Consider the following 576,716-nt stretch of genomic DNA (forward strand, 5'->3'; position numbering starts at 1 on the left):
CCTAAAGGATATTATAAAGGATACAACAATCAATTCTAGTTCCATGGTCACCATTACTGAGACTAGCTTTCAATTCCAGATTTTATTAATTGAATTTAAGTTCCACCAGCTGCAGTGGTGGGATTTATATCCATGTCCAAAGAGCTTTACCTTGGGCCTCTGGATTACTAGTCCAGTGACATTGCCACTATGTCACTACTTCCCCTTCCAGATGAGAAGAGAATGTCAGATGAGAAGAGAATTAGGCTTGGTAATGATGCCTCATGCACTTGAATGATCTGCCAATAATTGCTGTCAAAACTCAAGATGAATGCTGCCATTTGCGTGAGGTACAGTGAATCACACCAGTATCACCAGAACAGGGACAATATTTTCAGGAGGGTTGGGATGAGATACACACACAAGTATTGCCCATTTGCACTATTCGTGTCTGTCTGGTTGCTTCTCACACGAGTACAGAAATGACAATGTTCAATGACCTCCTCCATGCTTATCTCTAAAACTCTCAATCCTATTCCCAGCATTGCTCTCTTTTGAAGGATATAATAAAACATTTCAGTTCATTTAAGTTAACAAGTAAGTTTCTACTTGAAATATATACATTTAAACTACAGAGAACATGACCACTGAAAGAAAGTTGTCTTTTGAACTCTTCACTCCTACTCCTCTGGTTTTCTTCCAATTACTCTCCTTATCTCCAGGCTTCTAGAAGACCTAGTGATTGGTTCTAGTTGTATCTTATCCTTGTGAGTATACTGTGTGTGTCAGTTTGAATAATAGCAACAACTACTTGTATTTACATACCCCTTTAACAAAAAGTCCTAATGAGCTTCACAGAAGCATAATCAAACTAAAGTGGACGCCGAGCCAAAGAGGAAGATGTTAGGAGGGGTCGCCAAAAAACTGACCAAATAGCTAGGTTTTAAGATGGGTCTTAAGGGAGGTCCAGAGGTTTAGGGAATGAATTTCTATGTTGGGCTTAGATGGCTGAAGGCATGGTGCAAATGGTTATGAGATTGGAGGTCAGATTTGGAGAAAGATAGATTTCTGGATAATCGTAGGGCCGGAGGAGGTTACAGAGATAAAAAAGGAAGAGGCCATGAAAGGGTTTAAACATGAGCAGAAGAGTTTTAAATTGGAGAAGCTATGGGATCCAGAGCCATTGTACATGAGTAAGGACTGGGTGAGTGGGAGTTGATGTGGGATAGGACACAGATAGCAGAGTTTAACATGTGCTGGAGTTAATGAAGGATAGAGGATTGGAGGATGGCTAGGGTAGTGTCCTCGGCCCAACCATCTTCAGCTGCTTCATCAATGACCTTCCTTCCATCATAAGGTCAGAAGTGGGGATGTTTGCTGATGACTACACAATATTCGGCATCATTCACGGCTCCTCAGATACTGTCCATGTCCAAATGCAGCAAGACCTGGACAATATCCAGGCTTGGACTGACAAGTGGCAAGTAACATTCGCACCACACAAGTGCCAGGCAATGATCATCTCCAACAAGAGAGAATCTATCCATTGCCCCTTGATGTTCAATGGTATTACCATCACTGAATCCCCCACTATCAACATCCTGGGGGTTACCATTGACCAGGAACTGAACTGGACTAGTCTATAAATACTGTGGCTACAAGAGCAGGTCAAAGGCTAGGAATTGTGCGATGAGTAACTCACCTCCTGACTCCCCAAAGCCTGTCCACCACCTAGAAGGCAGAAGTCAGGAGTGTGATGGAATACTCTCCACTTGCCTGGATGAGTGCAGCTCCCATAGCACTCAAGAAGCACGACACCATCCAGGACACAGCAGCCCATTTGACTGGCACCACATCCACAAACATTCACTCCCTCCACCACCAATGCACAGTAGCAGCAGTGTGTACCATCTACAAGATGCACTGCAGGAATTCCCCAAGGCTCCTTCGACAGCACCTTCCGAATCCATGACCACTACCACCTAGAAGGACAAGGGAGGGTAGCATATAAATGAGAACACCACCACCTGAATTGAAAATATATCACCGTTACGTCACTGTCGCTGGGCCAAAATAGTGGCACTCCCTTTCTATTTCTCACAGCACTGTGGGTGTACCTACACCACATGGACTGCAGCGGTTCAAGAAGGCAGCTCACCACCACCTTCTCAAGGGCAACTAGGGATGGGCAATAAATGCTGGCCCAGCCAGATAAGACCACATCCCGTGAATGAATGAAAAATAGATCAGGTATGACCTTATTGAATGACGGAGCAGGCTTGAGGGACCGTTTGTTCTATTCCTGCTTCTAATTCTTATGTTCTTATGTTAGAGCATTTGAAGAAAAACAGAAAATACTGAAAATACTCAGCAGGCCAGACAGCATCTAAGAGAGAGCGAGAGACAGTTTAAATATTTCCATAATTGATTCTAGAGGTAACAAAATCATGAATGAGGGGTTCAGCAGCAAATGAATGGGGCAAGAGTGACAAGGGCATGGAGGTGGAACTAGCTGGATATTTTGGAGCTAGTAAAAGGAAACCTTTGTGATGGAGAGTTTGTGGCATTAGACGATCAGCTCACAATCAAATAGGACACTGAGGCTGTGAACAATCTGGCTTAACCTGAGACAGTGGCCGGTAAGGAGAGTTTGTGGTGAGAACAAAAGATGATGGCTTTGGTCTTCCCAATGTTAAATTGGCATGAACTCTAATTCATCCAAGATCGTGTGTCAGCAAATCAGTGTGACAATACAGAGGCAATGGGAGCATTGGGACAGTTATTGGAGAGGTAGAGCTGGATGTCATCAACATTTAAATGGAAGCTGACTTCACGGCCTGGATTTAATGCTGAGGGTGGGCTGCCTACACCCCAGCGTAAATGTCGGGGATGAGCCATCCTCTGGTTGGCCGGCTTTCCCCCCCACCTTCCATTTTTTTGGCTGCGGTGTCTTTAATTGTTATGATCCAAGACATCCTTTCCACTCCAGGAGGACATCCCACCTCACAGAACTGAGGACATTGAGCAAGCATTCAGTGATAGGCCTGGACAAACAGGTAAGTCCGGGATCTCATTGGGGCCAGGGCTGGTAAACCCAGCGATTGGGACGGGGAAGTATGTTGGAAAAGGTGGCGGGGAGGGTGGGGGGGGCAGGCTGGACGTGGTAGGGGAAAACTATGAAGGGGAGGCCTCTGATTAACACCAGAGGCATGGAATAGAGGAAAACCCCCCTTCTCACCCCTTTGATTGACCACCAGCCTGGAGGGTCAAACCTGGTCTACACATTGGGCACAGGCCTGTCTTGTCATCCAGTAAATTGGAGCAGCTGTGGGATGATGCTCTTAAGTGGACATTGATCACCCATTTAAGGACCTCAATTGCCTTAGGGCTGGCAGGCCTCCCAACACCTCCCTGTTGCTCATTAAACTGTGGCAAGGACGGGCAGGCCGCCGATGGCTTGGTGCCCTATTTTACGGGTCCACTTGCTTGCTTTCCCGACCATGGGTGGCCCATAAAATCCCACCCATGTCTTTAATGTCTTTAAGCAATAGCACATTGATAAAGAAGAGGATATAATGGTGTGGAGATGGGAGATACTTTGGCTATAGGTAGGTAAAAGTAGGCAGCTTAGGCAAGAACAGTCCCATCAAGCTGGACAATGGAGAAGAGATATTGAAAGACATTGGTGTGGTTGACCAGGTCAAAGATTGCAGAGATTGATTGTGATTGAGAAGGATGAGGCATAATAGCAAATCTCTGTCACAGTCACAGAAGATGTAATTTGTATGTGTTTATGTGCTATTCAGCCACAGTGTCTATGACAGTTTAGGCCAATCGGAACTTCACTAGTCTTTTACACATTTGCACTTTGCAGCAAGGGTAACAAATCGAAGCAAGAACTCTGACTGATTCCCCACCCCCGCCACCCGCCCTTCCTAAAATAGAGATGCTGAAGCCATATTGTGTGCTTATCATCACCAACTTGACCGAGATCACTGTTGAGAATATTAGCGATGGGCGAGTGAAGGTTGTTAGTGTAATTCTGGCAGGTGTAGTATTTGGCTGTAAGGCCTTATAAAAGTGTGCGACTAAATTTTTAAATAACTTTTCATTCAAGACCATAAAAGCTACCATAAGAAATATCCCAAGGCAACCATTCTTTTAACTGAACACTCTTCAACCAGACAACCATATGACAGAATGCTACAACATAATAATGTCACAATATTAAGCACAGTGTGCCAATAAACAAATATATTATCTACTGTGCAGGTTCTGGTAGCTTCTTTGCTATTGTGTTCTCATATTTTAGTTCAAAATTGAATAAAAAGAGAAAGGCTGAAGAAAAGATGAGACAAATGAAGAAATAATAATTAGGTGATGCTGAGTTTGAGGTTTAAAATTATGTAGATGATAAGACGTGAAAGAAGGACTTCCACATTTTGGAGCTCATGTGGAGGAGATTCAGGGTGCAAATTTTAAGTTCAAAACAGGAAGATAAGATTCATGATAGAATCCATTTTTTTTACAATAATGTGTAGAGAAGAGTTAATGAGTTCTCTTTCCCTAAAAGACTCCCAGTGTGGGATCTGCTAAAGTATGTTCTAAAGGGCACTGTAGTACAATAGGGTCTGACCTCAGACTCTCTGTGAAACTTTAAAAACCATCTGTAAATAACTAAAAATTAAACTTTGTTATGAGCAGGACTCCACTTAAGTTGTGTGTGTGTGTGTGTGCCTGTATGTGTATGTGTGTGGCCCTATCAACCAAAGACTTTAGTCAGATTGATTCAATAGCCATCTTAAGACAACATAGGAATATAAGTTAAATTCATGCCAAAACCTTCAAAGCAACACTGAAGTGAAATATATCTAATGTTTGCCTACATAATAAATACCACATTTCAGAAAGTAATTCAGTGTATGAAGTACTTTGTGATATTTCAATGTGATAAGGTGTTATGTGATTTGAATTATTTGCTTTATTTTCTAACAGCTCTGCCAAAATCTCAATGTTCTTATAACTCACAGCCTTCAAAATCTTCATGATCTACATAACTATGATGCACAGGTTCGTAACACTTTCCAAGAAGTATATATTTTTTTTATTTCCAACAAATCTGAAGATCCCAACAAATGGGATGACCTACCCGTTTCACTATGAGGGAGACTATCAAAAAACCCAAACCAGGCAGGAACAGACCCAAATAAGAGTTTTATACACTAGTGTGTGCAGCATACAAAAAAGAGTGAACCAGAAGCACAATGTAATAGCCATATTATTGTAGCATAGTGGTAATAACACTGGACTAGTAATCAGAGGTTCACCATGGCAGCTGGTGGAATTAAATTCAATTAATTAAATCTGGAATTGAAAGCTAATCTTAGTAATCTTCATCATGAAACTATCAACAATTGTCATAAAAATCCATCTGGCTCACCAATGCTGTTTAAGAAAGAAAGTCTGGTCTATATGTAATTCCAGACGCACAGCAATGTGGTTGACTCCTAACTGCCCTCTGAAATGGCTGAGCCACTTAGTTCAAGGGCAGTTAGGAATGGGCAACAAATGCTCACATCCCATGAAAGAATACAAAAAAGTTACAGAAACCTGGCTGCAAGCTGGAAATGAAAATTAGCTAAATACTCCGGGCTGTAGGACCTTCAGTAAAGATAAGGAGATTGGGATAAGGGAATAGCAATATCGATAAAAAAAAACATGAGGCTGAATAATATGGTTTTGGGGGGAAGGGGTTGTGGATAGCTTGCCCCCACCGGAAACAAAGTCGGTGTGGAGCCAACATACTCCATGCCAACCTGCCCCCTGCCTCCTGTAGCGATAAAGTGCTGCAGGTGGGGAAACGAGGGCAAGTGGGACTTCCCCCCCCTCACTGGAGAGAAAGTCCCACAGTCCTGGCAGTGCCAAGAGAGTGTCAGTGGCCGCTGCGGGACTGCAACAAGTAAGAAGAAGAAGGCCCATGGATCCTGGGACCAAGTCCAGGGTCTTGTGCAGGGAGGGTTTGGGCAGGTAAGGGAGTGGGGAAGGGGTTGATTTAAGGCTGCGGGTGAGTAGGAAGGAAGGGGGTTTCGATCTTAGGAGGGCTGCCCCACCCGCCCGACTGGCAAAGAGCAACCCAAAGATCAAAACTCCCTTCCTTCCCAACCCTTTGGAGAACTTTGTTAAAAAATCCAGCTGCCCACCCCTGCCCGACTGCCCACACCAAACGTTTTATGGCATGGGCAGTGTATTATCAGGATCAATTGACTTGATAACAAGCCTAACTGACCCTTGATTGCTTATTTTAATATGGTGGGCTGGCTGACAATTTTGGTGTCCGCCCACTCCTCATATTAGGCGGCTGAGCTCGGGGGTGGGTGGGAAGTGGTGGGGTGGGCACCTGCCCAATTTTATGTGCCCCTCCCTCTCAAAACACACTTGGTGGGGGCACGTAAAATACAGCCCATGATTATAGCAGTAGAAAGAAAGAATTTCCATAAAGACAGGAGAAGAACTATGGATAAAATTTAAAAACAACAAAGCATGCAGTAGGTGTTGTGTACAGACATCCCGACAATAGTCACCCAAAAGGTAAAGCTGTAATTGTGTAGTCTATTATTAGAGACAAGTGACTGAGCAGTTTAACGAATATAAACCGATCAAAGAGAATCAGTGTGCCTATGTGAAGGGTGGGTCTTGTCCGAATAATCCAGTTGAATTTTTTGAGGAGGTCAGTAATATGGTGGATAGGGGAATGTTTTTGGATGTTGCCTTTAAGGATTTCAGGAATGACATTTGACAAGGTTCTACACATAAGATTATTAGCAAAAGTAGAAGAGCACAGAGCAGCAGATAATCTTGTGGCATGGGTCGGTAATTCATTGGGGGGTAGGAGATAGGGTGTAGTGCTTTTAATATTCTAGATAGAATGTTCTCTGATTGGAAACAAATGGTGCAACCCCAGGGATCTGTACTAAGGACTCAGATTTTCATAATATATTTTTACAATCCCCCTAGTGATCAATAACTTTTAAAAAGAAAGATGAATTTCCCAGCGACCAACGGAAAGAATTATAGGACAAGGATTCACACTTTAAGACTTTTACTGTAACAAGCAAGCTCAAATCAAGCTAAACATTATTTAATAGGCAACTAATACATCAAGCTACAGAAAAGGCACTTCCCCGTTAATTAACACACCCAAAGTTATGACATGTTTTTACTTTACTTCACCCTCCCAGCGATATGTAGCCTTGAAGACTAAAATTCCAAACTTTTCCTGGCTTTTCAGCAGGCTCTCTTCTCCCTGGCATACCAGAGTGAGTCTTCCAGTGTCCTTTGAACATGGTTTCACTTGCAGTCAGCTGATACTCCCTCAGCCAATTTCCAGCAGCAAAGCCCTCTCCTGTGAATCCTTGTTCCTTAAATCTCCACAAGTCTCGACTCTTCGAACAGAAAACCAGTTCTCACCAGCATCCTGCTTGGTGGCTAACACAAAAAAAAAGTATTTTCCTCTGCTTCTCACAGCAACAGCTGTGTCTGTCTCCCTCTCACTCTGTGTCTGCGTGTTCCTGTATCGAGAAAAACAGCTGCTCTCCTTTTGTGAAAAGATGTGAAAATGGTCACACGATTTTCAATAGGTTCTGGTTTGGATTACATGGGCCTGTCTCTGGGCAGAATTATTTTGGTCACACCATCTCCTATTCAGAACATTCTGTTTTACCTTAAGCTAGAAGAGACATGTTAAAACATCACCATCATGTAATTCCAGCATATTAGTGAATTGGATGAAGTAATAGGGGGCTGTTTATCCAAGTTTGAAGATGACATTAAGTTAGGAACCACAATAAGTTATTGGATGATAGTAGGAAACTACAAAGGACCATAGACGGATGAAACGAGTGCTCAAAACTAACAATTCAATGTGGGGAAATGTGAACTCATCCACTTTGCATCTGAGAAAGACAAACTTGAATATGTCCTTATTGGTGCGAGAATAGGAACTGCAAGAGCAAAGAGATTTAGGTGTCCACATGCACAAATTACTAATTGTTGGTACGCAGGTTAAAAAAGTAATTACACACTCAGGGAATATAGGGCGGAATCATCTGGTCTCGTTGCCTCGGGCATCATGCTGGATGGGGGGCAATTCATCGTGAGGGGCAGAGATCGGTTTCACACTGGCGTGAAAGCACAGCAGGATTATCCGATGTGTCTACCATGACAGAATGCGAATCCCACTGGAAGCCGGCATGAACCCAATTTGTGTCCTGGTATTGGGATGCAAAGTAAGGCCCGACTGGAATCATCCTCTCCATGCAAAATTTACCGTTACGCCGGCAGAAAAACACACCAGCCCAGAACACATCTGGACAAGTGTGGCATGCAGAAGTTGGGACTTACCGTTAGGATCTTGCTCAGATCGTGAACATGCGAGGAGAAGATGATGCTAGAGCCTTACAGCTACCAGACCCTGGAGGAACACGCGCATCGCATGCTGAGTAGATTCTCATCGACATGGCTCTGCCACAAAGCAGCTCTCGGAAGGTGGGAGGCCTCCGTTGATGTTTCGGGTCGGCTTCAGAACATCACAGCCTTGGGCATGGGCAGCTACGCATGATCGACGAGGGGGTGGAGAGGAAGGTCCAGTTGTGAGTGGGGGAGGAAGGTGTGCTGGAGAGGCTGGGATGGGAGAGGGAGGTTTATTTTATTCATTTACGGGATGTGCGATTTGCTGTCTGGGCCAGCCTTTATTGCCCATCCCTAGTTGCCCTTGAGATGGTGGTGGTGAGCTGCCTGCTTGAACTGCTACAGTCCATGTGGTGTAGGTACATCCACAGTGCTGTTAGGAAGGGAGTTCCAAAATTTTGACACAGCGACTGTGAAGGATTGGCAAGGTAATTCCAAGTCAGGATGGTGAGTGATTTGAAGGCAAACTTACAGGTGGTGGGGTTCCCATCTATCTGATGCCTTTGTCCTTCTAGATGGTAGTGGTCATGGGTTTGGAAGGTGCTGTCTACAGAGCCTTGGTGAGTTTCTGCAGTTCATCTTGTAGATGGCACGCATTGGTACTGTGCGTCGGTGGTGGAGGGAGTGAATGTTTGTGGATGTGGTACCAATCAAACGGGCTGCCTTGTCCTGGATGTTGTTAAGCTTCTTGAGTGTTGCGGGAGCTGCACTCATCCAGGCAAGTGGGGAGTATTTCATCACACTCCTGACTTGTGCCTTGTAGATGGTGGACAGGCTTGGGGAGTCAGGAGGTGAGTTACTCATCGCACAATTCCTAGCCTCTGACCTGCTCTTGTAGCCACAGTATTTATATGGCTAGTCCAGTTCAGTTTCTGGTCAATGGTAACCCCCAGAATGTTGATAGTGGGGTATTCAGTGATGGTAATACAATTGAATATCAAGGGGCGATGGTTAGATTCTCTCTTGTTGGAGATGGTCATTGCCTGGCATTTATGTGGTGCAAATGTTACTTGCCACTTGTCAGGCCAAGCCTGGATATTGTCCAGGACTTGCTGCATTTGGACATGGACAGCTTCAGTATCTGAGGAGTCGTGAATGGTGCTGAACATTGTGCAATCGTCAGCGAACATCCCTACTTCTGACTTTATGATGGAAGGAAGGTCATTGATGAAGCAGCTGAAGATTGTTGGGCCTAGGACACTACCCTGAGGAACTCCTACAGTGATGTCCTGGAGCTGAGATGACTGACCTCCATCAACCATAACCATCTTCCTTAGTGCTAGGTATGACTCTAACCAGCAGAGAGTTTTCCCCCTGATTCCCATTGACTCCAGTTTTGCTAGGGCTCCTTGATGCCACACATGGTCAAATGTGGGTTGATGTCAAGTGCAGTCACTCTCACCTCACCTCGGGAGTTCAGCTCTTTTGTCCATATTTGAACAAAGGCTGTAATGAGGTCAGGAGCTGAGTGATCCTAGCGGAACCCAAACTGGGCATCAGTGAGCAGGTTATTGCTACACAAGTGCTGCTTGATAGCACTGTTGATGACTTCTTCCATTACTTTACTGATGATCGAGAGTAGACTGATGGGGCGGTAATTGACTGGGTTGGATTTGTCCTGCTTTTTGTGTACAGGACATACCTGGGCAATTTTCCACATAGCCGGTTAGATGCCACTGTTGGAGCTATACTGGGACAGCTTGGCTAGGGGTGTGGCAACTTCTGGAGCACAAGTCTTAAATACTATTGCCCGAATATTGTCAGTGACCATAGCATTTGCACTATGCAGTGCCTTCACCGTTTCTGGATATCATGTGGAATGAATCGAATTGGCTGACGACTGACATCTGTGATGCTGGGGACTTCCAGAGGAGGCCAAGATAGATCATCCACTCGGCACTTCTGGCTGAAGATTGTGGCAAAGGCTTCAGCCTTATCTTTTGCACTGATGTGCTGGGCTCCTCCATCATTGAGGATGGGGATATTTGTGGAGCCTCCTCCTCCAGTGAGTTGTTTAATTGTCCACCACCATTCACTATGGGATGTGGCAGGAATGCAGAGCTTAGATCAGATCCATTGCTTGTTGGATCACTTAACTCTATTACTTGCTGTTTATGATATTTAGCACGCAAGTAATTCTGTGTTATAGCTTCACCAATTTGACACCTCATTTTTAGGTATGCCTAATGCTGATCCTGGCATGCCCCCCTGCACTCTTCATTGAACCAAGGTTGATCTACTGGTTTGATGGTAATGGTAGAGTGGGGGATATGCCAGGCCATGAGTTTACAGATTGTGTTCGAGTACAATTCTGCTGCTGCTGCTAGCCCACAGCACCTCATGGATGCCCAGTCTTGAGGTGCAAGATCTGTTTGAAATCTATCCCATTTAGCATGGTGGTAGTACCACACAACACAATGGAGGATATCCTCAATGTGAATGCGGGACTTTGTCTCCACAACGACTGTGCGGTGGTCACTCCTACTGATACTGTCATGGACAGATACATCTGCGGCAGGCAGGTTGGTGAGGATGAGGTCAAGTATGTTTTTTCCCTCTTGGTGGCTCCCTCACCTCCTTTCCAGCTCAGTCAGTAGTGGTGCTACTGAGCTACTCTTGGTGATGGACATTGAATTTCCCCACCCAGAGTACATTCTGTGCCCTTGCTACCCTCAGTGCTTCCTCCAAGTGGTGTTCAACATGGAGGAGAACTGATTCGTCAGGTGAGGACCTCATGCCATGTGACTTCATGGGGTCCAAAGTCAATGTTGAGGACTCCCAGGGAAATTGCTTCCCTATTGTATACCACTGTGCTGCCACTCTGCTGGGTCTGTCCTGCCGGTGGGACAGGACATACCCAGGGATGGTGATGGTGGTGACTGGGACATTATCTGTAAGGTATGATTCTGTGAGGGTAACTATGTCAGTCTGTGGCTTGACTAGTCTGTGAGACAGCTCTCCCAATTTTGGCACTCGCCTCCAGATGTTAGTAAGGAGGACTTTGCAGGGGCGACAGGGCTGAGTTTGCCATTGTCGTTTCTGGTGCCTAGGTCAATGCCGGGTGGTCCGTCCGGTTTCATTCCTTTTTTGAGACTTTTTAGCCATTTGGTACAACTGAGTGTCTAGCTAGGCCATCTCAGATGGCAGTTAAGAGTCAACCACATTGCTGTGTGTCTGGAGTCACATGTAGGCCAGAGCAGGTAAGGACGACAGATTTCCATCCCTAAAGGACATTAGTGAACCAGATGGGATTTTACAACAATCAACTTGGTCATCGTTAGACTTTTAATTCCGATTTTAATTGAATTCAAATTCCAGCATCTGCCGTGGTAGGATCTGAGCCAGGGCCCCCAGAGCATAATCCTGGGTTTCTGTGTTACTAGTGCAGCAACAATACCACTATGTATATCGGGTGGGAGTGAGTTTGAGAGTGTGGAGGAATGAAGGTGTCACAAGGGGTGAAGTTGGGAGGTGAGAGACAAATGTGTCGGAGGGGGGAAGGAAGGAGTACGGAAGGAGGTGGGTGTAACGAGGAGAATGCGGTAATTGGGGAGAAATGTAATGGGGAGGAAGGTATAAGGGAGGAAGTTCGGAGGGGGGAAGGTGTCTGGGGAAAGGAGGGAGTAAGGATGGAGGAGGGAGTAAGTGGGGGCATGGCCAGGTGAACGTGCAAGGGAGGGGTCTGTGGAATCAATGACTGCTTCCTGGGGAGCAAACTGAAGATGGGCACGGTAGGAGGGAATGGTGAGTGTGATAGGGGGCACAGGTTTCGGATTGGTAGGTGATGGCGGGGAAATGGAAGGTGATGCCAGGGGGGTCAACAGTAATGGGGGAAAGGACATAAGTGACTGGGGAAGGGAAAGGATGGGGGAGCTGATCAGAAACTTAACGACTATCATGGTTGTCGAAAATGAAAGTGGGCGGAGCCTCGTGTTGGACGGGCACAGGTGCTGCATGGGAGTGTGATCAGTGGGTGGGCGGAGATGCAGGTCAGCTCAGATAGACAACTGAAAGAGAACCCCAGCAGGCAGCATTCAAAATGCTCAGGACAGTGAGATGAGTGTGAGGGGTGAAGGCTCTCCACGCGTGGGAGAGTGCTTGGATGAGGCTCCGAAAGGCCCTGCCACACACACACCTCTCCCTCCAGAATCACTTATGATCTGGCTGCATGCAGTCGAACTGCTAATGGGGGGAGTGCAGTGGGAGGGCTCACGAAGCCTGTCAATGAAGCTAAAAGACAACATTACAAATTATTCAGTGAAAGTGAAGATATTTTCAGGTTATAAAGTGACAAAGTGTGTTCACCCATGCAACCAATTGTGATCGGAGTTTCTTAACTTTTCTAGGCCTACCACTTCTTCTAGGTGCTGCCCTGACATCCACAGCAGGGGTGGAAACAGCCTGTGCAATGGTTGGCTCTGTTGCCTCTGATGACTTCGGCATGGGTCCTCTGGATAGCCAAGACCTTAAGGGCCCAGGCTTGCTTTGGCCATCTTCCTGTGGGCCAGCTGCTCCCTCTGTGGTGACAGAGGATGAGGTTGAGGGGGTCACAGGCAATGGGGACTAGGAGGGACTGGGCAGCCTCTGAGATTCCTGAGTGGATGACCCAGGGGTGGCCAGCTGCTGTTCCTCTCCCTTTGGGTGCCCAAGGACCCTGGCCTGACTCATTGAGGGGAAGGAGCACTTGGAGGGAAATCGAAGTGCCCTGTTTTCCTCTTGAATTATTGCCACTGCAAGAACTTACCCATGGCTACTGCGATAGAGTGCAGGTCTATGAGCATCTCCACATTCTGCTGGACTAGGGTCTCCATGGCTTCCGCTATCCTTCCCTTGGAGATCTCCATACATGCATATGTGGGCACCACTTCATCACAGAGCTGGCGGACACACTCCTTCGACTTGCGTGCCACTCTGTTGAGGGCTCTGCTTGATGTTCCCCTGCCTTCTGCTGACTCTCCAGGGTGAGTTGGAAGGTTGAATCCAGAAGCTTGTCATCTGAGTCAGACCTCACAGATGCCTCTTCTCCAGCAGTCCTCTGAGTGCTGGGGTGCTTGGTCAAACCTGCCTCCTACTGCTGCAAACAAGAGTCCATATGGTGACCACCAGATTGTGAACTCGAACCTGCTCTAGATCTTGGTTGCACCGAGACGTGTGTCTCTGTGCTGGTGGAGGGGGTGGGTAAGCGCTGTGATGGGTCTTCCAGGCTGCTTATTTCCAGCTCTTCAATGGAGGAGGAGTCTTTTTGGCTGGAGGTGAGGATGTGGGTGGAGCTGAGGGACTGGCTGGCTGAGGGTGTTGGTCGCTTGACAGGTCTCCCTGTGAACCAATGTAGAGATAATTAGTGCATGTCAGCAGAGTCAAACGCAGGAGAGGCAGCATTCAACACGAAGGACCAAGCAACCTGCTTGATTGGTATCTGATCCATAGACATTCAGTCCTTCCACCACCGACGCACAGTGGCAGCAATGTGTACCATCTACAAGATGTACTACAAAACTCACCAAGGCTTCTTGGACAGCACCTTCCAAACCCATTACCACTACCATCTAGAAGGACAAGAGCAGCAGACATGAGAATACCGCCTGGAAGTTCCTCTCCAAGTCACTCACCATCCTGACTTAGAAATATATCACCGTTCTTCCACTGTCACTGGGTGAAAATCCTGGGACTAATTCCAGAACAGCACTGGGGTGTATCTACACCACATGGACAGCAGCAGTTCAAGAAGGCAGCTCACCACCATATTCTCAAGGGTAATTAGGGATGGGTAATAAATGCTGGCCTAGCCAGTGATGCCCAAATCCCATAAATAAATTTAAAAGTTGCTCCATGGGCTGAATGGCCTACTCTTGTCTTACATCTGTTTTAGATTCCCTTATTGAAAGTGGCAGTGATGAGCAGGATGGTCTTTGAGCTCAACAGAGGCTGGTGTCCACCAATGAAAGGTAAGTCTTATTAAACAAAGTAAAACCTTCCCGTAGAGCCACCCTGACTCTATCATTGTCACAATCAGCCTGATGGAACTTTGTTTTATTACATTATCTGAAGATTTGTACCTGTGACTATGCAACAAGTGCTGGGAGGTACATCTGAGTCTTTGCCTAAACTCACATTCCTTTTCTTGGGTTAATGCTGAGATGGATGCATCCTTACGTTAATAGCATTTTGTTTGGCTGCAGGAGGACATGGATTGGGACCTGAATATTAAAGGGTATAGGACATTTAGGAAGGACAGGCAGCGAGGAAAAGCTGGAGGGGTGGCGCTGTTAATTAATGATGGTATTAGCACAATAGAGAGGGATTACCGAAGTTCAGGAAACCAGGATGTGGAAACAGTTTGGGTAGAAATGAGAAATGGTAAAGACAAGAAGTCACTTGTAGGAGTTGTGTACAGGCCCCTAATAGTAACCACATGGTAGGATGGAGCATAAAGGAAGAAATAATGGGAGCTTGTCAGAAAGGTAAGGCGATAATCATGGGAGATTTTAATTTACATTATAGACTGGAAAAGTCAGATGGGCAAAGGTAGCCTAGATGAGGAGTTCATAGAATTTTTCCAGGATAGTTACTTAGAACAGCATGTCCTGGAGCCAACCAGAGAGCAGGTTATACTAGACCTGGTGTTGTGCAACAAGATGGGATTAATAAATGTGAAGGTGCCCCTAGGTAGCAGCAACCATAATATGATTGAATTTTACATTCAGTTTGAGGGAGAGAGGAGTGGGTCCATTTTTAAACTCAAAAAAGGGCAATTATGAGGGCATGAAAGCAGAACTGGCTAAAGTGAATTGGTAATTTAAGCTAAGGGATAGGTCACTAGAGATCCATCGGCAAACATTTAAGGGGATATTTCAGAATATGCAGAATAGATACATTCCAACAAGTAAGGAAAAGCCTAAGGGACAGACATACCATCCATGGTTAACTAGAAAGGTCAAAGATAGTATCAAACTTAAAGAAAAAGTATATCATTGTGCAAAGATAGGTGGAAGGTCAAAAGATTGGGCAGAATATAAGGAACAGCAAAGGATGACTAAAAGATTAATAAGGAAGGAAAAATTAAAGTACAAGAGAAAGCTAGCCAGAAATATAAAAATAGATAGTTAGAGTTTCTAGAAATATTTAAAAATGAAATGAGTTAACAAAGTGAGCAATTGTCCTATAGAAAGTGAGTCTGGAGAATTGATAATAGAAAACAAAGGAATGGCAGATGAATTGAACAGGTATTTTGCATCAGTCTTCACTATATAGGATACAGTTAATATCCCAGAAGCAGCTATAAATCAGGAAATGGAAGGGAGAGAGGAACTCAGGAAAATTACAATCACCAGAGAAGTGGTACCGAGTAAATTGTTGGAGCTGTGGGCTGACAAGTGCACAAGTCCTAATGGACTTCATCCTAGGGCCTTAAAAGAAGTGACTAGTGAGATAGTTGATTCATTCGTGGAAGGTCCCAATAGTAAGGTAGTAAATGTAACTCCATTATTCAAAAAGGGAGGGAGACAGAAAGCGGGAATCCACAGGCCAGTTAGCTTAACATCTGTCATAGGGAAAATGTTAGAAGCTATTATTGAAGAAGTTATAGCAGGGCACTTGGATAAGTTCAAGGTAAGCGGGCAGAACCAACATGGTTTTATGAAAGGGAAATCACGTTTAACTGACTTCTTGGAGTTGGATGAAGGCAAAATGGTGGATGTACTATACTTAGATTTCCAGAAGGCATTTGATAAAGTGCCACATCAAAGGTTATTGTGGAAAATAAAAGCTCATGTTATAGGGGGTAACATATTGGCATGGGTAGAAGATTGGCTGGCTAATAGGAAGCAGAGAGTAGGCATAAATGGGTCTTTTTCAAGTTGGCAAGATGTAATGAGTGGTGTGCCGCAGGGATCAGTGCTGAGACCTCAATTGTTTACAATTTATATAAATGACTTGGATGAAGGGATGGATGGGATGGTTGCCAAATTTGCTGATAACACAAAGATAGATAGGAAAGTAAGTTGTGAAGAGGACATAAGGAGGCTACAAAAAGGTATAGATAAATTAAGTGACTGGGCAAAGATCTGGCAAATAGAGTATAATGTGGGAAAATGTGAAATTGTCCATTTTAGCTGGAAGAATAAAAGAGAAGCATATTATCTAAATGGTGAGAGATTGCAGAGCTCTGAGATGTGCAGGGATCTGGGTGTCTAAGTGCATGAATCGCAAAAGACTAGTATGCAGCTACAGCAAGTAATTAGGAAAGCTAATAGAATGTTATAATTTATTGTGAGGGGAATAGAATACAAAAGTAGTGGGGTTATGCTTCAGTTATACAGGGCACCAGTGAGACTACATCTGGAGTACTGTGTACAGTATTGATCATCTTCTTTAAGGAAGGGTGTAAATGTGTTGGAAGCAGTTCAGTGAAGGTTTACCAGACTAATACCTGGAATGGGCCGGTTGTCTTATGATGAAAAGTTGTAGAGACTAGGCTTGTATCCACTGGAGTTGAGAAGAGTGTGAGGCGACTTGATTGGAACATATAAGATCCTGAGGGGACTTGACAGGGTGGATGAGAGGATGTTTCCTATTGTGAGGGAATCTAAAACTAGGGGTTATTGTTTAAAAATAAGGGGTCACTCATTTAAAACGGAGATGAAGCAAATTTTTTTCTCTCAGAGGGTTGTGAGTCTTTGGAACTCTTCCTGAAAAGGTGATGGAAGCAGAGTCTTTGAGTATTTTTAAGGCAGAGGTGGATAGATTCTTGGTAAGCAAGGGGGTGATAGGTTATTGGGGGTAGGTAGGATGCTGTTTAGAGGTTACTATCAGATCAGCCATGATTTTATTAAATGGTGGAGCAGTCTCAAGGGGCTGAATGGCCTATCCCTGCTCCTTGTTCATATGTTGGTATGTTTGATACATATCAGTACTTTACTCTGAACTTAAATTTGAACTAAATTGTGGGCCATTAAAGTGTCTTTCACACATCTTCTAAGATCAAAACAACCCCTGTGGTTCTTCACTTCCCTCAGCAGATTAGATAACCTAGAGTGTGTGATAGTGAAGATTGCCTGCAAGAACATATGGACTTGAAGGGCCAAACAGCCTTACTGCTCCTTACTTTCCTGTGTCCTGCTAATTTTTTACTTGCTTAACACGTATAAATTTGAGGGTTTTTGGAAGTATTGACCTAGGATGGTTCAATGGACGAATGCATCATGTTGATCTACGCAGCCAAATATCCCAATCTTGAGCTGCTGTTCTGTACTGAGCGAGCCTGTTTTAGACAACTCAATAACAAATGCCCAAGAATTGGTTTCAGTTTCTCTGGGCCGGGGAGAGGAAATGCCATGCTTCCCACTGGGAACAATGGCTGGGATTTTCCCGCCCCGCCGTGGTGGCACCCAGTGTGGGGTTATGTGGCAGGCTAGCCAAAAGTCCATTGACTTTCGGCAGGACTGGACTATCCCAGTGGTGGGCGGGGCCAGAAAACCCCACCCAGTTTGTGTGGGCATTAGAACCCTGGGGTGGAATTTTATGGTCCTGTCGCAGCAGGGGCGGGGCTGTAAAATGCAGCGAGCCGTTTAAAAGTCCATTGACATCCTCCTGGTGCAAAATTCCACCCCTGGACAGAATCTGCCCCAGGCATGGGGCGCTTGATCAACCCTGTCAGTGTACAAAATAAAAACAGAATTACCTGGAAAAACTCAGCAAGTCTGGCAGCATCGGCGGAGAAGAAATCAGTCAACGTTTCTAGCCCTCATGGCCCTCCAGCAGAACCACTGTGCTGGTGGAAGGTGGCTGGAACCAAACCACAGCCTGAGCATTACGTTCAGGAAATGAACAGGGATAAAAATGAAATCAATAAAAGAGGAAAATTTGCCTGTCATACTGGTATCCTGGAACAAGATTTAAGAAAAACAATCATCAATAAATAAATTACAAATATAAATGCACCTGAATCAATTGCTTCTGTATCTTCTGCTGTTCTGACACTTGTTGTTAGAAATTAACTTTAAATAAGAATTCTCATATACACTAACGCACAACATTGTACCAACCTTCTAATGGAAAAGCCGTCATAATCACATTGTTGCTGAACATGGTACATTTCCAAGACATTAGCAAGACTTCAGCAGTTTACTCAAAGGATTCCATGTAGCTAATACAAAGTAACCGTTGTGGAAGTGCTTCTCATGCGGTTCTGAATGATTTGTGATACATTAGTAAACATTGAACCGTAGCCAAAACAGAGCTGGCTTAAAAGTATTGCGATAATCCACACTTAAGGAGACGGGGACTTACTAACAAAGTGCAGCCTGTCGGTTCATACACTTTGGCCGTTCTCTTCATTGATGCTGTGTCTAAATTTCTGGCTGGATGGTTGACATTAGTTTGGGATTGACTGTGGCTTGGTTGGAGCATTTTCTACAAGAGCTGAAAAAAAACCCTTGGATTTTTGGCAAGCAGGTAGCTTGAATTTGAAGAGATTTGAATTTGCTTAATATGAAAATAGGGATGCAAAGATAGAATCCTATCTGTATGATTAATGTTGAGGTCAATCAACTGAGTAAAAAATTAAAAATATCCATCCTGGAAAAAGTGAGTCAACACACTGACTGTAAAACTGTGACAGACAATGCTAGTTAAATTCATATTAAATGTTGAAGCTCCTAACATTTCCCCTGACTTTTCAGTTATTCCATTTCACTTTGTCCAATAAAAACTAGCAATCTTCTCTGGAGTTATTAAACCAACTCTTGATGGGCCTGCTCTGTGGTTTGCTGTGTGCATGAATGATGAAAGCTACATGACTCCACTGCAAATCTCGGTTGTTGCATTATCAGTTTAAGCTATGAATGCCCAATGTGCCTTAACACATTAGATGGGTGAGATGCTGCTTCGCGGTGACAAGTTATCAGAGAAGCAAAATATATAAGTGAAAGCCACAGGTAGGCGGATATGGACCTGGCAGCCACAGCGGGAAAACAATGGTCTTCCATAATAATGACATAATCAGCTATGAGGATGCAACCCACGTTCAAAAGGGAAATACTGCATATGCTGGAAATCGGAAATAAAAACATAAAGTTCTGGGGATACTCTTCTGGCCAGACAGCAACGTGGAGAGAGATACAATGTTAACATTACAATTTGATGGTTTTTCATTAGTTTATACAGTGCGTGTGCAGCTGCATAGCAATCTGGAATGTACTCAAATGTGTCGCACACAAGTAATGTTCCCATTAAGATATGAGTGTGTGTGTGTGTGTGTGTGCACAGCTGTACTGCAATCTTAAAGGGACCACGCATTGCAACAAACTGGCCGCGCATAACAAAGTAAAATTAGTGGGAACGTTGTCTACGAGAGTGCACCTCTAAATCCCTCAAATATATTCTGGCTTGCCGTTATGTCAGGCTTCCCTACCACCCCACAAAATCCTCCAAGAATTGTAACCCACCCTCCCCCCAATTCCTGGGAATTATTTTGCTGCCAATTGGGCGCTCTCTGACCCACCTGATACTGCAAGCTAACTCGGTGTGCCCATTGGAGACAGGCAGCTTGATGGTTCTATTTAAATGCCTGAAACAGCTGGCACAAGTCAGGATCATGAACCAGTGACACATGTTGGAATCCCATCACCCCTAAAGTTAAAATCTACCCTTGCATTTCCAGCCCAACCCGGTGCAATAGCTCATTTTTCATCTGGTGATATCACATTCCCCTGGATATTCATGCACATCAAGTCAAGAACAACCAGCAAATGAAATAAATGCTACAGAGTTTGTAGTTGTACAGACCTAAAAAACTTTAAGAATACCAGAAACCAAAACAAAAATTGCTGGAAAAACTCAGCAGGTCTGACAGCATCTGTGGAGAGGAAGAAAGAGAGAAGCTTTTTAACATGTCAATTTGTTAAAAAAAAAACTCAGAAATCTGAGGGGGAACTTAAAATTTTAAGGTGTTAATCCCAAGTTAGCTATATAAAATGGCAGCTTGACATAAAAACTTGACATGAAAATGGCTGCTAACTTGAATTATTGTCAGTATGTATGGAATAAATACAATGTCCTTCAGGCTGTGAAAATTGGCAAGCAGCCAGAATAGTCAGCTGTCTGTCTAGAGCCTGAAGCTTTATGAATGAGGCATTAATGAACCAAGGTCACTCCTCAGATAAGGTGGTGTCTCTCACCAAAACAATAAACAATGAAATAAAAGCAAAAAACTGCGGATGCTGGAAATCCAAAACAAAAATAAAAATACCTGGAAAAGCTCAGCAGGTCTGACAGCATCTGTGGAGAGGAACCCAGTTAACGTTTCGAGTCCGTATGACTCTTCAAAAGAACTAAGGAAAAATAGAAAAGAGGTGAAATATAAGCTGGTTTAAGGGGAGGGGGGGGGGGGGGGAGGGAGTTGGGGGGTGGGGGACACACACACAGGTAGAGCTGGATAGAGGGCCAGTGATAGGTGGAGATAGCCAAAAGATGTCATAGACAAAAGGACAAAGGGGTGTTGAAGGTGGTGATATTATCTAAGGGATGTGCTAATAGGTGACATTAAGGGTAGAAAGCAGGACGGCAAGGTTCAGATAGCCCTAGTGGGGGTGGGGTGGGGGAAAAGGATCGAAATAGGCTAAAAGGTAGAGATAAAACAATGGATGGAAATACATTTAAAAATAATGGAAATAGGTGGGAAAAGAAAAATCTATATAAATTATTGGAAAAAAGGGGGGATCAGAAAGGGGGTGGGGATGGGGGGAGAGAGTTCATGATCTAAAATTGTTGAACTCAATATTCAGTACGGAAGGCTGTAAAGTGCCTGGTCAGAAGATGTGGTGCTGTTCCTCCAGATTGCATTGAGCTTCACTGGAACGATGCAGCAGGCCAAGGACGGACATGTGGGCATGAGAGCAGGGTGGAGTGTTGAAATGGCAAGCGACAGGGAGGTCTGGGTCATGCTTGTGGACAGACCGAAGGTGTTCCGCAAAACGGTCACCCAGCCTGCGTTTGGTCTCTCCAATGTAGAGGAAACCGCATTGGGGGCAGCGAATGCAGTAGACTAAATTGAGGGAAGTGCAAGTGAAATGCTGCTTCACTTGAAAGGAGTGTTTGGGCCCTTGGACGGTGAGGAGAGGGGAAGTAAAGGGGCAGGTGTTGCACCTTCTGCGGTTGCATGGGAAGGTGCCGTGGGAGGGGGTTGAGGTGTAGGGGTGATGGAGGAGTGGACCAGGTTGTCCTGGAGGGAAGGAACCCTGCGAAATGCCACCGGAGGGGTGAAGGGAAGATGTGTTTAGTGGTGGCATCATGCTGGAGTTGGTGGAAATGGCGGAGGATGATCCTTTGAATGCAGAGGCTGGTGGGGTGATAAGTGAGGACAAGGAGGACACTATCATGGTTCTGGGAGGGAGAGGATGGTGTGAGGGCGGATGCGCGGGAGATGGGCCGGACACGGTTGAGGGCCCTGTCAACCATCGTGGGTGGAAAACCTCGGTTAAGGAAGAAGGATGACATGTCAGAGGAACTGTTTTTGAAAGTGGCTTCATCAGAACAGATGCAACGGAGATGCGATGGAATTGAGAGAATGGGATGGAGTCCTTACAGGAAGCGGGGTGTGAGGAGCTTTAGTCAAGGTAGCTGTGGGAGTCGGTAGGCTTGTAATGAATACTGGTGGACAGTCTATCACCAGAAATTGAGACAGAGAGGTCAAGGAAGGGAAGGGAAATGTCAGAGATGGACCATGTGAAAATGATGGAGGGGTGGAAATTGGAAGTAAAATTAATAAATTTTTCCAGGTCCAGACGAGAGCGTGAAGCAGCACCGAAGCAATCATCGATGTACCGGAGAAAGGGTTGTGGGAGGGGGCCGGAGTAGGACTGGAACAAGGAATGTTCCACGTACCCCATAAAGAGACAGGCATAAATAAATAAACAATGAAGGATGTTTTGAAATTCTGCTGAAAAGTTTCCTTTAAAAATGCTGACAATTAGTGGGACAAAGTCAGTCAGCCATCTTTGGACATAGGTTGAGACCTAGCTTAGCTTGGACTCCCTATCTTTTTGAGACAAAGATGCTTCAAAATCTAATATAACTTAGACTTGTGAGTATAATTTTCCATCAATATTTGTTTGATGATCCAAGAATTGCTGACCATGGTGGATTTAAAAGTTGCATGTATTTTACAACCTCATCGGCATGTTATAATTAGCTTTATTTACCATCTATTCTATTCTATAATCCTTTTGTGTAAACTTAATCTATAATTGGCTTCAATAAAAGATGTATTATTGAAGCATACAAGGGGTAGTAGTCTCAAGTCTATATTATCTCACGAACCCACATATATGATCACACTATTGTAGAAATCTGAGTTAGAATCCTAAGGGCTGGCATTGGTAAACTTTCTAAGAAGTTTGATAAACTTTCTAAGGAGTTTGGTCCACTAAGACATGTCTCAATGTATGTCTATCCTAAGATAACTTTGTTAACTTGGAGACTCCTGGAAGAGAGGACATCTTATTTGAGGACCCAGTCTAAGACTATGCTCCTTTAGTACTTAGAAATCTCTTTTAGTTGAGATTCTAAGCTAGCAATAATTTTGAGGGAATAGGCTTACCTCGTCAGGGGTAAAGATAGTAGAACTTTTAACAAACTTTAGTGTCATGGTTCTATGACCAGAAATTTGACGTTGGAGTGTGGGGGCAGGCCCGACATGCTAAGTGCGCAAAATGATGCACGATGACGTCAGGTGTGCATCCCAATGTCATTGTATGTCATTCAAATCTTTCGTGCACACTCCAGAGGCGGCTGCATGCCCACCGAACTGTCAAAGGCCTATTAAGACCATTAGGGAACTAACTGAGATAATTAACAGGGCTGTCCGTCCAACCTTAAGGTTGGCAGGCAGGCGAAGAGCCCAAGCGGCCTTCGCGTTTTTCAGGAAACCTCATTCATGGGCGGGATGAGGTTTCCTGGTGGTTTAATAAAATCAATAAATTAATTTTGCTAAATTGACAAATATGTCCCAACTCATGTGACACTGTCACATGAGGGGACATGTCTAAATAATTTTTGTCTTTCTTTATTAAAAAATTTTATTGTATACTTAATCTCCCTGAGGCACACGCGAAAGAGCGCAGGCTCCGACTCCCCCTCTTCCCCCTGGCCGTGCATCACGCTGGGTGGGCCTTAATTGGCCCTCCCACGTAAAATGACGGCACGGAGCCAGTCGCAGGTGGCGAACAGCTCTGCGCCCGCCTGGACCGCACCCGACCGGCCCACCCGACAGGGAGAAGTTTCTCCCCTATGACTATGTGACTAAGTGGAGTTACACAACTGAGTGATCAAACTTCAGAAGTGCATAAATTTCAGATCTTGCACAAGATGTTCCACAGCAAGCTAACTGCAGAGAGAGAGAAGCAAAAAGTCCAATGAAAGTGATCCCTACGGTTAAAAGTAAAGTTCAAGTTCAAGTTATAAGCTGGTCGGGGACAGTGAAAGGTGATAGTCACTATATAATATCTCAACTTCAGGTATCTAGGAAACAAGAAGAGCTAGAGTAAAGAAAGAAGTTTCAAATGTGTCAGCCTTGGAATCAGTGAGGCATATATCGTCGTGCACGGTAGCACTGACACAGAATGTGTTTTACACTCTGCCCAATGTTCATTTCCAACAACTCCAATTAAAACTGAGAACCCCCATCCCCTGTCCTCATCTGCAGCCCGCTTGCTCATAGAAGTTACCAGATAGCAATCAGGAGCAATTTCCCTGGATGAATGTCCAGGGGCGCTGAGGACAATTGTATCAGCCTCTACGAGGTCATTGGCTATGGATAACTAATTCAGCACTGATTGGCCAGCAAATCCTGAGATCTTTATGGTCTGTAGGGCTCAACAGAGCCATCTGGGCATGTTCTGTAAAGTTTCAGTTCACTGAGAACTGATTTTTTTTTTCAAATTGAAATTAATGTTTTAATATTTTGTTTAAAAATGGAGGAGGAAAAGGTATAATTATTTATTGCGGTTAACTTTAAGGTCTTAATTTCACAAACAATGGTGCAAGGATTTAAGCAGTTATCCAGTTATCTCCTCTGCTGCAGCAGGACCTGTGACCACTAGCATGAAATACAACAATAAGATTTATTTTTTGGACCGCTCCGGAATCTTACTAATCCCATGGTAAAAACACAGGCGTTTCTTCCTTAAATGTAAAAGCCATAAAATACAGTGATGGTGGAGATCCATGGGCTGCTGCAGTGAGCAGCTCCTAAAACTAAGAGTCACATGAGCCCGTGATGAGAGATCTGACAAGCATTATTTTTTTAGACCTTATAATCCTCCTGATTTTATACTCTTCACATATTTCCATGACCTCATATGGAAACAATTATGGCCCAATTTCTGTGAAATTAAAATTCAGGCCATTTGGCAGGCACAGTTGAGGCATCATTCCTCCATTTCCGCTTGTTCAATCTTTCTGAGTCCAAAGTAACCAAAGAGTTTTAATTACTACCAATCAACATTCCAACTTTATCACAAGCCACTGAGCAAATAGAACATCTATTTATTTTTTTAAAAATAGCAAGAAAGCATCATGTGGAATATTTTAATTGTGAATATTATTCCAGCATAGTTTGTCTTGGTCTGATCTCCCTCATATCTGGTTTCTTTCCAAATAAAATTGAAACCCACTTCAGATGTAATACAAGAAACTGGGATAGGAGAAACTTGACACTGAGCAGTTGTTTGTGAGACTTAGAACTAAAAGGTTAGATACACAAAGAACGTGTTCCTGTTTACTTGAATCGTAAAGACCTGGCATATCTGAGAAACTCAATCAGGCTGTCCAAAATCCACAGTAAGATCTTTGTTGTTAAACAAACATTGGAGGACACCACTGAGGGATTAAACAACTGCATGTGGCATTCTCGATTAACTGAGCTGATGGAAATAAAGGGGGGTGGGGGGGGGGGTGCGGGCAAGTGCTAGGTCTTAAAATGCTCTGTATTTTATATCTTAATTATTCATTTCGGACTGTTCTGTTGCAGTGCATAAAGTGTTCCTTAGTGTTTTTCTTTAAATATTACCACCCTTCTGGTTAAGCTGATTGTGCATATTTACAAAAAAAAGTACAGTTCATGATGTTAGCAGAAATCTTCAGTCACTTGGGGTTGCCAGGAGTGTTCCTGCACAGATGAAACAGATACTATAGCAGAGTCATTACTTATGGGGAACTGGGCACATAATTATAATTAAGCGTATTATTAAAATTGGTTTTGGTAATAGCATCCCTAGTTATTTACTTCATTTTCAGATTGGGTCAACTTACATATACAGCAAATTTTCTGATTGGCAGAGATGGTTCATGTGAGCAGGCACTGAAGTCACAAAATCTTCCCCTTCCAACTATGCGCTGTGCCATTGCCTGCTGGTGCAAACAGCTCTTATATTAAATGTTCGAGTTTCATGACGAACCCTCATTAACTATCATTGTTCTGTACCACCCTCCCAAATAAGACAAAAATGTTACAAAAGGTTTCTTCTGTTTTCCTTGCCTCAGCCTCTGCTCCTTCTTATCGACTTCTCATTCTTGGTGATTTCTCATCCAGCTTAAATCATGATGTTCTCTCTCCTTTGAGTTCACTGCCCGCTTATCCTCTCTAAACCTCTCCTTCCATATAAATCCCCAACCCATATTCATGGCTACTCATTGACCTTGCCATCTCATGTGGTATTGCTAGACCTATCATATCAATCACATATAAGGCCAGCTCTGATCACTTCCTTGTATTACTCACCATCCCCAACCACCTTGCATATCCCAATCCTACCTCCTTCTGGAAAAAACTATCCCCCAGTTCACTTACAAATGCACTTTCAAAATAGAAACTGCCTAGCCTTCGGTCTTCTGCTCACCAAACAATTCTTACAGCTATTAATTTGCTTAACTCCAGCCTCACCTCCTCCTTTGATACCATAGTCCCCAATAAAATGACTATCTTCTCTTACCCTGGCATTTTCCCCTGGTACGGCCCTCATCTATGTTCCCTTATGCCCAAGAGGCACATATTTGAAAGTATATAGCTGATAACTGGTTTAGCCATTCACCCCAGCTCCACATAAAACACTATTGGATCCTGCTCTGGTCTGCTGAAACTACTCACTATTCCGGGATTGTCCTGGAATTAAAACAACCCATGGCTTCTTTTCTCCACTGCAAACCATCTTTTTAAACCCTTCCCCCTAGTCTGCTCCACTCTAACCTCAAACAATAAGTGGAAGGATCCCATAGACTTCTTTGTCACTAAGATCGAGACCATCCAATCATCTGGCTCTACCACATCCCTCCCTTTCACTAGGCCACAGGGCCAAACTTCCTCTGAAGTTCACCACTGTGCTAACCCTAAATTTGCATATTTTTCTATAGTTTCTCTCCCATCTCACCTCTTTGTTATCAACCATCCATGAGACCCATCTCCTGCTCCCTCAATCCTTTTCCCACTAAACTGCAACCACCCAACTTCCCTTCCTGGTTCATATTGCAGCTTATATTGTTAATAGTTCTCTCTTTTCGAATGTTGCCCCTCTCTCCTTTGAATCCAACATCATCAAACTTTCCCTCTGAAAAAAAACATCCCTTGATCCTACCATTCTTACAGCTCCCTCTCCAGCCTCCTTTTCCTCTCCAAGCTCTTTGAACACGTTGCAGCCTCCTAAATTGGTGCCCATCTTTCCCAGAACTTCTTATTTGATTCCCTCCAATCAGTTTTCTGCCCCTACCACAGTTCCGAAACAGTTCTTATCAAAATCACAAATGACATCCTATGTGACTGTGACAAAGGCATCTCTCCTTATCCTTCTCAGCCTGTCTGCAGCCTTTGACATGGTTGACCACACTATCCTCCTCTATTGGGTAGGACTGTTCTCAACTGGTTCCATTCTTATCTATCTGAACGTAGCCAGAGTATCTCTTGCAATGACTTCTCTTCCCACTCCCAAGACATTACCTCTAGAGAATCCCAAGCACCTATACTAGCCCCGCCTCTATTTCTCATCACATGCTGCCTTTGATAATATCATCCTAAAGCACAGTGTTAGTTTTCACATGTATGCTGATGAAACCCAGCTCGACCTCACCATCACCTCCCTCATCTCCTCCACTAAATTATCAGGCTGCTTATCCAACATCTAGTACTGCATGAGCAGAAATTTCCTCCAATTAAGTATTGGAAAGGTTGAAACAATTTTTTTTTGTTCTCGCTCCAAGCTCCCTCAATGGCTTTTCCCTGACTATCTCTGTTATCTCCTTCACATCAGCCTCACAACCCTCTGAGATGTCTGTGGTAATTCCAGCTTCTTGAGCATCCCTGATTTTAACTCCTCCATCATTGGCAGCTATGTCTTCAGTTGACTAGCCCCTAAGGCTCTGGAATTCCCTCCCTGCCCCTCTCCACCTTTCTACTTTGCTTTCCTCTTGTAATTCACTCCTTACAACTTACCTCTTTCACCAAGCTTTTGATCATCTGAGCTAATGTCTCTGTATGTGACTTGGTTGCATATTTTGTTTTATAATCTTCCTGTGAAACACTTTGGGACATTTTATTCCATTAAAAGTGCATTATAAATACAAATTATTATGCTTGTTTTAATATATGCATGTAGGATCCAAATGCCGGCATCAGCCCTTGAAGAGAATCTGGGCCAGAACAGGCCCAAAAAGGTAAGTTTAAATAAAGATGTTTTATTTTCTTTTTAGGACTGGGCTGAGCATGAGTGACTCCCCAAGACTAATGATGAAAGCTAATGCCACCCTGTGGTGCAATACTCTCCACGTGCCTGGCCGAGTGCTGCCCCAAAGCACTCAAGAAGCTGAATGCCATCCAGGACAAAGCAGCTCACTTGATTTTCACTCCCTTCACCACTGGTACATAGTGACAGCAGTGTGCATTATCTCCAAGTGCTTTGCAGTAACTCGCCAAGACACCTTTAACAGCAGCTTCCAAACATACGACTCCCACCATCCAGAAGGACAAAGGCAGCAGACATATAGGAACACAATCATCTGCAATTCCCCCTCCAAGCCACATACCATCTTGACTTGGAATTATCTCACCACTATCGCTGGGTCAAAAACCTGGAGTTCCCTTCCTAACAGCATTGTAGTTGTTCCTGCCACCTGGAGCGGTTGAAGAAGGTCAATCACCACCATCTTCTGAAAGACAAACAGGGGTGGGAAATGAATTCTGGCTTTGCCCAGCAATGCTCACATCCCATGAACAAATTTAAAACAATGCCCTGCTGAGATCTGGCCTCTCCGGGGGGAATCGTCCCACTTCCCTTGGCAGCGGCGTGCTTGGCAGCACGAGCAGACAATATGGCGGGAAGGCCAAAAATCAGTTTCACGCTGTCGTGAAACACATTTGCAACTGTCCGCTCCGCCCGAGAGTGGCGGGCTGTGAAGCTTGCCGCTGGACGTCAGGAACCTCATTGTAATACATCTGCATTTTATTATAAGCCCAGCTCGCCGGAATCATCCCCACACGCTGGACCATCCGAGCATGTCAACATGGCTGCATGTTGACGTGTTTCACAATATCATTTATAAGGCGTGCAGCTGGTGAGGGGAACTCAGAGGTGAGTGCACAGTAATATTGCGCAGCACTCGCCAGGATCACCTGTTGGACCTTGAGGTCGAGGTCCCCGTGCATTCAAGTGAAGACACAGGCAAGTTGTGTTTTCCTGGCTGGCTGACAATGCGGTGACAGGGCAAGGGCTGCCTTGAGGTTGAGGCGAGTTGGGGATGGAGGGCCAAGGGCTGCCCTGCGGTTGAAGGTAATGCACAAGAACATGCCGAGGGTGCAGGGTGTGAGGGGGCCAGTGGGGAGGGGGGGGGGTGGTGGGTGGGGTGGAGGAAGTGGCCCACATTAGGGAAACCTTCTATAAAGTGACCATTCCTCCATGGCTGAGATAGTCCAGAGGCTTATCATCTGTCTCAGACTCAGCAGATTTCTGGCCTCCAGCAGTCCTCTGAGTCCCTGCCGCTGCCTGCTGTGGAACAGACAGTGCGATGTGCTCACCAGGTGTGACCCTGAGGCCAGTCTAGAACTATGTCCCAATGAGGGGTGTGTCTCTGTGCTGGTGGAGGGTGTGAGTGAATGCTGTGACGGGACTTCAATTGGAGTTTCAGCAGATTCCTCTTCCGAGGTGTCTTTGGGGTTTGAGTCAAGGACCTGGATTGTGGACTACCCCAGCTGTTTCCCAGATGTGCCTGTGAAAGCAAGGAGAGATAATTAGTGCATGGCAGTGGCCTGTGAAACAAGACCCATCACTTACAGGATGGTTGTCTGATGGATGTTGCACTGCTGGATCCTCACTTGGTTGAGCACCACCAACCTCACCGTCAGCACAGGAATGGTCCAGATCTTCACCAGCCAGCTGGATGACGCAATTTTCAAAGTGTGTGAGGTCCTTCAAGTCAGGCACTCCATCAGTCTGCGACCTCTCCTTTTTGTTGTGTGCCACCTTGTCCTGCATGAAGACAGGTGGCAAGAGAGTAAGCAGGACACCTGCCAGGCCAGACGATAAGTATGCCTGGCATAGGTGGGTGGTGAGTAGTGCTATGGTCTGGATGAGGACAATGAAGGTGTGTAAGAGAGAGTGAGTGGTGGTGTCCCTTGAACTGGCAGTGAGTGAGATCCTTGTGGATGTGTGATGGGTTTGTGAGTGTGTAATTTGAGAGTGATGAGAAGCGTGACTTAACTTGATGGAATGAAGGAGATCATTCATCCTCTTTTGGCACTGGATAGCTGTCCTCTTTGCAGGGCGTTGGTACTGACCACTGCTGCAACTGCCTCCCAAGCCAGATTGGTGATGTTGCTGTCCCTCCTGCGTCAGAGCGTGTGTAGAGGACATCAAGGCGGGCCTCCACGGTGTTCAAAAGTCATTCCAGGGAGACATTACTGAAGCAGGGGGGCTGCAGACTTCTTGCCTTTCGGGGCCCTTTCTTCTGTGTAGCAGTGTGCTGGAAGCACTGATAGGTGTGCACGCAGTTGCAGTTTAAATATGGTGCCCAGCATGAGGAAACAGTAATGTGACAACATGGCGGGCGAATGAGAGCCCATCCACCATCGAAATAGTGTGTTTCTCAGGAATGCATGATTAACGAGGTAGAATTGGAACGATACAGCATGAAAAGCTGCTATTACGACCAGCGGGTAAAATGTTCCTTTACCCACCCACTACCACACTTAGTGCAAATCTGGTAATAATTTCTTTCAGTTTGGTAGGTACAAATATATTTTTGAACAGGTAACATAAAACAAATGTGCAAAATTGTAACACTAGTGTTTGGCGGATGTGGTTAGTGATCACTAAGGACATATGTGAAAATCAGAGATTGTAATGTAAAGTGCTCCAGAATTGATTCGAAACCATTCTCAGCTCCTGTCAGTGATAAACTAAACAGGACATTGAGTTTCAGGTTTTATTTCACTCAGGCACCCTGAAGCATTCATAAGTTAATCATACTTCTTAAAATAGCTATTGTAAATCATTGTCACTGCTGAAATATTCAATATGTATTAGAGAGCAAGATGTGAGGAAATTCAATGATGTATTTTTGAATTGAAACTCCAAGGGGGGAATTTACTCATCAGAATTTAGGGTTGGGGGGGGCGGTGTGGGGGGGATGAGTAGTTAAATTAAAGTTATTTCTACATTGTGACTACAGCCTGGCTTCAACGTTCCCACTCCTGGGTTTAGTGGAAGCAATTTAGATCCTGCAAAGTAAATTACTTGCCATAGTTGGGACCTTAATTAATGCAGGTAGACTGATATTTATCACAACAATTAGCATCCTTGAGAAATGTTAATGAGGTTATTTTGCATTGAGTCTTATTTCCCTTTAAATTTAACATCTCCAGCATGGGTTTTCAGGTGCCTGTGAAAACCAGCAGCTAAAGAGAGGCAGGAAGATTCAAATCCAGTAGGTAAATGTTTTTCCAGCACGGCTTGTGGCCCAGGAGGAGCTGGATTGCTTTCGCCTACATTCCCTTAAGCAAGCCTGCATCCACCACTGCTATTGGCGTCCATCTTGCAATCTGATCTCTCCCCCAACTTAACCCCCTGAACTGATCTCTCCCCTGATCCTCCATTCATAATATTACCCAACATTTCATCTATAATTGCCCCCAACTTTCCATCCACAGTCTCTCCAACCTTCCATTCATGATTCTCACCTCCTGACCTTCCACCATGATCCCCGACCTTCTGTCTGCAATCCCCCGACTTCCATCCATAATTCCTTTGACATTCCATTCAAGATCTCCCTGACCTTTCATCCAAGATCTCCTCCCACATTGCAATCTCTACCTCACTCTCTCCTTCTTATCCACTCCCCAGCTGCAGCCTACCAGCACAGGCCTTCCTGCCCGAAAGGGCAGCCGGCCTCTCAACTGGTTGACTCTAGGCTGGGAGACGGCAATAAAAAAATTTAAGTGCAGACCTTAAATTGGACAGGACCTCCGTGTTAACCACATTTCCCGGTTTCTTGCTTGCTCTGAGCTCGTACTTCATTCCTTTCCCACCTTGATAAATATGAGGGCATTACCTTTCCCCAGAGAGTACACAGGGAAGGTTGTGAATAGGTTTTGAAACGGGGTCTACTGGTGCCTCCAGGAACTGAGGCTGTCTGTGTAATTCCATCATGCAATAACTGAGAAACAAAAATACTTTCTAAATGTGTTTTTCCTTCCTTTTGTCCTGATACTTCTAATGGCAAACAATTTCATTTGATCTTGAGGCCCTTCTTTCCCTCACCCAAGCTGTAAGTTGCCATGGGAATTTTAAACAGAAACACAAGTGGGCCAACCATATAAATGTCATATCTACTAACAGCAGGTGTTCTGTGGTGAGTGGCTCAACTCTTGATTCCCCAACGCCTTTCCACTACCTATAAGGTGCAAGTCAGGAGTGTGATGGAATACTTTCCACTTGCCTGGATGGGTGCAACTCCAACAACACTCAAGAACCTCAACACCATCCTGGACAAAGCAATCTGCCTGATTTGCAGCCTGTGCGCCACCTTAAATATTCACTTCCACCACCACTGGTGCACTGTAGCTACAGAGTCTACCATCTACAGCATGTACTGTAAAACCTCTCCAAGGGTCCTTTGGACAGCACCTCTGTAGTAAGCTGATGTGTAATATACCTTTAAGACAAATATTGTAATGTAATGTCACATGATCTTGGTACCCAACAGCAGAGTAGCGTGGGCTACCTCTGTAGTCAGTTGTCTTGAGTTAGAGTCTGAAGAGCAAAGACGGAGTTTGAGTTGTAAGCACACGAGCGTAGCTGCTGAATTCCTTTTGTAAATAAGCAGAATGTAGGAACGGTCTACTTCTAGGGACGGTCTACTGATCTTCTCTTCCTGGTACCAACTCGGTCACCCTGAAACAAGTGTGCAACCTGGATCCTTTAGCCCCAACAAACCAGGGCACTGGATCCAACAAACTGGCGACGAGAGTAAAAAGCAAGAAAAGGCTTAAAAGGATGAGGTAAAAAGCAAGAAAGAACAAAGGAATTCAGAAGAACTGAAATCAGGCTGTACCTCGCACGGTAGTTGTAAGTAAAAAAAAATTCCTTCCTGATTGTCGAAGTAATCCCCTCAGAGCATGCCACAATTTGGAACAATGGAGCCTTTCAATCCAACCTCGGATGACTGGTCTCATTATGTTGAATGCCTCGTGCTCTTCTTCCAGGTGAACGACATCGTGGGGGAGGAGAAGAAGCGCGCAATCCTCTTATCCAGGTATGGGAGTGAGACATATGGATTAATTCAAAATTTGATGGCACCCAGTGCTCCAGGTTCAAAAAGTTTTGATAACTTAGCTAAAGAATCATTACCAGCTCAAGCCGTTGGTGACGATGCAATGGTTCAAATTTAACTCAAGGAATAGAGCCGCTGGGGAGAGAGTTGCTTGTTATGTGGCAAGTCTGAAACAATTAACTGAATATTGCGAGTTTAGTACATCTATTAAAGATATGCTTAGGGATTGTTTGGTTTGCGGTATAAATGAAGATGCAATTCAGAAGAGATTACTGCCTAAAACAAGTTTAGATTTTTGGAAGGCATTGGAAATCATTCTGGCAATGGAAGGTGCAGCTTGAGACTCGAAAGCCATACAGGGAGCGTAAAATGGTGCCATTCTCCATGTTGGGTGGGGAGCCTCAGCCAAAAAGAACATGAAAGTGCAAAGTTTTACTCAGAAGCTGAAAGCAGCCTTGCTAGCAGACAAATTAAAAGAGATAACTTAGCAACAAAAACATGGCATAATGGAAGCAGACAACATTGTAAAGAATCACAATTTAAAAAGATCAAATGTTTTTTTCTGCCATCGATATGGACACCCCATGAGACATTGTAAAGATAGAATCAGGCAGACTTTCAGACAAAAGCAAAGACCCAATGAGATTAACAGTCTTGAAAAGCCTGAAGGAATAGATTCAGATATTTATTCATTATATAATTTAAAGGTAAAAAGAACAGAACCTATCTCTGTAACCATGAGAGTGAATGTGAGGCCTATCAGGATGGAGGTGGATATTGGAGCAGCCACTATGGTGATAGGTGAGCATACTTTTACATACCTGAATCATGGGAAACGTAAACTAAATTTGGAAGAAACTGAGGCCAAATTGAAAACTTACACTGGAGAAGACATACAAGTCGAGGGAAAAACAAAAACAGAATTACCTGGAAAAACTCAGCAGGTCTGGCAGCATCGGTGGAGAAGAAAAGAGTTGACGTTTCGAGTCCTCATGACCCTTCAGCAGAACAGAGTTAACACAACACAAGCAGAACACAAGTCAAGGGCATGTGTAAAGTCATTGTACACTACGGAGGTCAAACAGTGAAATTACCCTTGATGGTGGTAGCATGCAGAGGACCAAGCCTACTAGGATGAAACTAGCTGAGGGAAATCAACCTTGATTTATCACAGAGGTTTCAAAAGAAAAGTGAAAATCTGTCGAACCAGTTTCCCTCCTGTTTCAGTATGTACCTCTGGAGAAGTATGAAAGGAAACAGAAAGAGTTCTACACTTCTCTAAATAAAATGAAGGCTTCATTGGCAGAGAAGACTGAACAATGCTTAATTTTCCAGGAGGCAGTAAACCAATGCAAAAAAGAGATGGAAGAGCTGAAAAATCAGCTACATGAAACCAAAGAGGCTATGGAAGCAAAAGCCACAGGATTTTCTAAGAAGCAGACATATGATGAAATTCTGGAAAACTCAACCACTGAGTTCACCCAAGTCAACCAGAGATTAGTCTGGCCAATATGGAAGTCGAAAAGAAAGCCAAGAATAAAGTCAGTGTCAGAACGAAGAATGCCTATCGAAAGAAGACACAGAAGCACAAATAATACCATTGATCTTGGCAGCGTATGAGTATACTTTCATTCATAGATCTAGAAGTCAAATTACAACCACAGATGCACTCAGTTGTTTGCCCATGCAAGTAAAAGATGAGGATGTTATGGGGGCAGACAACAAAGTGTAATTGTGACCACAACAGATCAGCCATGATCTCATTGAATGGCAAAGCAGGCTCAATAGACTGAATGGCCTATTCCTGCTCCTAATTCCTATGTTCCTATGGATCACACACGATTTCATGTTTTAAACAAAGTCCCCTTCACTCAACCCTTTGAGCATAGTCAAATGAACTTCCAGTAGAATCTGATGATTCCATAGTCTTTAACTCTTCACAATCCTTGTTTCCTCAAAAAGGGGATTTGCCTTCACCAGCACTCTGCTCAGTGATTAACCCAAAAACAGTTATTTTCTTCTGCCTGGAACACCTTTTGTGGGTCTTCTTCCCCAAATCTCTCAGTTTGACTAACCTGAGAGTCTATGAGTCTGTATGTATTCCTCCCTTTGTACCCAGGTGTTAAAAATTGCACCTGAATTTGAATAAGTTTCGATTTGGGTTTCTATCTCCGCGATAGTCAGGCAACATGGGTTTGTTCCTAGACAGACTCAGCATGAGGCCACTTGGGCTTGTCTCCAGGCATCTCAGTCCCAGGACATTGATGCAGGAGTTCCTCAAGGTACAATCCTAGGCCCAACCACATTCAGCTGTTTTATCAAAGATCTTTCTTCCATCATAAGGTCAGAAGTCGGGGTGTTCATTGATGACTGTGCAATGATCAGCACCATTTGTGACTCCTCAGATACTGAAGCAGTCCATGTCCAAATACAGCAAGACCTGGACAATATCCAGGCTTGGGCTGATAAGTGGCAAGTAACATTCGTGCCACACAAGTGCCAGGCAATAACCATCTCCAACAAAAGAAAATCTAACTATCCCCCCTTAACATTCAATGCCATTACCATCGCTGAATCCCCTACTATCAAAATTCTAGGAGTTACAATTGAGCAGAAACTGAACTGGATCTGTCATATAAATACCGTGGCTACAAGATCATGTCAGAGGCTGGGAATACTAAGTTGAGTAACTCACCTCCTGAATCCCCAAAGCCTGTCCACTATCTACAAGGCACAAGTCAGGAGCGTGATGGAATACTCTCCACTTGCCTGGAAGAGTGCAGCTCGAATAACACTCAAGAAGCTTCCAGGACAAAGCAACCCACTGGCACCCCATCCACCAACATAAACATTCACTCCCTCCACCACTGACCACAGTGGAAAGAACGTGTACCATGTCCAAGATGCATTCAGCAACTCACCAGGGCTTCTTCGGCAGCACCTTTCAAACACGTGACTTCTATCACCTAGAAGGACAAGGACAAAGATGCATGAGAACACAACCACCTGCAAGTTCCCCTCCAAGCCACACGCCATCCTGACTTCGAACTATATCGCTGTTCCTTCACTGTCGTGAGATCAAAATCCTAGAACTGCCTTCCCAGCAGCACTGTGGGTGTACCTGCACCAGATGGACTACTGCGGTTCAAGAAGTTGGCTCCCAACCATCTTCTCAAGGACGATTAGGGATGAGCAACAAATACTGGCCTTGCCAATGCCACCTACATCCCATCAAAGAATAAAAAGAAATCCCATGGGAAGTCCCATTCCCCTCTCCAAACTATTCCATTTTACTTTGAATTAGGCGAGACAGTTTAAAAGATAACCACCTCATAAAGTCCAGAATTCATAACACTGACCCACTCTGATGCCCCAACTTGCAGTGCACAGATCCATTGAAACTCTTTGTGAAAGTGCAAGTTTAATGAACAGCAACAGTTTGATATCACAGCAAAAGGTGGCCCATTGAATGAATAGAGATGCAGGCTAAAATGACTCCAGTACAGAAAAACAGGAGTTGTGCAGTGGCACTAGACTGTTATGATATATGGTTTCATAGTCCTCTCCACATGTTTTCATGTATGCAGTCCAACTACACTGGGGTGAAAACACTTGGTGCTCCATTTAATATCTCATTTCATTGTTGTAATTTTGATGGAAGTTCGATGGAAACCTGGCTTATGTGTGTAAACATGATTTTCACTGGACTTCCTGAAGGCACAGCAAAAAGTGGGGGAAATCCCTCAGGAAATTCCCCTCACCCAACAACCTCCTTTTGGAGGTACCTAGAAGAGTGTAGTCAGTTCCTCACAGTAACTGAGAGATAGTCTGGTCCTCTTTGTGCACGTGTCCCTCTGACTGATTTCAAAGTGTTACTGGTGGAGGCCTGGCCAGTATCACTTCAGGGGTAATAAAACCCAAGAATGGCCATACTAAAGGCCTAATAAAAGGATATATGCAAAATAATTACATATCTCAAACTCTTGCAGTCTATACCTCAATTACCAATGGCTACAAAGTGTCACACACAAAATTAACTCTGTTTCATTGGAATGTAATTGTTAAACATAGCTTTTGTTATAGAGAAGCCTTCAGGCATGAGCCTTGGATGTTTACCAGAACACTGCTCAATAAATTGAATCTTATTTAAAATGTTAATGATTAGAATTTCATTCCTTCCATCATGAAACAAATGTGTTCTTAAAAAAGAATCTGGCCAGGAGCAAATTGTGCTCAGAATTGCACAAATTTTAAGAAGTTTTGTTTTACACAAGTTATACTCAACAAAGCATGCCTGACAGCCAATGTCCCAGAAACCATCATCATCATCCTTGGATATGCCCTGTCACACTAGCAGGACAGACCAACCATGGCACCGTGGTACATAGTTGGGAGATAGTGGCCATGAGCACCCTCAACATTGATTCCAGGTCCCAAGAAGCCTCATGGCATCAAGTCAAACACAGGCAAAGAAACCTCTTGCTGATTACCACCCACTGCCTCCCCTCAACTGATGAATCAGTACTGCTCCATGTTGAACAGCACAGAAGCACTGCAGATACCAAGGGCACAGAGCGTACGCTGGGTGGGATTCTTCAATGGACATTACCAAGAGTGGCTCGGTTGCACCAAGCTGGCTGAGTCCTGAAGGATATATCTGCCAGACCAGGCCTGCAGCAGGTGGTGAGGGATCTGGCAAGAGGGAAGGAACTTACTTGACCCCATCTAATCCATCTATTGTGGATGCATCCGTTGATGGCAATATTGGTAGCAGTGACCACCACAGTCCTTCTGAAGATAAAGTCTCACCTTCACACTGAGGATAATATCCATTATGTTGAGAGACACTATCAATATGTTAAATGAGATAGATTCAGAACAGATCTGGCAGTTCAAAACTGGGCATCTATGAGATTCTGTGGGCTGTCAGCAGCAGAATTGTAGTGAACCTGCCATCTGCAATTTCATGGCCCAACATATCCCTCATTCTACCATTATGATCAAGCCAGGGGAGTAACTCTGGTTCAATGAGGAGAATAGGAGAGCATGACTGGAGCAACACCAGGCATACCCAACAATCAGATGCCAAACTGGTGAAGCTACAATACAGGGCTACTTAAAAAGCGGAAGCAGCATGCTATAGCCAGAGCAATCCCACAACCACTGGATCAAATCAAAACTCTGAAGTTCTGTACATCTAGTCGTGAATGGTGGTAGACAATTAAAGAACTCACTGGAGGGGGAGCCTCCAAAAATGTCTCCACTGGAATAATGAGGGACTCCAGCATGTCAGTGCAAAAGACAATGTTGAAGCATTTGCAACCATTATCAGCCAGAAATGCTAAGTGGGTAATCCAGCTCAACCTCCTCCTGAAGACCTCAGAATCACAGGTGCCAGTTTTCAGTCAATTCGGTTTAGTCCATGTGATACAAAGATATGGCTGAAGGCATTGGTTACAGCAAAGGCTGTGGACCCTGACAACATTCCGGCAATAGTACTGAACACTTGTGCTTCAGAACTAGCTGCATCCCTGTTCCAACATGCTGTTCCAACAATCCTAACACCTACCCAATAATGTGGAAATTGCCCAGGTATGTCCTGTACACAAAAAGCAGGACAAATCCAATCTGTCCAATTTACCACCCCATCAGCCTACTCTCCATCATCAGCAAGGTGATGGAATGTGTCATTGACAGTGCTACCAAATGGTACTTACTCAGCATTGATTGATTACCAGAACACTGTGCAGTAAATTGAATATTATTTAAAATGTTAATGATTAGAATTTCATTCCCTCCATCATGAAACAAATGTGTTCTTAAAAAAGAATCTGGCCAGGAGCAAATTATGCTCAGAATTGCACAAATTTGAAGAAGTTTTGTTTTACACAAGTTATACTTGACAAATCATACCTGAAAGCCAATGCTCAGCTTAGGTTCTGCCAGGGCCAGCTGCCTTAAATTCTTGGTCCAAACATGGACAAGAGCTGAATTCCAGAAGTGAGATGAGAGTGTCAGCCTTGACATCAAGGCAGCATTGGACCGAGTGTGGCATTATAGAGCCTGAACAAAAGTGAAGTCAGTGGGAATAAGGTGGAAAGCTCTCCACTGGCTAGAGTCATACCTAGCACAAAGGAAAATGGTCGTGGTTGTTGAGGACCAATTATCTCAGCCCCAGGACATCTCTGCAGCAGTTCCTCAATGTTGTCTCCTTAGCCCAGGCAGCTTCAGCTGCTCAGTGACCTTCCTTCCATCGAAAGGTCAGAAGTGGAGATGTTTGCGGATGATTGCAGTGTTTAGCACTATTCACAACTTGTCAGATACTGAAGCAGTCCGTGCGACAGTTCAAGGAGGCGTTTCATGACCACCTTCTCATGGGCAATCAGGGATGGGCAAGAAATGCTGGCCTTGCCAGAAATGTTTGCATCCCATGAATAAATAAAAAATGGCTGTGAATAATCCCATTTTAAGTAAATTAAAAGTGACTCTAAAAAGCTATAAAGAACTATTTATTAGTTTCCTTGAAGGACAACAGTCAATCTCGTCATAAATTAAAACAAATAGTATTTTAAAGCTTTTATTGCCCTTGTGCTGAAAAAAAAGTTTAATTTCAAAAGCCTGAAAATGGACACAATGAACGTAAACTTGTATGGCGTTGAATTTGGCCTGGGGATGTTGCTAATTTTGTTTTTGGGGCTGTTTCTAACACAATGCATTTTAAACTAGTGCAAAATATCATGGGAATGTAATTTGCATTTAAAGTTCCTCATTGTTTTGCACTGGTTTGGACACATTATGCCGAGAAAACCAACGCGATATAGCGGAAACCCCAGAGGTCTCTGAGTTTATAGTGACCCCTTCAGAGAAAGATGCATTATAACTCAGATAATCAGGTGGTGAAGGATAGAGCTGGAGCCTAGTCTTTGTACAATAACAAATTTTATTTACAGTGACATACGTTACATATAATGCATCACATACGTTACATATAATGTATCTCCAGTCCAACAACCAAAATTTCAGGCTGGTCTTACATGAGCACCGTGATTCCACAATCAATGCCCACCATCTGAATACAATGAAAACCACATACAATATACAATCAGCAAGGTTCGGATGTCAGGTGAAGAGCGATTTAGCCATCTTGACCCCCCACTGTCAAATATTCTGCCAAGTCTCATTATGTAGATTTATGCATGAGTCATTGCTGCCTGACAAGTTATTCGATCCCTGCCTGCACCCCGTGTCATTTACAAGCAAGTTCCTGACCTACAATGTAACTGTCAGTGGTTCCACAGTCTTGTTAGACTCAGTGTAGAAGCCATAATTCTGACAACAGGGTCATTGTATGTATTTGTGGATAAAAGCCAATACCATTCCACCATTCCAGCTCCAAACATTGGTTGTTCAGTAAAAATTATCTGCTAAATAATATGAAAATAGAATTTGATGTAACTTGTGTGGTGAAAGCACATTCACTAAGCATCACCCATACTGAACCAAAGGCACCAGAAACCTACAGGAAAATGCTGTTGGAACGAATATATTTATTTTGTGCCTTAACCTTTAGATAATATTTCCTACATTACAGCAGTAACTACTTTTCATTGGCTGTGACATACTTTGGAACATACTGAGGTCATGAAAGGTGTTATATAAATGCAAAACAGCAACTCGTATTTATATAGTGTCTTTAACATAATAAAAGGCCCAAGATGCTTCATAGGAGAGTTATAAAACAAAATGTGATGCTGAGTCACATAAAGAGATATTATGGCAGATGACCAAAGCTTGATCAAAGAGGTACTTAAGGTACTTAAAAAGGAAAATTGTAAGTAAAGTGAGCATTGGTCCTCTAGAGAGTGACAGTAGGGAGTTAATAGTAGATAATAAGGAAATGGTGGAAGGAATGAACAATCATTTTGCTTCTGTGTTCACTATAGAGGATACAAAAAACATCCCAGTAATAGCTGCAAATCAGGAGGTGAATGGGAGAAAGGAACTGGCGGAATCTAAATCACTAGGGAAATGGTACTGGGCAAATTGATGGAGCTGCAGGCTGGCAAGTCTCCGGGTCCCGATGGACTACATCCTAGGGTCTTAAAGAGGTGGCTAATGAAGTAGTCGATGTGCTGGCGTTAATTTTCCAAAATTTGCTAGATTCTGGAAAGGTCCCGTCAGATTAGAAAGTAGAAAATATAACTCCTCTATTCAAGAAGGGAGGGAGGCAGAAAACAGGAAACTATAGGCCAGTTAGCTTGTCGTCTGTCATGGGGAAGTTATTAGAATCGACCATTAAGGAGGTTATAGCTGGACACTTAGAAGAGCTCAAGGCAATTGGGAAGAGTCAGCATGGTTTTGTGAAAGGAAAATCATGTTTAACCAATTGATTGGAGTTTTTTGAAGGAGTAACATACGCAGTGGATAAAGGGGAGCCTGTAGACGTACTGTACTGGGATTTCTAGAAGGCATTTTATGAGGTGCCACATCAAAGTTTATTATGGAAAATTAAAGTGCATGGTGTAGTGGGTAACATATTAGCATGGGTAGAAGATTGGCTAGCTGGCAGAAAGATGAGAGTATGCATAAATGGGTTGTTTTGTGACTGGCAGGATGTGACGAGTGGTGTCCCACAGGGGTCTGTACTGGGGCCTCAACTTTTTTTGATTTACATCAATGACTTAGATGACGGGAGTGAAGGCATGGTAGCTAAATTTGCAGATGACACAAAGATAGGGTAGGAAAGTCTGTTCTGAAGAGGACATGAGGAGGTTGCAGATGGATATAGATAGGTTGAGTGAGCGGACAAAGATCTGGCAAATGGAGTTTAATGTGGGAAAATGTGAAGTTGTTCACTTTGGCAGTAAGAACAAAAAAGCAGAGTATTACCTAAATGGAGAATGGTTGCATAATTTTGAGGTGCAGACTGATCAAGGTATTCTAGTACATGAGTCACAAAAAGTTAGTATGCAGGTACAGCAATACAGTAATTAAGAAGGCTAATGGAATGCTATCCTTTATTACAAGAGGGATTGAACATAAAAGTAAGGATGTTATGCTTCAGTTATACAGGACACTGGTGAGACCGCACCTCGGATACTGTGTGCAGTTTTGGTCTCCTTATTTAAGGAAGGATGTAAATACATTGGAGGCGGTTCAAAGGAGGTTTACTAGATTGATACCTGGAATGGGTGGATTGTCTTATGAGGAAAGGTTGGACAGACTGGGCTTGTTTCCACTGGAGTTTAGAAGAGCGAAGGGTGATTTGATTGAAGTATATAAGATCTTGAACAGCATTGACAAGGTGGAGTCGAAAGGATGTTTCCTCTTGTAGGTGAGTCCAGAACTAGGGGGCACTGTTTTAAAATTAGGGGTTGCCCTTTTAGGACAGAGATGAGGAGAATTTTTTTCTTTCAGAGTGTTGTGCGACTTTGGAACTCTCTGCCTCAGAAGGTGGTGGAGGTGGGGTCATTGAATATTTTTAAGGCAGAGGTAGATAGATTCTCGTTAAGCAAGGGAATCAAAGGTTATTGGGGTTAGATGGGAATGTGCAAATCGAAACACAAGAAGATCAGCCATGATCCTATTGAATGGCGGAGCAGGCTCGAGGGGCCAAGTGGCCTACTCCTGTTCCTAATTCTTATGTCCTTATGTTCTTAAAAAGAGGTTGGTTTTAAGGTCTGTCTTAAAGGAGGAGTGGGAGTAGAAAGGTGGGGAGGTCTTATTTTTATTTGTATACTCATTCTTGAAACATAAATAGTGAAAAACTCCAGCAAATAAACCATTACATTGAAGAAAAAACCTCCCAGCTTGACCTTATATTCCTGAATGAATCTGGGATAAATTTCAGTACTGATTTACATCTCAAATTAATCCAGAGCAGGTGCAGTGTAAAGGGGTTATCTTATTGGGCAGCCAGAGAATAACTGGATAGTCTACTGAAGTGTGTCATGAACACAGATCATAGCCTCTAATTACTTACGAACATATTGAACTTTTAAGTAAGACGTGTTATTTTAAAAAAGGACATACAAGCAAAAGCTGGCTGAGACTGAAAAGTAACCACTTGATGGAAAATTCCTATGTGGATTATACTTGTCCAACTAGTCCAGAGAAAAGTTGTCAAGGTCTACTTCAGACAGAGATTCTTCAAAGGAAAAGATGCACTGCAAAAACTGAACTGTAATCTCTTGTGGTTGCAGAGATAATGAAGGCTGATTACCATCTCAGTAGAAACCATCTCCTGTGAGTTATATCCCAGGCTGTGGACATGATGTGATTTGAAAGAAAGCAATTTCTGGGCGAAAGACATGTTTGCTTTTTTCCCTTCCAGGAATACACAAGAAAAGGGGTTAAAAGCCAACTGCAACCCTGGTCTCTATTTGCTAGTTTTGGTGTTCCAGGCCTGGTGTGTGAGGGTGTGCTGTGAAAGTCACAGCTGAAGAACACCAACTAGGCGTCCCTACTTTTGCAGGTAAAAAGTCCTCTGTCTCTGATTGCTGGAGGCAGGTCACAAGTTAGCAAAACCACAGTCAAAAAGGAAACAGTACAACTCCTTTTAGCTAAGCTGCAGAACCAAGAATCTCCAAACCTACTGCTCAATTGCCAAAGTCAGCTCTGTCGGAATCACCCAACTAAACGGCCACAACATTTCACCATCTAATCCTCACAGGCAAGGCAAAGACTGACTCGTTTTTTTTAAACTTTTATTTCTGGCCTCAATGCTTATTTCTAATCTATGTATATCTGCGTTGCATTTTTATCATTTTTTTCTCATGTTTTAGTAGCTATTGAACTCATTCTTTCCTTGGCTCAAGAAAGCCTGGTTAAATCGGCTCCTTTTCAAATATAAATATATTTGGACTGAGAAAAGGTATCCACGAGGGAAGGGATCCTTTATAAATTAACCTTGTTGTGACCAACTGAGGGGGTTGAATAAAGAAGGGGAGCCAGTTCATCACTCCTCACCCTGGGAGCATAACAATTTGGATACATCGTCTGGGATCATAACAGATTAGGGGAACCTTGCTCGAGGGCTGGTCATAACAGGTGCTAGTTAGCATTTACACAGATATCCTACCAGATTGGCCATATTTGGCTGCGCCATATCTGAGGTTGGCAGCATTTATAGTGCTTCCAGAATTTAGTCCTGGCATAGTATGTGTTGCAACAGTGAAGTTCGCTACTGATTGATGGGATACAAATTTGTCCTCATGTTCCCCACAAAGCAAGTAGCTCATCTCTGCAGAGGGGGTACCAAAAAGAGGCTACATATTTATATCAAGATAGGAAGAATGAGAGCACACGCCCCCCTGGGCCTCTCACAAGCTCCCTAGTAGCAAGCAAATCCAGCATTGGCTGAGGCCTGAAAGTAGGTCATAAGCACATCAAAGAAAAGGAAGTAGTGCCAGTAATTTAGAAGAGATAAAAATGAAAAAAAAGTCCAAAATGGACAAAAAAAAAATCAGTGCAGGGCTTAGGCCAAGTCCAATTGCACAGGTGCAGAGCCAAAAAAAGGCATTGACGCCAACCCTCAGCCATATGACATTTCCTGTAGCCTGAAGCCATGTAGAGGCAACAGCTGCTCTCAGTGCTAGGCCAAATCTATATTTCACAGCCAGAACTGAGAGGTTTAGGATCAGCATCAACATTGGAGAAGGATGGGAAGCAGCGGAGCTTACATACCTGAAACCATTTAAATCCAAATCCATCAGGTGCTTGCTCCACTTAGAGTGAATGACCAAATCGAATCAATCGGAAACATTTCAAATGGACAATATTTGATACCTAAACAGGGGTTTGATTCCTAACAGTTATTTTCTACATCGGGAAATTGGTCATTGGGAATTTTGTACACATAGGAGCAGACTGAAGCAAATTCTGTTTACTTCAAATACCTGCAGGCATTTGTCCTTATGCTCCCACACTGTCACCTCCCCTAACCCCCACCCAACCCTTTCAATTATGAGGGAAAGGAAAATTGTACATGAATATAAAGACAAAAAAGTGGAAAAATGGCAAAACAAAAGAACAAAAAACATGTAAAAATTGGTGCTTTTGTCCCAGATCTGTGCCAGTTCTACAATTACAGTGAGCCAGAATAATCTACTTGCTGCTTTCTACACCAAAAATGTGGCAAGTCGCTGCACTAAAAACTTTGGAAAATACTTGAGGATATGAGTCAAGGATTATATGCTTCCCAGGACACATGAAAGGCTAAAAAGACATCCTATTTCATTCATATTGATATTTACATTGATACCAAAGATAAGCCAGCACACAATCATTTTAATGGGCTCTGGTGCTCCAACTCCAACTAACCATCTGGTATTTTAATGAGACTTCCAAAGTGTGCTGATTACCATAATTGCAGTACTGAACTCCAGCGATTGCTCCATTAGGTTAATTATAATGATTAACCCTTTTGAACAAAGTATCTGCAGAATATACCACATATTCATGTTTTCTAGATGGGTCATCTAGTGATGTGAAGCCTCACTAAAGAAATCTATTCAGCCTAGCCAGTGTTCAATGCACTGTACTTAGACTTTAAGGTAAAGTCCTCATGATTTTTTGTCCTTTGGAATTAATGGACAGAAGCTTGTGAGCAGTGCCCTTGTCAATTTTCAGCTATGTGCTAGTTGCAAGCTAACCCTCACTGATAGCTTCGGAACTACAAAATAAACCCTATTTTCTCTATTACATGTTGAGCTGATTTTGTTTTGTCAGTGTACCAGGATCACTTTGGACAAATATCGTGGTCACCCAGACAAAAGACAAGCACAGAATGCCTTTATGGATCAATGATATATGCATTCATGTTAAGTGGTGCTGATCTGTATGGAACAGGAAAATCCCAGATTCAATCACTCTGCGTTGTGGTAGCCCATCACAGCCAGGTTGGCAGTAGGGGCTACAACAATTTTGCATTATTGTTACAGAGCTGTAAGGGGACAGGAGCAGCTCCTAATTGCTATGCTTTTGGAAGTGTGTACTTGAGAACAGTGCGGCTGTTGCTGGTAAACACTATCTAGGGCAGAATTGTCTCAGATTTACACTAAGTGCCATAGCGAGTGGGAAAAAGGGTGTTTTACCCGCCAGCCACAATGGCAGGTATTCGCGCCGTATTATCCCATTCCTACCTCATTAATTATGCAGCCACAGGAAACACGCCGTCTCGCTGGCTGGCAGCCTCCAATTTGCACGCCAAGCTGTTACCTCGCCACTTCCTCACGCAGGGCGCCATATTTAAACTCTAGCTGCGTGCACTTCACAATGCCTGCAGCCCAGGAGGGCACTGGTGAAAACATGGCCCCAAAAGCCAAGAAGAATGCAACCTCCCCGATTCAGTGGCGCATCTCTGGAACGCCTTCTGGATGCCATGGAGGCCCAACGCATTGTCCTCTACCCTCACTCCGGCCGCAGGTGGCCCATCAATGTCAACACTCTGTCTTGGGAGGAGGTGGCAGAGGTAGTCAGCGTCAATGCTGCACACAGGAGTTTGTCATCCAGTACAGAAAGCGGATGAATGTTCACATCCGTGCCGATAGTGTAAGGCAACCATCTCACACACACACAAGGCATCTCACTCACTGCCAACTCAAGAGACATCACCACTCACTCTCCCACACAAATCATCATCTGGCCTCATCTCCTCTGGAGACTGCCTCCTCAGCCCTCACCATCTTGAGGCCACTTGCACAGATTAACAGGTGCCTCTCACACACCCTGGGATACCCCCCTTCCCCAGCACAGCCCTCGCCCTGCAGCCTCTTCTCTTGCCTGAGGCCACTTCTCCCCTTTCCCCAAGCAAGCCCTAGGCCTGCAGCTGTTGAAAAGCCTTACGGCTGGCCTGGTAAGTAGAGCGCTGCCCATGAGCCCCCATAAAAGTGATGTGGGGATGCCTGCGAAGCCTGGTGCTGATGATGGCGATGCTACCCAAAGCAAGGCAGGCAAACAAGCATCGAAGTCCATAGCAAAGTGCTGCCCGGCCAGGTGGATGTCGCTTATGAACAGTTGTGAAACATGTCAGCGTGCAATCAGGCCAACGTGCCCAGGTGATCCAGCGTGGCAGGATAATTCCAACGAGCAGGGCTTATAATTCAATGCAAATGTATTAAAATGACATTCCTGACATTTGGTGGTGGGAAACGAGGCCTGCCATTGATGGGCGGAGCGGATGATCACAATCTGCTTTTGTGACAGTGTAAAACTGATTTTTGGCCTTCTTGCCATATTGGCTGCTCACGCCCTGTCAAGGAATTATCATATTTTTCCAAATACCACTGTGGGGTATTTTAAAGCAGGTTTGTGTTTGCGTGCATGCTTGGGGCTGATTTAATTGGGCTGGAGAGGGAGACACTGCAAGGTTTAAATTGTCAAAGAAGTGAGGTGTAAAACAGGCATTTGAAATGAAGATGAGTGCAACTAGGGTGAGGCCAGTAGATCCAGTGTGAATGAAATTTGCATTTTTAGATAAGCGGAGAAGTGTATGATTTTCAAAGGGATGTGGAAATAATTTACAACTGGCAAGATAAATAAGGCAAGGTTATTACATTGATTTTTCTCAAAAGTGCTGGCCCTGATGATAACATGAAAGATTTTTATATTCTGGGAAAAGTAACTTCTAAAGACAAGTGAAAGCAATCGGATTTACAAATCAAAAGGGATAAAATATATTTAAAGAAGGATGGAAGGCTGTGTGAGGTGTGGCCATGTGAGATCTGGAAAGGTGACTGTGTGAAACAGACTTGGGGAAAAAGCCTTTAGCCACCCTGCAGAAGTTTGCTGTCCCAGTAACCAAAGTTGTGTTAAAAGCCTTTGGAAGTCCATTGTCCTGTGGATGCTAGTGGTAATATTACTGGATGACTTTATAAATTTGGAATCTATTTGGGCTGTTGCTTTAAAGGGGGTATATTTGGGAATTTGGTTAAGTAGAAATTTTGGGAACTGTTATAACTGCAACTGTAATCTGGTGTGTATGTTTAAGTTTTTTCTTCTTTTGTTAATAAATGTTTTAATTTAATCTTTAAAATCTCTAAATTGGTAGTGGACTCATTACTTCTGATTTCAGTGCACAAACCTTCTCATAATAAATACAAATTGTAAAATCATTGTGATAGCGTGGCCAAGTTTCCCTCGTGGATTTGGTCAGCCTGGCAAAAACCACCTGGCAAGTACAACTGGCCACGAAGACCGACGCCAATGGAGGTGGAAAATCCTGGACCTAAAATAATACATGATAAACAGTCACTTGGGCAAGATGACAGGCGTTACTTATTGAATTCATATGCATGGGCATCCAACTTCAAAAAAAAGGTTGAGACCTGGACAACAAACATGTATAACTTTTTGTAAAATTAAAGATTCCAGTTGAAATGGATTATGCTTTGAGAGATATGGGCAGACTTTCCAATGAGCTGTGGTAGTTGCACAGGAGCAACAGATTGAAAAATTGGGGAAGAGACACTAGGTAAGTTACTCATCCAATTTCTTCTTTCTGAAAGCTGGTTATATTTTGTGTACATTTCATACCACAGCTTTATTCAGACTCCAGAATTTGTGGGCAATTATTTAAATCAGTATCTGGTGAAATCTTCTAGCTTTTGCATTGTGATTGCATCGCCTATGGGAAGCTCACTGGGGCAGATTTTCTGCAACAGCCACAGAATAGGTCGGAGCAGACCACAGAGAGATTTGTCCCACATGGAATGGAAATACCTAATCCTAGTGGAAAATTGTCCACGTTTATATCTATTTCAATATTTCTAAAGTGCTTCTGATCTATAATAGCTGTGACATTAGGAGCTTTCCAAAGAGAGGGCAAGTAAGAAATTGCACCTCGGCAGCCTTTAAATTATTGCTGGCAAAAACTAAAGTGATGTGACCCTTTAAAGGTAACTCTCAGCCTTTATAAAGACCCGGATAAGAGATATTCTGTAGCTGACTACTCTGCTAGATGACTCTCAAAATAGAGATGCTGCTGCCTGAAGAGAGTGTGAAATAAGTTGCCTTGTTCACCCTACCCCAATGCTGTATATCCAGCAGGTGGTGGTGTCTGAGTTCAATGCTGTGTGAACCAGTCACAAGGTCCAAGAACAGATGTAGAATGAGATGATATGTTTAAATGTACGACTCCCAATAGTAATAGGAAAGAGCTTGCATTGATGTAGCATCCTTCACCACTTCAGAACAGCTCAAAGTACTTCAGCATAAATGAAACATTTTAGTGCGATAAGAAATATTGTTTTGTTGGGAAACAGTAGCATTGATATTTGTATCGCTGATTCATCGCTGACCATGCATACCCGTACTAGGCACATATTCAAGCTGCAACTTGCAATTGCAAGTGTTGGTGCACTTATGCTTTCAAAGGGCTGTCCTGAAAGTATTGTAATATGACCTAGCTGAATAATGCATAGAGTCACTGACATGCAGGAGACGTTGCAGGTTGAAAACATCTGTTACTAGGTACCGACTCTTTCAACTTACAGCATCTGAAGGTTAATTCTGGCAAGATGGCATAGAGTGCAGGGAACAGATCTGAGGTGCTTTGGGGATCAAAAATTACAAGCTTTGCATTCTCTTAGAGAAAGCTACCCTGTTCATCCTAATACATAAGGGCATGGAGCGATTAATGAAAATAGATGACAGACTTCTCCCAAGCTCAAGGCTAGTACCATTTCCATTGTGTTTTCCATCTTTTTCACTTCCACACAGAAGCACAACTACACAAATATCATAATTGTCATTGTGTATAACGTGAGGTCGGGTGGAAGATGTACCTTGGAGCCAACATTTTATCAATGTACTTTCTCTTCTATCAATTGTGAGCCTGTACCAGGAGAATGCTATCACTGCCTGTGGTCCAGGGGAAAAAAAAACAGCACCTCGTAGGACCCTGTGTCTCTTTTGCCAAAGCATCAACATTACTACACACATCACAGAAGGACCAGACAGTGAGTCTGCAGATCGAGGCAACATTGGCTGACAGCACAGAAGCCCAGGAAACCCACGGTAGAGACAGATTGATTAAAAAAGAGGTTGTGCCACGAGAGGTGTGGAGGTTTGAAATAAAAACAGAACATGCTGGAAAAACTCAGCAGTTCCGGCAGCATCTGTGGGGAGAGAAACATAGGGCAGGATTTTCTCGTCGGCGAGCAGGGGGTGGGGCCCACTCGCCGACGCGTAAAATGACGCGCGGTGATGTCGGGCGGAACTCCCGACGTCGCCGTGCCCCAGTTAAATTTTCTGGTAGGCGGGGACGCAGCAAAATCAGCTGTGCACCCGCCAACCTGTCAATGGCCAATTGAGGGCATTGACAGAGCAATTACACTAATTAATGGACCTGCCCATCCAACCATAAGGTTGACGGGCAGGCCAGGAGCCCCAGCGCGAATTAGAAAAAGCATGAAGCCTCATCCATGGGAGCGATGAGGTTTCATGTAGGTTGTAAAAAATTTTAATAAAGTTTTTGTAAAAATTATGGACATGTCCCAACTCATGTGACAGTGTCACATGAGGGGACATGTCAGGGAAATTTTAATTTTCTATTTTTAGCTTTTTGACATTTAGAGCCGATCTCCCTGAGGCAGCACTTAGCCTCAGGGAGATGAGTGCGTTCTTTTGTGCACATGCGCAAAAGAGCACACTCTTGATTTTGGGATTCCCCCCCTCCACCCACACGGGAGCGCATTGCCTGCCCATGTAAAATGGCGCCGCGCACCCAATTGGGGGCACCGATCAGAAGTGCCCCTGTGCGCGCCCACCCTTCAACTTCACCCCTGACAGGGGGGAAAATCCTATCCATAGTTAACATTTTGGGCTGGATTTTGCTGTCAGCGAGCAGGGGGCGGGGCCTGCTCACCGACGGCAAAATGACGCGGGATGATGTCGGGGGGAACCCCCGATGTCATCCCGCCCCATTTAAATTTTCAGGAAGGCGGGGGCACAATGAGATCAGCTGTCCACCTGCCGATCTGTCAATGGCCAACTGAGGCCATTGACAGGATAATTAAAACAATTAAAGGCCCTACCTGTCCAACCTTAAGGTTGGCGGGCAGGCCAGGAGCCCCAGCGGGCAATAGAAAAAACATGAAACCTCATCCACTGGCGGGATGAAGTTTCATGTAGGGTTTAAAAAAGTTTATTAAAGTTTCAGTGAAATTTATTAACATGTCCCATCTCGTGTGACATTGTCACATGAGGGGATCATGTTGAGGATTTTATTATTTTTCTATTTTTAAAGTTTATACAGCTGTCATTGATCTCCCTGAGGCAGCACTTAGCCTCAAGGAGATGTGCATTCTTTTTGTGCGCGAAAGAGCGCACTCTCGAATTTGGGGAATCCCTCTCCGCCCGCGCAGGAAGCGAATAGCGCTTCCCGCTGGGCGTCACACTAGGTGTGCCTTAATTGGCCCGCCCACTTAAAATGGCGGCGGGGCCCGCTTTTCCGGCGGGAATCGGCTCCCCGCCTGCCGGAGATTGGGTCGGGCCCGCCCGCCCGACAGGCAGAAAATTCTGCCCTTTGAGTGCATATGACTCTTCTTCAGAGCGTTTGCTTTTATCTTATATGAGGTGTGGAGGTTGTAGCTTGGAATAGCCACATGGCCACTTTTAATAACCTTGGGAAATATAGCCCACCTCTGTTATTATGCATTGGGAAAGGAGATGAAGGTCCTGGCCATTCTGCTTGATATAAGGATGGCTATAATACTTCAGCTGATCCAAATTTCCAAATGGAAGAAGTGAAAAGTAGAATATTTACCGTTAGGCTGCATGTAAGCAACTATCTTAAAAAAAGCGAGCTGTTAATTTTGATATGTTAATCGCTCAATTAGAATTATGAGTCCATGAGTTTCCTAGGCTCCCTGGAACTTGCCAGTGAAGCACACAATGGTAATTAAGGGGGCTGAAGACATGGGGCAGAATTTTTCTCTCATCAGGCGGGTGAGTGCCCGACCGGAACGAGAGTAAAATAGTGCGCGATGACGTCGGGCGAGCATCCCGACATCATCGCGCACTCTCGCGATATTTCGCTTGGCAGGCACCCACGGGAGGCGGCAGCGTGCCCGCTGACAATTAAGAGGCCTATTAAGGCCCTTAATCAACTAACTAAATCGGATTTTTTTTGCTGCCCGTCCATCCATTCCGTTGGTGGGCGGGCGAAAAGGCAAAGTGGCCTTTGGATTTTTATGAAACTTCATCCACAGGCGGGATGAGGTTTCCAACAGGAATTAAAAATCAAATTAAAATGTTAAAACCTCATTTATAACATGTCCCCGCTCATGTTAGAGTCTCATGAGGGGACATGTTTTTAACATTTTAAAATTCTTTACTTATGTGCGATTCACGCTGGCTGGTAGTTAATTGGCCAGCCAGTGTGAAATCGCGGTCGGGGCCTGATCGCGGACGGCGGCTGGTTTTGCAACCACTCCTGAGCCTGTCTGCCGCACCTGCCCGACGAGGTAAAAATCCTGCCCATGGGAACATTAAATTATATTTATATAATGCCTGCCATGTAATAAAACGTCCCAAGGCACAAGAGCATTATAAAGCTTAATTAAACAATCAGCCACATAAGGAGATATTTGGTCAGATGACCAAAAGCTTGGCCAAAAAGGTAGGTTTTACAGAGTGTCTTGAAGGACAAAAGAGAGATGGGGATGTGGAGAAGCGTAGAGAGAAAATTCCTGAGCTTAGGACCCAGGCAGCTAAAGGCATGACCACCAATGGTGAAGCAATTGAAATCAAGGGTACTCAAGAGGCCAGTATTAGATGAGTGCAGATATCTTGAGGGTTGTGGGATTGGATGAGATTTTAGAGACAATGGGGAGAATTTTCTCCCCATCAGGGGTGTTGGGGGGGAGCGAGCACGGGTGCGCACGCAGCCGATTGCCACCCGCGATCAGCTGCACACTGCCATTTTATGTGGGAGGGCCAGTTAAGGCCCACCCAGTGTGACACGCACCCAGAAGCGCTGAGCGCTCCCTGTGCGGGCGAGGGGAGTAGGCTGAGTCGAATGCATGCGAAAGAGCGTAGAAGTGTCCCTGAGGCTCAGAGCTGCCTCTGAATTAGTTTGATTTTTTGAAAATTTTGAAAATTTTGCAAAAGTTTGAAAATTTTAATGAAGAAAAAAAAATTTTTTAAGACATGTCCCCTCATATGACAGTGTCAATTGAGCTGGGACATATCAATGAATTTTATTGAAAACTTTTATTAAATTTAGAAACCTACATGAAACCTCATCCCGCCTTGAAGTTGGGCGGGCAGCTCAGTTAATTAGTTTACTTGCTGTTTAAATGGCCTTCATAGGCCTTTGACAGTTTGGCAGGCGCGCAGCCGACTCCATTGAGCGTCCGCTGAACTCAAGATCTGAATGACGCGCGGTGACGTCGGGATGCATGCCCAATGTCACCGCGCATCATGTTATGTGTCGGCGAGCAGGCCCCGCCCCATTCGCCTACCCGAAGATCCTGGCCAAGGAGAAGCGAGACCATGAAGGATTTGAAAACAAGGATGAAAATTTTAAAATTGAAGCATTGCTTGACTGTGAGCCAATGTAGGTCAGTGAGGCCAGGGATGAGAAAGAATGGAACTTGGCGACAGTAAGAAAACAGGCAACAGAATTTGGGATGATGTCAAATTTATGGGGGGTAGAATGTGGGACACTGGCCAAGAGTGCTTTGTTTAGAGTCAAGTGTAGAGGTAACAAAGGCATGAAGGAGGGTTTCACCAGCAGATGAGTGGAGGCAGGAGCTAAGTTGAGCGATGTTATGGAGGTGGAAATTGGCATCCTTAATAATGGTGCAGCTTTTGGTTGGAAGCTCATTCCAGTCTCAAATATGATACAAAGGTATTGCCAACAGTTTGGTTCAGCCTCAGATAGTTGCCAGGGAGAGGAATGGAATTGGTAGCTAAGGAACAGAGTTTGTAGCGGGGAACAAAGACAGTGGTTTTTGTCTTCTCAGTGTTTCATTGGGGGAAGTTTCTGCTCATCCAGTACTGGATATCAGATAGGCAGTCTGATAATTTAGCAACAGCAGTGGAGTTGAGAGAGGTAGTCACTCTTTTCATAGATGAAGACATCATTGCAAAGGCCAGCAATCATGCTACTCACACTTAAGACAGTGTCCTTTGATCTCTCTGCAAGCTGCACAATGCGGCTGACAAGATTTCCAGTACACTGCACTTTCTCTGTTGCTGTCCAGAGTTATCCTGTTCATTGAGGGCCAGTGAGGTGCGCCATCTGTGTCGAGCTGAGCTGAGCTTGGTGCCTCCTGCTGCCTCCGACAGAGAGTCTGCTCTGCTGTTCTCATCTCCATCATCTACTCTTATACCCACTTGTGATGTGTGAGTTACCAGGTCAAAGCCCTGGGGGTTCCTCCTGGAGGCAACCAATTAACAAGCCATCTCTTGGTCAGGGACGGCCATCCAGTTAATGACAGCAGATGCATCCTCGGGGCTGCAAGTTCAATCAGAGGACTTGTAGTCTTGGAAGGATGACAGCGCCACTGCCAGAGCTACTCCCTGAAAAGGTATTAAAGTGAATAAAATAAACAGATGTGAGGCCATCCCCACGGAGGGGAAACCCATCTAGAGGATGGCCAGTAGCAGCAGCTATGGCCCACTGACCAAAGCTGCTCCAGTGAAGGAAATGGGAATAACCAATACGTATTTCTCAGAAATTCCTCCCAGTCCTGCCAGCTGAACCTGCCCCTGTGGGACCAGGAAGATCCTGCCCATAAAGTAAATATAAGTGAGTGTTGCATGTCGTGTGGCTTTATGATCATTAATTCTGTCACCATAGCTAGGCTCTCATCTCTGAACTAGGCCCAGATATCCAGTAGCTTCACCTTAGCAGCTGTCAGTTGCAAGAAGGCTGCAGGGGCACCTCCAGTTCTCTGCCCTCCCGCACATTCTGTGCTCTCTTCTCCCGCAAAGAGAGAAAGAAGAGACCTAGAGTGAGAGTAGTAGCATGTGCTGGTCAAATAGATGGAGTGTATTTGTTGAGGGTGATGATGAGGGCAGGATTTCTAGGTTGGTGTGCGGGCGCATGCCCAGCCCAATCAGATGCAAAATCGTGTGAGATGACGTGAGCTAGCGTTCCAACTCACGCGATATTTCGGTCGGTGGGCATGCGCAAGTGTTGGAAGCATGCCCGCCAACAATTAAAGTTCCAATTGTCCCCGATTTTTCATGGTCCATGCAACCTTACAGTTGGTGGGTGGGCGAATCTGCCAGATGGACTTCGCATTTTTGATGAAACCTCATCCAAGGGTGGGATGAGGTTTCCCTTATTAAATAAAATAAAAATAAAAATCTATGGACAGAAGTTTTAATATGAATATGTTCAGGTAATTGATTGTGAGGCTTGGACATTTTTCCTCATAATTTTAAAATCTTTATTTAATTGTTTTGAAGTCTTCAGCTCCCTGAGGCTGCTGACTGTATTCAGGGAGCTTTCATTCAGCGCTCAATCGCACCCGCACTTACGTCAGCGCCAGCGCTCCTCCTGCCCCCATCCCTGCAGCGCTGAGCATTTCAGCGCCCACTTCACGCTGGCTGGCTGTTAATTGGCCAGCCAGCGTGAAATCGCAGTTGGGGCTGATCGCGGGTGGTGGTCAGTTCCCCGGCTGCTCCCTGGCCTGCCGATTGTGCCTGCACACTGACCTAAAAATCCTGCCCCGAGATTCAAAACATTGTAGAATTCTCTGGAGGTTTATTTCAGTGCAATTTTCAGGAGCAGAATATGCTTTGCCAATGGTCTAGTTACTTGTTTATTATGTCTTTTGAATAAATGTCCTTCACTACCTGTTTACGCCTTAAAATCTACCACTTGGTCATCTGCCCTAATACCTGTGGCTCGGTGTTAAATTTATTTTTAAGGCATCTGTGAAGTTCCCTGGAACGTTCAGCTACATTAAAGTCACTATATAAATGCAAGTCACCGTTCTTACATTTCATATAAAGTAACATTTAAAAAAAAACCAAAGGGATTCTTAAATGTTTTTTAAAACACCTATGTTACCCCGCAGCTTTGCTGCTAAATACAATAATGTAAAGTCAGACATTGTGGAATATGTTTGTCCTGGTCTCAGATTTCCAAATGCAATATATAGGGGAGAATTTTTAGCTTGGCGGGCGGGAGCACACCCGACCCGACCGAACGTAAAATGACGCGCGATGACGTCAGGCAAGCATCCCGACATCATAATGCACTCGAAGTTATTTTGTTTGACAGGCATGCGCCGGAGTTGGCAGCATGCCCACCGACAATTAAAAGGCCTACTAAGCCCATAAAAAAGTTAATTGAAAGAAATTTTTTGCAGCCCGTTCAACCTTACGGCCTTTGCATTTACTCGGAAACCTCGTCCATGGGCGGGAATAAAAATTTAAAAGTTTAATTAACTACATCTCCTTGCTTATGTGCCAGAGTCACACGAGGGGATGTGTTTCTTAATATTTTTAAAACCTTTAATTTTTATTTTGAAAAATGTTCATCCCCCTGAGGCAGCTCTGCGCCTCAGGGAGATTTTCAAGTGCGCACCCGCACGAATGCACAAAGTTCGTGCTCCTCCTCCACCCCTTCCGCCCCCCCCCCCCCCCCCCACAACACGGGCAACGCTGGGCGCTGCCGTTCACATTTCACGCTGGGCAGGTCTTATTTGGCCCGCTAATGTGAAATCACGGTGCAGCCCCGATCGCGGGTAGCGGCCGGACCTGCCTGCCCTCCGCTGAGCCTGCCCAACGAGGGAAAAATCCTCCCCAAAAAATTTAAGCTGGTCAAACTCGATTACTTAATTTCATAACTATGATTTAATTTTAAATGGAACAGTCACATTTCTATGGATGCAGAATGTGGCTTTTGTTGGATTTGGGGGTGGGGTACCGGATATGGCTTCAAATTACTGAATGAAACAAAGGAAAGCTTTATGGCTTGTGCTTTTTTTTTTAAAAGGAATTGCCCGCAGTTTTTAAGCACAGTTTAACTCTGGAAAAATAGTGACAGTAGTTAAAAACAGTTGGATAGAATTATATATAAAACTTGTAAACTCTTGCCAGGTTTAAATTGGGCATTTTACTTGTAAACCTTTGCCAGTTTTGGGTGGGCAGTTTTTATCCACTTGAGTGCCTTTGGTTTTTCAAATCTTTGATTGGTCTCCAATAATCTGCCTTAAAGCAACATCTGGATGTATTTTTTTATGGTCTGTGGATTCACCGATCTTGTTGAAGTCCTAAATGGTGGCTTTGAATGAGCTACTGGCAGTGTCATCACTACAGTGGCAATCGGAAAGCCAATTGCACTACCCTGTCATGACCTTGCGTATGGTAATTTGCCTTAGACATTTCCATTTAGGTGTGCCTGTATCTATAGTCACAATCTGCGGGCAGTCCACTTCTGGTGCAAGTGAAGGTATCCCTTCTTTTGCACTGTTTTTCCCTCCTACAAGTAACCTAAAACGGAATACTCACTGGAATTTCCACATACTGTACAGAAATTTAATTGCAGCAATGATAATTCTTCTTACCAAAAAAACCTATAACAAAAACTTAGCTGTCACAAAATCCAAAAGTTATAGTTCACTTAATATATGGCCCAAACAAGCTGGTTCTCCTTTAAACACTATTATCTTGTTTGCCCATAACATGGTTGGTCTGAATTTTCTAAGTATGTTTGCTCACTTAGCACAGTATGATCAGTAAGTTCACAGATGACATGAAACTTGGTGGTGTTGTAAATAGTGAGGAGGAAAGCCTTAGATTACAGGACACTATAGATGGGCTGGTAAGATTGGCAGAGCAGGGGCAAATGGAATTTAATCCAGAGAAGTGTGAGGTGATGCATTTTGGGAGCACTAACACAGCAAGGGAAGACCCAATGAACGGTAGGTCCCTAGGAAGTACAGAGGATCAGAGGGAGATAAGGAGGTTAAGAAGGCATATGGGATATTTGCCTTTATTAGCCAAGGCATAGAATATAAGAGCAGGGAGGTTATGTTGGGGCTGTATAGAACGCTAGTTAGGCCACAGCTGGAGTACTGTGTGCAGTTCTGGTCACCACACTATAGGAAGGATGTGATCGCACTGGAGAGGGTGCAGAGGAGAATCACAAGGATGTTGCCTGGGCTGGAGCGTTTCAGTTATGAAGAGAGACTGGATAGGCTAGGGCTGTTTTCCTTAGAGCAAAGAAGACTGAGGGGGGAACCTGATAGAGGTATACAAAATTTTGAGGGGCATTGATAGGGTAGATAGGAAGAAGCTTTTCCCCTTAGTGGAGGTGTCAATAACCAGGGGGCATAGATTTAAGGTAAGAGATAGGGGGTTTATAGGGGATTTTGAGGAAAAATGTTTTCACCTAGAGGGTGGTTGGAATCTGGAACACACTGCCTGAGGGGGTGGTAGAGGCAGGAACCCGCACAACATTTAAGCAGTATTTAGATGAGCACTTGAAAAGCCATAGCATACAGGGCTATGGGCCAAGTGCTGGAAAATGGGATCAGAATTGATAGGTGCATGATGGCCGGCACGGACACAATGGGCCGAAAGGCCTGTTTCTGTGCTGTATAACTCTATGGGCAGGATTTTTCACTTGGCGGGGGTGCTCGATGAGGGTGGGCGGGGTGGTTGGGAAGCCAACCACTGCCTGCGATCGGCTCCGCATTGCGATTTTTTGCGGGCGGGCCAATTAAGGCCTGCCCAGCATGGAACGCCAGTGGCAGCGCTGAGCGCTGCCTGTGCAGGCCGGCGGCGGGGGGGGGGGGGGGGGAGGCTGAGTAGGCCTAGCGCACAATTCGCGCATGTGCAAGAAAGCGCTTCAATCTGCCTCAGGAAGATGAAGCGCTCTTTAAGAAAAATAAAGGAAATAAAAATGTCAGAAAACATGTTCCCTCATGTGACTCTGCCACATGAGCAGGGACCTATTTTTAATTCAAGTGTTAAATTTTTATTTTATTTGTATTTGATTTTGGAAACCTTATCCTGCCCATGGATGAGGTTTCCTAAAAAATGTAAAGGCTGCTTGGTCTTTTTGCCTGCCCATCAACCATTAGGTTGAATGGGCAGTGAAAAATTCAGTACAATTGTTAACTTAATGGCCCTAATAGGCCTTTTAATTGTTGGCAGGTGTGCTTCCAGCTCCGGTCGATGACCTATCGCGAGAGTGCGCGTTAATGAGGGCACACTTGACCGATGTCAACGCGCTTTATTTCACACTCAGGCATGTTGGGCGTGTGCCTGCACGCAAGTGTAATTTTCTGCCCTATGACTCTAAAACCAGGGAATGGTTTCTGAGCGTATTTTCCTCTCATTGACAGTCATTGCAATGGTTAAACTAAATTCTCAATTTAGATTGGCTAAAGGCCATGTGCAGCGAGGGGAATCTCCAGCGAATTTCCAGCGAATCTCTTGTTCTACTGTGGTGCCACTGAACGTGTGAACTCTTTATGGCGTTACCACATCTTTGTTGTTTTCTTTTCAAGTTTAGACCTAGTGGAAACCTGACATTAATTAGTGTTCTAGCAAAAGTCAACATGACTGGAAGAAGAAATCTGGAAAGATGACTGAATTTGATTCAATCCATTGCAAAGGAGTGTTGTTTCTATTGTCACGATGAGGTGACTTGCACATGAGTGGTATTAATCTTTAATTTCATCAGCTGATCAAACATATATTGAACTGTTTCAAAAGGATTTTTAAAAAGCAAGCAAAGACACTGACTTTAGAAGGCTGCCACGAGTCACCTGAAGTCAAGAATTACTCCAAAAGATTTACTGAAACTGTACTGGACCTCACAATTGCATATCCATAAGGCTACCTCACAAGCAGAGCCAGGAAATCTACTGAGACAATAGCTATATGGAAAGGTGTTCTTCCAATCTCATTAAGATCAGATAATGGATCATTCAGAAACTAATAGTTGGGACATTATAGGCTGTGGGGCAATGGCCACAGTCTGTTCAGATATCAGCTTAGCAAATATCTTCAGAAATCATTATGGGGAGAGAGATCATGCAACTGTAGTCATTTTATTAATGTTTTTTAATACAGCATGTAAGCTGCTAAAACAGTAGTTTGGGAAGAACCTGCCAAGGGGCAGTAATACTCTCCTTCTCCCTTTCTCTCTCAATTTCAAGCCACAATCTCTATTACAGTTTAAAAATCCAAACAGAGATAGTGAATTTCCGTAAAAAGGAACGTCAGGTGCAAAAATCATCGACTTCTGGAAAAGCCAGATTACATTTTGAGAATAAATTGACTCCAGCAACTGCAGTTTTAAATAGGTTTCAACTCCTGGAATCTCAAGAGCACTGTGGAGAAAAATCTGCTGCAACCACAGATACCAGCAAAGGACTCGTAACAGTGAACTCTGGCTTTTTTTGTACCTTTTAGCATTGAATTTTAATTTGGCTGAATGTAACCTCCCACTGTATAACTTGTAATTTGGCATGTTTGTGTGTGTTGTGAATGCGGATGCAGGTTTACCATTTTAAAATATCTTTAGATCTTTACCTGGATGGGGTTTTAACTCAATAAAAACTAACCCCTTTGTGTTTTACACTCAAGAAAGCCTGCCTGACTAGTTTGCAATCAGCATGTAAATGGTTAAGCACAGGCATTGAGTAAATACCTACTTCCTTACAAATTCACAAAAAAAACCCTGTTACTGTCAGACGTGGAGAGTCATTTTTACCCCTCCTCATATGGCCCCAACACTATGCCGAAGAATTGAGGCGTTGATGTTCATCATGAGGGAGTCGATGAACACCAGGGAGGTACTGGGAAGTGATATTCCAATGAATTGTGAAAAACTGTGGTTTAACTAGACTTCGAAAAAAGAATTTGACAAAGTTCAGTATGAAAGGTTACTAGTTAAAGTCAGACTGGTGGTGACTCAGTAAACATTGGGAATGAATAGGGAATTGGCTGAAAATGGGTATCAGCAGGATTAGGAGGCTAGAGGGTAATGATGAATGGTACACACCAAGAGATCTCCCTTAGGGCCACTGCCATTTATAGTTTAAATCAACAACTTAAGTTTCAGAAATTGAACGTAAATTGGTCAAATTTGTAGATGATTCCAATGCAGGAGGAGCAGTTGATTCTGGGGAGGTAGCTTGAGAAAGACAAAATGACTTGGATAAAATATATATGTGGGGAGAATATATTATAAGAAACAAAAGCAAGCGCAGGACCCAGTGGTCAATTAGGCGTGCAGGCTAGAGCATAAAACAAGTGAAGTTTATTTACCCATGTCAGCAAGTGCAGCAATAAACAAAGCAGTAAAAAAGATTACTTTCTAACATATACCTTTCCACTCGCAATTCCCTCTCCAAGCTCCTCCTGAACTGAGCTATTTTCTTTTTTCTTGCAGGCTGGGATTGATTTCTGATTAAAGCTGATTAAGGTCAACAGTTTCTCAAAAGCCTACTGCCTTGCCTTGGTCATTCTGACATTTTATGCAATCTCTTGAAGTTCTACCCCTATGAAGCCAATGAGCAGAATCAACCTAGATTTGCACAAAGTGCGGTAGCGGGCAGGAAAAAAAGTTGTTTTACCTGCCACCCGCAACTGCGGGTTTTTGCAAGGTATTGTCCCATTCTGGCCTCATTAATTATGCAGCCACAGTAAATATGCCGTCTCGCTGGTGGGCGGCCTCCAATTTGCCCACCACGCAGTTATCTCGCTGATTCCTCACGCAGGACACCATATTTAAACTGCAGCCACGTGCACACTTCTCAATGCTTGCAGCCCAGGACTGCTCCGGTGAAGATACGTGTTATGACCACAGTCGATATTAGTTGCTTCACAAACCAAATCCCAGAGGGAAGTTTGGCTTACGGGTCATAATTTTTTTTGTTTTCTGAAAATGAGAAGGGGGCTTGCTGATCTCAGCATTAAGAAGTCCAGTAACACTTTTGAGATATTAAAAATTGAAAGTATAATTTTATTAACAAGAATAAAATAAAACTTAAGCACACAAGATTACAGATACGCTGTTAAACTTAGTCTTACAAAACATTCCCCCAAAAAGACTCTCTACTTGGTCAGACCCACAAGTAAATACCTTCTAGGCAACACTTACTCATAGACATTTAACTTAAAAAATCCAGTAATATTACCCAGGGCAAACTGCTGTAGCTTCAGTAAAGGCATAACACATGACCTATAACTCTCTTCGACTCTGTAGTGAAAATTCAAACTTCAGAATACAACAGCTTTTTGAAGCCCAGGGCTTTCTGGCTTGACTGGATGGGTGATTTAAACTGCATCCCGTCTCAGCCACAGCTCCAGCTGTTACATCTCCCACCTTCAGCTCAACAGCCTAACAGCTCAAACAGCAATAGCCAACCTAAGCTCTCCACAGTAACTCTGAAATATCTTTTTGCCCTTTCATCTCAGGTTCCATTGTTCTCACACCTCTTTGAAACTCAAATCCTTCCAAATATAAGATCAATCATGTTTCCAGGTTGCCTTTGCTTCTGGTTCAATAAAATATAATATTCCTACTTCTATTCGCATATGGAAGATGCAAGCATATTTCTATTTACCTCTGAGTGCCCCTTGATATTCAAATAAACTCTCAACTTACCTTAAAACATAAATGTTAGATCTAACCTATTCACTTGTACCTCAAACGTAACACTTCTATCCTTTTCATGTTTTAAGCACCCCAGACAACCTGACTCCTATTAATTTCTTCCCAGTTTAATTAAATCATACACACAGTCACACACAGCCTTTTCACAGAATAACACAATGTTCCTCAAAATATTAAAAACATCCGTTTCTCACACATGGCCCCAAAAGCCAAGAAGAATGTAGCCCGTGATTCAGTGACGCATCCCTGGGGCGCCTTTTGGAGGCCTGTCATGATGTACTCTACCCCCTGCTCTGGCTGCAAGAGGCCCATCAATCTCACCACTCCCGCATGGGAGGCGGTGACAGAGGTGGTCACTGCCAATGATGCACGCAAGGGATTGGCCATCCAGTGCAGAACGAGTATGAATGATCTCATCTGTGTTGCCAGGGGAAGGCAACCATTTTATCACTCTAAATTCACACACTGATGAGGCCATCACACATTCATTGGCATCTCACTCACTGCCAGCTCAAGGGACATCACCACTCACTCTCTCTCGCACACACCCTCACACCTCCATCTAGCCTCATTTCCTCTGGAGACTGCATCCTCAGCCCTCACCATCTGAGGCTACTTGCACAGATCAACGTGTGCCCTCACCCTGGGATAACCCCCACTTCCCCAGTACCGCCTTTTCCCTTGCCTGAAGCCACTTCTCCCCCTTTCCCAAGAAAGGCTAGCCCTGCAGCCGTTGAAAAGCCACCACTGCATTATGGCGGGTCTAATAGGTAGAGACCGGCCTGTGAGCCCCCATAAAAGTGATGTGGTGTTGCCTGCGAAGCCTGGTGCTAATGACGGCGAATGCTGCCTGAAGCAATGTAAGCAAACAGACCATGAAGTCCGGAGTGAAGTGCAGCTCAGCGGGTACGCGTCGCTTATGTACAGTTGTGAAACACGTCAGCGTGATTGTGCTCGGATGATCCAGTGTGGGGGGATGTTTGTGGTGAGCAGGGGCTTATAATGAGTTGCTAAAGTATTGAACTTAGGTTCCCGAAACTTTGCCCACCATTGACGGGCAGAGTGGATGATCGCAAACTGGTTTCACGATGGCGCGAAACCGATTTTTGGCTTTCTCATTATATTGTCGTCCCCCCCCCCCCCCCCCCCCACCCCCACACCCCCATGATGCCTGACGCCAACAGGGTCAGAAAATTCTGGCCTATGACTCACATCCCTCACTCACTCTGTTACAATTTTACTTATTTACAACTCATTCTGGTGCTCATAATATAATAAGATATGAGACAGATAAGTATGAGAAATGACATTGCATATTGATGTTGACTTCTTTGAGGAATGGCTACTCAGGTGGACTATGGCAAACCTACAATGTAGTATACCTTGACTTCCAAGAGGTTTTTCTCAAAGTTCAAGGAGGAAAGGACATTAATTAAACTCAAAATTGTGGGGCTGCAGGGTAAATCCTGGCATATGGATAAGGAACTGGTTGAAGCATCAGATACATGCTGTGTGCATTAAAAGTGTTATGTCAGAGTGCCGGAAATACCATGTCAGGTACTTCAGGGATCAGTGCTGGGACCATTGCGGTTTCTAATTTATCTAAACCACCTGATTCAGAAACTCAATGCAAAGTGGTCAAATTTGCACATAATACCAAATTATGAGGCATAGTGGAATGAGAAGAAGTAGCTCAGAATTTATAGAATGGGTTGGACAAGATACATTAACAAATAGGACAAATGCTGAAAATTTAATACAGACAAATGTAAAGTGCTACACAGAAGAAAGAAAGTGACTGATGTTGGAAAAGCTAAGGGTGAAACTAAAGGAGAACCCTAAAGGAGCTTTGGATCCCAAGACAATACATGACGAATCAACAAATCTAATAGGATGAAAAAGTACAACTGCCAAAATGGTACAATATAAGTCAGAGAAGATAATGACTGAAATTTATCATGCTCTAACTTGACCACATGAAGTGTGCAGTTCTGGTTGTCAAGAAGTGAGACCTGTTCAAGCACTGGAGGCAGATTAGGGAAGAGGTGATCCCTGGTATCAGTGAGCAGCCGTAGCTGTAAATCAAGTCTAAATGTAAATCAGTAACAGCTTGATTTATCTTTATCTCTCTCTATTTTAATAAATTTTGTTGAATATGGCCCATGCCGAATGCCAGGATAACGAATTGAGCCCACCATATACAATGAGTTTGACACCCCTGAGCTAATACAAGTAGATCCCAACTTGCAAGAACAGATATACCGTCTTTCATATCACCAAAAGACAGGGCCATAATTTACTGTAGGAGTGCATCGAACAGCATTTGACATTAAACGTGCTCTTGCGCGTCTAAATTTTTCCATGACATGTTGCTGAAAGTGTGAAGAGTTCACTTCACAGCGAGATAAACCGGGCATCTGGAACCTGAGTGAAAAGTGTAAGCAACCCTGTGTCTCCTTATGCAATCAGATAGAATCATTGTGAAATTAGCAGTGCAAAGACTGACAAGGAAGTGTAAACTAGAATAGGCAAATTCAATGTCAAATCAGGCACAGAAAGAATTATAAAGAGAGGATAAGTAAAATTAGATTGAGAAAAAAGAAACAGAAAGGAAAAGTAAAAAAATAAATTTGACATTTTTATAATGTTCAATAATAATCAAAACCTGAAGGAATGTGACTTCACACATGAAATATTTCATTTTCAGTGTCAGAGAGGTTGAATCTCATCACTTTGTTAAGAGCGTTTTCAACTGAAATGGAGAAAACTGAACTCTGTGGTGAATTTAGTTCATATCTACTGCTCGGGTACAGCAGCTTACACACTATTCAATGCATCTCAATGATGAGGCAAACAGTGAGATGCCATTTTCACAAAGCTAACAGCGAAATGATGCATCTTAATTATCAGCTTTTGGAGTTCTACATTTAACCTCACACTTGCCCTTTGCCTGAAGTTGCTGCAGCATTTGCACATAAATTATGGCCAAGCACAATTAGCCTCTTCATTACTTTGACAGCAAATTATTGGTTATCACCTCTCAGACGCTTTTTATGCTGAAAAGCCTAAGGTTCTTCAGTCTTTCCTCATAATTCACTCTTGGACCTTGTTGCCCTTCTCTGTACTGTTACCAAAATTTGAATATCTCCCTTATTTCTGAGCGACTGGAATGCAGATATGACTCAAGATTCAGCTCTGTTCAGGAAAGCCCAGTTAATTTTTGAAAAAAAAACAACTGACCTGAAAACATACTGAGATATCACTGAGCTGTATACTGTAACGTAATATATCATTGTGCATAACACAGTAATTTGTAAATATGTAAATATAATTGTCATGATAAAAATGTAATCATCACCAATAATACAATCAAACGTTAAATCATTAAAAGATAAAAGCTATACAGACAGATTGCATTTATATAGCACCTTTCATGACCTCAGAACCATCACAGACCACTTTACACCAATGAAGTATTTTTAAAGCGCAGTCACTGTTGTAATGTCGGAAACATTTAATTGTTTAAGGACATGTGTGTAGTTTTGCATATTAAAGGATAAGAATAGTCCATGGGTATGCTTTGTGTTCAAGGTCAACCTCCATGTGACAGAAGAAAGTAATAGGCTAAGCGGAATATGTTTTGAGGATTTAATAAACGATTAATATTTTTATTTGAGAGCCTCAAGCCACCTCTACCAATGTAGATGGTTTTCCAGTTGTAGATCCACAGGAAACCAGGCTGTAGGCTGAGGATACAAATTTTTTAGCCCCAAGAATGATGTAAAATGTTCATTACCTGCTTTCACTGTGCAGTTACAGTGTAATGTTCAACTTCCTCACTAATGACCTTAGAAAGGCATAAACAAGGGAACATTTCAAATTTTCTAATGATCAGTAATCCAATTTTGGAGGAATGTTTGGTGTACCACTGGACACAGATGAATAGTGCTTTTTACCTTCAGGCTTCATGCTTCTTAAAGATTCATCTTTTCCATTTCACGTATTAATTAATTGAAACGAATAATTCATTTTCAATGATTTGTGATTTACATTGTGACTTTAATTACCAATTTATATCCTTTAATGGAAAAAAGATTATGTTGCTCATTTAAACGGGTCAATTGTCTTATTTTCAGTTGTCAGAATTGTGTTAGTTCATCATCAGTTTTCAGTTATTCAACTTACCTTAGGCAAAATAGGTTTAATGTATTGTCTGAGGTAAGCTGAGTAACTGAACAGAGCTAATGCCTATTTACTTCCGCAACTTCCTTTCCATCCATATGCTTGCACATAGGGCCCATAATCATTAACACTGAGGCGCTCCATCTTCAATGTGCCAATTAATTCAGATCGCTGGTGCTGTCAGGTTTAATACTTCCATCAACATCACTTTTGATGAAGTCAGCAATACATATTGTTTAAATAAAAATATTCAAAAAAATTTAAAATCAATACAACCCTTTGTCACTTTTAAAAGGGACACTGATGATGGTTGAATCTCTTTACATAATTTAAAATGATTGTGCTTATAAATAATTACTATCAGATAACATCTGCTCTTGATAATTATAAGTTATCAATGTTACAGTATGCACCATTGGATCGGACAATTGTCAGGCCTCAAGTGTTTGCAGTTGAATGCCTTGTAAGCTAGTCATCAGTAGATCTATTAGGTGCTTTTTAAAGATCAGAAATGTAATAATTTTATTTTATTACAATCTGTCATCTTCTATTAATCTATTCCTTATTGCTATGGTGAGAAGCAATATCATTTATGAATATCACGAATAATAATGGAATTGTATATTAATTACTTAACATTTTTTTTGAATGAATATACAGCCTGCATTTAAATGATAGCATTAGCAGTATAATAATTCTGGATTTATATTAACCGTGATTCAATCATAGAACAGGTTCAATAGCAGTTCGAGGCGGGTCTGTCACTGTGCTGTCATGACACATATTCGTGCGAGCATGTAACTTTCAGCCTGGTCTAGTGGTAACATTCTCCGCTTTCAATCACAAGGGCCAGGATTTTCTGGTCCTGTCATGGCAGGACCCACCTCAGGAGATTCAGCAGCCCAGCCAAAAGTCTATTAGCTTTCGATGGGATTGGACGATGCCGGTGGCAGGCAGGGCTGGAAAATCCCACCCAAAGTCTTGAGTTCAAGCTCCACTATGGACTAAAGAATGTAGTGTAAACTAACATTTCAGTGCAGTACTGAAAGAAGGCTGCATTGTCAGTAATGCTGTCTTCCAGTTTACATGCTTAACAGAGGCTTTGTTATACTATTCAGGTGGACCATGAAAGATCTTGAGGCGCTTGCTTGAAGAACAGTGCTCTTGGTGCCTTGGTCAACTTTCATCATTCAATCAATTCCAGCTAAACATAATAACTAGCCATTTGCCTCATTGTTGTTTGTGGGGTCTTACTGCATATAAATGGCCCACCATGCTTGCCTGCATAGAAACATAGGATCTGGAGTAGGCCATTCAGCCCTTCAAGCCAATTCTGCCATTCAATGAGATCATGGCTGATCTATGACATAACAACAATGATTGCAGGTTAAAAGTACTTCATCAGTTGTGAGGTGATTTGGGATGGCCTGAGGATATGAAAGGCACTATCTAAATGGCAACGTTTCTCTCAGATAGAATCTTCAGAATCAGCACCTTGCCGCATTGGGAAAAAAGTATGTCATCATGTGAATTGGCAATGCCTGGCTATGCCGCTGATTGTGAACCCTGTTCATTAATCATTAGGAGGACGAAATCTTTTAAATGAACATAATATTTCAACAGACCATTGAGCAATACATGGCAGGAAGGAAGACACTGTAGAAAAAGTCAGCCTTACATTTAAATCATGCCATTAAGTAATTGTTTTTTATTTATTGATTCTGTGATGAGATGATATTTATTTTTTGACGGGCAGGGAATACAGCATTTGTTGCCCAGCCCTAATTGCCCTTGAATTGAGTGGCTTGCTAGGCCATTTCAGAAGGCAGTTAAGAGTCAACCACATCGCTGTGGGTCTGGAGCCACATGTAGGCCAGACCGGATAAGGATGGCAGATTTCCTTCCCTGAAGGACATTAGTGAACCTGATGGGTTTTTGCAGCAATCAACAACTATTTCATTGTCATTACTACTGTGGCTAGCTTTTAATTCCAGATTTAAAAAAGTAATTGAGTTTATTCACGAACTGCTATGGCAAAATTTGAACCCATGTCTCAGAGCTTTATCTTGGGCCAACTAGATTATTAGTCCAGTGGCATTACCACTATACAACCATCTGTTGTTAGTTTCCATGGGGCTGTTGCATTTGCTGTGAAATTTTGAAAGTGACTTCATCATAAACAGGCTCCACTCATCAGAATTACCTTTTCCTAACATTATCAATTATGTGAGTAAATGTTATTTATTTTTCACATTGTAGCTCCCAAGAAGCTGCAGATTCATAAATAGGTGAGCGGAAGACAGATTGTAGGATGGTCAGAATGTAACAAAGATCTGGAGGCTATGTTGATTATCCTCACAGCCTCTCTCTCTGCAGGATCTACAAAAACAAATGTTGTGAAATAAAAAACACTGCTGATTTGTTGCATATTCTGTCAAAATTAATCCTGCTTCGCATTATTCAACAGCACTAAGCATTGCCTTTCCCAGTGCTGACAAGGAAGTACCATTATAATTCAACCACCAACTCACTAACCAACATATATCATGTGAGTTCGTGGCGAAGACGGCTCAATTATTAAGCTATATTGATTTAGTATAATTGAAGGATTGTGTGTTAATCTTTGTTCTCTAAGACAGCCGGTGCAAAAGGACAAAACTGAATGTATAGGTGGGTAAGGCTAAAAGAGAGGAAACAGAATTAATTAACAGAGTTTCCCCCTTTTACTGTTTTAGTACTGATTTACTAAAATCAACTTTAAGTAATTATCCAGACTTATGTTTAGAATATAATTTACTATCTTCTATAAATTTATCTCTCCGTTATCACCTTTCAAGCCTGAAAGTCCAGAGGCTGGATTTTACCGAGCATTTTATCGGCAGTGGGTGGCACGTAAAATATGTCGGGTGCATAGCCCACCGTCTACTTGCACATCCCTGACTTGTTCCACGTAATACGGGGGATGGGTAAGGTGCCCACTAGGTCGTTCACCCTTAGGCCTATTGAGGCCCTTAACTGCCCAACTAAATGACAATCAATCCGCCTCCACTGCCATAAAACTGCTTCTTTGAAAAGGTGGGAGGGAAGGGGGCCTCATTAATCTGAGGGTGTCTGTTCACATCGGGGGCAGCCACCTCGAGACATCAACGCTGCTTTGTTCCTCCCCATCTGCCCTCCAAAACCCAGCCCTTCACGCCCCTCTCCCCCTTCCCCTGGGTCTCTGATCCCTCCCCGCCCTGGATTTACCTCTGTCCAGTCGCCATGATCTTCTTCAAAAATGGTCCTTGCATTCTGGCCCACCTGCCATCCTGGCAGCTGAGGTGGATTCAGGTCCTTAATTGCTTCTTAACTGGGCAGTTAAGAGCCTCAACAGGCCTAGGGATGGTCTGCCTTGTGAGCACCTTATCCATCCCCCGTATTATAGGGAACAGGTCAGGTGTGGGTGGGAAGTCGATGGGCTGTGCACCCGACATATTTTACGTGCCTCAGTGTAGATGTAATATCCTAGGCTATCCAACCATTATGGAGCAAATCTCCAGCGGACCTGACGTCTGACACCACAATGATGTATTTGCATTTTTCTTAGTCAAATATTCATTCACTTCTCCTTTAGAAGTTATGGATTCCAGTCCTGCCACTGCTTCTGGTACAGCATTCCATGTCATTACAATTTGCTGTTTGTAAAATTTCTCTGAATGTTGACTTTTTACAGAGGTTGAACCAACTTTCTGAGTCAAGGTGAAATTCATCAAAAATATACAGGGGACCAAATTTTCACTCTCGAGTTGGGAGCGCAGAGTCAGGAACATTCCTGACTCCGCAAACCTGGCTTGGGAGAAAGTGCTCCAAATCTTCGGATTTTTGTTCCAGGGGGATTTGGGTCCCCAAATGGGATCAGGCCCACAGATCCAGGAAAGAGTTCAGAGGCAGCCAAAAGGGCTGCTGAGAGCAGAGAGAGGCAGCGTGTAAAGCCCTCTTCGGTGCTCTGGGACTTCATCCCAGTTACAATAAAAAACAATAAAACAAAAAGCAGCCCTCTAGTTTACCCCTCACACCTCCTCACCCCCCACTCATTCCCCATGCCCTTTCCAAGCCAACTCATGGCATCTCATACCTCCCACCCACCCCCATGGCTCCTCATACCCTCCATGTCAACCTATGCCCCTCTATCAATCCTTCATGGCCTTTTATAACCCCTATGCAAAGTTAATGCCAACTCATGCTAACCCATGGACCCCACTCATCCCAATGTCCCTTTATAGCCCCCATGCCAACTCATGCCAAACCATGCCCCCATCTACCACCACCCTTTGCCATTTCACCTCCATGCAAACTCATCCAGTATACAGCATGGGTGAAATTAAATGAAATAAAGTTCCAAGTGTCAATTGTGAAACTTAAAAAAAAATGCTCTCATTGATAACATTTAAATCCCTTCAAGTACTTAATTTTGTATAAGAATAAACATTTACTTCAAGTACTTAATCCTTTATGAAAACAAACATCTGTATTCATAGCCTCACATCAAAGACTTTATAACCAATTTGAGCTGCCAACCAAACTGTGAGCCTACAGGCCCCCCACTTTGATCATGATAGGTAGTGCAATCAGTCATGCAGCACTAATCCCATAATGATAACTGTCAGGCTTGTGTCACCAGACAGCTAATGAAAATGCAAGCAGCCAGAGCAGGCTATTTTTTTCAAAAACCTAAAGGACTTGACAGCTTGACAATTCCACTGAGCTTATCCACTTTTTATGCACATCCGTGTCTAATTTTAACAGTCCCAAAGGGCACCTGGCCTCTCCCAAAGGACACTTTACCTCTCCAAATAACTTCAGCAGCTTTATACCTTTTTCTCAAATGTCTAAAGCCCACGAGTCATGCTTTGGACATCCCAGTACAGAAATTGCATCTGTTTGATGCCAGCTGCACTTTTACATGTGCTGCAGTCTCTGTGAACCATGGATATGCAAACTACAACTGTTCCTATTCCCCCCACAGCGAAAATGGTGGGTGGTGGGATTGGGATTGGTGCTCCAACATCATTTTCACTAAGGCACAGTTTTGTGATAATTTTGATCAGAATGTCTTCTCCTAAAATGTAGTGTGGTGTCATTCATGTCAACTTTCAAGGGGAAAATATGTGTTCCCTTTAGGAAGAAATACGAGTCAAAGAATTAAAGGGGGCACTCAGTAGAGTGCATACCTCTGCCACATTGTGTCAACTCAACATTATTACAACAATTCCTTGAGGCTTTCCCCTGTCGGGTTGATGCTCTGTGAATACAAAGCTGAAAAAAGAAATCTTTCTACTAAGAGCTTCCACCTCACTAAAGAGGTTTCAGGACAATCTACATCCAATAACCTGCTTTGAAACCTCTGCTCACGTTTTGACAGTTGTGACAAATTGCAGCTCAACAGCTAAGACAATCCACAATGTGCTAAAACAATCAACATTCTAAATGAAACAACTCACAACATTCTAAAAATAAGTCAATTCGCCCTATCTCCCAATGTTAACAGATCCTTTAAAAAAATCCAGGAATTGGATCTTCATCTTGGCCAAAAACTAATCAGTTCTTCCTTGAGCCATGCCCTATTATTGTACCAAGTTTCACTGAAATCTGCCCATTATGCCCATCCAAGACATTCACTCCCTCCACCACCAACAGACAGTGGCAGCAGTGTGTACCATACACAAGATGCAAGTTCCATTCCAAGTCACACATTATTCTGGCTTGGAACAATATCACCATCCCTTCGCAGTCGCTGGGTCAAAATCCTGAAACTCCCTTCCTACACCTGATGGACTACAGTGGTTCAAGGAGGTGACTCATCACCACTTTCTCAAGGGCAATTAGGGATGGGCAACAAATGCTGGCCTAGCCAACTATGCCCATGTCCCGTGAAAGATTAAATAATTATATTTTGAGATATATTATTTATAGGCTAACAGACTAACAAATGGGGCAAAAACATTAGGTGGTGGAGGTAACTAAATTTCAAACAATATATTGGAATAAGTGACATTACAGTTGATTCTTCCATAGGATAATGACAGATTGACTGTGGAATGAGTCAGGTGTACAATAGATGACTGCATTACATGTTAGATGTGTATATAAAAATATATTTATTGTGCCTATGACCGTAATATTTACTTTAACTTGGTTTGATTCAAACATTTCTTGTCAAGACTGCCAGATCAAAAACAATAAATTGATTACTTATTCAATCTTAATGAATTCCAAAGTAAGGGATGAAAGTCACTCAGTAATGAATATTTTACACGTGCATGTAAATTTGCTTTTCTGCAGACAATTGAAGATGCTAAAAGTCATAATCCTGATGGATTACTATTCATTACCCTGCACACCATGCATTGGTGAGGTATGTTTATTGATGGTTGTTCTGACTCCATTTTATATATTTTGTAATAAATATATGAGTTTGCTTGATTCCTTCATATTCTATAACACGAATGCTATTTTGTGCATAACATGGGCTATTGATATGTAGGAAATTGAACTTTGACCATACAGCTATACAATTAAACAAAACCTTATTTATTTATTATCTATATAACTAAATTTTGTGCCTTGTATGCATGTAGTGTTTCAGTCGGGTGCTGATGATGATTGGCTCAAATTTCTAATCATCACCATGGGGCTCTAATAAAATTCCCATTCATGAAAAAATGGGCAGATACCCATTGCGCAAAGAAAACCCGCTGTGTTTGCCACTGCTGATTTCCATTTTAATCACTTATACTATTTTCTCTACTCCACCATGAGAGGCCTTGGCCTTACACTTTGGTCCCTTCTGACAGGTCCTGTTATTGACTTAGGTCTCCTCTGGTCACTTGTCACACTGCCATCTGAGGAGTCTTGCCCTGTGCAAAGGTGGGGGTGAAGGCAGTGGCATAGTGGTATTGTCACTGACTAGTATTCCAATAAAACCCAGGGTAATGTTCTAGGGAGCTGGGTTCAAATCTCACCATGGCAGATGGTGAAATTTGAGTTTAAAAAAAAATGGAATTAAAGTCTGATGACAACCAATGATTGCTGCCAGATTGTTGCTAAAACCCATCTGGTTCACTAATTGGGAAGGAAATCTGCATCCTTACCTGGCTGGGCTGACATGTGACTCCAGATCCACAGCAATGTGATTGACTCTTAAATGCCCCCTGAACAAGGGCAATTAGGGATGGGCAATAAATGCTGGCCTAGCCAGTGAAGCCCACATCCCATGAATGAATTAAAAAAAAGTTGTTGGATTGTCCACAAAAACAAGTGGTACACTTCAAAAATAATTCACTAGGAGTAAAGTTCTTGGGATGTGCAGAATACAAATCTTCCTTCCTTTTGTGCCATTTTTGCATCACATGCACATACACTAGCATCCTGTGCTGTGAGGAAGCACAACTTTCTGGGAACGTAACAAAATCCACTCTCCACCCATAGTATATTTTGATGTCTTCCTTCCATTCTGTGGTACTTTTTTCTCATTTCAGCTCTGGGTGTGTGGCTGTGGCTCATTTGGTGATGCCCTTAACTCTAAGGCAGTAGGTTCCAGGTTGAAGTCCCAGAACCTGAGCACAAAAATCAAGGCTGACACTCCATTGCAGTACTGAGGGAGTGCTGCACTGTTGTAGGTGCCATCTTTCAGATGATATGTTGAACTGAGGCCCTGTCTGCCTTCTTCAGTGGATATAAAATGTCCCATGGCAAAATTTTAATGAAGAGCAGGGGAGTTATCCCCAGTGTCCTTATCCGACAATCACATTGCTGTTTGTGGGGGCCTGATCTTCACAAATTGGTTGCGTGTTTCCTAAATTACAACAGTGACTATGCATCAAAAGTACTTCAATGCCTGTAAAAGGCTTTGAGACAGCCAGAGGTCACGATATACCCTGTTTTGAACAGTCCCAAATAGAGTTGTTCACTTATTAGGTAGTTAAAAAATTACTACCCATTCATTCATTTTAAGTACTACCTTGTAAAGTAGTTGGATACTAGGCGCAAAAACATTTTTGAACCCGTCTCTATAGATACCAGCTGGATGAATCAATGAAAGAGCTGTTTCCCCACCCACTCTCTAGAAATTTAGGCTTAGGTTTTGGTCGCCATTCCCTACCCGCAATCCCTGCATCCCACTCACCCCAGCCCTGGAACCAGCACCTCCTATTCAAAAACAGAAAATGCTGGGAAAACTCAGCAGGTCTAACAGCATCTGTGGAGAGGAAAAAAAACAGTTACCGTTTCGAATCCGTACGACTCTTCTTCAGACGTCAGACAGACTCGAAATATTAACTGTTTTTTTTCTCGCTCCAAAGATGCTGTTAGACCTGCTGAGTCTTCCCAGCATTTTCTGCTTTTGTCTCAGATTTCCAGCATCCGCAGTGCTTTGCTTTTATTCTCCACCTATTGGTGGCCGTGAACATATTCTTCCGGATCCATGCCGAGGACTCTGCGCATTCCACGACAGCGCGACGGAGGACCGGCCCATGGTCGCTTGCCTTCTCACCCACCCCAGGATGCTGACCAGGGCTCGGCACCTGATTGCCAGCACCGCACACTGGGGTCTCCTAGGGCCCTCTGAATTGCCTCATGGCCACGAGCAGGACTGCAAAGCAGAACGCATTGAGGAAGATGGCACCAACCAGCACCCACCACCATCCAGTGCGTGGTCACTGGCTCTGCAGGAAGAAGAGTGCCGGGGCCGGGAGGATGACCAATAATGGGCACAGTGTCCGCAGCCAGGAGTAAAAATTAGCACAGGCAACCTGGTCATTTTATGGGATGAAACAATTGATGTGAGTAAAGGGGAAATCAATGATGCAAACATATGCCAACTATACCTTGGGGATGTATTTTGTAGCTTTATTTTAGAGCGACTAGGAAAAAGAAAACCTGTTCTTTTTGTTTCTTTACCACATCATTGGAAATTTATAAGATTTATTTACTCTGTGTTTTTGTTTACTTCATGTTTATGTTACGTATTGGGGCCAAAAACCTTGGGTTGGGAACACATCTCCTGGTGTTACATATATTTAAATGGGAAAATTTAGTTTGATATAAATGGTTTCAATTTAAGTTTCCAGGAACATTTCAATTACTTAAAACAGGGTATTCATGTATATAAATGCAAGGTTTTCTTTTAATCTTTCTCTGCTGTGCTTTGATGTTTGTGCCTTAGCCTCCACTTCTGAGTCCAGTCATAGAGTCATAGAGGTCTACAGCACAGGAAAAGGCCTTTCAGCCCATCGAGTCTGCGCCAGTCAAACAAGTACCTAACTGTTCTAATCCCATTTTCCAGCACTAGGCCCATAGGTTGTATGCCATGGCATCGCAAGTGCACATCCAAAAACTTCTTAAACGTTATGAGGGTTTCTGCCTTTCAGGCAGCGAGTTCCAGATTCCCACCACCCTCTGGGTGAAAAAATTCTTCCTCACATCCCCTTTAAACCTCCTGCCCCTTATCTTAAATCTATGCTTAAATCTCTCTTTCTAAAGCCCTGAGAATTCACAAAACCACGCTTTCTCATCCAGCCAAATGTTTCCAGGTGGCCTGTCTCCACCTGATTCCTGTACTCACATTTGACATTCATAGATTTTGGCTGCCATCTTAAATCAAGAATGATCAGTTGGCACAAAGATATACACAGAGGAAAATGCCAGAACTATACATGGGCAGAAAGAATGGTAGACAAACTGAAAGATAGAGGGTAGTGGAGAAACAGGAAGAATTAGAGCTGGAAAATAATAGGGAAACAGTTGCAGCAACAGGAACAACTATTACGCTATGAGCAACACCATGTGAGAATCAACTACATACAATTAATCCACATGTCAGTCATGGCTCAGTAGCTAATACTTTCATCTCTAAGATAGAAGGTTGAAGATTCAAGACCCACTTGAGGGCTGGATTTTATCTCGGGTCTTGGGACCCTGACATTGGAACCAAATAGGGGTCCTGAGCCCACACTCGCTGGAAGCAAGACTGGCTCAGTAATCTTCTCAGAGGCCACCTCCTAATTGGTCACCTGCAGGCGTGCTGCCCTATTAAGAACAATGGGCGGTCCTGATGCTGCCGGTTCAATCAGTGGGCTGGCAGCTCTGAAGCCCCAGCAGCCTCACTGGGAGTGATGTGCGCTTCTGAGGCAGGTCAGTGACTGCAAGGCTGCCTCAAAATGGAGGCGCCCTCGGAGACATAAAAATTTAAATGAGAAATCCAAAGGAGGCAAAGCCATTAGGCCCTTTGAAATGAAGGGGAATCCCTCTGGGTGAGTTATTCAGGCCGTGTCTGTGGCCTTTCCTTCCCATGGCTCCCCCTTTGGGACATGAAGCGTCGGGCTCTGATGACCCAACCCCCCCCTGCCACAGGATGAGCTACCCACTTCAAGGAAGCAGGCAACCAATTAAGATGTTTAAGGTCCCAAATTGAGGCGATTTTGCGAGCTTGCTGTTATCTTGCTGCTGGCAGAGTGACACCCCCACCGTGAGTGGAGGCCGCCAGCTCAATAGAGGTGGCATTCCAATTCCAGCCCATCCTCGGAGAAGTTCCCCAGCGGTGGGGACATGCGGGTAGCTGTCCTGTCCGGCTCCCCACTATTTTCCTAGCCCCTACCACCTCCCAACCTGCCTGCAAGCTTGCCACCATGGTGCTGTAAAATTCAGCCAAATGTCAGACATTATACACTAATCTTATGGGCAAGTTTAGTAATTATTTAGATCATAATTCTTGCTGAAGAACTCCATGTAATTTTATTCACAATAGAACATTGATTGGAAGTATTTTAGCGCTCTCTGGTGGAAGAAATCTGAAACTACCTAAAACCTATTTGCACAAATATACTGAAGTTGAAAGGCATATTGGGGTAAAACATTGAACTTTGGTTATCACCTGATTTTTCAATAGGATTATTTTGATTCAAATATCACACAATTTACTAATCAGCAGTTACATTATACTACTGATCTAGCATATCTTTTGCAATTTGAAGTGCCATGAACCACAAGTTTAAAATTAATGTCCCCCATTAATTTGCAGATGTCATGGTTATTAACAGATCTTGACACTCTGATTTAGGAATTATTCAGTATTCAGGCAAGCATTCAGAACAAGTTAATCCAAATCTTGAGGCATAAAAAATCAAATGAGAGGTTAAAAGCACAAATTGGGCTGGCTGGGCAATGTGGGCCAGATTGCCAGGGCTCAAAACCAAAATTAGACATGGGTTTGGATACCCCTGACATGTTGGAGTAGATTTTTAACTTGTTGTCCAGGCCTAAAACTGGCATTGTAGGTTGGCCACTATTATAGAATCCTCTAGATTTCACCTCCATTGAAATCAATGAAGATGAAAATTTGGATGTTTCCATGTGGCCAATCCATACGCCAGTTTTACCCTTGGCCAGCAAGCGAAAATCTACAGGGTGGGAATGACAGTTGTCAATTATTCCTGATTTTCTTGTTTGGAATTGGTGCATTGATAATGGCAATCAAAACTTTCGATTTATCTGACAGTCTCTTCTGTTCTGTCTTCAGACATGGTTCTTCCTAATGGGAAAGTGTCTTCTCCAATTAGACCCTGGTTAAAGCTGTATCAGATTGTAAAAGGATCCTGATTGGTATAGATTTCTGAGGCTCCCATCTGCTTTGTGCGGGAAACACAAACACCTGTAAAACCCTAAAATTAAAATCTGAAATGGTGGTACTCCACCTCCCCTGTTTCCACCAGACAGTCAGGATTAAAAACTGGCCTAACTGATAGTTTGTATAGTTTAATGATACTTATTTGCTTTACTGTTCTATGGCTTTACTTATAGCCCATGGTATCTCTGTTATTTAACAACTTTATCAACCATGCAAATCTATCTTGCTATTTTTAATGTAACACAATTAATGTAACAGCATTGTGTATCATCTACAAGATTCCAGATTCAAGATGCAGCAGCTCACTGATACTTTCATGTGCACTTACATGGCACATTTCCCTTTGCAGAATGCTGTAAAATGAATTACTTTCGAAGTGCAGTTATTATTATTTTGTAGGCAAACATGGAGGCCAGTTTATGTACAACAAGGGCTCACTAACTGCAGTTTGTTATTTTATATTCACTTGTGGGATGTGGAAGTTGCTGGCAAGGCTGACATTTATTGTCCATCCTTAATTGCCCTTGAGTAGATGATGATGGGCCACCATCTTGAACTGCGAAGTCTATGAGGGGAGGAGGGGGGAGGGTAGGTACACCCACAGTACTGTTAGGGAGTTCTAGGATTTTAACCCAGCAGCAGTGAAGGATTGGCAATATATTTCCAAGTCAGGATGGTATGTGACTTGGAGGGGAACTTAGAGCTGATGGTATTCCAATCTGTGTGCAATCTTTGTCCTTCTGGACGGTAGAGATCCCAGGTTTGGAGGATCTGCTGAAGAAGTATTGGTGAGTTGCTGCATCTTGTATCTGGAATCTTGTAGATGATACACAATGCTGTTACTGTGTGCCAGTGATGGAGGAAATGAATGTTTCAGCTGGTAGATGGGATGCTGATCAAGCAGATTCCTGATTGATGTCGAGCTTATTGAGTGTTGTTGGAGCTGCATTCATCCAGGCAAGTGGAGAGTATTGCATCACATTCCAAAATTGTGCCTTGTAGGTGGTGGACAGGAACTGGGGAGTCAGGAAGTGAGTTACTCACCATAGCATTCCCAGTCTCTGACCAGCTCTTGTAGCCATAGTATTTATTTGGCTGGTCCAGTTTAGTTTCTAATCAATGGTAATCCCCAGGATTTTGATGGTGGGGGAGTAGGGGTCAGCAATTGTAATTGTCATTGAATGTCAAGAGGAGATGGTTAGATTGTCTCTTGTTGGAGATCGTCATTGCTTGGCATTTGTGTTGCACACATGTTACTCGCCTCTTATAGCCCAAGACTGAATGTGTCCAGATCTTGCTGCAAGGGGCATGGACTGCTTCGTTATCTGAGAAGGTGCATATTGAACTGAACACTGTGTTCATCAGCGATGGAGGGAAGGTAATTGATGAAACAGCTGAAGCTGGTTGGCCTGGAACACAATCCTGAGGAACTTCTGCAGCAATGCCCTGGAGTTGAGATGATTGACCTCCAACAAGTCCAACCATCTTCCATTGTACTTGCATTGATTCCTGCCAGCCAATGGAAACTTTTCCCCTAATTCCCATTGACTTTAATTTTACTAGGGGCCTCACTCTGTCTAATGCTGTCTTGTCCCTCTCACCTCAACTCTGGAACTCAGCTCTTTTGCCAATATTTGGTTCAAGGCTGTAATGAGGTGTGGAGCCAAGTACTCCTGGTGGAACCCAAACTGAGCATTGAGCTGATTATTGGTTGGTACTGCTTAATAGCACTGTTGGTAACACCTCTTATCATGTTGCTGATGATTGAGAGTAGATTGATGGGCAGTAATTGAGTAATTGGCCGTATTGGATTTGCCCTGCTTTTTGTGGACAATTTTCCACTTAGTTGGGTGGATGCCAGTGTTATTGTTGAAGTGGAGCACAACATTACAGCTGAGATATTGGCGGAGCCCACAGCCCATGCTGTATCCAGCGTGCTAAGTCATTTTTTGCTATCATGAATAGTGAATCAAACTGACTGAAGACTAGCAAGTAAAACAGAAATGCAGATTCATTCAGTGAGAGGTTTGGTGAGAGATTGGGAAGTGTTGATGTTCAAAGGGACCTGGGTGTCCTTGTTCATAAGTCACTGAAAGCTAACATGCAGGTGCAACAAGCAATTAGGAAGGCAAATAGTATATTGGCCTTTATTGTTGTTTAGTTGTCCACCACCATTCACAAAAGGCAGGATTGCAGAATTTTGATTTAATCCATGGATTATGGAATTGCGTAGCCTGTTGCTTTTGCTGTTTAGCATGCATGTGCTCCTGTGTTGTAGCTTCATCAGGTTGGCACTGCATTTTTTAAGCAAGTCTGGTGCTGTTCCACATGCAGCTTCACACTTGCCATTGAACTAGGCTTGATCCCCTAGCTTCATGGCAATGGTAGAGTGAGGGATATGATGAGCCTTTAAGTTACACATTGTGGTGTTAAACAATTCTGTTACTGCTTTGGACCCACTGTGCCTCAAGGATGCCAAGTTTTGAGCTGCTAGATCTGTTCTGAATCTATTCCATTTAAAACAGTGATGATGCCACAACACAATGGTGCCCTCAGCATGAAGGTTTGTCTTAGTCTCCACAAGGGCTGTGCAGTGGTTGGTCATACCAATACTGTCATGGAAAGATGTCTGTATGACAGGTAGATTGGTGAGGATGAGGTCAAGTAGGACTACCAGGCTTCAAATGCTGGCCATTTTTATATTAACAGTAATAAAACTTTGTAGCCTCAGCCCATTTCCTGGTGCTTCATGTAGAATTTGTGCCAGAACAAAGAAGGGAGTAATTTAGCCTAGATGGGGAATGAAACAGTAAACTTAAAATATAAACTTATAGTTAGGAAGGGAAAGAGAATAAATCAGTCTATCTGTGGCAGTGTTTCACTGCATTAGAAGTCAGTGACTGTTTTTACGTTGAGAAATAGTGCAAGGGCAACTTTGTTGCTTTGGCACTTCAATGAGAATATTAAAGGTTGGAACCACTTTAAATATACTATTTTCACTAAATACTTTTCATTTTCTAGTTTATGTTCTCAATTGGTTTATATCTTGAACTTTGGTTCGAGAGATTAGATCAAATTGAAAAACATCATATTTCTCAGCAATCTGGAATATGGCACCAACCCCTGGGCTGCATTACATTTGTTAGATATTCAGCACACAACGACACAATCTGATTTGTAGAGGATATTTACAGGAGTGGTCAGTAAAACTGAACCCAAGTAGAATATCTAGAGTAAAAACCCAACAATGAAACACAACATTATCATGAATGTATGAAACATAGATTGAGGCAAGGTATTACTGCCTCTGCCTGACTAAAATGCAATTTTCTGCAACTGATGTCTTGCTAGCGCACTGAAGTGGTGCATGTTAGTTGTTGACATGACAATACCCATTGTATAAAAATGTTATACAATGTTGATGCTGAGTTGTTTTTGCTGATCAGAGGACAGAAAATCTAATGTTGTTACAAGTGCAAATTGCTGAAAAAGATTGAGGGTAATAATACCAAGGAGCAGAGAGAAATCAGGGGGAAAGCATAAGAAATCAATTCAGTGAACGTGGTTTTCAAGAGTACTTGTCTATTGGCAATAATGCTTAGAATTCCAAATAGTCACCGAACATTTATTATTTTCTGGTATGTTCACTACATTTAACTCATTTTAAGAGAAGTTTTAGCATGGTATTTGGAAAGGTAGAACAAATTCACAATGCTTTGTTTTTTCTTCCATGTTGTTTACATTTCCTTTCTTTCATTTCATCAACACCTTTTTGGGGGTATGGTTCCATGAGTAGTGACCTGTTCCAGTTCATCACTTAATTGGTCATTATTCAAGTGTGAGCCTTCCTAATGAGTGTCAGCCGATTATTTGATTGCAGGGGTTTATCACAGCCAAAACCATTCTTGTCCTCAATCAAAATCTACGCATTCATTTCCTGCAAGGGTCACTGGATAGAATTCAGTATTATCATTCACCCGTATTATTTTCCCCCAACCTAACCTGGGACCCTGAGGTAGGGCGACACAATTCCACCCCCCACCGCCCCCCCACCCCCCTTCCAATCTAGCCCTCGCTGAGACTGGAATAAAACCTGGGATCTTCCTGGTTCAATTCTCAGCCTAGCAATTTAAAAAATCTGGTTTTACATTGGGCTGCAGTCATGCCACTGCCAGTTAGAGGGCACGTTAAGCTGCTCTGCATTAGTATGTTCAAGGTTCAGGTCAGGGCATGACACCTGCATTATACTGCCATTCTTATGTTAATGCACAACTGAAGCCACTTTGCATCATTGTAATGATGGCAGTATAACTGTAACTGATGATATGAAATTATCTCCTGTTATTTGGTATAAATTTCTGTGCTTGTTGTGCACCAATTTCGGCCACATAAATGGCACCAGTTTTGCGATTAACATCCACTAGGTGGGGTTTCACATCATCAGCCAACTGAATTGTATCCACTATCAGACAAGTCCCAATGTCTCCTATTGGTGGGACAGATAAAAAAACTACTCTGTTGCTGTTCAGCTGGGCCACAACGAAGTACTTGTTGTCGTATGTTAGCCTATAAAGTAAAAAAAAACAAAATTAAAAAACAACTTTTTTGGTATTTCTGCATGCAATATGGAAAATGAAAGTTACTCTATATTACATAAAATGGTTTAAACACTTAGGAAAGTGACATTTGTCTAAGACCAGATAAGGCCCTCAAAGTTCCACTGGCTGCAATCATCGTAGTTGTACCAGAATTGCACCTGCCAGTCCCCTCCAACACTATCAAAATTAACGTGATCAGTGGGAGGCCACCTCATTTGCACAGGGCAGGTGGATCCAAAGTGTCACTTTGGGCACATCTTTGGCATCCATCCATGTCCCGGGAAATTTGGATACCTATCCCACCCTTCTGGAGTGAAGGATGGGGTGGAAATAGGGGAATTACCTAGATCCCTTTCCACTGATCCAACTGGGCTCTGATCTAGGAATTATTCTGGTGAAAACATAATATTCACCTTCAGGGCACTAGCTACTTATCAGGTGGCCATGCCTAATCATGCTTCAAATGCCAGCTTTCACCATTATATTGGGTACCTATTCATGGCCAGGATTGGGAACTCTCTACATAAGAAACCCCAATTCCAAGATGCTATTTGCCTTGGAAGGAATGGACTGAAGTTCCACCACCTTCAAGTCAATGCAGAAATGGCAGAAACCTGACTTAACTTGTCCGCCCCATTTCTGCATGTGGGGAGCGTGGGGCCTGCTGCTGTCCATCTGAGTAGAAACCCTGAAGAATTTTGGGCCCATAATGTTGATTCAGCTTCTGTTCAATGAAGGGTATAGAAACATGGTTGCCATTGTTGGTGCTGTGCAGGTGCAAGGAATGCGTTCACAGCCAAAATTTTGACGTTGTGATTTGTAAATCTCGGCCAAAGAAAGGTAGAGGGTACCAGCCTGATGCTTCCCCACAGGAAAGGAAGAAGAAATAAAAACTACAAATAGGCTAGTTGCGTTGAAACACTTGTGTGTGCATCAAAATCAAAAGCAAGGAATGGTACTGATATAGACAGTACAGAATTGGTAAAACTACTTTTAAAAAAGTGAATTGCCATAGAGTCCTAAGCTTTTACCCTAAGTACTGAGATTCTCTATTATAAACGCGTTAGTGGATTTCTGAACTCACCTAACAGAATAAGGGGCATCATCTGTGAAGCAGCTGGCCCAGGACCCTAGCCATTCTCCTGAAGCTGCATCAAATGCTTGCAAACGCTTGTTGCCCCTGTCAGCTACCCAGATCTACATTTGAAAAATAACTGAATTACAGATAGAACAATTTGCATACTTTTACTTGTATTTTTCTCCCTTTTTGCTTCTACTTTTGTGCCCTCAATGGAACCACTTGCTATGATGCTGTCTCTTTTAGCCAGGAACTGCTGAAAAATCAACTTAATTTAGTTTCTTTTTAAGAGAGAATACAGAAATGTTCAATTCACCTGCTATTTTAATGCGATGGCTGAATTTGAATATTTTATTGTTAAATATTATTGTAGTAATTTAGCTGATACTTTTATCCAAAGCAAATTAGTAAAGATGATGATAAATGCTATTTTGAAGGCGCTGCTGTCATAGGTCAATATTTTTAGAAATTTTGCTGTGGGCTGGATGAAGTTGAGCAACGGCTGAATCCAGCCCATGGGCCGTGAGTTCCCCACCCTTGTCCTAAACCATTATTGATACTGCCTCCTAGTTTACTGACAACATGTCTGCCTGCAATGAGGCCCATCAGCATTTTCGGGTTTTTCCGTAATGCTCATAGAGAGGTAAACACATCAGGTGGAATCGTCCAGTCCCATTGGTGTCGGGTTTCAAGGTGGGCAGTGAGGCGGGGGGATTCAACGTGAGAAATCGGTTTCACGCCGGTGTGAAAGCACAGTGGCATCATCCGATGGTGTCCGCCATGGCAAAACGCCAATCCCACTGGAGGCTGGCATGAACCCAACGGGATGCAAAGTAAGGCCCGACCGGAATCGGCCCCACCCCACGCCAGATTTACTGTTACGCTGGTGGGAAAACACGCCAGCCTAGAACACATCTGGACAAGTGTGACATGCAGAAGTTAGGACATATCATTAGATGATGATGCTGGAGCCCTACAACTACCAGACTCTGGAGGAACATGTGCATTGCAATCTGGGTGGATCCTCATGGTCATGGCTCTGTTGCAAAGCAGCTCAAGGGAGGTGGGAGGTCTCCGTTGATGCTTCGGGTCCGCTTCAGAACATCACGGTCTTGGCCAGGGGCTGCTATGGATGATCGGCGAGGGTTTTGGGGGGAGGAGAGAGGAAGGTCTAGCTGTGAGTGGGAGAGGGAGGTGTACTGGGGGGAGAGAAGGTGTTGGGGGTGAGGGAAGAGGTTGGGAAAGGGAGGATGAAGGTGTTGTGGGGGGGGATGAGGTTGGGGCATGGAAGGAGGGAGTGGGGGATGGAGGGTGTAATGGGGGAGAATATGGTAAGGGTATGGTAAGGGGGTAGGAAGGTATAAGGGAGGGGAGTTTGGCAGGGGGAAGGGGGTGCTAGGCATCTGGCGCGTGGGGCATGGTGTTCGGTTGGGGGAGGGGGCAAGACGTCCGGTGGGGGCAAGGCATCCAGCGGAGGGGAAAGTGTCCGGCGGGGGGTGGGGAAGGAGTCTCGGAGCAGGAGGCAGTAAGGGCGGAGGAGGGTCTTATGGGGGGGGAAAGAATGTCCAGTTGAATGTGCAAGGGAGTGGTCTGTGGAGTCAATGGTTGCCTCCTGGGCAGTGAACTGCAGGTTAGTGCGGTAGAAGAGAATGGTGAGTATGAGAGGGGGCAGAGGGAGCCAGTAGGGTGGGAGGATGAGGGTGCTTTGGTAGCGGTAGAAGGGACGGTGAAGGTGGTTGGTGGGGATTCCGGGGCAGACACGGACTCTGGGGATGGGAAGGAAGAGGTCAGGGAGGGCAATGTGGATGGGGTGGGATTTCCCAGGAAGGTAGGAATGTGCGCGTTCACCTGGACTTCCTGGAAAGATAAGGGTTTGGGTTGGCAGGTGACAGTGGGGAAGTGAAAGGTGATACCAGGGGGGTCGACAGTAATAGGGGAAAGGACATGGGTGGCTGGGGAAGGGTAAAAGACAGAAGAAGCTAATCCAAAGCTTCAATATTACCATGGTTGTCGAAATTAGAAGTGAGCGGAGCCTCGTGTTGGATGGGTAGAGGTGCTGCATTGGAATTTAAAAAGTGGGCGGAGATGTAGATCAGTTCAGATGGACAACTGAAAGAGAACCCCAGCAGGCAGCACTGAAAATGCTCAGGACAGTAAAATGAGTGTGGTGGATGAAGGCTTCACGTGCGTGGGAGAGTGCTTGCATGAGGCTCTGAAAGGCCCTGCCACATATAAACTTCTCCCTCAAAAATCACTAATGGTCAGGCTGTGTGCAGTTGAACTGCTAGTGGGAGGGAATGCAGTGGGACGACTGCAGTGGGCGAAACCTGTCAATGAAGCTGTAAGACAACATTACACATTATTCATTGAAAGTGAAGATTTTTTCAGATTATAAAGTGACAAAATGTGTTCACCTGTGCAACCAATTGTGATCACAATTTCTGAACTTTTCTAGGCCTACTACTTCTTCTAGGTGCTGCCCTGACATCCTCAGCAGGGCCAGAGGCAGCCTGTGCAATGGTTGGCCCTGCTGCTTCGGATAACTTCGGCGTACGTTAACTGGAGAGCCGAGGCCTTGAGGGCCCCAGCTTGCCTTGGCTTCCCTCCCGCGGGCCAGCTGCTCCCTCTGCGTTGACAGAGGATGAGGTTGAGGGGGTCACAGGCAATGGGGACTCGGAGGGAACGGACAACCTCTGAGTTTCCTGAGTGGATGACCCAGGGATGTCTGGCTGCCACTCCTCCTCTCTTTGGGTGCCCGAGGGTCCTGGCCTGACACCTTCAGGGGAAGAAGCACCTGGAGGGACATCGAGGTGTCCCGTTTCCTCTCACGTTGCCCTGTAGGAACTCACCCATGGCTGCTGCAATGGAGTGCAGGTCTGCGTGCATCTCCGTGTTCTGCTGGATCAGGGTCTCCATGGTGTCCACCATCCTTCCCATGGAGACCTCCATGCACACTTGGGCACCACTTCATCAGAGAGCAGGCGGATGCACTCCGACTGGCATGCCACTCTCTGGAGGGCTTCAACAGCTCTGCATGCTGTTCCCCTGCCTTCTGCTTGCTCTCCAGGATGAGTTGGAAGGCCGAATTCAGAGGCTTGTCATCTGACTCGGACCTCACAGATGCCTGATCGCCAGCAGTCCTCCGAGTGCTGGGGAGCTCAGCTGAACCTGCCTCCTACTGCTGCGATACATGTCCATGCGGTGACCACCAGATTGTGAATCCAACCTGCTCTAGATCTAGATCACACACCAAGGTGTGTGTCTCTGCGCTGATGGAGGGTGTGGGTAAGCGCTGTGACAAATCTTTCAGACTGCTCATTTCCAGCTCTTCAATGGAGCAGGAGTCCTCTTGGCTGGAGGTGAGGACCTGGATGGAGCTGATACACTGGCTGGCTGAGGTCGTTGGTTGCTTAGCAAAGCTCCCTGTGAACCAAAGTAGAGATAATTAGTGTATGGCAGCAGAGTCAAGCATTGCATTAAGAGAGGGATGATGTGGTGCAGGATCCTCACATGAGTGTTTGCTACTAACCTCACCACTACCGCAGGCACGGTCCATGTCCTCACCAGTCAGCACGAAGGCATGCTCCTCAAAGTGAGTGAGAGGCCTAATATGGGCCACTCCACCCTTGGTCCAGGACCTCTCACAGCTCTTGTGAGCCAGGTTCTTCTGCATGAAAACAGATAGAGGGAGTGTGAGCAGGACATATTTGTTGGTGAGCAGAGCCATGGGTGGGATGAGGACATGAGCTCCAGAGGATATGAGCCTGATGGAGATGTGAGGGCATGCGTGAGTTAGTGGTGCCTTTCCTTGAGGTGTGAGATCCCTGTGGATGTGTGATGGGTTTGTGAGTATGTGAGTTGAGAATGATGAGGTGGTTGACTTACCCTGGCAGAATGGATGAGAGCATTCATCCTCTTCTTGAACTGGATGGCTGACCCCTGCACTCTGGTGGCGTTGGCCTCCACTGCCACCGCCTCACAGGCTGGATTGGTGACTCTGTTGCTGCATTATCGGTTTCTCGTAATTTTAGTGAAGAAGTTTTACTCACATGTAAAATACATTACAGTTTTGGACCTGCTGCAACCAGAGCGGGGACTGAGAACAATGCGGTGGCCTTCCACTGTGTCCAGCAGGTGTCCCAGAAAGGCATCACTAAATGTGGGGGCATGCCATCTTCTTTGCCTTCTGGGCCATTTGTTGCCTGGAGCAGTGTTGGTCTGTAGACATGAAGTAGACTGCGCTCTGGTGCCCGGAGCAAGGAAGCGCAGAGGTAACTGTGTGATGGATAAATCTCAGCCCTCCCATCAGCGATCTGGAGTGTTTCCTGTGAATGCATTATTAATGAGATGGGACGTGTTGAGAATGGGATGATACGGTGTGAAAAACCACCATTATGGCCGACGGGTAAAACAACCCTTTTCACATCCGCTACTGCACTTAGCGCAAATCTGGGACGAGTCCTCTCATCATAATTTTATCTTGCTTTTATTGTTTTATGAATCCTTTTACTTATTGAGGTGAGTAATTTAAATAATGAAAATTAAATATATTACCAGTTTTTATATCTAGTGTCAACGCCAAGCATTTCCAGCTCAAGGGTAGAATATACCCTGCATCGATAATCTGCATTGATTCAAACTTAAAATGGTATCCTCACTGCATGTGTGATGTTTCTGTCAGCCATTCTTGTTATCCCAATGTGAGACTGCTAACTGTAGAATCAGGAGCAGTTTTTCATGTAGATGAAGTTTAGTCAGATATCAGGTTAAGATTGCCAAACTGACTTCATTTAGGAAGAGGAAGGAACTTTGGGCTGGATTTATTTTCTGAGCTACAGATAAAAATACAGTTGCAGTTTGCTGCATTATCGGTTTCTTGTAATTTCAGTGAAGAAGTTTTACTCTCATGTAAAATACATTACAGTTTTGGATTTAATAAATTGTACATTCTAGGGTTAGATTTGACAAATTCATCAAGAGCTCATATTGAGAACTGAGGTGCAGATAGATCCATTGACTCCTCCACTCCTGTTCCCAATGTGGATCTTCTTCTTCTTCACAAGCACTAAAATTTCAGTTGAATATTTGCAAATATTTTGCAAAAGGATAGTAAAAATGGTGTCTTATGGAGCAGTTAATTTTATCTTTGCCACTGAACCAAATGCACTCAACAGTCATACTGATAAAATAGCCATTTTTAAATTTTAAAACTACATCTACAGGTAATCCATTTATCAATGATAGAGGCTGAGACTTACCCTCCCTACAGTATCCTCAGTTACGCTGTGTGGAATGTAAAATTGAGAAGGTCCAGATCCCTTTTCTCCTTTCATCCAAGGTATCCCAAAACCTATAACAGACAAAATCACCAGCTACAAGACCGTTTGTTTCCTTTAATTATTTACTTCTACTACAGTACAATCCAACTGGGTGGAAAAAAACTGTATGAATGAATACAGCAGTAAACAAGCACCAGATCAAGTTGATGTATATTTTGTATAGATCCTACATATTGGCTAGTTTCAATGCCAAGCAGTCCTACATCAGGAATACATATATTAATAAACATAAAACAGAATTTTTAAAAATTGCCAATGAATCCCAGTACTTTATTTCAAAGCACATTGGTTTCAATAGACCATGCACCACCTGTGTCTTAGAGGGCAGTAGGTTACATGTTTCTATGTCTCTGCCAATTTTTCCCTTCAAGTAGGAGCTAACAGGCAACAGCTGCCTTCTGATGTCTGTCCCTCCGATTTTTCTTTCCTGAAGAGAAGCACCTGATCCCAGCTTGACAACTCTACACAGTATCAAAACTGAATTTTGGGACTCCTTAGAAAGGGGTGAGGGAGTGTTGGAGAGAAAGGGGCAGGGGCAAAAATTTTTGGGTTGCTGCAGGAAAGGAAAAGCCTGTGCTGTAATATTCAAGTATGATACTTCTACACACTTTACTGCAGCAAATTTTAAAATGAAAATTTCTACGTACATTATCAAAGATGTACTTATTGAGATTTTGTTCTAAAGAAGTGTTCTTCACACAATACATTCATTTCAAATTTTATGGCAGCTGTCTCATAAAGTTCAACTAAAGTTAAAGTGGGGAGTTCAGTAATTTTGGGGATCTCGCCTGGGAAAAATTGTCACCAAATTGAAACACTCCTCATTGTCACAGCCTAGAATTCTGATAGTGCTGCACCCATTTTCAAGTTCCAAGTGGTTGCCTAAGCATTTGCTGGAAGGGAAGGAGCGCATGGCATATTTAATGCCATAAGAGGGCAGTCTGCAATATTGGTAAAGGCAGGAAGAGAGGCATCCAGAGCCTGCGCATGAAACGGACATTAGGCTCACTGTTTGCATATTTGCAAACAGTGGGTCTGTTGAGGCCACATTTATTTTGTAGGTAATGTAGGTCTGTTCAGGCCCCCTTTCCAAAATTGGGCTGTCTCGATAGCAACCTGTGTGGCCAAACTACATTCAGGAAAACGTGGTTGACATGTGGCCTAACCAGCGTAGTCTTTAAAGGGACCTTGTAAGCCACCATCAAAAAAGTAACTTTGAAAAAAGTACTGCATTGAGTTTGGAGCCTAGGGCGGTGCAGCATGTATTAGATACAGCTTAAACTCTCCTCATTCTAAACTGTCCCTTCCAGCTCTTCCAAGGAGAAATCTTAAAGCAGCTTGGAGGACAGTTTCTCAGTCTAACTTACTGTTTTAAGATGGGGAGGGGAGAAACTGAAACAAATTCAATCTGTTCCGCAAACCTTCTGGCAATTTCAAATCACAAAAGTAATTGCTTTCAAAAGAAATAGTAACTAAACATTCACTGAAGTTAACAATTAAACAATAACAATTACCTTGTGCTAGTTTGATTAGCCTGTTATTTAAGCCTCCATCACCATCCACAATGTACAGTTCTCCCTTTTTAGAAACAAATACTTCTGCTGGTTGATCAAATTGCAATGGAATTAAACCAGAGCCAGGAGTTCCAGGTGTTCCCAGAGTTTGAAGAAGTTTTCCAAATGGAGTGTACTGTTTGACTGTGTGTCCATATTTTCCTAGAACAACATGAAAGAACTGGAATTTGTAAAGCTCCTTTCACATCCTCAGGATGACTCCTGAAGTATTTCATAGAGAAAGGATTACTCCTGAAGTGTAGTCAGTTATTTTGTAGGCAAATGTGGCAGATTCTCCCCTCAACACCCTATCCTCCCCCATTGGAATATCATTTAAAAATTTGACAAAATTGTGCTGCATTTCTGCATGTCCATTAGAAATGTACAGATCTGAGGGCAAATCCCTCTGCTCATACCTCTCCAGCTTGATTTCACTTCTCTATCTAGTAACTGCTGACAATCCCTTATCTACCTCTTAAGTTTTACCTCAGATACTTGCCGGCTTAAGTTGGTGTCATGTGGAACTTGAGTTAAATGCTTTACAAAAGTGCAGGTAGACAAGATCTTTGGACTTTTCAAAATCTACTTAGAAACCTACTCCCTCAAAAAGGTCAAGGAGTTTGGTCAGGCAGGACTAAGTTGAAACCATGGCAAAAAAATATTTTAATGTGTTTTTAAAGTAGTGAGAGACTTGGTCAGTGGTTCTGGTTCCTCTAGATGTCAAAATAACAACTGCCAAAACTTTCACTGAAATAAAACCATAGACTCTCCATGTCAAGTAATAATCCTTTTTCACCATCCTCCGTTTTGGTTTTGTTAAGGTGAGACAGCTATAGCACTAGAATTTCTTTTTTTATTCATTGTTTGATAGGATGTAGGTATCACTGACAAGACCAGCATTTGTTGCCTATCCCCAATTACTCTTGAACTGAATGGCTTGCTAGGCCATTTCAGAGGCAGTTAAGAGTCATGCTACATTGCTGTCAGTCTGGAGTCATATGTAGGCCAGACTAGGTAAGGATAGCAGATTTCCTTCCCTAAGGGGCATTAGTGAACCAGATAGGTTTTTACGACAATTGATTATAGTTTCATGGTCACCATTACTGAGAATAACTTACTATGAACCTGCTTCCCTCCCTTGAAAAAGATAATAATTCATTTGTTCTGGCATTAGGAGACCACCCATCCTTATTTGGCACAGTAGGGAATAAAAGACTTGAAAGTCTAGTGATTATAACTAGAAGTGGCAATCAGATATCCTGATGTCAAATCCCACCAGGACAAGCTGAGAAATTGAATGGGTTACCACTAGAAAAATAAACTGCACCATATAAATTATACTACATAATGATGTATGCCTACCCCCAGAATGAACAAGTAAAATTATTACAATTAAATAAAATGCAGGCTGAAACATTTATCAAATCAATTTTATATTTACAAAATCAGAAGCTGTAAATTCCACTATACCAATCATACCATTACCAACATCTGTCACCCACACAGTTGATGAAGACAATGTATTAGCTGCAAATATCCCATGTGGCATCTCAATTGTTGTAGTATTCCACCCTTGGAGAAAGTATCCATGCTCTGTAAACACCAAAACTTTTGATACCGATTCTCCTCTCTGGAAGGTTTAAGAAAATAATGATATTTATTTGTAATTATGAGAACCTTTAAGCCATTAGTAAAACATTTTGATGTAATATGCCAAATATTTTGTGCTGCTACATATAGTACCAAAGAAAATTCTTTTGAATGTTCTGTTCTATTGTTTGGCCCTTGATGTAAGGTCCAATAATACCTGTATTAGTGAAGGCTTGGCATAGATTATTGTGAGTGAAGAGTTTTCATAATTATAGAAACAAAGGAGTTTCTACTTTCTGGTAATATGGCATCAACTTCTTCAAAAGAACTCAGCATGGGAAGAGAAAAGGCCATTCTGTCCATCTACATTCATCTCTCCAGCAGACATCCCACCATGGCATCTCATTGTATGGTTAACAAGCCCAATGTTTATCCCTCCATTAGATTGCTCCAAACATTTATTTCTGTTAAGTAAAGAAATTTTCAAAATTTGCTTTTCACTGATTTCCATTAAGGAATATGCTTAAAAACATGACGTACGTGTATTTGCTAAGTTCTTATGGTTTAGTGGTACAATACTTGTATTATGTCACTGGAGGAGCAACACAATAGCTACATGCATCACCACAGGAAGGGGGGACAGTGATCCTGACTGTTTCTGCTATCTCTCGCATTTTAATCGCAAATGGCAGAGGTGTAGGCTTAAGCAACCAATCCACCGTTCCAGTCAGAAAGCAGCAAAGCAGAAAAAATTAAATAAGATGAGAGAAGCGTATTAAATAATTACAACATTGCAGTGTGTTCAAGTGCAAATGTATGTCTCACCTGTGCCACATAAACAATATCTGCCACTGGGTCGACTGCAACACCAAACACCTGACCTGTGAAAAATTTTGGAAACTTAGGCCATTCAGTATCCAGCTTGTAGAGATTTTTCTCAGCTAGTCTAGGCGATTTCACATAATATCCAGCTGTTGCCTGATGGTACAGACATGAAAAACAATTTTAAACATTTCCCTCAAATATTTGGTTCACTATCTACCAAGTTTTGTCAAATAGTTATGGTGTAATACCAAGTAAAGATTAGACAGGAAATGATCCTTCAGTTTTACTTTTTCCATTTAGTGAACTGAAACAACATCTTTTTCCATTTCTTCATTGAATGAAAGAGAGAAAAAGCCTCCTCTTGATGCACTGCTGTTACATGTCTAACCCCCTTGGATAGCTTTCAATGAGTTCACCACTATGATAATGCTTTATGCATTGCAGGTTGAAATGTAATTCTTTGAAAAACACTGGTGAAGAGGAGGTAGATGACAGTCAGTCTCTTCTGTATGGTTGTTAAGGATAGCCCTTAACGCAATTGGGATGTTAAAGGGAAGTGATTAGGACAATATAGTTCTAAATTTGTGCTAATGATCTTGTACTACTTTGCAATTTGAAATTTGGCTTCTTTGACAAAGGGTCTGTCATAACCAGAAATCACTGAAGTTTCTCCCCTAACTCAGTGAGTCAAATGAAAAAAAGAGAGAAGTCAGACAGGATCGCTGCCTAATAGCCCTTGCTTGAAAGTGCAAATGCGTGGCTGCCAGGATTCCTATAATCAAAAAGCCTGTGGACACTTGCTATCTAGGTCTAGAGATGAAGAATGGTCATTTTGATTGGGTATTAGTGTGTTACCAGCAAAACTGTTACCCAGCACAAGTAAGTACTTGCAAGAGATGGGAACGAACTGAAAAGAAAAACACTCTTACTACTGTTCTTAAAGCATACAAGGTCTGAGGCATATTCTAGGATATAGGGCCATCTTAAATTCCAACTTTAAGAACAGCAACAGAAAATGTTGAAATATACAGGTGGTCCATCAAGATCTGAAATGAGAGCAGCAAGTTAAAATTAACACTGAGCTAAAGGAAGAGACACTAGAACAGATGACAGAAAGCTTGGTCAAAGATGCAGGTTGAAAGGAACGCCTTAAAGTTGGAGAGGCACAGAGATTTAATGAGGGAATTCCAAAGCATAGCCTGGATGGCAGAAGGCAGGTCCACCTCAACAGTGGGGCAAAGGAAGTAGGTGATGCACAAAAGTCCAAAGCTGGGGAATCATAGAATTCTCAGAGGATTGTAGGGCTAGAGAAGATAACAGAGAAAGGAATGGTCAAGGTTCTGGATGGATTTAAGTATGAGGATGAGAATTTTAAAATTGAGGTGCAGATGCACCAGAAACGAGTACATAGGGGTGATTGGTGAATGGGACGTGGCATGAATTAGGCAGCAGTTTTGGCGGAGCTTATGTTCATGGATGGTGGATGAAGGGAGATCAACTAGGAGAGCATGCGGATAGTAGTGTCGGGAAGCAAAAGGACATAAGTATTCTCTATCTCAAAGAGCTTCAGTCAGTGAAGTAATTTTGAAGTACAGTTACTGTTGCAACTGGGGTAAATGCAGCAGCCAATCTGCTTACAGCAATGTCCCACAAACAGCAATAAGATAAATGACCAAATAGTCTGCTTTAGATGTTGTAGGTTGAGAGACTAATTTGGCCAGGGAACCAGCAGAAACTCCACAATACATCTTCAAAAAAGTGCCCTGGGACTGCTTGTCTGAGGGGTGGGCAGGGCCTCAAGGTAGTGCCTCCTCTGAAAGATGGCATCTCTGACAATGCAGCGCTCCCTCAGTAGTGTACTTAAGCGTCAGCCTCGATTACAAATTCAAGTTTCTACAGTGAAGCTTAAGCTTACAACCTTCCGTTCAAAATTCTACAAATGTCTGATTATACATTTTCCTTATGATCCTAAACTTTAATTGATAAGCTTCAGGGACAAGCTCACAAGCATTGAATATTGCCCTTTTAACTGCTTCATAGTCTGCAGATTGCTCTTCTGACAGATTAGTTTTATTTTATTCATTCATGGGATGTGGGCGTTGCTAGCTAGCCCAATATTTATTGCCCATCCCTAATTTTCCTTGAGAAGGTAGTGATGAGCTGCCTTTTTGAACCGCTGCAGTCCATGTGCTATAGATACACCCACAGTGCTGTTGGGGATGGAGTTCTGGCAAAATTGGGAACTGGCATAGTTACAAACGGTTTTCTTCTAGTAAATTCCTGAGCGTTCACTTGATACTTTTCACCCAATTTGTACCTCTCCCTGAGACTCTAAAAAACCACACTCTAAACCCACTGTTCCTTCAACGACAGAGCAAACAAATGAGTTCCCTAAACCCAGTCTTCCAGTAGCACTCTGCCAACCTGATCACTTTACTGAGTTGTATAATTGATTATTCAGTCAACTACTGTCCCAATAGTCTTGAAGGGTTTTGGAATCATAGTTATAGAATCATAGAATAATACACATAATACACATAAGGCTACTTAATAATATAAGAGCCCATGGTGTTGGGGGTAGTACATCAGCATGGATAGAGGACTGGCTAAATAATAGAAGACAGAGAGTTGGGATACAGGGGGCATTTTCAGGATGGCAAATTGTACCTAGTGGAGTACCACAGGGATCAGTGCTGGGGACAGTATGTCTGCAAAGGACAAAAGGGACCCTGACTTCTCTATTAAACACCTCAAGATTTCAGACCTGGGAAAATACATCCTTTGTCCAGGAGAAGTGGTGGGAGGTATGTCACATGACCTCCCTCAAGCTGCTAGAAACAGTAATATTGACGTGTGGAACTGAACCCAGGCAGTCTACCATTTTTCAGGTAGCAGCAAAAACAGCTCTGTCCAGGTTTAAAATTGCCTGGCCCTCATCTACACTGTGAATTACTGGAACCTTGGAACTTCTGTATCGGTGCCTTCAAGACTAATTCATCTCTACGGCCTTTTTCCACTGTGGAAGTACTCGCTTCTGGAGAGTTGGATCATCCTGTAACAGTTTCAGGCTGCTAATCTCTGAAGGAATACGCCATGGGAGTTTTGATTCTTGACTCTGCACTCATGTGAAACTATACCTCTCAATTTTTATAGTGGTCTTGCCCTGTACCCCTCTCTTTCCCTAATCCCTCCTTATATTGTATGAGTGCAAAGGGGCGGATATTGTGAAACTCTGTCCCTTGTTTTGTTTCTGTGTGTAAAGTATACTACCCCTCTTATTTTACCTTATCCGAGTTTGCTGTGTGGTAATTAATAGAGGATTGGATAACTTCAAAACTGAAGGGTTGAGGAAAATATTCCACCACTTACAAAGTGGGAAATCAAAAATCAAAAACACCTTTCTCTTTACGCATGGGTAGTTAGTGGAGAAATCAGGGCTGTTTAAATTAATTCCCCTCCTATCCGTAACAATCTTAACAATTATGGATGTTTTCACAAGATTTTCTGAGGGCAAATTACAGCAAAAGTGATAGTGGAAAAGTTAGTTCAATTTTTTTACAAGATATGGATTACCTAAGGAAATACAACCAGATCAAGGTTCAAATTTTATGTCACAAATATTCAAAGAAATAATGAATTGTTTGGGAATAAAAAAATTTAAGTCTTCAGCTTATCATCTGCAGTCACAAGCAGCATTAAAAAGATGGCATCAAGCTTTAAAGACCATGATTAAAGCCTATTGTCAGGGATGTCCTACTGATTGGGATAAAGGCATTCCAATTTTACTGTTTGCCATTAGGGATGCCCCTAATGAGTCAACAGGCTTCAGTCCTTTTGCACTGATATATGGGCATGAGGTCAGATGACCCCTTAAATTAATTTTTAAAAAAATTATAAACCAAAACTCAGAAACTACAGTTTTGACCTCTGTGTCAAATTTCTGGGAAGAGATTAACCAAAGCATGTGAGTTGGCCAAAGAGTATTTTGTTATAACATGGCAGATGATGTGTGCCAGGTGAACCGAATCCACAAGGGAAACTTGGCCACACTATCACAATGGTTTTGCAATTTGTATTTATTACGAGAAGATGTGTGCATTGAATTCAGAAGGAGCAAGTCTGCTAAGATCTTTAGAGAATTTTACAAATTAAATTAAAATATTTATTAACAAAAGAAAAGATTTCAAGCACATACATAAGACTACAGTTACTTAATACTATAACAAATCCTAAAAGTCCTAATTAACCTGACTCTAAATTACACATCCCTTTTAAGGCAACAGGCCAAAATAGACTTTAAATTTAAAAAGCAAGCCAGTGAGTTACCACAGTACCCACTCGACAGTGGAATTCTAGACTCCAACTTTAGTTACTGAACATAGCAGACTTTTGCAAAAATGGCTGGAGGCTTCCCGAAGGCTGTTTCAGACACTCCTGTTAAATTTTACATGGCCCCCTGACATAGCCTTTCATTCTCCTTTACATATGTTTCTCCCTCTTTAATCTGTAAATTCCATTGTTCCATATGTCTTTGAAATGTACTTTTCCCATAATATAAAAACGTTCATGTTGCCAATATTGTCAGTAATATTGGGAAAAATAAACACACTGCTTGGCCTTATCTGGCTGGTTGTAAACATTCTAACATCCCTTTGAAATTCAAACAACTCCACTTATCTAAAAATGCAAATTTCCTTCACACCTTATATGTTAAGACGGCATCTATATTTACTCATCAGCATTTCAAGTACATTTCTACATCTAACTTCTTTTGATAATTGCAAGCTTTCAGTCTCCCTGACTCCAAATGTAATTAAATCACACAGACAGAACCATCTACACTCATACGCATAAGCCTACTTGACAATAAACCAGAATAATATTATGAAAATTATTATACTTTTATAACAATTTGAAAATCGCTCAATGAAAATTAGAGCAGATAAAAATGCCAAAACTCGAAATTTTGTTACTGGGGACACGATGTCTCTGGTGAACCATTAAAAGCAAGGTTCACTGGACCTTGTCAAATCATAAAGAAACACAATGATGTAAATTATATATTGAGTACTCCAGATAGGAGGAAAAGTCAGCAAGTGTGTCACGTTAATATGTTAAAGCAACATTATGACAGGGAAGATAGTCAGAATAGGAGTGTATTTACAGTGGTAAAAGAAAAAGGAAGTGAAATAAAAATATCAGAACACTCTGAGAATGAATCAGAAGTCGAAAATTCTAAAGTCAACTCTCCAGTAATCAGCTTGGATAATATGAAGGTGTTTAAAATTTTAGATGTAATATTAAGCTATCTTCCAGAAAACTGTCGAGGTGACTTACAAAAGCTATTGCAAATTCTTGAATCGATTTGTGTGAATAGGCCAGGGAAAACATCTTTGGCCACACATGATGTTAATGTAGAGAATGCATTACCCATAAAGCAACATCTTTACAGGCTAAATCTAGAGAAGTTAGCCCAAGTGAGGGAAGAGATCAAGTTCATAATGAGAATAACATTAATGAACCGAGTCACAGTAGCTGGAGCTCACCTATTGTAATGGTACCGAAACCGGATCAGTCGCAGCGATTAAATAGATTATCGCAAAGTAAATGCGGTAACAAAGACGGATTCATATCCAATTCCACGGTTACAAGACTGTATTGAGGAGATTGGACAGGCAATGTTTGTTACAAAAATTGATTTATTGAAGGGATATTGGCAAGTTTCATTAACCCATACAGCCAAAGAAATATCGGCTTTTGTCACACCAAATGGACTTTATTAATGCAAAGTCATGCCTTTTGGAATGAAAAATGCACCAACAACTTTGCAAAGATTAACCAATAAGGTCATTGAAGGGCTATGCAACTGTGTAGATTTGGTTGTGTTTAGCCAAACTTTGGAGGAACATTTACAACACTTGTATGAATTGTTTGATCGGTTACAAAGAGCCAATTTAGTCATAAACTTGGCTAAAAGTGAATTTGCTAAAGCGAAAGTAACTTATTTGGGCCACACTGTGGGAAAAGGCCAAGTAGCACCTGGAAAAGCAAAAATAAGGGCTATTTTGGATTTTCCAGTGCCTAAGACAAAACAAGAGATTTTGCGGTATATAGGCATGGGTGGATTCTATTGGAAGTTTGTTCTGAATTTCAGCATTGTAGTGGATCCCCTGACCAGCTTGTTGAAGAAAGGCAAGCAATTTGAGTGTGGACAGAGTGTCAAAGTGCCTTTGACAGCTTGAAAGCTGTACTGACTACCATACCAGTTTTAGCAGCACCGAATTATGCTAAGCTAAACTGGCTGTTGTTCGCCAGAGATGTAGAGGTTGGTGCAGTTTTATTACAAGAGAATGAGATGGGGATCGAACAGCCAGTCAGTTACTTTTCTCAGACAACAAAAATATTCAACTGTAGAAAAGGAGACTTTGAGCTTAGTATTGGCTTTACAACATTTTGAAATATCTAACAACTCTGCAGAGGCTATTGTTTATACAGACCATAAACCTTTAACCTTTATAGCAACGTTTCGTACCAAGAATCTGAGGCTATTTCATTGGAGTCTATGATACAACCATATAATTTGAAAATTATTCATGTAGCAGGAAGAGACAATATCATAGCAGATGCTTTGTCAGGAGTTTCAAGGTGGAGGAACATAGGTGTCGTGATCAGAATGAACTTGTGTGAAATACAATTTTTATTGAAAAGTCATTTTTCCTTGTATATTTGATGTAAATAGATTGTTAGTGCTAGAGTAAGGTCTCCATATGTAAGATAGAGATGGTGATGAGGGGAACAAAAACAGAATTACCTGGAAAAACTCGGCAGGTCTGGCAGCATCGGTGGAGAAGAAATCAGTTAACGTTTCGAGTCTTCATGACCCTTCGGCAGAACTGAGAGGGTGTGATTGTTTAATGGAAAAACGAAAACGCCTCTTAAAAGATGCCTTTTCATTTTTTTTCCTGTGGTTTACAATTTAGAAGTCCTGTTATAGAATCTCTGTCAAAATGAACCATTTGCAGGAGAGTAGGATGAAGTGGGTCGCTCTTTCAAAGGGCAGGGGGTCGAATAGCCTCCTTTCAGTGCTGCACGATTTTAGGGTCTTGGTCATGTCTAGGCTAATTTGAACCAGGGTGAATGAACGATGCCAGCACAACATCTAGTTGCATAGGTATCTTTAAAAAGAAAGCTTCATGTGTCAGTACCGCTCTGCGTTTTCAAGATACTTAAATTGTCCAAACTGTCGGGCGACCAGCCCCCAGACACACTGGCTCCTTCATTATTTGGCTGAATCTTACTTCCTCAAAATGTTTCCTCAGCAGATTTTAGAATAACCGACTTCTAAAACTTACCGGGTTGGCAAACCGTGCGGGTAACAATATCCACAGAGACAGGAATGAAACTATCATGATTAAAACTATCAGGGGTTTGGACTGTTTCACAGACACAAACATCCAGTTTGCCCTCAACATGACCGTTTACTTCCGACAGTTGAGAGCAAGGCGGCTACTTTAGCTGCCGGAGAAATCGTTCACAACAAAATGGTCTTTTGGCCTTGAGTATTGAACGAGCGACAGCTTTTTTCCAAGTGTTAAGCCCCGGTGACAAATACACAGGAAGGCGGGGGGAGGATAAAATAAAGCGAGTGAAGGGTTGGGAAAAGGGGGAACGGTGAAAGTTCAAACATCATCATCCGGCGTCGCTGTGGCGTGTAGGCCCCCTGAGTGAGGGAGAGCGCGACGGGAGGCGGGCCCGGCTCGAGCGGAAGTTTCGAAGCGGTGGTCGTTAGCCGGAGGCTGTGTGTGTGTGTGTGAGTGGGAGGGAGGGAGAGTGATCCTCACCCGTCCTCACTGTAACAGAGCCTTTGGGAAGGGAGTGAGGGAGCTCTCTGATATTGTGAGGGGGGTTTCGTCCCCCACTCCACTCCGATTAACATTATCGGCCATGGAGCAGGTGGGGAAGATCGGGAGGAGGAAGGGGGCAGCCCTCAGAGCCCAGTGTGTCTGATAGCGGCATTCCCTCACTCTCACTCACTCACTCCCATTGTTCCCTCCTCGGTCCCCGGCACTCACTCATTCAGACCGCCCTTTGTGTGACCGCAGACATCCTCAGTCACGGGCGATAGGGAGCGGAAGCTGCTGCCTACTCAACAACCGCCTCCTTTAAAATAAGGGGAAAGAGAAACGAACACACCTCTCCCTCCCGCCCCCAAAATGGACAACAAATCGTTTGCAATTGTCCTGGATGAAATAAGGAAGGTAAAGACTCCATTGTTGCTCAGCTGTCGTTCTTCCTTCCCGAGAATTATTGTGTACTATAATTACATTTAAGAATTTCAGAGAAATATGTGCCCAAGCATTTGAGACGATATGTTCGCTTTTAAGTTATAGTTCCTTTTCTGTGCAGAACTCCATGTATATAATGTGGAACTAGCTACGAATGAAGCTAAAAAGACACCTAGGACACTGAATAGACTTGATGCTAAACTTGTCTAGCCAATGCTGAGCAGCAGTCAACAAAACTAACAGGGAATGCAATGCTGGAAAACATCCAGAAGGTCAGGCGGCATCTATGGAGAGAGAAACAGAGTTGATGTTTCAGCTTGATGACCTTTCATCAATCGGGTGTTGACCCACATAACCAAACCAGTAGAATGTAGGTCAGGAAGTCGTGTTTATACCATACAGTGCTCTAGTCAGACTGCATCGTGTGTACGCTATCCATTTCTAGTTGCTGAAACATTCTGGAACTGGAGGCAGTATAGAGAACTATGAGGTTCATACCTAGTTATAAGGAAAGACTAGAGACACTTGGGCCTTTAAAGCCTGAAAAGGAGGTGCTTGAAAGGTGATCTTCTGATAATAGTTAGGGGAATGGAGAAGATGAATCTGAAATAAAACTTTAAATTGTTGGAACAGGACTAGATGATGTGGGCCTGGTTGCAGAGATCAACAGTTTAGATTAGACTCCAGTTGGAACAGTAGAAGTGCAAATCTTGGAATAATTTAAGAAATAATTATATGGTCAAATGGGTGATTGTTAAATTAAAAGCAAAAAACTGTGGATGCTGGAAATCCAAAACAAAAACAAAAATAAAAACACCTGGAAAAACTCAGCAAGCCTGACAGCATCTGCGGAGAGGAACACAGTTAACGTTTCGAGTCCGTATGAGTCATATTTATGGACTCAAAAGGTTAACTGTGTTCCTCTCCGCAGATGCTGACAGACCTGCTGAGTTTTTCCAGGTATTTTTATGATTGTTAAATTATTCTGAAAGGGGCTGAATTTGTATGTAATTATATTGTGATATATGTAATTGATATGTCTGGTATGTTTTTTAAGTATCTTGCTGTACCTTTATATCCTTAAATATAAATCTTTAACATTGATGAAAAAATTACAAAATTACATTTGACACATAGGAAATCTACTGTCTCGGTGTTGCATTTAAAGGTTATGTTGCAAAGTGTAAAGGTTATAATGCAACTTGTACTAAGTGACTATACAAAGTTCTCAAATTAATTTATCGTCAATAAAAACATGAGAGATGAGGAAGATCATTTAACCTATTTTACCTTGTTAATTAGAAGCAAACAATAGTTCTTCCCATCACTATATCCAAATATTTCTTCAAGGTTTTTGCCTCCACTAACCTCCCAGAAGCCCATAATTTTTTTGTGAAGAATGGCTTTTGATATTGGTTCTATATTTACCATTTTATCGTTTAAACCAGTGGCCCTTGTTCTAATTTTATGACGTGTCTTGAAATAGTGCTCAATATTTGCAATTTAATATGTTGTATATCCATTAGGTCTCTTCAGACATCTTTCAAAATTGAAGAGCCCAAATTTCTCTAGTTTTATCTTTTAATTAGGCTCTCCAACACTTAACTTCTGTCTTCAGGGTTTGAATGGTTTCTTTGTGTCTTGTTGATTAAAACTGGGCTCAGCTTAAAGTGCAGTCTGACCATATGGGCTCTGGGGAAACTGGAAAGAAAGTAAAACTTGCTCACAGTTATTGAGCAAGCACCACATGTGACTGAGAGAAATGAAACCACTGTACTTTTTCATATTATAAAGTTCTTAAAGAAGCAATATCCCGAGACAAAAGCAACATAGGTTGAACAAGATGTTTAATGCAAAGGCCGTGAATCTGACATTGAGTTAGAGATGTAGGCGTTAGAATTTCAACTTGCTGGTGTAAAACTAGTGTTGTGGATCGGTTGCCTCTTATAGAAACTACCCAATCTTTCATTCCATTGGTTTTAGTAGAAGTTAAAATTTGATGGCTTCTGTAATGAACGACCGATTGTTTTGCCATTTTTATTGCCAAGTGGCAAGTTGAAAATCTATTGTGAAGCCATCTTTGAAATTTTTTTCAGAAAGATTTAAGTATCGCTTCATTCAATTTGTAGCACTCAAGCCTCTCATTCAAAAAGTTATGGAGCTTAGCTCTAGAATGTAAATTTAGTAGTACCATATTATCAGAAGCCCAATAACAATAAATACTGGCCTAGCCAATGATGCCTGCACCCTGTGAACAAATTAATAAAAACAAAACTTCAAATGGTTTGTTAAATCAAATCCCTATCACTTATTCCAGTGTCTCAGGTAGACACCAAAGAGCCCATGACAGTTGAAAGAATAGCAAGGGTTCTGTGGTATCTTGATCAATATTTTTTTCTTCAACCAAATTGACTGGACATTTATCTCTTTGTATGTGAGACCTTGCTTCTCTGCTTCAACAATATTCACTACAATTCAAACGAATTTGGTGTTTTGGGATTTGAAATTTAAAAAAAAAACTCAGCTTGACATTGCTATTTCAGCTGTGTGTATGAAATCTTAGGGTGTTATTATCTGACTGGCTGCCAGCCTTATGGACCCAATATAAATGTATAGCAAGTGTCTTAGGTTACCAGCATTGAATATCTTATATTCCAATAAGCTCAAGGCAAAATGCGTATTGATTATTTTTCAAATTTCTTACAGCATTGACATCTGGAATTTTCTCATCTTTTAGACCTTGGCTCCAGTGCATGCTGTTTTAGTTTGAATACATATTGTGACACAGAAATTATTTTATGCACTTTTCATGACAGTAGCCAAGCCAACTTAGTGAGCTACTGATATTAATTTTAAAACTTGCATTGATTCTGAGTTGCCCAGATACTTGATGCTTCCTCCAGTCTTGGGCAGATTTAGAATATCATTGTAATATCATGATCTAAAATATGGGCACATGTCAAAAATTAATACCTTTAAGTTTCTAATGGCTATCTATAATAGCAACCACTATATTTATCTAACTCAACAACCTAATTTCTAATGATATGACTACAGAATATTTGTGAATCCCCTTATAAGTCACAAGGTGCAAATATTTATTTGTAGAGTCAAATAATTGGGCATGTAGGTCTCATCACATGTAGTGTTGTCATGTTAAATGGTTTTAAGAGACATTTATGATGCTAGAGAAGACTGAAGTAATATTAGTTTTGCACCTGTTGCATCCTTTAGTTAAAGGATATTAACAAAATTCAAAACAGATGCTAAAAGATTCAAAACTGCAGTGCAACATTTGCACCAAGCAATGTATTGTAAATATTTTCTGGCAATCATGTTACTTATTATTCAATCTTCACTTAAGTGAAAATTTTCACTTTCTTTATAGGGGGTCCTGACTGATCATAAATTAAAGGCAATTGAATACGTACATGGATATTTTTCAAGTGAACAGGTATCATCAACTACCGATCTTTATGTTCACACTAATGCTGATTCATACTTTTTGTGTGATTGCAATTAACATTTCATTTTATAAGCCCTTTTAGGGTTGATAATTACTGGTATAAATATTTTAATAAGTTGAATACTAGTGGAAAGTATTAATAGATGCTTGCTAAATAGCCATTTTACTGCAGATGTATTTAGTAAAAGCTTTTAAATTCTTAAAGAAAGAAAAGTCAGCAGCCATTTTGTTCTTCAATTACTTTTTTGTTATCTCTCTAAAATGTATCCACATCCTTGCAGGTGGTTGAATTACTGAAGTATTTTTCCTGGGCAGAACCTCAACTAAAAGCTCTTAAAGCTTTACAGCATGTAAGTGCTAAAACTGTCTTGCAACATTGCAGACTGTTAAATGTCTGCTTATCCTAATTTTCATCTTTGTGTAATGTATGATGGTTTGTCTTGCTATATTGTAGAATTGAATTATCAAATTATAGCAACTTGACAAAATTGGCTAAAGCCACTCTGCTTTTCATTGTTTTGTTTTTCAGAAAATGGTAGCCATCCATGTATCTAAAGTAATAAATATCCTTCATTGCCTCACTTTCACTAAAGATAAACTTGTCGCCTTAGAGCTAATAGCTTTGTAAGTATGTTGCTGTATTTGATATAGTATCACACCTACCTTCTGTTACATTTGCTGTAAATCATGTTGTTTCAACTAAAATGTAGCATTTTTAGGGTCTTACAATCTTAAGCATAATGAATAATTGCTGTAAAAAGGTTGCAAAATGTAACAATGTTATAGAAAACCAGTAATCATGTGAATGAGAAGTTCAGGTTATTTTTTATCGCAGATGGGGCCTCCAATACATCTATATAAAAACAAAAAGCTAAAAGCTACTGCGGATGCTGGAAATCCAAAACAAAAACAGAATTACCTGGAAAAACTCAGCAGGTCTGGCAGCATCGGTGGAGAAGAAATCAGTTAACGTTTCGAGTTCATGTTCTGCCGAAGGGTCATGAAGACTCGAAACGTTAACTGATTTCTTCTCCACCGATGCTGCCAGACCTGCTGAGTTTTTCCAGGTAATTCTGTTTTTGCCTCCAATACATCTGATGTATATGTGCATATTATTGTTTTTTAGAGTTAGCGAATATAGTACCGGGAGAATATAGTTGTTCACTAAGCTATTAAAAGAATGAAATGAGGTTGTTGTTAGGTGTCACATTCATAGGTAGGCATTGTAAATGTGATCAATAAATGTTCTTTTCGATAGGAATATCATTGATCCTCATAACTATCGACTTATTGAAGATATTTTTCGGGTACACCTGCCAGAAAAGAAACGCTGCAAAAGAATTCTCGATCAGGTGACGCATCTTAATGAGACCACTTTTCTGACTTCTGGTTTTACAGGTCCGTTGTCAGTGTTGTGTGATGGTGGAGATAATTTAATTTTAAATTTATAGGGGAAAGATTTCAAAGATACTAAGAACAGAAAGTATGCAGGTAAGAAATAAAATCTGAAAGCTTGGATGAATTAATTTGTAGCATAGGAAGGTTGATGCATTTGTTTAAGAAGACACTTGGACAGAGGTATTGTGAGGGAAATGCTGAGGATAGATTCACACTGCAATTGGGTGGTAACTGGGAGAGCAGTTTGACAGGTTATGGTTTTGCCACAATCAGCAGCAAAGGTGAGGACTGCAAGACAAATTTGGCTTGGATGAGCAGGGAAGATGGCAGAGTTGACCCTAAGTGGTGGGCTCTTGTTTCAGAGAAGTAGGTACTGGCTGGATGTGTTAAGTTGAATAGTGTGGTTTAGTGGCAGATCGACCAGGCACTTGTGTGGAAGTTTGCAGCAAAGAGGTGCCCAGCAGCAAAAATATGCCTGGGGTTATAGAAGTGGGATCTTGGGGGAAAAAAGAGAAGGGGGAAAAAGTGGGGGGCAGAAAAAGAATGGGAGGCAGGAACAGAGCCTGGGTCAAAAGTGAGGAGGGATTGAGAAGAATAATGTTTAAAACTTAAAAAAATTACAGTTTGAAGGAAGAAAAGCAAATGCTGAAATTAATGGCTGAAAAGAGAATAGATTAAAACAAAAACTGGAGTGAAGAGGAGAAATTATAAGATGATGAAAGGGCAATTTTCTCTTGTCGTATAAATTGTTGTGATTGTTTGAAATTTGGCATTCTTGCTTTTGTCCTGATGAGTACAAGACAAGAGCTTTGGCAAGATGTCTCTATTTTGAGTAATATTAAACGGCAATTTATTACCATTTAATAAAATAAATCATATAATAACTACAGCACACTGCAGAACAGATCAGCATGCTCCAGAACACTGGCTATGACAAGTCAATAATGTTGAAACTCCCAGAGAGCTATAATGGGTAACTATGGAAATACTGATGTAGCAATTTTTAATGGAACTTGGCAATTGTATCAGTTAATTGTCTTTGAAGCACCATGGTGAGGGTGACAGCAAGAAATGAGAAAGCCATATGAGTGGGAAGAACACTGGTCAGTAGTGATGAGCTGCGAAGATCAGCAGGGGGCTGAGTGATAGTGATAAACAGGCTTGTGTTTATCTTTAGTAGTATAAAATTGGAAGAGGAATGGAGAGTGATTGCAAAGTAGACATGCAAAGAGGGAAGGAGAAAAGCATCAGTGTAGAACAGTACTTCCTAAACTTTTTCCTGATGTGACCCCACTTTATTGCCTCAAACTTTGTGTAACCCCAGAGTGAAAATTTGAGAGGTACAGGAGCTGAGTGGGGTGGAAGGAGGCTTCAGTTCTTCAGTTGTTGAGTGGGGTCAAGGGACTTTAGCTCTTGACTGGGGAGGGTGGAGAAAAGGAGTTGAGCTTGGGGGGATTTGGTGTAAAAGCAGGGTTTCTCCAAAAAAACACGCCGACCTATTCACAAGTTTTTAAATATTTTTCTGCAGCATTTGGTCCTCGGAAAGCAGTCAATTAGGCCACACCCACCACCAAAAATACACTAGTATTTAAAGGGGGCTCGCAGGTGTCAGTACAAGATCCAAGCCATTGTGGCCTTCGAGCTTGCGATCCCAACACCTCGTCTCCTGACCCCACTGGGGGTCATGACCCACAATTTGGGAAGCCCTGGTTCCGAAACAAGACACCGTAAAGTTTAGTAGAGGACTTGGGCTTGGTACTAAAAGCTGCTGGGTGTCCCAGGGCAAATTGATTGGGTTGGACTCTTTATTTTTGGGTAAATAATGCCTCAAGAGTTTGAGGAGGAGGTTGACGATGGCAGTTTTATAAGGGAAAGGTTGAATGCAGCACTTAGTTGGAGGCTGAGTATTTGGGTTAAACATCAAGGATGTGGAAGAAAAACCTAAAGGAAGAAGTAAAAGCACAAAACATAACATTTTAAAGTATAAGTTTAATTTATAACGAACTTGCTTAAGAAAATAAAATCCTACATATTGAACCTGAGCAACACTTGGTGGCCAGATTGTGGAACTGCAGGCAGATTCAAAACATTGAAGAATGTTAGCATCACAGACGGTCACATTAAGTGGAAAGTCATATTATAAAAGTGACAATCTGGTGTTAGCATATTTAACAGGTGAGGACATAATTAACACTGTAAAGTCTATAGGAAGTACTTACAGATGATCAAACATACTGATTTTTATTAACATGTGGATAGTTATAAGATCCATACAATAAATATAGATAGATCCCCAAATCCTATATATAGAATGCATTGTCCACTTTAGTCACTGCACTTTATTGTATCCTCTGACTGACAGTGACCAACGCACAGGTGTTGCAATTGTTTATATTGTTTATAATATTGAGCAATACAGTAAAACTAATCTGTTTTAAATTGGATTTAGGTTTCTAAGCCATAGCTATCATATCAATAAAATTGAGGATGGTGCAATTTGCCGATATTGTAATAATACATTTCTAAGATGAATTTAGAGCTGTTCTTTTTGTTGATGTCCTGATTTTTGTTGTTACATATAAGGCTTCTAAGGCTGGCTGTAAGGCTCCTCTTGCCATGCGATCTTCATGTGGAATGATTCCAGGAAACCCCTATCCTAAAGGAAAACCCAGTGTGTTGAATGGATTGTTAGCAGTAAGTATGGAACCTTTGCTATGGACACATTGATCAAAATTTCTCTTGGTTGTGAAAGGTAACATTACCACTTTCAGTTTAGAATGTTTCCCTCTTTTCAGGGCAGTTGGAAGCTACCGCTTGGGCACAGCGGAAAGGGAAGGCTGGTAAACTTGGGTGTGAGTGACAGATCCAGCAACTTATACATTTATCCATTAACACACAGAGGCTTTTCTTGTATTTCTGTCCCATTTAATGTTAAGACTGTCAAGACAATTAGAGATGGAATGTTTTTGCAGCAGAATAGTAGGACATGAATTTGTGCCCTATAATTATTCACATTTGAAGTTTTCAATCTCATTCATGCCAATCTCCCCTGCAAGGAGGGTGGAGAAAACACTAGGAGGTTTACTGAATAGCTCTTGCTTAATGCTTTAAGGGCCAAGTTAAGAACCGCATTGGCAGGGGCCTGGGACAGGTTTGCAATTTGTCAATATTTAGCAGTTTATTCATAAAAAGAAAATTTTACAAGAACTTCAAAAGTTGCAAAGCAAATTTGTTGATAGATTACATCAAAACAGGTTACGTTAACCATTTATAAGACATTGGTAAGGCCACATCCTGGTTCTGGGGACTTTAGCTATGCAAGGACATCAGCATGTTGGAAGAGGAAAAATTCTGAAACTCAACAGTAAAGACTAGTAAATGACAGATCATGTGCCTTTCAATCTTCTTTTCACTTATGATGGTGTACCCTTGTGAGAGAAAGGAAAGTTGAGAAGTAAAATAATTTGTGACATCTGTGCTGCAGGATTCCATGATTCTAGATTACTGAAAGTGAGTGGATAATGTATTTAAGTAGATTACTTACATTGTCACCATAGGACCAAAACACATGCATCTTTTGGTGAGCCTCAAGCTCTAAAGATTATATAGAATAATACCTATATGAATAACAAGACATGAAAAATAGAATCCCATATTGGCCTAATACAAATTTGATATGTGAAGAATTAATTGTGATTTTCTCTGGCCAGGCTCTATCTGTTAAGAAAGAAAATGAAGATGGCTACAGTGTTGGCCGAGGGATAGCGACCTGTATTCTAGGACCTTCTAAACCAGTAAGTATGAAGGCTAAAATACTGCCATAATATTGATTTATAAGGTCAAGAATTCTACTTCTTAAACAGTGGATAATGTCACTGTTTATATTTGTCTGCTTGCTAATCAATATATTATGATGAAAGGGATCAAAGGATATGAGTCTGTATTGGTAAGCTTCATGCAAGTGTGCATGTCCGATTGTATCGTGTTCTCCATTTCCTATCAGTTTAAATTCCAAACTTTTCTTTTCAAAAAAGTAAAAACAAAGGTAATAATTTTAAATGTGTAAAGAAACTGCAGGGACAGAAACTACTAGAGTCAGATTGCCTGCAACCCCTCAATTCCTCTTTTATACCTTGCACTTAAAGCAAAAAGCTAGTGTTTTGACCTGCAATTTAATTAATTTGCAGCTCATTCGTTGTTTACTTAACGACATTTGACTTTGTGATTTCTGTTGCTATGATGAAGCTGTATGGTATGTTGCGCATTAAGTTGCATAATACTTCTGCCCTTGCAAATCAAAGTATACTCTGAGTTACATTGAGAGAGGAGTGCGATGACCAGTGATTTTCAATGTTAAACAACTGAGTTAACATTGTGCACATCAAAACAATGTGGGGGTTTTATGGAGCCTGCAGCATTGTCAGCTGATGGCACGTTTCACCACTGAATAGATTCCCCTGCTGCGGAATTGCATGTGTCTCCCCTGCACGCCATCGGCACTTTAAATTTAAATTGTAATCACGTGGAAAACATGAAAAAGCAAGAGAGCAGATGTTCTGCTACCGGGAATAGTGCGCTACTGAAAATTCTTCCCATATTCTCTTTGCGATAATTCAATTACACTCTTGTTTTCATCAAAGATGGACACCAATATGTGGGATTTTAAAATATTCTTCAGTACTATTAAGATAATTCATTAGAAGGCCACTGAAACAAACAATCTGATCAGATTGTAGCCAATAACCCTGAAAAAAAAAATATGGATGTGTTGCAAAGGAATGGTAAAAACATGGTATGTTCATTGCAGCTGGTGTCCTAGCATGTAACGACTGTTATCAGGATCGACTAGAAGTGCAAGTGAATTCTTGACTGTTCATATTTATTTCCCTTTTTAAGTAGTGTCTGGAAATGCTAGATGCTGGAAATCCAAAATTAAAACAAAGTGCTGGAAAAACTCAGCAGGTTTGGTAGCATCTGTGGAGAAAGAAACAGTTAACATTTCGAGTAAAATATGACTTGAGGTCTAAAGATGAGTCATATTTGACTCTGTTAATTCTGCTTCTCCCTCCACAGATGCTGCCAGACCTCCTAAGTTTTTCCAATGAAGGCAAGTTTGAACATACAATTCATGGGCAAAATTTTCCCCCCCGTTGGTGGGAAGTGCGGGAGCCGGCGTGGGCAGGCGGCTGTCTGATCGGCGCCCCTGATAGGGGGCACACCGCCATTTTTCGTGGGTGGGCCAATTCAGTCCACACGGAAGGACGAAGGAGCACTCCGATCTCCCTGGGACTAAGTGCTGCCTCAGGGAGATCGATTCCCAAAGTGAAAAGGTTATTCTTTAGAAAATTTCATTTACCATCCATGTCCCCTCATGTGACAATGTCACATGAGTTGGGACATGGACATAACTTTAAGTAAAAGTTAATAATTTTTTAATTCAGTCATGAAGCCTCATCCTGCCCGTGGATGAGGTTTTATGCTTTTTCAGGTGGCCGCCAGCTCTCCCGACCTGCCCGTCAACCTTAAGGTTGGACGGGCAGGTCCATTAATTGATTTTTGAATGGCCTCAATAGGCTGTTGACAAGCCGGTGGGCGCACAGCTGACTCAGCTGCGCCCCCGCCGACCTGAAAATACAAATGAAGCGAGATGACATCGGGAGTTCTGCCTGACGTCATTTTACGAGTCGGCGAGCGGGCCCCACCTCTAGTTGCCGACAGGAAAATTCTTGCCCATGTTACACTTCCAAAGGGCATTCTATCAGCATAGTGGGGTTTAAGAAAAATTGATTATTTATGTGCATGTAAGGTCACTGGTGGGCTTCAAGTTATGAATATTACTATGCGCAAGGTGTGTTACAATGCAATTTTTGTAAACTTACCAATGAAAAAATATCTTTGCTGTTTCTTGTTATGAGGTTATTGAATAATTAAATAAAGCTCTTGCCTGTTTGTTTTTAATGAACTTGAATATTGATCTTTGTCACATTATTGTATACTAATATTGCGAAAGTACTCACATGTAGTAGTTCAAAGAAGTCAGAACAGGCAAGATCAGTTTGCAAATGGGATTCATCATAGGTAGTGTAAAGTCATGAGATGAGATAGAAGAACCTGTAAGTTAAATGGCAATGTGTTTAAGTGAACAGAGCCAGAAAGGGACCTGGGAGCTCTGTGAATTAGATTGGTAAAGCTGTTGATTTAATGTGAGCACATGGTGAAGAAAACAAAGTGTTTTTATATTTGTAAAAGGTTGGGGTGTGTAACTAATTCTAGTGTAGAGAGGTGATTTTTAAATTGTATCTGACTTTTTGTGATTCTATCTGTGTTCAGTTTGGATCTCTAATGGAAACAGCATTGGCCTATATATTCTCTAGACTATCTCCATTTATTAGTATATCAATCAGCTCTTTGGATCAGTTTGGAAGCTGATTATGAAAAAAATGTATACTCTGTACACATAGTAAAGCAAATTGATACTCTAACACACTAGACCTTTTGAATTGTTTCGATTCCTAATGTCTAAGTTATTTATTTTGCTGTTTAGTTCCTATGTACCCCACATTTCTTGGCCAATAGAGTCACTTGTTAGCTGGACACAGCTAAACCTTTTTTTGCAGTTGACTCAGAGGAGATTTGAATAACTGATATGATTCATTCAAATGAAAAAGCTTGAATCTTTATCGTATTCATAGAACATTCCAAATTGCTTTACGGCTAGCGAATTACTTCTGAAGTGCAGTAACTGTTAACATAGGCAAATGTAGCAGTCAGTTTGCACCAAGCAAAATTTCATAACACAGCAAATTAATCACCAAATGATTTTTTTGATGGTATTAAGGGATGGTATTGATCAGGACACTGTGCAAAGTTCCTTAACACAGTTTTCATTCAACTGAAGCAGTAGACCAAACATCATGGTAATATCGCATTTGAAAGATGCTAACTCCACTAAGTGTCCACAGAGATTGGTCATAACACATTGTAGAGCTTAAGCCTACAATTCTATGACTGAAAGACGAGTGCTGCCAACTAATTCAAACTGACCCAATTCCTTATTTTTTTGTTCTGCTTCCCTGTCTCATTCCAAGTCTTCCTCGCCCCTTACATCTTAGGTTTTCCAGTCTAGACCTGTGGGTGAATTTCCACATAGGCTTTCATGTTCGTCCATTGTGAAAGACATGGAAGTGCTAGAAAAACAGCTTGGGCATAGTTGATGCTATTTTTTATTAAAATCAAGGTGGACAAGTGGCAGAGTCTCAATGTTTTTCGATTCCTGCAGAAAACTGTATCAGAACAGGAAGTCGTTGTGTCAAACAGCTGTTTGCAGCCCCTATGTTCCAATTGCATATGCTGACTTGCCAGTAAAACCTTTGTGTTAATATTGTTGTGTATACTTCCTTTTGATTGATTCATTAAAATTATGTATTAATTTTATATTTTGCATTTAATCCGAACAATTTTGTATCCAAATAAATTATACTTGTGAATGGATTTATTGAATTTTTTAAACTTCTATTCAAAGAAATTTGTGAATTCTACATACTTATGCTTGAATTTTCCTTTCATATAGGCTCCAGTAACATACAATCCTCATAAGCCTGTTCCTTACCCTATACCTCCCTGCCAACCACATGCAACAATTGCACCAAGTAAGATTTTATTCATATTTTTCTTGAACTGTTTTCACTGGCAACAATATTTATGCTGTAATGCAGTCATAATGCTACAGAAAATCATACATGTATTGATATTGATATTGCTGTTGAAGCTTGTAAGTATCTTACAGGCAATAATACTGTGATGCATACTTTTCCACCAGAAATTGTGACTTCTGTCCAGTGAATCAAGATATTGATATTAGAAATGTTATAAGCTCGTCAGTATATTATTTTTCTTGGGGGAGGGTCTGGTATAGCAGAGATATTTATGATGTTCCATTTTGTTAATGGACAGCTTGTTTGAACTTTGTATACTGGAAGGTGAAGAACGTTGACTGTAAATTGCAAATTCTACTGCTGATATGTTGCAGCCAAAGTTCAGTGAAATGCTGGAGAATTCAAAGACCTCCTCTTTTCTGCCTCAGTTTGATATTTTTATTTCCCATGATGGTTAAGCTTGTACCCTTTTAAAAGGACAACAAGTTATATTGCTGAATTATGGTCAGTAAACATTTGTCTGCTGAGAAATGAGTTTGGGAATTCTGACTTATCGAAGAGAAATTACTTCATCTGTTTGAGTTGTGTCCAAGGAAAGTCCTGGAGGCACTAAGACATGCAACCCATTGCAGCCTTGTGTGACAGTGTCTCAAAACTTTTTTTGTGCAGTTGACTAATAATAAAGCAGTAAATATACTTGTTTCGCTCTGTAATGGTTGCAAGCTGAATAGTCCTAACTCAGTTAGATTGCATCTAGTCTTCACTATTTACATAACAGTGGAACTTTCTCTTGAGGCGTAATTTGGAAGTTATACCCAAAATTTTGCCATCCGTATGCCCATTTTTTGGGACTCAGTATGTAGAACTCGTCACATAGCCCTTTTGTTAAATATGAAAATTAAGTTTCAAATCAGTTGACTACCATTTGATGCTCAATAGACATGACATGTTAAAGAACGTGCAAGCATGCCAGCTTTTTTATGTGACTCATACTGAAGCTATAAAAATGCATTCAAAGAAACAGAAAAAAAATGCGTCTCAGGATAAATCTTTTTATTAAAAACAATTGCCTAAAGAAAAGGCATTGTTTCCTGCTGGACTGAAAATATTGGGCTTAATTTTACACCGTTTTGCACCAGTGAAATTGCAGAAAATTCTTGCATATGGTTCTTCAGCTTGGGGTGGAGCCATTACAATGAGCATTTGGATGCAAGAATCAATAGACTGCATAAAAGGTTAATTAACTTGGGTAAAAGCAAAAAACTGCGGATGCTGGAAATCCAAAACAAAAATAAAAATACCTGGAAATACTCAGCAGGTCTGGCAGCATCTGCGGAGAGGAACACAGTTAATGTTTCGAGTTCGTATGACTCTTCAACAGAAGCGTTAACTGTGTTCCTCTCTGCAGATGCTGCCAGACCTGCTGAGTTTTTCCAGGTATTTTTATTTTTGTTTTTAATTAACTTGGGTGTAGTGTAATTGCATACATAATACACTTGAGTTCAAGTTTGCTGAAGTTGTTGCAACAGGTATTTGCTTAATGCTCCAATTACACATGTCTCTTGGTGCAAATACACAGCTAAGTGAGCTAACACTCCATCAACCTTGGTTCATGGCAAAAGATTGACTTCTGTCCACTAAATCAAAGTGTGATACTGATATTGGAAGTTTTAAGTTCATCAGTATTTCATGAATGTGCAATCAATGTAAAGAAATTAGATGTTTGGCATATACAATAACTTTGTGCTCATAGGATTTTGAAGATCGAGGTACTGTAAAACAAATGCATTTATAAAAGATGTTATCAACATAATTTTTTGTTAAATTCGCTCTGTAATGGAGCAAGTTAAGGAAACAACATAGTTGCATAATGCTGAAAATGAGATGTTTATGGTGGACCCCAATCTCTATATTTGTTTATTTCTTGTAGGTGCATATAACACAGCTGGCCTCGTCCCAATGGGCAGTTTCATAGCACCTGTTGTAGCACCAGCTGCATTTGCTCCTCAACAAGGTCTGAGCAGAATTAATTTATTTTAAATCTTTAAAGAGCATTCCCATTGCTTATAATTGTGTTAACTAAAGGTTGATTATTTGGACTGCCAGGTACAAAGGTACTTCAGATCACTCTATAGTGTTTACCACAAATATTTATTTCTGAACCAGAAGTGCTGATTATTCTAATCTTGCTATTTCGTATTTCACCAGTCACTGTAAGTTAACCCATCCACTAAGGCCGAGCTGAAATCCTGTGAACTTAATTTTCTAACGAGTAGAATCAAGCAGGTTGGCATACACAATGAATGTGATTAATAACACTAGCGGTAAAATGAAGATAATAACTAGAAGTGAGGCAGAGAAATAGATAAAGCTTAAGAAAATATATTATCTAAAATGTTGTAAACTATCGAATTCATTTAATTTCTAGAGGAAGGATTCTGCAAAGTACTGTGAGTGTGGATTTTTTAATATGGATACTGGGCACATATTTTGATGATTTGTACTTTGGCTATTCTATGCAATTACTGAAAGTGTCCCCATTAATTTCTGCCTTGGTTGGTTGTGTCTTCTCTAGCCTATTCCACGGCATGGTCTATTCCAGCTGTAAGAATGGCACCAGTGGCAACTCAGTATATTGTCCTTGCACTTCTCAATGGAATAAACAGCTGTGGTTGAAATAAATAAATTTGTCACTCTGATATGTATCTAATTTTCTTGGCCTTTCAAATAATGGTGGCATTCGTGGATTGGTGTAAAAAGATGAATCATGGCAAGTACCAGGGTTGAGAGTATTAGTATGCATGTATTGTTACAGACTAGCTTGTGTTCTTGGAGTTGAAGCCCCTTTTCTTCATGAAAGAACAAACTTGCAATTATATGGTGCCTTTAAGATGCCCTGAAGCACTTAACAACTGAGCATTATATTTGAAGTCTGGTTACTGTTATTAGGAGGACAACTCCAGTCAAGTTATACACAGCAATTCCCCAAAAACAATACATTTAAATGAATGATTAGTGTATGTGTGTGTGTGTGTGTATGGTGTTTTGTTGAAGAGATTGGAAAAATAACACTACCATGGTTTTTTTTATGCCAATCTGAACAGGCAGCTAGGGCCTTGATTTAACTTCACATCTGAAATAAAGGGAATGGCATGATGGGGAGGGGCTGCTAAGTTTCAGGTATGCTATCAGTATTATATTGAACCTTGGGGAATCCATGCAGATAATAAAGTGCAAGCTTCTTTTGTGCTGCTGTCTCTTCTGCAGGAGGCACTAGATAAAATTGAGGTGCCTAAATAAGCAAGGCAGCTGTGACAATGAACTGCAGGCTAGGAGATGGGGCATATCTCCTGATGTTGTTTTGAGGTATGCAGAGATGAAAAAGTCAAACAGAAGAGCTTATCACCCCTTTAAGAGAGTTTGTCACAATCAATTTGTAGATTGGGCAGGTCAAATTTTTAAATTTTTTTTATTATCGGGCATTCTTTAGGAGTGTACCAAAATTTAAAATTTGTAAGGGTGAGCTGAGGAGCATGAAACAAGAATATATATTTTTCCGTAATTATTTATTGTATATAATACAGTCCATTTTTAAAAGGAGAAATAATATTTTTTCTTTCAGCTTTTTCCAGACCAGCCAGCCAATTGAGTTACAACACATCTGCCAACTTACATACAGCTGCGTTCTCACCACATGGTTCTTATCCATCAGCTCCTTCAACTCCTGTTGCAGCACCCACACTTGTACAATCGCCTGCAAGTCAACTAGCTTTTGCTTCAGCACCAGGAACTCCAGTCTTTCCAAGGCTTGGCACATCCACCCCAATACCTCCTGTTTTTTCAGGTGTTCCTCCGTCAACTGGCTCTTCTGCCCCACCTCCATATCCCGAGTGTCAGAATACTACATCTGTGATCTCAGCAGCACCACAGATGTCTCAGGCTCATGCTGAAGTAATATCAGGAAATGTTGGCACACCTACTCATAGTTCAGCTGCCGTAGTGTTAACGTCCAGCTATAGCAATACAAACTGCAGCCCTGGTATGATGCCACAAACTGGGTGAGTATATTGTTTATCAGTGCAGCCAGCGCATTGTGAAATGTGTAAAATGAAAGTGCAATTGTGCCAATTTCATTGAAACTGCTAAACCTGACAACGTAGGGTTTATTTCTTTCATATATAATGCAATTAATGAGATTGCTGAAAATGGCATCACTTCAATGAACTTTGTGCATCTTAACTAAATATCATTTTTTAGAAAAATTCACTATAATTTGCAGGGAAAAAAATTATGCCACAAAATTAAATGTGACTTGGCTCGGATATGAATTTCAGCTAATACTGAGACTTAATAGCCCAATCTAGTGTAATACTGAGAGTGCGCTGAATTATTGGTGGTGCTAGCCTATGGATGAGATATTAAATTAATGTTATGTCTGCATGTTCAGGTGAATATTAAACACAAACACCTGAAATTATAAGACAGTAAGCTTGATATTCTGGAAGGAACAGAGTTCCAAAAACTGATCAATCTAATTTTAAAAAAATACTGAAGTTGGAGGCACTATAGATTGGTAGTACTATATATTTGCAATTCATGGTCTTATTCTTCATTCAACTTGTTTACATTTTATTCCATTGTTTATGATGATTAGTTTTCCCTTGGTTATTTCCCCCCCTTTTCAAGCTTATATATAATTCCCTTTTTAAAGTTATTAATGAACTTGCTTCCACCATCCTTTCAGACAGTGCAATCTATACCATAACTCACTGTATTTTTTCCCCTCATCTCCTCTTCCCTGGCCCTTTTGCTAATTAGCTTAAATCCATACCTACTGTTACTGACCCCCTTGCCAGTGGAAACACTTTATCCCTATCTACTCTTATCAAGACTTTTCATAATACACATTACAGTGACAAGAAGCTGCAAAAATATGTTCTTTACTTCAAAAAGAAATCTCAAATTTTTCAGTCTCCAGAACTGTAAGTTTGATCATTTGTTATGGGTTTCAGTTATCCAGGAAGTATAAATTTTGAAATGTCCTTTTGGAGTGGCACTATTTTTGCATTCTTTAGTGTTTGTTTAAATTGTCAAAATATTGTTAGTGCACTGGTGTTTGTTTGTACATATAATGACTTACACTAAATCAGTTAATACTGTTAAGACTTTGATGTCTCAACATTATTGTACTAATTCTTGGTCAATTTAAAAATGTATCATTTGCTTTTGTGATTCTGATTGTTGAAGCTTTTTATCATTTTTCAGTTCGTCCTCAGGGTTTCAGACAAGTGACAATTCCAATACACCTCCAGCTATGAACAACTCCTTTCCAGGGCTTGTATCCTTCCCAGGGATGTCTATGTTTTTTCAGAATCAGACTTTATCTCCTGCATCTCTGTCTGCACTCCAAGCAGGAATAACTGTTGCAAATCTGCCTGGACTTCAGTCAATTGCAGCTGCAGCAACTTTGGCAGGAATGCATTCTTCTGGGGCTGCTACGTCCCTATCTGCGCTCCAGAATGGCGTGATGACAGCTACGATGCCTGGACTTCAGTCTGCTGTCCCTGTTGCTGGACTCCAGTCAAGTGCTGATGTTGCCTCTCTTCATGGACTCCAGATTACAGCATCTCTGGGTGGACTTCAACCTAATGGAAATTCAGCATCTCTTGCTGGACTGCAGCCTACAATATCTCTTGCTGGGCTGCGATCTGCTGCAGCATCTCCAATTGGAATGCGTTCAACTGCAGCATCTCCAGCTGGAATACGATCTACTGCAGCATCTCCAGCTGCACTACAAGCTGCTGCCTCTCTTGCCGGTCTACATGCTGTTGCTGCCTCTCTCGCTGGACTGCAGTCTGCTGCTGCCACTTCACACCCTGGACTCCACTCTGCTCCTACATCAATCTCTGAACTCCAGTCTGTTCCTGCCTCCCCCTCTGGACTCCAACATCCAGTTTCCTCTCTCCCTGGGCTCCAGCCTGCTGCTGTCACTCTCCCCAGATTGCAGTCATCTACAACTTTCTCCGGACTTGATTCTATTGTGGTGGCTGCCTCTTTACCTGGATTGCAACCTACTACAAGTTCTGTATCCCTTCCCAGTCTCCAACCATCTGTGACTGCCTCATCTCTGCCTGGTCTTGAGTCTGCAATGGCTGCTGCTTCTTCTCTGCCTGTTCTCCAGTCTGCTTTAAGTGCTGCTTCTTTACCTGGGCTTCAATCTCTAAGTGCTGGGTCGCTACCAGGAATCCAATCTGTAGTAGGTACTCCTGCACTCTCTGGCATCCAATCCACTATGAGTACTACCTCATTTTCTGACCTCCAGTCCACTGTAGGCACCACTTCTGTCCCCAGTATACAGTCTGGTGTGAGTATGGTATCACCAACGGGCCTACAATCTAATGTGGATACTGCATCTTTACCAGGATTCCAGACAACAATGGGTGCTGCATCCCTTCCTGGATTGCAATCTGCTGCACCGCCAGCTTTACTGCAGGTAAGATGTATGAGCACTCGTTGGGCTTAACAGAAGAATTTTCTTAGCTTTTATATCTGGCCAGAGTTGGTGCGCACAGTATCATAAATACAAGACTAGGGCAATTGATTGTAGAAGATGAGAGAGAGTTAGTTTCAGCTGTTTAACTTATAAGTTGAATATTTTCTATCTTAATTGGACTTAGGAGTAGCAGTAGGCCATTTGGCCCTTTGAGCCTGCTCCACCAATTGATAACTCATGGCTGATCCGATTGTGGTCTCAACTCCACCTTTCTGTATGGCCCCCATAACCCTTGACTCCCTTGTCTATCAAAAATCTGTCTAACTCAGCCTTGAATATATTCAATGACCCAGCCTCCTCTGCTCTCTGGAATAGAGAATTCCAAAGAGTAATGGCCCTAAAGTCTCTCTACTGTTTACTCAATACAAATATGACAAATATCCCACATTTTATTTGACTGTTTTAAATTCTGTAGTTTCTACAGAAGTACAGAAAGTTTGATTAAACTTGTTGGTTGACTATTGATATGAAATATTGCCTGTGATTTGCTGTGTTGCTTAACGATAGCAGTCTTGGGCCTTATTAAATAAAGTAGAAATGACTGGGGATCCTATATAAAAAAAATAGGTTGAGACTAATTAGATTGAGTGATCAGAAGAACTTTTTCATAATGTATAGTGAAAGACCATTTAAATTTTATAGAATGTTAATTAGGATGTCACAGTAGATTAGAAAATGGGAAGAGTTCAGTTAATTCTATTCTTTGAAATTGTGACCCCACCCCACCCCCACCTTGCCTCGCCACTTTTTAGAGGGTTGTGGATGCAGCATCACTGCATATATTTAAGACTGCAAGAGACAGGTTTTTGGTGTCTCAGGGAATCAAGGGGATATGGGGAGCGGGTGAAAAGTGGAGTTGAGGCAGAGATCAGTTATGATCATAGTAAATGGAGGAATAAATTCAAGGGGGCCACAAGGTCTAATGCTCCTATTTCTTATGTCTTTACATTCTAAATCTTATGTTACATATCTCATTCACTTTGATATGTGTAGATCAATTATACATTTGTACAGATTAAAGTCTGTACTAAATGTTAGTACAGCATGGACAAGACACTAGAATTCTGAAAGGTATGACTGAAGAAATAAATTGGTTAACATTTTTGTGGCTCCATGTTATGTAGCTTATAGCTAAGTGCTGTTGATAAGTAGAAAAGCTCCATCCTCTGGGTAAGATGGTTAGAAGTTCTGCAGTTATTAATTCTAGGTGATCTGTTGACTGCTCATAAAGATATAAAGAAGAAAGCTTTCAACAAAGCAGTCACATATCAGCTACCTATGTGGTCAGGAAACCAATATAGAAGAGATGAAAAACATTGTCTTTTAATCACCTCTTCACTGAGGAGGACACAAGGAGAGGAAGATTCCAGAATGAAATCAGCTTATGAGGAAAGGCTAAGAAAAGGTTCTTATTAAAGGAAAGATTTAAAAAGGACAAGGTCATACCATTGTTATCAAGAAAATAGCAATTACAAGCCTGAAAGATGTGAATACAATATTAACAGTCTCTTGATAGTACAGAATTTGGATATTGCTGAAGAGAGAGACATGTTACCGAAACTTTTCATCTTATACTCAGCAGAGTAAATGCAAGAATGCCAAATTTCAAATAATCATGACAATTTATACTGTAGGAGAAAAGGTTGCTGATTGGTTGGCTAGTAGACAGCCCATGCTTGCAAAACCCAAAACAAAATGTCTACTGTTGGATGTGATTCTGCAATTAGGGATCACTTGTTGAATGTTCTGGAGTACACTAATAGCTGCACGAACAACCAATTTAAGGTAATCAGTCAAACTCGTAACGTGGCTCATTTATGATTGCTAGAAGCATCATACATTCATACGCAGGAGCCGTTCTTTGCAAGCAAAAGGAATATGTTCAAGCCTTGCACCTTTTTTGAATTCCTCAGGAGCTTGGTGAGCCTATAGTTAGTTCCTTTTTCCTTTCTCCATGGTAACACCTCGGCCAATCAGAGTTGACTTGCTAACCAACCAGCAATCTTTTCTCCTGTAGTATAAATTGTTGTGATTGAAATTTAGCATCCTTGCATTTCTCCTGATGAGTGTAAGATGAAAAGCTTCAGTAACATGTCTCTCTTAGAAATTTTCAGATACAATATTGGAAAGTCTTGAGCAAAATTATATATTGGAGGAAATTTACTTTCCACAGACTTGCGTGGAATTGGAATAGACTTCCATCAGAAATACTTAAGGAACAATTGATCAAGCCCTTTAAAAAGATTAATGACTAGCTAGTTATGAATGGGATGAAAAATCAAATAAAATACCCATTGAACATATGCCAGCAATGTTTGCCAAGTCCAGCAGATGAAGACTGAATCACAGGTACAAGAGGCTATTTGACCTGTTGTGTCTTTTCTGGCTGACCAAAAGAGCAGTTCACCTAGTGCCACACCCTCACCTTCTCCCTGTAGCCCTGCATAATCTTCCTTTTCAGATAATATTACAGTTCCCTCTTGAATACCTCGATTGAATCTGCCTCCACCACATTCTCAGGCAGTGTATTCCAGATCCTAACCATTTCATGTGAAAAAAAATTTCCTCATATTGCTGTTGCTTCTTTTGCTAATTATCTTTTATTTAATCTGTGTCCTCTTTCTCTATCCTTCCACCAATAGGAACAGTTTTTCCCTATCTATTCTATCCACACCCCTCCATGATTTTGAATATCTCTATCAAATCGCCTCTCAACCTTCTCTCTCTCTCTCCTCCTCTTCAAGGAAAATAGTTCCAACTCCCCCAGTCTGTTAATGAAACTGAAGTTCCTCATCCCTGGAATCATTCTTGTGAATCTTTTCTGTTCTCTCCCTAGTGCCTTCACATCCTTCCTAAAACATGGTGCCCAGAACTGGACATAATACTCCAGTTGAGGCTGAACCAGTGATCTATACAAGTTTAACATAACTTTCTTGCTTTTGTATTTTATGCCCTATTAATAAAGCCTAGGATACTGTATGTTTTATTAACTGTTCTCTCAACCTGTCGTGCCAACTTCAATAATTTATGCACATTATTACAAACAGGGGAGGACAGAAGAGATGAACTGAAACCCCCAGTTCCCTTCCCTTGTTGCCTGTAATCAGTTTGGTTTTGGAAAAGGTGGTGTGTGTGCATCTCTTCATCCCCCTTGAATATGTGATCAGTTTGAAGCTTCGAATCAGTTTGAATCTTGTGAATCTTTGGAATTCTGTACCCTGGAGGGTTGTAGATGCTCCATTGTTGAATACATTTAAGGCTGGGATAGACAAACTTTTGATGCCTCAGAATTAAGGGATATGGGGAGCGAGCAGGAAAATGGAAGCCCAGGATCAGCCATGATCATAGTGAATTTTACCTTTTTCCGATCTCACCCCTTCAGGCATAAACTTAGCTGGGGTGGCCGGTTTTCTTGGGCAGCAGCACAGCCTGGATGTTGGGCAGGACCCCACCCTGGGCTATGGTGACCCCCTCCCAGCAGCTTATTGAGCTCCTCGTCATTGCGGACGGCGAGCGGGGGATGATGCGGGTCGTCTTGTTGTCCTGGGCTGCGTTGCCAGGCAGCTCGAGAATCTCGGCCGTCAGGCGCTCGAGGACAGTGGCCAGGTAGACGGGGGCTCCGGCCCTGACATACTCGGCATAGTGACCCCTGTGCAACAGCCAGTGGATATGGCCGACGGGGAACTGCGACCGGCTCTGGAGGAATGAGTCTTGGCCTTGGCACGCCCTTTGCCTCCAGTTTTACCGTGACCAGACATTCTGTTGTTGCCCCTGCTGATAGTCTTCACCACTGTTGGAGGGCGGAGCAGGCTTAACGAGCCGTATTTTTTTAAAAATTCATTCACGGGATGTGGGCTTCACTGGCTGGGCCAGCATTTATTACCCATCCCTAATTGCCCTTGGGAAGGTGGTGGTGAGCTGCCTTCTTGAACCGCTGCAGTACATATGGTGTAGGTACACCCACAGTACTGTTAGGGAGGGAGTTCTAGGATTTTGACCCAGCGACAGTGAAGGAACAACAATATATTTCCAAGTCAGGATATTGTGTGACTTGGAGGGGAACTTCCAGGTGGTGGTGTTCCCGTCTATCTGCTGCCCTTGTCCTTCTAGATAGTAGTAGTCGTGGGTTTGAAGGTGCTATCTAAGGAGCCTTGGTAAATTCCTGCTCCTGCTCCTATTTCTTGTGTTCTTGTGAAACACAGCAGCAAGGTTTTGTGGGTTTAAATAAAGAGAATTATTTATTCATGCATTCAACACAAAAGTCTAAATGCTACATCACTTACGTCCACAAACACAATAAAGGCACAGTTAAAGAGAATTACAAGTTGTGAACTAAAATAATAAGTCATAGTTCATGTGTCTGGCTCAATTGTAGGAAATCAGTTGTTGTGGACCTGGTAAAGAAAGGAGTCTTTGTAGTTTAGATGGGTTCAGATAGCTGGAGTTGGATATCAGGATTATTTTAGGAACCTCTCAAATAGATGAATGTTCATCAGGTCACTAAGTTAGGCACTTGTGGTTTTTGTATTAGGAGATCCAATTTCTTTATGGGTGGACTTGAGTTTAGGAATCCGGCTGGGAGGCTTTTTAGATTTCACAGCCTTCTGTTCTTAACAAGAAAGATGACATTCCCTTTTCTGCAGTTGCTGTGGTTTGTAGTTTTCTCTACAGTCTGCCCAGGTGTTTCTGGGTCTTTGGATGATAAAACTTGAGTGAAACTGGCTCAAAATAACACGATCAATGGTCATTGTCCACCCAGAATAACAAAAAGTCATTACTATACAATGGTGATAATGGATGAGTTCTTCACACTTACTCAGGATGATTTGGTGTCTGCCCAGCTCTCATTGTTAGGGTTTTGTGTGGGTGTGAATGACGTAGCATTTATATTTTTGGGGTGAATGTGGGAACAAGTCATCTTTATTTAAGCTCCCAAAAGCTTACTGCTGTTATTCAAATTGACAAATACTCAAGGGGGATACACGCACAACTCCCTTTCCAAAACCACACTAATTATGGGCAGTAAGGGAAAGGAATTGGGGTTTCAGTTTAACTCTCTCTCCTCTCTCACACACACACACACACACACACACACCCCCCCCCACCCCCCACTTGTATGTAACAATGTGCATAAATCATTAAATGTGGCAGGACAGGTTCAGAGAGAGCAGTTAATAAAGCATACAGCATCCTAGGCTTTATTAATAGGGGCATAGAGAACAAAAACAAGGAAGTTATGTTAAATAAAAACAGAAAATGTTGGAAAAATGCAGTAGATCTAGCAGCACCTGTGGGGAGAGAAACAGAGTTAACGTTTTGAGTCTGTGTGATTCTTCAGAGCTCAAAACATTAATTCTGTTTCTTTCTCCACAGATGCTGCCTACCTGCTGAGTTTTTCCAGCAATTTCTGTTTTTATTTCAGATTTCCAGCATCCACAGTATTTTGCTTTTATCGTTAGAAGTTATGTTAAACTTGTTTAGAACACTGATTCAGCTTCAGCTGGAGTATTGTATTCAGTTGAGACATGGAGTCTGGACTTGTGTTTTGGGCAAATCCCCAAACAATAGCAAGTGTAAATTCTGCAGAGGGTATTTGTCTTTATATCTCCATTCCATGGAGAGAAGCCCCCCAGGGTGATTCAATTAGGAACCTTCCAGATGCTGTGGATAGTCTTTGTTGAAGTTGCAATGGTCACCTGACCCATGACAGCCACCTTGGCTACTTTGTCTATTTTAAAAAAAAACAAATGACTGTCCCAGAAGCTTCCATATGAACACACCTCACATTTGAAGTTATGGGCATGACACTCATATACCCAGGTCCCTCTGTTCTTGCATCCCCTTTAAAATTGTCCCCTTTATATTGTGTCTCCATGTCCTTACTACCAAAATGAATCACTTCACGCTTCTCTGCATTAAATTTCATCTGCCACATGTCCTCCCATTCTGCTAACCACGTCCTTTTGAAGTTCTACACTATCCTCATCACAGTTCACAATACTTTCAAGTTGAATCATCCGCAGCTTTTGAAATCGTGTCCTGTATACCAAGGTTTAGATATAGATATATATAAATATGGAACTCTACTATAATTCAAATAATTTAAATAAAAAGCAATAGACCACACATCTAAATCATACGGCAGATCAATTAGCACATGGCAAGAATAGACAACTGAGGTTTGAGAACTGAAAAATATACAAAAATGGGGAAGGGGGTGTAAACCCTACTAAGGTAGAGGAACTATCTGTAACATGTTTGCCGAATAATGCAACCCGCCATCTCGGCCAAGTAATAGAAGCATTGAAGAATTAAAATATGTTAAAGAAACAAAATAACTTGAGAAGGTAAGACAGTGAATGAAGGAAATGGTAGAAAATAGGAAATATGGAATGTTTTTTTTAAAAAAAAAATAATTCTGGAGATTAGGTTTGAAAGAAACTGGTTTGTCGTTTAAACAGAAGATGCTGGCAAAATGCAGTGTGTATAGGTCAGGATTCAGAAAGAGGGAAAAACAGGTCACGAGAGATGCAGCCCTTGCTCCTATTCCCTGACCAACATTGCTTTGATGAAGGATCACTTCCCTCTTCCCAATGAATATCAACTCAAATGCCTCACTTTGGACATTGACAGACACCACCCCTCTACACCATTCGCAACTCTTAGTGTAAAGGAAATGGAGAGGTAGCTCTGAAGGTTTGCAGATTGTCTAAGAGAAAGATGAGATGTTGTTCTTGAAGATTGCGTAAAGCTTTAGAACACTAAAAGGCTGAGGACAGAAAGTTAGGACTGACTATGTGATTTGTGAGTTAAGTAGTATACTACAGGGAGCTCTTAAGCTATGCTTGTGGACAGAAGCGAGATTTTTGGCAAAGTGGTCACCAAATCTTTGGCCTCCCCAGTGTCGAGGGGAGAGCACTGAGTAGTAGGTACAATTTTGTTCATTTACCTCCTCCCGCACCATAAGCAACTTGTGATTCAGCAACTTGTGTGTACTTTTAATTCTTTGCTTATGGTGGGAATTCAGAGAAGATGAAGATCTTGTTGAATGTGTATTTGAACCCATAAAGGAAAATTCAGGGGAGACCTGACTAATAGCAATCAATTAACTAGATTAAAATTACTAAGGTTTTAGTGGTGCTAGAGAGATTGGAGGCTAGACATGAGAGAGGGGGTGCTGTAAGACAGTTGAGGTCTTGTTCAAATCTAGGTAAAGGTATAAAATAATGTTATTCCCAAGGCGCAGTCTGATTAGTTGTCCATTGCATGTGATTGGTCACAGCAGAGTGCAACCAATACTAAAATGGAAATTGAGCAGCTAATCAGAAAGCATAGTTGCCAGATAAAATGTATCAGTGAGCACCCTGTGTTACAATTACTATAGCAATTACAATTACTGTACATTGTGCTTTTTTTTTCCAGGCACATTCAGCTGCAACGCTGGAGAATTTTCCAACTCAGGGCAACAATGGTTTTACATGCTACCCATCCACACCAGGAACTCCATATTCTCTGCAACCTGGCTTACCTTCTCAACTAGGGTGGCAGTAAATAGCGGACTTGCTTTTGAGTACCTTCTAAACTTCAGATATAAAACTGATGCTTGTTGAATTTATCCAGCTCTTTGATTAGACATACAGTAGATTTAGCAGTGTATGTAGGTGAAACTTGATGGTAATTTTCCTAATAGAAGATATCTAAGGATATAAAAATTGTAAAGGATGAAATAGAAACAGCATCTTAAGATTGAATTGCTCCTTATTAGTCACAATGTCAGTAAACTAGTGAGACTTGCTAAATGCTATGTTTCATTCAAGTGTTATCTATGGGACATTATATTAATAAGTATTAATTCAAGGGAACAGTAGCATGGGTGTGATGTTACTGAACTAGTAATCCAGAGGACTGGACTAATGAACCAAAGCCATGGGTTGAAATCCCATCCTGGATGCTGGGGAATTTAAATTCAGATAATTAAATAAATCTGGAATAAAAAGCTAATATCAGTAATGATGACCGTGTAACTACTGGATTGTCATTTAAAACCCATCCAATTCACTATTGTCCTTTAGGGAAATAAATCTGGTGTCCTTACCTGGTCTGGACTATGTGACTCCAGACCCACAGAAATGTGGTTGGCTCTTAACTGTCCTCTGAAATGGCTAGAAAACCACTTAGTTGTCATGGTTCACTACTTTCTTGAGGTCAATTAGAGATGGACAAAAAATGCTGGCCTTACCAACACTGCATACTTCCCATGAATGAATCAAAAACATATTTTTGTATAGTCTTTCAAATACATTGCAACAGATCATCTCAGTGGTGTATTGCAGAAGATGAACGGCTAGTTATGGATTTTCTGAAAATAATTTCATTACTGTACTTGTTCTGGCACTGTTCCGTTCATACTGGTTTTTTACTTCTGGAAAGGTTTAAAACTTAGGTTTGACTCATGATAAGTTTATATCATTCCCTTAGAGACAAACCAAATACATGTTGCAATCAGAATTAGCTAATGGGATAGATATTTCATTTCTCTGCTCAATTATTGGGCCAAGTTGCATTTGGAGAGAGGGGTGGGATACTCACTTGGTAACCAAAAGACATTTGGTTCAATAGACCATATATGTCTTTGCTCACTATCCAACCAGATGTTATTAGGCTTGTTGACACTTATAGAATAAGCTCAGATCTCCTCTAATCTCTGACTAACCAAGTGGCATATTATAGTTTGTGGTATTGTTTTGATAAAGATGTTCTATTCTTCTTGTCATCCTTTGAGAAAGGACAAGACTCATCAGACTGAGGGAGTTCCTGCCCCACAATGATAGATTTACAACTCTTCCCCCACACACCCCCCCACTCTAATCTCTCCCATACATCCAACAAATTTGGGGCAATGTTATTGATTCAGATCTTCCACTTCTCTCTCTCGGCTCCAATTTACTCACTTTTTGCTAAAGTTTACTTATTGAAAATGCCCATCGTGGCAAACCTTTAAGCAGCTACTGTAAAGATCAAAAGTTGGGCTTACTGATTTATCTTGTTTGCATACAGTGTTCGGGATTTTGGTTGCTACAAAAATGTAATTTCCAAAAATGTTCATGTACTAACCTCGGGTATGCTACCAGAAGAGCTATATAGATTTCATTTTAAAAAGACCTTTATAAGTTTTAAAAAAACACGGTTTAAAAAATTACAGTACTGGTAAAAGAGTTACAATGTCCTAAGTACACTAAGTAATGCATTTATCAGCTGAATGTCATCTACATGCATTGAATAAAACTCGAAGATGCAATTTGGCTTGCATCATCTAAAAAGTATGGATGGAACTTTCCCAGGCTGTTGGAGATGGCTTCAGAGGTGAGAAAATTGCAGAAAATGACATCAGGTCAGGATCCTGACGTGACCCTGTCCCCTTCCAGCTTTCTCAGGGAAAGTTGGGAGTGTAGAAGGAGGAACCCCTGAGATTGAGGTCGGAAGCCAATTGAATATGTAAGGAGGCAATTAGGAGCAATTGTGCACATAGATTCCCTCTTGTTCAACAGTGCAAGAGTTCCACCCTGTGTCTGCAACACAGCAGATTCAAGAAGGCAAGTTAACAGCGGGAACAACTTCCTTAGTGAAGCTGATGAGTAGTGAAGGCTTTGATCAGTTATACCGAAGATCTCCAGCCATGGCCAGGTGAGAGGTTGATGTTCAAAACGCTCCTATCAGAGATTGCTTGGCAGGCAATTGCTTGGACGGTACTTCACCTGTCTACTGCTTCATCCACATTTCTCTGCTTCCAGCCTCCCTTGGCCATTTTCATCTATGCCTGCTTGCTCGGAGAGGCTGTCCTCTTCCTCGTGTCCTTGGGAGCGCTCAACTCACTGCAGTCCCTCTGCTGGTTCTCCAAGTAAGGGTAAAAGACCCAGAATACAGCATTCCCAGGCCTCCTCTCCATTCTTGTGGGTGCTAGAGCTTGAAAAATCCATACGCTGCTCAACTTTTCTGAAACATGTCAAGAGAAATCCTTCCTCTAAAAATAGCCATGTAATTCTGCTCGCCCTTCCTACTTGGTCAGGGAGCCCGGAGATGTGTTCTTTATTGGTTTACTCTGATAAGGGGTAAAAAGAGGTTGGTACTGTGACTCGAGAATGATCCCACCATTGGGTCAGAGACTAAGGTGGTAAGATTTATGTTTCCCAAAGCAAATGCTATCTTGTGCTAAAACTAATTTACCTCTATTAATGCCTCGTGTTGAGGATGATTCTTCCTTGGATGGCTGTGTGGAATATATTTATTCCATATACCTGTTAATCCTTTTATTATTTGGTTGCACTTGCAGCATTTAAGTGAGAGTTAAATCACATTCATTATCAGCAGTGTAAAGCCAAAATTTGAAATTGTAACAGAAATGATTAAAAACCAAATTGAACTGTCATTTCGCAAAACAAAATATTTAAAAATTTAAACAATGCACAAACCCTTTTCTTCCAGGATCTGGGTTTGAATTTAGCTAGGGTTGCAGGAATAAGATGCTCCTCTTTGAACCATACATAACGACTGGGAGGAAAATAATAATTAAAAAATAAAATCCTGGGGTTTAACTCTTCAATGGGTCAGTCTAATTCATACATTTTGCTTTTTTAAAAAAAGTGTAAGGTCTTGGCACAATCAAAATAATTTAATACAATGCAGCAGAAGCTGAGTACTTTTGGATCCAGGAAATAAGCATGTGACTGTATCTTTTTTATAATGGAAAGTGGCAGTTTTCCGGTGATTAAATAAAAAGTTGATCTTTTATTCTTTTGAGTATTGTGGAGACATTTACCCACTTGGCACAGTGTGGCTTATGGATCCACAAAATGCTTTCAGGGTTTTGATCTAATTCCTGCATTTGTGCTGTGCCTATACTATTCTTTAATATCTAGAATAATTAGACATAGAGAAGATCTTTCTACTTATGGGGGAGTCCAAAACAAAGAGTCATAAGTATAAGGTAGTGACTACTAAATCTAATTTAGGAGAAAGTTCTTTACCCAGGAAATTATTAGAATGTGGAACTTGATAACCCATTGAGTAGTTGAGGTGAATAGCATAAGTGGAAGCTAGATAAGTACATGAGGGCGAAAGAAATAGAAGGATATACTGATAAAGCTAGATGAAGTAGATAGGGAAGAGGCTCCTGTGGAGCATAAATACCATCACAGATCTGTTAGACCAAATGACCTGTTTTTCTCTTGTAAATGCTGTGTAATTCTAAGTGGTTTGAAAACTGGCTTAAGCTGATTTTTTAACCAATGAAAATTCCTTTTCTTTAAAATAAAATTTCTCCTCCATTCATCATCTATTTTTGCATAGAAGGACAGGTGAATGTTTTAAACGTTAAGGAAAAAAATTTCAATAAGCAGAAAAGAATTAAATTTAAAAAGGTCACAATAATTGGAAGGAAGAAAACTGACATGGCCAACACAAATTTGCACCTTTTAAAAAATGTTTGATGTAAACTTGTGTTTTCATTCTTTTTATTAGTAGTTTAGGAGTAATACAGCTATTAAAACTATTCCTCATGTTTAAGTACTTTATTTCTGTCAGAGCTAGAGCCGGAGACAAATTAAAGCAGTTGATCAAGGGAAGCAAGACTACCCCTGATTCTGCTCACCTTTTTAAAGATTCAAATAGTTACACTATAACAGTATAAATATTTTAATTTACTGCACATACTAAAATGCTCAACAAATAAATGCAGTAATAAGTCAGTACTGTTATATTAGTATACACAGTAGTTTTTACTGACCAAGCTGTTTATACTTGGTGTTCATAATTCTGAGGTTCTAGTGCATATATTGAGTGACCAGCTAATAATTTTTGATAATTTGCACTCTGATTAGAGATAAATTTGTAGATGAAAACATGAGCAGTAGTCTACTTTTGCAAATAAACAAAAAGCCAGAATTCATTGCTACTAAAAATTAGTAAACATTTTACTCTTGACTTGAGTTTTAAAGCATTTTTAATGAAATATTTGTACTCCAAAACACATGCTTACAATGGTCTTAATCCTTGAGTATTTGTTTAGAAAAATAGAAAACATTTTTCTTCTCTAAAGGTTATGAACAATGGCCTTTTGGGTTGAATACTGAGGTTAAGGCTATTGGTGGACAGTACTGTCAAGCATAATGTGAATTTGCTGGCATACTAATCAAAGAGTTGGTACAACATACACATCCTGTTATGAGGAAGTTTCATTTACAGTGAACCTTGGTTCAGCTACTGATTCTCTGCATTCCCTATGCGTGTTTAACAGAATTGTATAAATTGAACATTGTTTGTTATTCAGGTGCGCCTGTAAAGAGGCTTCAGCTGTAACACATCTGAAGTTATACATGTTCTCTAGTAGCCATGTTGATACTGTGTAAGCAGTTTAAAATCTATTCTCCTAATCAAGCTGTATTGATTTTAATTTAATATTGGATTTTTGACATTTGTTGGTATGATGGAATATCAACTTTAAAAATATTTTTTAAACTTAAAGCTGTAAAGCTTAAAAAATGTGCATCCTTGACATTCTTTTTAAAATGGTATACAGGATGCTAATACGCAAGAATGGTCAAACTGGCACTTTCAGAAAACTTTAATTCTATATCATGTTAATACATTTTATGGTAAGTGTGTCATCAAGAGAAACTTCATTGTTCCTAATATAGTATATAGGCTTGCAGGATAAAATGAACTTTACTGAGTGCAGTATATATAAGTTACTTGATCTTTGTTTTGAGCTTTTATGTCTTGATACACTATTTTGGTACACTGTCAGAACTTTTTTGTAATTGTACACCTTCCAACCCATGAGTTTGATTGGGAGGAAGCTCACTTGAGACATGGACCAGTTGGGCTGAATTACTTGTTTCTGTATTGTAGATTCTATATCTACACGACTTTCAGTTATTTTTGTATTGTATGCAGTTTATGATACAAAGTAACAGATACTCAAGGAAGCATTTATGTGGTTCCAAGGTTTTTTGTAAATATATGCCAACACGCAACAAGAAGCCTCTTACTCAACATTAATTCACTTTACCATCTATTATGTGTGTACTGTCTATTTTATTCTTGATGTAGGACTGCATTTTTAATGAGATAAGAAAAATGCCTTAAAATAACAAATTATTGGATTCTGTATTGTCACATCATGTTGACATTCTTAATTTCTTAAAATTAGCTACAATCACACAGATTTTTGTGTCCTAAATAGAGAACCATTTTGCAGCTTGTCTGCTTGATCTCGTCCATTGAATAGGGTTTGGTTTGACACATCGGGCAAAAGAAAGGGAAAGAGGAAGTTAAAATAAATAAAGAAAAAGAAATCTTTTCTAAAAAAAATACATGTATTAAATGTGTTATTCAAGCACCTTACTACAAATTTCAGTGTAGAATTAAAGAACTATGAGCACTCTTTCGAAAGAGCAGCAGACGAGAATTTGACAACACGTATTTTTATATGGCATCCAAGAAGTAAAGATTCATACTAGCTTCATTGCTCACTCACAAATGAAGTAAAGTGCAAGAAACAACTCTGGACAGAAACCTCTCTTTCCGTTTACTACTTCATCTTTACCAAGAGGGTTTTCAAAATGGCAGCTATCATGACATTAATATGGCCCATTTGCTTGTAATATTGATAATTATAACAAATTTGATGGTGGAATTTCTGCTTTTTCAAGCAATGAGAATGATCTTGTAACTTGCTTTTTGTAATGTGTGACTTTCTTGATTTACAATCTGTATTTGACTTCTCATTGTTTATGTTGTGTTCATAGCAATGTTACTTTAGTACATAAGAGATTGTATTTAGTTCAATAACCTAAAATTATTGTATGTAAGTAGGCTAGAAGATTGCTTTTATAGTGATATGATCTACTGGATAATTATTACTTCAAAAAAATGCTTATGCAATAAAACATTTTTGCTATGCACAATGTGACCTGTTGCATTGAAAAATCATTACTTAATTGTACTTGGATGCATTTGCAGTGGTGACAAATGTGATTTCTGTCCAAGGATATTCAGATTTTCAAGCCATTTGCAGAGCTTTACACTATGTATTTATTTTTTTGAGAAATCCCCACATCTTGTTTGAGAGTAATGACTCAAAGTTCTTTTGGTGAAAGGGTGAAAATGGGTGCTAAATGTCTGCTGAGCTAATAAGGCCCACCTGTTCAGAAGTAGGACTTTAGCCTACTATTTGGGGCTAATTGACAAGTATGACTTAAACATGCCTGGAGACGCTAAAGCAGACACCTGTAGGCTTAGCACTTGAGCGCTGTTTAGAAGCAATTTTGTAGAATGATCAATGGAAGTGGTTGCATGGATGTTACATTTAAGGTGTGCAGTGCACTAGCTGACGCACAATGGAACTTTTCCGGATGGCTCAAGAGGGGATACAGGTTATCAGGTGTGGCACTGGAGTCCTAGGTGGAGGTGGTCCAGAGGATGAGGGACATCCTTTACCTCAAGGGGTAGGAAGTCACCTCGCCCTCCTATTTCTCTTTCCTGCAACAGATGATGCTGTACTGCCTGGCCTCATCATCTCCCATTTCTCCTTCAGGTCAAAGGGTGCTCCTGGCAAAAGTCTTAGGACCAAGCACTCCATTTCTCCTGGTGACTTCTATAATATTTCCAATTATATTTATTATATTATATTATATTTCCAGTATTAACACTCAGAAAAAATGTTGGTTGAATGTTGTGAATTCTTCAGTGTCCCAAAAACCTCACCATCTGCCTTAAATTTCCTTTTAAAACACAGCCTATCTCCAGCAATAAGTGAACAGTGAAAGTTGAGTGTGGCTTTAAGTAGTGCTAGAAATACTCAACAATGATGACTTTACTCGTATACAGCTGGTCACTGTTGGAGAGGTTGTTAATTGAAGCATCAGCCACCAAAATGGTGTATAGCCTCCTCAATGTAATTGTCAATCAGAGCCTTAACAATCCTCAGGTGGCCATTTCTAGTGCACACTTCAACTCCTTCACCAAAGTGTCTTGCACTAAAGGCTGGCTAAACTAGCATTGTAGCTCAAGGCCCCTTGACCACCTCAGAGGCTCTTTAGTGTCTAAAATATATGATGGCAATCTACTTGTTGGTATTTCCACTAGAACACTAATAAGCAGAACATGAAAAGCAGTGATCTACTTTTATAATGGTATAACTCAATTTATTATCAAACAATTAGGAAATATCTTAGGGTTTATTTTTTCAAACTGATAAATTTACTCTTATTGGATAATTGACATATTTTGCCACACCAGGGCCTCTTGAGTAATTGAGCAAACAGGTCAGTCCCTGCTCAATTGGTCCCAGAGCAATTAAGGATGATTTCCATACCATCGGTAACATTGCTGCAAAACAACCTTCTCACTTTGTAGCAAGGTTAAAATTGGTGTGTACATTGAACTCTTATTTTATGCTGTCTAAATTAATACTTGATGGTTTCAGAACCAGACTCCAGTGTAAACATGGTATTTTGTAGTTTGAATCTCAAGGTTAAGCGATGCAAAGAGAAATTGTTCACGTTTTTAAAAAAAAAATCAACTGATCATCCCTTCTGGGGAAAGTTACAAATAATTTTCAACATTTAAAAGATAACTAAACTCTTGTTATTTGTAAGGTCACCATCAAAAGAATGTTCAAGAGCTCAGGGTGAATTTTGGGAGTGCTAACCACTCCCAAATCTATACGGTGCAGAAAGAAGCAATTCGGCCCATCGGGTCTGCACTGTCTCGCTGAAAGAGCAATGTACGTAATCCCACTTCCCTGCCTTATCCCTGTAACATTGCACATTCTTTCTTTTCAGATAGCAGTCCAATTCCCATTTGAATATCTCAATTGAACCTGCTTCTACCACCCTCTCTGGAAGTTTGTTTCAGACTCCAACCACCCTTTGGGTGAAAATTTTTTTCCCCTCATCACTTCTATTCCTTTTGCCCATTATTTTGAATCTGTGCCTTCTAGTTGTTGATGTACTCTTGAGAGGGAACAGTTTCTCACTATTTACCCTGTCTATACCCCTCAGGATCTTGAATATCTTTGTCAAGATTCCTCTCAGCCTTCTTTTCTCCAAGGAAAATAGACCCAAACCCTCCAATCTATCCTTACAGCTACAGCTGTTTATCCCTGGAATCATTCTTGTGAATCTCCTCTGTACTCTCTCCAATACCTTCACATCCTTCCTCACATATGGTGCCCAGAAGTCGTTGCACTACTCTAGATGAGGCCTAACTATCTTATATAAGTTTAACATGGCCTCCTTACTCTTGAACTCAATGCCCCTCTTAATTAAACCTAGGCTACCATATGCTTTACTAACTCCGCTCATAACATGCCCTGCCACCTTCAATGACTTATGTACATAGACACTGAGGCCCCTTTGTTCCTGCACCTCCTTTAGAGTTTCTCCCTTTATTTTATCTATCTCTCCACATTCCTCCTGCCAAAATGGATCACCTCGCACTTCTCTGCATTCAACTTTATCTGCCACTTGTCTGCCCAATCCACCAAAATGTCTATGTCCTTTTGAAGTTCACGACTATCCTCGTCACAGTTGGCAACGCTTCCAATCTTTGTATCATCTGAAAATTTTGAAATCATTCTCTGCACACCACAGCCTAGGACCTAAGCTCTGAAATTCCTTCCCTACACCTCTCTACTTCTCCACATCTCTTTCCTCCTTCAAGACAATCCTTAAAACCTACCTTTTTGACCAAGCATTTGGTCATTTGACGTAATACCTCCTTATGTGGCTTGGTATCATTTTGTTTTATAATGTTCCTGTGAAGCACTTTGGGACACTTGCTTATGTTAAAGATGCTATATAAATATTTAATTATTGTATTTCCATCCTTCAAGTGCCAGCCTTCTGTTCCCTGCATCAGCATTCATGGCTACTTCTCCTACCCCACTCTCTGCACCAGCATTGCTTGGTGATCTCCACGTTGTCATCTCTCGCCCTGTTTTTAAACTGCACTTTTGCACTCTCCTGATCTCTCTCTTCCCTCTCTCCAATGCTGTTCACCTCTTAGTAAAGTGCTCTTAGACAAATGTTGATGCTACACTGGAAAGGAATAGCCTCTGTATCAATAACCATCTTCAGTTTTACTTCAGAATATATTTTGCTACTTGTCCAAAAGACCCTGATGTCCCCATGGCTACATTCACCCCTGAAATCAGTTTTGCTGCATAATTTATCTATACTTGTTGAGCACAAAAACTTGTTTTCTTAACACGTTGTAAGAATTATGCTGGTAATCTGAAGGAGGATAATTTCAACAGTTTGTTAACTGTAAAGTACAATTAACTTTCCTATCTTGTAATGAGCATTAAGTTAGAAGGCTTTCATTTTAACAAGAATAATGGAAATGAATCACTCTGACTGTATGGTAGTGACCATCACATGTTCAACTTAATTGACCTTGACTTTTCTCACACATTTGGAAACCATCTTGCAGCAAACTTAAGTTTAAACAATGTAAAGTATACACTTTTTAGAAAACTAGAAATTCTGAAATATTACCTCTTCACAATTTATTAATTTTCAAAATAACTGGTGTAAGATTACAGTGAGATTTCAAAATCTTTACTGATTGCTGTAAATTATTCTGTTACTGATGCCTACATCTATCCTACTCTTGAAGATAGTTCCTCATACAAAATGTGAACAGCTTTCTAGAAAGTCATTATCACAGATAGGATGACTGTTACAAAGAAATCATCTAAAGGTTCTCAACCTTTTTGCTTCTGAGTCTCCTGTCTAGTCTTATAAAAATTATACAGACCAACTGTAACAAAAGTATATTTTTGTACAAAAATTAGTCATACAATTAAACATATATTTTTATTATTTTTGTATGACTTAGTTAATGTGAAACTTGAGTGTGTAATGTCCACCATCAGCAGAGGCTCCATCTGAGTTTGTACACCAAAAACCCACAGCAACTCTCCATTTTGCATGAACTGGCTCCGAGGCCTGTTTTTCCCCATCTCTGAGGATGGCCACCTCAGTAAGTAATCTGCAGTCAGGCAGCCCTAGCTGTGCTTCTCCAGTGTTTTGTGGCTAAAAGCTGCCAGTTTTGTGGTTAACCATAACTGAGTAACCAGACGTGTTTCCACATTTACGGTACGGGAAGAGGGACAGTGGTAGCTCGGAGCCACTGGCACCTTTGGCCCTTCCAGGCATTCCTCAGCACAGTGTCCTAGGCCCAACCATCTTCAGTTGCTTCATCAATGACCTTCCATCATAAGGTCAGAAGTGGCGATGTTCGCTGATGCTTGCACAACGTTCAGTACCATTTTTGACTCCTCAGACACTGAAGCAGTCTATGTCCAAATGCAGCAGGACCTGCACAATACCCAGCCTTGGGCTGACAAGTGGCAAGTTATGTTCTTGCCTCAAGTGCCAGGCAATGACCATCTCCAACAAGAAATAATCTAACCATTGCCCCTTGACATTCAATGGCACTACCATCTCTGAATCCCCCATTATCAACATGCTGGGGTTACCATTGATCAGAAACTGAACTGGACTAGCCATATAAATACTGTGGCTACAAGAACAGGTCCTGCAGCGAGTAACTCACCCCTTGGCTCCCTAAAGCCTGTCCGCCATCTACAAGGCACAAGCCAGGAGTGTGATGGAATACTCTCCACTTGCCTAAATGAGTGCAGCTCCAGCAACACTCAAGAAACTTGACACTATCCAGGACAACACAGCCTGCTTGATTGGCACCCCTTCCACAAATGTTCATTCTATCCACCACTGATGAATAGTAGCAGCAGTGTGTACCTTCTATAAGATGCACTGCAGAAACTCACCAAGCCTTCTTAGGCAGCACCTTCCAAACCCATGACCACTACCACCTAGAAGGACAAGGGCAGCAGATACATGGGAACACCACCACCTCTAAGTTTCCCTCCAAGCCACTCACCATCCTGACTTGGAAATATCTTGCCGTTCCTTCACTGTTGGCTTGATCAAAATCCTGGAACTCCCTCCCTAATAGCACTGTGGGTGTACCTACACCACATGGACTGCAGCTGTTCAAGAAGGCAGCTCACAACTACCTTCTCAAGGGCAATTAGGGATGGGCAATAAATGCTGGCCTAGCCAGCGATGCCCACATCTCATAAATGAATAAAACAAAATATGAGCAATAGCTACATGAAATTTAGGGACATATAAGGTGAAGGGAAGATGAATGAAAATTCAGTATTTCCAATATTCTTATTTTTTTATAAAATTAAAGACAATGTTTGAAAGTATTAGGGTTGATTTTTCTGGCCTGCTGCCATTCCTGTTGTTGGTCAGGAATGGTGCAATTGAAGTGTAGTTGTCGTAAGCCTGTATTTCCTGTTCTGAACCAGAACAGACGAATTGCGCAGGGCTCAAATATCTCTTATACTGCATGTAAAGATTTGGAAATGTACCTTTTGCAGTCCTCTTAGGTTTACCATTAACCTTCCTGTTCCAATTACACAAACCCAATTTCAGCTGCCACCCCATGGTGCAGGAACAGGAAAGTAGAGTGGGAAGGCCTGAGATGCCCCTACTCCCCACTCTATCTCATTCACACTGATGTGATAGGCTAATGCCTATTAGCCAGCTGCACCATCTTCCTTACCTGGAGAAATGTCCTGAAATTGTAACCTTTGTGCCTGGGGAATGGGAGTTTTTTAAGGACAAAGGTACTGAGCCAGTTAGTAATTCAAATGGGCACTTTATCCTTCATTTTAGATCACCACTTCCCTCTTGAAGTTTGTGCTTTGCAGCAGCAGTCTACGTATACCCACCATTTTGGTGCAAAAACTGTGCAGGAGTCAGTTCCTCAGACCAGCACAGCACTGGCTGAGTACATGGCAAGATTCTGTCATGATGGGACAGGTTCATTCAAATTGATGACAGGAGGAATATAAGGAAAGACTAACCTAAATCTGTATGGGGGAGAAAAACTAAAAGGACTGGTATCCAGTGTTTTATTGTAACCTTCCTGTATGTGGAGTATAATTAGTGAAAAAGCATGGTTTCTTGTCATGGGTCTGTTCTACTGCATACATAGCACTGTAGATTAAGCAAAGGTTTTGGACTTAATAGGAAACTCTGCATTTGTACCCATGTCACCAATAAATTTAGAATTCCACTTGAACAGGGAAACAAACCACTTCTGTGAATTTTATTTCTTCAGATCCTATGTTCTGTGACTGGAGGGAGTTTGCACAGTCACTTGGAACCTCTGGTAGTAGAATGACAATGTAGAGTCGATTTATGTAAAATACCACTGGTGACATTCTTCCTGATTCTTCTCCTTGGTGATGCCTCATTAAAACCTTGTACCATTACAAAGAGGAATAAAATAAAGATCAACCATGTGATTGAGTTGAGACTTCCAGCCACGCATCAGAGAGAAAATCTTCTAGGACCACTGGCTATGAAAGTTGCATCCGACTGCAGTCATGTTAGTCCCCGTCCACATGATTGTGTGTATAATCTCACCCTGTTCTACATCCTTAGCTTCATGAACAAAGAAGGCTACAGAGATGGCAGCAAAATAATATGTAAATATTCAAACCTTATGGCTCCAAACAATGAAGGCTAGAGAGAAAATCTGAGGTGCAGGAACACTCTATGCAAAGCCTGAATTGCACTAGGGGATGGAGAGCATCGCAAAATAAATTCCGCAAGACTATCAAGCCCCGTTGGAAATGTTGCAAAACATTTCTTTTGTTACTTTTTATTATTTTAATTCAGATAAAGCCTTTTAATTGGCAGGCACTAGTGATCACTCTAGATAAGAGGACTGAACCCAGCCTCCCTCCTGAGTGATTGTGTTAAATATTGTTTCCCCTGTTGTTATTTCATGTTATCAAAATGATTAAGCAGTGGTTCTTGGCTCACTTGGTATTTCTGTCAAGTTAAAGGCAGTTACATACCCCTCTGGCCATTTGAGTTTGCTGATATATGACAAGGTTACAGTCACTATCAAAGAGGAGAGCATTGCCAAGGTTTTATATGGAAAAGTCTGGATATAGTCACTATCCTGGAAATAACCTCCAGGAAAGTGGATAACAGCTGGAAAATGAAAAAGAGGTTCACCTCCAGAAATCCTGAGCAATGCTCCTGTCAGTACTCCAGTGACAAATCCGAGTCTATTCACACATGGAATATACAGAACACAAACAAGCTGTGGAAAAAGGATAACGTACACAAGGTCAGCACTTAATGCATAAAGGCCATAGATAGTGTTGGTAAAGAGAGCAAGGATAGTGGCAAGTACCGTCACTACCAAGACTGTAGTCTTCATCGCATAGAGGATTTCTTTCTCTGATGCCTGAAAATAGAAAAATAAAAGAGTTGACCTATGAGAAGCCAAATTCTGTGTAAATAACTGAGTCATTCCAAAGGCAAATACATTAGGTGTGGAACTTTCAAACCATCTGAGAATATCTTAAGATCACCTACATGATAAATCCTGAATGGTAAACATGGGGGTTAGCGAAACAGATTGGGAGTTTGGGCAAGTGTCCGACCAGAGCCTTTTTGAAAAAAATATCATTTGGAAATTGTCATCAATGCATACCTACATAACAGGTAGTATGGCATCAATAAAATAAGATAAAGCAATGGAAATATACTTACACCAAAATGTGAGAGAAAGGGGTAAAACTGAACACAGTGGAAGACTGTGGCACACAAACAAATAAAATATCAACTCTTCTACAAAGTATTAACGCCTGTGACAACGTTGAGGCCATCTTTGTGCTTGGCTCATTGCAGCCCTCAGAAGAGTTATTAATAAGGCTGTGGTTTCATAATGTGGACAGAACACTTGAACTGTGCTCCAGACAGTGAGTATGTATATGTATTTAAAATGGGCACTGCCTGAATGAAGTAATGGCCAAATGAAAAGCAGAATACTGCAGATGCTGGAAATCTAAAATAAAAGCAGAAAATGATGGAAGCACTCAGCAGGTCAGACTGCATATGTGGAAAGAGAAACAGAGTTCAGAACTTGAGTATTGCTGAAAATCCCCTGACATTGGTATTCTTGCTATTGTCCTGATGAGTGTAAGACAAAAAGCTTCGACAAAATGTCTTTTTTCAGAAACAGAGTTAAATGTTTCTGGTCAGAACTGGGAAAAGTTAGAGGTGTAATAAGATTTGAGTAAGGGCTGGGTAGGACAGGGACAGAGGACGGCCTATGATAGGGTGGAATTGAATGACAGAAGAATTAGTCTTACAAGACCAAAAGGAATGGTGTTGGGGCAAGAAAATAAACAAAGAAGCAAAGGATCTGCCCAGAGCAGGTATGCTGCTGTCTGAAAGCAAAAATAAACTGAAACATGCTAAAAAGAGGAAACAAAATGGGGGGTGTCAAGAAAACAAGAAATTGTAATATTTTTCTTCTAGTAATAACACTGTCAAATTTCTTATATACTGGGAGACAAGCTGTTGGAGGTTGTAAATATGGTAATTGGAATAAAAGCCAGAGTGACTGCAAGAGTCTAACACCAACAGTAAGAAGTGGTTTTGATATGTTAATGAAACAAGGGGAACTTCAATCAGAATTTTACATAAAACAATAACAGGAGTAGTTTTGAATTGAGTTGTTTAGTTCAAAGGGGGATATATGCAGGTTGTAAAAGGTGTAAGTAAGTAAGGTAAAGATAGGGTAAATTTGTTTTTGTTAAGTCTAAGAGCTAGAGCAAAAAATCGAGTTTCATCAATTCTGGAAGAAAGCATTTCTAAGGAGACTGGCTGAGACAATAGAGAGATCAAAGGGAAGGAATGCATTTAGGGAAATACTGAAGCCTATGTGAGGGGATAGCTGTTTAGATCTCCCAGAAGACTGCAGGATAGCTGGTCAGAACTCCCAGAAGACAGTGTGAACAAGGCCAGACCTGGAGAACCAGTTAAGTTTAGATCTTGTGGAGCTGTTTTAAAGTAATGTTAACTGTGTGAATCCATTCTTGTGTTTTAGGGCAGGATTTTTACCTCGTTGGGCGGGAGCGATAGCGAAGCTGACTGCCGCCCACGATCGGGCGCCAACAACAATTTCATGCTGGCAGGCCAATTAATGGGCAGTCAGAGTGAAACATGCGCTGCAACGCTGAGCGCCGCTGGGGTGGGGGCAGGAGGAGGGTGAGCACGGAAGTTTGCGCATGCACACGGGTGCGCGCAATGAAAGCTCCTTGAGGCACAGAGCTGCCAAAGATTTTCAAAATCAAAAATAAGAAACTTACAAATGTTAAAAACATGTCCCCTCATGTGACTCTGTCACACGAGCAGGGACACGTTGTAAATGACATTGCAACATTAAAAAAAAATTTTCATTCCTGCTGGAAACCTCCCGCCCGCAGATGAAGTTTCATGAAAAATCCAAAGGCCGCCTAGCCGATTTGCCTGCCCACCCACCGTAAGGTTGGACGGGTAGCGAAAAATTTAATTCAATTAATACTTTAATGGCCTTAGTAGGCTTGTTAATTATCGGCGGGCACACTGCCAACTCCTGTGCGCGCCTGTTGACCGAAATATCGCTCGAGTCTGCAATGACATTGGGACGCTCACCCGACATCATCGGGCGCCATTTTACTGCAGCAGACAGAAGCTACGAGGGTCATGTTGCTACTCGCTAGTGGAGCAAACCATTTGAATGTTAAAGATGAGTTTCCAGTACCTGGGCCGGTCTGGTGGAGCCCTGCAATACAATCCACAGAGGGTGTCACGCATTGTCGTCACCTGCTGCGCCCTTCACAAACTGGTGCTGCAACAGGGAGAGGAGCTGGCTGTGGAGGAGCTGCATGTCTCCTCCAATGAGGAGGACGTCGATAGGAATGAGGATGATGAGGCCCTCGAAGGTGAGAACGATGGCGATGAGGCCATTGTACTGGCCAGATGAGGCAGGCATGCTTGGGAAACCTCACAGCTGCTAGATTTGTGGAGGATGATGACAACGTGCAGAGGAGACACTATAGATTCTCACATTGCGTCTGTGAACGTTTGACTCCTGTCTGGCTGATGGCAGCACACACACGCTCTGTGGTAAGGCTGCTGTCATGGAGACGCAGCGGATGCCCATAATCCCTATATTCCAGGAGGATGATGATGACATGCAGTGGGGACACTCCACAGATCCTCACATAGCTTATGTGAATGTCTGACTCCTGTCTGACTGATGGCAGATCACTTGCGCTCTGTGAACAGGGTCATATCGTGGAGATGTGGCGGGGAAACTTTAACTTCTCCCGATCCTATGGCATCCTTCGTGAGCTGAACCCGTCAGGACCACACTGTCACCGGACACAAATGCTGATAAGGTGGGGGGCCAGCTGCACGTCAGATGTGCTGTGAGCACACAGAGAGAATGAGGGAACTCTGTGCCGCTGGCCCAGGACATTCTGGCAGCAATGATAAGCCCCATTGAGGTGCAGGTTTGGCTGATGTGTCCAATGACTGTGAAGGCACACCATCAGTGTGCTGAGAAGGTTACACAAAGCACAGGGAAGACGCCCTGGACTGAGACACCTGCCTTTATCTTGTGCAGCAACAAGGTTTCACACCTGAGTGATACAAACACTGCTCATCATAACAAGGAGCCATAGACAAGGAGACATTCTTGGGAGTTTATTTACAATAGTAAACATTATGTACAAGTGATTAACACCCATGTCGAGGCTGTGCAACTAATTCTTCCTAACCTTCCTAACCCTGCCGCTACATCTTGGTGCTCCCCTGACATCCGCAGCAGAGGTGGAGGCAGCCTGCTGACTGCTACACCCTGTCTATGATGACCGTGGCAGGCGTCCTTTGGAGGGCTGAGACCTGGAGGGCCCAGATCTGCTTTTGGGATCCTGTGTGGCAGTGGCACCCTCCTCGGCGGGTGGAGCTGGAGCTTTTGGGGTCACAGCAAGAGGGGATTCAGATGGGCCAGACACTCCTGAAGTCACCTGAATGGATGGTCCTGGGATGTTCACCGGCTGGTCCTCCTCCCTATGGATGCCTAAGGACCCCTGGCTGATTCCTTGAGAAGAAGGGGAAGCTGACGCGAGATCAAGCTGTCCTACACCCCTCTCATGTTGACACTGTTGGAGGCCAACTATGGCATTAGTGATGGAGTTCAGCCCGTGCAGCAGTGCAGACCAATGTCATGGACCAAGGTCTCCATGGCGGCCGCCATCCTGCCAGTGCTGACCTTGGTGAGTTGGCACGCCGGCACTACGAGGAGTGCAGCGGACATCCCTTCCTGATGTTCCCGAGCTTGCCTTTGCAGCTCCAGCAACTGTGACATGACCAATTCCAGAGGCTCCTTATTTGACTTGGACTCAGCAGGTTTCTGGTCTCCAGCTGTTCTCTGAGTGCCGGAAACCTGGGAAGTCCCTGCCCCCGCCTGCTGTGGATCAGACAGTGCGATGTGCTCACCAGATTGTGATCCCGAGGCTACTCTAAAGCTAGGTCCCGCCGAGGTGTGTGCTTCTGCATTGGTGGAGGTTGTGGGTAAGTGCTGTGATGGGTCTTCAATGAGGGTGTCATCAGATTCTTCTTCTGAGGTTTTTTCAGAACTTGAGTCGAGGACCTGGGTCGTGGACCCCCTCAGCTGTTTCCCAGATGTGCCTGAAAAGCAAGGGGAAATAACAAGTGCATGGCAGTGGCCTGTGAAACAGGACACATCATTCACAGCATGGTTGGCCGATGGATGTTGCACTGCTGAATCTTCACTTGGTTGAGCACCACCGACCCCAGCACAGGACCGGTCCAGATCCTCGCCGGGCAGCTGGATGACTCCATTTTCAAAGTCCATGAGGACCTTGATTTAGGGCATTCCTCCAACAATCTGCGACCTCTCCCTTTTGTTGTGTGCCAGCTTGTCCTGAATGAATGCAGATCGAGAGAGTGTAAGCAGGACACCTGCCAGGCCAGATGATAAGGATGCCTGGCATGTGTGCGGGTGGTGAGTGGTGCCATGGAATGGATGAGGACACGATCCCCAGGGCAAATGAAGGTGTGTGTGAGAGAGTGAATGGTGATGTCCCTTGAACTGACAGTGAGTGAGATCCATGTGGATGTGTGATGGGTTTGAGTGTATGTGAGTTGAGAGTGATGAGAAGAGTGACTTACCCTGGCGGAATGGAGGAAATCATTCTTACAGCACTGGGTGGCTGTCCTCTTTTTCAGGACATTGGCGCTGACCACAGCTGCCACCGCCTGCCACCCTGGATTGGTGACCTTGCTTGCTCGTCTTCACCCAGAACGGGGTTAGAGGACATTGCGGCGGGCCTCCACTGCATTTAGTAGGGAATCGAGGGAGGCACCGGTAAATTTGGGGGCAGCATGTTTCCTCCCTATGGCAGCCATCAGCTCGCAGCAGCGTCCTATCCCTTGAAGAGCGCTTAGCTTTTTGCAGGGGTGGCCTTTAAATACGGCACCCGGCTTACTGAAGGCCTGAGGTTACAGTGTGGTGGGCGAATCAGAGGATGCCCTGCCAGCGACCTAGCCTGTTTCCCAGGAATGCATAATTAATGAGGCAGGAATGGGACGATACAGCGCAAAAACCCACCGTTTTGGCCAGCGGGTGGAACGTCCTTTTCCCACCTGCTACTGTACTTAGTGTAAACCTGGGATGATTCCACCCTATTAGTTCCCAAGGGGAATATGGCAGAATTTTTCATTGTCCTGCAGTCAATCCCAGAGACCACGTCCAGGAAAGGGACTGCTTTAACCTGCTGCTTAGCACATTAATACTCCTGAAATTTCTAAACCTCCAGTACACTGTTGCACCATGCTAGGCACAGCTGACTTGAATCCACTGGGCCAACCATCAACATTAAATTATAGAGTCAAGACAGGTGGTTGGAGTTTAAGATACATTTCAGCCAGAATCTCATTGAACAGCTGCTGTGACTCGAGGGGCTGAATGGCCTACTCTTGTTCTTATGTTCCTTTCCCATGGAAAACTGGCTGCAACATAAAAGATGCAGCACTTTTAGTTTTCGTTCTTATGCCACCCGGTTGGATTCTCTCAAGTATAGGGCATTTTGATGGCTAGCATGTGTCCTAGAATGCACCTACCTCCAATGCTACTCCCTTCAGCAACACAAGATTACACTCCATGAATGTGTCACTGGTGCAATGTGTGTGGCATCTACTTCCTACCCATATGTTTTTCTAAAGGTGGAATTTAATGCCCCCGCAGAGGTGTGTTCTGAGGCATGGTGGGGGTGGGAGGTGGGGAGGGCGGGTGTCATTTAATCAGACAGGAGGGTATAGGATAGGGTCCCTGCTTAAATCCAGGCCAGGAAGGCTTTTGGACAGCATTCCTGCTGGATGCCAAGTGAGGCCCTTAAGTGGGCAATTAGTGCCATGTGGGGTGACCGACGAGCAAACCATGTTGGGGTACTCTGTGTTTGATCAAGGGACCAGGCATCGGGAAGTGGGCCCCCACCCCTCACTGGCAATGCCCTCCCCATGAACCCCAACCTGCCATGACATCTTTCTCTAGGGATCTAACGATGATCCCTGGCAAAGGCTTAGATGTAGTACCAGCAGCATCCACCACTCCTGGCGGCGCTGCTGGTAATGGAGAGGCCCGCAGCTCTTGGGGGCGGGCTTTCTACCTACTGGGCGTGGTGCGGTAGTTAATTGCCTGCCATGGAGCCGGGAGCCCCAGCTGCAGGGTTCCTGCTGCCAAATAGGGACTTAATTCCCTCAGGGCTCCTGGATGTTGGGTCAGTGGGGGCACCATCGGTTTTGATGGCAGATATCAGGCACCCCCACAGCCCTCATTAAATTCAGCCCTAAGTGTTTCCCCAGAGGAAAGAGAAAGGGAGGTGGGTGACTGTCAGTGCTGCATCTGGGAAAGGAAATGATCAGGTGTCACCCTGTGCTAGGTCAATAAATGGCTTTGTGACTCCAGGCACCACAGGTATTGGTGCTGTGCTTGTCTGTGCTCACAAGCACTTATCTGCAGTCAACTGAATAGGGCAACGGTGTGTGGGGCTGTCCTGAGAGACATCTTCATTATCTGTATGAGTTCCTGTCATTCCTGCGCTCCCTCAGTACTCCCTCAGTATGTCCAGAGATTTGTATGGGAGAGCGCAGCAGCAGTAAGGGTGCAGCAGTCTGCATTACCTGACTTTAATATCAACACGGGAGAGCTGGGAGTTTACAGAAAATACCCATAAACCAGTAGCACAAGGTGCAGCGACAGTGACAAAGGCAAATTGCTATTAGCAAGCAGTATGGCCAGAAACCTCCTGTCTGTGCTGTTACAGAAACCCTGGTTTATGTGGCAAATGCAGCATAACAGCACAAAATCACATATGACAGATATTTACTTCTACCACCTGAATATGAATTATCGCCCAGCAGAATGGAAGATTAAGTGGGGCTGATTTCCACTGAAAGCAGATCTTGTGCCATTTGCCCTTCATTTAAATTATTAGAAGATTCGGGCGAACTCTGTGCGGTCTGCCTGAGCCCAGTTTTCCTCTTTGCACTTCACCCAGGTGATACAGGTGAAAATCTAACCTATGTGTCTAGTATAAAGGATTCACAGTGGTGTCTGTGCTGAAGAGGGTTTAGTGGACTGATTCTTTCCTATGTCTTTGGGTGTTTTAAAACTAGGGATATCTCTTTGTTATTCAACTTTGATAGCGGTCATGACTGCGGCACTTGCGTGTTATAAACACATTCCTCCAAGTTACCTTTGGTCTGACGATCTTTCGGTAGATATTATGGGTGAACATGGAGCTTGATGAAAGAAGAGAGGAGTCAGTTGAGGACATGACAGCAGCTGCAATGGCGCCAATTCCAAATATAGAGACAGCAGGAGGACACAAATATCGAAGAACTAATGGTAGGATCATGGCAGCTTCATTTTTCTCATAAGGTGACTGGGAGCCATAAGAAGTCTGATTCCAGTCTGAAAATAAAATGAGACCTCTATCAGATTTTAACACTCAAAAATTGACAGCTATTTTATACTGGCAAATAGACATTTGATTATGTTGGAGACAATTTCCAATGTTCCAAACATGGTTTGGACACTGCTGCTAGCGGCAAATTCTTTTGCCTCACAGGTAGCACCAAGCCGGGAAGTCTTTAATATTTTCACCAGCAGGAAGGATCCCTGTTATTGTGAGGAGGTGTCCACTCCTGCATCACCTCAAGTCTCTATCACGCAGATCTAACACTATTTCCTTAAAATGTGCTGTGAGGTGGATGAGATTTTCATTTTAAAAATGGGGGTGATCGGAAATGGAGCAATCAGGAAATGGGCGATTGGGAGGCGGAGGTAACCATCAGGAGTGGGGGAACAACTGAAAGGGTGAGTCCAGCATCCATGGAGATGGCTGCCAAGCTCAGAAGGGGAGCAGTTGGGATTGGAGAGAGTGATAGCAGTGATCTGGGGATGAGGGTGTTGAGGTCAGGGTCAGTGTCGGTCGGTATGGGGATTGATGGTTGGTAGCCAGCTGTATGGTTTGGGTGTGGAGCCAGGTAGGACAATGCTGTTCTCATGGCTCCACATTCAGGCAAATTTATTTTAACCCCTTACCCTTTTGGTTGCAGTTTGCAGTGGTCCCTTTAAGGATTGCCTGTTAGTCGGCATGCCAACCTGGGACACCTTGCAAACAGGGCCTCTCACAGCCATTAGTATCCTTGTTTGAAACTAAAGAGCCTAATGACTGTTTCCGGAGTGTGCCCTGGGCACCTATATTTTCATCCACATTACCTCAGCTCTTTAGCACATACTTCTTACCTCATTTTAGAGGCTTGGGTGTGTGTTTAGTGCCTGGGGTCTTTGGAGCAACTAGGCAAAGAAAATAAACATAAATTATTTTGTTCCAGTGTGCAAGCTGAGCAGGTAATGTTGGATTCTTGTAGAATGCTAAATTGGCTAACAAGTTAAAACATGATTTGTTTTTTGCAATATTATTCATCAGCTACTACAATAACAAACACAATGAACGATAGAGATTTTACCCACCCCCCCTCCTCTGCAAATACACAGATGCACACAAACACAAACAGGCACAGATACACACACACATATTTGCAGACACAGGCACACACACGCAGAAAAGGATGCACAGACACTCATAGACGTAGTCATGTACACGCAGACACAGACACGCCTGAAGACACACAAGTAAATGCAGACATACACGCAGATACACACAGACACAGAGACAGTGGGCTGGATTCTCATGCAGGAGGCGGGAAGGTCAAATTGGAAAACTTCCTGACTCGGCAGACCCGTCTCATTTGAAAGGCACTGACATTTTGGTGCTGGGGAGTTGGGAAGGGGAGAGGATGGGGTTGGGCCTGCCACCTCCAGAGGCAGCAACGGAGTTAGGCAGAGGTAAGGCCAATGGGCTAGAACACCACCTCCATTTACTAGGACCATCTTAAAGGATGAATGTTAGGCTCTGAAACCCTCACCCCTCACCCCCATACCACTCCATTCCTCCTGCTCCTATGCCGCCTCCATTCCTTCTCATGTCCCCCATGCCCCCACCATACCCTCCCAATGTATCCTCCATAGCCACTCACCCAGTATGGGCAGACTTCAGGGTGTCTTTGAAATGGCCAATAAAAAAATTAACTTCTAACGATATAATCTCATTCAAACATAGAGTACTAAAAAACTTTCCTTTAGAAAAGCCATTCCAAAAAACCCCTCAAGTGGTAAATCTGTTGTAAAAACAACTAAACATCGATTTCACTAACCACATCAAAAACAGTGAATCTGTTAATAACCTCTCAAAATGGTCAATCAAAATGTCCATATGGACCGTGCTGAGGTAAGTGGTTCTGGACCTTTTGAACCTCAGCCAAGTGTTCATAATGGGCTCAGCTGTCATAACAAATCATAGACAATGGAGCCTACTGCAAAAACAGATGGCTAAGTTTTTTCTATGGTGCACCAGAAGCCCTGTCAATCAATGCACTTGAGCAGCAGGTTTCTGTTTCTTCCCCCTAACTGTCAGCTGCTGAAGTTTTATCTTTCAGTGGGCTTTGGACATTTAAATCACTTCAGGTCATTACACTAGAGTTCCCAAGTAGTGTTTTCTCCAGTTTTGAATGCATATGCACACCTTTCCCGGTTGGAAAAGAACGTTAATGTATCTCAACATGTGCACCATGCTAGTGAATGTAATGGTCAACTTACCTTTGTAGGACAGAACGCTATATTTAATCACTACAATGAAAGTACATCTACCTTACAATACACCATCTAACTATTGAAACTGAAAGAATAAACGTATTTTTCTATTTCAAAGCCAGTCAATGAAAGAATTCCAGGAGCAGGTGACTGTCTTTTTGTTTTGATTTCCCACTTGGGGCTGAGGTTTCCCCCATTGTTTATGGTAGAGAGGCTGTGAACCATGTCTACTCCACTAATATTGCTTGGGGGGCTGTGGGGGGGGCGGAGGCGGGTTGAACTGACCAACCCCGTAATGGAGCTGGCGAAGGTGGGAGTGGGCTAACTGCCCGCACCCTCATCCTGTACCAGTAAAAATTGCCAGAAGCAGGAATGGTGGCAGGAATCCCAGACTCGGGTCCTGCCTGCCATTTTGAAAGGGCTCCCAAGTTGTCCTGACTTGCTGAAAACCCAAGCCAGACAGACACACACGCGGACATACACACAGATAGGCAGACATACACAAATTGCCTATGGTAGATGGGTGATTAGTCAGTCCACCAGAGATTGTACATGTTTATGTTTACTCTACCTGTAGAAGCTGCAACAGAGCCAATCAGGACTGAAGGGATGCCCATTATACAACCACCAAATGCTCCTGCTATTGATATTGTTTGAGCATTTTGAATAGAGGAAGATGCCAGCACTCTTTGAAAATACGCCTGCCACGGTATTCCTCCCAATACCTGAAAATGAAAATTAAATTCCAGTCTGGTTGTGAAACCATATTTATGTGACGTATTGTAGTATCAAGATTAAACATTCAGTATCATTCAATGCGGCATTGCCAAATATTTCAGATCCTAATGTACTACAGAAGGAGAGACACATTTGTAGAAAAGCCTCTGTTCAGAAATATTGCCTTATAAATTGTACATAATGAGAAAATGCAGTATTAATTTGATACTGGGTCAATAACCTTCTTTGTAAAATAATGGAGTGTTGGGGCATTGAAAGGAGAGAGGAAAAAGGGACAATATTAAAAAGTACCATGCTATTAAACAATCCTGAAACTGTCCTTCCTCTGCACGATGTTCATTTTCTTACAGAGATATCAAAGGAGACTCTCTCAAAGGCACGCTCCTTAAATTAAAAGGGTGATTATACAGTGATAATTGACTTGTTTCTTACATTTCAATTCCTGTAGAATTAATTAATTGTGAATAAATATTCAGAATAACAAATACTAGCTTCAGACATCAATGATAACAATAGGCAGTGAAGATTCACCATCTAAAATAAGAATGAATATGGACAACAACTGGAACTGCGTTACCCGATTAGTAAAAACAAACATTCTGGCTGGCACATGGCCAGTTTGACTGTTTGAAAACTAAGACCAAAGTTTAAATAAAAGTAACAAACTCTCCTACCACTTCCATTTTTCCCTTTAGAATACTGAACATATTCCTTTATCATCTTACACATAGATAATCACTTAACAACACATTTAACTATTTTTAAACTATTTCCTAATTTGTCCTTCAGCAATTCACCACCAGTAGGAATGCACAATGCAGTGCAAGTAGCACATTTGGAATTCCATTTACAATAAAAATCCCCATTCTCCATCAGATTATACTTTTTCATAATAGTTTATTCCTTGAGGAAAATATACCTCCTATTGTAATATAACTCCTGGTGCATCTTTAATCTGCTTCTAAACGGCAAAAAGATAAGTATATAACATTAAATGATGATGATGATGGTGAGAAACCACACTCCCTTCTTGAAATATTCAAAAGCTCCATTTAAGTATGTGCCTGACTGGCTAATCATTTTATAATTAATCAGCAAATCATTATTTTATATCAGGTAAAACAATGTATTTCATCATTAAGGAAGGAGTTTCTATATCTTACCATTAGCAAAAGATCGTCAATCCATTTTCCAATAAGACTCTCATCAATTTTTCCAAGCCAGGGTTTTTGATGGACCTCCTTAACTGCTGTGATCTTGATGCTTGTAACAGCATGATTTAGAATTGTGAAAGGCACACACAGCCACTAAAAGATGAAGTATTGTAATTAACCACTCATAGTTTACACAATGAATACATTAAACAGCCTACTGAGGCTTAGAGATTTGTTAAGTTTTCAGGTAAGCAATTAGCTACAAAAGCAATACATTGGGTATGCTGGATATCTGAAATCACAACAGAAAATTCTGGAAATAGTCAGCAGGCCTGGCAGCATTTGCGGGGAGGAAATGAAGTTAACAGTTCAGGTCTGCTGCCTTGATACATTATAAATAATTAGTTATGTCACTTGATTCATTCATAAGTCATCATGCAGTTCTGATGGAAAACGTCAACTCAAAATGTTAGCCTGCTTTTTGGATGCTGTGTGCTTCTGCCATAATTTTAATTTCAGATTTTCAGAATTTATTGTTTTCCTTTTCATTTCAATAATTTCATTTATTACAGTGTTAATTTACAATGGTATCATTTCTAACAAAAAAATCAATCACCAATCAATTGTCAGGTGTCTGACCACTGCTCCTTTATGAAGTGGAACAAAGGAGAAAATTAACCAGTTTGGAGGCACTGGATGAAGGAGAAATTCTAGTCAGGAAATAAAGAGAACTCACTGTTCTTCAGTTAATGCAACAGGAACTCGTATTTTCACCATGACAGGCATCTCATTTGAGCTAACTCTGATAATGTAGCACTCCCTCAGCACTGCACTGAAGTGTCAGTCCAGACTATGGCCAGAATTTTTACCTCATTGCACGGGCGCGCACCTGGCCCAAATGAGCATAAAATGACTCACGCTGAGCGTCCCGACGTCATCGCACACTCGCGCGATACTTCAGTCAGCGGGCACACGTGGGAGTCAGCAGAGCGCCCACCGACAATTAAAGGCCTATTAAGTTGATTAAAGTCATAATTTTTCGCTGCCCATTCAACCTTACGGTTGGCGGGCAGGTGAAAAGGCCAAGTGGCCTTTGGATTTTTTTAGGAAACCTCATCCATGGGCAGGATGAGGTTTCCCTCAGCTATTAAAAATTAAATAAAAATTGAAACATTTCATTAATAACGTGTCCCTGCTCATGTGACAGAGTCCACATGAGGGGGCACGTTTTTTTAACAATTCAAAAGTCTTCATTTTTATTTCTTAAAATCTTCATCTCCCTGAGGCAGCTCAGAGAGCTTTTCCTGAACGCACCTGTGCACATGCACGGAAGTTCGTATTCGCCCTCCTCCCCCCACCCCTCCACTCAGGCAACGCTGAATACTGCGGCGCGCATTACACACCGGTCGGGCCTTTATTGGCTTGCCAGCATGAAATCGCGGTCCGGCCCCGTTCGCGGGTGGTGGTCGGCTTCCCAACCACTCACACCCGCCCCCGCCAAGCCCGCCCAATGAGGGCAAAATTCTGGCCTATATTCCGGCTTGACCTCTGAAACCTAGGCCAGGATTTTCCTGTTGGCAATTTGGGGGCGGGGCCTGCTCGCCGACAGGAAAATGATGCAGGATGACATCGGGAGGAACCCCTGATGTGATCCTGGTCCCTTTAAATTTTTAGGAAGGCGGGTGGACAGCGGAATCAGCTGTCCGCCCGCCGACCTGTCAATGGCCAATTAAGGCCATTCACAGGCTAATTAAGATTTTTAAAGACCTGCCCGTCCAACCTTAAAGCTGGCGGGCAGGCCAGGAGCCCCAGTTGAAAACTTTAATAAAGTTTATGTCATTTTTAATAACATGTCCCATCTTGTGTGACATTGTCACATGAGGGCGACATGTTAATAATATTTTTATTTTTCTATTTTTTAAGTTTATCAGACTCTCACTGATCTCCCTGAGACAGCACTTAGTCTCAGGGAGCAGTGCGCTCTTTCGCACGCATGTGCGAAAAAGCGCGCTTTGACAGCTGGGGATTCCCTCCCTCCCCTGCACAGGAAGTGCATAGCGCTTCCTGTCGGGAAGGCCGCTGGGCGGGCCTTAATTGGCCCGCACATTCAAAATGGCGGCGGGCCCCATTTCAGCGGCGGGGGTTGGCTGTCCGCCCGTCACTGAGCCAGTGGGGCCTGCACGCCCACTGAGGGCAAAATTCTGCCCCTGTCATTTGACTGAGCCGAGCTGACACTTATATTGATCATTTGAGCATGTGACCAAATAGATCTCTATAACTGGATTCCAATGAGGCCTATTATTTGGAAGTTTTGTGGTATAGGAAATAACCTGAAAGAAATGATATAAAACTAATTTAAAAGTGTCGTAGAAAAAGAAAATGTTACTGAGACAGCGATCCGACCTTACAACACACAACACAAAATCAGGGGTTGAACTGCCCACAAACACGGCCTTAAAGTCCACCATTATTGTGTAAAAGCAGTGGCCCAAAATAGTCAAATGTATCTTTAAACAAATACTGTGACTACATATTAACAGAGTCTACAACTCACCAAACCAAAGAATATACATCCTAATTGAACGACATCAGTATATGCCACTGAATACAGTCCTCCAAGTAATGTATAAATCATTGCCACACAGGCTGAAATGACCACTGACAGATTCTTATCTAGGTCCAGAATAACACTAGAAGTTGTACCTGAGTAAAAAAAAGGTGAAATTGATATTTAGTCTTTTACCATTAACAAAACAATATTTGGTGGAAAAAGCAGATTTACATTAGACTAAAAATAGAAGCTCCAAAAGACCACAGACTGTGCAGTCCCGTGATACACCCATAGCTCCATGGACATGCCAGCAAAAGGTTAATTCAGGAACCTCCCCATGACTATTGAGGCTCCAGTGTCAGTGTTATGGAAGCCCCACGGATTAGACTGGGACTGGACCCTGGCCTATGTTTTGTACATGCCTTTGAGGAGTTGTTGACACTAAATGTGGTAAGGAATAGTTTAAAGCTGCATGTTTCCTTTTACTGGGAACTGCTCAAGGATTCATCCCTCTAGAAACAAATCAGTGGAAGATTGTTCTTAGGTGATGAAAGCTGTACCTAACTCGGAAGGGGCCCATGGTCAGACAAGGCCTAGTGAAAGAGCAACTAGGCAGGCACTTAAAACAACCATATTACAAATAAAACCAGAAAGTGCTGTTATAAAACTCAGGTAGAATAAAAAGGAACATCAGGTTAGAGGGCGAGAGAGATTAAATGACAAAGATGACATGGAGCAAAAGGAAAAGGGAGTGGCAGTGGTAGCAAAAAAGAAACAAAGCATTGGTCTGGAGTTAGTGTTAATGGCAGAATAAAGGAGAACTCTGCCTGAAAGTAAAGTTTTTCGAGCACTTTCTGATTTTATTGCAGATTTCCAACATCCCTCAGTATTTATAACCATTTGACAAAACTGTGTTGGTTTTTCATTCAACCTTGCTTAATTGGGACTCTGCTGGAATATGAGTTCGTTAGTGTATGGAAGTAGAATAGAAGCTACAGTAGTGAACAACACTTATGGTTCAACAGCCTGATAAAGAATTAGAACAGATCGACTGGTTAGGCATCATGAACAGCTCAATAATAGGTCCATAGGAACAATGAAGTGTCTGTGGATGATATTTGAGGGAATTATGGAGCTGGCCCTGGGGAACAGCCTAAGATGAAGTAGGAAAAGGATGAGGTAAAAGCTTTAATGATCAGTGACAGAAGGTATGTATGAATTCTCAAGAAGCTAATGGCAGCTGGTGACATTAAAGGTGGGCTTTTCAACCCAAGGTTTAGGCAACAAATTAATGTTTTACTTTGTAATAAGGTAAATCTTTATAGGGCAAAAAAGCCTCGTCAATAATTGATCCAGGTCCATCCTGAAAAAACGGTAATGAAGTAAGAGACTTTGGGACACCTCAGTGTAGTTAGGCAGTGGAGAAGAACTCTCAAGGGGGACTCCGGTCCAACATGCCTGAGTAATTTGAGAAGCCATGAAGATTTGAGGTACTTAGAAGAGAAGAGGGTAAAGAAGAAGAGAAAGAGATGTTTGTGCAAGCCAGCCATCCTGCCTGATCTGGACCAGTACACACGACTTGTGTATTTGTATTTGTATACTTGTGTATTGTGTATTTTTGCTGTATAACAAGTGTGTTATATTCCATCTTGAACTCTGAGTAAACTCAACATCCCAGCATAATGTTTGCAATCGACCCTAATCGATTAAATAGGATAACATCTACTATTTTTTGAAGATTAAAATAGCCACAAGGGGGAGAAAAGGACTTGCAAGCTGAGTGTTATTTTTATTCATTCTTGGGATGTGAGCATCTCTGGCTGGGCCAGCATTTGTTGTCCATCCCTAACTGCCCTTGAGAAGGTGGTGGTGAGCTGCTTTTTAAAACCGCTGCAGCCCATGTGGTGTAGGTACACACACATTGTTGTTAGGGAGGGAGTTTCAGGAGTTTGACCCAGTAAAGGAATGGTGATATATTTCCAAGTTAGGATGGTGAGTCCATGGAGGGGAACTTGTGGTGTTCCCATGAATCTGCTGCCCTTGTCCTTTGAATTGGTAGTGGTTGTGGATTTGGAAGGTGCTGTCTAAGGAACCTCGGTGAGTTTCTGCAGTGCATCATGTAGATGGTACACACTGCTGGTACTGTGCGTCGGTGATGGAAGGAGTGAATGTTTGTGGATGTGGTGCCAATCAAGCGGGCTGCTTTGTCCTGGATGGTGTCAAGTTTCTTGAGTATTGTTGGAGCTGCACTCATCCAGGCAAGTGGTGACTATTCCATCACACTCCTGACTTATGCCTTGTAGATGGTGGACAGGCTTTGGGGAGTCAGGAGGTGAGTTACTCAGCGCAGGATTCCTAGCCTCTGACCTGCCCTTGTAGCCACAGTATTTACATGGCTAGTTCAGTTCAGACCGTCAGCCTGGGATCTGCCAGCCCACTGGCATGTTGGATGAAAATATGCAGGCATGGTTCAACTGTTAGTACACACAGGAAAGGGAATTCAGGAGAGATAGACTACAAGGGTCTTCAGAAACTGATCCAATACCAAGAGTACAATGTTCTTGCTACCTGTGAGAATAAGGATGATGACTGTTGGAAGGACAGCCAGAATACTGACCATGGCACTTTGGAGCAGAACGTTGTCCAAAGGGACTAGGCAGGGAAGTGTAATGTGAGGGGTGGATAGCACCCTTTGTTAACTGGATCAGGAGTCTCACATGGTAGGTTGCCTATACCTCATGCCAGGGTGAAGGGCATCTCAAACTTGTTTCAAAGGATAATGGAGAAGGAAGTGAGGAGGATCCGATTGCTGTGATCCATCGACATGGGAAAGAGTAGGCAGGAAGTCCTGTTCAGAGAGCACTAAGAGCTAGGAGGCTTGGGAGGAAGCACAAAATGGGGAATACCATTTTGGGAGGGGGGGTTGCCCCCCCCATGCGCACGAGGCACCCCTTGAAGGAGATACCTTGTTCCTTCCTGCTTGTTCACTGCAGAGGTGAAAAAACAGGCTTCCCAATCTCATCCACCTTCTTTGCCCAGAGTATTTTGGCAATGGAGGCGGAGTTAGGCCCTTAATGGCCACTTCATTGGGAAATTAAAGCCTCAATTGGCCTAAGTGCGGGCAGCCTAGTGAGTACCTTACCACATATCAAATTATGGGGAATGGGTCAGGGGTGGGTGGGAAGGCGGTGGGCTAGCCACCTATCATATTTTACATGCCCCCTGCTGAAAACACATGCAATTGAAGGACATAAAATCCACCCCAATAGATGTGTAAGAAAGCAATGTTCGAACAGAAGAACAGGTTAGGGTGTGTGGCTCAAACTAATATTCTTTAAACAAACACAGAGTGTATCAGCAACAAATTAAATGAATTGCAGATGTGTAAGATTTTGATAATACTGCCAATTTTTAGGGTTTTATGTTAGTCTGAAGTAACACTTATGGATTTTTTCTTGACCACCTTTTAAACAGTTCAGTTTGAATTTCTGCTAGTGAGGTAATTAACAGTTAAGGCAGCTGTTAACAAGGAACTGGAGTTGATGATTTAATGACTTCAAAGGTAATGAAAAGTCTAGGTTCAAGGGGTTGTATTTGTTTTAGTGTGCAGGTGAGGGCTCCTTTGTCAGCTTTGAAGAAATAACCAAAAGGTTTCAGCTCAGCAGCTTGAACTTAGGATGATACCTTATCTTTAAACAAAAGCACGTATTATTTGGTTTAATTGATAAATTATATCTGTAGGGCAGAACATCTGTACTCGACGAAAATATTCCTTTTTCTGACATTATGGTAGGAAATGTTATTAACATTTGTTCTTACTGGCTTTAGTATCCGTGGGACTTGGGTTAAAATATGTTGATGTGAATGTTTACGATAGGTTGTCCTACAATAAGAGGATGTAACACTGTTGGTATCTACAAGATATTCCATTTGTTCATAATGGAATATATCTCCAAGGACCCAGAGAATAAGGGATGGACATTTCTGTTCAGTCCACACGACTTTAGTTACAAAGGTGGGGTGACACCAGATGGCCATTACCCTAAGCCAATGAGAGAGATTAGTTTGGACTATTTCCTAATAACAAATGAGGAACAGTCAGAAGTAGGGATAAAAGTTGGAAAGCAAAGTCTTTGATGGCACAGCTTTACCACAGCTTCTGTGGGATGATTCTTCTGAGACACTGTTCAATGTAACAGCGCTTCAGAGGCAGAAGAAGAAAGGCATCACCTGTGCTGGCAGCACTTGAGGAATCCTAGGGCCTCGAGGGATAAGAATCTTCCATTTTGTCTTCACTGTTTTTGTTAAGTATATGTAGCGTCTCGCTTAATAAATTCTACTTAATTCATAAATGCTAATTAATCATACCTTGTTAGGTCAGGCACAACTGAGGACCACATTGCTATAAATTAAGAATTTGGAACATAGATATTTAAAGTAAAAGGGTTTTATACTTCAAAACCCTTAAACTTACAGGTGCAAATTCTTCTTGGAGGTCTGACATGGACTGGAAAATTAAGGATGTCACTCCGCTATTTAAGAAAAGTGAGAGAAGGCATTATAGACCACTTAGCCTAATATCTCTTGTCGGGAAAATACAAGAATTATAATTAAAGAAAGGGCAACTGAACATCTTGAAAAGTTTCAGCTGTTCAGAGAGAGCCAGCATGGATTTCTAATAGGGTGGGCCATACAGGGTACCTTAGGACAATGCCTTGGACAAGTGACTTGATAGCAATACCTATTCATTCTTAAAAGGGATACCATCCCCAATGGCTCTGCATGTTTATCCAACGAGTAGCTGGAAGATCTCAGTTTCGATCCCTAGTCTGTGCTGAAGTAGGTGATCTTAGCTGGGCCATCAGTAAGGATGCTTGATTGAACTTTTTGAAGAGGTTACTAAAGTAGTGGGCAGTGGAATGTCTAAGGACGTTATTTACATGGACTTGCAGAAGGTATTTGAACAAATCCTTCATAAGAGATCTTTAGTTAAATCTGAAGCTAACGGCATTGAGGGCAAATTATTGACCTGCTTATAAGTTTGGCTGCATGGCAGGAGAAAAGGGATAATGGGCAGTTGCTCTAATTGACATGATGACTAATGGTGTCCTTAAAGGATCTGTGTTAGGGCTTTGAGCATTCATCTACTCATTGTATTGAACACCGACTTAGGTGTTGGAGCAGAAAGCCACATACACAAGTTTGCCAATGATGCAAAGGTAGCTGCCATTGTAAGTGTAAATGGGAACATCAAATTACAAAGGGATATTAATAGATTAAGCAAAAAATGTGGCATATAGATTTCAATATAGATACGTGTGAGGTAATCCATGTGGATTTAAAAAGAATAGAATGGGGCACTTTCTAAATCCTGAAAAATTAGAAACACTGGATGCCCAAAGAGACTTAGGGATCCATGTACACAGATCATTAAAATGTTATGAGCAGGTAAAGAAAATAACCAAAAAGGCTAATGGATTATTGGCCTTTATATTTTAGAGGATTAGAATACAAGGAGATAGAAGTCATGCTTCAGCTTGACAAAGATCTTGTTAGACCATACCTGGAATACCATGGAGCAGTTCTCAGTGCCTCACCTTAAGAAGGATATATTGGCCTTAGAGGGGGTGCAGGTTTACTAGAATGATACCTTGACTCCAAGGGTTAAACTACCCATAGCGGTTATACAAACTAGGGCTGCATTCCTTGCAAATTAGAAGATTAAGGGGTGATTTGATTAAAGTGTTTAGGATATTATGGGGAACAGATTGGTTAGATACAGAGAAACCATTTCCACTGAATGGAGAATATACCCTAAAAATTAGAGCCAGGCTTTTTAGGAATGATGCTCGGAAACATTTCTGTATGCAATGGGTGGTACTAATGTGGAACTTTTTTCCACAAATTCTGATATTGATAGATTCCCGTTAACCAAGAGTATTAAGGGATCTGGGGCAAAGACTCGTACATGGAATTAGGTCACAGATCAGCCATGATCTCATTGAGTGAGGAACAGGCTTGAGGGATTAAATGGCCTACTCCTGTTCCTATGTTCAAAATTGGTGCACGTGTGGCTCACCAGTGGATCCAGATCTGTGTTTTGGCCTTGACTTCCAAAGGACATCACCAGTTTTCAGTCTCCTTCTTGCAACATACCATACCCACTCCATGCCGCTCCGTCTCTGCCCACAACCCAACCCCCACCTCCAACCACTGCACTCTGATGGGTGCCTGAAGCATGTCCCTGCAAAATGTTAGAGTATCTCCCCAATCCCAAATTCTCACTTTTCTCAGAATCGAAGAGCTAGAGATGCTTAAACCCAATGTCCTTTTTTTTTGCTTATTGTATCGCATCTGTCACAAGTTCAGCATCTACCATCTGCCCTGGTGAAAAAATTGTGCATTTTTGTACTGACTTTTATTTGATGACTACACTATTAAAACACTGTCTGTTTAACAGTCAGCTAAAACTAGAGCCTTTCAGCGTGTCTCTCCTGATACTGTGTTGTGAACTGATCATGTCTCCCTGGTAACAGGCTCAAGAGGGAGGTCAACACAATTTTCATTTGTGAACAGATCTTGGGGATAATTTTGACTTTGGGTGATTGTATAAAACAGGTGATGTCGATTCGGTTGACCATTATACATGTGTCCCTGAAAAGTGTGGAGCTGTATAATGGGCACTGAACCAATATCAGCTAAAATCAAAATGACCCACCTTAAGATTGATTGAGTTTATATTTGATTAACTCCTTGACTTTGTATGACTGATTTTCATGTAACTGACTTGGAGGACATAATAAAGAGCTGCTCCAATTGGGAAGGTGGGGATTCGCAATTGGAAAATGCAATGAGAGATCTCAGAGAAGCAAAGGTGTTGTTTAAAAATCTCAGAAGAGACAGGTTGATGTTCTGGAAGGGCAAGAGAAACATTGCACAGTAATAATTGCATTCTGGGGTTGGAGGTATGGGTGGCATTCTAGTGGTGCTCAGATTTCTGACTTTGGGGCAGAACATTGATCTGCCACATTTGAAACTAAGCAGGAAACCGATTCCAGGAGGGGGATTTGCCTGGTAGCTCCCACATCCCAGCAATAGATGGGGTTGTGCCTGGTTGTTTCTGGGTGTATTCTTTTCAGATGTGCTTATGACGGGGCCAGTTGGACCTACAGTTGCCAAGATCGGGCATGGTTTCACAGTTTAGCACCTGGCTCCATTATTTAAATGAACTCATCCAGGATTGAGGAGAGAGTGACTGGCAGGTTTTGTCCAATGGGCAAAATTTTGAAAGTGATTTTGTTAAGTCTGAAACCAGGGTATTAAATCTAAACAAAATAAACTACTTAAGTATGAGGGGCAAGTTGGTGAAGACGCAGTGGGAGACTATATCATTGCTGAGAAAAGAGACAAGCTGACGATGTTTTTCATCTTGTCCTCATCAGGACATACACAAGAATGCCAAATTTCTTAAAGAGCAACAATTTATATTGCATGAGAAAAGGGTTCTGATTTGTTAGAAAGTTGACTCTGATTGGTTGAGGCATTCCAATGCAGAATGCACCAAGGAACTACTGTCCCCCATGCTTTTGTTTAACTCAAAAAAGGCACAATGCCTGGACAGGTTCCTTTTGCCTGCAGAGGACAGATGCCTGCATATGAATGTATATAGCTTTTAGCAAGCAAAGGTGAGCCATATTGTGAGTTTGACTAATAATCTTAAATTGGTTGTTAGTGTAATCCTTAGCACACTTGGAATTGTTCATCAAGTGCTGTCTAATAACGGAATTACATCTAACATTAGACATTATGTTCTGAGTTTTACAAGCACGAGCTGTGAGTATGGTCTGTAATTTGCCTATTGCGTACAGCCAAAGGGACATATCAAACAGCACAGTGTTGGAAGTGAAATTCTCACCTCTCAAAGGGAAAATTGCCAGATCTTTCAGCGAGGCTTACTTCATGGTCAGTGGCAAGTGCCCTTGCTTTCCATTGACCACTAAAATGAGCCAGATCTTCCGGTAAGTGGCAATGCTCAGCACGTTGCCAGTGCCCATGAAGATTTCCCCGACCCAACGCTACTGCCCATTTCTTCCAGGATCTTCCAATTCTGGCTGACAGAGAAATGAATAGCGCAGCATCTCCTGTCTAAGTCCAGCAAGTAGAGCAGAGTCATGGGAAGAAGACATGCCCCTTTTATGGCACAGTCCTTTAATGAATAAATGTGGGTTAGTGAATTGTTGAGTGATAGGTGAGTGAGTGAATAGATAACTAGGCGAATGGGTGAGTTAGTGAATGGGTAGGTGGCTGCAGTGTGTGAGTAGGTAGATGGGTGAGGGAGTAGGTAGATAGGTGTGTGAGTAGGTAGCTGGGTGACGTGGGTAGGTGGGTGGGCGGATGTGGTGGGTAGGTAGGTAGCTGGGTGAGAGGATAGGTGGGTGAGGTGGATAGATGGGTGGGTGGGTGAGTGGGTAGTTGGGTGGTCGGCCGGGTAGTGTAGTTGGGTGGTTGGGGGTGTAGTTAGGTTAGGTCTGTGGGGCAGTCAGGAAGGTCAGGGGGTAGTCGGGTGATCAGGGGTAGTCAGGTTGGGTCGGGTCGAAGAGTTAGTTAGGTAGTTGGGCGGATAGTCAGGTCATCAGGGTGGTGATCAGGTGGTCGGTGGAGGGTTGTTGGGATGATTGGGAGGTGGTAGGGTCGGTCATGGAGTTACACAGCTGTTAGACGAGGTATTAAACTGTCTAACATTTCCAGGATCAATACACAGGTAAGTACTGTGTACTTAATTCTCCATCCTGAGCTCAGTGTCAGAAACATTCGTGGAGGGTCCTGGACAGCAGGGAATCAGCCCTTTGGGAGTTTAAACTTCCTGGGCAATTCCCACATATATCTGTGCCTCAACACTTCTGTAGGGTTCTGATGCACATCTCCTGAGACTGGATGATTTAGGACTATGGGCAGAATCATCCCAGATTTGGACTAAGTGCGGTAGCAGGCAGGTAAAACGTTGTTTTACCTGTCGGCCGCAATGGCTGCTTTCTATGCCTTATTGTCCCAAACCCGCCACATTAATTATGCATTCCTGGGAAACACACCATTTCCATTGCGGGCGGGCTCTCATTGCCGCGCTATCACCTCACCACTTCATCACGCCAGGCGCCATATTTAAAGTCTAGATGCACACAAACCTCTCAGTGCTTCCAGCCCATGACTGTTGTAAAGAAGACATGGCTCTAAAAGGGAAAAACACTGCAGCCCCCAGTCAATGACCCGTCCCTTGAGTGCCTTTAGAATGCCGTATAGGCTCACCGTGATGTCGTCTACCCCAGCTCTGGCCTCAGGATAGGCAGCAACCTCACTAATCCAGCTTGGGAGGCAGTGGCAGCAGTGGTCAGCGCCAATGCCCTGCAAAAGAGGACAAGCCACCCAGTGCCGCAACAGGATGAATGGTCTCATCCATTACGCCAGGGCAACTCACTCTTCTCATCACTCTCAACTTACACACTCACAAACCCAACATGCATCCACAGGGATCTCATACCTTAAGGGACAACACCACTAACTCTCACACACACCCTCAAATCTCCACCTCACATCCTCTGGAGCTCACATCCTCATCCTGTCCATGGCTCTGCTCACCACACAGACATTCCATGCAGTGCCATGTGTCCTCTCACACTCTCTCCATCTGTTTTCATGCAGGAGAAGCTGGCTCACAGCAGTAGGGAGGGGCCCCAGATTGGGGGTGGAGTGGCCCACATTAGGCCCCTCACTCACTTTGAGGAGCGTGCCACAAAACTGACTGCTGAGGACATGGATCGTGCCTGTGGTGACGGTGAGGTCAGCGGCGAACACCCTTGTAAAGGATCCTGCACCACCTCATCCCTCTTTCAATGCAAATGTGAGTGTTGTCTCTCCTGCTTTTGACTCTGCTGCCATGCGCTACTTAACTCTACTTCAGGATCTCTGCCCAACAACAGGCACCCTCAGCCAGCCTGTCCCTCAGCTCCAATCACATCCTCACCTCCAGCCAAGAGGACACCTCCTTCATTGAAGAGCTGGCAATAAGCAGCCTGGAAGACCTGTTACAGCACTTACCCATTTCCTGTACAAGCACAGAGACACGCACCTCAGTGGGACCTAGATCTAGAGCAGGCTTGGGTTCACACTCTGGTGGTCACTGCACGGACACATGTCCGAGCAGCAGGAGGCAGGTTTGTGCGAGCTCCCAGCACTCGGAGGACTGCTGGGGATCAGGCATCTGTGAGGTCCGAGTCAGATGACGAGCCTCTAGATTTGGCCTTTCAACTCACCCTGGAGAGTCTGCAGAAGGCATGGGAACATCACGCAGAGCTATTGGAAGCCCTCAGCAGAGTGGCATGTGAATTGGAGGAGTGCATCCGCCTGTTCTCTGATGAAGTGGTACCCACATGTGCGTGCATGGCGGTCTCCATGGGGACGATGGCAGATGCCATGGAGACCCTGGTCCAGCAGAACGTGGGGATGTGTGCAGACCTGGACTCCATCACAGGAGCCATGGGTGAGTTCCTGCAGTGGCAACACGAGAGGGAAATGGGGCACCTTGATGTCCTTCCAGTGCTCGTTGCCCTCAAGGAGTCAGACTGGGGCCCCCGGGCACCTGAATGGAGGAGGAGTGGCAGCTGGACACCTCTGGGTCATCCACTCAGGAACCTCAGATGCTGTCCGCTCCCTCTGAGTCCCCTTTGCCTGTGACTACCCTCAACCTCATCCTCTGACACTGCTGAGGGAGCAGCTGGCCAAAGGGAGGGAGAAGTGTATGAGCGTGGCAGGGCCTTTCGGAGCCTCGTGTAAGCACTCTTCCACACACGTGGATCCTTCATGTATCACACTCACCTCAATGTCCTGAGCATTTTCAATGCTGCCTGCTGGCAGTTGCTTTCAGTTGTCCATTTGAGCTGACCTGCATCTCCGCCCACCCAATGATCACACTCCCATGCAGCACCTGATCTTGCCCATCATGACCACGACTATGACTGTCTTTTCAATTTTGATTTGGGCAGCATGGTCTGGATTCACTTTTTCATGCGCTCCCCAATCTTTTTCCATCCCCCACTTCCTTTCCTTTCCCTATCATAGTTGATCCCGACATCATCTTCCACCTTCCTTCCATGACCTACCAGCCACAACCCTTTTCCTTTGGGAATGTCCAGGTGAACGTGTACGTTCCCTTCCTTCCGAAAATCCTACTCCACTCCACATTCATCTCCCCGACCTCCTCCTTCCCACCCCCAGGGTCCACATCTACCTCTGAGTTCCCAACAACTATCCTCGCCATCCCTTCCACCGCTACCATCAAAATCTCACCCTCCCACCCTACCACCTGGGGGGCTGGGGGGCTGGCCTTATAATGATAGCTGGTGTATTACAATGAGGTTCCCGACATCCAATAGCAGAAAACACAGCCCGCCATCGACAGGCTGAGCAGATGACTGCAAACTGGTTTCATGACGTTGTGAAACCGATTTATGGCCTTCTCGCCATATTGTCCGCTCACACCACCATACATGCCCGACGCCAGCAGGCACGGAAAATCCCGGCCTATGTGTTTAGCTGCAGAATATTGATGACAGGGAAATCTAGATGGGCTGAATAGACTGAAGATCTTCTATATCCTTACCTAAAGCTGCCAGAATCGCAGCAGACCAGAATATTTCTCCGATTATGGCTGGAACAAACACCAAGCTTGCTATTTGCTTCCCATAGCGCAGTTGAAATGGGTCCAACATTGTTACATACCGCTCAGCTCGCAGTTTCTTTGCGAAAAACAAACCACCTGGGTGAAAGCAGAAGAAAGGCTGTTAGACACCACACACATAATTCAAAAGATTGAATTCTCTTTGCTATATATTCTTTTATGCTTAGCATTTTTCTTAATAGACTAAGGCCTCATTAGACCATGATTAAATCTCCGCTGTATTTAGTTTTCATGACTGGGGTCTATCCATGTGCTGCATGATTTTGGTTCAGTTTTGCTATGAATTGGTTCAACAGTCCAGTGCAGTGAAAATTGTATTTTATTTTGAAATGTTAAGATCTAATAAATATCATGCACGAATGCAAATGAGTTAGAAAAAGTCATTGCAAAATGTTTAAGCTGCAAAACAATTCCGCCACTTTCACATGAGGGATAGGTCTTACGCAACTGTGGAAGCTTAACTATTTCAATTGTGAGCACTTTGGTGCCATAAAATGTGTTCACGTTTGCAGGAAGTACGGTGCAGATTTCAATGAGAAGGAATACATGTTAAAGGTTATTGAGAATGCATCTGACTTAATTGCATTGTGAGTGACTTTCCAATGATGTGGGTGCATTTTGTCTGGCACACTACATATGGCGATGTAATAAGCTCTGTGACTCTGCAGAGGGTTTAGATAAGGGGAGTGCTAACTTGCCCAATTTCATCAAAATTCTTTTGTAGGTTTGCCAATTTTTGAAATCTCTTTTATTTCCATCAGGAGTACAATTTATTTCAAGGTTCTTCACAATAGAACCAGGGGACATGGTCTCAGAATAAGGGGAAGGACATTTAGGACCGAGAAGATGAGAAATTCCTTCATTTAGAGGATGGTGAATCTTTGGAGTTCTCTATCCCAGATGGCTGTGGAGGCTATCATTAAGTATATTCAAGACAGATCGATAGATTGCTAATTATTGAAGATATCAAGGTATATGGAAATAGTGCAGGAAAATTGAGTTGAGATAGATCGGTCATTATCCAGTTAAATGAGGGAACAGGCTTGAGGCAGTGAATGGCCTATTTCTGCTCTTGTTTCCTACATTCCTATAAAGAACTGCTCTTAGAATGCCTGAGGTTAACATGGATTAAGCTGCTGGCACAACTTGTGGCAGTAAGAAGTATTTGGATGTGCACTTGCGATGCCATGGCATACAAGGCTATGGACCTAGTGCTGGAAAATGGGAGTAGAATAGTTAGGTACTCGTTTGACTGGTACAGACTCGATGGGCTGAAGGGCCTTTTTCTGTGCTGTAGACATCTATGACCCTATAACAGTGTCAAATAGTACATACACCTAAAGCACACCCTCTATGTAACAGGTTCTGAGAAAATTGAAAGGCTGTTGTTTTTGAACGTGTTTACTTAGACTTCAGGCAGCAAACTACTTGAATCAAACTAATGCCTGATACAGGGGTAATAGCCTGGACTGTCCTCTTTATTCATAGACCCAGGCACAAACTGGTGAAAGTGGTAGCAGAAGAAATTAGTGTGTAAGTGAAATATAAAAGAATGGGAACAAATGAAGGAGAGTGTCACAATGGAGGTGGTGGGAAGAGCTCGCAAATACTGAAAGCCTCTGGAAAGGTTTGAAAGGCCTCTCAATCCACCGGAAATCTTTGGTAAAGCTAAGTGTGGAAGGAAGTGACAGACAAAATGAAGGGAAAGGAAGTCCCACATGTAGGTTTGAGGCTGCAGCTATAGCCAATGACCTCAATTGGTGTGCCAAGCCAATAGTGCCTGTTAGCAGCAAGTGTCCATACAACAGCAGTCACAGCTGTGCACCTGTTTCTCTGCTCCCCCATGCCCTATGATAATGTGGCATGTCTGAGAATATGGCTTGTGACATTTTGGCCAATCCAGCCTGAATTGAACTTTGCTGGCTGATGTGCCTCCTTTTAATATTGTTTCATATAAGGACTGACACTCTGGGTTAGCATGCTTCTGAAGAACCATCCAGCATACCAATCGGTCTGAACCTGCACACCCTTCTGTATCATTATGCCTACTGTTACAAGTTGTGAGCTGGAGCCTCTGCCTGTGCTAACTGTCTGTATATGTGAGGCCTGGTTACTGCTGTGTGGTTGTCAACTGCAGCCTACGTCCTGACAAAAAACGAACACTGGTAAATGAGCGACCTGACACTGGCATTTATTTTTACTCACCAATTAATAAACAAAGTAGAGACGTCCAAGGGGCTACAGTCCATACTAGTCCAGCATCTGGTCGGTAGACCATTTCAGCTGTGCCATTTATATATGCACCACCAACCCAGGTTGCTGCAAATGGATGCAAAAGCAAAAACACTGGAAATTCATCTCCTTATTTAAATCCACGAGGAGAAAATAAACTGTGAAGACTTTGGCATAGTTGAATTTATATGCTAATAACAGCATAATTGGATATTGTAACATTGCAAGAGATGGTTAACTTCCATTCTTTGAATGAGCATTAGGGAATGCTTTACCAAATGCTAGACATTTAGAGTAAAGCTGTTTCAATTAGCCATACAAAAAATGTCATACTATGGCAAGGTACATCTTATATTATACATTTATGTTAGGATCTCTCTTTATAATCCAGGTTTGAATGCAGACACAGTGATATTAATACAAAAGCAAAATACTGCAGATGCTGGAAATCTGAAATAAGAACAAAAAAAGTCAGAAAAACTCAACAGGGAAAGTCTGAAATGTTGAAACTGTATTTCTATTCACAGATGCTGCCTGCCCTGCTGAGTATTTCCAGCATATTTTGTTCCCATAACACAATGATGTTGTTTGCTGCATTCACCCAATGCAGAAATTATTTAATTGTCTATAAAATCTACAGAAGATTGCATGTTTAACATTGCATGTATGTGAATGTGCAGATTTCAATTTGTATAATAATAAAAAATTATATTAGCACCTTTTCATCTCTATCACTTTTTAGGTATTTGAATAGCCAATATTAACCAAGTGACCTCTAACTCATTACCAATCAAGTGTTTACCATTTCATTCCTGTGTTTTAGCTGTTTCCCTTGTCTTTGCTTTTGCCTCAGGGTGAATCCAAATTTTTCAATTGTTTCTGGCCTCTGTTGTAGGCCAGCTATACTTCAGTGTAGAGGTTCCTGTATCACTTCTCCCAGTCCCTGGTCTTTTTCCATCTGGCCTTTGGTCTCTCCCCATCTAACCTCCAGCATCTCTTTGAACAGCCCCAAGCCATATCCTTTCTCCAGTCAACTTTGAAGCCAGCCACACCAACCCTAAGACTCCCTTCCATGCATGTTGCTTCCTATGTGTAGCCACCTGTAACTAGACAGTCCAAATGGACCAAACCTCAGTATATTTTTCTGTCAGTCTTTCACCACCCTGCTCCCTTAGGATCAAACCAGTAAAACTAGCTCCACTTTAAAAGGTTTTTAGAAAAGTGGCCTCTCATTAAAATTCATTTTTATTTATGTCCAAAGAACATTGTTGGAGATTGGGCAGGATCATCAATTTGCCTGAATTTCTAAATACCAAAGAAACCAGTTCGTTTTCATCTTGACAAAATATATTAAAATGATAAGTTGAAATATCCTGACTTTGTGTTGTTACAAATACTGGATTTATAAGGTTGTTATGTTTTGCAACTGTCTCTTTAATTTAAGTTAAAATGGGGGAATGAAGGGGGTCATATGACCTGTTCTGAATTCTGCCTGACAACAATCTTGGGTGGCTTGGTTGTTAAAGGTTAAAGTGGGGCCCAGGTTGTTTTATTGGGAAGAGGGTGTTGATGTCGATAATGGCTAGAGTACCTGTGATGATGGTAGGTAGACTGTTAGTCTCCAAGTATCACAGGGAGGTGATGGAGAGCTTTTATAAATGGTTATACTTTAAACTGTCTACCTAATTTCAGATGGAGTGAAATAGGAGGTCTAAAGGATAGCTAATTAGCATTTCCATTGGCTCCATGCCCCACATGATTCACAAAGCCATGGAAAAGGGCGATGTCATTAGGAAGCCATTTTAGGATTGGTTTGCAGATTTTCCTAAGACATCCCTAAACCTCACAGACACAGTCAGCTTTCAAGAATCTGAGAGATGGAGAGAGAGAGAGAGCAGAGAGATAGAGGCAGCCAATCTCTATTTTTCACCACGCAGACACCAAGTTCATGAAGATTTAAACAAGGCTGGAGGATTCACCTAGCTTTGGCCAGAGGGAGGAATCGCCAGGGTAACTGTCACCGTGAAAGTCAGTTTGGGGAGTAGAAGCTACGCGGATGGAAATGGAAAAAGAAAGCAAGCCATTGGATGCTGAGTATAGCTTTGGACTGGTTCCTGGAGAATGAAATGTCTACTTAAGGGACAGAATAAAATATAATCGTGGAGGGGGATTTTTAGTCATTTTAAAAGTTAAATGGGGAAGCTTTCCTGTAGTTTAAAGTATAAGTTGACTACTGAAATAGTGTCTATTCAATGTTGTTTATAGTTTGTGTGTTATAGTAAAAGTCTTAAAACTTGAAACCTTGTCTCTATAGGGTCGTAACAATGTGCTATGAAAAGTCTATAATTGAGACATGTAGGGCAGAGTTCTGTGTGAGTCCTCTTTCACCCTGTTGCTCCTAGCCTCCTTGTTTCTTCCACCCTTGCAGTGCCCAAGACCCATTCCTCCACAATCCCCTCACTCCCTAGGGTGATTCTTTGCCATGGCCTTCACATTGACCCTTGATAAAAGCTCTTGACTCCTGCAACTCCATTCCATTTTTTTTTTGCATCAGTTGGCCCAAGGTGCAAGAACATTGCCAGACTTCGTCCTTGCAATGGACACCTAGATCTGTGTGGAAGCCCAATCTGCCCATTCCCTTCAAGTTCCAGCAGGACACTTCACAGTCAATGAGTCACTGTTGTTGCGCAGACATTGTTGTTAAATAAATGAATGCAGCAGTTAACTTGCCCAAAGCAAGATCCCACAAACAGCAAATAAGAATAGTGACCAGTTAACCCATTTTTTTTTGAGTTGAGGGGTAAATGTTAAAAAAACAGACATGCACTTATATAACATGTTTCATGACCTGAGGACATCCTAAAGCACCTTGCAATGAAGTAATTTTTTGAAGTGTAGTTGCTGTTGTGGTAAATAAGGCAGCCACTTTTCACACAGTAAGCCCACACAAACAGCAATGTGATAATGACCAGTTAATCTTTTTCTTGAATGATTGAGGGATAAATATTGGCCAAAACACCGAGGATAATTCCTGTTCTTTCTCAAAAGTCTACCATGTGACCTTTGTCCAGCCACCTGAGAAGACAGATGAGACCTTGGTTTCTTGTCTCATCTAAAAGGTGACATCTCTGATGGTGCAGCACTGTAGGAATTGAAACCAGAAGTGCTCCCTGCTAATCTTCAAATATTGTCATGGGATCTTTTACATCCATCTGAGAGCAGGTCAGAGGCTGGGAATCCTGCATTGAGTAACTCACCTCCTGGCTCCCCAAAGCCAGTCCATCCGCAAGGCACAAGTCAGGAGTGTGATTGAAAACTCTCCATTTGCCTGGGTGAATGCAACTCCTACAACACTAAAGAAGTTCGACACCAGCCAGGACAAAACAGCTCACTTGATTGGCACCCCATCCACCACCTTAAACATTCACTGCCTCCACCACCAACACATAGTGGCAGCATTGTGTACCATCGACGAGATGCACTGCAGGAATTCACCAAGGTTCCTTTGGCAACACCTCCCAAACCTCTAACAGGACAAGGGCAGAAGATGCATTGGAACACCACCATCAGCAAGTTCCTCTCTGAGTCACTCACCTTCCTGACTTGGAACTACATCGCTGTTCTTACACTGCAGCTAGGTCAAAATCCTGGAACTTCCTCCCTATGGATGCACCTACACCACATGGAGCAACGGTTCAAGAAGGCAGCTCACCACCATCTTCTCAAGGGCAATTAGGGATGGGCAATAAATGCTGGCCTATCCAGCGAAGCCCACATCCCGTGAAAGAATTAAAAAAAATAAATCTGAGCAGGAGCAGGCCCTTGGTTTAATGTCTTATCTAATACTACCCACACCTAAAACAATGCAACACTCCTGCACTGAAGAATCAGCCTAGGTTATATATTCAGGCTTGAAATTGGTCTTGAATCCACAGGATTCTGATTCAGAAGAAACAGTGTTAACACGGAGTCAAGTTAGCACGGAAGGAGCAATTTTTCCATTCTGCACTTTTGGCTGGAGCTCTTCCCAGTCGCCTGTGTCAGAAATTAATGGCTGGAAAATTATGGGCAGTGAGGGCCCAATTTGCCAATATGTGTTTTTGTCTGGCCAGACTCCTCACTGTTGTTCAAAGCTGGAAAATGATCCATTGCAAATCTAATAAACACTACAACTGTCTGGATAGTTTAAAAGAAAGATCACTCTACCTGTGGTTGTTAGAATGCCAAGGGTGATTCCGATTTTTCGTCCTGCTATCATTACCATTTCAGGACCATCACCTTCGTATGTTCTTTCAACTTTTTTGGCTCTCTTTGCTGCCCAGATGCCGACAGTAAGAATAAGAAGATAAAAACTGGCCATTGACACAGCCCCAGCAATATTTATAGTCATGGTGCTTTCTCCTATAATGCGAAATAAATAAACACAAACAGCCATTACAAATGCAATGCAATTTTCAGCAACTATTGTAACAGCTATTACTCTAGACAGCATTCTTAACATTATTATATAAGTTGTCAGAGACTAACCTTTGGTAGAAGCCTATAGAATGGCCAATATCTCCACAATATCCAATATATGTAGGGTGGAATTTTCTGAGCCCGCTGGTGATGGGTGTGATAGGTGGCATGTGGGGAAAATATGGCGGGACCCACTTCACAACAGTGTGAAGGCAGGTCATGATCTTCTGCTCAGCCCGCCGACCACAGGCCACATTTCCCGCTATTGGTCGGCAGGAAGCTAATTGTAATACATTAGCATATAATTAAAAGGCCATCCCGCCAGGCTCTTGGGACCCCGCCGTATCGTCCATCCATGTCAGCAGGAAAGCACACCGACGTGTTTCACAACAGCACGCAGGCGTCGTGCACTTGGCAGCCTTCACTTTGGGGGAACTGAGGTGAGTGGGCAGCAGCGTTCTCCATGGCTCGCCCATTATTTACAGGCCTCAGGGGCGCCGGGGTGGGGGCCGGGGTGGGGGGTGCATGGAAAACTGATGCCTGGCTCCGCAGGCAACTGCTGGGGCGGGGGGCAGGTGCTGGCCAGCCTCGGTGACGATTGCTGAGGGGTGGGGGGCCAAGTGCTGCCCTGGCACTGCATCCCATGCACAGATGGGGGACAGAGTAGGCGAGGGAAGTGGCCACACATTAGGGACACCTATATAAACTGACCATCCCTCTGCAACTGAGACAGATCAGACGCAGCCACAGTGATATGTTTGGGGTCAGGCTCCTAACCTGCGCCCATGCAAGCATCGCGGAGGCACCAAAAGGCCACCAAGCGCTCCACACCTTACCCCCCACTCCGCCCCCCCACTCCGCGCCCCCCCACCCAGCCCCGGCACAGACTTCAAGTCTGCCACCTCTTTATTGGTCTGTGGAGCAGTTAGACTGCACACTTTGTACAATCTCCTCGCCAGCACTGGCCATGTAGCAGTCGCTGCCCTGCAATCTCAGCATCCTGGTTTGAACCAGTGTCTCCCATGTCACAAAGATAAAAACAAAAAGCTAAAAGCTGCTGCGGATGCTGGAAATCCAAAACAAAAACAGAATTACCTGGAAAAACTCAGCAGGTCTGGCAGCATCGGCGGAGAAGAAATCAATTAACGTTTCGAGCCTTCATGGCCCTTCGGCGGATCTGAAGCATAGTTAGAAGAAGGGAGAAATATAAGTTGGTTTAAGGTGGGTGGGGGGGGGAGGGGGTTGGTGTGGTGGGGGGAGAGAGAGACATTGAGGGTGTGGTGATTGTGGAGATGAGCAGTTAATCAAAAGATGTCACAGACAAAAGGGTCAAAGAGGTGTTTTGTCTGAGAAAAGTGCTAATTAAGAATGGAAGACAGGATATTCAAAGTACAGCTCTAGTGGGGGTGGGGTGGAAAGGCTAACAAGGTTTTAGTTTTAGATTTAAAAATAATGGAAATAGGTGGGGAAAGAAGAATCTATATATATTATTGAAAAAAAAGCGGGGGGTGGGGGGAAGAAACGGGGTGGGGATGGGGGGAGGGGGAGTTTAAGATCGTTTAAGAGTTTAAGAGTTTATGATCTTAAACTCCCCCTCCCCCCATCCCCACCCCGTTTCTTCCCCCCACCCCTCCCCCGCTTTTTTTTCAATAATTTATATAGATTCTTCTTTCCCCACCTATTTCCATTATTTTTAAATCTAAAACTAAAACCTTGTTAGCCTTTCCACCCCACCCCCACTAGAGCTGTACTTTGAATATCCTGTCTTCCATTCTTAATTAGCACTTTTCTCAGACAAAACACCTCTTTGACCCTTTTGTCTGTGACACCTTTTGATTATCTGCTCATCTCCACAATCACCACACCCTCAATGTCTCTCTCTCCCCCCACCACACCACCCCCCCACCCCACCCACCTTAAACCAATTTATATTTCTCCCTTCTTCTAACTATGCTTCAGTTCTGCCGAAGGGCCATGAAGGCTCGAAACGTTAACTGATTTCTTCTCCGCCGATGCTGCCAGACCTGCTGAGTTTTTCCAGGTAATTCTGTTTTTGTCTCCCATGTCACAGGTTGACAGGGCAGCCATGCAGCGCACTCATCTCTGGCCATCTGAGGAGTGTCCAGCACTCTCTGGGAAGCATTAAGGGGTGGTTACACAGGGCCAGGAAAGGTACTAAGTACAGCCATGATAACCACGCCTCTCTCTCTTTCATGCTGCAGGAGGACCACGTCAGGATCATGGATCCTGCTGACCTAGCTGCATGCCTGATGACTTACAGAGACCATAGAAGACAGAGGAGAGAGCAACTGAGGCACCTGGATGTGCAAAGGCAGAAACAGCAACTTCATGAAGAAGGGGCAGCAGGGGCTCCCGCAGACGCTGCCCAGGAGCGACGACGAGCCCTGGCTGGTTGGCAGCTAGCAACACCCAGGGTCTATAGACGCCATCTGCCATTTCTGCTGATGACTGAGAACCAGTGTTGCCGATGACTGCGCATGTCTAGGGACCTGGTGGCTCACACCTGCCACTTTCTGCAGGACTTGGCGCCAAGGGGACATAGAGGGCATCCACTGCCAGTGGCCGTGAAAGTGACCACGGTGCTCAATTTCTATGCCAGTGGCTCCTTTCAGATGACCTCTGTAGGATTTCACAAATGTGTCCATGAGGTCACAGATGCCATATTCTCCATGGCACATAACTTTGTGCATTTTGCCAGGGACCGTGATGGCCAGGATGCAAGAGCCATTAGATTCGCCCTGATCTCAGGATTCCCACAGGTGCAGGGTGCAATTGACTGCACTCATGCTCAGGTCTCCATTGCTACACTCAGTGGACTTCATCAGCTGCAAGGGCTTCCACTCACTGAACATGCAGCTGGTATGCGACCACCAGAAACGCATCCTGAAGGTATGCACACAGTTTCCAGAGAGTGTGCACAACACCTACATCCTGAGATCCCTGCAGTCTTCTAGGGTCCACAGAGGCTGCAGGGTTGGCTACTTGGGGACAAGGGCTACCCGCAGAGGCTGTGGCTGATGACACTCGTGCAGTGGCCTCAGACTGCAGCAGAGCGATGCTATAATGAGGCTCATGCAGCAGCTCGCAACTTGGTGGAGCAGACCATCAGGATGCTGAAGATGCGGTTCCAGTGCATGGACAGGTCTGTTGGAGCCCTGCAATACAGTCCGCAGAGAGTGTCACGCATCGTCGCCGTCTGCTGCGCCCTTTACAACCTGGCGCTGCAATGGGGAGACGAGCTGGCTGAGGAGGAGATGGAGGAACTGGAGCTCTCCTTTGATGAGGAGATATCGACGCAGATGAGGGTGAGGGGGTCCTTAGTGGTGACGATGATGAGGATGAGGCTCCCACACTGGCTAGATGAGGCAGGCGCACTCGGGGGGCCCTCATAGCTGCCAGATTTGTGGAGGATGATGACAACATGCAGTGAGGTGTCCCCGTAGGTCCTCACATTGCAGTTGTGAACGTTTGACTCCAGTCTGGCTTATCGTAGAGCCAATTCCCTCTGTGAGAATGCTCCTGTCATGGAGATGCAGTGGAAGCCCTAATAGTCACTTGATCGCAGGGGGATGATGACAACATGCAGTGAGGACACGCCATATATCTTCATATAGCATCTGATCCCCTATCTCTGCCTGCTGTGGATCAGAAAGTGCCATGTGCTCACCAGATTCTGATCCTGAGGCTACTCTAAAGCTAAAGGTCCCACCGAGGTGTGTGTCTCTGCCAGCTCCACACATTTAGCCAAAACTCCTGCAAAATCAACTTTGATGGATTGGACATTGTCCCCAGATAGCTGAAAAGCATCTCCCTTGTCACGTCCTGTTCTCTCAACTCTCACATGTCCGCCATTCCAGGGGAGGACAAAGGAAAACTTCAAAAACACTCTGAAGCTCTCCCTTAAGTGCAGCAGCATTGACGTTAATAACTGGGAGGAGCCTCCTGGACAGACACAGGTTCTTGGCATCACCAGAGCCTGAGGGAAGCCAAGTGATTAAAATTTCCTCTTTTAGTTTTAGTATTATTAATTTTTATTTATAAATTTTTCTGCGCTGGTAGGTGAGCGCTGTAACAGGACTTCAAGGAGGGTGCCTTCAGATTCCTCTTCATCTGTTTTATAATAATGGGATTAAAATGGTAATATGTATTCTGGATAAATAACAAGTCATTATAATCTAATTGAATACAAGAATGATGATTGCAGATTAAATACGCCTCTCATTTTCAAACTGAGGCTTAGGTAATCCATAAAAGCATCAGATTTCTGTATTTGTTAACTAACTGGCACATTAGATTCATGAGAATGGACCCAGGAATGAGGAGCTTCAGTTGTGCAGATAGATTGGAGAAGTTGGGACTGTTTTCCTTGGAGAAGAGAAGGTTGAGAGGAGATTTAATAGAGGTATTCAAAATCAGGAGGGGTCTGGTCATAGTAGATAGGTAAAAAATATTCCTATTAGGATCAAGAACCAGATGGCACAGATTTATGGTAATTGGCAAAGGAAGCAATGGAGACATTAGGAGAAACTTTCTCAAACTGTAAGTGCGTGGCGGGAGAGAATGGGTTACAAAAGAACACTGGAGAGCGAGAGTTCACTTGGTGAACGACGGGAAACTAGAAACTAAGGCATTTATGTGTGCCAACCAGTCATTCTTTCATATGTTTCAGTTGAAGGGATGGGCATAGTGGTGGGAGGTGAAGGATGAACCTCTACCTGACACACCTTCCTCACTCAGCCCATGACTTTGGCCATATATTTTTGGCCACTTTTTGGGGAGAGGCAGCTCAGATACACTCCTATAGGCAACCGGCACAATGGCAATTTCACAAAACTCCCCCTCACCTTGTCAAGCACACCATTCTTTAGATGTTTGAGGTTAATGCATGGTGTATGATTACTGTTAGTGTGTATTGTGATGGTGCTCCTCCTTTGCGCTGGTATGGGATATGTACCACCTAAACTAATACATTTAAATGATTGCATTGTGCAAGGAATAAGAGTGCTAGTTGATTGAGTTATGCTGATGTTACTACTGGACAAGCCAGATCCCAGGGTGGAACCCGGCTTGATAGATCCTAACTTTTGTTTTTTGTTTCGAATCGTGGAGGGCAGCTGCTGAACAGATTCACAGGAGTCTGCTGATGAACCTTTAATAAAAGAATAAAACATTCATTAAACAAGAAAAGATGAACTGTATTACAATACACTTTCACCCACAATTATATCTTAACAGATATATACAGATTCGTAACAGAAGTCACAAAAGCTATCTTATACTCTCATGTTCACGATAAGTGCACAGTCCATGTAAGCCAATAGGCGACCTGTGGTCAGGCACACCATACTCCGGGTGGAATTTTCCGTGCCCCCTGGTCGGGCGTGTTTGGCGGTGTGAGCAATGTGGCAAGAAGGCCAAAAATCATCCAGTTTGCAATCGTCCCCTCTACCTGTCAATTTCGGGCCGCACTTCCCGCTGTCAGACATCGGGAACCTCATTGTAATACATCTGCATATTATAAGCCCAGCTTGCTGGAATCATCTCCTGATGCTGGATAATCCAAGCACAGCTAACATGTTTTGCAGCTGTACGTAAGTGATGTGCACCTGGCGAGCTGCACTTTGCTCGGGACTTCGAGGTTTGTTTGCCTAACTTGCTTGGTCACCAGTGCCAGGCTTTGCAGGCAGCACCACATCACTTTCAGGGGGGGCTCTGGGGCCGGTCTCTACCTACCAGACTAGCCATAAGATGGGGGTGGCTTCTCAATGGCTGCAGGGCTAGGGCTTGCTTGGGGAAGGGGGAGAAGAAGCCTCAGGCAAGGGAAGTTGCTGCAGGGCAAGGGCTGTACTGGGGAATGGGGTATCCCAGGGTGCGTGGGGGCTCAAGTTGATCTGTACAAGTGGGCCCAAGATGGTGAGGGCTGAGGAGGCAGCCTTCAGAGGAGATAAGGCCAGGTTGAGATGCGAGGGTGTGTGAGAGAGAGTGAATGGTGAATGGTCCCTTGATCGGGTAATGAGTGAGATGCCAGTGAATGCGTGATGGGCTTGTGAGGGTGTGAGTTTAGAGTGATGAGATGGTTGCCTTACCCTGGCTGCACGGATGAGACCATTCATCCTCTACCTACATTGGATGGCCAACCTCTTCTGTGCAGCATTGGCATTGATCACCACTGCCATCGCCTACCAAGCTGGAGCGGGGATAGAGGACATCATGGCGGGCCTCCATGGCGTCCAAAAGGCGCTCGAGGGACGTGTCACTAAACTGGGGTTGGGGGGGTGGTGCAGACTTCTTGCCTTTTGGGGCCATGTCTTCTGTGCAGCAGTCCTGGGCTAGAAGCACTGAGAGGTGTGCGTGCGGCTGTAAATCTGGGACAATTCTGCCCTCTGAAACCAAGACAGATGCCAACCCAAACAGATACTATGAATCCCTCATTAACTCCCCCCAGGCACTTGTCACAACGTGAGCCAAGTGGCCTCACTCAACTTCGTCTTTCACACAAGGGTTTCCAATCTCCACTCTTGAAGAACCCACTTTGGAATCTTCTCCCAAACGATGCATCTCTTGGACGCTTTCCACTAGGGTCCACCTCCGGAGTTTCGAACTCTCCATCTGTTGTTCCTCTCCACTGGATCACCACATGCATTTAAGCTTTGCCTTCCACGGGCTCTCTCTCAAATACTTGGTCATGCCAACAGAACACTACTGCTTCACATGCCCATAGTAAGGAGTCACCAACCTTTGGCAGTCACTTTGGAGTGCTTTAAGCCTGCACTCTGCAGCTTTCTCCCTTTAAGCTTGGAGCCTTTCTCTCTGCTCCTTACTACTTATACTTAACAGGAGCTTTTCCAGATTCCTGTCTTTCCTTTGACTAGAGGGTCTTCTTGGGACTTTTTTTGTCCCACTCCCTGGTTTCTGGGACCTTCTTCTGCTCTTATGGGAAACCTACTTTCTGCAGTTCCATTGGGCCAAATGGCCTCCTTCTGTGCTGTAACAATTCTGTGATTATTTGTGTGGTGAAGGCTAATAGAAGAGTTTTCTACAATAATAGTATCTGTTTCCTCTGGGCAACAGACTCTATCTTTCAGAAATTAGCATTGTATTCTCCAGGAGTGTGTCAACACTTGCAGAGTGATTCCAACAAGAGAAGTTTGAAAATCACAGCCTAAGAGTCACAGTGAAGTTTACAAGTTTCAGTACCCGTTCCATAGATAACAATCTTAATAATTACTTTATCATAATTCTTCTCTTCGGAACAAGCCTTTTCTACACTTATAAAACAAGCAAATGTTTTAAAGATATTTCTTTAGAAACCTAATATTGATTCCAAATAATTATTTCAACCCTTTAGTATCACACATCGCAGAGCCTGATTTTAACCGGAAGTAGTCTCCCATTATTTGTAATGTTTTTCCTGTCTTTTTAAGTATGTTCATGTTGTATACTCTTTCCTGTCAGAGAGTAGACAGACAACTGGAATACAGACCTAGAACAGCGGAAGGAGTGGTAAGACTACAGACTGGCCACCAGTGTCATTTAAAATTGCTTGAACATATTGTTCATTTTCAAATGACAAAGCACTTTGAAGCTCATAATATCCTGGTAAATAGTCATCATAGTGTTTGGTCAAAAAGATCTATTGAAACACAGCTTTTACAGACTGTCAATGACCTAGCTTCAAGTCTCGAAATGGATGAAATTACTCACGTGTCAATACTAGATTTCTCCAAAGCTCTTGACAAAGTTCCTCATGGAAAGCTTTTGTCCAAACCTCACTACTATGGAAACAGGGGGACATTATTTAACTGGATCTTGCACTTCCTTACCAACGGAAGAAAAAGAGAGATGTGTGATGGGAATCATCCTCTCCGAGAGATGTCCTCTCTGGGGCGCCCCAGGGAACAGTGATGGGACCTTTACTCTTCTTGATACAAATAAACAACTTTCCCAACAAGTTAAAAAACAGAATGTGACTTTTCCAGATGACTGCGCAGTTTACACATCAGGGAAAACTCAAGATCTATTCAATTCACTGCAAGATGATCTTCTGGAATTCCAAAAATGGAAGGACAAGGAGATGGCAAAAATGCTATGTCACGGGCATCACCAATAGATAGCTTTAAGTTCTGTAATCAAACCCGCCAACAGGTAGATACACAACCATACCTGGGGGCTCATCTTAAAAACAATCTTCAAGGGGGATTCCACGTTCAGCAGATAACATCCAAAGCAAACAGGGTTCTTGAATTTCTGAGGAGGGATCTTTGGTATTGCAACAAAACTATCAGAGTTATAGATTACCAAATATTTGTTCATCCAATCCTGGAGCTTGCAAGGTGTGCAGGGGATTCTTATATGATAAGAGATATAAATAAAATTGAAGTGATCCAAAGACACAAATCAGTATGGGAAACACCCTAGTTTCAGATCCTTGATCAAAGATTAGGAATGGAAATCACTACAGCAAAGGAGGGAGAAAAATAGGCTGACCACGTTCAATAAACTATGGAATGGGCTGGTGGGGATTGACAGAAGCAAATACCTGGTGCCCTCCGGCAATGACAAAACACGAGGTAACCATCCACACAAAGTGTAAAGACCATTTGTTTCCAAGACAGTCTTTCTCCCCGAGGACAATCCCATAATGGAACAAACTGCAAAAAGAAATAGTCACAGCCTCATCACTTGAAATCTTCAAGACTCATCTTTAAATTATTTCTATTTATAAGTTTTTCATTATCAGGACTACCATTTCAGCAGGTCATGCCTGGTTTAGCTAGCGCTACCCATATAAATGTTGATGGAATACGAATGTTAGTCTGTGATGCCGGCCCAACTAAAGCAGCAGAGACAGAAGGGAAGAAAGGGCATTATTGCAAGGTAACATGTTTCAGAACTTTGAGAGAAGGGGTAGATTTGAGAGAGAACGGTTGTTGGATGGAGAAGAAGGGTTTCAATTTTTTTTTTGAGGAGGGGAATGATAATGTGTTTTGTAGGAAATGGGGATGGAGACAACTTTGAAAGGAAGAGTCAGGTTGATGATGATAACAAACAGATTGGAGAAGAAATTAAACTCCATGATCAAGAGTTGGAAAGGCAATAGAGTGTGCATGTGATGGGCTTCAAGGATGGAATATATGAGGTAACGACTGAGAGGAAGACAATACAACTGGTTAAGTGGAAGGAAGATGTAAGTTTTTTTTATTCGTTCATGGAATGTGGGTGTCACTGGCTGGGCCAGCATTTATTGCCCATCCTTAATTGCCCTTGAGAACTGAATGGCTTGCTAAGCCATTTTAGCGAGCATTTAAGAGTCAACCACATGTATGCCAGACCAGGTAAGTACAGCATATTTCCTTTCCTAAAGGGCATTAGTCCAACATTATTAGGCTTTTAATTCCAGATTTTTAATTGAATTCAAATTTCCCCATCTGCCGCGATGAATCCTGGTCCCCAGATCATTACCCTGGGTACCTGGAGTACTAGTCCAGTGACAATATCGCCATGTCACCGCCTCCCCCAGGGAGAATGGAGGGGTCAGAGGGAACCAGACAAGACAGCAGCTGCAATGTACCTGGCCTTGATTTTGCACACAAAAAAATCCATGTCCTCACTTTTTGAAGTCCAAGGGCATGAATAATTGGGGGAGCTCTGAGGAACAGAGGGTAAAAGGAGTCAGGAATGGTTTCCTAGTCTGCAGTTGGTTTTGGTTAAAGTGAGGGATCAGTGGTGCAAATTGAGATCGTCCAAGCAGTAGCCAGTCAAGTCAGATTAATGTCAAGTGCATTTTAGCTAATGGCTACTGATTTAACATTGTGGAGATGGAAGACTGCATCGGAAGAGACAGGTAGTGGTGAGAAAGCTATGGAAAAGATTGCTGGAGGCATCAGTAGTAAATAGGTGGCAGGTCCTGGTTTGAGAAAGTCGGAATTAGACAGGAAGTAATGAAAACAGAAAGTGCTGGAAAAACTCAGAAGGTCTGGCAGCATCTGTGGAGAAAGAAGGAAGGGTCGGAATTTTCCAGTCCCTCATGCTGGTGGGGTTTTCCTGTCCCGATAACGTGAAGGGAGATTTCAATGGCTCACTGGCCCTGTTGCAGAGAACTGGCTGTGGCGGTGGGGTGGGGGCTGGAAAATTCCGGCACAAGTTAACGTTTCAAGTCCAATATGACTTTTTAGGAACTGCTGAAAATGAGTCATATTGAACTCAAAACGCCAACTCTCTCTCTCTCTCCAAAGGTGCTGCCAGACCCGCCGAGCTTTTCCAGAACTTTCTGTTTTCATTTCTGATTTCCAGCATCCGCATTATTTTGTTTTTATCTTAGACAGAGAGGAACATGTTTCTCCAGGGAAAGTAATAACAGAACTCCTAGGGATGGAGGTGGGGGGGGTGGGAAACGTGTCAGAAAGTAGAGATAAGGGACCTACTATTAGAGTTTTGTCATAACCATGTGACGGCAAAATCAAGGATGCAGTCATGTGTTTGAGAAGAGGAATTGATGTGAGATTGACAATCGAGAAGGGTCAGGAAGTTAATGAAAGAAAAGGAGATCAAATTGATGTGAAAATTGAAATTACTGATGATGAGAAGCTAAGGCAGCTGGTAGATAATCAATCTGGAAAAGATGGAATCATGTGAATGACATGAAGTTGGTGAAGGTCAGATTTATTAAAAAGCCATTCAAAATCTCAGTCGTGCACCAAAATGTCATTGTAATGCAACAACATGATCGGGAACAAACCCTTCAAGAGCTCGATCTTCAATAAAGTTAGTGTTCCTCATAACAAAGACATTCAGGTTCTCAAAGCGCTATCCAAAGGAACAGGCACTTTTCTCCATAATCTCTTTTAAATTATGGGGAACTTTAATGAATCAAATATAAACTTGGAAAACCGAAAGAGTTTTAGAGTCAGTGTTGATAAATATGATGCATGACTACACATAACTAATGTGTCAAGGAAACAAGGGCAAGCAATGATCACCTTCACCTGGTATTTTTAAATGTCACTTTTGCCTTTGGACTAAATATAGTCTAAGCCCATACTGATCAGCAGGCATGATCAGGTTTGGCCATCCCACGCCAAAATGCACCTCTATATCTTTGGATGTCAACCTTTACAAGATTATGACTAGGGCAATGCCAGAAAAATATTGATGCTGAATGAAAAGAGCTGTGGCTTTACATCAGTAACACAGGAGCAAATTTACAGTTATATCCCAACATTCTGTATTCAATCTATCTCTATTTCTGGAAATAAACTAATACAACATTATTGTTTAAAGCTTTGCTCCCATTTTTGAAAGTTTAAATGTTACAGTAGTCTCTGGCTGCACCCTGTTAATGCACACATACAAAACACTGCCAGCAATCAGACATAAGCTGCACATCTGATTGTACAGTGACTGCCAGGACTCAGATAGATATTGCACAGCTCAACTAGACTATTATGGTCAGGAAGACATGTTCTGGACATTTCCACTACACTACAAGGGTCCAAATATAACTACACGCCTCATGTATGCTGCCAAAGATCAGATAATACACACCAAGATAAAAGCAAAATACTCTGGATGCTGGAAATCTGAAAATAAACAGAAAATGCTGGAAAAACTCAGCAGGTCTAAAGCATCTGTTGGGAGGAAAACAGAGTTAACATTTCGAGTCTGTATGAACTATGAAGTTCATGACATCTTTGTTAATCTCTCCTTTGCCCCCACCTGTCGCTGGCCTTCTATCCAGCTTCATCTGCTCCACCGCCCTTAAACTGTATAAACTTCATCACATTTCTACTTCTCTGTAGCTCTGAAGAAGAGTCATAGGGACTTGAAACATCAACTCTGTTTTTCTCTCCACAGAGGCTGTTAGACCTGCTGAGTTTTTCTAGCATTCTCAGTTTTTGTTTCAGATACTACACAGTTGCCTTAAATTGCCAAGGATTAAACATGTACTTCACAACGCAAGGGGGAGAAACATATTGCAAAGCTGCAAGGATTAAATACAACTGTCTGTCATTTTGTGCGCCGAATGTGTTCTTGAAAATGGCCTGTTAAATGAAAATGCACCCTTGGCAGAAAATAATTTTGCCATAAGAAATAAGGTTTGTTTATGCTCCTGCTCTGGACAGAGGGTGGCCTGCGGCCTTCCCCCCTGCTCACTGCAGCCGCACCAGACACAGAAAGCACTACCTGAGAAAACCCCGAATGGTACCTGACCAACACAGCACAGAGGAAGCTTCCACAAAGCTTAAGGATTGGGGGCTGCTGGATGGTCTGCATCCCTGACCTGGGAGTATTTCCTCAAGCCAGGAACCAGGCTAATCCCAGCTGCGTCAGGGCTTGCACAAGGATCTGGTGGTGGACACCGGCCTCGGCCTTGGCCTGGGCCTGAGCCTGAGCAGCCTGCCTGAGTACCTGCGCTAGGCCGGCCAGACCGGCTCCCTCCCACATCCACTTGGACCAGTCAAGCAGCCTGCACTACTTCCAGAGCATGGCCGTGCGTGGGGCTGAGGCTGAGGCCCTGTTCTTGGGGGATAACCTGGAGGTGGAGCCCACCTGAGGGGGGCAGGGGGAGGCCTTGCAGCCCAGTTAGCTGCTGGAAGATGGGGATATCATCAGCCTGAGGGAAAAGCAGCTGACTGTGCACTGTACAGTATTTTACAAGAATTCAGATAATTGCAAAAGCTGAAAGTGTTGAAATGGAAACTAAATTTTGGCACGCTTCTTAACACGCGCAGTAATAACCTATCAACTGTACTAAATCAAAAATTGAGCTCGTGGTCGGCAGTGCTATTCAGGAACATTCCCTATTTTTAAAATTGCTCTAAAATGAAAATGCATTATTAGAATTTGCTCTGTACTGCACAGTTATCAGGGATCTGACGTGTACTGCATACCTCTGCTGTAATGCCAAGGATCAGACACATGCATATCTCCACTAGATCTCCTCCCTCACACACATCCCTTCCTCAGGGTTCAGATACTCCACATTTCCATGAGATTATCAGGCACGAGGTATGTATAAACACTAGGCTGTCAATTCAGACAGATACCACAAAGTTCCACAAAACCAACGGAATCAAATGCATAGTTCAGACTTGCATTAGATTGTCAGACGTTTCCATGAGATGGTTAGGAATTAGATCCACTTTCCATTAGCATACTTTTACAGACAAGATACGTACTGCAGACTTCCACTAAACTCTCACAAGTGAACACATTCTGTGCATCAGGCATATCTTACATACCTGCAGTAGACTATCAAGGATTGTAATTGGATGGAACAGCCAATGAGTTGCAAGGTTGAACTTTTTCTTTCACTTGTATACAATCTTCATTCTCCAAAAGGATCAGGCGTATAGTTCACCAGAATATCAATGTGAATAGTGTGTCATTCAGCTGCCTCAACTGTCAGGCCTAGAGAGACATCACGAGATGTCAAAGGAACAGATGTATTCAAAACTAAAGTGATTGGGTAAAAAAAGATCATGACAACCCTCATCATTAGTGATCACATGTAGACCTCACCAACAATTGCTGTAAGAAAATATTATTTCCAATTATGGAGGATTGAAGCAATGTGATAGAACACTAATATGTTGCAGGGCAAAGTGCTGGGATATGGGAAATCAGAGTTACTGTGGAGTCCTCTCAAATATTACCCTGTGGACCATTAAGGGCACCATTGTTTGTGGCCTGGAAACAGTTCCACAAACATTCTTGCTATAAATATTGTACAGCACTGACAGATCAGACGGAAATGGAAGGGTAGCAAATGCCTTCAGGAAGCAGAAGTTTTACTCGAGGGGTAAAAAAAACTTTTAAAAATATATCTTGCAGATAAAATTTAAAATTCAGATTACTTAGTCACATTTGCTTCTCCTCCATAAAATAGGCAAAATATGTGGAGATCTGGATTTTTTTGATTAACTTACATTAGCAAGATTTATAAAAGGAAGGTCAGAAGTTTTCACCAAACAACTAACAAAGTCTGACCTAAATATAATTAATGTACAATGGGATCTTTCACAGAGATTTAGATATTTGTGGCAATGCAATTAGAAAGTTAATGATTCTTACTAAATGCTTTCTTTGTTACTGTCTGGTGTACTTTCCATTTGACTCTTCCATTTCCTCTAAATTCATGCAGGCAAAATTTCTTTATGGACTTATGATGATGTATTACAGCAAGTCACAGAACTCTTCTGCCTGTTGCTTTATGATAGTCACAAGATTTGAGTTTGCACGGCTAAGTACATGACCACTATCACTTCAGAGTAATTGGAGGTCAGGAAGTATAGCTGCCAGCAATTTGATGTTCTGTTCTTCCTTAGGTGCCAGTTTAGATTTTGAATAAGGAGTTTTAAAAATAAGCTCTGGTTAGCTTTTGACAAGAAGATGGCATTCTTCATCTCCGTATTATACAAATTAAGCTACTTGATGAAACCATGGCAACAGTGGCAGGAATTGTTTTTGTCACACCGTCTGTTGTGACTGGATTTAAATGACCGCAGCTCATGCTATTGGCGACTCTTCACTGTTTATGTAAAGAAGACATGAAAAGACTCAACTGGCTGTAAGGAGCAAACCATGAAATAATGTAGGTGTGCAAGGAAAACGGACAAGTCATAATGAATTTCAAACATGACTTTCACAAGATAATTACAGATGAGAAAAGGCATTCAGCCCAGCTTAGCTTGTCCACAAATAGCCTTAAGTCTCCCTGTTTCAGCATTCAATTATTTCTTATATTCTTATAATTGCAGGGTCTTCATCTCCACGACTTAATTCTGGAGGCTGCTCCATGTTATTGTTCATTCTTTATGTGAGGAGAATTTCCTGAGATAAGTTTAAAATTTCTCTTTTGCTCATTCAACCCCGTATCACACTTGCCCTCACTCTTTCAGCTGTGTCTACAGTAAGTTTCCGAAATGATATTTTCCATATTATTTTCTACCTTCTATATTTTTTTTATGAGGATACCTCTCAAACACCTTCCACGGAATCTTACCGCCACCAGCAAGCCAACTCCTGGCACTGCTGGGCTTTGCCCTCAGCGGCGAGCGCACCTGAAGGCATCGCCAAACTGCTCCCAGCTGAGCACTTAAATATTCAAATTGGCCATCTGTCACTTCCGGGTGGGTAGTCTTTGCCCCATCCACCTTGTGTTCAGCGAGATTGGCCGGAGGTGCGATCTCATTGGCCTGCTGGTTCTGTAGAAAGGTCCTTGACCTGAAACGTTAACTCTGATTCTCTCTCCACAGATGCTGCAAGATTTGCTGAGGATTTCCAAGCCTTTTGTTTTTATTTTATACCTGATAACCTCCCAATTCTACCTGCCTCCCAGTCAAAGTCGCCTTGGCAGGATTGGTAAGATGTCTAAGGATCAACCCTTCTGATCTTCTTTCAAGTAACTCCCTTGTGACCAGAATTGGACAGTCATAACTTGTTGCCACAATAAGAACTCAATGAATCGCATAATATTAAGAGGTTAATTAACGAGAATTAATCTATGATATTTTAAGATTTTTCATCCTATCTTTTTTCATGGATTTGGGAATGAGCTGTGTTTTTAAAACAGCATTTAAACAAAGTCAACGAGCACATTTTGAAAAAGTTCCGGACAGCAGGCACATGAACCAGGCACATGAACCTACACGTGATTCCAGACCCACGGCAATGTGGTTGACTCTTAAATGCCCTATGAAATGGCCTAGCAAGCCACTCAGTTGTGACAAACCGCTACAAAGTCACAAAGAAGGAATAAACCTGGACAGACCATCCGGCATAGACCTAGGCACCAGAAACGACAATGGTAATCTCAGCCCTGTTGACCCTGCAAAGTCCTCCTTACTAACATCTGGGGGCTAGTGCCAAAATTGGGAGAGCTGTCTCACGGACTAATCAAGCAACAGCCTGAAATAGTCATCCTCATGGAATCATATCTTACAGATAATGTACCAGACATCACCATCACTGTCCCTGGGTATGTCCTGTCCCACTGGCAGGACAAACCCAGCAGAGGTGGTGGCACAGTGGTATACAGTCGGGAGGGAGTTGCCCTGGGAGTCCTCAACATCGACTCCAGACCCCATGAAGTCTCATAGCATCAGGTCAAACATGGGTAAGGAAACCTCCTGCTGATTACCACATACCGCCTTCCCTCAGCTGATGAATCAGTGCTCCTCCATGTTGAACACCACTTGGAGGAAGCACTGAGGGTGGCAAGGGCGAAGAACGTATTCTGGGTGGGGGACTTCAATGTCCACCACCAAGAGTGGCTCGGTTGCACCACTACTGACCAAGCTGGCCGAGTCCTAAATGACATGGCTGCTAGGCTGGGTCTGCAGGCAGTGAGGGAAGCAAGAGGAAAAAACATACTTGACCTCATCCTCACTAACCTACCTACCTCAGATGCATCTGCCCATGACCGTATTGGTAGGAGTGACAACCGCACAGTCGTTGTGGAGACGAAGTCCCGGATTCACATTGAGGACGCCCTCTATCGTGTTGTGTGGCACTACCACCGTGCTAAATGGGATAGATTTCGAACAGATTTAGCAAATCAAGACTGGGCATCCATGAGGCGCTCTGGGCCATCAGCAGCAGCAGAATTGTACTCGAATACAATCTATAACCTTATGGCTTGGCATATCCCCCACTCTACCATTACCATCAAGCCAGGGGGTCAACCCCGGTTCAATGGAGAATACAGGAGGGCATGCCAGGAGCAGCACCAGGCATACCTAAAAATGAGGTGTCAACCTGATGAAGCTATAGCATAGGACTACTTGCGTGCCAAATAGCATAAGCAGCAAATGATAGACAGGGCTAAGCGATCCCACAACCAACGGATCAGATCTAAGCTCTGCAGTCCTGCCACATCCAGTTGTAAATGGTGGTGGACAATTAAACAACTCACTGGAGGAGGAGGCTCCACAAACATTCCCATCCTCAACGATGGAGGAGCCCAGCACATCAGTGCAAAAGATAAGGTTGAAGCATTTGCTACAATCTTTAGCCAGAGGTGCCGAGTGGATGATCCATCTCAGCCTCCACCGGAGATCCCCAGCATCAAAGATGCCAGTCCTTAGCCAATTCGATTCACTCCACGTGATATCAAGAAATGGCTGAAGGCACTGGATGGCACAAAGGCTATGGTCCCTGACAATATTCCGGCAATAGTACTAAAGACTTATGCTCCAGAACTTGTCGCACCCCTAGCCAAGCTGTTCCAGTACAGCTACAACACTGGCATCTACCCGACAATGTGGAAAATTGCCCAGGCATGTCCTGTACACAAAAAGCAGGACAAACCCAACCCGGCCAATTACCACCCCAACAGTCTACTCTCCATCATCAGTAAAGTAATGGAAGGGGTCATCAACAGTGCTATCAAGTGGCACTTGCTTAGCAATAACCTGCTCACTGATGCCCACTTTGGGTTCTCAGCTCCTGATCTCATTACAGCCTTGGTTCAAACATGGACAAAAGAGCTGAACATCCGAGGTGAAGTGAGAGTGACTGCCCATGACATCAAGGTGCAATTTGACAGAGTGTGGCATCAAGGAGCCCTAGCAAAACTGGAGTCAATGGGAATCAAGGGGAAAACTCTCCACTGGTTGGAGCCATACCTAGCACAAAGGAAGATGGTTGTGGTTGTTGGATGTCAGTCATCTCAGCTCCAGGACATCACTGCAGGAGTTCCTCAGGATAGTGTCCTCAGCCCAACCATCTTCAGCTGCTTCATCAATGACCTTTCTTCCAACATAAGGTCAGAAGTGGGGATGTTCGCTGATGATTGCACAATGTTCAGCACCATTTGCGACTCCTCAGATACAAAGCAGTCTATGTCCAAATGCAGCAAGACCTGGACAATATCCAGGCTTGGGTTGACAAATGGCTAGTAACATTCGCACCACACAAGTGTCAGGCAATGACCATCTCCAACAAGAGACAATCTAACTGTCGCCCTTTGACTTTCGATGGCATTACCATCACTGAATCCCCCACTATCAACATCCTGGGGGTTACTATTGACCAGAAACTGAACTGGACTAGCCATATAAATACTGTGGCTATAAGAGCTAGTCAGAGGCTAGGAATAGTGCGACAAGTAACCCATCTCCTGACTCCCCAAAACCTGTCCATCATCTACAAGGCACAAGTCAGGAGTGTGATGGAATACTCCCCACTTGCCTGGATGAGTGCAGCTCCCACAACACTCAAGAAGCTTGACACCATCCAGGACAAAGCAGCCTGCTTGATTGGCACATCCACAAACATTCACTCCCACCACTGACACACAGTTGCAGCAGTGTGTACCATCTACAAGATGCACTGCAGGAATTCACCAAGGCTCCCTCGACAGCACCTTCCAAACCCACGACCACTACCATCTAGAAGGACAAATGCAGCAGATAGATGGGAACACCACCACTTGGAATTTCCCTTCCGAGTCACTCACCATCCTGACTTGTAAATATACCGCCGTTCCTTCACTGTCGCTGGGTCAAAATCCTGGAACTCCCTCCCTAACAGCACTGTGGGTGTACCTACACCAAATAGACTGCAGCATTTCAAGAAGGCAGCTCACCACCACCTTCTCAAGGGCAATGAGGGATGGGCAATAAATGCTGGCCCAGCCAGTGAAGCTCACATCCAATGAATGAATTAAAAAAAAGCCAAGTGGGACCCTATTCATTTTGAGAATAGTAGAAGATGTTTTCATTAAAGATGGTGGGGGTGGTTGGGAGGGTATGTGGAGCATGGCTAGCAAGTTGTAATCACAGGTCCATTGGTGAATTATTGATTGTGGAAGGAGTAAAAAAATAAGGACTTGGATTTATGTAGTGTTTTTCAGGATGTTTCAAAATGATTTACGGCTAATGAAATACTTTGGAGTGTAGCAAAACACAGCGATCTCCCACAAACAGCAATGTAATAATGACAAGACAACTGGTTTCTCTGATTTTTGAGAGCTAAATGTTGTCCAGGTCACTGGGGATAACTTCCCTGCTTTTCGTCCAAATAGTGCCATTGGATATGAGAGGCCAGATGGGGGCCTCACTTTAACGCCTCATTGAAAATACAGTGCAGCATTCTCTCAGTACCGCACTAGAGTGTCAGCCTAGACTTTCCCCCTTCCAGCAGAACTATGGGTGCACCTTCACCAGATGGACTGCAGCAGCTCAAGAAGGCAGCTCACCACCACCTCCTCAAGGGCGATTAAGGATGGAAAACAAATGCTGGCCTCACTAGCACCGTCCACATCCCATGAATGAATGAAAGTCCTGGGGTGGGACTTAAACCCACAACCTTCTGACTCAGGGGAGAGAATGAGCCACAGCTAACATCACAAAACAAAAACAGAATTACCTGGAAAAACTCAGCAGGTCTGGCAGCATCGGCTGAGAAGAAATCAGTCAACGTTTCGAGCCTTCATGGCCCTTCGGCAGAACTGAAGCATAGTTAGAAGAAGGGAGAAATATAAATTGGTTTAAGGTGGGTGGGGTGGGGGGGTGGGGGGGGGTGGCGGGGTGGTGGGAGAGAGAGACATTGAGGGTGTGGTGATTGTGGAGATGAGCAGATAATCAAAAGGTGTCACAGACAAAAGGGTCAAAGAGGTGTTTTGTCTGAGAAAAGTGCTAATTAAGAATGGAAGACAGGATATTCAAAGTACAGCTCTAGTGGGGGTGGGGTGGAAAGGCTAACAAGGTTTTAGTTTTAGATTTAAAAATAATGGAAATAGGTGGGGAAAGAAGAATCTATATAAATTATTGAAAAAAAAGTGGGGGGGGGTGGGGGGAAGAAACGGGGTGGGGATGGGGGGAGGGGGAGTTTAAGATCTAAAGTTGTTGAATTCAATATTCAGCTCGGAAGGCTGTAAAGTGCCTAGTCGGAAGATGAGGTGCTGTTCCTCCAGTTTGCGTTGGGCTTCACTGGAACAATGCAGCAAGCCAAGGACAGACATGTGGGCACGAGAACAGGGTGGAGTGTTAAAATGGCAAGCGACAGGGAGGCTTGGGTCTTCCTTGCGGACAGACCGCAGGTGTTCCGCAAAACGGTCGCCCAGTTTGCGTTTGGTCTCTCCAATGTAGAGGAGACCGCATTGGGAGCAACGAATGCATTAGACTAAGTTAGGGGAAATGCAAGTGAAATGCTGCTTCACTTGAAAGGAGTGTTTGGGCCCTTGGACGGTGAGGAGAGAGGAAGTGAAGGGGCAGGTGTTGCATCTTCTGCGTGGGCATGGGGAGGTGCCATAAGTGGGGGTTGAGGAGTAGGGGGTGATGGAGGAGTGGACCAGGGTGTCCCGGAGGGAACGATCCCTACGGAATGCCATCAGGGGGGGTGAAGGGAAGATGTGTTTGGTGGTGGCATCATGCTGGAGTTGGCGGAAATGGCGGAGGATGATCCTTTGAATGCGGAGGCTGGTGGGGTGATAAGTGAGGACAAGGGGGACCCTATCATGTTTCTGGGAAGGAGGAGAAGGCCGTGAGAGAGGATGCGCGGGATATGGACCGTGGATGGAAAACCTCGGTTAAGGAAGAAGGAGGACATGTCAGAGGAGCTGTTTTTGAAGGTAGCGTCATCAGAACAGATGCGACGGAGGCGAAGGAACTGAGAGAATGGGATGGAGTCTTTACAAGAAGCGGGGTGTGAGGAGCTGTAGTCGAGGCAGCTGTGGGAGTCGGTAGGCTTGTAATGGATATTGGTGGACAGTCTATCATCAGAAATTGAGACAGAGAGGTCAAGGAAGGGAAGAGAAGTGTCAGAGATGGACCATGTGAAGATGATGGAGGGGTGGAGATTGGAAGCAAAATTAATAAATTTTTCCAGGTCCCGACGAGAGCATGAAGCAGCACCGAAGTAATCATCGATGTACCGGAGAAAGAGTTGTGGGAGGGGGCCGGAGTAGGACTGGAACAAGGAATGTTCCACATAGCCCATAAAGAGACAGGCATAGCTGGGGCCCATGCGGGTACCCATAGCCACACCTTTTATTTGGAGGAAGTGAGAGGAGTTAAAGGAGAAATTGTTCAGTGTGAGAACAAGTTCAGCCAGACGGAGGAGAGTAGTGGTGGATGGGGATTGTTGGGGCCTCTGTTCAAGGAAGAAGCTAAGGGCCCTCAGACCATCCTGGTGGGGGATGGAGGTGTAGAGGGATTGGACTGTCACTGACCTCATCTCCTCTGGAGATCTTCCTCCCACAGCTTCCAACTTGATAGTCGCCCAACCTCGGACGGCCCGCTTCTACCTCCAACCCAAAATCCACAAACAGAACTGTCCTGGCAGACCGATCGTGTCAGCCTGTTCCTGCCCCACGGAACTCATTTCTCGTTATCTTGACTCCCTTCTCTCTCCCCTTGTCCAGTCCCTTCCCACCTACATCCGTGATTCCTCTGACACCTTACGTCACATCAACAATTTCCAGTTCCCTGGCCCCAACCGCTTCCTCTTCACCATGGATGTCCAATCCCTCTACACCTCCATCCCCCACCAGGATGGTCTGAGGGCCCTTAGCTTCTTCCTTGAACAGAGGCCCCAACAATCCCCATCCACCACTACTCTCCTCCGTCTGGCTGAACTTGTTCTCACACTGAACAATTTCTCCTTTAACTCCTCTCACTTCCTCCAAATAAAAGGTGTGGCTATGGGTACCCGCATGGGCCCCAGCTATGCCTGTCTCTTTATGGGCTATGTGGAACATTCCTTGTTCCAGTCCTACTCCGGCCCCCTCCCACAACTCTTTCTCCGGTACATCGATGATTACTTCGGTGCTGCTTCATGCTCTCGTCGGGACCTGGAAAAATTTATTAATTTTGCTTCCAATCTCCACCCCCTCCATCATCTTCACATGGTCCATCTCTGACACTTCTCTTCCCTTCCTTGACCTCTCTGTCTCAATTTCTGATGATAGACTGTCCACCAATATCCATTACAAGCCTACCGACTCCCACAGCTACCTCGACTACAGCTCCTCACACCCCGCTTCTTGTAAAGACTCCATCCCATTCTCTCAGTTCCTTCGCCTCCGTCGCATCTGTTCTGATGACGCTACCTTCAAAAACAGCTCCTCTGACATGTCCTCCTTCTTCCTTAACCGAGGTTTTCCATCCACGGTCGTTGACAGGGCCCTCAACCGTGTCCGGCCCATATCCCGCGCATCCTCTCTCACGGCCTTCTCCTCCTTCCCAGAAACATGATAGGGTCCCCCTTGTCCTCACTTATCACCCCACCAGCCTCCGCATTCAAAGGATCATCCTCCGCCATTTCCGCCAACTCCAGCATGATGCCACCACCAAGCACATCTTCCCTTCACCCCCCCTGATGGCATTCCGTAGGGATCGTTCCCTCCGGGACACCCTGGTCCACTCCTCCATCACCCCCTACTCCTCAACCCCCACTTATGGCACCTCCCCATGCCCACGCAGAAGATGCAACACCTGCCCCTTCACTTCCTCTCTCCTCACCGTCCAAGGGCCCAAACACTCCTTTCAAGTGAAGCAGCATTTCACTTGCATTTCCCCTAACTTAGTCTACTGCATTCGTTGCTCCCAATGCGGTCTCCTCTACATTGGAGAGACCAAACGCAAACTGGGCGACCGTTTTGCGGAACACCTGCGGTCTGTCCGCAAGGAAGACCCAAACCTCCCTGTCGCTTGCCATTTTAACACTCCACCCTGTTCTCTTGCCCACATGTCTGTCCTTGGCTTGCTGCATTGTTCCAGTGAAGCCCAACGCAAACTGGAGGAACAGCACCTCATCTTCCGACTAGGCACTTTACAGCCTTCCGAGCTGAATATTGAATTCAACAACTTTAGATCTTAAACTCCCCCTCCCCCCATCCCCACCCCGTTTCTTCCCCCCACCCCCCCCCACTTTTTTTTCAATAATTTATATAGATTCTTCTTTCCCCACCTATTTCCATTATTTTTAAATCTAAAACTAAAACCTTGTTAGCCTTTCCACCCCACCCCCACTAGAGCTGTACTTTGAATATCCTGTCTTCCATTCTTAATTAGCACTTTTCTCAGACAAAACACCTCTTTGACCCTTTTGTCTGTGACACCTTTTGATTATCTGCTCATCTCCACAATCACCACACCCTCAATGTCTCTCTCTCCCCCCACCACCCCCGCCCCCCCCCAACCCACCTTAAACCAATTTATATTTCTCCCTTCTTCTAACTATGCTTCAGTTCTGCCGAAGGGCCATGAAGGCTCGAAACGTTGACTGATTTCTTCTCCGCCGATGCTGCCAGACCTGCTGCGTTTTTCCAGGTAATTCTGTTTTTGTTTTGGATTTCCAGCATCCGCAGTAGCTTTTAGCTTTTTGTTTTTACAGCTAACATCAGTCTGAAGGACAATACTCACACTGGCTGGGAAGAGAAAGGACAGAAGCACACAGGCCGCCAATAAACCAGATAGATTTGGCAGAAAACCTGACCTAGTGAGGGGAAACTCATTTCTCTCAAGCCTCGAGTTAATCAGTTTCGGGATGTTGACCATGAAAAGTCAAACAAACTGAAAAATAAGGATGAGGTATTTAAAAAAAATATATTTTCCTTGTTCTCACAGGTTGAATCTGTTTTAATGTTCATTCACTTGCTTAACAAGTCATATCTGGCCATAATCACTTCAATCTTCAGTTGTAAAGACTGGAGTAGCACATGTGGGCATACGTTGGAAAGATGTAAGCTTATTTCAACAATTGTACATTGGCATGTTCGGGAGAGTCTGTGTAGATATTAAATAATGTGAAGCTGGATTGTGTGCTGGGTCAGTCTATTTGCTGTTCCATGATAGTCTGAGGTATCTTACCACAATGAATCCAAGTTTTTTTTTGTGCAGGTTGCCAGCTCTGGTTGAATGCATTCCTGTAAATGTCATCACATGATCTCCTGCCTCCAATTGCCCCTTCCTCATGTTCCCACCATTGGTTGCCCGAGACAACCATCCTCACAGCGCACCGCATTCCCACATCAATTGAATTTGTGAACAGACTCTTTGCCATCCAATTGAATGAGTCATCATCACTGATCAAGCAGCCTTTTCCCCCCACTTCCAATACATTTTTTTATAAACAAAAGTTCAATGAAAATGAATGAAGCACATGATTTTAGTTGATGCACAGAGTGGGCAGGAGATTAATCTTTAAACCCTGGAGATTCCAGGCCAATCCTGGAGATTTGGCAAGCCTAGATTTTGCATCTACCAAAGTTAACTGATGCTCTCACCTACACATTGTTCTCCAAAAGCTCACACCTAGAAAAATCACCGAATCACAGAATTTTAATGGCACAGGAGGAGGCCATTCGGCCCATCATATCTGTACCAGTTCTCCAAATGAGTAATATGACCTATTGCCATTGCCCTGTCTTTTCCCCGTACCCCTGCATATTGTTTCTATTCAAATAATCATCTAATGCCCTCTTGAATGCCTCTACCACACTCTCATGCAGGGCATTCCAGACTCGAACCACTTAGTGTGTGAAAAGGCTTTTTCTCATGTCACATTTGCTTCTTTTGCAAATCACTTTAAATCTGTGCTCCCTCGTTCTTGATCCTTTTATGAGCAGGAGCAGCCTCTCCCTATCTACTCTGCCCAGCCCCCTCAAGATTTTGAACATCTCTATCAAATCTCCTCTTAGCCTTCTTCTCTCCAAGAAGAACAGTCCCAACCTCTCCAATCTATCCTCATGGCTGAAGTTTCTCATCCCTTGAACTATTCTTGTAAACCTCTTCTGCACTCTCTCCAATCTGTTCACATCCTTCCTATAATATGGCACCCAGAACTGTACACAATACTCCAGCTGAGACAAGTGTTTTATATAAATTCAGCATAACCTCCCTGCTCTTGTACTCTATGCCCCTATTAATAAAGCCCAGGATACCAAATGCTTTATTAACTGCTCTCTCCACCTGTCCTGCCACCTTCAATGATCTATGCACATATGCACCCAAGTCTTTCTGTTCCTGCATCCCCTTCAAAATTTCACCCCTTATTTTATATTGTTTGTCCATATTCTTCCTACCAAAATGCATCACCTCACACTTCTCCACATTGAACTTTATCTGCCACCTATCTGCCCACTCCACCAACTTGTCTAAATCCTTTTGAAATTCTACACTGTCCTCCTCACAGTTCACAACAATCCCAAGCTTCGTATCATCCACAAACTTTTGAATGGGCCCCTGCACACCAAGATCTAGATCATTCATATATATCAGGAAAAGCAATAGTCCCAATACCGACCCCTGGGGAGCTCCATTACAAACCTTCCTCGAGCCTGAAAAGTATCCATTGACCATTGCACTCTGCTTCCTATTTTTCAGCCAATTTTGTATCCATGTTGCTACTGTCCCTTTTATTCCATGAGCAATAATTTTTCTCACAAGTCTGATGTGTGGCACTGTATCAAATGCCTTTTGAAAGTCCATGTACACCACAACAACCTCATCGACCCTTTCTGTTACCTCTTCAAAAAAATTCCAGCATTAGTTAAACATGATGTACCCTTTAGAAATCCATGCTGGCTCTTCCTCATCAGCCCATATTTTTCAATGTGACTACTAATTCTATCCCGAGTAATTGTTTCTAGAATCTTGCCTACCACTGAAGTTAAACTGACTGGTCTATAATTGCTGGGCTTATCCTTACAACCTTTTTTGAACAAGGGCATAATGTTTGCAATTCACCAGTCCTCTGGCACCTCTCCAGAGTCTAGGGAAGACTGAAAAATTATGGGCAGTGCCCCTGCAATTTCTACTTTCACTTCCTTCAATATCCTTGGAGGCATCTCGTCCGGTCCCAGTGCCTTGTCAACTTAAAGTACTGACAATCTATTTAACACTTCCTCCTTATCACTACCAGTTTAGATGGGCAGTTTAGACTGTTGCCTTCAGCCAAATGTGAAGTGGTCACTCACAGGTTGTTAATAGAAAAATCTTGTGCCAGGAATTTCCTCATGTCTATTCCCCCTCCATTACCTTATTTTGCTGAAAGTGCATCAGTAACCCCACTAGTTAAGGTGAGTGAGGTTTCAACAGCACTTACAAGGCAGTCTAAGTTGGCTGGAATTTTCTCAGAGCTGCTCCTGCTCCACTGCTTCAATTTGGTTACAAGTCTTTAACACATGGAACTCATTATTATGACCCAGATCACTTATGTGGGAAAAGTGAACATTAAGTTCAGGTCAAAAGAGTAGAGCTCATTGTATTGGTGCCTACAATAATACATTGTGGAATTGGCATGATGTCGATCTGGAGACCAAGCTGAAGGTCTCTCATTAAGTTTTCCTTCCAACACTCTTGTATGGCTACAAGGAAGCAAAGTTTAATGAAATTCCTCAAGTCCCTCATAATCGGCACTACGATGAAAATTTTTGACTTGCGGTACTCTTCCTTAGATTAATGTCACTGTTAAGACAGGCTTTGTAAGCTTTCAAAACCCAGTAGAAGGTGTAGGCCTGAGGCAGCCACTAATTTTCGCAATTTTGTGTTTTTGCATTTTATTTCTGCTTCACTCTTGATTTTAAGCCTATGGTGAACATTTAAAGTTATTTTGTATTATGCCTTACATTGATTTTAACTGGGCTGTGATTGCACTTTGATTAATTAATCAATAACCTGTTTTCCCAGACATTTTTTTTTCCATACTGGCCATGCATAGCTGGTATTTAGACTACATCTTTGTTTCCCATTTTTCAAGCTAGAAGACTAAAATAAGCTGTCCTTTGCTTATCATAAGGCCTCCTTCTTACTGCATTCAGTGACTCTTGGACTACAGGCCGCGGTGATGAGTAACCTTATGGTGGTCTCCTACTATGATCATCAGAAGATGGAGTTTTATTGATGGACATAACACTTGAAGGGTTACAGATGGGAAGGCGCTATCAAAAGATGCGTAAGCAAATTGGGTATTGTGAAGGCTGTATGGACTTGCAGTGCCAGTGAGAAAATTTGATAAGAACTGAGACTTGTTTTGGGAAAGGACTGTCCCAGACCTCAGAAGGCTGGCATGGAGTCTGAAATTTGGCTTAAAGGGAGTTTGCTTTGAGGGCTTGTTGCTGTAGCCACAGTGGAATAGTCAGCACTGAAGACAGGAAGAAGGGCCAGGAACAGAATGACTGACCGCGGTGCCCACCCGTGGGGTTACTCAGCGACTTGGCATGTATGTACCAAGGAGATGGTAACATATGTACCAATTTAGGGAGCTGTCCTGGAACAGACCAAATTGGTGTTATTGTTTGTGCTTGACAAAAAAAATCTGCCTTTCTTCTTTTCTTCTGATACATATAAAGTGCTTTCGCCTTTCAATAAAGTTATCTTTCTTTCTATTACTTAATTTTTATATATTAACGTATTATCAATTATGATTGTCATATCATTATTCAATAAAATTGTTGTTTTAACACAATACTTGTTATAGTCACTCATTCCTGTTATGTCGAGAGTACGGCTTTGAACCTAAGTGAGGCTCAGGAAGGGACTCTCAGGCACCTCCGTAAATAGGGATACACACACAGAAATTGTAAGGAAATGTTATATGGCTTGTGGGAGAAATAGAACATTTGGAATGATTGCTCTTTTAAAATCAACTTCATTCATTAAAAGTGGGAGAAAGAATATTTTATTTGAATGCAATATGAACACATTACTAAAAAAGAAAAAAAAATGAAGGGTTAAATGATATGGTTTTTTTTAGCTGCAGCTTTTACATTATTTCTAGAAATGATTTTTGCAAACGTTATTCTTGCTGGCCTGTTACAAATTCTTGCAATGAGTAGCCAATAAGAATAATATTGATAACTTCCCAGGAAACGAATATTCAATAACCTTGTTTTAAATACCATTATCCCACAGTAGAACAATTAGATTTACAAACATGGTTCCAAACGTGACAGGTCAGAGATGTGAGGATTGCAGCAAAAACAATAAGGATAACCAATCATCCATTGACATCAACATCCATGGATAAATCATCCATTGACACAGATGCAATATGTTGGATAAAAGCTAATTTTGCAGAGTGCATAGTTTTCCCATTCCAAATGAGCAGTTGGCATATACAAAGAGCTACAATGACAAATGCAAAACAGATTATTTAAAGAACTAATGTTGTACAAGAAAGCAGAAATTAAAAATGTCTTTGAGTGAGCAGTGAATTATTTTAGAGTTTTCTGTTGTTTACACACAAAACACCTTAAGAGTTCTTGGAGTCCACAGTTACAATTCGTTGAGCACATTAAAGCATTTTTGTTGCAAAATTTGTCGCTACACATTCTACAATGAAATTGTAATGTCTACCCTGCAGATACAAACAGCAGGATCAGTAGGATCTCAATAAAAATGCAACAGTTTATGTGTGAAACTTAATATATCCACTCACGGTGTAAAGAAAAGTACAATTCGAGATCTGAATGGAGGTTGTTTCTGGAGAGATTACTTTGAGCTTTATAACACAGAAGTAAAGTACTGGTGGCTATGGATCTATTACTGGCAATGGAACTAATTTGAAGTGATGAGTTTAGGGAAACACCAAATATCAAAGCATATTGGCCTCGTTGTGATATTTCTTCCTATGACATATTGTTATCAATGCACTAAATAGGCAAAGTGACAACACTGGATGAGGTGACACACAAATATATAAGACCTAATTATTAGGTCTGCTATTAAATCAGTGCAGAGATTACCTGGTCGTGGCTAAACCTATCCTGTAGATCAGGAGCAGACCTTATGAGAAAGTCTAGCACAAGTTTACTTCACTTGCTATTACAAAAAAGTGATGTGGTGATTTAAAAAAAAAATTATGGAATTCATATCCTTAGCCACCAAGGACAGTTACAATTAGCATGTTAAACATTTACACCCACCATCTGCCATCCCCTCATGCAGCACAAGATAAAACTTAATGACAGCGGCACACATGCAGTAAATACACTTTCTTGCAGACCAAAGCAAAACATGAAACATAAAATTAATAAATTGAACCTGTACAAGGATTGCAAAACAAGAATACAAATCAAGAAAGCACCATGTGGACAACTTACAGACCACAGGGTGCGCAAGTCAAAGCACCTCAATCTTCCCAGATGGACCAAATAATTAAAATTTCATAGGTTTGTTATTGTATTTATAAGATTTATCTGGGGGGTGGGAGGGGGGGGGGGGGGTGAGGGGCGGGGTGCAAAGATTAGAATTCAGTTTCCTTGGAACTATTCTGCTACTTCATGACTGGTTAGTCTTCCAGTACATATGTCCAGCTGCAAAATTCTTATATAAAATGCTGACTAATTCATTTATACACGAGAAACAATAAAAAAGTGATTTATTGAGTCTTCTAACTACTGCACCTTCAGTCTTTACATCATCTACATAAGTTAATAAATCTCCTTCTCAGTACGAGTGGACTAATTAGCACCTTCGGATACAGTTGTCTTTTAATCTTGTTCAGGGAAATTGATTTAAAAAAGTAGTGGATTTCCCTCACATAAGCCTCTGCTGCTCCCGTCCCTCTTCCCCCCCCCCATCATGTGATGCAGTTTGTGCAGTGCCTCTCGATGTACAGTGCATTTTAGGTCACTTGCTGAATTCTGTGCAAAAGATGATACTTGAGACCCATGACTAAGTTTCTGTGAATGCGATGTTGCACGGGTTCCAAAACCAAACATTCAAGTACAGCTGGAGTCAAGCGACAACAGTAATTGGATAAATAATGTTCTGGTCTTTGTAATAAGGCACAGTTCAAGTCCTCTGAGGCACTTTGGAGTTGGCTGAGATGGAATTTGATGTTGATCAAACCTCAGAGCTGTCGCTGTGATAATTCTGTGCAGCCATGGCCTCATTGCTGGATGATTTCTTATACTCTCCCTTCTTTTCTGATTGCTTTCTGCGTTTCAGCAGGAGGACAATGATAATAACAACACAAATAGCTAGCAACAAGGTAGCAATCCCTCCAATAATGGGAATATTGCCAACTTTGTCACCTCGGTCATTTGGTGACCTAGCAATAGCTCCTTCAGGGAAGATCTCTTCCTCGACAACCTGCTTCCTGTTGCTGCGGTCCAAAGCAATATGTTGAATGTTGGTTCCTCTGTTGTTCTCAATGCCGATGTCCTCAGCCAGTATGGGGGCTTCTTTAACTGATCGTCGCTGGCGTGAATGCCCCATAGTGCTCAGGTATCCGCTATGTGAAACAATATGATACTCCACACTTCTCTTTCCAATGCCTCTGCTCGCACTGTCCCTAGACCGCACAGTGTAAATGGTATGAATGTACCACTCTCGGCCAGCAGCAACCTACAGATTAAGAACAACATGTGACTGACATGTGACTGTTCTGCTTCAGATTTCACTGCAACAATTGAAACATTAACAGAAAAAATACTGTTCAAGTAACTGCTTGAAGAGAGAAAATAAGTTTAAAATGGCCATTAACCTGCTTTTTCACATCAAAGAGTACATTTAATGGCTATTTACAATTGATTTCTTAACTACTTAACAATAATGCATATTTGAAACACCTGTGAGAGTCAGCAGAGACTGGGATGTTTGTGATTACTTCCACTGCAGGTTAGTCTGCAAAAATGTGCATTAAGTACAGTTTGCGTGCGCTCATTAAATTTTGAAACCAAAAACAATTTCCTTATAAACTCACAATCCATTTGGGTTGCGCAAGGTAAATGTTTGTTTCAGCTAAATTCCACTGAATGATGGTTGTTGGATCTGTTTTGGGACTACAGTTTTTCACCACATATGTTCAAGAATTGCGTGAAGAAAGAGGAAAGTTGTTTATCCAAGTTGCCAGATTATATGAAGTTAGAAAGCACAGTAAGTTGTGCCAAAATTGGGGGAGGTGTCCCACAGACTAGTCAAGCAATAGCCTGACATAGTCATACTCATTGAATCATACCTTACAGCCAATGTCTCAGTTACCATCATCACCGTCCCTGGGTACATCCTGCCCCAATGGTAGGACAGGCCCATCAGAGGTGGTGGCACAGTAGAATACAGTTGGGAAGGAGTTGTCCCGGGAGTCCTCAACATTGACTCCAGACTCCAAGAAGTCTCGTAACATCGGCCAGAAACTTCCCTATGTCTGATGGGCTGGGCGGGAGCAGGCGTGGAGCTGATCGCCGCCTGCGATCAGCTGCGTGCCGCCAATTTACATGGGTGGGCCAATTAAATCCCGCCCAGCATGACACATGGCCGGTAGCACTCAGCGCTACCTGTGCGGGAGGGTGGAGGAGGGAGAGTCGGGACCTGCACTCTTTCATGCATGCGTGCGGCAGAACGCAGCATGCAGCTGCCTCAGGGAGATAAAGTTGCCAAAAAAAATTTGCAATAAATAAAGTTAAAAATTATTTAAACATGTCCCTTTATGTGGCAGCGTCACATAAGCTGGGACATGTTTGTCAAGTGGACCAAATTTATTTATTAATTTTATGAAACCTTCAGGAAACCTCATCCCGCCCGTGGATGAGGTATCCTGGAAAACGCGAAGGCCGCTTGGGCTCTTCGCCTGCCCGCCAACCTTAAGGTTGGACGGGCAGTGGTGTTAATAAGCTTGATTACCTTTTTAATGGCCTTAATAGGCCGTTGACAGTTCGGCGGGCACGCAGCTGCCTCCGGCACGCGCCTGCCGAACAAAGGATCTAAATGATGTGCAATGACATCAGGACGTGCGCCTGACATCATCTCGTGTCATTTTGCACATTGGCATGCCGGGCTCGCCCCTGCACACCGACAGCAATATTCTGGCCATCAGGTTGAGCATTGACCACCTGATTACCACCTACCACCCTCACTCCACTGATGAACTCCCCCATGTTGAACATAACTTGGAAGAAGCACTGAGGGTTGCAAGGGCACAGAATTTACTCTGGGTGGGGTACTTCAATGTCCATCACCAAGAGTGGCTCGGCTGCACCACAACTAACCGAGCTGGCCAAATCCTGAAGGACATAGCTGCTAAACTGGGTCTGTAGCGGGTGATGAGGGAAAACTTTCCAGATCTTGTCCTCATCAATCTATCTGTCATATAACATTATTGGTAGGAGTGACCATCACACAGTCTTTGTGGAGACAAAGATGCATCTTCACATCCATCATGTTGTGTGGCAGTACCACCGTGTAAAATGTAACAGATTTCAAACAGAGCAACCAAATCAAAACAGGGCATCCATGAGGCATTGTGGGCCATCATCAGCAGAGCAGAATTGTATTCACCATAATCTGTAAACTCATGGCCTGGCATATCTCCCAGTCTACCATTACCACCAAGCCAAGAGATCAACACTGGTTCAATTAAGAGTGCAGGAGAACATGACAGGAGCAGCACCATGTATGCCTAAAAATTAGGTGTCAACCTGGTTAAACTACAACACAGCAATACTTGCAAGCCAAGCAGCATAAGCAATATGCAATAAACAGAGCTAAACCATCCCACAACCTAGGGGTCAGATGAAAACTCTGCAGTCCTGCTACATCCAGTTGTTAATGGTGATGGACAATTAAACAATGAGGAGGTTCCACAAATATCCCCATCCTCAATGATGGGGGAGCCCAGCGCATCAGTACAAAAGACAAGGCTGAAGCATTTGCACCAATCTTCAGCCAGAAGTTCCGAGTGGATGATCAATCTCGGCCTCCTCCTGCACTCTCCAGCGCTAAAAATACTGGCCTTCAGCTAATTCATTTCACACCACATTAGATCAAAGAGATGAAGGCACTGTATACTGTAAAGGTATGGACCCTGACATCAGTAATGCTGAAAACTTATGGTCCAGAACTTGTTGCGCCCCTAGCCAAACTGTTCCTGTACAGCTACAACACTGGCATTTACCTGACAATGTGGAAAATTGCCCAGGTATGTCCTGTCCACAAAATGCGGGACAAATCCAATCAAGCCAATTACTACTCCATCAGTCTAGTCTTGATCATCAGCAAAGTGCTGAAAGGTGTCGTTGACAGTGCGATCAAGCAGCAATTACACAGCAATAACCTGCTCAGTTACACTCAGTTTGGGTTCTGCCAGGGCCACACAGCTCCTCATTACAGCCTTGGTCTAAAAATGGACAAAAGAGCTGAACTCAAGAGGTGAGGTGAGAGTGACTGCCCTTGACATCAAGGCAGCATTTGACCAAGTGTGGCATCAAGCAACCCTGGCAAAACTGAAGTAACTGAGAATCAGGGGGAAAAGACTCCACTGATTGGAGTCATACCTAGCACAAAGGAAGATGGTTCTGGTTGTTGGGGGGGTCAAACATCTTAGACCCAGGACATTGCTGCAGAATAGTGTTCTAGGGTAGTGCTCTAGGCCCAACTATCTTCAGCTGCTTCATCAATGACTTTCCTTCCTTCATAAGGACAGAAGCGGGGATGTTTGCTGATAATTGCACAATGTTCAGCACCATTCCTGGCTCCTCAGATATTGAAGCAGTCCATGTCCAAATGAAGCAAGACCTGGATAATATTCAGGCTTAGGCATTTTTTTTATTCCTTCATGGGATGTGGGTGTCGCTGGCTAGGCCAGCATTTATCATCCATCCCGAATTGCCCTTGAGAAGGTGGTGGTGAGCTGTCTTCTTGAACCACTGCAGTCCATGTGGTATGGGTTCACCCACAGTGCTATTAGGGAGGAAGTTCCAGGATTTTGACCCAGTGACAGTGAAGGAATGGTGATATATTACCAAGTCAGGATGGTGAGTGGCTTGGGGGGGAACTTCCAGGTGGTGATGTTCCCATCTATCTGCTGCCCTTGTCCTTCTAGATGGTAGTGGCTGTGGGTTTGGAAAGTATTGTCTAAGGAGTCTTGGTGAGTTCCTAAGTGCATCTTGTAGATGGTACACCCTGCTGCTACTCTGCGTCGGTGTGTGGAGGGGGTGCCAATGAAGTGGGTTGCTTTGTCCTGAGTGTTGGAGCTTCACTCATCCAGGTAAGTGGAGAGTATTCCGTCATACTCCTGAATTATGCCTTGTAGATGGTAGATAGGTTTTGAGGAGTCAGGAGGTGAGTTACTTACTAGCCTCTGATCTGCTCTTGTAGCCACAGTGTTTATATGGCAAGCCCAGTTCAGTCTCTGGTCAATGGTAACCCCCAGGATGTTGATAGTGGGGGATTCATGGATGGTAATGCCATTGAATGTCAAGGGGTGACGGTTGGATTCTCCCTTGTTGGAGATGGTCATTGCCTGGCACTTGTGTGGAGCAAATGTTACTTGCCACTTGTCAGCCCAAGCCTGGATATTGTCCAGGCCTTGCTACATTTGGACATGAACTGCTTCAGTATCTGTGGAGTTGTGAATGGTGTTGTACGTTGTGCAATCATCAGTGAACATCCCCACTTCTGACCTTATGATGGAGGGAAAGTCAATGATGAAGCAGCTGAAGGTGGTTGGGCCTAAGACACTACCCTGAGGAACTCCTGCAGTGATGTCCTGGAACTGAGATAATTGACCTCCATCAAGCACAACCATCTTCCTTTGCACTAGGTATGACTCCACTAGCAAAGAGTTTCCTCCGATTCCCATTGACTCCACTTTTGCTAGGGCTTCTTGATGCCACCCTCGGTCAAATGCTGCCTTGATGTCAAGGGCCGTCACTTTCACCTCACCTCGGGAGTTGAGCTCTTTTGTCCATGTTTGAACCAAGGCTGTAGTGAGGCCAGGAGCTGAGTGATCCTGGCGGACCCCAAACTGAGCGTCAGTGAGCAGGTTATTGCTGTGTTAGTGCTGCTTGATAATACTGTCGACAACACCTTCTAGCACTTTACTAATGACTGAGAGTAGACTGATAGGGCTGGAATTAACTGGGTGGAATTGTCTTGCTTTTTGTGGACAGGACATACTTGGGCAATTTTCCATGTTGCTGGGTAGATGCCAGTGATGTAGCTGTACAGGAACAGCTTGGCTAGGGGTGCGCCTAGTTATGTAGCACAAGTCTTCAGTACTATTGTTGGAATATTGTCAGGACCCAAAGCCGTTGCAGTTTCCAGTACCATCAGCCATTTCTTGATACCACGTGGAGTGAATCGAACTAGATGAAGACTGGCATTCGTAATTCTGGGGCCCTCCGGAGGAGGCCGAGATGGATTATCCACTCAGTACATCTTGTTGAAGGTTGCTGCAAATGCTTCAGCCTTATCTTTTGTAATGATGTGCTGGGCTCTCCCATCATCGAGGATGGGGGTATTTGTGGGGCCTCCACCTCCACTGAATTGTTTAATTGCCCACCACCATTCACAACTGGATGTAGCAGGACTGCAGAGCTTAGATCTGATCCGTTGGTTGTGGAATTGCTTAGCTCTGTCTATCACCTGCTGCTTTTGCTGTTTGGAATGCAAGTAGTCCTGTGTTGTAGCTTCACAAGGTTGACACCTCATTTTTAGGTGTGCCTGGTGCTGCTCCTTGCATGCCCTCCTGCACTCTTCATTGAACCATGGTTGATCTCCTGGCTTGGTGGTAATGGTAGAGTGGGGGATATGCTGGACCATGAGGTTATAGATTGTGCTTGAGTACAATCCTGCTGCTACAGATGGTCCACAGCGCCTCATGGTTGCCCAGTCTTGGTTTGCTAGATCTGTTCGAAAATTATCCCATTTAGCACGGTGGTAGTGCCACACATCACGATGGAGGGTATCCTCAATGTGAAGGTGGGACTTCATCTTCACAACGATTGTGTGGTGGTCACTCCTACTGATACTGTCATGGACAGATGTATCTGTGGCAGGCAGGTTGGTGAGGATGAGGTCAAGTATGTTTTTCCATTTTGTCGGTTCCCTCGTCACTTGCCACAGACCCAGACCAGCAGCTATGTCATTTAGGACTCAGCCAGCTCGGTCTGTAGCGGTGCTACCAAGGCACCCTTGGTGATGGACATTGAAGTCCCTCACCAGAGTACATCTGCACACAATGAGGTCTGCCGCCCAGCGTACATTCTGTGCCCTTGCCACCCTCAATGCTTTCTCCCAAGTGGTGTTCAACGTGCATCAGCTGAGGGGGGACAGCACATGGTAATCAGCAGGAGGTTTCCTTGCCCATGTTTGACCTGATGCCATGGGACTTCATGGAGTCTGGAGTCGATGTTAAGGGCTCCCAGAGCAACTCCCTCCAGACTGTATGCCACTGTTCCGCTACCTTTGCTGGGTCTGTCCTGCCGGTGGGACAGGACATACCCAGGGATGGTGATATCTGGGACATTATCTGTAAGACATGAATCCGTGAGGATGACTATGTCAGGCTGTTGCTTGACTAGTCTGTGAGACAGCTCTCCCAATTTTGGCACAAGCCCTAGATGGTAGCAAGGAGGACTTTGCAGGGTCGACAGGGCTGAGTTTGCTGTTGTTGTTTCCGGTGCCTAGGCCGATACTGGGTGATCCCTCCGGTTCCATTCCTTTTAGACTTTTTAGTGGTGTGATACAATTGAGTTGTCATGAAACTATTAATGTATATATTATTGGAATAAACATTTTTCTTTTAAAATAGAGGTTTAGTCTGTGGGTGTGTCTTAATTGGATTAAAGCCAGCTAGTCTGGGTGCTTTGACGTGTATAAGTTTTGAGATGTAAACAGAGAGGTAGAATGCATTTGCATTTTTTTTGAATAGAGCATTCAGGAAGTGCTGTGAATTCTGGCACCTGGCGAACAGAGACCAAGCAATATGTTTATATTACTAATAAAATTGGTACTATGAAAGGGTTTTATTGTTAGAAGAGGCTGGTGATACAATGAAAATTTACATTCAATGAGCTGTGCTAGGTATAACTTTAGCAGTTTTCGGGTGTGCAGAGGAGAGGCAATGTGAGATCAAAAGGCAGCTGTAAGCCTCCAACTGTCTCCACAGGAACCAAAGTGAAAATAACCTAATTTTGAATTCACAAGGTGAAAATGCTTTGCCTGGTGTTTGGTTAAGTCTATGGGTTGCTGTTGCCTTAAGGGAGATTAGTTTGGGAATTTGTTAAAAGTTATGATTGTAGTCATTTGTAGCCATGTGTATATATTTAACTTTTGTAAAATGTTTCATTTAGCTTAATATAAAACCTCTCGAGAACTGGTGGTATGATTCCTAAATTTAGAGTTGCATCTCAAACATAACACTTAAAATTATAGGTTATGACAGTTGTTTAACGTTTCCCTCTGGGATTTTTAAAAAATAACTCAGCTTTACCAACTGCTCAGAAATAACATGAGTGGTTTGCTAGGCCATTTCAGAGGGCATTTAAGAGTCAACCACACTGTTGTGGATCTGGAGTCACATGTCGGCCAGGCCAGGTAAGGACAGCAGATTTCCCTCCCTAAGGGATGTTAGTGAACCAGGTGGGTTTTTACGACAGCCAACAATGGTTTCATGGTCATCATCAGACTTTTAATTCCAGATTTTTATTGAATTCAAATTTCACCATCTGCCATGGCGGGTTTCTAATCCAGGTTCGCAGGGTCTCTTGATTACTAGTCCAGTGACAATACTACTATTGCCTCCCCCTGCCGTGGCAAGTAACATTTGCGCCACACAAGTGCCAGTTAATGGTCATTGCCAACAAAAGAGAATCTAACTATCTCCCCTTAACAGTCAATGGCATTACCATCGCTAAATCCCCCACTACCAATATCCTGGGGGTTACCATTGACCAGAAATTTAACTGGATCAGCCATATAAAAACTGTGATGCAACAGCAGGTCAGAGGTTGGGAATTATGTGGTGAGTTAATCATATCCTGACTCCTCAAACCCATCTAGATGGCATGAGTCAGGAGTGTGATGGAATATTCTCCACTAGCCTGGATGTGTGAGTCTCCAACAATACTCAAGAAGCTCGACACCATTGAGGACAAAGCAGCCTGCTTGATCAGCACCCCATCCAACAACTTAAACATTCTTCTATCTATCATCGACACATAGTGGCAGCAGCGTATACCATATACAAGATGCACTGCATCTTGTCAAGCCTCCTTTGACAGCACCTTCCAAACCCGCGACTTCTGCTAACTAAAGGACAAGGACAGCAAATGCTTGGGAACACCACCACATCGAAGTTCCCATCTGAGCCACACACTATCCTGACTTGGAACTGTATCATCGTTCCTGCAATGTCACTGGGTCAAGATCCTGAAACACCCTTCCCAATAGCACTGTGTGTTTACCTACTCCAGATGGGCTGCAGTGGTTCAGGAAGGCAGCTCACCACCACCTTCTCAATGGCATTTAGGGATGGGCAACAAATGCTGGCCTTGCCAACGATGCTCACATCTCATGACAGAATAAAAAAAGCGTTGTGTGAATGGGAGCATGGAGTTTTTCCTTTTCTTAGATTGAGTAGAATGGGCCTATACTCTGCTGTTTCGATGAATGAGAAGTGATCTCACTGAAGGATATAAAGTTCTTAGAGAGCCTGATTGGATAGATGCTGAGAGATTGTTTCCCCTGGCTGGAGAGTCTAAAACTAGGCACCGACCATTTAGGGCTGAGACATGGAGGAATTTATTCATTCAATGGATTGTGAGTCTACCCAAAGGGGCTCTCTATAAATCAATAAAAGCTCGTGCACAGGTACAAAATTTAATCAAAATGGCTACAGAGTGTTGGCCTTTATCTCAAGGAGGTTGTCAAGTCAGGAAGCTATGATTCAGCTGTACAGAGTCTTGATCAGACCCCAGCTGGACTACTGCATTCAATTTTGGACATCGAATCTCAGGAAAGATATAATGGTCGTGAAAGGAGTGCAATACAGATTCACCAGAATGATATCTGTGCTTTAAAGGTTAAACTGCTGTACAGATTGCAAAACACTGTTTGGTATTTTGAAAGGTAATCTCATTCAGGTGTTTAAAATGGTAAGGGGATCAATAAAACGGAAATAGAAAAATTGGTTCCTCTGGTGGAAGAGTCCAGGATAAAACATCATAATTGTTAAAATTAGAGCTATTTGCTTTAGGAGTAAAATCATGATCCACTTTATTTCAAGTAGTGCAGTGAACATCTGAAACTTGTTCCCCAAAAGCCTCTAAATTGCTGGATCAACAGAAATTTTCAAGACTGAGATCGATGGATTTTTATTGTGTAGGATATCAAGGGATATGGAGCATAGGCAGGTTAATGGATTTGATATATAGATCAACTCTGATACAATGGAATAGCAGAACAAGGCTCAGGGACTGAATGGCCAACTTCTCTTCCTATTAATGCTGAGTGCTTCTTGTATGTTGTAAGGTTCTGATTTGTATTAACCCTGTAGGATTTTACCCCACCTAGTGACATCTAGTGCTCAGTCACTCAGACTGTAACAGAAACATTAACAAATTAATGAACTAAGCAGTCATTGTTCATTTCAACAACCTTACTCAATGACTGCCAATCTTTGGATATTACAACACAAAGGCATTTAATGTTTATAGCTCAGGTTGCAATAAAAACATTAACTAATTAAAATTCAGCGATACTCTATTGTGACAACCTCAGTGAATATAGACCAGCTGTTGTTGAGAAGGGTGTCTTGAATCTCAGCGGAAATTTAAATTATAAATTCCATAAAGTGTACTGACAAACTCCCACAGAAAATAAACACATTATGAGATGGCAGGCAGCAAGCATTAGCAAATTACTGATCATTGCCTTGATTTACAACTGAATGGATTGGGTCCATTAAATAAGCCCAGAAAAAAAAATGTGGCTACTAATGGGGGTTTTTTCTGGCTCCAATAAAAACAATCGGAAAGAACCAAAGAGTTAGGAAGTTACAGTTACATTGGTAATTGGCAAAATAATAGAACTGATCATTAGGGACAAAGCTGAGGAGCATCAATATGAAAATCACCTGGTAAGAGGTAGCCAACGTACTTTAAGGAGTAGCAGATCCTTACTGACCAAAATCATTGACTTGTTTGAGACACTAGAATCCCAACAGGACACCAGAGAGCCCTTTACAGAATCATAAAACGGTTACAGCACAGGAAGCTATTTGGCCCATCATGTTTGTGCCAGCTCTCTGCAAAAGCAACTCACCTAACTTCATTCTGCCTTTTCCCTGTAACCCTGATTTTTTTTTTCTCTGATTCTCTTTTGAAGGCCTCAATTTAAACTGCCTCTACCAGACTCTCAGACAGTGGATTCCAGATCCTAACCGTTCACTGCGTAATGTTGTTTTCCTCATTTCACATCCGGGGCTTGCCACCACATGGGGAAACCGTCCAATGGAATCTAGTCATCTCCCAGTGGGCTCCGGGGGGGAGTGGGCCTCCTTTTTGGGTACTCCATGGTGCATGGAGGGGCCTCTGACAATAGCATCACCTGTTCACTGAGACCCACCTCATTTGCTGGGCTACCCCCAACCCCATTTCTCTGTCTTCGAGGGCACAGGCCATTGACGTGCCCTCACCCTCCAGGTGCAACCCCAGCAATGACCACTGCTAGTGGTGGCACTGCTGAACTGCCAGCTCTCTGATTGGGCTGACAGCTCTTGGGGATGGACTGCCATCCTTAACAGGATGGCTGCTGCTGACAAAATGAAGTGCCGGGTGCTGCTGCCCACAGACGTGGGGTCACCCCTTTGCTTTTGGCCTAGTTGGCGGGGCTTCAGCAGCCTATATTTTCTGATGATAAAAAAGTCTCAGTCATAGATCTGTCAATGTAATTAAATGGCGATGTCATCAATATCTCAATATGTGACTGATGTTTTATAATACAGGTGGTGTGTCCTTTAAGAATAAGTTACAGTTCTGTGCAACACCTCATACACTTCAGGGCAATAAACTGTGCTGATAATCCTGCACATCTAATGTGAGCCTCCCAGCCACTAAGCCAAGAAAGGGTAACACTGGCAGTGTCTGCACAATATACACGGAACAAGCATCTCCTTCCTACCTGGAAGAGTGGGGAGGAGTCCATTCGAAAGCCATCAGAACCAGGCTGTCTGGAAAGTGCAATTGCTTCAGCATCATCTATTGCAAGTCTAGCATTGAATGCTACATTTCCAAAATATGGATCTTGTGTCTCAGGCTGAGCCTTATCCTGTTGAAAAAAGTAAAAGGCCTGTTACAGGAATTGTATGTCAGTGAAAATAAAAAATACTCATGTTGCATTTGAGGAGGTTAAATATTTTGGATGAAAGGCAACCCTATGTACTGAACACAATTCTTTCCAACGATAGCAAGCTGATTGGCAGTGCTGGCAGCTCATTTGACATGCTTAAAATAACTTCATCTCCCTCAAAATTTTATTCATTAATCTTCCCCCCACTCCCTCCAACCACACCCTCCCAACAAAAATCATAACTGCATTCTACTAAAGCTCTAGGTACATGCCACCGATGACGAAGATTATGAGCATTATTTCAAGCCATCTATTAAAATAACTGACTTACCAGGATTTTGAACCTGTACAAGAGTGATGATGAATCAGCCAGGCAGCCATATTCACTATTTATTGGGTTGTACTTGGGCACATAGCCGTCAGCTCCTGTACATAGAAACACCTTCTCAATATTACAGTGGAAGGAGTCTCCAAGGTTCTGCACAGGGTCAACCATCACACGCCCATAGACAACTGATCCTGCAGGGAAAATACATTCCAGTTAGAAGTCTGATGAAGCTTTGTACCATGTTACCAAACTGCCTCCCTTTCCTTCCATTTCCAGAATTTTTGTTTTTGCTATTTCATGTCTTTCCACATCTTGTAACATTTCCTGAGGCAGCAAACATGCAACCTATTTCCAGGCCACTATCAGTCTGAAGCAACAACTAATTGTTGGGAGACTCTGTTGCTGCATGCTCTGACTTTCCCTTGCTTCATAAGGGCACAGCAACTTGATTCAACAGGGTGTACACCCTTGGATAATCTGACTTGAGATGGTTAACAAAATACATCGACAAGCATGGACGTTAAACCCACAACCCATGAGGTCACAGACTTCATAGGACAATATAGCACATCCCAACACCTGTGTCTTTGACTTGTCAGGTGAACTGTCTAAAATGTTTCCAATTGAATATTCATCCAAAGCATCCTTGTTATTGTAAGGATGTTCAACACTATACTAGTGCAAAAATGTGGCAAGTTATTTTACATAGCAAAACCTGGACTTGTGTCACTGAGTTTCTTCAAAATAACACACTTTCTTCTCTAAGGTACATTGAAGGCCAAACATCTTTATACAAATTTCATAGCAGATTCCACTGTCTTAATGTTCTGATGAAGAGTCATACGGACTCGAAACTTTAACTGTGTTCCTCTCTGCAGTTGCTGTCAGACCTGCTGAGTTTTTCCAGCTATTTTTGTTTTTGTTTCAGATTTCCAGCATCCGCAGTATTTTGCTTTTACCACTGTCTTAATATTGGTCCAAAAAATCCCTGTAATGTGATCCTGGCAGTTACACTGAGATTGGGCTTATTAAAGCTCTCTTTGCGGTGACCTCACTGAAGTGTGAGGGCACCTAATTTGTGTAGGACAGGTGGGCACAAATGCCACTGTCGGCCCATATCCAGTGCCCAACTGCTCCTCTTAGCCAGAAAAGCTCGTGCCTGTCTGCCGCTGGGGTCGGGGGGTGGGGGGGGGGGGGGGGGGGGTGGTGAAGGGTGAAGAAGGGTTGCTGAGGGTTTCTCTCCTCTGCCCAAACTCCCGTTAAGCCATGTTTCCTCTGTAAGGTTTCATCAGGTTTAGGTAAAACAAACTCTTTGGGAGTCCATGCTATTTTGGCAGGTGGGTGCGCAGGTATTGGGTGGGCAGAAGTGGCGGATGGACCACTCCCATTGGGACAAACGTCTGCCAATTTGGAGGCCACAAGGTACTCGAGGAGGGTATTACATCATATCTCCAATGAACTGTGGAAGCAAGAACTTCCAGCATAAGAGTACCCATCTCCACCCGCCCCTCATCGCAGTTCCACCCACCCCTCACCGCGGCTCCACCCGCCCCTCATCGCGGCTCCACCCGCCCCTCATCGCAGCTCCACCCGCCACTCATCGCAGCTCCACCCGCCACTCATCGCAGCTCCACCCGCCACTCATCGCAGCTCCACCCGCCACTCATCGCAGCTCCACCCGCCACTCATCGCAGCTCCACCCGCCACTCATCGCAGCTCCACCCGCCACTCATCGCAGCTCCACCCGCCACTCATCGCAGCTCCACCCGCCACTCATCGCAGCTCCACCCGCCACTCATCGCAGCTCCACCCACCCCTCATCGCAGCTCCACCCACCACTCATCGCAGCACCATCTTCTTTGTAAGGGGTAATTGCAAGTTCCAGAAAATCCTGGAAGTTGCAAAAACCTGGTGGAACTGAGTCCCTGCCATTTTCTGGTGGTTCTATAAGTTTTCTGCAAGAGTTATGGTGGGGCTCTAGTGGAACTCCCATGGATTTTCAGGGTCCTTGTATGCTTTTAAGACTTTGATTGCCCATGGTTGTTGGAATTATGATTTGTGTTCTTTCAGATCAATTGGGATGTAACTAGATAAGACAAAATAACTATAACCACTGGCTGGCAGAGTGGTCTGTTCCATGGTGTAACTCCTATTGATTTCAGCAAACCCTTCCAAGCAATTACAGAGGTAGAGAAGATAGTGAACAGTAGAGAAAAGGTAAATTTGGATGACTACTTCAAATTGAACTCCTACTATAGGGAAAAGGTTAAACTGGCAAAAGGCAAACTTAGAATTGATAACACAAAGTTCTTCAAAAAACGCTAAATCCATGGTGGAATCAAAAACCCTGGCACCATTTAGAAAACTGATTAATTTAGATGAGTCGATTGGCCTTCCTTATCTATAGTTATCTGATGATTTTCTAATGCAATTTGTCAGGGGAGTGCTGGAGACTGCTGTGCTGAGATGTTAAATAAAATGGAGCCTGACATATATTTTTCCTGCTTGGAATTTTGAAGGAAGGGAATTGAACAGCTTTTTGTATTGTGTCTCAGTACTAGATCATTAAGCAGTGTTCACATTCAGCCTGGTTATTTGTAGCAATAAAGTGGCTCAACTTCCATACCTTCTGTAAAAGCGACATCGCTGCCTTCTCCGAATCCCATGGAGCCGTCAGACAACCAGAGACCCTTTTTACTTAGCAGGAACATTTGAGTATTCAGGCTGAACTCGGCAGCAACAGGATCGCTCACCTGGAAGGAGCAGATAACGCCAATAAATCAAAACTTAGTAAGCGATAATGGGGAAGGCAGGATTACAAACTTCTCGAGCATGGGGCAGTACTTTGATCTCTGTGCCCGACAGATGCCAGGTGCTCTCAATCACGAGCATATCTGTCACTCAATCTACCATTCGCCACTTGCCAGACAGCTGCAGGATGTAGTACCACATGAAAAACATGCATGGTCCCTCTCAGGGTTCAACAACATGCCAACCAACAGATCAGATCTAAGCTCTGTAGTCCCGCCACATCCAGTTGTGAATGGTGATGGACAATTAAACAACTAACTGGAGGAGGAGACTTTACAAGTAACTCCATCCTCAATGATGGGGGAGCCCAGCACATCAGTACAAAAGATAAGGCTGAAGCATTTGCAACAATCTTCAGCCAGAAGTGCCGAGTGGATGATCCATCTCGGCCTCCTCCGGAGGTCCCCAGTATAATAGATGCCAGTCTTCAGCCAATTTTATTCAGTCAACGTGATATCAAGAAATGGCTGAAGGCACTGGATACTGCAAAGGCTGTAGGCCCTGACATTATTCCAGCAATAGTATTGAGTACTTGTGATCCAGAACTAGCTGCACCCCAGGCCAAGCTGCTCCAGTACAGCTACAACACTGGCATCTGCCCAGCAATGTGGAAAATTGCCCAGGTATGTCCTGTACACAAAAAGCAGGACAAATCCAATCTGGCCAATTACTATCCCATCAGTCTCCTATCGACCATCAGCAAAGTGATGGAAGGTGACATTGACAGTGCTATAAAGTTGCACTTACACAACAATAATCTGCTCACTGAGCCTCAGTTTGGATTCTGCAGGACCACTTAGCTCCTGACTACATTACAGCCTTGGCCCAAATGTGGACAAAAGAACTGAACTCAAGAGGGAGTTAATGTGACGGCCCTTGATATCAAGGCAGTATTTGAACGAGTGTAGCATTGAGGAGCCATGGCAAAATTGAAGTCAATGGAAATCAGGGGAAAACTCTCCAGTGGTTGGAGTCACACCTAGCACAAAGGAAAATGGTTCTAGTTGTTGGAGGCCAATCATCTCAGTTATAGGACATTACTGCAGGAGTTCCACAGGTAAGACCTAGACAATATTCTGGCTCAGGCTGATAAGTGATAGGTAACATTCACGCCACAGAATTGCCAGGCAATGACTATCTCCAACAAGACAGAATCTAACCCTTGACATTCAATGGCATTATCATTGCTGAATCTCCCACTATCAACTTCCTGGGGGGGTTACCATTGACCAGAAACTCATCTGGAACAATCATATCAATACTGTGGCTACAAGTGAACAGATCCGAGGCTGGGAATTCTGTGGTGAGTAACTCACCTCCTGACTCCCCAAAGCCTGTCCACCATTTACAACGCACAAGTCAGGAATGTGGTGGAGTACACTCCACTCGCCTGGATAAGTGGGTCTCCAACAATACTCACGAAACTTGTCACCATTGAGGATAAAGCAGTTCGCTTGTTGGGCACCACATCCACAACCTTAAACTGTTATTTGCTCCACCACCGACACACAATGGCAACAGTGTATACCATTTACAAGATGCATTGCAGCAAATCACCTTCAACAGCACCTTCCCAACCATCGACCTCTACCACCTCGAAGTACAAGGGCAGCAGATGCATGGGAACACCAGCATCTGGAAGTTCTCCTCCAAGTCACACACCATCTTGACTTGGAACTGTATTGCTGCTCCTTTAGTGTCGCTGGGTCAAAACCTTGGAACTCCCTTCCTAACAGCACTGTGGGTGTACCTACACCACATGGACTGCAGCGGTTCAAGATGGCGGCCTCACCACCACCTTCTCAATGGTAGTTAGGGATGGGCAATAAATGTTGGCTTTGCCAGCGATGCCCATATTCCATGAAAGGATCGGATTAAAAAATGAATTTATGAAGCATGTTTAAAGTAGCAAAATGCCCCAAAGTGCTTCATAGGGACACTATCAAACAAAATTTGACATTTAAGTCACATATGGAGCTGATAAAACAGGAAATACAAAAGCAAAATACTGCAGGTGATGGAGTTCTGAAATAAAAAGAAAGTGCTGGAAAACCTCAGCCAGCCTGGCCGCAGCTGCGGAGAGAGTTCTGAAGAAGAGTAATACTGGACTCGAAATGCTAATTCTGTTTCTCTCTCTACGGATGCTACCAAGCTGGCTGTGTTTTTCAAACACTTTCTGTTTTTATTTTAAAACAGGAAACTTGGGCAGAGGCAGGTTCTAGTGCTCCTCGTGACCTCAAACACACAACTTAAAAAGCTATTTTTGAAACTTTTCTTGGGCGTCCTGCAGTTTAAGGAAGACGTTGCGCACGCTCTGCCCATTGATACTTCAAAATTGCTTTGAGCTCCAATCAATGACAGAGGGCCCCGATTTGCATAGGTTAGCAAGATTGCCGCCTACATCCAGCGGCTGCTTCAGCTACCCATACCGAGGTCCCCACCAACATGTGATGATATGGACTTTGGCAAAATAGTTTCCTTAACTGCAGCGCCGCCATTTTCATCACATTACCTCCTTATTCCCACACAACTGAGACACGGTGGGGAGGGGTGGTCAGGGAAAAATCGAGTGAGGAGAGGTTTACTTGAGCTGCCTAATAATCTGGTACCTGCTGAAACCTGATGTCAAGGTCAAAGGTTATTGGCTCCCTTGGATTGCAGACAATTGGGATGGTATACTCCTGGCTTGGAGCAGAGACGCAAGGAATCAGCTTCACAGTGTATGTTCCTGAATAATCACGGACCTGGAACAAACAACAGATTAATTGCAACCATAGAAAAGAAATCTACATCATTTAGGAAATTAATCCTAATCTATAAATATTTACATCAATATTAAATATATCTTCTCTAAATTTTTTGACTCGTCACAGTTACCTTCCTATAGTCTTTTTAATAATCATGGGGGATTTTAATCTACAAACAGGCTGTATAAATCAGATGGGAAAAGGTAGCCGAGATGAGGAGTTCATAGTGTTTTAGGGGCAGTTTCTTAGAACAGCATGTTCTGGAGCCAACCAGAGAACAGGCTATACTAGACCTGATATTGTGCAAAGGGACAGGATTAATTAATGCTCTCATAGTGAAGGTATCCATAGGTAGCGGTGATCATAATATGATGGAATTTTACATTGGGCAGAACTGTCTCAGATTTGCACTAAGTGCGGTAGCGGGTGGCCGCAATGGCGGCTTTTCATGCTGAATCGTCGCAAACCCGCCACATTATTTATGCATTCCCGGGAAACTCGCCGTTTCCATGGCAGGCGGGCTGTCATTTGCCCGCCCGCCATCACCTCGTCACTTCATCATGCTAGGCGCCATATTTAAAGTCCAGCAGTGCACACCACATCTCAGCGCCTCCAGCCCATGATTGCTGCGGGGAAGATGTCCACAAAAAGCAAAAAAACTGCAGCCCCCAGGTTTGGCGGCGGGTCACTGGGATGCCTTTTGGATGTCGTGGAGTCCCGGCGGGATGTCATCTACCCCCGCTCTGGCCGCAGGATGGGCAGCGGCGTGACCAACTAGGCTTGGAAGGTGGAGGCAGCGGTGGGGTCAGTGCCAACACCCTTCAGAAGAGGACAGCAACCAAGTGCCGCAAGAGGACGAATAATCTCCTCCGTTCCGTCAAGGTAAGTCAATCTTCTCATCACTCTCAACTCACACACGCACAAACCCATTGCACATCCACACACATCTCACTCACTGCCAGTTCATGGGGCATCACAACGCGCCGCCAAGCTTGAAGTCCAACAGGAGAACCTGGTGAGTGCTGCACATTGTTGCTGTGTACTCACCTCCGAATTCCCCTCAATGTGCAGCCCGCCAAGTGCACATCTTTTATATGCTTTTGTGAAACACGTCAGCAAGAAAGCACGCCAATGTGAACAGATGATCCAACGGGGGGGAACAATTCTGGCGGGCTGGCCTAGTAATGATGTGCAGATGTATTACAATGAGGTTCCCAACATCCGATGGTGGGAAATGCGGACCACCGTTGGTGGGCTGAGCAGACGATCGCGAACTGGTTTCACACTGTTGTGAAACTGATCGCACCATATTGTCTGCTCAATGCTACCGAACATGCCCGACAAGCACGGAAAATCCTGGCCATTGAGTTTGAGGGAGAGAAGAGTGCGTCCAAGACTAGTACTTTAAACTTAATTGAGGGTGATTATGAGGGCATGAAAGCAGAATTAGCTAAAGTGAGTTGGCAAATGAGGTTAAGGGATAGGTCAATGGAGATGCAGTGGCAGACATTTAAAGGCGTATTTCAGAATACTCAGAATAGATACATTCCAACGAGAAGGAAAAATTCCATGGCGTGGATCCACCATCTAACTAAAAAAGTTTAAAATAGTATCAAACTTAAAGAAAAAGCATATAATTTCACAAGGATGGGTGGCAGGTCAGAAGACTGGACAGAATATAAAGAACAGCAAAGAAAGACTAAAAGATTAATAAGGACTGAAAAACTAGAGTGAGAAAAAGACTAGCTAGAAATATAAAAACAGATAGTAAGAGTTTCTATAGATATTTAAATAAGAAGAGTAAACAAAGTAAACAAAGTGAGTTGGGGAATTAATAATGGAAAATAAGGAGACGGCAGATGAATTGAACATGTATTTTGCATCGATCTTCACTATAGAGGATACAAGTAACATCCCAGAAATAGCTGTAAATCAAGAATGGGAAGGTAAGGAGGAACTCAGGAAAATTACAACTACCAGGGAAGTGGTACTTAGCAAATTGTTGGAGCTGCGGGCTGACAAATCCCCGGGTCCTGATGGACTTCATCCTAAGGTCTTAAAAGAAGTGGCTAGTGAGATAGTTGCTGCATTGGTTTTAATTTTCCAAAATTGCCTAGATTAGGGGAAGGTTCCATTAAATTGGAAAATAGCAAATGGCCAGTTAGCTTAACATCTGTCATTGGGAAAATGTTAAGAGCTATTATTAAAGATGTCATGCAGGGCACTTAGGAAAATTCAAGACAATCAGGCAGAGTCAACATGGTTTTGTGAAAGGGAAATCATGTTTAACCAATTTACTGGAGTTCTTTGGAGGAGTCACATGTGCTGTAGATAAACGGGAACTGGTAGATGTACTAAGATTTACAGAAGGCATTTGATGAAGTGCCACATCAAAGGTTATTGCGGAAAATAAAAGCTCATAGTGTAGGGAGTAACACATTGGCATGGATAGAATATTGGCTGGCTGGCTGGCAGAAAACAGAGGTGTTAGAATCACATCTTTCAAAACTATATTTTTCTTTTAAAATTCGGAAAGACATTGCATTATCTGGACACTTGGATGTTGATCAGGAGTTTTTTTTCAAAAAGGTTATAATTTCACCTTGGAACTGTCAACAAGCATGCCTATTCCAAAAAATCATCTGACCAGCATAGTGCTTGAAGGGGGAAGAGCTGTTTGTTTGTTATGAACTGCAATCACTTTAATTGATGGGGAAAAATCTGGTAAAGCTAGTGATTTACTGGAAATCACATGGCAGAGTTTTGAACCTGTTGTTTTTCGAACTCAGTCTTTTGGGGGATAAGCCAAGAAGGTAGGCTGCCCTAGCTGGCCGTCTCCCTGCCTTGCCTGAATATTCCGTGTTGGTGATCAATCTACAGGCAGAGAATTCTCATTTGCATATAACTTGTCTGCTCTTGGAAACCTGAAAAGCTGAGACGAGAAGCATTGATCCGGCTATATTTTCAACCATGTCGTGGCTCCTTCTGAAAGAACGTCCTGACTACTACAGTGACTAGCGATCAGCCTTCACATGAGTGAGCACCAGATTGACAGCGTTGAAACCCTGCGAACCTTATCCTTTTCTTGTAAAGTTTCTTTCCATCCGCCCGTCTACAGAGGCTGTACTTGCTTGTCCTTCGTTTGTCTGTGTGGGTGTCTGAGTATGCTGGGGAATTTTTTTTAAAAGGGGATAGATGGTTATACTACCAGATTACAATTGTGTGTTAACCAGTTCTTGCAACTTGTTAAAAAAAGTTTTGTTTTATAATAAATCAATCATTCTGAGTTTATTGAAAGAAGCCTGGTTAAAGTGTCTTTTATTCTGGGTAATGGTAGTGAAGATAAACAATTGGTCATTTTGGTGAGTGAATCAAACTTTTAAACTAATGATGTGACCTGTGGACCAGTGGGGCTAGATAAACTGCATACTTCTCCATTCCGGTTGTAATAGAGAGTTGGCGTAAATGGGTCTTTTTCTGGCTGGCAGGATGTAACGAGTGGTGTGCCACAGGGATCAGTGCTGGGGCCTCAACTTTTTACAATTTATAAGAATGACTTGGATGAAGGGTCCAAAGGTATGGTTGCTACATTTGTTCATGACACAAAGATAGATAGGAAAGTAAATCGTGAAGAGGACATAAGGAGGCTACAAGGGATATAGATAGGTTAATTGAGCGGTCAAAGATCTGGCAAATAGAGTATAATGTGGGAAAATATGAAATTGTCCCTTTTGCCAGAAAGAATAAAAAAGCTTATCATCTAAACGGTGAGAGATTGCAGACCTCTGAGATTCGGAGGGATCTGGGTGTCCTAGTGCATGAATCACAAAAGGCTAGTGTGCAGGTATAGCAAGTAATTAGGAAAACTAATAGAATGTTATTGTTTATTGCATGGGGGGTTGAATATAAAAGTAGGCAGGTTATGCTTCAGTTGTATAGGACACTGGTGAGACCATATCTGGAGTACTGTGTAAAGTATTGGTCCTCTTATTTAAGGAAATATGTTAATGCATTAGAAGTAGTTCAGAGAAGGTTTACCAGTCTGATACCAGAATGGGAGGGTTGTCTTACGAGGGTAGTTTGGACAGGTTAGGCTTGTATCCACTGGAGTTTAGAAGAGTAAGAGGCGACATTGAAACATAGAAGATCCTGAGGGGACTTGACAGAGTGGGTGTGAAGAGTATGGCCTGAATTTTGTGCATGTCATGCATACGCTATCGGAGTGCCCGGAAGTGGATGCGATATTCGCTCCCATCCGCGATCGCAACCTGAATGCGATTTTACGCTGGCTGGGCCAAAATGCGCACTGAAAGGGGCTCAGTGCTGCCTGTGAGGGCGGGAGCATGGCAGGCGCCGGATCCAATAGGGACCAGAGGGGGGTTTAAAAACCGCACGGGCAATTCCCTGAAGGCTGCCAGGAGTTGGTGAGGAGCCTCAGGGAGCTGTCTCCGAGAGATTTGAAACCTTTTTAGTTGGCAGGAATTACGGCCTCAGCAGCTGCTGGGCATGCCAAGCAGGAGGGCAATGCTGGTGGCGCTCTGCTCCCCCACCGGTTCTCTGACGAGTGCCTGCGTACTCTCATGGAGGAAGTGTGAGATTCTCATGTCGCGGGATGGCAAGAGGAGGCCACCCCACCAGATGAAGGACACTTGGACGGAGGTGGCTGCTCAGGTGAGCAGGCATGATGTTGTACGTCGTATATGGACTCACTGCCGGAAAAGGTTCAATGATCTTCTGCGCTCCGCACGAGTACCAACTTTGCCTGGAATTGCGTGTAGATGTCTTGGAGAGTGGCTGTTCTTCATGGCACTCAGGGGTGTGAGATGCAGAGTGCCAAATGGAACATATTCCTGTACTGGCCAAGGCTTGGAGATGTGCCCACTTGCCTTGGGTGTGTACAAGGGTGAAGTATGCCAATCTGACGGGCACCTCAACCTGGGTCTCCTGGGGGCGGGGGGTGGGTGGGTGCAGTTGAGGTTGGTATAGTGTGGCAGGTAGAGGGTGGAATAATGATTGCACTTTAGTCCGTACAGGAGAACAGAAGCCATAATACGCTGGAGCGTGCGCGAACAGGTGGTGGGATGGCCAACGTCCTGATCCTTTCGAAGTTTGAGATGGACGCCCTTGACATGGAATGTAAGTGTTGAGCAAGGTCCACAGGTCATATATACAAACATACGAATTAGGAACAGGAGTAGGCCACTCGGCCCCTCGAGCCTGCTCTACCATTCAATAAGATCATGGCTGATCTGATTGTAACCTCAACCCCATATTCCTGTCTACCCCTGATAACCTTTCACCCCATTGTTAATCAAGAATCTATCTAGCTCTGTCTTAAAAATATTCAAAGACTCTGCTTCCACCGCCTTTTGAGGAAGAGAGTTCCTGAGACTCAGGATGCTCTGAGAAAAAAAAATTCTCCTCATCTCTGTCTTGAATGAGCGATCCACAAGAGGAAACATCCTCTCCACATCCACCCTGTCAAGACCCCTCAGGATCTTAAAGGTTTCAATCAAGTTGCCTCTTATTCTTCTAAACTCCAGTGGATACAAGCCTAACGTGTCCAACCTTTCCTCATAAGACAACCCACCCATTCCTGGTATTAGTCCAGTAAATCTTCTCTGAACTGCTTCCAACGCATTTACATCTTTCCTTAATAAGGAGACCAGTACTGTACACAATAATCCAGATGTGGTCTCACTAGCGCCCTGTATAACTGAAGCATAATCTCCCTACGCGGAGAGGCAAGGGTCTCGGAGGAAAGTAAGAGTCCAGTGGACAGTTGAAAGACTGAGGAAATTTGTAAGAGATGTAGGACCGTGGCATCTCCAATGAGAAGCTCAAATCAAGAGTCCCCATTGCTCATCCAATCAGTGACTCAATGAGGCGGTTGTCCATTGTGACAAGCGACCGTTGTGCATGCACAGTCACTTCGTTATGATGTTATCAACTGATATATTCTCTTCTTCCCTCAGATGCGCCATCCTCACGATGCCTGAAAGAACTCGAAGACCCTCCCTTGACACCTGAGGAGCTGCCGACAGATGCACCCGTGTCACATCCTCTCTCCAAACCAAGCACCAGCGCAAACACAGGCATGTCGGTGATAGAGTGTGGGTTCATATACTGCACAGGGGTGAGGGGGCATCACACTCGCATGAGGAGCAGATGGAGGCAGAGAGTGCCCAGGGCGTTGACAGTCAGAGAACTGCTGGAGACCAGACCCATGGATGAGCCTCTGGAGTCGTCCAGCAGGTGGAAGATGCTGGATGTCCAATGGGATGCGTGTGAAGATCTGGAGGAGATCCCTGAGGGTCTGCCTCCCATGGTCTCTGTCCTAGAGCAGTCCATGCGAAGCGTGAGCACTGCGTTGACCTGGAGCTCTGGGGGAACAGCCTCCTCCATAGAGAGCATGGTGACTCTCATGGAGAGGCAGCTCCAGGAATAGAATCAGGGGTTCCTGTGGTTGCGCTCGGACCTGCAAGCCTTCACACAGGCAATGACCTCAGCAGGTCACTGTCAGTGTTAGAGATGGATGAGGCACTGAGTCTATCTGCTCAGCGCCCGTCCATCAATGGTGAGCAGGGAGGTTCAAACTCACCTTACACTGGCAGACCAGCTGCATGTCACATCTGCAGGCTCCTCTCAGGGTGCACCAGATGAAGGCAGAAGTTCCTCCACCCTTCTGCCGGTGCCCATGGCATCTGATAAGGCCATGATGACTGATGAGTGCCCAGTCATGGCGCTGGACGTTCCATTCCCGGCAGTGGCTGCACAGGCTCCACCGGCCAGAGGACGTCCATCAAGGTCATCGAGGGCAGCACAGTCAGCAGGCTGCCTCTAATGCTTCTGCCAGTGAAGTGGGGGCACCAAGACGCAGCACTCGCAAGCAGAAGTTTAAGGCACTGTAAACACAGGAGGGCTTGTCATGGGTGATATAACCTCAGTTAATACGCGTTCTATGTACAAATTGTGTTAACGGGACCACCATATAAAGATTTCGTTATGAGCCAAGGCCTGAATGTGCTTCGTGTTTTTCATAGGTGTTAGACATGGGAGTGGCTTGTGACAGACGGGAAGGGCTGCAAACTTTCTTTCATCCAACTGAGCTGGATTGACGAAGACCCTTGGCACCTGGGAGTGTCTCAGGATGTATGCATCACGGCAGCTGCCAGGCTACCTGGCGCAGACCTACAAAATCTGTATCTGTGGTCGCAAACAATCTGGATATTCATAGAGTGGAACCCATTCCTGTGGCACCCAGCTCACCCACTGGCTCTTTTATGGCCACATGCGTGTAATCTATGGCTCCCTGGATGTGGGGGAGCCCAGCAGTTGTAGCCTGGCTGGCTTGTTTCATTGCAGGAGGTCCCTCCAAGGCGTAGACAATCTCCATTTGCTGGAATACAGATGGCACAGGATAGTGTATTGAAGGGGGCTCTAAGAGAATAGAGGTCACTGTTTAAAAATAAGCGGCCGCCCATTTAGGACAGAGATGAGAAATTCTTTCTCTCAGAGAGAGTGAGTCTTTGGAACTCCCTTCCTCAAAAGGGAGTGGAAGCAGAGTCTGAACATTCTCAAGGCAGAGCTGGGTAGAGCCTTGATAAACAAGGGGATGAAAGGTTATCAGGGGAGGACGGGAGGTTACAATCAGATCAGCCATGAATGGTGGAGTAGGCTCGAGGGGCCGAGTGGCCTACTTGTGCTCCTAGTTCGTATGTTTGTACGTTAAGCCTGTTTTCTAAAATTTATTAAGACCTTCATGACTAATGATCACAATAATAAACAGAAACAAACACTGTGTTTCATGGGTAGACAGCAAATATCTTTTACACCTTATTTCATGTGGGAAATTAAAAAAATACAATTGCACTTAGATATTGCCTCAGGTCTCATAAGGTCATCTCAAAGCATTTCATGCACAATGAATTACTTTCAAAATTTGTGACTGTTGCTACGAGACAAACAGAGCAGCCATTTTGTGCACACAAGTCTCACAAATGCCCCCAAGACAAAAAGCCCAGTTAATCTACTCTGGTGGTGGTTGGTTAGGACACTGTAAGAAAAACAGCCTGCTCTCTGAAGAATACCATGTGACTGTTAATTTCAATGTGGGCCATTTACAGGGAACTAGAGCTTCAATTCAATGTTCCACCTGAAGGAGAGCAGTTCTGCCAATGCAGCGCTCAGAACTATGGTGTGAAAGCCTAAATTATGTGTTGAGTAGCTAGGGCTGAATTATGTGGGGCGCTGGATTCCCCACCACTCTCCCCTAGTTAAAAAGTCAGGGCGGGGGTGGGGGATGGTGGAGCCTGCCGTGGGGAACACCGGCTGCCCCACAGCTACTTAATGGTTAATTGGCGGTCACTAGGCTGGGGGCAGGACTTCACCCCTTTTGGCAACCAGAGGCCGGCAGCTCTCCAGCACTTCAGGAGGGAGGCGAGAGGTGCTAGTTCCAGGATTTGTGTTATGTGTATGGGGGGGTCTCGCTAGTGCCAAGATAGTGATGGGTGGGATTTGAGAGGCCATGGGGGGGTGCAGGGGAGGGCGTGTGCCTCCAATTGGCCCAGGTGCCCATTAAGGAGGGTCCCCTCCTGCCCACCACTAGCCCGCACAGAGAACCCTGACTGCAAATGGAATGATTTGGCAACAGGGTGAACTTTTCAGGTAAATACTTTAGGACAAGGCCCTCTGTAGGGTTTTGTCATCGAGAATTGCTTCAAAGTATCACATCACTTGTAGAATCAGTAATTGAACAAAGTCCTATCATTTATACAGTGCCTTTAAAGCAGTAAAATGTCCCAAGGTGCTTCACAGGAATGTTATCAGGCAAAATTTGACACAGAGCCACACAAGGAAATATTAGGGCAGATGACCAAAAGCTTGGTCCAAGAGGTAGGTTTTAAGGAGCATCATAACGAAGGGATAGAGAGGTGGAGAGGTTTAGGGAAGGACTTCTAGAGCTTAAGACCCCCAGGCTGTTGAAGACAAGGCCATCAATGGTGGAGCATTTAAAATCGGGAATGTGCAAGAGATCAGAATTAGAAGAGCACAGAGAGCTCACGGGGTTGTAAAGCTATAGGGGTTTACCGAAATGGTGTGGGTGTGGAGCAGGGAGCGATTTCAAACAAGGCTGAGAATTTTAAAATCAATGTGTTGCTGGCCCATGAGCCAATGTAGGTCAGCAGAGCACAGGCTAAATGCCAGCGAGTTAGGTGCCAGTTAGGAGTTTTGGATGAGCTCAGGTTCATGTAGGAAGCAAGATTGGAGGGCAGCCAGGAGAGCAGAATGTCTAGAGGTAGCAAAGGCAGTAATACTTAGTATTCCTGATCTACATCTAATTTTGATATGTGCATAAAACATGTGCATAAACTGGTTCATCAGCAATTGCTCTGAGTTTAAACTTATAAAACTTACAGCAAAATCTGAAGTGAAGCTCCATTGTTGCTCAGGATGATTGTATGTTGGCTCACTCCGCACTAAGCTGAGGGTAAAGGTCAATCCTGGGTGATCAGCTGACATAACCATGGAGCTGAGAGGTGATGCTGGAAAGGACAGATTGTTTTAGGGCACCTCAAAAAGACTGCACTGCAAACAGTAAAATAAATACATGTTTGCTATTAACACCTTGCTCAGCAACATCTTCCATTTTCAAATGAATAAAATTGCTCCTGTTCCCCAGTGTCTCAGCAATTTTTTCCAGTAAAGAAGCTCATCCACACGGGCCAGGAAATTTCGAGGTCTGGTCCCTGCTCTGGGCCAAATTAGCTGATCTATCTTTGAAACATGGAATCATAGGCCAGGATTTTCCCCTTGGTGATTTGGGGGCGGAGCCTGCTCGCCGAGGGGAAAATGACGCGGGATGACGTTGGGAGGAATCTAAATCTTCAGGAAGGCGGGCGGACAGCGAAATCAGCTGTCCGCCGGCCAACCTGTCAATGGCCAATTAAGGCCATTGACAGGCTCATTAAGATAGTTAAATGCCCTGCCCGATCAAACTTAAGGCTGGTGGGCAGGCCAGGAGCCCCAGTGGCCTGTAGATTATTAATGAAACTTCATCCACTGGCGGGATGAAGTTTCATTACCGTTTTGTAAAAATCTAATAAATTTTATGAGTTTATTATCAACATGTCCCATCTTGTGTGACATTGTCACATGAGGGGGACATGTTAATAATTTTAAAATGTTTCTATTTTTTGACTTTACTTACCTTTCACTAAACTCTCTGAGACAGGACTTTGCCTCAGGGATCAGTGCGCTCTTTTGTACGCATGTGCGAAAGAGCGCACTTTGACAGTTGGGGATTCCCTACCCACCCACCCCCCCCCACCCCACACAGGAAGCGCATAGCACTTCCTGTCGGGTAGGCCGCTGGGCGGGCCTTAATTGGCCCGCCCACTCAAAATGGCGGCGGGCCCCGTTTCGGTGGTGGGGTTCGGCTGCCCGCCCACTGCCAAGCCGGTGGGGCCCGCCCGCCAACCAAGGGCTAAATTCTGCCCATAGAGTAGTTACAGCATAGAGGGAGGCCATTCGGGGCATTGAGTCCATGCCGGCTCTCAGAAAGAACAATTTTGCTACTTCCATCTTCCAGCCCTCTTCCTATATCCCCACAATTTTTTTCCCTTCAGGTATTTATCCAATTCTCCTTTGAAGGCTGCAATTGATCCTGCCTCCACCCCACTCTCAGGCAGCACATTCCAGATCCCAACCACGTTTCTTCTCATGTTGCTTTTGGCTTGTTTGCCAATCACCTCTAGTTCTTGACCATTCTGCTAATGGGAACAGTTTCTCTCTATCTACTATGTCTAGACCTCTCGTGATATTGATTTCTAGAGGTATCGCAATTGATCTTTGATCCCCTGAGTATAGAATAGGAAAACATTAATTCAGATACTAGCACCTCATGGTAATCTAGTGATCACCTGTTAGAAAATGTGTAGGAGTGAACATGGGTGGTGATATGAAACAGTTTGCAAAAACTCATCGTAAAGGTTAACACTCGAATTACAGTCACAGGTGTGCCCATGAAGTAGTACTTGGAATCAGAGAATAGTGCAGCCAAAAAGGAGGCCATTCAGCCCTTTGAATCTGCACGGCTCTCTCAAAGAGCAATCCAATTAGTCCGACTCCCCTCTTCTTTCGCCATATCCCTGCAATTCTTTCTCGTTCAAGTATTTATCCAATTCCCTTTTGAAAACTCTGATTGAATTGGTGTCCACCACCCTATCAGAGAGTGAATTTCAAATCCTAGCCACCTGTTATGTAAAAAGGAAGAAGTGAGTGTCTTCAGGAGAGAAGAAAAGGGCAAAGAAGCTCACTCACCAGGATGCAACATAACAAAGAGGCCGCGGAATCGTGCGTCTGTACGGAAGTTCACAACCAAGCGCCCTTCACTGTTGATCCGCATGCTTGTTGGGTAAAGGGCACCTGTTGGCAGACATCAGGCATGGTTATAAATTTAGGGGGAAAAAAAGGAGTCCGAAACAGTGAATATTATTATGTGGAATTGACAGCTCAAACCTGCTGTAATGTCATCTGATGTATAATGAGGTGTGTTGACATTAAGATGAATACAGTGAATGAAAATACAACAGTATGAACCTACCCCAGCACTCCACGTCAACAGACAGCTGTTATTTCACTAAAATCCTCATTCCAACAGGCTTAATTTAGGCACATGATCTGTTGAACTATATTGGAAATTCTACTTCTAAAATACCTGGTTAGATAAGTCAAACTCCTATTATTCAGCTGATCTGCTCTGTGAGTGTACAGAGAGAAAATCAAACCACAGAAGTAACTTGGCATAATAGTAAAAGCAAAATACTGCAGATGCTGGAAATCTAAAACAAAAACAGAAAATGCCGGAAAAACTCAGCAGATCTGGCAGCAACTGCGGACAGAGAAACAGAGTTAACATTTCGAGTCCAATATGACTCTTCTTTGGAACTGACAGTCAGTAATACAGTATTGTATGGCAAATGTTAGCTCAGACTATGGGGTGGAATTGTTATCCTCGTGGGAGTTGGGGTAATTCCTGGCTCGGCTCGCCTGCCTCAGGATAAAGTGCCAGGAAAGACGGGATTTTCATTATGGGGGTACGGGCGCAGCTGCAGTCGGGCCAGATGAGTCAGGAAATAGTTTGGAGGCAGCCACAGGGACTGCCGGGTGCGGAGGAGGGCTGTTTAACAGGCCTGCCTTGTTGCTGTGGGACTTTGTCCTGGTTAAAATGAAAATAGTAAGGCCCTCACCCCTCCTCACTCCCCATGCCCCATCCATGCCACCTCATGGCCCTTCACCCACCCCCTATGGCCCCATGCCAAGGTGGTCATCTTCCGAGATTCTATAGACTCTGGAACAGTTCCTTTGGATTGGAGGGTAGTTAATGTAACCCCGCTATTTAAAAAGGGAGGCAGAGAGAAAACAGGGAATTATAGACCAGTCAGCCTGACGTCGGTGGTGGGGAAAATTCTAGAGTCCATTACAGAAGATTTAATAGCTGAGCACATGGAAAACAGTGGCAGAATCGGACAGAGTCAGCATGGATTTACGAAAGGGAAATCATGCTTGACAAATCTACTGGAATTTTTCGAGGATGTAACTAGTAGAGTTGATGAGGGGGAGCCAGTGGATGTGGTTTATTTGGACTTTCAGAAGGCTTTCGACAAAGCCCCACATAAGAGATTGGCGTGTAAAATTAAAGCACATGGGATTGGGGGTAGTATAATGAGATGGATAGAAAACTGGTTGGCAGACAGGAAACAAACAGTAGGAATAAACGGGTCTTTTTCCGAATGGCAGGCAGTGACTAGTGGGGTACCGCAGGGATCGGTGCTGGGTCCCCAGTTATTCACAATATATATTAATGATTTAGATGAGGGAATTAAATGTAATATCTCCAAATTTGCAGTTGACACAAAGCTGGGTGGGAGGGTGAGCTGTGAGGAGGATGCAGAGATGCTTCAGTGTGATTTGGACAAGCTGAGTGAGTGGGCAAATGCATGGCAGATGCAATATAATGTGGATAAATGTGAGGTTATCCATTTTGGTAGCAAAAACAGGAAGGCAGATTATTATCTGAATGGCTATAAATTGAGAGATGGGAATATGCAACGAGACCTGGATGTCCTTGTACACCAGTTGTTGAAGGTAAGCATGCAGGTGCAGCAGGCGGTAAAGAAGGCAAATGGCATGTTGGCCTTCATAGTAAGAGGATTCGATTACAGGAACAGGGATGTCTTGCTGCAATTGTACAGGGCCTTGGTGAGACGACATCTGGAATATTGTTGCAGTTTTGGTCTTCTTATCTGAGGAAGGATGTTCTTGCTATAGAGGGAGTGCAGCGAAGGTTTACCCGACTGATTCCTGGGATGGCGGGACTGACATATGAGGAGAGATTGAGTCGATTAGGATTATATTCGCTGGAGTTCAGAAGAATGAGGGGGATCTCATAGAAACCTATAAAATTCTAACAGGACTAGACAGGGTAGATGCAGGAAGGATGTTCCCGATGGTGGGGGAGTCCAGAACCAGGGATCACAGTCTGAGGATAAGGGGTAGACCATTTAGGACTGAGATGAGGAGAAATTTCTTCACCCAGAGAATGGTGAGCCTGTGAACCACAGAAAGTAGTTGAGACCAATACATTGTATGCTTTCAAGAAGGAGTTAGATATAGCTCTTGGGGCGAAAGGGATCAAAGGGTATGGGGAGAAAGCGGGAGCAGGCTATTGAGTTGGATGATCAGCCATGATCATAATGAATGGCGGAGCAGGCTCGAAGGGCCGAATGGCCTACTCCTGCTCCTAGTTTCTATGTATGCCCCTCACCCAAACACTATGGCCCCTCATGCCCCCATGCTGAGCTATGGTACTTTCATGCCTATTCAACCACTATACATTGTATAGAACCAATGAACCTTACAGTAACAACAGGATGTGTAAAAAGAAAGGTTGGGAAAAAAGTAATTCATTGGTAACTTTCCACTTAAAAAAAGCTCCTTTTTACTACAGGCCAATAAACGTATCGATCATACAGATCATTTAAAATATTAATAGCTAAAATGGCAAGCACTTGAAAACTTGTGAAATCTTGTGCAAATAAACATTGTGCATTAACAGAAGAGATCAGGGAGCCAGAGTTATCAATTAAGCAATGTTTCCTCTGGGACTCAGGTGTTTCAGTACTCTAATGGATTTCTGGGCTCTCAGCCAAGCCTCATTATACATTTTTGCCTTTTTTTTTTACACATCCTATTGTCTCTATAGTATATGTTCAATTATTTTAACAAGCTACTCTACAGTAGAACAATCCTTGAGTCATACTTAACAGTAAAGAAGCTGCTTTTACATATATTTTTACTTATTTCCAAGCAACCAACTTAATTGCAAGAGAAAACTTTCAACCAATACTTTATTTAGCAACAACAAAGAGTGATGATAAAGCTTACAAATGAGCAACCTGTTAATTGGAATAGATTTTGCTCAAACCTTTGAGAAGCCATGTGCTTTCTATCAATATTGACACAGGGGCCTGGATATAGTGGTGGCAGCACAGGACCTACTGAGCCTGTAAGCTGGAGTCTGGGTGGGGGCGGGAGAACCCGCTTTGGTGGATGGCAAAACCTGGGGCTGCATCTTGTCACAATTAAGGCCAGTCGCCCACCCCCAAGAGCTGCCAGCTAATCAGAGAGCTGGGAGTCCAGGGGAGGTGGCCGCTATTGGGGCTGCATCTAGAAAATGAGGATGTATTGATGTATCAAGCAGATAAGTGCCTCGTGTGCTCTCACTGGCCTTCCTGCCTGAGTAGCCTGCTCAGTGCCCTTAATTGGATGTGGCTCTTCGAACCTGTTAGACAATTGTAAAGGCTGAGGCTCCTCCACTTTTACCTTCTGGGTCCCCATAGCTGCCTCACTCGCAGTCACACCCTCCTGTCCCTGACCAAATCAGAAGACCCTATTCTAAGCGGTGTGGCTGCCTCCTGGAATAAAGTGTCCAGGTAACTTTCTCCTTCCCTGATGCACCACAGCGTCTGCAGCTCGGCCTCCAGCTCAATGACTCTGAGCCGAAGCTCCTCAAGACATAGACAATTACTGCAGATGTGCTTACTCTGGATCACAGTGGTGTCCAGGAGCTCCCACATTCTGCAGTTGCAACACATCACCTGCCCTACCATCTTTATTATGTGTTATTTCATTTACTTTTCTTAATGAATTTATAATTAATAAACACCTGCTAGTAAACCTTACTACAACTAATAAAACCTTACAATTACCAATAAATGAATGTGAGGATAAACGAGCAAAATATTCATCAACCAATCTGTTTTCCTGTGATGTCACACTTTGATTTCTCTCAGAATATGGCCCCTCCACTCTGGAGCCACAGACTGGGCTGGATTAGATAGCTCTTCTAGATTGTAATTATTGCCTCCAGGTCCTCCTTACAATCGTTCCTTTTTTTACCCTGCTAGCTACAACCTCAAAAGATTCTAGACAGATTTACAAAACATGATTTCCTGTTCATAAACCTGTGTTGACTCTGCCCAATCATATTAAGACTTTTTGTGTGCCCTATTACTATGTCCCTAATATCAGGAAAATTGCGTGATTTTCTGATCTTTCTCTATGTACAAAGCATTGCTAGCAGTGTGGGGTCTTGCAAAATTTACCTAAAATAGTGGAAGCAAATTACTGACGAGGAGCTTTCCTTATAAAATTTTTCCTCACCAAACTGAACTTGCTGATATTAACTATTAGAAATGGTAAGGCAATTTCTGGCAATCACTAACCCTGCAATTCTGCTTCTGGTGGGCTGCCAATTCCATCCCTCCACAAGATGGCAGTGTCGTACACAAAAGTCAAGCGAAGCTCCGACTGCAGGTCAAAGTGCTGCCAGCCACCAACACCCACCGGGGAATGGAAAACGTAGGAGACGTAAAGAGGGACTCGCAGAGTCACATAGGACTGCACAAGGTTCAAAACCTGATGAGGCAGAAAGAAAAGCCAAAAAAAAAAGATTTTAACACATTAGATACCAGCCATCACCAAATATAAAACACAATAGTGTCCCTTTAGAAAAGCCCAAAGATAGAATGTGTTGCTTTAAGAACAGTGACATTACTGCAGAATTTTGTTGCTTTACGTTATTTTTTTTTCATTTTTCTTTAAAATATACACATTCAAACACACACACTCACTCTTTTCTGTATTAGTTTATTGCATTTGATAGGTTTACAGTATTGGATACTACGCGGTTTTGTCAAAGTGAATCTATGTTGAACTGTACAAATCCTTTCTAAATGATTTCTTACAAAGTCCTGTCACCATTGTTAGCTGAAGGCTGTACACTTACTGGTCAGAAAGGTGGTTGGATTTTTTTTCACCACAAAGGTGCTTTCCTTAAAATGCTATATATATCACCTGGATATTTCTGATTATGAAAGGTGATTTACATTTACCAAGCTTCTATTTAATCCTTTGTTATAGCACGGTGAATGTGCAAAATGGATTACCTCGAGAGGTAGATTCTACAGTTAAGTATAAGAGACAAGTAGGTAGATGTTTGGTCAGGAAAATGACGAGGCGGGTGAGAGACAGGATGATATACAGTGCGGTATTTTCAAAATTTCTGAGACCGGCATTAAAGCCTATAATGATCTTTCCCAGTCACGTACATTCCATGCTTGAAAGAACTGAAGTCCCCGAATTAAAGTTTATCTGCTTTACCTGGACAATCAAGATTACACAGTACTAATTCTGCTCACTCCCTCAGAGCAGAAACTCCTACCCTGCACACCTGCCATTTTATATCTGGGAGAAATATCAATTTGTACAAGACCAGAGCTGTCCGCCCAGCTACCTTTGTTTTCTATCTACATTTCCGACAAATGTCTGCACTGCTTTGAACCTCGCGATTTCCAGGTTATTTCATATTAGTTAAAGTGAAACTGGGCAACTGTAATCAAGAGGTGTGGCATTGTCACAAAAGAATAAAAGGTAGAATTTAGGATCTGCAGGCACAAATTCTTACTGTTTAATAAGAGTTTCACAGACAGGATTACTGATTAGTTTTGAGACATGGCCTCGGCTTCTGAATATCCTTCAGGCAACAAGCATCTGACAAGGATACAGACCACACTTTACAACCAGTACCTACTCGAGCTTTAGAAAACAAGCATTCACTGTCACCACAAGTATCAGGACTATCCAGGGATCCAAATTACCGGTCATGAACAGTGACTCAGTCTAACTTTGAGCTTTAACCATGAGTTATAGGATATAGGAAGCAGAGCAACAAGTTGAATCAAATGACAGTTAGGTTAAAATTCAACTTTCCATGCACACTACTGTCTAAATTAGTGAATCTGTGCCTTGACAATTAATTTCCATTTATCGGATGACTGCACACTGGCAATGTATCACCGCTGACTGTCACTTTGGTACAGAGACACGAAGCACGATTTTGGGAAAAGTATTTCAACTAAAAGTAAATAAATTGTTCTGAAATATACCGACAAACCTTTTGAAACACTAAGCCCTGACTAATCATTATCACCAAATGCTGATTCGGGCTTTTAAATTGTGATCTAAAGATTTCAGTAATAATTACAGTTATTTCTCGATGATCAATGTTCATTTTCCCAGTCTGAACTAATTAGCAGAGCAGCATCTGGTCCTTGAATAAGAATTCCAAAGTCATCATATAGCTTAATAAACATCAAATATCATGCAATACACTTCTTAGTACTTTTACGTCAGGTAGAACAGTGCTTGCTCACAACAGATTTTGTCAGTGTGACTGAATTGCAATTTATTAATTTTCCACTTCACATATTAGAAATGAATCGGTATAATGGCTGTTGGCTATCTAGACTCAATTAAATTGTTAATGATGGTTGCGCCCGGGCTTCCCATCAATCAGATTATCTAGAAGCGGGAGGGAAGGTAGGGAAAACTTGCTGGGTGGTGGTGTAGGGTGTTACTTTCTGTTGAGACACAGTCAGAATGAAGTTACTTTAATATTAGAGTCATTGCAGCACAGAAGGAGGCCAATCGGCTCATCGATTCTGCTCAGGTGAGTAATGTGGTGAACTAAACCTTTAGTGAATTCCAGCAAATTTCCTTTTGGGTTAGAGCCAATTATGACAGATCTGAATGTCAAAAGCTGGTGCAATCAGCATCAGTCCTAGTAAAGCTGCGAGACACACTTTGTTGGAGAGGATCCTTATGTTTGTAGGTGATGGAGACGTCATCAACAGGTGCACCATTAACATTAACGGAGAGCTCTTATCTGCACTTCCTAAAAGGGTAGGGATGATTGGATACAAATGAAAGGCAACAAGCAGAGGGATATTGAAAGTGAATTGCTAAACATTCAATATTTGTGTGCCTTTCTGGTGGTTTTATATATCTTACACTTATCCTCTCTGTTGGCCTCTACCCCAAAATTTGAAACTTACTAGATCCCCTGAAACCATTAAAATAACTTATTTGGACAAGTGTTGGTAGAAGAATGTTAGAGGAGTTTTCCCAAAAAGTAAAGAAGACTTTGATTGTTTCATTATTTAACTAAAGTTCAAGAACAAGAACAAGTCCATAAAACAACACAGTAAAAGACAAACAAAAGTTGGCAAACCATTACACCGGACTTAAGGGAAAACGTCTTTACTTGCAGAGTTCTGAGCTGCACGATCATTCTCTTATCAACTGTAAGAAATGGCAGCGGGCAAAAGAACCTCCTTATCATCAGCAGACATCAAAGGGAAGCGTCACTGAGACGCACGGTTTGTTTTAAAATCTAGCCCTTCACACCTCGGCAACAAAAGCAGGGAGATAATGCATTTCCATTTATGTCAAGAAGCTGTAGTTATCTGAAAGCAGCCCTTCCACAGGGCGGCTGGGGCCCTTTGATTCCCGCTGCTGATAAAAGTGAGACGGCTGTGGCTGCCACAGTTCAACAAATGATCTCAGACCCTGTGCTTACAACTGGGTAAATAAAAAGCTGCTTTGTCAGTGGCGACCAAAATAACACAGGTTACTGTTTTGTTGATATACTTCTTGCACTTGAAATATTCAGAGACTGCCAAACCATCTAAATTAAATTTTCTCCCTTTTTATTCGCAGTATTTTCTACCTCTCCTCAATACTTCCTCCCGACATACTCCTCTAATGATCCTGCATGTAGTTGTCTGGTATCACGGAACTTGAGTTTGATGAAAAAAGACACATGCTGTCGAAGCTTTTCATCTTGCACTCATCAGGACAACTCACAAGAATACCAAATTGTAAAAGGAACAACAAGTTATATCATGTGAGAAGTGAGTGCTGATTGGTTGGCAAATGAACTCTGATTGGTAGAGTCATTATCATGGGGAATGCAACAGTAACTAACAACTGACAGTTAACTTCCAAACTTTGTTTAAATTCAAATCAGTCAAGGCATTGCCCTGGGGAATGAACCAGGGAATAGCTGTCCCGTAAGCTTCTATTTAGTTAAAAAAAAGGTGCAATGTGTGTATGTTCCCTTTGTCTGCAAGGGACAGGGCTGCATGAATTGTTGTTCCCTTTACAATTTGGTATTCTTGCAAATTGTCCTGATGAGTGCAAGACAAAAAGCTTCAACAGCATGTCTCTTTTTTCAGCAATGATCCTGCAAGTATGGATTACTGAAATCTCCAACCCCTTTTGGAGGAGGGAGGTAGGAAAGAGGTAGTGCAACAAGCCTCCTCGTTTGGCTCAGGCTTAAAGTATCTGCTAGAAATGCAACCAAACCTTTTGTAAGCAATAATCTAAGATTGTGACCTTCACAAAATGCCAGATAAAAGGCTGAATGCTTTGTTGTTGCAGGTGAAATGGGACCATTGTAGACCTGATGTCCAGATTCCGCCACCCACTCTACACCACTATGGATTCCTTTATATCTTAATACTGCCAGCAACTTACATCAACAGTAAAGTAAGACTGATCAGAAAACAGGCTAAAAGGTTAGGTTAAATCATAAAGAAAGAACTGAGTCCATTTTGTTGAATTCTAAGAAAGTTATTTTAAAAAGATAACACATGTATATATTAGCGGGGTAACAATAGAGTAAAATAAAATAATAGCCCGAATGAAGCTTCATTGGCGCAGGTATGGTGCGTCTATATGCTGCACTATAGAACAGCCAAGCTGTCTCAGAAGCAGGCAATGGAGATAGGATGGAGGGAAACTGCAAAAAAAATAAAATCAGAGGTTTGGTCAACCAGAGCTGTTCTGGCACTTCTACACATGATAGAGGACAGAGTATAGGGCCTCTCAGCTGGGAAATTCTGAACAGGAAGCTCAGGAGGAAGAAAGGCAATAAGAAGGAAATAAAGATGGGATCAAGGGTAAACTAAAATTTCAAAGAAGAACATTCATCACAATATCTATGAAACCTAGAGGTAAAATCCTTACAAGAATGAGTAGGCAGGATGCAGCTTATGGCAAAGAATTCAAAACAAGACACAATCTCAGATCTCAGCCATACTCAAGACATGTGGGGTTATACAAAGAGCTGACAAACAAAAGGATCCAAGCTCTGCCTGTCTACATGTGGCTCAACCTTCTGCATGGTGTTGTGTTACAGTAAAACCTCATCCCCACATAGCAAGGCTTTGTTCGCCATCTAAAAGAGAATCAGTAAAGCAATGAGGCATTAAACAGACACCCACATAGTGTAGAAGAGGGAAGACCTGGCAGTATTTATCAACAAATTATTACATTCCTACAACAAACTAAGCTTTTTTCCTCAGTCATTTCAAATGGGTAACAAGGTACAAAAGGGTGTCTTGATTTCAGTATTATACAAAGTGATAATTAAAAAAGGCATCTAAAAATGCACAAATAGTGATTTACTGCAGCCCATGGACAAGACCTGCTTGCTCTGGTTAAATGAAAACAATTTAAATTAATCAAAACTGATCCTAAATAATAGCTTTGTCTGTACAGATGTTCCTATTAACTGCAAAGTGACTGCGATGATGTGAGTCAAAAAATGAAAACATTGGATTAGTGTTCATTCTATAATTATTGGATACCAGGGTCGACAAAGTGCATGTCTAATATATAAACAAAACTATTTTGAAAATAGTTTGAACAGGATATGTTCTGTATTGATGGGCGTGATAGTGAGTCAATTGCATGTGTGCCTAGAAATTGATGTTGATTATATTCGGCTGCACACCCTAAGCCCCTAGGACCATACCTAGCATGAGCCACCGCCTTCAGGAGAATGTTGGAGAGGGGTGTAAATTGAAATACATAATGTTTGGCCACTTCATTTTTAAAAAATATAAAACATCTGCATCATAAATTTTATCTGTTTAAGAAAGATATGTGACACAAAAACAAACTTTGTCAAGGAGGAGAAGCTGTTCGTACCTGGCCATCGGTTCCAATAGTGCCACCACAGTCTGTGAGCAGCTCAGACATGTCATAGAAACTCTCAAACTCCCAGAGACAAGCTTCAAGGTTGAGGTTTCGGTAGAAACGAAGTGTAGAAGGTCCACGCAAAGACGAGCTATACTGGTAGGGAGCGGTCTCTCCAATCACCTCAGGGTTTTTCGTGGAATCTGACAAAAAGCCATAATGAGTCTTCACTTCATTGTAGTCCAGCAGATTAGAACACTTGTGGTTTCCAACCCGAGTACCATCGGGGCTAAGAGTAAGTTCAAAGTTAGACAGCTGGCGTGTGGAGATAACAGGGAGCATACCTGAAACAAAAACAGTGAATGGAACACATTAATCAGACACCTGGGGCCTTTCTTTCAACTAAGCATTTACTGTTTATTTTTCATTTTGATTCTCCCCATTTTGACTGCCATTCTGGGCAGTGTTCCACTAATGGCTGCTTTTCAGCCAATCAGTCATTAGGAAGAGTGTGAGGGAGCCACAGGGGCCTTGATATTAATTCCCCCCCACCCCCCACCCCCCTACTCTCACCCAGCCACAGTGTGAGGTAGAGGATGAGGGCTTTAAAAGTGAAATGCATGCTGCCATTTTGCCGGCTGCAGGTATCAAGGTCTCCCAGTGCCCCACTATGGAGAGGCAGGACACTGATTTAACATATTTACATTGAATTCCTACAGTACAACTGGGAGCGTAATTTGAAATTTGCTGCATAGGTTTCACAGGGGTTGGGAAACTTGGCAGTGGAATGGAAACGGGAGTTGCCGGCTCCCCAGGTTAAGTGGCTGTTTCAGCACTTCTTGTGGGCCAAGAGGAGCAGGAAAGCTGTCTCCAGCCCATTAAGGAAACCTTCATTTCCCCCGCCCCTCCCCGATCACTGGCCTTTCCCCTAAGCTTCCCAATTGCTATGCTATTCCTCTCTCTCCAGCCCTTCCGACCGCAGGATTCTTCCCTCTCCTCCCGATTGTCAATCTACCCCACTACTGATAGTTAGCCTCGCCTCATCCCAAAGACCTAATTTCCACCCAACTCAATCTCACAGCCCTGATCTCTAGCCTCCTCCCTCCTGATTGCAGGCCTGTGGGTAAGGGGAGTGTTGACCATTATGTTGTTTATTTTAAGAAACAATTAAGTGGAATCTTACATGCAATGGAACTAAGTTCCACAGAACTTAAGCAAGTCACTTGGAAAACAGAAAAACACACAGCAGCAACTCCATGTAGCACTCCCTACCATCGATGTGAGGCATTGTTACAGCCACTTTAATGAGGTTGGGATGGTCTGGATCTTCGGATCCCGTGTAACGGAGCTTAGCAGAGAACGGCTCTGCACCGACTGCTCCTTGTACTCTGGGCTGGCAAAGGCCTACCAATAAAAGGAATCACGCATCATTAGCTGGTAACCATAACTGAATGACAGATTTAAAAACAACTGGAACTCTCTTGTCCTCAATCTAAAAGTATACCATTTCTCTTTATTGGCACATTCTGGGCACTGAGGAATATATACATTAAGGAACTGCACAAGTTAGGGATGTATAGCTCATTTAAAAAAAAAACTTTCTTGTTTACAAGATGTTAGGAAAAGTAAAACACATAATTTCTAAATAATAATTGCAATATAGGAAGTTATCCCTCAGGGAATTAAGGAAGCAGGCAAGGAAATGGAACTGAAGCCCAAGATCAGCCATGACCACATTGAATGGCGGAGCAGGCTCGACGGGTCACTTGGTCTACTCCTGCTCCTATTTCTTGTGTTCTTGTAATGGAAATAATTTCTCAATCCAAGAAATGACCTTTTATTAGCCTTTAACCTATCACTGCAATTAATGTCACGTGTTCATTCATGTCAAAGCACATGCATGTGCTCAAAAAGAAATAATCGTACAGGTGTTGGCGAGTGTGTGAAACATATTAATGCAATCTCAAGGTTCAGCTAATATTTAAAAAAATGGAGATTCACACATAGCTATTTAATTATTTTTGTTTAAGTAGGCTGATTAACGATCGCATTAAACCAGAACAAGAAGGAATTTCCATGTGAAAGCATTAATCAATATTCTGGAAATAACACAAGAAATGAAACTCATTAAAGTTTATCGTAACATCTAAATCTCTTGCCTTCTTGATTTGGGTTAACTTGTAACTCCTTTCCACCTAATCATCATTCAATGCGCATTGTTCTCCTCAAAGTAGCTAAACACACATTTTTATGTGTTACCTTCCTCAATGTTGATTGATACAATGGGGCTTGTTAGCTCAAGCCCTTCATCCCCGTTGGAATTCACTGCTCGGGCAGCACACTGCACCCGAGAACCAGCCTGGAAGTAGATGGAGTCCAGAGTAATCATCTTGGATGAGGTGAAGAAGGTATTTGAATCTACTTCTCTCATAGGGCTCGTCACTCCATCAGGACCGGTCGGGGCACTCACCAGCCAGCGGTAGTGAGTAAGGGTATCATTGATGCTCTCACTGGTGCATATTGAGCCTGTCTTGTCATAATCAGAATATTTAGGATTGCATGCCTAAGGAAGGAATGGAATGAAGTTAAATATCTCAAATGATAATACAAACTAGATTCAGCCAAAAGCAAAACATTTTGAATTAAGCCACCAGCAAACATTAATATTGTTTGTTTGTGTTTGGAATTGTAATGAAACAATTTTTAGTCAGTTGTACACAAATAAAAATAAAGCCCTGCAATTAAATATTACGCAGGAAAAATGTTTCTGTACAGGCGATGATTGTGCAATAACATTGCAAGCATGTTCTTCTCAAAGGCATTTACAATGTCCCTGTACAAAATGACCTGGACAATTCTTTCCTTTTGATTGTTACTGTATCAGCCTGGATTGTCTTTTGTTCCTGGTCAGATTAATTTGTTGTACATTTCCCTTAGTTTGCAATAACATTTCCACAGTTCAATATGTTTTAAAATCCAGTCACCCGTAGGCACATATTTTGGGGCAGTTTTATTTAACTCAAATATTGTTTCAGGGAAATTGCCATTTGATTTGGTTGTTAATTTCATTCTCTCTCTTTTTAGCGCATCGCATGCTTGCCACTGCAATTAGTTGCAACGTAGCCAGAACATCAACTCCAGAGATTCCTGCCTGCCCGATTGCTCAATGCATGCCCTAAAGCTTCATTCTTGACATGCTCCCCATTCCTTAAAAACATGTTGCCCTTGATGACATTATCTGAAAACATGAGGTCAGTTACCATTCATATTCAAATGACACATTGCTTTACCTCTCCACCTCTGTTCTTGACTTTATGGCTGTTGGTATGCTACAGGACACCGTATTATAGGTGAGCTAGGACATTCTCTAGTAAAATGTCAATATTGAGGCCAGTTGTTTGACTCTGACAGAAACTGTATGCAACAGAGGTGCTGATTCCATACTTCTCACTCAGACCAAGACCTATGCAAGTGTCCCACGCGAAGTTGAGATTCAAAGCCCATATCTAATCTGTCACAGAGAACAGTTACACTGATGTTTATAAAATATCCCACCTATGTCCCTACCTCACCACCACCGAAACCCTCATCTACGCCTTCATCGCCTCTCAACTTGACTTATCCAAAACTCTCACCTGCTTTACATGTACTGGCCTATAAAAACTTCCTCAACTAGAATTCTGCCAATTATATGCTGCCCCACATTGCTACCAGCACAGTCCTTGCTGACCTGCATTGATTATTGTCCCCCTCGTGCAACGATGTCTAAATCCTCACCCTTATTTTCAAACTCTCTCGGGCCTTGAAGTTTTCCATGAATGCAATCTTCAACCCTACATCCCAGCAAACACAGTCCATATTTCCTGGGCTATTGTACATCCTGCCATCTGCTCCACTATTGATGAGCAGCATGGCAGGCGAAGATAAATTTAAAAGGTCATTCATAGGATGTGGGCATCGCTGGCAAGGCCAACATTCATTACCCATCCCTAATTGCCCATAACTGAGTGGCTTGCATTTCAGAGGGCAGTTAAGAGTCAACCACATTGCTGTGGTTCTTAAATCACACGTAGGCCAGGCCAGGTAAGGACAGCAGATTTCCTTCCCTAAAGGCCACCAGTGAACCAGATGGGTCTCATGGTCACCATCACTGATACTAGCTTTTCATTCCAGATTTATTTAATTAACAGAATTTAAATGCCCTAGCTGCTGTGGTGGGATTTGAACTCATGGTAAGGACTTTTTTGGATGGTGAGGTTTCCTGCTGAAACACCGAAAAAGGCGATGGGGAACACACCTCCGCTTCAAACGGCTACCCTGCAGCCACTTATTCATTGGCTGGAGGCGGGACATCCACCCCAGCCTCAGGAGGAAACTCTGACTCACACAGCTGCTGGCCAATCTGATTGGCCAGCAGCTCTCGAGTCCCAGCAGCACTGCCGGGAGCAAAGGGCGAGGTGGAGGTCAGGTTCCAAAGGCAAGTAGAGGAGGCTCCTGGGAGGGGGAGGCAGACCATGGGAGAGATTCCCAATCGGAAAAGGAGGCTCGCGAGGGAGGCGCCTTGCGCCCCACGCCCCCTTTCCACCCAAGGCCCGAGCAAGCTAACCTGCTGAACTTCACAATGTCCCTGCAATGCCTGAAAATTGTGACCGGACTGGATATGGCCCTTAAGTGACCACAAGGTTAAGGGGAGGTGGTGGCACAGTGGTATTGTCACTGACTAGTATTCCAGCGACCCAGGGTAATGCTCTGGGGACCCAGGTTCGAATCCCACCATGGCAGATGGTGAAATTTGAATTCAATTTGATGACCATGAAACCACTGTTCACTAATGCCCTTTAGAAAAGGAAATCTACTATTCTTATCTTACCTGTCCAGACCCCACACCAATGTGGTTGACTCTTAAATGCCCTCTGAACAAGGGATGGGCAATAAATGCTGGCCAGTCAGCGACGCCCACATCCCATGAATGAAAAAGGGCCCTTAAGGGTGGGTGGCCCCAGACCTCACATGGACCATCTCATTCCCACTCCCCCACTTAAAATTGCAGATTGCAGCCAGGTCAGGTAGGCAGCAGGAAGGATACTAGCAGAATTCTACATGTAACCCCGCTGACGGTGGGCTGTAAAATTCTGCCACACCACTAGTCCAGGCTTCTGGATTACTAGTCCTGTCATATGAACATAATGTGGTCCCATTATAAAATATACCAATGGCAAAGACTTCTCAAAAACTTTGTGATCAAAATAGCATGGCTGATTCTCCCAGCTTCTTTTCCTCCAATGCTCTCAATGGGAAATAGGAGTTATGTAAGATGCGCAGTTACCTTTGTGTTGCAATATGTGGCATTAACTTAATTATAATTTAACACAAAGGCAGAACTTTTGACCTAAGGGGCTGGATTTTCAATCAGGGGTCTGGAACTGGAAATGGAGCTAATTGCGGGTGTGACCCTGCACAGCCTGCTTCACACACGCCCACCGCAATTTTCAAAGCTGCAGCCACTTAGAGGCCGGGGAGTGGGTTCATCATCCAATCAGGTGCAGGCACCTGACAATGGGAGGCCCTTCGGAATTCAGTGATTGGCAGCCCCATTGGTCGAGTTGGGGGCTGCCGATCGTAGATGGCAAGAAAGAGGGAAAAGGTCAGCTAAGTCTTTTTAACTGCTTAAAAACGATGCAGCTGCCTGGCCATAATCTTGGAGGGGCAACCCATCCAGTGGACGGCCAGCGGCTGCTGCTGTGGCCTGGCAACTATTATGGCTCGGGACGGAGGGGGGATGTACCCTTACATTATCCATCGTCCTCCATCCACCCTCACTTTCCACCCTCATCCCACAGTGTTGGCCTGGGCATGGTCGATACTGACCCGGGCTGCCCACATTGTTGACTGAACGTCCCTGTTGGCATGGGGTTTGGGCCATAATAGGGCCTGTAATTATCAATAATTGGCTGCCTGTCCATCTGACCCTAAGCCACCCTCACTGAAAATTGCTCAGGGCGGGATTGTGTTAGTGAACTGGCATGGAGGCTGGTGATGCCAAATTGTTTGCCCAGTCACCTCCAATCATGACTCCACACTAACTTAAAATTCCCAGCCAAGTTTTCTGGGTCTCATAACGAGCATGCAACTTTATTGTCCAATGACGATACTATGGCCTGAATCTTCTGGTTGCTGACGCGTAAAATGACACGTGACATTGGGCGTGCATCCGGATGTCACAGTGCGTCATTCCAATCTTCAGTTCGGTGGGCATGTACTGGAGTCGGCTGTGCACCTGCCGAACTGTCAAAGGCCTGTTAAGGCCATTAATCCCCTCATTAAAGTCATAAACAGGGCTGCCCATCCAGCCTTAATGTTGGTGGGCAGGTGAAGAGCCCAGGCGGCCTTCGCATTTTACATGGGAACGTCATCCATGGGTGGGATGAGGTTTCATGAAGGGTTAATAAGTTTAATAAAATTTTTTATTAAAATTCATTGACATGTTCCAGCTTGTGTGACACTGTCACATGAGAGGACATGTCTGAGTAATTTTTTTTTCTTTACTTCAATTTTTCATAATAAAAATAATCTCCCTGAGGCAGCTCTGTGCCTCAGGGAGATTTCTGTGCTCTTTCACGCGCATGTGCGCAAGAGTGCAGGCCCTGACTCTCCCTCCTACCCCCACCTGCACAGATAGCGCTGAGTGCTTCCGGGTGCGCGTCGTGCTGGGTGGGCCTTAATTGGCCCGCCCACATAAAATGGCGGCTGCGCGCCCGCCTACACCCTCTCCCACCCAGCCCGCCCGACGGGGAGAAAATTCTCCATTATGAAAAGTTATGTAGTTAATCACTCTGACAATAACACCGTCATGTTAGCTGGATGATACGTACTGTAACACAGACAACAGGATAGCCTGCTGGGGGACTAGGGTTTTCTTTTGCTCTGGAAGTATCGTCATATATAAGCAGCGAGACAACTTGTGGGACAGATGGGAATGTGACGTCAGCCATGCTGTTCATCTCCTCAATGTATACAATTGCTTTGCTTATCTGGGAAATAACATAAAGACGTATCAGAAGTATATCACTAAGGAAAGCAATACAACATCAAAGGCAGTTTTACAATACAGAAATAAAATGGTGTATTTTTTTGAGATTGTGGTCAAGGTAGGGCACATTTGTTGGAAACGGTACAAAACAGTCAAACACTCCTCAAAGAAGATATGATATGGAACAGGTTCAATATGTGGGTTTTTTTAAAGCACAGTTGAAGTTTATGGAATAGAAGTGACAATGACGGCACGGATACAAAGTTAGCTCGGGGACTTAGGTGTGTAGGACACAATTTCAAAAGTTACAGATGGCACAAAGCTGGGAGGTATTGTGAACTGTGAGATGATAGACTAATGATAGACTTCAAGGACACACAGGCAGGTTGGTGGACAAGTGACAGATGAGATTTAATGCAGAGAAGTGTGAAGTGAAACATTTTGCTAGAATGAGGAAAGGCAATATAAAATGAAGGGTGCAATTCTAAAGGGATGCAGGAGCAGAGAGTTGATTCAAGGATTTTGTATTTCTCTTCAAATCAGAATATAATGACTTGCAAGTGATATCATTGAGGTCTGTGCATTCATGTGTTAGTCATATACACTGGTCTTCTATTTAGCAGATTAATGCTTCAAACATTCAAATCTGAAAAGTAAGGCAGTGATCTGGATAGCAAATGATAAACTGACTACTAATCAGTGAGGTAAGAACATTTTTCAAGCTTATCGCTGCTGTAATGTTTTAAAGAGAACTTGGATTCTATGGTTGCACCATTTCCCTTAGCACATTGGGTGTAGCATTTGGAATACCACTGGCAAAGAGGATTCTGATGACGAGTATGAGAAAAAAGTTTGGATGCTAAGGAAGTGAGGTATTATTGCAGGAGGAAGGCCCTTGTCCACAATTGTTACAATGCCAACTGACTGTCTCGGTCACAAAGGAATCATTGCGAGGAGCAATTCCTCCAGAGGTTGCTAATTGCCAGGCAGGCAGTGATAGAGCTGTGCACCTTGTTGTAGGAGGTCCAGCAGGACAAATCCAGGACAGGAATGGTGTTGTCTGTGGCAATGAGCCGGTCTTGATCATTTTTACTGTGGATTCTTACCTTGGGGGGTCACTGGGACAACAGTAACGAGAAGTCTGGGAACAGTGCAACAGTACATAAAGTCATTAACTAATCTCTTGTTTAGAAGAACAAGCAGATGCTCCACTTTCCTCATAGACAACAGAGGAAGGGGGTGTGAAGGACAGAATGCAGAGTTAAAAGGACACCTTGCTAATGCGACAATGCTCTTTCTTTGTCCAGCACTAGGTTTAACCTAAGGTAGCAGATGGTGTTTCCCTCTGTGAGTTCGCACCACTCAAAACTAGAGGCTTTTATTAATGTTTTAAAGTCTGTTTAATAAACCTATTGCTGAGTAGGTTGCATTCTTTTCTCCTGCGTGTGTACCTGAGTTTCTGCCACCATATTTTCATCGGGTTTCAGGTGGACGGTGAAGGCCTCTCGCATTTCTCTCACTCCATCGTACAGCACCTCAACTTCCACAAAGTGCTGAGTTTCACCTTCCTTAAATTCAATTTCTGAAAGCAATTAAAAAAAAGTCTTAATGAAGAAGGGACAGTCAATATACATCACCACTTAAAAGGACAGCAAAGTTTCATTCAAACCACGGAAAACTCATTTTCTCCCAACGCTGAGTACTTACTTAGCATTTTTTTAATGCAACAATAGAAAGATTTAGGTTTTATATTACCAGATTTAATCAGCATTCTAAAATACATTAAATTTGTCAAAGCTAAGGCACAATTTTGTAATCTGCTCTACTTTAGCTTACTAAATAGGGCTTAGGGTATTGTCTCACTTAAACCTTTCAACTGGGGCTGGGAGCAGCATTAATTTTTTTTTATTCATTCACGGGATGTGGGCTTCACTGGCTGGGCCAGCATTTATTGCCCATCCGTAGTTGCCCTTGAGAAGGTGGTGGTGAGCTGCCTTCTTGAACCGCTGCGGTCCATGTGGTGTAGGTACACGCACAGTGCTGTTGGAAAGGGAGTTCCAGGATTTTGACCCAGTGACAGTCAAGGAACGGCGATATATTTCCAAGTCAGGATGGTGAGTGACTTGGAGGGGAACTTCAAGGTGGTGGTGTTCCCACCTATCTGCTGCCCTTGTCTTTCTAGATGGTAGTGGTTGTGGATTTGGAAGGTGCGGTCGAAGGAGCCTTGGTGAATTCCTGCAGTGTATCTTGTAGATGGTACACACTGCTGCTACTGTGTGTCATTGGTGGAGGGAGTGAATGTTCAAGAGGCTGTGGGAAGGATGGCGAGGGGGGGTGGAGGACGATGTTGAATGACGGTACCTACAATGGGCCCAGGAGACCCAGAGGAGGTAACTCCCATCCCCCCCACCTCCAAAGCCCAACGCTAGCCTGCTGCTCGGCTTCCCGCATGATGTGGGCCTCCTCTTGCTTCGAGTAAGCTACCACAAGGGGAGGATGATGCCCTTAAGTGGCCAATAATTCCCCTGGTTTCTGTAAAACCTCAGACAGGTCAGGGGTGGGTGGGAGGCATGGGAAGGCCGCCCATTGAATTTTACAGGCCCCCCACCTTCAAACCCACCAGTGGAGCAGCATAAAATCTAGCCCCTGCTCTAATACTGTCTATGGAGCATCAAAGTGCAATGAGAAAAATGTAGCAACACCATAAGTCAAAACTCTTGACAGTTTATTGGATAAATCCATTGGTTAGTACAGAAATGAGCCATATAGCACAGAAAGGCCCTAGTTTCTATTCCTATGTATTCAGTTGGTGATCTTAGTAAGGGCAGTAGAGCTTGTGCCACAACTGACTGTAAACTGAGCAGAAAAGTCAGCTAAAGTCCCTGTTCTTGATCACTAACCAGTGACACTTTCTGGAAAGTGTGTATGTGGATAGCTAGCGAAGTCAGGATTGGATTGGATCAGCCTGCTGCTGATACTTGTTAAAATAGACTTTCATATGAAGGATGGTGACTGTTGCAAAGCAGCTATGGAACTATAAATAGTTAATGGTCTATACAAGATGCATACATAATGAGGCTTGGCTAAGGCTCCAGACAACCATTACGTTTGTTGAAACACCTATACCCCAGAGAAAACATTGTTTGATTGACAGCTCAGGCTCAGATCTCTGCTGTCAATTTCACAATGTTTATTTATGCAACTTTAAGTGGTGTCAAGGGTTTGAGGTTTTTGTTAATGATACTTTAAAGGGTCTGGATGATTTATTACAAGCCAATAAAAGTGCCAAATGACATTTTCTTTCAACATAATAGAAAGTTATGAATGAATTACTTTTTAAAAAGTTTTTTTAAAAATACATCCTACGTGTCATTATAGCATTCATTGGTTCTATACAATGTATAGTGGGTAAATGGGCTTGGGGGGGCATGAGGGGTGGACAAGGGGGGGGCGGGGGGGTGGGTTGATGGGGGAGGGGGGGTGTTACTTGGCCTAAGAGGCATGAGGAGGACCTTTTGAACTTACTTTTTAAAAGGTCCATTCATGCAGACTAGGGTTCACAACTCCTTTGAGGGGCCGTGAACCACGGCTCTTTAAAAAGCTGACCCGACTACATGAAAATTGCAGAGCAGTAGGGCATGCCTGTCCCTCCAATGGAACCAGCCAGGTCAGGAGTTCGGAATTTGGGCTTTTGACAAGAACCAGCCTGTACTCTTTGAAGACACTCCCAAAAATCAGGCAGCCCAGGAATGGGGTCGGGAAATCTGAATCAGGACCTGCCTGCCATCCCGATTTGGTGAAAATCTAGGCCATAGTCACTGGTATAATGTAGGCAATGCAGAGCAGGCTCAAGGGGCCAAATGGCCTACTCCTAATCAGTATGTTTGTATGTCATTCTGGATGGATGAGATGAGTTGGGTCAGATGATATTTGTCATCTATAATTAGCTTGCAAACAGAGAGTGCAATCATGGCTGGAGTTCTGTTTACTTTGTTGGTAATGGTAGTTTACTGTGAGCAGACTTTGTGGAGTGAAATTGCCAGGACAGGAGTGCGTACTGGGCTCATAGTGAATTAATAACCTGTTTTATACTGTATATGATTCTCAAGAGCCTTTTCCATCGACTTCAATCTTGTCCTTTTGTCTACTTACCTATTATCCCACCCTATTTTGGTACTTTTTATGAGATTTTGAGGGCTGAAATATTGTTATAAAGTTGTGTTGCATTGTAGATATTTAAAATATATTGTAGTGAGAAGCAGCAATCGGCAAAGTCTTCAGACTTGCTGATCAAGAAAACATAGATACAATTGTGAACCATTTAGTCTTTATGTCCTCTGGCCTCTTAAAAGTTGTGTCGCACAGAGACACCTGGGGGCCCCAACACTTCTCACTGACCGTGAAAACCTAAGTTGTTCAATCATTCCTCTTTGTTGTTCAAGAGTAAGTTGATCTTTCTACCCTGTGAGATTACTGATAAAATATAATCCAATTACACACCTTCTATGAAATTATATTGCATAATATCATGCAAACAGGCAGGAGCAAGTCTTCTACTTCTTCTACAGAATGGAAAAGATCTTGCACAGTTTATCTGGATTGCAAGTATTGAATCTTCCACCCAAATATGAGTTTACTGTCACTGTGTCCATATGGTGCAAAGTGGAGAACATGTTAATGAGGGCTGAGGCAGTCACCAAAATTAGTGTTATCATCTGCACACTGTTATAAATAACTAATGGGATGTTTTCCTGTTAAATGAATAATATTGAACGCTGCTGTTGAAGTAAAATTTGTACTCTGGTTTGTTTGATAGTCGCGGTGGGATCACCTACATGGTGTACACGAATTAACATTGCATTATATTGTTGCTGCTCTTAATATTAATGACCCACGCTGCATATATATCGGATGACATTTGTAACCACAAACACACAATGGGTGTTATCACTATATTAGGACCTTTCTTTGATTGTTTGGTGAATTGACTGGTGAATCTTGAAAAGGGGAAAAAATATCACGCATGACTGAGGGAGAGGGCTGGTGTGGGGGGTGGGGGGGTGGGGAAGGTAGGGGGAGATGGTGGTGAGGGGAGTGGAATAAGGGGCCTGGAAACAGGAGAAGCACTAGGGCCCATGATTTCTCTCCCTGGCCCTGAGTATGAGGGCTTTCCTGCCAGTTGGTGATACATGGAGCAGGGTGAATTTGGCATGTGACAAGTGAAACACTGAGGCATTTGAAAACAGGCCAAGCAGGACCCTAATTTGAATGAACTAATTCAACATTCAAATCTTTCTGAATGTGCGCTCCTGCTGCCAGTACATCTACATTCAATATGGCGGGTGGCATGCTTCTGGTTGAAAATGTGTGGGTACTTCCTGCTCACCATATTGAGAGCCTAATAGGAAGGTTAGTGTCCAAAAATCAGGCACTGAGCCACTCAATTTCTAGGCCATTATTTTTGGACGAGGAGGACAGACAAGGGAAGTATTGTGACCATAAAAGGGCCCTCTGATTAGAGAGATAGTTATGTGAAAGCCTAGATGCCTGTTAAGACTTAATTATTAAAGTGAATTATGTCTTTGAATCACATCAATCAAGCAAATGAACCACAAGTGTACAGCACAATGGGTTGAATCACTTCCATATTTAGGCTAACACTCCAAATAATATGCCAAGTTTCTAACAATGTTACAAAGATTCAATTGGAAAGTGCACTGTAGAATTTTATCTGGAATATAAATGGAAAGATGCCATCATTTCAGGCAGCTAATGGTTTAATACTATGAAATCCTTGCCAGGGTGAACATGCAAAATTTATAGTGGTTACTATAAATAGCTGTTCCCTAGCCACTGACTCCATCCCTTTCCCTGGCTACTGTCTGAGGTTCAACCAGACTGTTTGCAACCATGGTATCCTTTTTGACCCTGAGTTAAGCTCTGGCCCCATTTCTGTCCCAGCATCAAGAATGTCTGCTTTCACCTTAGTAACATCACCTAATTTCATCGTTGCATCAGGTCATTTGCTCCTGAAACCATGTATCCTGCTGCCTGTATCCTAGCTCACACCAAGTCAAATTCACCCCTCATCCGTGTACTTGTTGATCTCCATTGGCTTCTAGTCAGTAATGGCATTTCTCAAAAAATTCTCACTCTTGTTGTTAAATCCCACCAAGGCCTCTAGTCCTACAGCCTTTTGATATTTCTGTACTCTTCCAAATCTGGCCTCTTCTGTATTCCTGGCTTCTAAGGGAGGTGGTGGCATAGTGGCATTGTCACTGGACTAAAATTCCAGAGACCCAGGGTAATCTCTGGGGACCCAGTTTTGAATCCCACCATGGCAGATGGTGAAATTTGAATTCAATAAAAATTTGGAATTAAAAGCCTGATGCTGACCACAAAACCATTGTTGTAAAAATCCATCTACCCTCCTTACTTGGTCTGGCCTACATGTGACACCAGACCCACAGCAATGTGCTTGATTCTTACTTGCCCTCTGAACAAGGGCAGTTAGGGATGGGTAAAAAAATACTGGCCTAGCCAGCGAGGCCCACATCTCATGAACAAACAAATTAATAAATAAATAGTTCCACTATGCGTGGCCGTGCCTTCAGTTGCCCAAGCACTGGAATTCCCTCTCTAAACATCTCAGCCTCTCTACCTTCCTTTCCTCCTTTAAGATGATGCTTTAAACCTACCTGTTTGATCATGTGCTCCAAGATCTCCTTATGTGTCATATTTTGTTTGGTAATGCTCCTGTGAAGCACTTTAGGAAGTTTAACTATATTAAAGGCACTAAGTTGCTGATACTGATTTGGTTTTCCGCAATTCACTTGACCTGGTGACATTGGTGAATTTGCAGGAAAGAGATTCATGATCAGAAAGAGTGAACTAGTTGCAAGTCCCTTTAAGCAAATGGGTTGTGTTATTATTAGGAGGGACATACAGCAAAATACATTACATTCTTAAATCAGTGAGTCAATCTCACATTTCACATGAGGCAGATTCACATTTTTACATGTTTTCTCTTAGGTAATTACCCAGGATAAGTTGCCAATTAAACAATGATAGCAGATAATGTTGAGGAGGGAGTTAGACAACTTTTTATTTACGGAATTGATTGATGGTTATTAGAGATAGGTCATGGTATGGTATTTTTACATATGTTGGGAGTAGCCAAATAGATTGCAATGGCCCTTTTTGGATCTAGGCATTGGTAGGTTACTCAATATAAAGTTATCTATACAGTGGTATACATTGCACGAGGATTATCAACTCTGCACCACAGAAGAAAACACTAAATTCTGAGCGAAAATAGCAAGTTGCAGTTGAACACAGAGATCCATCATATCCTGTTCCAGTGTGTGGCCAAAGTTATGGCAGTATTCCATCAGGACGGCTGCCTATTTTCAGTTCCTTTTATTTTAAACTAGAATTAATCCCTCCTGTAAAGCTAACTGATAAATATAGGACTGATGGAAGATATTGTATGGCAGTGCAAAAGCAGTCAATAATTTAACTAAAAATACTAACAACAAGATTCCGCTCCATTTTCCTAAATTACAACATACATCTTATAATTAAAACTACACTGCAAACAACAGGCATTCTATTACTTCTTTATCACGAGTAATCTCATTGGCCACTTCCCAGACCTTTTCTTCACACTAAATAACTGTCAAAATGCACAAAAGCCGTGCTCAAAACAGGTTGAATCATGTTCCAGTCTACTCCAAGGCTCCTTGCTGCAGGGCACTTCAGATTTAAATTTAGCGTTAGTACCTGAAACATAAGACGCAACTAGACTTTCAGGAAACTATGAACTACTTCGCGCAATCAGGTACCTTCTGACAAGGGATGGTAGTCTTCTCCTGAGATTGCCGAACCATCTTTTGTGTGGACTCGTACAATAGAAACTTTTGAAGTGTCTCCAAGGCGAAGTACTGGAATTTTTACAACTGCAATCTGCCCGGGTTCTTTAGGTTCACTGATGCTGAATTTGGTCTCCCCAAATTTAATAATAGCCTCTGTGGCAAAAGAGCAAAGATTGTTAATGCTGTCCATGAAATACAGAATAAACCCAATTCACTTTGAAACTACACAATAACGCTTCTCACTGTCTGCGCCATCCATGATTTTTATCACTGTTTCATTCTTTTCACCAACTGAAGCGCCAAATGGGGACTCGCTCTTTGGAGTTCCAAGCACCAATCTTAGATCTTCGTCTTCCTCGTGTATGGTATCGTCATTTAAAGTCACAGTGCAGGGTTTCTCAATTTCACCTGTGAAATATGATAGAATGTCATGAGACACTTAAAGTGCTACTCATTGGCTTTCCATTTTTGCAAAATATGTGGTTTTTATTTAAAGAAAACTTGTATTACATTGAAAAACATATTATTTGATTTTCTAACATTCAGAGTCTTCAATAGATATAGCAACAAAGGAGTAGAAATGTCTGCCAGTGATGTTATACAAATACTTAGAGCAGAATCTTCTGTTCGGAGCGTGGGGGGGTGCCGGGAACAGCATGCCAACGCGTAAAATGACGGACGTCGGGCATGTGTCCCGACATCACTGCACGTCATTCGGATCTTCAGTTCAGCGGGTGTGCACTGGAGTCGGTTATGCGCCCACCAAACTGTCAAAGGTCTGTTAAGGCCATTAGTGAACTAGCTGAGGTGATTGTCAGGGCTGCCCGTCCAACCTTAAGGTTGGCAGGCAGGCGAAGAGCCTAGGCGGCCTTCACATTTTTCATGAAACCTCATCCACGGGCAGGATTTTATCAAAATTCAGAAACATGTCCCAGCTCATGTGACACTGTCGCATGAGGGGACACATCTGAATAATTTTAAAAATTCTTGTTTTCAATTTTTCATAATGAAATTATTCTCCCTGAGGCACGGAGCTGCCTCAGGGAGATTTCTGCGCTCTTTCGCACACAAGCGCGAAAGAGCGCAGGCCCCAACTCTCAGTCCCCCTGCTGTCCACACAGGTAGCACTCAGTGCTTCCGGGTGCGTGTCAAGCTGGGCAGGCCTTAATTGGCCCGCCCACGTAAAATGGCGGCGCGAGCCGATTGTGGGCAGCGATCGACTCTGAGCCCTCTCCCGACCAGCCTGCCGGGGAGAAAATTCTCCCCCTAATGTATTTGTACTAAATACCTTCACCTCCTGTTATTTAAGATCCCCATTCTATTTGGACAGGGATTGGTTATAAGTAGACGAACATTTTGTGTTATAATGTCACTAACAGTATTCTCTACCTTAGGTTCCGAACGAATCCATGGAGTTGGTGAACAGAAGAAAAACTATACTTAGGTAGAAGGAACTTGGTTAAAGCTAAGTGCTTTAATGTGTTTGATTGCAGATGCAAAAAAAAAATCATTATTTTCTTTCAGCTTTTCCGTTTCAACCTTTGCTTTGTGGCGGGAAGGTGGTGGCATAGTGGCATTGTCACTAGACTGGTAATCTAGAGGCCCAGGATAATGCTCTAGGGACCCAGGTTCAAATCCCACCATGACAGATGGTGGAATTTGAATTCAATGAATATCTGGAATTAAAGCCGTTGTCCTTACCTGGTCTGGTCTACATGTGACTCCAGACCAGGTAATGTGGTAGACTCTTAAAGACGCCCTCAGAACAATGGTAATTAGGGATCAGTGATAAATGCTGGCCTAGCCAATGATTTCCACAAACAAATTTTAGAAAAATATTTTATTCCCTTGGCCTAACTAGCTGCCATAATAGACAACTTTTACCACAGAAACTTGAGAATGTAAGGATCATTTAAAGTGAACTAATAAAAGACTAAAAAAAAACTGATGTTCTGCCCCGATACCCTGGCATATCTTTTACAACCTTTGATAATTTTCTCCTTTTTCTATGCAATTCCCTTTTTTTATCACCAGAAGCTAAAGTCAGCAAAATATTTATTCCCGAGTTTGCTCGTCATGAAAAAGTTGTTGCATCTCTTGTGAATATCAATCACAAAAAGTATGGCTAGCACATTTCATCTCTAATCTGCTCTTTAAAAAAAAAATACCCCCTTAGCAATTTCCCTAATTATCCTTTTGGGCAAAAATCTGGTGATGTCCTTGTTTGACATCATGCTTTATACCGAACCCAGCTTTCTAACCACATCCAGTTTTTTTTCTAAGATTCTATCTCTAACTTATCACTGCTGAAATCCCAATACACGTCTTCATTACCTGAAGCACCGGCTCGTCCAACTCTCTCCATGGCAGCTTGCTGCTTTCATCCTTCATGAATATATAGTTCACACACAAATCTGTGGCCCATACCTTTTCCTGTACAATGTTCAATTCATTCACCACATCTGTGCCAAACTCCAATTTGTTTCCTGTCCCCAGTGAGTCAACTTCCAAGATTCTTATAGCAATGAGGTGAAATACAAGCTGTTTAAGAGGGGTGGGACAGGTGGAGCTGGATAGAGGGCCAGTGATAGGTGGAGGCAAAGGAGAGGTTGCCAAAGATGTCATAAACAAAAGGTCAAAGGGGTGTTGACGGTGGTGATATTAGCTAAAGGATGTGCTAATGGTGACATTAAGGGTAGAAAGCAGGATGAGCAAGTAGCAGATAGCCCTAGTGGGGGTGGGGTGGGGAGAAGGGATCGAAATAGGCTAAAAGGTGGAGATAAAACAATGGATGGAAATAAATTTAAAAATAATAATATAAATAGGTGGGAAAAGAAAAATATATTGAAAAAATATAATAATTATTAGAAAAAAGGGGATCGGAAATGGGGCGGGGGTGGAGGAGAGAGTTCATGATCTGAAGTTGTTGAACTCAATGTTAAATCCGGCAGGCTGTAAAGTGCCTAGTCGGAAGATGAGGTGCTGTTCCTCCAGTTTGTGTCGAGCTTCACTGGAACATTGCAGCAGGCCAAGGACGGATATGTGGGCATGAGAGCAGGGTGGTGTGTTGAAATGGCAAGCGACAGGGAGGTCTGGGTCATGCTTGGGGGCAGACTGAAGGTGTTCCACAAAGCGATCACCCAGTCTGTGTTTGGTCTCTCCAATGTAGAGGAGACCGCATTGGGAGCTGCGAATGCAGTAGACTAAATTGAAGGAAGTGCAACTTCTGTGGTTCCATGGGAAGGTGCCGTGGGAGGGGGCTGAGGTGTAGGGGGTGATAGAGGAGTGGACCAGGGTGTCCTGGAGGGAACAGTCCCGGGACACTCTGGTCCAGTCCTCCATCACCCCCTACACCTCAACCCCTTTCCACGGCACCTTCCCATGCAACTGCAGAAGGTCCACTTTTTAGCCTATTTTGATCCCTTTCCCCCACCCCACCACCGCTAGGGCCATCTGTCACTTGCTCATCCTGCTTTCTACCCTTAATGTCACCATTAGCACATCCTTTAGCTAATATCACCACCGTCAACATCCCTTTGTCCTTTTGTCTCTGACATCTTTGGCAATCTCTCCTTTGTCTCCACCTATCACTGGCCTTCTATCCAGCTCCACCTGTCCCACCCCCCTTAAACAGCTTATATTTCACCTCATTTCTATTTCTCTTTAGTTCTGATGAAGAGTCATATGGACTCGAAATGTTAACTGTGTTCCTCTTCACAGATGCTGTCAGACTTGGTGAGTTTTTCTAGCTATTTTTGTCTTTGTTTCAGATTTTCAGCATCCGTAGTATTTTGCTTTTATCCAAGATTCTTATCCTCATCTGCAAACCCTAAAATGATCTTGCTCCAAAGTTTTTTGAGGAATCTTGTTCGGCCATGTCTCTGACTCCAGATTACTGCTTGTACCCCATTCCCTATACTTGATTTTTCAGTCGCTATGTTCTTTCCCCGTGGAATTCTCTCCATATGTTGATTTTCTCCATTACCACTTACATCTTCCTAAATCCTCCAAAAATAACCCTTCTTCTTGTCTTTGCTCTCCCCTTGCTGAAATGCCCTGCATTTCCTACTCAAGTGTCACTCCCCAAAAGTTAGTGACAATACAACAAAAACTATGCTCACAAGGTGTTTTCCTTCCTTCCTTCTAATCCAATAGGAGGAGCACTATCACCACATCTCCCAGAATGTAGAAGATTGGCCATTTTGTTGTGCAAAGTTTAAAGTTAGCTATGCAACAGATCTGAAAAAAAAAACATCACATACTGTCCTTCAGTGAGTGGCTTATGATGGGAAGTATGAAAAGGGGAATAAATGTGCTTACAACAGCACGAGGGAGCCAGTTCATATTTAAACACCCTTCCAAAATGGAAAACTCAAAAGCTATAAAATGCTCCTTCTGGTGACCAATGGAGTTAATGAAAACCAATGGAGTTAAATTCAGCATTCTTTTAAACCTTCTAAATATCTGTTTTAGCATGAGTGATTGTTAACCTTTTGACACAAACTACTTTTGAAAACTAGGCTAGATAATCTATTACATTTCTTCCTAATTTTTAGGTCGATGTGTGTGGTGTCATAAACGCAATTGGGAATAGATTATTCTGAGCGCTCTCCATTTACAAACCCAGAACACCAACGTTTAAAAGTTTTGAAAGGAATTTATATGTCAAAATAAAACGGATTGATATTAAAAAGTTTTGTGAGATCTGAACTGAAGTCCTTCCTTCTATTGTACATTTCAGCCTGGCTTTTTACAATATCCTTACTTTAATGACTGCACATCTACATTCCATGACAGATTATAGTCTTTTTTACAGCTTCTTGTGCAGGATTTCTCACAGAGCTAAAATTTCTGCAAATTCTAAAGACATGGATCAGTCAGCTGCCACGAGCAGACCACATCTAGACAAGTGTCACAGTTAGCTTGTAAGTGGCCTCATTTGTCTATTAAGCATAAGTGAGACGGTGCTGCATTTCTCATGGTGAAGATTTGGATTTTTAACCAGCTGTTCAGCAGCACAAATCCTGGCCAGGATGCACATTTGAACTCACTTGCCCTCACTACGTGGACAACTAGAGTTTTTGACGGCAGAGCTCTATTATAGGAAAGGAAAAACTGCCTTTTAGAATGGTATTTCCCAATAGATAACCCTATAATGGCAATGAGAACGATCAGTCATGATCAAACTGAATGGAGGAGCAGGTTTGAGGGATTGAATGGGTTACTCCTGTTCCCAATGTTCCTGTCCATCAATGATAATGGCTACTGAGCAGTCTGAGAGATAGCTATCCCTTGACAAGGAACCATGGCAATATTATGGAACTAATTAAGGAAAGAAGTGACACATTAAATGAAAATCAGTGCATTTACGGGTTTTAAAAGCGGTTTCAGACAAATATAGCAATATGAAAGGTTTTGAGAGCATTTGCAGGAAACACACTGCAGATGCTGCACATGACAGGGTCAAAAGGACAGCCATGCTATTCTTACTGACAAGGAGCTGGAAATTTACATTATCTCTCTATCATGTACAATACCTGGAAGAAATGTAATGATGGAATCATCTGTGTTTGGACGTTCAGCAAAATCCATCATGACCTGGGCAGATGCCTGGCGAGTATAGCACCGTACTGTGGACTTATAGCTGATGTCACCACTGCGGTAAACGATGGCTGTGACCTGACCGTCGTTCTCTTTCCCCACATATGTTGCATCTTTGAACTGTACCTTTGGTACTTTAAGGAAAAGGAAAGTTATTCAAGCGTTGTTTTCTCATAATCGTTTACTAAGTGAAATACAATACAATTCTCTGTTACACAATTGCACCTGTGCCTGACAGAATTGGCCACTGCATTTGTTCTGCTAGATTTTGGTTACCTTGGCAATCTTAAAAGACACAACCACATTTAATCCTATAAAATGCTCTGCTACTTTTTATTTTGTGGGGATTCCAATTTCACTGATTTCATGGATGAAGCAAATCCATTAACTGTGAAATCTCCAGGTATATTTCTGAGCTAATTCAGCACCATTTACTGCCGCGCTGGAGATAAAGTAAAATCCAGTCAAATGATCAGTGATGAAAAAAAAAGGCACTCAAAGGAGCATTTTGTAATGATTACTTATGACAGGGAATTGTTTTCAATAAGGGAAAGCTGCTAATATAAATTTGCATAATTTGAATCAGAAATATGCAGCCATGATGTAAGGCAAACCAATGCTGTTGATTTAAGAACAAGGTTTGGAAGATAAGGAGAAGGTTTCTTTGAGGAAATTGTCAGACATGAAATTTAAGACAAATATTTAATTGTATCCTTGCCCATTTCAAACAGTTTGGAAGTTATCATAATGTTGTTTAGCTGACTAAACATTTCAGTCTCCACTTTAGTAGCTTCTTGGCATGGCTGTGGAAGCTATTAGTGCAGCATACTATGTAAGGTGAACACTTACAATCTGAGACTGAGTCGTTAATGAGCACAGTGGCTTTGCTTGGTTCTCCAAGGACGGCATTCATTGGCATGCGCAAGACAAGCTCAAACCTCTCTGGCCCTTCTAGCACTGGTTGACCTAAATCGTCAAGGATAGTAACACGGAAAGTCTGCATGTTCACTCCAGGGGCAAAATCCAGATTGCGGCTTATACCCACATAATCGACGCCAGCTGGAAAAGAACACCCAAGGATTAGGAATACTTAGACTGCAAATTAATGATCATGAAATTGGGGAAACCACTTTCAATAATTGTCTCAAGTCTTTCTTAAAAGACCCATTTCTAACACAAGGACCCCTTCAAAAACATCTACATTTATGACAATCATAATACCAAAATTGATTTTGAACTGTTGTATGAGCACATTTTCAGTAATAGAAAAATCCTTAAATTATGCAGAATTTGCAAGGTGTACTTTCACTAATTTTCAACGCTCTTAAATAAAAAAGAAAAGCACCTTCACAATACTCACCAGCTTTTGGTACTTTTTAGCAAGACTCGGGTGTTCCCCAGAAGTTCAACCACAGGGAATTTTAATTTTACTTCCAACATACTCTTGCTCTCTTGTGGTTCCAGTCACAGATATCAAAAGATAAAGATTAAAATAGGAGCTGTTCTTGGATGAGCAGTTAATTCACTCATTGGGTGGAATTTAGTGTCCTCCCCCGCCCCCGAGGCATGTTTGGTAGCAGTGGGTTCATTTAATTCGACAGAAGGGTGGCGGTTGAGGATCCCGCCACCTTCTTGCCTGTGCCCTGGTTAAGTCCAGTACGGGAAGACTCATGGACAGCTAATTGAGGCCCTTAAGTAGGCAATTAATGTCCAAATAAGGACCTCATCCCGCATCCACTGGTATTCACCCAGCGGCGGGTGGGGGACTTGCCATGCGGGAAGCCCGAAAAGCAAACCCTGTCAGGGTTGCTTGTGGGCTTCCGTGGAGTCCCTTGTTGAAAGGCACTCTGCCTGATTGAGGGACCAGGCATCGGGAAGCGGGGAGGCCCACTGAGAGCCATACACTTACCTCAGCTGCTGACCAACTTCCTCCACAACACCCCGCCCACCATCAGTTGCCTGTGCCGTGGGGGTCACTTGGAGATCCTGGGCCCTGGGTGGGTGTATTAATGACAGCAGCTACCACCTCCGCAGTGATGCTGCTGAGCAACGAAATTCTACTGGCCTGTGATTGGCCAGCCACTCCCAGTGGGCGTGACTTCTGCCCCTGGGGTCCTTGATCCGGGGGAAGGCCCGCTGTTACTCAGTTAAGTGCCTCATTGGCACTTAATGCGTCCGGCCTTCCTGAAAAGAGGCAACATGGCTCTCGCCGGCTCTCCAGCCAGTGAACGAGATCCCCGTCGTCTACATTAAATATCGCAAAACATAAGCAAAACTTCTCACTACATTATTTAAATGCAGGCGTTAGCCCATTTAAAATAACGGATGCTCGAATATATAAAATGGTGATGGTTAAACAAAAATGGATATTTGGTTCCAATGAGTATATGAGTTATCTAATTTTTGTTAAAAAACAAATCAAACGTGAGGCTGACCCAAACTCAAAGGGTTTGAGGTTTCACAGCCTTCTCTGAATCAACTGTCTGCACCTTCGCTGGAAAATCCGTAAGGACACTGTAGACACAGCAGATATTTGCATTTTGAGTTTCTGGGGATTCGCTGCCAATAATCTTGATCCCCGAATGTAAATCCAATTCCACAATGTTCAAAAGGGGTAACTGACACAAAGTGGCCCAAGTTTGGGCCGAAGGTTTTAAACGCACTGAGTCTGAGGTCAGGAAAGGGGGGACGTGCAATTTCGCTCTGCCGACCTCCATGCCAATTACCCGCCACAATCCTCACCCCAAGCCATTTTCAATGAATGGGGCTCTGGTTGGATGAGGTGCCTGCCAGAAAGTGGCGATCAGCCATTTAAGGATAATTATTGGTAATTACCGACGGGTCCCGTTCCCATACTGACTGGATTTTTAGTCGGCAATGCTGGTGGCCTATCAATGTGGTGGGCTCAGGGCAGGTTGGGAGGTGGAGGTGGTGTCGTGATGAGTCATTGAATGGATGCCCACCCAGGAACCCATAATGGCTGCCGGGCCACAGCTGCAGCTGTTGGTCATACTCTGGATGGGTTGTCCCTTCAGGGACATGGCCACTGAGCTGTGGCCTTCTTAAAGATAAAAATAAACTCTCTCCCCATGCTCAGATCAGCAGCTCCCACCTCAGCAAGTGAGGCTGCCAAAGGGCTGCATCGTCCCAGATTTGCATAAAGTGCAGAAGTGGGCGGGAAAAAAGTCGTTTTACCCGTCAGCCACAATGGTGGGTTTTCGCGCCGTATCGTTCCACTCCCACCTCATTAATTAAGCAGCCACAGGAAACTCGCTGCCTCATTGGCGGGCGGCCTCCGATTTGCCCGCCACACCGTTACCTCGCCACTTCCTCACGCAGGGCGCCATATTTAAACTGTAGTCGCACACATGCTTCTCAATGCTTGCAGCCCAGGACTGCTCCGGTGAAAACATGGCCCCAAAAGCTAAGAACACTGCAGTCCCCAGTTCAGTGACGCCTTCTGGATGCGGTGGAGGCCCGCCGCGGTGTCCTTTACCCCATGCTCTGGCCGCAGGAAACCCATCAGTCTCACCACTCCAGCTTGGGAGGCGGTGGCAGTGGTGGTCAGTGCCAATGCTGCACAGAAGAGGTTGGCCATCCAATGCAGAAAGAGGATGAATGATCTCATCCGTGCCGCCAGGGTAAGGCAACCATCTCATCACTCTAAACTCACACACTCACAAGATCATCACACATTCACTGACATCTCACTCACTGCCAGTTCAAGGGAAATTATCACTCACTCTCTCACACACATCTTCACCTCTCCATCTGGCCTCATCTCCTCTGGAGACTGCCTCCTCAGCCCTCACTATCTTGAGGCCACTTACACAGATCAACATGTACCCCCACACACACTCTGGGATACCCCTCCATTTCCCCAGTACAGCCCTGCCCTGCAGCCTTTTCCCTTGCCTGAAGCCAAATCACCCCCTTCCCCAAGCAAGCCCTAGCCCTAGAGCTATTGAAAATTAAGCCCCACCTTATGGCTGGTCTAGTAGGTAGAGACCTGCCCATGGGCCCCCTTAAATGTGATGTGATGCTGCCTGTGAAGCCTGGCGCTGATGACTGTAAGTGCTGCCCGAAGTAAGGAAGGCAAAGAAACCTTGAAGTCCCAAGCGAAGTGCACGTCGTTTATGTACAGTCGTGAAACACATTGGCAAGTGCCAGGATGATCCAGTGTGGGGGGGTGATTCTGGCAAGCCGGGCTTATATTGAGATGCTATAGTATTGAAATTAGGTTCCTGATGTGTGGCAGTGGGAAACATGGCCTGCCATTGATGGGTGGAGCGGATAATCGCAAACTGGTTTCATGATGGTGTGAACCCAATTTTTGGCTGTCTCGCCATATTGTAACCCCCCCCCTCACCCCCCAACCTGCCATGACCCCTGATGCCAATGGGGCCGGAAAATTCCGGCTGATGTGTCAGTGCTGGAGAGCCTCCCATTGGCCCTTCAGCATTGGGAATCCACCCACTGTCCTTGATCAAATGGCACTCTTCCTCTCTGCCATTAATTGGCCTTTAAAAATCTAGGTGTGCATTTTGGAACAAGCTGTGTGGGGTCAGGACCATGAATTGAACCAACTGCTGGGTTCCCGACCCAGAATTGAAAATCCTGGCCTTGACCACTTTTATTTCAGGATTTGGTTCAATGACAGGCACAACTTATTAGTTAAGTGCCAGAATTTCAGTTAAATGTCACGACGATGGACATGATGATTGATTGAGACCTACCTACAACTTCACCAGCTAACCACAGACATACTGAACTGTTTAAAGAAGACCTATATTTTTAAAAAATACAAGTAAAGATATTGACCAAAGATGGATACCAGCAGTCACCTGATATCTGGTATTGTAAGTGACCACTTTTCTGGAAAGTTCCTATATGGATTGCACTGCAGAGTTGCTCTCAGGTGTTGTATGGAATTTCACGCCCCGAGGTGGCAGAGTGTGGGGAGTTTGTCAAGGTCCAGTTCAAACAGGGATTCTTGAAAAGAAGGCATTAAAAATTCTGTGCTGGACTTTTAATCCATTATAATTCTGTGAAGACAATGGGACTTGCTACCCAGCCAAGATACACCCCACCAGATATTCAAAACTCTCTGTGGAGGACGAAATAACCCCATCTCCTGTTGATTTATATCTCAAAATGTGTCAAAAAGTTTCTGAGATGAAGGAGAAAAAACTGGGATTACTGCAACAATGGATGCAAGACATGCTAATTGGATTCCCTCCCAGGAATATATAGAAAAGTGTTTAAAAACTGGCTCTGCCAAAAGCAGAGAGAGGGACAAGCAGGTAGGATCTCTCTCTCCCCCTGTTTCTCCGGAAGCCAAAAAATGTGTCTTCAACAAAGTACACACCTTAACAAAGTCAACTATAGAATTCTACCAGAAAACACCTAATTTCAATGAGTGCAATGTTCCACAATCTATGCCTCACGGACAAGCAAAAGACTTACTCGTATATTCTTTTAACTTTTATTTGGACTAGAAGCTTCTTACTTCTGAGATGTGTGTGTGTGTGTGTGTGCGCGTGTGTGGGGTTGCATCTTTTATTATTTTTTTCTCAGGTTTTAATAACTTATAAACTTACTCCTTCTTTGACTCAAGAAAACCTGGTTTGATTGGCTCCTTAGGAACTAAATACATGTGAATTGGTAAAGGCATCTATGGGGGAAAGAAAATTTAAGAAATAAACCTTTGTTGCCACCAACCGAGGATGTTGAATAAAAGGGGAACCAGCTTGCTCCTTCTCACCTGGTTGTAACATAAAGATTAATGCTTTTCCATGAAAATACAGGATAAGTTAGATTATCAACAATAGGACTGTTAGAAAGAGTGGAATAGGCTTTTGTAGTTCTTCTTGTTTTCTATGTTAGTGGAAAGGTTTTAATTAAGATGAATTTAATCAAGGGAAAATTGTCAAGTAGAGGTTAAAAAAAATGAACCTTATTCCTTCTGGTTCCTTCTTGTGCAAAAGGCTCCAGGCTAGAATTTTACTCTCAAAGGTCAGACATACAAATGGTGAAGGTGTGCTTCAACTACCTTCCTATATGCAGGGCACTGGAAGGGTATATTTACATTCCTGTGCTAACACATTTTTCAGCAATGACCTATTGATTTGAATGCAACACAATGGGGTGGAAGACCTTTGGTCATTTAGCTGCAAAAATGGAATAGGATGAGCCATTTCTTGGTACAATTGTATTGATTTACAATACTTCATTTGGGAAAGGTGCCTCTGGACACATTGTTTAATGAGGCATTTTGATTTTCAGCACTCTACAGGGAAAATGACAGATGTTGTTAGACAGAAACAAATTAATCCTTCTAAGCTACTCCTAAATAGTTTTGCGAAGGTGAACTCTGATAAATGTCTGAAGCTAAAACTGTTGAAGATTCAATATGAGAATTCAATGACGTCAGGAATCCCTAGTTTTCTTAAAGTTTCAAGTTCAATATTCTGTACGTTTACAAACAATGGCCTGGATGTTGTGATAAAATAATGGGAGGCTATCAGTGTTCACTATTATTAAGGAGTAATTGAATAGAAACCTTCAGCATTCACAAATACCTAGCAGTTCAAGAAGGCAGCTCACCACCACCTTCTCAAGGGCAATTAGGGATGGGCAATAAAAATGCTGGCCTAGCCAGCGACACCCATGTCTTGTTAAAAAATAAACCAAAAGTAAAACACGGAAATGAGGAAGTTGCTGATTAGGTTTCTTTATGCCTGCACAAGCTGTGCTCCAATAGTTTCCCAATAAACAAAACAAAAAAGTTAGCATTTGTCAATTCAAGTGTAAGTGAATTTTTAATGTTGCAGTAAGTCTGCAAAACAACCTCTTTGGCATGGAAAATTTACTTTTTAAAAGTGTGGCATCTCATTCCTGCAGATTTTGGGTTTGTTGGAGATTTGTAAATAAATAATTTTTTATTTACCTTTTCCTTGTCTCTCTCTCTCTCTCAATCCCATCTCTCTTTCCCTCTCTTTATTACATTTTCTGTACATGGTTTTTCATTGAACTAAATATTCCAAATTATACTGTATATCTCGTAAGGGTTCTTTAATCTTATTGATTGACACTTTTGATTACCCTTTTAGCGATAGTTCCAGATCCCCCGAGAGGGCAACGCACTATTTTGACTCTCCAGTAACTGCAACTCATAGTGCAAAAACCCACAGAATGTTTGAGGACGAGTGCAAACGTACTGAATAGCTAGCACTGTTTCTTCTTCACTGACTGCAAAATTTGGGCCTGTATCTAAAACGCCAACAAAATATTATGCTCTCACCTTCAGCTGATGCTGGTTCTGTTTTGCGAGATCGAACTGTCACAGTTGCAGTCTTGGACAAGTCTGTTCCAGTTCGCCAGACCTGGACTTCCACGTAGCCTTCACTTTCATCCACCTGGTACTCAGTGTCTCCAAAGTAAAAAACTGGTTCTGGAATAGGGATAATACCAGCACCATGAACATGTGTACAACTCTTTATATAAAAAATAAAAGGCAAAACTACCCAACCAGATAGGTCTTTAGCCATTTCATACATATCATCGCATCCTCAGTAATAAGGGGAAACTCTTCCTCTAATGCTGGGACATGAACAATTTCAAAGGCAATTTGATTGATAAAAATATCAAAGCAATAGATTTAAATATGTTATCATATCAAACTTAAGGCAATAATTAACTTAGATTTATTAATGTGTAGAACTGACAAGAGCAGATTGATATTTAGTAGGTTGCCATGGTTGTGCAGTACAATAACTCACGCAAAGGCCTGTGATTGTCCAGTTTCAAGCGTACATAATTAGTGCACAACATGCACTTCCACATCAGGAGTCAAATTAGAAAGAGATTCATCCAGGCCAGTTGCAAATCCTGTTACTGATAGCTAATTATTGACAGCTGCTGCAACTGGGCAGGCATTAGACAAGGGTAAAATCAGGCTTGGTTCTAATGAACCAGGGTCCAGATACCCCTGTCAACAGTCATTGCCTAATCTTACTCAGAGAGCACTTGAAAGGCACTTATTGTCAATGGAATTATGCCCCAAATATCACAAAATTGGGGATAAAACTAGGAATAGAAAACAAATGTGACTTGCATGACCAAAATGCAAAGTTAAAAGTGCTGTTCCTTTTATATGACTTAGGCAAAAAAGGATGTCAAACAAAATTCAGTTGGAGATGATATCTAATAAAGCAGGCTTTCAAATTTATGGGGCTGCATTTTACATGCCCATGCTGGGTGGGTTCTAGCGGGTAAGGGGCACGTAAAATAGGGCAGGTGCCAACCCCACCAGCTTCCCGCCCATCCGAGTTCACGGGTGCCAAAATCGGCAGCCTGCATGCCATATTTAAATAAATAATCAAGGGTCAATTGGGCTTGTTAACAAGCCAATTGACCCCAATAACACGCTACCCACGTCATAAAATAGTTGGCATGGGTAGTTGGACTGGGGTGGGCAGGTTGCTTTTTAAAAAAATATTTTTCAAAGGGCAGGAAGCAAGTTGGGGTATTATCTTCAGGGGCTGCCCTTTGTGGATTGGTGAGGGTGGGGGGGGGGGGGGGGGGAGGTGGCAGTGGGCACCCCTAAGATAGAACACTCCTTTTCTTCCTACTCGCCTGCTCCATTAAACATACCACCCCTGCTCCCCTCCCTAACCTGTCCAAACCCTCGCTGCTCAAGACCCCAGACTTACCTGGCTCCTGGATCAATTGGGCTTTCTTCTTCTGCCTGGTTACAGTCACGGCAGTGCCCACTAAGGTGCTCTTGGCACTGCTGGGTCTGATGGATTGGCTGCTCGCAAGGGTGGGACTTCCTCCCTGGTGAGGGGCAGAAGTTCCACACTGCCCCTATTTAGCCCACCCGCAGCGTGTTATGGCTGTGGGGCAGGCTGGGCTGGAGTGGGTTGGCCTCCTTTGCTTCTGGGTGCTGGGGGGGTATGTGTGCAGCTGTGTGCCCCTCCACCCCCTGTAATATTCTGCCCATTATCTATTAATTTGTGTTTTAATTCACTCAGATTAAGTTCTCTGTAGTTATTTTCAGTCTTGTGTGTGGTATTGCAGGAGATTTAGAATTTTTGTTATCAATATACTTTTCAGAATAATTGCTGACAAACCCCTTTTATTTCTTTGTTTTACAGGATTTTATTGATGTCTTATTCAGCAGCTTGGACCAGAGCTCTTGTGTGGTGTGGCACCAACATGTTATCAGAGTAACCTTGGGCAAACAGTGCTCTAATCGCCTGCCAAAAAATTCCATGCATTTTTCACCTCTCCACAAAATCCACCACAAAGGCTGGATATTGAGACAAAGAAAGAACTAAACACAGGTTGCTATGAGTCTGACATTTCACATCAAGAAACTGAAACTGAGATTTCTTCACCTTAAATCGCTTGTCATTTTACACTCAACAACTTAGATGAATATAGTGTTCTTAGTGCAACAAAACATGTCAAGGTGCTTCACAGGAATGTTATAAACCAAAATTAGACACTGCACCACATAAGGCAACGCGAGGGCAGACAGCCAAAGCTTGATCTTTTAAGGAGTATCTTAAAGGAAGGAAGAAAGGCAGAGAGCCAGAAAGGTTTCGGGAGGGAATTCCAGGGCTCGGGGCCTAGGCAACACAAGGCACAGCCACAAATGGTGGAGCAATTAAAATCAGGGATGCTCAAGAGGCCAGAATTAGATGAGAGCAGGGATATCGGAGGGTTGTCAGGTTGGAGGAGATTACTGAGATAGGGAGGGGTGAGGCCAAGGAGGGATTTAAAAACAAGGTTGAGAATTTTTAAATCAAAGTGTTGCTTGACATTAAGCCAATGCAGGTCAGTGAGGACAGGAGTGATAGGTGAATAGGATTTGGTCTGAGTAAGGACATGGGAAGCTGAGATTTGGATGACCTCAAGTTTATGGAGTTTAGAATGTGGGAAACCGGTCAAGAGTGCATTGGAATAGTCAAGTCTAGAGGTAACAAAGGTATGAATGTGGGTTTCAGCAACAGATGAGCTGAGGTAGAAACAAAGTCAACCATTGTTGCAGAGGTGGAAACAGGCATTCTTAGTGATCCCGTGGATATTTCGTCCGAATCTCATCTTGAGGTCAAATATAACACCAAGGATAAGAACAATCTGGTTTAGACTTAATTGCCAGGGAGAGGGATGGAATCGGTAACTAGGGTTTGGAGAGGGGACTGAAGATAATAGCTCCAGTCTTCCCAATATTTAATGAAGGCAATTCCTGTTCATTGAGTGTTGGATGTCAGACAAGCAGCCAGCAGCCTGATAATCTGCACCAGTGCAGTAGTCTAGAAGGGTGGTGGTGACGTAGAGCTGCATGTTGTCAGCGTACATGGGGAAAGTAACACTGTGCTTTCAGATGGTGTCAATGAGTGGTAGCATGTAGAAGAGAAATAGGAGGAGGTGAAGGATAAATTGCTAGGGGACACCAGAGGTAACGGTGCCAGAACAGGAAGAGAAGCCACGGCAAGTAATACTCTGACTATGATCAGAAAGATAAGAATGGAATTAGGTGAAAGCAATCCCATGCGAGTGAATGACAGTGGAGAGGCATTGGAGAAGGATGGTGTGGTCAACCATATCAAAGGTTGTAGAAAGGTTGAGAAGGACGAGGGGAGATAGTTTATCTTTGTCATAGTCACATAGGATGCCACTTGTGACGTTGAATAAATGCCATTTTGGTACTTGGCAGGATGGATGCCTGATTGGAGGGATTCAAACATGGAATTCCAGGAAAGATGGGCACGGATTTGGATCTCATCCAGAAAACGATATCACAGACTGTTCAGTAATCCTTCAGTACTGCTCTGAAGTGACAGCCTAGATTATGTGATCAAGAGTTGGAATGCAACTTGGGACCACGGGCTGAATTTTCCCTGTCCCAGGATGGTGGGCTTGGAGGCAGGGGAACCGGGAAAGTAGTGGGCCGCGTGCAAGGATGACTCCCTGACATATTCCTGCAGCCAGGGAAGTTAAGGCCCTGATTAGGGGCAATTTTCTGGGCTCACAGGCATTTTTCCAGTGATCGAGCAGTCCCCCACTGCATGGGAAGGTTGCCAGCTCAATGGAGGCTGCCTTCCTGCAGTAGGCCGGGGGTCCCATGTAAAATGGTGGCATGCCCCTGACTGGGGGTGCCGATCGGGAACACACCCACTTGCGCCCGCTCCCGCACAACCCCCCCGACTGGGGGAAGATCCTGCCCCATATTCCCACCGACTCCCCGTATCCCCTAATTCCATGAGAGACCAAAAATCTGTCCATCCCAGCCTTAAATGTATTCAACGATGGAGCATCCACAATCCTTTGACGTAGAGAATTCCAAAGATTCACAACCCTTTGAGTGGAGCAATTTCTCCTTATCTCAGTCCTAAATGATTGGCCCCTTATCCTGAGACTATGTCCCCGAGTTTTAGATTCCACAACCAGCAGAAACAATCTCTCAGCGTCCACCCTATCAAACCCCTTCAGAATTTTGTAGGTTTCAATGGGGGTTGCCTCATTCTTCTAAACTCTAGATACTATAAGCCTAATTTACTCAGCCTTTCATCAAAAGGACAACCCCCTCATCCCAGGGACCAATTTTGTGAACCTCACAAATCCTTTTATATTGTCTGAAATCTTTCAAAATTCTTAAATGATCTTTGCAGCTTTCCAAGTAAATTCAGAATTTCTCTGACACATTGGGAAAAATTCTAATAAATATACGAGTTGCAAACCATTTTTATGATGCAGATGTAGATTAGTCAGTGTGAAAATCGCATTTCCCTCCCCTACCTCAAATAGTGGAAGCATTTTAGGGGTGTAACGCACTGCTGAGGAGTAGCAGAGCTGTTAGAATTTCAGCTGAACTGTTAGAAATTTAAGGAGTACAAGCGACAGACAGACACAACATTTTAAGGGCACAAAATCTCTGTATTCCACGAAGACCCTGCTGGCTCTGCAGCTTGTGAGGATAATAGGCAAAATGCTCCAATGCCCCGGCTAGTACAACTCTTAAGTAGATTTCAAGGGATATCTGGCAGTTGTCTGGCAATGGCTCTTTGAACTCCCACTTTGCTGAATGAATTATGTGTTGTCTGGCATCCCCTCACAGCGGCATGGTGGAATTAGCCACTTAATAGAGTAGGCCATGCAGCTGAATTCTTGCTGCAGTTGAGCTCTCCAATGTGCTACTCTTTAGAAAAAAATATTCTATTGTACAAACTCACTGCCCATTATAAATCAATTTCTCCCTCACTCCCTGTAAAAGTGCACTGAAAATTCACAGTAATAGGTTCAGGTTTATGCCACACTGTTAAAGTTGCACTTTGTATCACGAAAGCACATAAGTCCTGACAAACTCATTATGCTACAGGTTCTGATTTGAAATCAGTACTTGCTGAGAATAATGCAGGGCAGTAGACTGAAGCTATACTGCTAGCTCTATGAAAAAATGAAGCTATGTCCTTATCAGCACACAGATACAGGTTAAACTTCAATGCCGGCAGAGAGATGGCCTTTCTGTAGACTGCCTGCTAACATGAAAGGTTTAAAATGTAATTTTTCATAGTCCATTTCTCGTGCCCACAAAGTTGCTGAAAGTGCAAGTTTATTACAGCACAGTGAGAAAAACAGAGTGCCTAGGCTCTGAGCGAGTAGAAGTGGTAAAGGTGTAGAGGGTGAGCTAATGCTGGTGAATTCAGTGCCAAATCAGACATAGAAAGTGAAATAAAGCGAGGGAAAAAAAGATTGGATTAAGAAAGAGGCAGAACGGAAATGTAAAAAATATTATTTAAAATTTGATATTTTCAAAATCACCCCAAAAATTATAAACCTGAAAGAATTAGACTCAACACTTCATTTTTGATGCCAGAGAGGTTGAATGGCAGTCATTAACAATTATTGCATTGTTAAAAAGTTGTACATATGCTACTAATTATTGTCCTTAAATATCTTTGGTAGGCTTAATTTGCATTTACTGTGCGAAATACAGCAAGTCCAATGCTTGCCAATAGCGAAGCAGAGAAGGAAATGCTGTTTTCATGAAGAGCTTGTCTAAGGTACAGTAACTGTCCAGATAGATTTTTGGGATGTGTGGCCTGATTGATATATTAAATATGTTTTAACTTAAACAGCACTTAAAATAACTAATTATTGTAACTTATCAATTTTGATGTAAAAAGGTATAAAAATTGATTGGAATGCACCATTTTTACATTTTTTTTCAGAGAATATAGGAACGTAGGACTTAGGAGCAGGAGTAGGCCATTTGGCCCTTCGAGTCCGGACCACTATTTGATAAGATCATAGCTGATCTGGCTGTGGTCTCAACTCTGCTTTCCTGTGTGCTCCCTTGACTCACTTGTTTATCAAAAATCTACCTAACTGAGCTTTGAATAAATCCAAAGACCCAGCCTCCACTGCTTTCCGGGGAAGAGAATTCCACAGTCTAACGATCCTCTGAGAGAAAAGCATGCTTCAGAATTCTCTACATATGCCACCATGGGTATAGATACAGGTGGAGGCAGCATTCAGAAAAGGCATTGAAAATACTAAATATGTCACCTACAACTCTGTAATTACAGTTGTGCTACAGTGACTGTGAAGCTGAGGAGTTGTAAGGCTCACTCCTGCATTGCTTCAGTAATGTTTTAGCAACTTGGCAAACAAATTGCACCGCACACTTTATATCGCTGTGAAGTAAAATCTGGTTTGTATCAATGATAACAATTTATTACTTATAACTGACCGATAAAAAAATTCTGCCAAAGATAGTATTTTTTTTTCTCTCTATTCACATGTAATGTAGAAATCAAGGCCTTTATAAATGACTCTTTAGTTCACAGTGCTTTCATAAGATAGTATTCTCGACTTCCACAGCAATGATCATACAGCTTTTGAGCATTAAACCCAGGTGTCAATTTTTATTGTAATAACAGTCAGATAGTGAACCCATTCATATCAGATATGGTTGATCCAAACTAAATGCGATCTCCCTGGGTTAATGCACGTGTCCTGTAGCAGATCAGCAATACGTCAGTTGGTTTGACAGTTCAGGTTTTCATATATAAATAACACAGTAACATTGTCCCTGGTCAATGCCAGATTATGTGTAAAGGGTAGGGGGAGAGCTTCATGCAAAGTGAAAGCTGAATAGAGTGTTAACCAGTTACAAGGTACTGACTTGCACAGATTCAGGTCTCATGTAATATGGCATTAAATTATTGGCTGTGCGCACGTCCTGAGTTTCCCTCCCTGTAGAAAAGTAGTGGGAGTGCAACAGGAGATGATTGTTACTAGTCTGATGTAGATCTTATGCACAGTAACTAGGAGCAACTCTGATGTCAAGGTGTAGGAGTTGCTTAACTTCCTCCTGGGCAATAATTCAGTGATCGCTGCATAGATGTGGTGTTGTCACAACTGACTGTAACTAATGAGCAGCAGAAATGCTGCCAAAAATATAATTTACTTTTTCCATTTGAGTGCTTAATTACAGCACTATATACCCATATGTGTTGGCTTCATTATGTAGAGAAGCCACAGGAAAAACGTGCAACTCATGCACTTTAAATGCGCAGTAACTCAGGCCTGATCCATAGGGCACAAACCTGCTGATCTCTCTCAGAATGACTGCACTCATCTTCCCACCCATGTCGCTCCGCATTCCCGATTTTAATTGCTCCACCACTGGTGGCCATACATTCAGCTGCCTGTGCCCCAAGCTCTGGACTTCCCTCCCTAAACATCTCCATCTTGTTTTTTCCTTTAAGTTGCTCCTCAGAACTTGCCTCATTGACCCAAGCTATTGGTCATCTGCCCTACATCTCCTTCCGTGGATCTGTGCCATATTGTGTTTTATAGTGCTCCTGTGAAGCCTCTTGGAGTGTTTTATTAGAGGTGCTATATAACTACAAGTTGTGGGTTGTTGTAAACTCCATCCCCTGAGCTAAACCAGCCATTCCAAGCTGCACTTAACCACTTTAACTGAGAACGTAGAATTGCTATATTCTTTTGGCTGATACCCAATAATGGCAGCTAGCAAAGTCTCAGGTTACATTAAACTAATGAACAGATTGAGATTAATCCTGAGCAAAATAATAGGGTATGAGAATTTAGTGCACTTATGCTATTGCTTAATCGTTGAAGACTCTTAATGAGTTCTGCAATTGCTTTGAAACAAAATTAATTACATAACAGCTATTTAACAGGCACAGTCCATTCATAACAGCATTTCAACGCTTCCTTTCACCAATGTTTATACTGGCATATGTATACATTATGCCAATGAGCAATGGGAAGTGAATTGGGCACGGTATTCCCTTCCTGTTGAGTTGTAAACTTTAAATCAGGGTGTTTCTACTTGTGGAGAAATGGGTGAAACCAGAAGAAGTAACTCATTCTTATTGGTTGGGTTGAGTGGCAAAGGATGAGTCATTTGAACAGTTCACCTGCCATCCCTTTGGATGCAGTGTAAGGAAATCCAAAAGACAGGGAAAGTATTATGTAGAATGTCCAGTCCAATTGGTCTATGTCAGTATTTCTGCTTCACGTGAATTTCCTCCTACTCCTCTTCATCAAGTCTGATCAGCATATCCTTCTACTCAATTGGCCCTCATGTGCGGATCTAGCTTTCTATTTAATGCACATATGGTTCCCTTTAAATACATCTATGAACGTGAAGAGATTTTAAAATTAAAAAATTTTTTTTATTCATTCACGGGATGTGAGCTTTGCTGGCTGGGCCAGCATTTATTGCCCATCCGTAGTTGCCCTTGAGAAGGTGGTGGTGAGCTGCCTTCTTGAACCGCTACCGTCCATGTGGTGTAGGTACACCCACAATGCTGTTAGGAAGGGAGTTCCAGGATTTTGACCCAGCAACAGTGAAGGAACGGCGATATATTTCCAAGTCAGAGTGGTGAGTGGCTTGGAGGGGAACCTCCAGGTGATGGTGTTCCCATCTATCTGCTGCCCTTGTCCTTCTAGATGGTAGTGGCTGTGGGTTTGGAAGGTGCTGCCTAAGGAGCTTTGGTTAGTTTCTGCGGTGCATCTTGTAGATGGTACACACTGCTGCTACTGTGCGTCGGTGATGGAGAGAGTGAATGTTTGTGGAAGGTGTGCAAATCAAGCAGGCTGCTTTTTCCTGGATGGTGTCAAGCTTCGAGTGTTGTTGGAGCTGCACTCATCCAGGCAAGTAGAGAGTATTCCATCACACTCCTGACTTGTGCCTTTGTAGATAGTGGACAGGCTTTGGGGAGTCAGGAAGCGAGTTACTCGCTGCAGGATTCCTAGCTTCTGACCTGTTCTTGTATCCACATATTTATATGGCTAGTCCAGTTCAGTTTCTGGTCAATGGTAGCCACCAGGATGTTGATAGTGGGGCATTCAGCGATGGTAATGCTATTGAATGTCAAGAGCCGATGGTTAGATTCTTCAGATTCTCTCTTGTTGGAGATGGTCATTGCCTGGTACTTGAGTGGTGTTAGTTGTTACTGAGAATGTTACTTGCCACTTGTCAGCCCAAGCCTGGATATTGTCCAGGTCTTGCTGCATTTGGACACGGGCTGTTTCAGTATCTGAGGAGTCGTGATTGGGGCTGAACATTGTGCAATCATAAGCGCACATCCCCACTTCTGACCTTATGATGGAAGGAAGGTCATTATGAAGCAGCTGAAGATGGCTGGGTCTAGGACACTACCCTGAAGAACTCTTGCAGTGATGTCCAGGAGCTGAGATGATTAACCTCCAATAGCCACAACCACCTTCCTTTGTGCAAGGTATGACTCCAACCAGCAGAAAGTTTTCCCCCTGATTCTCATTGACCCCAGTTTTGCTAGGGGTTTTTGATGCCACACTCGGGCAAATGCTGTCTTGATGTCAAGGACAGTCACTCTTAGCGAGTTACTCAAAATCGGCCCTTTAACTCTCTTTGTTTCTCCACAGAGGGCTGAGAGTGTGGAGCCAGGAGCGTGGGAGGGTCCGAGACCAAGGACTGCCCCAAGGTTTAACGATGACGCCCTGTGAGTCCTCCTCCAGGCTGTAAATGATAGACTGAAGGTCTTCATGCCCACTGATGGGAAGAGAAGACCTCCTAGCCATACAAAAGCAGCCTGGACGGAGGTCGCAGTTGAGGTCAACAGCCTTGGGGTCATCTAGTAAACCTGGCTATAGTGCTGGAAAAGGCTCAATGACCTTTTGAGATCTGTAGGGGTGAGTGCATCACCTTTCTGGAGATGGACATATATGGAAGGATCTGGTGTGGGTCCATTATGAGATTGTCTTGTGTGCTGCCCAAGTGTGCAAGGTGGCATGATGCACACATACCACTCAGTATGGCAATGGGGGTTATGGAGGGCAGCAAACTTCAACAACTGCTAATTGGCAAAGAGCACTGAGAAATGTGCGCTGGTGACAAAATACATGTTGGCCACATATTTGAAGGTATGAGTCTAGCACAGCTTATCACTACAATTTCCCTCTTTAGCTGCAGGAGAAGAAGGTGCGCAATACCAGATAGGGGAACAGGACTGGAGGTGGTGTACCAAACTTGGGCATCCTGATAGTTATTGAGGAATTGGTCCTGGAGTTGGCTGTCACCGATTGGAGCCGGCCCATTGATCGAGGCAAAATTTGAGGAAGGCCCGAGGGGGGCGAGATTCCAAGGGCTAATATCTATAATTCTTGCAAACATTGCTGAAGGGGCTGAGGGTGCGGAGTGTGTTGTAATCTGGGGAAGCTGGCAGGAAGGTAGCACTGATAGTTTGTGACTTTGGGGGCTTGCAGAATTCAGGGAGAAAAGTGTGCTTCCATGTTGACGGGTCTATGGTTCAAAAGTGTTTGCAATGAGGAAGCATGTCTATGCAAGCTCATCTTAAAGGATGAAGATGCCCCTCATTCTCCTTTGCGTTTCCACCACAGGTGCAACATCAGCAGCTGCAGTATATAGCCCCGAGGGACTGACTGTAACATCTGAGGAGGAAGAGGAAGCCTCAGAGGGTGCAGTTTCACATCTTGCTCCGCACCGAGCACCAGCGCAGATACACACACCTTGGTGGGTATGAGTGCTTTGGATGTAATGGAGCACATCACAGTCAGTGGAACATCTATCAGAGTCTGAGATGGAGCAGGCCTCTGGTACTTGGAGTGCTGGAGGCAACCGCAAGGCTGAGCCCCAGGCTGATAACAAGCCTCTAGAGTTGTCCATCAGGCAGCAGATTCTGGATGTACATGGAGATGTGGCAGAGATACCAGAGGAGTTGTGCATTCTTGCACGTTGGAAGAATCCATACAGGCTATGAGTGTTGTGAATACTCGCTTAATAGAATGCATGGCTTCCTCCATCGACAGACTTGCAAGTGTCATGGAGGGCCAAACCCAGCAGCTCACAGATGCGATACTGGGTATACATTCTGGCCTGCACTCCATCACCTTGTCCCAGAGTCAGGGTGAGGGGTGACGAGGAGCCTAAAGTCACATCCAGGTTCTGACTTCTCTCAGGAAAGCAGGGCGGGCCAAAGGGACCTTAGAGCAGTGGATGAGCAGCTGCTGGCACCATTGGGGGCAACACTCAGATCACTTCTGATGGGACAGCCTCTCCTCTGCCCCTCTGCCATTGGTACAGATGCTAAGTGCTGTGGCAACAGATGAGCCTCCTGCCACTGTGCAGATGACTCCCACCATGCCGGGGCCCTCATGGCCTCAGGAAATCAGAGGACAGCCACCAAAGTCATCCTAGGCAAGGGGGCACAACGTTCAGCAGCTTGTCTCCAGCACAGCTGGCAGCGAGGGGGGAGTACCATGCCACAGCACCTGGAAAAGAATCAAGAAAACTCCCCATGGAGTCTGCCTGCCTACTGTGTTATGATGGACTGGCGTGATGAAGACAGGTTTGCGAGCTGACGTCACAGCATTGGGTTTTAGGTGTGCGGGCGATGGCGACAGTTCCACTTTGAGAGGATCAAATTCGGCCCCAATTCACATAAGGAGGCATTAGCCCAGGTGGCCAAAATTTTGGTCAAACAGATAGGTTTTACAGAGTGTATGAAAACAGAAAATAGGAGAGGCACAGAGAGTTTTAAGGAAGAGATAATTGAGCTTAGGGCAATGACAACTGAAGACAGGGTTGCCAATGGTGGAGCCATTAAGGTCAGAAATGCTCAAGAGGTCAGTATCGGTGGAGTGCAGAGACCTTGGGGGCGTTGGAGGCCTGGTGGAAATAGGGAGGGGCCAGGCCTTGGAAGGAATTGAAAACAAGGATAAGTATTTTGAAATTGAGGATCTGCTTAACCAAGAGCCAATATATGTCAATGAGCACAGGAAAATGGGCGAGTAGACTTGGCACGAGTTAAGACACAGGCAGCTGAGTTTTGAATGATCTCAAGTTGGCAGAGGGTAGAACTAGGGAGGCCAATCATGAGTACATTGGAATAGTCAATTCTAGAGGCAGCGAAGTCATGGATAAGGATTTCAGCAGCAGTTAAGGTGAGGCAAGGATGAAGTCAGGCAATGGGCAGAATTTTCTGCCTATCGGGCGGGCGGGCCCGACCCAATCTCCGGTGGGCGGGGAGCCGATCCCTGCAGGAGAAGCGGGCCCAGCCACCATTTTAAGTGGGCGGGACAATTAAGGCCCACCCAGCGTGACGCCCGGCGGGAAGCGCTATGCACTTCCTGTGCGGGCAGGGCGGGGGGGATTCCCCAAATGCGAGAGTGCGCTCTTTCGCGCACACATCTCCCTGAGACTAAGTGCTGCCTCAGCGAGATCGCTGATAGTTGCATAAACATTAAAAATAGAGAAAAAAAAATCCTTAACATGTCCCCCTCATGTGACAATGTCACACGAGATGGGACATTTTAATAAATTTCATTAAAGCTTATTCAACTTTTTAAATCCCTACATAAAACTTCATCCCGCTGGTGGATGAGGTTTCATGTTTTTTCTAGTTGCCGCCGGGGCTCCTGGCCTGCCCGCCAACCTTAAGGTTGGACGGGCAGGTCATTTAATTGTTTTAATGATCCTGTCAATGGCCTCAATTGGCCATTGACAGGTCGGCGGGCGCACAGCTGATTTGGCTGTGCCCCCGCCTTTCTGAAAATTTAAATGGGTCGGATGACGTCGGGGGTACCCCCCACACCTCCCCCCCCCCACCCCAACGTCATCCCGTGTCATTTTGTGGGTCGGCGAGCGGGCCCCGCCCCCTGCTCACCAACGGCAAAATTCAGCCCAATATTACAGGGGTAGAAATAGGCCGTTTTAGTAATGGTCCAGATATGTGGTAGGAAGCTCACCTCAGGATCAGATGTTACACCAAGATGAGTGTATAGCCTGGTTCAACTTCAGGCAATTGCCTGGGAAAGGAATGGAGTCAGTGGCAAATGAACAGAGATTGTGATGTTGACTGAAAACGAGAGTTTCCATCCTTCCAAATATTTATTTGGATGAAATTTCTGCCTATCTAGTACTAGATGTTAGGCAAGCAATCTGACAAATCAGAGACAGTGGAGGGTTGGAGACATGGAGGTGAGGTCGAGCTGGGTGACATACATGCAGAAACTGGTGCTGTGTTTTCAGATAAAGTTGCCAAGGGTCCGCATGCAGATAAGAAACAGAAAGGGGCCAAGGATAGTTCTGGGTGAAAAAAGGACAGCAATTGGCCTGATCACAGATGTTTTCTTCAGAAGTCTATTAAAAACGCCGTAAAGAGACCTTAATGTCTTTCTCACGGGTGTCATTGTGCAGTTTAGGTTTAACAGAATTCTGTGCTGTGAAAGTTAGTGTGGTGTGTTATGTGATAACTCCCAGATGTACGCTGATCCAGCAGGTTTTATAGTGGAACAGGAATATGGATGTATCTAAAGCACAGTTTAAGAGCCAGATGCTTTAGTTCAAGGTCCTCAATTTCACCATGAACTCCGGTGGCTTATTCATTGCATCCATTAGTCTTACATTAGGATTAGACATTTTTCATTAATTTTCAATAGTATCTTGCCTCTGCTTTTTTTTCTCATTTGGAGTTTCCTTTTCAGACATTTTCTTTTGATCTACTCCTTTGATTTGACAGGAATGTGGAAATTTTCCCCTTACAAGATTACTTTTCAACTAACAATTTAATAATGCAAAAGCTGTTCAATTAAAGGGTCTTTAGCAGAAGGTAATGATTGCTTAACAATTTGATTTAATTCTGAAACACATTCAGTGGCTCATTTATTTTAATAAATTTTTGTCACTTATCACTTTAGATTTTCCCATGTTCTGCACTCATAGTGACTATCCTAACTCCCCTGGGTCTCTGACTGTCATTCTGAAACAGCTGCTGAGAGGCTTGCCAATAAAAACCTTAGCAATGAGTTGCCCTCAGATTTTCCTTTGGTGTCTCTTGGGAAGCAGGTTTCTTTTCTAGTGAGTAGGAACCAGGACCAAATTATTTTTGCCAAAAAAAAAAAATGAAAGCCTGGAAATTCCTGTAAAAATTTGCAACGGTTATGGTCTTAGCACCCGCTGGGCACACCAGGTGGGAGGGCAGTGCTGGTGGGCACTCTTCTCCCTGCTTCTCAGATGAGTGCCTGCGCACTCTAGTGGAGGCAGTGAGTGCCAGGTGGGACATCCTCATGCCGTGGGATGGTCTGGACTGAAGTGGCAGCCCAGGCCAGCGGGCATGATGTTACGCATTGCTCCTGGATCCAGTGCTGCAAAAGGTTCAATGATCTTCTGTGCTCAGTAAGGATGAGTACCGAGTTGGCATGGCACTGTGTGGTGATGTCGTGAAGGCTGTCCTTCGTGGCGCGCAGGGGTGTAAGATTCAGAGTGACAAAATGCACATATACCTGTGCCAGCCAAGGCTGGGAGATGTGGCTGCTAGCCTTGGGGCACAGAAGGGTAGAATGTGCAAATCTGATGGGCTCCTCAACCTGATCCTCTGAGGGGGCTGGGGCAGGGGGTGGTGCGAGGCTGGTATGACGTTGAAGGTAGAGTTAAAGTGCCAGCATGAAGCAAGGCCTTCAAATTGCAGAGAGGCAGGGGTCTCAGAGGAAGTTAAGAGTCCATTGGACAGATGTGAGAATGGCGGAGAGTGTAGGGCCGTCTCATCTCAAAATGAGAAGTTCTAAGCAAGAGTCCCTAGTGATCCAGCAATCACGATGCCACATGCAGGTATCCACAGTCTCACCAGCCTGCCTAGAGTGCAAATTGACTGTGTGATGATTGATAATGCTGACATATTGTCTTCCTCCCTCAGATAAGCCATCCTGCACAGACTGCAGGCATCCTGAGGACCCTTCCTTGGCACCTGAGGAGGAGCCACAGACAGTTCCACAAGCATCGCACCCTCTCTCTCTCTACCAGGCACCAGCACACATACAAGCATGTTGGTGGGCATGAATTCATTGGCTCAGAGGGCATTGTGGGGTGGGCATGGCACACACGCATGAGGAACTGGCAGAGGCAGAGAGTGCCCAGGGTGAAAGCCGTCAGAGGTCTGTTGGAGACCAGGACCATGCTGAGTCCGAGGTGGATGATGAGCCTCTGGAGTAGCCCGTCAGGCAGCAGATGCCGGATGTCCAGTGGGATGCGCGGTAAGATCTGGTGGAGATCCCTGAGGGTCTGCTGCTGAGGTCTCTGTCATGGAGGAGTCCATGACATAAAAATCTGTCTATCTCAGCCTTGAATATACTTAACGACCCAGCCTCTACAGCCCTCTGCGGTAAAGAATTCCACAGATTCACTACCCTCTGAGAAGAAGTTCCTCTTCATCTCTGCCTTAAATGGATGACCCCTTACTCTGAGATTATGCCCTCTGGTCCTAGGCTCTCTTACAAGGGGAAACAACCTCTCAGCATCTATTGCCATTTTAATACCCCATCCTGTTCTCACATGTCCATCCTTGGCCTGCTGCAATGTTTCAGTAAAGCCCAGCACAAACTGGAGGAACAGCACCTCATCTTCTGATTAGGCACTTACAGCCTTCCAGGCTTAATACTGAGTTCAACAACTTCAGACCACGAACTCCCTCCTCCATCCTCACCCCCTTTTTATCCTTTTCAATATTCATTCTCATTCCTTAATTTTTATTTTTTCATTTTTATTATTTTTTATCCACTTATTTTTATTTAAATTCATTTTTATTCATTGTTTTATCCCCACCTTTTATCCTATTTTCAATCTTTTTTTCCCACCACTGTCCCCTCCCCCCACCCCATCCCCACAAGGGCCATCTGTCACTTGTTCATGTTGTTCTTTCCAAAGCGCTTACCCTTATCCTGCCATTATCACATTCTGCTCTCTGACCTTAATGCCACCATCAGAGCCTCCTTTAGCCAGTATCACTATCATTAACACCCCTTTGTCCTTTTGTCCAAGACATCTCTGGCAATCTCTCCTTTGCCTCCACCTATCACTGGTCTTCTTTCCAGCTTCACCTGCTCCACCTCCCTTTAAACGGTTTACATTTCATTACATTTTTACTTCTCTTTAGCTCTGAAGAAGAGTCATAAGGGCTCGAAACGTTAACTCTGTTTTTTTTCTCTCCACATATGCTGTTAAGACCTGCTGAGCTTCTCCAGCATTTTCTGTTTTTGTTTCAGATTTCCAGCATCCACAGTGTTTTGCTTTTCTCTCAGCATCTACCCTGTCAAGTCCCCTAAGAATCTTATATATTGCAATAAGGTCACCTTTCATTCCTCTAAACTACAATAAGTACAGGCCCAACCTACTCAACCTCTCCTCATAAGAAAATCCCTCCATACCCAGGACCAACAATTGGGTGTGAGATTCCACAGTGGCGAGAGGAGGATTCTTTTGTTCTTGTAACTCCTGTTGGTAGCTTCTAGAACAAAGGGCCAACCCTGTGGTCACGTGACTTGTTGCAGCCACCTTATTAGGTTCCACAGAAAGTCAACTTTAGAAATAGCAAAACAAGAATAAAGTCTGATGTACACAGTTTTGATTTCCTTCATGTCTTTTTGGCATTATGCTGAAGATTTTAAAATCTCGAAAGGTCTTTCCTGTTGATTCCTCATTAGTGACCCCAATATCCAAACAGCAATCAACTTCACTTGCATTAATTACTGATTGAGCTCATCATTGTGGGGCTCACAAACAGCCTTGAGTGGCAAGTGTGACTGATTTGTGCGAGTATCCTTAAAACTGGCCACACAAAAGGTTGGGATCTCAATAATTCTGCTGCGACAATTGAAGGAGGTGGTGGTGGTGGTGAAGAAGTTGATTTGGAAGCAGCGTCTGTGCCATTTCTGTTGTTTTTTGAGCCAGAAAGGTTCGGAAAAATCTAAAAAAAATGCTGCCCTTTCGCTCCCATGGTGTCAGACTTTTCCCTATTAAAATACGTGTAATTCCTAGGCCACACAGCTCCCGGAATTTTAGCTCAGCATGAATGATTTTGATTTGAAAAACTACGGTAAGAAATTGTAGCTATGTAATGTCAAATGTTCAAATGTTTTGCACACCTTGATGCTTCGCAGGTTCCTAGCTAAGAAAGCATGCGGCTACCAGTTGTACAATATCTTTAAAAAGTTCAAAATAAAGCATCCAGGTTGGTTGTGTTCCAATCTATCGGATTCTTTTGGTACTCTAGTGGCTATGTATCCACCTTACACAGCATTAGCCAACAATCCAGGGATAATAGAAAACTAAAACTAGAACTGATAGCCAAATCCTATTAGATTTCCTTCGTTGCTGGCCCTGGGATAAATGTGCAAGTCTCCCAGTAGGTTAATGGTATGGTTGTTTACAAATCTACATCAATTTCTCACATTTCCAAACATTAAGCTGGTAATTTCAGCAGCATTCTTTATAGCTTTAACAGCTCTGGAAGCAATTCTGTTGCCAGGTCCTGCCAATTCATTTAACGGCTCCCCAAGGGAATGTAAAAGTCATGCTTTAAATGGTAGGTATTATACACACAACAGGTCATTTAGAGCTCCTCTGAGTGAGTGAAGATTTAAACGCAATGTCCTTTTAATCCCACAATCATTTTAGATACAGTAGTCAGGAAAATTAATGGCACGTTTTGAAGGAAACTTCAAAGACAACGGTAAATGGTCCTGGAATGGGGGTGCGTGGGGAGAAGTAGCTCCTCTGTTGCAGATGTAAATCCATTCTGATTTGCATCAAGCAACTGTTGCAAATGCATCCTTAAATTATTTTCCCAACAAAATGACAATAAAGCTTTTTAACTTTACAGTTTTAAAGTTGATAATAGCCTGTAGAAATATGAAATTCACTGGAGTAACTTTGATGAATAGAACTGCAAGCTTATTTACATAGAAAATTTTTAAAAATAATACCAGCTTTAGTTTAGTGTAAGCAACTAAAGTGCTGCCATTGTGTTTTGTACCAGGATAAGAGCGTGACAAAAAAAAACCCTTTTTATTTCCTCCTTTATTCTCTTCTTCCATTGCTAACTCCTTAATCTCTCAATTTTCACTCTTCATCATTACTAACCCAGCATCAACAATTTTCCAACTACTGCCTTAGGTTTCAAGGATGTACCATCATTTACTCTCCAAATAATAGGTATGAGGCACCTTTTATGCTAATAGTCAAGATTTTGAACAAGGATGTCCATCTATCTGAGTAATCCTCTGCTTTAACTGGAATTGCAATTTGCATTATGTGGTGTTCATAAAATAATAGTTAATAAGAAATTTCCATTTTGGACAAGTTCTATCCAGCAAAGATATGAGTTTGGTATTATATATAATACAGGAAGTTCCCCTCCAAGTCACTCACCATCCTGACTTGGAAATATATCGTCATTCCTTCACTGTCGCCGGGTCTAATTCCTGGAACTCCCTCACTAACAGCACTGTGGGTGTACCTACACCACATGGACTGTAGCAGTTCAAGAAGGCAGCTCACCACCACCTTCTCAAGGGCAACTAGGGAAGGGAAATAAATGCTGGCCCAACCAGCGAAGCCTACATCCCATGGATGAAGAAAAAAAATTACTGGTGTGTAATTATACCTACACCTCTGGATAAAAATAAAACAAATAATTGACTATATTTTCAAGAAAGTCATTAATCCAAAGCCAAACCCATATCTACAGATATTTGTTTGCTGCAAACAGGGCATGTCAATCTCCAATCAAAGACTTATCTAGATCTTACACCACATGAAGCCATAAGCAAACGCCACACTCTACTATACATTGGTGTGACTCATTTAACTTTCATCATAGTTCAAAAAGTAACTTTATCATTGTGCGTGTGCATGCAAGCTAGCTTAATTTTAACTGGATACCTTGGTACCTGGGAACAATGATGTTGTAAGAGTTGAAATAAAAAACCTTTTGACTTTTATAAAATATATATACACATCAAATATCTACTGGTTGATATCAATCAACTCATTTCCTGATGTTGCTGGTCACTGTAGTTACTCAACACTTAAAATCTGAAGAATTAGTTGCACTGATGTAAAATTTGTATAAAGGTTATTTAGTGTCAGCTTCCTGGTAACATTCAAAAATCACACTGTTGTATACAGTCACATTTCCAACGTCTCAGATCAAAAACCTATACGAAGATGTGATACATCTACCGGGATTTATTGTACGGATACTGCTTGATTTATACAAAAGCAAAATATTGTGGTTGCTGGAAATTTGAAATAAAAACAGAAAATGCTAGGAACACTCAGCAGGTCTGGCTGCATCAGGCTGATATATTAATGGATCGGGTGCAGGTGGGGTGGGAATAATGGATTCATATTTTGATAGTGAGTCACGATCGAAGCAACTGAGTCTCTACTTGATACATTAACCTCTCTTCTTACACGTTAGCTGACCTGCTGTTTATATTTTGTTTTCATTTTGGATATTTGGCATTTGCATGTTGCTTTTCTTTTTACTTCTACCTTGTCAATATATCAAAGTTCCAACAACATTTAAGAACCCCGAAACCATCCAAGACAAAGTAGCTTGCATGATGGGTAACATATTCACCACCTAAAATATTCACTCCCTCCGTCACTGATGTACAGGGCTACAGTGTGTACCATCTACAGGATGAACGTGCCAAGTGTCTGTATCCTCATATTCCAGAGTGCAATTTCAAGGACAATTATTGTAGAATTAGAAAAGATTATTGCGGCAGGGATTGAATTCATTTTTAAACTTTTGCTCCCAACTGTTTTAGTTTTATGAAGTTCATTGTATATCTGATAAATTACAATATTAATGGAAAATAAAAATGGTACAATAAGCATTGGTGAGCAAAATTATGGTTTTCATGCAACTTCTGGCCATCATGATAATAATGCATTTGGTTTAATATAACACTGAATGTGTGATTTGATTTAGATAAAATATTGTGGTTATTTGGACAGATGTATACTGCTTTCTGACAAGCCACACAATGTGAACAGCATTCATGTTTAAATATCTGAAACATGATTGGAAAGAAAAAGGTGTAAACTTCTGGGGGATCCTGTCAGTTTCTTGCTATAACTCCAGTGAAAGTGGCTAAGGCCTGGATGTGTGGAAACTCGGTTATGCTGAGCCTCCACTTTTTGGGGTAATTTTCCTCTACCTGTTCCTTACAATGATGGCTATGGTTGATGAACCAGGGGAAAAGGATGCCTATGCTGGAAGTTTGCACAACAAAAACAGAATTACCTGGAAAAACTCAGCAGGTCTGGCAGCATCGGTGGAGAAGAAAAGAGTTGACGTTTCGAGCCCCCACTAGAGCTGTACCTTGAGTGTCCTGCCATCCATTCTTAATTAGCACTTTTCTTAGATAATATCACCACCTTCAACATCTCTTTGATCCTTTTGTCTGTGACATCTTTTGATTATCTGCTCCTATCACTGCTTGCTTGTCCCTACAACCACCCCACCCTCAACTTCTCTCCCCCAGCCCCCCACCTTAAACCAGCTTATATTTCACCCCTCTCCTAACTACACTCAGTTCTGTTGAAGGGCCATGTGGACTCGAAACATCAACTCTTTTCTTCTCCACCGATGCTGCCAGACCTGCTGAGTTTTTCCAGGTAATTCTGTTTTTGTTTTGGATTTCCAGCATCCGCAGTGGTTTTTTGTTTTTATCTGGAAGTTTGCACTCCTTTGTTTTAATCGAGACCTGGTGTATCACTGGAGACAGGTACGCCAAATAAGTTGATGTGTACAGGCCTCTAAAGCAGGGAAGATGGTCCACAATATTCCGGTCCAAGCCAGAGAAGATACTGCGGCTGGCAGGAGGAGACACTCCTCCACCAGGGCTGCCAGAATTGCTGGCTCTGATGGGCAGGTAGATATTTTGATATTTTATTGTGGGGATCTGGAAACTTGCATGTAAGCTTTAAAAAGTTGATAAATTATTTCAGAAATTGTTGAGAGGAATCAATTAACCTAGCATTGTAAAAAACATAGAAACTAGTTGAAAAATTGATTTTGTGGCAGATATTGGTCAGGCACTGAGGGGTTGAAACCTTGCAAAATTCCTGCTGTTCTCCTGGCGGAATCCTCACGAAAATGATGGTGACCTGGTCTATGTCTTTAAAGCAAATTAAAGTGAGGAGAGAGAGCCAATGATGAAGACTCCCTCCTGTTGTATCAGAATGGAACCCAGTATTGTATTGGAAGCAGCAGGCTGATTGAGTCTGGTGTACCACCCTTCACAAAATGTGTACCTGGGTCCCACTTGTGGTGCCCAGTCAAAAAAAGTGGCTTGAACACCTGAGGAATTTAAGCTTTTTTTTTTAAGTCTAGGCAACAATGCCCCTCCCCAAGAAGGCAGGTAATGAAGCTGTGCCCAAAGTGGTACTTGTGCCCATCTGACCCATGCAAAGGAGCTACCCTGTGCTTACCTCACAACATCTGGGGAACAGACAAGGGGAGGGGAGGTCAGCATTGTTGGGTACGATCCCAAGAATTTCCAGGCCCAGATATAGAGAAACCTCAAAATTAGTTGATATTCAAAATGTTAACTGAACATTTAATTACACATAAATGAATCAGTAATCTCTTTCCCCGTTATGACCAGATTCAAACCAGTTGATAAGGCAACCAATTTTACAGGTAACAGACCAATAAGGCAAGTATGGTACGTGTCATGGAGCTAGTGGCCTCTAATACTAGAAAACAGGTTCTACGCAAATATTTTCTTTATTTTCATCTTTATATTTTTAAATATACACACCTGTTAATTTCTCTTAAAAACTTATAACAGGCATTGAGTTTACATCTAGAAGTGATTTTCGAAATAACTCTGAAATTGCTCCATATGGCATCAAACATCCTACTGAAAAATTAGCCTTGCTTGACCAGCAGGCAATGCCAAAATACAGCACTGTAAAACTGATTTCAAGTGTGGTACAGAAAGCTTGGCTAAACACAAGGTATTTATTTCTTATCTCAGAAGCCGTGATTCAGACACATTTACTTCTGTATTTCTTTTAATTTCTCAATTCCATTCTTATCTTACAAAAGCCGACAGAGAACATACAGTCTTACAAAGGCCAGGGATCATTGTGACCAACAACCCACAGCTGTTTGGTTATAACGGCTATGAAATGTTTGCTGAAATCTCTCTGATGTGACTCGAGGAAGTTCTCCTGCCAAGTGGAAGGAGTTAATTCCCTTTCATCTGTACAGCATACCTGGCAGAAGTTTCACCACTTTAATCACAGAGTGAATTCACATTTTAATCCTTGGCTATTGAATGTATTAGAAGTTTTAAATATGATGGGACAGATTAGCTGGTTTGCTCTGTGGTGCTGATTTGTTTCCAGAATCCACCTTCATCTCAATGTTTGTCAGGCAAATACCTGGAGACCTTAGTTGTCTACTGAAGGAGACGTAGCCAGAGATACAATAATAAAAGCTATTAAATCATAAGTATTGAAATACTCAATGTTGAAGCAGTCTGTGCCTGCATGCAGCAAGACCTGAACAACATTCAGGCTTGGGCTGATAAGTTGCAAGTAACATGTGTGCTACACAAATGCCAGGCACTGACCATCTCCAACAATGTACCTATCTCCCTTTGACATTCAATGGCATTACCATTGTTGAATTCCCCCAAATCAACATCCTGTAGATTACTATTCACGAGGAACTTAATTGAGGCATATAGGGAAGGTGGTGATCTAGTGGAAATGTCATTAGACTATTAACACAGAGGCCCAGGCTAACATTCTGGAGACATGGGTTCAAATCCCACAATGGCAGCTGGTGGAATTTAAATTCAATTAATAAATCTGGAACATATCTCAGTAATGGTGACCATAACAACCATCACTGATTGTTGTAAAAACCCATCTGGTTCCCTTCACGGAAGAAAATACATTGGCCAGAATCTTCAGGTCGGTGAGTGGGGGATGGGGCCTGCTCGCTGAGGAGTAAAATGATGCGCGGTTATGTTGGGTGTATGTCCTGACGTCACCGCGTGTCATTCAGACCTTCAGTTCGGTGGGCACGCACCGGAGTCGGCTGCATGCCCACCGAACTGTCAAAGGCCTATTAAGGCCAATTAAAATATTTAACTGAGCTGCCCGTCCACTTTCCTGAATGAGTGCAGCTCCAACAACACACAGAAAGCTTGGCATCATCCAGAACAAAGCAGCTGCTTGCTTGGCACCCCATCCTTCAACATTTACTCCCTCTCTCAGTACATAGCGCCAATAGGCGAAGTGCCCAGGCGGTCTTCACATTTATCATGAAGCCTCATCCACGGGCGGGATGAGGTTTAATGAAGGTTTTTAAAGTTTAACAAAATTTTTAAGTAAAATTCATTGACATGTCCCAGCTCATGTGACACTGTCACATGAGGAGATATGACTTAAAATGTTATTTTTGTCTTTATTAAAATTTTAAAAAATCAAACTAATCTCCCTGAGGCAACTCTTTTCCTCAGGGAGATTTCTGCGCTCTTTTGCGCACATGCGTAAAATAACGCAGGCCCTGGCTCAGCCTACTCTGCCCCCCGCCTACACAGGAAGCGCTCAGCACTTCTGGGTGCGCGTCACCTGGGCGGGCCTAAATGGCCCGGCCACGTAAAATGGCGGCGCGCATCCGATCGCGGGTGGTGATCGGCTGTGCACCTGCTCCCGCCCAACCCCACCGACGGGGAGAAAACTTTCCTTATTGACTGGCCCCACGTGGTTCCAGACTCACAGCAACGTGATTGACTCTTAAATGGCCTAGCAAGCCACTCAGTTCATGGGCAATTAGGGATGGGCAATAAATGCTGGCCTTGCCAGAGATGCCTACGTTCAATGAAAGGAAAAAATGTATAAATGTTGTGACTACAACAGCAGGTTAGAGGCTGGGAATTCTGCAATGAGTAACTCACCTCTTGACGCCACCATCTACAAGGCTCAAGTCAGGAGTGTGATGGAATACTGTCCACTTTCCTGGATGAGTGCAGCTCCAACAACACACAAAAAGCTTGACATCATCCAGGACAAAGCAGCTGCTTGATTGGCACCCCATCCACCACCTTCAACATTCACTCCCTCCCTCAGTACACAGCAGCAACAGTGGCCGGGATTTACCACTCCGGACCCATGTCCCGTGGGGGTGGGACGGGCAGTGAGAATGTTGTCTGCCGTGGAGCCCAGTGGGAAATCGCGCTGAACTGCCTGATGTTGGGCTCATTAGTTGTGCAGCTGGGCCTTTCCCAATGTGGTTCATGGCGAGGCAGACAGAAGTTGCATGCCACACCGTCATTTTGGCTGCCTAATTTAAAAGGCGCCCAGACAGATACTGCTATATTGCGTTCTTAGCTACAGAACAGATTATGGAACGCAGAACCTCTATTAAAGCTGCTATAGCAGGGCACTTGGAAAAAAGTCAAGGTAATCAGGCAGGGTCAAAATGGTTTTGTGAAAGGGAAATCATGTTTAACAAATTTAACCAATCCGGCCTCTTCCGGAGGTCCCCAGCATCACAGTTGCCAGTCTTCAGCCAATTCAATTCACTCCACGTGATATCAAGAAACGGCTGAAGGCACTGGATACTGCAAAGGCTATGGGCCTTGACAATATTCTGGCAATAATACTGAAGACTTGTGCTCCAGAATTTGCCACACCCCTAACCAAGCTGTTCCAGTACAGCTACAACACTGACATCTACCCAGCTATGTTGAAAATTGCCTAGGTATGTCCTGTACACAAAAAGCAGGACAAATCCAACCCAGCCAACTAACACCCCATGAGTCTACTCTCAATCATTAGTAAAGTGATGGAAGGGGTCATCAACAGTACGATCAAGCAGCACTTGCTTAGCAATAACCTGCTCACTGATGCCCAGTTTGGGTTCCACCAGGGCTACTCAGCTCCTGACCTCATTAAAGCCTTGGCTCATACATGGACAAAAGAGCTGAATTCCTGAGGTGAGGTGAGAGTGACTGTCCTTGACATCAAGGCCACATTTGACTGAGTGTGATATCAAAGAGCCCTAGCAAAACTGGAGTCAATGGGAATCAGGGGGAAAACTCTCCTCTGGTTGGAGTCACACCCAGCATAATGGAAGATGGTTGTGGTTGTTGGAGGTCAGTCATGTCAACTCCAGGACATCACTGCAGGAGTTCCTCAGGGTAGTGTCCTCGGCCCAACCATCTTCAGCTGCTTCATCAATGACCTTCCTTCCATCATAAGTTCAGAAGTGGGGATGTTCGCTGATGATTGCACAATGTTCAGCACCATTCATGACTTCTCAGATACTGAAGCAGCCCATGACAATATCCAGGCTTCGGCTGACAAATGGCAAGTAACATTTGCGCCACACAAGTGCCAGGCAATGACCATCTCCAACAAGAGAGAATTTAACCATCACCCCATGACATTCAATGGCATTAACATCACTGAATCCCCCACTATCAACATCCTGGAGAAACTGAACTGGACTAGCCATATGGCTACAAGAGCAGGTCAGAGGCTAGGAATCCTGTGACGAGTAACTCACCTCCTGACTCTCCAAAGCCTGCCCACTATCTACAAGGCACAAGTCAGGAGTGTGATGGAATACTCCCCACTTGCCTGGATGAGCACAGCTCCCACAATACTCAAGAAGCTTGACACCATCCAGGACAAAGCAGCCCGCTTGATTGGTGCCACATCCATAATCCATCCATGCACAGTAGCAGCAGTGTGTACCATTTACAAGATGCACTGCAGGAGTTCACCAAGGCTTCTTTGACAGCACCTTCTAAACCCATGACCACTACCATCTAGAAGGACAAGGGCAGCAGGTATTTGGGAACACCACCACCTGGAAGTTCCCTTCCAAGTCATTCGCCATCCTGACTTGGAAATACATCGCCGTTCCTTCACTGTTGCTAGGTCAAAATCCTGGAACTCCCTTCAGGAGTTGAGGTCTGAAGCAGATCAGCCATCATTTTATTGAATGGTGGGGAAAACTAGAGGGGCCGAATTGCCTATTTCTGCTTCTATTTCTTATGTTCCTAACAGCACTGTGACTGTACCTACATCACATGGACTGCTGCTGTTCAAGGAGGCAGCTCACCACTACCTTCTCAAGGGCAATTAGGGAGGGGCAATAAATGCTGGCCCAGCCAGCGAAGCACACATCCCATGAATGAATAAAGAAAAAATTACTGGTGTTCTTTGAAGAAGTAACATGCTGTGGATAAAAGGCAACAGTGGATGTACTGTACTTAGGTTTCCAGAAGGCCTTTGATAAGGTGCCACATCAAAGGTTATTGCGAAAAATAAAAGCTCATGATGTAGTGGGTAACATATTGGGACGGATAGAAGATTGGCTACCTAACAGGGAATAGAGAGTAGGCATAAATGGGTAATTTCTAGTTGGCAAGATGTAAAGAGTGGTGTGCCACAGGGATCAGTGCTGGGGCCTTAACTGTTTAATTTATATAAAAGACTTGGATGAAGGGATCAATGGTATGGTTGCTAAATTTGCTGATGACACAAAGATAGGTAGGAAAGTAAGATGTGAAGAGGTTAAGTGAGTAGGCAAATATCTGGCAAATGGAGTATAATGCAGAAGATGTGAAACTGTCCATTTTGGCAGGAAGATATAAGGTAAGTATATGATCCAAATGGTGAGAGATTGTAGAGCTCTGAGATGCAGAGGGATCCAGGTGTCCTCATGCATGAATCGCAAAAGGTTAGTATGCAGGTCCAGCAAGTAATTAGGAAAGCTAATAAAATGTTATCGTTTATTGAAAGGGGAATTGAATACAGAAGTAGGGGAGTTATCCTTCAGTTCTACAGAGCATTGGTGAGACCACCTCTGGAGTAGTGTGTACAGTATTGGTCTTCTTATTTAAGGGAAGATGTAAATGCATGGGAAGCAGTTCAGAGAAGGTTTACTGGACTAATACCTGGATTGGGTGGGTTGTCTTATAAGGAAAGGTTGGACAGGTTAGGCTTATATCCTCTGGAGTTTAGAAGAGTAAGAGGCGATTTGAAATATATAAGATCCTGAGGGGTCTTGACAGGGTGGATGTGAAGAGCATGTTTCCTCTTGTGGGAGAATCTAGAACTAGGATCGCTGTTTAAAAATAAGGGGTGGCCCATTTAAGACAGAGGTGAGGAGAAATTTTTTTCTCTCAGAGCGTGTGAGGCTTTGAAACTCTCTTCCTCAAAAGGCAGTGGAAGCAGTCTTTGAATATTTTTAAGGCAGAGGTAGATAGATTCTTGATAAGCATGGGGTGAAAGCTTATAGGGGGTAGATGGGAATGTGGAGTTGAGGTTATAATCAGATCAGCCATAATCTTATTAAATGGTGGAGCAGGCTCAAGGGGCCAAGTGGCCTATTCCTGCTCCTAATTCGTACGATCGTAGATTCAGCGATGCTTCGCTGGAAGTACTGCTGAATGCAATGGAGGAGAGGAAGGATGTCCTCTACCTAAGGGATGAAAAGAGGAGGCCCGCCCGACTGGGAGACAGTCGTCAGGGTGTTGTGTACCAACTGCCTTCAACAGAGGACTGCTTTGCAGTGCAGGAAAAGGATGAATGACCTCATCTGCGCCGCCAGGGTAAGTGAACCCTCTACTCCACATGCTCACCTCACTAAATGAGAACTGGGCCCAGTGGCAGGGCTACCATCTATGCTGCCCATGCATAAAAGCAAGTCTCAACTTGATGCGGTGACACCTCATAGTCCCACTGCAGTCCATGTAGTCTGCAGGAAGAGTACACACTGCGGCTCTTAGGACGTGTCATACACACAGTTCATATTGTGTTGGGGTGGGGTTGGCGTAGAGGCTGCAGCATTCCCTGCTGATGCCATGCCTCTGTCGGCCTTATCCTTCTGTCTGCATAAGCTCATTGCACTGGAGGGTGCTGCCGAAGAACTTTTGTGGATTAGCTGCAGTGCATCTTTCACATGACACAGAGTAGCCAGTGGGTTCTTGTTGAAGACTATCATCATGTGAATGTCACCTGCATCCTAATTGCTCTCAAACCATCTTCTCTCCTTGCGCAGGACAAGTTAACACACAACAAGCGAAAAAGAAAGAGGACAGGGTGGGTGGGGTGACATGCCTGACCTCTGGCATCTCTCACCATTCAAAATGCCGCTGAGCTAGCAGGAGGTTTGGGACCATTCATTTGCAGACAGCGAGGTCGGTGTCGGGCCTCCATGCTTACTATTTTGACATAGAAACATAAGAGTCGTGCTCAATGCCATGCTAGAGGCAGCCCATGCAGTCACTGGCTCTCTCCTCTTTCGAGTACAGGTAGCAGCAAGAAGACGGTGAAGCCTGACCCCGAAACCAAATCCAGCACAAACTCCAACCCACAGAGGAGCAAGGACGATGAGGGCGAAGACAAGATTGCACCTACAGAGTTGTCACCGCAGACACCCTGTGGTGGATGCGAGATCTAGTTCAGGCAGAGTCTCGCACTCTGATGGTCACCTCACTGACACATGTCTGCAGCAGGAGGAGTAGGGACAGCAAATGTCACCAGCACTCAGAGGACTGCTGGGCAGGAGGCTTCAGCTAAGTCTGAGTCCAATGACAAGTCTCTGGAAGGGCCCTAGACATGATGCTGGCGATGCAACATTAGGCAGAGGTGTCGGAGGCCCTCAACAGAGTGGCACGTGAGGCGGTAAAAGCCGTCTGCCTGCTGGCCGACGAAGTGGTGCCGACATGTGCATGCATCGAGGTCTCCATGGGGAGGGTGGCGGACACCATTGAGAACCTGGTCCAGCAGAACGCCCAGTTTCTGCCGGAGATCTGTGCAGACGTGCACTCCATCACTTTGGCTATGAATGAACTTTTGCAGTGGCTACATGAGGGGGGGATGGGGCACCTCGACCTCTCTCCAGGTGCCCCTTTCCCTCAAGGAGTCAGGGAGGGGCTCTCGAACACCCAAAGGGAGGAGGAGAGTCAGGCGGACACCTCTGGGTCCTCCACTCAGGACTCTGAGGGTGCCTGGCTGTTCTGATTCCTCTTTGTCTGGGACCTATCAACTCTGGCCTCTGGGACCATAGAGGGTGCACCTGCCCCAGGGCAGGAGACCCAAACTAAGCCAGGGCCCTCCAGGCCTCGAGGCTTCAGAAGACTCCTGCCAAAGTCATCAAAGACAACAGGGCATAGTGGTGAGCTGCGAATGCTGGGGGAGCCCCTAGACACAGTGGCAGGAAAAATAAAATTAAGAAGTACTGATGTCACTGTGGTGGCACGGATGCACTATCATTGCTGATTGTTGATGCACATGTTAACATCTGTACAGCTGCACTTTAAGGAGCTCCGCTGTCTTTTCATTGCATCTGTTCACTTTAATGCCTGTACGCGCTTCCTATATTCAAAAGGACAACCCTGCCTGGGTCTATGTCCCTCCAGAATCATGCATGTGCAGAGAGGCATCGACCTTTGGCAAGGCCCTTGCGAGCCGTGTGCAAGAAGCCTCCCACGCTCGCTGTTCCTTTGCCCTTCACAGCTTTTTCAACAGAATTGCCTTTGCTTCATCAGAGCTACACGTTGGGGTTCCCCATTAGTTGTCTAGTTGAGCTAACCTGCAGCTCCGTGCACCTGATGACCCTACTCCCATCCAGCATTTCCATATCTGGACTTTGAGGCACAGGGTGGGCCTGGAGCAGCCATGGTGTGCGTGTCCTTCGAAACTCACTTAAATACCTTTTATCTTCCCCCTGTTACTCAGACCCTCCCCCACCATCACCATTGATTCCCCCAGTGTCACTGTCAACCTCCCCACAGTCATCCTTGAACATCCCCCCCCCCACCCTGAATCACTCTTCGGCCCATTACAGTGAATGTCTATGTCCCCTGATGCCCCGAAGTGCCGCCCCCTCCCCAGGTCACCGTTCCAATGCCCACCCTTGTCCTATCCACCCCAAAGACCAACAAATCTAACCGCCCTTCACCCATCATCGAGGACCCTCACCCTCCCACCCTACAGCATACCATTGCCCCCTTTAACTGTAACTATTCCATCATTCCCTCACTTTACCTCCCAGGTTTCTTCAATTGATACTACAGGTCCCTCCCTCTGAACTCACACCCCTACTCACGGTCCCCTTGTCACCCTGTTACTCTTCCAACCCCAAAACTCATGACCCCCTTGTTCACCTACAGGCCCCCACTTACAGTCCCCTTGACCACCTGTTACACCCTCCCCCCCCGCCTCGCCAACTCATGGTCCCCTTGTCCTGCACCCCCCCAAACTCATGGCCCACTTGTCCACCTGCAGACCCTCACTCACGGTCCCCTTGTCCACCTGTTACCCTCCCCCAACTCATGGTCCCCTTATTCACCTGCACACCCCCCACTCAGTGTCCCACTGTCCACTTGCACCCTCCCATTCTTCTCCCATTGCCCTCCCTTTGTTCCCGCTCCATTTCCCCACTGCACCTAACCAAGACACCTGCAACACTTCCATCTCCCCCCCACTCACTTTTGGCATCCAAAACTCACCCCACCTCTTTGTGCCTCTCTTCCCTGTCTTCTTTGCAACCCCTCCACCCCCACCACCAAGGCCCTTGTCATGCACCATTATCTACTGCAGCCATGCACCCGCTGCTCGATGCTTCACTTGGTTGAGGCTCTATTTGCTGTGCGAGGCTCCACCTGTAGCTCCTGACTCTAACATCGCGAGGCTCCACTTACAGCTTCTGCTCTAACATTGCGAGGCTCCAACTGCAGCTCTTGGCTCCAACATCAACTCCAGGCTCCATGTTGCTCCATGTGTCCATCCAGGTAAGTCCCGACTAGTGCACACCGCATTGGCCTGGATGTATTCTGGACCAGCATGAAATCTCGCTGCTGGGATGGTCGACTGGATGGTGGGAGGAAGTTTCGGTGGGGTGTTCATTTGAATCCCAACTGTGAGATGCAAAACGGCTTCTCGATGGCCTCTAGTGGGAATGGCGACCTGCCATTAATCCTGCCAAGATGGTCGGGACTGCAAGTTCCCACCACCATTTCACGCCGTTGGGAAACCGATTTCTCAGCTCCTGGCGTATTTTCCTCCCCGCCCACCTTACTGCTGGCGGGACCGGAAAATGCCGGCCAATGTGTATAACAGAGAAGATACACTGCTGCAATTCACCAAGCCTCTTTTGACAGTGCCTTCCAAAAACGCAGCCTTTCACCGAGAAGGACAAGGGCAGCAGATACATGGCAACGTCATCACCTGCAAGTTCCCTTCCAAGACACACATCATCCTGACTTGGAACTATACCTGCTGTCGCTGGGTCAAAAAACTGGAACTGCCTTCCTAACGGAACTGTGGGTGTACCTAAACCAGTTGAAGTGTAGTGGTACAAGAAGGCAGCTCAGTACTACCTTCTCAAGGGAAATTAGGGATGGGCAACAAATGATGACCTTTCCAGCAACGTTCAGATCCCATGAAAAATTAAAACAAAAATTTATAACTGATCTTAAAGAAAAGAATGATTTGTTGAGTTTCTGTGCAGTGAAATGAATGTATGCAATTCATCAGCTTTGCTCTACTCTTTTCCAGGTCCAGGTTTCGGCAGGCCAGCTTAGATGCTGGGAACAATATAGCCACCGCCTGGTTATGGTTTCTTTCCTCCCAATTCAAATCCTCCCAATATTTTGGGAGGCACATGCCGGCAACGATATGCTGAGACTGGCAATCTGCTTGGTGCCTCCCGAATATTAATGCCTCTAAGACTGGTAACCTGTCAGACAGAGGAGATAAAAGGAAACTGTTCTTTCATGTCATGTTGCCACTTACAGGAATTCAAAAGGAAGCGTACAATATAAAAAGTTGTTAGTTTGCCTCTCGCAACACTTGTAAAAATGCTGTAACAAAGTTCTACTGCATTATAAACAATAAGGGTACAAAAATTGCAGGGCCCAAAAGAAATACTTTAAGGACTTATTAGAAATTGAAAATAAATGTAACTAGTTGGTTTATAGGGTGATGTTGTTAATTTCTAGCACATTGCCCATGCAATAAAGTGATATATTGCCTTTGCTATTTCTTCATGGTATTATTAGGCAATTGTAAAAGTCTGTTAATACACAACGATACACTAGGGGTCAATATTTGGGACTCTGAAATTTGAGCTTTAAAGGTTCAGAAATCTGGTAACTAAAAATAAGAATCAAATATACCACAACATCCAGGACAGCCCATGAATTTCTCAAAATCATTAGCATGCCACTGTGCAACAATGACCCCATGCAGATAAAGTACCTCTGCCCCACTACACCAACACGGATCCAAGGATCAAACGTTAGGGGCTGGATTTTACCAGCCCTCTGAGGGCCAGGAGATGGGGGCGAGGGTTGTAAAATGGCAAGGGATAGTAGGGGGTGGAGTGCCCATTGTCTTCCCACCGCCATGACATTTTACCAATGGTGGATGATGGCCCTCCTGCCCTGAAGCCAACCTAGCCACTGGCACTGTAACAGCAGACCAGCAGTGAGTGGGCCCTCTGCTGCGTGCAGAAACCATCAGCTGAACTCTTTCAGCCTCCCTATGGGCTGGGAGGTGCAGGCAGTGCTCCTATTTGGGCACTCTGTGGCCCATGAAGGGTCACCCAGTGGCAATGGCCACCTTAGAAGCAACACCCACTTGCCCTCACCGTTCACACCTCCCTCCCCATTCCGGAGCCTGCCTGAAAGGGCCCGGCGATCACAGGCCCCACTTACCTGGTGGGAGGGGGGAGTGCTTCCACGATGTCCTCCTCATCTTGGTGTAGTCCCAACTGTGGCTACCGTTCCCAGTGGCACTGCTGAAACTGCCTAGCTGCTGGCCCTGCAATTAGCCAGCAGCTCTTGGGGATGGGCAGCCGTCATTAAAAAGGATGGCAAGCCCAGTGACAACTAATTAGTTGCCTGACCGAGCTAAAACACAGCCAGGAATGCTGAAAATGGCTGAGGGTGGATTGCTCTTGGCTTTCTGGCCCATTGTTGGGGCCCCCAAGACTGGCAGCCCCAAGGCTGTCAGACTACTAGAGAAATAAATGGGTGTTTGTGTCACTTAACAATGGTTAAATATCTCTCCTCCATGATAAAATGTTAAAAAACTGAATGTTTAAAAAGTGCTTTCAAATCTTGAGATGAAAAAGTAAATGTAATATTTATTTAGTTCTTTGCATGGGATCTGTATAAATAGTTAGCTGAAACTGTGGTGCTCAAGCTTAGTTACCATACAAGTAGAGAAGCAAACGTGCTCTTGGATAGTGACCAAATGAATCCTGCTGGCTTACGGCTGCCCATTGTAACTATAAAAATCTTCATGCTCATTAAAATTTTACTGTAAGCATATTTTCAGTATTCTAATTGTAACAGTATGCTATTGAATATAGCCAAGCATTTCTCATTTGGAGGTAAGATTATGGGGGTTTTACTTGTTGTTATTTAGCTTCCTTAATTTGTTTTATAATGAAATTTATTTTTGCACTTGTATGTCTTATGGAAATAAAGGTGTCATCAGTTTTGGCAAGTTTTCTAAATTTAATCTGTGCAGTCAAATGTACAAGCATACAATACCTTGACTAGCATCACTGATTTAGCCCTTACATCAAAGAGCATTTGGGGCTATCGTTTCGACAGTTTACTGAAATCCTTAATATATTTGGACTGTCATTAATATTTAACCTAGGAGTTGAATTAACATTAAATAAAGCAGGATAAAAACTGGATATTGAGCTACATTTTCAGAAATATTAGAGCCACATTTAAATGCACGATAGTGTGAATGCACGTATATTTTTTTACACTCTTCTGCAATATGCTTTTAGGCTTGAGAAAATGTTTGTTATCCTGTGGAATGGAACAGAATTTTCCCCTGATGTTTAATAGGCTAATCTGTTCTAGTCAATGCAATTCTTCAAATCGTTATGTATAAGGAATAAGTTAGGGGCCACCCTAAAAGTAATTTTTCCTCTAGAATGCTTAAAGCATATTTGTTTTTCCTTTCCTCAAAAATATACAATTAAAACTGATGAAAATTTATAATTTATACATAGTCATTTGGAGCAATTCCCTCCTGAGTTCTGAATAAAAAATATACCCATCATGGAATCGTGAATGATTTCTTAAAAGCTTTGTTATTTTCAAGCTGTACAAAATATACTATATACAAAATATATTGTATGTGATATATATATAGTATATATTTTCATAGTTTTGAAAACTGCAACTTGACATTCAGTTAAACGTGGCTTCTTATTTATATATTTTCTGGTCTACTTATCTGGTCCACAACATGTAAAAACATGAGACAATTACATCAGCCTTCCTTTCAAGATGCCGAAAGTTTAAATTCAGCCAGAACTTGTAATCATAGGTTTGTGTAAATCATAATTTTAAAAATGCACTCTAAATACAACAGAATTGTGACTGCAGCCAACATGCACCTGGGATGAAAAACAAGTGGTAAACATGAACTTGATGAGACAAGGGTCTACATGGTAGCATAGTAGACAAGTAATCCAGAGGCCCAGGCTAATGTTCTGGGAACAAGGGCTCAAATTCCACCACAGGTAGGTTCTAGCTTATATTCTTTACATTATAAGAAATTATATCTTGGTAAGTTACAAAATTTACCATTGACGACAAAAATGCAGCCAGACAATAAGTATAATACAAGTTGACAGAGGCTGTACCAGTTAATTGCATGAGTTAAGGCATAGGCAGATGAGCTTTACTGTACGACTGTTTCCTGAAGGAATGTGTGAGAACCACGTATACATGATGAAAGATTGTCAAATAGCATTTTAGGAAAGAATTAAGAATAATTCTTAAACACTTGCTGAATGTTTTCAACAGCTGTGAAATGATTACTGCTCAAGGGCACTTTATGAACTGTCAAGATAAGTTATTCTAATTATTAATGAAATCATTATTGAATATCATTTACAATAATGGGAAACCTATTTTTCAAAGGATTTCAATGGGAAAGGGTTCAGAGGAAGGTGGTGATGCTATTCTAGAATTTCTGGGCATGAAGTTTACCCAATATCCCACTGTGCCTTCAATAGGGGCTTGGCAGAAACTCAGAGAAACATAAATGGCTGTTCTTAGCCTTTTGTCTGGGGGGTCACACTGATCTCTCACTGAAACTGCATCAGGGGCTTGGGACAATCCCTATGAAATTTCCAGGTTTAACTCAAGGACAGCTGTCTTATAGATAAGGCTTATAGATACATTTCCTGTGGGTTTCCGCAGGGCTCAATGTTACATGCCTTGCCTTCATGCCATATATCAACAGTGTAGGCTTAACTGTAGGGGGCATGATTAAGAAGTTTGCAGTTGATACAAAAATTGAACATGTGGTTGATAGTGAGGAAGAAGGCTTTAGACTTAAAGAAGGTTTCAAAGGATTATCAAATGGTCAGAAAAGTGGCAAATGGAATTCAACCTGGAGAAGTGTGATGTAATGAATCTGGGGAGTGCAAACAAGATAAGGATACAAATAAAGACTATAAATGATGGGATACCAAGATGTATAGCGTAACAGAGGGATCTTGGCGTGCGTGTCCACAGATCCCTAAAATAGCAGGACACTGAGATAAGGCAATTAAGAAGGCATATCGGAGACTCACCTTTATTAGCTGAGGCACAGAACATAAGAACAGGGTGGTTATGCTGGAACTGTATAAAACACCAGTTAGACTGCAATTAGAGTACTGCATACAGTTCTGGTCACCACAGTACAGGAAAGATGTGATCATATGCAAAAGGGTACAGAGGAGGTTTATGAGAATGTTGCTAGACTGGAGAATTTTAGCTATAAGGAAAGATTGGATCAGCTGTGACTATTTTATTTGGAACATGGGAGGCTGAGGGGAGATTTAATTGTGGTGTGCTGTATAAAATGATGAAGGGCCTAAATAGAGTGGAGAGAGATCTATAACTGTTGGTAGAGAGGTCTATAGCCAGGTGGTATAGATTTAAAGTAAATGATAGAAGGAACAGAGGGGAGTTGGGGGGAAATATTTTCACCCAGATAATGGCGGGGTTTGGAACTCTGAAAAGGTGGTAAAGGCAAAAATCCTCAACACATTTAAAAAGTACTTGGGTGTGCACTTGAAATGCCTTAACTTACAAGGCCACAGACCAAGAAATTCAAAGTGGCTGGATAGGTTTTGGATGCTTTTTAGACAATGCTAACACCATTGGCCGAATGCTGTCTTTCGGTGTTGCAAATTTCTCTGATTCTATAATGTCATTTGCCAAATTCATTCGCGATTTTCACTGTAAATGTACAGGATCATATAATGCAATCCAAAAATATCGGTTAAAATCTTGGAGGAGAATTTTCCCCATGTTGGGTGGGCCGAGCGGGAGCGGACCCGATCACCACCCGCGATCAGGTTCTTGCCGCCATTTTAGGCGGGCGAATTAAGGCCTGTCCAGTGTAATGCGCGATTCCCGAGGACAGCAGGGGTGGGTGGGCAGCGACAGGAGTGCAATTGACCGCGGGGTCCAATGGCGACCCAGTGGCCTGTTTAAATGAAGCGCTGACAGCCTTAGAAAGGCTGCTCACAAAGGCAAGTAGAAGTGCTCACCAGAGGGCTTCTGACGAGCAGGCCAGTCTGGAGGGTAGGGCAGCGGGGCAGGCCAGGCTGGAGGGTAGGGCAGTGAAGCAGGCCAGGCCGGAGGGTAGGGCAGTGGGGCAGGCCAGGCCGGAGAGTAGGGCAGTGGGGCAGGCCAGGCCGGAGAGTAGGGCAGTGGGGCAGGCCAGGCCGGAGAGTAGGGCAGCGGGGCAGTGTGCCCCTCGTTTCTCGGATGAGTGCCTAGCTGCCCTCCTGGAGGAGGTGGCAGCACAGCGGGAGGTCCTGCTTCCGAGGGACAGGAGGCGGAGGCCCCCCCGCCTCCTGACCAAATGTGCCTGGGGGAAGGTGGCCAAGAGTGTGAGCTCCCATGATGTGGTGCGAAGCACATGGGTCCAGTGCCGCAAGAGATTCAACAACCTCCTGCGCTCAGGAAGGGTGAGCACCGTGTTGGCTGTGGTCACTTAATGCAGCCGTCAGCCTTTCCCCCCAAGGTGCCCCCCCCACCCCCCAACACCTCAGTGCAGTTACAACACTGAATCCTTCGCAGCATGTTTCCCTCGCTGGGTGGGCCAGCAGATATTGCCCATGACTAGTTCACTCTGAGAGGTTAGTGCTGGGATGGGTTCTGCACCCGCAGCATGTGTGACACTGACACCCAGAGTACAGTTTTGGGGGCAAACTCAAGGACCTGCACCTGGGCGCAGTGCTGGAACTGCAAAGCATGTCAAAGTCAGGGTGTTAACAAGCTGGGAGGGGAGCTTCCAGGTGGCGGGGCACCAATCCATCTGTTGGCCTTTGCGTTCCACGTGCTTGTGCCTCCTTGCTTTGCAAGGTTAGACCGTGTGGTACCAAATGTGATGGAGGCAGCATTTGGGCAAGGTGGGGTCAGCCCGGGCTCCTTTGAGTGAGTGTGCGGCAGCTGCGGGGTGATGAATCACTGGAGCCCTGCAATGTCCCCCTCTGGCTGGGGTGGCAGGGATGTGATGGGAATCCAGGGTGGACTAATCAATGCTCTTCTCTCCTTTTCAGGAGAAGACTGCACATAATTCCGCCCAACGGTTGCGGACTGGCAGAGGCCAGGCCCAGTTGGCCATCTTGAGCAGGTATAAGCAGGAGGCGATGGATCTGGAGAGGAGCCATGCGCCCAGGTCCACTGGTGGTGGTGAGGCTGGGATGCCACAGGGAGGTATGTTTGCCGAGCACTGAAGTCACCATGTGTGTTCCAAAAGCCATGACACTACTGAATGCTCAGTGATTGAAGTTTGCAACATGGGTTGACCATTGATCATGGATGATTATGGAAGCATATTGATCTGGGGGACAGGCATGCACATTGACATTGTCTCCACTTTAACTAATCAAATGTCCTTGTTCTTCCTTTCAGCATCACCAGAGCAGGCCCGGGAGGAGGAGGCAGAGGGGCCACCTCTCACACCTGAACATTTCGACTCACCAACATCATGCCATCTCTCTCCAGGCAGGCACCAGCGCAGATACAAACACCTTGGTAGGAATTAGATCATTGGCTAGTGTCTCGGGGCACAGCGGTGAGAGCACTTCGCACTCGCTTGAGGAGTGGGTGGGTCAGAGAGTGCCCATGGTGCTGGCAGTCGGAGGACTGCTCGGGACCAGACACATGCTCAGTCAGTGGCTGATGATGTGCCTCTGGAGTCCTCTGTGAGGCAGCAAATGCTGGAAGTGCAGCAGGGTATGCGGGAGGATCTGGCGGAGATACATGAGGCAATGCGTGGCATGGTGCCCATACTGGGGGAGTCCACGCGGAGCATCACCGATGCAATGAGCCTCATGGCCGAGCGTCATGCTTCCTCCATGGAGAGAATGGCAACTCTTGTGGAGAGGCTCCTCCAGGAGACCAATCAGGGCCTCCTGGGGTTGCGCTTGGACCTGCAAGCCCTCACAGTGGCACTGACCTCAGTGGGAGATGGCTCGGGCACCAAGTATCCCAGCTCGGTGCCCATCCATCTACGGTGAGCAGGGAGGTCCGAAGTGACCTCACATCGGCGCAGCAGCTGCCTGTCGTCTCTGCGGGCTCCTCTCAGGGCACTCTGGATGAATGCAGCAGCTCTTCCGCCCCTCTGCCTGTGACCGTGGCATCCGATGAGGCTACGGCGACTGGGGAGATGGCCTCCAAGGTCACTGAGACCAACAGGACAGCACAGTGAGCAGGCTGTCTCAGATGCCACTGCCAGCGAGGGGGGAGCACCGAGACATAGCACCTGTAAGCGTAAAGGCACCTTAGGCACACACGGGTTTCTCACTGGTGCTTTTATGTTGTCCCACTATTAATTCATGACCACTTGGTGTGATGTGCAACACCTTTGTAAATTTTTTTTTCTAAACTTCATTTTGTTATATCATTAAATTTTGATACGTGAGCATGGCTCAGGGTGACTCCTTTCTTCTGCAGGTGGATGATGTTATGAGTGAACTATGTCACATTGAGTTTTATTGACAAGGCCCTTAGTTAGCGTTCCTATCCAGGCAAATTTTGCACTCAGGTATCGAGTATGGTGCCTGCAGCCCTGGCTTGTGTTGGAGGTCCAAGTGTGGTGGGCTAGCTGAAGGTTCATTGGATTAAAGCCTCCTGGGTGTCCGTGTCTCCCTGGAGTATACCCGGGTCAGCGTCTACCTCCTCAGTGTTCTCCTGTGAGTGCTCAACCTCGGACTCACTGCTGGATTCATCGTGTGCAGCCGAAGCAACTGTGTCTACATCTTCTTCGTCCACTGCGTCACCCCTTTCCAGTTCAAGATTGTGGAGAGCACAGCATGCAACCGCTATCAGCGACACACAATCTGGGGGGTACTGGAGTGCGCCCCCTGAACGGTCCAGGCATTGGAAGTGCATCTTGAGAAGACCGATGGTTCTCTCTGCCACAGCCCTTGTGGAGGCATGGATACTGTTGTACTGCTGCTCAACCTCTGTTCTTAGATGGTGGAGAGGCGTCATGAGCCACCTTCTGAGGGGATAGCCCTTGTCACCCAGCAGCCATCCATCCAGCCAGCCGGGCTGGAGCACTGAAGAGCCTCGGCACCTGGGAGTGTCAGAGGATGTAAACATCGTGGGAGCTGCCTGGGTACCTAGCACAGACTTGCAGGATCTGCATCTTGTGATCTGCACGTTAGGAAGCCCTTTCTGTTGACGAAGGCACCAGGCTCAACCACTGGCGCCTTGATGGCCACATGTGTGCAGTCGATTGCACCCTGGACGCGGGGGAAGCCAGCTATTGCTGTGAAGCCTCTGGCTCACTGTGTCTGGCTGGCCTCATCCCAGCAGTAGTGGATGAAAGTGAATGCACGCCTGAACAGAGCATTGTCACCTGCTTGACACAAGTGTGGACAGCTGACTGGGAGACTCTGCAAAGATCACCCACCGACCCCTGGAAAGAGCCAGAGGCATAGAAGTTGAGCGTAGCTGTGACCATGGCATGGGGTGCCCACCCACAAAGTTGGTGTAGATCTCAGGGCCTATCATCTGACAGACGGAGGTGACTGTCTGCCTTAGATCTCCAAAAGTTCATGAAATTAACTAAATCATTTGCCTAAAGGTGCTGGTAACATTTGTTACGATAAATTCTTGAAATTTATACAAATGCACCTCAGACAGATTGAGGTAGCTGCTTCATTGCCTGTATACCCTGGCAGCAGGATAGTGGTGTGTTCTGCAGCCCCTTCTGCCTTGGACTTTCTGTTGGCCCTGCACCCCTTGTGCCTGTGCCTCTCCTCCCAAAGATGGCTCCCTTGGAGGCTGAATGTGGACTCCTGGCCTCCTCCCCCTTCTGGCCCTCCCTTCCTCCTCAGAGGAGGTGCCTCCAGTGGATAGCACAACTCCCATTCCCAGGCTAAGGGAAGGCTTCCTGAAACCTGCAGGCCCCAGAAATGATCTTTACTGTAGAGTCCTGACCTGAAGGCTGTTACTCCTGTCCAAGCAGCTGTGAAGAGTTTTGAAATATTCCTGCTCACGCAAGCAAGTATCAGTACCTTTCACAATTAAATATCTGACAAATACCCTCACTCCTCTTATCCTGCCTGTGGATGAGGTTTATACAAATGTCTCCTACCCACCTGCCCGTTGCGCCTGTGCGACGCCCTGAAGATCGCAAAGGCCACAAAAAATAGCACACAATTGCTGCCTCAAGGGCCTTAACTGGGTGATTAATTAATGGCGGGTGTGCATTGGAGAACATCGCCCGCCTGCCTAAATATCGCGATGGCGCGTGGTGACGTCGGGATGCTTGCCTGACGTCACTGTGCATCATTTTACACCTCAGTGTGCAGGGCCCGCCCCCGCACGCCAACGAGAAAATTCTGGCCTTGGAATTCCAAATAATACAAAGATAATTTCACTGATTGAGTCACTACACATTAATAGCCGAATTATAAACAGATAGAGTCACTGAATGCTTGGACTGTAGAAATATAATCTGTCAAAGGAAACTGGCTAGGGGTGGACAAAGCAGGACGTTAGATTGGCAGATACTCTACTCAGCATCTATGGGGGTTAGAGAGAAATTTTACAAAGCATTTCCTTAGGACATTAAGTTGTGGTTCAAGCAAATGGTGGAATAAGTTCTAAACGATGGCAGAAGATGCACCATTGATATTTTTCTGGGTTCTTTTTCTGTTAAGTAGGGAGCCTCACATACCTACTGCTTAAGTGAGAAATCAACGTACAACCTATCCGGGTTTCACACGTTACATTTCAATTCACAAAAAACTATCCTATATAACAGATTACTTATGGCCACCACAGTTTTCCCTCATCCACTTCTGGAATGCTGTAATGCAGGGTGTGGGAGAACTTACCATCCAGCATAATACGTCTTGTATTATTTGAATGCAGTGGCACTTCATCAATTAGGGTAAGGACATCCTAATGAATCTAATTTATGGGACTAACAGGCACTTAGGCAAAGTTCACAGATATGATTTCCCCTGGAGTATTTCAACAGTTGAAACACCAACTGAAACAAGACTACTTAACGCCTAGGGTTATAGTGCAGGGGAAGTGTTAAAACTTCAGAGGTGCTTACTAAACAACAAAGAAAATGAAAATAAATTAAGATCAACCTGCAGCTAATGCATGATAACTCGAAAGAGTATCATGGTCATCAAGATGTAATTACTCAGTTTAGGCCAATGCATTTTTTTTCCACGCTGGTTCATGCTAATTACATTCTGGCTGTGGAGTGAATGTCCAGTTTGAAACACCTGGCTCTGGAATTTTATAATATGACTGGTAGCCAAGAAACTAATCTTTTAACGCCCGTGAAAACAGAACAGCAGATACCAGGTTAGAAATGTATAATCTTAGTCTGGAGTGTTGTGCTAACAATATTCTTAGTTCTCCAAAAGTTCATGAAATTAACTAAATCATTTGCCTAAAGGTGCTGGTAACATTTGTTACGATAAATTCTTGAAATTTATACAATTCCAACTTTATGGATTCCAATGGTACATTTTTCTAAAACTATTTCTAAAACTGTCTTTCTGCTCCTTGTCTTTGTACCAAAATATAAAGTGAAACTAATAAGCATCTTATGTACATAATGTTTGAAATATCCATGCACACAGGAATCCTGGTATATTACCTAAAATCCAATCCTTGTATTAGAGGCACAGGCATGAAATTGCACTCTGGTTGAGAGTTTTAGGGCCTCAAGGGATTCAAACTCATGTCCCTATCCTTCCTGCTTTCCAGAGCGAGTGGATCAAAAATGCACTCAACTGATCAAGGCTGCTCAAAAATATACGCAACCAGGAATTTCTATAGAATGATATATTTTTCAGGGAGAATATAAAAGAAAGTCTTTATGAGTAGCTATAATTAATACAGTTAAGGACATTAGTGAACCAGATCGTTGTTTGACAATTGACGATCGTTTGATGATTATTACTGAGACAAGCTTTCAATTGCAGATTTAAAAAAATTAATTCAGTGTGCTCAGTAACTAAATTTGAATTCCACCAAGTGCTGTGGTGGGATTTGAACCAGTTTCCCCAGTGTATTAGCCTGGGCCTCTGGATTACCTCACCACCGTCTCCCCTATAATGACAGGAGTTGTGCAATTATTAAGTTACCTTGTTCTTCATTTTAGGAAATTGAGCAAAAAATTATTAATCTTACACAGAAGAAATAAAAAAAGGTTAAATTTAGATGTTGCAAACCTATTTCAAAAATAACCTCAATTCCTCTAGCTTGATTAACCTTGTTTTTTGAAGAGACAGGACATCTACCCGTAGGAATTGTAGTTCCTTTGCTTCATTATTCATTGCTACCAAGATGTGTCACCAATGTCATGAAGCCAAAGTCCCTCTAACCTTCAGGTCATTTGCAACTTTAGGATCTCCACATATCTTAGTATACTTTCACCCTGTGTGAGTTGTGCAACTGCTTGACTGACCTGTAGCAATCATCCAAATCCTACTCTGTAGCCAATTTACTCGACTGTTTGTATCCTATTTCAAAATATATAAATGCCAGTTTCTAGAAAACAAAATTAAATAGGGTTTGTGTAATAACAGAATGAAATGTATAAGGAGACCAAAATATTATTTGTTTTAGCTGAACTGTATGATGGTTAATTTAATTAAGCTTTCTTGCCTCAGCAAAATCAATGTTTCTGCCAGTCTCATGTCAAGAGGAAACAAAAATCTTTTCTTCGATGGTCTCTTCTTGCTGATATTTATTTGAAACTTCATGGGATGTGGGGGTTTGGGTGGTTTGCTGGTCATTATGGGAGAAACTGCAGACAAAAATCCCACCATAGAGCCAGTGAATCCAAATTGGATTGTGCCAACTTTATCTTTTTGAAAGCCACCAAAGATTCAAGTCCTGCATTGGAGAAGTGCTTACCTGACCCCACAATCCAATGTGTCCTAGCTAACCCATATTCTACCTATTAGTTCAACCCTTGATGGAGATACAACCAGCTGCAGCTACTGGTCACTTTGGGAAGAATCTTGTGCCCTCCGCCAAGGCGAGGTTGGTGGTGTTGGGGAAGGGGCGGGGGGCATTAAGTCAGTTGGGAGGGTAGCAAGTGAGGACCGTGCCACTTTTCTTGCCTCTACCTAGTTAAGTCCAGGGCAAGAAGGCCTCTGCCCTGCCACCAATTGAGGCCCCAAGTGGGCAATTAATGCCCACTTAATGGCCAAATCCAGCAGTGGAGAGGGGGCTCACCATGTGGGGGGAACAATAAGCAAACCTGTGCGGGGTTGCTTGCGGGCTCCATTGGTCAAAGGTACTCGGTGCCTGATTGAGGGACCCAGCATCAGGAAGCGGTTGGCCGGCTGAGTGCCACCGCCCCCCTGCCTTGTTGCCATCCACACCTCCCGCCATCATTCATCTTTGACCTGGGATTCAGTGATGATCCTAGGTCTTGGGTGAGTGTTGTACTGGCAGCAGCCACCTCATCCCTGGTGGTGCTGCTGTTCAATAGAGTTTCTGGTCTCTGACTGGTCAATAGCTCCCAGTTGATGGCACTTGCACCTGGGCCTTAATCCTGGGGGAAGGACCACCGCCGACCTGTCAAGTGCCTGAGTTGAACAAGATGTGGTAAGCCTTCCTGAAAAGAGGTGACGCAGGGACCTTGCTGATAGCTGACAGCCCTGTTGCCTCCACAAGGTTCCAGTCTTTGTCTCAGATCAACTTAACTTAATTAATTGTAGTCTCACCTCTTGGTCAGAAAGTTTTACTACCAAAGCAAGGAGTCTGAACTGATTCTTCAGCACAGCAGTGAAGAAGAGTTGCATTGTCTGAAGTAGCTTGTGTGGTTCAGATGGACAATTAAGAATTTCATCTGTTGTGCAACCCTCTCTCAACCAGTACCACCTAATTGGTAATGTTTTCAGGTGGGTGGGCGATATGCAAAACCCATATTTGCAGGGGCACTGGCCATAATTTTTCAGTCTTCCCTAGACTCAGGGGAGGTGTCAGAGGACTGAAGAATTGCAAACATTACACCCTTGTTCAAAAAAGGTTGCAAGGATAAGCCCAGCAATTACAGATCAATCAGTGTAACTTCAGTGGTGGGCCAGATTCTAGAAACAATTATTTGGGATAGAATTAATAGTCACCTGGAAAAATATGGGTTGATAAGGAAGAGCCAGCATGGATTTCTAAAGGGGAAATCATGTTTAACTAACTTGCTGGAGATTTTTTTGAAGAAGTAATAGAAAAGGTCGATGAGGGTAATGCTGTTGATGTGGTGTACATGGACTTTCAAAAGGCATTTGATACAGTGCTACACAACAGATGTGTGAGAAAAGTTATTGCTCATGGAATAAAAGGGACAGTAGCAATGTGGACACAGAATTGGCTGAAAAATAGGAAGCAGAGAGTGATGGTCAATGGATAGTTTTCAGGCGGAAGGTTTGTAGTAGAGTTCCCCAGGGGGTCGGTATTTGGACCCTTGCTTTTCCTGATATATATTAATTATCTAGGTCTTGGTGTGCAGGGGACAATTTCAAAGTTTGTGGATGATACGAAGCTTGGGATTGTTGTGAATTGTGAGGAAGATGGTGTGGAACTTCAAAAGGCCATAGGCAAGTTAGTGGGGCGGGTAGACAGGTGGCAGATGAAGTTCAATGCAGAGAAGTGTGAGGTGATGCATTTTGGTAGGAAGAACAGGGACGGACAAAAGAAAATAAGGGGTGAAATTTTGAAGGTGGTGCAGGAGCAGAAAGACCTGGGTGTAAATGTGCATAAATCATTGAAGCTGGAAGGACAGGTGGAGACAGCAGTTAATAAAGCGTATTTATCGTTATGGGCATAGAGTACAAGAGCAAGGGGGTTATGTTGAATTTACATAAGACACTCGTTAGACTTCAGCTGGAGTATTGTCTACAGTTCTGGGTGCCACATTATAGGAAGGATGTGTACACACTGGAGAGAGTGCAGAAGGGGTTTACAAGAATGGTCCCAGGGATGAGAAACTTCAGTTATGAAGATAGATTGGAGAGGTTGGGACTGTTCTCCTTGGAGAGAAGAAGGCTGAGAGGAGATTTGATAGAGATGTTCAAAATGATATGGGGGCTGTCAGAGTAGATAGGGAGAAGCTGTTCCTGCTCGTAAAAGGATCAAGAACGAGAGGGCACAGATTTAAAGTGATTTGCAAAAGAAGCAAATGTGACACGAGAAAAAACTTTTTCACACAACGAGTGGTTCGGGTCTAGAATGCACTGCCTGGAAGTGTGGTGGAGGCAGGTTCAATTGAGGCATTCAAGAGGGCATCAGATGATTATTTGAATAGAAACAATATGTAGGGAAAAGGCAGGGCAATGGCACTAGATCATAACGCTCATTTGGAGAGCTGGTGCAGACACAAAGGCCTCCTACTATGCCTTTAAAATTCTGTGATGCTATGATAGTTATTGACCATTCCTAGCTGTCTCAAGGAAGTCTTCAGATGGCGCTTCCACCTTGAGGTCCCCTCTCATTCCTCTACCTACATCAGCAGTATTCACCTCTCCAGGGGCTCCTGGAGGCAGCTTCTTAATTGGCCGCCTCCTCCAGGATCTCTCTCGGGGTCTCACACCAGCATTCCCAATCCACATTTCAGCCTGGAGGCAGGATAGGAAACTGAGAATGAAAATCCAGTCCTAAGAGTTACCCACATTGTGTCACATGTAAGGCAGCCAGGAGAGGAGGCAGCCAATTTTTTTCCTGAAGAAATGTGCAAAGCAGTTGCAAATGACAAATGTTACATAGCAACGTCTCTTTGGTGCCAGCCCATGAATTACCAGATTTATTTAATTTCAAAGTTTACAATGGAAAGAAGGAACTTGCATTTGTAGAGCAGCTTTCATGCTCTCAGGGTGTAAAATGGTACTTCCTAGTTAATGAAGTATTTTTGAAATATAGTCAATGTTGCAAGGTAGGTGTACATGACAGCCAACTTGTGCATAGCAAGGCCCCAGATAACCTGTTTTAGTCATGTTGGTTGAGGAATAATTAAACAATGGGAGAACTCCCCTGCTCTTGTTTAAATTGTGCCAAAGGATCTTTTATGTTCACCTGAAAAGGTAGACATGGTCTTAGTTCAACATTTCACTTGCAGGATAGCATCTCTGACTGTGCAGCATTCCCTCAGGACTGCACCGAAGTGTCAGCCCAGATTATGTGCTCATGGGCAAAATTTTTACCTCGGTGGGTGGGCGCGCACCCGACCCGCTTGAGCGTAAAATGACGTTGGATGAGCGCCCCGACGTCAACGCGCAGTTGTGCGATATTTCGGTCAGCGGGCGTGCGGGGGAATCGGCAGCGCACCCGCCGACAATTATAAAGCCTGTTAAAGCTATTAAAGTATCAATTAAAGTTAAATTTTTCGCTACTCTTCCAACCTTACGGTTGGCGGGCAGGCGAAAAGGCCAAGCGGCCTTTGCATTTTTTTAGGAAACCTCATCCACGGGTGGGATGAGGTTTCCAACGTCGAATAAAAATAAAATTTTTAAAATTTCACTTATAACATCTCCCATAACATGAGGGATGTGAGGGTGTGTGTGAGAGTTAGTGGTGATTTCCCTTGAGGCGTGAGATCCCTGTGGATGTGTGATGGGTTTGGGAGATGAGAGTGATAAGAAAAGTGACTTACCTTGGCGGAACGAATGAGACCATTCATCCTCTTCTTGCACTGGGTGGCTGTCCTCTTTTGCAGGGTGTTGGCGCTGACCACCGCTGCCACCACATCCCATGCTGGATTGGTGGCCTTGCTTGCTGGTCTTTGCCCAGAGCGGGTATAGAGGACATCACAGTGGGCTTCCACTGCATCCAGTAGGCGCTCAAGGGAGACATTGTTAAATCTGGGGGCAGCATGTTTCCTCCTTTTGGCAGCCATCAGTTCCCAGCAGCTTCCTATCCCTTGAAGAGTGCTAGCTCTTTGCAGGGGCGGCCTTTAAATATGGTGCCCGTTTACTGAAGATGGTGGGGCAGGCAAATGAGAGGACACCCCTCCAGCAACCTTTCTCCTGCTCGCTACCATACTTAATGCAAATCTGGGATGATTCTGCTGCTAATGTTTGCAAGCAACCTCAAAAAAACTTCAAAGAAACAGTGGGACAGATGCACTTGAGACTATAATTAGTTGTCTAGCATACATCTAAGTATTGGAATGACAACACTTCTATGGCTCCTTTCACAAACCATAATTAAAACTAATAGATTCATTGGATGTATGGAACATGGAATTTGCATATATACCAACTACTCGCTAATAGTCAGCATTTTGGATTTCTCATGATTGATCTCTAACAGGGGCCTAACAAGCAAAAGTATACTTTCACATCCCACTTTGATTTTTTCAACTTTGAGTAGGAGCAAAACATAATGCAGTGCTGACCAAAGATTAGTCTGTTACAGATTTCTATTAATTTCATGCTCCTTTTCATTCCCGTCGATATATTATCAAATAGAAACAAAAATGGGTCTATTCCCTATAATCTTATAAGGGAAATGTGTAGAGAAGAAAAAGGCAGGTAAGTAAGAATGAAATCTGTCAGCAAGGGTCAGGCTTATTGTGACTTAATGGCCTTTAGCTTTGCCTAAACACTTTTGACGTTCTCATATCCACAACCAAAAAAATTCTGAAAGCTTTCAAGCATACTTAATTCTCTAGAGTGTAAGTAAATATAGGTCTGGTTAAACGTGAAAGATGGATCGAAAGTCATGTATAAATTTATGATAATTTTTAAATGCCGACTAAAAGTTGATAGCTATTAAAAATTCAAATAAATTTCATTTCAGATCAATTTATCGTCTGTGTTGTGGATTTTCTTGCATATATAAAGCTGAACATTTAGCAAAAAGCTGATAAAACTTTTGTCTATCAACAGGTTACGAAATGATCACAGATGCAGTGTCTCAAATCATGGTGTAAAAATCAACTGGAGAGGGCTGCATTTATAATTATGTCAGAACACAGCTGCCTACATTCCAACTTAATTCACAAAAACGAGTAGACAAAACCTCACTGGCAGCAACAGGTGTTGGAAAATATATCTAGTTCAGCACTTCTGTTCCTGTTACGAACTCCCTGCGGTACAATGTAAAACTATGGCTGAATTAGATGGCCATCTGTAGTATTCTTTCCTCAAGGATATAGAGGGATATTTGAGTCTGTTCCGAAAGTTAGTAACCGACTTTACATTCATACTAGCCTTTATCACTAGTATGCATGAACAAAAAAAAAACTCTCCAGTATGCTAGGCCAGGGAAAGGGCACTGACCCCGAAGAATGATTTTAAAGAAATAAGGATTGATAACTTCCCCACTTGAGGCTGATGACTGCACTGTGATCATGTCATACCCACTGATGCTCTACAGCACAAACCACATTGAAGTTTGCGAGGTCAGTAGGAGGTATCTTGCTGACGTCACATGCAGCAGAAGAGCCAGTGCTCATCAATGGTGGGTAGGAATATTGAAAATTTAAACAAAGTAATTACGCAGAAAATGTAATTGAGTTGTAAGTTAAGATGTAGGTATACTGAACATCGTTGCACTTGTACATGAAAGTTGAAGTGTTGAGACAAAATGGATTTGGTGGTGGGAGTAAGTTGTAGTATTTTGGAGTTAATGTGCAAACTCGCACTCTCCTTTCAATTCCGCCTCGCCAGCGTCCATTACACCTAACTGTCCAGGCTGTCCCCCTCATCCTCTAGGTCCAGGCACTATCCCACCCCTATGGCATTCTTACCTGAATCCTGCTGTTGCTGCTGCATTCAAAACCAATTAGATATGGCTGCATGATGTGGCAGGAATTCCTGATCCTGAGGCTGCTTATTCACCAAATGCAACTGTATTCGATTGCTTACAGCGGGAGCAGGAGGATTCATATAAAAATGTCCAGGGAATATTCATGAGGAAGGGGATGGTCCATCGGAAATCATGAACTGTGGCTGTTTGACTCTAACAATTTGCGTCATTAGCAGATGTAAACTGGCATTGTTTGACGTGATGTTGGATGTCTAAAGTGGAAAGTATTGCACACCGCAACGCCCCTTTGTGAGCACAGGAATTCACAGAGAAACCCAAGAAGAATTACCATAAAAAATACATGTATTTGTATAATGACTTTCATGATGCCTGGACATTCCAAAGCATTTTACAGCCAATGAGGTATTTTCAAAGCGAAGCCATTGTAGTAGCATTGGAACTATTACATTAATGGAAATATTTTGCATGATAATTTTATACTCTGTGTCAATTATGCCTGGAATTCACAAAAAGAGTTTGCCATTCAATGCAGTTAGTAGCTCTTAACTTTGTCAAGGTTTTGCTTGTGTGCACTGATAAGCTGCTTTCCTGTCCCTCCCCCCTGTCCCTTCACCCTCTCCCTCTCCCCTCCCCACTGTTCTTCTCCCCTCTGCCTTGTCCCTCGCTTGTCCCATTCCCCTGTCCCTCTACCCTGTCCCTCCTGCACTCTCCTTTCAATTCCACCTCTCCAGTCTCCATTACACCCCGCTGTCCAGGCAAATGGCTGTGGAACAGCCAGGCTGCGGGTGGCTATGGAAGGGTAGGCGGCAGCCATGGGAGAGCTGGGTCAGGGACAGCCATGGAAGAGTCAGGTTGGGAATAGTCATGGAAAGATTGAGTGTTTGGGCTTTGGGGTGAACAGCGTGTGCCTTTGGGAACTGGGCCAAAACCTTTTATTTAACTCATGAGTTGGAGTTGCATCCTCCACCTCCGGGCATTTCCACTGACACCAACAAACAACCTGCTCCTCACATGAGGTCCATGAGAAAGGAGGGAATGGGGAATCTGGTGCTTAGACCAAGCCTGATTGACAAGGTGCTCATCCAATTACTGCTGTGGGTCTGGCAGTCCAGTTTCTAAAGCAGCCAATGAGCGGCAGCAATGGGTAAGATGAGGCAGGAGGAGAACAAAACTTGTGCTGGATTATATACATTGTGGTTTGCCCACAAACATTGGTCGACTCCGTCTTGCCCAGGTTATTGTGCTTGTTTTTAAATTGAAGCATGTCTCCAAGTCAATTTTGCCCATGTCAAGTCAAATCACAAGTCATTTTTGTCCAAAAATATTTGACCTGAATTAACTACTCTAGTTACTTGCACAGAATTCCAGCTTCTAGCCTGCTGTTGTAGCCAAACTATTTATGTGGCTGGTCTAGTTAAGTTTCTGATCACTAGTGGCCTCAGAATGGTGATGGTGAGTGATGGTAGTGTCACTGAATGTCAAGGAGCGGAGATTAGATTCTCCCTTGTTGGAGATGGTCATTACGTAGTACTTGTGTGGCATGAATGTCACTTAATGGCACAAGCCCAAATGTTGTCCAGGTCTTGCTGCAGGCAGACATGAACTGCTTCAGTATTTAAGGAGTATTAAATTGAACTGTACGCTGTGTAATCATCCACTTCCAATTTTATAGTGAAACGTCTGCAGTGATGTCCCGGGACTCAGATGATTGGCCTCCAACAACCATAACCATCTTCATTTGTGCTGGGTATGGCTCCTGCCAGTGAAGAGCTTTCCCTCCAATTCCCACTGACTTCAATTTTATTGGGGCTCCTTGATGCCACACTTTTTCAAATGCTGTCTTGTCAAGGGCCGTCAATCTCACCTCACCATTTACCATTATGGTTAAAGATACAAAAACAGCCTGGATTTATATAGTACTCTTGTAAGAGGATATCTCAGAGCACTCAGCAAGGCAGTGAGGTCAACACTAAATAGGAGTAAGAACGTAACTTGAGTTGGAGTGGAAACGCCAGACTAAAAGAACGCTGTAAAAGATGGGGCTGGAGGTGGCCTTTGAAAGCAAGGAGGGAAGTAGCAAAGTGAATGGTTTAGGAATAGAATTTCAGAGAGCAGGAGTCCAGCAACTGAATGGACTGCTGGGAGTGAAAAACAAGCAGCAATCTGAAAGCAGAAAATTGCCGGTGGCCGGGGTGGGGGGGGCGGGGTGAATGTGTGGTTCCGACTCAGATTGGGCTAAGTAAGATCATGGAGGCATTTGAAGGTGAGAATGAGGAAAATAATTTGCATTTATATTGTGCCTTTTATAACCTCAGGACTCAAAACACTTTACAGTTAGTCAATGAAATACTTTTCAAAGTGCAGTCACTCTCGTAATGTAGGAAATGCAGTAGCCAATTTGTGCACAGCAAGCTTCCACAAACAGCAATGTGATAATGACCTGATCTTTTTTTAAACTGCTTATTTTTTTTTAGAAGTGATGTTGATTGAGGGATAAAAAATTGACACAAGAGACTGGGGGGAACTCCCCTGACATTCTTCAATAGGGCCGTGGGATCTTTTAATGGAGACTCGGTTTAACATTGCATCTGAAGGTGGATAACAAACCCAATTTGGTGTTGACACAGGGAGCCAATGGAATTTGGTAAGAATAGGATGGTGGATGAATTCTGCGGTTCCTGTGTGCAATATGTGCTCCCATTTAAAGCAGATGCAATAACAGTTACCTGGATGAGGAGCTCACAATAAAGGCCCAAGTCATTTTGATATTTCAAATTGGAGCCTGTTTCCTAATGGATTAAATTTCAGTGAGTTCCTAATGACCAAAAGTCAAAAGAGTGCCGCATCCGTGAGAAGCTTAAAAAAAAAGTAGCTTTATACTGTCTGGAAACAGCTGTATGGAGCCGCAGGGAAGAAAGCATTTCCACAATATTCAGCACAAAGTCTTTACAGGCAGTTGTTACAGCTGTACCTCAGGTTGTAAAACAGCCTTATATGTGAATTTATAAGAGATGTAACTGGTGGCACCGTTGAGTTCTTTTTACCCATGTACTAAAAATAGCTTCAAATCTTAAAAGCTCCCTTCACCCAAACAGTCTGTTCTTGTCTGGTAGATGGCAAGTGAAGCACCAACACAAGCTGTCAGAATGGGCCATTTCAATTGTGGATCTGATTTACTTGTGCAATCGACCTTGTAGAATCTGCTATCTAGTCCAAAGATAAATGCGCCATGCGAAAGCGAGGTGAAAGGACTTGCAGTTTAGATACATGCTTCTGACATATTAAGTGATGGTATTTACCTGATTTCATAATGTGAGTATTTTAAAATTAGCATATGCAGGTTGTGTCTGCCAAATCAAGGAATAATGTACAACAACAACAACTTTTCAGTATAATATCTGCGCACTAAAAACACTATTTCACTATGGCCCTAATTTTCAGCTTTGAGGCGTGAATCATGAGTCGGGCCAGTTCCTGATCTCATGATCCTGCCTCCTGTCCTGCAGTGCCCGTCCACACCATTCTCATAATGGGGTGGCGGGGATGGGCTAGAGTTGGGGCCGTTGCCTCCAGAAGCAGGCCCAAGGCAAGAATGGAGGCACATGGATGCTGAGGTGGGGAGATTAAAAGAGCCGTCTCCATTTGCTGGGACATGTCAGGTCCGGTAGCTGAGTATGAGACCCCATAACCCTCGCCGGCCCTGACCCCTTCCGCCTTATCCCCCTCATCCTCATGCCCAAAGCTCACCCTCCATTCATCCCTCACCTTCTTATGCCCCCTCCATTTCTCCATGCCCCCTCCATGTGCCGTTTTCATATCCCCATGCCTCCTCCATACACCCTCACTTACCTCTGATGCTGACGCACCCAGAATCCACTAGGTACAGAAATCTTAAGCCCTATAATAACATTGGGAATTCTTTAGGATGCTCAAAATTGTCAAAATAAACAAAATTATTCAAAAACAAGAGAAAGGGTGTTATGCCAAACACCCCCAACTGGAGTAGTGTTTCCAGTTCTGGGCACCACACTTTAAGAAAGATATTAAAGTATTAGAGAGAGTGCAGAAAGGATTCAGATGAATGGTTCCATGGATGAGAAACTGCAGATACGCAGATACCTTGGTGAGTTTGGAACTATTTTTCTTGGCGAAGTGCTGGTTGACAGGAAATTTAATAGAGGCATTCAAAATAGTGAGGGATCTGGACAGAGTTGATAGCAAAAAACTGTTCCCACTGGTAGCAGGATCAAGAATGAGACGGTACAGATTTAAGGTAATTTGCAAAAGACGCAATGGAGACCACACGAGGAGAAACATTTTTCAGGCAGTGAGTTGTTAAGATCCGAAACACGCTGCCTGGAAGCGTGGTGGAGGCAGGTTCAATTGAGGCATTCAAGAGGGAATTGGATTATTAACTAAAAAGGAAGAATGTGCAGGGTCATGGGTAGAAGGCGACAGAATGGCACTAAGTGAATTGCTCATTTGGAGAGCTGGCGCCAAAATGCCTCCTCTTGTGCTGTAACAATTCTGTGATCCTATGAAAAGCACCTTCATAAAGACTATTAAGTAGTCATAAAACTGTCAAAATAAACAAAGTCAGTCAAAGACCACTTCAAAAAATTCTATTAAGTGGTCATAAACTGTCAAGCTAAAGAGATTCACAATCCCCTTGAATGCTGTATGAGAACCCCTGCTGAGTTGAATCCCATTAGTGGGGTTTGGAGCTCAGCCAAGCATGCATAATGAGATTCCATTGAATGACTGTATGAACAACCCCCACTGAGCTGAATCCATTAGTGAGGTTTGGAACACAGCCAAGTATTCATAATGAGATTCCACTGACCAACTGTCAACAAAACCTCCAGAGCTGAATAAATTAAAGCCATTGAAGCCACTGAAAGAGCTCAACCAGCTGTTCAAGCTTTGACGAGGGAAACAGATGGTCGAGCTGACATTCGATTAAATATTAATTCACAGGGGACAACTGACATAGTCAAGTCATAGTCAAGAATATCAATATTGTTTAATGCAGGAGGTCACTTTTATCTAGCGGATAACATACTCCAGTGCATTGGAAGACTTTTGTACTTATGCAATGCTAGTCAACTTAATGGTCACTTACCTTTTGAGAACAAAGGCCTGTCATCAATCACTACATTAAAATCATATTTAAGTAATAGAATCATAGAATGGTTACAGCACAAAAGAAAGCCATTCAGACCGTCGTGACTGTGCTGACCCTCCGAAGGGGCAATTCCTCTAAGTGCCACTCCCCTGCCTTTTCCCCGTAGCCCTGCAATTTTTTTATTTTTCAGAAAATGATCCAATTCCTTTATGAAAGCCTCAATTGACCCTGCCTCCACCACATTCTCAGACAGTACATTCTAGATCCTAACCACTCGCTGCGTGAATAAGTTTTTCCTCATGTCTCCATTGCACATTTTGCCAACTACTTTAAAACTGTGCCCTCTGGTCTTGGATCCTTCCACCAATGGGAACTGTTTCTCCCTATCTACTCTGTTCAGACTCATGATTATGAGTACATCCACCAAATCTCCTCTCAACCTTCCCTTCTCCAAGCAGAACAGACCCAACTTCTCCAAACTTTCTACGTAGCTGAAGTTCTTCAGCACTGGAACCATTCTCATGAATCTTTCCTACGTCCTCTCTAATGCCTTCACATCCTTCCTAAAGTGTGGTGCCCAGACCTGGACGCAATGTTCAAACCAGTGTTTTGTACAGATTTAACATAACTTCCTTGCTTTTGTAATCTATGCCCCTATTAATAAAGCCCAGGGTGCCATATGCTTTACTAATCGCTCACTCAACTTGTCCTGCCACCTTCAATAATTTATGCATTAAAAAATCCAGATCCCTCTGCTCCTGCAGCCCCTTTAGAATTGTCCCCTTTATTTTATATTGTCTCTGTGATCTTCCTACCAAAATTAATCACTTCACATTTCTATGTACTAAATTTCATCTGCCACTTGTCTGCCCATTCCACCAATCTGTTTATGTCCCTTTGAAGTTCTACACTATCCTCCTTATGGTTCACAAGACATCCAAGTTTCATATCATCTGCGTATTTTAAAATTGTGCCCTGTACACCAAAGGTCCAGGTTATTAATATATATCAATAAGGGCAGGGTCCTTACACTGATCTCCACTATAATCCATCCTCCAGTCTGAAAAACTACTGTTCACCACTACTTTGTCTCCTGTCACTCAGTCAATTTTGCATCCATGCTGCTACTGTCCCTTTTATTTCCTGAGCTATAACTTTCCTCATACGTCTGTCGTGTGGCACTTTGTATTGGGCAGCATCAACCCTCTCTGTTACCATATCAAAAAACTCAAACAAATAATCAAACGTGATTTTCCCTTAACAAATCTATGCTGCCCTTTCTTAACTTACCCACATTTACACAAGTGACTATTAATTTTATCCTGAATTATTGTTTTTAAAAGCTTCCCCACCACTGAAATTGATTGATTGGCCTGCAGTTGCTGGGCTTATCATTCTTTGAACAAGTTTGTAACATACGTAATTCTCCAGTCCTATGGTATCAACTCTGAGTCCAAGGAAAATTGGAAAATTATGGCCAGTGCCTCCACAATTCCCACTTGTGCTTCCTTCAGTATCCTTGAATGCACCTCATCCGGTCCTAGTGCCTTATCAACCTTAAATACAGCTAGCCTAGCCAATACCTCCTCCTTACTAACTTTAAACCCTTCAAATGTCTGGACTATCTCCTCTTTCACCACAACCTGGGCAGCATCTTCTTCCTTTGAAAGGGCAGATGCAAAGTATTCATTTAATACCTCAGCCTGGGTCCATGCGTAAATCCCCTTGTTGATCCCTCATCGGCCTCACTCCTCCTCTTTTTACTCATTTTACTATTTCTATGCCTATAGAAGATTTTTGGATCCCTTTTTATATTAGCTAACAGTCTCTTCTCACTTTCTCTTGCTTACTTTCTCTTCGCTTCTTGTGTTTATTTTTTCAATTTGCCTCTGAACCTTTCATATTCAGTCTTGTTCTCAATTGTATCATCCACCTGATGTCTGTCATAAGCACACTTTTCTGATTCATCTTAATCTCGATGGGTAGAATCTTTGGCTCGGCGAGCAGGGGTGGGGGCAGGGGCGGGGGGCTGAGGCGTAAAATGACATGCGGTGACGTTGGGCGTGCGTTCAGACGTCACCGTGCGTCATTTAGATTTTCAGTTCAGTGGGCACACAGCCGAGTTGGCTGCGCACCCGCTGAACTGTCAAAGGCCTATTAAGGCCATTTAAAAAGCCAAAAAAGCAATTAGCTGAGCTGCCCATCCAACCTTAAGGTTGGCGGGCAGGCGAAGAGCCCAGGCGGCCTTCGCATTTTTCATGGAACCTCATCCACAGGCGGGATGAGGTTTCATGAACGTTTTTAAAGTGTTTGAAAAAATTTTAACAAAATTAATGGACATGCTCCAGCTCATGTGACAGTTTCACATGAGAGGACATGTCCTGAAAATTTTTTAACCTTTTTAACCTTTGTGCCTTAACGCTAGGAGCATTTGCAATAAAGTGGATGAATTAACCGCGCAAATAGATGTAAACAGGTATGATATAGTCGGGATTACGGAGACATGGCTGCAGGGTGAGCAGGGATGGGAACTGAACATCCAGGAGTATTCAGTATTTAGGAAGGACAGACAAATAGGAAAAGGCGGTGGAGTTGCTTTGCTGGTTAAAGAGGAAATTAACGCAATAGTGAGGAAAGATATTAGCTCCGACAATGTGGCATCTGTATGGGTAGAGCTGAGAAACACTAAGGGGCAAAAAATGTTAGTGGGGGTTGTATATAGACCCCCAAACTGTAGTGGTGATGTTGGGAATGGCATTAAACAGGAAATTAGAGACGCATGTAATAAAGGAACATCTGTAATTATGGGTGACTTTAATATGCATATAGATTGGGCAAATCAAATTAGTAACAATACCGACGAGGAGGAATTTCTGGAGTGTATACAGGATTTTTTCTGGACCAATACAGTGAGGAACCAATGAGAGAACAGGCCATCCTCAACTGGGTATTGTGTAACGAGAAAGGAATAATTGGCAATCTAGTTGTGTGAGGCCCCTTGGGGATGAGCGACCATAATATGATAGAATTATGGAGAGTGGCGTAGTTGATTCTGAAACTGGCGTCCTGATAAATAAAAATTGTTTATTCCTGTCTGGCGCAAAAGTAAAACAGGAAAGGTGGCCAAACCATGGCTTACAAGGGAAATTAGAGACAGTATTAGATGCAAGGAAGAGGCATACAAATTGGCCAGAAAAAACAACAGACCTGATGATTGGGAGCAGTTTAGAATTCAGCAAAGGAGGACCAAGGGATTGATTAAGAAGGGGAAAATAGTGTACGAGAGTAAGCTTGCAGGGAACATAAAAACTGACTGTAAAAGTTTCTATAGGTATGTGAAGAGATAAAGATTGGTGAAGACAAATGTAGGTACCTTACAGTCAGAAACAGGGGAATTTATAATGGGGAACAAAGAAATGGCTGACCAACTAAATACATACTTTGGTTCTGTCTTCACAAAGGAGGACACTAATAACATACCAGAAATGTTGGGGAATACAGGGTTTAGTGAGAGGGAGGAACTGAAAGAAATCAGTATTCGTAGGGAAATGGTGTTAGGGAAATTGATGGGATTGAAGGTCAATAAATCCCCGGGGCCTGATAATCTACATCCCAGAGTACTTAACGAAGTGGCCCTAGAAATAGTGGATGCATTGATGGTCAGCTTCCAAGATTCTAGACTCTGGAACAGTTCCTGCAGATTGGAGGGTAGCTAATGTAACCCCACTACTTAAAAAGGGAGGCAGAGAGAAAACACGGAATTATAGACCAGTCAGCCTGACCTCGGTAGTGGGGAAAATTCTAGAGTCCATTATAAAAGATTTAATAGCTGAGCACGTGGACAACAGTGGGAGAATCTGACAGAGTCAGCATGGATTTACAAAAGGGAAATCATGCTTGACAAATCTACTGGAATTTTTCAAGGATGTAACTAGTAGAGTTGATGAGGGGGAGCCAGTGGATGTGGTTTATTTGGACTTTCAGAAGGCTTTCGACAAAGTCCCACATAAGAGATTGGCATGTAAAATTAAAGCACATGGGATTGGGGGTAGTGTATTGAGATGGATAGAAAACTGGTTGGCAGACAGGAAACAAAGAGTAGGAATAAACGTGTCTTTTTCCAAATGGCAGGCAGTGACTAGTGGGGTATCGCAGGGATCGGTGCTGGGACCCCAGTTATTCACAATATATATTAATGATTTAGATGAGGGAATTAAATGTAATATCTCCAAATTTGCAGATGACACAGATTTGCTGGGTGGGAGTGTGAGCTGTGAGGAGGATGCAGAGATGCTTCAGTGTGATTTGGACAAGCTGAGTGAGTGGGCAAATGCAGTATAATGTGGATAGATGTGAGCTTATCCATTTTGGTAGCAAAAACAGGAAGGCAGATAATTATCTGAATGGCTATAAATTGAGAGAGGGGAATGTGCAATGAGACCTGGATGTCCTTGTACACCAGTCGCTGAAGGTAAGCATGCAGGTGCAGCAGGCGGTAAAGAAGGCAAATGGTATGTTGACCTTCATAGCCAGAGGATTCGAGTACAGGAGCAGGGATGTCTTGCTGCAATTGTACAGGGCCTTGGTGAGACCACACCTGGAATATTGTGTGCAGTTTTGGTCTCCTTATCTGAGGAAGGATGTACTTGCTATAGATGGAGTGCAGCGAAGGTTTACCCGACTGATTCCTGGGATGGCGGGACTGACATATGAGGAGAGATTGAGTTGATTAGGATTATATTCGCCGGAGTTCAGAAGAATGAAGGGGGATCTCATAGAAACCTATAAAATTCTAACAGGACTAGACAGGGTAGATGGAGGAAGGATGTTCCCGATGGTGGGGGAGTCCAGAAACATGGGTCATAGCCTGAGGATATGGGATAGACCATTTAGGACTGACATGAGGAGAAATTTCTTCACCCAGAGAGTGGTGAGCATGTGGAATTCGTTACCATAGCAAGTAGTTGAGGCCAAAACATTGGGCAGAATTTTCTGCTTTCCGGGCGGGCCCGACCCAATCTCTGGCGGGTGGGGCGACGATCCACACTGAAGAAGCGGGCCCTGCTGCCATTTTACGTGGCCTGCCCAATGTGATGTCCGCCGGGAAGCACTATGTGCTTCCTGTGCGGGTGGGGATTCTCCAAAAGCGAGAGTGCGCTCTTTCGCGCATGCGCACGACAGAGCGCACATCTCCCTCAGGTTAAGTGCTGCCTCAGGGAGACCGCTGACAGTTCTAAAAACATTAAAAATAGAGAAAAAAAAAATCCTTAACAAGTCTCCCTCATGTGACAATGTCACGTGAGATGGGACATGTTCATAAATTACACTAAAACTTTATTAAACTTTTTAAATCCTTACATGAAACCTCATCCCGCCGGTGGATGTGGTTTCATGTTTTTTCTATTGCCCGCCGGGGCTCCTGGTGTGCCCGCCAACTTTAAGGTTTGACGGGCTGGTATTTTAATTGTTTTACTGATCCTGTCAATGGCCTCAATTGGCCATTGACAGGTCGGCGGGTGCACAGCAAAATCAGCTGCGGGCCCACCGTCCTGAAGATTTAACTGGGGTGGGATGACATCGGGGGTTCCTCCGACATCATCCCGCGTCATTTTACACGTTGGCGAGCAGGCCCCACCCCCTGCTCGCCGACGGCAAAATTCAGCCCATTGTATGCTTTCAAGAAGGAGTTAGATATAGCTCTTGGGGCGAAAGGGATCAAAGGATATCGGGAGAAAGTGGGAGCAGGCTATTGAGTTGGATGATCAGCCATCAGTCATAATGAATGGCGGATCAGGCTCGAAGGGCCGAATGGCCTACTCCTGCTCCTAGTTTCTATGTTTATTCAATGTTTTATAAGTGAAAGTCATCTCCTTGAGGCACCTCTGTTCGGCGCTCTTTACCACGCATGCGCATGCGCAAAAGAGTGCACTCCCCAACTCAGGCAACCGCACAGGGAGTGTTCAGTGCTTCCGTGCATGCATCATGCTGGGAGTGTCTTAATTGGCCCGCCCACATAAAATGGCAGCAACCAGCCAATCAGGGGCGCCGATTGGCTGCGCACCCACCCGCGCTCGTCCCCTCACAACACCCCCCGATGAGGAGAAAATTCTCCCCTATATCTTTTGTCATCAAGGGAGCTCTAGATTTGTTTGTCCTACCTTTCCCCTTTGTGGGAATATACAATGACTGTACTTGAACTATTTCTTCCTTAAAGGCAACCAAGTGTTCAGTCACAGTTTGTCTTCTAGTCTCTGATTCCAATTTATCTGGGCAGATCCATTCTTACCCTACTGAAGTTGGCTTTCCAACCTGTTTATTATTCTTACTCTGAATTTCTCCTTGTCCTTTCCCATATCAATTTAAATCCTGTGATAAAATGATCAGTTTCCCTCGAGTCTTCCCATACTGACACTTGATCCACATGGCCCACCTCATCACCAAGAACCAGGTCCTGCATTGTCTGCTTTCTTGTTGGACTGGAAACATACTGCTGTAGAATATTCTCCTGAACAGTCCCCCATTATAATGACTTCATAATTCTTGCACTTCTCTGTAACTTCCTTACAAATTTGTTCCTCTGCCTCTTTCCCACTAATTGGTGGCCTATAGGCTAAACCGAGCAATATAATTGTAACTTTTTTGTTTCTTTGCTCTAGCCAAATCAATTCTGTCTTTGATTCCTCTGGACATCCTTTCCCGCCAGCATTGCAATCTTCTCCTTAATCAATACTACCACCCCTCTTCCTTCCCTATCTTTCCTGAACATCTTGGGCTGAACTTTGAACTTGACGGGCCCGACTGACTCAGCGGTGGGCGGGCAGCCGATCCGCGCCGCCGAAATGGGCCACGCTGCCACTTTGCGCGGGCGAGCCAATTAAGGCCCGCCCAGCAGGGTTCCGGCTCCCATGTTCATCGGGAAAATTAAATCGGCGGCAGGCGTGTTCAGACCGCCGGTTCCAATGGGGAACCGGCAGTCTGTATAAAGGCAGGCAGCCTCCTTTAGGCTGTTCACTATGGCCAGTCATCGGGCAGCACAAGAGGTGAGGGCGGAGGAGGAGGAGGGGGGCAGGCTGCAGGGTAGGCCAGCGGGGGGCCACTGTGCCCCTCGGTTCTCCGATGCCTGCCTTGCTGTCCTCCTCGAAGAGGTGTCCAACCATCGGGATGTCTTGTTTCTGGAGGATGGGGGGGAGGAGGGCCCCCCACGTCACCAGGCAGGCGTGGCAGGAGGTGGCGGAGGCTGTTAGCTCTCATGATGCTGTGCAGCGCACAGGAACGCAGTGCCACAAGCGCTTCAATGATTTGTTGCGCTCTGGAAGGGTGAGCACCATGTCAGCCTTGGCCATTTGACCCAGCAGGTAGCCTTAGCCTCGGAGGTCCCCCTCACCCAACGTCTTAGTGTCATTACTGCATTGGGCATTTGGCGCACGCTGGGTGGGCAAACAGGTAGTGACCATGCTTACATCAGCCTTAGTGGTTGAGCAGAAGATGGGTTCTCCCTGCAGCATATGTTGGTGTTTGTCGCATTTGAGTAGTGTGGGTGCAACCTGCAGGGGAGGCAGCTAGACACCTACTCAGAACTCCAACACATGTCTTATTGATGGTGATGAGATGGTGGAAGGGAAGCCTCAAGATGTCGTGGCCAAGAGCCATCTGCTGGCCTCGGCACTGCACCTAGTTGTGCCTCCTTGCCATGGACGCTAAGACCCGTGTGTTATTCAAAGTGATGGACGCCGAATGTGTCCAAGGTGGCCGTTGGGGGAGGGGGTTGGGAGCAGCTGTACTATCTTCTGGTGACTGATCACCAGTAGCATGGACAGGAGCTGCTGGAGGCCTCAGACGGGCCACTGTGGTTGGGGTGCAGCATGCGCGTGCAGAGTACATGAGCGATGAGTGATGGTCAGCCCCAATAAATGCTCTTCTATGTTCTGCAGGCAAAAACTGAGAGCAATATGCGGGAGTGGCAGCGGACTGGTGGTGGGCACGCCGTGCTGCAGCGCCTCACCACGTATGAGGAGCAGGCCATGGAGCTGGGGAGGAGGCAGGCAGCCAGGTCGGCAGGTGTCGGCGAGGCTGGGGTCCAGCGGCCAGGTATTTGAGGGCCACAGTCCCATCCACTCTGTCTCCCCACCATCCAAAGCACTGATGGTTGCTGCAATCGTTAATGCAGCAACACTGCTCATTCACAGACTGATACAGTCAGACGTGTGGGTCATACACAAAGGTCCCTCGGCCCCTTGAGGATGCACATCTCTAGCACCTTCCAAAATCACTTTTTCCCATTTCTGACCACTATCCCCATGGCCTAACATGCCATGGCATCGCTGCTGCACATCCAAAGACTTATTGCACCTTAGGAAGGTTTGTACCTCCACCACCCTTTCAGCCAGTGCGTCCCACATTATTACTCTGTCCAAAAGGTCCTCAGCACCTCATCTGTCAACCTAATGGCACTCAACTTAAATAAATGCCACCACGTTAGTCTCCCTGTGCCAAGGGGAAATGTTGCCTTCTGTCCACCCGTTCTATGCCCCTCGGAATGATATGAAGGTCAATAATGTGACCTCTCAATCTCCTGTGCTCCACGGCAAATGTCGCAAGTGTATGCAATGTTTCCTCATCACTCCAACTCTCCAGGCCAGCATGCATCCAGGTCAGGTACCTCTGAGACTCTCCCCACTCCAATGCCATCCCTCCCATGAAGCGCAGGTCACAACTGAACGCAGAAGGGTAGATGTGGCCTCGACAGCATTTTCTGCACTTGCGACATGACCTCCCTTTTCCTACATTCTATTCCTCGGCTAATAAAGGCAAGTCTGGCTTCGACCTTGTTAAGCGCCTTATGTTCCTGTTCTGCTACCTTAACGGGTCTGCCCAGCAAGGTTCCTGTAATCATCGTGACTTCCCATAGTCCAACCATTACTCATGTATTCCCGTACCTTGCTTGATCTTGCCCAAGTGCTTAACCAAACACTTATCCACATAACATTCCATGTGGCATTCCTTAGGCCATCTGACCAGCCTGTCTGTATGCGTGTGTAATGTTTGGGCCTCCTCTTGACTATTTACCACCCCACCAATGTTCGTCTCCTTAGGTTCTTGAAGGGTGAGCGCATTATGAGGCTGGGGGAGAAAGGGATGAAAGGTGTTCCTGACTGAACGCTAACTGATGCACTGTCCTTGTTGTTAATTTCAGCATCACCACCGCATGGCCACCAGGAACAAGTCCAGAGCCCCCCCCTCCACACCTGAAGGCCAAGACTTGCAACTTGCGTCACATCCTTTCAGCGAGCCAGGGCATGACAAACACTTTGGTGGGGATTATGTCATCGGGCAGAGTCCTGGGGCACAGTGGAGAGGGCACTTCACAATCGCTGGAGGAGATGGCACGGACAGAGAGTGCTGATGGCGCCAGCAGCCGGAGGACTGCAGGGGACCAGGCACATACTGAGTCGGGCCGTGATGATGTGCCTCTGGAGATGTCCGCCATGCAGCAGCTGCAGGACAAGCGGCAGGGTGCGCGGGAGCATCTGGCAGGGTTGCATGAGGGTGTGCTTCACTTGGTCTCTGTGGTGGAGGAGTCCAGGCAGAGTGTCAGTGAAGGCATGAACCTCAGGACAGAGCTTCAGGCTTCCTCCATTGAGTGACTGGCGACTCTCATGGAGAGGAGCTTCCAGTGGATTGAGAATCTTCTGATTGGGTTACGCTCTGACCTGCAAGCCCTCACAGCGCTAATGGCCACAGGTGGTCATTCCCAATGTGGGAAATGTTCTGGGCACCAAGTGTTGCCGCTCGGTGCCCATCCATCTGCGGTGAGCAGGGAGATCCAGTGTGACCTCACGTCAGCGCAGCAGCTGCCTGTCGTTGCTGCGAGCTCCTCTCAGGCCTCTGGCTCGCTGTGCCTGACTTGCCTGGTCACAGCGGAAGTGGATGAAGGTCAATACCCATCTGAACAGAGCGTCTGTAACCTGCTTGACACAAGTGTGTACAGCTAATTGGGAAACACCGCAAAGATCACCCACCGAGCCCTGGAAGGAGCCAGATGCATAGAAGTGGAGGGCTACTGTGACCTTCAGAGCCACTGGCATGGGGTGTCCGCCCACACAGTTAGGGGAGATGTCAGGGCCAATCATCTGACAGATATAGTTGATTGTCTCCCTTGACAGACGGAGCCTCCTTCGGCACTGCACCTCAGTCATATTGAGGTAGCTCCTTTGCCGCCTGTATACCCTGGCAGCAGGATAGTGGCTTCTTCTACGGCCCCTTCCACCTTGGACAACCTCTTGACCCTGCACCCCTTGTGCCTGCGCCTGGCCTCCCAAAGATGGCTCCCTGGAGGCTGATTGTCCACTCCTTATTCTATCCCTCCCTTCCTCCTCAGAGGAGCTGCCTCCAGTGGAGATGTCAGAACCCATACCCAGGCTAAGTGGAGGCCTCCAGAAAGCTGCAGGCCCGATAAAGATTACTGTCTGCAGACTGGTGAGCTGAAGCTTCAAAGTACAGAGAAAGCTATTGGAAATCGATCTGAACTGCTAACAATCACACAGGCAAGTTTAAAACACTTTCTGCATTAAATACTTCAGAAAAAACATGAACAACCCCTCTGAGCCCACATATCCCGCCCGTGGATGAGGTTTGTTAAAAAATCAGTTACCCACCTGCCCGGTGGGCCCATGCGCCGAGGCGAAGATCGCATGGGCTCCTCAAAATCGGCTTCAATTGCCGAGTTAAGGGCCTTAACAAGGCCTTTAATTAATGGCGGGCGCGTGTCGCGCTTCATAGCGCGCCCGCCCACCTAAATATCACGACGCCGCACGCTGACATCAGGACGCTCGCACGACATTTTAAGTGCTGACGTGTGGGCTCCGCAACCACCACGTCAACCATAAAATTCTGCCCCTTGTATCCAGGAATATTTAATACCCAATCCTGCCCTTCTTTTAAGTCAGGTTTCTGTTATCACCACCATATCATATTTCCATGTGGCTATCTGGATCTGTTACAGTTGCGAAGAGAATCTTTAGGTATTTTTTTCTTAGCAGGGAGGTTTGAAGGTGGCCTGATTACGAAAAATTGTGATAAGGTAAAAACTAACAGGTTATTACCATTGGTTAGCAAGATGGTAACAACAGGGCTGCAAAAGATAATAAATACAAAAATAATTAAGAGAAAAGTTAGAAACCATTTATTTGCACAAATGGTGGATAGAATGTGGAATTCTCTGTTACATATCATTGCTTAAACAGATTCTATTAGGACATTCAAAGGGAAATAGATAGTTACTGAAAAAGTGTAACATAGAAGAACGTGGGGACTGAGAAGGACAGTAGGATGGGACTAACTGGCTCCTGATGAGAAACAATGGCATAAACCTTATTGGCCAAATGGCAGGTTCTGTTCTGTAATATTCCATAATTTCACTTGAGAATTAAATACAATCTATGACAGAACTAGATATAAAACAAGTGAAATTCAAATGATATCTTCATCTTAGAAAGATTAATGGAGCTAATCGCTAACTAGTAAATTTAGATTTAATCAAAAAAACCGTAAGTTATCACCATAGTACTATATACACAATTTTATTTTTGTTAAGTCCATTACTTTCCTCCTTATTTAGGAGGCAAGTCCGCACAAAGCTACACTTCTTGTTTGTCTGAACTGAAGCAAGTAGGTTTTGTTTTCTCAAATGGTGTAGTATTCTGTAAATAACAGAGATAGCTGAAGGACTCAGGGAATAGGTACTCAAGTTTCTTTTGCCATTCATTTTAGACAAGCTAGTAAAAACTGCCAGCTATGTTACCATGGAATCCAAATCTCAAGAGGGGCTGGTGCGCCTAAATACTTACTTCCTAATGTAAGGACTACTTACAAGCCATTTCCAGCACTTAATCATCGAAAATTGTTTTGTGATAATTGCACTCTTCAGTTAATGGGGGTCTCAGAAGGACTTTCTACCACAATGCCCCACTGTCCTTGGAATGTGCATTTGTAACAAGGACCTATACAAGCTTCGAAATCTCACCTACATGGACGAGGTTTGACAGGATTACATTTGGCAATAAAATTAAGTTGGTATTAAATTTAAGGCCATTCAGATAATGTATTCAGATACCATACTGTTAAAAAAAACAAAAGTTGCAACGTTGAAATCCATGAGTGAACATGATGTAGGCATACTTCAAACAAATAGATTATGCCTGTAGACAATACAGCCGCAATCTTTTTGATTAAACTGGGCAGTGTGTGAAATCATGGCAGCGTCACAGAAATCTCCCAATACTCTGATGTTAATCCAACTTGTTTTACAAATCAGCGATTGAGGCTTATGTTGGTCTACAAAGATCGTCTTTCTTTCAAACAGCAAGAGCTTAGTTTTCCCCTTCCTACTTGGCATGCTGATGCATGTACAAAATTAAAACTTTTAAAAAGGTCAATTTTCTTGAGTGCATACAGGAGGTAGATGAAAAGAAAGCCACGGAAGAAACGCTTTGATTAAAGCACAAGAATGTGGAAAGGTAAACTCGATTAGGGCAGTGACAATCATTGCCATTTCAAATTCACTTTCTATTATAATTATAAACAGGGAAAAATCTAAGGTCACCATCTTATCTTTTGGGTACTTAGTTTCAATGTTCCTTATTTCTCCACAATATTAGCAGCAAATAGTTATCTGAAGATTTTTGTTCCAGCTTGCTTCTGTGCATATGAATATGAATGTTGACTTATGAGAGCATGCTTTAATGTCAGCTACAAGCTTGTAACAGATCTGATCTGTGAGATTTTACAGACAATTAAATGAAAAAAAGAGGAGCAATGTGAGAGTCTAACAAGATACGTTTATTCTCCAAAAAACCTAGCAATTCCTGCAGGATACGAATCATGTTTCACACAGAGTAGATCTGAAAATTTGCAAAATTCACAGGAGAAAGAATTGTTCTGATCGCTAATGGTCCCTCCATCCTGAAACTAGATGGTAAGATTGAAAAAACAATAAATTCAGATTTTTTTCTTAAACGTAAATGGTACTGCTCATGAAAAAAAAACTAAGGGCAGAATTTTAGGTCGGTAGGATTTTATGGTCATGTCGAAGTCAATGGACCTTTGAATGACTCACTGCATTTTTACGGCCCTACCGCCACTGCAATGGGGTTGTAACATTCTACCCTAAATCTTTTTTTTTTGAATAATTGCTCCTTTGCTTTTCTCTAATTGCTAATTCTTTGTATTCCTCTTTGGCTTTCAGCTATTCAGTTTATTTCTCTCTTTTGTCTTCATGCACTTCTATTATTTCCTACATTACAGCAGTGACCACACTTCAGAAGAACTTCATTGGCTGTAAAAGAAACTTTGGGATGTCCTGAGGTTGTGAAAGACACTATAAATGGCAAGCATTTCTTTCTATTGTCTCAATTTCTCAGACTCCTCTCTTCTGACTCAACTATAAATCTACAGCTTTCTATCTCTGTTATGACGTGGCAGATGAGGTGTGCCAGGTGGACCAAATCCACGAGGGAAACTTGGTCGCGCTATCACAACAGTTTTGCAATTTGTATTTATTATGAGATGTGTGCACTGAATTCAGAAGTAACAAGTCCACCAGGACCTTTAGAGATTTTAAAATATTAAATTAAAATATTTATTAACAAAATAAAAGATGTCAAATACATACATAAGACTACAATTACTATTATAATAACTCCTAAAATTCCTAATTAACCTGACTTCCAGTTACACTCCCTTTAAGGCAATGATCCACAATAGATTTTAGATTTAAAACAAACTCAGCAAGTTAACACAATACCCTGGACAGTGGTATTCCAACTGGCTTTTCTCCAGCTTCAGTTTGGCTAAATAGCCGACTTATGCACAAATGCTAGAGGCTTAATTAAGATTATTTTACACACTCTTGTTAGATCTTACATGGCCTTCTGACACATGAACTTTCATTCTCCCTTATACGTGTTTCTCTTTTTAATATGTAAATTCTATTGTTCCACATGCCTTTGAAACTGTATCTTCCTCATAACATAAAAACTTTCATGGTGCCAATACTGCTAGTAACCTTTGGGAAAAATAAACACCTTCCTTAGCCCTGCTTATCTGGCTAGCTGTAAACAGACTAAGATCCCTTTGAAATCCAAATTTTCCTTCTTTTATCTAAAAATGCAAATTCCCTTCACACCTTACATGCTAAGCCTGCTTCCATGTTTACTCATTAGCATGTCAAGCACCTAGCTTCTTTTGATGATTTAAAGCTTGCAATCTGCTTGATTACAAAGTGTAATTAAATCACACAGACCCAACTACACTTACCTCCATAAATCTACATCACAATAAACCAGAAAAATATTATGAAAAAATGTTAGTTTCATGACAATCTCTTTTTCTCGTATATTGTCACAGTACCTGCAATAAATCTGCAAAGACATATTTTTAAAGACTACACTTTAAAATAAATAAAACTGGAACTTTAGATGGCTCATCAGAGATACCAGACTGTTTACGTGGATTAAACCATCTTATCCCTCAAGAGGACAAAGATATCTTTTCTTATATTGACTCACTGTGGTTTCAGCCAAGAGATAAATGAAGCTTCATCAACATCCTTATTGCAAAAATGCAAATTTGCCTTGTCAAATATAAAGGCTTTGGCTACCTGAAAATACCACAGGTGGGAGAAGACTTCAGACTGTTGATTAAATAATCACAATTCCTTATTTAGGACCATGACTCAGCACTGGTGTGAGATCACATGATAAAGTGGCCATCTTGACTCCTTGCTAAAGATATAACAGAAAATTCAAACCGCTTTTCAGAGCGTCTCTTCAGAGACACAGACAAAATTCCATCAGAGAGAGAGACAGAAAAAGCTATCCATCACTGCAGCCAGTTAAGCAGCGGTGTATATAACTACAATATTTTGAAAGTGAAACTAATGTCTCTCTTTCCTCCAACCTGTTCCATCTTCAAGCCTGCCTGAGAAAACATCCTCCAGACAAAATCAACCCTAAGGATCATTACAACTATTGAGAAATCTCTGAACTTTTGAGACATTCATTTCAGCTAAAGTAACAACTCGAATATGAAATATCAGGGCCTGCACCAAAATAGAGACCAAGTTAAATTTCATTTTCATAATTACATCTTTACCTTCAACTGTATCTTGTTTCTATGCGCGTGATAGTATGGATGAGTTGTGTGATTGAGACGTCGCATTTTCGTTAGCCTCCGGGCAAGTGTGAGACAAATAAACTAACCTTCTTCATTTCTAAAATACAAACTCTTGCTGCTGGGTTATTAAAATTAACTCAATCACTCCAAGGGTAAGAAAATACACACATCAACATACAAATATATTTGATCACAGGCAATAAGAGGTAACACTTTAAAATTGTGTGTGACAATATTTTATATATACAGATGCATATCACGCTATATATATGTATATATATATATATATATATACACACACACATATATATCTATACACATGCATACATATATCTATCTATATATATGTATATGTCTCAACTCTTGTCTTGTGTACTTTGCCTCATTTTCTCTCTGTATGTTACTCCCCTTGGCACAGAGAATTATTTTCTATTGCTAAAATCATACAGAAACTGGCAACTGGCGTAACATTTTAGATTCTGAAATTCATGTTTATCATTTGCAACATTATTAGTGGCATTAATCGATGCATGGGACTGAATTTTCCTTGCCCCCTGATGGCTGGCTTGGAGGCAGGGAATTAAGGGGAAGACTCGTCAGGCTGGCTCCCTGACGCATCCCCACGCCGGGAAAGCTTCCAATGGGGAATGGGATCCCAGATCAGCTGCCCACACCACAGAAGTAGACAGGTAATTATAGGCTTTGGAAGCAATTTTTCAGGCCCACTGCAATACGGCTGCCAGCGGAGTGGTCCCCACACCATGGAAACTTTGAAAATTTCTGCATGGAACGCTTAGCATTCAGACAATTCTTTTTTATTTGTTCATGGGGTGTCAGTGTTGCCCCCTGGCCAGCATTTATTACCCATCCCTAATCGCCCTTGGTGAGCTGCCTGCTTGAACCCCTACAGTCCAGGTAGTGTAGGCACACCCATTGTGTTGTTAGGGAGAGAGTTCCAGGATTTTGACCCAGTGACAGTGAAAGAACAGCAATGTAGTTCCAAGTCAGGATGGTTTATGGCTTGGAGGGAACTTGTTGGTGGTGGTGTTCCCATACATCTGCTGCTCTAGTCGTTTTAGGTGGTAGAGTTCATGAGTTTGGAAAGTGCTATCAAAAAAGCCTTGATGAGTTGCTGCAGTGCATCTTGTACATGGTACACACTGCTGCCACTGTGCTTTGGAGGTAAAGGTAATCCGTGTTTAAGGTGGTGGATGGTGTGCCAATCAAGCGGTTTCTTTGTCCTAGATGGTGTAGAGCTTCATGAGAGTTGGAGCTGCACTCATCCAAACAAGCAGCACTTCAATTGAGGCCGGAAGATGGCAGGCAACCAACCACCTTCCAAGGAGGCCAGTTGATACTTAAGCGTGATAATGAGACTGCGAGCCTCATTGTCATTCAACTTTAATAGTGTTTGGCCAGCTTTCTCATGCCTTGGGAAAGCTGGGAGCTATATTCAGGTGAAGGTTTGCCGGATCCAGCAGGTGTTGGTCTTTACACCTATCTCCTGGATCCAATGGGCCTGCGTGAGGAACCCCTGCGATAGGGTACACCCCCTATTCTTCCACAACACCTGACACCCTCTCCACCATCCAGACCTCTGATTCCCCAGCCACCTACTCCAAAGCCTCCAATTGCCACCTCGAACTCTCTGACCTTGCTCCCCCTAACAGAAGTCTTTTAATATTTCACCCCAAGGCCTCCGAACACTCTCCTCAGACTCCTGGTATATCAAGAAAGTCTGAGCCTGCTCCTTCCATTCCCCTCCCCACAAAATAGTTGGAAACATCTGCTGGAATTGTCAGCATCCTGGCCTGATGGGTTTCTGAGACTTACCTCTGCTGATGTCGGTGTTCTCTGGCATTATTAAAATGAAGTGACCTCATCTTGACCTTGCAGGAGAACCCCCCACCCAACAAAATTCTTAGCCAGGTATCCCTAAACTACAGCAATGGTATGTAAAGTAACTCTGCAAGAAGACAGTATTTGGGAAAAAAATATTGGAGCTTTAAGAAAAAACAAAAGTTTCCCAAAGACATCTCACTTAAATATTTATAGAAAGGGAATTCCAGGATTGTAAAACACTCACTAATCTAGTCAACAACCCTCAGTCCCATTTACAGATTAAGGCAGATAAAACTTGTTTAAAATAAATCTCCTCCATAAATTTTTGTCTTCAAGATAATAAGTAACATCTTGAAGAACTTCATGTAGAACACCAAATACTGAGGCCCATTCACTGAGCACAAACCACTCCTTCTGAGAATAGAACTGGAATATTACAGAACTTGGAACCGCCATTCTTCTACTCCTACTCAGTACTATCCAACTGACTACTTTAGTATAAAAGTTTAAGTTAACCAGTGGTGAAGGAACAAGCACAGTTGATCAATTGGATGCAAAATGGTTATGACTAAACTGTGTTTTGTTCCTTCTTAGCTTAGTCAAGTATGCAATATTTAGATCTGGTTAATCATTACATTAATTCTATTAACGAAAGGGAAATATTATACACAAGAATGATCTTCAAATGGTTGACGAATCATAATTTACATTCAAAACTAAGTAATTGATAACTCAGTTGGGCTTGTTCATTTACCTGAAGTCAATATGCTTGGTTTTTAAAAAAAGAACACTTGAAAAGGTTTACACGTATAAAAACATTGAATTTTCAAGGGATGGTGGAGACGGGTTTGGAGACGGGGGCGAGGCATGAAAACAGGAGGGAAATCCCATCGGGTGGGCTCTATGGCCTCGTCCTGCCTCCACAGAATAATGCAGGAAATGGGGTGGTGGTAGGATTGGTTCTCGACCCTTGAGGGCTTAATTAAGGGCATACTCTGAACACTGGATTTTCCAGATGGCATACTGGGGGGCCGTTTGTGAAACAGTGGTGCCTTCTATCAGCAGGGCGTGTAGCCATTGCAGCTGAAGGCTACATTCAGTGGGGGATGGCGCCATGCTAATAGGTGACAGTGCCCATTACTGTGAGTAGGCTTCCCCTTCCTGTCTAGTGGTTCTGTCCCTTGTGACCCTTCTAATATTGCGCATTTGTCGCTGGCGACCAGTAATAGAGGGGTTCTTGCACCTCCCCTTATATAGTTCAGCAGCACCCCCACCTCTGATGGTGGGGCTGCCGATATTTCAGTGCTGGGTGGCCTCCTATTGGCCCTCCAGACTCAGGAGCCTGCCCATCATTCTCAATTGGGACAGGGCTACCGGAGGCAGAAATTTAATTGGCCGCTTTCTTCAAAGTCTCCCTCAGTGTCCCGTAGCTGGAATTTTTGAGTTCCTGATTTGCATTTCAACGTGATAGCATGACTGGGACCCAGGTATGAAAGATCTCCCCATTTACATTTCTTTCACAATGGTCGTGTATATCTCTACAAGCAAAAGGAAAATAAGTTGTTAAATCTGCTTAGATTTTCTTTTCTACAGATTTTCCAAACCTACGTGCACAATGAGCTAAAAGATCACGTTCCTTTAATTACACACTACTGAATCTTATTCATAACAATGTTGTGTCATGGACAAGTCAATAGGAGCCTATCTAGCATGGACTGATGGGCAGACTTTCATTAGTAGTCATCAATGCAATAATACCTTAAAAATGATAAGGATGAGTATCTGGCTAAGGACGAGAATGAAGGCAATAAAGATGAAGGTCGGATTTTCAGGCCCCGCATGGTGGGACCCACTGTGGGGGATGCGCCAGCCCAGCCAGAAGCCCATTGAGTTTCAGCGGGACCAGACGATCCCGGCGGCAGGTGGGGCTGGAACATGCCGCCCAAAGAGTAGGTATGTGGCTCAAGAGTATACATAAGGATATACTAAGGGTCCTGTATAAATTCAAGTTCTTTTAAATAAAGACACAAAAGATTAAACACTACATTTACAGTCTTGATAGGACCACATGAATCTCATCTAAGAAATACAACTAGTCCGGGTAGGAGCAAGAGCTGAATGGAGCTTAAAAAGTGGCAGATGGGCGAGATTTTACTTTGGGAACGAGCAAGGCCTGAGAAGGGCTTAACAAGTGGCAAAGAGAGAGAGACTTCACTTCAAGAAGGAGCAAGATCTGAGGGGGAAACTTTATGCCAAATAATGATTTTTAATCCACCAGCTGGAAACATGAATTGAACTTTCAAATAAAGACATTTCTAAAACATAGACTAAAGTGGCTTGAATTCACAGCCAAGATGGCTACCTAACTTGCATTACTGCACATTCCACATCCCAACCCCAATGAGATGGAAATAGCATTCTGAAAAAAACCCATCAAAGACAATGACCCCAAAGGAATGTGAATGAACTATATTTCCTATTTCCTTAGGACAATGTCCAGACACTCAACTGGGTGGAGACAAACCATCAAACCTAATCACTTGAACAATGGGACCCTGGCTAAGAGGGGAAATTCAGATTTGACCCAGTCAAGTTACAATTGGAATTCACAATCATGTTTGAATTATTGCCCAGTTGGGGGAGGTGGTCAGATGACAAGCCAACCCTTTGTATGTTTTATACACAATTTTCTCAGCAGAACTGAGGACAAGCAGCTGAGAAGCTAAGAGAGATCCTTCCTCCCCCTCTCCCCGCAATGTGCAAGCTTTTAGGCCCTGAATACGATCATTTTGCTTTCTCTCCACTTGTAGCAGACACAGATTCTTAAGAACTCATTGCTGTGTCTCCAGAACAACAGATAGGTCATCCATCTGCAGCTCTAAACCACCTCAACGCTGAAAGCAGAAGACCACTGAGTGAAAGCAGCAGGAACACTGAGTTCAGCCTGAAGCCAGCCAAATTACCAAACTACACACTATGAATTCCATTTAACTTTAATTGGGTCTACTTTGGCCCACCTATCATTCCCCACTCTGCAATCTGTGTGTGTGTATGAACTTCAAGCATGTGTGCATGTGTGAAAGTCGGTGCGTATTTCATTATTTTACTTAAATCAGTTTAAGTACAATAAAGCTAACCCTTTTCTTTGATAAATTCAAGAAAACATAGGTGGAATTTTATGGTCCCATTGTGGCGAGGGCAGGGCCGTAAAATGCGGCACTGACTCCACTGACTTTGGCGGGAATGGAAGATTCCACTGGCGGGAGGGGCCATAAAATTCTGCCCCGTGTCCTTTTACGATCACAGCACGTAAAGAGTTAAGTACCAGCTGAATTGGCAAGTGTGCCCTTTTCAAACAAACAAAACCTGTTGCAGTCAAATGGGGAGAGGGCAAAGAGGGGAGCCATTAGCCCCCTCCTCACCTGGTCATAACAGGGGCATAAAGAGTGCAGGAGAGTGTGAGACTCATTTCAGGAAGGAGTGAGAACTGAGCAGAGCTTAAAGAGTGCAGGTTGAGAGAGCAAGACTTTGTTTTGGAAAGGCGAGCTGAGCGGAACTAGCCAGGTTCTAGGTTCAGAGCCCGTACTCGGAAAGAAAAACCGAGGTGTGACGTCACAGGGAAGCAGGTTAAGTGATTGGCTGGTGAGTAGTTCCTATTTATCTTATCTAAGCTAGGGAATTTCTTTCAATTGGGGTAAGTAGAACATTAATTGAAATAATTTGATGGTTGGGAGTGGAGGCAGGAGCTGGCTGCACCTGTCTGGAGCTTGAAACAAAAATCAAGGCATGCTGTCACAAGAAACTCTTGAGTTGATTGGCTGGTGACTATTATTGCTAAGGGACCGAGTCTAAGCAACTGGTAGATTAAAAAACGTTCAAAATATTAAGTATTAATAACAAGTAACAAGTAGGCATCTGGTGAGCCTTGACTTTCTGTTTTTAAAATAAAGCTTATTACTTCTAGTAAGGCGTATTAACTATTAGTAGGGTTTACTAGTATTAGTAAGGTTTAATAGAATTTGGTAAGGTTCATTAATAGTAGTAAAATTTGTTAGTATTGGGAAAGGTTTATTAGCAGTAGTAAGATTTATTCACAGTAATAAGGTTTATTAGCAGTAGCAAGGTTATTAACTAATAGATAGATAGAGGAATGGCAGGGCTGCTCCATCCTCTAGGTACACATCCTGTGCCATGTGGGAACTCCAGGACACCTGGATAACCTGGATTACCCTGGATAACTATTTGTGCAGGAAGTGTTGTCAGTTTCAGCAACTTGAGCTCTGGGTTTAGGAACTTGAGCAGCAGCTGGTGTCACTGCAGTGCATCTGTAAGTTAAGAACTTCACGGATAGCAAATTTATAGACGTGATCACCCCATAGCTCAAGAGTATGCAGGGAGAGATAGAATGGGTGACCACCTGACAGTAGAAACAGGCAGGTAGTGCAGGACTCCCCTAAGTGCATCTCATTCTCTAACCAGTGTTCAGTACTGAATACAGATGGGAGTGATGGTTCATTTGGGGAGTGCAGCTGGAGCCAAGTCCATGTCACCATGGTTGGCTCAGCTGTACAGGAGGTACAAGGAAGACTGGAAGAGCGATGTGCGATAGGCGATTCAATAGTTAGGGGAATAGCCAGACATTTCTGTGACACATGTAAATCCAGGATGGTGTGTTGCCTCCCTGGTGCCAGGGTCAAGGATGTCCCTAAATGGCTGCATAGCACATGAGGGAGGGTGAACAGCCCAGCAATTGTGTTCCACATTGGTACAAGCGACATAGGCAGAAAGAGTAGCATAGTCCTGCAGTCAGAATTTAGGGAGCTAGGTAGAAAATTAGCAAGCAAAACCTCAAAAGTAGTCACCTCTGGATTATTCCCAGTACCACATGCAAGAGAGTATAAAAATAGGAGGATAAATCAGATTAATGTGTGGCTGGAAAATTATGCAGGAGGGAGGGCTTTAGATTCTTGAGAAATGGGACCAGCTCTGGAGGAGATGGGACCTGAACAGGCCGGACGGATTTCATTTAAATAGAGCTGGGGCTGAATTCATTGTGGGAAATTTTGCTAATGCTTTTGTGGAGGGTTAAAACTAACTTGGCAGGGGTGTGGAAACCAGGAGGAAATATCAGAAAGGAATATCAAGGTGCACAAAGTGCAGAGACGGTAGGGAATAGGAAGTTATTAGATGGGGTTTACAGGACATTATTTCAAAATCTACGGATGATACAAAACTTGGAAGCATTGTGAACTTTGAGGAGGATGGTGTAGAACTTCAAAGGGGCATAGACAAGTTGGTGAAATGTATGGACAGATAGCAAGTGAAGTTCAATGTGGAGACATGTGAAGCGATTCATTTTGGAGGTAAGAACATGCAGAGACAATATAAAATAAAGGGTACAACTTTAAAGGGGGAGCAGGAGCAGAGGGACCTGGGTTTAAATGTCCATAAGTCAATGAAGGTAGTAGGACAGTTTGAGAGAGTGGTTAAAAAAGCAAACAGTATGCTAGGCTTTATTAATAGGGGCATTGAATACAAGCGCAAGGAGCTTATGTTACATAAGGCACTAGTTCGGCCCCAGCTGGAATACTGCTGTTCTGGGTGCGACTCTTTAGGAAAGATGTGAAGACATTGGGGAGAGTGCAGAAAAGATTCACGTGAATAGTTTCAGGGATGAGGAACTTCAGTTATGAAGATAGATTGGAGAAGTTAGGACTGTTTCCCTAGGAGAAAAGAAGGCTGAGAGGAGATTTGATAGAGGTGTACAAAATCATGAGGGGGTCACTCATGATTTCACTCATGAAAAGATCAAGGACGAGAAGGATCAGATTTAGAATAATTTGCAAAAGAAGAGCGATATGAGAAAAAGCTTTTTCACACAGCGAGTGGAATGCACTGCCTGAGAATATGGTGGAGGCAGTTTCAATTAAGGCATTCAAAAGGGAACAACACTGTTATTTGAAAAGAAACAATTTGCAGGGTTGGGAGGAGAAGAGCTGCTGTAGACATGATGGGCCGCAAGGCCTCTCTGTGCTGTAAAAATTCTGTAATACTTTAAAAGGTCAGGGGGAAAGTTTGCAGAATCACATCTTACTGGAACAAAAACAGAAAAAAAATGCTGGAAAAACTCAGCAAGTCTGGCAGCATCTGTGGAGAGAGAAACAGAGTTAACGTTTCGAGTCTGTATGACCCTTCTTCAGATCTAAAGAGAATTAAAAATATGAAATTTATACTGTTTAAGGGGGGTGGAGCGGGTGAAGCAGGATAGAAGGCCAGTGATAGGTGGGGGCAAAGGAGAGATTGACAAAGACATCATGAACTAAAGGACAAAGGGAGTGTTAATTTTATCCACTTATTTTGATTTTTATTCATTTACTAATTGTTTTATCCCCTTTTCTTATCCCTCCTTCTATCCCATTTTCTATTCTTTTTTCCCCACCACCACACCCCCCCTCACCCCCATCCCCAAAAGGGCCATCTGTTACTTGTTCCATGTCATTCTTTCACACAATGCTTACCCTTGTTCTGCTATTATCACATTCTGCTTTCTTACGTTTGCCACTATCAGCACTTTTCTTTAGCTCTTACCATACCATTAACACTCCCTGCTCCACCCCCCCTTAAACAAGTTTCATCACATTTTTACTTCTCTTTAGCTCTGAAGAAGGGTCACATGGACTCAAAACATTAACTCTGTTTCTCTCTCCACCGATGCTGCCAGACCTGCTGAGTTTTTCTAGCATTTTCTGTTTTCGTTTCAGATTTCCAGCATCCGCACTATTTTGCTCTCAGCTTACTGGATTTTGGATTTAAATAGTTAAAGTGGGAAAAGATTCCACAGCAGGGCAAACTGTTAGAAGAAACAGGCTGGTGAACTGAATGGCCTTTCCATATGTAACCTTTTGAAGATGCACTGCACTAAAAGACACAGGTCAACTACAGGCCCCAATTCTAACCAATCTCTATAGTGAACCTTCAACTCATAATACGCTTAGCCTATTTGAAAACTGGCATCATGTAACAGGTATCATGTGTCGGGTAGAAAGGTCAGAATTTCAGCACCTAAACAATCTTTAAACTCTCTATTACTGGAGAAGTTAATATTTAAGTGAGATAAGAAATGAAGAAAACCATTAGGAAATTTACGGGTGCAGATGGACTGCTCATACACAAGGGTGGCAGACAAAAGACAATGTTTACAACAAACAGCTGACAGTACACAGAAGCAGATATCCTGAAGTCTTTTAGTGGTATTTAGAGAATGAACTACTACTACAAAAAAGCACATTTTTTCTTAGAAAGAATGTTTATATATGATCCACAACTTTGTTTGAACATTAACTGATTTAATAATTTAGTTATCTGCCTGTGGCAAAACTATGAAGAGTTCCAATACTGCATGCTTAGAATTTTCCAAGAGATTAATTTTTGACTCACTTGAAGGGAGAAAAAATATGGTGCTGCAATTACTCTGTGCACAGGTAGTACATTAAATAACAATTAACATTTTTGCTTTTTTAATGCATTTGTAGAAACTCTCAACTTTGTCGGGAAACTAAGGTGCATTAGAGTATGCTAAAACTGAAATATGAGAACGGCTAATGGAAAAGTACTTGCAAGAAATGTCAAGCCGTTAAACAACCACTTAACCAGAATAAATAGTGCACTGTAGGCCATCCCAGATGTGGAGGCTGAAGTAAAGATCATAGCAGATGGCAAGAGAACATGGCAAACTGGCAAGAATACGACATTCAGAAAGACTACCCGAGCAATGCTGGAACAGTGCAGCAGGTGCAAGAAGCCCGCACACATGAGGCCAATAAGATGTCATGCTTACATATGTATATAGCATAGCAAAGTAAATTTCAGGTGTCAGAAGAATTTGATTGAGCACATTCGTATACTCAACCTAAACCATTCCAATAACCTGCTGCAAGTACTAAACAAAGGATATCAATGAATATAGTTCAGAACTAATGTAGCAGCATCAAAAAGGAGAGCCTAGAATTATTCAGCTGAACAAGAACCACTCTTCAAAGAAGCAATCATGCAGGTTGTGACAAATTATTGATGTGTTTCATTTCCTGCCATAAGAGACTTTGGGGCCAATTTTAGTACACAGTTCACCACTGGACCAAAACTCAAGCAAAATCTGTTCTGTCTGATTAACATTGGTGTCTGGACTAAAGGAAAAAAAAACATGCTCTGTGTGTAAGGGTAACTTGTAAAAAAGCCAGGAAGTTATGCTAAACCTATATAAAGACAGCAATTTTGAGTCTAGCTTTGTTTTATATTTATTCTTTCACAGGATGTGAACATTGTTGGTTAGGTCAACATTTATTGCCCAACCCTAACTGCCCTTGAGAAGATGGTGGTGTAGTCCATGTAGTGTAGGTACATCCACAGTGCTGTTGGGGAGGAGTTCCAGGATTTTGATCCAGCGACAGTGGAGGAACGGTGATATAGTTCCAAGTCAGGATAGCAGGTGGAGGTGTTTGCACGCAACTGCCGCCCTTGTCCTTTCAGGTGTTAGATGTTGCAGGTTTGGAAGGTGCTGTCAAAGGAGCCTTGGTGAGTTCCTGCCAGGGCATCTTGTAGATGGTACACACTGCTGCGACTGTGCATCGGAGGGAGTGAATGTTTAAGGTGGTGGATGGAGTGCCAATCAACGATTTGCTTTGTCCTGGATGGTATCAAGCTCCTTGAGTGTTGTTGGAGCTGCATTCATCTAGTAAGTGGAGAGTATTCCCTCGCATTCTGGACTTGTGCCTTGTAGATGGTAGACAGGCTTTGGGGAGTCAGGAAATGAAGTATTGTCTCTAATTCTGGAATCTACAGTTTAGAAAGGAGATGATGGCTTTGGAGTGGGCATAGGAGAAACTGAACAGAATGGTTCCAGGGATGAGAGCTTAAGCTACGTGGATAGACTGGAGAAGGTGGACTTTTTCTTCTCAGAGCAGAGAAGACAAAGAGGATTGATTGAAGTGTTTAAAATCATAGAATAAATAAAGATAAAACATTTGGGTCAATAACCAGAGGGCACAAGATTTAAGGTTATTGGTAAACACATAAGTAGGCGAAGTGAGAAAAATCTTTTTTTTTTTACACAATAACTAATGAGAATTTGGAATACACTGCTTCATAGGGTGGCAGAAACAAATTTAACAACCTTCAAAATGGAATTGTATGAATACTTGGACGGAAAGAAAAATGTAGGGATATGGGGGATGAGCCATGGAGTGGGGATAATCGGATTCAAAAGGGCTGGCACAGACTCGATGGCCTCCTGCAATGTATGACTGTATTATTGTCATATATGAAAATTTACTGGGAACATGAATTTAAACCCTATGGGCCCTGGGGAAGCCCCACATTGCCACTTTTTGGGAAGGCCTGCTTCATTGTTTTATTCAGGCATTTGACAGGCCAGTGGCAGGTCTTCCCCTGCGGTCAAGGACCCCAAGAGCATAAACCCTGGCTGACGAGAACTGCCAGAACTTTTACTGAGTGGTAGCACCACTGGGGAGGCAGTGGCTGCTGCTGGTACGGCATCTGCCCAAGGCCTAGGATTGTTGCTGGATTCCATGCAGGCCAGAGGTGAGTGATGGTGGCAAGGGGGTCACGGGGTGGGGTCAGCAGCAAGGGCAAGGGATTGTCTCTCAGCAACATTCCCCGCCCTTCCCGATGCTGGGTCCTTTGATCAGGCACTAACTGCCTCTGAACAAGGGACCCCCCCCACTCCAACCTTCTGGGAGCCTGCAAGAAATCCCACACATGCTTGCTTGTCGTACTCCCCTTATGAGGAGCCCCCGCCCAGTTCATACCAGTGGTGGTGGGATGAAGCCCTTAAGAGGGCAATTAGGGCCTCAAAGGTGGGTAGGCCATTCATGGGCCTTCCTGCCATCCTCCTACCTGATTAAATGCCCCCACACCACCAAACCTGTCATGGGTGAGGTCACAGATTCCACCCTATATGCGGCCCGCATAAAAGCTTTGCCAGCCTGCCTTAGTTGTCATGCAATGATTGAACTATTTGTAACAGCTTTGCTTTGGAGCACCTCTATTAGTTTGGCTATTGTGTTTCATTGAGATTACTGTGGTCCTGAAATTAAATTTCAAATAAGCTGAAAGAAAAGAACCAGAATATATGAAGCAAATGAAAGCAGTTCAGAACATTGCATATCAATTGCATTGCTGTACTAATGATGGTTTGCCTGGAGAATAGAAAATCCTCATTAAAAAAGAAATATGTTGCTTTTCCATAATTTTCCCTATAGCCTATTTCTAATCAACTTTCCTTGTTCAGGTCATTTCAAGGTTTTCATCATTCTTACCCAAACATGCTTTGCCTTCTGTTCATACTGACAAGGGTTAAAAGATGGGCACCATCGAATGTCTTTACTGAAATGGGGCTTATTTATCTTGAGCAAGGTGTTGAGGCAAAGTGACAGAGGTCCTCGCTCAGACACCATTCAAACAAAATAGTTTTCTTTACACTTACAAGTTGAAGGCAGACTCAGTCATCAAGATAATGCATCAGACATTAGGCTACAAGCTGAGCCTCACTCTGCCATTATGACAAATGGCAAGCGTTGTTTCAAAGAAACATTTATCACTGGTAAAGAAAAGTTAAATCTCTGATTAATGGTGAGTGGTATGTACAGGAATAACACTTCTTTCAAGAACCATTTTAAATATCACATTGACAAATAAACTAAACAATAGACACTTTGTAGCTAAATGCATTTCTTATGCCCTTCTCAGGGCAATTAGGGATAAGCAACAAATGCTGGCCTTGTTAGTGAAGCATCAGCCCATGAACAAATAAAAAAGCCCAATGGAATACGTTGGATGTCACAAGCATTTGATGCAAGAATATTCCCATTTAATTCACAAATGTTAAAGATCTAAATATGCTGCTACTATGCTGGTTAACAGTCAGTTATACGGAAGTGTTTTCAGCCAGAATATGGGTTACCATCTTTTCAGAAAGTCTTAATTCAGTGGTGATATTTTATCTTGCTAAAAGACAAGAGTTGATCACATCAAACATTGAGCCTATTTTCAATTGTTAGTCAATAAAAGCACGAAACAACCTTAGGTCAGCTACTGTCACAGGTCAGCAGCATTGTTGGCTTTCCTGTCTGTGGCATTTACTAAACTGTGACTAAACTGAGTTCTAAACGCTCCATAAGCATAATCTGTTGATATCTCTCATTCTTCAAATTCTTATGTGCCAGCCTGTTAAAACCAAGAATGTTGATTTGGTGCTAAATTTAGTGCTTTTTGGAGATTTTATTCTGATCATGATTTAACTCAAAAGTCATAAGTAATAATGTACGGTGGTGAACTTCTTGAAGTGATGGGAAATGCTGGTCTGTAACTACTTAAAATATTAGACAGGACATTAGCTGAGACTGCCAGACTTACCTTCTGATGCCATACCCATGTGTTAGATAAAACAGCAGATTTCATTCTTTGCAGAGAATCAAACTCCAGTCTTCAAGGGTGACTGGTACAAAAGGCAGTTTTAACCAGATGTTTAATCCACATCCTCCACTCCATATTATTATAAAAGATTCACCTAGTGCTAACCAAAAATATTCTGGAGAATAGAGTTCTGTTCTATATCCATTCACCAAGTTCAGAATTCTGTGGGACTTCAACTGTAAAGATTTATTAACTCATAACTGCTGCATAAAATAACAAAAAATACGTGATCACTTGATGTCTTTCACATTTACAAAAGGCGATCAAGGATACTGAAATGCTTATGAGTTCCAGGCATTCAACCTGCAATAATTGTAGATGTCCTATAGTTTCAATTGTAAATGGTTTAAATTTGATGCAATCCAACAATAAAGAGGTCATTACAAACATGAGACAAAGCAGCCCGGTTCAAACATACCTATCAGTTGCCAAAGTCACCCAATAGTGCAATATGACACGGAAATTCAAGAAGGTTAGCTCTTACCATCATTTGCATCTTGTAGGATGATAATCTGAGCAGATGGATGCATTCCTATCCTGCCCCCCATGGGCATGCTCAGTGTGACGTTAAACGTCTCCTCATTTTCATACAAGGAATCATCAATGATGACAACATGGCACAGCTTTTCAGTTTCATCCTTGTAAAAACGGATGACACTGTTGTGATCCTCTGATCGAGTGATGTAGTCAGAGTAGGACAGCACACTGGATGGAATAGTGCCAGTTGCAGTGCCTGCAATAAAGAATTAAAGGATTTCACATTAAACCATTTAATCAAAGCTAAACAATCTCTTCCTTTGAACATTTAACTCTCTGGGGTTGGATTCATCTCAGGTGGTATTGAATCAGCTGCCTGTTACATGCAGTGCCTGATATTCAGTTCCATTGCAGTCAATGGATTGAAATATCAAACGCTGTGGATAATGGGTGGCCAATCCGATACTGCATGTTTAGCACCAATGCCCAAGACAAATTTCTAGGCCTCTATCTCTGAAGCACTAAATGTTTCATAATTGGTCATCTTTGTTTGAGAAAGCGAAATGGCAATCTGTGTACCATGTGGGGACCCCATCTGCTAAATGTTAAGAACGTTTTAAAGACATTTCAATCTTACTGAAATATTTAATGATATTAAGTACCAAAGTTAATAACTACTTACTTTCAAAATGGGTCAATTTGCTCAATGGAATACTGTATCATATAAAATGTTAATTTATTACTGACATTTCTAAGTGTGAAATTTAAATTAGAAATAGGAAACTGGGATAAAAGCTTCCTGCTGTGCTGGTTTAGCATGAAATCAGGCCAGGTGTATCTAACAAATGGTGTCCATCGTACTTCGTCCATGATAATGTTCTCTCCCAGAAAGAAGGCTGGGTTTTCAGATTTATTGCATCCAAGAACGTCATAGCAATCATTTTGTAAGCCATGAGTTACAGAAGAGGAGCAAATAATGTGGCCGCCTTAACTAACTAACTAATCTTCTATTTAATAAGAATTCCCATGATTCCCAATTAAAGAACAGTATGGTCACCAGGAAATTATGCCTTAGAAAGATTGCATTTAAGCCACTGCTCTTTAATGTTGTGCCTCTGTATTTCTTGAGTGAAACTCTTAACTTATCTTCCCAAATTGTTCCCAGAATTAGAACCAAACATTCAATCAACCATGTTAGTGTTAGGAAGGAGAAAATCTATGACTGTACTTATAGATATATTTCATAGCTCTGGAGGATAATGTATTAACATTTCATACATCCACTATTACAGTTTACTGAAATCCTAGTGATAATTGAGCTTTGGCGTTGTTCAATTATTTTAGCTTTTAGTATGGCAGCAACATGGAAGAAAATTTTAATGCCAAAAGGTGGGTAGCTTTGGCTTGAATGGGAGGTTAAACCAACCTGTTTCCAAACTGCAGGTTTTAATGGAGACGGGATAGGACTGGGGGCGGAAGGGAGTGGGTTGGTGGGAGGGGGTGACTTGCTCCCAGGAAGTGGGCTAGAAATTTAAATACTATGCTGAGACTGTGTCTCATTTTTATGCACCATTTTGAATTTAACTCTGGATGGCCAGGTTTCCTGAGCCCTGAGAAAGCTGGAAGCAACCGGGAAGTGAAGACTGTTGGATCCAAGTGGTACTTGCCAATCATCATTTCCATCCCTGCAATCGTTTCTTCCAATCTCCCTAGCCCCTCTCCAATCACTGCACCCCTGCCCTGTAGCCTCCAATCACCACCGAAGTCTGTTTTGAAAGGGTATGCATTCCCCCCTCCCACCCCACCCTCTAGCAGTAAATGTACTGTGTACAGTACATTCACTACTAAAATTGTCACTGAACCACCAACTCTTGCATTTGTGTCAGAAGAAGAATTACACCCAACTCCAGGACTAAAGTATGTAATCTAAGTTGACATTCCATTGCAGTACTGAGGAAGTGCTGCATTATCAGATGTGACATCCATCAGATGAGAAGTTAGACCGAGACCTGTGTTTGCCTCATCATGTGGATATTACGGACCTATTAACAGTGGCCAAAAATGAATGGGAGCTCTCACAATGTTCTAGCCAATATTCTTCCATTAACCAATACCACCAAATACAGTCTAACTCTAGTCAATCAATGCATTGTTGTTTGTGGGATCTTGTCATGTGCAAAACTGGCTACCAGCTTTCTTTGCGAAGTTTTGAGGTATTTCCCAGCGGTATGATGAAGTGTCATATAAATGGATACTGACCAAAAATGAGGAAAATCTAATTCTAAGTATGCCAATTCCATACTATGCTGCAAAGTGTTTCTACTCAGAAATTCTCACACGCGCTCTAGAATTCTTCTTGGCTTTTTCGAATGAATCCTATTAGACAACAGGTACAGTCAACACCCTGTAAAATGTATCCTGTGAATTTCAAGGGTAAAAGTTGAGAACAGGATGTTTTCTGAAGGTAATTCCACCTGAGTGACATGCATTGACCTGAAGTAACAATAAATTTAAAGCCCACTGTATCTCACTTCAAAGCAGCAGAGTTTTGGCTTGCTCAGTAACTTGAAATTAAACGGATACTAAATCTGACTCAACATCTGTCAGCTGTAGCACAAAGGAATGAGTTGTATTCCTGGGTCTTCCTGTTGAAAACCTTTAGCGGAAGTTAACAGCATGGATACTGAGTTTTTTTTTGTGGACTGCACAGAACAATTAGGTCATGAAACAAAAATGATAAATAGAAGGCCACAGTTGTTTGATCAAATCTGGAAGAGGTTTCAAAACCATGCCCCACCCCCCCACCCCCCATTCCCCTGATCCAAAAACAACCACCTTGCAAGAAACAGGAAGGTGCTCATGTAAAAAGCAGCCACCCGCAATTCAAAGCAAAGGATGACTTACGCAGTCATGTTAACACTTGCTCCCATTAGCCAGTGGGATTTTAATAAGCTAGTAATAAGCAGTTTGATTCATGTACCATTCTATTCTCAAATCTCTTTTATTCTCTTTTGTTTGTGGTGCACAAGGCAACTTATAACAATAATTCTTCCATCACTAGAATGCAAAGATATGTTAGAATATTTTAATGTTTCGATCCAAAATGTTAGCTTGCTGATTTGCCTGCTGGACATTCATGGGGGAGAAATCCATTCACCAGGCTTAAGTTGATTCCCTGGGGCAGGCAGTGCCGTGGGCCACTATACGCTATCTGCGTGGCCTTCTTCATTGATACCATTGAGGGAACCCATGTGGGCCACAAGACAAGGCCACGCGAATGGATTTCTCCCCTGAGAATATTAACTTTCTGTCATCAGTAACAGGACTCTGAAAACAAAATCAGCAACCTAAGCAATGCTTGAGTAAAATATGACACCAAGCCACATAGATATTAGGGCAGGTGAGGTGGGTTTTGAGGAGTGTCTTAAAGGGGGGAGAGGGAGGTAGAAAGGCACAGAGGTTTAGGAAGGAAATTCTAAAGCTGAGGGCCTAGGTGGCTGAAAGCACAAAGGCATCACCTCTGGAGGGGAATCCAACAAACAAGATGATGTTCAATGGGAAAACTGCTGCAATCTGCACTACACACCAGCAGCAAGGCTGTTACACCTCTGCACTACATTAGTGAGGATCCCAACATATAGCAGCACTACACCAGCATTACATTGGCAACATAGTTATACCTGTTTATATTTTCCTCATTAAATAAAAATATTATTTAAAACCATCTTTTGAACAATGAGCTTTCACATACAAGTGATAAATGTTGGAAGAAGCTTTGGTAACTCATTGCCTAAAACTATTCAACATCTATTCTGAAAATGCCATCAATAGAGGCATAAGTCTGACCATTTCATATATCTGTTTTCTCTGTTCCAGGACTCCTGCTGTGGTGTATACAGGTTAGGCAGCTCAGATTTGGGCCATGTGAAAACTGTGGTTCAGCAAATATTAAAGTTTCATTTGCAGATTATTCAGAGAATACAGGGAATAATACAGACCGTTCCACCTATTTCTTAAATTTTGTTTTATTCAGGTTAAGAAATATATTGCCATTTATAAATTGAACTGTTGCATGATGATAATTTGCAAATACAAGCAACAATCAGCACACCAAGTAGACACTTGAAAACAAGTTTAACTGTGGAGTATTGTGCTTTTAAGTGCCTATAACCACTGGGTATCTCAAAGTAACTGAAGTGCAGTAACTATGAGAATAGTCCGAAACTTATTTTTGATGTAAGGACACCTCTATTCACGAATTAAAGATGTATACAGGCTTTGAGTACATTAGGTTTCCTGGAGAAACTGCTGCTTATCCTCTTACCTTGATGTGTGGAACAAATAACCATCAGCTCCTGACTCACGTCCCCTGTCCTCTTCACTGGAATCAACAGCTCACCAACATCTTCGTCAATGGCATAGGAAGTCTTGGGGATAAAGACCGTCGATTCTGTAGAATATATTTATAAATATTGTTTAGGGGAAATAATGCAAATTATTAAATTGTTTTTGTATTATTGGGTACTAACACCCCAATCCAGAAATATATTATTCATGGGAACATGCGATGAAGATAAAGATTATTCTTTGATGCCCTGTGGAATTTTAATCTTATCGAAATAATTGCTGGTGTGTTTGCATTGAGAACCTCATTATCTCCTTGGCCCCTCCAAATATTGGTGTGTATTGGTTCCTTTAACCAAATTTCCATAGTTTGTAATGTTGTGATAATTCAAATCTTATCATTTCAAAGACAATGCATGTGCAGCGAATGAGCTTGTGTATGAATATCTTTATAATATTTATACAGGACAGAAGTCTCCTCGTTGACCTTTACTTGAATTTTGACTCCAGCAGGCAATCTCACTTGTGCACCTCCCACTGTGAAAAGTATGTTTGCTTTTGTTCCAGAAAACACACAGTGACTCCTGGCAATGTATAAAAGGAATCCTTTCTATCCAAAATCCAAATTAATCCTGGCACTACAGGTCTGAATAAACCAAAATATTTGGGGATATTTTGCAAGTTAACACATTTATGTAAAAATAAAAGATAATTATAGTTTCTGTTACAGTTCTCAAAGTATCTTAGGAGACAAGTTTGTGTTTTTTATATATTAAAAAAAAAGCTTTCATGCCATTTATGCCGTAGACTATACACCTGCAAGATGAAGAAACTTTGAGAATTTGTTAACTTGGTGACTATAAAATTTTATGTCAATGAACAATTAGTAAAATTCCTGAATGTCTGTTACACAATGGAGAAGATGAAAAATTTCACCACTTAGGCTTATTATTCAGATGGAGGCAAAAAAATGACCTGTTAAATTTCTTTGTCTTGCTGAAAAATAAATAAATGTTAATTAGGGGTTTTTGGATTGGCTATCAATCATGTGCCAGGTAAGGTGCTTTTAACAGGCCCAATGTTTATGGAGAGGCTTGGAAGTGGGGAAAACCCATCATCTGCAGATGTAGTGGCCCTGTTGTCATTTAAAGGATGGAAACACAAACAAGAGGCAGCAGGCTGCAGCCGCGTCCCATGGGGATGGTTCATAGCACTGAGTACAGATGGAAGCTCTAGGTAGCTATCGAGAGAGGGCAGAGAAAGGACAACTGGTATTAATGGGTCATTGGAAAGGGATAGAGATAGGGCTTGAGTGTTTGGGAACATGAGGGCTGCAGTGCAGGCTTGTGGATCGGACGGGGATAGTTCGTGGGCGGGAGCAACGGTTTCCTTGTGAGGTATAGAAAAGCATTCCTGTTCTTCCTGAGCTAGAATAAATGCTAAAAGGAGCAGCTCTTTAGCACTTACCTTGGCATGTCAGTAGCTCCCACAATGTATCTGCTGCTGGGAATCGCATAGCCTGGGGTTCCCACTTATTCACTTACATTAAAACTGCACCACTGATGATAACACAAATGTTAATTAGGTCCCCATCTGCCTTTTGTGGCAACTTCAGTGATGGCCTAATTTGTTTTTGCTTAATTTTAAACATGCAGGCATGTGGCCAGGCTTGTTCCCAATATTTTAACTCCTCCTCCACAACTTCTCCCACCCGTGAAGAGTTAAAATTAAGACCAATGAATCAGACTTGTCCTGATTAGTTCTCTTGTTGTTCCTAAATCAGCTTTACTTTGTGAACCTTTGTGATCAAAGTAAATTAGTGGATACAGTCCAAAACGTCCAAGCCCAGATGTTAACTGAATAGTTACTAATATGCGTTACTGTCACACTCTATCTTTCCATGACAGCAGTAGACTGGCTGTGGTTGACTAACTGAATTATCAAATACACTGCCGAAAACTTAAACCAATTAAAAGACTAAAGCAAAATACTGTGGATGCTGGAAATCTGAAATAAAAACAGAAAAACGGAAAAGTTCAGCAGGTCCAGCAGTATCTGTGGAGAGAGAAACCGAGTCAACATTTTGAGTCCTCATGACTCTTATTCAGAGCTCTGAAGAAAAGGCATACAGACTCAAAACATTAACTGTTTCCCTCTTCACAGATGCTGCCAGACCTACTGAGTTTTTCCAGCATTTTCTGTTTTTATTCCAATTAAAAGACTGTGTTCTTTTCCCTAGTTTCCAAACCACATAGAGCCTAAATTTTCTGCTTGCTTTACTTTCACAGTATAATCCCAAATCTTTCCTTTAAACAATGTACTCCCAAATGCATTCCTCTTGCAGATAAACCACTCAGTGGGAGTGCTGCTATGGAACTGGGGTTAGGAGAGTATTTTTCTTAGGCTGCTTAAATTATATAAACACTATACTTGTGGCCTGGAAAATGTGTCTTGTTTTACGTCAAAATATGGTGATAGCGAGCATTCTGGGGGGAAGGAGTTAACACCGTGATGTTCAAGAAGCTCACAATTTTCTACACTAGATGAGTCAGTTAATTCACAAAATGTACCAGGCTCTGAGTGATCCATGTAAACCAATCAGCTGCTCCTCTCATATCATTTGATGCTCCTTTAATTAATTGGAGTAGATGGTAATCACTCCACTATTGGTGGCTGGGCTTTCAGCGCCAAGGCTCTAAGCTTTGGAATTCTCTCCCTAAACCTCACTACTTCTCTTTCTCATTTCTACATTGAGATGCTCCTTAAAACCTGCTTCATTGGAGGTCCCCTTATGCGACACCACCACAGTATCAAATTTTGTTTGATAAGACTGCTGTAAAGCGGTTTAGGATGATTTGGTACATTTAAATTACTATAAAAGTGCATGTTATTGTTATTATTTTGGTAAAAGTTTGTACCCAAATGTTAATTTTTCTCTGGTGGAGACTGTGGATGGATTTATTAGGTTTGGAATATTGCCTTGCATGGGAAATATCATTCCAAGGCTACAGCTGAGTCTGGAAGAAATATCTTTCCTTACTTTGCAAGACAAAAGAACCTGCTATAACAAGGTGTTTTCTCCGCTTGCTTTTTCAATTTGTCTAAAAGGACAGGTTGTTTTTCTCTTGGGTTTAAATAGCACTTAAACATTAATTAACTTTACCTAAACATTTTTACTATAGCTTAAAAAAAAACAAGTTAAATTTATAATATAATTGTAACTCTTCTAAATATAATCTATGATTTAGTAAAATTACTTATTTTGACCAGAATTTCAACTTCAATTTTGTACCAAAATTTAAAAATGCATTTTAGGACTTTCTCCCTGTCTTCCTTAATGTGCCCTCCTGATTTGTCAAATGCATTACAATATTGGAAGCATCTGAGGCAATGAGATCAGTCTACTAATTACCAACGTTGAAGTTAAGGCTAAGATAAGGTCAAGGGAGGTACTCTGATGTTGGTCTCTTTGTGTTTAGGGAAATAAACTGAGACTAAGGAACAGCAGGAGACTATTCAGTTGCTTGAACCTGTTTTGCCATTCAATTAGGTTATTGCTGACCTATATCTTAACTCGATCTACTCATCTTGGACAAAAGCTGAAGTAGACACAAAATCCAAAGCAGCCTCCAAATAATATTTCTATTTACTAATATTTTTCACAACTAAAAGATTAATTAAGTTAACCACAAAGGAGGTATAGGAACAGTAAATGGTGCACAGGCTGGCTCCGTATTAGTTAATATTCTGCGTGACAATCAGGCTGTTGTAAAAGAATAAGAGAAAAGAGGCGTGATAAGCATTTGGTCAGTCAATTAATCAGCCCACTCAAAACTTGCACGGCTGATCAGTGGCAGCACCCAGTTTTATTCTGAACTTGGGGACAAGCCCATGGAATAGTGAGAAACCATGAACAACACTATGTCTGGAATTTCGCATAGAGGCGGTGGCCTTGCCACTGGCTGAAAATTCTAAGCCAATTCTTTATCCATGCTAATAGTTCACGCCGCCACCCACCCCCACCCCACCCCCCAACTGCATGAGCCCTTATTTTGTCTTTTAATCTTTTCTGCGGCACCTTATCAGATGCCTTTTAGAGATCCAAGTATTCCACATCTACTGGTTCCCCCTTATATGTCCAACTAGTTACATCCTCAATAAACTGAAATAAATTTGTCAAACAGTATTTTCCTTTTGTAAAACCATGTTGAATTGTTCCAGTCATACTATGCTTTTCCATTATCTCTGCAGCTATCTCTTTTAGAACCCTTGGAAGGAGGCCATTGGGTCCTGGGATTTGTCAGATTTTAGTCCCTTGAGTTTCTCAAGTATTTTTTCTTTGCTGATATTAATTACTTTAATTTCCTCGCTCATATAGCCCCTTTACCCTCTATTTCTGGTATGTAACATGTGTCTTCTACTGTCAAGACAGGCACAAAATATTTGTTCAATGTCTCTGCCATTTCCTCATTCTCCATGTTAATTTCTCTTGTATCTGCTTCCAAGGGACCAATGTTTACTTTATCGACTACCTTCCTTTTCATATACTTCTAATAGCTCTTATAATCTATTTTTTTAACTACTGGCTATTTTACTCTCATACTCTACTTTTGCCCTTCTTATCAAATTTCGTGTGACCCTTTGCTGAATTTGAAAACACTTCCAATCCTTAGTCTTACTACCATTTTTTTTCAACATTATATGCCTCTTCTTTTAATCTAATACTACCCTTAACCTTCTTAATAAGCCTGGGATAGACTTTTCAAGTTTTTGTTTTTGTTTTTCAATGGATTGTATTTTTGTTGGACATTTTGAATTGTTTCTTCAAATGTTTCCCACTGTTTATTCACTGCCATACCTTTCAGTTTATTTACCCAATCAACCTAAGCCAGCTACCAATGCAGTTAACTTTGTTTAAGTTTAAGATTCTTGTTGTGATTGAAATATGTGATTTTCAAACTTAGGCCTGGATTTTTGCAACAAAGGCGAGCCTTTCTGTGGTTGCCAAAATGGTGGACGAGCCTGAAAGTCGGAAGGCCCACCCTTGAACATGGCACCTACCACTTTCATGGGGGGTGGGAATGAGGCTGGGTCGCGCTTGAGCATATGTATTTCGCGGAGGCAGCTGCCCATAGAAATCTGCAGCTGCCTCTACTTGTGTGATTTTGGTGTAAGAGGTGTCTGAAACCCGACATGCACAGATTATAACTGGTGGGAGCAGGTCTCAACTTTGTGGATTAGTTTTGATAGCCAGGGTACCCTTTTGGTGAGGTAAGGTACCTCTTTGGATATAAACATACGAACACAAGAACTAGGAGCAGGAGTAGGCCACTCAGCCCTTCAAGCCTGCTCCGCCATTCAATAAGATCATGGCTGATCTGATGGTAACCTCCTGCCTACCCCTGATTAACCTTTCACCCCCTTGTTAATCAATAACCTATGTAGTTCTGCCTTAAAATTATTCAAAGACCCTGCTTCCACTGCCTTTTGAAGAAGAGCATTCCAAAGACTCATGACCCTCAGAAAAAAATCTTCTCTTCTCTGTTATTATGGTTCAAGGAGTGTTGGGGGAGGTCAGGTGTCCTTTGGGGGAGTTAAGGTGCCCTTTCGGATTACTAAAATTAGACATGAATGTGTGTAAAAAGTATATAAATGCATTGAAACTGTGAACCTCATTAGAACTGTCAAAACCACTTTCAAAAGTGTCAAGATGAACTGTCAAAGGGAGCTGTCAACCATTTAAAACTGTCATTTAACTCTTTGAAAAAACTGTCTGAGTGTTAAAAAAAACTGCTTGTTCTTTTGCTGTCTGTTGATACAAGCCTTAGGGCTATCATTACTGGATCAGTGCTTCATAGGGTGCCTTCCACTTCATAACTTGACTGACAGCTCCAAGTGTTTTTGGACTCTTTGAAGTGGGGCTACAAATTCCAATGTGTGATATTTAAGGGATTACACAATTAAATGAAATATTTGTTGTTATCAGGGATAATATACTTGAATGAATGTAAAGATAATAAATGGGTTTTTATGAATGAGAGTACTTTTAAAAAAAATGTCTGTAACAGTCACTTGTAACTTCACTTTATTTAATCTCAGCATGGGTCCTGAGGTTTGCCCATAGTGGATACTGGGTGAGTTGTCATGGTAGGTATAAGGACAAAGGGTGGTGAGGGCATAGATTGGCAAGAGTTGATTCAATCTATCAAGGGCCATGGGGGGTGAATGGAGGGCATCCTCAATGATTGTGGAAGCCCAGCACATCAGTGCAAAAGACAAGGCTGTAGCATTTGCAACCATTTTCAGACAGACGTGCCAGGAGAATGATCCATCTCAGCCTCCTCCTCAGGTCCCCAGCATCAAAGATGCCAATCTTCAGCCAATTTGATTCACTTCACGTGATATCAAGAAACGGCTGAAGGCACTGGATACTGCAAAGGCTATGAACCCTGACAACATTCCGGCAATAGTACTGAAGACTTGTGCTCCAGAACTAGCCGTGCCCCTAGCCAAGCTGTTACAGTACAGCTACAACACTGGCATCTCCCTGGCAATGTGGAAAATTGCCCAGATATGCCCTGTCCACAAAAAGCAGGATAAATCCGTCCATCCATTTTCACACTGCTTCTCCTGGTGAGGGTCGTGGCGGCAGTCAGCTGAACAGGGCCGACCAGGCATCCCTCTCCTCAGCTACGGATTCCAGATCCTCCTGGAGGATTCCCAGGTGTTCTCAGGTCAGTTGAGAGATGTAATCCCTCCAGCGTTTCCTGGGTCGGCCTCGAGGTTGCTGCCCGGTGGGCCGTGCCCGGTACAGCTCCTGCGGGAGCCCACCAGGGGGCACCCTTATCAGACGCCCAAACTACCTCAACTGGTCCGTCTCGATCCGGCGGAGCAGCGACTCTACTCCGATGATCTCCCAGATTGTCGAACTCCTCACTCTGTCCCGGAAAGTACACCCAGCAGCCCTGCGGAGAACCCTCATTTCCGCCACTTGTACCCACAATTTTATCCTTGCCAATCATTACCCACAGCTCATGACCATAGGTGAGGATGGGGACGTAGATCGACTTTTAAACTGAGAGCTTCGTCCTAAAACTGAGCTCCCGCTTCACCACCATGGACTGGTACAGCGCCTTCAGAATTACAGCCGCCACACTGATTCACTGGTCAATCTCACGCTCCCCCATGCCATCACTTGCAAACAAGATCCCAAAATACTTGAACTCCTCCACTAAGGGAAGCTGTTCTCCCCCTCACCTAATGCAAAGGAAGGTGGTTGGGTTATTGAAGGTCAGTCATCTCAGCTCCAGGGCATCACTGCAGAAGTTTCTTAGGGTAATGTCCTCGGCCCAACCATCTTCAGCTGCTTCATCAATGACCTTAATTCCATCATAAGGTCAGAAGTGGGGATGTTCGCTGATGATTGCACAATATTCAGCACCATTCTCGACTCCTCAGACACTGAAACAGTCCATGTCCAAATGCAGCAAGACCTGGACAATATCCAGGCATGGGCTGAAAAGTGGCAAGTAACATTCGCACCACACAAGTGTCAGGCAATGACCATCTCCAACAAGAGAGAATCCAACCATCACCCCTTGATGTTCAATGGTATTAACATCACTGAATCCCCCACTATCAAAATCCTGGGGGTTACCATTGACCAAAAACTGAACTGGACTAGCCATACAAATACCGTGGTTACAAGACCAGGTCAGAGGCTATGAATCATGCAATGCATAACTCACCTCCTGACTCCCCAAAGCCTGTCCACCATCTACACAGCACAAGTCAGGAGTGTGATGGAATACTCCCCACTGGCCTGGATGAGTGCAGCTCCAACAACACTGAAGAAGCTGGACACCATCCAGAACAAGGCTGTCTGCTTGATTGGCACCACATCCACAAACATTCACTCCCTCCAGCACCAACGCACAGTAGCAGCAGTGTGTACCATCTACAAGATGCACTGCAGGAATTCACCAAGGCTCCTTAGGCAGCACCTTCCAAACCCATGACCACGACCAGCTAGAAGGACAAGGGCAGCAGATAGATGGGAACACGACCACTTGGCGGTTCCCCTCCAAGTAACTCACCACCCTGACTTGGAAATATATCGCCAATCCTTCCCTGTTGCTGGGTCAAAATCCTGGCACTCCCTTCCTAACAGCACTGTGGGTATACCCACACCACATGCACTGCAGCGGTTCAAGAAGCTAGCTCACAACCACTATTATCATCCTGGGGAGTTACCATTGACCAGGAACTGAACTGTACTAGCCATATAAATACTGTGGCTAGAAGAGCAGGTCAGAGACTGGGAATTCTGTGTTGAGTAACTCACCTCCTGACTCCCCAAAGCTTGTCCACCATATACAAGGCACAAGTCAGGATTGTGATGGAATATTCTCCAGCTGCCTGGATGAGTGCAGCTCCAACAACACTCAAGAAACTGGACATCATCCAGGACAAAGCAGCCCACTTTATTGGCACCCCAACATTCACTCATTCCACCACTGATGCAGAGTGGCAGCAGTGTGTACCATCTACAAGATTCACTGCAGCAGCTCACCAAGGCTCCTTCAGCAGCACCTTCCAATCCCGCGACTGCTATCACTTAGAAGGACAAGGGCAGCAAATGCATGGGAACACCAACACCTTCAAGTTCCTCTTGTTGCCACGCACCATCCTGATTTGGAACTATACTGCTGTTCCTTCACTGTCAGTGGGTCAAAATCCTGGAACTCTCTTCCTAACAACAATGTGAGTGCTCCTACAACACGTGGACTGCAGCAGTTCAAGAAGGCGGCTCACCACGACCTTCTCAAGGGCAATTAGAGATGGGCAATAAATGCTGGTCTAGCTACCGACACCAACATTCCCATGAACAAATAAAAAAAAAAATTGGCGTGCAGGGTATAATGGGCCACAGGGATGGGTGGCATGCTTGAGGCAGCATAGGTTGGCATGGATGGGGCATAAGGAGGGGGAGTGACAGCTGGAGGCCTGTCTTATGTTTTTCTGTTTACTTTTAAAATGTTGATAGAGTGCCGGTGCACCAAGGCATGCCTTCTGCCCAGCCTGCCTCTGCACCCGGCATCCGGGGTCGTCTGGCCTGACTCCCAGAGAACCCCGCCACTCCAGAATGAAAATCCAACCTTCTAGGCCACTTTCTCCCAGGTCAGATTTGCAGAGCCAGGATATGTCCTAGCTCTGCGGGAGCCAAAAAATCCAGGCCTTAATGTGCAGTTCAGTTGTATTATGATCACTATTTTCCAGTGGATCTTTAACTCTGATATTACAAATTAACCTTGCCACATTGCACAACACTAGATCTAAAATAGCTTTATCCCTAGTTGGTTCCACAACATTTCGCTCCATGAAACTGTCACAAAAGCATTCTACAAATTCAACCTCCTGGCCATCTTTGCCAATTTGATTGGTCCAGTCTATATGAAGATTAAAGCCTTCCACAACTATTACATTGCCTTTGTTACAAATTCCAACGATTTGTTATTTGGTATAACCATTGTTAGGGGGGGTCTATAAACTACATCCACCAGCATTTTCTGACCCTTGATATTCCTTATCTCCACCCATACTGTATCAACTTCCTGATTTTCTGAGCCATGATTGTTTCTCACTAATGTCTTTATATTATCCTTTATCATCAGGGCTATCCCTCCTCCTTTTCCATTCTGTCTGTCTTTTCAAAATAATACTGGGAAATATGTATTTCCCAGCTTGGTAACCTTGTAACCCTGGCCTGAATTTTATGCTCCTCAACTGGCGGGTTTTTAGGTGGTGGTGGGTGGGGGGCGGGGGGGGGGGTGTGAGGAGCGTGAAATTGAAGGAATGGGTTTCCCTCAGGGGTTCCCGCCCACCCTGACCACACACCGATTTTACATTGGGGCAGGCAAAGCCTTGGACAGGAAGCCCCCCCCTATGTCAATTGAGGCCCTTATGTGGTCAATCATTGGGCAAAGGAAGCTATTAACGATGTTACCGGCTGTTCAAGGAGAAGGCTTACCACCTGGTGGGGAAACTACTGGAAGCAATTCTGAGGGACAGGATTAATCTACACTTGGAGAGGCAGAGATTAATCAAGGACAGTCAGCATGGTTTTGTTAAGGGGAGGTCATGTCTGACCAATTTGATTGAATTTTTCGAAGAAGTGACCAGGTGCGTAGATGAGGGCAATGCATTTGGCATAGTTTACTTGGGCTTCAGCAAGGCTTTTGATAACGTCCCACATGGGAGACTGATAATGAAGGTAAGAGCCCATGGGATCCAAGGCAATTTGGCAAATTAGATCCAGAAGAGCCCATGGGATCCAAGGCAATTTGGCAAATTGGACCCAGAATTGGCTGAATGGCAGGAAGCAGAGGGTGATGGTCAAGGGGTGCTTTTGTGACTGGATACCTTGTCCAGTGTGGTTCCACAGGGATCGGTGTTGGGTCCCTTGCTGTTTGTGGTATATATAAACGATTTAGACTTGAATGTAGGAGGGTTGATCAGTAAGTTCACGGATGACACGAAAATTGGTGGGGTGGTAAATAGTGAGGAGGGTAGCCTTAGATTACAGGAGGATATAGACGGGCTGAGCAGTGGCAAATGGAATTTAATCTGGATAACTGTGAGGTGATGCACTTGGGCAGGACAAACAAGGCACGGGAATATACGATGAATGGTAGGGCCCTGGGAATTACCAAGGATCAGAGAGACCTTGGTGTGCATGTCCACCAGTCCCTTAAGGTAGCGGGACAGGTAGATAAGGTGGTTAAGGTCGCATATGGGATACTTGCCTTTATTAGCCGAGGCATAGAATATAAGAGCAGGGAGGTTATGCTGGAACTGTATATAACGCTGGTTAGGAAACAGCTAGAGTATTGCGTGCAGTTCTTGAATTCGCATTACAGGAAGGATGTGATTGCACTAGAGAGAGTGCAGAGGAGATTTACCAGGATATTGCCTGGGCTGGAGAGTTTTAGTTATGAGGAGAGATTGGATAGACTGGGATTATTTTCCCTGGAGCAGAGGAGATTGAGGGGAGATGTGATTGAGGTGTATAAAATTATGAGGGGCATAGATAGGGTAGACAGGAAGCAACTTTTCCCTTAGTGGAGGGATCAATAACCAGGGGGCATAGATTTAAGGTAAGGGGCTGGAGGTTTAGAGGGGATGTGTGGAAGAATTTTTTCACCCAGAGGGTGGTGGAAATCTGGAACTCACTGCCTGAAAGGGTGCTGGAGGCAGAAACCCTCATAACATTTAAGAAGTATTTGGATGTGTACTTGCGATGCCATGGCATACAAGGCTATGAGCCTAGTGCTTGAAAAAGGGATTAGAATAGTTAGGTACTTGTTTGACCAGCGCAGACTCGACGGGCCGAAGGGCCTTTCTCTGTGCTGTAGACCTCTATGGCACATTCTAAGGGCAATTGCAGATAGGAAATACGTACATCCGTTCCAGCATTGTCTACATCTCAAAATCAAGCAATTAAAGAGGAGACTGGAGAGGGCATGAAGAAACGGGAAAAAAACTGCAGGGATCAAAGCTACAGTAAGAAGGAGATTGGGTAGAAGTCTTAAGCAGCTGACTAGAGGAAGAAAAGGTGCTGGCAGAGACAGTTGCATGAGTGATCTATTTCCAAGAGCTCTTTGCACTTTGTATTGAAGATGATAGTAAAGGGGCCAAGAATAGGGCTCTCAGAAGGTGTTTGTCATTGGGAAAGGAGGCTTCATTTATCTGTGCTCTCTAGCATAATCCTGGAGTATGAGCATAATTTGGCTGAGGAAAGAGAGGCTAAGTCATACATAACATAGTTGAGCCAAATGTGGCAAAGAATGACTAGACCAGCTCGGGGCAGTCGAGTTTCAGCCATCTGATTTAAGGAAGTTATGGTGACGACCACTCTGAGATGACAAGAGGGACAGGAATGGAAATATTTGTGAATCTGTCAGACAGAGAACATTTCATTCAACACAAAGTGCAGGTTCGTTGTACAGAAACGCATAACATGTTCTTTAAGGGTATTCCAGTGGACTTTTGAAAAGCTGCTTTACTTCAATGTAAAATATCATGTTTGACAGGCTTCGGTGATATGTACACTACACCACAAATTCATGCCTGTTAGGGATCTAGAAATACAGCACAGTTAAGGAGATATTTACCATCGCCGGGGTCGACAATCTCCACGGTTGCAATCTCTGGGAATTCAAGAACAGCCATGACGGGCTCAGAGAGTAAAATCTGGAATGTTTCAGACTGTTCGTATTCGTTATCTGTCAAAATCCGTACTCTCCACGTCGCTGTGGTTTGACCTGGATTGAACTGCACCTGTTTTTGGGATTTTCCCCTGAAATCCTTATCCTTCTCAGCTGTGCCATCCTTTGTACCTATGCCTGTCAACAGAACATGAAGAGCAGCTGGGTCAAAATCCAAGTAAATCCAACCCCCGTCAGAGATTACTTCCATATTGGCAAAACTAATGAATGAATGCTTAGCTAGAGTAATTTTGATGCATAATTAAAGATTATAATGGGCCACAATTTCCTTAATCAGAACTCCGCCGTAAGGGGAACAGGTTTTAAATCAGTTTCTGCACTGATCTTGCTGACAACAACTTACACAAAAATTTGAGAATCTTGTTAACATGAAACATAAAAACTAGCATAAAGCAAGCAAAAACAAGCAAGGCCCAAAGAAGCCATGGAGCATACGCCATCTTTTTTAAAGTCCCTCTTTATTTTTACTGTTGCTCTAGATGCTGAAGTATGAAGCCATCATTTATGCACATGCAGCATAGCATATTTAAGAAAATTTAATTTGGAAAGCTTTTCTTCGCTTTGTTGCTTTTCCTTGCAGCATTAAAAAAATAGCATTCAAAGATTACAGAAAATACAATGAAGATTAGAACAGCATCACTATATACCAGCAATATTTCCATGTTCCTCATTGTAGTCCATAAGTTACAGAAGTAAAACAACTGAATTGTTGATTGGTACCATAGGGAACTGACAGTCAGGTTTCACTTTGCCTGTGAAGATGATCAGCATGTTGAGAAATGGTTTGGGATTTGTGTCTTCAGAGAATAAAGGAAGGCCATCTACTCTCCTGTACATTGTGCATGTTTTTTTTTTATTGCTCACAGATGAATAAAACATCAAGTGCAGAATTTTATTTCTATAGTAGGTGTTGAATTCTATATTGAACATCATGTTTAGCACAGGGCCTTTCTTCGATTCTAAGATAAATCTTCAGGGCCTTTACACACTAGTTGTCATAGGGCTGGATTTTACAGGGCACCATGGTCCCCAGCCTTCCGGCAAAGAAGTTGGGAGGAGCCCACCCAGGTGAGGAACTGCTACCCACAGCCATTTAATGGCAGATATGTCATGATATGCAATTAAGAGATTGGAGGTGGAATTTTCACCGCTCAGGGACAGGAGGTTCTGCCTCAGGGAGTTGCCGGAGCTCAATAAGAGGTCAGCAGTTCTCCAGTATTGGCAGCGCTACTGGGAGTGGTGTCCACTGCCAGCACTGGAGGAGGAGAAGTACTGCTTGAGGAGGCTTGCTGTGCTGGATCGTGGCTTTTTAAGCGTTTGGGGTCTTACTGAGTACCAAGCCGGCAGGCCCCAGTGAGGGGATTGGGAGCTGGGGTTTGAGAGGCCATGGAGAGGAAGGGAACCTGGGAAGGGGCAATACCCTGGGGGTCCCTCCAGTGAACCCAGGGGGCCCAGTAAGGATGAACTGCAACCCCCTGCTCACCACCAGCATAAAATCCAGCCCATGGTTTCTGATCAATCTCTGCTTTTTGATAAGTTAAAGCACAACAAAGGTAAGAAAATGTCCATGTAGCAGACGTCAACCAGTTTTACCAAACAGTCATTGTAGAAAGTTGGTTAGTGGTGACACCCATTGTTAAATCATTACTTCAGAACGTAAAATGTGACATGGGGCAGTTTTTTAGCAGCCAGGAAAGCTGTAAACATACTCTTATATTTTTTTAATTTGTTCTTAGGAAATGGACAATTCTGAGAAGAACAGTACTTACTGCCTATCCTAGTTGTATTGAATGCACTGGGAGTCAATCACATAGGGCAAACTTTCACGGTGCCTGTCAATGGGCGTTCAGGCAGGGGACCTGTAAAATCCTGCCAGGTGCCTTCTTGCTGCTCACTCGCCTGCATCACCCCAATTAAGGCTCTTAAATGGGCAAATAATGGTCACTTAAGGGCTACTTCCTGCTCAGCTCCAATTTTTAGCCCAGCAGGAGCTGTTCAGGGGCTGGGGGAGGACCCCCCCGCCACCAACTCAGGCCGTGGGCAGGAAGTAATTTTGGCTCCCGACACTTGTTCTGTGGGTATAGTCCCAGCAGTGGCCATCGCTCCCAGTGGTACTGCTGAGTCTCGAGAGCTGCCAGTAATTCAGATTGGGGGTGGAAGGCACGCCTCCAGCCAAATAATGCTCCACAGAGGCAGAGGTGCGTTCACTGCCAACACCTTTGGTAGCAGGGTGGGAAACCCCACCCTCCAAAAAATACAGCCCAAAGTGTGGGACTGGAATATTTGTAAGCCAGATCAGATACAGATAGCCGATTCCCTTCTCTTAAGAACATTAGGGAGCCCGTGGGCTTTTATGACAATCCAGCAGCTTTTGTTATTTTACTGGTACATGCCCATAAATTGAATTTCATAACTTGCCATGGTGGGATGTGAACTCAAGATCTCTGGGTTACCCATCCAGTACCACAATCACCAGGCTAGCTGTAGATTTGAATGCAAAAGCCTGACCCACCAACTTGTCTATCACAGGCATGAAGTGACTAGCTAGCTTTTAGTCAGCTGTTTCATATCAAAGCACTCAGGAGCAACCTTGGCCCACCTGCTCCTTCTGGTTGACATGTACGTCATGCACTATACTCAGTAAAACTGATGTCAGTACCTCAAAGAAACCCTCAGTTCAGCCCAATGCTCACCCAGCTAAGGACTCGGGGCCCAAACAGGAAAAAAAGCATTCCAAAAAAACAGAATATAATTAAATACATTTCTGTAATACAGTTAATGAAATGTTAAAAGATAATACATTTAATAAATGGGTACAACTCCCCAGGCAGCTGGCTCACCCACACATACAGTACACTTTGAATGTGAGTCTTGGCTGGAAAGAAGCAGGTTTTTATAGCTAACAAGGCCAAGAGAACACAAAGGCAAAGGATAGGAATGCAGAAGTTTCGATCTGTGCCAAGCTGCGGAATATGATAGTGGATCCTCGCGGCTTCCTGGATATACATGCAGCTTGGAAACCCTCTACACAACCTTTGGATTAAACATCCTTATCTGCCAAAATTGATTAGAAATCAAACCACTTACTCTGCACTTTCAGCCTTCACTCCATTGGACACAGAAAGAAAAACAGCATCCTAGCTTCCAAAAATTTTAATACTAATCTGTTTTGACAGCTGGTGTGCAGTCTGTTCAATTTATATCTATTCATTAGAGCTCTATACTCTGTCACACAGTGGAGCAAGAAAACAGTACATTTATGAGATTGATATTTAGGATTATTGTTTCTGATCTGAAGCTCAAGAATTTTTGCAGATATATTTTAATTTTAAATAAATGAACTTATTTGCATTGACTCCAGACATGCAAAGAATTTTGCTGGGGACCTTTAGTTGGGAGACGGCTAGAATCGCTACTGAAGTTTAGTCCCAAATTAACCCAAATCCACATTGTCATGATTATTGCTCAACACATAAAAGCCAAGAAATGATAGAATCGTGGAAGCCTACGTCATAGAATTAAGCCATTCGGCCCATCAGACATATACTGGCTCTTTGGAAGGGCTATCCACTAAGTCTCACTCCCTTTTCTTCCCCTGTAGCCTTGCAGTCTACGAAATGTATATCCAATTCCCTTTTGAAAGTTACTGTTTCAGGCAGCTCATTATTCACTATGACTTAAGCCACATTACCACGAGGTGAGAATGGGGAAATTACATTAATTACTTTCCTGCTAGTCAATGACAAGGCAGCTACATTGAAAATGATGATTTGACACTGTACCAGTCACTTGTCAAATATATTACTTGCAGATCACTGCCCCGACAAGGCAATTGTGCTATTTTAGATTTTTCGTTATTCAATTATTAATGAAAAACGCATTTATACCACCAATGAAAATGTCATACTCTTAGGGTGGATTGGTCCAAGATTTGCACTAACTGTGGTAGCAGGTGTGAAAAACGACATTTTACCCGGCGGCTGCAATGGCAGATTTTCATGCCGTACCATCCACTTCCCGGCATGTCTCACATCATTAATGATGCATTCACAGCAAACACATGGATCGCTGGCGGACAGGCTCGGATTTGCCCGCCATGCTATGAATTCAGCATTTCCTCGCTCTGGGCACCATGTTCAAAGCACACCAGAGGGCATGCCTACTTCAATGTGCAAAGACCAGGACTGCTCCAGATGACAGGTGGCCCTGAAAACAAAGATGATGGCAGCCCCCCCTCACCCTCTGGGGCACCTGCTGCACGCAGTGGAAAGTTGCTGTGAACTCCTCTACTCCTGCTCTGGCTACAGGAGATCCACCAGAGTCACCAATGTGGCCTGGGAGGCGGTGGCAGCGGCGGTCAGTGCCGCTGGATCACAGAGGAGGTCTACCATCCATTGCAGGAAGAGGATGAATGCTCTCATCTGCTCCACCAGAGTAAGTCAACCACTGATCACTCTCAACTCACACACTCCCAAACCCAACACACATCCACAGGTATCTCACACCTCAAGGGATGACACCACTAACTCTCACACACACCCTCACATCTCCATCAGGCTCATATCCTCTGGAGCTCACGTCCTCATCCTGTCCATGACTCCGCTCACCACACAAACATTCCACGCAATGCCATGTGTCCTGCTCACACTCTCTCCATCTGTTTTCATGCAGGAGAAGCTGGCTCACAACAGCAGGGAGAGGTCCCAAAGTGGGGCTGGAGTGGCAGACATTAGTCCCCTCACTCACTTTGAGGAGCGTGCCATCGCACTGACTGGTGAGGAGGTGGACTGTACCTTCAGCAACAGTGAGGTTGGCAGTGAAAACCCACGTAAGGACCCTGCACCAGATCATCCCTCTCTTAACGCAACTGTGAGTGTTCTCTCTCCTGCTTTTGACTCTGCTGTCATGCGCTCATCATCTCTACTTTGGTTCATAGGGAGCTCTGCCAAGTGACTGACGCCCTCAGCCAGTCCGTCCCTCTGCTTCATCCAGGTCTTCACCTACAGCCAAGAGGACATCTCCTCCATTGAAAAGCTGGAAAAAAACAGTCTGGAAGACCTGTCACAGCGTTTCCCTACCCCCTCCACCAGACACACACCTTGTTGGACCTAGATCTAGAGCAGGTTCGGGTTCACAGTCTGGTGGTCACTGCATCTACACATGTCTGCAGCGTGAAGAGGCGGATTCAGCCCAGCTCCCCGAAACTCGAGGACTGCAGGAGAAGAGGCATCTGTCAGGCCTGAGTCAGATGTGAGCCTCTGGATTCGGCCTTCCAACTCATCCTGGAGAGTCAGCAGAAGGAGGGGGAACATCACGCAAAGCTGTTGGAAACTCTCAACAGAGTGGCACGCAAGTCAGAGGAGTGCGTCTGCCTGCTGTAACCATGTGACAGTTTCTGCAGTATCAACGCGAGACAGAAACGGGGCACCTCACTGTCCCTCTAGGTGCTCCTTCCCCTCAAGGAATCAGGTCGGGGCCCTCAGACACCCGAAGGGAGGAGAAGCAACAGCTGGACGCCCATGGGTCATCCACTCAGTAATCTCAGAAGCTGTCCGCTCCCTCTGAGTTCCCTTTACCTGTGACCCCCTCAACCTTGTCCTCTGTCACCGCAGAAGAAGTAGCTGGTCCACAGGAGGACAGCCAAAGCAAGATGGGCCCTCAAGGCCTCGGCTGTCTAGGGGACCAACGCCGAAGTCATCCGAGGCAACAAGGCCAACCATTGCACAGGCTGTCTCCACCCCTGCTGTGGATGTCAGGGCAGCACCTAGAAGAAGTGGTAGGCCTAGAAAAGTTAAGAAATTCTGATAACAAGTGGTTGCACGGGTGAACACATTTTGTCACTTTATAATGTGAAAATATCTTCACTTTCACTGAATAATGTGTAATGTTGTCTTTCAGCTTCATTTCCAGGCTTCGCGAGTCCTCCCCCTGTATCATCCCCCCAACTAGCATTTCAGCTGCATGCAGCCAGAACGTGATTCCAGAGGGAGAAGTGTGTGTGTGGGGCAGGGTCTTTCGGAGTTCATGCAAGCGCTCTCCATCACAGTCATCTCACTGTCTTGAGCATTTTGAATGCTGCCTGCTGGGGTTCCCTTTCAGTTGTCTCTCTGAGCTGACCTGCATCTCCGCCCACCCACTGATCACACTCCCATGCAGCACCTGTACCTGCCCAATGAGGCTCCGCCCACTTTCCATTTGCACAGCATGGCAGTCATTAAGTTTGTGATTAGCTTCCTGTCCTTTCCCCTCCCCCACTAACCCATGTCCTTTCCATTACTGTCCACGCCCAGCATCATCTTCGTCTTCCCCACCGTTACCCTACAGCCTGAACCTTTGTCATTCTAGTACGTCCAGGTGAACGTGCACTTTCCCTACCATCCTGAAAATCCCAGCCCCATCCACATTGAGTTCCCCAGCCTCCTCCTTCCCACCCGTGGTCCGTTTTTGCCTCAGTGTCCCCACCAACCACCCTCGCTGCTCCGACTGGTATTGGCACACACTCACCCTCCCACTCTACTGGCTCCCTCTGCCCCCTCTCACACTCGCCATTCCATCCTACCATGCCTACCCTGAGTTCACTCCCCAGGAGATAGTCAGCCATTCACCTGGACATTCCACCCCACCCCCCACCTTTACTCCTTCCTCCACCCTTACTCCTTCCTCCCCTCTCTCCGGACACCTTCAACCCTCCAAACGCCCTCCTTCCCCTGGACACCTTCCACTATCTGAACCACTTTCTTTACACCTACCTCCCCACTTGCACCATTCTGCCCCATTACTCCCTCCTTCCCCCTCTCAACCTCACCTCCCCTGACACTTTCGCCTCCCTATCCCATCTCACATGCCCGTCAACTTCGCCCCCTTGCTTCCAACCTCACACCCCCGACACCTTCTCCTCCCCTACTCCCAACTTCCCCCCACCACCCCTGACACCCTCCCTCCCTGCCCCTTCCAACCTCAACCACGACCCCCACGCCCGGTACACCTTCCTCTCCCACCGCCCCACCCCCCCACTTCACTGATCATCCGAACTAGTCCATGATGAAGTCCATGAAGTTCCAAAGCCTCAGCAAAATCAAAGCCGCTGCGTGGACACCTTCCACCTTCTAAGAGCTGCTTCGCGACAGATCCATGTCCATGAGGATCCACCCAGCATGCGATGCACGTGTTCCTCCAGGATCCAGTAGCTGTAGGGCTCCAGCATCATCTTCTCCTCAGATGTCTGTGACCTGAGCAAGGCCCTGAAGGGACTTCTGCACGTCACGCTTGTCCAAATGTGTTCTGGACCAGCGCTTTTCCCGTCAATGTAACGATAAATTGGGCGTGGGGGTACAATTCCAGTCGGGCCTTATTTAGCATCTCATTAGCGGGATGCAAATCGGGTTCATGCCAGCCTCCAGCGGGATTTACGAAGCGCCATGGCAGACACCATTATATAATCCCACTGTGATTTCACATCGGCATGAAATCAATTTCTGCCCCTCCCACTGAATTCTTCTCCCCGCCCGCCATGACGCCCACCGTGAATGGGAGTGGAAAATTCCGGCTTTAGTGTTGGGATTTAGGACAATACATCATAGCTCCTAATACACATCAAAACTCGACCAAGACAGTTACTACAGAAAGCACAATAAAATGCACAGCCTGACAGAATTTATAAGTTTATAAATAACACTGACAGTGCTAAAGCCAGTACTTTGGAGATACCCATCTATGAAGAAATATATTAGATAAAATACATAGTGTATTATATGTTGACTCGATCAGCCAGTACTTTGTGGATGGGAAATGAAAGACAAATAATACAATCGCATATTATTTTGTAGCAATTTCTAGTTGCGGAGAGGTACTTACTAACAAATGAGGTTTCTCCCAGATATCCTCTGCGCTTCAATGAAACCTCCAGGAATTTAGAATTCTCATCTATTAGGTAGTACTCCTTTTCCAGAGAGATCCAAGCCCAGTTCAAACGGAATAGTTGATTCTTCAACTTATTACCACCTGCAGAACAATTGCCGACAGCACAAATTTAGACAAGGACCATGTGAGTAGTAAACAAGTCATTGCTGTATTTTGTGAAGATGAGGATAACATTTACAAAAGGGCCAATAAGTTAAAGGGGACAATCCCAGCACTGATGCCAGATTTGCCAGGTCAGTGAAGGGGCACCTCTTGTGCATGGGGTTGGCGATTGCCCAAGGCATTATAGATGCTTCCTGCCTGTTCCATTCTGCTGTAAAATTCTGGCACCCTCCGTCATTTCCTTAGGCTGCATTCAAACCCCTGCCCCCTCTACGTGACCCCAATTTTTGGTCTTCTGGAAAACTGCACGGGTCATCTGATTTAGGCACTGTCCTCCAGTCTTATACTCATCCCAAATGAGCTGGGAAGTGGGAACTCTAGGCATAAGGTGTCCCTGGTCTGATATGTTTGATTTTGTAAGGCTGAGCAGGTTTTCCAAGTTGAATTGGAACCTGGCATAATATCTGAGCCCTGGCCTTTCTCTTGAGTTCAGGTCACAGTCCGGGGAATGGCTAAGGAAATTCACAGGGCGTAAGATTGATCTACACCAGCAGCGCTAAACAGCTTGTAGCGCATAGCCAGCCGGTTTTCCACTGGGTCGCTTTTTGTTTTCTTGGAAAATATTGCCAAAATTTTGAATTCTAATTTCAAACCAAGTAAAAACAATGGTGAGAATTGGAAGTGAGTCTCCAAAAAGAGTTTGAGCTATTGTCCTGTGAACTTCAGTGGAAAGAAGATTGGGCTCAGTGAAAAATAAAATCGGCTGTTGATTCACTTTCCCTATCGCACTTCTGACATTGACCAGTTTCACCTCCATAGACTTAATATAGCTTGTATGTGATCTGGGAGAAGAATGGGACTCAAACTCAACAGATCTAACAACGTTTTATTATTCCATGATCTCCTATGCAATTTCAGTATGATGATTCTTGCAGCAGAGTTAATTTGGAAGCAAACAGTAGCAGCATAACTTTGTACTGAATAGAAAATTTTGAACCCTCACTCTAGACTGACACAAAGGTGCTCTTATGGTTTGACCCAACACATCACCGTATGTTACATATTTATTATGCTTTACATGATTATGCATTTGCATATAAATTATAGCAATTACTAAACAGAATTTCTCAGGTGTTTTCGGTAGGTCCTGCATCATTGTACTATGTGTAAATCCATGTTATTTTCCTTTTTCAATAATAATGCTTTCAAGTTCTTGAAACATGAAACCAAATCAAATATGGGGCTGGATTAACGCTGAGAGCGAGCCTCTGCTTTGCAGGCTTGCCTTGTTTTAATTTTTTGGGTGTAAGCCCTTTAATTAGTATCAGTCCCCCCTCACAGTGTTGCAGGCCAGAGGCCAGCAGCTCTGTGTCATAGCAGGATCGGTGGCCGCTGCTAGCATTGCGGGGGGCAGGGGGCCTGGGAGGTTGTTGGACAAGGCGGGAGGGTGGACGTGGGGGAGGCAAAGTTGCTGGGGGAGGGGGCAGGAAGGAGGCATCCCCCGCCCACCCCACCTTTCCCTGATCAACAGTCCACAGGATTAAACCTGCCATGCTACACACTGGGTGCAGGCGTCTCTTGCTGCCCGTTAAATCAGAGCGACGGCGGGATGAGGCCCTTAATTGGGGCATTAATTGTCCACTTAAGGGCCTCAATTGGGCCATTAGCAGCATTCCCGCTGTCTGCCCATCCACACCCACCATGATTTGACAAGCCTACCCGATGCCTCCCTGCCACCTGTAAAATCGTGGTGGGTGTGGGTGGGCAAGTGGCGGGCATGCCTCCAATGGCATGGTGCACTAATTTACAGGTTGCGTGCCTGTCTTCCTGCTCAATAACCAGAGGTCTCTAATGTGTGGGTTCAGGCAGTTCAAGCCTATAACGTTAGAGAGCTGGATATTCACGGGGTCAGGAACACTCAGTGGGCCTTTAAAAATGGCGCACGGGAGACAGATGAAGAAGTCCTGCCCCCCATTTCCCACCTATTCAATTGTTGTGGGCAGAGGGAAGGGGGCGGGCCCTTTCTAAGGGAAACCCGAGCTCAGCAGGGTCATTTTAAATTAGTGCTGAATTGAAATAGACTCAATTTTTACTGGTCCAAGGGCCTCAAGCCGCAGTATGAAATCACGAATAAGCAGATACTCTTGAATGGTGGGTAAGGTCTGTTTAAGGAGAAATGGGGTTTAGGTGGGGCGCATGAGCTTGCATAGAGGTGGCATGGGGTCTGTTGTGGTGGGGGAGGGGTTGAGAGGGTGTGAAGGGTGGGGGCTAGAGGGCCTAACGGCTTCGAAAGCAGCCATGATGAAGTCCCAGAGTGCCGTGCAAGCCTTATAACCAGCCCACCTCGCCACTCACCCACGTCCATGGCTGCCTAGGGTACGCTTCCACAGTCGGTTGGCCACGATTTGATCCTGCCTTGCCTCCCCAGAGTGAAAATTGGGTTTAATGGAGCCATTTAAACCAAGATGGATCTGCCCTGCTACCTGCCCAGTAATGAAAATTTGGCCCAAAGAGTCAAACTGAAACATGCAATGAAGTGCGGACTGTGTTATCAATCACTTGTATCTGAGGCTGTAATAGTTCATATTAAAATATTAAAAACACTGATCTATGATGACTACTTAAGAGATTACAATAAAACAAGGAGGGGAATGTATATTTGGCCAACACCATGTTGAAGACAAGTTAAACATTGCCCAGGACAAATCCATACCTCTGCCTATCACGACAATGCAGATACAGGCAGTGGTGTGGCGCTGAATAACGAAAGGCTTTTCCAAATTTAAATTTTTCGGAACAGGATTTGAAATGCCATTGCTGTCATTTATCAACATTCACAAAACAAACATTTGAGCTCATCTCCACACAGCCAATTGAATTATCGTGGAAAGCACCAGGACTGCTCCTTGCTGGAACCAAGAATCGAATGCCCAAACTTAATTTAGGTCCTCATTCAGGTTCAGCAGGTGTAATACACTGTGGTGCAATACTGGCTGTAGCCATAAAAGGAGGAGGACGTTTAGACTCTTAGAGGCAATACGAACCTTGAAGGGGCTGCCAAATAAAACCCAATGAGAAAGGTGTCAAAGGCATGCAAAATTTCTGGTGCACTGGAAAGAAATTATTAAAAGTGACAGCTGCAAATGAGTTCTGGAGAGTGCATTCATTTTTATCTGTCAAAAGTTGTCATTTTTCAACTCTGTGGTTTTTTTCCTATTTCTTTGATGAAATGGGGCATCTCCAGTCATTGAGCACATCCTGTCGTGCCATGGAAGGGTTAGCAGTAGTGTGCTTTCCAATACTTCAATTTACAGAGTATCAGCGAAAGAGCAGAACCTTACTGCAAATAGGTGTATGTGCTGCATGCACGCATACACACACTTCTTTAAATAAAGAGTATTTCAGAACTTCTGAATGTGTTAGAACAAGGTGGGGTGGTGGGTGGGGGGGTTCAGTACGAGTGATTGGGGTTGGGGTGTCAGTTGTATATTTAACCAGGAGTTAGACCTGTTCCTTTTCAGTCTAACAGTTCCTGGGTGGCTATTCAGGTAAGTAAGTTGGAACTCTCCAATGTCTCCGACTCTAAGCCCAGAGCTGGAGGCTTTTTTGGTGGGTGCCGGGGAGCTGGGGAATTACCCATCAGAAATTCAAACTTCCGGGGCAATTCTCACTGAGTCAGTGTGCTGGGACTTCCAAGGAGTCCTGTGGCGCATTTTCTGGGGTACATCCGGTCTCCGGCCATCCCGAGGCCGGGAGATCTGGGCCATTAATTTGCACTCAGCAATGCAAATAACACAACAAAGTAGAAACTTAGTGCAACAAAAAAAATCAGATAATTTGACTTGAAACAAAGAGGAATAGAGTTTACTCCCAATCAATCTCAGAAACAAGGCATTCGGGTTTCCGCTCTCTGTATAGTACACCACCTTTTCAAAACAAATAAAAAATGGAAAGCTTTTTAAGGGAAAGGCTACAAAGGTAACAGTATTTGTTTACAGATGTCCAGTCTTAGTTGATTGCTTCACAACTTAACCTGTATTTCTTTGATGTTCTTTAGTAGTCTTAGTGTTTGGACTGATAAAGACAGGCCCAAGTACACCACCCAATGTAATTACTATTCTATCTTCTAACTGCTCATTTACTGTGTTTATATGCATCAGTGTGCAGCTCTCAAACAAACTAACAGCTCATATGAAACCTGCCATGTAGTTTATTTCCCCCCTTCCTTCCCTTCTTGTCTTTCATATCCTCTTCCCTCCCCAATTTTCCCCTCACACTGATAAGTGCAGGGGTAAACAGATGAGATCAGCACAGAAACTCCACTTAAACTCAACAGCCTTAAAGAGACAGGAGAATGTAACGGTCAGTAATTTGTGGTCAGCAGTGAAGATATGGAGCTCGCCACAGAACTCGAACTAAAGTGTCCACTTAGTTAACCCGATCCACCTGCTGAGAGCTTCAGTGGGAAGGCAGGAGGATTCCACCACAATGTGCACCCCAGTGTTCCTCTGCAGCAAAGCCTAATGTGAGCATAAATGACAGAGAATGTGGTGCAGTGACTAGAAACCAGGCCCAAGAATCTGTCAAAACTAAGCTGATGCAGTACCTGTCATATGTATGTAGACAGAATTTTATATCAACTTTAATGGAATCATGGATAAATTTGAATAAAAATTTTTTTAAAAGCTGAATAAATTTGAAGAGAATCATGTTAAGAAAGTAATGGGCCATAATTTCCTTGGAGTGGAAATCAGCGTCAGATTGCCACTCTGTGCCCACTTACCTCACCAAATTTCTTCCGTGCCTGTCTTGCCTGACATTTAGACTCAGGCTGGACGAGAACCAGGCAGCGCAGCTGCCTCCGAAGTCCAGCACCGGCGAATTGAAGGAGGCCACGCCCCCTTTTTTTACGGCACTAGCTGCCGCAAACCGTGTAAGTTTAAAGGTCCAATTGAAATTGACAGGCCAGGGAGAAGGTAAGTGCCTAAAGTAAGTGGATAGGATTGGGGGCGTGGGGTGAGAGGGATTGGAGGTTGGGTGAGGATGAGGGAAGGGGGTTGGACATCGGGGGTGTGGTGGGGGGGTCAGACATCAGGGGGGTGGTGCGCTGGTGGGTGGGTGGGGGGGGGGGGGTCAGACATTCGGGAGGGGTGGGGAGGGTCAGACATTTGCAGGGTGGGGGGTTGGACATTGGGAGAGGGTGGGTGCGGACAGTCGGGTGGGCTGGGGGGTCGGGGGTGTTGGGGAGTCCCGTGGGGTGATCGGTCTGGGTCTTTACAATAATAACCCAGAAGTTAGAAGAGCTTTTACTTCTAACTTTTTCTGGTGTAACCCTGTCCGAACCACTTGAAATTTGCATTTTAAATTGCATTTTCGGATGGTTCCCAAAGCAGGGAAATTGCCCAGAGGAAGTTTGCAATTCTGGGCAATTGCCGTGTAAATGCATACCTGTGAAGTTCTGAGTGGGATTCCCCAGCGCATCTTTGGGGCATCCCCCAAACCTGATGCTGGGGAGCTCGAAAGTTACGGATCAATATAAATTTAATCCTTTAAAAAGTCAAACAAAAATTCAGAATCGCTCCCATAGCTGTTTTGACAGTTGAAATCATTATTCCAGTACCCATGTCCTCATTCAATATATGCAAACTGACAGAGGCTCTTTCTGCCCAGAAACACCAGCCCTAAAACGTTGTGGTGAGAAAAGTTCATTATCATTGGGCAATTAGCCCAAACTCACACCAATACCATGGGCAGGGTTGCCGGGTCGTCGGGCAGGTACAGCAGGTGGGCCCAGGAGCAGCCGGGAAACGGTCCACTGCCCGCAATCGGTCCCCAAATGCGATTTCACACTGGCTGGCCAATTAACGGCCAGCCAGTGTGAATAGTGCGCCGAGCACCTCATGCTGCCGGGGTGGGGGCGGGTGGAGTGCGAGCACAAAACTCTGCGCATGCACCGGGGAGCTTGCACTGAAAGCTCCCTGAAGGCAGGAGGCTGAAAAATATTAAAATCAACAATAAGGATTTTAAAAATCTGTAAAAAATTTCCCGACGCAATAACCCCAGCAGAATAAAAATTCTGCCCAAAAATTCATACTTATTTTTTATTTAATTAAGGCCGTAAGACATAGGAGCAGAAGTAGGCCATTTGACCCATCGAGTCTGCTCCGCCATTCAATGAGATCATGGCTGCTCTCATAATCCTCAACTCCACTTTCCTACTTTTTCCCCATAACCCTTGATTCCCTTACTGATTAAAAATCTGTCTGTCTATCTCAGCCTTGAATATACTTAACGATCCAGCCTCCACAGCCCTCGATGGTAAAGAATTTCACAGATTGACTATCCTCTGAGAGAAGAAATTCCTCCTCATCTCTGTTTTAAATGAGTGGCCCCTTACTCTGAGATTATGCCCTCTGGTCCTAGGCTCTCCCACAAGGGGAAACAACCTCTTAGCATCTACCCTGTCAAGCCCTCTAAGAATCTTATATGCTTCAATAAGGGTCGCCTCTTATTCTTCTAAACTCCAATGAGTACAGGTCCAACCTACTCAACTTCTCCTCATAAGAAAAGCCCTCCATCCTCGGGATCAACCGCGTGAACTTTCTCTGGACTACCTCCAATGCCAATATATCTTTCCTTAAATAAGGGCACCAAAACTGTTCGCAGTATTCTAGGTGTGGTCTAACTAGTGCCTTGTATAGTTTTAGCAAGACTTCCCTATTTTTATACTCCATTCCCTTTGAAATAAAGGCAAACATTCCATTTGTCTTACCTATTACCTACTGAACTTGTATGCTAGCTTTTTGTGATTCATGCACGAGGACACTCAAATCCCTCTGTGCTGCAGCTTTCTTCAATCTTTCTCCATTTAAATAATATTCAGCTCCTCTATTCTCCCTGCCAAAGTGCATAACCACACTTTTCCACATTATATTCCATCTGCCACATTTTTGCGCACTCACTTAACCTGTCTATATCTCTCTGTAGACTCTTTGTGTCATCCTCACCACTTGCCTTCCCACCTATTTTTGTGTCATCCACAAACTTGACGATAGTACATTCATTTCCCCCATCCAAGTCATTAATATATATTGTAAGTAACTGTGGCCCCAGTACTGATCCCAGTAGCACTCCAATAGTTACAGATTGCCATCCTGAAAATGACCCCCATATCCCAACTCTCTGCCTTCTATTAGTTAGCCAGTCCTCTATCCATGCTAATATACTACCCTCAACACCATGGGCTCTTATCTTATTAAGTATCCTTATGTGTGGTACCTTATCGAACGCCTTTTGGAAATCCAAATTCTCAGTCCACTCCAGCCAACTCTGCCCTCATTCCTTTGTAATTACCCTTATTTAAATTTAGCACAGTCATTTCCAAACTAAGTTTCTCACTTTCAAACTGAATGCTAATGTTATGGTCACTGTTTCCTTGAGGATTTTTTACTCTGAGACCATTTATTAAACCCGCCTCATTACACATTACCAGATCCAAAATAGCCTGATCCTTAGTTGGATCCATCACATATTATTCTAGGAAACTGTCCTGAATACATTCTATGAGCTGAATTTTCCCCATGTTGCGCTACCTGTGCGGGCGGGGGGGAATCCCAAAATCAGGAGTGCGTTCTTTCGCGCATGCGCACGAAAGAGCACACTCATCTCCCTGAGGCTAACTGCTGCCTCAGGGAGATCGGCTCAAAATGTTAAAAACCTAAAAATAGAAAAATAAAATTTCCCTAACGTGTACCCTCATGTGACACGGTCACATAAGTTGGGACATGTCCATAATTTTTACAAAACGTTTATTAAAATTTTTAAAAACCTACATGAAACCTAATCCCGCCCGTGGGTGAGGTTTCATGCTTTTTCTAGTTCATGCCGGGGCTCTTGGCCTGCCCACCAACTTTACTTACTTAATTGACCTTGTCAATGGCCTCAATTGGCCATTGATAGGTCGGTGGGTGCACAGCTGATTTCGCTGCGCCCCTGCCTTCCTGAAAATTTAAATGGGGCCCGGTGATGTCGGGAGCTCCCCCCCGACGTCACCGCACATCATTTTACACATCAGCAAGCAGGCCCCGCCCCCCCCTCACCGATGGGAAAATCCTGCCCTATGAATTCCTGCTCGTGGCTACCTCTGCAAATTTGATTTTCCCAATCTACATGAAGATTAAAGGCACCCATGATTAATATACAGCCTTTTTTTTTTACATACCCTCATTATTTCCTGATTTATTCTCTGTCCAACAGCATAGCTATTTTAGGGGGCCTATAAACTATTCCCACCAGCGTCTTCTTCCCCTTGTTATTTCTTACCTCCACCCATATGGATTCCACAACTTTCGATCCAAGATCATTTCTTGCTATTGTACTTATTCCATCTCATACTAACAGAGCTACCCCACCACCCTTTCCTCCCTGCCTGTCCTTTTGAAAAGTCACATACCTCTGAATATTTAGTTCCAAGCTTTGATCTCCTTGTAACCATGTCTTCCTAATGACTATAAGATCATACCCATTAACTTCTATTTGTGCCATTAATTCATTTATTTTGTTCCGAATACTATGGGCATTTAAGTAAAGAGCCCCCTTTTCCCCCCCTTTGACTCTATTTGCCGCTTTTTTAATGTTTGTACACTCTGTCCCTTTCTGTCACACTCTGGGTATCATTACCTAAGTAGCTGCCCTGCACTGCCACCATATCCTTTGCTTTGTAAGCCTACCTATCCCCTCTCCAGAAAGCAACTGCTCCCATTGGTGGAAGGGTTGAGAACCAGAGGAGGTTATCGATTCAAGGTGAATGATAGAAGAGCCAAAGAGGGCCTGAAGAAATCCATTTTATGCAGTGTGTAGTTAGAATCTGGAATGCACTGCCTGGCAGCGTGGTGAAGGCAGATTCAATCTTAGGTTTCAAGAATTGGTTAACTACCTGAAGAGAAAAAAAAGTTGCATGTTTATGAGGTAAGTCTGCAGAATAGGACAAGCTGAATTGTTCTTGCAGACAGACAGCACAGACATGATGGGTCACATGGTCTCCTTCTGTGCTGTAACCATTCCATGGTCCTGTGAGTTCTGTATTATCTTTCTTGCCCTACCTAAATTCCTGATTGTCCATCTTAAAAATACAGCTAACTGAACTCCAAGCATTTCACTTGTCTAAAGGCAGGCTTTCCCTGCCTCTGTACTACCTAAAACCTGTCACGTTGGTGTCAACTTTTGTTTGACTATAATCCTGTGAAACTCCTCAAGCCATTTTCCAATGTTAACTGTGTTATATAAATAGAAGTTGTTGCTGTTACTGACATAGCTACTATTCCTCTAGGGTGACTTAAGCTAAAACTTCAATAATGGCATGCTGGAGAATAGAGAAGTGGCATTTAATTTTGTTCAATAGTACTTTTCAAACTGCTGCAGAAAGTAAGAGTTTCAAGTGCTGAATCTACCATTCCTCACCTTAACTCTTGCACACATTACAGGCTGATTAAATAAGGGATATTTAAAAGACACTCAAAACATTCTTTACTTTCTAATTTTCTTCTTTCCCCCGCTCCCACCCTAAAACAAACTGCAGCTATTTCCCCCACCCTGCCCTCCACAAGACCCTGTCCAACCACGGCAGGTGGATGTGAAAGCAGTGATGCTGGGATTCTTCAAATCCATGATTATTTAATTGGAAAGTGGTTGCTATAAACAGGAGACTACCAGGCTGCCTGCGACTAAACCCTCTTAAAATTTCCTGAGACAACAGAACAATACATTGAAAGCCCAGTGTAGAATCAATGACCCTTTTTGAAATGTTTGAACTCATTTTATTGAAATAATGGGCAGGATTTTCCCATCGGCGAGCAGGGGGGCGGGGCCCGCTCGCTGACGCGTAAAATGGCGCGTGGTGACATCGAGCACAACTCCCGACGTCACCGCGCCCCTTTTAAATTTTCAGGTAGGCGGGGGCGCAGCAGAATCTGCTGTGCACCCACCGACCTGTCAATGGCCAATTGAGGCCATTGACAGAGTCATTCAACTAATTATTAAGGTTGGCGGGCAGGCCAGGAGCCCCGGCGGGAATTAGAAAAAGCATGAAACCTCATCCACGGGCGGGATGAGGTTTCATGTAGGTTTTTAAAAATTTTATTAAAGTTTTTAAAAAAATTATGGGCATGACCCAACTCATGTGACAGTGTCACATGAGGGGACATGTCAGGGAATTTTTTTTCCTATTTTTAACAGTACAGCCGATCTCCCTGAGGCTGCACTTAGCCTCAGGGAGATGAGTGCGTTCGTCCGTGCGCATGCGCGAAAGAGCACACTCTCAGGTTTAGGGATTCCCCACCCCGGGCAGCACAGGGAGTGCATAGCGATTCCGTGCAGACGTCACACTGGGTGAGCTTTAATTGGCCCGCCCATGTAAAATGGCGCCGCGCCCTCGATTGGGGGGCGCCGATTGGAGGTGCGCCTGTGCACGCCCGCACTTGAACTTCACCCCCGACGGAGGGAAAATCCTGTCCAATGAATAAAAGGGAACACATTATAGCCAAAATATATTAGGCAACATGGGTTGGTCGTTTAACACACAGGGGAGAATGTTTTCTAAGGCGTGTGGGCTAGGTGGGAGCGGGCACAGAGCTGATTGCTGCCCGTGTGCCGCCATTTTACACGGGCGGGCCAATTAAGCCCCACCCAGCGTAATGGGCGGCCAGTAGCGCTCAGCGCTATCTGTGCGGGCGGGAGGAGGGGCGGGGGGGAGGAGTCGAGGCCTGCGCTCTTTCACTCATGCGCGCGAAAGAGCACAGCAATCTCCCTGAGGCATGGAGCTGCCTCAGGGAGATTGAGTGGGTTATAAAGCTTTTTAATAAAAAGCCTCCGCGTGCCGACAGCAAAATTCTGCCCATAATTAAAGTTTACAGGACATGAATCTTTTACTTCAAGTGAAGAAAAATGTAATTCAACATTACATGCTACAGAGGAATTTCAATGCTTCAAAAGCTACATTGAGTTTTTCCTAAAGCAACACACTCAAATGCAGTAGGATCATTAATCATTTTTCCGAAACACTGGAATGACAGTGTTACTGCTTTATTACTCCATGCCTAAAGTGTGTATTGTTTTGCTCATTCCACACTATTCAAGAGCCAAGAACGTAATTCAGAAATGCATATTAAATTGCGAGAGTGTGCTGTGTTCGAAGCACCCAATAACTTCAAATCAGCTTTGCTCCTATTCCCATTTATAGCAATTTCCACAGCATTGTTTAATATAAGATGGGATGCATTGTATGGTCTGTGACTTTTCACAAGGCCAAAACTGTTTTATGCTTTTACACTCAGTAACCTGATATTTAAATCATTTTAGGCCTGTTCTATCTCATGCTTCAAGCAGAGAACAATAGAAAATGGCATGTATGTGTTACGTAGATTTTCCTGCTGACAATTTCCAGGCATTTTTTTTGATTCGTTCATGGGATTTAGGCATCACTGGCTGGGCCAGCATTTATTGCCCATCCCTAACTGCACTTGAGAAGGTGATGATGCGCTGCCTGCTTGAACCACTGCAGTCCATGGGCAGAATTTTGCCGTCGGCAATCAGGGGGCGCCCCGCCGACGCGTAAAATGACGCGGGATGACGTCGGGCGGAACCTCCGACGTCATCCTGGGCCATTTAAGTTTTCAGGAAGGTAGGGGCACAGCAAAATCAGCTGTGGGCCCGCCAACCTGTCAATGGCCAATTGAGGCCATTGACAGGATCAATTACACAATTAAAGGACCTGCCTGTCCAACCTTAAGGTTGGCGGGCAGGCCAGGAGCCCCAGTGGCAAATAGATAAAACATGAAACCTCATCCACCGGCGGGATGAGGTTTCATGTAGGGTTTTAAGAAGTTTAATAAAGTTATTATGTAAATTATGAACATGTCCCATCTCATGTGACATTGTCACATGAGGGGGACATGTTAGGAAATGTTTTTTTCTATTTTTCAAAGTGTAAGCGATCTCCCTGAGGCAGCACTTAGCCTCAGGGAGATGTGCGCTCTATTGTGCGCATGCGCGAAAGAGCGCACTCTTGCTTTTGGGGAATCCCTCACCCGCACAGGAAGCACATAGCGCTTCCCGCCTGATGTCACACTGGGCAGGCCTTAATTGGCCCGCCCATGTAAAATGGCGGCGGGGCCCGCTTCTCCGGCGGGGATCGGCTCCCCGCCCTCCGGAGATCAGGTCGGGCCCACCCGCCCGACAGGCAGAAAATTCTGCCCCATGTGTTGTAGGAACACCCATAGGGCTGTTAGGGAGGGAGTTCCAGGATCTTGACCCAGTGATGGTGAAGGAACAGCAATATAGTTCCAAATCAGGATGGTGTGTGGTTTGGAAGGGAACTTCAAGGTGATGGCGTTCCCATATATCTGCTGCCCTTGTCCTTCTAGGTGGTACAGGTCGCAGGATTGAAAGGTGCTGTTGAAGAAGCATTGATGAGTTGCTGCAGTGCATCGTGTACATGGCACACACTGCTGCCACTGTGTGTCGGAGGTGGAGGGAATGAATGTTGAAGGTGGTGAATGGGGTGCCAATCAAACGGGCTGCTTTATTCCGGATGGTGTTGAGCTTCTTGAGTGTTATTGGAGCTGCACTCACCCAGGCAAGAGAAGAGTATTCCAATTTAAAAACACAGCAAGTATTTAACACCCATTTGAATGCAGAAAACTAGGTACAAAAGGTAGAATCAAAAATATTACTGCAGATTTCAATGTCACAAACTAAAATTTTATTTTTGGAAAAGTAAGAATAAGTTGCCTCTGATTTGTCACTCCTGCTGCCCACCATCCACATATGGCAGGTCGAATCACAATTTTTTTTTGACATAAATCTGACTTTTAAACCTCACAGCTTGCATAAAGTGTGTTTGTAGAATTTGATATCTTCTCAAAGGACAATGAAAGTCACAGGCCAGATAACCCCACAATTGACACTGCCACAGGGTTTTGATTGTCTGATAAAGACAGGCAGGCCACACTTAGGCAGTCCTCCAAATCTAGCAGTCACAGTTTTGATATAATGGTTTCAACAAAAGGTTAGACTAAACCCAAACGCTGGAAAAAAGACAGATGGATTTAAATCAACTAAAATTAATTCACAGACGATGTTTTTAAAATAGGCGTTCTAGTTAACAGCACTTCAGTCATTTTACATGGTTCAATATGTTCTGCATAAAATAGCAGTCTGTCATTTTAAGGTTAATGGAAACTTTGGTGAAAGGTTTGACATAATTCTAGATTTTGTTTCTCTTACAAAAATATTAAAAAGGAGCGATATCAAACGAAAAGTACAAAACAACTTCTGAATCTAATCATAGCGACATCCTAATTTTACAAATCTTAAAAGTTTCCTCCCTTCACGCAATAGAAAATACTCCATTCAATATCTTTATCTTGGTATAATTTTTTTGTATACTTAAACTGAACCACGGATTCAAATGTTGTTGATTTGCATACTTGTGGCCATTGCCGTCATTTTCAGTCATGGACAGAAACTGAACTCATTTTGAATATAGAGTAATGTTGGAAAATCAGGCCAAATGGAATCTCTGGCACAGTTAAAGTTCATGTATTATGCTATTGAGGGAACGATTACTATTACAGTAACAAAAGTTGATCAGCAAAAAATGCTGCATTGGAACTTTAAAAAAGTAATTTTCATCTATAATAATAACGCCCTTTAAAGATACTTCCTAAAAGGATTACTGCAACAAATGGGCATCGCACTTTGTTTACAAACAGGAATTTCTCTTTTGTTTGGAGGAAATTCCTGCCAACATATAGTCATTTGAACAGGAGGTACTGAAAAGGTTACAGATTACTCAGGTGATACGAGTTGCTGTCCCACCAATTCCAGGGAGTAGCTTCTTGATAAATGAATGATAGAAAACTTCAATATGATCATTCCACAAAGCAAATACCCAATCTCCCCCAAGTTATAAGGGCAAATTGACTTGCACATCCACTCACCCCGTGTTACTGAATAGGTTCTAAAACTCGCAGACTGGGGTTCATCTGTTTCATATTAGGTGAATTACAGCTTCATTTTATTTAGGTAACAAATAACAAAAGGTACACTCCCATTTTTGATCTGTGGGTTCCAAAGGCAACTTTGGCTATGTGCAGCCTGGACGGTTTCCAATATCAAACATTTTGCTTCTTCAGCTATCTCCTTTCTGCTTGTTCCCTAGATTAACTGTAGTACATGAAACCATTCCAGTTAGTGGGATGGAAGATACTGCCTTTTTTCACAGTGAAAGCCAGAAGCATCATGATTTGCGCCAATGTGGACGAACAAGACTTTTATTTCATCTTTTCTTCCCCAACATGACTCATTTCACATTTTTCTGGAATTAACAGCTTTTAGGGGGGAAATAAATAAATGCATAAATAGTAAATTTCAAATGCGATTATGCTCAACCCATTTAGTCCAATATGGAATATCAAATAAAGGTGGATAATCTTGCAGTTTTATTGGAATTTTGCTTTGGGCCATAATATGCTTATACATGGCTAAAATAGAAAATTTGAAGAGCTAAATTTGTCTATTACGATCTTTCATGACCACTGTTCGTGCTAAAATGTGATCAAATGGTAGGAGGTAAAATTCAACCTGAACAAGTTGGGCAAAAGCTGCCTAGTTGCCTCCTAAAACCACAGCTTCTTGAACAGCTTCAACTGTTGAGAACAATCCCAACTCATCCAATATGAAGCAGCCTGTCACTTGACCCCAAAGCAGAAGAATGTAGAGTATAATATCCATAGTTAGTATAACAATGATTTGCATTTAAGTAAAGCTCCTCAAATACAGGAGCCGGAAGTAAACTAAATTCAAGTGGGATGGGGGACACTTGGTCATTGTCACAAATGCAGTTTTATGAGTGATTTTGAAGGTGGTGAGGGGAAACACGGAAAGTGATTTTGGGAGGAGGGCAGAGCATTATTGCTGAAGGATCAGTCTTTAATGGTTCTTTTTGGGCGGGCTGCAGATGTAATTGGAATCAGAAGAATAAAGTGTGTGGGATGGCAAATTATGGGATGGCGATGCAAGACAAGGGACGGATTTGAAAATGAATATTGTCATCTTGAAGCATGTTCACCCAGGCAAAGGAAGCCAAGTCAACGTGACTGGGTAAGCATAATATACATGATGAGAATAGGGGGCTTTTAATAAGATGCAGCTTGGATTAGAGATCTGCATTAATTGAAGTTTGTTACGGGTGCAATCAGTAGGGGCAGGAAAGGAAAGCACTACCAAAACTAACTTTAAGAAAATGAAGGGGTGAACGAGATTCCAACTGAATAGAATACAAGGCAGAGGTACAAGCAATGCTTGAGATAGAAGAATGTATCCTGCATGGTGCACTGAATATGGTACAGAAAGCTCAGCTCAGAACTGAACAGAACATTCAGGTTAACAACTAAACAGACACAGCCTCAATGAGCAGACAAGAAGGTTGATAGAGCTGGTGCTGAAAAAATGCAAGTACCAATAAGAGCAGAGTAGGCAGGTTCCAGTTTTGTCAGTTTTGAGTATTAGGGCATTATGATGAGTGAATTATTCAGCACTTGAGATTGGACAGACAATAGGCTACCATAAATTGGGCTGTAAAAATTAAATAGGAATTGTTTAAAACAGGACTCACTTGTGACAGCACTCTAAGCATTAAGAGGATTAGATGCCTTCAAAAGGGCACAAAATTTGACCCGTCTTGCTTTTATTTGCAAATAGTTTTGCCCGTAGGCAGCATTCAGTGCCATTCTTGGCTCAATGATCAGTGGGAAGAAGCAAGTGAAGGGGAAAATGGCCAGGATTTGAGGTGACCAGCTCCATTTCCTACATCATTTCATCATGCTTCCTAGTAGAATGATCAAAGAATTGGAGTAATTGGTGTCCGCAGGCTAGACTGTTCTGCTCTCCTGCCCTTTGCATTCTGTTGAATGATGCTTTTGTAAGGTTTATGTGGAACAGATTTTCAGCATTCTTTTCCAAAAGTAAGAGGAACCACCTGGCTGCATGAAATTTCACTCATATAATTAGCCAAATTTATCGGATCTCTGACAATGTGTTCCTGTATTTTTGCTTTGGGTTCATCTTAAATGAGAATAATCTGAGAAATTCATAACATAGGTTTCAGATACTGCAGCAGAATGTGCTGTGGATAAACAATGTGCTGCCATAGTATTTTTGATGAGTGCTTTTCCAGGACAAATGCAGTGCATGATATTCTTCAGTGCCATACAGTCTTGGGAGGTCCCAAGTGCCTCTGCAGTTCGGCAGGGTTATATATACACTACAAATTCCATTAGTGTTTCTAAACAAGGAAGGGGAAAGTTGACCAAGGGTCTTGCCATCCAGTGACCTCTCCCGGAAGAGTACTTCTTGTGCAAGGACAGGCTGTGAAGGCTTGCTGACACTCACTTTGCAGAATCACAAACAAAGAACAAACAATTTTTTTTCGTGAGGTATCAGAGAGCTGTCAGAGCCCTGTCAGATCAGCACTTTCATGAACAAAGTGGAGCCAGCTAGTGAAAAAAGTATGAGGGGGCAGGATCTTCCCCCCCTTTGGGGGGGGGGGGGGAGGTTTGTGTGGGAGCGAGTGGGCAGGTTCCTGATCGGTGCCCCTGGTTAGGGGTGCGCTGCTATTTTACATGGGCGGGCCAATTAAGGCTCGCCCAGCATGACGTCCACCAGGAAGCACTATGTGCTCCCCGTGCGGGCGGGCTGTGGTGGGGGGTGTGGATTCCCTGAGCAAAAGAGCGCACTGATTTCCATGAGGCAAAGTGCTGCCTCAGGGAGATCGGCTCAGGTTTGAAAGTTTCAATAGAGAAGGGGAAAAAAATTACTGACACGTCCACTCATGTGCCACTGTCACCATGAGCTGGGACATGTCAATTTCTTTTATTTAAACATTTCATAAAAATTTTAATACCCTCATGAAACCTCATCCCGCCCCTGGATGAGGTTTCATGTTTTTTCAGAAGCCTGCTTGGGCTCCCGGCCTGCCTGCCTACCTTAAGGTTGGACGGGCACGTCCATTAATCATGTTAATTACGTTTTTTAATGGCCTTAATAGGCCTTTGACAGTTCGGTGGGTGCGCAGCTGATTTGGCTGCACGCCTGCTGAACTGAAAATCTAAATGACGCGGGGTGACGTCGGGGGGCACGCCCGACATATCCCCGCATTGGCGAGCAGGAGTTGCCTCTCTGGATCCCACCATATTCCATTTTAATCTGCTCTTCTGAACATGCAGCATGAGTATCTGCTAAAAGCCAGCGGGATCCTTCTTTAAATAAGCAGATTGGAGTTCATTGGCATTATAGACCACAAGCATCAGCTGTGGCTCAATTGGTATCACTCTTGTCTCCAAGTCAGAAGGTTCTGGGTTCAAGTCCCACACTGGTACTTGAGCAGAAAATTTAGACTGATGCTCCAAAGTGCACTGTTGGAGGTGCTGTCTTTCAATGAGATGTTAAATCAGGCTGTATCTGCCCTCCCTGGTGGATGTAAAAGATCCCATGGCATTATTTCAAAGAAGAGCAGGGGAGTTATCCCTGGTGTCCTGGCAAATATTTATCCCTCAATCAACATCACAAAAACAGATTATCTGGTCATTGTCACGCTGCTGTTTGTGGAAGTTTGTTGTGCGCAAATTGACTGCCATGTTCCCTACTTCACAACAGTGACTACACTTCAAAACCACTGTAAAGCATTTTGAGATGTCATGAGGTCTTGAAAGGTGCTATAATTGCAAGTTTTTCTTTTTTGTAAACTGCAATTTTAGCTATGCTCTGAGCAGGGAAACCATGATGACTTTCAGCCAGATGATAACAGCAGCAAAAGGATCCAGGATGAGAAGTCCACACAGCTATGTTCCTTTTCAACTTTCTTGTGGGGCCAGGAGTGCACCTCTGGGTCCCTATCCAGGAGTCTTCCCCAGCCCTAACGTATGATCTTCTCAAAACCCTAGACCCTAGGCCCACACCTCCATGACTAACTTCCTTGTGGTGTGTCTCCCTCTAGTACTAGTCAGCAAACTCCTGCCATATGGATCCCTGCTCCTGCTCACCGGCAAGTAGCTGCTTCCCATCTGTTTCTGCAGGCAGCTGACTGGTGGCGTCCAAATGATGTCTGGGACTAAAATTGGTGAGATCAAGGGTTGGCATTCACCCTGTCCCCATCTTCCCAAATCCTGACCCAAGTTAAAATTCACCCTTTTGTACCAGGATCAGTAGGTAAATCGATATTTCTACTTAGAAAACTCCTATGATAGCAATTTAACCAGCTCACCTTAATTCAAATTTTGGAAGTCACCCACGTTCATTCAAAGTTAGAGCAGTGATCTGTTCAACAAGACCACTGCAAGGGTAAGGAACCAAAATCCACAGTCAGGCCCAACAACTTCCACAATGACAGTTCCCAAGCAGATTTGCATTTCCACAGTGTGTACAGACATGTTATTAGTTCATATAAACTGGAGGGGCTGAAAATGAGCAACACAACCCATTGATACAGCTACATTTACATAATCACACTATAAAAACTAATTTGCATCAGATTCTATCATGAGCGGAATCGTCCCAGATTTGCACTAGGCGCAGTAGCGGGTGGGAAAAAGAATGTTTTACCTGCCAGCCGCAATGGTGGCTTTTCACACCGTATCGTCCCAATCCCGCCTCATTAATCATGCTTCCCCAGGAAACACGGTGTTTCGATGGGGGGCGGGCTCTCATTTGCCCGCCATGCCATCACCTCGTCACTTCCTCATGCCCAGTGCCACATTTAAAAGTGCAGCCACGTACACACCTCTCAGTGCTTCTGCATGGAAGACATGGCCCCGAAGGCAGTAAGACTGCAGCACCCCCCAATTCAGTGAAGCATCCCTGGAACACCTTTTGGACACCATGGGGGCCCGTCGTGATGTCCTCTAACCCTGCTCTGGCCGCAGGAGGTCCAGCTATCTCACCACTTTGGCTTGGTATGCAATAGCAGTGGTGATCAGTGCCGATGCTGCATAGAAGAGGTTCACCATCCAATGCAGAAAGAGGATGAATGATCTCATCCATGCCACCAGGCTAAGGCAACATCTCGTCACTCTAAACTCACACACTCAAGCCTATCACATATTCACTGGCAACTCACTCACTGCCAGCTCAAGGGACATCACCACTCGCTTTCTCACACACACCCTCACACCTCCGTGTGGCCTCATCTCCTCTGCCCACACCATCTTGAGGCCACTTTCACAAATCAACTTGTGCCCCCACACACACCCTGGGATACTCCCCTTCCCCAGTAGAGCCCTCGCCCTGCAGTCTCTTCCCTCGCTTGAGGCCACTTCTCTCCCTACCCCAATCAAGCACTTGCCCTGCAGCCAATGAGAAGCCACCCCTGCCTTATAGCTGGTCTGGTTAGTATAGACCTGCCCCTGAGCCCCCTTAAAAGTGATGTGGTGCTGCCTGTGAAGTCTGGCGCTGATGACTGCAAATGCTGCCCAAAGCAAGGTAGGCAAACAAACCTTGAAGTTCTGAGCAAAGTGCAGCTTGGCAGGTGCATGTTGCTTATGTTCAGTTGTGAAACAGACATGCTCGGAAGATCCAGCGTGGGGGGGATGACTCCGGCAAGCTGGGCTTATAATAATATGCAGATGTATTAAAACGAGGTTCCCGACATCTGATGGTGGGAAACATGGCCCGCCATTGATGAGCAGAGTGGACGATTGCAAACTGGTTTCACGGCATCGTGAAACCGGTTTTTGGCCGTCTTGCCATATTGTCCGCTCATGCCGCCTAACACGCCTGCTGCCAAGGGAAACAGAAAATTCCACCCCGTGTTCCTCTTCTCTCCTGGCCATGTTGGTAATTTTAGTGAAAAAGCTGGCTTGACCCTAAAACTGGAATTCCTATTTTTTGGCTGAAATGATTGACTGGAGGAATGTTATCTGCCTTGCCCCGTTTCCTTGCCTTAGTCCAAATGTCAAGCATCTAATTCCATAATTTTCCGTTGTCCCCCTTCCCACAATAAAAGCTTCCTTTTCAATTCTTGCTTATACTGGAGGAAAGTTTAAGTCACCGGTTTGAGTAACCTGCCACAAGTGACCTTTCACTATTCTATGGTTCATCTTGTATCAGTTTTCTGTTCCATGTGTGCAGTAGTATCTATTATAGATCTAACATAAAGGAAAACCAAAACACACATTATGACATTAAGAAAGTGGCTCAGATGTTTTTTGTAACACGATACATGCTCCAGGAATAATGTACCTCTAACTTCAAAGAACTAAAAGGGGCATTATCATTTTTACAAGTGCATCTTGTTGTTAGGTAAGCTGCATGACAACAATCATTGTTTAAAAAGGTGAATGTTGACCACGTGCCAAAAAAAACCCATCATAATTCTTTGACTAGTTTATGAAGATACAAAAGTGATGACTGCAGTTTAGAAGATAATCAAACAAACTAAAATCAGAAACGTACCACCAGAGTTGCCTACCCATAAACCAGTGCAATAAGCAATTGCACACTGCATCTTACAGTAATGACACAAATTTAATATATTTCAGATTCGAGTCATTGGATGTTTACATCTTTTCTATCAAATGGATATTAAAAGTCTGATCCGGAAACCCTTTTCTTTCAGTCTCTTTTAAGTCGACCTCTGGCAAACATTGGTGGACCAAGTTCCTTTCAAACCAGGCACAAGAGTAAAAATAGGTATCTTGTTAATGCAATTTTTGTTTTAAAATGGCATCTCAAAGGAACAGGACTTTCTTTATGTCTTCAGAATATTTTAAGAACTGAAGTTTGAATATAAAGTTTATTGTACACAGTCTGTTGGGGTAATTTTAGGCAAGAAAAGATGTTTAATTGACATTTATAAAAACTGACAGGAACTTTTGTAAGAGTGGATTTACACAGGAAGTCGGACTCAACTTGGAACAAATTAAAACACTCAACTGGTAGTTCTTTCTGCAATACCTACCAGTGGTGACAAGTCAAAAGATGTTATCTATGAGGTATTCAACATCAATGCTCTTTTATGTACACAGCTAGTCTTAATTAAAGGGTTAGCACTATGAAACTCATGAACCAGGTAATCAGAACTTGGCATCCAGGGCTTTCCATCTGATTGAACAACAGGTTCCTGCCTACTGCTTTTTCTTTATACCTGATCTCAATGCTCCATTAAGATGACATACAGGCTTTGAACAAACTTTTCTTACTTGTCAGACTAAGTTGGCAGAAGGTTACTTCACAGAAACTCTTGAGTTGATCTATTTTGTAATGGCTGATGACTAACAGGTCATGTTTAGTGAATTACTTTAATACAGAGTGGTAATAGGATTCTTACTGTGTCAAGAATTTGCCATGAAACAAGTTTATCTTCTCGTCAGCTCTTGGGCAGAAATTCCAATGATAGTTTACCTGAGGAACAGGTTTAAGAAGCTTAAGGCTAAATGTTGTTAGTCTTTGTGGCAAACAACATCAATACTTTTATCTGGTGTAAAGGCAATACACTGTACAAACTCAGGGAAGTTCCTGCCTGCCTGCTCTGTAAAACACACAACCCTCATCTCTCTGCCACCCTCCCTAAACTGCCCAAACCCTCCCTGCCCAATACCCCAGACTTACCAGGCTCCAGGATCCTTAGGTCTTCTTCTTGGACCTGCTTGCAGTGCCGGCAACGCCCACTAATGCGCTCTTGGCACTGCCAGGACTGCTGGAGGTGCTGGCCAATCTGATTGGCCGCTGCTCCCAAGGGCTGGACTTCCTCCCCAATGAGGGGCGCAAGTCCCACTGCAGGTTATTTAGCTCACCCCCAGTGTGTCATGGCAATAAGGCAGGCTGACGTGGAGCGACTCAGCTCCCACGCTGACTTTGCTTCTGGGGTGGGGGGTTTGGTGAGCCGTCCACCCCTCTGTGACATGCTGCCCCAGGCATCTATAAGTACAACTTATGAATACATTAATCCAATAGCACAATACCTGTAGCCTTAAATTTCCTTAAGCTTATTTTTGAGTTATTAATGATATATCAAAATGTCCAATGATATCTCTTTCCTTTTCATACAGTCTAGTAAAAAAGTATTTGAGTAGAATCTACCACAGAACTTAAAATTACACAACAGGAATTCAATCAATTTAAGCCTGGGCAATGAAAGGACTTTTTCCAATTAACTCCACAATAAAATACAAATTCTATCAGCACTTCCTAGGTCAATGCTGTTTATACTGTGATTACATAGATTTCACTATATATTTCTTCATTTGGATAGTCAGAGCTGATATTCCAGGTGCAAAGCCGATTTTAATGAGTGTTCTGTCTCATCCAAGCTGGGAGTAAAGGAGTCTACACAAGTTCTTATCTTACGAGCACTGCAGCAAATTATAGCAGAGAGTTCCAGGCACCACTGTAACAGTCAATTAAAATAAACTACTTCCTTATCAGTTTCTACTGGGAGTTCTGTGGTTCATGATCGGCATTTATTCCGTAAAGCAATGTACCTTAAAACCTAAGAAAATGATACACCGACCCATCTATTCCAGCCAGCTATTGCCCTGAGTTTCCTTGTGCCACACAGCATTTCTCAAGATGATGAACACACAACCTTCTTACTTAGGACAAGGGAGGCATGCAAAGCTTGACACGATCATCAAATTACTTTTTTCCTTTAAGGGCATGAAGTATACAAAAAGTAACTAATTCTAACTGTTATGTGAATTAGTGTCTTAGAAAATCTTATGTTATTTTATAAACTAAAATGAATTTTGTTTGTACTGTCTTGAAACAAATTAAGTGTCTGCTATAAACATGCTAAGACCAATATGAAGCAGAAGTCAAAAAGTTCAAACAACTAGTCTGTTGACTAGTTGAGACTCAACCGTTAATTTGACAACAGCATACAATTATCAGCAATTCCCTTAATTAACCAATTACTCCCACCACTATTCCCACCAACAATGATCCCCATTGCCACACATTCAGGATAACAACTTATATTTATATAGTGCCTTTAACATAATAAAATGCCGCAAAGTGCTTCACAGGAGCACTATACAACACTGAGCCACATAAGGAGATATTAGGTCAGATGATTAAAAGCTTGATCAGGCAGGTAGGTGTTAAGGAGTGTCTTAAAAGGAGGAAAACGAGGTAGAGAGACGAAGCAGTTTAGGGAGGGAATTCCAGAGCTTAGGCTCTAGGCAACTGAAATGCAACTCTGTTTTTATTTAGTTATTATCAATTCAGTTTATGGTATTAGTTAGTGGTATTATATTAAGTTTACCACAAGTTTTCTTTTCTGCACAACATAGTGGATTTATATCAACACTTTCCTAGTGTGAATCTAGTATTTGATTCACTGTCCAGGTCACTCTGTAATTAAGAAATCAGAATCAAGATCTTGCACCATTCATTAACAATTGTGAATTAGCTTCACACATTTCGACATGGTCATAAATTCCAAAACAGCATTATGCCAGTCTGTTAAATACTGCAGCAGCATGGAACACTTTAGCACTATTATTTTAGGTTGGTGACAATAATACTTAATCTGAGACTTGGTGGAAACCTCTTGCTGATGTTTTGATTTCCTTTATTTAACCTTTTGCACTCATTGAGAACTGGTGTCTATTTTGCAGTTGATGACAATAGGTAAACAAAGGTTGAATGGAGTAACGTTCATAAACAGGCAGGTTTTTTGGACACTGTACTTTAGAAACACTAGTCACAGTTTATTTGTGTTAATCATATGATATTTATATTTTGTCTATAGGCTAAATGTGTTAATTCTACTAACAACCGATTTAAAAGACCAACATATACTTAGCTTCTGAGTTGCATTGAAGTAATGTCTTGAATAATAGCACTGTTTCTGGAGATCATTTAAAGACTATAACCTTGTGTGGAAGTAAAATTAAGAAACTGCAGTGTAACAATTTTTATAAATTGAAGCTAAGTTTGGCAGCAGAACTACATTATAGATATAACATGCATGGAAATACACATACATAGTGCACCTTCTGAACTATATACAGAATTACTTTACACATGGTAGCCTCAGGTTCTATTATACAGTCTGGTTCCAAATAAAGATTTCAACCCACAACTTACTTCAAAGCTAAATCGTCTTTATACAAAATTCAGTAATATCGAGTCAAAGGGACAACATTTTCTGCATTTTTGCTCTTCTGCGCTGTCCTTATTGGCCTAGGCTTTCTTGTTAAAATAATGGTGAGGCTTATGGGTGTCATCTTTAATTATTTGGAAATGGTGCAGAAACCTCAGGCAAGGGACAGACGCGCTATTAAAAGCAAATATCCAAAAGCTGTTGTTCAAGTGGTGCTGTTACACCAATAGCTTGTGAAAATATCATCTCATTGTCTGCTAAGATAAAAGCAAAATACTGCAGATGCTGGAAATCCGAAACAAAAACAAAAAATGCTGGAAAAACTCAGCAGGTCTAGCAGCATCTGTGGAGAGAGAAACAGAGTTAACATTTCTCTCTCCACAGATGCTGCTAGACCTGCTGAGTTTTTCCAGCATTTTCTGTTTTTATGATGTATTCAAAGGTGCGAATTTATTGTATTTGCATGATGGATACAAATTAAATCCGCCACAGAAAGTTAAGTTTTGTCCATTCTAGTCCTATGCTTTTAATGATGTGATAAGTATTAATTACAGCCAATCAACCTCCCTGGCATTGAAAACTTACTATGAAAATCTTTCCGATTTTAATTGCTGGAGAATGTAAAATGTGCTTTTTTTTTTTGCTTTTCTGTCTTTTTTATTCTGCCTCTCAATCCAATATTTGTTTCCCTCTGCTGATTTCTCTTTCTCTGCCTGATCTGACATTGAATCCACTCTAATTTATAATTCCTTCTCAGTCCTTACACTGTAAATTTCACAATCCTTCAATATGATTGGTTGAGATAGACATTTTCTTAACTTGTTTATTCAGTTCCCAATATCATGATTCCCTCAATGCAAGGTTATCAGCAATTTGCCACGTGAAAAAATTTAAACTTAAACATGTAATGGCAAGTCTAACCAATGACAGACTCCATTAGACAACCTGCTCCAGCAACATTTGGCCCTATATTTTTTGTAATTGTACAGCTCCCCATCTCAGCTTTATTCCAATTACCAGGTGCCAGGTGAAAAAATAATTTTGATTTACAAAGTAATATGAAAGCAAAATACTGGGATGCTGGAAATCTGAAATAAAAGGAATAAATGCAGAAATTATTCAGCAGGTCAGGTAGCACCTGCGAAAAACCGAGTTAGTATTTCAGGTTGATAACCTTCTATCCGGTGAACGGTCACTGGGAGCAACTGGCTTGTGTAGAAGCATCTGAAAAATCTCTTTCAGGATCTGCCACACTAATCTTGTAAACTTTTGCAACTTTAAATAACTGTAGAAAGCACCAAACATTGGTAGAATCGTTACGACCAGAAGAAATCAATCAGCGACCAACCTATAAGTAGTCGATAATCCTGTAAATAGAGCTGGTGGGGTTCTTTCTTTTCTGCTGCTGAACGCATGTGTAAGGCTCAGAGAAAATGCAAGCTGAAGCATTGAACTCCAAACTGGTAGTACTGATGTCAAATCGGCATTGCACGCTGACTGATGTTGTCATACGTCAGGTGAACATTCACTGCTCTCACTAATATGACATCCGGCACAATTTGCTTCATGGGGCTGTGCGTGCACGCGAATGCTGCGGACAGCATTTTGCAGCTTTAAATGCCCGTGTAGTGCACCAATGAGCCCAATTTCTGGCCTTTACTTTTTGTCTTGAGCAATTTCCCTGGTTTTAAATTGCACACTTTAACATCGATATTCTCAAAAAGTAAAACACCAGTACACATACTAGGACATAAATGTTATCTGCATTCCATGCACCATACAATTCAAAAGGCATAAGAACAAATACAGAGTAACCTGTTCTCTGTACTTTACTGCTTTCTGAAAATAACTGTTTTATATTGTACAAAACACAATGGGGCCAATTTTCCCTTGCTTGGCCTGGCCTTAATTAAGTAATCGAGGCTTCAAATTGAGGTCAAGTAGCCCTACTGACCCATTAATCCTGACATGCAAATGCTTCCATACTTAAAGAACCTTACTGCTAGGCGTCCAAAGCGCCTGCCTATTTCAAGCAGTAGGTCCTGTTTACTTTGCAAATTGGGGTCCTATATTGTAAAAAGGCCTAGGATTGCCATTTCAATTTGGAAATTGCCATTCAAGCTCCAATTAATTCCACTGTCAATGGCGCCAATGAGATTGGCTTTGAATTATTTTTGCAGGGCTCAGAGCAGGATATCCATTTGGGGAGGCTATGACTTTCCTTGGGTCCAGAGGAACATTCCTCTGCCTTCAGATAAGCTGACGACCTAGCTTCTGCCTGGTGGGAAAGCTATGACCGCTTGCACGCTCAGGCCCCAGTTGAAATTGCATTTGTAACTCCAGATGGGTTATACCAGTGTCGGGTTATGCCCTTCAGATTCCAAAATGCCCCGGCTCAATTCCAAAGGTTGATGAACCAGGTAGTGGCAGGCTTGTCCAAGTGCGTTGCGTACCTGGATGACCTCCTTGTGTACAGCCTCACCTGGGAAAACCACTTAAAGCAACTGGAAGCCCTCTTCCAGAGAGTACAGTCAGCTGACCTAGTGATCAATCTCACAACGAGTGAGTTTGCTAAGGCTAAAGTGACCTATCTCGGACACGTAGTAGGTCAAGGACAGATACTGCCTAGGGCTGCCAAGGTACAAGTCCAGATCCCCATTCCCACCACAAAATGGGAAATCATGAAGTTCTTAGGAATGTGTGGGTTCGTCCCAAACTTCATCACAGTAACCACCCCGCTGACAGACCTACTACTGAAAAAAGCAGGGTAGTATGGACCCGAGAAATGCCAGCCAGCGTTCAAAAAACTGAAGGCCATTTTAACAGGCGAGCCCGTGCTTGCAGCCCCAGGTTTTAATCAGGCATTTAAAGTAGCCATTGATGCGAGTGACATCGATATAGGGTCTGTTCTCTTACAGGAGGACAAATCCGGAATAGAGAGACTAATCAGGTACCTCTCTAAAAAGTTCAACAAGCATCAGAAATGGTACTTCACAGTAGAGAAGCAGACCCTCGGTTTATTACTGGCCCTCAGACACTTTGGGCTGAATTTAACGCTGATCGGACAGGCACGCACCCAACCTGATCGGGCGTGAAATCGCGTGAGATGACATTGGGACGAGTGTCACAACATCATCCCGCGCTCGCACGATATTTCGGTCTGCAGGTACGTGCAAAAGTCGGAAGCGCACCCGCTGACAATTAAGAGGGTAATTAACCCATTAACAGTGCAATGTCCTGTCATTTTACATCGCCCGTCCAACCTTACGGCTGGCAGAAGGGCAACTTGGCCAGGCAGCCTTTACATTTTTCAATAAACCTCATCCAAGTGCGGGATGAGGCTTTCGTTATTCAATTAAAAAAAATAGAAATCTGTGGACACCATTTTTATAATTTATAAATTCAGGTGCCTGATTGTGATCCTTGGACAATTTTTTTCCTGATTTTAAAAACTTTATTTCCTGGGTTTCGGGGTTTCAGCTCCCTGGGGCAGCTCTCTGCCTTCAGGGAGCTTTCTGTCAGTGCTCGCCCAGGCCTGTGTTGACATCATTGCCTGCCCTCCGGCAGCGCTGAGCTTTTCAGCGCGTGCTTCACGCTGGCTGGCCCGTTAACTGGCTAGCCAGTGCGAAACCGCTCCCGGGCCCGCCGTTTGTGCCCACCCGCCGAGCTGAAGATTCAGACCCTTGAGATATATATCCAAAATGGGTACAGAGAGATCACAGTCTATACTGACCACAATTTGTTAACTTTTGTGGAAAAATTTAAGACCCAGAATGCCAGGTTATTCCGGAGTTTGTTCCTCCAGCCGTAAAGTCATCCGCATTCCTGCAAAATCAAACGCCCTGTCCAGAACTTAAAGGAGCCCAGTTAGAACCGGAAAAGATAAGCTGACCATTGCTAAAAGAATGAATGTGTGTGTGAGAGTGTTTTGTTGTTTATAAGCTTTTCCCTTTTTTTGTAATGAAATGAGAATGAATCTCATTTCATTCTTGGGAGGAGGGGAGGTGTCATGATAATGAATGGGAAAACACCAAATTGCATCCAGAAATATTGGACTTTGAAAATAAGACCTGAGTTTTTAAGAAATGCACACAAGCCACTGGCTGGGATGCTGCAAGTTGGCTCCCTAAGAGGTAATGGAATCCCACCCTGTTGCCAGACAAGGTACTTCTAAAGACATCCAGAAACAAACTGCTCCCTCCGGTAGAGACAATGGGACATAATGGGAGATGAGTATCATCTCATCAAGAAATCCTGTGAGCAATGCCCAGACAGATTTGGGAATTCGCTTCCCACTTGGCATATACAAAGAAGGGGTTAAAAGTGAGCTGAAAAGCTGCCCTGGTCGGTGTTCTGAGAGAGCAAGTGCTGGAAGTTTGACTCAGTAGTAACAGCCACACACAGTACCTCTTCAAATCGCCATTTTGCAGGTATCCTGAACTCTCTCCCTCTCTACCTATATATTCACTTACTTCAAGCTGAATTCTTACTTTCAATCTGTATGAACATATATGCATGTGTGATATCATTTTTTGCCTTTAGTAGTTCATAAACTTACCCTTACCTTTAACTCAAGAAAGTCTGATCAAATTTGCTCCTTCAAAACCAGAATGATCAGGTCTGGGAAAAAAGTATCTGTGCAAGGGGTCCTTTTTAGATTAAATCTTGTTGCGACCAACAGAGGGTGGGGGGTGTTGGTGGGATGCTTGGGGGTGGTGGTGGTGGTGCTGAATGAAGACGGGGCCAGTTCATCCCTCCTCACCCGGAGCAAAACAATTTGGGGGTGTCTCAGCCAGACGGTGACATAACTTTGGGGAACCTCACCTGGGAGTGGATTGTAACAATACTCAGACATATATACTCAACTAGTGATAAAATCTAGGCACTTATCACTTGTAATATCTATTCCAAATTCCAGATGTATCAGAAATCATTCCATATCAGATTAATAACGAGTAATATACAGCACAATTCTGTAGTCACCTGGCAACTATTTAGTATTCCTATCATTAAACACAGGGCTGGTATACTGGGGTTTGGCTGTATTGTGTCTTGTATTTTATGAGAATCTATGCATTTATAGAACTGCAAGATGCACTGCACAGCACTGCAGAAGTAATAAATTATAAGAACTACAATACCGGAAACTATCAAAGATCAAATCCTAAAATGGGCTGAAAAGATTAAGAACATTGGATATTTTGTTAACTCCCAATGGAGTAACATTTCAGGAATTTGCATGGATAAATACAATTGGAACTGGGTAATGGAGACACTGCCACCCACACGGCTTAGATGCTGTGTAGACTTATCCTTGACAGCTGTCCATAAAACATCAAAATGTTCGGTGGTTTTCATTGGCATTTGAAAACTGGTTCTCTTCTTCAGGTATAGTTACAGATGTAGGAGAATTGAAATCGTTTCTTTTTAAAGCAGAGAAGGAAGTTATCCTTTGGGGGACTAAATTCAGTGCAAGCAGTAAATGAGAACTTTTCAGTCTCATTTCCCTGCTTTATCCACATTCATCTTTATGTTATTTTCCTTTAATGATCCAGTGTATTTTTAAATGATGCAATCAATTGAGCATTGGTGACTACATGAAGCAAAGCACCCTGATAAAACTCTTTTAAGAAGTATCTTCTAATCGTTGAGCTTAATTACATACTGACTATTTCAAGACTTATGCCTAATTTACCTAGGCTGATGCCGTTCAGGGATATAACAAGCAGACTGCACCAGGAAACTCAAGAGTGCCTAGATTTCCAGCTGGTCTCTTTTACCTGTACTTGGCGAGAGCAGACATCTTGTGCTTGCGGAGACACACAACTGGAACCAGACCACCCAGGTATCAGAAATTCAAGTTGATTAAAGGGGCATGAAGCAAGAAAAGATAACTGCAAGGAACTGTTGCAGCATAATCACATTTATACCAATCCTGAGGTTTTTTTGCAAAAAGGGAAGGGTCTATTTTAACTGCTCCTAATACTTCAAACGTTTTAAAATATTAAAGCTTGCTTAAGGATTTGTCTGAAGTGCTTACACATTATTCGTGATTGAAGTCTTCTCTGCAGTATATGTACTTATGCTGTTTTGAAATTATATTCTTTGATGGAGGAAATTTTAACTTTCAGTGATGATCTAAACAAGTGACATCAGATTAGTTACACATTGTACACCTTGGATGATTTTCCTGTCCATTGACTTGAGGGTATGGTAGTGTAGTGGTTACCATACATATTGTGCTCAACTAAGCTAGTAATCCAAAGACCTGGACTAGTAATCTCAAAGTTACAGTTCAAATCCCGCCATGGTGGTTTAAGAATTAGGATTCAATCTGGAAAATTCAAGCTGATAAAACTGACCATGAAGTTGCTGGACCTTTGTAAAAACCCAACTAGTTTATGGTTGTCCTCGCCAGTCAAGCACATGTGTGACTCCAATCCCACACCAAAATGGTTAACTCAAACTAAACACCTTTTAAGATTTCCTTCCCAACACATTACACCTTGCGTAAAGCTGAAGCCATGCAAAAATATCTCCTCAGACAACCCAGAGAAAGCCACATGACTAGCTGGGTGATTCTGCATCATCAGCTTAGATTGGAATCTACATTATTATTAATGCTGTGGTTCCAGGATGCACACAGTGCCTCTTTATCAGTGATAATACTAGAGCAATAATCTTAGTCTTTCCAAAGCAAGGGGGTAGGTCATTCAGCCCTTTGAGCCTGATCCATCATTCAATTACTCACCGCTGATCTGATCGTGAGCTCAACTCCACTTTCATCCCAGCCTACCATAACCCATGAATCCCTTGCAGACCAAACATTTGTCTGACTCAGTCTTGAACATAGTCATTGATTCAGCCTCCACTGCTCTCTGTGGAAGGAAATTCCAAAGACTAACAGCAGTATGAGAGAAGAAATTCCTCAACTCTGCCTTAAATGGGAGATGCATTAATTATTCGTGCTTTTATAATTTCATTGTTTTCCACACAATATATTGAAGGGACGCTTTGATCAGGAGTGTTCCTCTAAACTTTAATTTCATCCCATGCATTTCAATATGCAATCATGGCATTACAGCCAATTATGCAACATCATGCTCGTTTAAGCTTCCAAATAATCCCTACATCAGATTATGAAAGGGTTTTCTTGTGGCATTCTCTAACAGCTAAGGAGAAATCACTGCAGTTTTTATAAATTCCAGAACAGGATTTTTTTTATTCTATTAGAAAGGTGACATTTTCTTCAGCATTTTGAAATTCTGCCAAATAACAATAATGTACACGTGAGCTGTAGCCGGGAATTAAGAGGCAGATCAATGGATCAAAAGGATGCAACCTGTCTTTCTATCAGTCAGTTTATCTTCACTTGGTTATATGTTGGCGCATGATAACCATGGAATGCTGATCTCAATACTTCTTGAACAATAGAATTATTCATGAATTATTAGTTTCCCTTTGCATTTTTGATGAATGAGTGCAAACACTTTGTAGCAAACACTGAGAATAATAATGTTTTTAACACTAAAGTAATGAAATGGCTCGCATTTACACAGCACCTTTCATGAACTTAGGACATCCCAGAGTGCTTTACAGCCAATGAAATACTTTTGAACAAGAATCATTGTTTTAATGTTGGGAAGGGCGACAGCCAGTTATCGCACAAGGTCCCATAATCTGCAGTGAGATAAATGACCAGATTTTAATGATGGTGGCTGATGGATAAATGTTGATCAGATCCCTGGTAAAAACTCCCCTATTTTTCTTCAAATAGTGCCATGGAATATTTCACATCTATCTCAACGGGTAGACAGGGGCTTACTTTAATACCTCTTCCAGAAGACCGCAAGTCCAAGTGAGTGCACCTTCAGTGCTGCTTTAAAGTGTCAGCCTGGCTTTTGGGTTCAAGTCTCTAAAGTGCAACTTGAACCCATGACCTTCTGATTTGAGACACGCATGCTACTGAGTCAACAATGTGGGTTCCTTGAGTACATACAAAAAGACTGTGATAACTGTGACAGTATAATAATGACTTACTAATTTGTGCATAAATTACCAAGTGTTGGACTCCTGGGACTGGATTTTCGGCACCCAAATCAGGTGAGAATGGATGCGGGCGGCCTGGAAAAATGGCAGTGACGTGGTAGATCCGGCTTCCCACCTCCGTTCCCAACATCATAAATTCTCCTGAGAATTGGGGTGATGCAACATGTCAATTAAGTTAACTGAGGGCTTGTTAAAAGCCCAGTTCCGTGAAGATTTTGGATTTTCCTGATAGCGGTCAAAGTTTTGGAGCTGCGTGCCTCAGACCATGTGAAGGCAGGAACGGACCAATTCAGGGGAGAGTCACAGAACCCAGAGTATTTCTGGAGGTAAGTGTAATGGCTGAGTATAGGTGAAAGGACTTACACCTTTGAAGTAGAAGTTGCAGCAGCTCCTCACTAGTCAGGGAAGGACTCTGGATTAAGAACTTTACCAGTTCAGGGGTCATCCCCCTGGTATCTTGTGGGCATCTAGGACTGTTTGAACTCCAACTAAACACCAGGAAGTCTGTAGCTGGAAATGTGCTCTGCACGCTCAGAAACAGAGGTCACTGGAGATGAGGAGCAGCAGCCTGCACAGAAATGGTTGAGCACTAGTCATCATGAGGCCAGAGGAGGGGGAACAGGGAGATGAAGGAGAAGGTGACACAAGCCTGAGCACAGGATCTACAGGCAGAGGCAAACCTGCCTGGAGATGACTGAGAATAAGTGTCAAAGGAGACTGCAAGTCTCTAGGCAGATGGCCATAAACATCTATGCCTGTGTCAGTACGGGCCTCTGCAGCATCTCACAGGCAGCTGGTGCATCACCCAAGTGACAGACCCAGCTATACCAAGGTTGGACAACACATTAGATTCCCAACTGATGGGGCATTTCAGGCTCAGAGGGCACTGGGTTCAGTGCCTGGACCAGTCAGGTGGTGCTATGCAATACGCTCTTGTAAAGGCTCTCGGTCATTGTGGTCATCTGCTGAGCTCTCCATAACATGGCCCTCCAGAACGATGTGAATCTTGAAGATGGTTAGGACCTGGAGGAGGAGCAGGAGGTTAGAGAGGAAGAGGAACTGGAGGCAGAGGGTGATGATGCCAAGCAGAGAGGTGCCCCTGCAGTAGGATGAAGTGGCCTCTTCTGCCATCCTGAGAGGAGAAGTAACTCCTCCTTCTCCCTCACAGGTGTCAGATCTCTGGCTCCCTGCTACATCTTGCTTCCCTTTGGTGCAGTGGCAGGCTTCGGCATGAACTTTCTCCCTTAGGAGAACCAACCACCTCAGCAATGGCTTTCACGAGTGACTGAATGAGTCCTCCATTTCATCCTATCTGCCTCCATTCCTGCCACCACTAGCTTTAATTGGACTGGAAGCCTGACTCTGTATCAATTAAGGGCTCACCACCCCCCTACGAAAATCTGAACTTCATTCAATCAGTTTCCCACTAGGGGTGGCTTTCTGACACAAGAACAGACCAGCCTCGTGTTTCCCACCTCCGTAGCGGAAATTCCAGCCTTTAGAGTGCCAAATGGCAAACTTAGAACCAGAGACAATTGCTTTATATATCTTTGATGGAGAAGAACAATGTGAATTGAAACCTGGTGTGATCCAAAATAACGAATGAGACTTATTCAAAAATCTAGAAAAGTATCCTAACTTAGAAAAAATAATGTTCCATTGTACACATGAAGCATGATTTTACTGCTTCAATATGAGTTTTTGTCAATGTGATGGACAGTGGCTGCTACAGCATTTCAGAATCAGAACACCTATGATTGGGTGATTTGTCCTTTCATAATTATTCAAGATAATTCAATTCTGTGAGATAAAAGCAAAAAACTGCAGATGCTGGAAATCCAAAACAAAAACAAAAATAGCTGGAAAAACTCAGCAGGTCTGGCAGCATTTGCGGAGAGGAACACAGTTAACGTTAAAGTCCGTATGACTCTTCAACAGAACTAAGTAAAAATAGAAAAGAGGTGAAATATAAGCTGGTTTGAGGAGGCCGGGGGTGGGGGGGGGGAGAGACAGGTAGAGCTGGATAGAGGGCCAGTGATAGGTGGAGATAGCCAAAAGATGTCATAGACAAAAGGACAAAGAGGTGTTGAAGGTGGTGATATTATCTAAGGAATGTGCTAATTAAGGGTAGAAAGCAGGACAAACAAAGTACAGATAGCCCTAGTGGGGGTGGGGTGAAGGAATTCTGAGAGAGTTGTTCCGATAGTGTGCATAATTCCTGGCGTTCAATGGGAATGCTCAAACTTTAGCTGCCTAGAGAGCAGTAATGGGATTTAATTTCTGGGCTCTGTAACACTGAATATTTAGAGACTAAAAGGCCGGGGTAGAAACAAATCCAGTGTCCCTAATTGCATAACACAGACTATCCTGGAATTTAATAGGCTTAGGAAATTCAAGAATACATCCTTATTGCTTGGTGGTGTGCTCAGAAAACACTTCAATCCTTAAATTTGAGTGGTTTTGTTTTCAAGTTTGAAGTTCAAAGATTGCTCTTTTTAAATTGAAACTTGAATTTCCTACATTACAACAGTGAATTACTCATCAAAAGTACTTGTTTGGCTGTAAAGCATTTTAGGACATCCTTTGGATGTGAAAGGCACTGTATAAATGCAAGTTCTTACTTTTTAAACCTGAATCACAATATCCAATGTCCAATCACAACAAGCATATGGTAAAGTTCATGAGCAAAACTATTATTGTAAACAGTTCAAAAAATGATAATCATCATTTTAAATTCACAAGATCTTACCTTACTAAATGTTTTGATTTATAACAAAAGTACATAACTGCATACAAATCTGAAGCTTCTTTTTCAAATATAAATTAAGTAGTTTCAACACTTGCCTGAAAAATTAGAGTGTCCTCTCTCAACTGAACTGACATAATCACATCAGTTTACCAAAGCTTTTAACCTTCTATAGATATAAATGATCCTACTGCGGGGGTGAATTTAATCTCAATGTTACTGTAAATAATAAACACCAAAAGTGATGGCACTAATTATTTAATGTTACAATGAATGCTCACTTGACAGTTTTCAATTGTGCAGATTATGAATTTGAACTCTGAGCAATATAGGCTTTCTGGTTGCTTCCAAAGCCTTCCATTCATTATTTATGATTTTATATCTCTGTCCATCAACTCCCTTCAATATTATTTATGCATAACCAGCATTTAGAGATAAGGAATAAAATATGCTGGCTGGCATGTCTCATTTGTGTTTTACTTCTCTGTGTGAGTGCAGTCTAGTGAATAGCAGCTCATTTCCTTTCATGTTTGCAGCCAGGCATTTGTTAACCCTTCACTGTGCTGAAGTGCCTCGGGTTACTTAGAAGGTAAATGGACCCTTGTAAGCACTACATTCTTAGGCTTACTTTACTGTTCTGTGCCACTTCATCCCTGATAAGGACTGGTACAGGTTGACCATTTTTGTACACATACTATTGATTTAAAAGTCAAATCCTATTAGTTTAGGATCTAGAAACTACATTCCTTGTTGTCGTTTTTTTTTTGTGGCTTTATGCAAGATTTTCCATTTGGGTGCAACATTAACATCTATGCCCATAAGTGGATCTTGCACCCTGACCCACACCTTCACCTTAGACACAGCCATCAGTCAAAATCCTAAAAAGATTACCCCCACCCCCAGGGTGTCAATGATGTTTGACATTGAATGGGATGACTTGATTCAGAGATCTGCGCTAAATATTTCAAACAGCTTGTCAGATAGGTCCCCATCACAATATAAGAAATCAAGCCATGCATACCAAGCAATGAATGATTTATGCATATCTGTGCCTTCCCCTGAGGTGTGAATATTAGCCAATATTCCCTGAAGCTAGCAGAAAAGAACTAGGAATAACTGAGTTTAACCCTGCGTGTGTAGTATTACTAACCTTACACGATTGCTCTGCAGAGTCCAGAAATTAAAGACTATTCTGCACATGGCTGTGAGCAATCCAGGAGACTCTTGGCTTATCAGCTTTAAAAATATTGGAGAGGACAAAAAGGCTGTTTGACTGGACTGGGTGGTTGAGGGAGAGAGATCATTTGATGCACTCTCCAAAAATATGTCCGACCAGAGTTGTCAATCCAATGTACTGTGGCCAGTAATAGGTAGTTTATAAATAATTGAATGAAGATTAACAAAAAGCTTCATTTTTTTGTCACACCTATGTCCGCATGAAATTCTCAGAATTGCAAATACATCTGCCACAACAAAATGAGTTTCAATGTGTGGAGACAAGAGTCTGTTCTGAACACTTTATATTTCTAATGTATACATAGCTGCCATCTAATATGTGTTACTCTCCAATCAAGAAGCAACTTTGCAAAAACAACTTGCAATTTTGTCAGAAGTAGTCAGGCTTCATTATGGTATAGCAATGATATATTATCATTACCTCCAAGGATCTATCCTTGGCCCACAAGCTTCTTCAATATTTCCTCATAACTTAGCTCACTGACATTGGGGAGTTACTTCATTATGCATTGCCTCTAGTAACTGAACACTTCTCTTATTTCTTGGCAACTTGAAGTGCATGCTGTATTTAAAGTGGGGTCAGATTAGAATAGTAGAAAGTCTGATTACTGCTTCCTGGGCAGAATTTTGCCCCTGGCATGCAGGATCGGCGGGGGTGGTCAGGAAGCCGCCCACCGCCCACAAACAACAGCGCGCCAATTAAGGCCCACACAGCGTGATACGCAAGCGGCAGCACTGAGCGCTGCCTGTGTAGGCCTAGCGTGCAGTTTACACATGCATGCGAAAGAGCGCTGAATAATCTCCCTGAGTCACAGAGCTGCCTCAGGGAGATGAAGAATATATTTTAGAAATTATTAAATGGAAAAAAATTAATAAAACGTGTCCCCTCATGTGACTCTGTCACATGAACAGGGACATGTTTTTAATTAAAAATTAAAGTTTTTATTTCATTTATATTTGCTTTTGGAAACCTCATGCCACATATGAATGAGGTTTCCAAACAAATGCCGACGTCAACGTGCACCATTTCACACTCGGTTGGGTCAGGCACGCGCCCGCCCGCCGACTAAAAATTCTGCCCACAATGTTTTATCTCCTAGGGCAGAATTTTGCCGTTGGCGAGCTGGGGGCGGGCTCGCCGATGCGAAAATGACGTGGGATGATGTTAGGGGTTACCCCTGACTTCATCCCGCCCCATTTAAATATTCAGGAAGGTGGGGGGCAGCGCGATCAGCTGTCCGCCCGTCGACCTGTCAATGGCCAATTGAAGCCATTGACTGGGTAGTTAAATCAATTAAAGGCCCTGCCCGTCCAACCTTAAGGTTGGCGGGCAGGCCAGGAGCTCCAGCGGGCTTCTGAAAAAACATGAAACCTCATACACCGGTGGGCTGAGGTTTCATGTCCGTTTTAAAAAAAACTTTAATAAAGTTTATTTGATATTTATTATTATGTCCCATCTCGTGTGACATTATCACATGAGGGGGACATGCGAATAATTTTTTTATTTTTCAACTTACAAAAACTGTCAGTGGTCTCCCTGAGGCAGCACTTAGTCTCAGGGGGTTGTGTGCTCTTTCGTGTGCATGGACGAAGAGTGCACTCTGACAGTTGGGGAATCCAACCGCACCCCCCCTCCCCCCACACAGGAAGCGCATAAGCCTGAATCAGCCCGCCCACTCAAAATGGCGGCAGGGCCCATTTCGGCAGCAGCAATCGGCTGCCCACCTGCCGCCGAGCCGGTGGGGCCCGCACACCCATCAAGGGCAAAATTCTGCCCATACAGTTGAACCATAGTAATGCAGGTTATCTTAATTTCTTGCAGAAAAATTGCAGGCTGCCATGGATATGTATTAACGGTCTTTGTTGCGAACTCATATAAACTGTCTAAAATTGTCAATGCTAACAGTCTTTTTTCATTTCCCACTCAACTTAAAGTGGCATTATCCTCTCTCCAAACCAACCACACACCCCCAGCCCACTCTTTAGTTCAAGGCAGAGGGGGGAATTCACTTGTGTAGGGTGTGGCACTCTGCAGACTTACATCAATTCCCCAAGGCTATTGCCTGCGCCACCGGCACGGTGCTCTTCGCTGAGAAATGGTAAGCAGATAGCGGGCCATGGCACTGCTTGCCCACAACAACTGGATCCTTCCCCTCCCACTCCAAGTTCCTCTCCAGCCCCAGGAGATATTCATAACCCTAGCACCAGTGTTTGGGACTCAATCTCATGACTGCAGAGAATAGTGTTTATTCCCCTAAATATAATGTTCCCTACTACAACAACATTCCTTTGCCCCCTCCCCCCCCCCCCCGCCCCCCACCCCCCACTTGAATGGCCCCGCACCATGATGCTGTGGTCAGTTTGTTCATCCTCCCTGCAGTCCCTGCTCTCAGCCACATAGGCTGCAAGAACATTGCCCCTGTTGGACAACTGCAAGGGCTGAGGTTCCTCCAATGCTACCTTCTGCATCCATAGCTGCCTCATTTATAGTCGCACCCTCCTGTCTCTAAAGATGGACCAAATCAGGATTATCTAGAACAAAGTGTCCAGGTAACTTTCTCCCTCCCTGATGCATCTCAATATCTGAAGTTCAGACTCCAGCTCATCAACTCTTAGCTGAAGTTACCCGAGCTGCAGGCAGTTACTGCAGACGTGGTTGCTGTAGATCAAACAGTTGTCCACCAGCTCCCACATGATAAAGCTGCTGCACATCACCAGTTCTGCCATCTCTATTTAACTATTTCATGGTGAGATTATCACTTAATGATTATCTATAGTTATATATTGGAGTTTAACTAGTTATGCTGTAGGTTTAGCAGAATGTTTATATCTGCCTGTACCTGTTTAAACAACTGCCGCAGTTAATGTTTTCAGCACAAGAGATTGTTTGACAGTAATTAAGATTTATCACACCATTAAAAATTCATTTACACTTTAACAGGTAAGCTCTAAATTATTTTGGCACATTTAACAGGCATCTAGTAGGTAAGTAATGCAACTTAATGCCCTTCATGTATTTGGATGTTGAGTCTCTGACAAGATACTGGTGAAGCAAAGTTTGTGAAGGATTATGGCATCTTTGGCCACAGCTTCTGGGGCAGGATTTTCCCATCGGCGGGTGGGGGCGCTGACACGTGAAATGACGCGTGGTGACGTCGGGCAGAACTCCCAACGTCATCGTGCTCCATTTAACATTTCCAGTAGGCAGGGACGCAGCAAAATCAGCTGTGCACCCGCCAACCTGTCAATGACCAATTGAGGCCATTGACAGAGTTATTTAACTAATTAATGGACCTGCCTATCCAACCTTAAGGTTGGCGGGCAGGCCAGGAGCCTCGGCGGGAATGAGAAAATGCATGAAACCTCATCCACAGGCGGGATGAGGTTTCATGTAGGTTTTTAAAAATTTTATTAAAGTTTTTAAAAAAAATTATGGACATGTCCCAACTCATGTGGCGGTGTCACATGAGGGGACATGTCAGGAATTTTTTTTTCTACTTTTAATGTTTGTGACAGAACAGCCGATCTCCCTGAGGCAGCACTTAGCCTCAGGGAGATGAGTGCACTCTTCCGTGCACGTGCGCGATAGAGTACACTCTCGGGTTTAGGGTTCCCCCCCTCCACTGGTCCGCACAGGGAGCGCATAGCGCTTCCGTGCGGACGTTGTGCTGGGCCAGCCTTAATTGGCCCGCCCACATAAGATGGTGCCACACCCCCGATCAGAGGCGCACCTGTGCACGCCCACCCTTCAACTTCGTCCCTGACGGGGGGGAAAATCCTGCCCCTGGATTTCTGATTTTAACTGCATAGGTGTGGGCACAGAAGCTGCTTTCCAATTTACTCCTTGATAAAGGTAAGCACTGATAGTCTCCCATTGAAGGTGGATAAATCACCTGGACCAGATGGATTACACCCCAGAGTTCTGAAGGAGATAGCTGAAGAGATAGTGGAGGCGTTAGTGGTGATCTTTCAGGAATCACTCGAGTCAGGGAGGGTCCCAGAGGACTGGAAAATCGCTAATGTAACCCCCCTGTTTAAGAAGGGAGTGAGGCAAAAGACGGGAAATTACAGGCCGATTAGCCTGACCTCGGTCGTTGGTAAGATTTTAGAGTCCATTATTAAGGATGAGATTTCAGAATACTTGGAAGTGCATGGTAAAATAGGGCAAAGTCAGCATGGTTTCATCAAGGGGAGGTCATGCCTGACAAATCTGTTAGAACACTTTGAGGAGGTAACGAGTAGGTTAGACAAAGGAGAGCCAATGGATGTTATCTACTTGGACTTCCAGAAGGCCTTTGACAAGGTGCCGCACAGGAGGCTGCTCAGTAAGATAAGAGCCCATGGTGTTAGAGGCAAGGTACTAGCATGGATAGAAGATTGGCTGTCTGGCAGGAGGCAGAGAGTGGGGATAAGGGGGTCCTTCTCAGGATGGCGGCCGGTGACTAGTGGAGTTCCGCAGGGGTCAGTGTTGGGACCACAACTTTTCACTTTATACATTAATGATCCAAATGAAGAAACTAAGGGCATCCTGGCTAAGTTTGCAGATGATACAAAGATAGGTGGAGGGACAGGTAGTATTGAGGAGTTGGGAGGCTGCAGAAGGATTTGGACAGGTTAGGAAAATGGGCAAAGAAGTGGCAGATGGAATACAACGTGGGGAAGTGTGAGGTCATGCACTTTGGTAGGAAGAATAGAGGCATAGAATATTTTCTAAATGGGGAGAGAATTCAGAAATCTGAAGTGCAAAGGGACTTGGGATTCCTAGTCCAGGATTCTCTTAAGGTTAACTTGCAGGTTGAGTCGGTAGTTAGGAAGGCAAATGCAATGTTGGCATTTATTTCGAGAGGATTGGAATATAAAAGCAGGGATGTGCTGCTGAGGCTTTATAAGGCTCTGGTCAGACCACATTTAGGATATTGTGAGCAATTTTGGGCCCCGTATCTCAGGAAGGATGTGCTGGCCCTGGAGAGGGTCTAGAGGAGGTTTACGAGAATGATCCCAGGAATGAAAGGCTTAACATATGAGGAACGTTTGAGGACTCTGGGTCTATACTCGATGGAGTTTAGAAGAATGAGGGGGGATTTGATTGAAACTTACAGAATACTGAAAGGCCTGGATAGAGTGGACGTGGGGAAGATGTTTCCATTAGGAGAGACTAGGACCCGAGGGCACAGTCTCAGAGTAAAGGGAAGACCTTTTAGAACGGAGATGAGGAGAAACTTCTTTAGCCAGAGAGTGGTGAATCTATGGAATTCATTGCCACAGAAGGCTGTGGAGGCCAGGTCATTGAGATTATTTAGTCCCGAGATAGATAGGTTCTTGATTGGTAAGGGGATCAAAGGTTACGGGGCGAAGGCGGGAGAATGGGGTTGAGAAACTTATCAGCCATGATTGAATGGTGGAGCAGACTCGATGGGCCGAATGGCCTAATTTCTGCTCCTATGTCTTATGGTTTTATGGTCTTATTATTCCTACTGCAAAATTCAGCCCATCCACTTCAATTTTAAGGGACTAAGGAATTACTGTGTTCAATGAGTTGAAGTTCTTTTTAAAATTGCAACTTCAGGAAAGGCTATTCATAGCCATCAATATAATTGGGGAGTTAAAACAGAAAGATTCACCGTTTAGTATCCAAGAGAATCACATAAGTGATTGTTGCTCTAGTTCATCAATGCACACAAGTCTTCAGATTTATCTTCCTGTGAGTTCCACCTGCTCCATTAGTTCCAAAAAGGCAGGGAGTAATAAGTTGTAGCATACAAGCTCGCAGATGATTCTAAGTTATGAAGAACAGTACTTTGTGCCTCCGGAAGCAGGATGTTTTGAAGTCAGGCCAAAGGCATGCACGGGCAATCCAGGGATGATTCCCTCTTAATCTCTCAATCCCTCAGATTTTCTAGCCTGTAGTGTGATTTTTTTTTAAAAAAAGAATTGAAACATGTTGAATTGGTTATGGTAGCCTAATGGTTATAGTACTAGACCTAGAAGTAATGAATTCAATTTGCCACGATTGCCAATTGTGAAACTGAATTCAGTAAATTTGCTAGTCTGTGGGCTAGCATTACAAAAATAATCATTAGAGCTGCTGTATTGTCAAATTGATAAAAATCCAACTGTTCCACTAATATCTTTCAGGGAAGGGAACTCGCTGTCTCTACCCAATCTGACCTACGTGTAACTTCAACTCGGTGTGACCTATGTGTAATTTCAGCTCTACGCAATGTGACCAACACTTAATTCCCTCAAGGAAACTAGAAACGGACAATAAGTATTGCCTTGCTAGAGTCATTCACATAAAAAAACCCAAAAATTTTAAGATCAAAGTGTTATTCTACAAAAAAGGGGGAATGTTTTTAATAAAAAAGTACTCTCCCTGGGTGTTCTTTTCCTTTCAAGCAACCATGTCATCATGGAAAATCAAGCATATGATAAATTTGAAATGATTTAGAATAGAGTTACATCTGTTTCAATAATTAGCTTTGTCTTTTTGTGGATAATGAACAGGCAAGTCTACTCATAGTATTATAGTTAAGACAGCTGTCAACCTCAATCCTGACCAAGAAATAAAAGGTTCTATTGACTTATCTAGAAAGCCCAGTTGCTTCAAGTCAAAGCACAGAAATACAATTGTGATTACATTAAAGGACTATAATTGTCCCAGAAAGTGCCTCTCAGACAATGCTACTACATTTATCATCTAGAACCACTAATAGCTTTATGCAAGTGAGTTTTTAAATGACACATAGCTTATCACGGGGGAACATTCTTTGACATGTAACTGCCTAGCAATATTATGAGCTTAGGTGAAGTTCATGAAGGATGTTGTAAGGTTGTTTGGTGTCTCGCTAAGAAGCCTGGAGGCTTGTATGGTTGAACACAAACTATTTATTAACAACTCATACTATATATACCTCCAAGGTACACTGCTGCATGGGTGCTGTCTCCATGCTGCTTTCTGCAAGACTCCTCCACACATAGTCCACCATCATGTGACTCTATATCATTATGCGGGTGGTATTGTTTCCCCAGACCTATATTAACCCTTGCTCTACATTACATCTACCCCAAGTCCTTACCCAAATATATTTAAATACAATCATCTTTACTTGCTACCTCTTCTTCCCCCACTCAAGTCTCTGACAGTTATATGGATAAATGTACATGACATATTTTATCCTTTTGTACAAACTAGAGATGATGTAGTATCTTTTATCTAGGCTAATGAATCACAGACACGGTTTTTGCCATTTATATAGAATTTCTTTAATTTTAAAACGATTTATAAATTCAGACGGTTTTACGGTTCTTCCAGGTCTCGTTCTTGTCACGTTTGGAGGAATGGTCGTTTTGGGTTGACTTTGTAGTGCTCTGTGGGGAGGATTTTCTGCCCATCGGGCGGGCCAGTCGGGAGCGGGCGCGAAGCCAATCGCCGCCTGTGATCGGCTGCGCGCCGCCATTTTACATGGGCAGGCCAATTATGCCCGCCCTGCGTGACACGCACCCAGAAGTGCTCAACGCTACCTGTGCAGGTGGGGGGAGGAAGGAAGTTGGAGCCTGCGATCTTTCGCGCTCATGCATGCGAAAGAGCACGGAAATCTCCCTGAGGCATGGAGCTGCCTCAGGGAGATTAAGTTCAGTTCAAAAGATGTTTAAAATTAACATCAGTGTCACATGAGCTGGGACATGTTTATAAATTTGAATAAAATTTTTTATTTAATTTATAAACCCTTCATGAAACCTCATCCCGCCCATGGATGAGGTTTCATGAGAAATGCGAAGGCCGCCTGGGCTCTACGCCTGCCCACCAACCTTAAGGTTGGACGGGTAGCCCTGACAATCACTTCAATTAGGTAATTAATGGCCTTAACAGGCCTTTGACAGTTTGGCGGGCATGCAGCCAACTCTGGTGTGTGCCCGCCAAACTGAAGATCAGAATGACGCACAATGACGTCGGGACGCACGCCTGACGTCACCGCGCCGGCATGCAGGGCTCGACCCCGCACGCTGAACGGAAGATTCTAGCCTGTGTTTCCAGCACTTGGTTGTCTCCACCTGATTCACTTTTAGCACTCCAAGAGTTGAATTTCTCCTTAGCGACAACCCGTCTGCTTTGTTCAGATAGCCTGGGCTTATCCCATTCTTTCCAAAAAGAATGTTAATGCGTTCATTCATAGCGTGGACTCAGGTTTTCTTTTTCTGTGGGATTTGCCATGTTCTTCTTGGAAGTTTACGTTTCAAAAATGTAATCTTCATTTCCACTTGTTTCACAATTTTAGCCAAATACTTGTTTACTCTCTTATTTTCCAATTCTTTTTAAAGCTTATGGATATTTTCATTCAGCTTAGCAACAACTCTGGCGAGTTCAGTTGTCTTAGTTTCAGATTTGCTCTTCCACAAAGTGCATCTCATCCTTTGTCAGATTGGATCAAAGTTCGAGAATTTCATTGCTCTTTTCATGATGAAGTTCTAACATTTCATCAGTTTTGGTTGTTAATTCTGCATTCAACCACCTTTTGATTCTTCAGCAATTCCTTTTCCTTTTCCAGGTATTTTTCAAAATACTTAATTGGGGGGGAGGATCTTCTGGTCGGCGAGCGGGGGCGGGGCAGGGCCCACTCACCAATGGGTAAAATGACACCGGATGATGTCGGGCGGAACTCCCAACGTCACCCCGCGTCATTTCCATTTTCAGGTTGTCAGGGGCACAGCTGAGTCAGCTGTGTGCCCGCCCAAATGGCGGGCTTTAGAAAAAGCATGAAACCTCACCCACGGACAGGATGAGGTTTCATGAGGGTTTTTAAGTATTTTATAAATGTTTCAGTAAAAGTGATGGACATGTCCCAACTCATGTGACAGTGTCACGTGAGGGGGACATGTCAGGGAAATTTTTTAATTATTTGTCTTAAAAGTTTTAATTCCAAGGCAGCACTTAGCCTCAGGGAGATCAGTGCACTCTTTCACGAAAGAGCGGACTCCCCACTGAGGGAAACCGCCTGCCTGCACAGGGAACACATAGCGCCTCCTGGAGGACATCACACTGGGTGGGCCTTAATTGGCCCGCCCATGTAAAATGGCGGCACGCCCCCGATTGGTGGCGCCGATCGGAGGCACGCCTACCCATACCCGCTCCTGCACTTCCCCTCCGACGGGGGGAAAAATTTTCCCAATAGATACTTCTGATACTTGATGTTCATCCTATTCTAAATTTTCACTAGCAAACTCAAATCTCTTATGTGACAGTTGATTCTCTGCACTGAACAGTTTTCCCTTAGCAGAGCCAAATTCTGGTGCACTATCCTTCAAGTTCACATTCTTTAATTGCACTTCTGCTAATTGTTTCTGAGACCCTTCGTGCTCCTTTGTGAGAACTACTTTCTCTTTCAATTGTTCAACTTTTTCTTGACATTCTGGGTTCTTGATTTTCATTTCAGCCATGTTGTTTTTCAACAAGTCAATGATTCTCAGTAAGTCTGAGACATCCAGTGCTTTTTCTTCTAGTTCCTTGATCTTCAGCATCAGATTTACATTTTCCAATCTTATTTCTGCCTTTTCTTTCTCTGTCTGCAGCAGAGTTTTGTCCTTGTCCTTCATTTTGGTTTCACTGTTGGCCAAGTCTTAACCTGTTTCAGTTTTGTAATTGTGCTACTCATGGCTTCATTATCCACTCGCGGCTTGGAAAGCTCTACAGCTTTTCTTTTCAATGCCGCCTCTTTTCCATTCAGTTGGTCCTTCAGCTCTTCAGTCTCTTTCTTGTAGCTCTTGGCTTCCTCTGAATTATAGAACACTGCTGAGCCTTCTTCACCAACTGGTTCTTCAGTTCATTCAGAATGACATTAAATTAATTTTGCTTCTCTTTATAATGTTCCAGAGGAACAAACTTCAACCTGAGGGATTCTTGTAGCATATGAGGGCCCTTCAACAGGTTTTCCTTTTCTGTGCAAAGTACAATTGCTTTGTCTTGAGTTTTCTTGTAATTCAACAGAGTCTCCTCAACTTTTTCCTGCTGTTCTTCTGTTCTGCTTTTCAAGACAGTCTTCATTTCTTCATGCTGCTGAAGGGTTATGTGCTACTTTTGCATTTGTTCTTGAAGGTCAACTAGCTTTCTTTCCACTGATTATTTACTTGTTAACCACTTGCCAACTCACATGGCACCTCAGTGCATTGATTTGTCACTGCTGATAGTTCCAATGCAGCTTTTTCTGTAGCAGTATTCAACATTATTTTAACTCATGCTTTTCAAGGGGCACGTTTTGATTCTTTAAAGAGACTTTCAGGGCAGTAACTTCTTTGAGTATCTTATCTGCCTGCTGTTGTGCCAGGCTGTATTCCTGATTGAGATCTTCCAACCCGCTCTTCGATTTGTCAACAATGGAATTCAGAGTTGTTATTTCCTCCTTGTACTTTTCTGGAGTAACGTAATGAGTCTGCGCATGATTCAGATTTTCACTCTTCTCAACCTGTTTCTTTCAAAACCTCTTTGTACTTTTGTGACATCTCAGAATTTTGTTTGTTCAGATCTTGAACAGTTTGGTTCATTGAAGACTTTAGCTAATCAAGCACTTTCAAAGGCACATACTCTACTTTAATCTTGTGTTTCAAGTATTTCGATTCAGCTTTGATACCAACATTTTCCTGTCTTATTTCATTTTCCTTTTGCAAGGTTTGTTTCTTCTGGGTTACATCAGATAGCTTTCCTTCATTCATAGCCAGCTGCTTGCTCCACACTGCTACCTGTTCTTGTAGCTTGGTAATATCTCAGAATTTTCAAAAAAGATATATTTTTCAGACTTCCGGATAGTTCTCAGCCTCTCTGAAACCATCATGTGGTTTGCTTGGGTATTGTCTTTTGCCCTTTTGTTGCTTTCTTGGGGTTCTTATATCCCTCTTTTTAAGTTCTATATGTTCCATAACTTGAAGATTAAACCACTTGTCAAAGGCTTTTAATATCTCATCATAGCTGGTTGAGGATTCATCTATACCTTGTTTTAGGATTACTTCACCCACAAATATGCCAAACAAGTATAAAAACATAGTAACTTGGACTTCTTCTGATTCCTTACTTAATCCTGATGTACTCCTGTAATCTAAAAAAAAAATTGTTTCCATGACGCCCAGTGTTGCATCTGGTTGGCCTTTGCTTGAGCTCAAATTGGTCTGGTAGTTTTAATTTACTATCCAGGGCCATTTTCCATAAGAGGTGGGTACCTTTATAAATTTTTATTTTTCTCTTTCTTCCAAGATGGCGCCACCGTAACAATCATTTCACTTCTTCTTCCTGCACCTATCAGGCCTTGGCGGGCTCCCACAGAGATCTTGGGACCAACTCATCAAAGTAATCGATTCCCCAGGAAATCCTCAAACAAGCCGTTTGGGGCAGATACTTCATTCTTTAAGCTTAGAGAATGTAATCGGAGATGATTTTTTAACTCTGGCTGCTGTTTTAAGAATTTTGTTTTCATTCAGTTGAGCTCAGCTGCCACATGTTATGGCACCAGCTGTGGACCCGCTACTGCAGCTTTTTTCCAGCTGCGCACTGGTACGCTAGTGCTGATCCTGATTGCTGCCAATTTTAAAAGGTAATTCCCGACTTTTCTGTATTTTGCTCGCCTTTTTTGTGATCTGGTTAGGTCCCTTGACTCTGCGTTTCATCGGGTTCTTCTCTTCACCGGCACAGTGGATCTGCATTCTTCTGCCTTTCAGCCATTTTACTTTTTTTTTTAAACTTTGCTCAGCCTTTTGTGATCTGGCTAGGCTTCTGTGTTCGATCAAGTCTGGCTTTTCATCTGCACAGTGGATTCTTCTTTCAGCCTTTTTATCCCTTTTTTTGAATTTTGCTCAGCCCTTTGTGGTCCAGCTAGACCCCTTGACTCTGCCTTTAACCAGGCATGGTAATGGACCTCCACATGGTCTGGTGGAGTCCTTCATCATCCATGTCTGAAATGGAGCTTCTTTTTAGACGATCTCCAACTGAATCTTTAATTTAGGCGCACCTTGTTCAGGTCAGGGCTTCAGTTTCTTTAGTTTTTTATGTTTTTCATCATGTTGTAATGTTGTTTGGTGTCTCACTAAGAGGTCTGGAGGCTTGTATGGTTATTAAACTATTTATTAATAACTCACAACTATATACATCTTCATGGTACAGCCCTGCAGGGGTGGTGTCTTGATGCTGGCTTCTGCTAGACTCATCTACACAAAGTCTACCATCAGGTGACTCTCAACATCACTGTCTGGGTGGTACTGTTCTCCAGTCCCACATTAAGCCTTGCTTTGCCCGAACACCCACATCCTTTGACACGTAACAGCCTAGCAATATCATGAGGTTAGCTGAAGTTCGTGAAGGGCGCAAACCTGTTCAGAAGGTAGAAACTGGATGTTGTATCTAGTAATCTGAAAATATATCTTCCTGGGGGTCTTTTCCCACATCTAACTATTTTCAGGATATTGTACTATCACAAATGTAAACCATGGTTCACATTTTCCACAAACATTTAATTTCTACTTCATCAACACATTTGGCGTGCTCAATTTTGTTGTCCAGTATTTGTAGGTTTCACTAGTACATCCATAAAAGCACAGCAGGGCATTCTCTGAACTTTAGGCTATGGATGAGAATGATCAGATAAATCCGTATTCAGATCTGCAATTCTGTTTTCTCAACTCACCAAACTTGTTCTCTGGATTTACGTTATTTCATGGGCTTTGAAGGGAAAATTTTATTTCCTCCCTCCACCTGAAATGATAGTGTTTAAAACTTTAAAGCTGCTCTTATTTAAGTTCTGAACTGGGTTATAATGAAGTCAAGTTTAGAAAATACTTCAGAGCTAATTTACACTCTGAATCGTATGAAACATACAAAGACATTCACACATAAAACCTAATTCAAAATGATCAGATTATCCTCGGGGATTATTTAATCATTTCTGGATTTTATATTTCAGATCAGAATTAGTGAAGAATTCAAGAACAGCACAATTTAAGGCTCACTCCTCTGATGGTTCAGTGAATACTCAGTTCTGTTGAAGGGTCGTGAGGACTCGAAACGTCGACTCTTTTCTTCTCCACCGATGCTGCCAGACCTGCTGAGTTTTTCCAGGTAATTCTGTTTTTGTTTTGGATTTCCAGCATCCGCAGTAGTTTTTTGTTTTTATCCCCACCGTGTATTTCTGCTGTTGTTTCGATTATGGGGTTTATAAGATTATTATGTTTTGGACTGTGTCTTTAAACTTAAGGTAAAATGAATAGGACATGTGACCTATTCCAAATTCCACCTGGCAATAAGCCTGGCTTAGACAAGGGACTGGCTGAGGCAGGTGCAAAGATCTCTCACCTGGGAACAAAAGGCAAAGACAGCTGTGTTAACAGTAAACAGACTTGCCAGCTCCAAGCTTTTGGGGCAGAAGGGAAAAGAGATAGGAAAAGAACAGTAGTTGTTGCAGTCAGCAGAGAGGAGAGGCTGCAGGTTCCTTCTGAGCTACTGAAGCTGGATGTGGGAGGGAAACCGTCTCTAGCTGAAGAGGCGCAATCCACAGCCAGAGGCGGAATCCAGGAGATGCGTCCTGGCGTGGCCACTGGGGAAGGAGAGCCATCGGAGAGTGCTTTACTGCTGGTAATGGATTTGGGAAACTCTCCGAAAACTGAGGGAAGCGTCAGCAGCACTTGAACAGAAGCGTGCATACTTTGCTCAAAAAGCAAATACCAACAGTTTTGCCTATAATGCAGCAGTTTGTAATACAAAAATGTTTGCTGAATATTGCACCAAAATGTGCTGTGGAATGTCAATTTGTTCCTGTGTCTCCTGGGGCGAACAAATGGGTTCCGCAGAAACAAAAATACAGACGTCAGATTAAAAAACAAATGGATGCATGAAATCTTTGAAAGACTTGTTTCCAGACAGGCAGTTCACATTTACAAGAACGTTGAATACAATTAGTCTAATGTTCATTGTATTAAACAAAAAAAAAATTGGACCGTTTACATTCCCAGTGTTTACACTCCTTTATAAATGGAAATCTTTGTAATTGAAGTTTAAAGGAAGCAAAAAAGCTTTTAACCTAACCAAAATTTAAACCGCAACAATGATTCCGGTCAACAGCATAAAACCATCATAAAGCAATTTCATTTTAATGTTTTTCACTCCAGGAATGTTTAAAAGAGCAATCACTTACCAAATACAAATCTAGAGTGGCAAGGAATTCACAGCTTACTTGAAGCTTAAGAACTTTCTCAGTTGTCAGGGGTAGAAAATAATATCTCAAGTGTTTTGAGATGCAGAAAGCCAGATCTGCCTGAAGACAATCCAAAAGCTTCTAGAATAGAGAGCTATCCTTTTCACACCCAGAAGTAAGAGCTGTCTAATCAATTATTGCAAAGCCATGCAGAGGTTTAACAGTTATGGTAGATTTAAATCTCCTTTCATATCACATCAATCATTGTGTGCTCTTGGGCTTTGGGTTTGTAATCTTAAATTTATAAAAGTACACCGAATGCTTTTGTTACTAGGAGTGGAGGTAAATGAAGTGATTAGTTGCATTGGAAAATCTATATGTGATCTGAACACAAAGGAAATAAAACAAAGAAGTGAATTTAGAGCGCAGCACAGTACAATGACTACTGTTTACTTCTACATTCATTAGAAAATTGGCAAACTGAACAACTCAATGCATCTATTCACTGAATCCATACAAACAACAAAATGTTGTTTGATCAGCTTTGGCTTTATTACATTCAAATTCAACAAAATAAAACTGATCTATGGCAATAGTTGGTGTTGGCCATAGCATACTGTTGAAATCTTGCTTCAGAGTCAGAAAATCATAGGTTTTTTCTATTCTTTCACAGGGCATCGGCCAGCACATTTGCTGCCCATTGCTTATTGCCCTTGAGATGGTGGGGGTGAGCTGCCTTCTTGGACCGCTGCAATCCATGTGGTGTAAGTACACTCGCAGTGCTGTTAAGTAGGAAATTCCAGGCTTTTGACCTAGTGACAGTGAAGGAATGGCGCCATAGTTCCAAGTGAGTGACTTGGAGGAGAACTTGCAGGTGATGGTGTTCCAGTGCATCTGCTGCCCTTGTCCTTCTAGGGGGTAGAGGTTGCGGGTTTGGAAGGTGCTGTCAAAGGAGCCTTGGTGAGTTGCTGCAGTGCATCTTGTAGATGGCATATACTGATGCCACTGTGCGTTGGTGGTGGAATGAGTATACGTTGAAGGTAGTGGGTGGAGTGCCAATCAAGCGGGTTGCTGTGTCCGGGATAGTGTCGAGCTTCTTGAGTGTTGTTGGAACTGCACTCATCAAGGCAAGTAGAGAGTATACCGTCACACTCCTGACTTTCGCCCTGTGGGTGGTGGACAGGCTTTGGGGAGTCAGGAGGTGAGTTATGCTCTGCAGAATTCCCAGCCTCTGACCTACTTTGTAACCACAGTATTTATATGGTTGGTCCAGTTCCATTTCTGGACAATGGTAACCTCCAGGATGTTGATATAGTCAGGGATTCAGCAATGGCAATGCTATTGAATGCCAAGGGGAGATGGCTGGATTCTCTCTTGTTGGGGATGGTCATTGCCTGGCACTTGTGTGGCACGAATGTTACTTGCCACTAATCAGCACAAGCCTGAATGTTGTCCAGGTTTTGCTGCATATGGGCACAGACTACTTCAGTATCTGAGGAGACATAAAAGGTGCTGAACATTTGTGCAATTGTCTTCTGACCTTATGATGGAATGATGGAGGGGAGGTCATTGATGAAGCATCTGAAGATGGTTGGGCCTAGTACACTACCCTGAGGAACTCCTGCAGTGATGCCCTGGGACTGAGATGATTGACTTCCAATAACCACAACCTTTGTGCCAGGTTCATGTTCCACTCCAGAGCCTTGTGAACATAGTCTAGGCTGGCACTTCAGTACAATATTGAAGGAATACTGACCAAGAAACCTCCCTTCTCTACACCATATGGTGACATGGAATCTTTTACATCTATCTGTGAGGGCAGACAGTTTAATGTCTGATATGTATCTCCAATAAAGCAGACTGGGACTTGAACCCATGACTTTCTAACTCCCGGTTACTGTCAGTGCTCATACATTTCTCCAGAAGGTGTGCTGAATATTTGAACCGACGAGAACCTTCACCCTTACACTCTTAGGGTTGCATCTTCACCAAAGTCAGGATGACTCGGGAACCCTTCAAAAATGGCAGCTGGGACCTGATTCCGGGATTCCCGGCACCATTCCCGAGGTTTCCGATTTTTGGGTGTGCCTTTTAAGGATGTGGGCTGGTTTGGATTGCAAGCCCACAGCCTGCACTCCTGACCTGGCCAGCTCCATTGTGAGGATAGGCATGTCCTAGCCCTATGTAATTTTCATGGACCTGTGCCAGCTTTTAAAGAAACATGGTTCACAGCAGCTAAGAGGCGTCGTGAACTGTATCGGCATGGGGGGAACCTTTTAAAAGTTAAGTTCAAAAGGTCCTCCTCATGCCCCCCCTGCCAAGGTATGCAGCCCCCCACCCATGGCTCTTCATGTCCCTGTGCCAAGCTGTTGCAATTACATGCCCTTTGACCCACTATACACTATATCGAACCAATGCACCTGATAGTGACAATAGAATGTGTAAAAAAAGCTTTAAAAACAGTCACTCATTCATAACTTTCCACTATGTTAAAAAATGTCCTTTGACTATAGGGCAATAAAAGTGTCGGTCATCCAGAAACTTTAAAGTTTAAATAGCTGAAACTGCAAGCACTTGAAACCCCTCTTAACCTTGCGTAAATAAATATTGTGAAATTGACAGCAGAGATCAGAGAGTCAGAGCCGCTGATTGACCAACAGCTGTCAGACAGGTGATTTCTGCTACCAGGGCCCTTAATCCAGGGGAAGGCCCAATGCTGGCCAACTAAGCACCTGATGGGCAGTTGATGCAGGCAGGCCCTCACCAAACTGAAGCAGCAAGTGGCTCCCCGCCAGTTCTTCGGCTGGCGGGCGAGATCCCTGCTGCAAACATTAAATTCCACCCGTGGTGTCATTGGGCATTTGATCCAGCGCAGCATCTTCTAGACAGAATATGTGACATATAGAGCAGGGCCAGCAATAGGATGGCTCTTCAATCAGACTGAAGGTCCTCACCAAAACACAAAGTCTGAATTAGGAAGTACAAACAAATTTTAAATTCTGTACAGAAAGCAAAATAGAGAGAGAAAAAGCAAGATAAGATAAAGAGAGATAAGACAAAAAAAGTAAAACTAAAAAAAAGTTATTTTTAAACTTCAAACACTAATTACATTTTGAAGGAATGAGTCTCCACAGCTGTAAAATAAAATTTTCAGTGCCAGTGGCTTGTTCGCAGTCATTAAGATTTATCATGCTGTTAACACTTCATGTACACATAAATGCCCCAGCACTATACTCTGCTGTTGTGTTTAGTGGGTGGCTCAGCACAGCAACCTTACTTCATGACACTGATTTCAATTCCGAGTCTATCCATGAGGTTCTGTTATACAGTGTATGTTCACACCTCGCCAATGGACCAAAGTTAGCATTGCTGAACTAAACCTTTTTGGACTGGATGCTAAATTTAATTTGTTCTTTATTAGGATCTGATAAGATACAGCCAGCTGGTTGGCTTCTATTTCTAAATCACTATAAACTGCAATAAATGCTATGTGACCTTATGAGTTGTATCTGGCATTTCAACGCACCCTTTCTTCCATGAGGCTGTCATCTGCAGTCTGAATATCATTTACTGTATTTTTATTTTTCTATAATTGAGAGCAAGGACATGCCAAGTTACTGAACCTTAGGATTAGGTTTATTATCTTAGCCACAAAAGCCTTGAATTAACCTGAAAAATAAAGTATTAAAGGATTATGTAGCAATTCTCACTTCCTCTTAGCCTTGCTCACTGATAACATGTCTTAAATTTATGTATATAAATAATGGCAAAGAAGTGGGATGTAAGACTAACATTGTGAAGATCGACAATGAGACAAATGATAGGACCTTAGGAGAAGAAGTGAAACCAGAGGAGGAAAGAAAGAACTAGGGAAAGACAGAGAAAGGAAAACAAAGTTACCATGCTACATGTGAAGTGGCTCCCTTGACTCTTCAACTCGGTCCCGGCCTCAACCTCAGCCTTGTTCAATGTCCAACAATATCCTTTTCATACTACTGGCTGATCCAAAAGTAAGCGATGAACTTGAACTACATTTATATTTTTGAACACTAGTTGGCTAAATCAACATCCTCTGAACCTACTTTTTCTAGAACTGCATGGTCAGATTTCATTGTTGTATAATATGTGGAATATGCACAAAAAAATAATTTTGCTGAAATTTAATTACTTTCGACTTGATACATTTACATAGTGGAGCCTCTTATTTGCACTCTAATTATTGATTATCTCAACTCTCCGTCACATAACTCTTGACTTCTCATGTCCTAAAGCTTGTGGCAGTCATGCCTTCAGCCACCTGGCACCAAGGCTCTAGAAAGCCCTCAGTGTACCTCGCCACCTCCCTTGCATTCTTGAAGACACTCCTTAAAACCCATTTCTTGTACCAAGCTTTGAGACCCTGATATTCAATCATTTGAATATGATGCCAACTCCATTGAAACAACATAGCATAGCAAAGCAAAGTCCCTTCAGAGCGCTCAACCACACCCTCCACCAGCACAAAGACACACACCACGGTGGGACCTAGCTTTACAGTAGCCTCAGGGTCACAATCTGGTGAGCACATCGCATTTTCTGATCTACGGCAGGCAGCGGCAGGGACTTCCCAAGTGTCCAGGACTCGGAGGACTGCTGGAGGCCAGAAATTTACTGAGTCCGGGTCAGATGACGATCCTCTGGACTTGCTCATGTCACAGTTGCTGGAGCTGCAAAGGCAATCTCGGGAACATCAGGAAGGATGTCCACTGCACTCCCCAGATTGCAAGGCATGATGGGGGTGTCCGTCCGTCTTCAGGCTGTGGTGAGAGCACCAGCTTGCCAACGCACTGAGGTCAACACTGGTAGGATGGTGACCACCAAGGAGACCTTGGTCCAGGATGTCGCTTCTGCAATGCTGCATGGACTGACCTCCATCGCCAATGCCATAGTTGGCCTTCAACAGGGTGTATGCAAGAGGGGTGTAGGGCAGCTTGATCTCACTCCAGCTACCTCCTTCTCTTCAAGAAGTCAGCCAGTGGCTCTCGGGCACCCATAGGGAGGTGGATCAGCAGGTGTACCTGATGGGGCCATCCATCCAGGCGACTCTGGGAGTGTCTGGCCCATCCGAATCCCCTCTTCCGGTGACCTCAGCAGCTCCGGCTCCACAAGCTGAGGAGGATGCCACATGCCACACAGCAGGACCCCCGAAAGCAGGCCACCCATCAAGGTAATCACAGACAGAGCATAGCAGTCAGCAGGCAGGATGTCCAGGGAGCACCAAGACGTAGCGCCACAACCATAAAGTTCAACTGGCGACCCGGGTGAGCGCAACATTACAGTGCTCTCACCTTCAAGTTCCCCTCAAAGTGCAGCCTGCTAAGTGCTCGCCTTATATATGCTGTTGTTTGCAGTCACATTGACGTGGGCAGGCGATCCAGCTCGAGGTGGATGATTCCTGCAGGCTGGCCTTATAATGACATGCAGATGTATTACAGTGAGGTTCCTGACATCCGATGGTGGGAAATGCGGCTTGCTATCAACGGGCTGAGCAGATGATCGCAAACTGATTTCACAACATCGTGAAACCGATTTCTGGCCTTCTCACCATATTGTCCGCTCACGCCACCGAGCACACCCGACTTCAGCGGGCACAGAAAATTCTCCCCTCTGCTTTAAAGAAGTTACCGTGAAGTCAAAGTAATATCAAATTTACTTGCAAAACTCCTATGGTAATGACGACCCAGGCGAGCGCTGTGCAATCAGTTTTTTTTAATACGTTCATGGGAGGTGGGCGTCGCTGGCTAGGCCAGCATTTATTGCCCATCCCTAATTGCCTTGTTCAGAGTTAAGAGCCAACCACATTGCTCTGGATCTGGAGTCACATGTAGGCCAGACCAGGTAAGGACAGCAAATTTCCTTCCCTAAAGGACATAGTAAACCAGATGGGTTTTTACGACAACTGGCAATGGTTTCATGTTCATCATCAGACTTTTAATTCCAGATTTTTATTGAATTCAAATTTCACCATCTGCTGAGGTGGGATTTGAACCCAGGTCCCCAGAGCATTAACCTGGGTCTCTGGAATACCAGTCAAGTGCCAATACCACTATGCCACCCCCTCCACTTTAAACTCCCCCTTAAATTGTCTTAAATTGAATACGTTAAGAGCAACAACAAAATCTGGAATGACTCGATCTATTTCATATTGACCATATCAGAACATTTCAGTCAGTAGTATTAATAATAATGACAGTCAAGGTACCGTAACAAATTGATGTAACAATGCCCTACGCAGTCAAAGCACTCCACGGCTTGTTAAAGACTCACATGCAGCTCCCATCCTTGATCAATAATTGATAATAATTAAATGTTTTTTTTCTAAACATTTATGAACATTGTACAAATGAGAAAATATCATTCAATTAACAACTATTTTCTAAAAACCTTTAAAATGTTGTTGATGTGTGTGTCTTTCCTGTTTTTCATTATTACTGGCATTTGAGTAACAAGCTTTGCGGCTCTTAAGATATTGCATTTTTGACTGAATATTTAAAAAGGGTCTTGTTGTTATTAGGGTTGCCAACCACTCCTCTATGCTATGGAATAGGTTCTACTCCATTGTGAGTTCAAAAACATAGGCTGGAATCTTCCAGTCCCACCCATGGTGGGACCCGTCGTGGGCAGGACGGAAAATCTGGCAAGGCAGCCAAAAATCCATTGACTTCTGGCGGGAATTTCCAGTCCCGCCATAGTTAACATAAGAGGGATAAAACAAATAGCTGCAAGGTGACTCCAATAAAAATAGAAAAGTCTTTTTTTATTCATTCGCGGAATATGGGCTTCGCTGGATGGGCCAGCATTTATTGCCCAGCCCCAGTTGCCCTTGAGAAGGTGGTGGCGAGCTGCCTTCGTGAACTGCAACAGTTCATGTGGTGTAGGTACACCCACAGTGCTGTTAGGAAGGGAATTCCAGGATTTTGACCCAGTGACAGTGAAGGAACGGCGATATTTTTCCAAGCCAGGATGGTGAATGGCTCGGAGGGGAACTTGCAGGTGGTGGTGTTCCCATGTATCTGCTGCCCTTGTCCTCCTAGATGGTAGTGGTTATGGATTGGAAGGTGCTGTCGAAGGAGCCTTGGTGAATTCCTGCAGTGCATCTTGTAGATGGTACACACTGGCACTGTGCGTCAGTGGTGAAGGGAGTGAATGTTTGTGGATGTGGTGCCAATCAAGTGGGCTGCTTTGTCCTGGACGGTGTCAAGCTTCTGGAGTGTTGTGGGAGCTGCACTCATTCAGGCAAGTGGGAAGTATTCCATCACAATCTTGACTTGTGCCTTATAGATGGTGGACAGGCTTTGGGGAGTCAGGAGGTGAGTTACTCGTCACACTGTTCCCAGGCTCTTGTAACCACAGTATTTATATGGCTAGTCCAGTTCAGTTTCTGGTCAATAGTAACCCCCAGGATGTTGATAGTGGGGGATTCATGATGATAATGCCATTGAACATCAAGAGGCAATGGTTGGATTCTCTGTTTTTGGAGATGGTCATTGCCTGACACTTGTGTGGCGTGAATGTTAGTTGCCACTTGTCAGCCCAAGCCTGTATATTGTCCAGGTCTTGCTGCATTTGGGCATAGACTGCTTCAGTCTCTGAGGAGTTACGAATGGTGCTGAACATCGTGCAATCATCAGCCAACATTCCCACTTCTGACCTAATGATGGAAGGAAGGTCATTGATGAAGTTGCTGAAGATGGTTGGGCCTAGGACACAACCCTGAGGAACTCCTGCAGTGATGTCCTGGAGCTGGGATGACTGACCTCCAACAACCACAATCACCTTCCTTTGTGCTAGGTATGAATCCAACCAGCCGAGAGTTTTCCTCCTGATCCCCATTGACTCCACTTTTGCTAGGTCTGCTTGATGCCACACTCGGTCAAATGCAGCCTTGATGTCAAGGGCAGTCACTCTCACCTCACCTTGCGAGTTCAGCTCTTTTGTCCATGTTTGAACCATCTGCCATGTCACTCTCATGTGGATTAGCTGATGGCAGTGACAGAGGGCCAGGAGCAGGTTTCTTTACTTGCCCACTCAGTTAAAGGACAGCACTTGGCACAGCAATTTTAAAATAAGCAGGGTTATATTCATTACAAAAAGAAAGCATTAAGAGAAGCACCTGAAATGTCAAATTCACTTGACAAATTTAGCGGTGGGTGCTGTAACCAGAGGCATTAAATGTGGGACTGATTGTCTTGTTCAGGAAAGTTGTTAGATAGTGTTTAGTTCATTTTATTTCTCTTAGCAGTATACCTACACCTAAGCTGATCTGTAGTATTTATGGTTTCAACTGCTCTTTACTTGCTTTTGAGAAATATATTTTCTCAACTTTTAAAGCATTCATTCCTTTTCCTTCCCAACACCACCAACCCTGAATCTACACCACATGATCTCAAAAATTTTACACCTATATTAGCCCACTGTAAAACAATCTCTTGGACGAGTATCACCATATCAGTATTGACAGTGCAGCAAAACTGCTCTAAATATAGGAACAACTGCTAACATCTTATCATAATACCAATATGGTGTGCGAAGTGTTATTGGTTATGAGTTTGTGCTAGGTCATTTGTCTAGAGTTAATTCTACAACAGTCAAATACTTACTCGTCTTCTCACTTCCAGTTTATTTTTTTGAAACTAGCTGGAGATAGTTTCTACCATTCTGTTATCTTGTCGTACTCAAGTGAGTGGTACATACACAACACAGTGACCACGTTTGCAGTTCCATGGTCGACAGGCTCCATGGTCTTTCAAGGTCGTATTTTGCACCATTGTAGTTCAAATGAGTAACAGGGAAGACAAATATCTGTCACTCTGAATACCTCTAGTCATCTAGGATCAAATATCTAAGCTTCCCACAGCATTAGTCGCACCTCACAAGCTAATCTGTGCAAATCTATTGTCTGTTAGAAATCAGCTTCATCAATTCCTGTGCAAAACTACCCGGTATTTATTTAAGTTTAACGAAAATCTAAGCCTGTTATCTTAAAAGTATTACCTTATAGTATTGGAGTAGTGCATCTATTTTCTGATCAGGGGAGAGGGGAGTTGGATGGGGAGAGGGGAGTTGGATGGGGGAAGTCCAGGGTATGGGAGGCCCATGGTTTTCTTGTGGAGCTTTGAGTTTAATGGAGGATTTTTCAAAATTGTCACTGACACATATGCCTGTTCCTCTTGGCTGACAAGGAAGCAAATTATTATTTCTTTAAGCTTGCTTTGCTGAGACTCTACAGGATCCTGTTTCTGGCGTGTTTGGCTTGGTAGGGAAGTCAACACCGCTCCTCTGCTCAGACCTCAGGTTAAAATAACAAATCACATCCCGTTAACATCATAGATGCATATTTGAAGCGGGCAGCGAGTGCCCTTTCCACCTGTAAGTTATCATTGCAGTCGGCCAGATCAGGGCAGAGAAGGAGTGGGAAAAGAACTATCCAGTTCCGGTTTAACTGACCACCCCCCACCAAACCTTTGAATTCTGTCAGGCTCAAGAATTAAAAATTGACCCCAAGGAATAAGTCAATTGCCAGTAACATTAACAATCTTTTTCCAAACTCATTCTTGTGGAATGGAAACAAACTGTTTGGACTCTCACTGTGGGCATGGGCTGCAAATGAAAGGACTGGATTAAAGGGCTTCCCAATCAAAACAGAGCTCTGAAGAGGGAATACGCTTGCTGTCTGCAGCCACTCACTCAACCTGCTTAGGTATGTCAAGAATGCATTGCTTGGAAGAGTCAACCTAAATATGCTTCAAAAGTTGATTAAATATATTCTTAACATATAAATGGTGGGATTCAAAATTCAGGAGCTTATTTTTAATCAGAGACAGAAAAAACAACTGAGTGGAGATAAGAAAATATTTTTCCAGCCTATCTTGTTTTCTTGAGTTCTGAAATATCCCATTTTATATAGAAAATCTCAGTGTTAAATGCCAGCTAATGAAGAGTGTGAAATTTAGCTAAAGATTACATAAGATTACATATAATTTACGCTTGCCTGCCAGAGCCACAAGGCAACTTTCAATCAATCATAGACAAGTTCCAATAGAAATTAAAATTTTGAATTGTACAATTGTAGTGAAACAGAAATGCTTGAATATTACCTCAAATATGGACATATATCTTACAACGATGGAGGATATTTTTTTGAAATTGTAACTGGCACATATGCATTTGCAACATTTAGGAAGGTAGAAATTGGAGCATCCATTAAACAGGCATAAACTGAGAGCCTAGGGGCCAATTTCGGACACAAGCATCCTAGGTCCCAAGGCAGTTGGAAAGACGTCCAACCTGATATGGAGTGAGACCATTTTTTTGGGCTTACCTGGCAGCTGCCTAAAGCAGGTATTAGGCCCCTCATTTACATATGAATAAGATCTAATGCCTGTTATCGACCATTGCAGAAATTGGATTGTGATCAGCAGTACAGGCAGCAAACAAGCCTGGCTCAGGATTCTTCAGCAGTTGTTACAGCCTAAGCAGTAGATGCCCACAAATGCATACATGCCTAAGAAATGTCATTTAAAAAGAATTTAAAAACATTGCTGTAACATCCACAGAACTCACAATCGGCTCACTCCCAGGCAGCATGTCACACCCCGCCTCAGGTCTTAACTCAGGAGTGCTGCTGATTAGGCAAACAGCTCCATACTCATCCACGTGAAATGGATAAGTTACCTATAAACACACAACAGCTTGTAAATGAGGACAGAGAACAGCCTTAGGGTTTCCAGGCCAGATACGCACTGACCAAAATGGTTCATGACCAAATTTTACCCCAGGGCTCTATAACACAAAGCCAAACGAAAAACAGCAGTGGCCAGGACTGGACTACAATAGTCCCCGGATTCTAAATCCCAGAGTCCAGGACCAGGTAAGTGCAGGGGTGCTCGTGGTGGGGAGGGCAGGTGAGTCCCAGGGAGTGGAGAGACGGGTGTTGGGGTCTTGATGGACAGGTGGGGTGAAGGGGGCATGCGTGGGGAGCAGTCATTGGGGAGAGGGGGGTGGGGTGCTCCCAAGGAGCCCTTGAGAGGGGTGCCCTCATCCCTTCCCACCTGAGGCCCAAGCAGGATGACCTGCCGGGCATCATCCCTGCCCCTGAACTCCTCCTGCCAGCCCTCAAAATTGGCCACGAACTGGCCTTAATTGGGGTGAGGGCAGGTGGGGCACCCTTCCCACCACCCTCCCCATGCTGTGTAAAAATGCAGTCAGGTCGGTGGTGGGTACGAGGTCAGTGGGAAGGTCACCCGGGGAATTTTTGGGAGCCCCCTGCCTGCAAATCAGCTGGCGGCGGATTTTAAAATTCTGCCCTTTGATTAGGAGGTTTTTTTTATAAACCTCACTTGCAGAAACTGCCAGAAACGTTGCTGAAAGTTGCTGTAGGGAGGTGAAAACATGCATATTTCGTGACCTGATGAAGCGTGCCTTTGCAAAGCAGTGAAAAAGAAAACTGAAATTAAGTTAAATTTAATAAATGCAAACACCCTCCATCTCGGCTCTGTAAAGGGGGCTTTTGCAACAATGTGGCTGTTTTAATTTGATTACGGAGGCAGCCATATGCTAAATGGATCAAAACTCGCAAAAATCTGCGGTCCCCCAAAGCTAAAATCGCTGTGGGGCAGCTATATTTCTGGTCGGTGAGGTACCGACCAACTTTTAGTCGGGAGTGTGGGTAATACGTCCTCCCTGCCCCGTAAAACCCAGCCCAAGATTTTTATTCCTCTGCCCTACCCAAATCTGCCCCAACACTGATCCCTGTGGCACACCACTCATCGAATCCTCCCAACCAGAAAATGAGCCATTTATACCTACTCTCTGTTTCCTGCTAACTAGCCAATCTTCTATCCATGCCAATATGTTACCCCCTACATCATGAGCTTTTATTTTCTGCAATAACCTTTGATGAGGCACCTTAGCAAATGCCTTCTGAAAATCTAAGTACAGTTACACCTACCAGCTCCCCTTTATCCACAGTACATGAGACTCCTTCAAAGAATCCAATAAATTGGTTAAACATGATTTCCCTTGCACAAAGCCATGTTGACTCTGCCTGATTACCTGGAATTTATCTAAGTGCCCTGTTATAATGTCTTTAATAATAGCTTCTAACATTTTCCCTATGACAGGTATTAAACTAATTGGCCTATAGTTTCCTGCTTTCTGTCTCCCTCCTTTTTTGAATAAAGAAGTTACATTAGCTATTTTCCAATCTAATGGAGCCTTTCCCAAATCTAGTGAATTTTGGAAAATTAAAACCAATGCATCAATTATCTCAAGATAAAAGCAAAATACTCCGGATGCTGTAAATCTGAAAGAAAAACAGAAAATGCTGGAAAATCTCAGTAGGTCTGACAGCATCTGTGGAGAGAAAAACAGGGTTGACGTTTTGAGTCCGTATGATTCTTCTTCAGAGCTTCAGAGAAGTAGAAATGTCTTGAAATTTATACTGTTTAAGGGGGAGGGGGGACAGGTGAAGCTGGACAGAAGGCCAGCGATAGGTGGGGGCAAAGGAGAGATTGACAAAAGATGTCATGAACAAAAGGACAAAGGGAGTGTTAATGATAGTGGTAAGGGCTAAAGGAGGTACTGATAGTGGCAAAGGTAAGAAAGCAGAATATGATAATAACAGAACAGGGGTAAGCACTCTGAAAACAACATGAACAAGTATCAGATGGCCCTTGTGGGGGTGCAGTGGGGGGAGGGGGCAGTGGTGGGGGAAAAAAGAATCGAAAATGGGATGAAAAGGGGGGATAAAAAGGGGAATAAACAATGAGTAAATGAATAAAAATAAAATTGAATAAAAATAAAAATAAGTGGATAAAAATTAAAAATGAGTTTTGAAAAAAAGGAATAAAAGAGGGGTGAAGATAGAGGAGGGAATTCATGGTCTGAAGTTGTTGAACTCAATGTTAAGTCCGGAAAGCTGTAAAGTGCCTAATCAGAAGATGAGGTGCTGTTCCTCCAGTTTGCGTTGGGCTTCACTGGAACATTGCAGCAGGCCAAGGACAGACATGTGGGCATGAGAGCAGGATGAGCTGTTGAAATGGCAAGGAACAGGAAGGTCTGGGTCATGCTTGCGGAGAGACTGAAGGTATTCCGCAAAGCAGTCACCCAGTCTGCGTCTGGTCTCCCAGTGCAGAGGAGACGACATTGGAAGCAGCGAATGCGGTAGCCCAAATTGAAGGAGGTGCAAGTGATGCGCTGCTTCACCTGAAAGGAGTGTTTGGGCCCTTGGACAGTGAGGAGGGAGGAGTTAAAGGTGTAGCATCTTCTGCGATTGCATGGGAAGGTGCCGTGGGAAAGGGATGAGGTGTTGGGGGTGATGGAGGAGTGGACCAGGGTGTCCCGGAGTGAATGGTCCCTAAGGAATGCTGATGAGGGGTGGGGGGGAAAGATGTGTTTGGTGGTGGCATCATGCTGGAGTTGGCGGAAATGGCGGAGGATGATCCTTTGAATGTGGAGGATGGTGGGGCGAAAGGTGAGGACAAGGGGGGCCCTATCATGGTTCTGGGAGTGAGAGGAATGTGTGAGGGCAGAGACGTGGGAGATGGGTCAGACATGGTTGAGGGCCCTGTCAACCACAGTGGGTGGGAAACCTCGGTTAAGGAAGAAGAAAGACATGTCAGAAGCGTCATTTTGGAAAGTGGCATCAACGGGACAGATGCGACAGAGGCAAAGGAACTGAGAGAATGGGATTGTGTCCTTATAGGAAGCAGGGTGCAAGGAGCATTAGTCAAGGTAGCTGTGGGAGTCAGTGGGCTTGTAATGCATCAACTACCTCACTGGCCAATTCTTTCCCAGGATGAAATCCATCAGGACCCGGAGACTTGTCAACCTGCAGTTCCAAGAATTTGCTAAGTACCACTTCCCTGGTAATTGTAATTTTCCTGAGTTCCTCCCCTCCCTTCCAACCCTGATTTACAGCTATTTCTGGCATGCTACTTGTGTCCTCCATAGTGAAGATCGATGCAAAATCCCTATTCAATTCATCTGTCATCTCCTTATTATCCATTATTAATTCCCTAGACTTATTTTCTATAGGAGAACACTCACTCTGTTAACTCTCTTCTTTTTTAAATATCTTTCAAAACTCTTATTGTCTGTCTTTATATTTCTAGCTAGCTTTCTCTCGTACTCTAACTTTTTCCTCCTTATACTTATTCTTTGCTGTTTTTTATATTCTGTTCAATCTTCTGTCCTGCCACCCATCAAGGCACAAATATATGCTTTTTCTTTAAGTTTGATACTATCTTTAACTATTTTAGTTAACCATAGACGGTGGATCCTCCCCTTGGAATTTTTCTTTCTTGTTAGGATGTATCTATTCCAAAATATCCCCTTAAATGTCTGCCACTAGATCACTATTGACTTATCCCTTAACCTAAATTGCTAGTTCACTTTTGCTTGCTCTGCTTTCATGCCCTCGTTATTGCTCTTCTTTAAGTTTAAAACACAAATGTTAGACCCAGTCTTCCCTCCCTTAAACTGAACGTAAAATTCAATCATACTATGATCACTGTTACCTAAGGTGCCTTTACTATGATGTCATTAATTAATCCTATCTCATTGCACAATGCCAGGTCCAGTGTTGCCTGCTCCCTGGCTGTCTCCAGAATATGCTGATCTAAGAAATTATCCCAAAAACATTATGGGCAGGATTTCCCAGTTGGCGTGTGGGGGGGCAGGACCCGCATGCTGATGCGTAAAATGATGTGGGATGACATTGGGTGAAACTCCTGATGTCACCCTGCATCATTTCAATTTTCAGGTTGGTGGGGGCGCAGCCGAATCAGCTGTGCGCCCGCCGCCCTGTCAATGACCAATTGGGGCCATTTAAAAAGTAATTGCAGTACTTAAAGGACCTGCCCATCCAACTTTAAGGTTGGTGGGCAGGCCGGGAGCCCTGGCGGGCTTCAGAGAAAGCATGAAACCTCATCCACGGGCAGGATAAGGTTTCATGTAGGTTTTTAAAAATTTAACAAAAGTTTAATTAAAAGTGATGGACATGTCCCAACTCATGTGACAGTGTCACATGAGGGGACATGTCCAAAAAAATTTATTTTTCTATTTTTAACATTTTTGAATTTGGCACCAATCTCCCTGAGGCAGCACTTAGCCTCAGGGAGATGAGTGCACTCTTTCACGCAGATGTGCAAAAGAGTGCACTCTCGGCTTAGGGAAACCCCACCCACCGTCCGCACAGGGAGCGTATAGCGCTTCCTGGTGGGCGTCACGCTGGGTGGGCCTTAATTGGCCTGCCTACGTAAAATTAGGGTAAGCCCCCGAATGGGGGTGTCGATCAGAGGTGCGCCTGCATGCACCCGCTCCTGAACGTCCCCCCCCAATGGGGGAGAAAATTCTGCCCTATATGAATTTGTCATCTATGCTACCTTTGCCCATCTGATTTTTCCAGTTCATATGTAGATTAAAGTCCACCATGATAATCGCCATATCTTTCTGACAAACTCCCACTATTTCTTCTTTGATACCCCATCCTACTGTGTGATTACTGTAAGGGCCCTGTACAATATTCCCAAAGGCAACTTCTTGCCTTTATCATTCCTCATCTCTACACAAACCGTTTCTGTATCCTGGTTTCCTGAACTTAGGCTCTCCCTCTCTATTGTGTTAATGTCACCTTTAATTAACAGAGGCACCATTCCATGTTTTCCTAACTTCCTATCCTTCCCAAAAGTCACAAACCCTTCAATGTTCAGGACTCAATCTATCCCATCCTTTGGCATTTCTCTAATGGCTAGTAGATCATATGTATTTATCTCTATTTGCATTATCAGTTCATCTGTTTTGTTTCAAATCCTACATACATTCAGCAACTGTAAAGAGGATATCATTTTTTTTCCAATATTACTGTGGGATACTGTGAGGCAGGCTTGTGGGGGCTGTGTGTGTTGTGTGTGAGACTAATTTAATTAAACTGAAGACAGTCTGACTGCAAGATTTAAATCACCAAAGGATTAGGTGTGAAAACAGGCATTTTGAAATGGAGATGGATGAGCTAAGATGAGATCCCAGTAGTTACAGTATGAATGGGAATTTGCATTAGGAGATACGTGAGGAGTGAATTGTTAGCTGTTGAATTTCAAAGAGACATAACAGGAAGTTTTACAACTGGCAAAGATCGTAAATAAATGAGGCAAAGTTATTAGCTTTATTTTTTCTGAAAGTGCTGGCCATAATGACAACATGAAAAAATTTTTATATTCTGGGAAAGGTAAATTCCAAAGAAAGTTTAGAACAATGGGTTTAGAAATAAAAGGGGGAAAATATATTTAAGGGAAGATTGAAAGCTGTACTGGGGTGGCCACGTGAGATCTTGAAAGGTGGGCTGTGCAAAGACAGACTTCTGAAAAGCAGCCTCTAACCACAACAGAGAAGTGCTTGTTTGTTCCAGAAAGCAAGGTTTTGCTACAAGCCTTGGATTTCCATTGTCGAGTGAGAGGGAAGCTTGTGAAATACCTCCCTCATAGCAACTGTGGGCGCTTTGCAGAAATATTACTGGACGTTTTATAGATTAAGAATCTATTTGGACTGTTGCATAGAAAAGGGTGCTATTTGGGAGTCTAGCTAAGTAGAAATCTTTTGAGAAATGTTGTAAGGCTAAAGTTAAATGTGTAGTTGTAATCTTGTGTGTTTATGTTTTCTTTTCTTTTGTTAATAAATGTTTTAATTTAATATTTAAAATCTCCAAAATTGGTAGTGGAATCTACTTCTGGCTTCAGTGCACATACCTTCTCAGAATAAAATACAAATTACAAATTGTTGTGATAGCTTGGCCAAGTTTCCCTTTGGGATTCAGTCAGCCCGGCAATTACCACTTGCCATATCATAACATTACAGAGCCTTAGGTTTTGTCCTTTTATTACTTATGTAATCTCTAACATTATCTATTGGTTTACACTTAGACTTGTACTCGCTGTCTCTTCCTGTCATGGTCTGTTTATCATTTGCCGAATTAATACCCTCCTCCCTTACCTTGTCTCCGCTCTTTAATGTCCCACATCTTCCCACATTTAATCCTTTGCCCCCACTATTTAGTTAAAAACCCTTTCTCCTTCCTTAGTTATGTTTTCGCAAGAACACTTGACCCCAGCATGGTTCAGGTGTAGACCAGCCCAATAATACATCCCCTACTTACCCCAGTCTGGTGTTAATGCCCCACGAAATGGAAACCACTTCTCCCACACCAGTGTTTGAGCCATGCATTCACCTAACATTATTTCCCTGTTCAAATTTGCATACTGCTCAGTTAATAATCCAGAGGTTATGGCCTTTAAGGTTCTGCTTCTTAATTTGGTACCTAGCTCTTCATACTGACTATTCAGAACCTCTTTCCTTGTCCTACCTATGTCGTTGGTACCTACATGGACCATGATGAATGGACCCTCCCCCTCCCACTGCAAGTTCCTCTCCAGCCCTGAGCAGATGACCGAACTCTGACATTGGGCAGGCAACATAGCCTTCTGTGCTCTCGCTCTTTGCTGCAAACAACAGTGTCAATCCTTCTCTCTATACTGTCCCCCACTACCACTACATTCCTGTTTGTTCCCCCCCATTGAAAGGCTTCATGTACCATGGTGCCATGGCCAGCCTGCTTACCTACCTTGTAGGCCTCACTTTTGTTCACACAGATTGTGAGCACTTCAAATCTTTTTGGCAATTGCAAAGTCTGAGGCTCCTCCACTACAGTCTGCTCGGTCCCTTTACCTGCCTCACTCATGGTCACATCTTCCTGTCCCTCACTGCTGACCAAAACAGATGACCCTATTCTAAAAGGTGTGACCACCTTCTGGAAAAAATGTCCAGGTATTTCTCGCCCTCCCTTATGTTGCACAGTGTCTGCAGTTCAGCTTCCAGATCAATAATCCCGATCCAGAGTTCCTCTTGCTGCTCACACTTTCTGCAGATGTGTTTGTCCTGGATCACCTTGGTGTCCAAAAGCTCCCAAATTCCACAGCTGCAACATAACACCTGTCCTCCAATTGTTACTTATGTTATTCAGTTAATTTAATTTAAATACTTTCTTAATTAACTTAGAGTAATTCCAATGTATGCTACAATTTACTGTGCTTATTAAATGCTAGTACCACTGACAACTAAAAGTTACAGGTTTCTTAACTACACAGGTATGCGTTTTAGGTGTTTACTTTAATTATTTTATTTTTCAAGTTTTAGTTCTATTTTATTCATAGATCTACCTTAACTCCTGTGTCCTAAGCTAGTTATTAATACACTGTCCCTAACACTAAGCGCTTACTGGTCATTTAACATACTATCAACTTACAAAAGTATAGTGCCTGTACAATTTTAAACCCTAGGAATAGAATAAACCGTAACCGCTTACTAGATACTCACAATAGTACTGAACACATTAACAGTCATTAACAGTAATAAACAAGTAATTGATGAAGCAGCTGAAGATGGTTGATCAAAGGACGCTACCCTGAGGAATTCCTGCAGTGATGTCCTGGGGCTAATAACCACAACCATCTTGCTTTGTGCTGGGTATGACTGCAACCAGTGGAGAGTTCTCCTCCTAATTGCCATTGCATTCAATTTTTCCAGGGCTCCTTGATGCCACACTCGGTCAAGGGCAGTGACTCTCACCACACCTCTGGAACTCAGCTCTTGTGTCCATGTTTGCCCCAAGGCTACAGCCTTGTAACAAGGTCAGGAGCTGAGTAGGATCCAGACTGAACATCATTGAGCAGGTTGTTGCTGAGTAAGTGCTGCTTGATAGCATGTTCAACGACATCTTCCATCACTTTGCTGATGATTGAGAATAGACTGAGGTGGTGTTAATTGGTCAGATTGCAGTTATCCTGCTTTTTGTGGACACGACATACCTGAGCTTTACACATTGCTGAGTTTGACAGAGTCAAAACAACAGGCGGAAATCCTGCACCAATCCTGTAAGTGCGGGGGTTAAGAAAATTCCAGCTGTCGCTGTCTAGGTCTCCACATTAAATACAATCTTGATGTCCAAGATCAATTTCGCCCCCAAGTCTTCCAAAAAACCCTCCAGTCTTCGCAGGTCTGTACGTGCCATGCAACATGAGCAACCAGCTGGAACATCATTCTGATTAATAAATCATGCCTTGTACTTTACTGTAAAAAATCTAACTCAACTTAACAAAAAGTGTCAGGAGACAAAGTGAAATTATTACACTTTTGCCTACTGTAATCCTGTTTTTTGGGGGTTATTTGTTCTTGCATAACATCAAGGTAAAAAGCCATTTTAAGTAAGAATTGGAAACCTTTTGATCCTTCACATAAAATGTTGCAGCTGTACATCTTATATAATTATTGGGAAGTGCTTCTGTATAAATCATTTAAAAAGTATCTAATATCAGAGCAATTGTGGGAACTCAACATGCCGTAATTAGCTTTTCATTAGTGTGTTTGACAAGCTTTATCATGCAATTTTTACACGTAATAGTTGCCAAACAAGAGATTATGTTATAATAAAAAAAACTACCAAATTTTTATCTCCCTGTTCCTTCAGTTCCTGGGTTATGGTCTTCTGCAGCCCATAATCCCACTCTCGCCCACTAGCCAGCCAGAGCTTCTCACCGTGCTCAGACAAGGAGACTGATACAGATAAGGCCTTGGTTAAAATTTCTGGGTCCTCACACGGCAGAGGGCTGAATGGTTTGCTGTCTGCACTATCTGCATGACTCTTGCCTGAAGTTAAAATATGAACACCGGTCTTTCCAGTACTTTCGACTCCATTACCGGTTTACATTTCTACATTGTACTGTGGAAGGTATTAAAGACATTATTTTTCTGTTTAATTTAAAACACACACAAAAAAGAGCTGGAATGCATCCTTTGGAGAATACCAAGGAGCCGAATGACACAGGATATTTCTTTAACCTGAACAGCACTCTTCCAATTGACTCTTACTACGTGCTTAACATAGTTTATAGCTGAGCTTTTCAACTCCAACCTAATCTTCCTGGGTGTCAACCCCTTTGTGCAAGTAGTTAACGTGCAGCAGAGGAGTGTAAAGCTGAATTATGCCCACCATTGCCACATGATAATGTAGGCAGGATGTTTCTACAGAGGGAATGAGAGAAAGTCAGAGTGCAACAGTGCCCACTCTGATGTGCTACCCAGCGGATCGCTTAACGTAGGCATGCTACTGGGCTCCTGAGAGCAAACTGCCTACCTGCTTCCTCAGGTGAAGGGAATAGAGTGGGAACTTGGTTTAAGGAAACTTTCTACAGAAAGTACATAAGATACCTGGAGTGTTTCCCACTGCTCCCCACCACCACCACCCCACCCCCAGGTTGAGAAAAAATATTCAAAATAAATTGTAATTTTCATAAATAGAATCATCTTGGGGGCCCATCAATTAAAAGTCAGGTAGCCACTGATAAAACATTGCAAATGCAGGAAATCTAAAACATAAACAGAAAATGATGGAAATACACAGCAGCATAATAAGCATCTGAGGAGACAACAGTTTTGGATGCAAAACATTTTTCAGAATTCTAGCTTTTCCTGCATCTGGAAATAAAAATTACTGATTGAACTTTCAAAAATGTTTTGTAGACTTCATTTTCTGCTAAAATGACCAATGCAGCAAAGTACAATAAGCTACTATAATTTTTGGCAGAAAAATTGAATCACATCGTCTATAAGGCCATCAGGAAGACCCTCCACCTCCCCCACCCCCCTCCCCTCCCCTCCCCAAACCATTCAAAAATTCATGCTTAGCTTAAATACTGGTGCTTCAGGGCTGTTCCTGCTACAAGCTACAAGGGAATGGGCCTGGACTGCATTGCCATGTGCTGAAGGATCGGTGTACTTTTATAAAGGGGGCTTGTACCATTGCTCCAAGTTGAATTAAACTCATTTCCTCCTTGAAGCCTCGAAGCTCTGAAAGAACTGATACATGTTGGAGCACCAAGTACATGTACCAATACAAACACTTCTTTTTTACTCAAACGTCATTGGCAAGATATCTTTCAAGTCCAGTGGCAAAACAAAAATAGTAAAATATGTAATAATTCAAATGCCAATATTTGACAGCAGGAAGCCCAACTGTTTAGTGGACTTCATTAGATCACTTGTTTCAGTTCAATGTATTCAACGAAATGTCCTCACAGATTAGATTAGGCTGTTCTTTGTGCTCTTGACAGCTTTCTAGCTTTGTGCTTCCTCGGAAAGCTGCCAAATATTTTGAAGCAAGTCCCAAATTTGTGCCTCAGGATATGTTTTATATGTAGAACACTATGATTGCTATGTTTAAGGAACAGTTTTAATTAATACTTTTACCTAAAACATATAGGAGTTCTTGCAGACATTTCTTCTGTATGCCTCAGACTATTGTGCTAGCTCATGGTTTTGGCTAGCTTGCCTAGCTGTGGTTTCACTGACTGAGACAACCATTGTGTTTAGCCTGAAACTGCAGACAGTTGATGTGCACATTAATTTAGTGATTGAATTTGCAGTCTGGAATCTGAAACCAAACATCACATCCAGTTCTGATGGGGTCGCCCAATTTGTGTTAACCTGAATATCATTGGATTTTGAACATGGAAGGAAAAAGCACCATTCACAGTGGGGAGGAACCATACACGTGTTTTGTGTGTGGACGAGGCTTCAGCCGATCATCTGGTCTGTCAAGACATAAATATAGTCACAATGGGGAGAAACCACGGAAATGTGAGGACTGTGGTAAGGGATTCAATTACCCATCCAAGTTGGAAACTCATCAGTGCAGTCACACTGGGGAGAGGCTGTTCACCTGTTCTGATTGTGGGACGGGATTCACTGATTCATCCCACCTGCTGAGACACCAGCAAGCTCACAAATGACTACGGTGATTAAATTTTGCTGTTAATTACATCCAGGACTGAACCATATTCATTGGGATCTGTTTCTGCTGATGTTAATAAATGCCAGTCCAATTCTGGGGGCTAATATTCTGGATAAAAGTCAAATAAATCAGCATTTTCCTTTAAAAAAAAAACACATGAGAATAAACACATCAGAAATGATCTGTAGATAACAATAGTTTGCTATCAGGTGTTCCCCTTCCTTTCGCCTCCTGACATGCCCACCAGCACATGAATTTCTGGCTACAGGTGAGGAAGACTGCGGAAAGATCCTCTTCTGAACACCTGTCCCCATTAAAATGTGAAATGACTAATTCTAAGCACTTTTTAAACTTCACAATCAACTAATTCAGCAAATTATTTGAAAAGTGTATTTCACAGAGGCACTCTGCCTCATCCAACCTCCCCCCAATTCAAAAACATTCTACTTTCCCCTTTAACTCCACTTCCTATTTAACAGAGACACTGTCACCTCCAACCCCCTGCCAAAGTCCAGAAGCACCCTCCATTCCTACCATCCCACATTTCACAGAGGCATTATCCCACATCTTTTCCCCGGGCTAGAGACACTTTCTCCTCTAAATCTCTTCAGAGTTCACAAAGGCATGCTCACCCTCCATCCTTTCAAATGATAGGGGTAATCATCCCTTTGCAAAGCTCCCTGAAAAGAATAGAGGCACTCCACCCTTTCTAATTCCCTTCAAGTCACACCCTCCCTTCTCCAATTCAGAAACCCTCCATTCTCTCCTCTTTAAACAATCCTAATTTATTCAGGTAACCTATGGCTTCCAATTTTAGGAGAGGCTCATCCACTTTAACCCCACTCCTCCAGTTTCCAAAGGCACCCTTCCCTCCATTTCACAAACTTGTTTGCCCCTCCAAAATCTGGAATGCTCTTTTGAGGTTTTGCTTACTGTTTTTTTACTTTAAATTCCTTTGGTTTCCACGGCCCCAATTTTAACTCAAAACAGAGCACAGGTGGGCAGAGGTCAAGGCAAATCCAATCACCCTGCCCTAGCACCACCCTCCTCCCACCCCGGAGCCCTGCCACCACCACCCCCACCCCTACCATTACCTTGGCAGCATGAGCCCCAGGAGATTTTAACTTCCAAGCCTTATCAACTTGGCCCTGGTTAGTTGTCTTCCCAAACTAGGACGTGGAAGCTGGTCAGAAGGTTGGAGGTGGAAGGAGGCTACTGACCAGCACTGAGGGAATGGACCTTGACCTGCAGGGTAAGTCATCCCTTTACCCCAGCTCCTCTTCCAAATAGCTTTGCTTGGTGGGAAAGCCACAATGACCAACCAGTGAAAATGACAGTCGGGATCTAATGATGGCATCAGGTCTGGTTTGCATATTTAAAAAAGGACATCTTCAACTTCAGGGCCAGGATTTTACACGGAGATGGTGGTCCCACCCCCGGCTGAAAAGTCAGGGTGAACACAAGCCTCCGCTTGGTCAGTCTGGAAGGCCCCGACGACTGGGGCTGGGTTTGGGAGGGCGGGGTTCAGACCACGCTGGGGGTGGGGGATGTACTGTTGGAGATGGGGGAGGGGCCTCTGCTGGGCACAGGGCGAAACAGGAGAAACCCCCTCAGCTTGCCAAAAGGTTTCACCAGCAGCCTCGCCATGTAGTGTAGACACCTGCCACTGGAAAAATACCAGCCATAGTAGAAGGAGGCGCTAAACTGACCATTACTTGGCCAAATAAAGCCCTCAACTGGTTAAAAAGTGGTGGGCCGCTCGACACCTCCCTTGCCCCGGTAAAATAACGGCAGAGGCAGGTATGCAACAGGCACAACACCAATGCCATGGTACCTGATTTCACAGTCCCCCACACCTGCTAGCCCACTCCTGGGGGTGCAGGGAGGAGCACTTAACATCCCAACCCAGTTGTGTGTCCTTGTCGCTTGCCTAAAAAGAGTAGGTTAAAAAACGCTGGAAGAGTGTGGAATATGTGGGCAGAGCTAAAATTGCCCCTCATATTTCAAACTACTCTCATAAGTGATCAACTTTCTAAATCAGAGGGTTAGTTTAATTTGTCCCAATATCGAGGTACGTTTATACCATGCCCATGATTGAACAGAGAGGCCTTTCATTTTATGTTAGCTATTCAGCTTATCATGTGTCCTCACTTAATCTTCCTTCTCAGCAGATGGGGCAGAACAACACTGAGCAAGATTTTGACTTGGACTTTCACTGCCACACAAATTCATTAAAAGCAAATTGTAGGAAGAGCACAATCTAGGTTTTTTTTTTAACCCTGGTTGTTTATATTTGCTAGTTCCTTTTGTAGTTTGCAACAGTCACGCTAAATTCTGGTATAAGTCATTTATACTATAAATTCTCAAATAATACTTCAGATTTTTAAGAACAACAAAAGGCTGCAAAAAGATGGCCACCCAAGGATCATGTGACTTCTCTGGTGGATTGAAACACTCCCCTGTCGCAGAGGGGAACAAAAGGAATTTTCTAGACTCAACGCTTTTCCCTGAAGCTAATTCAAAAGGGTAATTTCAAATTGAATAGGAAATCAGATATAAAGACACTAGCTGTCTCAAACTCTCAAGGTGTGAAAGTCATTACACAGGATGCATAATTGACCTGGCCACCCAGCTTATTTGAAAAAGGACTTTGGACTTGTAACAGGTCACGTGGCTGAGACAGCCATGCTTGTGGTCAGCTTTTTAAAAACAGCAAAAGCTGCTTGCAGGGAGTGACTTCCACCCAAATCCATCAGATAGCCATCGAACCAGCTGCAAGTCAACAATGCAGCCAAGATAATAAACAACCATATTTTGAAAGCAGGAGAAAGACTCTCCCCATCCTGTTACAACTCCAAGTTCACCTGAGAACTACTGGAAATTCAACTACAAGAAGCCTTGCAGTTTACTGAAATTCCTCTGCTTACAAGACCATCACTTCAACTAAAAGCATCAACTCATCCAAAAAACTACAGGTCTACCATGAAAGACAGACTGAGACAAATATACTTTGTAATCATATGCTTTTTCTTCATTTGTATCTAATCTTTGTGTAAGTGATGGCGTGTGTGAGGTGAGAGAGTGAGACGTCACCTTTTTAACCTGCAGGACAAACATGGGATGATAAATTAATTTTAAAACTCACAAAAAAGCTTGCTGCTGGAATTTTTTTAATTGGAACAATCACTCTATGGGTAAGAAAATATACACACCTCACATACAAAACACATTGACCACAGACAGTAATAAAACATATATAATTTTGTCCATGAAAAATAAGTAATATTACCCACAGCTCCTTACCTTTTCTTACCATATCGATGCAGCAACCATTTGGAATTGCAACCTCCCTTTGAAGGATACAGAGAGATTCCTCTTTGTGAGCAAATTGACCATAACTATGTAAATTTAATGAACTATTTTCTAAATGCAACAAAGGCTGCCTATCAAACACTATTTCGACAATACCAAAGCGTATTTTTATTTAAATTGAGTGCTGAGGCTTTCACCCAGACACCTGTCTGACAAATTGACCAAATATTACAACAAATATCGAATTAAGCTGGGATTTCAGCAATTGAATTTGTTGTTTAAACTTATGTGTACTTTGACAGAATTATAGAAACCAATGCTGAGCTAAATCTTAAGAGAATAATCCTTTATTTCTCTCACAAACACACACCCTCCCACCAAAAAACCACAAACATTTGTTCCAGCTCTTCAGTTCACAGCACTCTCCCCTCCTCACTTGACCTTTTCAATATTGGTCTCAGATGCAGCTCTTACTGGACATTGATTTTCACTCCAACAGCACGCTGTACCGAAGCTAGTAATTCCCAAGCTATTGAAAGCTCAAAAGTTCTTATCTGTAGTACACAGCATAGTATCTGTTCCCAGAGAATATCAACAGCGTCAATTAGAACAGGACCAGCATTGAAAAGGTCATCCAGGAGCGACAGCAATTTTCTGGCATGACCCCCTCCGGGGAGCAAATGAACTGCAGCATCGCAACAAACTGATTTGTACCCTCAGGCAATTATAAGCATACGGGTTTGTATACATTGTGTACAACTGACTTTAGACTCAAATGAGGGCAATAATTTATTATACAAATAATTCAAGGTAAATTCTTGTCCACATCTAGCTGAAAGCTGTCAGTGTTGGAAAATGAACTTTTTCTGGGCTCTGGGACTGCTGATGAGTGACACATTAAGCAGCAGCCTTCCTGTTTTGACAAGTGTTGAAGCGACCATTAAGCCTGGGAACTTCTGAGACGTTGGTAGTGAGATTTATGGTCAACAAGAGTGAAACAAATTGCTAACTCGTTTGCACATATGGAGCGGTGTTTATTTTTGAAAAAAATACGTCAATGTAGGTAACATCCACTTGTAAACCAAAATGAGTGAATCTCCTACTAAATGAGTTGATGGGTCTGGCAAACAGGTCACTCTTTTACACATGTGTGACTGAAAAAACAGACTTTGTAACTGACAATTTGTTATTCAAAAGACAATAGGCCGTGGGAGCTGGACTCAGGCAAGTGCAATGCTTTAAATGACAAAATAATAGGGTAAAGAATGATTGAGTAGGTAGGATAGCTTATATTGGTTATGAGAAGTAATAGTAAACAGGATTATATAAAGAGAAGATAGAAAATGAGGAAGAAGAGAGAACAGAGAGAAAAAGAAGACTGAGTAGGCAAACAAAAGTAAATCATTTCAATGTTTTTGTTTTTACCCACCAAGTTTCCAATGTTTTGCGAATGGATCGCCTAAATCTAGATATAGATTTCTCTACAGTTCCACTTCAGCCTAATGGCAAACTGAGAGCAAAGGTCCAAGAATTTTTCTGCCTCTGTCTCCGTTTACACATATGAAAACTTTTGTAAAATCCATCTTTTCAACCAATGTTTCAGTCACATCTCTTAACTCTACCGTTTACTGTCATAGCTCGGCATTAAACTTCAAACCTGACATCATTCCCCATGCCTGCAAAGGTTGCTTTGGTGTTGATGAAAACACTGTGATTTAATCTCAAAATTATCACTATTTCTCAGCCAAGCCAATAAATCAAACAGTTCACAAATGCAGTGATTTATATGGTAGAGGAAAAAAACAGTAGCATCCATGCATGGCCTTCTTAATGATCTTAGAGCCATTCATGAATAATGACTCTATTTATTTTTTCTTTCATGGGACATGGGTGTCACTGGCAAGGTCACCATTTGTTGCCCATCCCTAATTGCTCTTGAACTGAATGGCTTGTTAGGTCAATTCAGAGGACAGTTAAGACATTGCTGCAAGTCTAGAGTCATGTTGGCCAGACCAGGTAAAGGCAGCAGATTTTCTTTCTTAAAGGGTATTAGTGAGCCAGATGGGTTCTTACAACAGTCAATGTAGTTCACCATTGCTGAGACTCATTCCAAATTTGTTGACTGAATTTAAATTCCAACAGCTGCCATGGTGGAATTCGAACCCATGCACCCCTGAGCATTAGCCTGGGCCTCTGTATTACTAGTCCAGTGACATTACCAGTACGCCACTGTCTCCTCCATTATCCCTAAATCCCTAGCCAAAGGCTGGCAACATGTGGCTGCAAAGAAGTTGTAGATTAAACAAAAATAATCTTTTACTTAATATATAAAAAGGGACTACATGTAAACATAAGGGAGCAAAACTTAATTTACGTAGTGATATCGTGGAAAAAGGGAGGAAAAATGCAGCAAAGACTAGAGTCAGACCACTGAAGGCCACAAAAGGTGATACAAAGCTGAAGATGATTGAAAAATTAAGACAGAGCAAGGCCATGGAAGGAGTTAAAGGTAAAATTGAGAATTTTAATTAATGTTTTGGACAGCAGGGAACCAGTATAGTGAGGAAAAGTCTTGAACACTTCCAAAATTTGTTTCAGCTGTTTAATTCAGAAAACATTGCAGGATAAAATTCCAAAAGGTGTGAAATAATGCCATAGGATACAGGAGCATACACACTTTACATATTTGTCTCAAACTTTTCTCTCCACTATTTCAGCAACATTTACATAAAAACAGATTATTGTCTCCGTTAAGAAAGTAGAAACAGCAATTTCCGATGAATGAGTGTGCCATGCATCCCATGACACAACTTCACAGTTATTATGAATTTAGCTAGTCGTTGTCTGGTGGATTACTAACGCTGACTTTAATTTATTTTCCTTTAAGGTCGTCAAAGGCTTCACTTTCACTGAAGACAATTAATTTTCAAGTATCTTTAAAAGGGTCAAAACGTCAACTTGAATTTCTGAATAAGAAGCAACTTAAAATACTGAAAATCACTACAAGAAAAGCAAAATTCTAAATGCAACAAAGATAATTTTCTTCAGTGATCTTCAATTATATGAAATGATCATATCCTGTGCTTTAAGGAAGTAATAAAAAAATGAACAACTAACATTAATATGGTGCCTTTCATGACCTCAAAACATCCCAAAGCACTTTACGGCCTGTGAATTGCTTCTGAAGTGTTGTCACTGTTGTAATGTCAAGTCCTATAACAGTACTGTGGTTACTGACCTCCCACTGGGAACATATGAACAAGTTAGCCTGAACTCCTGACATTCAGCAATTGCCTACCTGCACCACAACAGGTTTAAGGACGTTCCAGGTTAAAAATACCAATAACATGCATTGAAGATTCGCCATATTTGGATTTTTCCTCATACATAATTATAGGCATAAAAGGAAGGCAGAAAAGTCGCAACTCCCAACAGAGAGTCCTATTCTGAACCATTCACCTCTCTGTCACATTCTCAAGCCATGTGTTACACACAGCATTTTGATCTATCACAACAAGGCCTTTGGTTAAAAAAAAACTTGTATACTACAAGCTGTGCATTTCACAGTATCACAGTATCTTTACAGTGCAGAAGGAGGCCATTTGGCCCATCGAGTCTGCACTGCTCTCTGAAAGAGCATTCCACCTTGTTCCATTCCCCTGCCTTATCCCCATAACCTTGCACATTCTCTCTTTTCAGGTAGAAATCCAATTCCCTTTTGAATACCTCGATTGAACCCGCCTCCAGCACCCTTTCGTTTTAACAAAACTTGTTAATGGACTTTGCAAACATTTACAAATTATTCTGATATTTCAAAATTGATCTTAAACCTGGCATCATACTATGAAATGGTTATTACAATGCCAGCAAACATCATTATACCTATTGAAATCAAGTTGTCTTCACTGTTTAACCATCTCACAATAATTACTTTGCAATGTAAAATCTTAACTACCCCAAATCATTTCAAAAATATCAAAATGCTGGAGATTTTAAATAAAGCACAACACTAAAGCACAATAGCTTCTCTAAAGATGTAGCTATAACTCCAGACAGGACAATTTAATATAATCTTCCAAGCTATTTGCAAAGAAGTGTCAAAATAAACTGAATTGCAATGGATAGAATGATAGTGCACACTAAAATGTTTCTTCTCAAAAAAAACAACTTGCTAGTTTATTTTCTCTTCACAAATCTACAGTACGATATGATAAATAATGTCACCATGTATCATCTTGTCACCTGAAAGTGATATCTTGACAAAAATTACGTATAACACTTCTGGTTTTTCACTGCCCTCCAAAGGATGGGCTTGTGAGCCATCTTCTTCATTAGGGCTATGTTCTTTAATGATATTGTCAGAATATTTGAATAAATTGAATTAGGGATACATTAAATCACAATCTACATTGTAAATTATATCCAGGAAATGGTTTCACGTGGAAAATGAAAAAGAAATGTTGTAAGTGAGAGATACTTTCTCCCCAGCTCCTGTACCATTCAGCTCTCTGAGGAAGTATTCTGAAAGTTTTCTAAAAATCTGAAGTCTGCAGTATTATTACTGATAAAATATTTATTTTGTCCAGTTGGGAATTTTGTATGCTTGAATCACATAGAAGAATTAAATGATCAATAGATTTTAAAGAAACTGAGACTAGAATCAATGACAAAATTGCAAAGTATCTGCTTTGAAACTAACCAATTCAATTTTCCATCCAAATTCTTCCCTGTTTATTGTTCTGATCATTTAAATAGTTAAACAAGTGACGAGACAACAAAAATACAATAGTTTTAATACTGCATACTTGGAATCACTTTTGGCAATACTCAAAATGCCTGAATTTCATTGCTGCATTTTAATTAAACATCAAATGATGTTTTTTGCTTAAAAAACAGAAATCACTAATTTATTGAATGATTTGATTGATGAGAATATGGCAAATATGTTTGGATATTTAGGTACAGATACAAAATGATGAGGGAAAAGGTCTGCTTACAGGAAGCACTATGCAAACGTGGAGTGAAAAATTGGTTCTTTTTAAAGAAAACGAATTGTGACAAGTAATTTGTGTTGTGAAGTGTGTATCCTAAATCCTACTTATAATTTTCAAAAAATTAATTCAGTTTGGTAGTATTTCAGACTGATTCCGGCTTCCAAATATTCTGTCAAAGAGCTGGGGAGAGGAATTCATCTTGCTTGGTTTCTGGCAAAAAATGGATGGTGCGAAGCCAAAGTGTGCCTAAAGACTTTGGCCTGAGGCCCGAGTGAAATTTAGCCTCAGCCATCATTTGCACGGAGCTAAAGAACTGTAGGCTATGATCAGGCTCGAGCAACCTTTTGCTGCTCAAATGCCGAGTCATCTCAGAAGTAGATCCACAGTTGAGATGAAGAGGAGTGGGTTGGGCCATAGTATGTTTGTCTGCATCTAAAGTCCTCTTTCTGGCTTGCATTCTGCATGCCTAGAAATCATCTGCTTCTAATTTCAATTTCCCGAGGAAATTGAGAATGCGAGATTGTCACCCAAATTCATTTCTTCCCCACAATGGCGATTTAACTCCCAAAAAGAACAAGCATGGCTATATTTAATTTCTTCCCAGTTAATGTGACTTTCCCATATTAAAATTACCAATATTTTTGAATGGTGATGATAAGTTACAGCTTTGAGTTAACCCAACAGATACAACTTCAAAGTAAAAATGACCAAGTGTTCACAAATAGGTGAATGTAAACATATTTTCAGAATAAATTTTTCTGTGGATCAGCAACAATAGAAATGGAAATAAAGGATCAACATTCTATCAAGACTCAAGACATATTTTTGCAAGAATGATTCTCCTTCAACAGGGAAAGGCTACTAACACATTATGTGGTAATAGCACAGTAGAATATACGATGCTAGTGAATAGCTTCCAAAGCCAAAAGATGAGGAATGATGTTATGAAAGTCTTACTTGGAGAGAAACAGAGAGAGAGAGAAAGAGAAAGAGAAAGAGAGGGATAGAATTGTGTAATTGCAAGTGCCACAGGAAAAGTTAAAAAGTTTATTTCAGCAGCCACCTTTCTTGAGCTAATGTTGTCCTCCTATTATTTATCCTAGAATGAAAAGAAAATCAGTTTTGCAGGCAGCACATGCAAGATTTTAAAGATGTGCCACATTTCTATCCACATGCAATCCAAATATTAGGGAGCAACTAGCAAAGAGACATGTTCTGAAAATGTATGCCCTAAGACTTTGAGTAAATGCTCTGGAATGTTTGGCCTGAAAGCACTGTTGGAAATTTGAGCATGCAGCACTGTGAGAACTAACACCTTGACATCCGCCAGAAAACACTTGCAATAGTTGAAGTGGGAAGGAACATCTGGTCGCTGAAACCATACTACAGAAAGGACAATACTATTAAACAGCCTGATTTTACACATAGCAGACAGAATCACTTACCGCTATCTTCAACAGAGAAGTGGAATATGTCACTTGTCGCATTGTCCCCTTCTTTCAACACATAGCAGATCTTCATGTCATCAACTTCCGCTGCAATACCAATGACTGTTTAGTATTTTAAGGAAGGTACATTTGGATCTGTTTCTCAGATTGCTTTTGGCACTAAGTTTCCTGCAGTGATCAATGAAATCTGTTTTTAGAGTAGTCAGCGGGACAGTGGAACATTTGGACAATTAGAATGCTAAGGGACACAATGATGGTGCTGGTTAAGAACCCTCATATAAATTTGAAATATGTCACAGCACAGGGGACTGATTGGAAACCAGGAGCTGTGCCAAAGGGCAGGTGAAAAAGAAAGCTAAGAAAACCAGAAGACACCTAACCTGGGGTCATGCTTGTGTGCTCCCCAGCAGCTGCTTAAGAACACAGCAGGAAATATTTTAAGTTAAAATAAAACACAAATGATGCTTTTGAATCCAACATTATGCATTGGTTTTGAAAAATGGAAATTTCATCAGCCTTTCCTCCAGAAAAGCACACATTCTTTACCAGCAACATCCTAACAACAATGCACCTGAGTTCCATTGGAAAAGCATTTATTGTTTATTAATGGCAGTCAGAATTGGTAGTTTACGATCTGGCACAATTGCTAGCTATTTGCTCCAAAATACAATAAAATGGTAAATAAATTGTTTACTTGGTTAATTAGCTTTTTGACCTGGCCTGCTGTAGCTATTCAAGCCATTTTAAATCTCATTTGTAGTTTAATATTCCAAGCATGCTCCAACATCTGAGAGACCTAAGAAGCCTAATAGACTTGATGTTCAACATATCCAACCAATGCAGTGCAACAATCAAAGCTTAAATATCATTTACCAACAAATAAAATGCTGGAAACACTTAGAAGGTTGCAGCTTCTATAGGGAAAACAGAGAAATTAATATTTTAGGTGCAGACCTTTGTCAAGTGCAGCTCAGAGTTGGTAGCCTCCAAACTCACCCAGCAGCATGTTATTAATGGACCTCTCACTTCATTGACAACTCTGTGTTAAGTAACTAGGGAATTCAGGCAGCGTGTACTGTTCAGGTCATGTTGGACTGCCAGGTACAGTTAATGCTCTGTCACTTTATGTTGGTTGTGTGCAGACCTAAGAGAATCTGCACAACAACCATTACATCTTCCTGTATTGATGGCTCATCACTATCTGACAAACTGCAGAGCCCCAATACTTATCTTAAAGGAATAGGGGCCTTCGTAGTTTTGGAACTCTGATATGACTGCTGTCAAAGAAAACTCGATTAACGTGGCAGCACTTAGCTTAAGAGCTGAGAATAAATATTGTTTCATGTTTAACTTCGAGAAAAAACAGAAGTAGCTTGACTTTAGTTCAGGCCTGCCACTGATAGGGAAAATTGAACAGAGATTATCTGATTGTTGGATGACCAGCTCTGATGATCATCACTGCTGCCCTTCCACCTAGCCCAAAACTGTATACAAGTCTACACCTATGTTTAGAGCCAGAGTTTACAAAAACAGGCAATTTAATCAATCGAGTCAGCGATAGCTTTGGTAGAACACTCCAAAACTAATCCCATTGCCCCACTTCCACTCCATAGCCACCTTCTGCTTCAGGTATTGATGCAATTTTTTGCTTAAAATGCAAAGGTTTTTGTCTCAACCACTCCTTGTGACAAAGCAATTCATATTCAAACAACTTTCTGTGCAATAAAAAGTCTATTAAGTTCTCTCTTAACTCTTAACGATTTTTTTTCAATCGATGACCTTTTACCCTCCCAACCAGAGAAAATAGTTTTTCCCAATACACTATCATTACCTTTCCTAATTTTAAAAGTCTCTATTAAATCTCCTCTCAACCTTCTTTGATCCAGTGGATATAGTTCCAGTAATTGCTCATAACTACTGTTCCCTCCTCTGTCATCATCCTCATGAATCTATGCAGCTCACACCCTATGGCTTTATAGTCCTTTTGACAATGGACCACCCAAAATTGACACCATGACCTATAACCCTAACCTCAGAAGAATACATTGTACAACTGCAGACCCACACTGGCCATTTTTAGAGCCTGAGACTGTTATACTGAATTCTAAGTAATCTGTGGTCTGGATGCACAATTAAGAAATTAAGTTGACACTGTCCAAAGTTATTTCACAGAAGGCCTCTTCAGCCAGAAGAGAGATAAAACTTTATCAATCAGTAGTGCCAGATTTCAACCTAGGTCCCAAAAGTAGACAGATGGTGTATTAATGTACTGTATTGCCCAGTTACCCCAACCATAAAATTGTGTATGGCACTTGTTGCATGCAATGTTAAATATAGATTTTATTTGACGCTGTTTTTAACTGAACACACTTCTGAGTTCGTGTTTGAAAGGTCATTACACAAAGTTATCTCTATTAAGAAGATAGTTAACATTGTTGTAGCATAACAATACAATTATGTTGGAAAACAGGACCAGACAACATTGTACAGTGTAACATTAGCTTGGCTATTGCTAAACAATATTAGATTCCCGGTCTAAAAACGAGTACAATTTAGTGCTGCTTTCTAACTTTTATTTGCTAATAAAGTTTAGACTTTCAATGTATCAATACTGTTCATATTCTTTCTCTATATAATACTCACATATATATTGCATGCAAAATAGATTCTTAACATTGAACATTTAGTAGCAAGCTGAATATTGCTTCAGAATTACAAGATATTTTGTCTTTATTCTCATTCAGACAATTTTTCTACCAAAATCCAATAAAATGTGAAAAAAAGTAACATCGCTCTCAAGAAAGAATAAAATGTACCAGAAAGCAATCAGAACAATAAAATCAATATGACAAGAAAGGAATCTTACCCTGAGTGAATCCAGTAACACTTTCATTTCCTTTGCCTGTGTGGATCAGGTATCCATGTTCAGGACCTTCCAGGATCTTGAATCTTAGAACACTGTGCACGCTGTCACGATCTTCAGCTTTTAATGCTTTGCTTGTAATCATAAACCCAAGGTGCCCTGTGGTGAGCCCACGAAGAGTGGGGGCACCTTTATTCACAATAATCTGAGGCACTCCATTGTCCACCGGCATTGTCCGTATTTTCATCATCTGTGATTTTCGAGTTTCAAAGATGGTGTCCGGGAAGACGTAGAAGTCTGTGTGCGTGCCATCAGTCACTGTGAAAGAAAAGCTATCCTCAGAAAATTCTGTCCCATCGTGCTTGTAACTGATGAGGTTCTCATTCAAGTCCTGCTTCGTAAAAGATGTGACAGATGTAGTGCGGTTGAATAGCAGCTGTCCGTGAACTGGAACTTGTGTCACAGTAAATCGCAGCAAGCGATCTGGGGTGTCTCTGTCTTCAACGGTCAGTTCAAATGGGGTAATTAGTTTTATTTCTCCTTCACTCACCACCAAGTCATGGAAAGTAAGAACAGGTTTTTTGTTGTCAACGTCACTGATGGAGATCCTGAAAGTGCGAAACACAGGGTTGTAGCCATCTGTGACTTCAAATTCAAAACTGTCCATTTTCACCTCATCATCAGATGTGTGAATGTAGTAAACTTTGTTACCAGCTAACTGAAGCTGTGAGAATGTCGTGATAGGTACTCCTGGCTCGTCTGTGCATTCCAGGTGACCACGAACAGGTGCTCGGGTAATACTGAAAAGCAGATTTTCATCTGGGCTATTCAGGTCAGTGGTGCTAAGTAAATCTGTTGTAAGAGTTACTTTTCCACCTTCCTTTAGAGAGACTCCTTTACTGACCACATCAGGGAAGATCATATCAATACCGCCAATAGAAACATAAAAGTAACGATCGATGAGTGGATTAATGCTGTCTGTTACATCAAACTTGATGAGATCACGGATGCCTTCCTGGCCAGTATGTGTATACTGAATCAAGTTCTTGTCAACATCATCCTGGGTGAAGTTCATTCCTACTGTAATATTTTCAAAGTTGCCTGAAGGGAGAAGATGCTGCAAGAGCCCTTGACTTGGTCCGTAGCGTATAATGTACACAAGTGATTTGTCATCAGAATCGAGGTCTGTAGCTTTAAGAGTTTTATCATTTATTATTTTTGTTTCTCCAAGCTCAATTTCAAGTCCATCATTTATGGTCATTCTTGGGGTCTCATCATCAAGTGGAATGACCATTATAATTACTGTTTTTTCAACACTGTACTTCCCATCGGTAAGTCGAATGTCAAAACTGTCTTCCTTGGTTTCAGAGTCATCATGCTCATAAACAATGCTGGAGCCTTCTCTGATCTGATCTAAAGTAAAGCTGTTGACAAGGACAGTGCCTGTAGTAAGCTGATTTACTATCTGACCATGCTTTGGTGGTTTAATGATGGAGAAAGTTAAGCTATTGAGAGGGATGTCGGCATCTGCAGCATTGAGAATAGGAGTGTCAATAACAAGACTCATACCTTCCATTACTACAAATTCCCTCATGAAAATCTCTGGCTTTTCATCATTTGCAGGGATTATCACAATAGGAAAAAAGTGCCTCTGTGAGAAGTTAATTCCATCAGAGCAGCGGAATGTAAACCTATCTTCCACTGGTTCCACAGTTTTGTGAATGCTCTGGACATAATTAATGTGTCCAAGACGTATATCTTTAAAAGTGAAAGCAGTGATAGCAGTTCCTGCACGAGATGTCTCAGACCCAGGAGCTGGCGAAATGTTCTCTACATAGCCAGAAGTTGGTTGGACAATAATAGTACAGAGAATATCATCATCGGGGGTATCAAAATCTTCAGCTTTCAAATTGTTTAATGATATTGTATTTTTATCACCTTCAACGACAGTAAACTGCTTTCCTACAATAACTTCTGGAGCCTGACTGTCAACAGGAAGGATGGTCACCTGCACACGAACACCTTGCACTTTATTTCCTCCAATGTTCCACTCATCAGACATGTCAGTGAGAGTCAAATTAAAAGAATCCTCCTTTTTTTGCAGTCCTATCTCACCATTTGTGTGAGTGTAAATCACAACCCCATTGATAATGTCTTGTTGTGTAAACCTTTCAGAGGGGATTCCATTAACCAAGATCTCTCCCAGTTTTGGTTGGTCCTCAACAATGAAAGTCAATCTAAGATCATCCGTGTCTTCATCGGTTCCTTGGATGACATTGGTTGTTATTTCGGTAGCTCCATTTTCCAACACATCTAAGTATGATCCAATAGTTCCAACTGGCAGCATAATAGTTGGTACTTCATCATCAACTGGACGTACTGTTACTTTAACAGTGATTGTAACTGTATGAACTCCATCACTCACATCAATTTTCAAAGAGTCATGAGTAGACTCATCGCCGTTGTGCACGTATGCGATTTTCCCATTGCTTATGTCATTTAAATTAAATGCTTCTCCTTCAGTTATAACAACACCTGCATACTGCAACTGGCCATGCTTTGGAGGCTGAGAGAGCGTAAATGTTATCTGGGGTCCATCAGTGTCTGGATCTGTGGCATCCAATTCAGCACTTGTAATTATATGCGTGTCCCTCTCAAACATTATAAAGCCAGTGTTGGTTATCTGAGGTGGTTTGTTGTCAACAGGCTGCAGAAAGATTGTACACGTTCCATCCACACTGTTCCCAGCCGTGTCTTCTACTGTAAACTCAAACTGAACGACGTGAGGAATAATTCCAAGTTCCACATCTGGAGGTCGGTAGGCAATTTTATGGTGGTTGACCTGAGCTTGGGTGAACTCCATCACCAGGGTGCTGGGGCTTTCCGTTAACACTATATTGCCCATTTGCACGGGATTGTTTTCATCGGTGTCGGTGGGGGGGTTGGTAATGGTGTACTTCAAATCTCTGTCGTCCGAATCCAGATCCGTATAACGAAGGTACTTCCTCCGAAAGTGGGTCAAGCGGTACTCTTCAACAATCATCTGTAAGCTGCTTCCTGGGTAGAGCTCAGGGGGAATGTCATCCACCGGTTGGATTTTGATGATGAAGGTATGCTGGCCCGACTGATTCGGGGGGTCGTTGTCATCCTGCACGCGGAACAGGAACTGGTCCATGACGGCGGTGGTGCTGTGAGGCCCCACGTGCCGGTAGAAGAGTTTGCCGTCCATGATGTCCTGCTGGGACCACCCCAGCACCGCCTTCTCGAAAGCCCCGTCCCTTTCGATGAAGCGCCAGGCGTGGGAGTCGGCCGGCGGCTCCAGCTGCCGGAGGACCAGCTCCCCGACTTCGGACAGGGGGGCCTCCAGCGTGAAGGCGATGGTGGAGTCCTCCGAGTCGATGTCGGTGGCGCTGAGCACCGAGGGGGAGACGGGGGCCAGCTGGTTCTCGGAGAGCACCAGGCCGGTGTTGGCGTTGACGACGGGCGGCTCGTCGTCGGTGGGCACGATGGTGATGGGGAAGAGGAACTCCACGTCGTGCCGGCCGTCCGTCATGCGGAAGATGATGTTGTCGCTGTAAGTGTCGCTGCCGTCGTGCTGGTAAACCACGGTGCCGGCGTCCAGGTCGGCGGCGGTGAAGAACTTGCTGCGGGAGCCCAGCACCGTCAGCCGGCCGTGCCGCAGGCCGTCCAGGACGGTGACCCTCACCTCCTGCAGGTTGTCCTCGTCGCTGAGCTGCAGGTTGCGGCGGCTGGACAGGGCCCGCGACTGCCCCTCGTACAGCAGCTGCCCGGTGTTGCGGGTCACCACCGGCGCCAGCGTGTTCATGGGCTTCACCACGATCATGAAGGCGAAGGGGTCGGACGCGGCGCCCTCGGTGTCCACCACCTCGAACTCGATCTGGAAGATCCGCTCCACGTCCGAGTCGGCGGCCGGCGGCTTGTAGGCGATTTTCAGGTCCTTCAGGTCCCGCTGGTAGAAGGAGGTGACCGGCAGGCTCTGGTCGTCGGTGCTCACCACCTCCACCTGGCCGCCCCCGCCGCCGCCCCGGGGCGAGGTGATGTTGAAGATGAGCTCGTCCGCCTCCGACTCGGCGTCCTCGGCCGCCAGCATGTCCGGAGTGATGGCGGTCAGCACGAACTGGTCCACCTCCATCATCATCATGGCCACGAAGCTGGGCTTGGGCGGCGTGTTCTCGGCCCCCTCCCGGATGCGGACCAGGATCTGGAAGTACTCCTGCTTCAGCACGTTCCCCTGGCGGTCCTGGAGCTCGGCCACCATGGGGATGTAGTCCCGGTTGGGCGACCTGCTGGCGGCCATGTGGCGGTAGCGGACGTTGGAGTTGACGAACTCCTCGCAGTCCACCATCCGGCCGGCCCCCTGCTCGTTCAGCAGCCGCCCGTAGCGGGGGAGGCCACCGGCGCCACTCAAGGTGCCGATCCGACAGACCTCCCAGCTCGGGTTGTAGTTGAACTCCAGGAGCTTGCGGTCGATGGCGTTGCTGGTGCCCAGCAGCTTGTCGACGCTGAGCGGCATGTTGCGGGTGATGATTTCCAGCTGGGTGAAGACCACCTCGACCTCCAGCACGAAGGGGATGATCACCGTGTCGGTCTGGGTGTCGTACCTCAGCTGCAGCTTCACCCGGTCCCGGGACGGGCTCCGGGAGCCGAAGTGCGAGTACTTCACCTCGTCCCGCCCGAAGTCGCAGGGGAACTTCTTGGGCGTCAGCTGGCCCGGCCTCTGGGACAGGGGGTCGTTGCCCAGGACGGTGACCGTGCACTTGTCGTCTGGGTGGACCTGGATGACCAGGTCGTGGATGGGGTCGAGGTCCACCGAGCGGCCGAAGGGCACACGGATGCCATTATTGGCGAGAAGTATCGAGTCTTCGGACAGCCCCGACCTGAACCCATAGTAAAGATCCACGCTGTCCAAACTCTCCTGCCCCGATGTGCTACCTGTCACTGTCAGAGCCAAGAGCAACAGCAGCCTGGCCACAGATACACAGGAGCAGGAAAACTCACTCTCCCCTCTCCGCTGCAAACTTTCCATGGTGTTAACTTTCTTTTCAAAAAGAGTTATTTTCTTTTCCCTCCTCACTCAATTCACAAGCAAGGTTCTGCAGAGATGGGTATATATTTATATATATATATGTCAAAGAAGTGACAATTGTCTTATTGTTTTTCTTCTTGCTGTTGTTCAGTACCAAGTTTGCAGCCACTCTTTCTCTCTGCCGCGGTATCAAACTCCCACTGCACCAAGCTGCAGCCCAGACTCCCGGCTATAAACTCCCTGAGCCTGGACTAACCTGTCTACGGAAGTACCGCCCCGCTGCCGGCACAGATTGGAGATCAATCAGATCCCAGCCCCGCTCCTTCTCGCCCCTCTTTCCGGCCGGTGGGTGGTCAGGTGAACTGTCAATTAGGTGACGTCTGCCAGAAGGGGCTCCTCTCTCACCACCAACCCCCTCCCCACCACCAACACCACCCCCCCATCTCCCTTCCCCTCCTCACTCCTCTGGTCTGGGAATAGACCCCCAGCGCTCCGTAAATGGCAACGGAGCCAGTGGGGACCCAGCAGTGATCGGGGAAAGAGAGACAGAACAAATCGAGGGAGAAGAAAGAGAGAACAAGTTACATTGGGGGTGGGGGTCGGTGCAGAAGCACAAAGGGAAGCTCCGAAAACTGATATCTTTAAAGATTAGGAGAGGGGAAAATGAAGCAAACAAAACTGGAAAACTAGAGAGGTTGCTGGTTTAAATACAGAAGGTGAAAGTCGGGCGGGGGGAACTGAGATAGATCAAGGACACAAAACTAGTTGCAATGCCAAGGCAGAGAGAAAAGGGATAAGTATAATGTTTGGAATAATTCTTTTTTTTTAATTCAAAAGCTTCAATCCCTATTTTAAACGTGAAACTTTGTGCCAAAGTTTAACACACTTGTATGCCCCGCGACCGCTGGTTTACGCTGCACCTCAGGGAAGCTGTAAACTACTGAGATGGTTCCATGTTTGTTTATTTATCACTGGTGTGTTTCTTTTAACAATCTCTTTTAACCTAATGGTTTGTGGATTTTCTTTGATCAGTTTTCGCATGGAAAATGCTACTGTTTTCAACATCACGTCTACAAAACAACTGGCTGTTATTTATGGTCAGCGGAGTGAGGGCACATTGTAACTGCGATCTTACTTGTGTAGTTATTTAATCCATGCATTCGCGTAAGGAATTGTTTCCACTATTTTACAGAATGTTTTAATTCAGAGCTGTTTACCACGTATATTTGATGTGGGTTTACAAAGTCGGTTGCCGGTACTACCCACAAAAAAATTCCCAAACAGCCGTTTGCCTATAACCCAGGACTGCACGGATTGTATTATCGCCAAAGTGAGTGTTGTCACCACGGCGTTGAAGGGGCAATTAATTACTCATTCATTTCCATTCGAGAGGCTCGGGATATTGTCGCGAGTGCCTGTCGGAAATAGAAGTAGCAATAAAACCCGTGCAAGGAAAGCCTGGAGGGAGACCTGGACTGCACCACCACACGCGTTCACAGCTGCCTCACTCGGGGCTATGAGAACTGGAGGCTCCTCTCTGCCACCCCCATTCAGTCAACCGAGGGAAGACAAAAATTCTCTATAAAAAAGGGGGCATGGGCTCATAAATATAATTTTTGATGAAAGTTATGCAGATAATTATTCATGGCTCCAGTTGCAGCTTTTTTTTTTTAACCCTTTCGCGTGTCAACCTTTCAAGGCTTCGAACCTCTTTTACACCTTCTTTTGACATCGAGTTTTTTAGTGGTAAATTAATCCGATTCCCCGACCCCAATAAAAACGCCGGGGGATTCACGTACAACAGATCTCTGAAGGTGGCAAGACAAGTTAATTTGTTTTAATTCATTCATGGGATGTGGGCATCACTGGCTAGGGCAGCACATCCCTAATTGCCTTTGAGAAGGTGGTGGTGAGCTGCCTTCTTGAACTGCTACGGTCTATGTGGTGTAGGAACACCCACAGTGCTGTTAGGAAGGGAGTTCCAGGATTTTGACACAGCGACACTGAAGGAACCGCAATATATTTCCAAGTCAGGATGGTGAGTGGTTTGGAGGGAACTTGCAGGTGGTGGTATTCCCATGTGTCTGCTGCCCTTGTCTTTCTAGGTCGCAGCGATCGTGGGTTTGGAAGGTGCTGTCTAAGATGAGTTCCTGTAGTGCATCTTGTAGATGGTACACACTGCTGCTACCGTACATAGGTGGTGGAGGGAGTGAATGGTTGTGGATTGTGGATAGGGTGCCAATTAAGAGGGCTGCTTTGTCCTGCATCAAGCTTCTTGAGTGTTGTTGGAGCTGTACTCATCCAGGCAAGTGGGGAATATTCCTTCACACTTCTAACTTGTGCCTTGTAGATGGTGGACAGGCTTTGGGGAGACAGGAGGTGAGTTAATCGCCACAGGATTCCTAGCCTCTGACCTGCTCTTGTAGCCACAGTATTTATGTCGCTAGTCCAGTTCAGTTTCTGGTCAATGTTAACCCTCAGGATGTTGATAGTGGTGAATTCAGCGATGGTATTGCCATTGAATATCAAGGTGCAATAGTTTGATTCTCTCTTTTTGAAGAGGATCATTGCCTGGCACTTGTCTGGCATGAATGTTATTTGCTACTTGTCAGCCCAAGCCTGGACATTCTCCAGGTCTTGCTACATTTGGACATGGACTGCTTCAGTATCTGAAGAGTCGCGAATGGTGCTGAACATTGTGCAATCATCAGCAAGCATCCCCACGTCTGACCTTAAAATCGAGGGAAGGTCATTGATGAAGCAGCTGAAGATGGTTGGGCCTAGGTAAGTAGTAATATTGGATACTAGAATTCCCAGAATTGCCTACAAAGGATTTCATTTGGTTACAAATTTCTGTGTCAGCTGAGCAATTCATTAAACATACACTTTGCAAGATCATAAGATGGAATTCCATGTGACAAGTTATTGGGCCTATCTGAATTCATCCAGCCAGAGAGATCCCAAGATTTTCCCATTGTAGAATCTAATTATTTCTTAAACAATTCCAGGGTTTTTAACCTCCATTAGCCTATCTAAATTAGTTTGTCTTGAAGTCAGTGCTGTAAGCTGATCAATATATGTGTGAAGAAAAAAGTCCTTATATCACTCCTAAAATTACCTTTTATTAATTTGAAACTATGTCCCCTCCTTCTGCAGCTCATTCAGTTTAATTTGAAGTAATATTCTGAGTTAACCTTTTCTATGCCCTTAACATCTCCATATTAGGCTGAAAACTCCAAGTTGTTCCAATGTTTCCTCATAACACAGATGCAAACCAAAGGAATTAGCCTCATGGCTCTTCTGTGCACAGCTTCCTGTGCTTGAATATCTTCTTTATTTTTTGGATACAGTACTGAAGCTCAGAGCATTATAAAATTTGAGCACTACCTCTTGATCCTACCATTTTGGCTATGTAATTCAGCATCTTATTGACTTTGCTGTTAACTACTGTACTTTGGCTTTAAGTTTAGCATTGAACCCACCAAGATTCCACAGTTCTTTCAGCTTCATCTGTAGTTGTTTAAACACCATTCATGGAGTCTATGTATGACCTATTTATCCTTCCTCTGCTGCACTTTATGCTTCTTTGCCTTAAGTTTTATGTGTCATTGTTCTACTGACTTACATTTCTTTGTTCTATCTATCAGCCTTGGCTCAGTGGTTGCACTTTTGCCTTAGAAGGTCAAGGGTTCAAGCTCCAGTTGAGACTTAAACATATGAACTAAGCTGATATTTCAGTGCAGTACTGAGGGAATGCTGCATTGTTAGAGGTGCTGCCTTTTGGAAAGGATGTTAAACTGAGGTCTAATCTGCTCTCTAAGGTAGACATAAAAGGTTCTATGCAGCTCTTCAAAGAAGTGCAGGAGAATTCTCCTAGTATCCTGGCCAATATTTATCCCTTAACCGATATTGCTAAAACAGATATTTCTTTTTGAAAATAATACTTTATTCATAAAATATCTGGAAGAACATTACAAAACATTTCTAAATGGCCATCACAAAAAGTACAATCATTTTCAACTTTTACACTTGGATCACGAGGTGCTTCAATACAATCAATGAATATTACAGTAATTTCAATATGGTCATTACAGGTAGTCAGACAGTGCAATGGTATTGGAGTTATCGACATACATCATGTTGCACTCTGCGGTGCTTCAATACAATTATGATACATTTAGTATTCACTACATACATTTATTGTGAGTCGTACAGCCCGAGGGGTCAATACCTTTCCCAGCCCCTTGGTGCACTATGGCAGAATGGTCTTAGACAGTGACCTTTCCCCATTGCACCTTTGCAGCGGCTGCCCCAAGTTTTAGTGCATCCCTCAGCAAGTAGTCCTGGACCTTGGAATGTGCCAGTCTGTAACACTTAGTCGGGGACAACTCTTTGCACTGGAAGACCAACAAGTTTTGGGCAGACCAAAGAGCGCCTTTTACCGAGTTGATGATCCTCCAGCTGCAGTTGATTCTTGTCTCGGTGTGTGTCCCTGGGAACAGCCCGTAGAGCACAGAGTCCTGTGTCACAGCACTGCTCAGGATGAACCTCAACAAAACTACTGCATCTCTCTCCAGACCTTCTTTGCAAAGGCACATTCCACAAGGAGGTGAACAATGGTCTCTTCCCCACCAGAGCCACCTCGAGGGCAATGTGCAGAGGGGGTGAGACTCCTGGCATGTAGGAAGGATCTGACGGGGAGGGCCTTTCTCACCACCAGCCAAGCTACATCTTGACGTTTGTTGGAAAGTTCTGGCGATGAGGCATGCTGCCAAATGACTTTGACAGTCTGCTCGGGGAACCATCCGACAGGATCCACCATCTCCTTTCCCCGCAGGGCCTCTAAGACATTATGTGCCAACCATTGCCTGATGGACTTGTGGTCAAAGGTTTCTCTGCATAAATTTTTCCAGGAGGGACAGGTGGTACGGCACAGTCCAACTACTTGGAGCGTTCTGTGACAGCGTGGCCAGACCCATCCTTCGCAACGCCAGGGACAGGTAGAACCTCAGCACGTAGTGACACTTGGTGTTTACGTACTGAGGGTCTACGCACAGCTTGATGCAGCCACACACAATAGTGGTCATCAGGATGGGGGCGATGGGCACGTTTTTTGGCTTCATTTGCTGTTTGAGGGATTTTGCTGTGCACTGATTGACAGCAGCATTTCCCAACACTTACAAATGTGACTACACTTCAAGAGAACGGTATTTTGTTATCTGTAAATTGCTTTGGGACAACCTGAAAGGCACTACATAATTACAAGTTATTTTTCTAATTCAATATGTAATTTATGAGCTTCATCTTGGGATTCTATTGGTGACATAATCTGAAAATCTGACAACTTTGCATTGAGCTTTTGAATCCAGGTCATTTATGCAAATTAGAAATAGTAATGGGCCTCCCACCAAGCTCTGAGAAACATCACTCAGCAGTTACCTCATTCTGGCACCATTCCTCAAATGAATAATTAGGCTAGATTGAATGGAGGCAAAAGAGCTCTTGGCTGCTAGCTGGAGAACTGATGAGACTGCGTACATCACCTCTTCAGGAAAGCCTGCCACATCAAGTGCCACTCAGGCACTTGACAGGAGAGTGGTGGGCCTTCCCCGGGATCAAGGACCCTGGGGGCCAAAGCCCTGCCTGCTGAGAGCTGCCGGCCAAACAGAGTCTGGCAGTTCTATTGAACAGCACACCGCAGGGATGGCAGTGGCTGCTGCCAGTACAATACCCATCCGAGGCCTAGGTTCGTCGCTGGACCCAAGCCACGATTGGGTTGTGGCTTCTGGGGTTCATGGGGTGGGGGTCACAGGGAGGAGAAGGGGAAGAGGGTCCGCAGCAAGGTTGGGGGGGTGGGTGTGGCTCTCAGTGGGCCACCCCCTCCCGATGCCGGATCCTTCAATCAGGCAATTAGTGCCTTTGAATGAGGGATCCCCCCCCCGGGAGCCCACAAGCAAACCCTTGCGTGGCTAATCCCTCTGCCTGCTGCTGTGTTAAAACCAGTGATAGTGGGACGAGGCCCTTAATTGGGCATAAAAGGCCATCCATAGGCCTTTCCACCACAAAATTAATTGGGAAGGTGGCAAGGTCCCTATCCACCACCCTCCTACTGATTAAACGCTCACCCTGCCACCAAACCCACCACAGGGAAGGGCATTAAATTACAGCCTTTGTTGTTTCCTAATTTCAGCTAACTTCAAAATCCATTCACAGGCAATGCCCTGAATCTCCACAGCTTTGATGTTAATTAACAATCTTTGCTGTGGAAATCTTTTGGAGGGGAAGCTGCAGTATGCCATAGAGCCTTCCACAATCCACTTAGTTGTCACTTCTCAAGGTAGATCAGGGAGTTTGCCAGACATGATGCTTCACTTCTGAATCTGGTTGACTACTGTTTATTAAATTGTTATTATGCAAATGATCCTCAAATTTACTGATAATAATAGATTTCATTATTCGACCTAGAATGAAAGTATAATTGTCAGTATTATTTTGTAATCCATTTTGAGTATCCTACCACAAAGACAATTTTTCTTAAATTGCAAGTTAATATTTTACAGTTGCACTCTATCGCAGGAGCCTCTCTATTCAATAGGAATGTGCCACAATGGTTTTTATTGTCGTTGCCATCTAATCATTTTAGTTGAAGGATTGACAGTGCTTCTTGAGTCCAAAGGTGGAATTACAAGATGTTTACCCTCTCCTGTCTCGTCTCCTTTACAATGACCCCTTTTAAAGTATAACTTATAGCATGTCACTAGATTGATTGCAGCTAATCTTTAGGAAATTTGGAGTGATTTAATGCAGCTGAAAGTGTAATCAAGACTTTCACATTTGTCTGGAAATGTCTTTTAAATGGAAGATGGGATAACATTGAAACCTCTTTTAGTTAGGGGGTATGGGTGGGTCAGAGATACAATCACTAGCCGGCAATTTTATAAAACTGTTTCATGAAAATATTAGCTAAACTTTGAATTTGAATTCCTTATTTCCAATACTGGAACTCTGATCACATTTGGACCCATTCCCCATTACTGGTATATTGTAAATACAAACTTACTTTCATGCACATTTTTGGAGTGAGAGGTGGGTATTTTGTATTAATTTCATTCTTACCAGCATATTTTTACAATGATATGAGTAAGAAAATATTAACAGTTAGAGAACAGTTAGAGCACGGCACCACCAAAATAATTTAGCACAAATTCTGCTGTCACCATGTCCACCCTTGCAGGGGTGCAATGGTGGGTATAGCAAGTGGTTATTTTTGGAGGCAACATTTAATCACCGTATAATGAGTATATTCACTCTTTATATTTGAAATCTAAGGTGTGACAATGACTACACCAACGTAGCAGGATTTCAACCGGCAGTGTAACCAGTCGGGATTTCCAACTGCGACGGTGACTAACACTGATCTTGGCTGACTTCATATTAGTATTTGCTGAGCCAAATACCTGGTAATGGGAAAGTTTCCTAATGTCAAGTCTGGAAATTCCCCAGCTCCAACATTTTTGGAGTTATCAGTAGATAAGTTATCGATCTTATAAAGAGTGAGGAGATAGTCCCAAAAACGTTCTATGTGCTCTAGCCACTTCCTTCTACAGAGCAAAGATAAACACCTTTGGTAAACAACCAGAGCATTTTTTTTTTTTGGTGGGGTTGGTGGGATTTGGTAGGCACAGGACCAAGGGTTGGTGGTGCACGGTATTGACTGGAGAGAGGTTTCTCAAGTAGCTTTCGAACCTTGCAGACCATAATCTCACAGATGATTTAATTGATACCATTCAGTCAATTCTCTTGCTAATCAATGGCCAGTACTAGTGACAGAGCAAGATCATGGTCCCATCATATTTCCCAGGATAGCACCAACGTGAGTTCCCCCAGGCAGACCCTCATTTCCCTGCACATGAGTTGCAAAGAAGGCATGACAAGACTGATCTTCTGGTGGCACTATAAATGCAATTCACAGCAGATTCCTCTCAGAACCAGGTCATTTAGGCCCGGATCTTGTGGTCAGCAGTGAAGCAGAGCCGTATGCCACTGACTGCATTTTAAATTCCGTTTTTATCTTTATTGTTGACAGCAGTGGGATCTTGCTCTCCCAGCTGCAGTATGAATCCATTGTCAAGGTGAGGTCTAGTGGCAAGGTGCAATTCCATCGAACCGCACCCTCCCCCCCACCCCCACCCTCTTTATATGTCATGAGTTGAAGACATACCCCTTGAGATCTCTCTTTAGTTCAATGATTGTTAAGTGTTTTTGAGTTCTTACAAGTTTGACTTTATTCAACCTCTCCCTTCTCTACTCAGTACCCCACCATAACCATGACTCTACTTACCACCACCTCCTACACCCTCAACTTTGTTCATCCCCTCCCCCCACACCCAGGGCTCTTCTCACCTCTTCCCACCACCCCCAGTGACCCCCAGTCCCCCACGACAGTGACCCCCAGTTCCGTAATCCACCTCCAGAACCCCTGGCTCTGGTCGCCCAACCCTACCAGCACCCCCAGCTCTACTCACCACTCCCACATCCCCAGCACTGCTCACTCCATCCTCCTCACAGGCACGCTGGCTCCTCTCCGACATCAATGGGATTGAAGAGCCCGGGTTTAAGAGGAGTGGGTGGGGGGAGGAGTGATGAAAGGGAGGGTGTTAAGTAAAGCCAGGGGTGCAGAGGTAAGTGTGGAAGAGGCTCTGAGCAGTACCGGGGGGAGGACCGAGCAGAGTCAAGGCTGCAGGGGGTGGCGTGGTGGTGGTGAGCAGAGCCAGGGGTGCTGGAGTGAGGTGTGAGCAAAGCCGGCTATGTTCAGCAGGGTGGTGAGCAGCGTTGGTGAGGGGTTAGTGGTGAGAGATGCCAGGGGGCAGGGTGGGGGATATGCAGCTGCATGTAATAATTTCCTTACACACCTTAATGGGCGCCATCCTGCCCTAAACTTCATCGTTGAAATGGAGCAGTTGAATGAGCTCCCTTTCCTTGATATGCTGGTTGAGAAATCCACTAATGGATTCTCTGCTGCTGTCTACCGCAAGCCTACCTTGACTGGTCAATATACGCGTTGGGTTTCCTACAACTCCATGCACTATAAGATTGGGTTTAGTGGCAATTTCACAAATAGGGCATTTAAATGGCGAAAGCCATTTTCTCACCGTGCAACCTTGATGCTGAAATAGAGTGCATCAAGCTATCCTGCAGGATAATGATATCCTGCATGATCAGATCATTGCTTACTGCTCACACATACTCATGAATGGGCCTAAGGCCACCACTTTCGGACCTGAAAAGTACCCTGTCTACCTCAAATTATCCTGGAAGGATAAGGTATCTCAAAATTTGAGCAGCAGGTTAAGCTAGCCGGTTCACGCTGCTACAATGCAGTAGCAACATGAGTGATATTTTCCACAAACAGGATGCTGCCGTCAAGCCAAGAAGGTGTTTTGTCTACCTATTGAATTTCAATGCTAGCGCAATGCCAGGTACCCAGGCCATATGTCCCAAGGACTGGTGAATCTTATCAAACAGTACTTCCCTTCAGCTGTTCACAATAGGCAGAGTACTGATGGTACTCAACCAGCTCGTGCTTGCAAAGCTCAGAACATAATGCCTAACGTTAGATGTGATTCCACAATTGGGTAGCACTTGCTGCACAATCCCTAGTGTGCTAAGAATTACACGCCAATTTAATATTATCAGTTGGACTCGCAGTATAGCTCACTTATGCTTGCTAGAAGCTACATATATTCATTCACATGGACCTGCCCTCTGTAGACAAAAGGAATTTGTCCAGGCATTGCATCTTTTTTTGAATTAAATAAAAGCATGGGGGAACAATAGCTCCCTGGTGCATTCTCCTTGACAATGCCTTGACAAAGCAGGGATGACTTGCCAACCAACCAGCACCTTTTTCTCATGCAGCATAAATTGTTGCTCCCCTTTGAAATTTGGCATTCTTGCATCTGTCCTGATGAGTGCAAGGCAGAAAGCTTCAACAGCATGTCTATTTTTTCAGAAATATTAACTTGATTATTTAATACGACTAGTCACAATAGAAAGAGCAGAAACTTTTTGATCCTGTTGATATAGTTAATAGAATTCTTCACATAAATCATAATTAACCATGTAGGTTCAATCAATGCTACATCTGCTGCTAAAACTCTTATCTATGCTTTTCTCCCATTCAGACTCTATCTTTTCAATTCCTTCCATGCTTCCCAAGCTCCACCTTAGTAAACTTAAACTATTCCATAATGCTTCAATCTGTATCTCATCCCACACAAATTTTGTCCACCTATCATCTGATCCCTGTTGGATCCCCATCCCACATCACCTTAGATCCACTGGACCTCCACCTCATATCACCTTAGATTCAAAATCTTCAATCTTGCTTTCAAATAGCTCCATGGACTCTCTTCTCATTACCTCTGCAGCCTCATCCTGCTCTGCATCCTCATCTGTCTTCCCTCTCCCTCACTACCCACATTTTCTGCCTCCTTCCAACCCTAATTAGCCTCTGTCTCAGGAAAAGACTTCTCCCAACTTCCTCACAATCACATCTTCTAATCCTAGCTCCCTCTCCTCTGGTCTTCCACTGAGTTCAGCACTGCTGCCACTTTTAGCCTGCTCAATAACTTCCGCAGCCTGACTTTGGCCCTTTTCATCACAAAACTGCCTCTGATCTTGCAGCCTCTCCATTCTCCTAATATTGCTGTACCAAATCTGAGGGCTGTAGACATGATTGCACCTGGTACATGACTGGTCCATGTTTTTATTACCAGATATAGCTTGACCGTATCAAGAAATATCATAAAAGCAAAATACTGTGGATGCTGGAAATCTTAAATAAAAACAGAAAATGTTGGAAAACTCAGCAGGTTTGGCAGCATCTGTGGAGAGAGAAACAGAGTTAACATTTCGAGCCCATATGACTCTTCAGAGCTGAAGAGAGGTAGAAATGTGATGGGTTCTAAGCTGTTTGCAAGGGGTGAGTGGAGCAAAATAGGTCAGGGATAAGTTGGAGGTCAGGAGAGATAAAATGACAAAGATGTCATGGCATAAGACAAAGGGAGTGGTAATGACAGTGTTAAAGAGTAAAACAGGTGTCAATAGTGGCATAAAGGTCAGATAGCAGAATGAGTTAATAACAGTGCAAGGGTCAGCGCTTTCTGAAAGCAAAACATGAGAACAAGTATTACCATGTTTATGGCCATAAAATTCTTAGTATCCCAGGATAATCTTGTAAAATAAGGAAAATCCCAAACTTCTTTCCTTAACAGCAGACCACCTCCTCTGACTCTTTATGCCTCCTGCCTTCCACCCCCAACCCTGCCTCTTCCACTCTTACCCTTAGTACTTCTAGGAACTAGGAACTTGTAGCCATTTTCATCTTTACAATTGAGACCGTTGATGCAGCTGCTTCAACCACTATCTCTCCTGTTCTATCCTGACATTCTCCCAACCCCCATCCTCACCACGTGAACTCCCTTATCTGTAGTTTCTGCCCATCATTGTCTCCAAGCTAATCTCTTCATGAAAGAAAATATAAAAACTTACATTTATATAGCACCTTGCATATCTTCAAAAGTACCTAAGAGCAATGCAATGAATGATGTGCTTATCAAGAGTAATTACTGTTGTAATGTAGGGAAAGACGATAGCCCATTTGCACATAGCAAGAACTCACAGACAAGTAAAACAAGTAATTAGCTGATCTGTTTTGGTTTTGTTGTTTAGGAGATAAATGTTGGTCAAGACCTTGATTGAATGCTGCTGCTCTTCTTCACAGTTAAAAGAAACACAATTAAAAAGTATCAGCATTAACAAAAAATGAAGCCATAATAGCAGAGTTTAGAGAGGTGCTGTGCTTTTCCTTATTCATATTTAAATTATAGAATCAGCTGATGTTTGTAATTCTGTATTAAGCGCATTGGCACTTCATTAAAGGACCTATGTACATACAAGTTGTTTTTGTGTTGCTGAAAGTCTACAGCCAGCAAATTCAAGATGCAATTATAACAACATACACTGGAAGAATACTAACGCATGGGGAATCAAAATTCCTGAGTACTTTGTAAACATAAACCATAAAGTTGTTATTTTCTATGTTCCTGCATGAAAGTTTGCTATGAATAGTAACCTGAGCACCAAGAAAACCATATAATAATAACACTTATTATGATCCCAGCTGATGTTACAACTGGACAAGCCTGATCCCAGGGTGGAACCTGGCTTGATGGATTTTAACTTTTATTTTTTGTTTAGATGTGTGGAGAGTAGGTACTGAACAGAGCCTTAGGAGTCAGCCGATGAACTTTTAACAAAAGAATGAAACATTCATTAAACAAGAAAAGATGAACTATATTACATTACTCTTTCGCCCACAACTATACCTTTACAGTTAGAACCATAGAACACTACAGCACAGAAAAACAGGCCATTCGGCCCTTCTATTCTGTGCTAAAATATTATTCCGCTAGTCCCATTGACCTGCAACCAGTCCATAACCCTCCAGACCTCTCCCATCCATGTATCTATCCAATTTATTCTTAAAACTTAAGAGTGAGCCCACATTTACCACATCAGATGGCAGCTCGTTCCACACTTCCACCACTCTCTAAGTGAAGAAGTTCCCCCTAATGTTCCCCCTAAACCTTTCCCCTTTCACCCTAAAGCCATGTCCTCTCGTGTTAATCTAAGTGGAAAGAGCCTACTCGCATTTACTCTGTCTATACCCCTCATAATTTTGTAAACTTCTATCAAATCTCCCCATATTCTTCTATGCTCCAAGGAATTAAGTCCTAACCTGTTTAATCTTTCCCTGTAACTCAACTCCTGAAGACCCGGCAACATCCTAGTAAATCTTCTCTGCATTCTTTCAATCTTACTGATATCCTTCCTGTAGTTAGGCGACCAGAACTGCACACAATACTCCAAAGTTGGCCTCACCAATGTCTTATACAACCTCACCATTGTTCCTCCGCACTCCTCAGTGCCCTACCATTTACTGTGTATATCCTACCTTGGTTTGTCCTTCCAAAATGCAACACCTCATTCTTTTCTGCATTAAATTCCATCTGCCATTTTCTGGCCCATTTTTCCAGTTGGTCCAGATCCCTCTGCAAGCTTTGAAAGCCTTCCTTGCTGTCCACAACGCCTCCAATCTTAGTGTCATCAGCAAACTTGCTGAGCCAATTTACCACATTATCCAGATCATTGATATAGACAACAAACAACAATGGTCCCAGCACAGATCCCTGAGGCACACCACTAGTCACAGGCCTCCAGTCTGAGAAGCAATCATCCACTACCACTCTCTGTCTTCTCCCACACAGCCAATTTCGAATCCAGTTTACAAACTCTCCATGGATACCAAGCGTCTGAACCTTCTGAACTAACCTCCCATGTGGGACCTTGTCAAAGGCCTTACTAAAGTCCATGTAGACAACATCCACAGCCTTTCCTTCGTCTACTTTTTTGGTAACCTCCTCGAAAAACTCTACAAGGTTCGTTAAACACGACCTACCACGCACAAAGCCATGCTGACTATCCTTTATCAGCCCTTGGCTGTCCAAATAATTGTATATCCGATCTCTCAGAACACCTTTCAATAATTTACCTACTACTGACGTCAGGCTCACTGGCCTGTAATTACCTGGTTTACTTTTGGAGCCTTTTTTAAACAACGTAACAACATGAGTCTTATACAACCTCACCATAACATCCCAACTCCTATACTCAATACTTTGATTTATGAAGGCCAGTATGCCAAAAGCTTTCTTTACAATCCAGTCTACCTGTGACGCCGCTTTCAGGGAATTATGTATCTGAACTCCCAGATCCCTTTGTTCCTCCGCACTCCTCAGTGCCCTACCATTTACTATGTATATCCTACCTTGGTTTGTCCTCCGGCACCTCACCCTTGGCTAAGGACATTTTAAATATTTCTGCCAGGGTCCCTGCAATTTCTACACTAGTCTCCCTCAAGGTCCAAGGGAATATCATGTCAGGCCCGGGGGATTTATCTATCTTTATTCGCTGTAAGGCAGCAAGCACCTCCTCCTCTTTAATCTCTATATGTTCCATGACACTACTGCTTGTTTCCTTCCTTATACACTATGCCAGTTTCCTGAGTAAATACTGATGCAAAAAATCTGTTTAAGATCTCCCCCATCTCGTGAGGCTCCACACATAGACGACCACTCTGATCTTCAAGGGGACCAATTGTGTCCCTTACTATCCTTTTACTCTTAATATACTTGTAGAAACCCTTCGGGTTTACCTTCACATTATCTGCCAAAGCAACCTGATGTCTTCTTTAGTATTTTCTTACATTTTCTATATTCTACAAGTACCTCATTTGCTCCTTGTTGCCTATACCTACTGTACACCTCTCTCTTCTTCTTAACCAGATCACCAATATCCCTTGAAAACCAAGGTTCCCTATGCCTGTTAACTTTGCCTTTAATCCTGACAGGAAAATGCAAACTCTGCACTCTCAAAATTTCGCCTTTGAATGCCTTCCACTTACTGAATACATCCTTGCCAGAAAACAACTTATCCCAATCCACTCTTCCTAGATCCTTTCTCATTTCCACAAAATTGGCCTTTCTCCAATTTAGAATCTCAACTCGAGGACCAAACCTATCCTTATTCATAATTAACTTAAAACTAATGACATTGTGGTCACTGGACCCAAAATGTTCGCCTACACATACTTCTGTCACCTGAACTGTCTGGTTCCCTAATAGGAGATCAAGTATTGCATCCTCTCTCGTTGGTACCTCTATATATTGATTTAGAAAACTTTCCTGAACACATTTGACAAACTCCAAGCCATCCAGCCCTTTTACAGTATGGGAGTCCCAGTCAATATGTGGAAAGTTAAAATCTCCTACTATCACAACTTTCTGTTTCTTACATCGGTCTGCTATCTCTCTACAGATTTGCTCCTCCAATTCTCTTTGACGATTGGGCAGTCTATAATACAACCCTATTAGTGTGGTCACACCTTTCCCATTCCTCAGCTCCACCCATATGGCCACCCATATGGTTATATACAGATTTGTAAGGAAAACAAAAGTTACATGAACTATCTTATGCTCTAACGTTCACAGCAAGTACATAGTCCATATAAACCAATAAGCAACCTGTGGTCAGACACACCACACTCTGGGAAGAATTTTATGGCACCGTTTCGGTGGGGACAGGGCCGTAAAATGCGGTGAGCCATTATAAACCCCATTGACTTCAGCGGGAACGTAAAATCCCGCTGCCTTAAAATTCTGCCCTCTGAAACCAAGTGACGGATGTCACCCCAGTCAGATGCTATGGATCTCTCATCAACTCTATCCAGATGCTTGTTACACTGTGAGCCAACGAGTCTCGCTGAACTCTGTCTTTCACACACGAGGTTTCCAATCTCCACTTTTGAAGAACTTGCTTTGGAATCTTCTCCCAAACCTACGCTTTCTCTCAGATGCCTTCTGCAAGTGTCTACCTCCAGGGTTTCAAACTGTCCTTCTGATGTTCCTCTCCCCGGGGTCACCACATGCATTCAAATTTCCTTCCATGCACTCTCTCTCAAATGCTCAGCCATGCCAACAGTACTTCACTGCTTCATAGTAATGAGTTACAGACCTTCAGCTATCTCTTTGAACCTTCTGACTTCTCTCAAGCTGCTTTTGCTTTAAATCTGCTTCCTGCAGCTTTTCTTCCTTTAAGCTTGAAACCTTCCTCTGCTCTTCATTCTTAGTTCACTTAACAGGACCTATTCCAGGTTCCTGTCCTTCCTTTGACTAGAAGGTCTTCTTGGGACTTTCTCCTGTTTCTTTTTGTCTCACCCCTTGGCCTTGGGACCTTTCTTCTTTAGCTTGGGACTTGCTATTTGTCCCTTTTCATGTCCTGCCTGTTCTGGTACCTTCTTCCAACTGCACCCGAACTACTGTTTTTACTCTCTCTCTATGCATGGGTGTGGGTGGGTGTCCCTCTCTGGACCCCTGTTGTTAAGCAACAGCACAGTTTTTCCTAGTCTTGTGTTTGCTTTAACTTCTCTTCAGGAGTCGTAAAACTCATTAGAAATGCAGGTATACAAACAGAGCTTTAGACCTGCCGTCTCCAATCAAAAATGAAACTAGATCCCAGGTTTCACCTTTCAACCCACAAATAGAAAAAAATATAAATTAAACTTAAACTTAAAGATATACCTTATTTCTAACACCCAAATACACATATAATTTACTTAAACTATCTCTATTTCCTAATACACTAAATAGGTCAATAATTAGAAATGATCTGACCTTGTTAATGAGTGCACGCTGGCAGTAAACATAGATAAATGGCACAGAAAATGACACCAACAATATAATCCATGTCTCAACTATTAATGTTGAGAATGCTGTGACAATTGAGCGCATACTCTAGTTGTGATTAAGAGTAGCTGATACTAATTGGGGAAAGGTTCAGACACATATGTAAGAACCAGTTTCCACCTGTAGGGGGTAGAAGGGAAGAGTCGTCCGCACTTATGTTATACTGGGTTTTGTGAAAGAACCTATGTTGAAGACAGACTAGCTCCAGTTTCTGTTGCCAGATGGATATTCAGCGATCTAACACCAACATGTCTAAGAATTAATTGAAACAATTCATTAAAGAAAATAAGAAAATTATGGCCTCCAAAATAATTTGCATAAAATACTGAACATTGATAACCCAAAAATTTAATTATTTTAAAAAAGATCAGGAGAGGTGTGTATCAGTTATCAATGCCTATGTAAGAGCATTTCAGTAAAAATTACTATTACAGTTTGAAGTTTTCTGAGTGACCTTATCTCTTGTTCTGTCAGGGATTTTTATGCTGGCCATATCCTTTAAATAAGACTTGAAAGATCAATAACTCAAAATGTTTATATAAACGTAAACAAATATCAGATTTATACAATTATTGAAATTAATTTAGAGTACTCATGTATGTACAGAAAACCAAATTATTTACTGTACTATAGTGTAGATCTTATAAAAATAAACATTTTATATGTTTGGATATTTTCCGTAAGTTTGCTTCTGCTGTTACCACAAATTATATAGCTTTACATACATTTCCAAGTGTACTATCAAAGTTATTTGCAATGAAAAGTTTTCACAGGGCAGAATTTTATGGCCCCATTTCGGCGGGGACGGGGCCGTAAAATGCAGTGAGCCATTATAAACCCCATTGACTTCAGTGGGAAAGTAAAATCCTGCTGCTATAAAATTCTGCCCATAGTGTTTCTGCCTTTGTACTTTGAAAATAATTTGAAGCACAATATAGCACATCTCAGCACCATGTCATACCTTAGCCACAGTTCTGTTTTATAGTTTCACAGACAAAAAGCTTTGAGTTTAAATCTTTCTTATCCATACCAGAGTATCATCATTAAAACCCTATGGCACTAAACAGTTTTTGTGTTTGCTTATTTGAAAAATATCATCTACGTATATGGCGATAACATTTCATGTATGTGGGTTTCATTCATATACTTTCGGTTAACATTGATACCATCAGGTATATGTAACTGAGAGACTGGGGCTTTCTCGAAGGCTATACTAGCCTGTCTGTGCACATGGGAAAGGAGGAAAAGTCCCATTCTTATTGTGGATTGTTGTTGCAGCCCCTGGAGTCACACTCTCAAAACCTGAGTGCCAATGAGATTACATTCCAATGAAACAGGAAAAAATACCTTCAAGCTCGTAAAGAAACCATCTGTTGTTTAGCAAATTTAGTAGATTTGTGATACATACCACAACAAAATCCGAAAGACCCAGGGAAATTAATTTCTTTGATCGCATGAACAGTGACAAATATGTGTTTGTGATATGTGGTAGGGTACATCAAGATTATAACCTATGTTTAATTATCTTACATCTTACATTACTTATGATTAGAACATGAGAGTTGCTAGCTTTCATTCCAGATTTTCTTGATTATTATTTCCCATCTACTGTATGCTCTGAAACCAAAACAGCAAAGTTTTGTTCATTTTTATACTGTAGCATTTTTGTTGTGTCTGATTTTGTAAAAATCTGCCCTCTCTTGGTTAATTCCATATATTGCACAACAATGCCTTGACCAAATACTGTAAAAGTACATAAATGTTTCTGTGGTTTATGGTCCATTTGGGTCTTTTTGTTACAATTTATGATTACAATTTACATGATTGCATAAGAAGACATTTACACTAGTGGAGCTGTTGCTGAAACAAATGGTAATTCACCTAAATGGAAATAACATTGCTTTAATTAATTCTTATAGAGCGACTGGGACATTAGATTGAAATATTAGATATTTTAGTTATCCGTTTTCCTTATGTTCTCGGATTTATTATTATGTCTTCTACAAGCCATTGGGATTGACAACCACCGAGGACTGGTGCTGTACATTTCAGCTCTCCTGACAAATACCATTAGTGTTGCTGCATATTGCTTGAGAGGAATCTCGTTTTACAACTGGCATTTCCCTTTCTGATGATTTTTCCTGCACCAGCACAGTGTCCTCATTCTAGAACTGGTAAAACTTCATTAATACAAAAATACCACCGTCAGCTGAATTTGGATTTGAAATTTCCACCTTTGAATCAATGTCCAAAATTCTAGTACTTGTGTTACTGGCTAACTTGATTGAGGCCCTGGGGGTGATTTTCAATTGCTGGTTGTCCATATCTCATCTGAATCATAGATGACCTGTAGTTGAATATTGTCACATTGTAACAGCACCTGCACCGTAGCACCTCAGTTTGATATTTCAAAGAACATTTTATGGTCCAAACAACTCTATATTTCTGCTTCCCAAATTCCAATAAATTCCTAGGTATCTACAAATAATAATGTTACCTTTGCGTATCATATACAAATAATGGCGGATTGGTTAAATTTAAAATGGTGAGCGATGTTTATTTAGTTAACCTCTTCAACCTCTTTTCACTTGGAGAGTACATGCGGTCTTCACTTCTTGAATTCAACACTACTAGCTTTGCGAAATTTCCTGAAGTCACGCCCATAAATCAGGATTGTTAATGTGAATAATTAAAATGAACATACTCAAATATGCTGAACAAAGGTCACCAATATATACATGCATACAAAAAAGAAAAAGATAGGTTATGTATTATTCTCATATCCCACTTTCTCCTCCTCCACAATCTCATCTGATTTCGAAGCTGCAGATGGTGTAAGCATGCACTCCTTTTCCCCTGTTTACTTCACCCCTGCCTTACCTTTGTGCCTTTCTCCTCTCAGATATAAGAACTGCAACGTGACCAGAATCATGGAAGACTGACAGGTGGAAGAGCAAGAAGGCAGGGATGATGAAGAAATACCATTACTCGTTTTCACACTCACAACCACCAGCTCAGATACTGACACTGAATGTAATTTAGAGGATAGCTTAGAAATGAGATCTGCATGTGGCAAGTCATTGAGTATGAGTGGCCTCCAGCCAGAGCAGGGGCAAGGTTCATGCAGGTGCTTGTTTCCTGGAGGGTGAGGTCATGCAGTGGATGCAGACGAGGACTTAGATGGGACGGGCTACAGAAGAAAGCTAATGGGTGTATGCAATGAAATGCTTCAGGTCTGCCAGAAAACCTGCATGCAATGTCAAGGAGCACCAGCTTTGCACAGGGCTTTGTGCAGAACTTGGAGCCCATCTGGTCCAGCATGGAAGTGGTGACCTACTCCATTGCGGACCCAACAATCATGCAGCGTCTGATGGCTGATGTTCCGGCTTGCATAGCACCACCAGCAGAAAGCCACCCAACATCTGAGTGCTCCAGCGCAAGCTCAGAATTTGTCATTCAAAGTCAGCTTCCTGCTGTGCAAGCTCAGCCTGCTGCCATCATGGGTGTGGAAAGCAGTGTTCGAAGTGCCTCAACAGTCCAGAAATTTGTCATCTAACATACGATTTCTGAAAAAAGGAAGACTTGTATTTATATAGCATCTTTCATTGACCTGTGCACATCCCAAAGTTCTTTATGATGTATGAAGTACATTTGAAGTGTAGTTTGAAATAGGAAATGTGGCAGCCAATTTGTGCGTAGAAGGTTCCCAAAAACAGCAATGTGGCAATGACCAAATAATCTGTTTTTACAGTCTTGATTGAGAGGTAAACATTGGCCAAGTTACTGGGGGTAACACCCTGTTCTTCTTTGAAATAGTGCCTTTGGATCTTTTATGTCCTTTTGAGAGGGCAGACAGGACCTTGGCTAACATCTGATCCAGAAGGGAGCACCACTGAGAGTGCAGCACTTCCTCGGAGTATCAGATTTGATTTTTGTGTTCAAAGCCAGGAGTGGAATTTGAGCCCATAACTTTAAGAATTAGATACAAGAGTGCTACGTACTGAACCTGACACATTTTTACCGCATGGGGGTTGTGGCAGTAGTTCAATGGAGCACAAACCTGCTGTCCTCTCTCAGGAAGACAGCATTTGTCTTCCCAGTCACTGGCTGTGGTGTTGGCTGTCCCTCCATTCGAAGATGATGTCTTCTCAGGGTCGCGGGTTTCTGCATGGATCTTCATGTGTCTGAACACGCCAATTCTGGACCCACAGTCCTTGGGTATATGGGGCAGGATTTCCCATGGGGTAGTGAGATCCGGAGGACAGGATTTGTTTCCTTTTCTTTCCTTCTTTGCGACGCTCTGCCTCATTAAGATGTCATGATTCAGAGCATGATGCAGCTTAATGGACAAGTTGCTGCCACTTTGAACAGTTGGTAGCAAGCTTCTCCCAGTCATTAATGTCAATGCTGCCACACTTCAATGAGAGCTTCAGAGTGTCTTTGGTGTTTTCTATGTCCTTCCCTGGGATGTTGGCCATTTGAAAGTTGAGGAAACAAGACCTGGCAGGGGAGATGCTTTTTGTCCACCCGGACACAATGTCCTGCCATCAAAGTTGATTTTGCAGGAGTTTAGCCTGAAAGCTTGTGGAACTGGCTTCAAAAAGAACACTAGCATATGTTTGATGGTCCCCCAATTGAACCCACAGGATGTGGCAAAGGTATTGCTGTTGGAATTTCTCTAGCATTCTTATGTGATGTTGACATACAGTCCAGGTCTCACTGTGGTACAGGAGCGAGGTGACTACAACTGCTGTGTACACTAGGACTATTGTTGACTTGCAGATATCTTTGTTTTCAAACACTCGCTGCTGTAGTTTGTAGATGGCTGAGCTGGTTCAGTTGAACTTCCACCTCCTCATCAGTGATGGCCTTTTGAGAAAAATGGCTCCAAGGTATGGGAAGTGCTCAACATATTCCAAAGTCTCTGCTTCAGCATATACAAGCATACGCACATACAAATTAGGAGCAGGAGTAGGCCATTCAACCCTTTGAGCCCGCTGTGCCATTCAATAAGACCATGGCTGATCTGAACATAACCTCAACCCCACATTCCTGCCTACCCCTGATAACCTTTCACACCCTTGCTTATCAAGTATCTATCTAGCGCTGCCTTATTATTCCAAGATTCTATCTCCACTGCCTTTTGAGGAAGAGAGCTCCAATGACTCACAACCCTCTGAGAGAAAAAAAATCTCCTCATCTCTGTCTTAAATGAGCGACCCCTTATTTTTAAACAGTAGCTCCTAGTTCTAGATTCTCCCACAAGAGGAAACATACTGTCTGCATCCACCCTGTCAAGATCCCTCAGGATCTTATATGTTTCAATCAAGCCATCACTTACTCTTCTGAACTGCAGCAGATACAAGCCTAGCCTGTCCAACCTTTCCTAATAAGACAACCTGCCCAATCCAGATATTAGTTCAGTAAACCTTCTTTGAACTGCTTCCAATGCATTTGCAGGAGAGCAATACTGTACATAATACTTCAGATGTGGTTTCACCAATGTCCAGTATAACTGAAGCATAACCTCACTACTTTTGTACTCAATTCCCCTTGCAATAAATTATAACATACTATTAGTTTTCCTAATTATTTGCTGTATCTACATACTAGCCTTTTGCGATTCATATACTAGGACACCTGGATCCCTCTGCATGTCAGATCTTTGCAATCTCTCACCATTTAGATAGCATGCTTCATTTTTTATTTTCCCTGCCAAAATGGACAATTTCACACTTTCCCACATTATGCTCCATTTGCCAGGTCTTTGCCCACTCACTTAATCTATGTATATCCCTTTGCAGCCTCCTTATGTCCTCTTCACATTTTATTATCCTATCTATCTTTGTGTCATCAGCAAATTTAGCAACAATGCCTTCAGTCTTTTTCAATATTTATATAAACTGTAAAAGGTTGAGGCCTATGGGAGGTGGAATATTTGGCTGACCAAGTGTGGGTTCATAGATGAGTTTTGTTTTGGCAACATTTAAGGATGGGGCAAGTTTCCTGTATGCAGAATTGAAGAGATCAAGAATGGCTTGCAAATCTTGTACACTGCAGTCATCTGCAAACTGTAGATCATGTCTATGGTGTCAGTTTAGTTTTGGTATGGAGGCGACTAAGATTAAAGAGCTTTCCATCTAGGCAATATTTAATAATGACACCAGAGGGCAGTTGACCTTTGATGAGGTGAATAGGCACGATCAGATAGATTTTAAATAGTATGGGGGCTATCACACAGCTGTGCTTTAAGATTCTTAAGGCATCTGTTTCAGATCTCCCACTCAAGACATTTGAAGTCAGATCATCATGAAGCAATTACAGGATTGTGGTGAAGTTTCTCGGGCAGTATCCTGAAGAGGACTGGTCAGTCACAGATGCTGCTGCCCAAATAACCTCTGTCCCAATGCAGGTATCCAATGACTTTCATGCATCAGTCACCTGTATCCAACTTCTTGACTAGGGACCCCTAGTGTCACACCCCTGTCCCCATCTCTATCATCACAGGACTTGGCAAATGGACCCTGGCAGAAGCCTGCACAGGCCTTTGTTTAATGTGGGGAGCTTGGGGCACTGTAATTTTCCACACAACCTTGATGGGATGGTGGTCAGTTTTTGGTGATGTGGAGAACTGGGACTTTGCCGCTGCAGCCTCCTTCCACCTTCACAGCCAATGAGGTGCACAACCTTCCCTTGCCTGTTCTGCCATTGATGTCATTATGGACTGCACTTTGTCGGGCACCTCCCCCCGACCTTGCAATCCTGAAAGGCCCTACCAGGAATAAGGAGCCCCCATCAGCATTGCTCAGGGGATCGTTGGAGTGTGCAAGACTTTCAAGGTGGCAAGGTGGATTTACCAGTGTCCTTTCTTGTCAGCCAGCCAGGCCAGTCTGCTGCTGCCCATACCGAAATTCTGCTATCCTCAGCCGGGCCTTCAAAGCCTGGAGCTGCTCAAAGTCATCATTCAAATGCATCTGTAGTGTCCTACAGTGAAATTCAGCAGCCTTCCAGCAGCCATACTGCAGCACTGGAGTCGCACCACATAGGAACAATAGGCAAGATAAAGGCACATGGAAGACAGGCATGAAGGGAATGCACAAAGATGATTACCATTAACATTTTGTATCCATTGGCCTTTGAGGAGGCACAGTGCAGACTCATGAGATGGTTGTCATTATTGGAGGCCAATTAACTCTAGGGTGGATAGAGAGGGCTCTAAACTAAATAGTGGGGGAAGGGATCATGTGATGGGAGATGTGGTAAGTTAAAGGGAAATGACAAGGCAGTAGAGTAGTGACTTGCGTACCCGATAACCAAAGTGTGGCAGGAAGGGACAGAGCTTAGAAATTTAAGATTACATCAACAGCTTAGGCCAGAGTTTCCAAAAATGGTAAAAAGTCAGAATTAAAAGCTCGGTTTCTGAATATGCGCAGCATTCATAACAAAATGGACGAATTGTTTACATAAATATATATGACCTGATAGCCGTTAAAGAGATACGGTTACAAGATGACCAGGGCTGGGACCTGAATAGTGAAGGGTATTTGACATTTTAAAAGACAAGGAGCTAGGAAAAGATGGAGGGGTAACTCTATTATTTAATGATGACATTAGTACAGTAGTGAGAGATGACCTTAGCTTGAAAGAGCCAGCTGCAGAATTAGTTTGGGTATAGATGTGAAATAGGAAAGGTAAGAGGTCATTTGCAGGAGTAGTTTACAGGACCCCAACAATAGCTATACAATACGACAGAATATACGGCAGGCTATACAGAAAAAAATAAATGGGGTGTGTAAGAAAGGTACTACAATAATTATGGGTTATTTAATCTACATATAGGGGAGAATTTACTCCCAGTCGGGAGGGTTGAGCAGGAGCAGGTGCAGGCGGGCACACAGTCGATCGCCGCTTGTGATCGGCTGCGCGCCGCCATTTTACATAGACGGGCCAATTAAGGCAATTAAGACAAAAAACAGAACAATTCCAACCCAGCCAATTACCGGCCCATCAGTCAACTCTCGATCATCAATAAAGTGATGGAAGGGGTCATCAACAGTGCTATCAAGCGGCACTTGCTTAGCAATAACCTGCTCACTGACACTCAGTTTGGGCTCCGCCAGGGTTGCTCAGCTCCTGACCTCATTTCAGCCTTGGTTCAAACATGGACAAAAGGGCTGAATTCTAGAGGTGAGGTGTGAGTGACTGCCCTTGACATCAAGACAGTATTTGTCTGAGTATGGCATCAAGGAGCCCTAGCAAAACTGGAGCCAATGGGAATCAAGGGGAAAAGTCTCCAAGGGTTGGAGTCATACCTAGCACAAAGGTTGGAGGTCAATCATCTCAGTTCCAGGATATCACTGCAGGAGTTCCTCAGGGTAGTGTCCTAGGCCCAAATATCTCAGCTGCTTCATCAGTAACCTTCCTTCCATTATAAGGTCAGAAGTGGGGATATTCGCTGATAATTGCACAATGTTCAGCACCATTCACGACTCCTCAGATACTGAAGCAGTCCATGACCAAATGCAGCAAGACATGGACAATATCCAGGCTTGGGCTGACAAGTGGCAAGTAACATTCGCGCCAGTGCCGGACAATGACCATCTCCAACAACAGAAAATCTAACCATTGCCTCTGGACATTTAATGGCATTCCCATTGCCGAATCCCCTACTATCAACACCCTGGGGGTTACCATTGACTAGAAACTGAACTGGACTAGCCATATAAGTACTGTGGCTACAAGAGCAGGTCAGAGGCTAGGAATCCTGAGGTGAGTAACGCACCCCCTGACTCCCCATAAACTGTCCACCATCTTCAAGGCACAAGTCAGCAGTGTAATTGATTGCTCTCTGCTTGTCTGGATGAGTGCAGCTCCAACAACACTCAAGAAGCTTGACACCATCCAGGACAAAGCAGCTGTCTTGATTAGCATCCCATCCACAAACATTCACTCCCTCCACCACCTACACACAGTGGCAGCACAGTGTACCATCTACAAGGTGCACTGCAGAAACTCACCTAGGCTCCTTAGGCAGCACCTTCCAAACCCACGACCACTACCATCTAGAAGAACAAGGGCAGCAGACCCATGGGAACACCACCACCTGGAAGTTCCCCTCCAAGACATTCATCATCCTGACTTAGAAATATATCTCCGTTCCTTCACTGTCTCTGGGTCAAAATCCTGGAACTTCCTCCCTAACAGCACTGTGGGTGTCCATACGCTACATGGACTGCAGCGGTTCAAGACGGCAGCTCACCACCACCTACTCAAGGGCAATTAGGAATGGGCAATAAATGCTGGCCTAGCAACAAGGCCCACATCCCATGAATGAATAAAAGAAACTCTCCGTCCAGCTCGAAATGTGGGTATGTATCCTGTCTACCACGCTGGGACCTTCGTAGGCTATTTAGGACCTGGCACAGGGTGCTGCCCAACCAAATTTTGAGGGCAGCACTTTGAACTTTCTCTGCCTCTCTAATTCATGCCGTCTGAAAATAATTCATAAAACAGGCTTTCTGTAAACAAAGTGGAACGTTCTACTTCACATGCCTAGCCTAAGACTCATCAAGAACCAATTACAAAAGTTTTTTAGACCATTCCTGCATGGGTTATTCAAACATTTCAAGCAAAGCCTTCAGGTTGAGCTTTACCAGCACAGGCTTCTTGTTATCGTGTCCTTGAGGTTGCCATGATCAACATACAGTAATCAATCAAAATAAAGCCAACCATATGCAACTTAAAATTGGGGAGATCACATTTTGTGTGGTACCACATTTTAACTTATATAAGTATTATTAATTTATTGATTTGATTGAAACCAGATCAAGTGCAACATTATGAGATTTTGATTAATTACTTTTCACCATTTTTTTTTTCTTCAAAAGGGACTTAGGCACATAGGCCATTCAGCCTGATATCATCTCTTTTTTATTCATTCATGGGAAGTAAGATCGTTGGCACGGTCAGCATTTATTGCCGAACCCTAATTGCCCTTGAAAAGGTGATGGTAAGAAGCCACCTTCTTGAACCTTTACAGTCGATGTGCTGTGAGGTAGGGAGTTCCAGGATTTTCACCGAGCAACAATGAAGGAACAGAGATACAAGTTGGGATGGTGAGTGACTTAGAGGGGATCTCAGGTGGCTATGTTCCCAACTACTTGCCACCCTTGCTCACCTAGGTAAGTAGAGGTCGCAGTTTTGGGAGCTGGTGTCAAAGAAGCCTTGGCAAGTTTCTGCATTGTATCTTGTAAATGGTACACAGTGCAGTCACTGTGCACTGGTGGTGAAGGGAAGAAATATTTAAGGTGGTGGAAGGGGTGGATGTTCAACCAGGTTGCTTTGTCCTGGATGGAGTCATGTGTTTTGAGTATTGTTGAAACTGCAATCATCCAAGCAGGTGGGTTGTATTCTGTCACACTCCTGACTTGTAGGTGGTGGAAAAACTTTGGGGGGTCAGGAAGTGTGTCACTTGCTGCAGAATACCCAGCCTCTGAACTGCTCTTATTATTACTTGTGTGGCTGATCCAATTTGTCATCATCGGCTGTCCCTTGATTCGAGGATGACATCTACTCAGGGTTACGAGTTTCTGCCATGGGTCTTTATGTAGCTGGGAGTAAAGTTAAAGCTAATGGAATAAAAGGGACAGTAATAACATGGTTACAAAATTGGTTGAGAGACAGGAAATAGAGAGTAGTGGTTAATGGATGATTTTTGGGCTGGAGGAAGGCTTGTAGTGGAGTTCCCCAGGGGTCAATGTTGGAAATCTTGCTTTTCTTGATATATATTAATGACATGGGGCTGAATCTTCTGGTTGGCGAGCGGGAGGTGGGATCTACTTGCTGATGCGTAAAATGATGCAGGGTGACGTTGGGCATGTGTCCCGACGTCACCCTGTGTCATTTAGATTTTCAGTTTGGCGGGTGCGCAGCTGACTCAGCTGCGCACCCACTGAATTGTCAATGGCCACTTATGGCCTTTAAAAAAGCAATTAAGCTAATTAATGGACCTGCCCGTCCAACCTTAAGATTGACAGGCTGGCAGTCTTTAAAAAAAACATGAAACCTCATCCAAGGGCGGGATGAGGTTTCATGAGGGATTTAAAATGGTTATGAGATGTTGAAATGAAAGAAATTAACATATCCCGGCTCTTGTGACAGTGTCACATGAGTGAACATGTCAGTAATATTTTTACCCTTCTTTATTGAAACTTTCAAACCTAAGCCGATCTCCCTGAGGCAGCACTTTGCCTCGGGGAGATCTGTGCGCTCTTCCGTGCGTATATGCGAAAGAGCCCACTCCCAGCTCAGGGAATCCTCCCCCCCCACCCACCCGCACAGGGAGTGCATAGCATTTCCTGGCGGACGTCACGCTGGGCTGGTCTTGGCCCACCCACGTAAAATGGCGGCACGTCCCCAACCAGGGGCGCCAATCGGGAACGTGCCCACTCACACCCGCTCGCGCACAACCCCCCCACAACGGGGGGAAGATCCTGCTCATAGACTTTCATGTACAGGGCATAATTTCAAAGTTCGTGGATGATACAAAACTTGGAAGCATTATGAATGGTGAGGAGGATAGTGTAGAACTTCAAAAGCACATAGGCAGGTTGGTGGAATGGACAGACAAGAGACAGATGATATTTAATGTAAAAATGTATAACGTGATTCATTTTGGTAGTAAGAACATGGAGAAACAATTTAAAACAAAGGATACAACTCTAAAGGGGGAGCAGGAGCAGAGGGATCTGGGTGTATAGTGCATAAGTCATTGAAGGCGGCAGGACAGGTTGAGAGAGCAGCTAATAAAGCATACAGTATGCTAGGATGAATTAATATGGGCATGGAGTACAAAAGCAAGAAGATTATGTTGAACTTTCTAAGACACTATATCGGCCTCGGCTGCAGTATTTTGTCCAGTCCTGCCTGCCGCACTTTAGGAAAGATGTTAAGGCATTGGAGAGGGTGCAGAAAAGATTCATGAGAATGTTTCCAGGGATCAGGAACTTCAGTTATGAAGATAGATAGGTAAAGTTGGGACTGGTTTTCTTGGAGAAAAGAAGGCTGAGACAGAGGTATTCAAAATCATGAGGAGTCTGGACTGAGTAGGTGGGGAGAAACTGTTCCCACTCGTGAAAGGATCAAGAATGAGGGGGCACAAATTTAAAGTAATTGGCAAAATGAGCAGAAACACAATGTAAAAAACTTTTTCAAGCAGCGAGTGATTAAGGTCTGGAGTGCACTGTATGAGAGTGTAGTGGAGGCAGGTTCAATCGAAGCATTCAAAAGGGAATTAGACTGTTAGCCAAAAAGGAAGAACGTGCAGGATTACGAGGAGAATGTATGAAAATGGCACTAAGTGAACTAGTCATTCAGAGAGCCTCTGCAGACACAGTGGGCAGAATGGCCTTCTGCACTTTAACAATTCTGTGATTCTGTGACTGAAAAGGCATATTTGCATATCTTGAGCACATGGGCAGGGCGTCCCACAAAATAATGGGATCCGGAGTGTAGTATTTACTTCCTTTCCTTTTCTTCTCTTCTACTGCTTTGCCTCATCAGTGAGACATTGTGACTCAAAGCATGAATCAGCTTCAACCCTAATAGAAACCTGTGTGTGACTTTGTTTAATGTGGGGTCCTTGGGGATCCCATCATTGTCCACACAATCTTGATGGGTTCATGATCTGATTTTGGTGACATGTTAAACTACAATGACCAGGCCGAATCAAGTTTCTGGGCAATGGTAACTCCCAGGATGTTGATGGTGGGAGTTTCAATAGGGGTTTCAGTGTTGGTAACGCTAATGAATGTCGAGGGGAGGTGGCTAGGCTCTCTCCTTATTGGAGATGGTCATTGCCTGGCACTTGTGTGGCGGGCATATTACTTGCCACTTATCAGCCCAAGCCTGAATGTTGTCTAGACCTTGCTGCATGTGGGCACAGATATTTCATGATCTGAGAAGTTGCCAATATAATTGATGATTGTATAACCATCATTGAATATCCTTATTCTGACCTTATGATGGAGAGAAGGTCTTTGATAAAGCAGCTGAAGATGGTTGGGCCTAGGACACTACCCTGTTGAACTCCTGTAGCAATATCCTAGACTGAGATAGGAACATAGGAACATAGAACTTAGGAGCAGGATTAGGCTATTTGACTTTTCAAGCCTGCTCCACCATTCAATAAGATCATGATTGATCTGATTATGGCCTCAATTCCACTCTCCTGCCTGCCACCCATAACCCTTGACTTCCTTGTCTATCAAGCATCTATCTAACACAGCCTTGAATATATTCAATGACTCAGCCCCCATTTCTTTCTGGGGAAGAGAATTCCACAGACTAACAACCCGCTGAGAGAAAAAAAAATCCTCTTCTCCATCTTATATGGGAGACCTCTTAATTTTAAACAGTGTCCCTTAGTTCTAGTCTCGCCCCATAAGAGGAAACATCTTCCGGAATCCCTTCAGGATCTTATATGTTTCAGTAAGATCACCTCTCATTCTTCCAAACTCTAATAGGTTGAACAGGTTGAGCCTATACCTTTCTTCATAAGATGAGCCCTTCATCCCAGAATGAGTTCACTGAACTGCTTCTAATGCAATGATATCCTTTTTCAAATAACTGTACACGGTACTCCATATGTGGTCAGATTAAGGCCCTGTAAAGCTGCCTTAAAACTTCCCTACTTTTATATTCCATTCCCATTGCAATAAAGGCCAAGGGTAAAATTTTTCACTTGGCGGGTGGGTGTGTGCCTGACCCAACTGAACATAAAATGATGCGCGATGCTGTTGGGCGAGTGTCCCGACGCCATCGCGCACTCGTGCGATATTTCAGTCGTCGGGCATATGCCAGAGATGGCAACGCGCCCACCGACAATTAAAAGGCCTATTGACGCCATTAAAAAGTTAATTGAAAGAAATTTTTCGCTGCCTATCCAACCTTATGGTTGGTGGGCAGGCGAAAACGCCAAGCGGCCTTTGCACTTTTTTGTAAACCTCATTCACGAGAGGGATGAGGTTTCCAAAAGCAAATAAAAATAAAATAAAAATGTTAATTTTTCATTAATAATATGTCCCTGCTCATGTGACTCTGTCACATGAGGATACATGTTTCATTACATTTTTATTTTTTAAATTATTTTTTTCATATATCTTCATCTCCCCGAGGCAGCTCTCTGCCTCAGGGAGATTATGTAGCGCGCACTCATGCACATGCACGAAGGTCGTGCTCGCCCGACTCGCACTCCTGCCCCCGCGCCCGCGTAGGCAGTACTGAGCGCTGCCGCTTGCGTTTCACGCTGGGCGGGCCTTAATTGGCCTGCCAGTGTGAAATTGCCTTCCGGACCTGACCACCCCTGCCCCCGCATGCCAAAGGCAAAACTCTGCCCCAAGATTCCATTTGCCTTCCTCATCACTTGCTGTATCTGCACATTAACTTTCGTGATGCATGTACCAGGACACCAGGATCCCCTCTGTACCACAGAGTTCTGCAGTCTCTCTCCATTCAAATTGTATACTACTTTTCTATTTTTCCTGCCAAAGAGGACAAGTTCACATTTTCCCACAGTATGCTCCATCTGCCAAAGCTTTGCCCACTTACTAAACCTATCTGTATCACATTTCCCAATCTATCACCATTTAAACAATAGTCTGCCATTTTGTTTTTCCTACCAAAGTGGATAACTTCACACTTATCCATGTTGTACTGCATCTACCATGTATTTGCCCACTCACTCAACCTGTCTAAATTGCCTTGAAGCCTCTTAACATCCTCCTCACCACTCATATTCCCAACAAGTTTTGTGTTGTCAGCAAACTTGGAAATATTACATTTGGTTCCCTCATCCAAATCATTCGTATATATTGTGAATAGCTGGGGCCCAAGAACTGATCCCTGCGATATCCCCACTAGTCACCACCTGCCACTCCGAAAAAGACCTGCTTATTCCTTCTCTGTTTCCTGTCTGCTAACCAATTCTCAACCCATGCCAATATAATATCCCCAATCCCATGTGCTTTAATTTTGCACACTAACCTTTTATGTGGGTGTAGCATTTTGATGTGTAATACCTTTAAGACAAATGTTGTAATGTAAGGTCACATGATCTTGATATCCAATAGCAAAATAGCGTGGGCTACCTCTGTTGTCAGTAACCTTGAGTTGGAGTCTGAAGAGTAAAGACAGAGTTTTGAGTTGTCAGCACACGAGTGTAGCTGCTGAGTTCCTTTTGTAAATAAACAGAATGTGTTTCTTCTAGGAACGGTCTACTGACATTCTCTGTCTTGGTACCAACTTGATCATCCCGAAACAAGCATGCAACCCGGATCCTTTAGCCCCAACAAACCAGGGCACTGGATCCAACAGTGGGACTTTATCAAAAGCTTTCTGAAAATCCAAATACACCACAACCACTGGCTCTCCATTATCTATTCTGCTGGTTATGTCCTCAAAAAACTCCAGTTGGTTTGTCAAACATGATTTCCCTTTCATAAATCCACGTTGACTTTGTCTAATCCTGCTGATATTCCCTAAGTGTCCTGTTATCACATCCTTTATAATTTTCCCTACTACAGATGTTCGGCTGACCGGTCTCCAATTCCATGTTTTCTCCCTCCTTCCTTTTTTAAATAGTGGGGTTACATTTGCCACCCTCCAATCTGCCGGGTTGTTCCATGATCTACAGAATTTTGGAAGATGACAACCGATGCATCGACTATTTCCACGGCCACCTCCTTTAGTACCCTGGGATGTAGGTTATCAGGCCCTGAGGATTTATTGGCTTTCAGTCCCATTAAATTCTCCAGCACTACTTTTTTAGTAATACTAATTCCCATCAATTTCTCCTTCTCACTAGACCCTTGGTTCCCTAGCATTTCTGGGCACCCCAGAATGTACACATTCTGCACCCTTGGTACCCTCAGTGCTTCCTCCAAGTGGTGTTCAACATGGAGGAGCACTGATTCATCAGCTGTGGGGAGGAGGTATGTGGTAATAAGCAGGAGGCTTCCTTGCCCATGTTTGACCTGATGCCATGATGTTGAGGACTCCCAGGCAACTCCCTCCAGACTGTATACCACTGCGCCAGTGGGACAGGACAAACCCAGAGATGATGATGGTGGTGTCTGGGACATTTTCTGTAAGGTATGACTCCATGACAATCACTATATCAGGCTGTTGATTGACTAATTCTCCCCATTTTGGCACAAGCCTCCAGATGTTAGTAAGGAAGACTTTGCAGGGTCAAATAGGCTGAGTTTGCCATTGTCATTTTCAGTGCCTAGGTCGATGCTGTGTGGTCCATCCAGTTTCATTCCTTTTTGACTTTCTAATGGTTTGATACAACTGGATGTCTAGGCCATTTCAGAGGGCATGTAAGAGTCAACCACAATGCTGTGGATATGGAGTCACATGTAGGCCAGATGGGGTTTTACGACAATTGTCAATGGTTTCATGATCATCACTGACTTTTAATTCCAGATTTTTATTAAATTCAAATTCCACCATCTGCTGTGGTGGGATTTGAACTTGGGTCCCCAGAGCATTAGCCTGGGTCTCTTGATTACTAATCCAGTGACAAAACCACTAGGCCACTGTCTCCCCAGTGTCCAACATGTTGGTGAAGGGGGATGCATTGGTGGGAGGAATGCACTTCTGGGGTACGCAAAGGGAAAAATATTTTATTTAAGTTTTCAATATTGATATGTCCCACTGCCTTACTTGCCACATGCCAAACATGTGCGGCAACATATGCCCTGTTGCTAGCCTGGCATCTTTATCAATTGTGAGGTATTCCACTCTCTCATTATCCAGCTGACCACAGATAGCGCATCACGCAGGACTGTGCCCGATATCCCGGCAGCAGTTTTAACTCTTTCATCCTGCACCAGCTCTCTGTGCAGCTTTTTATTCCAACCAGGCTGCGGCCAGGATTTTCTGGCCTCACCAAGGCAGATGCGGTGAGCCATTCAAATCCCTGTTGTCTTCCGGTCCTGCCAGCAGAACGAGCTGGAAAATCACACCCTGTGACTTCAGGCTGGCTACTGAATGACAAGGGATATCCCCTCCGGACATGGTTGATGATTCCTGCCAGAAGCCCGCACACAGCTGCAGGACTGGCCGACAATGAGAGTCATGGTGTGTTGATGTATAAATGTGATTGAGCAAATAATCGACATGCTCAAGCAATACCTCCACTGCCTGGACCATTCTGGAGGGGTTTTGTAGTACATCTGTGACTGAGTATCCAGATTTGTGGTTGGCCACTGCATACTCCATGAGGAGAAGAAGCAACAGCCCACCATTGCTTCTATGTACCGGAGTGCATCAGTTTAGCTAAATTAGACCTCTCAGCTCCATTATATGAACAGTCCCATCATTCTTACAACTGTCCTCGCTGCCACCATCCAATTGCCTTTCTTCAGTACAGACTTATGGGTTTTACCTTTACTTCACAACAACGGTAAACATCAACCCAGATCTTGAACGAATAACAAACTTATCAATCAACTCAATTAAGAGCTCTAATAGTGTACCATCTACAAGATGCACTGCAGGAACTCACCAAGCCTCCTTAGGCAGCACCTTCCAAACCCACAACCACTACCATCTAGAAGGACGAGGGCAGCAGACACATGGGAACAGCACCACCTGGAAGTTCCTCTCCAAGCCACTCACCATCCTGACTTGGAAATATATTGCCATTCCTTCACTGTCGCTGGGTCAAAATCCCGGAATTCCCTCTCTAACAGCACTTTGGGTACCTACACCACAGGGACTGCAGTGGTTCAAGAAGGCAGCTCACTACCACCTTCTCAAGGGCAATTAGAGATGGGCAATAAATGCTGGCCTAGCCAGCGATGCCCACATCCCATGAATGAATAAGAAGAGAAACAATTAAGTATCACCCTTGTGCCAGCTCTTCATGCATCTCTTGCAAGCTTTCTTTCCCATCCTAGTGAAGTGGCTATAGCTTGGGAGGTGGCAGGCCACTGACACTTCCATTCAGGACACTCATGCAGCTCAAGGCCTAGCGGGCACAGCTACAGAGCATGGTCAAAGCCGTCTGGCCCTGTTGGCTGCATGGCCCTGACAAGGGTGCTGGAAAAGTGCCGGCAGAAGATTATGCCAACCTGAGAGTGGACAATCCATGCCTCTCCCATGGAACCAATGCCACTGCCCTGGGATGGCACCTCAGCACTCCAATGGCTCCACATCAGATTAGAGTGTGATGTGACACATTGAAGGTCTCTGTCAATGTTGGCTCTCAGAACCAATATACTAACTGTCTGAGCTCCCAATTTAATGAAAATCAGACAGTTTCTATAACAGCCCAGGCAGTAACAACAACAACATGCCCCAATGGTTCATTCTGAAGGGGTATTTCCCCCTGCAGGCACTAGTCACTCTCCAATAATACTCCCAAGAAGCCATTCTTCATTACAAATAGGGCTCAACATAGAGCCTTAGGTGGGGTCCCGTTACAGTTTCAGCGAGGTTGGTGTTCAGCCCATCCCAATGGGTGTATTCTGATTTTAGTTGATTGACTGTGTTCAGGGTAATTAACATAATTTTAATGTGCTCCTGGATGGATTCCCTCCAAATTGGGAGGTGAGTTTGAAAAGAGTCACCCCCTTCCCCACACATTCGTTTGATAATCACTTTCCCTTCAATCGTATTCTTTATGTTTTAAAAGTCGCCCCTCCTCGTCAGAAACCCAGGAATACACCAGTATTTCTAATCATCCAGTGTTGCTAGAGCATAAATTACAGGAACTATGTTTGATGATGTGTTTCCATTATTAATTAAAGGAAAGAATTATATTTATCTAGTGCCTTTCACAACCTCAGGACATCCCAAAGTGCTTTACAGCCGCTGAAGTACTTTTGAAATGCAGTCACTGTTGTAATGTAGGAAATGCAGCAGCCAATTTGTGTACAGCAAGATCCCACAATGACAATGTGTGAATGACTTTTATCTGCTTTTCGTGACATTGGTTAGAGCATAAATATTAACCAGAACATCAAGGAGAAATCCCCTGCTCTTTTTCAAAATAGTGCCTGGGGTTTCTTATGTCTGCCTGTGAGGCAGATGGGTCTTGGTTTAGCAGCAGATGACACCTCCGACAGTGCAGCACTCCCTCAGTACTGCTTTGAGGTGTAAGCCTGGATTTTTCAGTTCAAGTTCTGGAATAGGACTTGAATCCACACTTTTAGCAGCAAGAGTGCTCCCAACTGAGGCACAGCTGACACTACTTTGAGTAAACCAACCCATATTTGCACATATCTTACGGCCCCATTGATTCTAGCAGAAAATCCGATTAGTGCCAGCAATAAGCATAGAACTAGAAAAAACAGTTATAGAAAATTTCCCACTCATGTCTGTATTACTCCATTGGAAAACCTCAACCTTTATGTTGGCAGGCTGTTAATGGTGGGCATGATCCTGTCCTCAATTGACATCCACATCGATGAACTTGCAGCAAAGTTCACCAGATAGCGATCAGTTGCAGAAACCTTGGCTCGTTTTTCCCTCTCTAATGCCAAGGCTAATTATAAAGACTTGGCTGAGATCATCTAATTCAACACAGACTGAGATTTGACCTTCAGGTCTATAATCAACATTCAATTCAATGTTAAGCTCAGATGTGACTGTTCTCTTGGTTCTGTTAGCTTTGAAAAGATTTGAAATTGAGTTTAAAAAGCTTTTTGCTGTTATACCAGAACAGATGTGAAACTGCAGCTTTGTAAAACTTGTTTCTGTGCTGGCCTTATACCTATTGCTTTGAGTGTCCTTAAACCTACATTGCGGAGCCATGCTTGATGCACAGTTAAAGCTGTTTCATGTTGAATGTTTCCCAATAATGGTACTGTATTGTGATTGTGTGTTAGACTAGTGAAGATTGAAGGTCATTGTTTACCAGGCAGCAGTGACCCCCATGCTGCTAAATACTTTGGGGATTTGGACAACCGAAAGCAGGCACCTCAAAGTACTGGAGAAGAGCCACAGCAGAGCCTTCGCAAGATCCTCCAAATCCGGTGGCAAGAAGGGCAATCTAACAGCAGCGTCCCCTCCCAAGCCAACATGCCCAGAATTGAGGTGCTAACCACTCAAAACCTGCTTGACCGGGTGTCTTTTTTATGTCTGACACCAGACTCCTGAAGCAACTGCTCTCCTTTGAACTCAGTCATGGCAGGAGACTCCCAGGAGGACAGTGGAAACACTTTCAAGGCATCCCTGTACAGGTCAAACATCCCTGCCAACTCATGGAAGACTCTGGCTTGTGACTGACCAAAATGGAGAAGGCTCATTTAGGAAAGCACCGAACACATCGAGAGACTTTGTGCAGAGGTGAAGTTGAGTCATCAGAGGGAGTGCACAAACCTCCAAACAACTCATGTACCCAACCCTTCAAGCACCACCTGCTCTGCATGTGGCAGAATCTGTAGTTTGCGCATTGGACTTATCAACCCTCTCAGAGCCCATCAAAGCAGAGTGGAAGCAAGTCATCCTCGATCCTGAGGGATTGACTAATAAGAAGAAGAAGTGAAAATCTGAAGAGGCTTCAACAATGATACAGAGAAAATTGACATTGCCAAATTTATTGAACTCAAATTCACAACGGTGATTTGAACTCAGAACTTTATGAGTTACTGTTCCAGTACCATAGCCACTAGTGTGCCATTCGTGGTAATAATAAACCTTCATTTTATAACTAGCTTATGATTTGCTTGCACAAACACCCAGAGGGAGCCTGGTCCCATCAATGATCACACATTTACACTTTACAACAGAGGTTTCTTATACTGGAGGGAGGTGGTGGTATTGTCGCTCTCGACGAGTAATCCAGAGACCCAGTGGAATGCTCTGGGGACCTGATTTCAAATCCCACCACAGAAGATGGCGAAATTTGAATCCAATAAAAAAAATCTGGAGTTAAAAATTCTAACGATGACCATGAAATGATTGTTCTTCCTTTAGGGAAGAAAATCTGCTGTCCCTCACCTGGTCTGCACTGCATGTGAGACTCCAGACCCACAGCAATGTGTTTGACTCTTAAATGGCCTAGCAAGCCACTCACTACTCCAGGGCAATAAATGTTGGTTGAGCCAGCAATGCTCCTGTCCCATGAATGGATTTTAAAGAATCAGGAGTGGGAGCCCTAGCTATCTGAGTGTTTTTAACCTCAGAGGTAGTGAGGTCAATTACAATCTCGATATCATAATATGGTAACTGACCCAGGTTTGATATCTTAGTTAAATCAAAGAAATCTGGTGAAATCTGAGCAAGGACTATGTAAATACAGGCAGTATTTTTAAAAGTATAAATGTCTTTGTTAGACACTCCAAGTGTAGCATTACAACCTGAACATTAAATAGACTATTTTGGGAATTGTATAATTCACCCACAAGACAAAAATCCAGTGTATTTCTTTTCCCTTCAAATTGCTCTTTTTCTCTCATGTGGGCACAGATCCTGGTGGGAAAAGGTTTCATCAACACCAGCTGATGCTCAAGTGGCTTTTCATTTTGAGTGAGCCCAGAGGGTGAGTGTTACGAAGTTATTCTACTATGAGACTGAGCTATCACAGCTGAACACAATCTTGCCATCACTGGCCTGGCAGGGCAGTGGGAGGGGTTTGAAGGATTGTTGGGGTGGGGCGAGGGGTTTGCATATACTTTCCCCTGTTCTCTACCCACAAAGTACTAAACCTGCATTTTATAATTGGCTTTCAACCCATAAACAGGTTGCCAATTCCAGTGGTAGTCCATCTCTGGGAAACTTGCCTGGAGGAAGGAACATTTTGAGGTGCTAAAATCTAAATTTCCATGCTTCCCTCCACCTCAATTCCAAAGCCTCCTCCATGGAGCTGAGAAGATTCCGATCAATGTCACCTTTCATGCCATTGTAAGTACAATATGTTACTTTCACATGTTTTCTGTTTACTAGTCCAAATGAGAGCTGGCAAAGCTCAACCCAACCAATAATGCAGATTTTAAAAAATATTATGAAACCGGTGTATACTTAAGGGTTCATTCACACACAACCATATGAAGTCATGAATATATATCAATGTGTACATTTAGCCGCCTAATAATACAGAACCTGAGTATTGCTGAAAAATGAGACATGCTGTCAAAGTTTTTTATCTTGCACTCATCAGGACAGATGCAAGACTGCCAAATTTCCAAGGGGGCAAAAATTTATACTTCATGAGGAAAGGGTGCTGATTGGTTGGCAAGTTGACTCTGATTGGTCGAGGCATTCCAATCAGGGTGACCAACTCCCAGGGAAAAATTTAAAGGACACTTTGTCATGGAGCCTGTAAAAGCAGTGGAGGTGGAGGGGGTGGTGCTAGGGTTGGAAGAGTGGGATGAGGAGGGGGTTGCTGCCATATGTCCTGACCTCAAACTGCACGTGTGCTGGGTCCGAAACATGCAGAGGAACATCAGAAGAAAGTGTTGGGTCTGATGCATGTGCAGAAATGAGTTAAAGCAGAAATCTGGGATAATAAGCGTTCTGGGAAAGCCTGGCCTGGGACACAGGACAAAAATCTGGATTATGGGATGATCCTGGAAAATCCAGTATGTTCATCCTGGTTCCAATGGAAAATGCACCAGGGAACTACTGTCTCCCACGCTTTTGTTTAATTCAAAAAGTTGCAAGGTCTGGGCATGTTCCTTTTGCTGGCAGAGGACTGGTCCCTGCATGTGAATATGTGTAGCTTCTAGCAAGCTTAAGCGAGCCACATTGTGAGCCCAACTGATAATCTTAAATTGGTTGTTAGTGTAATTCTTAGCTCACTTGGGATTGTTCAGCAAGGGCTGTCCAAATGCAAAATCGCATCTAACATCAGACATTATGTTATGAGTTTTGCAAGCACAGGTTGGATGAGTATGCCCAGCACTCTGCCTATTATGAACAGCTGAAGGGACATGCTGTTTGATACGATCTGCCAGTCTTTGGGATGTACGTTGCACTGGAACTGAAATTCATATACTATGTTACTCAGAATTACACAGGATATATAGCACAAGAAAAAAGGCCACTTGGCCTAACTAGTCCATGCCGATGATTATGCTTTAAATCTACCATTGTAACCATCTATTCCCTTGTTCCTCAAATGTTTGTCTATTAATGGGAATTGTTCTAGCATATTTTTTGCAGGGTATAACTACTCTACAGTGGGCAGGTCTAGCAAGAAGAAATGCAAGTTTAATAGACAGTTAGCCTGCAGACACAAATTCACTATCTTCCACTTGAGATTCATGCATTCATTAACTTCTTCAGTTACTGAGTCATTGAGCCAATATATCAGAATTGTTTTTTTTACCATAAATAATCTCCTTTTAAATAGCTGAACTAAAAAAAGAAACACTTTTGGATTTATTTGATGTCAAGAAATTAGACTTGGACCCAAAGTGGACAATGGCTACACGCTCTAGGCCTTGCCAGCATAAGGTCTGAGGCAAAGTTGGCTTCAGGCCTCATTTAAATGTCTCTGGCAAGCTGCGGGTGCCAAATGAGCACTGCAGCTCACCATTCAACAAGGGTGGGAAATCGACCAGTTCCTATAGTAAGCTTGCCATAGCTCTGATTTAGAAGGGGGAGGCTGTCTTCAAGGGAGTTCTGAATGCACCAGCAGTTGGCCAACATTTTTTGTGGGCCCAGGAGGGAACCTTCTGCTTGTAGTGGGCCCACGAAAATTAAACTGCAAATTTGCTGGGCCATTTGTTTTGATCTGCTTCTGAACGTCCTTTTAAGGATCACAGTTCATAAAGTTATTTAGAATCAAATGTTGATATTTGGATGGCTATGCTATTTCATAAATAATTTTGTTCCTGCTTGGGAACAATTAGGCTCCCTCAAATATCGACATTGCCACTATATAGTTTCTGTCGCTTGTCACATACTCTACTGCTCTGCTTTGCTCTGCTCCAATGAATGACGAACATGTTGGGTGGAATCTTGTGGAGATGATGGGTTTTCAGCCACTGGCTGGAGAGTCAGCGATCCCCCTGCGCTGCCTCTTTTTTGAGAAGGCCTCTCGCATTTTGTGCTATTTAGGCGCTTAACAGGCCAGCTTAAGGGTCCCAGGGACAGAAGTTCTACCTGCCAAGAGATGCCGGCGGCCAATCAGAGGCTGGCAGCTCTTCTGTATCTGCGAGGTGGTGGCTGCTGCAGGTACTACACCCAACCGAGGCCTCAGATCAAGGAGGGGCTCAGGCACAGGTGAGTGATTGCGGAGGGGGTCGAGGGGAGTGGGCGTCAGCAGCAAAGGCAGGGGGGTGGGTCTCAGCGTCTTCCTTATACCGAATCCCTTGATCAGGCACTGCGTCGTTGAGCGAGAGACCCCCACCCGCCATAAGCCTACAAGCAAACACGTCAGGATTTGCTTGTCATGCTCCCCTCAGAGCGAGCACTCCACCTGCCACTGGGTTAATACCAGCAGCAGAGGGATGAGGCTCTTAAGGGCATCAATTAGGAGCATCAATGGCAGCAGGGCAGAAAGGCCGGCCACGGCCACCTGTCACAGTCCCGCCTGACTAAATGCCTCCCGCCACCAAACTTGCCAAGAGGGAGGGCACAAGATTCTGCCCATCCCCATGACACTACACTGTCCTGCAATTAACAGAGTAATCAATTAATTTCAAATAAACTGGTTAATGTCTTTATTAAAACCACCACAAATATGTCAGACGCTGGTATTACCAACAACAATTTCTAGAAAAAGACATTAAATATAAGCAAGCCACTGAGTTTGTATTTAATAGGACCTGAACTATATAAAATATAAATGTGGAAACCTAGAAATGTTGGAAAGATCTCAATACCAACACAAGAAAATGATTCAAATCACGTTATTCCATTACCCCAGCAATATCTTTACAGACATATACAAATTCAGGCAGATAAACAATTTATAATAACTATCTTATACTCTAATATGCAAGGCAAGTATGCGGTACATGTGAATTAACAAGCAAACTGTGGTCAGATACACCACACTCCAAAGTAAATGATAGATGCAACCCAAGCAGATTCCATCGATTCCTCAACAAGAACACTCAGGCACTTGTCACACCGTGATCCAACTGGTCTCACTGAAGCTTTATTTTTCTCACAGGGGATTCCAATCTCCACATTTGAAGAACTCACCTTGGCATTTACTCCAAATGTCGCTCCCACTCAGACAGCATCAATAAGAATCCACCCCTAGGGTGTCAATCTCACCTTCCAAGATTTCTCTCCCCTGGATCTCCAAGTACACTCAATTTTCACCTTCCAAGCACAATTTCAGATCGTTGGCTATGCCAAGCAGAACACCACGACTCCAAAAGGACCACAGTAAAGAGTCACGAACCTTCAGCTGCCTCCTCAGATCTTCAGGGCTTCTCTCGAGCCCACTTTGCTTCAAGTCTGCTCCCTGCAGCTCTGTCTTTAATTCAGAGACTGTTTCTCTGCTCCTTGACTTCTGGGATCACTTTCTGTCCCACTCCCTGGTTTGGGACCTTCTCCCTGTCCCCCTCCCTGTGTCCGACTCCTTAGGACACACTCTCTGCACTTGATCTGCAGCTTCATGCCATTTCACTTCTTTCCCCTGTCTAAAGAACATAAAAACGTTGAACTGTGCATGTGCAGCCAATTCCCAGCTGGCACAGGCACAGAAGCCCCGAGACACCCCAGGAGCTGCAGTTACTGAACTGCGACTGCCAATTCAAAATCAAGGTAAGTATTAGATTTCATTACAAGTTTACTTTTTTCATTGACTAAAAAGAATAAGAGAAAGAACATGTATTGATGTCCTCAGGATGCCCGAGTGTACTTCACAACCAATAAATGACTTTTGAATTGTGGTTGCTATTGTTTTGTAGGCAAATGCAGCAATGAAGGGCTTGTGACAGGAATAAATGACTAGTTATTGTTTGGTGCTTTGCTGGTGTTTGTTTAGGGATGAATGTTGACCAAGACACCAGGAGAGGTTTCTGCTTTTCTTTGAAAAACTATCATGGGATCTTTTACTTCAATCCAACTGAACAACGCCAAAGGTAAAGTCAGTTTACTATCTCATCCAAAAACTGGCAGCACCAAACAATACATAGTACATTGTAATATTAGGCTAGATTATATACTTAAATTGTATACTGAGTCTTGAACCTACAACTTTCTGACCCAAATGCAAGAATGCCACCACTGAGCCAAGTCAACAAAAAGGTCCCCATCCTGACACTTTTTAAGGGATTGAGAGAGAAGTGAGGAATCCATTTGGTGTTACGCCCCTAAGACTAAAAACCTGTCAAACTTTCTTGATGCCGGGATTTTCCTGTCCTGCCATGGCGGGACCCGTTGTGGGGGATGCAATGGCCCAGCCAAAATTACATTGACTTTTGGCAAGGCTGGATGATCCCAGTGGCTGGCGGGTCCGGAAAATCTGCCCTGAGAATGGGAGTGTTCACGGGGTCACAAATGGCCTATCTGTAGGTTAAACAACACATTGAGTACATTTCCATCTGAACTTTCTCATGCATGTGTGCTTGGATTGTATTTGTAGTAGAACGCATAATGGGTATGTTTTATGTTTTACATAACCTAAACACCTACAACTCCTGCCAGATCCTGGAGCTTTTTCAAACAGTCTGGTATAAATTGATGCAAAGTGTATGAAATAATGCAGTTGGAAAGGTATAAAAAGAGTAACTACGTAATGCGAAGTTTGTAGTATAGGAAAGAGATCTTGAAAGTTGAGCTCATTGGCTGTAATATGTAATCATCTACGACAACTGATCAGCTTTATATTCTCTGTATGTTAATTTAATCTTTAATAAACTTCTAAATTTTTTGACTCCTGTGACTACAGCTCTCATTTCTAACAGAGACAAGGCATTTGATTTTCCCTCTGGGGCCAAGAAACAGAAGTTGGGACTGTTTCTGGGACATGAATCCACCTCCAGTGGGAAACGGTCATTCTCACAGAGGATCCCCATTAATTGGCATGGAGACAGGTTGTCTGTCCAAATAATGGCAGTGGCGGGCTTTTGAAGCTGGAGGGCCAATCAGAGGCCTTCTAGCTCGAGAGGAGCAGCAGCCTGCAGTGGATGGTAAGCAGCTGAGGCTCAGATTTTTGCTCCCAGGTCGGCTCCAGGAATGGTGCCAGGAAACTGACTCGCCAGCCGATTCCAGTCATCTTGAGCATTCCCTACTTTTTTTTCCCTCCCCCAGCGGGGCCTGAAAATGCGGCCAAGGCCTGCAGCATCTGTCTAACTCTACACATTTATTACAATCACATAAAGCATTTCCAAGATTCAAAATGCATATAGCTAATAAATGTAACATGTAGCTATTGGACAATTTGACCATACCTACCCACCATCCAAGATACTTGTGATTTCTTTGTCAATCATGCCTACAATTGAAAACTCTTAACAGTCTGGGCAACCGGCTGCTAGCAAGTGCAGCACAGGCATGATATTGACAAATTGGTTTAAACAAGCCCAAGCGAGTGAGTGTCTGAAAATAAGTCAGAATGAAGTCCAACCCACAAACAGTAGTAGTTAAAATTTATCCCACCAAGTTTGGCGCTACTAAAAGACAAATAAGAGCTGAATTTAACGGGTTATTCTCGTTAAAATAACCCCCGTTCAAATAACCCAAACCCTATCCTACTCAACGTACAGGCCTTAATATTTGGAATGCAATTACATGTTCATTATGTAATTTTATCACACTAAAGAAATATGTGGTTAAGTGGTGCATAATTCTAATTGAATTTTGAGCATACTGGAACCTTGACCACAATATCCATCTGCGACCAATTAATGTCATAGATTGACAGAAGAAGTGATCATTTCTGACAATTGATTGGTTCTTTGAATTGATCAAGTCTAATTCAATAACAATTTACTGGTTGTAAAATTTTGCTTTGAAAGATACAGATGTTAGCTCCGGCCTAGACTTGCTGCCACATGGAAAAAGTCAGGTCGAGCAGTCTGGCCAAGATTGGAGCCAACCCATTTCTGGTAGTGGCTGGCAAAGAACTTGCCCATTTTTGGGCAGGTGAAATCAAATGATGATGGGATTGTGTCAGGGGTTCCATTTTTCTTCATTTCTACTCAAATTGCAAGTGTAGAACTGATGTTCAGCATTGCTGGGCATTGCCTTCCTAGCAGAGGTAAATTTAAAGAGAGTTGCTGATAGGTTTACAGGCACCGTAAAAACAGCTGGATGCCATCTTGGTATTTTTATTTCATTCCTGTTGTTACTTATCATCATCTTTCAGGAGAAGAAGAGGCGAAAGTTTAAAATGGATGCACACGGTTCACAAGTGGCATAGAGTAAATCACAGTAAGTGACACTGACAGCTCTGGCCATCTTGCGTCACTGCTGCTGTGCTGCTCTTCAGTTGGGCCTGAGTCACTCTGTGCCAAATAATGCTGCAACACTTCAACACCTTTGTGTGAAGCTGGGGAGCTCTGTAGAACTCACAGATAAAAATTGTGCTCGCAAAACAATTTTTGCTAGTGTATTCCCCCCGAGTTATTGCAAACATTCAATTCCTTTAGCAAAACATTAGTTTCTGCATCTTGCCACCAAATCGTGAATAACCAGTAACTCTGCTTGTTTTAGTGATGAGAGCTCATCATCATTATCACAATTAGGCTAACCCAGAAGCTGTGACAGGGTTGGCCTACTTTACAATTCTTTACTTTGCACTTTGCCAATTTAAAAATAAACAGACAGAAAAATAACAGGCTGTGCATCCTGTGTTTTCCTAAGCTGTGTTCCCCACATGTGATGTTTTCTAATGGGAGCAATGGATCATGGAATCATGCCTTTCAGAATCACCCAAGGTTTTCCAGAATTGACAAAGTAAATCTGGGTGAGTTACATTCAGGGTTCAAGCACCAGAGGATGCAGTTAAAAATGAAGAATTTAAAATTAAGAAGGAAAGGCAAACAGTAATAGACTTATGCAATAAGTTACAAAGGTGGCCATTATGAGAAGCTGTATAAATGGAGATGATTAGATATATTGTTAACAAAGATTGAAGATGATGAAGCAATGATGGTTAGGTAGAGTTGATCTATCAAAAAGGACAGTTTTGCAGAGCCAAAAGTCTTTTCTCAGTCCTATAAATTCTTAAGTTCCATCCTGCTTCAATCAAAACCAATATTTGTTTGCCCTGCGCGCCTTGACTTTTCAAAGAGGAGCCCTCCAGTGACTGCTCACAATCTGGGTACAATTATTACAGACCAACCATTTCGACATATTTATGGCTTGTCAGCTCAGTAAATCTAAGCAAGGGAAGTCAATTCTACATAAACTACATTAGTAAATCAAGATTTTCATTGCCTACAGTTACTGCATTGATATCCTCCATTAATTTATATAGACAGAACACTTACAGTTGTTTTATTATGTCCTTCTTCTGAACCTGAGCTATTTAGCTATTAAAACACATGAAAGAAGAAGCTAACAGAGGTTTGTTGTTCCCAAGTTAACAGTTATTTTTAAGCTTATGTTCTAACTTAGCAACATGGTAGTGACTACGGCCCAGATCTTCCAGTCTCCAAATGGGTGTACCCCAGAAGATGTGCTGAGGGACCCCTCGGAAATCCCAACACAAAGACTCCGCGGGAAATGCCGGGGGTGTTTCAGCTTCCAATGGGTAATTCCCCAGCTCCCCGCGACCTTTCGAAAAAGCCTCCAACTCTGAGTTAGAGTCGAAAGGCAGAATTCTCCAAGATTTGCACTAAGTGTGGTAGCGGGCGGGAAAAAAGACGTTTTACCTGCTGGCCGCAATGGCGGCATTTCACGTCATATCGTCAGATTCCTGCCTTATTAATTATGCATTCCTGGGAAACACGCCAGGTCACTGGCTGGGCATCCTCTCATTTGCCTGCCCCTGTAACCTCAGGCCTCCAGTAAACTAGATGCCATATTTAAAAGCCACCCCTGCAAAGAGCTAACACTTTTCAAGGGATAGGAAGCTGCTGGGAACTGATGGCTGCCAAAGGGAGGAAACATGCTGTCCCCAGATTTAGCGACGCCTCCCTGAAGCGCCTACAGGATGCAGTGGATGCCCACCGCGATGTCCTCTACCCCCACTCCGGGCAAGCTCACCATTCCAGCATGGGAGGCGGTGCTAGCGGATGTCAGTGCCAATGCCCTGCGAAAGAGGACAGCCACCCAGCGCAGAAAGAGGGTAAATGGTCTCCCCCGTTTCACCAGGGTAAGTCACTCTTCTCATCGCTCTCAGCTCACACACTCACAAACCCATCACACACCCACAGGGATCTCACACCTCAAGGGACGCAACCACTAACTCTCACACACACCCTCACATCTCCATCAGGCTCAGATCCTCTGGAGCTCGTGTCCTCATCCCGCCCATGGCTCCGCTCACCACGCAAACATTCCACACAGTGCCAAGTGTCCTGCCCACACTCTCTCCATCTGTTTTTATGCAGGAGAAGCTGGCTTACAGCAGCAGGGAGAGGTCCCAGGCTGGGGGCAGAGACCCCATATTAGACCCCATACTCATTTTAAGGAGCATGCCATCGCACTGACTGGTGAAGACGTGAACCATGCCTAGGGTGACAGTGAGGTCGGCGGTGAACACCCACATGAGGATCCTGCACCACATCATTCCTCTTTCATTGCAAATATGAGCACTCTCTCTCCTGCTTTTGACTCTGCTGACGTGCACTAATTATCTCTGCTTTGGTTTACAGGGAACTCTGCCAAGTGACTGACACCCTCAGCCAGCCAGTCCCTCAGCTCCATCCAGGTCCTTATCCCCAGCCAAGGGGGCACCTCCTCCATTGAAGAGCTGGAAATAAGCAGCCTGGAAGACCCATCACAGCGCTTACCCACACCCTCCACCAGTGCAGAGACACACACCTCGGTGGGACCTAGATCTAGAGCAGGCTTGGGCTCACAATCTGGTGTTCACCACGTGGACACATGTCCGAGCAGCAGGAGGAGGCAGGTTCAGCCGAGCTCCCCAGCATTTGGAGGATTGCTGGGGAAGAGGCAGTTGTGAGGCTCGAGTCAGATTTCGAGCCTCTGGATTTGGCCTTCCAACTCATCGTGGAGAGTCAGCAGAAGGCAGAGGAACATCATGCAGTGTTGTTAGAAGCTGTCAACAGAGTGGCACGCAAGACCGAGGAGTGCCTCCACCTACTCTCTGGTGAAGTGGTGCCCACATGTGCGAGTATGGACATCAATGTGGGAATGATGGCAGATGCCATGGAGACCCTGGTCCAGCAAAACAGAGATGTGCACAGATCTGCACTCCATCGCTGCAGCCATGGGTGAGTTCCTGCAGTGGCAATGCAAGAGGGAAATGGAGCACCTCCATGTCCCTCCAGGTGCTCCTTTCCCTCAAGGTGTCAGGCCAGAGCACTCAGGCACAAGAAGGGACGAGGAGCGGCAGTGAGTCACCCCTGGATCACCCACTCAGGAATCCTAGAGGCTACCCTCTCCCTCCAAGTCCCCTTTGTCTATGACCCCCTCAGCCTCATCCTCTGTCTCTGCAGAAGGAGCAGCTGGCCCACAGGAGGACAGCCAAAACAGGTCGGGGCCCTCAAGGCCTCAGCTCTCTGGAGGACCCACATTGAAGTCATCAGAGGCAACAGGGCCAACCATTGCACAGGCTGTCTCCACCCCTACTGCGGATGTCAGGGCAGCACCTAGAAGTGGTAGGTCTAGAGAAGTTAAGAACATCTGATCACAAGTAGTTGCATGGGTGAACACATTTCATCACTTTATGACCTGAAAATATATTCACTTTCACTGAATGATGTGTAATGTTGTCTTTCAGCTTCAATTATTGGCTTTGTGAGTCTCCCACTGCATTCCCCAATCCCCGCCCCACCACACCACTAGCAGTTCAGCTGCACGGAGCTAGCCCACGAGTGATTCTGGAGGGAAAAGTTTGTGTGTGACAGGATCTTTTGGAGCCTTGTGCAAGAATGCTCCTACGCACGAGAAGCCTTGCTCCATCACACTCATCTCAATGTCCTGAGCATTTTCAATGCAGCGTATGGCCAAGATACTGATGTCCCGAAACAGATCCCAGACATCAACGGTCACCTTCTGCCTTCAGTGAGCTGCTTTGCGGCAGAGCCACGTGCATGAGAATCCACCCAGCATATGGTGCATGTGTTCCTCCAGGGTCCGGTAGGGCTCCAGCATCTTCTGCTCCTTGGATGTTCGTGATGTGAGCAAGACCCTAATTGTGAGTCCTGAGTTTTGTACGTCACACTTGTCAAGACGTGCTCTGGGTTGGTGTGGTTTCCCGCTGATGTGAGTGGTAAACTTGACATGGGGGGGTTGATTCTGACGAGCAGGGCTAATAGTTAGATGCAGATGTATTAAAATGATAACAAAAACAGAATTACCTGGAAAAGCTCAGCAGGTCTGGCAGCATTGGTGGAGAAGAAAACAGTTGACGTTTCGAGTCCTCATGACCCTTCGGCAGTATTAAAATGGTGTTCCTGATGTGCGGCTGTGGGAAACGCGGCCCGCCATTGACGGGTGCAATGGACGATTGCAAACTGGTTTCACGATGGCGTGAAACTGATTTTTGGCCTTCCCGCCATATTGTCCGCTTGCGCCCGCCATGACACCTGATGCCAATGGGGATGGAAAATTCTGGCCAAAGGCTTCAAAGGCTTCCAACCCACTTAACAGAATAGTTACCCAGAAACTGTTAGACAGGAAAGAAACCATATCAAACTCCTGGCTAACTTTACAATTGACACCAAACACCCAACTGATTCCCCACTGACCCCCAACTTAACATTGACCCTCTTACACTGCAACCCTCTGACTCCATCCCGGCCCTTGGACAAGCCTTGAACCTCCGACTCTCCTTAACCTGCCGACTCCCTCTCGACCCTCCGACTCCCCACTGACCCTCCAACTGACCCCAGACCCTCCAACTGACCCCAGCCCCTCCAGCTCCCCCGGGCACTCCAACCGCCCCCCCCCCCCAACACTCCGGTGCCCTCCTGACCCTCTAACTCCCACCCAACATCTGACTCGCCCAGGTCCTCTTACTCATCCCAATCTCCGACTCCCCCCCGACCCTAAAACTCCCCCCGACCATCTGTCTCCCCCCCGATCCTCTGACAACCCCTGACTCTCCAACTCCCCCCTGACACTCTGATTCCACCAACCCTCTGACTGGCCCATGACTCGACATGACTCGACCTCACCTGCCTTGCCACCTAGCACCTAGCTGGCATCCTACCCAACCTACCACCCTGTCACCCTACCCACCCTGCCAACTACCACCCTACCCACACTGTCACATTACTCACCCTACCCACCCTGCCACCTACCATCCAACACTCTGCCACCTTACCTACTCGGCCACCCAATGCACCTGGCACCCTTTCACCCTACCCGCCCTCCCCATTACCTCATTCACTAACACAGTGTAAAGCTATTTAAATGTCCCAGAGCTTTTCACTGTGTTAGTGAATGAAGAGTTACCAGAATACGGCAGCTGGTGCCACAAAAATGGGGCATGGTTTGGCTTCCCCTGATGATCCTGCCCTATGAAGAAGGACTCCGAGAACAGGTATGCCCTGCATTTCTGAATAAGCCCAGTTCAGAAGGCTGGGCGAGAAATGCGGAGCTCCGTGTGTAAAAAAAAGAGCAGAGTGACAATCCAACGGTGATTTCCACTCCAGGTAAGACTCTGCCCTATGATTCTCAACATTCCCAGTATAATATCATTGTCATAGAATCATTATGGTACAGGAAGAGGCCATTTAGCTCATGAAATCCATTGCCAGCTCTCTGTAGAGCAATCCAGTCAGTCCCGGTCTCCCACTCTATACCTGCACCCCTGCAAGTTTATTTCCCTCAAATGCATATCCAATTTCCTTTCAAAATCATTCATCATCAGCACTTCCACCACCCTTGCAGGCAGTGAATTTAAGGTCGTTACCATTCACTGCATAAAAAAAAGTTCTTCCTCATCTCCTTCCTGCACCCCTTGCCCAAAACTTTAAATCTGTGTCCCCTAGTCCTTGAACAGTCATTTCATGGGAACAAAAATGTCTAGCGTTGCGGCAGAAGACTGAGGTTGCTCAGATGACTATCAAAAGACCTTGATGCCAGAATGACTAGTTTCCAGCGATTCATCATCAGACAAAACATGAGTACCCATTATGTCACAACGGCAACATGGATGAAACACCAATGAATTTTGATATGCCCAGCAGCTGTACTGCAGAGTGGAAAGGTTTGAAAATAGTCCTAGGAAAGCCACAGGACATGACAAGACAAGATTCATGGTGGTACCAGGCTGCATGGCCAACAGAACAGAATTAAAGCCTATAGTAATTTTCAAAAGTAAAACCATGTGGAAAATCGAGTTCTATGTCAGGAGATTTTGCGCATGTTCGTGCCAACAGTTGGATGGATGAGGATGGAGTGAAGTTGTGGATCAATAATGTGTGGAATAGGCGTCCTGGTGGCCGAAGCAAAGAACATATTTTATTAGCGTGGGACATGTTCAGATCCCATATAATCAATGAGATCAGGAGATGCCTGAGAAGAAATAACACCTACCTTGCAGTTATACCTGGGAGTCTAATGTCCATAGTTCAACCTTTGGGTTTGTGCCCCAACAAACTGTTCAAGGATTATCCAAAACAAAAACAGAATTACCTGGAAAAACTCAGCAGGTCTGGCAGCATCGGCGGAGAAGAAAAGAGTCGACGTTTCGAGTCCTCATGACCCTTCAACAGAACTGAGTAATATTAGGAGAGGGGTGAAATATAAGCTGGTTTAAGGTGGTGGTTGGGGGGGGTGGGGGAGGGGGGGAGGAGGAGGTTGTGGGGGTGGGGGGGTGGTGGTGGGAGGAAGGGGGGTGGGAGAGAAGTTGGGAGGGGGGGGCAAGGTTTATCTTCATGCCAAATGAACTAAGTGGATGATTGATGGAGAAAAAAATCCTTCATAAAGAATGGAAATATTGTGTACTGATGTTTTGTGTGATTTGCCATCAAATCGTGGGACTCTATTAATGCACAAACTGATATCAGATTGTTCAAAAAATGCAGAATATCCAATTCAATGAATGGAAAGGAAGATAAATTATTGTGGAAGAATGATTCTGATACCAAAAGTGCCAAATCTGACCCACAGTGGGATCCTAATGATGATGCCCCAGACAAAGTGACTTAGGATGTATTCTTTGCATCCAATGCCAAAGAAATTTGTTGGTTTTTAAAACATTTTGATTGTGGTTAAAGGTATGCTTGTGGAATTAATTCATTCAGTAAAACGTGTCACATTGATTTGATTTGAATTAATCATGTTATTTTATTTCTCAAATTTCAAAATGGCGACCACCTATGCCAGCACCAGTGGTTCACATTTTATACTTGGCATATAAGGAAGGAGCTTTTGAGGCTTCTAAGATTGATTTATATGTCATTATCTATGATATGCCCAGCAGATGCAGATGGAGCTCATTATCAAATTATCTGTATTATTCAAGGCTTAATTCTTCAGCAAATAAAACCACCACTTTTGGGCGTTTCAATTTAGTTTCCTATAATACATTTCATTGAATGCTACAGAAAGTGACTAAAGAGAAGATTTAGGGAATATCTTTGTTGTTCAATTTGAAACTGAATGTGACATAATATCCTTTGCTTGTCTCTAGCTTGAGTGAGTTTGAATGGTACTAAATGCATAAGTAATGTGTAGACTATAACCTTTAGGCTATAAAAACAAGGATACCCAATTACATGAGAATGATTGGAACATTTATGGTCATCTTTACTGCCATGAATAATTTGTTGCCGGTTTTATATCCTCATACATTGCTTTGACGCACTTTACTGTACATATTGTTACAAATGAATATGTTACAATCTTAAGAAACCAACAGAACCTAGAAATTTATAGTACAGGAGAATGCCGTTCATCCCACAGTCTCTGTGCTGCCCCTTGGCTTAAGGTACATTCTGACTAAAAAGGTGCTTGGGAAACCTCAGATTGACTGCATTTGCATATCAAAAAATATTGCCTTTATAAATTTCTTATCATAAGGTACAAACATAAATAACTCAAAAACCACATCTTTATAATAGTGTTTGGAAGAGGCTGAGCAATGCAAATTCATTAAAAACACATTTGTTTATATTTTAATTATGTTTGAATTGTAAGCAAACAGAAATTATCAAAAGGCTCTGCTTTCTCCTATTCTAATATTAAAATAGCTAGAGATGAAGTCAAAAGAAATCTAGAAGTCTTAGTGAACTCAATGCTCTGGGCCAATGAATATAGAGCGGCAATCAACAAAGCTTACAGAATGTTGAACTACGTAATGATGCAGCCAAATGCCTCGGCCAATCACTAGAAAGACAAGTAGGAAGAAGCCATAACCAAAATGTTTATTTTCTCCGGTCAGACCTCACATTGAGCACTATGTATGGCTCTAGTCATTGAGACACAAAGGAAGCATTCAGGCACTAGAGACAATGCCAAGAAAAGCCAAGAGGATGATCCCAAGTATCAAAGGTCTGGGTTATGAAGTAAAGCTGAAAAGGAGGGGACTTAGAAATGACTTTATAGAGGTATTTAAGTTAAGGTAAACCCAGAATATTATTTTAAATTAGAGAGGTAAAGAGTCTGCAAAGGAATATTGATAGGTTAAGTGAGTGAGCACCATTTTGACATATGGTGTATAATATGGGAAAATGTGAACTTGTCTACTTTGGCAGGAAGAATAGAAAACCAGGATACTATTTAAATGGAGAGAAATTGCAGAACTCGGCGGTACAAAGGGATTTGGGTGTCCTGGTACAAGAATGACAAAAGGTTTGTGTGCAGGTACAGCAAGTAATTAGGAAGGCAAATGGAATGTTACCGTTTATTGCAAGGGAAATGGAATACAAAAATAGGGAAGTTTTACTGAAGCTGTACAGGGCCTTGGTGAGATCACATCTGGAGTACTGTGTACAGTTTTGGTCTCCTTTGTATTAGAAGCAGTTCAGAGAAGATTCATTTGACTCATTCCTGGGATGAAGGGCTTATCTGATGAAGAAAGGTTGAACAGGTTGGGCTTCTACCCACTGGAGTTTAGAAGAATGAGAGGTGATCTTACTGAAACATGTAAGACCTTGAGGGGACTTGATAGGGTGGATATTGGGAGGATGTTTCGTCTTGTGGGGAGACTGGAGATAGGGGATACTGTTTAAGAATAAGAAGTCTCTCTTTTAAGATAGAGATGAGGTGAATTTTTTCTCCTCAGAGGGTCATTAGTTTTTGGAATTCAATTGCTGAAAAAAAGACATGTTGAAGCTTTTCATCTTGCATCCATCGTCGTAAGAATACCAATATAAGGGGGAAAAAACAATTTATATTGTATGAAAAGAGAGTGCTGATTGGTTGGCAAGTGGAATCTGACTGGTAGAGGCATTGCCATGGAGAATCCACCAGTGATGATGACTGACAGTTAACTGCCAAACATTGTTTGAAATTTAAATCAGGCAGCTTGACCCTGATTGGTCAAGGCAATGCCCTGAGGAATGAGTGAGTGAATGGCTGTCACTTACTTTGTTTAGCTGAAACAGGCGCAATGTGTGTACATGTTCTTTCTGTCTGCAAAGAACAGGGCCCTGTGTTTTAATATATGTAGCTTCCAGTACATGTAAATGCACCACACTGCGAGCCTGACTGACAATCTTAAATTGGCTGTCAGCGTAATTCTTAGCAAGTGACTATGCGATTGGACAACATTTACTAAATAATCCGCAATTAGACAATTAGATTGGAATTAGATACTATTCTGCCATTTGTGAAAATAGGAAATGCAGTTCACACCAGCTTACTCATTAAATAACCAGGTGGTGTGTAAATGGTCATTATGCATGTTCTGAGCTAGGCCAGTGCACCAATATTTTTTTTTGTCTTTTTTTGAAGACAGTATATTTGTTGCATCAATGTTACAGGAAGAGAAGCACCTTGAAACTGTAGTAATTACCATAATAATATAGGATTGATTGGACAAATCACAATGGCCACAAGGTTGCAAAAAAAAAGTCTGCATGATTATCATCACACAATATAAATTACATTAACTAATTTCTCAAAGTATTGTTTTTAATATATTAATCACAATCTTTGCTAACCGGTAAGCCTATAGGTAACAGGTAATCAGTGCTTCAGAAATGTTCAGAGGTGTTTTAATGAATAGCTAACTGTTGATTTATAGGCTTTTACCACAGTGTTTATAGCTTCATGCCAGTGTCATGGCTTGTGGTATCAACCACTGCATTAAACACACATTCCATCTCATTGAAAACAGCTGTCTGTAGAATTGAAAACATTGCTATTCCTTTTTGATTAAATAGTGTGTAAAAACAACACGTTGAGGACCACTGATTCATTGACCACTAACATTACTTTTGAATATATGTGTGTGCACTTACTTCAGCACTTTCTTTATTATATAAGTCAAAACTAACCGGGCAGCATTCACAGACCCATATGCAAAATACCAAGCCCTTAGGTTCTGGGCTTGTGCCATTGCTATCATGCCATAACAAAAGCATTCAGGTGGACAAAGTTAGGAGATGCTGCATAATCAGGCAGAATCAGGAACCCTTTTAAAATGTTTAAATAAAAACATTGCACTTGATTCCTGTGAAAAATATTTGCTTTAATTCCACATTCAGCAGATAACATCCAAAGCAAACAGGGCTCTTGGATTTCTGAGGAGGAATCTTTGGCATTGCGCCAAAAAGATCAGAATATAGCTTACCAAATATTTGTTTGTCCAATTCTGGAGTATGCATGTTGTGTATGGGATCCTTATATGGCGCAAGTTATAAATAAGATTGAAGCGATTTAAACTCTACACAAATCAGTACGGGAAACACTCCAGTGTCACATCCTTGATCAAAGGCTAGGAATAGAAATCACTACAGCAAAAGAGGGAGAAAAATAGGCTGACCACTGTCTATAAAATATTGAATGGACTGTGAGAATTGACAGAAACAAATACCTGGTGCCCTCCGGCAATGACAAAACATGAGGTAACCACCTGCACAAACTATAAAGACCATTTGTTTCCAAGATGGTCTATCAACAATCTTTCTTTCCAAGGACAATCCCACAATGGAACAAACTGCAAAAGAAAATAGAGCTTGAAATCTTCAAGACCCATCACTAAATTATTTCCATTTGTAAGTTTTTCATTATTAGGGCTACCATCTCAGCAGGTCATGCCTGGTTTAGCTAGTGCTACCCATACAAATGGAATAGAATGTTAGTCTGTGAAGCTGACACAATCAAAGCAGAAGCACTGAAAGAAAAATGTGGGATGTTTATTGTTAGAAGTATTTTGGATGATTTTTACATCAGCAATTGCTGCTAGAGGATGGTTAAGTGGGTTCAGCCACTGCTTCACAAGTTAGATTTATATTCTGCACTGAGTTAGCTTATCTCAGCTAGGCTAGCGGTCAGGTCTAAGCAGTTCTGGGAGAGAAAAGTTGGCCAGTGTTTCTGTTGTTGATCACTGGTCAGAGACTGATGCCGATTGTACAAATGTGTGACATCAGATGAAGACAGGATACAGCTTTCTATGACGCCTCCCATGAGCAAATAGCATGCCAAGGCCTCATTGTCAAACGGCGAAAAAAATTAATCACAGACACTTGGGTGAGATGCCAGGGATGGCTGGCACCTATGGAACTGCACCAAAGCAAGGATCCAAAACTTTCAAGAGATGTGAGAGGATATAAAAATTGGAAAGATATTAAAAAGCTAAGTGAAGCGGATGGCATAACACATGAACAACAATGTTTTGACTGATTTTTTTTTTGTAAAAATATACTTTATTCATAAAAAATCTTCAATCACATTCAAAACCATTTCAAAAACAACATTACAAGGGTACAATCCAGGTTAAACTTTTACAAAATGTATCACCAGGTGCATCAGTACAAACAATATTACAATCATTTACAGCCTTTCATTTTGATCTGTACAGCCCGAGGGGCTCTAAACAGTTCCCAGTCTCTCGGTGCGCTGTGGTAGAAAGGTCTTAGACAGCGACCCTTCCCCATTGCGCCTTTGCGGCAGCTGCCCCAAGCTTTAGTGCGTCCCTCAGCACGTAGTCCTGGACTTTGGATTGTGCCAGTCCGCAACAATCGGTCGGGGACAACTCTTTGTGCTGGAAGACCAACAAGTTTCGGGCAGACCAAAGCGCGTCTTTCACCGAGTTGATGATCCTCCAGCTGCAGTCGATGTTTGTCTCGGTGTGTGTCCCTGGGAACAGCCCGTAGAGCACAGAGTCCTGTGTCACAGAACTGCTCGGGATGAACCTCGACAGCAACCACTGCATCTCTCTCCAGACTTTCTTTGCAAAGGCACAATCCACAAGGAGGTGAACAACGGTCTCTTCCCCACCACAGCCACCTCGAGGGCAACGTGCAGAGGGGGTGAGACTCCTGGCGTGTAGGAAGGATATGACGGGGAGGGCCTTTCTCACCACCAGCCAAGCTACGTCTTGGTGCTTGTTGGAAAGTTCTGGCGATGAGGCATTCTGCCAAATGACTTTGACAGTCTGCTCGGGGAACCATCCCACAGGGTCCACCCTCTCCTTTTCCCTCAGGGCCTCTAGGACGTTACGTGCTGACCACTGCCTGATGGACTTGTGGTCAAAGGTGTTTTTCTGCATAAATTTTTCCACCAGGGACAGGTGGTACGGCACGGTCCAACTACTTGGAGCGTTCCGCGGCAGCGTGGCCAGACCCATCCTTCGCAACACCGGGGACAGGTAGAACCTCAGCACGTAGTGACACTTGGTGTTTGCGTACTGAGGGTCTACGCACCGCTTGATGCAGCCACACACAAAGGTGGCCATCAGTATGAGGGCGATGTTGGGCACGTTTTTTCCCCCTTTATCTAGAGGCTTGTACATCGCGTCCCTGCAGACACGATCCATTTTCGACCTCCAGATAAAGCGGAAGATGGCTCGAGTGATCGCCATCGCGCAGGAGTGTGGAATGGGCCAGACCTGCGCCACGTACAGCAACAGCGAGAGTACCTCACACCTGATGACCAGGTTCTTACCCGCAATGGAGAGGGAGCGTCGCTCCCACATGCCCAGTTTCCTTTTCACCATAGCCACTCGCTCCTTCCAGTTTCTAACGCATGCCCCGGTCCCTCCGAACCATATCCCCAGCACCTTCAGGCCGTCAGCCCTGACAGTGAAGGGGACAAAGGATCGGTCAGCCCAGTTCCCAAAGAACATGGCCTCGCTCTTCCCACGATTTACCTTGGCTCCCGAGGCCAGTTCGAACTGGTCGCAGACGTGCATCAGTCTGCGCACCGACAGCGGATCCGAGCAGAAAACGGCGACGTCGTCCATGTACAGGGAGGCTTTTACCTGAGTGCCTCCACTGCCTGGGATCGTCACTCCTCTTATGCCCGGATCCTTCCTGATGGACTCGGCAAAGGGTTCTATGCAGCACACGAAAAGGACAGGCGAGAGAGGACAGCCCTGCCTGACTCCAGATTTGATCGGAAAGCTATCTGTTTCCCACCCATTGATTGAGACTGCGCTACTGATGTTAGTGTAGAGCAGTTGGATCCAATTTCGAATTCCCTCCCCAAAGCCCATTTTGGAGAGCACATCCCCCATGTAGGTGTGCGATATTCTGTCAAAGGCCTTCTCCTGATCCAAGCTGATGAGGCAGGTATCCACACCCCTGTCCTGTACATAGGCAATCGTATCCCTGAGCAGCGCCAGGCTGTCAGAGATCTTCCTGCCTGGCACAGAGCAGGTCTGGTCAGGGTGAATCACCAATTCCAGAGCGGATTTGACCCGGTTGGCGATGACCTTGGACAGAATCTTATAGTCCACATTCAACAGTGAAATGGGTCGCCAATTTCTAATTTCCTCCCTTTCCCCCTTGTGCTTGTAGATGAGGGTGATGATGCCTTTCCTCATGGATTCTGACATGCTGCCGGCCAGGACCATACTCTCGTACACTTCTAGCAGGTCTGGGCCGATCAAGTCCCACAGAGCCGAATACAACTCCGCCGGCAGGCCGTCGCTTCCGGGGGTTTTACTCTTCTCGAAGGACTCGAGGGCCTTAGTCAGTTCGTCAGGAGTTAGCGGTTTGTCTAGGCTCTCCCGCGTACTGTGGTCTAAGACCTGATACTCTGGGCATCTTCATAGGGGTAATTTTAACCTAATTTGTTGAGGGGAAAAAGTGAGTAGGTTCAGTTATCCTACATTCTTTACACTCAATCCAATAGTACTGCCCATTGCAGTCAATGGAAAATAAAATCATGAGGGCTGTAACAAAGGTAGATGACCTGATCTCATTAGATTCCTGGTAAGTGGATTAGGTGAAATTACTTACTGAATTAAAGATGTTAATATCTGCTCATGTCTTCAAATGGACTGTACATATTGTGGTGGTTCTCAGACAGAGTGGACCAGAACACCCATCAGAGTAATATATTTTGTTCTATTATTCAATTTTCTCCAGTTTCTTGCCCCTCCAATTTTCTCCTTTTTTTCCCTGAAGGTTCCATGAGTGTTGCCATTGTCCAAGTGCCATTCATAATGTGAAAGTCTAGACAGTGAATATTAGGGTATACATCATAGTATAGAACACCTGTAAGGATGAAAAACGTAGGAAGAAAATTAAGTAATTCAAGAATGGCTAGGTAAGATCAAACCAGATTAAAAGACTGAAAACTTTAGAAGAGAGAAGATTGAGGAGAATAAGGAAATCTATAGTTCTGAAGTAAAGATTGAGAGTAGTAGAATAGTGTGATGAGGCTTGAATTCAATGGCATGAGTTGTGCTGAAATATTTGAATCATTATCAGTGAAGACCTAGGGCCAGTGTAATTTTAGTAACAACTTTGCCTCTTCACTCTTTCTGGAGAAAGCGGTGTGAATTACCTAGATGGGAATTGTTAATCTGTGTTGTTAAAGAAGCTTAGTGCCTGAAACAATGTCATCTTTTTCAGATCCTGGAGCAAAACCGTAATCCTTAGTTGTGGAAACAGTGCATTGCTTTAAAACAATGATCAACAGATGTTTTTGAGATATTCTGAAAGTCACTTGATCCTCATTCTCTTTGCTGAAATATTACTGTCTATCTGTAATATAGCGTATCTGTGGAATCAACTTATTGTCGCTTTACCCTCTTGACAGAACAATAAGCATATTGTATTGATCTAGAACTTGCCCCTTCAGCTGTTAATAATGTCAGAAACTCTGCTCTGTGTATGTATGAAAAACCAATCTATTAGTTAGCATTGTAGGATCTTTCAGAAGAATTAAAAATAAATTGTTTAGGTCATTAGGGAACTAGCAATAATTAATACAATTACATTATAATAGTAAAAGTAGGTGATTATAAATTTACATACTTTGTTACAGAAGGTGAGGAGAGATGGAATGGCTTCCCTCGCTTCCCCCAATCCTCATTTGACTGCAACCATTTTTAAAAAAGAATATGCTTGCCAATTCAGTGAATGTTTAACTGTTTAAGTGCTTTGACTGTAAAAGACACAAACAGACAGCTTTCCTTGAGTTTCTTTAGAAAGGAAAAAGAAGATAGTTTTTATTGTACTTAACCTGGCTGTAATGACTTGGCACACCAGACAGGTTTCAACTAGAAACAGATAACTTTATTACAGAGAGCTTTTCAGATGCTGCATGCTTGAACCAAGTCCTCGACAAGAAGCCCCACCCACTGGATTACCCATGCTTGGGGCTCATTGATCGGAGCGGTGTACCTCTGCCAGTTGAGGTGCTTCTTTCTACTGGATCGACATGATCAGAAACTGCAGCACCAGATACATCATTAGAAAGTGGCAGTTCAGGGTTTGGCAACTCTATAGAGACATCGGGCATGTCTATTCTCGGTCAACCTGTCACCTCAGGGATTAATGGTTCAACATTAGTCACAGGCGGAATAGTTGGTTGTTGGAATGTCTCTTTATTCCTAAGATGATCCACATGTTTTTGAACAATTCGGTCTTCCACTTCCAACTGGAAGGACAAAGGACCAGTTTCTGAGACAACTGTACCAGGGACCCAACAAGGTCCGCTTCCAAAATTCTGCACAAGAACTGTATCTCCTACAGTAAATCGTCACGCTTTGCTATGCATATCGTGATTCAATTTTTGATTACTCTGATTCTTCTCTACCTTCACCTCTAGGTTTGGAAACACCAGATTTAACCTTGTACGTAGGCAGTATTTCATCAGTAATTCAGACGGCGTTGAACCCATAGTTGAATGAGGCGTTGTGCAATAATTGAGAAGAAAGCAGGAATGTCGAGTTTCTAGAGTACCTTCTGGTAACCTCTTCATCCCTGATTTGAAAGTTTGCACAACTCTTTCAGATAAACCATTTGATGAGGGATGATATGGTGCTGTTTTAATATGCCTAGTTATATTTAAACTCATGAATCTATGAAACTCTGTAGTGGTAAGGACTGTACTGTTGTCCGAAATGATGATTTCCAGTAGGCCATATATACTAAAACATTGATGCAGCTTTTCAATAGTCGCGCTTGATGCCGGTGGTTTAATTTCATACACATCCATCCATTTAGAATGTGCATCTATGATCAATAAAAACAAGGTACCTAAGAATGGTCCTACATAATCGATATGTAGTCTAACCCAGGGTCGAACAGGCCACTCCCATGGATGCAGTCAAGCTGAAACAGGCAACTTCTGCTGTTGCTGACAATGGAGGCAGTGCTTGACCATGCTTTCAATGTCACTGTCTATGCCTGGCCTCCAGACATAGACTCGAGCAATCATTCTCATCTTTGATATACCTCGATGCACACTGTGAAGCTCTGTCAAGAGTGGTTCTCTTGCGAAGGGACGACAACTCTTGATCCCCACAACAAGATTCCATCTTGACAACTTAACTCTGTTTATCAGGCATGGAATGGTCTCATCTCTTCAGACACTGGTAAATTTGACCATCCTTGCAATATAAGGTCTCTGACTTTCGACAAAATTGGATCTCTGTTTGTCTAGTTTCTAATTTGCTTTGTACATACAGATGAAGAATCCAAGAAATTCAGTACAAACACAACTTCTTGTGGCTCTGAAGCATGTACAATGCTATTTGGAATGGGAGACGACTGAGTGCATCCGCATTTTCAATATGCAAGCCAGGATGGTGCATAAAGGTATACTCATATGCAGATAATTTCAAGCCCAATGTTGAATTTTTGCTGATGCTATTGGTGGAATGGCTTTATCCTCATTGAATAAACCCATTAATGGTTTATGGCCCAACACAATGGTGAAATGTCGTCCATGCAAATACTGGTGGAATTTCTGCACTCTGAGTACCACCAACAAACCTTCCTTTTGTAGTTGGGAATACCCCTCCTCAGCTGTGGAGAGGGTTCTGGAGACATAGACAATGGGCCTTTCTGATCCGATTTCTGTCTTTTCTTTTTCTGTTTGCTGCAGAGTTTTGTCTCATTCTCCATTTTGATTTCACAGTCGGCCATATTTCTCTCTGGTGAAGCCTTAACTTGGCTCAGTTCAGTAGTTGAGCTACCCATGGCTTCATTATCCACTCTCATTTTGGAAAGTTCTATGACTTTTCCTTCTAATGCTTCTTTGTTTCATTCAGTGATTCTTCAGCTCTTTAGTCTTTTTCTTGTATCGCTTGGCTTCCCCCTGGAACATTGAACATTGTTGAGTCTTCTCTGCCAACTGTTTCTCCGGTTTGTTCAGAGTGACATAAAATTCATTTTGTTTCTCTTCATGATTTTCCAGAGGAACCAACTCTGACCTGAGGGATCCTTGCAGCATGTGAAGGTCCTTCAATTCTCCTAACTCATCCTGAAATACACTGTCATATTTCCTTAGCAGTTCAGGAATTCCTTCTGTTCTCAAGTGAAATATATCAGGCTAGTTGAGCTTGATTTTTTTTGTCACCAGTCTCGGCCCAGAAGATTAGGTCCTTCACCTGTCACTGGAAGCTGGGCTGTCTGTTGCCTATAGGACACAGGCACTGTGGTGATGCCCTGTACCTGTATGGATTCTCCAGTGCATGTCTTCAATTGAGCTGTTGTTCGCTCCAGATTCACTAAATTAATGGGTTCTTTCATTTAGCTATTTAAATGTGTGCTCTCCCACCATTGTGTTTGAGGCTCCTGTATCTACCTCCATTATTAGTGGCTTCCCATTAACTTGGATTGTGATAGTAATAGGTTTGGTTTTTACCGCTGTGACGTTGCACAGGGAATAGATGTCGGTTTTGGCAGCTTCAGGTTCTGTTGTATTATTCAATTCAATCATGTTGGTTTGCTGCCTTATGGGCTGTTTCAATTTCGCCCTGCCTTGCTTTATTACGTGACCTTTCTTGTGGCAGTAATGGCATTCTGCCTTCTTGAATCTGCAGGTGTCCGGTATGTGGTCACCCCCACATCTATAACACATTATCCTTGGAGTTGCTGCTAAGATGTTTTTACTTGGCCTTTGTGTTTTTCTAACAGTGGACATTGCCTCTTGCTTTGCTGCTGTGCCTTTGGTTTTCATGCCACGCCCGGCGGTAGGTTCCCACCCCACATGAAGAACAGCGCCACGTTGAACGTTCTGTAAAGCCTGCAAGTTTCTCGCAGCACTTTCCATGGCTAGTGCTATTTCCATGGCACACTTCAAGTCAATGTTGACTTCTGCAAGTAAACAGTGCTGAATGGCGTCATCATGAAGTTCACAAACTAAATGGACCCACAGCATATCATTGAGTGTGTCTCCAAAGTCGCAGTGTTCAGTCAACTGCTTCAACTTTGCTATATAGGTTGCAATGGACACCCCGGGACCCTAACTCTGGAATTAGACTTAAACCTCTGCATCATTGCGGATGGCTTCAGCTGGTAATGCATTTTCATGAGGTCTACTAATTCATTAATTAGAATTCATGAATTAGACTTAGAATTGGGCACTTTCGAGGCTGCCAGGCTGCGGATGGGATTGTTTGTCTTGCTACCACATACACTCAAAAGGAATTATTTCTGCTTCTCCTCCGCAGTAATTTTGTTCGCTATGAAATAAAAACCAAGGCACTCTACATACTGGCTCCAATTTTCCATAGTATGTATTCTGCCGAAGAGTGGCATGACTGGTGAGTATACTTTTCTTTTTTCTTAAGATTTGATGTACTCACTTTCACAAAGCAAGGTGCAGTGTCAGAGCTATCCCACCCTCATCGCCAAGTGTAATGACTTGACATACCAGACAGGTTTCAACTAGAAGTGGCAAGTAACATTCGTGCCACACAAGTGCCAGGCACTGACTATCTCCGACAAGACAAGAGAGAATTTAACGGACCCTTGATGTTCAATGGCATTACCATCACTGAATCTCCCACTATCAACATCCTGGGGGTTATCATTGACCAGAAACTGAACTGGACTTGCCATATAAATACTGTGGCTCCAAGAGCAGGTCAGAGGTTCAGAATCCTGCGATGAGTAACTCACCTCCTGACTCCCAAAACCTGTCCACAATCTACATGGCACAAGTCAGGAGTGTGATGGAATACTCCTCACTTTCCAGGATGAGTGCAGCTCCCACAACACTCAAGAGGCTTGACACTGTCCAGGATAAAGCAGCTTGATTGGCACCCCATCCACCGATGCACAGTAGCAGCAGTATGTACCATCTACAAGATGCACTACAGGAATTCACCAAGGCTCCTTAGACAGCACCTTCCACGACCACTACCATCTGAAAGGATAAGGGCAGCAGATAGATGGGAAGACCAACACTTGGAAGTTCCCCTCCAAGTCACTCATCATCCTGACTTGGAATTATATCTCTGTTCCTTCTCTGTCACTGGGTCAAAATCCTGGAACTCCCTTCCTGGCAACACTGTGGGTGTACCTACACCACATGGGCTTCAGCGGTTCAAGAAGGGAACTCACCACCACCTCTAGAGGGCAATAAGGGATGGGCAATTAATGCTGGTCCAGCCTGCGAAGCCCACATCCCTTGAATGAATAAAAGAAGAAACAGGTAACTTTATTACAGAGCTTTTCAGAAGGTAATGCTTGAACTAGGTCCTCAACAAGAAGTCCCGACTGCAGGATTACCCGCGCTTAGGGCTTACTGGTCGGAGCCTCCAAGAACAATCACGTGACCCCTGATAGGCAGCAGGAAAGGCTATACCTTTAATTACTACACTGACCTAAGAAAAATAATAAAAAACGCTCCAACTCTCTCTTCCAAACACACATCCACAAGCATACTCAGGTTCACACATACAAAAATAGATTACAAAGTGGGAAGATAGATTAAGTGATAGCTTTAAAGTCCAATAAAGGTTAAAGTGACTTGGTTCTCATAGTTTGATGACTTGGGTAGATACAAACTAAGCTCGGTGGTCCTTCTGCTTTCAGTGCCAGGGTGATTTAACGATGTGGATGGATAATTAATCTTTTCTTCTGGAGACAGCATCTGCTGGGTTGAATTCTTATAAAAAACCCTCTGCCTGTAGCATGTCAAAAAAGCAGACGGGTCTTGAGCTTGTAAAAATAGGTAGAGAGAGAGAGAGAGACAGAGAGAGGAAGGCCCACAATGGAGCCTTCTCTTCTGTTCATTTCCAGACTGGCTTGCTTCTCCCTGGTTCTTGGAGTAAATAAAATTTGCAAAGTGAGTTTTCCCTTTCATGGCTGGAGCTAGGTGGGATCCTAAAAATACCTCATAAGGAATTATTTCTATGCCCTTAGCACAGGGTTACATCCCAAAATGAAATACTACACTGCAATGCAAAATACCTTTTCATACATGAATTCTGGCTTCAAATGGATTTGAAATATTTTGTGAGGGCATTCTTATGGAGGACACCTTATTATTTTTGCAGGTTAAAGCCCAATAATATGCAACAATTGACCAGGGCTGTTGTGTTGGAGGCATTTGTAACTCAGACTTCAACAGATACAATGACATTTCAGGCTGCCTGGTAATTTCTGTGGGCCTTACAACCCAAAAGTAAACAACCTTTGGATCCCTCAAAATGATCTGTAACTTCCTTCAACTAAACACTGGGAAGAAAGAAGCCACCTTGTTCATACTCTCACTACCTGCTCCATCCCCTATGTTCTCAGTGGAGGATGAACTAAATTTGAAAAGGAGGCCATGTCAGCCCATGACAATTTTATAAAGCATTTAACCAGTTAGTGCCACTCTATCACCCAAAGCCCTGCAAGCTTTTCCTTTTCAAGTATATATTTAATTCCCTTTTGAAGATTACTATTGAATCTGCTTCCACCAACCTTTCAGGCAGTGCATTCCAGCTTGATGTATTTAAAAAAAAAACTCTGCATTTCCACTCTGTTTTTGCTGCCAATTTTTAAAAATTTTATACCTGCATGGGGTGTGGGCATTGCCAGTAAAGCTGGCATTTGTTGTCCATCCCTAGTTGCCCTTGAGAATGTGGTGGTGAGCCAACTCCTTGAACCGCTGCAGTCCATCGGGCACAGGTATACTCAGAGTGCTGTCGGGAAGGAGTTCCGGATTTTGATCTGGTGACAGTGAAGGAATGGTAATGTGGTTCCAAGTCAGGATGGTGTGTGACTTGGTAGAGAACTTGCAGGAGGTAGTGTTCCCTTGTATCTGCTGCCCAGATCCTTTCAGTTGCAGAGGTTGTAGGTTTAGAAGGTGCTGTTGAAGGAGCCTTGGTGAATTGCTCCTGTGTATTTGTACATAATGTTCACACTGCTGCTACTGTGCGTTGGTGGTGGAGGGAGTGAATGTTTAAGCTGGTGGATGGGTGTCAGTTGAGCCACCTGCTTAGTCCTGGATTGTGCCAAGCTTCTTGAGGGTTGTTGGAGCTACACCCATCCAGGCAATTGGAGAGTGTTCCATCACATTCCTGACTTGTGCTTTGTAGATGGCGGACAGGCTTTGAGGAGTCAGGAGGTGAGTTACTTGCTGCAGAATTCCCAGATTCTAACCTGCTCTTGTAGCCACAGTATTTATATGGCTGGTCCAGGTCCAATTATCTTAAATCTGTACCCACTGGTTACCAATCAGCATTCCAGTGAAAATAATTTCTCCCTTTTTATTTTATCAACAATCCTAATAATTTTGGACACCTCATTAAATCTCCCCTTAATCTTCTTTGGCTCTAAGGAGAACAATCCCAGCTACTCTAGCTTCTCCAAATAATTGAAGCCTTCATCCCTGGTATAATTCGGGAAAACCTCCTCCACAACATCTTCCTAAAATGTACTTGAGACGGGAAGCATACTTTAGCTGAAGTTTAATCAGTGATTTATAAAGGTTTAGCATAACTTCTGTATATTCTTTCTTCTATTTATAAAGCATTATTATTCTTTTTGAACAATCTTATTAAGTATATTAAGATATTAAGAAATGGCTGAAGGCACTGGATACTGCAAAGGCTATGGGCCATGACGATATTCCTTCAATACACTGAAGGCCTATGCTCCAGAACTTGCCATGTGTCCTAGCCAAGCTGTTTCAGTAGAGCTACAACATTGGCATCTAACTGGCAATGTGGAAAATTGCCCAGGTATATCCTGTACACAAAAAGTAGGACAAATCCAACCCAGCCAATTACCACCCCATCATTCTCAATCATCAGCAAAATGATGGAAGTGGTAGCATCAGTGCTATAAAGTGGCATTTATGCAGCAATAACATGCTTACTGATACTCAGTTTGGGTTCCACCAGGTTCATTCAGCTCCTGACCTTGTAAAGGAAATATCATTTTTCCCCTAATATTACTGTGGGATACTGAAGCAGGCCTATGGGGACTGTGTGTATGTATGTTTCTCACTCCTTGTGTGTGTGTGTGTGTCTAGTTTAATTAAATTGCAGACAGTCAGACTGCAAGTTTTGAATCATTGAAAGGGATTAGGTGTAAAACAAGCATTTGAAATGGAGATGGGTAAGCTAGGATGAAGTCTCAGCTGATACAATGTGAATGGAATTTACACTTTAGATAAGTTGAGAGGGTGTTTGATTTTCAAAGGGACATGATGAGATGTTTAAAACTGGCAAGGTAAATAAGGCAAAGTTATTAAGTTTATTTTTCCCAAAAGTGCCGGCCATAAGGACAACGTGAAAAAATTTTATATTCTTGGAAAGGTAATTTCCAAAGCAAGGGTGAAACAATAGGATTTACAAATCAAAAGGGAGACAATATATTTAAAGATAGATGGAAAGCTGTATGGGGGTGGCCGTGTAAGATCTTGAATGGTGCACTGTGTGAATCGGACTTGGGGGAAAAAGCCCCTAGCCACCCTGGACAAATTTGCTGTTCGAGTAACCAAGGTTTTGTTAAAGGCCTTTGGAGTTCCATTGTCGAGTGAGAGAGAGAGAAAAGCTATGAAATACCTCTCTTATAGCAGCAGTGGGTGTTTGTGGTAATATTACTGGATGTTTTATAGATTAAGAATCTATTTGACTGCTGCCTGATAGGGGTGTGTAGTGTGTGTAATCTTGTGAGAAGCGTTATAAAACTAAATGTAACTATGTAACTGTATTCTTGTGTGTTTGTTTTTGTTCCTTTTGTTAATAAATGTTCTAATTTAATCTTTAAAATCTCCAAAGGTGGTAGTGGACTCTTTTCTTCTGACTTCAGTGTGCAGACCTTCTTGTAATAAATACAACTTGCAAAATCATTGTGATAACCTGGCCAAGTTTCCCTCTGAGATTTGGTCAGCCAGGCAAATACCACCTGCTATGTCACAACAACTTCATTACACTGTTATGACAGTGGGCTAATGGTACCAATTACCTGTGGGCAACTTGAACTTTTTAAGGAAGAAAAGACATGTGTTTTTTATCAAGGACAGAATCTTCTGTTCGGTGAGTGGGGGACGGGGCCCACTCACTGACATATAAAATGAAGTATGGTGATGTCAGGCATGCGTTCCGACGTCACCCTGCATCATTTAGATTTTCAATTTGGCGGGCACGCAGCTGAATCAGTTGCATGCTCGCCGAACTGTCAAAAGCCTATTAAGGCCACTAAAAAAGTAATTAACATGATTAATGGACCTGCCTGTCTAACTTTAAGGGCGGGATGAGGTTTCATGAAGGTATTAAAATTTTTGTAAAATGTTTAAATAAAAGAAATTGACATGTCCCAGTTCATATAACAGTGGCACTTAAGTAGATATGTCAGTAATTTTTTTCCCCTTCTTTAGTGAACCTTTCAAACCGGAGTCGATCTCCCTGAGGCAGCACTTTGCCTCAGGGAGATTTGTTGTGTGCATACACGACAGAATGCACTCCCGGCTCAGGGAATCCCCTTCGCCCACACAGGGAGCGCATAGTGCTTCCTGCCGGACGTCACATTGAGCGGGCCTTAAAATGTTGGTGAAATCCTGACTGGGGGCACCAATCAGGAACACACCCGCTTGCGCTTGCTCCTGCAAAACCCCCCTGATGGAGGGGAGATTCTGCCCCAAGAAATGCAAGCAAAGACACTGAGCAAAAGATGGCTGATGATTGACCTCCAACAACCACAATCATCTTCCTTTGTGCTAGGTATTCTAGGTAATGTAAAGTGACTACTTTCTGGAAAATTCCTATGTGGATTATGCTGACAGACCTTCCTGAGAGAATATGGAATGTCACAACTGAAAAGGTGTCATGGCCTTCTTCAAGCAGAGACACTTGAAAGGGAGATAGGAAAGATGAAAAAGACTGAACTTTAATCTCCTGTGGTTGTGGAGACAAAAGATTTGCACGTCTCAGCAAACATCCAAAGTCCATCTCTTGTTGATTTATATCTCACAATGTGTGAATGGTTTGAGATGAAAAGAACATGGACTCTGGGTGCAAGTCATAGTTTATTCCCTCCCTGGTGTGCTGGTGTGTAACTGTGTGTAACAGCAAGCAGAAGGACAGGCTAGTCACCAACCTGCAGCTTGCAGGTGAAAGACCTCTGTCTCTCTGTTGCTGGAGGCAAAGCTCAGCCAAAGCCACAATCTAAAGGAAACAGGATAGCCAACTTAACAGCCACAATTTACCACCATCTACCTATTACGGACAAGCCAAAGACTGATTTGTATATTTTTAAAAACATTTATTTGGACTCTTAACTTCTCATTTCTGATCTGTGCATATGTGTCTTGCATTTTTATTATTTTTCTCATATTTTAGAAATTAATAAACTTAGTCTTTCCTTGACTCAAGAAAGCCTGGTTAAATTGGCTTCTTCTAAAAAAATAAGTACATTTGAATTGGGAAAAGGTATCCTTAGGGGAGAATGATCCCTTTTAAATTAACGGTGTTGCAACTAACCAAGGGGTTTAATAAAGAAAGGGGGGTCAGCTCATTCCTCCTTACCTGGGAGCATAACAAAATTGGGGAGCCTTTTGGGAAGTTAACAAGTTTGGGGGCCACGTCTAAGGACTGGTTGTAAAAACAGCCTTGGTTCAAACGTGGACAAAAGAACTGAACTACAGAGGTGAGGTTGGAGTGACTGCCTTTAACATCAAGGCAGCATTTGACCGAGTCTGACATCAAGGAGCCCTAGCAAAACTGGAGTCAATGGGAATCAGGGGGGAAAACTCTCCACTGGTTGGGGTCATACCTAGCACAAAGGAAGATGGTTGTGGTTGTTGGAGGTCAGTCATCTCAGTTCCAGGACATCACTGCAGGAGTTCCACAGGGTAGTGTACTAGACCCAATCATATTCAGCTGCTTTATCAATGACCTTCCTTCCATCATAAGGTCAGAAGTGGGGATGTTTGCTGATGGTTGCACAATATTCAACACCATTTGCGACTCCTCAGATACTGAAGCAGTCCATGTCCAAAGACAGCAAGACCTGGGCACTATCCAGGCTTGGGCTGACAAATGGTAAGCAACATATGCACCACACAAGTTTCAGGCAATGACCATCTCCAACAAGAGAGAATCTAACCATTTCCCCTTGACATTCAATGACATTACCATCCCCCACTATCAATATCCTGGGGGGTTAGCATTGACCAGAAGCTGAACTGGACCTGCCATATAAACACTGTGGCTACAAGAGCTGGTCAGAGGCTAGGAATCCTGCAGCAAGCAACTCACCTCCTAATTCCCCAAAGACTATCCACAAGGCACAAGTCAGGAGTGTGATTGAATACAGATACACTACAGAGACATGGCTACATGATGACATAGATTGGGACCTGAATATTGAAGGGTACATGACATTTAGGAAGGACAGGAAGTTAGGAAAAGATGGAGGGGGTGGCTCTGTTAATTAATGATGGTATTAGGTGATATTAGAGAGGGATGACCTAAGTTCAGGAAACCAGAATGTAGAAGCAGTTTGGGTTGAGATGAGAAATGATAAAGGCAAGGAGTCACTTGTGGGAGTAGTGTACAGGCTCCCTAATTGTAACTACATGGTAGGACAGAGCATAAAAGAAGAGATAATGGGAGCTTGTCAGAAAGGTACAGAATAATAATGGGGGATTTTAATCTACATATAGTCTGGAAAAATCAGATGGGCAAAGGTGGCATAGATGAAGAGTTCATAGTATGTTTTTGGGATAGTTTCTTAGAACAGCACATTCTGGAGCCAACCAGGGAGCAGACTACACTAGGCCTAGTATTGAGCAATGAGATAGGATTAATTGATAACCTCATAGTGAAGGAACTCCTCAGTAGCAGCGATCATAATATGATTGAATTTTATATTCATTTTGAGGGCGAAATGAATGCATCTAAGACTAGTATTTTAAATTTAAATAAGGGCAATTTTGAGGGCGTGAATGCGGAGCTCGGTAAGGTGAACTAGCAAATGAGGTTAAGGGATAGGTTAATCGCGGTTCAGTGCCAGACATTTAAAGGGATCTTTCAGAATACACAGAATAGATACATTCCAATGAGAAAGAAAAATTCCAAGGGTAGGGCCCATCATCCATGGTTAACTAAAAAAGTTAAAAGATATCAAACTTAAAGAAAAGGCATCTAATTACACAAAGACAGTGGCAGGTCAGAAGATTGGAAAGAATATAAAGAACAGCAAAGAATGACAAAAAGATTAATAAGGAGGGAAATATTTGAGTATGAGAGAAAGCTAGTTAGTAATATAAAGATGGATTCTAAGGGTTTCTATAGATATTTAAATAAAAGAGTTAACAAAGTGAGTGTTGATCCTATAGAAAACACGTCTGGGGAATTGATAATGGAAAGTAGGGAGATGGCGGATGAATTGAACAGGTATTTTGCTCTTGTCTGCACTATAGAGGACACAAGTAACATCCCAGAGATAGATGTAAATCAGAAACTGAAAGGGAGGGAGACACTTGGGAAAATTCCAATCATCAGGGAAGTGGTATTGAGCAAATTGTTGGGGCTGCCGGCTGACAAATCCCCAGGTCCGGATGGACTTCACCCTAAGGTCTTGAAAGAATGGCTAGAGAGATAGTTGATGCATTGGCTTTAATTTTCCAAAATTCCCTAGATCTGGGGAAGGTTCCATTAGATTGGAAAATAGCAAATGTAACTCCTTTATTCAAAAAGGGAGGAGGACAGAAAGCAGGATACTATAGTCCAAATAGCCTAACATCAGTCATAGGGAAAATGTCAGAAGTTATTATTAAAGATGTTATACAGGGCACTTAGAAAAATTCAAGGCAATCAGGCAGAATCAACATGGTTTTGTACAAGGGAAATCATGTTTAACCAATTTATTGGAGTTCTCTGAAGAAGTCACATGTGCTGTGAATAAAGGGGAAGCCGTAGATGTATTTACTTAGATTTCCAGAAGGCATTAAATAAAGTGCCGCATCAAAGGTAATTGCAGAAAATAAAAGCTCATGGTGTGGGGGGTAACATATTGGCATGGACAGAAGATTGGCAAGCTAACAGGAAACAGAGAGTTGGCATTAATGGGTATTTTTCTGGTTGGCAGGATGTGACGAGTGGTGTGCCACAGGGATCAGTGCTGGGGCCTCAGCTTCTTACAATTTATATAAATGACTTGGATGAAGGGACCGAAGGAATGGTTGCTAAATTTGTTGATGACACAAAGATAGGTGGGGAAGTAAATTGTGAAGAGGGCAAAAGGAGGCTACAAAGGGGCATAGATAAATTAAGTGAGTGGGCAAAGATCTGACAAATGAAGTATAACGTGGGCAAATGTGAAATTGTTCATTTTGGCAGGAAGAATAAAAGATAAGCATATTATCTATATGGTGAGAGATTGCAGAGCTCTGAGACTCAGAGGAACCTGGGTGTACTAGTGCATGAATCATAAAGACTAGTGTGCAGGTACAGCAAGTAAGTAGGAAAGCTAATAGAATGTTGTAATTTATTGTGAGGGGAATTGATTACAAAAGTAGGGAGGTTATGCTTCAGTTGCACAGGGCACTGGTGAGACCACATCTGATTATTGTACAGTACTGGTCTCCTTATTTAAGGAAAGCTGTAAATGCGCCAGAAGCAATTCAGCGAAGGTTTACTAGGCTAGTACCAGGAATGGGCAGGTTGTCTTATGAGGAAAGGTTGGACAGGTTAGCTCTGTATCCACTGGAGTTTAGAAGAGTAAGAGGGAACTTAATTGAAACCTTTAACATCCTGAGGGTTCTTGACAGGGTGGATGTGGAGAGGATGCTTCCTCTTCTGGGAGACTCTAGAACTAGGGGTCACTGTTTAAAAATTAGGGGTTGCTCATTTAAAACAGAGATGAAGGGAATTTTTTTCTCTCAGAGAGTCATGAGTATTTGGAACTCTTCCTCAAAAGGTGGTGGAAGCAGAGTCCTTGAATATTTTTAAGGCAGAGCTAGTTAGATTCTTGATAAACAAAGGGGTGAAAGGTTATCAGGGTTAGGCAGGAATGTGGGGTTGAGGTTATAATCAGATCAGCCATGACCTTATCAGATGGTGGAGTAGGTCAAGGGACCGAGTGGGCTACTCCTGCTCCTAATAAGTATGCGCACATGATTGCGGGCGGAGGTCAGGTTCCTGACTGCCCCTGCCCGCTCCCGCCGAGCCCGTCCACCATATGAAAAATTCTGCCCATGGAGAATCTTCACTGGGAGGACAAGATTGCTTCCTCCTCCATGTTCATTCAGGACTCAATCTCCATTCCGAGATTGAGCAAATTAAAGTGCTATGTTCCCAGTTTTTTTCTTTTGTTTGATTACATGAAGGTGAGGTGAATGTAACTTTCACTGAAAATATATTGGGAGAACTACACCACGCTTAGGAAATAGATGTCAGGCTGAATGGCAACCCATGTTTTTATTGTTGATTGTTGAGTGACGGACGAAACAGAGAGCAGTCTTTGATCTTCCAGCTCCGCCTCCAACCTTCTCCAACCCAGCATGGACTGGTTGAAACGAATGGCCTGTTTCTGTGCCATATCTTCTATGTAATTTTTTTTCCGTACTTCAGTCTGGAATAAATAGCATTTATTCACGAAAGAAAATATTGACAATAGTAATGGTATTTTTGAATTGTAAGTAATATGGTAATGAAAGCCTTGCAGTGGGTTGGCTGTAGTGGGTTGTATCTATATCTGATGCCATGTTGACGTCTGCTATTTTAAGAATAATTTCAGTCATGAGTATGAGTCTTGCTGAACCACTGTAATCTCAGCATACTGAAAACATTCATTTACAATTTTTGTTTCTTAAAGGGTGAAAAAAAAAGCTGGGAAAGTCAACTAAACAGCCTGGTAATAGACTAACACGACAGAAGTCACTATTTTATCTTAATTTACTTTACTCCAATATAAATTGATGGATGCAAAGCTATGACCCAAAGAATTTCCAACAGAATATACAAGATCAAAAGAACATATAAGGCAAGACACACTTGCCTGGATTTTAACCTGGAGATGGATTTTGTGCAGGGGGAGGGACTGTTACGAGCTTGTGGAACCTTGAAGAACGGGTTTCCTGAATCTCCTTCAGAATTTAATTGTGGGGTGCCTTTAAGTGTAGTTCTCAGTCACAGTCAGCCTGATAGACAGGGAGCCTGCTTCACAGGACCGAAGCTGAGGAAAGCAGATTGACTTGTTGAAGGATGGAGAGAGAGATCACAGGGAAGGTAGGGTCTGGGGGGATGGGCAGGGGGAGTCCCAATTGGGACTGAGGTTGCTGGTGATGTGGGGTGCTCCTGATCTTGGGGTGGGGGGCATCCAATGGTGCTTGGAGCTTGTGAGCAATCAGTGGTCGGGAGGAGCAATTGCTGATCAGGGTGGGAAGCAGCGATTGGTGGTAGGGGTACAGTTGGTGGTTGGGAGAAAAGTTGGTGCTGGTGGGGGTTGGGGGCACAGATCGTGGTGATTCACTTTGATAGTAAAAATATAAAGCAGAGTATTTTTAAAATTTTGATGTTCAGAAGGATTTGAGTGTACACATAGAAGGAACACAGAAAGTTAGCATTGAGATGCAGCGAGCAATTAGGAAGGCAAATGGTATGCTGGCTTTTACTGCAAGTGAATTGGAGTACAAGAACAAAGCGGCCTTGCTACATTTTTAAGGGGCTTTGGTGAGACCATACTTGGAGTACTGAGTACTTGTCTGGAGTTCAGAAGAATGAGAGGTGATCTCATTGAAACAAGGGGCTTGATAGGGTAGAAAAGGTGGGGTTGTTTCCTCTGGCTGAGGAATCTAGAACACGGGGGCACAGTCTCAGGATAAGGGGCTGATCATTTAGGATGGAGAGGATGAAAACTCTCTTCACACAAGGAGTTGTGATTCTTTGGAATTCTCTACCCCAGAGGTTTGTGGATGCTTCATTGTTGAATATGTTTAAGGCTGGGCTGGACAGAGTTTTGGCCTTTTAGGGCATCAAAGGATATGAGGAGCAGGCAGGAAAGTGGGGTTAAATCTGATGATCAGCCATGATTGTATTGAATGGTGGAGCAGGCTCGAGAGGCCATGTGATCTTCTCCTGTTGATATTTTTTATGTCCTTATGGGAGGAGCAGTTGGTGTTCGGTGGGGGTCAGGAGGGGTGGTATTTGTGGTGGTGGGGAGCATTTGGCAGTTGGCTGGTGGTAGTTGGAGTGGGGAGTAGACTGCAGGGTGCGCTTTACTGGTAAGCTTGTTGGGCCAGGAGAAAACATTCATGCTCCTCTTAGGACACAAGCAGTGCAATTTGGGCAATTACCTCATGGATTCAGCCCCTTTGGCTCCTTTAAGCTGGCAAGTTTCCTGAGGCCTGGAAAAGCTGGCAGCCCGTAGTTAAAATTATAATAACAGTTACAGTGAAGGTTTGCAGCCTCATTATAGTATGTAAATGGACAACCCATTTTCTGTCAGTGGATCACCTGACCTCATCCCACCTCTATTAAAACCAAAAGTGGGCGGGTTGGTTTCCTGGACGGAATTTTACGGTCCCCTGACAGGGTGTTTCAAGGCTGGGGGGCTCGTAAAATACAGGGTGTGGCCTGCCTACCTCCTACCTACCTGCCCCCGGCCTGTCTGCCTTTTTACAGGGGGCGGTGGAGGTGTTAGTTGGCCCTTAAGCGACCAAACAGGTAACCTGGCAGCTTTAGCTGTGCGGACTGGTGTCAGGCAAGGAGAGGTACCTTCTTTGGGTTTCGCTGTGCCAACTGGAGCCTACCCCGAGGGTCATACCACCTGGCCTCTCAAGCCCAGCTTCCAAACCCCTGCAATCCCCTCACTGAGCCCTGTCAGTTCGGCCCCGCTGATACCCCAGGCTTAGCTTCAGTCCGGCCTCCACCTCCTCCTCTTCGGGGACTGGCTGTAGTTCCAGTAGTGGCCACTGCTTGAAGCTGGCACTCAAAGAGTTGCTGGCCATCTGGTTCGCTGGCAGTTCTCTATGGGGGTGGAGGTCTTAGCCAATGAACAGCCTGCCAAATGTTAACTGGCTGCAGTAAGACCCTTCGGGTGGTGGGGCAGGAAACCCCACCAAACGAAAAATCCTGTCCCGTTTCCGATTTCTTGCTTTTTAACCCCTAACATGACCCCAACCTACACATATTTGGGAGTTAAAAGCCAGCCATTCTGCATGTAATGAGCACCATTTTCAGTATAAGTCAAACAGAGACTCAGCAGAATTGGCCATCATTTGAAATTTATTTTTGTTTCCCCATACCTGTGTTCAGGGTTGTCAACTCAAAAGCAGCAATAGCCATGGGAAAGTGTTCGGGTTCCTCTGATCCTGGAACAGCAATTGTGGCCAGAACAGTATTCATTGGTGGTTGTGTTAATGCCAGTTCAAATAGAACATCAACACATTCTTTCCTGCAATATACTTTGTTGGTCTGTCACTTTTTAGGCACAGAAGTCTACAGCAGAAGTTTCTAGAATTATAAGTAAAATGAGTATGAGGATACATTTGATTTGTAGGCCCTAAATGCAGTGTGCCAGGAAGTATTATGCTGCTTACATTCCCTCCTTTCTATTTCTTCCTTTACTGCTGCTATCATGTTGTCAGTCCTTTAGGCAGGATGCTGTTACTGATTTATTTCTGGCTGCCATTCTGTAATCAGATAACAGGAGACAATTTTATGCAAGGTTATTAGTTCTGATAGTTTTTTGCTCCCACATGACAGCAACTTTGAACTGTTCTGTAAAGTGCCCTCATGAGCCAACAAAACATGAATCAGGTCAAGTTCAAAAACCAGTTTAGTTTGGGGTTAGTGCCTGTTGTAAAGTTGTATGCTGTCTTGTGAACATGTCTAGAGGCTTGTATGGTTGAACAATAACTGTTTATTAATAACACATCAGTATATACAATATATATATATATACAGGATACAGTTCTGACTAGATGCTATCTTCATGCCAACTTCTACCAGACTTACTACTCCACTATACTACTCTCAACCTCATAATGTTCCCCCAGTCCCACATTAACCCATACAGTCCCAAATACCCTAAAACTACACCTGCCCAAGCCTTTACCCAAATGTATTTACAATAATATTTACATGCTATCTCTTCTCCCCCTAACCCCACCACAGAACTCTGACTTTACAGATTCAGATGGTCTGGAGGTTTTATGACCCTTCCAGACCTCCTTCTTTTCAGGGAGGAGTGGCAGTCTCAACAGCGTTGGGCTGACTTGGTTGGACTGGAGTTGAAATCATAGGACTTGGTGTTTCAAATACTCGGGATGTCAACATCTGCTTCACTTCCTGTGCTCCTTAGTGTTGTATTTTCTCTTGTTGACAAGCTGTCTTCCTTGGTAGGATACCACGGGCTTATCCGTCTCCTTCCGGAGGGAATGTTCACTCTGTTCATTCATAGAGTGGACTCTGGTTTTCTTTCTTGGTGGGATCCAATCTCCCTGGAAGTTGAAGGTTTACCTTCTTTATGTTTGTATGTTCTTCATCCTTGAGCTCAACCTGCAGTTTGGATTCTAACGCTGTTCTCTGTTTCTTCATGTGCATTTGTGTGTCACTGAGTTTTGTCTTGATGAGTTAGTGGCTGCTTCTCTCCTTCTCCTAGATTAACTTTATGTTGTGAATATGAATTTGAAGCTCCAGTTTTGTTGCTTCTCTGGTTCTGTGACAGCAACTGTTTGATTCTGAAGTTCAGGCTCAGCCTTCTGCTGCTGCTCCTTCTCCTCTGTATCTTCTGTTTTAACTATATTGGTTCTCACCTGAAGGTTTGGCTGCTCTGACTGATGGAGAGTATTTTCTGCTGTCCGCAAAGAGCTGGAATAACCGCTTCTGAAAAGAGTGAGGACAATTCCGAACTGAATCCCGGTCGGGATCATCAGCACTGGCGGACCTCTCGGGAGTCTCCAATCCAGTGTAATTGACAGTGGTTGTTTTGACATCTTCTGCCGTTTTGAGGAAGTTGAGGGTAACACAGGGACTCTGCTCCGGAGAGAAAAGGGTTGATTGTGGATGACATGCAGAACTTCGATTATTTGCTTGTTGCCATATTACAGTGACTCTTGAATCGCGCCTATGACTGATAGGAGGATTCTGCCAGGGCCAGACGGTTGTGTGTCTGCTGTCGAAAGCCAGAGGTCGTTTAGCCACAGTTCCTGATCCGACAGGATCACCACGCTGACTCCTGTGTCTAACTTGAAATTTGTGAGGGAACCATTTACAGATATGTCAGTGTTCCAAAATGTGAATCTGGGATCCTTAATTTCTTCTGAGAAGCATTTTTGGACTTCTTGGTGTGGCTCATCTCTCTCATGGACTCGTTTGGGATCCTCTGCACAGCTTGAGTTTTTGGACTTACACATCTTTTCAAAGTGTCCCAGGTGGTGTCAGTGATGTCACTGCAGTGTTTACACCTGTGAGGTCTTTTGGTGCCACAGCTCTGACATGGTCTGCCACCATCTTTTGTTTTGCTTGGGTATTGCTTTCCTTGCCCTGGAGTCTCCTTTCCCTTTTGTTGGGTTATGAACTGGATTGTTGGGGTTGCTCTGTACCACAGTTCAACTTTGCATTGCAAAATAGATCTGCTTTGCTGGTGAATTTCCAAATGGCTGACAATTTGGATGGCTTTTTCCAAAGTCAGATCTTCTTTAGATTGGAATACATCCAAAAGAATATCATCAGCCACTCCCATTACTACTCGGTCTCTTATGAGCTCTGACTTAAGGCCACCATAATCACAGCCTTCAGCCAATCTGTATAACTCATTTATGAAAGAGACTATGGGTTCCCTCGACTTTTGGACTCTCTTGTTAAATTTTGCTCGCTCCAAAATGTTATTGTTCTTAGGTTAAAGTAGGTGCCAAAGGACTTCATGACCTTTTCAAAGTTATTGGAAATTCATGTATTCCTTGTTTGGCAATTATGTCATTGGCTATTGGACCGACTGAATATAATAGTGTATTCACTTGTTCGGCCTTTATTTTCTTATTCAAGCCTGATGCTATCATATCTCTTAAAAATCTTCTTCTCCAGAATGTCCAATTTTGCACCTGGTCTGGCCCTTCCATTTGCCTTAATTGGCCTAGCACTGTTGATTTAACATCCATAGTTGTTTTCAGCTTTGATTTAAAAAAAAAAATGGCACTGCAGTAATTGTTTTTTTCTATTCCCGCACTTGTCAGGATTTGGTAGGGTCCCATCACAGTTACTGAGTCATTTTAAAATTCATCGATTCTGCAGAAAGCCTTTTGAATGAATCATTTTGGCCAGCTAGTTGCTTTCCTAAGCTAGGAGGATCTAGTTGAAGCCAATTTTTTGCTCTGATTTTTCTTTAATTTTTTTTTTCCACCTGTGGGAGGTGTTATGGCTTTCATGTTATGGATTCAGGCTGCAGCATTCTTCAAGCTGCGTTCGTTAAAACAGTTGGCCTACCAATGCTACCTGATTATTGCGCTGAATTTAAAATCTTATTTCAATCTTTTTTGCTCATCATTTTGCGATCTGGCTAGGTTCTTTGACTCTGCTTTCGATTGGGTCCCACAGTGGACCTCCACGTGCTCTGGTAGAGTCCTCTTAATCTGCACAGTGGCTCTTTCTTCAGCCCTTCAGTCTCCACGCCTATAATGGAGCTTCTTAAGTGATCTCAGCTATGTATTTGAGGTCTTCAAGTTAGGCACACTTCTCTCAGGTCAGACTGCAGTTTCTTTGCTTCTTCATTCTTAGGGATTTTGGAGTCCTTCATCTGCTGCCACCTTGTTGTAAGGTTGTAGGTTGTCTCATGAAGTGGCCTAGAGGTTTGTATGATTAAGAAATAACTTTATTAATAACACGTAACTACATGCATATATATAGGATACAGTCCTGACGAGGTGCTATCTTCACGTTGACTTCTACCAGACTCCCCAATAATGTCTACTAGTCCCAGCGACTCTACATCATAATGTGGGTGGTACTGTTTCCCCAGTCCCACATTAACCCTTACAGCCTCTAACACCCTAATACTACAGTGTCCAGGCCTTCCTGCTGAAAATGCACTACAGTGATATTTAATTACTGGGTGGCAGTGGTTTGTCTGTGCCATGTAGTTTTTAGCGTATCTGAAATCCTCTGAAGTATTTTCTCTAAAAACTATAGAATATTGTATAAATATTGGTAGTCATTACTTTGCAAAAAACTTTAAACAGTTCTGTTTATTCATTGATAAAGTTTCCTCCCGCTCCTGAATAATTCACAGTGCGTGCCTGTATATCTCAAGGCTCGCTCCATTTCCCAGTAAGTTGTCATTATTCATGCCAAAACAAACATGCCCTGTGATACTGCAATTCAAAGAGAAACCCAGGGAGCTTTGCACAGTATCAGCCTGAGGAGCATTTGTTGCAATTTCCACATCGAATTGGCACATTGCTGATTCTAATCAACTGTGGCCTCTGAGGCCCTTTTCATAACAGCATTAGTTAGACCAGAACACATCTATGGTCTGATAATGATTTTTTTTTTCCATTTCTAGTTGAGACACACGTGCTTTGGCAATTTCTTTTGTAAATATATAGGTATGATTTTATATGCAATAAGTAAACTAAGGAACTCTCCTTGGCAAATAATGAAGCAAATGCAATTTAACTAATTATTGCTGGACACCGGTATAATAAAAGTTTTACAAATTAATCTTGAAAGATTGGAGCTTTTTTGTTATAACAACATAGATTATAAGGCAATATGGTAGGAGTGTTTAAAATTATGAAAGGTTTGAACAGGCAGAATGAAGCAGATTGTTTCCAATAGTTGAGAGGTTGAGAAAGAGGTGCCCTAGATTAGCTGTAAGACTCTTGGAATAAGGTAGTGCTTAGAATCATAACAAATGACTTGAAAGACACAGCAAAGTAACATTGAAGTCCACTGCTATCCTGCGCGACAATTTCCAAGCTGGATTCCTCACTGCACAGCATTACCTCAAGTAGGTGTTGATGCAATAATGATTTTCATCTGTTCCCTGACAGAAAGACCTCCAGACCCAGTCATCACATTCGAATTGGATGCTTTGAGCACTGTTATTTCCTCTTCCCTTTTCTGCTGCTCAGCCTACATTATACAGGAATGCCCACAGTGAATTGCATGGTTACAGCTCCTGTGACAGAAGGGTGGGAAGCAAAAAGTTGCCCTTGCTTGAAACTGCTGAAAAACAAATACAGGACACTTTCTCAGTTGCACAGGTGAGAATTTATCTTTCTATTCACTTCAATGGGTAGTGTAGGGGTTATATTATTGAGCTAGCAATCCAGAGGCTTCAGGAGCTAACATATACAGAACTGAGGTGCTACAGTGCTTTAGTGGGAAAGTGTAATTACAGTTTGAGAAGCTTACATAGGTTGTTTCCATTAAAGATGGAAATAATTGACAAAACATGAAAACAAAAAATAAGATTTTGTAGACAGGAACTATGCTTATTTTATTAAACTTTATTTATAAGTATTTTTAGTTACTGATGACACACTGATAGACAGATTCCGTGTTAAGGGCATCACACTGCTACCACTTTATAGTGAGAATGTATCACCCAGTCATTTTGCAATCTGGCCACCATGTCCCTGCAAATCGCTCAATTGCTTTCTGAAAATGTTTTACATTCATAAATTTCCTCAGTAACTGAAAATTGAAATGTTCAAAATATGAATCTATATAGTTGAAGAAAAACAGAAAAACACATATTTTAGAATAGCACATTGAAATGTATCCACTGAACTGTCTTGGTGCAGATCTTCACACGCTGGAAGTATATATCCAGTATGCAGGCACAAAATGGAAAATCATGCAGAGCAGACTGATCTCTGTGCATGAATTCCCAAAACTGACTCCTGTCATTGTTAAGTTCTGCACCATAATCAAACTAAAGGAAGGTATAAAAACTGAAAAAGCCACACAGATAGAAGAATATGAGAGACACCTTCTCTGAAGAGGAGTAAAAATGGAGATCTTCTACAGTATGAGCTAATGAAGGAGATTCTGCTCATTGTTCCTTCAATTCTGAGCCAAGGCATTGAATCAAGTCTCCATCAGGTAGAATGTAACAAGTGAAAAATTGCATTCATTTTTTTTCTGATTGTTTATTTTGCAATGGACTGAATTGAAAAATGATTTTTTAAAAATTTAAATTATTATTTTATTATTATTACTAAATGTATGATTAAATTATTAAGTCCCTTCCTGTCACATCTATCCATTTGATATTAAATTTAATACAGGTTGTGCCTATTAAACACTTATGATAAGTATTTTCAGTTACTGATGACACAATGATAGATAGGTCCAGTGTACAGGGGGGCGGGGGGGAGGTGTGGTGGTGGTGGTCACAGTGTATAACACACAGCTGCTACTTTATAGTGAGAATATATGACCCAGTCATTTGGCCACTAAATTAAATTAATAATAAATTAAATTAATAATTTAATTAAAAAACAAATAATGAAAAAAAACCTTGGACAGGCACAAAAAGGATAGGCCTCTGTTATTAAGCAATTTTGACATTTGAGAACTGCGTTTAGGACAAATGAGTGCAATGTAAAGCCAATGCCTTCATCCATCCCTCCAACACTGACTTCATATGCAGTATTTACAATTGGTTATGCAAATCGAAACTTAACTTAACATCACAGATGAGATGACACCTTACTTAAATAAGGACAATTATGAGGGCATGAAAACAGCTAGCTAAAGTGAATTGGCAAATGAGGTTAAGGGATATGCCAATAGAAGTTTAGTGGCAGATATTTAAAAGGATATTTCAGAATACACAGAATAGATGCATTCCAATGAGAAAGAAAAATTCCAAGGGGAGGGCCCAGCATCCATGGTTAACTAAAAAAGTTAAAGACAGTGTTAAACTTGCGATCTCACTTACGATGCCATGGCATACAAGGCTATGGGCCTAGTGCTGGAAAATGGGATTAGAATAGTTAGATACTTGTTTGACCGGCACAGACCTGATGGGCCGAAGGGCCTTTTTCTGTGCTGTAAACCTCTATGACTCTATGACTTAAAGAAAAAGCATATAATTACAGAAGGACGAATGGCAGGTCAGAAGATTGGAAAGAAAATAAAAAACAGCAAAGAATGACAAAAAGAGGGAAAAATTAGATTATGAGAGAAAGCTAGCTAGTAATATTAAGATGGATAGTATGAGTTTCTATGGCCAGAAATTTCCCCCTGTCAGGGGGGTTGCCCGGGGGCGGGTGGGGGCGGGCGGGCGTGAACCCAAACCCGATCGGCGCCCCCGAATGGTGCCGCACTGCCATTTTACATGGGTGGGCCAATTAAGGCCCGCCCATCATGACGCGCACTCAGAAGCGCTGTGGCACTATCACATGAGCTAGGACATGTCAAAGAATAAATGTATAAATTTTTATTAGATTTTAAAACAGTTCATGAAGCCTCATCCTGCCCGTGGATGGGGTTTCATGAAAAATGTGAAGGCCATCTGGGCTCTTCGCCTGCCCGCCAACCTTAAGGTTGGATGGGCAGCTCATTAGATTGAGTTAATTAGTTTTTACCAGGCCTTAATAAGCCTTTGACAGTTCAGTGGGTGCACAGCCGACTCAGCTGCGTGCCCGCCGAACTGACAATCTAAATGACGCGCGGTGACATCGAGACGCACATCCGACATCACCGCTCGTCATTTTACGTGTCGGCGAGCAGGCCCCAAAGGGAAAATGCTGCCCTATAGATACTGAAATAAAAAAAAAGAGTTAACAAGGTGAATGTTGATCTTATAGAAAGTGCGTCTGGGGAATTGATATTGGAAAGTAGCGAGATGGCGGACGAATTAAACAGGTATTTTGCTTTGGTGTTCACAATAGAGGACACAAGTATCATCCCGAAAACAGCTGTAAATGAAGAAATGGAAGGGAGGGAGGACCTCTGGAAAATTACAATCACCAGGGAAGCTCATTGAGTAAATTGTTGGGGCTGCAGGCTGACAAATCCCCAGGTCCAGCTGGACTTCACCCTAAGGCCTTGAAACAAGTGGCTAGTGAGATAGTTGATGCACTGGTTTTAATTTTCCAAAATTCCCTAGATCCGAGGAAGGTTCTATTAGATTGGAAAATAGCAAATATAACTCCTTTATTCAAAAAGGGAGGGAGACAGAAAGCAGGAAACTTTAGGCCAGTTAGCCTAATGTCTGTCATAGGGAAAATGTTAGAAGCTATTATTAAAGATGTTATAGCGGGGCGCTTAGAAAAATTCAAGGCAATCATGCAGAGTCAACATGGTTTTGTGAAAGGGAAATCATGTTTAACCAATTTATTGGATTCTTTGAAGGAGTCACATGTGCTATGGATAAAGGGGAAGCAGGGAATGTACTGCACTTAGATTTCAAGAAGGCATTTGATAAAGTACCAAATAAAAAGTTATTGCAGAAAATAAAAGCTCATGGTGTAAGGGTTAGCATTTTGGCATGGATAGAAGATTGGCTAGCTAACAGGAAGCAGAGAGTTGTCATAAATGGGTCTTTTTCTAGTTGGCAGGATGTGATGAGTAATGTGCCACAGTGATCAGCACTGAGGCCTCAACATTTTACAATTTATATAAATGACTTGAATGAAGGGATCAAAGTAATGGTGGCTAAATTTGCTGATGACACAAAGATAGGTAAGAAAGTAAATTGTGAAGAGGACATAAGGAGGCCACAAAATAACATAGATAGGTTAAGTGAGTGGGCAAAGATTTGGCAAATGGTGTATAATGTGGGCAAATGTGAATAACAAAGAAGCTTATTATCTAAATGGTGAGAGATTGCAGAGTTCTGAGATTTGGAGGGATCTGGGTGTCTTAGTGCATGGATCACAAAAGGTTAGTATGCAGGTACAGCAGGTAATTAGCAAAGCTAATAGAACGTTATCATCTTTTGCGAGAGGAATTGGTTACAAAAGTAGAGAGATTATGCTTCAGTTGTACAAAGCATTGGTGAGGCCACATCTGGAGTATTGTGTACAGCACTGGTCTCTTTATTTAAAGAAAGATGTAAATGTGTTAGAAGCATTTTAAAGGAGATTTACTAGACTAACACCAAGAATGGGTGGGTTGTCTTATGAGGAAAGTTTGGACAGGTTAGGCTTGTATCCACTGGAAATTAGAAGAGTAAGAGGTGACTTAATTGAAACCTTTAAGATCCTGAGGGGTCTTGACAGGGTAGATGTGGAGAGGATGTTTCCTCTTGTGGGAGAATCTAGAACTAGGGGTCATGGTTTAAAAATAAGTGGTCGCCCATTTAAGACAAAGCTTAGGAGATATTTTTTCTCTCAAAGGCTTGTGAGTCTTTGGAACTCTCTTCCTCAAAAGGCGGTGAAAACAGAGTTTTTGAATATTTTTAAGGCAGAGCTAGATAGATTCTTGATTAACAAGGGGCTGAAAGGTTATCAGCGGTAGGCAAGAATGTGGGGTTGAGGTTACATTCAGATCGGCCATGATCTTATTGAATGGCGGAGCAGGCTCGAGGGGCCGAGTGGCCTATTCCTCCTAATTCGTATGTTCATATGACACCAACCTAGACTGTAAACCTGTCTTTTTTTTGCTGAACACTCATCCATCGAAGCGATGGGAGAATCCACCATCATCAATGGCCTGGAACATTGCCTCAAAGAAAACTTACCACCGAGATCTAGCTATCGTTGTGGCATAGATTTCACCTTTCATGACCGCTGGTCATTTGAACCTAATCCCAAGTCAAGAGGATCTCCAAACATCATCTCATTGAAACATTCCCACAGACAACAAACCAGGAGTAAAATGTACTGATTATCCTTCACTTTTTAATAAAATTTTACTGAGAAAGAAATAAAGATTAGGATAGATACATGAAATTAAACAGAAGCTGAACTATCACAAACAAACTAATGAAAAATAGTTTTAAAACATGTGGGATATTTTTCATTATAGAGAAATTTGACATTCCATAAATATAATGTTAGTTTTTCAGGGCCAGAGAGGTTATTTAGGAATAATTATGAACTTAATATGCAATCAAAAACTAGTTACACCTCATTCAACAAGATATCACTTTTTGAGGGTTTTTATGGTGGGCCTAAGAGAAAAAAAGTGTAATTTCTCATCAGTTTAATGATCTCTAATTGGTTGCAGTCTGTGGGGACTTTGACATCATGTATCATGGAATTGACAACAACTTTTGGACTTCTACGTTTCTGCAGAATCTGGAAGTGCCTGTCAGTTTCAGAGGAGTAATGCTGGCGAATGCTGACAGTTTCACCATCAGTTCTAGAGTAATATCTGGGCCAAAGCCTTCTGCGTGATTGTGAGAGGTAATCTAATCCCTTTCATTTATGTTTCTCTGAGGAAAATAAACATGATAAGAAAAATCAGAAAATACAATAAACCAAAAGGAGTGAAATTTTTCAGTGATTGTGTTATCATTTGGTTAAGGAGAGTAATTCTATGTAACAAATCCTTAATTTAAAGACAGCATAAAGCAAGCATTTTTTTAGCAGATACTCCTATTGTAGATATTTATTGAAAAACATAAGGTGTAATTTTCTGTGCCCCCTGGTGTCAGGTGTGTTCGGTGGCATGAATGGGCAATATGGCGAGAAGGCCAAAATCGGTTTCAAGATGTTGTGAAACCAGTTCGCGATCGTCCGCTCTTTCCGTCAATGGTATGCTGCGTTTCCCACCATCGGACATCGGGAACCTCATTGTAATACATCTGTTATCATTATAAGGCCAGCCCACCAGAATCATGCCCCCATGCTGGATTGTCCATCCATGTTGGGAAAACACACCGATGCAGAACGCGTCTTGACAAGTTTGACTTGCAGAAGTCAAAACTTCTCTCCAGGGCCTTGCTCCCATCGCAGACATCCAAGGAGCAGAAGATGCTGGAACCTGACAGCAATGGCACCCTGGAGGAATGTCCATGGCATGCTGGGTGGATTCTCATGGACATGGCTCAGCTGAGAAGCAGCTCACGGAAGGTGGAAATTCACCGTTGAAGGCCTGCTCGCATTAGATGATTGTCGAGGGCGTGGTGAGGAAGCTCCAGCTGTGTTTGGGAGAGGAAGATACACCGGGGGGGGTGGAAGAAGAAGGTCTAGGATCGACTGGGAGAGGAAGAGATGTTGGGTGGTGAGGTTGGGATGGGGGGGGTAAGAAGATGTTGGTGGGGTGAAGTTGGGAGGGATGGACTTCGGGGGAGGAGGGAGTAACAGGGGAGAGGAAGGCAGCTGGGGAGATAGGTGTAAAGGGGATGTAAGGTGTAAGGGAAGGATTTCAGAGGGGCGAAGGAGTGCAGAGAGGGGAAGGACTCCAGGGAGAGGAAGGAGTCTGGAGGGGGTGGGGGGAGGAAGGAGTGCAGAGAGGTGAAGGAATAAGGGTGGAGGAAGACGTAAGGGTGGAGGAAGGAGTTGTTAAGGGGGAAGGAGTAGGGCTGGAGTAAGAAGTAAGGCTGGAGGAAGAAGTAAGGGTGGAGGAATGAGTCTGGAGAGGGGAAGGAGTAAGGGTGGTGGAAGAGGTCTGAAGGAGTCAGGAAGGGGGAGGGACTAAGGGGGCGGGGGAGTGCATGGGGTGGAGGACTAAGCGGGGGGGGTTGGGGAATCTGGGAGGAAGGAAGGAGTTTCAGGGGTGGGGAGACTGGGGGGTGGTGTTAGGGAGGGGGCAGAATGGAGTTCCAAGGGTGGGGGGGGGGAGTAAATCCAAGGTGGGGGAAGGAGTTCCATGGGGGGAAGGAGTCTGGAGGGGGGAAGGAGTCCGGAGTGGGGGATGTTCAGGTGAATGTGCATGACTGCCTCATGGGGTGTGAATTGAGGATGGGTATGGTATGAGGGTATGGTGAGAGTGAGCAAAGGCAGGTAGGGTGGGAGGGTGAGGGTTCAGCAGCATCTGTAGAAGGGACAGTGAGGGTGGTTGGCAGGGACTTGGACCCTGGGCCATCTGCCTGAAACCCCCGGACTGACGTGCGTCAGGTGGTGACCAGTCCTGCGCACCTTGCTGAGCATGACTGAGACTGGACTGACATGCCTTCCTCTTCCCTGGACTAGGACAAGGACAGCCTTTGCAAGCTCAGCAACCTAAACTGGAGTGTTCCTTCCCCCGACTCACTTCCCATTCTGGCCCTGAGGACTTATCCCATACATATGCCTGAGTGCAGCCTTCCCCAGTATAAACCCCTCCCCCAGTCAAACCTTTGTCCTCCAGCTCATGTAATCCCCACCCCTCCGCCTCCCCCCCCACTCCACCACCGCCTTACCACTGGACTGGTACATACAACTTTGGTTCTGAAACTGCCCTGAAGTCGTTGTGCTGTTGCCTGCACTGCCTGGCCTGGATTTGGAGGAGCTGTGAGTGATGTGCAATGTAAGGTAGGTGAATATATCTTGCAGTCACAAGTGTAGTGCAGTTCACCAGGTTCCCTTACATCCAATCGTGAATGATGCCGGTCTAATTAGATGCTGGCGTGGCCTTTTGATCCAGCATGCGGGTGTGATCCAGCAAGTTGCCTTCATAATGAGCCTTCTTGATATTCAAATGTATTGAAATGTCGTTCACTGGTGCAGTGGGGAACGCACACCACCATTGACGTCTGGTGTGGACGATTGAGACCTGTTTTTACGCCAACGTAAAACTGACTTTTGCGCTCCAGCGATATTTTCCCCTCCTGCCCGCCATTGCACTCGCCACTGACAGGAACGGAAAATCCTGCTCAAAGTCTCTGTGTGTACATTTACATATGTGCGTGTGTGCGTCTGTGTCTATGTGTCTGTGTGTCTGTGAGTGTGCATCTGTGTGTGTGTGTGTCTGTGTCTCTGTGAGTGTGCATCTGTGTGTGTGTGTGTGTGTGTCTGTGAGTGTGCATGTGTGTGTGTATGTGTGTCTGTCTGTGAGTGTGCGTCTGTGTCTGTGTGTGTGTGTGTGTGTCTGTCTGTGAATGTGCATCTGTGTCTGTGTGTCTCTGTGTGTGTGCGTGTATGTGTGTCTGTCTGAGTGTCTGTCTGTGAGTGTGTGTCTGTGTGTGTGTCTCTGTGTGTGTGCGTGTATGTGTGTCTGTCTGAGTGTCTGTCTGTGAGTGTGTGTCTGTGTGTGTGTATCTGTGTGTGTGTGCGTGTATGTGTGTCTGTCTGTGAGTGTGTGTCTGTGCCTCTGTGTTCTCACGTGCAGAAGTGGAAAGGAAGGGAGGTTTGAATGAAATGTATTGGCACATCAGAACTAAAGTTCGTTCTCACTATGCTTGTATGTAAAACTCAAGCATGAATATTTTGGAATAATTACACATATTCATATATTACCTTTCTTTCAATCATGGCACTTCCTCCTCTAAATTTAAGATGAATTGGAATTGGCTGATTGGTGTGATTTGTGCCATTATTAGGAATATAAGTGTTGCTGTGCGTGGGTGAAGCAGAGGACAAAAAAATTGACCAGATGTTGGAAGAGAAAGCTTGTTGGAAGGAAAAAAAAAAATCAGTCGACCTTGGGTTCATCTGTGCCAGCTGCAGAAGGACTGCCACTCATGATTTGGCCTCTACAGCCACAAAAGATGATGTTCAATACAGAAGTGACATACACCCTGGGTGCTGTCCATCATCTCCCAAGACAGATGGATGCCAATAGTGATGCTGTCTACTGTGTTCATGCTATGGCAGATGGTGGACCTCAGAATCCACTTATGTAGACGCAAATGAAAGCTTTTTCACCAGACTTGGTGTGCCTCAGGAATTCCAAATGAAACAGCAGAGTTGCAAAATACTTTTCAAATCATAGGACAATTTTGGGTAAACCGGTACTCTCTATCTGATCTGTTAGGGAATATTAGACCAAATGGAAAATACTGTGGATGCTGGAAATCTGAAACAAAAGCAGAAAACGCTGGAAATACTCAGCAGGTCTGGCAGCATCAGTAAAGTGTTAACATTTCAGGTCTTGACCTTCCATCTGATGAAACACTGCCAACACTGGTGTCACAGCTCACACATGGTCTGGGCCACCACTAGGAGGCAGCTATCATGTGATTCATGCATTCACTAAAATTTGTTGGAACACACAATTAGTATTCCCAAGTAAACAGATCAGTGAAGTCATGCTCTATAACTTTATCAACGTCTTCAAAATCATGCAGGCCTGCTGCATTTTCTACAATTTTGGCATCAGAGAGAAGTTAGAATCCAGGACACATATCCTAAATCTTTGGTATGATGATGAAGAGGGGAAAGAAATAGGTGAAGCTGTTTTCTCACCAGGAAGACTTGGGTACTAGTCATTAATTGATTTTGTTACGGTCTCAGTACACACCAGTAACTTTACGGTGAGGTCGACGGCGCACATCCAAGTGAGGATCCTGCACTAGAACATCCATCTGACAACCTCCTGTTTCAGAGTCACCTGCCATGCACTAATTGTCTCTCCTTTCTTTCATTGGTACCTCTAGGAAACTGCTGAGGGCACCCACCAGCCAGGACCTCAACTCCAGCCCCGACGACACCTCGGATAAGGAACCTGAGGATTGCGCCTTTGAAGACCTGTCACATCGCTCACCCACACCCCCCACCAGCTCAGAGACACACACCTCGGTGGGACCTAGTTCTAGATTAGTCTCGGAGTCACAATTAGGTGAGCACAGCACACAATCTGATCCACAGCAGGCGGAGGCAGGGGTATCCAAGGTCGCCGGCATTCAGAGTTCTGCTGGAGGCCACGATCCTGCTGAGTTCGAGTCTGATGAGGAGCATCCGGACTCGGCCCTCAACCAGTTGCTGGAGCTGGAAAGACAAGCACGGGAATAGCAGGAAGGGATGTCAGTGGCACATGGAGGAGTTCATCCACATTCAATCTGAGGTGACAGTGCCAGCATCCCAACTCACTGAGGTCAACACTGGTAGGTTGGCGGCCGCTGTGGAGACCTTGGTCCAAGACGTCGGTCCTGCACTTTTGCAGGAGCTGTACTCCATCACTGTAGCCATTGGTGGCATCCATCAGTGTCAACATGAGAGGGTTGCGGGACACCTTGGTCTCACTCCAGCTGCCCCTTCTCCTCAAGGAGTCAGCCAAGCATAGGGAGGAAGACCTGCAGATTGACACCCTGGGGCCATGCACCCAGGTGACTCTTAGACTGTCTGGCTGACCCCAATCCCCTCTTCCTGTTACCTCATCAGCTCCACGTCAATAGGCTGAGGAAGGTGCACCTGCTCCACAGCAGGACACCCAAAGCAGGCTAGGATTCACCAGGTATCGGCCCGCTAGAGAACGCCCTCCAAGGTCATCACAAACAATAGGGCATAGCAGACAGCAGGCTACCTCCTCCTCCACTGTGGATGTTGGGGGAGCACCAAGATGTAGCTCCAGGTAAAGGAAAGTGAGGAAGATGTAGTTGCACAACTTTGGACGGAATCGTCCCAGATTTTCCCTGAATTAATTAAGCATTCCTGGGAAACATGCCATTTCCATGGCAGGCAGGCTCTCATTCGCCTGCCACACCATCACCTCGCTGGTTCATCATGTCATGCACCATATTTAAAGTGCAGCTGCGCACACACCTCTCTGGGCTTCCAGCCCAGGGCTGCTGCATGGAAGACATGGCCCTGAAAGGCAGGAAGACTGCAGCCCCCAGGTTCAATGATGGGTCCCATGAGTGACTTCTGGACGCAGTGGAGGTCCTCCATGATGTCCTCTGCCTCCGTTCTGGCTGCAGGATGGGCAGCAACACCACTAATCTGACTTGGGAGGCAGTGGCAGTGGTGGTCAGCACCAATGCCTTTCGAAAGAGGACAGCCACCCAGTGCCACAAGAGGATAAATGATCTCATTCGTTCCACCAGGGTAAGTCACTCATTCTCAACTGACACACTTACAAACCCATCACACATCCACAGGGCCCTCACTCACTGCCAGTTCAAGGGACATCACCATTCACTCTCTCATACACGCTTTCATTGTCCTCATCCTGTCCATGGGATCACTCACCACCCACACAGGCCAGGCATACTTATCATCTGGCCTGGCAGGCATCCTGCTTACACTTTCTACATCTCTACTCATGCTGGACAAGCTGGCACATGACAACAGGGAGAGGTCACAGACCGGTGGAGGAATGCCTGAAATCAAGGTCCTCACGGACTTTGAAAACAGAGCCATCCAGCTGGCCAACGAGGATCTGGACCATTCCTGTGCTGACGGTGAGGTTGGCGGTTCTCAGCCAAATGAGGATCCACCAGTCAACATCCATCAGACAACCATGCTGTGAGTGATGTGTCCTGTTTCACAAACCACTGCAAGGCACTCATTATCTCTCCTTGCTTTCGCAGGCACATCTGGGAAACAGCAAAGAGAGTCCATGACCCAGCGCCTCCAATCAAGCCCCGAAGGAAGCTCAGGAGAGAAATGCGCTGAAACCCTCCCTGAAGACCCATCACAGCCTCACCCACACCCTCCACCAGCACAGAGACACACACCTTGGTGGGACCTAGCTTTAAACTAGCCTCGGGATCACAATCTGGTGAATGCATTGCACTTTCTGATCCATGGCAGGTGGCGGTAGGGACTTCCCAGGCGTCCGGCACTCGGAGGACTGCTGGAGGCACAGAGGGTATCTGCGCTGCCATAAGCCAGACTGGAGTCAAACATTGATAGATGTAATGTGAGGATCAATGGTGTCTCCTCACTGCATGTCGTCAACAACCTCCACAAATCTAGCAGATTTGAGGGCCTCCCGACCGCGCCTGCCTTTTGTGGTCAGTGCGAGGGCCTCATCCCCAAAATTGTTGCCCTTGAGGACCTCCTCATCCTCATCACCATCGATGTCCTCCTCACCGGAGGAGACCTCCAGCTCCTGCATCTCCTCCTCAGCCAGCTCCTCTCCCCATTGCAGCGCCAGGTTGTAAAGTGCGCAGCAGGCAATAATGATGCATGACTCCCTCTGTGGACTATATTGCAGGGCTCCACCAGACTGGTCCAGGCACCAGAACCTCAATTTCAGCATCCCGATGGCTTGTTCTACCAAGTTGCGAGTTGCACCATGAGCCTTGTTTTACCTTCGCTCTGCTGCAGTCTGAGGCCGCAGCTCGGGTGTCATCAGCCACAGCCTTTGCAGGTAGCCCTTGTCCCCTAGGATCCAACCCTGCAGCCTCTGTAGATCCTGGAAGACGTCAGGGATCTGTGACCAACTGAGAATGTGGGAGTTGTGGACACTCCCTGGAAACCATGCACAGATCTGCAGGATGCGTTTGTGGTGCTCGCACACCAGCTGCGCATTCAATGAATGGAAACATTTGTGGTTGACATAGTTGACTCCTTGTTGTGATGGAGATCTGAGAAGCACGTGAGTGTAGTCAATGGCACCCTACACCTGTGGAAAACACAAGATCTGGGAAAATCCAATCGCTCTTGCATCCTGGCTGTCCTGGTTCCAGGCGAAATGCACAAAGTTATGTGCCCTCACAAAGATGGCATCCATGACCTCATGGATGCATTTGTGGGTGGAGGCTTGAGAGATCCCACAGAGGTCACTTGTGGAGCCCTGAAAGGAGCCACTGGCATTAAAATTGAGCACCACAATCACTTTTATGGCCACTGGCAGTGTATGCCCTCCATGTCCCCATGGCACCAAATCCTGCTTTAGCTGGCAGATGTGACCGACCAGTTCCCTAGACATGCGCAGTCTTTGGCGACACTGGTTTTTGGTCATCTGCAGGAATGAAAGGCAGCATCTATAGACCCTGGGTCTCGCTAGGAGCTGACCAACGACCGCTCATTGTGGTTCTTCAGCAGCATGTGAAGGACCCCCAACCGCCTCTTCTTCCTGAGGGTGCTGCACCTCCCTCTGCACAGCCAGGCACCTCCATAGCTCTCTTCTCTGTCATCTTTGCTCTCTGTAAGCCACAAAGGATACAGCTACTTCACCAGGCCCATGCTCCTGATGTACTCTTCCTGCAGGATGAAAGGGAGAGATGCGCGGGTTAGCTTGGGCGTACCAAGAATCTCTCTAGGTTACGTCTGAAGGCCCCTTAATGCATCCCGGAGAGTGCTGGCCACCACCTGAATGGCCAGAGTTTAGTGTGCTGCATGGCTGCCCGAAACCCCATCCACATCTGCCCCAGTCCACCTGACCGATTGACAGCAGCTTTGCTCTTTGTATTGCATGCTGTGCTCTCAGCTCAGGCACAGGCATTCTCCTAAACCACACTGCAAGGCTGCACTGTTAGCTTGAACCAAGAGGGAGACTGGTCCAAACCGAGATGCTGAAATTGCAAGGAGGGGCTGTGAGCACCTCCACCATTGACTGCTGCATGGCCAGCTTTAGCAAGGAAAGTCGTACAACTATTCTGCAGTCCACTAAAATGCTCATTATTTTGCAGTCTGTGCCCAAGGAGTGAAAAGCTCTAGGACACTTGGTGGCACTTTCATGCCTCTGCGTTGCTTGAGTGGGCAGATGAACTAGAAGCCTGACTCCAACCATGTCAATGTTACATCTGTACAGTCTCAGCTGCAGGGGAATCGTCACTCTATACAAGTTTCCCTAATGTGTGGCCTCTTTCTTCCCCCCCCCAACCAACCCCACACGTGCTTATGCACTATCTTCAACTGCAGGGCAGCCCTTGCCCCCACGCCTTCAACGTGCCTCAATCTTGAAGTCCAATAGGCGACCTGGGCGAGCACTGTGCAACATTACTATGCACTCACCTTCAATTTCCCCTCAAAGTGCAGCCCGCCAAATGCACGCCCTATATATGCTGTTGTGAAACACGTTGGTGTGCAATCGCAGCAACATTGACAGACGATCCAGCGTGGGGGATGATTCCGGTTGGCTGGCCTTATAATGATATGCAGATGTATTGCAGTGAGGTTCCTAACATCCGATGGTGGAAATGCGGCCCGCCATCGATGAACCTATTTTTGGCCTTCTCGCCATATTGCCTGCTTATGCTGCTGAGCACGCCCGTCACCAACGGGCATGGATGATTCCACCTGTTGGCACAGGTTTCAACCACATGTATGTAAAGTTCACAAATGTAGATAGACTCGCAGTCATTTCGCAATCTTGCCTATGTCTCCTTCTTATGATGAGCTGTGCTACTGTCAATCATGTGTGATACCATGTTCCTGCCTCCACTTATGGCAATTGTCTCTATACTGGGCCTCTCTTCTGTGCAGTGTGCTGCCATCTCATTACAGTGAATGTCCCATATCAACATAATGCTCCATATCAGTAATGCCTGCACCTTCACGTTAAGTGTGCTTGTGGAATGAACCTTGTTCCCATTCCTCATAGGGACCGTCATGTACATGCTTGGCTCTGAATGATTGAGGCAGGGGTGTGCCCCTATTTCATCTGCATTCTTGACAGGTGAAGGTGTGGTGTTTAAGGAGAAGTGTGCTAACACATGGAGAAAGCTCAAGTACCATCCAATTCCATCTGCCTGCTGTCTCTTGGCAGGGTTATAATGATATGAGCCTATACTCAGAGGTATAGAGGGTTGGCCCTCAGCCAACCGGGTTTCCGATGCTCCCAGTGTCAATCTGCTGAGCTGAGCAAAAACTGGGACAACCTTGCCACTTCAAGGTGAGGAAGAAATGGCACATTTGTGTACAGGCACTGAGACGTCCAGCCCTTAGTGTTTCTCACCCTGTAGTTGTGACTATTGCAGGGAGAAGGGTCTGGTCACAAAGTTGGTAGGCAGCGGTGCGCGTCCCATCACCGTGACACTCCTAGAGGTTACTGATGCTACTTCCAAATGATGATTTCTGGAGGCCAATACAGCCTTTAGGCATGCTCTGGAATCATACATCATTGCTTCAGACAGTGTGGAGGCATGCAAAGGGATAGGAGCATGTATGTGATGAAGCTTCTCTCTGCAGGAGTCTGAGGCTGCCGCACGGGTGTGTTCAGTCATATCCTTTGCGAGCAACCCTTGTACCCGAGGAGCCAGCCCTACATCCTGTATGCTTCCTCAAAGATGTCAGGGACCTGAGACCTACTCAGGACGTACGAGTTGTGGACACTACCTGGGTATCTGGCGCACACCTGCATGATAAGTTTGTTATGGTCGCACACCAACTGCAACTTGAGCGAGTGGTAACCTTTCCGGTTGATGTACTGGACTGCCTGTTGCCAGGAAGGTTTTATAACCATATGAGTGCAGTCGATGGCACCCTGCACTTCTGAGAAACCAGAAAGCTCTGGAAAGCCTGAAGGGTTTTCAAAATTCCCACATTTTCCATATCATCAACAAGGATATGACTTTTGGACTTTTATGGCAGAGGACCCGACTACTGAGTTAAGTGTAGAACCTTGCAGACAGGAGGCTAGGCCCATGAAGGCCTGGGACTGGACATGCCCGGGCTTGTTGAGTGCAGTGTGGATTATTGCCTGACACCAGACAACGAGAGGAGACAGAATATGCATTCTTCCCTTTAAAACAATCAACCCAGAGAAAGACTTCGTCTTACACAAAACTAAAGCCCATCAAAATCTTGCATAAATAATCGCTACTAACTACTAAGGCAGGAAGACAGCAATCAATGCAATTATGCGAACCCATCAATACTCTACATATGCAATGGCTTTCAGTTCAAGACTAGTTACAGGGACAGGAAGACAATGATAAACATCATGTGAGCCCATTAAAAACAACGAGACAACAATCACCTGAAGAAGCCCACTAAAATCAGACAAAGAACTAACCTTGATTTGAATTGAGATAAGAAATTCGAAAAAAAACCCAGTATAACTGGGCCACCAGTTACGAACGGTGAGCAATTTTGGAGGGTGAGCAGTTTTGGAGCAGTTGAAGCAGAGTTTAAGTAGGGAGAGGTAGCGGAGCCAAGTGGAGGGAGGAGATATGGAGGTTTGCAGGCCCGCAGGCAACATCATGGCGAGGGGTACGGGGTGGCAGGCTCAATCAAAGACTACAAGGCCGCAACCACAGCCCTCCACGAAGATCGACCACCCACAACCATGCCCTCCACCCAACTGAAGAACCTTCGCAGATTCCACAGACCAGGACCACTTGGGGATGGCAGGCCCCAGAGGACACAAAGAGCGTACCCCAAAACTGCAACCGGCTTACCTGGTGGGATTTCGAACTGTCAAGGAACCCTGGTTAGTGATCATGATCTCTGACCTCTCCTAGTTCAATTTAGTTAGGTTTTGGGGGTGGGACAAGGGTAAGGGGATTAGTAGCGTGATTTTCCCTCGTTATGCCATGTGTTCCCCATTCTTAACTAAGTGATTTTGTAGGTCTGTATAATTTCAGTGTAATCCTAATGTTATAAGTTCATTTGTGACTTCAATAAGCCCAGTTTTCTTTTTCTTGCACCAAAACCAGTTGTCTGCTGCACTTTGTCACAACCCCAAATAAGTCCAAGGTCTAGAACCCAGGGAATGGGAGTGATTCGGACCGCTCAGAATTCAGAGGTGAAGCTGACACACACCACCACCCCCTACAAGCCCAGGCGAGCCAACTTTCTCTGTCTCCTTCTTCTCATTCTTCTCTCCTGCCTATAAGCAATAATGCAGGCAGCAGTAACACCAGGATCCATCTTCCTGATGGTGTCCTCACTGCAGGATCAGTGAGAAACACACAAGAATCAGTATTTGTTGCAAAAGGTCCGCTTTCTGTCTGTGATTGTAGGGTCAAGGCCTTTTCATGCATACCAGAGAGTACTGGCCCCTGAAATGATGCCCAGTTCAGGGTATGCATGAATGTTCACCACAAATCCCACTCTCCCCTTCCCCCCCGCCCCGGCTCCCAGCCCACATGATTGACTGGCGGCAGCTTCGGCCAGGTGACTGGATATTCTGCTTTCAGCCCAGGTGCTGGGGCCATCCTTACCTGCACTCCAAGACTGTGTCGTTAGGACTAAACATGAGGGCTAAGGTTCAGTGAGTACATGAGATTAATTTAGGGGGTGGGGGGGTTTATCCTCTGTGAGTGGTGAATGGCCACATTTCCAAGGGGGTTCTCAAGCTTGTCCAATCGCCCAATAGTTCTGCAGTTCCACAATACTCTAGTGAATTTGAAGGCCTGCAAACTAGGGGAACAATCATTGCCAATATGCAGGATCAGTGTTGCATAAATGGGCTCTTGAGGCCACCACGACACCCGCCACAATCAGGAGCAGAAAATCTCGGCCAAAGTCAACATTAGTTAAACATGAATTAACAGATGTGTTGTGGTCGATTATAAACAATAAATCACACATTAAATGGCAAATACAATGAAGACAGATTTTACAAATTGGCTCAGCAGTCTCAGCATGTAGGCCATCAAACTCAGTCACAAAGTCCTTCAAATCTGTTTTCCTCACAAGAAATTTCAGGTCCTCTTCTTCTAGGGTGTAGTCTGATCTGTAGCCAACAGCAGTGCACAACTAACCTGAGTTCCATGGGTATGGTCTTCACCAAAAATGGCGCACGTCTGCAGAACCTCTTGCATTCAGCCTGGATGGTGTAGCTCCATCAATATTATCTTCAAGTAACAGAAACAGCTGCAGCAATTATGTATTTGCTTATTTTCAGCTTCTGGATATAACCTCTGTCCTTTTCAGCCTGCCCGTACTGCACCACTGGACTCATCAACTTCCATTGAGCTCTGATGGCTCTGTCTGCTTTTATATAGTTTCAATCAGAAGTTTGGTTTCCAATTCTCAGTTTCAGCCTCAGTTTCCTCAGCAACTGGGAGGGTCAGTTTCCTTTCTCAGTTTCCCTTTTCAATTAGGGTCTATCTCAAAAAATACAAGCTTTGCCCACAGATTCCATCACAGTATGATATTCAGCTAAGTAGTTAATCTGTCTGTAGTACATCCAGACCTGACTCCTTTTTCACAATACAGAGGCCTATTCAATATATTGCCCTCCATCAACACATCTCTTGCATCTTTCTATAATCCTGCCCAAATTAACTCTCAAGGAAATGTTAAAATGTTAAAAAAACTGTTGTCAATTAATCTAGCTACAGGTGAATTTTATATGTGACAATAGTGCTTAACACCATCATACTTGGTGCCTTCTTGGGCCTAATCTACTGTGCTTTCTAGTTGCTGTCTCAGTATGAGTAATAACTGGTGGTAGACTGATTCCAATGGAGGGCTTTATTGAATGGATAGGACTTCTACATTGACCTTCTATGTAAGAGCAATCACTTAAAGCACAGCTTAGCAAAATAGTTGTGAACTATTTATTATTTTCTACTACTCAGGGCGCTAGCGAAGTGTAATGGCTACTGTAAAAATATATGTTGTTACTGCAACTATTCACTCCTTCTGTAATTTGCTAAAACCTAAGTCAAAGCCTATCACACGGTTATTCTGCTGCTTTCCAGAGCCACAGACCAGTGTGTGAATATGTAATAAACCAAGGAGAGTTCACCATTCATTCCCTGGGTACATTACAAATTTTACCAAGCTAACTTGGCAAGGAAGAGCATTTTCTGGTATGTGGGGAGTGAGGACTCATTTAAGAGAGTAATCTGAATAAAAGTTAGCAGTCCCTAGAAATAAAGAAAAAATGTTAAAAATGTAGCAATAGATTAAATGTTTCAGGTGTTAGTAAAATAACTTAAATACACAGAACTATTAAATCTCCATACAAACGCTGACAGCTAATGCAATGTGAGATCACCAACTGGTGAAAAATTCTTGCCAGCGCTCTCTTCAGCCGCTGGTGTCTATTCAGTGAGTGGAAAACATCCACTCTAAAGCTTATTTTTACTGTGGAGATAAAATGATAACACTGAATAGTTGTTAGTAACCAGATATGGGAAGTGTGATCTTTGAATCGAATGCAAGTTGTTTGGAGCCTGGAGTTTACCTTTAACAAAACATTTGGCAGTTTCAGCTTTTCTTTTCTGCACCACAAAATGTCACAGCATGAAAAGTTAATTTTAGGAAGCATGCAATAAACTGAAACTTGATCTGCTCTAGACTGACAAGTCTTTCTCATTTTGAATCAGAGTCACTAAATTCAGCCAAAAAAAATGTGACCTGTTTCTACGTGCCTGACACACTGAAAGCAAACACGCTCTGTACTCTTAAATGGAGCTTTAAACTCCGCCTCGCACTTATGTCCATAAAATCTCTTTACATATAAAGGCTGACTTTTAATACCTCGTTCTTTGAAGGCAGCCCTGTCGTGAAAATTTTTTATTTTAGTTATTTTTATACCACTTTATATTAATTTAATGTGCAGGTCAGTAGCATAAATGCTTATTTATCACTGGTAGCAACAGCTTTCTGTTTCTGTCACAATGACATTATGTGGTGGTAAAATGGAGATACGCCCGGAAGGAGTTTGCTTGACTGTTGAAATACATTGTGTGATGAAAGATATCTTAACTAGAAGCACAAAATAAAGCATGATCTTAAAAATACAAGCCGAGAAAAGAGTTGACAAATACCTAATGCATTTTTTTGACATTGCCCTATCCGCTCTTTAATGTTTTCTTAACCGATTTATTTTAAAACATTTTAAACGGTTAAAGTGAGGGAGTGAGGAATATTGTGGAAAGATGTTACATGTCCCAATGTTAATATTATCAACAGCAATTTCTAGGCTACAGTCTTTCATTTTAATAAAGTATCAAAGTATTAATCAGAAACTTTAGCCGGAATTTTTCCATCAGGTAGGTAGTTCAACTGCTGATACTGAAAGCAGAACCCAACACCATGCGGGGACCCTGGGTGACATTTTACTGGCTATGGCCGATTAAGAGGCCAGTGCCTGGACTACTGTCCAATTGAGGTTTGTGGTCCACCTCCCAGAGCTGGCAGCCCAATCAAAGGGGCAGCAGCTTAGCAGCCTCAGCAGCTCCACCAATAGAGCTGGGCGCTGCCGAGGCTTCAGGAAGAAGGGGAGGGTGCCTCCATGCTGAGGCTCCCTTGAACGCAAAGTACATTTTTCTATTTGCCATGCTGAGGCCAGGCAGGCAGGTCCTGCAAATGGGGGGGGAGGTGGGTGAGACAGGTAGTGCACACCCACCCCCCGCCCCATCGGTGGTACTGTAGCTCGCAAAGCAGCCATTAACGCTGGAAGGGGGCCCCCTGTGTGGGCCACGGAGTGGCAACAAAGAAGGAGAACCCTGCCTGGAACACACTGGGAGGCTGCCTGGGTTTATCTGCTGGCCTTCCCAGGAGGCAGTGGCCCCTCCCATCTTGGGTAAAATGTCGACCAGGGCAGGAAGTAACCCTTAATTGGGCAATTGATCGGTTTAATTTTCTGGCCAACTCCATTTGGAAGGGCCGCGCTGCTGAGATTCCCACTTCTGCTAATATTTCATGATGGCAAGAAGACATTAGGCTCATCTTCAGAGGCCTTTGTCACCAGTTTCCATGGCCTCCCACCTCCCAGCATGTGTTCAGAAGGCTGGGAAAATCCAGGCCTGTATATTGGATGACAGGTTCCAGTGGGCTAAACTGCCTTGGAAATCATATGAATCAAACGTTATCATCCTGATTTAAGGTGGACACATTGAGCTTATAATATGTCAGGGAAAACAGAAGGACTGAAAGAACACTTGTGATAAAGGCAATGTATTTTCTTTCAGGCTGTAAAATCTGAATAGCTCACACTCCAACTGGTTAAAATTGTGAATGGAAATCTAAATTCAATCCCTGACTACAAAGTAGTTGAGTAGGATGCTTGATGATAATGGCTAATGAGAAATGGAGATCCTAGCAGTCAATATTTTTTTTTCATTCTTTCATGGGATGTGGGCATTGTTGGTAAGGCCAGCATTTGTTTCCCATCCCTAACTCACCACCACCTTCTCAAGGGCAATTAGGGATGGGCAATGAAAACGCTGGCTTAGGTAACGGTGCCCATGTCCTGTGAAAGAATTTTTAAAAACTACCCTTGAGAAGATGGTGGTGAGTCGCCTTCTTGAGCCACTGCAATCCATGCTGTTAGGAAGGGAGTTCCAGGCTTTTGATCCAGCAACAATATAGGAATGGCGATTTATTTCCAAGTCAGGATGGTGTGTGGCTTGGAGGGGAACTTGCAGGTGGTGGTGTTCCCATGCATCTGCTGCTGTTGTTCTCCTAGGTCATAGAGGTCACAGGTTTGGAAGGTGCTGTTGAAGGAGCCTTGGTGAGTTGTGCAGTGCATCTTGTAGCTAGTACGCATTGCTGCTAATGTGCATCAGTAATGGAGAGAATGAACTCTGAAGGTGGTGGATGATGTGTCAATAAAGCAGTTTGTTTTGTCTTGGATGGTGTCGAGCTTCTTGAGTATTGTTGGAGCTGCACTCATCCAGGCAAGTGGAGAATATTCCATCACACTGCTGACTTGTGCCTTGTAGATGGTAGACAGGCTTTGGGGAGTCGTGAGGTGAGTTACTTTTTGCAGAATTCCCAGCCTCTGACCTGCTCTTGTAGCCACAGTATTTATATTCCTTGTCCAATTCAGTCTCTGGTCAGGGTACCTTTTTGTGGATAGGGTATACCTGGGTAATTTTCCACATTGTTGGGTAGATGCCACTAATATAGTTGTACAGGAATAGCTTGGCTAGGACCAGGCATACTTTGGCCTGGTGAAGCTACAACACAGGGCTACTTGCTTGCCAAACAGCCTAACCAACATGCAATAAATGGAGTGAAGTAATCCCACAACTAATGGATCAGATTAAAGCCCAGCAAGTCTTGTCACATCCAGTTGTGAATGGCTGGGGGTGCGGCTAGTTCTGGAGCACAAGTCTGGAGTACTACAGGTGGAGTGTTGTCAGGGCCTATAGCCTCTGCAGTATTCAGTGCTTCAGCCATTTTTTGATATAATGTGGAGTGAATCAAATTGGTTGAACATTGGCATCTGTGATGCATGGGAACCTCTGGAGGGGGCCAAGAAGGATCATTTACTCGGCGCTTCTGGTAAAGAATGTTGCCAAAGCATGCTTCAGCCTTGTCTTTTGCACTGATGTGCTGAGCTCTGCCATCATTGAGGATGGGGATATTTGTGGAGCCACCTCCTTCTCCTGTTAGTTGTTTAATTGTCCGCCACCATTCACAATTGGATGTGACAGGACTTGCTGGGCTTTGATCTGATCCGTTAGTTGTGGGATTGCTTAGCTCTGTTTATTGCATGCTGCTTTGGCTGTTTGGCAAGTGGTCCGGTGTTGTAGCTTCTCCAGGTTAAGATATACCTAGTGCTGCTCCTGGCCTACTCTCCTGTACTCTTCACTATTTGTGCTCTAATTTAGCACACACTGTAACACAGAAAGAAAGAATATATTATCAGCATTGACATTCAGAGATTCTTATGCTGTCTTCATTTAGAATTTGAATTTAATTTCAATGTTTTATGCTACTTTATTGGGCAGGGTTTTGAATTTGGCGTGCAGGCGTGGTCGGCGGGCCCTGGAGCGGCTGGGAAACGGGCCTCTGCCCGCAATCGACCCCCGACCGCGGTTTCATGCTGGCAGGCCAATTAACGGCCAGCCACCGTGAAAGGCACTCTCAAATTCTCAGCCAGGGTGGGGGTGGGAGGACGGCGAGTGCTGAAGTCAGCGTGGGCTCAGGGGAGCACTCACAGGAAGCTCCCTGAAGGCAGACAGCTGCCTCAGGGAGCTGAAGAATCCAAAAGCCATAAATAAAGATTTTAAAATGCCGAAAAAATGTCTGTGCATCAGAATGAGTCACCTAAACATATGGATGCTGAAAATTCAGTCCAAACATTTTTATCCCTTTTTAAATTAATCTCAGAGACCTTATGCCGCCCTTGGATGAGGTTTCCTCAAAAAGGCAAAGGCCGCCTGGCCGATTCGCCTGCCCGCCAACCATAACGTTGGACAGGCAACGGAAAATCCTTGGTAATTGCAATGCTAATGGCCTTAATAGGCCTCTTAATTGTCAGTGGGCGTGCTGCTGACTCTTGCGTGCGCCTGGTGACTGAAATATCGCCCGAGTGCGCGATGACAATAGGACGCTCGCCATGACGCTCATCATGCCCTATTTCACTCTCTAGTGTGTCGGGCGCATGCCCACATGCCGAGCGAAAAATTCTGCCCATTATCTTGTTGTGGTCCAAGTGAACAGCCATGATGGCCTGGCAGACTTTAGCATTTAAATTTGATATGTAGATCCTTGTAAAGGAGATTGGCAGCTTTAATGAGGACAGCTCTCCTCACTTGGCAGCTTTGGCCTGCAGGCACGAGAAACATATGGAACCTCTTATAACTGTGAAGAGTCAAAAGCATTCAACAAATTGGTGGCTTATATCTAAGATACAGAAATACCATTAGCCACATTAAAAAAAATATTCAGGGTGATGATGATGGAGACATATGGCCTTTGCTTAGGAATGTAAGGAGTCACTGATGATATATAGCAAACGTAGTGCACCTGATGATATCGTACAAAAGACTTTTCTAGCTGAATTCTGACAGGGATAGATGTATGCTATTTAATATGTTTTTAAAATTAAAATAAACTTAACTGCTTCAGTGCTAAGCACAGCTTGGTCAGAATTCTTGACTTCATAATTTTTTCTGACAAAAGTAAGACAAGACATGAGTAAAGAATTATGGAATGGAGGTAGAAACCTCTTATAGGTTACATAAACGTTTTATTCTTCACAAACCATCCTCAACTCTCCAAAATGGATTAATGAACATCAATAAACAGTGAGAAAATAAAACCAGTGTTTGTTTGTTGAAGCCTTGGTCAGGCCATTAATGAGAAAGTCACAGTATCCAAATGGATCAGTGACACTTCTGTTCCAGTGCTGGTAAGCTGAAGAATAATAAAATTTCAAAGGATCGCCATAGCAGATTTGGATGTGAATTGTGCACAAATGTTTTTAGATCACAGTGGAGCTGGAGGAAGGCAAGATATGGCTGACTGCATCAGTATTGGTTAACACATACTATGCTCTTCACAATTTATCGTTCAGGGAGGGCTAGACTCTGATGTTATTGTCTTACCTCCTTCTTCCCCCACTTTTCGGTAAAGTGATTTCCCCTCAATCCACAACCCATCCTCCAATATAACAACATTATTGGTCCTCTTTGTCCCGGTGTGAGCATACCAATAATTATCATCTAAGTGTCTACATTAGCACCCGACATGAACACCTTTCCTGCATAACTGGAGACTCTGTGGGCTGAATTTTCACCATGGAGGCAGGAAACTGGAGCTCGGACTGTTTTTGGTCAGAAACCCACTTCTCAGGGGAAGCTGATTAAAGTTCAGGTTTTTGTGAGGGGAAGCCCTTAATTGGTTTGGAGACAGATTTTATGTCTATTTAGAGCCAATAGGATGGGGGCAGAGGCAGGTCAGGTGAAGTGTGGGACTAATTTAGACTCCCATGGCAGCCATTACTGATGCTAATGGTTGCCCTGAGGGAGAAATAGGTCCTTGGTGCCAAAGTCTTCCACTGCACTAGAAGAAAGTGAGATGTCGCAGGGGAACGGGAGGCCTGCTATCCAGGGTAGGGTTCCCTCTCACTTCATCAATGCCAACCTGGATCTAATGCTAGAAGCTGTGAGGGAAAGGAGGGAGGTTCTTGTCCCAGAGGGTGGCAGGAGAAGGACACCTTTAAGTTCAGTGTCACCTCCCTCCCCTTCCAATTCCTCTTTCCCAATCACCTCCTACAGCTCTTCTGATGGGCTTTCCCCTTTGAGCACCTCATTTTCTTCAAGACCCTGAAGGGCTCTGGAGGGTCAAGTATCTGGGAGGGCAGCAGACACCATAATGACTACGACCCTTGCAGGCGGGTATTAGAGGGCATCACCGATCACCCGACTGGTCCAGCACCAGAATCACATCTTCAGAAGCCTGATGGCCAGCTCAATGGTTGTCCTACTGAGTAGGTGGCATTGGTTGTATCAGCTGGGAATACCATAGATGGATGAGCAGCCATGACTTCAAGGGCTATCCCTTGTTTCCTATGATACATCCAAGACCTTGGGGATTGGAGTGAAGATCTGAAGCAGTCTGGACTGGTAGAGGATGAAGGAGTTGTGGTGTGCACATATAGTGGAAGCTCTTGTTGTGGTCACAGACCTATTGGGCTTTGAGGAAGTGGAAGCCTTTCTGTTGATGTATCTCGTTGCCCATTTGGTGGGTGCCTTGATGGGAATGTGCAATCAATGATGCCCTACACCTTGTACAATCTAGCAATAGAGACAAAACCCAATGCCCTCTGTCCCTGTGAGGCCATGCCCATTGTCAAATGTGTGTGCCATCCAACTCTGGCACAAAAGACATCAGTGACCAGTGAGACACAATGATGTACAGCCATCTGTGAGATTCCACCAAAGTCTGCAGCTTATCTTTTGAAGGAGCCAAAAATGTAGAAGTTCAAGGACACAGTGACTTTGATGGCTACTCACAGGGCATGGCAACCAGTGCTGTGAGATGTGAAGTCTTTGGCAATGAGAGCACAGATGTCAGTGACCATCTGCCTGGAGAGCCTTAGTTCCTGTGGCACTGGATCTCGGTCATCTCCAGGTAGCTCCATCTTCAGCAATCGATCCTGTGTTGAGGGTTTGTTTTCCATTGTCTTCCTGCCCCTCTTTCCTCTCCCATGCCCTCCTGATGGCCAGCATTTTTGCCCTTCCTGCAGAGGGTGTTGCCCTTAATCGTCACTGGGCCCAAAATCTGACAGTCGTGCCGGCAACGCCAACTGAAGCCTTCCTTTTTAACAATTGACCATCCTGTTGTGTTGGCAGCCTTGCCCCATTTTCTTCTCCCTCTATGGTCCCAAGGGGCTAACGGCTCTGTTCGATGCCCGAGCACTGCACCCATTCTCTCTGCTATCTGTTCCAGGCCAAGGGTATCGACTTACTAAGTGCCGAATCCCCCTTTGCCCCTCTGACCCTTTTATGGAGCCAGAGTGAAGCACTCATGCAGCCTTGACTGGATCTCCACCGTGTAGCAGCCTCCATTCAGGCTATTCTGATACTGACAGCTTCTCAAACTCGTGCCCCTTTCAACATTCCACCCTCTTCCTTCAAAAAGCTCATAATGAGCTTTTTAACCAGTTTAATTGGCCTCAACTGGGCCGAGAGCGGGAATCCTATTGTGCCCTGGTGATTATTGGCAGCAGAAACAACACCTTGAAATTGACACGTTGCCTGGCTCAGGAATTTTTGGGGCCACCCCTGCCTCTGTTCCCACCTGAGGGGCAGTGCGGGGGGGAGGGGGGGTGTGCCTTTTGACTAAGATAATATTAGTGCACATTCTACTTTAACACAATGAAATCCAAATTGAACTTAAGCCAACCTATTCTTTCTGAACACTCATGCTTCTGCTAGGTGCCTACACTTGC

General features: G+C 43.5%; 5 protein-coding genes across 13 annotated transcripts; 2 read left to right on the top strand and 3 right to left on the bottom strand.

Annotated features, from left to right (window-relative positions):
* Positions 1–82,293: 82,293 nt before the first annotated feature.
* Positions 82,294–101,371, bottom strand: LOC144682689 (NHL repeat-containing protein 3-like). 2 transcript variants are annotated; one of them, XM_078545280.1, is made up of 7 exons: positions 101,031–101,371; positions 93,679–93,831; positions 92,734–92,893; positions 91,225–91,425; positions 89,630–89,721; positions 84,378–84,490; positions 82,294–83,261 (listed from the first exon to the last, which is right to left on the bottom strand). In XM_078545280.1, the coding sequence occupies exons 1-7, from the start codon at positions 101,148–101,150 to the stop codon at positions 83,027–83,029; spliced, it is 1,074 nt and encodes a 357-aa protein (XP_078401406.1). In that variant the 5' UTR covers positions 101,151–101,371; the 3' UTR covers positions 82,294–83,026. The 2 variants fall into 2 exon arrangements, with proteins under 2 accessions (XP_078401406.1, XP_078401407.1); XM_078545281.1 differs by having other exon boundaries at positions 92,743–92,893; positions 101,031–101,364.
* A 29-nt stretch (positions 101,372–101,400) lies between these two features.
* Positions 101,401–134,999, top strand: proser1 (proline and serine rich 1). Of its 6 annotated transcripts, none has more exons than XM_078545273.1 (13): positions 101,401–101,936; positions 105,352–105,417; positions 105,711–105,779; positions 105,959–106,053; positions 106,688–106,781; positions 109,411–109,521; positions 109,599–109,679; positions 110,538–110,621; positions 114,398–114,476; positions 116,413–116,496; positions 118,105–118,540; positions 119,748–120,975; positions 128,458–134,999. In XM_078545273.1, the coding sequence occupies exons 1-13, from the start codon at positions 101,892–101,894 to the stop codon at positions 128,584–128,586; spliced, it is 2,601 nt and encodes an 866-aa protein (XP_078401399.1). In that variant the 5' UTR covers positions 101,401–101,891; the 3' UTR covers positions 128,587–134,999. The 6 variants fall into 6 exon arrangements, with proteins under 6 accessions (XP_078401399.1, XP_078401400.1, XP_078401403.1 ...); XM_078545274.1 differs by having other exon boundaries at positions 109,623–109,679; XM_078545277.1 differs by lacking the exon at positions 116,413–116,496.
* A 3,613-nt stretch (positions 135,000–138,612) lies between these two features.
* LOC144682445 (high-affinity choline transporter 1-like) lies at positions 138,613–188,497 on the bottom strand. 2 transcript variants are annotated; one of them, XM_078544847.1, is made up of 9 exons: positions 188,359–188,497; positions 174,845–175,039; positions 170,612–170,725; positions 168,329–168,484; positions 156,679–156,827; positions 154,134–154,277; positions 152,804–152,957; positions 149,771–149,988; positions 138,613–142,401 (listed from the first exon to the last, which is right to left on the bottom strand). In XM_078544847.1, the coding sequence occupies exons 2-9, from the start codon at positions 175,026–175,028 to the stop codon at positions 141,946–141,948; spliced, it is 1,575 nt and encodes a 524-aa protein (XP_078400973.1). In that variant the 5' UTR covers positions 175,029–175,039; positions 188,359–188,497; the 3' UTR covers positions 138,613–141,945. The 2 variants fall into 2 exon arrangements, with proteins under 2 accessions (XP_078400973.1, XP_078400972.1); XM_078544846.1 differs by lacking the exon at positions 188,359–188,497 and having other exon boundaries at positions 174,845–175,074.
* Positions 188,498–202,721: 14,224 nt separating this feature from the next.
* LOC144682690 (FRAS1-related extracellular matrix protein 2-like) lies at positions 202,722–469,342 on the bottom strand. The gene is made up of 24 exons (XM_078545282.1): positions 464,207–469,342; positions 461,338–461,427; positions 379,186–379,332; positions 371,218–371,448; positions 359,025–359,150; positions 354,708–354,956; positions 271,220–271,369; positions 264,766–264,975; positions 263,853–264,050; positions 258,559–258,723; positions 258,286–258,468; positions 251,893–252,023; positions 250,284–250,442; positions 245,671–245,974; positions 244,684–244,815; positions 243,424–243,755; positions 237,813–238,005; positions 233,347–233,451; positions 231,442–231,569; positions 221,887–222,021; positions 219,093–219,219; positions 216,470–216,657; positions 215,971–216,117; positions 202,722–205,416 (listed from the first exon to the last, which is right to left on the bottom strand). The coding sequence occupies exons 1-24, from the start codon at positions 469,248–469,250 to the stop codon at positions 204,913–204,915; spliced, it is 9,378 nt and encodes a 3,125-aa protein (XP_078401408.1). The 5' UTR covers positions 469,251–469,342; the 3' UTR covers positions 202,722–204,912.
* Positions 224,833–229,464, top strand: LOC144682446 (uncharacterized). Of its 2 annotated transcripts, none has more exons than XM_078544848.1 (4): positions 224,833–225,600; positions 227,058–227,160; positions 228,000–228,127; positions 229,068–229,464. In XM_078544848.1, the coding sequence occupies exons 1-4, from the start codon at positions 225,577–225,579 to the stop codon at positions 229,140–229,142; spliced, it is 330 nt and encodes a 109-aa protein (XP_078400974.1). In that variant the 5' UTR covers positions 224,833–225,576; the 3' UTR covers positions 229,143–229,464. The 2 variants fall into 2 exon arrangements, with proteins under 2 accessions (XP_078400974.1, XP_078400975.1); XM_078544849.1 differs by having other exon boundaries at positions 224,833–225,060.
* Positions 469,343–576,716: the final 107,374 nt, after the last annotated feature.

This window comes from Cetorhinus maximus, chromosome 7 (genome assembly GCF_964194155.1).
Source record: "Cetorhinus maximus chromosome 7, sCetMax3.hap1.1, whole genome shotgun sequence".
In the NCBI taxonomy this organism is placed as follows: Eukaryota; Metazoa; Chordata; class Chondrichthyes; order Lamniformes; family Cetorhinidae; genus Cetorhinus; species Cetorhinus maximus.

What these genes read in the sequence shown, in the direction of transcription:
- LOC144682689 (XM_078545280.1), bottom strand. Translation starts at nt 101,150, where the DNA reads ATGTTGAGGGCAAACTGGATGTTTGTGTCTGTGAAACAGTCCAAACCC. An exon ending in CTGAGGATACTGTAGGGAGG is followed by an intron (nt 84,491 to 89,629) that starts GTAAGTCTCAGC and finishes TTTCAAATGTAG; the next exon opens with ATCTGGGTAGCTGACAGGGG. An exon ending in GATGCCCCTTATTCTGTTAG is followed by an intron (nt 83,262 to 84,377) that starts GTGAGTTCAGAA and finishes TTTACTTTATAG; the next exon opens with GCTAACATACGACAACAAGT.
- proser1 (XM_078545273.1), top strand. Translation starts at nt 101,892, where the DNA reads ATGGACAACAAATCGTTTGCAATTGTCCTGGATGAAATAAGGAAG. An exon ending in GCAAAAGAATTCTCGATCAG is followed by an intron (nt 106,782 to 109,410) that starts GTGACGCATCTT and finishes GTTACATATAAG; the next exon opens with GCTTCTAAGGCTGGCTGTAA. An exon ending in ACATGCAACAATTGCACCAA is followed by an intron (nt 114,477 to 116,412) that starts GTAAGATTTTAT and finishes TATTTCTTGTAG; the next exon opens with GTGCATATAACACAGCTGGC.
- LOC144682445 (XM_078544846.1), bottom strand. Translation starts at nt 175,073, where the DNA reads ATGGCTGTTTGTGTTTATTTATTTCGCATTATAGGAGAAAGCACCATG. An exon ending in TGGCATTCTAACAACCACAG is followed by an intron (nt 170,726 to 174,844) that starts GTAGAGTGATCT and finishes ATCCATTTGCAG; the next exon opens with CAACCTGGGTTGGTGGTGCA. An exon ending in GAAAGATCGTCAGACCAAAG is followed by an intron (nt 142,402 to 149,770) that starts GTAACTTGGAGG and finishes TTCTATTTTCAG; the next exon opens with GCATCAGAGAAAGAAATCCT.
- LOC144682446 (XM_078544848.1), top strand. Translation starts at nt 225,577, where the DNA reads ATGACTTGGATGAAGGGTCCAAAG. An exon ending in GGACGCCCTTGACATGGAAT is followed by an intron (nt 227,161 to 227,999) that starts GTAAGTGTTGAG and finishes TTCTTCCCTCAG; the next exon opens with ATGCGCCATCCTCACGATGC. An exon ending in GCGCAAACACAGGCATGTCG is followed by an intron (nt 228,128 to 229,067) that starts GTGATAGAGTGT and finishes TGTTTTTCATAG; the next exon opens with GTGTTAGACATGGGAGTGGC.
- LOC144682690 (XM_078545282.1), bottom strand. Translation starts at nt 469,250, where the DNA reads ATGGAAAGTTTGCAGCGGAGAGGGGAGAGTGAGTTTTCCTGCTCCTGT. An exon ending in TATTTGTTCCACACATCAAG is followed by an intron (nt 354,957 to 359,024) that starts GTAAGAGGATAA and finishes TCTTTATTGCAG; the next exon opens with GCACTGCAACTGGCACTATT. An exon ending in ATCAATCAACATTGAGGAAG is followed by an intron (nt 244,816 to 245,670) that starts GTAACACATAAA and finishes TTTTATTGGTAG; the next exon opens with GCCTTTGCCAGCCCAGAGTA.